Source organism: Bicyclus anynana, chromosome 25 (genome assembly GCF_947172395.1).
Source record: "Bicyclus anynana chromosome 25, ilBicAnyn1.1, whole genome shotgun sequence".
Classification (NCBI taxonomy): domain Eukaryota; kingdom Metazoa; phylum Arthropoda; class Insecta; order Lepidoptera; family Nymphalidae; genus Bicyclus; species Bicyclus anynana.
Window position 1 is genome coordinate 6,662,500 of NC_069107.1, and position 576,716 is coordinate 7,239,215.

Below are 576,716 nucleotides of genomic sequence, written 5' to 3' on the forward strand. Positions count from 1 at the left end.
TAGCATTCAAACATACGTTTACTACACTACACTAGATAATACATGCTTCTTTTTTATTGGCGTAACTGACAGCCTGACACTCAAGTTATCCATCTTTTGTTTTGGCGTAACTAGCATGAGACATAAGTTTATAATACTACACTAGCTTATAAACTTTGCTGTTGTATTTGCGTTACTAGCACTAAAACATACGTTTACAACACTGCACTACCCTATACTCATCTTAGATATTGGCGTAACTGACACTAAAATTTACGTTCACAACACTACACTACCTTATAAACGCTTCGTTACTGTTGGCGTTATAAACTGAAACATAAATTTACAACACTACACTAGTTTTTAAACGCATTGTTGATATTGGCGTTACTAGCACTGAAATATACGTGTACAACACTAAACTAGCCAAACTCTTTGGTTTGGCGTAACTGAAACTCGAAATTCACGTTACTACACTATTCGTAGCTTATAAACTCTTCTTTGGCATTGCCGTAACTCAAATTAACGATCACAACATGACACTAGCTTATAAACGCTTCGTTGGTATTGTCGTAACTACACCAGCATAACGAGACTAAGTATAAGCACAGTAAAATCTGTGATATAAGACGTTAGTGTTGCCAACGTATTTTTTACTTAATTTTTGACCCTTATTTATTTTAATTTTGTTTTCTTCCTGCATGCGCCACATAGTCACAAGGAGATGCTTACGATTCTGAATATCAAAATGTAAGTTACTAATTCGGCTCATTGTTGATCACGGGTCTCTTCTCAGAGGAATTAATTAGGCTATAGCCCACCATGCTGGCCTAATGCTGATTGGCAAACTTCATACACGTAGAGAATTAAGAAAATTCTCAAAGAAAGAAAGAAAACGTATGAGGTTTCTTGATGTTTTTCCTTCACAGTTTGTACGTAATTTTTAAAATATTCAAATAAGTGGAAAGTAGGAGGTGAATGCCCCGGGCCGGATATGAACCTACGTACTCCGAATCAAAAGTGGAAGTCATATCCACTGGACTATCACGGCTTTCTGTAAGAACATAAAACACTATTCAATATTTTACAGTCTACTCATTTTATACATATAAATACAATAAATATACCTTAAATACAAAAAAAAATCTTCTAAATTGCAGATTTGGTAGGCCCTCTTATGCTAGCCACAAACGGTCAATTATTCTCACGTTTCTGTAGCACCCACGACTATAATTGATCGTGTGTTGGTCACTGCATACATGACTTGTATAGTATGCCGCGTGGGTACTGCCGATTGCTTTTCAGAAACGTGAGAATAATTGACCGTCAATGGCGACCTTTAGCAACAATGTATTAATGAGTTTTATATGATTTTGTTTTGCATGCAACCCAATAGTCTAACCCTGAAGTTTATGATGGTGAAGAACTGCATATTGTAAGTTAACAGTATTTATATATATAAATGTATGCTTTGTCTACATATATGTTTCTATATGCGTTAGAAATTATCTGGTTAGATAATGCTTGACATTTAAGGGTTTTTGTTTTTCATCACAAATTATGCCATATGATTTCAACAAATCTTTTCCGTTAGAGCATCGATCGTAGATCGTTAGATGGGCCTTAAACCGTCGCAGAATTGTCATTGGTTTTTTTTTTATTCATTACAAGTCAGCCCTTGACTACAATCTCATCTGATGGTAAGTGATGATGTAATCTAAGATGGAAGCGGGCTAACTTATTAGGAGGAGGATGAAAATCCACACTCCTTTCGGTTTCTACCACGACATCGTACCGGAACGCTAAATCGCTTGGCGGTACGTTTTTGTCGGTAGGGTGGTAACTAGCCACGGCCGAAGCCTCCCACCAGCTAAACCTGGATCAATTAAGAAAACCTCAATCGGCCCAGCCAGAGATCGAACCCAGGACCTCCGTCATTAAATCCACCGCGCATACCACTGCGCCACGGAGGCCGTCAAAACAACAGTCGTTTCGTTCGTTTCGCACATTGAGTACGTCATCACTCGTAACACATTTCTCTTTATTCATGTTATGGCTTGTGTTTTTACACTTCCAAAATGAACACGAAGGCATAATAAAGGGATTAAAATAAAAAACAGTAAATATTTTTTATTTTCCACGTCCACTCACAGCATGCGCTTGTTACGTACTAAGATAAGATGTGCGTGCACGTCTTTGGGTAATGACATAAAATGGTGCGTTCTTTAGTATAAAGGGGCCCATCTAACGATTTATATCGATGCTTGATGTATTTGCTTTTGCTGCCTACCTTTGTGCAATATTTTATCCAAATCTGTTCACACATTCTGAAGTTAAGTAACTAGACCGACCTATGTGTTTCAAGTCTACATGGATTTTTAGTGATTAAATTAAATGGGGATGATGACTAGATTTGAATATATTGGTTTTTATGATACTTTCGGGTAAATAGGGTCATTGTTAACTAATTTATATATAAAAAGCAAAGATTGTCTGGATATTTGCAAAATAAATGAGATTATAAAATTTCAAAATCTATTAAAAATCTTTTATCGTAATTATATGAAAATTCATACAGTTTTAGCTTCCTTACATTAAATGTGTCATTTTTTAATATATAACTATAAACATAAACGCACAAATAACAAAGATATTAGTAATTTTGTTTGTACGCACATACAAATCTAACGATCATTACATTGCCTACGACGTCATTAGTTCGTGCCATTTTGTATGAAGCGTTTTTCAGGGATCCGCGGCAGACCCGCAAATCTGACCCTTTAAATCCCTGTAGCTCCGAGAGTAATGATCGCAGATACCCTGTTCCTTTAACAAAATTGCTTTACTATTGGTATACTCTTAATTTATATACAATTTAAAAAACTGTCATCATCCCTATTGTAGCTATAATAATGTATTTTATTAATTACAGTTACTTTATTATTGTATAGTAGGTACCTAGTTCTAAAGCTCAACATTTCTGAAGATTTTTTAATTGATTTAGAGCCACCAACGAATAGATTGAAATTTTTGACCAACAGTTTCCATCATAAAAAAAAAGTAATAAGCGTTATTTTTATTTCTTAGTACTTTTTTAATTATTTGCAATTATATTTTCCTTCTTTTAATATTTTTTATTTTCTACTTTTGCATGAACTAAATTGTAGGAGCCGCCTGAACCGTACGCTGACGAAGATCACAGTGTGAGTGTCAGTAACTACTACACATAAAACACACACGAATACACACAAACACATACACACACGAGCAACACACACATGGCTTAGTGAACCTGATCATGTGAACATAGCTTAAGGGTGGTTGACGATAAGCTCAAAGTAAAGAAAGCAGTTTGCGCATCAGTGTGCCATAGCCTAGGGTGATCGTAATAAGGCCAAAATTTTAAAAGAATGCAATTAAATGTTGGGAGATAAGGAACAAATTCAATTGGCAGGACATGTTCCTGAACATAGTATAAAAGATGTTTAGCTTAAAGCAAATAAAATGGACTTTATGTGTTAGAAAATAAATCACAGTTTTAACTGGCAGGATAATGCATCAGAGTGCCTGGCAATCTGAACATAGTCTTCTATGAAAGTAAATAAAATGGAACGTTAAACGTTGGTAGATAATGTACAGTTTCAATTAGCAGGACGGCGCGTCACTGAGCTGGGCCATCTGAATTCTGAACAAAGTCTAAGGTGTTTGATTTAAAGTGAATAAAATAGAATCTTATACATTGGGAGAGAAAGCACATTTTCAATTGGCAGAACAGCGCGTCAATATTTGTGACCATTTGAAGCTTAAGCGAATAATGTTCTGTGATAACAATAGCCTTAAAGTATTTGTTTTTAAAGTAAATTAAATGGAACTCTAAATGTAGGTAGATAAAGCACATTTTAAATTGACAGGACAGCGGGTCAGTGAGCTTGGCCATCTAAATTCTGAACAAAACCTAAATGTGTTTGATTTCAATTGAAGAAAATAGGACCTTATATGTTGGGAGAGAAAGGATAGTTTCAATTGGCAGGACAGCGCGTAAATGTTCCTGAACATAGTCCAAAGGTTTGGCTTAAGGCAAATAAAATAAAACCTTATTAATTACAAAATAAAGCACAGTTTCAACTGGCAGCATAATGCGTCAGTGAACCTGGCAATCTGAACATAGTCTTATTATTATAAAGTTTAATGTTCTATGATAACATAGCCTTAACGTTTTTGATTTTAAAGTAAGTAAAATGGAACTCTAAATGTAGGTAGATAAAGCACATTTTCAATTGGCAGGACAGCGCGTCAGTGTGCAGCGCGTGCCCCGAGTGCGCGAGCGCCGACGGATCTGTTCGCGCTGTTGCCTTTCATGATCTTAGCGTCGTGCCTGAGGAGGGGGAGCAGGAGAACAAGGTAATCTCTCTATCACTTCGTAACGTAACGCGTTACGGCGCCACTGTGTCTGGTTTCCCTTTCTCTCACGCAGACGGCAACAGTTTTAAGTTATCTCATCTGTCGAGCGTCCCCGGGACGCGCACATGTTTCATTTTCACCCCATAACCTACGTACCTACACTTCCTAAATATTTCTCAACACGTTCGCTGCGGTACGAGGTCAATTGACCTCGTAAGTCTAGTATCTTCAAGAGTTACGAGGTCGACGGACCTCGTACCACACCACATGAAATTTTAGTATGAGGTCAAAAAACCTCGTAACGCACCAGAGTGCCGCAGCGAACGTGGTCAGTAAATAAATCATGACAATATAAACTCGTTGATTCGAAATTAAGTTATAATACGATACTGTATGAACTACTATAATTAAGTTTTGCAAAATTAAAGAAACAATGTAGATTCATAAAATAATTATGTAGTTTAAAAAGATGTAGTCGTTTTATATCACATAATTATTATCTATGTGGTTTACTAATTCACTATCTTTGACTAATGCTAGCTGACAATATACGATATTGAGGTAACAAATGACATCCGGTGCCTACTGGTGTATATCATACATTAAATAGATGATATTAGGCCGCGTACTTTATTGTACACCGGCCTTCGGCCTTGTGATAGGCCCTCCGACCGTGGCTGCGGCTGGGAATTTTACTTATTTTATCCAAGCACAAAAAATGCGCGGCCTCCGGCCGCGCACCTTGTTATACACCGGCCTTCGGCCGGGCGTTTGTGATAGGGCCTCCGACCGTTTTTCTCAATTGATATGATGTTTATTTTAATAGGTTGATAATAAAAACCAAAATAGTGAATAGGCAAGCAGATACAAATTGTGAACAGATCTCGACTTTCGATACACAAATAAAGATGTAACTATAGAACTAAATCTCACAACACTCGTAAATTTACGCTACGGAAAAACAATCCTCGATTGCTATATCGCACCAATGATAGACTGTTTGACGTACTAATACCAAAGTTTAGTGGCCATTACACCAAAATAGATCCATTAGCGGGAACTAAATTCAAAGTCAATGAAATATCAGTCGTAATGGTCAAAAAGGTCCGTTGGTTTTTCATTTTCGGCTGGAGAAATCTGAGTCAAGGGCGGGCGAGGAAAATATTGTGGCACCTAAAGAAATTATAAATAAACTCAGTCGAGTCTCGGCGGTCGTTTCGACCGCAGTGCGTGTTACTGGCACCGATTGCCTTAATATGTCTTCAACCCGTCAATGGATATGATGGTTTGTTTGATGCATTTATTGAGTGTGCATGGTTATTGGTTACATGTCTCTCGGTGTTGGTTGAAATTGTGTTCAGTTAATTTACCATGTGTGATAACCAATGATATTTTATACTAGAGATAGGGCATCAAAACTGAGGCGGAGAAATGTGCATAATTGCCTTAATTTCATTTAGTCGCTTATTAAATAACGAAAGCTATTTAATATAGTACCTTATTGTCTACAATGTCGAGTTGTGTGTTTAGGAAGGGTAAAAAAAATATTAGTAAACACAAAATTCTGTATGTGAGCGCTTAGTGGAGTCGCTAAATTCGGATCACTTTCTGCGGGGATTTTATAGGCACGTAACATATCTATAGTATTAAATAATCATTGATGATAACGTTACATTTTTTGCATATTTTTTTCTTGTTATGTGTGTGTGCCTCTGATTATTCTAATTTACATTCTAAATGTATTTTAAATCCTGTAAAGTTTGTGTCTTTAATAATGGTTGATTTGGAAACAAAATCTAAATTTGCACGTGATTTTTTTTAAACAATCATTACTTATTCTGTAATGGTAGTGTATCTAGTTGAAAACTGTTATTGTTATTATATATTTTGCACCTCCATCGTACCCGAGGTCCTGGTATTCAGGATCCCGGGATCCATGGCATTACACAGGATTGTAATCCCGGTATTAAGATTCGTAACGCAAACTGTTTGTAATACATTCGCGTGCGCGGAAATGACGCACGTGCGTGTCCAAATCACAATAACGTGACAAATACGTCGAGGTGACGTCACTCCTAATTTTGAAACGACCTCCCAACGCGTTCAGGACTATACGCTTTTGTTCTGTCGACAGTAAGTACATACGTACTAGGGTACTACGTGCTAGTAATACTAGCCATAGGCGTATATAGAGGTGGGGCCGGGTGGGCCGTGCCCACCCTAGAATGGTTCAGTTCCACCCTAGGATTCTGGGCTACCGATTTGAAATTATGAACTCCAAAATACTGACAGTTTTACACAAAAATCATTTTAAATATCAAATAATAAGAATTACATAGTAGGTAAATACTATAATAAAGAATCTCGATTTTTGTCATGTGGGGGGTCAGGCCCACCTCAGGAAATAATACTAGATACGCCAATGATACTAACAGGGGCGTAGCTACCGCCGTATCAGTCGTAACAATGATATGGGGCCCCCAGACTAAAAGGGCCCCTAACGTGTGAAAGCAAAAATTAGTAAACTGTAACCTACAGTCTCAATCTACCTACAGTCTTAATCTGGTGCTTCAATGGTGGTCACTTGAGATATGACTAAAGTCTAAAAAAGCAATTTCTTTTTTCCCCGAATTATGCGTGCCCCCAAAAATTGTAAACATCCTAGACAACAATAATTCGTACGTCATTGGCACTGATCTTTTCGTTTTACGATCATCTAACATGATTATTTCAACGAAATTACATGAGTACTTAACGGTTTTTCGTTGAAATGATCTTACTACTTGAGACTACCACTTCTATATTACTGCCACTTTAATAAATGAATGAAAATACAGTGTTAGATGATTGCATAAACTAAAATATGATGAAAAACGTTGTACATAGTGACTTGTACAAAAGTTTTCTGTGCTAGTGATTCATTATTTGAATGGTATACATAATAACCATGCTAATGTTAAGTGACGATACGTCTAAGACACGAGAAGAAGTGTGGTGGAGCTTACTTAGTAAAAATACAAGGTTATTAGACATACTTCTGAGCCGTGATAGCCCAGTGGATATGACCTCTGCCTCCGATTCCGGAGGGTGTGGGTTCAAATCCGGTCCGGGGCATGCACCTCCAACTTTTCAGTTGTTGTGCATTTTAAGAAATTAAATATCACGTGTCTCAATCGGTGAAGGAAAACATCGTGAGAAAACCTGCATATCAGAGAATTACCTTAATTCTCTGCGTGTGTGAAGTCTGCCAATCCGCATTGGGCCAGCGTGGTGGACTATTGGCCTAACCCCTCTCATTCTGAGAGGAGACTCGAGCTCAGCAGTGAGCCGAATATGGGTTGATGACGACGAGACATACTTCTGACGGTTTCTACGCGGCATCGTACCGAAACGCTAAATTGCTTAGCGGTACATCTTTGCCCTTTATAGGCTTTCATCGAAATGCTGAAAAGAAATTGTTTTTTATATATTTTTCGTTACACCTGCTCTCGAAACTAATGTCAAACAGAATATCAATAGAATTTAGTGGATTAATGAATTTAATGAAAAGGATAAAGGTTACATAATAGACGTGTTTAACTAAAGCCTGACTACGAAAAAGTATCCAATTGAAGAGTAATTTATCCCATTTGTATAAGTATCCAATTGCATAGTAATTTGTAATAATTATAATGCACTGTATAATATTTGCACCGTGTACATAAAGTTCCAATTCACTGTGCATGCGTAATGCATACGATAATAATCGCCAAACATTTAAACAATTACATAATTTAATGCACGCAAAGTTACTGTCGTTGTCCAATTCAGATTTCAAGATCATAATACGCTATAAAATTATATTTATCGTTTCAGAGTGGTGCAGCGAGTCCGTGTACTTGTGACGAGTGCCAAAAAGATGTTAAAGCGGTCGAGGAGAATGCCCAGTCGAACAGTAAGGACGCAATAACAATTAAAGAGACTACACGAACAGCGAACAATGCGCAAATACAGCCAAATACGAAGGACAATGGCTCCGATCGAACTGTCGACGTGCTGGTTCATGACGCTCCTACTGTACCGAGATTCTTCCAATCCGTCACATCACAACCCTTCCACATCGTACCACCTCCTCCAGGATTCGTGATAGCTCCCTACCAACCTCAGCGTTTCCACACCGGAGGCAACGTCGACGATTTGTTGGGCGAAGTCCAACCTTCCCCAACGACGATACAAACGACATACATCCAACAGAACTCCATTTTCATGTGTAACACTAGAAACATTGTGCAAAAGAAGTGCTGCTGTCAAAATCGTGACTCAAACGCCAAGACTGAAGCTTGTAACGAGCAAACACCAAAATGTTACGTAACAGAAAAGAATATAGAACTCACATACGATTATCCCAGAACGACACCCATTCCAAGTAGCCCTAGTAAGAAATCCGGAGACGAGGTACATTCGACCACCACCGAAGTCGCGAGCACTGTTGTGTTCGTTGAAAAGAAGATGCCCAGCAAGCCGAAGAAGTTCGATTTCTTCTTTAGATCGAGATCCGCTCCAGTCGGTGACAACGAAGAACCGATATACGCTACAGTGAATAAGCTACCAAAGAAATTACGACGAATGGAACTAGCGAATCTGGAGAAGGAGGTGGCATATAGAAACGGTGAACAAGATTCTTCATCGCGTACAGAAATAACTCTTAAAACCGATTCAGAATCTCAAGTGCCACCACCCGACGATGATACAAGTAGATCGGACCGAGATAAATCCACGATACCCCAAAGACAAGAGTCTCCTAAAGCTAAGAAACGGAAGAGATTCTCGCTGACGTTTAAGAAACGGGAAAGGAAAAGAAGGGAGAAGAAAGCGGAGGCGAAGAACGGAGTAAAAAACGGGATAGTTGTCCAAGTGGAGAGTGATAACGAAAGGCTGATCGAGGAGCAAGACCCAAAGCACAAACACTGCACAAGGCACCGGCCGGTGCCACGCAACACCATGTCATCCTCGAGCTATGGCCCGCGATACAAGCGGGATAGCTATCAGGTACTATTCAGGACCATTGTAGAAAGCGACATGAGATTTCATAGTGTCATCTATCCAAGATTAGGGTAGTCACACGCGTTTTTACGCCTAATCTTTCAACCCATTAAAATATTTAAAGGAAGACGGTGCGCTAGGAATGATTCATCCCATTAGTTCGTGTATTTTTGTTTGATTAGAAAATAAAAGAATCTTAGCCAAGTTTTTTTAGATAAAGCTCGTTCATTCAAGCGTGTGCTAGATGTAGTTATGATAAAATATAGAAACTCATGGGTTTCTTTATGGTATTGTACAAGAACTTCTCTCTAACGACATCAATGGTGCAGTGGACTGTGCTTTGCTTTATAACTGAAACCGAGGATTCGATTTCTGGCATTTGATATCTTTGTTTTCTAAATTTGAAATGGTCATTTAAACATAGTTATCACTCTACCGTCAATCAATGCAGTGTAGATTAAAAATATACTCTTCCCTCTCTAAATTAACTTATTAACTGTCTTCCTATGAATCTAAGACATCATCACTTAACATCACGTGAAAATAAAAGATAAATGTTTTAGGAGTTTTAGTCCACTTCCCAATAATTTAATAGCTGGTTTAGAGTTTTCCTGTGTCAAATATTGAAGTACCTTCCTAACGACAAAAAGTACGTAAAATACTTTTCGGGAATTCCTAATTTTTGTTATTACCCCTAAGGTTTCAATTCTAGATCTAGTCTTCTTCGGCTCACGTAGCTCAGGGAATAATTAACTATTTCATTCGAAAAGTACCTTGAGGCATATGCTAAATTCTTAACATTAAGCTCACTTTATTAATGTTTGTTGTCATTTATATTGTTTGTAATTATATGTATGTATATTATAGTATAATCACATTTAATTTGTATTATTATTAGACGCATCCTCACACCATGAAACGCCATATTTTAGAAAATTTCGAGTGTAGAACTTAATTTTAGTTTGTTTGATGTAAAGAGGCACATAGACGCGTGTGGTTGCCTTATCTTTTTATGGTTTCTTTTCATTTATTTATTACCGATTAGAAAACGCTCCGCGGGATTTTCTTCTTGTGGTTTCTTCTTATGATTTCTCTTTCTTTATTTACCGTCTAGACGAAACACTGCGGTTTCACCCGTGTATTACTAGTTCCTGTTTCAATATGGGGATAAAATATAAAGTTGCTTTCTGGTGGTAAAAGAATTTTCAGAATCGGTTCAGTACAGAGATTACTTACCCCCAAAACACCACAAACTTTAACTCATAAAATTACCTAGTATACTCTGAGGTATACATGTAGGTCCCTAGTTATGCTCCGTAAAATATGGAATTTTCACACTTTTAAGATTTATATACGTTTAAAGTATTATTAATGACTTAAAATCAGTTTCACAATAATATTTTTATAGTAAAGATCTTTAAAGGAAGGAGTTTATTTACATCAATGCATGGTAAATCTTATCACCGAAATATTCTCATATTTCGGTGATAAGATAAGATAATAATAATATTTTTTTACCGTAATCTCAAAGAGGAGTTTTATTATAGGAGTATGAGAAGTCATTGAATTCTCAGGTTTTTTGTCTCAGTTTTGGGAGTGATCTTAGAGCGATCATTACGATCTTAGTGTTACTTCACACTGTCGCAACGTCGACGCTGCGTCGTTTTCCATATACTATAAATGACATGCTACATAAAAGCGTTGCGTCGTCGTTTGTTTTGTCTGCATATCTGAGACTGACCGAGTATGCGTCGTCTTCTTGCACTGCGAAACCGTGCGTCATCGCAACACAGGTGTGGCATACAATGCGTTGATGCCATTGCGACGACGCAACGCAAGGCAATAATGGCCTCATAGGGTATTTCCCATTATTGACGTGACAACGTCTTTTGATTAGATGCAGTCGGCTGCACACTCGGAAAATGATGACGTCATGTGTCGTTCCCTCGCTCTAGGGTTGCCAACTTTTACAAGAAATAAAGTATATTCTGGTCTATGAAGATTATTAAACAGTATTTAAAAAAAACGAACATTTTCTTTTGAAAAATGCAGCCATTCCATCAGTATTTTCTTATGACGTTGTCACGTTCAACTATCGTCAGTAAACCGATTTTATAGACAACCGATTTTTTTACGCAATCTGGTTTTTATTTATAATTGATTTATTCATTCTAGGAGATGACGACGTCGCATTCAGAACACGAGCGAACGAACAGTGTGTGTTCGTCTGTCAACTCCCTCGGATCAGCGTGTACCCACAAATCGAGGAAACTGTCTGCCGCCCCGCAGGACGGCTCGATACCGTGGTGCGGGTGCTGGGGCGCCGGATGTGTGTGAAGTGACCCCCAAACTATGTTCGCAATAAAAGTGCCGGTTTTGGATTTATCCCGTGGCTATGTGTGAATACACTAGGGATGTAACGGAGGTTTTTCGGAACCGAAGGCGGAGGTTTATAATTTTATTTATCAGGTAGATAAATAAAATAATTTTATTTATAGGAAGTGGTGGGAGAAGAGAGATTTTTCTCATTTATAGATTATTCAGTCAAATTTTTATTCATTTTATTTTTTTATTTATAAAATAAATTGGTATGAAAAAATAGGCATATTTGGGTGATTTTCATCCTCGCCTGCTTAGACTGCATCATCACTTACCATCAGGTGAGATTGTAGTCAAGGGCTAACTTGTAAATAATAAAAAAATAAATAAAAAAAGTGACAGAGCCGACGTCGAAGCCGAAGGTATAATAATAATTGGAAGTTCCGACTTAACGGAGTCGGTTTCGAAGCTCAGTAACATCCCTGGAATATTCAAGTGATCTGTAAATATATCTCAGTGGTTTGCGGATAAGTGTGAAAACTCCCCCGGACTATGGAACTGATGAACCATTTTATTAAAATGATATTCTAAAATTATTTAGAAAAGTGCAGTTTTGTGTGCATGTTGAAAATGCATTTATAGTTGTTAGTTATTTTGTAAAATATATCGAAAGTATGTATGTATGATGTGTAATTTTAGTCATTTGTCGGATTCTGTATTCTGCCGTATTATGACAAAACACTGTATTTTTAACCAACTACAAAAAAATTAGGTTTTTAAATCAAGCATAAGTTTTTTTTTGTGTATATTACCTAAATACTCGAAGACGCCTGGACTAATTTGAATAATGTCTTTTTTGTTTGAAATATATTCTTGAGGTGGTCCCATTGTCATCATGTCAGGATCTGATGAGGGGATCCTGGAGAAATCGAGGGGAACTTTCAAAAATCGTAAGGGCAACTATAACGTTTGTTACTTTTTTATTTGTTGAAAATTAGTAAAATTTGAATTAGTAAAATTTTATTAGTTAAATTTGAAAAATCGCAGTCCTTCGTTTTTACGATCCTATTATTTGTTAGAAACTGTGAATACTATTAATGCATTTCTGAAGGTATTTTTGAGTTTTAATAAAAATTTTTAAACGCCAGCATAGTCGGATGCGATCTTCATGACGTCTCCGAAATAAGGTGTGGATACCTAACGCGCAGGTCATACAAAAATCAAGATGATGCCCTGCCGCCGCGCCCCTACGTAACCGTTGATACGTATACTATGTACGCTGTAGCATGGTGCGGGTGACAGTTGCCTTATGACGTTCATAATACGTACCTACTAATATCGTGAATTGCGACAAACTTTCAAGAGTGAAACGAACTGTCACCCGCACCATGCTATAGCGCATCTACTCGTATAATAAATCTCAAACTCTTAAACTCATTGCGCGGCTCAAGGCACGTTTGGAGACGGCAAAAATATTGCATCCGACTATACTTACCTATATGTAACCACGTGCGAGGACCTCATAAGAGAGTTACCACAAAACACCGTATCTGAAGATACCGTGTAATGTCATAGCATGGCAGTAATACAAGATCGCAACTACATTTATTACCTCGTAAGGTTGTCCGTAGTTCATCTGATTCGAATCCGAAACCATCCATATTTATAAAAAAATAAATGCCAATTTCCCACTACGTATAACCAGCGTTGCAATCATAAAGTTTGGATTCAGTTTTTTGAGTGACAAAAGCGGGATTCTTTCGCCAAAAGCGGGACATCGTAAAAAGATCGTATCAATTCAAAAGTTTTTGAATATTTATCTTTTTATTTGAGTTCAAATTACGTTTACGTGACTGATAGTAAAAATATCCATTGAAAATGTATTTTAATAAAAATATGTGTAAATTGGATTTTCTATATTGTTAAATAGTTGAGTCTTATTCGTCTTCTGAAAAAAAAAACACAGACATCTAAATCAAAAAAGTTTTGTTCATTAGAAAAATATGGCGTTTCCAACAATAGTCTGACAAAAGTAAATGTGCCAACCAGCCGTGCTTTCTCAGTACTCTGCACGAACGGTCGAGTTATTCCTGAAAAGCGGGACTGAGCTCGTCCCGCGCGGATCATTTAAATCAGAGTTAAAAATCGGGACCTCTGGCAACACTACAATAGTTTGCCTAATGAAAGTAGACTGAAATCGCCCGCCAAATTTAAAAAAAAACATTTAAACAAATTAAATAAACATGCGTTTTCGTAATTTGTATAAATATTTTTTTTGTTTGTGAATATATTACAACCTATACCTACTTTAAGTACCTATTAAACTAAGTTATTCCAATATTTGCACTATAATTTTGAGAATTTATTCCAATTTTTTTTTAATTTGGCGGGCGATTTTAGTCTCTATTTTCATTAGCCAAACTCTATCATGGCTCACCTTTTACTATTGTTACTGAACGATTTTTTCCTGTATAAAAGTTAACGTATATCCGCATAGTCTGCGTATCCCCATCATCGAAAATAGTAATTCGAAAATTCCCGTCATATGCTCTGTAAAAATAGTGTGCCTGTATGTATATAAATAGATGTGTATGTAAATAATGTTATATTCATGTGGTTGTAAGTCTAAATGCACTATAAAATACAAAAGAAATAAAGTTATGAACTTCTGTTAAACATAGCGTATGTGTTTTATTTTCTCTCCTTATTGGTTGGGACAAGATGATTACATAACAGCCCCTTTGACAATATAGTTACGAAGACCGAAGTACGAACGAATAAAATTGTCTGTCATTTTCTGAGGAAAACGTGCTTTTATTTGGTACCTTTAAATCTTATACTAAACTGGAAGTTTTTGACCGTTATTTACAACATTCAACTATACAAAAATGTATTTTACCGGAGATTTTTAACCGACGGACACGATTACAACTACGAAACATCGATTCTAAAGAGACAGTTTTTGTATTAGCAATTAGATCGTTGTTTATATACTTTGACAGAAAAACCCAGCAAGGCAGGTCCATAATATGTAATTAGTCTGAGATAGCCCTAACCCCTCCTTAACCAAACTTTTTTTAATCCAAGTGGTACCAACATACAGGATACAGATAAACATAAAGCAAAAGCAAATATTTTTAACTATTATTTATTTATCTCATGCTAATATCTACTCGTACACTATAATGATTCTATTGCTAACTTATTAACCATAATTTATTAGTAAATATATATACTTAAATCTCAAGCAGTTTGGTCTCCTCTGTGTACCCATGTAGCTATTGCATTTTTAATATGCTCACCAAAGAATATATACTCCAAGGAGATGCTGAAGCTTCTTCAGTATAATTAAGAAGACAAGATAGATCTCAGGGCCATAAAACCAGTTTATAAAAAAATAATATTTTTAGTTTATCATGATCTGTGTGCTGAGACTATAATTGACTATGACATTATCTGCGTTGTGGCGACAGATTAAAAAATTATGAAGTTGTCTTTTTTAGTTTTTTCATGTTCATGTCCAGGGTGTAATCAGTCTGTACATTACGACCTCAGTACAAATTGCATATGCCTCCTTAATTCCCTATTTGCTCAATAGATGGCGTTTTAAGGCACTTTGACCAGCAGGATTCTGAGGTAATCTTAAGCCAGGTATTAAAAAAAAAAATTATAACCTTGTGCGGCTTGTGACATTTTGTTTAATTTTGTAGACGAAACGGATTTATTTCTTCTGCTTTCTTCATGGTGTTTTTTTGCGTTGATCTTTCCCGACGACCTGGCTTTTTTATGGATTTTGGTGACTGTTATAAATCGTTTTGACCTGTGCTTTACTTTGGATTCCGAGAACTCTGTTATATATGTCTTGTCTTGAGATTTAGTAGAGTTCTTTTTTATTTTTTCGTGCAGATTTTTTACATTTAATTGGTGTACAAGTCAAGTCAACAAATATATTGTTAAGGGGTACCACTAGAGGTTTTGCCGTTTTGACGAAGATGACTCTATTCAAAGAGACGGAGTTGTTTATGTTCACAAAAGGAGAAACAATAAATAATTATATGTATCCCATTTGTGTTTTTATTATTTGTATCCGAATTCCTAAATAAAATAATAGAATTAAAGAACAGTTAATACTAGTAGGTAAACGTTATGTTTATGTCTCTATGGATATAGGTATATATACGTAATTCGACGCTCATTTTATACTTATGGGTATATATTATAATTGGTGTAGTTCTCTATCTGCTCACATGATGGCGCTAAGCGGAGATGGCATCTGAGGACTCTATACCCTATATTCAATGTACTCTATGTTCATGTCCTTGTTGTTGTTTACATTTGTTTAAAATTTATTAATGTTTATTTAATTAATAACTTAACCAAACATGGTTAATTATTGTTGCATTCCCAATTGTAACCGCAATAGCAGAAGTCATAAACATCTAAATTTTTACAGTTTGCCAAAACAAAAACACCGGTAAGCAAATCGTAAATATTTAACTATGTTTAATAAAAACTAGCAAACCCCCGCCGTTTACCCCTTACCGTCCGAATTAAGATGTAGCCTATTTTATTTAATTCAATGCAAACAAACAAAAAAATCTTTCCAGTATATATAGGCCTATACTTATTCATATCACTATAATTAAAATAATAAAAAAAAATGAATATTATTATTGTAAAGTAATAAATCTGCCTCCTAAGTTTCATAAGTACTAAACTAAAATACACAAAACAAATTCATTAAAGCTTGCAAAGAAATATTGATCTAAAATTGTAATAAAGCTAAGACAAAATCTAACTTAGCATTCCGTGGATTCACTGTCCATTGTGTGACGGAGAGAAAAAAGATTAGGAAGGTTCTTGGGTTTTATCCAATGATATAAAAAAACTGTCAGATGTGTTACTAGCGCATGAATAATGAGGCTCTCAAAAGAGAAAATTTATACACAACTCAATGTTAGTTGTGGTCAACAGCGAATGTTATTTAAACAAAATATAATACCTAAATATTATCTACAATGTCGAGTCGTGTGTTCAGAAAGTGTAAAAGCTATATATTACATAAATATATAATGGAATTAATTGATATCGTCATCTATCGTGCTACTTGATGAATAAATATGTCATATAAATAAAATTGAAGTGCCTGTCTGTCATTTTAAGGTAACTGTTTTCTGAAGTGCTTATAGTATAGGACTTAAGTTACAGTATAGGACACAAACAAGCTTTTTTAAAATTTGTGTGTGTGTTTGTCCTGGCTGATCTTTGGAATGGCTGACCTAATTTTAATGGTACTTTCACTGGAATGTGAACCACTTAGCTACTTACTAGGCTACTTGTTATCATATAAAATCATTGGTTGCAGTGGAATTTGCAAGTTACATCATTAAAATCTTAAGTAACATACTTGTTTTATGTATGGACTTTACAGCCAGAAGCTGTGGCTCAAACGTGCCTGCAGAGATGATCTCCTCGACAAGGATATGGATAAGCTGAGGAAAACCCTTAGGTTCTGTTCCCGACACTTCGCTCCTAATACTATTGTGAATAGACATTTATCTCTGGATGCTCTGCCTACTGTCAGCTTGCCAGGGGCTAGTGATGAAAGTAAGTAAAACCTTTAAATAGTGGCTTATAAGAATACATGCAGACTTCCAACATTTCCCCCTGCATAGTCTCTGTTGGAGGAGGCCTATACCCAAGAGAATGGGATTCATACATAATGTAAAAAGAAAATCCTATTAAAATTGTATAACTAACTGTATTAATGTAGGAAGTAAATAAAGACTTTATTATTAGTTTCTGTTCCCCTGTGATTATATGGACAGAATATAGCCTGACATAAACAAATAACGCCTATTGGTGAAAGAATTAAGAATTAAGAATGAAATGCTCTAGGTGGAAGTTGGTTTATGTATTAGAGCTGGGCAACTGTATAGAATGTGCAGATTTTCCTCTGCCTGTAGACAAAGCCTGCACTGATCTGTGCCCCGGAGCTTAAGATTGAACATGTGTCTATTAAGTCCACACTGTTAAGTGCCTGTACTAAGATACATAGGTTTTTCCTACTGAGTGCTAGTAGTTCTGAATCAGCCTTCTTATTGAAGGAGTCTAATTGTGTAGTGTTGCTAGGGACAATGAATGCTATCCACTGTTGAAGAGATATATAGCTATAAGAACATTTCTTTTTATCTTGGTCTCTTTGGATCTTAGGCGGTTTCTGACAGGAGAGCTATATAGCTCTGTCATCTTTTTCTCATCAAGCACGTCAGCTCGCTTCAGGCGTTTGATTTGTGACGCTACAACCAATGAGCTAGCGAGGCGATTGGTATGTCGCATTAGCCTTTCTTTGTGCTTTTTGCAGTTATTACTGATTTCCTCACAAAGAGTTGGCATTTCAAGGTATTCAGATTTCATTGTTGCGAGTGAACCAAGGGGCGTCCGTGATAGTCCTTAGTATGTTATTGGATGTTCATTGCTTTTAACTTAAAATTTCATGCAATTTACAGATGAACCAGACATAGTTCCAGAGAGTCATGAAGGTATTATATGTGACAGTTGCGACAAGCACGTATATGGGTTCCGCTACAAGTGTGTCACCTGTGATAACTTTGACTTGTGCCAAAAGTGTGAAATGCTTGAGAGACACCCACAACACTATATGTTGAGAATACCTAAGTCAATTAAATTTGTAAGTATTAATTTTGTTAAATGAAAATTTTATATATTGTAATTTTTGACTGCCTCCGTGGCGCAGTGGATTTATAAGATGGAGGTCCTGGGTTCGAGCTCCAGCTGGAGGCGATTGAGGTTTTATTATTTGGCCCAGGTCTAGCTGGTAGAAACTGAAAGGTGTGTGGATTTTTATCCTACTCCTAATTCCAAGTTAGCTGGCTTACAACTTAGATTGCATCATCACTTAAAATTAGGTGAGGATTGTACTCAAGGATGGGATTCAAACAAAAATAATAAAAAATACCTAGCCTAGCATAGTGTAGCTAGGCTACTTAGGCTTTATAATCCTATTTAAATTTCGAATCGAATGGAAGATGAGATTGCAGTAATATTCTCAATATTAAATTTTGTATTTCAGGGTCTAGCTGACGACCTAATTAAGAAATGGCGTAACTTATTTCTAAAAGAACACATACAGCCCGATTGTGAATCCTCCAGCGACGATGAACCAGTTAAAAAATACATCACACTCAATGACAGTGGAATTGACTTAACTGAAGACGTCAAAAATGATATAAGAAGTGAAATATCGAGAGCCATAAGAGAAGCAAATGAGAAAATAGCAAATACTCCTCCCGTACAAGTAGTTAGAGAAAAAGTTACAAAACAAAAGACACCAATCAGAAGGAAAGTTGACGTCCCAATAGACAACGAGACAATTAAAGTTGACCAAGAAATTGTTGTAGATGAAGCAGAAATTGGATCAGCTCCTGAATTAGTGTTTGCTGATGCTCTGAAATTCGACCAGGCTGATGTAAAGCCAACTGTGGCAGATTCTTGTGAAGTTGCCGTGCCTAACTCTCCTTATATCGCAGGTAAATATTGTTTCATCGTCATCATTATCAGCCGATGGACGTCCTCTGCTCGACATAGGCCTCTTGCATGGACTTCCAAACAAAACGGTCTCGAGTCGCCAGCATCCAGCAGCTCCCTGCAACCCGCTTGATGTCAACGTCCATCGGCTCTTTGAACTGTGTGGCCTGCCCATTGCCACTTCAGCTTCGCGACTCTCTGAGCTATAACAGTGACTTTAGTTGGTCTGTGGATCACCTCATTTCTGATTTGGTCTGGTTTGTTTGACGCAAAGAACCTCCAAGCATAGCTCGCCCCATCGCCGCTGAGTGACTTTGAGCCTTCTAATAAGACCCATAGTTGGCACTAAATATAAAGTTTAAATATCTATAGTTTACTTTGTTGTATTTTCAGCTAATTTTTTGATTATATGTTTACTTTTACTTTACATCTTTTACTGTTATTGGATTTAGTTTTAATAATTTAATAACGTTTACTTGTCTTTGTTGTTTCAGTGGAGACCCAGCCATTACTATATGTCACGTTAAGCAATGACTTATCACAGTTTATGATAGAGCTTGCACCTGATAGTAATGCTACTGAAAGCAATACAATAAAATGAATTTATCTTTGTTACATTTCATGGGAATGTGGTAGATGACGACTCATTATCAGCCTCTTTTTGAAGTAAAACTTCTTAACCGACTTCAAAAAAAGGAGGTTTCTTAATTCGACTGTATAGATATTTTTTATGCATGCTTGGGAGTAAGCTGGTGAGTGCGTTACGAAAACTGTAATCGGGAAGGCTTTTAAAATGCGTGCTGCCATCTACAGGCATAGTGTAACAGTGTTTATTATTTAAACCACCAATAGATGGCGTTCTTAAAAAACTTTGAAACAATCCTGTTTTGTACACTTCAAGAACCTATTGCGATGCAGTTATGCCTTAGACTCATAGATGGCTTTTGTGTAAATTAGCTTACAGACATTGAGAAGGAGAGCAAATTCTAAAGAAGTTTTACTTCTGTGGTTTACAGCACACTTGGTTTTTTTTTTGGCGTGAATACGTTTTTAAAGCTTCCATAGCGAGTGTCAATCCAAAAAATGGGGGATACAGTTTGGTGTTGCAGCTATAGTCAGATCGGGTAGGTATTTTAACAACAATGTAAATAAACAAAAACATATGATTCAGGGGTACTCAACATTTTACTAAAGCATTATTCACGAATATTGTCATGAAATAAAACTTCCTTTGATAGACAATTTTTTTTATATTTTATGTTCCTATAAACTGTTATTTATCGAACAGATAATGTTTCACTTATATTTAGGGTTCCGTGGTCAATAAAGAACCCTTATAGTTTTGTTTTTTTATTATGTATAAGCAAGCACCGCTTAGCTGTACGCTAGATTGTAAGCTATGAGGCAGCCTTTGGTAGAACGCGCTTGCCTAGAAGATGCCTATTCACTCTTGACTTGAAGATACCCATACCCATGTCCGTCTGTCCTTCTATCTGTAACTCAATTACTAATAGAAAACTGTAGCTTGACTATAAAAATTATGTACGCGATTATAGGCGTAAATTAAAAACTTGACAAGTAGTTTTTACTCGTTTTCTCGTAGTGTGGGTTATTGTTAGATATACGTTTTTATGTAGAATTTGATGAGTTTGTTAAGACACTACTTTTCAATTTAGGCCTCTATTTGTAATATATTAAGATTTAAAGTGCTAATTTAATTTCGTACTAAACTAAATAAAATTAAAAACAGTAAACGAACAACAAATAACAATAATAAACAATAACAACGAAACGAGAACAAAACGAAATAACAAAAATTATAAGGGAAGAAAATACGCACAACAAACTGGATTTAGTTAACGAATACTGTGAAGTAGGAGTATTAGTCACAGACAAAAAATAAAGTAATGTTCTGTGCTGTGAAGTGTGAACTGTCAAATCTCAAATCTTCTTTCACTTAATACAAAATCAAAAAATTAATCATAGTTTAAGGTAATTCTGCAATAAATGAAATATTTTATTCACATTATAATAAAAGAAAACATCATTTGAATTACAACTTCTTTCTTCTTTTGATATGATAATACGATAATACGATTTATAAAATTAATTAAAGCTCTTATTTAATTTTATAAATGCATATTAATACCCATAAAACTCAATCTTTGTTTTTCAAAATGGTTTGTGACTCATGTCTGCTTGGGGTATTTAAGGTTCTTTTTATGTCGTTTGTGTTGTATTTCTGCAAACTCTATTTAATTAACATAGAGGAATTAAACATGGAAATGCATCGCACCCAAATGCAGCAGCAAAATTGTCTGTCGTTTTTAGAGGGGGACGAGGTAAACTCACACATCGAAAAAATTTAAAAAGAATAAATAATAATTATAATCTGTACACAGAATATTCAATTAATGGATCAATGTTTTGCTGTTCGTTCGTTAGTTAGAAGAATAGAATCGATTTTTCTTTTATCTATTGTTTTAATTTATTATTAATTATAATTATGTTTTTGACGACCTCCGTGGCGCAGTGGTATGCGCGGTGGATTTACAAGACAGAGGTCCTGGGTTGGATTCCCGGCTGGGCCGATTGAGGTTTTCTTAATTGGTTCAGGTCTGGCTGGTAGAAGGCTTCGACCGCGAAGGCGTACCGACAAGCGATTTAGCGTTCCGGTACGATGTCGTGTAGAAACTGAAAGGGGTGTGGATTTTCATCCTCCTCCTAACAAGTTAGCCCGCTTCGATCTTAGATTGCATCATCAGTTACTGACTGAACATCAGTTACTGAGTGAGACTGAAATCAAGGGCTACCATGTAAAGAATAACAAAAATAAAATAGAAATATTTTCAAATTAAACGTCACGTCATCTTTTAGTGAATTAGAAGTTGTTGACCGTTTTTCATGCCATTGACTGACTGACTACTTACTACACAAACCGGAATTATTAGGGAGCTTTTTAGACGACGGAAACGATTACAACAATGAAACATCGATACAATCGATAACGCGTTAGATCGTTGGTTGTTTGACAGAGAGGTAACGTCTTGCGGGGCAGGTCTTTCTATAATTGGTCCGTGATAATTAATTTGTTGTATGTGAATCCGGACTCAAAAGGGGTAGAACCCAGAGCCGTAAAGCTTATTATTAAAAATAAAATGTATGTGAATCGAAACGAAAAGTGTCGCTTAAAAGAACCTTTTTGAGTAGTATTATTGTTGTGTAAAAAACCTAAAGTTGTGGACTATACATAACTATAGTTTGGCTAATGAAAGTATAGACTGAAATGAACCGGCAAATTAAAAAAAAATGAAGGGCGTTCCCTAAACAATAGTGCAAATATTTTAGTAACTCAAGTTTGATATTTGCAAGTTTTTTTCAGTTAGTAATGTTTTGACACATATACGTTTTTTATTAAAGATTAGTCGATATTTTTTTAAATTTGCCAAGCGATTTCAGTCTCTACTTTCATTAGACAAACTATCACCCATAAATACCATAGATAAAAAACTATCAGCTCTATCCAAAAATTAACTAAACATTGCATAGTTGAAAGATCAAAGAATTCGCCACATTATGGGTAGACTTTTGAAAAGTTTCTTGCAGTGAAGTGGAATCGCTGCCAATTTGAGGTCATTTTGATGCGTTTCGAGATTTGCATTTAATATAACTTGACTCAAAGAACCTACGACGCTCGTTTAGATTTCAATTGTTAGCTCTTGTTAAAATCTTTGTTTTCATGTATCTATAAAATATTTGATATAATATTGTATATCTGTGTATGTATTTTGTAACTGCTTAATAAACGTGTAAAATCTTTTAACGCTGTAATTAAATGATAGTTCACAAAAAATGCTTTTCTTTTTATAGTGTTTTGATTAGATAACCATCGTCCTAATTATTATCCCAAATACCTATAGTATGCATAGTATCTTATGTAACCGGCAATCAGCTGTATAATCTATAAATTGTCTGGGGCATGCACCTCCACAGATTTACGAGTCGGTACAATGCACCTCCAACATTTCAGATATGTGCATTTTTAATTTCTTAAAATTTCTCATATCATGCACACGAGAGAATTTTCTTAATTCTCTGCGTGTGTGAAGTCTGAAATCCGCATTTGGCCAGCGTGGTGGACTAAGGCGTAAACTCTCTCATCCTGAGAGAAGACTCGTGCTCACAGTGCTTCAACAGTGATGATGATGTTGATATTACATTACTATGATTGTACATTATCTATCTATGTATTTTAAAGAAGAGAAAAGAGAGAGTACTCACACAGTGATATAAGTTAATTGCGTAATCTTCACTTTTGTGTGATTTCGATTCCACGCAGTCTTATCTACAAAAACAACGCTTTTCTATTTCCTATGCAAACGTTTAAGAGTCAAGGGGTAGGGTAGGGTTAGAGTAGAGTAGGGATAGGGAAGATTTCCTAAGTAAATATTTTACTTGGTGAAGATGTGCACATAAGTCAAAGCGAAGCTTGACCGGGTCCGCTAATTATTTATATAAAAAATTATATTGCAAGTATCAAACTGAGTTATTCTAATATTTGCACTATAGTTTTGTTCATTTTTAAATGCCCTCAGATTTTTTCAGTATCGACCTCAGACTAATTACATAAGAACTAGTACTGCACTCAAATTTAGGAACAAATTTGTCTGTCAGTTTTTGAGGAAAAAGAGCTTAGATAAGGTCTACATCATATACTAAACTAGAAGTTGTTGATCGTTTTTTACATCATTCAACTTGACAAAGGATGTTTTACGGGGCTTTTTAACCGACAAACACAATTACAACTATGAAGCATCGATTCTCTAGAGACAGTTTTTATAATACTTATAACAGTATTAGATCGTTGATTGTATACTTTGACAGAATAGTAACGTTTAGCGAGGCAGGTCCTTATATGATTAGTCTCAGATCTACACATATCCTATTAATCTGTGGTTTCTAATATTCAATGTACTTTATACTCTGAGGCTAGAAGTCAGAGCCGTAAAGCCAAAGCCAGTAAAAAAAAATATTTTAATAAAAAAAAAATATTGCAAATCAAACAAATTGCAATTTGCAAACAAAACGTTGAATTTTAATTTAAAACAAATTTTGTTACATGAAACATTGAACAATGACAAAAACATAAATCCTAATTAATGTAGTAAAAGAAAACGTATGCGTTATGTTAAAACAGTGGATGTAAATGTTGCGAAGGTTATTTGATTAAATCAAAAGCACTGCTCATAAAACCATGGATCCCGGTGAAGGATCCAGTAAAAAGGATCCTGCTAGAAAGGACTCGGAGTCATCACCTTCGAGCAAACCTATAGTATTGGTTGGTATTAGTATAGTATACCTAAGTTTTTTATGTGCACTACAAACTATAAATATCTAAAAAATGGTCTATTCCAATGGTGTTAATTTGGATAATATGCATCCAGATCTATAGATCTCCGTCTCGGTTGTTTGACCCGTGGCATAGGACCCTATTTTGTAAGCCCTTAAGGACCAATACCTACCTTACACGACTATTTAGAGATCTAGCAACCTGACTGATTCTGTCTCATGGTATAGGTTTTCTCTGCCTAGGGCCTACTGAAATAACTATGATTTCTCATACATCCATACATTTATATATATTCATCACAATAATGATTATGTATGTATGGATTTATAAAAAGTGATCGTGTGGGAATCGGCCTGTATATACTTTTTACTGAAAGTAGTTTTAAAATAAATCAAATTGTTTTTGAGTTATATCACATCAAAAAAACAAAAAAATCAAATAATACCCAATTTATTTATAATGTAAATTTAATATATTGCCTTTTGTTAACTTTTATTTCACTAAAGACAGGTAAAATCAAAAAGTTTTCAAAGCTGACACCACCATTTAAGCCCGTTGACAAGAAGAGAGTATGTGCTTTCTCGATACAGAAGAAGACTCCCATCAGTCCCATAGTTGCACCAAAGGCAATACCTAGCAGTAGTAAGTATTTTAATATTTTAATAATATGCAGAGGGTGTAGGTTTGAATCCAGTCCAGAGAATGCACCTCCTAACTTTTCAGTTGTGTGCATTTTAAGAAATTATAGCATGTGTCTCAAACGGTGAAGGAAAACATCATAGTCTGCCAATCCAAATTGGGCCAGCATGGTGGACTATTGGCCTAACCCCTCTCATTCTGATAGGAGACTCGTGCTCAATAGTGAGCCAAATATTATGTTAGTGATGAAGCTACAAAAATGCTAAGCTAAAAAAAAAAAATAACAGACAATAAAACACACTTACCTAATAAACGTTTCCTACTCATAAAGCTGCAGCTGCAGTACTTGTTATATAATAGGACTTGCTTGTAGATTAAATAGATTTAAACTGCACTTCTAATGTTAATGATGACAAAATATTTGTATATAACAGTTATAGTTGGATACATTCTTTATGACGTTTCCAAACTTTGTGCGTTACACAATATAATATTTTAGGTATCACCTGTAACGCAGAGTAGTGGTGGTCTTACTTACACGTCTAGATTTTTGTATAAGCTGCGTGTAGGGTCACCCACATCCTATTTTGGAGACTTTATATCTATAGCCTCTGACTAACAGGTCATCCTTTACATTTCAGATGCAACACCAGTGATTATCGGTAAACTGTCTGGTGTGAAGGTGGCACCGAAACCCGAGCCAGACCCTGAACTGAAGAGACTAAAACCACCTAAACCTGGTAGTACAAGGAAATCATTTCAAGGTACATTCTAAAAATTCATATTAATCATTTTCAGTGCACATTTTCAGCTAAGTTGGGTTACTAACCAGTGCCTCTGAAAGCACTGCTATTGGACCTTGTCATTATCATTAAAAACTGATATATATGGTATGTTCCTTAATGGGACTTTAGCGGCGTCATCGGGGTTTGGGCGAGCGCAGAAGCATCTCCTGAAGGCAGAAGAATAGTAGATAGGCGGAATACTCTCCCAAGGGCGTCTGTTCTGAGACTTGAACTTCTGAGTGCCTTAGAGGGCCGTTCGGAAAGATGTTGGTACGGGCGCTCCCGATATCTCCAGTTAGTAAAAAGCTCACGTCTGAGTGACGTCCATTGGCTGATATGATGATGATAATAGTGATGTCATCGTAAGGATCGTAATTGCAAGTCTCGACCACTAGTTGATTGGGGTGGATGGGTTGGCGGCTCTATCAAAATAAGCTTTCAGTTTTTGTTAAATCTGTTAATGCATTATCACCCAAAGCACAGATTTCTCATTAGAGTGTGTTGGGTGGGCTACCCACTAAGCCATATCTTCTCTTATAAGGAGGAAGGTCTGGCTTAAGTGGATTGATAAAATAGGCTGATAACAAAGAATCTATACTAATATTATAAAGCTGAAGAGTTTGTTTGTTTGTTTGATTGAACGCGCTAATCTCGGGAACTACTGGTCCAATTTAAAAAATTCTTTCAGTGTTAGATAGCCCATTTATCGAGGAAGGCTATAGACTATATATTATCCCCGAATTCCTACGGGAACGGAAACCGCGCGGGTAAAACCGCGTGGCGTCAGCTAGTTGTAAATAAATCTGGGAGTTTGTAGTATGGGTAGCATGAACCTTGTACCTGTTTGCTACTATCTTAGACTGCACTAACATCAGGAAGATAGCAGTCAAGAGTCTTGTCAATAAAAAAGTCTTACAATTTATAGCTAGAGTTTCTGTCGTGTGGTTTTAGAATCTTCTGAAATTCATCTTTTTTTCTCTCTATCTAAGGTATGGTGTTAGACAGAGAGTGATAGATAACTTGTGACTATGTTGTAATAAAAAAAAACCTAGTTGTTGAAAAAAGATGTTTAACGTTCACAGATTCGTACATAGAACTACAGAAGCGTACTCTCTCTGAGATAGAAGACATCAAACGAAAGATGGAGTTGGTAGAGCTTGGTATACCACTTGGCCTGATTTGCCCTACGTCCACCAGCGAAACGGCCATGCCAACTAAGGCTATGCCACCTATAAAATCATTCCTTGGTAAGTTGAGAATATTTTCAGTTCCTTTTCTCTTTGGCTTTGCAGAGATTAGCTTTTTTGTGTTTTTACAGTCCACAGAAAGAGTTTAGCCGTTCTGAGTTCTTTGTTTATTGTTAGTGTATGTTTTTAATAAACAATGTTGTTGATCCGTTATTAATTTCCCTATGTCTATATCGCTCTCACTGGAATGGTTAAGCTGGCCACAGATGTTCAAGTATAGAACAAATATCGAAATATTATTATTGGTGTGGTTTCAATATCCTTTTTCTTTAATTACTTACTTGACTGTCTGTGGCCAGCGTTAGATTTTCAATATCAGAGAGCGTGTATGATTTATTTATCTCTGTAAGCTATTGTGATGAGACGAAAGAGAGATATAAATGTAGTCCAAAGTTTTCCTTTATATTTTAGTGTGCATTTTTGGCTTGCATAACTCTTTTTTTCGCACCATTTTACCTTAAAAGTTTTGTGTTAATTAATGTTTTTTTTTGGTTTATTTTATAACACAAATATAATAATAGAGTGCGCGCAAGATAAATCTCTCTTTTAACCGCCTAAAGATTTTTTGTTTAAAAAATCATATTTGCCGTATATTTTTTAAATATGACCAATATTCTCATGCCCCTCCAACTAGTCGGGAATTACTGTATTAGGAGTGGGTTCGACAATAGACCAATATAATAGGGCGAGGATCGAACCACCTCTGTTATAAGTTCGACCGCTCTTACCATTGAGCTATTGAGGCTATAAATATAGATAGACGACGGCATTTATTTGATTAGTTCTTTATTTTGGCCACGCGCAAACTTATCAAAGTCAAAGTCAAAATTCATTTATTTCAAATAGGCTTAGTTTACAAGCTTTCGAAACGTCAGGTAATAATATTAAACTTAAGATAATGGTGATAATAATTATTCGAAAACTTAAAATTAAAGTTACGAGGGTTCCAAACGCGCCTTGGTCCGAGAAGAGCCCACAACAAACTCAGCCAGGTTTATCCTTTTTTAGTTTATCACCATAAACATATCGTGTGCGCACTCTACTTATTACTAAACCATATGCTAAAATTTTGTTATTTTGCTAACTATTATGTTTTTTTTTAAAACGATGCCTGCTTATCCATCTTATCCATCTCATAATGCGTGTAGGCTGCAACTTTCGAGTCTGTGCTAATAACACACGAAACAAGTCCATACATCGACAGAACAAACTAGCCACTCGGTCTAGCAGTAAGTTATATATACGACCACCTTTATGTTGCTTATAGACAAACAGTAATTAATTCTCTCCCACGTGGCACAGTGCGTTGGTATGACGACAGTGTACAGCCCCTCTAGCCAAGTGGTACGTCGATTCTCTTTCTACGATCGCAAACGCTTCGAAAACTAGAAAAATGTATGGGAATGACAAATCACGTGTCTGTCCTGTCGATAGCAAATGTCATACATTATTCTAGTTTTCAAAGCGATTGCGATCGTAGAAAGAGAATCGACGTACCACTTTGCTACAGGGGCTGTACTATAGCCTGGCAAGTTTGTTGATGTCTCTCCCATGATATGCGGGCGTCGGGGGGTATGACTGCGCGAGTGTGAGGTTGTGCGCGCGTGCATCGCTACCCCCCCTCCCGGCCCGCGCGGACCGTCGGGAGTTACGAAAGAATTTGCCAATCTATAAAACCATACTCAATATGCACTGTTTGCCACAATGAGGATTCAGTTGTAGAGTTTGCCTATAATAGGACTTTTAGTTGATTATTTAGCTACAAATGTATGCATATTTTATGATATATATGTATGTACTTGTGTGTCTGTCTGCTTTTCCTTCTAGTCTATGCACATGTCTGTCTTAGTTATTATCTGTTTGATTTCATTAAAATTGTATTATACTAGCTGACACCGCGCGGTTTCACACGCGTGGTTCCCGTTCCCGTAGGAATACGGGGATAATATATAGCCTATAGCCTTCCTGAATAAATGGGCTATCTAACACTGAAAGAATTTTTCAAATCGGACCAGTAGTTCCTGAGATTAGCGCGTTCAATCAAACAAACAAACAAATAAACTCTTCAGCTTTATAATATTAGTATAGATTTGAGTAGGTTTTTATGAATGACTAAAGGACGCCTGCGACTTTGTCCGTCCTTAGACCTCTTTAAATCCAGCCCTTGCAGTAGTATCGCGGTAAAAATGGAGTAACTTCTCCCGTTTTCCCAACATTTCTCTTCACTGCTTTGCTATTGATCCTATTAATCGTAGCGTGATGAAAAGTATACTATAACCTGCTCAGGAATATGAAGAATATTTGTACTAAGTTTCGTTAAAATTCGTCGAGTAGTTTTTGTATCTATAACGAACATACAAACAGACAGACGAAAATTTTACTGATTGCATTTGTGCCATTAGTCGTTATCAACCCATATTCGTCTCACTGCTGAGCTCGAGTCTCCTCTCAGAATAAAAGGGGTTAGGCCAATAGTCCACCACGCGGGCCCAAGGCGGATTGGCAGACTTCACACATGCAGAGAATTAAGAAAATTTTCTGGTATACAGGTTTCCTCGCCATGTTTTCCTTCACCGTTTGAGACACGTGATATTTAATTTCTTAAAATGCACACAACTGAAAAGTTGGAGGTGCATGCCCCGGCCGGATTCGAACCCACACCCTCCGGATACGGAGGAAGAAGTCATATATGGTCTCTTGCCATTAGTATCGATTACTAATCACCCGCTGATAGTTATTTTGGAAATATATTTCATGTACAGAATTGACTTCTCTACAGATTTATTATAAGTATAGATTAGCTGTGTGTTCTTTTAGTAGTTATTGTTGGTTTCTTAATTTTATGTTTTGTCTTTTGTCCTTTAGAGTGTTCTAGTTTAGTTTATTTATTTTGCGTGTTGAAACATTCGTAGTAGCTAGTAAGTAGCCTTTGCGAAGTATTGCAAAATAATAGAATATTGTAAAAGTTTTGGATTTTAGAACTATTGTGAGTATTATTCATATTCAATTATTATGAAACACGGCTAAAACTCACGTGGCACAATCAAAATATGTGTGGACTGTGTCACATTGCAATAACCAGCTCATGACTAAGGACACTGTGTGGGTTTGAAGCTAGACAGGCATACTCTGACGTTGTACTATGTGAATTTTAGCTGTGTTTCATAGTAAATTAATAGTTTTAGATAAATATAATAACTTTATTTATAGATCCAACTAAAGTTGACGAATTGATCCGTGAAGCAAAAAAAGCTAAAGAGGAGGGAAGAAAATACAAATTCGACTATCAAAAGTTGTTACCCGGTTACGATAATCCTTTCCAAAAGAAAAAAGATGAATTAGAAAGGAATGAAAAAGAACGCAGATCAGGTAGACGGAAAAGCGAATCCGAAAGAGATAGGGAAAGAGAGAAAGATAGAAGGAGGTCAGACAAACATAAAAGGAGTGATCACAAAAAGGATTCAAAACACAAAGATAAGAGCAAAGAAAGAAAACATGAGGAGCCTCAACGAGACAATACTGAAGAAAAAGAAACAGACGTTAACCTCAACGATTATTTAGTCTGTGACAGTTGGTCATTGGAAAACGATGATAAAAACAGCACATCTAGTCCTAAAGTTCCAGACAAACCGCCCAATCCTGCACCAGCGTCGACCCCATCGGTCACAGAACACAAAAACAACGATACATCAATAACTGTAGATAGGGTAGAAAGTCCCAAAAATGTACCAGCGAAATTAGAAAAGCTACAACCTGTTATAGATTCGTTTAAATATGAAATAGACGATGATGAAATTTTGGACATATTCGACGAAAATTGCGGACTAGACCGATACGCCCAGCAAACTAAGGCAAAGAAAAGATCTTTTTACGACTCACCTGACAAAAGTGTTGTAGATTATGACCAAGATAATACTAAAGATTCATCTATGGACGGATTGAATGAGGATACCTTTTTGGAATCTGTGATCAATGAAATTAAGCAAGAGACTTTAAGCGACGAAACAAGCCAAGATAGAGCATTAGTAGAGTATGAGATGTCACCAAATAGAGAAGAGAGTCCAGCTAGTAGGAGATCTTCTGTAACCCCTGAACTGGATGACAAAGTTATGAATAGTCAGAGAAGCAACTATTCAGAAGGAGGGTACAGATCATCTGATAGCTACAAAAGTATAGACACAATGGAGAGTGGATATAAATCTGTGGAAAGCTTTAGGTTGTCTGTGGAAAAGGAGTTGGATGAAGTTTTGGAGAGAAAAATGTCTAAATCAACGGTAGACTCGTTGGAGACTTGGAGTTTCGTGTTGAAGATCTGTCAGCCATTGTTGTTTAGGCACGATAAAAAGAAATGCTACAAGTAAGTAGATTTTGCATTTTCTTATAGTTATTATACTTGAGAACGGTGTCATCTGCGTCGTACCCATTCAGGGGGTTAAAATATAGCCCATTTTATTCACTGATAATATCCAGGCAGGCCTGGCGAACTCCGTGCTTTAGCAAAAACGTACAATTACCGCCTGGAGAGGTCGAAAACAGACGCGACGCGGATCCTCTTTGAATCAAATATTATTAACCAAAAAAAAAATGGCAAAAAATTATTGTACTGCATTTGGCTGCCTAAATAATAATAAGAATCGGAGACTAAGTTCCAAATGATGTAATGAAAAAAAAAATATTTTAAGTAGGCATTTATTTAATAATATCTACCGAATAAGTACTTCAATTTTCTTGTTTATGTTATGTTGTTAATGTATTTATTTTAAATCTAGTATTAAGTATTTGAAGACAACCCTAACGTTGTTTGAATAGATGTAATAAAGATAAGAGCTGTAGGTAAATAAAACGGTAGGCTAATAATTTTGTTCGAACTGAATTGCGCCGTATTGTGTTGTAGCGAGAGTCGCTTTTACTTTAATGACGTTGCGGAGTGAATCTTCTGTACTTGTACATATGATTTCTAATTTCTGTGGTATAGGCATAAATATCTTATGGTTATGGCTGATCTTGATGATGATATTATATGCATTAACAAAATATGTATTTCCGCAGAGAAACCCGCATGAACCCCAAGCTGTGGTATGCGGCGAACCCCAAGTCTTGCGACTGTGTCAAGGACCGCAGCGTTGTCTATGAGGAACTGGAAATGTGCAAGATGGCGCTCGTCGACCGAGTCTACGGATGCGATCAGTGAGTGTCATCATCATCATCATCATCATATCAGCCGATGGACGTCCACTGCAGGACATAGGCCTTTTGTAGGGACTTCCAAACATCACGATACTGAGCCGCCTGCATCCAGCGAATCCCTGCGACACGCTTGATGTCGTCAGTCCACTTGGTGGGGGGTCGACCAACACTGTGCTTTCTAGTGCGGGGTCACTTTGGGACCCCAACGTCCATCGGCTCTTCGAACTATGCGCCCATTGCCACTTAAGCTTCGCGACTCGTTGAGTTATGTCGGTGACTTTGGTTCTTCTGCGGATCTCCGATTCTGCGAGGATCTCCTCATTTCTGATTCGATCATGCAAAGATACTCCTAACATAGCTCGTTCCATCGCCCGCTGTGTGACTCTGAGCCTTCTTATGAGACCCACAGTTAGCGACCAAGTCTCGGAACCAAGTCTAGGTCATCACTGACAACACGCACTGTTCGAAGACTTTTGTCTTCAGGCACTGAGGAATATCGGACGAAAAGATGTCGCGAAGTTTCCCGAAAGGATCAGTCAGATCAGGATAAATTTGACGTTCATAATACGTACTATTATCGTGAATCGCGGCAAACTTTCAATAGTGAAACGAACTGTCACCGTACCCATCCTATCTGAAAAACACTATAGTGTTTATAAAATATTAAAAATATATTGCGAGTGGGTTGTCTCAAAAAGTCCTGACCAAACTATCATTAATGATAGTTAATAATGGTCAATGACCTAATAATAAAAAACCTCTTCAAGAATCCCAGACGCGCCGTTCCCAAAAGCTCGCAAGTGGTATCCCCAGAACAGCTTGGTCTCCATGGAGAGTACGCCGCTGCCTCTGACCAACGAATGGGAGGCCGAAGACAGTCAGATGGCCGAAAGGAGGGACATTGACTCGGCGTGCACCACGCCGCAGAGGAACGACGAGATGTCATTGGATAGGGAGTATCAAAGGTAAGTTGCGGTGAAAGCAGTGCTAATAACTTAGACCATTAAAAAAAGGACCTGCCTCGTAAACCGTTACCCCTCTATCAAAGATCAATGATCTAACGCGTTTATAAAAACTGTTGCTAAAGAATTGTTGTAATCGTTTTCGTCGTGTAAAGAGCTCCCTCAAAGTGCAGGTTTGTGCAGTTGAATGGCATAAAAAATGGCCAAAAACTTGTAGAAAGAAGTAGGACTTTATGAAAAGATGGAGTAACGTTTCATTTGTAAGTATTTTTACCATAATTTTATCAAATTTGTAATAAAAAGTATTTCTAAAAAATCGATTCTTTTGACGGAACAGAAAAAAATCGATCAAAAAATCGAACATTCTATGTATATATTCTGTGGATAGTCTATGCGATGTGTTGGTTAGTATGTGTATAAATTACGCGTGTGTGTATTGCGAGTCAATTATTTAGTTGTGTGTAGTGTATGGACACAGAATATAGTTAATGGTGTTAAATGTTTTCGATGTGCGAGTTTACCTCGTCCCCCTCAAAAAACGAGTGAATTTGGGTGCCAAACAGGTCCGTTATTTTGAATGGTCTAAGGTGAAAGCAGTGCTAATAAGGATGATGACTATACTATAGCCTTTCTTGATGAGTACTGTTTACCAACAAACAAATTAAAAATGAGGGTATAAATTACTAGTCATTTCACACCTAATAATAATTAAAATTAACTTGTTCTTAAAATATCGAAAATAAATTTTATTAATAAGCTTAAACAATTAGATATGGTTAATATACATTACGTAAACACCTATTTAAATATTCAGATAAAGAACGGAGGAAAAACAAAATCTGCTTTACTCATCAAAATACATATATGGCAATAGCATTTTTAATAAATTTACGAAGTAGACGGTAGTTGCAGAAATAATCGGTCGCGGAGTATATAAGCAACGAGAATCAAGGCTTTCAAACAAAAAATGAAATAAAACTATTAGGGGGTAGTTTAACAGACCAACAAACTATCGCTGCAAGTTAATACTTAAACCGGAACGTTAGAGGGTGCTCTAAAACCTATTTATTTTAGTATTTTTCGTAGAAATTTATATTTTTTCTGAAACAAATGACAGGTTAATATTTTTTTTTACAATTTTTTTGTTTAAATTTAATGTTCAAATAGGTTTATGGAAGCAGTGTGGCCAGATGTAATAGAATCCAAGAAAGAAACTTCCAGAAGCACTACACCCGTGCGCCAGGAGTCGAGGAAGAAGAAGAAAGAAGAAAGCGAGAAGGAAGCAGAAGAGAAGAAGCCTAAAAAGATAAAACTCAGTAGCGAGGGATGGAGTCAGGAATCTGATATGGAGGAGGAAGACAAAAGGTGTGTAATCCTTTTTTTTATTCTCTACTAGTTAGCCCTTGACTACAATCTCACCTGATGGTAAGTGATGAAGCGGGCTAACTTGTTAGGAGGAGGATGAAAATCCACACCCCTTCCGGTTTCTACACGACATCGTACCGGAACGCTAAATCGCTTGGCGGTGCGTTTTTGCTGGTAGGATGGTAATTAGCCAAATAAAGCCACGGACGGAGGCTCTTACCAGCCAGACCTGGACCAATTAAAAAACCTCAATCGGAATCGATTCCAGGAAACAGCCGGGAATCGAACCCAGGACCTCCGTCTTGATAATCCATCGCGCATACCACTGCGCCACGGAGGCCGTCAAAAACTAATCTATGGTTCCTTATTTTCAGTAAAAAACAAAAAAATCTAAAAGAGAAGTCCAAATCACGAAAGAGAAAGCATTCCACGTCGACTCTATCTTCAGTATCAGAGACAGATGAAGAGGCGAGGAGGAGGAAACTTCTTAAAAAGAAGGTGAGGAACTACGATCACTTTGTCTTGGATTCGATTCCTGGCTAGGATTTGAAAACAAGTCAAAGTAATAAAAACCGAACAAATGCGGTTCGGATACCTGTCATTACAAGTATAGAAAAAAATCTGAAAATCTTAGACTAGTTTTAATTGATTATGGAACACGGCTAAAACTCACGTGATATTAGGTCGGAGTATGCCCGACTAGTTTCGAACCCATACGGGGCCCTTAGTCATTAGTTTGGATCGTGCCGCTATGCAAGAACCAGCTCATGACTAAGGGCCCTGGATGGGTGAGGTCAATAAATTAATAAATTGTTAATTATAATCAGGCAATCAAGAAAGCTAAATCAAAATCAGCGAAGCGGCGTCGTATGGGACGGAAACTCTTGAAGAAACTAAAGGAGAAGCAAAAGAAGAGAAACAAAGTGAAGAACATAGAAGAAGAGGGTGATTATGATTTTTTTTAACTGAACGACTAAGGTTCGACTTCGCCGACATTCGTTTAAACATAATCAACCGTTTAAATAAGTTAAACGCTGTTAAGTACCACTGGATGCTCGCAGCTTCGATTTCAAAACAAACAAAATATAACAAATATTTGTCAAATTTGACATGGTACATAATAAATCAGTGTTGCCAATACGTATTTTTCTAAATCCCTACAAATCGAAGTGGAAACTCCCCAAATTGGGGAAAGAACATATCCCAATTCCCCAAAAAATCGCCGCCATTTGGGGAATTCCTCGCAAGTTACAATGATGTTATATATAATAAATAAATTGTTCATAAATCATTCACTTTTCGTTCTCCATCGCTCGGTTTACAAACCAGAGTCAAAAAGCGTTTGCTGAATAGGCTCCTTGTTCAAATTGTGTTTAATATTTGACGGGTTGGTTCTGTAAACGCAGTTTTAATGAAACTCGGTGAACTCGGGTCTAAATGAAGTTTTACCAGTTGACATGTTTTTAACTGACTATGCGGTTTAAGATGGTAAAGCGCAAATATTGCTGTGGTGCAGTTTATTTAACGAATAGTGTCTGTCATGTTTTTTGAAAATTGAAAAAAATTAAAAAAAGGTCGTGAATATCTTTTTCATCATTATCAACCAATATTCGGCACACTGATGAGCTCGAGTCTCCTCTCAGAATGAGAGGGGTTAACATCCTTTTATCATACCTTAATATGACCTTTAAATATAAAAAAAAGTCTTCAATAATTTATGTACTTGAGAACTCTATTTAATGTCTTGTGACACACTACTCGTTTTCCATTTTTTATTTGGCAATCGTAGAAAAATAATAAAATGCGACATAAATACAATATCCTTTTACCATACCTAAATATGACTTTTAAATAAAAAGTCTTGAATACTTGAGAACTCTAAAATAAATCTGGTGACACAATTCCATTTTTTAGAAAAGAAAAAAGAAAAGAAAGCTAAAAAGAAGAAACAGCTGAAGCTAAAGAAGAAGGAAGCAAAGAAGAAGAAACACAAAGCACAATCGAGTTCTTCGAGTTCTTCTAGCAGCGACAGTAGCGATACCGAATCAGGAGGAGATAGGAAATCCAAGAAGGCGAAGAAGAAGGCAATAGAAGAGAAGAAGAAGGCGAAGAAGATGAGGCAATCAAGTTCGGACTCAGCGCAGAGTTTCGAAGAAGAATTATTTGACGTCAATATACTAAACAACATTAAAACTGAAAGGTTAGTTGATTTTTAACTGATTTCGTTAGAAGGAGTAGGAAAGTAGTAAACATCCTCTAAGAACAGATTTTATTTTATTTATGCATTTAGTTTATTTATTTATTTTATTTATATAAAATTAACAGCGTATTAACTGTTTTAAAAAGCAAATAATCTTCAATATCGAAGTCTATTTTGTAGGTTAACGGACGATGAAAAAGCTGGACACAAAATGATGGAATTCTCACCCCGGCGTCAGAAGCCGAGGGAGATCATCGATGTCAAGGAGTTGCAGAATGATTTCGTCGAGAACGTTCACATTAAGCAAGAAGTAGAAGAGACACCCAGACCCGAGGAGTTGCCTGAGGAAGTTGAGAAGGCGCAAGAGCCCAAGGTTGCTTTTGAAGAAGATTCTGTGTCCAAAACAGATGTCGCGAACATCGATTTGCCTAAAGTAAGTCAAGAGAATGGGGATGATGACTAGGAATATATTGATTTTTATGAAACATTCGGGTAAATAAGGTCAATTTTAATGAATTTATACGTAAAAATTGTCTAAGTGTTTCCAAAATAAATAAGAATTTTTCAAAATTTCAAAATCTATTAAAAATCTTTTATCGCAAGTAGTTCCCACCAGCCGATCGGTACCCCTCTCTAACTCCCCACTCTTTAGGGAAACAAGTCGCGCAACCTGACTTCATATCAGTCTCAAGACTACTATTTCCTACAATTGTTTATATTAAATTTGATATGAGTCAACTAGCCCATTGATACTATAACCCCTCAGACCAATTATTGTATAGGACCTGCCTCCCTAGACGTTATTTTTCTGTCAAAGTATATGATCAACGATCTAATGCGATTATAGAAACTGTCTCTATAGAATCAATGTTAAATAATAGTAATCGTGTACGTCGGTTAAAGAGCTCCGTAAAAATACCTTTCTGTGTAATTGAATTGTTTAAAAAACGGGAAAAACTTCTAGTTTAGTATAAGATATATACCAAATCTAAGATCGTTTTCTTCAGAAAATGACAGGCTATTTTGTTCGTGACTATGAGTGCGATACAGGTCTTTCTATAATTGGTCTGAGTATAACCCCTATAATTTTCTTGTATATGTAGCCGTCACCACAAACAGTGGAATCGCCTCAAGACGTGCCGCCATCCGTACCGTCCGTACCTTCCGTACCGCCGTCCGTACCATCCGTACCATCTGTACCGTCATCCGCACTCTCCGTACCGGACGAGTCCAACACGTCTCAAGCATCTTCGCAGGAGTCCGTTGGCAGTATTAGCTTGAAGGTGAGTCTGAGCCTTAATGATAAGTTTTCGACTTTAATTATCACCATTATTTAATAAAATTACCTGACGTTTCAAAAGTGCTTGTATACTAATCTTTAAATAAATTAATGTTGATTTAAAAAGTCAAAGGAATAACTTCCAAGTTTTGTTATACACTATATGAAAGTATATTTTTTTGTTTATTTGCGGGGTTTTTGCATTTTATTGGTAAATTGTCAAAATCGTTCGTAACACTCCCTATGGCCCGCGCGTTCGACTTCACACCCTCCCCCGTCGCCCGCATATCACGGGAGTGTCATCAACGAACTTGCCAAGCTATTGTGAAATTCCCGTCAAAATTAACCCAGCCGTTTATCCCGAGACAAAAATTAACAAATTTTAAAAAAATAAAAGATTGCCTGTGTTTTAGTATCGTGTAAAACTTTATTTGAGAAAACACAGTTATTTTGAAATCACAGACAGACATTTAAATTTTATTTATATGTATTGATATATCTTTCCAGGATGCGCCAATCTTTTACGAAAAGGACGAAAGCCACCTCCGGCCGTCATCACAGAACTCCAACTACAGTTTCAATGACGTCATCAGCGCGAGCCAAAACAGCCTCTATCAGAAGGGCCTAGAGTCCTCTTCAGCTAATCAAATTTCTCTATACGACAAAGAGGTCGATATAAAAGTCGAGCCAAGTCTGTATCCCAACGAAATCGGATCACTCTCTGGTGATTACAAATCGACCAATCAGAGTGATTATGCTAAGATTTCAGCCAATCAGAGTGATTATGCCAAGATTTCAGCCAATCAGAGTGATTATGCCAAAATTTCAACCAATCAAATCGATTACAATAAGCTGTCAGCCAATCACAGTGATTATAGTAAAGTACCAGCCGGTCATGATTACAGCAAGAGAATAGAAGTGGCTACAAGCGATATTGGTCTTTATGATAAGGGAATAGATGCTGAAACTGAGTGCGAAGACAAGTATGCAGAGAGTTATGAGGCGGCGAACTATGAGATGTACGAACAGATGGCTATGGCGTATCAGAGTGATGTTGCTAGCCAGGTTGGTATTTTTTTTTTATTTACACCCCATTGGCCCAATGGTTAGTCCTTGTGGTTTCGGATACGAGGTCCTGGGTTATTAGTTATAATATTAGCCGATGTTACGGTTTGACGTAGTTCTGCGTTTCTGTGAGAATACGGGGATGAAGTATATATGATATTTACAAATAACGTGGCTTTCTATTACTAAAAGAATTTTCAAAATCGGTTTTGTAGATTCAGAGATCCCCTACAATACCACTAAATTTACCTCTTTATAATATGGATAGAACTTTTATTTCTTCCTTTTTAGGGTTCCGTAGTAAACAAGGAACCCTTATAGTTTCGCCATGTCCGTCTGTCTGACCGCAGCTTAGCGCAGAGACTATATTAAAAATGTGAACGTCTCCTACCAGCCAGACCTGCACTAATTAAGAAAAGCTCAACCATCCCAGCCGGGGATCGAACCCAGGACCTCCGTCTTGTAAATCCACCGCGCATACCACTGCGCCACGGAGGCCGTCAAAATCATAGAAAAACAAAGATACACACAAGCTTTCTTTCTAATATTATATATATTTTCTTTTTAATATTAGTCATTTATCACATAAAAGAAACAGAAAAAATAAACGGTAAAATAACTAAAAATTATTAGTGTATCTACCCTAGTTAACAACCTTGTGCACGCCACAATTACAGCAGCGGTCGAGCGGCTCGGCGGACGGCTCGGCGAGCGGCGCGGCGAGCGAGTCGCGGCGCATCGAGACGGTGGTGGGCGCGCGCGCGCACGGGGAGATCAAGTGCGACTGGCGCGCGAGCGACGCGCCCACCACGCCGCGACGTGCGCAGCGACCGTCGCGGTGGGGTGAGTCACATACTTATAAATCCAGTCGAAAGTTTTTTTTTTAATATGAAGTTTTTTTTTAAAAGATGATTTTAACTTAATATTAAGTTAAAATCATCTTTATCATTATTATTTTATTGTGTCGTCCATTTAACATATAAATGATAGCTGCCGCCCGCGTGGTTCTCTTTCCCGTAGGAATACAATCCCTTACAAAATTACCGGGTGGTTAGGGGTAGGCCTGGGCCGGGGATGGGCATTCTATAGGCAGGGAGAACAACACGAGCGGAGAAGGGAAGTGTTAGTTAATTGTCAAGGAAAGAAAGAAAAAAACTTTATTACAGCATTATACACAACACAATTTGCTCTTATTATCATTTATTTATTTTTTTATTTATTTATTTATTATCATCATAACTTAAAACTAGCCTTACAGGTATCACCTAATTCGCTAGCTTAGTACTATATTATAAATCTAAAACTTAATTCTATTTACCTAAATAAATATATATATATATATCATAATATAATATGTCAGGACAATATCCTGCGATGTGTGGCATAACCCAATAAAGGGCCCCAACTCAGCATAATGCTACATACTCTTTAAGTAAAAAGATCATGCAGCGCTGGTTTTCAGTTGGAACCGTTGATCAGATGCCGCCACAAACACAGCACACAACAACCTTACTAACTTAAATAAACAATAAAAATTAAACTTTAAATAATACATTATAACTAACTGGTATTAAAAAGAGAAAACAATACAATGCTATTCTAAAAAATAACAGCATGAGAATTAAAAAACTAAAAACAGAATTACTTCCTATAAACGTCCTTATAAGGACGTCCTTAACCCTACACACATTGGTTACAAGTCCGGGTTCTGCTCGGGGTTTTTCTGTCTGCCGCACGATGGACCCGGCACCCGCACGTTGAATCCTAACTACTAAATACTAAGATATTTCGTCTCATTTTAACTTTGACTTGGACTTTAATGATGATGATAAATCCAACTCATCAGGCATTGTACAGTGTAAATTAATATTTGAATTGATATTATTGTTATTTTCATACATATTTTAATTTTTTCTATTATATATGTTAGGAACATATACAGTTAGTTTAGTCTTTTCTTTTTATAATTGATTGATTGATTGATTGATTGATTGATGATGATGATGATGATGTGGTCAGGTCTGAAGCCGGGCGAGGTGAACATCGTGTTGACGGGCGACGGCAGCCAGTTCCAGTCGGAGGAGCCGGTGTACCGCATCCAGAGCCTCGCCAACCGCACCGACGTCGCCACCGGGTACCCAGCACTTTACTAAACTTTTTTTTTTTTTTTTATTCTTTACAAGTTAGCCCTTGACTACAATCTCACCTGATGGTAAGTGATGATGTAATCTAAGATGGAAGCAGGCTAAGTTGTTAGGAGGAGGATGAAAATCCACACTCTTTTCGGTTTCTACACGGCATCGTACCGGAACGCTAAATTGCTTAGCGGTACGTCTTTGTCGGTAGGGTGGTAATTAGCCACGGCCGAAGCCTCCCACCAGCTATTTCAGCCTCCCTCAATTCCTCAGCGGTAAAAAGGCTTGAAACATGGCCGAGAGGTTGTGATTCGATACCCGGCTGCTGCTCCCTCAATAAGCTATAGCTTGGCAAGCTTTTTGATGACAGTCCCATGATATGCGTGCGACAGGGAGAAAGGACGGCGTGGGTGTGAAATCGTGCGCGCAGGTTACCGCTACCCTCTTCCCGGCTCCCGCGGACCATCGGGAGTGTTACGAACGAATTTGTCAGTTGACGCTTTTTTTAAATGTCCTTAAATTGATCATTAGGAAAAAAAATACCATATTTTTTCGAGATTTAAGGCGGCCTCCGTGGCGTAGTGGTATGCGCGGTGGATTTACAAAAACGGAGGTCCTGGGTTCGATCCCCAGCTTTGCAGATTGAGATTTTCTTAATTGGTCCAGGTCTGGCTGGTGGAAGGCTTCGGCCGTGGCTAGTTACCACCCTACCGGCAAAGACGTACCGTCAAGCGATTTAGCGTTCCGGTACGATGCCGTGTAGAAACCGAAAAGGGGTGTGGATTTTCATCCTCCTCCTAACAAGTTAGCCCGCTTCCATCTAAGACTACATCATCACTTACCATCAGGTGAGATTGTAGTCAAGGGCTAACATGTAAAGAATAAAAAAAAAAGATGTGACATGAAAACTTCAATTTCTAAATATTTATTTGTCAATTCGAGCTTTAAAGCTGTCGGCCATTATAATCTATATTTCAACTGTTTCATGACGTCACGTTAACTAATCCTTTACCAAACGGAGCGTTTGGCAAAAATAAACGTCGAAGTGACGTCACAAAATGGACGACAGCGATTTTGACGTTTAGAATGTTACATACATGATTTTTAAAATAGGGTTTAATACGAAGTTATTACGAAATCCTTAACTTTTATTTAGAGACCGTGGTGACTGTACAAGAGGCTTATGTTCAGCATTGGACGTCCATTGGCTGTTGATGATGCATGATGATGATGATGATGATGATGATGATGATGATGATGATGACGATGACGATAAATAGCGCCAAAAAAAGATATGGATATTTCCTTAACCGCAACTAGTCGACAGTATTTTATTCTTCATGACATTTATTTTGTTTGCATGTTAGGTTTATTGACGAGGGTGTTCGAAATATTTACTTTTATTAAGAGTGTGCAATATGTAATTTGGTGGTTACAAATGGTTCTGGATCTCAGATTCTGGAAAAGTTAGGAGCCTGATATTTGGGTAAATGATATTTCAAAGTGTTAGCTTCGTTATGACTATACAAACTACACAATTTGTAAAACTTTTCTCGATAGTTAATTTTTTTGAAAAATACATGTTTTGCTCACATTTTTCTTTCAATCTCAGGAAAAGCAATCTTATTTTTTGTTTTGTATAGAAGGTATGTATCTTGAACATGGCCATTTTGTTTTTCGTTATGTTGTTTAATTTACTTGCAATTAGGTAAAAATGGTTTTGGCGCTCACGTCATAAAATTTGCGTCGCGCGTCTATCGCTTCGTGCTTTTCACTCACGTGAAAGTCATAATTCGGCGTCTCGTTCGCACTTCGAATTTTATCCATATCGTACCGACGCGCTGCGCGTTCTTAAGTATATTATTGTTTGCTTCTAGATACGACGAAGCATACATGGATATGTACGGCGCCGCCGACCGCCTCCAGTACGGGGACTGTTTCGGGGATGAAACGGACTTGCACGCCGATATCCCCATCCCCGACGACCATCCCCTCCTGCCCGCCTTCACCCCCGTCCCTGGTAACGTTCAGCACATATCCCCCAATATTGTACCCATTGCAGAGACCCCCGTGAAGAAAGAGAGCCTCACCTCTCTGGACGTTAGAATCAACAAGGTTTTGCAGGAAACAGGTAAGCATCGATTGATAAGTTGAATTATTTTCATCCCCTTTTCATCCCTCTTTTAAAGCCCACTCCCATCTCTCATACCCATCTCATTTTTTCAGTCCCATCCCTAACACCTATCCCCAATTTTATCCCCATCCCTATCATCCACTTTATTTTTTCGTACTCATTCTTATCGTTTACCTTTCATTTCAATCTCTAACATCCAACACATATTTCAACCATCTCTCTAAACTCACCCCCTTTACCCCGGTTTCACACCCGTTTTCGGCACATATCCCCCAATATAATACCCATTGCAGAGACCCCCGTGAAGTAAGAGAGCCTCATCTCTCTGGACGTTAGAATCAACAAAGTTGTGCAGGATTTGAGTTCTTTTCATTCCCTTTTCATCCCTCTTTGAAAGCCCCACCTTTTTCACCCCCATCTCATATATCCTCCTCATTTTTTAACCCCCATCTTCTTAAACACACTTAATTTTTTTATCCCCACCCGAACTTTCATCCTCAATTTTCATCCCCATCCCTATCATCCATGTTATGTTATGTTATGTTTACCACCTTTTTATACCCATTCTTTAACGCCCAACATCTATTGCATCTCTAATCTCACCCCATTAACCCCATTGCGTTTACCCCTGAAGACCTACCTACCCCCAGAGACCCCTGTGAAGAAGGAAAGCCTCACCTCTCTGGACGTTAGAATCAACAAGGTTTTGCAGGAAATAGGCAATCATTGATTGAATAGTTGAATTCTTCTGCTCTCTTTTTTCACCCCCAATTACCTACCGCATTTTTTCAGTCCCATTCCTAACACTCATCGCCAATTCCCCATACCTATCAACCACCTTGTTTTTTCATCCCCTTCCCCCTTCCTTAAGTAAAAAATCCCCAAATATAAAAAGTATAAAATCAACGTACGATTATTCTTGCCATTTCACGCATGTTTTGTAAAGTTTTGATAAGTTAGCTAAAGTTTTCTATTGTATTCTTTATCAATAAATAAATGAAAAAATATATAAATAAGTGGGAAATACATATATTTTTGTTTTAGTACTCGGCGGGATAGCAAACGAAATAGACAGCGACAGCGAGACGGCTGACAAAGGCAAATCTGCAACGTGAGTTGATTTATTAAACCAATGACGTATTAATTAAAGCCTGAAAAAAAAACGGGAAAGAACTGTCTTTAAATCCTAAAACTTTGATTGAATCGGCTTCAGTCAATGCATCACTGTGTTGGCACCGCCTTCAAAGTGATCAGAAGGTAGCACAATACAATGTTATTTTTCGCTTTTTAGTTTATTATTGTGATTTTGAAGTCGGTTCAACTTTTTTGTTTTTAGTGTGCCCTAGCATAGTGAATGAAAGCGTCGCAGTACGGGCAATTTCGTTATTATCATTTTAGCACAAAATTACTGTATCAATATTGATGAAAATTAAATGGGAGCAATCTGGAAGTATGCTCTTTCAAACAAAAAAAGAATTTTCAAAATTGGTTAAAAAATGACGAAGTCATGAGGTAACAGACATTAAAAAAAAAAACATACTCGTCGAATTGAGAACCTCCTCCATTTTTTTTAAGTCGGTTAATAAAGAAAGATGTTTATTTATGATTAATTTTATAAGGCGTGCACATTTGGATTTTCATATTTGTTTTTATTTTCAATTGACAAAGTCATGGCACCTGTCGCCGACCCTTTTCGTATGCCATCTGGGGCAATTGCCCCCTTCTCCCCCACATGGCTACGCGTTGTATAGGTGGTTTTTTCCTGCTATCAGGGCGGCGGGTCGCGCCATGAAACGAGTCAGCTTCGCGGATGGATACAAGCCGGGACAGGACTCTGACGTGGAGGAGCCGCCTGTCAAAAAGGTAACACACAGTCACAGCGTTTCATAATCATCATATCAGCCGATGGACGTGCACTGCAGGACAAAGGCCTTTTGTAGGGACTTCCAAACTTCCAAATTGCAACTCCCAACTCAAATTTACGAACAAAATTGTCTGTCGTTTTTTGAGGGGGACGAGGTAAACTCACATATCGAAAATATTTATCACCATTAAAAATATTCTATGTCCATACACTACACACAACTATAAATTTGACTCCCAATACACACGCGCGTAATTTTTATACAGACTAACAAATATATTGCTTAGACTATCCACAGATTAAATACATAGAATATTCGATTACTGATCGATGTTTGGTTGTTTCGTCAAAAGAATCGAATCTTTTTATAAATTGTTTTTATTACAAATTTGATAAAATTATGGTTTAAATACTTTCAAATTAAACGTTACTCCATCTTTTACTAAACTAAAAGTTTTTTATGCCATTTAACTACACAAACCGGCATTTTTAGGAAGCTCTATACACGACGAAAACGATTACAATAATGAAACATCGATTCTATAGCAACAGTTTTTATAAACGCGTTAGATCATTGATTTTTGATGTTTGCCAGAGTAACGTAACGGTAACGGTTAGCGAGGCAGGTCCTGTTATTTAAATGGTCTAAGCCTGTTGGTACACACTTAAAAAAATATTGTATTTCTTAATATAATTTTGGTGCCACTCGAATTACATTATTGATTCAATTATGATAAGAGTGCATTTTAGCTTTGTATTTTTAGCAAAATCACTAACTCGAGATTTGATATGGAACTAACTCTCCCGGATATATTGCTACAAAGTGCTACAAATACAACCATCAATCATTTATCTGATTTAAGTTGCGGAAAATGTAGTATGCAGGTTTCCTCACGATGTTTTCCTTCACCGTTTTAGACACGTGATATTTAATTTCTTAAAATGCACACAACTGAAAAGTTGAAGGTGCAGGTACGCTCTCCGGAATCGAAGGCAGGCCCATATCCACTAGGCTATCACGGCAGTCATTTGCGTTTAATTCCCATTAATTACGAGACACCGCTTTGGACTGGCTTGATGATGACGACAATGACGATGCTTATGTTCGTCGTGCCAGCGCAAGCGGGCGCGCCGCACGGGCTGCGCGTGGCCCTGCCCCGCCACGCACCCCGACCACGTGCCGCTGTGGGACGCGCTGCCCCCGCCGCCGCCGCCGCCCGGCTCGCCCCCGCCCCGCGCGCCCCCGCCCCGCGCGCCGCCGCACGCGCACCTGCTGCGCGCGCACCGCGCCGCGCCGCTGCTGCCAACGCCGCTCGGCAAGTTCGGTGAGTGATGTGTTTGGTTTTTTTTTTGTGTAAGTGCGGCGGCGTCAGGGGGGGTTTGGGCGAGCGCAGAAGCATCGCCTGATGGGGCCCGAAGGCAGAAGCAGAGTAGATGGGCGGGACCACTCTCTAAACGCGTCTCCTCTGAGACTCGGACCTCGGTTTAGAGGGTGTTTTGGCCTGAGTGTATCAGTCCGGGCGCCCCCGAGATCGTGAGTTAAAAAGCCCACGTCTGGGTGACGTCAGATATCGGGGACCTCGTCTTCGCCGGCGAAGACGCTGTGGATGTGATTGTGGTTTCCTTCTCTATACTAAAGCCATACTCGATGAAGATACATGTCATACATACGTGTTTGAAGAGGCATATTGTTGTGCTATATTTTGTCTTACCAGTTTTGTGAGGCTTGCCCATTTGGATTTTAGATTTTTTAGGTTGTATCATTGAGCTTTCTAATACAAGGACACACAATCTTCATTTCTCTTTTAAATTTATTTGTTTCTTACTGAAAATGAGGTGTCATAAATTAATTTCCCTACAATCATTGACCTTATTGACCTTTTATAATAAAAGGACGCACAATGTAAAAAGTAGAAATTTCACTTAAAAACTGGCCAATTTTTCTTTATGGTTTTAGAATTATTGGTAAAGAAAATTATACACAAAGGCCAAATATAGTCCAATATTCAATGAAATCCCAAATTCAATTCAATTCAATTTGGTTTTGCAAATGCGACTACTTGAATTGAGTGCCAAAAAGTGTTTGGCACTCATTAAGTGGGGATGTTTTTTGGTCGCTGATTGTGCATCCACTTTTTGGATGGGATAGGAGATGGGTTTTATTGACAAAATCGTGGCGCTTAAGTACTGCCGCCCCCTTTCTATGCCTCCCGGGGTAATTGCCCCCCCCCCCCCCCTCCCCCCCGTTTTGTTATTTGAAGTATGTTTAGTTTACAAGGATCACTTTCGAGACTGTAAAGACTAACCGAAATTCTTCAGTGCCTGAAGACGAGAGTCTTCGAACAGTGCGTGTTGCCAGTGATGACTTACGGATCCGAGACCTGGTCGTTAACTGTGGCCCTCATAAAAAGGCTCAAAGTCACTCAGCGAGCGATGGAGCGAGCTATGCTTGGGGTTTCTCTGCGTGATCGAATTAGAAATGAGGAGATCCGCAGAAGAACCAAAGTCACTGATATAGCTCAGCGAGTCGCGAAGCTGAAGTGGGCAGGCCACACAGTTCGAAGAGCCGATGGACGTTGGGGTCCCAAGGTGCTGGAATGGCGACCCCGCACTGGAAAGCGCAGTGTTGGTCGACCCCCCACTAGGTGGACCGAAGACATTAAGCGGGTTGCAGGGAGCCGCTGGATGCTGGCGGCTCGAGACCGTTTTGTTTGGAAGTCCATGCAAGAGGTCTATGTCCAGCAGTGGACGTCCATCGGCTGTTAAGAGAGTGCAATATGTAATTTGGTGGTTACAAATGGTTCTGGATCTCAGATTCTGGAAAAGTTAGGAGCCTGATATTTGGGTGAATGATATTTCAAAGTGTTAGATTCGGTTTGACTATACAAAATACACAATTTGTAAAACTTTTCTCGATAGTTCATTTTTTTGAAAAATACATGTTTTGCTCACATTTTGCTTTCAAACTCAGGAAAAGCAAACTTATTTTCTTAAATTTTTGTTTTGTATAGAAAATTAGGTATATATCTTGAACATGGCCATTTTGTTTTTCGTTATGTTGTTTAATTTACTTGCAATTAGGTAAAAATGGTTTTGGCGCTCACGTCATAAAATTTGCGTCGCGCGTCAATCGCTCCGTGCTTTTCACTCACGTGAAAGTGATAATTCGGCGTCTCGTTTGCGCTTCGAATTTTATCCATATCGTACCGACGTACTGCGCGCTCTTAATGATGATGATGATGATGATGATGAAAGACTACCACCGGTATAATTAGTGTTTCACATTCCAGACCCAACCCTTCCGCTGGCCGGTTTCATGCCCCCAGAGCCGCCGCCCGGTCTCATCGCCTTGCAGTAGAGTTAAGTGTTACTTATTTTCTATTTTCGGAAGACGGATTGCCTTTATATGTAGTACGATACCAACTTTATGAAGGGACATAGTGCGTCAAACTGCGCTATACAAAATTTTAGGTATCAGCGGTACGTTAGAGCGCGGCGGGCATAACCCTGCACGCGACTCCAATCCATCCGCGTCTTGTGTTAGCGTACTTTATTCACATGATAGCATATGTTGTGGATAAATTATCTGGGCTATCACGGCCAGTAACCCCTCTGCTTCCGATTCCGGAGGGTGTGGGTTCGATTCCGGTCCGGGGCGTGCACCTCCAACTTTTCAGTTGTGTGCATTTTAAGAAATTAAATATCACGTGTCTCACGGTGAAGGAAAACATCGTGAGGTAACCTGCATACACTCTGGTATGCAGGTTTCCTCACGATATTTAATTTCATAAAATGCACACAAAGTTGGAGGTGCATGCCCCGGACCGGATTCGAACCCACACCCTCCGGAATCGGAGGCAGAGGTCATATCCACTGGACTATCCCGGCATGCGTTATTACTGTAAACTTATTACGTACTAGGTTGATAGGAATTCCGTCTTCCGCAAGTAGAACTATACTTTATATATTGACTTATATTGTAATTCTGATTAATTGTAAATAAATTCTTTAATATTTAGACACTTGACTTTTTTATACTGTACCCTCTCTCTTTTGTTCAGCCTTTGTGATCATGTGAGGTACTGGATTCGAATTTTGGACTGGACTATATTTTGCTATCTTCTGTTAGGTACAACGTTTGAGTGCAATAATGTATATCTATCTATCTATGTAGATCAGCGGGCTTATTATGTATCTCGGTGTACTATTCAAATAATACGAGTCACTACATAGTTTTTCTTTGTATTTTCACCACTACTATAATGTACCACTTTACCATGACTATACTAAGCGGTTTAGTTCCTCTTTCCTTATACGCACTGCAAAGATGTGGAATGCTCTACTAGCTTCAGTTTTCCCCACCACCTACAATATGGGTATTTTCAAGTTAAGAGTGAATAGGCATCTTCTATGCAAGCGCGTTCCACCATAGGCTGTATCATCGCTTACCATCAGGCATGCAGCGCTTGCTTATTCAAAATAAAAAGAAAATACAAATGTAACTTTACGTTTTACTATGTAATTTCATTGTAAAAACCAAGTTAAATAATTGTAAAATTGAAAATACTATAGTAAACTATGTAGTGACCAATTATTTGAATGGAATACTGAGATACATAATAATAGGGATGATGACAGTTTTTTAAATTGCATATAAATTAAGAGTACGCTAATAGTAAAGCAATTTTGTAAAAGTGACAGGGTATCTGCGATCATTACTTTCGGAGCTACAGGGATTTAAAGGGTCAGATTTGCGGCGCTGCCGCGGATCCCTGAAAAACGCTCCATACAAAATGGCACGAGTTAGTGACGTCGTTGGCTCGCTGATCGTTAGATTTGTATAGGCGTTTAAACAAAATTACTAATATCTTTGTTATTTCTGCGTTTATGTTTATAGTTCATATATTAAAAAATGTCACATTTAATGTAAGAAAGCTAAAACTGTATGAATTTTCGTCTAATTACGATAAAAGATTTTTAATTGATTTTGAAATTTTATAATCCTTGCAAATATCCAGTCAATCTTTGCTTTTTATGTATAAATTAGTTTACATTGACCTTATTTACCCGAATGTATCAAAAAAATCAATATATTCAAACCTAGTCATCATCCCCATTGTAAAATTAAAAATATGATAGAAAACTATGTACCTAGTGACCCAAACGGTCAGTCTCCTTTATGCCATTTTATCAGCTCATCAACTAGTTACACCTCTGGGACTTATAATTCCCCGAATTAGCTTCGTTACAGTACCTAATTTATTGCGGTGAAGAACCGATGTCGCCTTCAGTGGGTCAGGTAAATGAAACGACAGCATTAAAAACAATAAAATAGATTTTCATTTATTGTGAGACGAAAAATACAACAATGGGACTTATCACCTAAAATGGTTAGTGGCAGACGTCACGTCAAGTCAAACAACTGGCTCAAGACTCCTAATTTATGTCTTTCTTCGGGAACTCGTGGTACGTAACGAATATAACAAAACAGCAACATTATACACAAAACGATAACATGCCATCACTATTCACTGAAACCGTAACTAATATTATCATTTAAACATGTGAACTTTCAATAGTTTTTCATATTTTTTTTTAACTAAGTTTTTTTTAAAAAGGCTTTTATTGATTCGAAGCTAATACTTGATTACTTACAAGATTGTAATAGTTTAGTGTAGCGCTCTACGCTATCGAGGAATAGCTCATGCCTACCCGACGCGCCGTCGCGCCGACCCGGCACCGGCCCGGCGGTGACCCGGCGGTGTCCGGCGGGGACACCGGCCGCGGCCCGGGCCGGCCCGACCACTCTTCACTAGGTCCATTAAGTACATGCTTACTTTATAAGTCGAAAATGCCACTGCTGCGAATTGCGATCCTACGTCGCCTATTTCTGTGCCGGCGGCGCCTCTATTGCCCGTAGAGAGAGAATGCCAAAATCAATTCGTTACACCGTAGACTATATTTCGTTTAATAAACTTGAAGTATTTATCAATAATCAATAAGTACATTATAATAATTGAATAATTAGTATTTTGTTTCATAAGAGACTAGCATTACAAATAAATACCTTCAGCTATACAATTTAATGTTTATTTTCTATTTAAACATTTTGAAGATGTTTAAAGTGGACTACTCCGGTCCCCGCACAAGACAGCCGTCGCGGTCCTTGTGCGGGCACTCGCCGACGCGTCTACGCACAATACGCGGTCGCGGTTATTGTGCAGGCACTCGCCGACGAGTCTACGCTCAGTGCGCGGTCGCGGTTTTTGTGCGGGCACTCGGCGACGAGTGTACACACAATACGCGGTCGCGGTCCTTGTGCGGGCACTCGGCGACGAGTGTACACACAATACGCGGTCGCGGTCCTTGTGCGGGCACTCGGCAACGAGTCTACGCACAATACGCGGTCGAGGTACTTGTGCGTGCACTCGCCGACGCATCTACGCACAATACGCAGTAGCGGTCCTTGTGCGGGCACTCGGCGACGAGTCTACGCACAACACGCGGTCGCGGTCCTTGTGCGGGCACTCGCCGACGCGTCTACGCACAATACGCGGTAGCGGTCCTTGTGCGGGCACTCGCCGACGCGTCTACGCTCGAGATATGACTTAAATGTATACTTACACTTAGGGGAAAGGTCGTAAAAACAAAAAAAAAGTTATTGAAATTTATAACAAACACCTTAACTAATACTCTTCAATAATAATTGAGTCTGCGGCGGGCGCGGGCCGCGGCGCGTCGATGGCGCTACAAATGAAACCTTTATACAAAAGACGAGCGCCCCCGCCCGCGCGCGCGCGCGAAAGCAATACAAAACATTCCATTCCGTGTAAGAGACGACACGACGCTACGCGAACATTTTTTTTTTATTTATTTATTTCAAAAAACACACGCCCATTCGCTCGTCCTCGCGCTTATATATCTAAAATTAATAATTAGACAATATTTTTTTTTATTTGTTCAACAGACGCGCGCGGCCGCCGTACGACGCGCGCGCGTATAATAATAAAAATATTTTCAAAACAATCGAATAATTAAACACACTTGTTAACAATAAGTGGTGGTGCGGCGACGGGCGGCGTTACACGGCGGTCTCGGTGTGGCTGTGGCTGGAGAGGCGCTCGACGTCGAGGTCGACGGCGAGCGCGTCGCGCGGCTCGTCGCTGGACGAGTGCGAGTAGCGCTTGGACAGCGCCGTCTGCTTGCGCAGCGCCTCCGCCAGCGCCGCGTCCGCCAGCGAGCCGCGCGAGTCCAGCCCCTGCCGGAACGCGTTCACCACGCGGATCTGCGCGCACAGCACCGCACATGCACTCGCCGCTCGCGCGCCGCACGCGCGCCGGCGGCGACGATGGCTTCCGAGCGGTTCGTGTCTCATTGCGCGACCTCATCGGATCTGATCGGGTCCGATCAAGTTGCGCAATTACCCCTCATGTTTTTTTTAATGTCACATTATTGTCAACAAAGTAGGGTAAGGTTTGTAGACCAATCTGTTTATTGGCTGAAAAGTGTTGTTCAAATTTAGTACGTTAAAAATGTTGCGAGTGGGTTGCCAAAAACTCTTCTTGTTAATAAAAATTTTTTGCAACGCATTTTTAAACATTTTAAGTTTGAGAAAACACTTTTCTTTCATTAAACAGATGAGTAGTAGGTTCTTACGTCATAGACAATGTATTGACGAGGTGCGATTTATGCCTTTGTACACATACCTTACCCTACATTTAACATCTCTACAACATTTTCATTCCATCGGATTTTAGTTAGTCTGCAATATTGAAAGGGAGGACTGTCAATATATTGCGGTAAATCTGTTTGACTCGAGATGTAGTAGCGAGACCAAGCGCATTTATGTGTATAAACTGAAAAAGCGGATCACTGCGGACAATTAGTTTTACACATCAGCACATCTGTCAACTTGTCACTTCATCCAAACCACACGGAATTCCCGGAATAGATTGACTAAACCCAGTTCTATATCTATACTCTGTCGCCCAAGGAAAACATCGAAAATTTTGACAATTATTTTTGCTATAAACCCAGTTTTAGTATCTGTTCTCTTCCTCCCAAGGAAAACATCGAAACTTCATGCTAAGAAAAAACGGTTTTTAAAATACCAAACACATAGACTTCGTCCGAGCGATACAACGTGTGACGTCAGAGATGCGTGCGAATGCGCGTCATCAAATATTTTATTGTCTTAATTGTATCTTAATCTCCATTGTCCCTAAATACCACAGACCTTGCACCGCACGGGTGAAAAAGAAGGCCCCATATAGTTACATCACGTATAATCTATAGTATTTGTATATATCAGTAGCGCTATTCTGTAACGATCCTTTGAAGTGATAACTTACAGGAGGGTAAACCGCTGGTAGCGTAACGCGCTACTGTCTGACTTCCCTTTCTCTCAGGCATACGGCATCAACTTTAAGTTATCGAATTTTTCTATATCTGCTTCTAACACAGGGAACTCTATACCCTTTCTCTATAGACATTGATTTTCATTATCGTGCTGATGGACGTCCACTTCTAGCGTCTCGAGTTGTCAGCATCCAGCGGCTCCCTGTAACTCCTGCCCTTTGATGTCATCGGTCTGGTAGTGTGTGATCGTTCAACATTGCATTTCAGGTGCGGGGTCGCAATTCCAGCACCTTGGGGTCCTGTCTATCGAATGTTGAGAAAAATCCATCGTCTCTTCAAACTATTTGCCCCGCCCATTGCAGCTTCAGTATTGCGATTCGTTGAGCTATGTCATGACTTTGGTAATGTGACTTCTCTGGATCTCATTTCTGATTCGATTATGCAGAGATTACGCTGATTGACTCTAAGCTTTGTTTTGAGGCCAGAATAGCGGTACAGGATATCTTTATATAAACAACATGAAGGATTTTGAAAGTTTTCCATATTCCCTTAAAGGAAGAGTTAAATTCCAATGGAATGAGCCTTAAAAACAGTGACATAATGTCTATTTTCTTCTAATAGTATATACCCATTTACCGACATTCGAAAACCATCGACGCTCGCAATATTTTCAATCTCATACTAACTGTATAGCGATGACATTGAGATTGTATTGCGCGCATTGCATTTTCAGACGTCACCGTTGACAGTTACCAGAACTGTCAAATTTGACGTCACAAATTGCAATCTGACGTCATACAATCTGAATGTCACAAATTTGGAAAAGTCTGGCTCACGTCGTTTTTGACACACAATATTTGACACGCTATCTAATCATCTATGACATTTCTATTTATTTTTTAATTACACATTGACAAAACTAAATCTATAACTAATGTTTATGTCAATTTTAACAATATGTATCGTGCATGTATCGTGTGTCAATGATTTTGTGTGACATCGAAGTTTTGATAACTTGGACATTGTTACAAATATCGTCTTTCGAAAGTTGAAAGACTATTAACTGTTTAACTTTAATTGCAAGAAATGTGACAATCCGACTTTAACTGGTATTTTATGCTTAAAACTAGCAGACGCCCCGCGGTTTCACCCGCGTATATCCCGTTCCTGTGAGAATACGGGATTAAATATCGGGGAGAGTCTATGACACTCACAAATAACGTGGCTTTCTAGTGGTTTTGTTTTAATCGGTTCAGTAGATCCAGACATTACCACCTACAACCCCACAAACTGTACCTCTTTATGATATCTATATAATTTGGAGTTCGTACATTTGTAGATTGCTTTTCCATCAGTACTCGTATGTAGGTACTAGTAATTTAAAGAGAGAATTGCATTTAAACTACTACTATATACATAAAAAAGTTACTAAAATTTCTAATAAATAAAATATTTACAAGAAATTGCTTGAAGTTGTTAAACCAATGATTTTATTTTTTTCTTGAACTGACTCTAAAAGCTTAGCAGGGGTGAAAATTTTCAAAAGAAACCCTTCTCAGGGCTTACTATTTTACTTGCACATCCTTGATGGAAAGGCAACCTTATTATTTAAGTGCTAAAAATGCGGGCGGTGAAAGAATCCAAAATTTCAACCAATCAAATCGATTACAATAAGCTGTCAGCCAATCACAGTGATTATAGTAAAGTACCAGCCAGTCATGATTACAGCAAGAGAATAGAGGTGGCTACAAGCGATATTGGTCTTTATGATAAGGGAATAGATGCTGAAACTGAGTGTGAAGACAAGTATGTGGAGAGTTATGAGGCGGCGAACTATGAGATGTACGAACAGATGGCTATGGCGTATCAGAGTGATGTTGCTAGCCAGGTTGGTATTTTTTTTTTATTTACATCCCATTGGCCCAATGGTTAGTCCTTGTGGTTTCGGATACGAGGTCCTGGGTTTTTGGTTGGAAAATTAGGTATATATCTTGAACATGGCCATTTTGTATTTCGTTATGTTGTTTAATTTACTTGCAATTAGGTAAAAATGGTTTTGGCGCTCACGTCATAAAATTTGCGTCGCGCGTCAATCGCTCCGTGCTTTTCACTCACGTGAAAGTCATAATTCGGCGTCTCGTTCGCGCTTCGAATCTTATCCATATCGTACCGACGTGCTGCGCGCTCTTAATGATGATGATGATGATGATGAAAGACTACCAGCGGTATAATTAGTGTTTCACATTCCAGACCCAACCCTTCCGCTGGCCGGTTTCATGCCACCAGAGCCGCCGCCCGGTCTCATCGCCTTGCAGTAGAGTTAAGTGTTACTTATTTTCTATTTTCGGAAGACGAATTGCCTTTATATGTAGTACGATGCCAACTTTATGACGTTTCGGAACATCGTGCGTCAAACTGCGCGATACAAAATTTTAGGTATCAGCGGTACGTTAGAGCGCGGCGGGCATAACCCTGCACGCGACTCCAATCCATCCGCGTCTTGTGTTAGCGTACTTTATTCACATGATAGCATATGTTGTGGATAAATTATCTGGGCTATCACGGCCAGTAACCCCTCTGCTTCCGATTCCGGAGGGTGTGGGTTCGATTCCGGTCCGGGGCGTGCACCTCCAACTTTTCAGTTGTGTGCATTTTAAGAAATTAAATATCACGTGTCTCACGGTGAAGGAAAACATCGTGAAGAAACCTGCATACACTCTGGTATGCAGGTTTCCTCACGATATTTAATTTCATAAAATGCACACAAAGTTGGAGGTGCATGCCCCGGACCGGATTCGAACCCACACCCTCCGGAATCGGAGGCAGAAGTATATCCACTGGGATATCGCGGCATGCGTTATTACTGTAAACTTTTACGTACTAGGTTGATAGGAATTCCGTCTTCCGCAAGTAGAACTATACTTTATATATTGACTTATATTGTAATTCTGATTAATTGTAAATAAATTCTTTAATATTTAGACACTTGACTTTTTTATACTGTACCCTCTCTCTTTTGTTCAGCCTTTGTGATCATGTGAGGTACTGGATTCGAATTTTGGACTGGACTATATTTTGCTATCTTCTGTTAAAGTCTATTTTTTTAAAGCAGAGACTGAAATGACATTTAGAAACGTCAAACATAAAAATAATGTGACCAGCTTAAAAAGAATAAGGTTGTCCTAACGATTCTGATTCGATTAAAATCGATAAAAACAATACAATGATACATAAGAAATAAAATAAATGTACAGAATGTGTAATTATGATATCAATAACCAAAGTTACCGACATAGCTTAACGTGTCGCAAAGCTGAAGTGGCAAAGGGTGGAGCTCATAGTTCGAAGAGCCAATGGTTGTTACGGTCCCAAGGTGCTGGATCGACCATCGAGGCGACCCTGATCTAGAAAATGCAGTGTTGGTCGACCCACCACTAGGTGGACTGACGACATCAAGCGAGTCGCAGTTATTAGCTATTATATGCAGGCGGCTAAGGATCGTGATGTTTGAAAGTCCCTACAAAAGGCCTATGTGCTGCACTGGACGTCCATCGGCTGATATGACGATGATGATGAACATACCTTTAATAATTCTTATACGTTTTTTACAGCTTATAAATTACTTTATACTATCCAATAATTAATAGTTTGCAAGAAATACTTTTCATTGTAATCGAATTAAAAATACAATTTATTGAATACATTGATAAAATCGTGAATTAATTAGATATTTTCATCAATAATAATAAATTTTTTGGTCCTTAACTGACAAATCGATACTCAGCAATCATTTAATTCCTTAATATCGATTTTGTGACGTCTCTATTTACTGCATATAAAAATCAGGCAACACATGAAACGTCATTTTTGTCTCTTTAGAGAAAAAACACACTATAGGTACAACGTTTGAGTGCAATAATGTATATCTATCTATCTATGTAGATCAGCGGACTTATTATGTATCTCGGTGTACTATTCAAATAATACGAGTCACTACATCGTTTTTCCTCGTATTTTCACCACTACTATACTAATGTACCACTTTACCATTACTATACTAAGCGGTTTAGTTCCTCTTTCCTTATACGCACTGCAAAGATGTGGAATGCTCTCCCAGCTTCAGTTTTCCCCACCACCTACAACATGGGTATATTCAAGTCAAAAGTGAATAGGCATCTTCTAGGCAAGCGTCCACCATAGGCTGTATCATCGCTTACCATCAGGCATGATTGCTGCTAAGCGCTTGCTTATTTAAAAAAAATACTAATATAACTTTACGTAAAGTGAAGAGAACTATGTAATTTCATTGTTAAAACCAAGTTAAATAACTGTAAAATTGAAAATACGATAGAAAACTATGTAGTAATCAATTATTTGAATGGTACAGAGATACATAATAACTGTAAAATTAAAAATACGATAGAAAACTAAGTACCTAGTGACACAAACGGTCGGTCTCCTTTATACCATTTTATCAGCTCATCAACTAGTTACACCTCTGAGACTTATAATTCTTCGTTGTAGTACCTAATTCATTGCGGTGAGGAACCGATTTCACCTTCAGAGGGTCAGGTAAATGAAACGACAGCATTAAAAACAATAAAATAGATTTTCATTTATTGTGAGACGAAAAATACAACAATGGGACTTATCACCTAAAATGGTTAGTGGCAGACGTCACGTCAAGTCAAACAACTGGCTCAAGACTCCTAATTTATGTCTTTCTTCGGGAACTCGTGGTACGTAACGAATATAACAAAACAGCAACATTATACACAAAACGATAACATGCCATCACTATTCACTGAAACCGTAACTAATATTATCATTTAAACATGTGAACTTTCAATAGTTTTTCATATTTTTTTTTAACTAAGTTTTTTTTAAAAAGGCTTTTATTGATTCGAAGCTAATACTTGATTACTTACAAGATTGTAATAGTTTAGTGTAGCGCTCTACGCTATCGAGGAATAGCTCATGCCTACCCGACGCGCCGTCGCGCCGACCCGGCACCGGCCCGGCGGTGACCCGGCGGTGTCCGGCGGGGACACCGGCCGCGGCCCGGGCCGGCCCGACCACTCTTCACTAGGTCCATTAAGTACATGCTTACTTTATAAGTCGAAAATGCCACTGCTGCGAATTGCGATCCTACGTCGCCTATTTCTGTGCCGGCGGCGCCTCTATTGCCCGTAGAGAGAGAATGCCAAAATCAATTCGTTACACCGTAGACTATATTTCGTTTAATAAACTTGAAGTATTTATCAATAATCAATAAGTACATTATAATAATTGAATAATTAGTATTTTGTTTCATAAGAGACTAGCATTACAAATAAATACCTTCAGCTATACAATTTAATGTTTATTTTCTATTTAAACATTTTGAAGATGTTTAAAGTGGACTACTCCGGTCCCCGCACAAGACAGCCGTTGCGGTCCTTGTGCGGGCACTCGCCGACGCGTCTACGCACAATACGCGGTCGCGGTTTTTGTACGGGTACTCGCCCACGCGTCTACGCACAAAACGCGTTCGCGGTCATTGTGCAGGCACTCACCGACGAGTCTACGCACAGTGCGCGGTCGCGGTTTTTGTGCGGGCACTCGGCGACGAGTTTACGCACAAAATGCGGTCGCGGTCCTTGTGCGGGCACTCGGCGACGAGTGTACACACAATACGCGGTCGCGGTCCTTGTGCGGGCACTCGCCGACGCGTCTACGCACAATACGCGGTAGCGGTCCTTGTGCGGGCACTCGGCGACGAGTCTACGCACAATATGCGGTCGCGGTCCTTGTGCGGGCACTCGCCGACGCGTCTACGCACAATACGCGGTAGCGGTCCTTGTGCGGGCACTCGCCGACGCGTCTACGCTCGAGATATGACTTAAATGTATACTTACACTTAGGGGAAAGGTCGTAAAAACAAAAAAAAAGTTATTGAAATTTATAACAAACACCTTAACTAATACTCTTCAATAATAATTGAGTCTGCGGCGGGCGCGGGCCGCGGCGCGTCGATGGCGCTACAAATGAAACCTTTATACAAAAGACGAGCGCCCCCGCCCGCGCGCGCGCGCGAAAGCAATACAAAACATTCCATTCCGTGTAAGAGACGACACGACGCTACGCGAACATTTTTTTTTTATTTATTTATTTCAAAAAACACACGCCCATTCGCTCGTCCTCGCGCTTATATATCTAAAATTAATAATTAGACAATATTTTTTTTTATTTGTTCAACAGACGCGCGCGGCCGCCGTACGACGCGCGCGCGTATAATAATAAAAATATTTTCAAAACAATCGAATAATTAAACACACTAGTTAACAATAAGTGGTGGTGCGGCGACGGGCGGCGTTACACGGCGGTCTCGGTGTGGCTGTGGCTGGAGAGGCGCTCGACGTCGAGGTCGACGGCGAGCGCGTCGCGCGGCTCGTCGCTGGACGAGTGCGAGTAGCGCTTGGACAGCGCCGTCTGCTTGCGCAGCGCCTCCGCCAGCGCCGCGTCCGCCAGCGAGCCGCGCGAGTCCAGCCCCTGCCGGAACGCGTTCACCACGCGGATCTGCGCGCACAGCACCGCACATGCACTCGCCGCACGCGCGCCGGCGGCGACGATGGCTTCCGAGCGGTTCGTCTCATCGCGCAACCTCATCGGATCTGATCAGATCCGATCAAGTTACGCAATTACCCCCCATGTTTTTTTTTAATGTCACATTATTGTCAACAAAGTAGGGTAAGGTTTGTAGACCAATCTGTTTATTGGCTGAAGTGTTGTTCATATTTAGTACGTTAAAAATGTTGCGAGTGGGTTGCCAAAAACTCTTCTTGTTAATAAAAAATTTTTGCAACGCATTTTTAAACATTTTAAGTTTGAGAAAACACTTTTCTTTCATTGAACTGATGGGTAAGGTGAAGGTAGGTTCTTACGTCATAGACAATAGTATTGACGAGGTGCGATTTATGTCTTTGTACACAACCTTACCCTACATTTAACATCTCTACATTTTCATTCCATCGGATTTTATTATGTCTGCAATATTGAAAGGGAGGACTGTCAATGTAAGTCCGTTTGACTCGAGATGTAGTAGCGAGACCAAGCGCATTTATGTGTATAAACTGAAAAAGCGGATCACTGCGGACGATTAGCTTTACACATCAGCACATCTGTCTTCTCTGTCGTCTTCTGTCTCGTCTGTCAACTTGTCACTCCATCCAAACCAAACGGAATTCCCGGAATAGATTGACTAAACCCAGTTCTATATCTATACTCTGTCGCCCAAGGAAAACATCGAAAATTTTGACAATTATTTTTGCTATAAACCCAGTTCTAGTACCTGTTTTCTTCCTCCCAAGGAAAACATCGAAAACTTCATGCTAAGAAATAACGATATTTTAAAATACCAAACACATAAAAGCGAGACTTCGCCCGAGCGATACAACGTGTGACGTCAGAGATGCGTGCGAATGCGCGTCATCAAATATTTTATTGTCTTAATTGTATCTTAATCCCCTTTGTCCCTAAATACCACAGACCTTGCACCGCACGGGTGAAAAAGTAGGCCCCAGATAGTTACATCGCGTATAACCTATAATTTTTGTATATATCAGTAGCGCTATTCTGTAACGATCCTTTGAAGTGATAACTTACAGGAGGGTAAACAGCTTGGTAGCGTAACGCGTTACTGTCTGACTTCCCTTTCTCTCAGGCAAACGGCAGCAACTTTAAGTTATCGAATTTTTCTATATCTGCTTCTAACACAATATAGAGTCCCTTTCTCTATCAGACTCATCATTGATTTTCATTATCGTGCTGATGGACGTCCACTTCTAGCTTCTAGATTTCCAAACACCAGTCTCGAGTCGTCAGCATCCAGCGTCTCCCTGTAACTCCTGCTCTTTGATGTCGTCGGTCCACCTAGTGTGTGATCGTTTAACACTGCATTTCAGGTGCGGGGTCGCCATTCCAGCACCTTGGGGTCCTGTCCATCGGATGTTGAGGAAAATCCATCGTCTCTTCACCCTTTTTGCCCCACCCATTGCTGCTTCAGTTTTACGATTCGTTGAGCTATGTCATGACTTTGGTTCTTTTCCGGATCTCATTTCTGATTCGATTATGCAGAGATTTCGCTGATTGACTTTTGTTTTGAGGCCAGAATAGCGGTACAGGATATCTTTATATAAACAACATGAAGGATTTTGAAAGTTTTCCATGTTCCCTTAAAGGAAGAGTTAAATTCCAATGGAATGAGCCTTAAAAACAGTGACATAATGTATATTTTCCTCTAACAGTATATACCCATTTACCGACATTCGAAAACCATCGACGCTCGCAATATTTTCAATCTCATACTAACAATATAGCGATGACATTGAGATTGTATTGCGCGCATTGCATTTTCAGACGTCACCGTTGACAGTTACCAGAACTGTCAAATTTGACGTCACAAATTGCAATCTGACGTCATACAATCTGAATGTAACAAATTTGGAAAAGTCTGGCTCACGTCGTTTTTGACACACAATATTTGACACGCTATCTAATCATCTATGACATTTCTATTTATTTTTTAATTACACATTGACAAAACTAAATCTATAACTAATGTTTATGTCAATTTTAACAATATGTATCGTGCATGTATCGTGTGTCAATGATTTTGTGTGACATCGAAGTTTTGATAACTTGGACATTGTTACAAATATCGTCTTTCGAAAGTTGAAAGACTATTAACTGTTTAACTTTAATTGCAAGAAATGTGACAATCCGACTTTAACTGGTATTTTATGCTTAAAACTAGCAGACGCCCCGCGGTTTCACCCGCGTATATCCCGTTCCTGTGAGAATACGGGATTAAATATCGGGGAGAGTCTATGATACTCACAAATAACGTGGCTTTCTAGTGGTTTTGTTTTAATCGGTTCAGTAGATCCAGACATTACCACCTACAACCCCACAAACTGTACCTCTTTATGATATCTATATAATTTGGAGTTCGTACATTTGTAGATTGCTTTTCCATCAGTACTCGTATGTAGGTACTAGTAATTTAAAGAGAGAATTGCATTTAAACTACTACTATATACATAAAAAAGTTACTAAAATTTCTAATAAATAAAATATTTACAAGAAATTGCTTGAAGTTGTTAAACCAATGATTTTATTTTTTTCTTGAACTGACTCTAAAAGCTTAGCAGGGGTGAAAATTTTCAAAAGAAACCCTTCTCAGGGTTTACTATTTTACTTGCACATCCTTGATGGAAAGGCAACCTTATTATTTAAGTGCTAAAAATGCGGGCGGTGAAAGAATCCAAAATTTCAACCAATCAAATCGATTACAATAAGCTGTCAGCCAATCACAGTGATTATAGTAAAGTACCAGCCAGTCATGATTACAGCAAGAGAATAGAGGTGGCTACAAGCGATATTGGTCTTTATGATAAGGGAATAGATGCTGAAACTGAGTGTGAAGACAAGTATGTGGAGAGTTATGAGGCGGCGAACTATGAGATGTACGAACAGATGGCTATGGCGTATCAGAGTGATGTTGCTAGCCAGGTTGGTATTTTTTTTTTATTTACATCCCATTGGCCCAATGGTTAGTCCTTGTGGTTTCGGATACGAGGTCCTGGGTTTTTGGTTGGAAAATTAGGTATATATCTTGAACATGGCCATTTTGTATTTCGTTATGTTGTTTAATTTACTTGCAATTAGGTAAAAATGGTTTTGGCGCTCACGTCATAAAATTTGCGTCGCGCGTCAATCGCTCCGTGCTTTTCACTCACGTGAAAGTCATAATTCGGCGTCTCGTTCGCGCTTCGAATCTTATCCATATCGTACCGACGTGCTGCGCGCTCTTAATGATGATGATGATGATGATGAAAGACTACCAGCGGTATAATTAGTGTTTCACATTCCAGACCCAACCCTTCCGCTGGCCGGTTTCATGCCCCCAGAGCCGCCGCCCGGTCTCATCGCCTTGCAGTAGAGTTAAGTGTTACTTATTTTCTATTTTCGGAAGACGAATTGCCTTTATATGTAGTACGATGCCAACTTTATGACGTTTCGGAACATCGTGCGTCAAACTGCGCGATACAAAATTTTAGGTATCAGCGGTACGTTAAAGCGCGGCGGGCATAACCCTGCACGCGACTCCAATCCATCCGCGTCTTGTGTTAGCGTACTTTATTCACATGATAGCATATGTTGTGGATAAATTATCTGGGCTATCACGGCCAGTAACCCCTCTGCTTCCGATTCCGGAGGGTGTGGGTTCGATTCCGGTCCGGGGCGTGCACCTCCAACTTTTCAGTTGTGTGCATTTTAAGAAATTAAATATCACGTGTCTCACGGTGAAGGAAAACATCGTGAAGAAACCTGCATACACTCTGGTATGCAGGTTTCCTCACGATATTTAATTTCATAAAATGCACACAAAGTTGGAGGTGCATGCCCCGGACCGGATTCGAACCCACACCCTCCGGAATCGGAGGCAGAAGTATATCCACTGGGATATCGCGGCATGCGTTATTACTGTAAACTTTTACGTACTAGGTTGATAGGAATTCCGTCTTCCGCAAGTAGAACTATACTTTATATATTGACTTATATTGTAATTCTGATTAATTGTAAATAAATTCTTTAATATTTAGACACTTGACTTTTTTATACTGTACCCTCTCTCTTTTGTTCAGCCTTTGTGATCATGTGAGGTACTGGATTCGAATTTTGGACTGGACTATATTTTGCTATCTTCTGTTAAAGTCTATTTTTTTAAAGCAGAGACTGAAATGACATTTAGAAACGTCAAACATAAAAATAATGTGACCAGCTTAAAAAGAATAAGGTTGTCCTAACGATTCTGATTCGATTAAAATCGATAAAAACAATACAATGATACATAAGAAATAAAATAAATGTACAGAATGTGTAATTATGATATCAATAACCAAAGTTACCGACATAGCTTAACGTGTCGCAAAGCTGAAGTGGCAAAGGGTGGAGCTCATAGTTCGAAGAGCCAATGGTTGTTACGGTCCCAAGGTGCTGGATCGACCATCGAGGCGACCCTGATCTAGAAAATGCAGTGTTGGTCGACCCACCACTAGGTGGACTGACGACATCAAGCGAGTCGCAGTTATTAGCTATTATATGCAGGCGGCTAAGGATCGTGATGTTTGAAAGTCCCTACAAAAGGCCTATGTGCTGCACTGGACGTCCATCGGCTGATATGACGATGATGATGAACATACCTTTAATAATTCTTATACGTTTTTTACAGCTTATAAATTACTTTATACTATCCAATAATTAATAGTTTGCAAGAAATACTTTTCATTGTAATCGAATTAAAAATACAATTTATTGAATACATTGATAAAATCGTGAATTAATTAGATATTTTCATCAATAATAATAAATTTTTTGGTCCTTAACTGACAAATCGATACTCAGCAATCATTTAATTCCTTAATATCGATTTTGTGACGTCTCTATTTACTGCATATAAAAATCAGGCAACACATGAAACGTCATTTTTGTCTCTTTAGAGAAAAAACACACTATAGGTACAACGTTTGAGTGCAATAATGTATATCTATCTATCTATGTAGATCAGCGGACTTATTATGTATCTCGGTGTACTATTCAAATAATACGAGTCACTACATCGTTTTTCCTCGTATTTTCACCACTACTATACTAATGTACCACTTTACCATTACTATACTAAGCGGTTTAGTTCCTCTTTCCTTATACGCACTGCAAAGATGTGGAATGCTCTCCCAGCTTCAGTTTTCCCCACCACCTACAACATGGGTATATTCAAGTCAAAAGTGAATAGGCATCTTCTAGGCAAGCGTCCACCATAGGCTGTATCATCGCTTACCATCAGGCATGATTGCTGCTAAGCGCTTGCTTATTTAAAAAAAATACTAATATAACTTTACGTAAAGTGAAGAGAACTATGTAATTTCATTGTTAAAACCAAGTTAAATAACTGTAAAATTGAAAATACGATAGAAAACTATGTAGTAATCAATTATTTGAATGGTACAGAGATACATAATAACTGTAAAATTAAAAATACGATAGAAAACTAAGTACCTAGTGACACAAACGGTCGGTCTCCTTTATACCATTTTATCAGCTCATCAACTAGTTACACCTCTGAGACTTATAATTCTTCGTTGTAGTACCTAATTCATTGCGGTGAGGAACCGATTTCACCTTCAGAGGGTCAGGTAAATGAAACGACAGCATTAAAAACAATAAAATAGATTTTCATTTATTGTGAGACGAAAAATACAACAATGGGACTTATCACCTAAAATGGTTAGTGGCAGACGTCACGTCAAGTCAAACAACTGGCTCAAGACTCCTAATTTATGTCTTTCTTCGGGAACTCGTGGTACGTAACGAATATAACAAAACAGCAACATTATACACAAAACGATAACATGCCATCACTATTCACTGAAACCGTAACTAATATTATCATTTAAACATGTGAACTTTCAATAGTTTTTCATATTTTTTTTTAACTAAGTTTTTTTTAAAAAGGCTTTTATTGATTCGAAGCTAATACTTGATTACTTACAAGATTGTAATAGTTTAGTGTAGCGCTCTACGCTATCGAGGAATAGCTCATGCCTACCCGACGCGCCGTCGCGCCGACCCGGCACCGGCCCGGCGGTGACCCGGCGGTGTCCGGCGGGGACACCGGCCGCGGCCCGGGCCGGCCCGACCACTCTTCACTAGGTCCATTAAGTACATGCTTACTTTATAAGTCGAAAATGCCACTGCTGCGAATTGCGATCCTACGTCGCCTATTTCTGTGCCGGCGGCGCCTCTATTGCCCGTAGAGAGAGAATGCCAAAATCAATTCGTTACACCGTAGACTATATTTCGTTTAATAAACTTGAAGTATTTATCAATAATCAATAAGTACATTATAATAATTGAATAATTAGTATTTTGTTTCATAAGAGACTAGCATTACAAATAAATACCTTCAGCTATACAATTTAATGTTTATTTTCTATTTAAACATTTTGAAGATGTTTAAAGTGGACTACTCCGGTCCCCGCACAAGACAGCCGTCGCGGTCCTTGTGCGGGCACTCGCCGACGCGTCTACGCACAATACGCGGTCGCGGTCATTGTGCAGGCACTCGCCGACGAGTCTACGCACAGTGTGCGGTCGCGGTTTATGTGCGGGCACTCGGCGACGAGTGTACACACAATACGCGGTCGCGGTCCTTGTGCGGGCACTCGGCGACGAGTGTACACACAATACGCGGTCGCGGTCCTTGTGCGGGCACTCGGCGACGAGTGTACACACAATACGCGGTCGCGGTCCTTGTGCGGGCACTCGGCAACGAGTCTACGCACAATACGCGGTCGAGGTACTTGTGCGGGCACTCGCCGACGCATCTACGCACAATACGCAGTAGCGGTCCTTGTGCGGGCACTCGGCGACGAGTCTACGCACAATACGCGGTCGCGGTCCTTGTGCGGGCACTCGCCGACGCGTCTACGCACAATACGCGGTAGCGGTCCTTGTGCGGGCACTCGCCGACGCGTCTACGCTCGAGATATGACTTAAATGTATACTTACACTTAGGGGAAAGGTCGTAAAAACAAAAAAAAAGTTATTGAAATTTATAACAAACACCTTAACTAATACTCTTCAATAATAATTGAGTCTGCGGCGGGCGCGGGCCGCGGCGCGTCGATGGCGCTACAAATGAAACCTTTATACAAAAGACGAGCGCCCCCGCCCGCGCGCGCGCGCGAAAGCAATACAAAACATTCCATTCCGTGTAAGAGACGACACGACGCTACGCGAACATTTTTTTTTTATTTATTTATTTCAAAAAACACACGCCCATTCGCTCGTCCTCGCGCTTATATATCTAAAATTAATAATTAGACAATATTTTTTTTTATTTGTTCAACAGACGCGCGCGGCCGCCGTACGACGCGCGCGCGTATAATAATAAAAATATTTTCAAAACAATCGAATAATTAAACACACTAGTTAACAATAAGTGGTGGTGCGGCGACGGGCGGCGTTACACGGCGGTCTCGGTGTGGCTGTGGCTGGAGAGGCGCTCGACGTCGAGGTCGACGGCGAGCGCGTCGCGCGGCTCGTCGCTGGACGAGTGCGAGTAGCGCTTGGACAGCGCCGTCTGCTTGCGCAGCGCCTCCGCCAGCGCCGCGTCCGCCAGCGAGCCGCGCGAGTCCAGCCCCTGCCGGAACGCGTTCACCACGCGGATCTGCGCGCACAGCACCGCACATGCACTCGCCGCACGCGCGCCGCACGCGCGCCGGCGGCGACGATGGCTTCCGAGCGGTTCGTGTCTCATTGCGCGACCTCATCGGATCTGATCGGGTCCGATCAAGTTGCGCAATTACCCCCCATGTTTTTTTTTAATGTCACATTATTGTCAACAAAGTAGGGTAAGGTTTGTAGACCAATCTGTTTATTGGCTGAAAAGTGTTGTACCTCAAATTTAGTATGTTAAAAATGTTGCGAGTGGGTGTTGCCAAAAACTGTCGTCGTAAAAAAATTTTTGGCAACGCATTTTTAAACATCTTAAGTTTGAGAAAACACTTTTCTTTCATTAAACTGATGGGTAAGGTGAAGGTAGGTTCTTACGTCGTAGACGATAATACAGTATTGACGAGGTGCGATTTATGCCTTTGTACACAACCTTACCCTACATTTAATATCTCTACTACATTTTCATTCCATCGGATTTTATTATGTCTGCAATATTGAAAGGGAGGACTGTCAATGTATTGCAGTAAGTCCGTTTGACTCGAGATGTAGTAGCGAGACCAAGCGCATTTATGTGTATAAACTGAAAAAGCGGATCACTGCGGACGATTAACTTTACACATCAGCACATCTGTCTTCTCTGTCGTCTTCTGTCTCGTCTGTCAACTTGTCACTCCATCCAAACCAAACGGAATTCCCAGAATAGATTGACTAAACCCAGTTCTAATACCTATACTCGTTCGCCCAAGGAAAACATCGAAAATTTTGACAATTATTTTTGCTATAAACCCAGTTTTAGTACCTGTTTTCTTCCTCCCAAGGAAAACATCGAAACTTCATGCTAAGAAAAAACGGTTTTTAAAATACCAAACACATAGACTTCGTCCGGGCGATACAACGTGTGACGTCAGAGATGCGTGCGTAGCGCTATTCTGTAACGATCTTTTGAAGTGATAACTTACAGGAGAGTAAACCGCTTGGTAGCGTAACGCGTTATTGTCTGACTTCCCTTTCTCTAACGCATACGGCAGCAAGTTTAAGTTATCGAATTTTTCTATATCTGCTTCTAACACAGGGAACTCTATACACTTTCTCTATAGACTCATCATTGATTTTCAATTTTTTTCGTGCTGATGGAAGTCCACTTCTAGCTTCTAGAGTTCCAAACACCAGTCTCGAGTCGTCAGCATCCAGCGGCTCCCTGTAAATCCTGCCCTTTAATGTCGTCGGTCCACCTAGTGTGTGATCGTTCAACACTGCACCCGATGCAGGGTCGCCATTCCATTACCCTGGGTCTTGTCCATCGAATGTTGAGAAAAATCCATCGTCTCTTCAAACTATTTGCCCCGCCCATTGCAGCTTCAGTATTGCGATTCGTTGAGCTATGTCATGACTTTGGTAATGTGACTTCTCTGGATCTCATTTCTGATTCGATTATGCAGAGATTACGCTGATTGACTCTAAGCTTTCTTTTGAGGCCAGAATAGCGGTACAGGATATCTTTATATAAACAACATGAAGGATTTTGAAAGTTTTCCATGTTCCCTTAAAGGAAGAGTTAAATTCCAATGGAATGAGCCTTAAAAACAGTGACATAATGTATATTTTCCTCTAACAGTATATACCCATTTACCGACATTCGAAAACCATCGACGCTCGCAATATTTTCAATCTCATACTAACAATATAGCGATGACATTGAGATTGTATTGCGCGCATTGCATTTTCAGACGTCACCGTTGACAGTTACCAGAACTGTCAAATTTGACGTCACAAATTGCAATCTGACGTCATACAATCTGAATGTAACAAATTTGGAAAAGTCTGGCTCACGTCGTTTTTGACACACAATATTTGACACGCTATCTAATCATCTATGACATTTCTATTTATTTTTTAATTACACATTGACAAAACTAAATCTATAACTAATGTTTATGTCAATTTTAACAATATGTATCGTGCATGTATCGTGTGTCAATGATTTTGTGTGACATCGAAGATTTGATAACTTGGACATTGTTACAAATATCGTCTTTCGAAAGTAGAATGACTATTAACTGTTTAACTTTAATTGCAAGAAATGTGACAATCCGACTTTAAATGGTATTTTATGCTTAAAACTAGCCGACGCCCCGCGGTTTCACCCGCGTATATCCCGTTCCTGTGAGATTACGGGGATTAAATATCGGGGAGAGTCTATGACACTTACAAATAACGTGGCTTTCTAGTGGTTTTGTTTTAATTGGTTCTGTAGATCCAGACATTACCACCTACAACACCACGAACAGATATATATATAATTTGGAGTTCGTACATTTGTAGATTGCTTTTCCATCGGTACTCGTAGGTAGGTACTAGTAATTTAAAGAGAGAATTGTATTTTAACTACTACTATATACATAAAAAAGTTACTAAAATTTCTAATAAATAAAATATTTACAAGAAATTGCTTGAAGTTGTTTAACCAATGATTTTCTAACCTTAAATCAGTTTTCTTGAACTGACTCCAAAAGCTTAGCAGGGGTGAAAATTTTCAAAAGAAACCCTTCTCAGGGCTTACTATTTTACTTGCACATCCTTGATGGAAAGGCAACCTTATTATTTAAGTGCTAAAAATGCGGGCGGTGAAAGAATTTTAAAATCACCGGATGTTATGGGAAATGGTTTTAAACACATACGACGTGAGCCAGAAAACATAGAAAATATCAAAATTCAACAGAAACACCCTTAGATTCATCACCAAAGGATTTCATGGAAAAAACACAAGTATACAAATTCAAATGTTCTAAACGCTAAATTAAATAAAAGAACCACTCCAACATTATTTTAGGTTTTGTGCAAAAATCCAAAAACAAGTGTCACACACATTTGAGGAGGGGGAGTGTGCGTAATTTAGTATATAGAACATCTGGTATAGATAATACAATGTATTCAGTGTTAAGTAAAAAAAAAACAACATTGTTTTAGCCATGAAAACGCAAAAGTGCAAATCCATTGTCGGGTGCGACATCACACATATTGTAATGAAAAATGTACACTTGTCGGAATAAACAAATAGAAGCACACCGAGCCAAAAGAAAGGCGACAAGCGTTAGGTAATTCAAAATTCCAGTCACAGATCCCCGCAATCGTGGCGACGGGGACAAAAGGACCCAAATGTCAGGAGTTCAACTCAATAATACTGCTAGTTCCATTGTCTTCCATAACTGCACAGTACTACCACTTTTATAGCATCGTTTGCAGTAAAAATAACAGTGTGCCTAGTGAGAGTTTTCAATGTTTGCATACTGTTACTATCGCGTTAACGCAAACGCGAATTTATATGGAATTTAAACAGTTGGGCAGTAATGCCACTAGATGGCGCTGTTTCAATTACTTAGAAATTCGCGTTTACGTTAACATGATCGTCACAGTATCAAATGCACTAGGCCACTTAGATCCATGTTTTATCGCCAAGGCGTTGACACTCCGATTTTGAGCCGTAAAATATAGGCTATGCTGATATATCGACTAAACTTATAAAAGTGGTAGACAGACAAGACAGATCGTGTTTATTCTTTGGGTACTTTTGTTCCCGTCTCCCAAATGGCGCAGGTGTGTCCACCGCAGGTCGCGTGGCCGGCGAGACTGCGTCCTGCACGCATGCCATGCAGTGATAACTACTTGCCCCTCCCGCCTCTGAATACAGACATTAGTCGTTGCATGTTAAAATGGTGTGGTGGGTTCCATGCATCGCGCGCGTCACGGGGCGAACACGCAAGCGACGCAACCGCCGCACTGAAAATGCGAACTACGTCATCAGCGAACGCAAAAAAGCCGCAATTGAGGTGTGACGTCATTCACATTGGAAGCATACGTAACTGCGTATTGGCCGCTTTTCTCTGTGACTGCATTTCATCGTCCCTCTATGCCAGTCGCGAAGCTATACCTAGAAGCAACATAGATCGCGACTCCATCCCCTTGTTTGGACAAAGCAAAGCTGTCACCTAGATTATAATCATCGAGATAGAGAAGCATCGCTAGCCTAATCTATAAGCTTGTTATGGAGTCGAATGGATTGTGTACCAATAGCTTCCACGAAACTCCGGCGAGTTGGGAGTTTCTGGTGGAACTCGCGATTCCGTTTTGATTTTGTGCAAATTATGAGGCAACTTAATATACAATATACATACACAACTACTAATGAATGCTAAACTATTATATTGCTCGGATAATCCGCTCGCTAAATATTAATAATATAATAAATTGCTATGAACGAAATCTATAATAATAATTAATTAATTGTTATTTTATAGCTTTATGCGAATACATCTAAAAGTTGCCTAATTGAAATTACTTTTTTTTTATAATAAGAAGGTAAAATAGAAATATATTTAAAATGATTGCATTATATTAAACTACGCAAGCGTTATGACTTAAGCATATATTTATTCCCTATAGGTTTCGTAAATTTTTAATTAATATCCAATTCTAGGAATACAGTTTTATTTCCTTACGCAGTTTTTTCAAAATTTCTAAATGTAAAAAGTTTTTTTATAAAATTTTATTCTTAGTCAAGTTAAGGTATCTCGAAAAAGCCCCAAATGTCTTAGTTTTTATATCAATTCCATAAAATTCGGTCTCGAAATATGGGTACATACGGACACAAAAAACGGTATTGCACGTTGAATGGGTTAAAGTTAAAGACACATAGGTATATAACAACAAATTTTGAAAAATAAAAACTGATAAAAAGTTTGCTTCGGAACCCTTCAGTTGTAGGTATATAAACATGCGCGGTCCATGCATGTGATGATGAGCATGCAAGCAACACTGACCGATTAAATTCAAAAAAATATCCCAAACAACAAATAAACAAAAGGATAAAGCACTTCACAGACAACTATAATAAATAAAGCAATAGTAAATATCACATTATATATCTATACTAATTTTGTCATTGTCTGTGACGAGCCACACAAGCGGTAGGGCAAAATATACAAAGACAGACATCAGAACATAGAGTGAAGTTAAAGGGTCAGTGTGGGTCGAATAAATAGATATTAAACGAAAAAACATAACAAACATAGTGACGGATAAAAAACAGTTGTAAGTAATAGAGTACAGTAAAAAACAGTTGAAACATAAACAAGTAAGGACGAAAAAAGAATTCTAAAACAAACGACAGTAGGCCTAACATACGCACGACGACATAACTAGAGACAAAAAGACAATTGACCAATAGCAGTAGAGTCGAATATACTCTTTCGTTTGGAGCAAAAGAGACGGGAGTGGGACAACTCCACCGCTATTTGTCGATGTCCTGTCTCACGAGATGTCACAGACGCATGTCAGGCCTACAGATGTGTGTAAAGGCGTTTGAAATCTTACAGCTTGATCGGTAGACGTCTTGCTGTAGGGCACGGGAATCAAGCGCTCTTGCAACTCGCCACCTATGACCTTCCGTGTGCAATGGGGATTCATGGAAAAGAAAACCAAACAAAGAGCATGAAGATAGATCGACGACACGAAGAGAGAGGACGACTGTGTCGCGGTGCTGGACCGAACGGTATACCAACCTTGGGTGAGTATTTATCACAACTAGTAATATAAATGTTGGATCAAGCTATATATATTGTTTGTACTTCATATTGTTATTAATTTGACCATTTAATTATTGATTTTAAAATAAATTTAAGCTTGGAAACATGTAAAACAAGGTACAAAAATGTTAATCAGAAGTGGGATACCAAATTAAAATTTTTACTTTTTTAACTGAATTAATATAATAATTATTATATTTATTATAAAATGATTCTACATCATTAAATTTTCGAAAATGTTTTAATTAAATCAAGTTTTGATAGTTTTTTTTTAGTTTGTATTTTTTCATAGCAAAAAGTTTAGTATACCGTTCGATAGTAGCTCAGTGACATATATATGCAGTGTAGACACAGGGGACTGCCCGAAGCAGTGCCTCGCGAAGCGAAACAAGTCTCAGGAAGAAGGTAAATTAAAAATAGATAGTATAGGTGAACTAAATATAACGCAGGGGGTACCCTACAACCGTAGATATAAAAAGCACATTCATGGGTTGTGCACTTAACAACTATTTATACAGTCTCCATCTAGGGCTCCGTTACATCCATAAAACATATTAAATATAAATAAAACATAATTAAATTAACGTAATAATAATAATAATACAATATAGAAAAATAAAACCATTGATCTGAAAACACATGTAGCTCCACGATGTAAATGCAAGTTGAAGCTTTGTAACACTTTTTTTTATAAAAAACGGTCTTTTTTTGCGTGTGTGTGTCTGTGTTGTGTCGCACACACGGTTGTGTGTGTGTCCATTCGTTTCCTTCATGCGATACGAGCTAATAAGCACACTTATAATATTGACGATTTCGCTCACATACCAGATATCTATATATACTATACGTTGATATTATTATATGAACTAAAATATAAAAGCGCTATGGTGAATAGGGTGATTGCAAATGAACATCCTAATATAAACCGGTTTTGTATTTCTCGCTTTTTATAATGAGTAAATATTTTAAAATCGGCTTATGTACAAGTATATAAAAAGCTCCCCTAATAGGTTCTAAATTCTATATACAACTACACGGTTAAATTATTTATAGCAGAATAATCAAAACGTTTGATTATTCATAAATAAAATGAATAATTAAAACCTAATGATTATTCATAAATAGCCTAATTCATGCTCAGTGTCGCTTATAGACAAGAATTATATAAGCTAAGCGAAGTCTAACATCGAGCTATCGTACGACAAACATTCCGGCCAACGTTGGATACCAACATCTAACACATTTGGCCAACATCAAGAAACACATCACACTTCCGTAGACGGCCAGTTACCTTGTAAATTCAGCTCCCAACGAGGCACGGGGTGAAATGAAAGTTACTTTGGAGTATATATACTTTATTACTAAACTTTAATAAGAGACAAGAAGCAATAGAGACAACGAATTAATAGAGTACCAGTTTATATACCAATCTTTAGCTGTGTCGGAGAAAATCATGCTCCACTATTTTTAAGTGTTACTTTTATATACTATTTGCGTGTAGGAAATACTATAAGCGTATTATTAGTATAGTATATTATTATTTTTTTTGATAAAAGTTTTACTTTTATAACTATCACTTGGTGTACACCAAAACACGTATTAGAATTTTTTTCTCAATATATTTTATGTATATTTTCAATACTCCCTAGTAATCCTATTCTTAATATTTATTAGCAGGCGAATATTTATCAAATCACTACACGGTGTGCATTTAAGTACCATTACATATAATTATAACATAGTTAACGTGGTTATACGTTAAAATTATCACACTGCATTGTGAAAATATTTAAATTTGCTTGAAATTTACTCCTGTGCTAAAAAGGAAATTAAAAAAAAAAACTAAAAATCAAAGAGTTTTGAATGTTTTGAAGAAAATTAGAAAGAAAAAACAAAAACAAAATAGGTATGCTTGGAAGACTGTATTGTGTGAGAAAATCGTGGATAGTGTATGCTGAACAAAAAAGTTATTATTATAACAGATTTGATTATATATGTGTATTTTGATTCTTCTATACCATGCACAGATTAACTATGACATTTTAAACGATAAAATAGTTCTAAGTATAATATAAACCATATATTATGAACAAATAAAACACCAACGATCAAAGTACCTGGATCGCAAATTGCTTTCCATACAGCACAGCCCATAATGCAAACCATACTTAAGTCTACGGCCAAAACACCGTCCAAATGGCGTCTGCAGTGTCGTACTCGGTGGTAATCACTAGGTCTATGACGCGTTCAACGACATATGTCGTGAAAAGAAAAAAATACATAATCGACCAATAGCGAAATACCGCTTTCTCTTTCGTCCTATCGCACACGAAAGAAGGAGGGTCTATAGTATATAAATTTTCTCGACGACATCCCAGACTCATCGTAGGCCTATAGATGTAGTGTGCGATGCGTTTTCTAACTTCATACATTACATCTCTAGAGTTATTGTGTATCTCAAGTGTACTATTGAAATAAATGAATCACTACATAGATTTCCATTGTATTTTTTGTTTTCGCAGTCATCTATCATAGTAATTTCAATGAAATTACATACATATCGTTATTTTATATAAAATGACATTACTATAGTAGTGACAGCAGTAAGATTATTTTAACGAAACACAGATAAATACGTAATTTCGTTGAAATAATCATGTTAGATCGAACAAATTAATTCAATCGATCGAACAATTAAACAAAAAATAACTGTCACTTGATGTCAAATGTAGTCAAAGTAATTTCGCTGAAATAACAACGTTAGATGATCACAAAAACGAAAATACGATGAAAAACGACGAAGTGACTCATTATTTGAATGGTACACTGATATACATAATAACCTTACTAATCGCCACCGAGCACGCCACCGCGAACGCGAGCGGACTACGCATTTTGGTCGCAGCTTAACACAATCTATGAAACACAAACGATCCCACAACACAGTATCAACACATCAAATGCTACATTAACACAAAAAAAAAAATATCAAGCAAATTTAAATATCGTCCAAAACACTTAAGCACTTGGTAGCGGAAAATTATGAGTTTTATATATTCATATAAAATGGCACGTTTATATCCTCCATATAAAAATTAATGTTTTCATTATAAAACTTTATTTTTACTTTGTAAACATTAGCACGACACACAACAACTTTATAAAACATTCAACGCAAGGAAAGTTTTACGAATATTTACAGAAAAACTAACGATAATTAATCAATAACTGTCTCGTAAAAAAATAATCAAACGTGCTTATAATGACTCACATTGTAATATATCGGCTATAAAAGAATACTTTGCAATATTACCGCCAAAATATTCACTCTAAAAAGTGCACCATAATAAATCTTATATAACTATTCGCAAATTCTAATATTTTTCTTAGTCTCTATTTATTTAGTAAACAATTTCAAGACTCAACTATTCTACATTTACATTTTAAGAGATTTTTTTTTCATGGAAATGCGAAAATTTTATACGGGGATTATATTTTTAATAATAAGTATCCAACTGTTATTTATTGGCAGTTAATATTTGGATCACTCCGAAACAGTTATAGTAAAAGCTACTGTTGTGCAATAATTTTAAAGTTTATTTTAGAATAATCATTCAGTAAACACGAATTTACCGATATTAGTTTAAATTTAAAGTCTTTTAATAGTTTTGTAAAAATTATCATATACTCGTAAATTGTACATTTGTTTGAATTTATATGTTTTTAGTATTTTTTTTCTATAACTCCGTTATAAAATTTGATCGTTTGAATAATTTTTTATGTAAATTTAGTAGTTTTTGAATAGTCCCTTATAAAATTTGGTTGTTTGAATAACTTTTTTTTACATAATTCAGTCAGGTATAAAACTTGCCTATAACTTTTTTTGTATTAAGTTATTTGACTTTATAACAAATGTTTGATTAACTTGATGTGAATTTAGTTATTTTCGCATAACTTATTTTATTTATGACTTAAAATTTTGATTGTTTGAATAACTTTAGTGTTATGTTAGGGTCCATCGTGAATGTAGTTATTTGGGTGTAGTATTTTTGGTTTTTCGGTTAAGTCTGTTCGTGTGTAGGTTTAGTCGTCGCTTTGGTGCGACACAGGGCTGAGCGCTGGCAGCGAGCTGCCGCCCGACTGTACGCTGATCCTCCGATGCTCCGCCAAATAATTATTGACAAATATCCTGCGGCCGGCCAATATGTCCGCTTTTTGCTGCAAAACAACACGACGCACGCGTCAGTGAGCGGCGGCGCGCGCACGCAAACTGAGATAGACTGGCAACTCGCGTCTTTGGGATCAGCGCCATCTGTACGCGAACATATGGAACCTGGTTCCATATTTTATTTTGCATTTAGATATAACTATTATTTTCCACATATATAATAACTTAAAAACGTAAAAAAACAGAATTTATTAATTTTATTCTTATTCAGAAACTTTCGTGTAAATAGCGTGATTTAAAAGACACCTAGTGTCATCTATTCGCGTTTGGGAAAACTAGTGCGTATTGATTTACATAGAATGTATCAACAGATGGCGCTTTTTCCAATAAATGACTTTTGTTTGTAAGTTGCCAGGGCATGCTCGCCCGGTCTACCAGTAACAAAACTGCTCAATGTTGCCAGTACAAGAACTAAAAGGGACGGTGGCATTCCAAAACCAACTTCATTGGCAACATTTACGATATAAATCAGTGTTTTTCAATATGGAGGTCGCACCAGCAAAAAAAAAAAACACGACAAAATTCTTCTACATTACATTCAAGATCAAGATCTTCTAGCATAGATTTTAAAAATATTTATGGAAAAAATTTTAAATTACTTTATTCTTTCGCGTATTCAAAATGATTGAGAAACACTGACGTAAAAGAAATATCATTTAGAAAATATTTTTTTATATAAGATTAAAGAAATTCATTAAAATAATTATGCATTAAAATTATCAATTGGTTTTAGAATTCCAAAAAAAACTACAAGAAGTGTGGAGTTATAGCTGTTAGTTGGAAATTTTAGTATATATAAAAAATGTTTAGATATAGCAGTTTCGTTACTAAATTAGGTGCCTAGATTTAACTAAGATAGGGGCATTCACACTAGTTGGGGCGGGGCAGTCCAGGGCATCCACTAGCAATGAAAAAAATATATAAAAATTAATAATTTAAGGAAAAAATACCGTGTGGGAAGCTAAATACTACTACGCCATAAGTAAACAAAAAATCTCCGGTATGTGAGCAATTGGGCGATTTGATATCTCACTATCCCTTTGCGTGCTTAGATATCGTAGGTACAGTTAAATGAAATATCGGTACAATTCAAATAAATACTTTTATTCAAAATGAGTTTTTATATTATTAAGATGGTCGTTTATATGCCGGTTAAGTAATATAAGTATATTTTGTAACATTAAAAAAAGTAAGTAAAAACGCAAGTTCAAAAACAAAGATAATGAAATCAACTTATTAAATAAGTACTTACACAACCGATAACGATTGAAAAAAAAATTACGATTAAAATAAAAACGAACTAACTCCTTGTTTTAAGTTAAAAAAAAAATGAATAAAACATATTTTAGTACTTAATTTCTAGTTTTTCGTGTAATAGTGGAGATATATTACTATGTTTCTTTTTTTTATTATTTTTATAGCTGCTTATATACTAAACTTTAGAGGTTTGGTAGTTCCTGTGGCGTAAATAAAAATATTTGTAGTTTTAATTATTATTTGAACACTGGATTTATTTTATGCGTATAAAAAATTAAGACTCGAGACTTCGTTATCACAAAACGTAACATTAAATTAGATTGCTATTAAATATATCGTTAATAAAAAAAAATACTCTCAGATACGCTACCAAACATCTAATTAAAAAAAAAAGTAATTAAAAAAGTTTACTTGTGCATACTCACAGACACCTGTATACATGCATAACGCTGTAACATAAGCATGACCACACTATAAATGCGAAGCCAAAAAATTCATTAAAAAATTACAATTGAACAAAAAAAAAATACATATATTATTAAACACAAAAAATTGTACTGAACGTAATAAATAGTAGAAGAAAAAAAAAAACATCTTCAATAGATACTCTGTACTTACAATCTAAGTGGCAGCCATTTTGATGACGCGCACGTCACAAAATGGCGGCACGCGTCGCCTCGAAGAGGCGTCAGAGTCGACCTACGCGTGGTCACTGACCATTGTTCGGTGCGGTATCGTACGGGTAGTTACGTTAAGGGACCTCGCTCACTATGTGGCCACGACCACGACTAGATTTTGGCCGTGATCGCAAAATCTACGGTCGTAAATATTCAGATGATATCCATTTAATACTGGCTGGCCGTTCATTGTCACAGAACTTGTGTGTAAACGTTCATACCAATACGTAGATTGGTCGCAACGACCAGTCGTATCGGCTTGGTCTGAAGCCAAGTGTGCGATGTTCATAGTCACTTCAGGTTAACCCGTTGGCCTATTTACTAACTTTGATTACTAGATATTTAACACGAAATTTACCCTCTAGCTCTTTTTAGCAATTCTCAAGTTCTTAATGCTAACTAATTAAAATTGAGATTATAGGTAAAAATGTCATCCGGCGGCTACAAACAACCCTTTCTGGTTATCATAGATAGAGTAGCTAGTGGACATTGCCCAGTTGACTTTGTGTTTTTAGTTTAAAATGGGCTTTATGGAAAACTATTACGTAAAATGTGGTTATTGATTTGTAATTAATTATATTCGATAGTTAACTTGTATCGTAGTTAGTGATTTAGTCGGCTGGTCGTTGTGGCCACTGGTCGTGGTCGTGGGCGCACAATGGGCTAGGTCCCCAAGTCGTATGTACCGAAGACGTCAGACAACGTGCAACACGGGTCATGCGTCACTACTGTCGAGTATATAGTACCTACGGCGGCGCGGCGTCCCACTCGACCTAAACTTACCGTTAACATCTGAAATAGAGCGACATTCTAAGACTAAGGCCCCCACCATAACACTATTGAAAGAAAATGCTATGGAATTTCGCTTCAAAATTTATTAAATCGTAAATAAGATCTCGTAACATTCGTAATCGCTACAGGTTTCGTTTTCAGCGGCCTCATTCACACTGATCGGGTAGTATACAAAGGTCTATCTATCTAGCTATTTTAGAATACACATCCCATTTATATGAATAAACTCTGGTTTGAAACAACATTCAGTTATAGATATAATAATTGTAGCGCTAATTGTATCCCAGTTTTAGGCAGAAACGGGTAAAGTGGTCCCAACATTTACTATGAAACAAGTCAAGTACCGTACAAACACACAAACTAACCGGATCTCTAACTATCGAGTGTCGTGTCGATTACGCAGTAAAATTCTAAAGAGTAAAAAGTTACAATTTTCAAAAGGAGTTATCTAAAACCGCGACGTCTATACAAAATATCACCTCCGATATACATACAAAGACGTTCGAGTGAAAGTCACTTATTTACAATACAGTAGCGGTCTAGGGCCCGACGTCGGGCCTCCGGTCGTGGACTTTATTGCTATCGACTACCTAAAATCTAAAAATTTCAACACTTAACAAAAGTCTTATCGCCTAGGGGTCGGGCCCGCGGGCGGCCCGCCGCGGAGACGGGACGAGATTGCGCGGAGATTGCGGCGTTAAGTACTCGATGCGTGTGTGGCAGTGGCGGATTCACCAGCGGGCTGACTGGGCCCAAATTTGGCCCAAAAAATTGTGTCTTTAATATTTTAGTCCTACTTTACCAAAATATTAAAAGGTGCAGTTTTATTGACATAAAAAAACATTATTATTGTAACTATACTTAGGCCATACTCAATGTTAGTATACCTAACAAACAAATTAGAAATGAAGGTGGAAAACCACGTCATTTTATAACTTATGTACTGTTATTTCATTAAAATATATTAACTGTATCTAATTGTTCTGAGCTTATTATTTATGTTCATTAATTTGAGAACTAGTTAATTATTAGTTGTGATATGACTTGCGATTTATGCCATCATTTTTATTTTGGTTTGTTGGTAAACAGTGCACACCCAGCATGGCTTCAGTATCAGAGGCGCGGCTGTCGGCAGTGGATCCGCCACTGGCGTGTGTGCGGGCGTGTGGTGCGGGCGCGGGGACGGGTCTAGAATATGGTGGTCTCGGTGCGCGGCGCGGCGGGCACGTCGTCCGCGTCGATGTAGGCGATGTCGGGCGGCGCGGCGCGCAGGCGCGAGCGCAGGCCGGCGGCCGAGTGCGCCGACAGCCGCTCCTCCAGGTCCTCGAGCGTCGACTTGAACGCGCGCACCACGCGCAGCTGCAACCAATACGCGCGCCGTGTGATGCGCGCAACCCGCTCCCCGCGCGCAGGCCGCATACCGTCCGAGTGTGGTGTGGATGGCCGCCGTATTCAGAGTCGTACGTCTAGTGCATGCGACGACGCGCCGGCCCGAGACTGGACGCGCTAGACAAGCGGGGCGAGCGGTGCGCGGTGCCGGAGGACAACAGCTACAGCCAGAGACGTGGAGATGCAAACGGACGAACAAACTATTGGAGTGCCCCCGGAGAGTCAGCGACACTATCGCTACCTTCCCGGCGGCGTGCATCGCTCGCCGCAGCCGGCCCGTCCGACGATCGACGCATCGATGATGGTTTTTTACAACACTAGATTATCGCCAATAATTGGGCTGAGATGCAACTACATAAAGCTCAGGAACCGACCGAAGGGACCGTCGCCGGTCGAAGTGTGACTCCACGGAGGGGGATCGCGCGTTGCGAAGCTAGCGATAGTGCGGGTTGACTCGTCCGGAGCGTGCGGGAGCTAGGCTAACCGCTAGGAGCTAGGCTACGGCCAGGGCCAGGCTAGGGGTGGAGTACCGTGAGCGTCCGTCGCACGCAGCGCGCCGCCAGCCGCCGCGCCCGCCACTACACCTCCGTCTCCAGCACCGGCCGAGGCTGCCAACAACATCTCTCTACGACGCGCGGCTCGCCCCATTCCACACCGTCCTACGCCACGCAGCCCTAGCTTTACAACCGCGAGCAGATATGGGGCGCCCCACGCGCCTCACGACCTCGCTCGTCAGACGTCATCTCGCCAATCAAATATCCTCGAACTCTGAACCCGTCGGATTCGATCGCGCGAAGAATGAAATTGAAAGAAGAGGGGGTGTGTCATCAGAAGGCACCGAAACGGTGATCGTGCCGAGAGTCGTGAGGGTGAATCTTAAGAGTGCGATGAATACATGATCAGACAAACTTTCTGGCATTCGGAACAGACAAATTTGCTGAGTTGAAAGTAATGCAAGAACCAGAATTGAGAGAGCAGGGAGCAGAATTCTCTGGGCGAACAAGCGAGCTAGTCTGTGAGATGTTTAACCATTAGTGATGTTCTGATGCCTCGAACCACGCTTATGCAGCGCCACAAAACAATTTTCAAGGTCACTTGATTTGCTATTAAGCCAATAGTTAAAATAGTACATGTCAGGTAAAACAAAATCACTGAATATACAAATGTAAATCATCTACAAAAATGTATTCTATATTGCAATCTAATAGAATGTAGGTAGTGAATTGGCTAGGAAAATAAAATAGGTGAAATCAATAGATCAGGCGACAAATGGTAAAATGAACATGTATTGGGAATGAGAAGGGTAGACGTTAGATTGCCATTTTTAGAACAGATGACGTCCGAACGATCAAGTTAGTTTGTTGCATTTTCTCCAATAACAATTGTTACCCAAAATGAAGTCCCCATATCTGCTGTAGCTACAAGCAGGCCAACACGGAAAAACAGACCCTTTATAGTATTACACAATAATAAAATTTAAATAATCGGTGTCTGTACATGGAAGGTAATGGGACAATACGTGTTCTGACGATGTGAGGAAACGAAGATGTGGAAAAAAATCGACAAGTCGCGTCCGTACGTCTGTCACAATGGAGATGAAAAAGATCGCTATCGAAGAATTTGTAACAACCGGCTTTTCACAGTTTAACCGTTTATAAAAAGATTAAATACACTGAAAAAACACTAGGGTTAGATAATGAAGATCGGGGGTAAAATAATCGGGGGTCTTGAGCGATAGAATACGTACAGTACGAATGAAATAATATTTATATAGACATCATGCACGCGAAACAAAACGCGAGCAACAGCTGCGGGTAGGTGAATATAAAACATGTGTCCGGTGTCGCATGAGGCATGTATGCGGCCGCAGCCGGTGTCCAGTGATACAAATATGACCAGGAGTGCCAAAACAAATGAATAACACAACAACGTAAATGAGGAAATTAAAAAAAAAAGAAAAAGAAAAGAAAGGTTTCGATTCGAGGCCTCAGCTACCCTGAAGATCGACCGCTACACTAAGCCTACTCAACGCAGGGATGACACCTAGATGCTGGGACTGGTCACTACCAACGTCGCTATCAAGACGCCATAAACGTATTCACATGGACGTAGTTAAACTTTCGATTTACAGCGTTCGATATTTTAATCTAATTATACAAATTCCATACGACTCTGTGGTGGTGGCGCGCGCAAAATACGACGTACCTTTTGGTTTTTAGTATGGAATTTTTTATGTAAATATAAAAAAAATAAACACTCACTTATATTTCTAGCATGCCATGTTTAATTTTAGTAATCAACATCCAATCTCCGGGAGCCAAGGAGCAACGAATAACGGGCCTACGAGGTGTCTACGGTCTTAAAACTGTCTCTCACCGCCATTGTTTGACAGAAAAATATTGAACATTTCCTTTAGTTTTGCAATACATTGGAATTCAAGGTCACCATTGAATATATTTAAAGAGCACAGTTGTAATACCGTTGAATGTTAGGAAGCTACAGAAACCATTGCTTTAGTTATTTCTTTTATCAATTTAAGTTTATTTAAATCGGGGATTTAATCTACGTAGTACTCACCAGCGGCCGTCACCCCTAGATGTTCCACTATATACACATTACATACGGACACTACAACAAGCCTAACAAAATACGCAAAATAACACAATGAAGGCAATATTCCAACGGCAAGGCAAGGCATAAACTACAGACAGTCAAAACTCTTCGCCGCCCAGTTTGACGCTTACACCCCCTTCCGAATGACAACACCCCAGAGAGCGGCTCTAGAGGACAACATTCACAAACAAACAAACAAACAAACAAAAAACAACAAAAAATTCAAAAAAAAAAAAATAAACAACACATAAAACATTGACAATACAACGGCAAAGGAAAGAGACGGGTCGACCGATATATTGTTAGTAGATACGAACGCATCACGGCATGCTCTAATTATAGTGTACAACTATTTTTTTTTTTTAATTTTTATATATCACGAAAAATCCACTCCACACTCAATTCGATCGTTCCTTTAACAGCAGTAACTGAACACAATTATACAAAAAATAATACATGAACATAATTCAAACAAACAGTGGGCCAATTAAATCGAAATGAACATGTTACTGCTAGTACAGATCGGTATGCACTGTGTATGCGACGGTAACGGTTAGTGCCGTGCGGCCTGCGACGCGTACAGACGGCAATTCAATCAAACAGAGCTTGGGTTGCTTTGGATCAGTAGCGAGGATGTATCGGGTTGGCGTATCACAAGCAAAAAAAAAACCACTATTCTTTAACAGAGTAAAAAACACAAAAATAAAAAAAACAGACAAAAATAGTAATTAAAATTATAAAAAAAAAACAAATCAAACAGTCAGTATGACTAAATAAAAGATAGATAGAGAAAAAGTACAGACAGTCATATTAATATCGCGATGCGTGTGTTGAGTGATATATCTATCGGGATCTAGTCACAGTGACTGTTTGAGGGTTCGCAATGAGGGATAAGTAACATCGTCACAGCCTACATAAATCGCATGCCAATGGGTGGGGAGGTGGGGTACAGTCAACTCGGGTAATTAATTAAAAATGATAAATAAAATATAATCAACATCCGGGAAAGCGTCAGACTGTATCTCGGTACTCGAGCATGCAATGGCCGTTGTCGCGATGTTCAGGCAATCTATTGTATTCTAATCTCAGCCGGGTATCATGACATCCGCTTAGAGAAAGAGATAAGTGAAAGACAGCGATAGCTTTAGACTGAAAAGTAGAGTCGAGCGAGATCCTGAAATGTTGACACAGAGGTTATAGTAGAGCGGGATGTCATGAAACCAGGTTGTTCTATAAATTAATAAGTTTTAGAAAAGATAAAATCTATATGTTTTGCTCGGTTGCCAATTTCGTTTTTGTAAAATTATATATATAAATATATATTTTGGAACATCAAAATTAGCGATCGAACAATTTTCCACTACGTTAATAATATAATGGGCCAAAGTAATATAGCTTAACTACTTATTTTTCTGTAAAGTGTTTCTCTGTGTAGGTATGGAAACAATAACTATCGAATAGAACAGAAGTACAGGAGAGTAAACAGGAAAATCGCTAGATGTAAACTAAAAAAAAAAAAACGAAAAAATTAACTCAAAAAAAAAGATACAAATGAAAATATTAACAAAATGAAATCAAACGTCACTTTTTGAAAGTTTGAAATCATTATCGCAATAACTGATTTTTTTTTTTTAATAAACACTCGTGTTGTAATCTCAATCGAACTGTGAATAATCCGGCTTACTGTACCAATAAATCAAAAAATGTGTATTTATATAATAATAAAAAATGAATCAGCGTAAACCTCTATATATTGAACTATGACGGATTACTATATATAGGATATATATGAATGCATAGTATTGAAAAAATGGTGATAAATATATCGGCTCGTATGCAAAAATTAGTATATAAAAAATTAATATATAAATGGACAAGATATAATCGACTTAGCGTAGGATGCCCAAGGTATTTGCTGTGTTGACCTGTTGATACTGCATTTAACTTTTATCAGTTCTGCTGTAACCTCAAACTTATCCCTCTATATAACACGAACACTTTCGTTTCTATTATTATTTATTCAATTCCATATCATTTATTATCATTACACTTTCCCCTACTGTGCAAAATCTACTCATTGTTTTTTTTAATTTCAGAGTAAATTTTTTACAGTAGGAGACAACTTAAGTCTATTAGGTAACATCATGATTTTTTTTTTAAATTTTGTATTCACAGACAGACAGCCCAATTTACTATTCATGATGTAATCTATGACTAAAGTACAGTGAATCTGTCTATCATTTGCAAATTAAAGTACAATTGGCAAAAGATGGCCAGAAACTTAATAGTAAATAATAGTCATTATATAAAATTGCTTCAACATAAAAAGAAAATGACTATCATTAACCAGTATTCAAAATATCGATTTAATTTAACCCAAAAACATTAACTCAATTTTCCCAAAAAAAGTACATTTCATTTCCCAAAAACATTTACTCCCACATTAACCCACGCAACATAAGGTTTGCGCAAAAATTACACAAAATACGCCAAAAACCCAACTAAACTTGCAAAATTTCATAAGCTCTCAATATCTATGGACGGATACTTTTAGGATACAATATTATGGAAAACAATATTGGGCTCCTACTGTATTTTACCCAAAATTCCTCAAATAACTTTTCTATTAAAAAATATATATTCACTCAAACGGTTAAGTATAACTGTAAGAAAAACGCATTATTTGTTCTAAAAACTTACTGAATAAAATAATCCTACACTCAGCACAATTACAATAAATCATACATACATAAATTTTCGTCATTTGTCTCCTAAGCTGGTCAAAGTTAGTCAAGTACTGTATTCTTATAAAAAAAAAAACTTAATTTATCCAATGTCATTTCTATCCTTATGAAAATCCCATGCTATCCCAATGTCAATCGTATCCTAATAAATAATTCTAAGCTACCCAATTTCTGTTGTATTTTTATGAAATGTCATCCGTACTCGTATCCTCATAAATAGTAGTATTATAATCGTATCCTTATAAATAGTAAGCTACCCAATGTCAGTCTTATCTTTATAAATAATCCTAAGCTACTCGTATCCAATGTCAGTCGTATCCTTATAAAGTATATTGAGCTATCCAGTGTCAGTCGTATCCTTATAAAGAATCCTAAGCTATCCAATTGACACTGTATAGCTTTAATTTCTATAAGGATAAAAAAACTAAAGCTATCCAATGTCAATTGTATCCTTATATAAATCCTAAGTCATCCAATGACAGTCGTATCCCCATAAAGTATTTTATACTATCTAATGTCAGTCGAATCCTTATAAAAATATTAAGCTATTCAGTCAGTCGTATTCTTATGAATAATCCTAAGATATCCAATAGCAATCGTATCCTTAGAGATAATCCTATAGAAATGGTATCCTTATAATAAGAATCCCAAGTTATTTTATAGTACTAGTATCCTTTTTTGGTATTTTTTGTTTGTATCCCCCGTATCCGTCCATGAGCCCAACCGCCACCCCGTACCACCCGCGTCATACCTGCGTCTGTAGGCGCGTTAGCCCCCTGATCCAGAGGATCTGTCCGGCGCGCGGCTTCTTGTCCAGGTCCGGGTCGTAGTCCGGGCCCGGTTGCATGGACTCTGGGTCGGGTTGCCCGCGGCCCCATCTATGCAACAAAGTCATGCTCGCAATTAATTTGTTACGAGTTCCTCGATTACGGGTAGTTTAAACATTCATTATTTATGTTATTGTGGAGGGAAGGTAGTTGTACAAAGTCGTTGCAACAGTAATTGTATAAATAAGAGGGTATTTGATGACTTGAGCTCAGTTGTTTGTTAGGCAGCGTGGACACTGTCACGCTGCTAGTCGCGTTAGTGATTTTGTGTAATGTTTTGTTGTACTTATTAATAATGTTTTGTATTTAAATAATTGATAACGTTTTATGTTGTAATTATTGATCATAAATTGTTTAGTGTGGGCATGGAGAACATGTCGTGCAGGGGAGGTGGGTGTTATTGCATTCTAAAGGGATCCCTTAAACCTACAGCCAATGTCACAAGTCCTGGGACCTGCTCTAGGTGTATCCTCTACCACAAACATTATCTTGAGTTAGATCTGTATATAAAGATCAGCTGATAAGAGTTATACGCGGCAACTTCTTGGGTCCATCCTTGGGTTCCTTAGAGGATTTTTACTTTTTCTGGTTGTGTAAATGCCGAGGTCTCTTTAATGGGTCCCATTAAGTTATTCACGGGGGGGATGGGTTTGGGCGAGCGCAAAAGCATCGCCTGATGGTGCTCGAAGGCAGAAGCAGAATAGATAGATAGGCAGAATGACTTTATAAGAGCGTCTCGACACTCTGATCTGGGTTTAGGGGGCCGTTCTCGAAGGGTTTTTTGGCCTGAGTGTATCAGTCCAGGCGCCCGCGGGATTGTGAGTTTTTTAAAAAGCCCACGTCCGGGTGACGTCAGATATTTGGGACCTCATCTACGCCGGCGAAGACGCTGTGTACAATGTTTGTGTTGCCTGAGAAGCGTTGTCGGTCGTTATGTCACCGTCAGGATAGTAAAAAACCTTTGTTGGACGTCTAGATCTACTAGGCTTTGGAAACGGGGTCAGCCATTAGTTGGTATCGTGGGTTGGAGAGGATCGAGGTGACTAGATGGCACCACTTGTGTCTTGCACCGAAGAACAAGCGCCACAGTCATCAGGATCAACTGATGAGAGATACTTACGACAACTTCTTGGGTATCTTTCTGGTGGGGATAGTGGTGACGAGTTGGCCCCAGACCAGCGTGCCGGCGCCAAAGAACAGGCACCACAGCCACTGGTCTATCGACAGACCCGCCGTACTGAACGCCATGCCGCCGAATTGGATGATTATTATCTGGAAATATTTACAAACAACCGTTTTAAAAAACCCATTTGGTGGGGGGTGCTGCCGTTTGCCCGAATGTTATTTGCCCTAATATGATCCCACTAATATAATAAACGCGAAAGTTTGTATGGATGTCTGGATGTTTGTAACTCTTTAAGGCCGCTACTACTGAAGCAATATGGCTGAAATTTGGAATGGAAATAGATTTTACTCTGAATTAACACATGGGCTTAGACATAGACTTTTTATCCCGAATAAATCCATGGTTTCCCGAGATTTGCGAAAACTGATGATTTTGATGATATGAATGGTTGTTGCTCCTTCACGCCTCGACTACTGAACCGCATTAGCTGAAATTTGGTATTGAGATATATTATAGCACGGATTAACATAGGCAATTTTTTATCCCAGAAAAATGTATGGTTCCCGAGTAATTTGTGAAAAACTAAAATCCACGCAGACTAAGTCGCGGGCGTACGCTAGTTTGCCATAATTATAGTCAACAGCCATAATATTATAGGACATAATTCATTTTCCCTACTCTTATTTGCTACAATAGTCACGTGCTAGAAGCTTTATTTCCCATAAAGTCACTTACCATAATATCATTTGCCATAATCATTGTAGGTTTAGAATTAAAAACAAGTTTAATAATCACACTATATAATTATATATATTCGAAAAATATTCGAAAACAATATTATTATGGCATTTATAAATTGTGTTTAAAATCATTATGGCTTTTAAATATTATCCCATTCTACTAATATTATAAACGCGAAAGTTTGTATGAATGTTTGGATGTTTGTTTGCCCTAGCACGCCCCCACACACGCACGCTGTTGGCAGACGCACACGCCGCGCCCTGCTGCTCCTCGGTTGCGCACCTTTCACTTTTTCGGCTTTAGTATTGAGACGTACATAGTGTATGCTGCGGGGCAACATACACTTACACACTTCCTTTTCTTTCTTTCTTTCTCACCTGAGAGAGTGCAGTGCCGATCCAGATGGAGTAGAAGATGGGGTTGGTGAAGAGTCCCTGGAAGACGTTCCTCTGGCCGTGGATCTTGCGCGCGTTGATCTCGTTGAACAGCGTCATCATGACGAACGTGTTGAAGATGATCGTGAAGTGCTGCGACGGCTCCGCGTTGAGCGGCTGGTACCGGCCCGACGGGATGTTTAATATTCTGTCACCTTTACAACACATGGGAAATATGTATTTTGTCACCAGTTTCACATATACAAATGATATATTCTGTCATCTGTTACAAGTTCCTTGATTACAGGTGATATTGACATTCATTATTTATATTATTGTAGGAAGGTCTTAGTGTTGTTATAAATAAGAGGGTATTTAATGATTACAGCTCGGTTGTGTGTTAGGCAGCGTACACACCGTCACGCTGCCGGTCACATGTTTATATAAATTCAGTATATACATGTGACATTGTAAAGAGAAATAGACAAATATCAACCAATAACGACGTAACCAGAAATATCACTATCGCTTTCATTGCGTTGGGACGAAAGAGATGTTAATGGGACAATTCCTCGTCTCAAGACAGGGAGTGGTGCACATTTTAGGCCTACAAGTACTGTTCAATAAGTAAAATACACAATATCTATTTTGTCACCTACTGAACATTTTTCGGCTTTTTTGCAGATAATAGCAAAATAAATCAACTATTTACAATTAATATTAATTTATTTATACGAGTATGAATATGTTGCTTGTATCTAAATAAAAAGAAAATAAACAAACACTGACCGACAAAGAGTAGTGTGAAGATGATAAAGAGCTGGTAGACGGCCTGTCCGAGGATGTTCTTCATCATGGTGCGGCTGATGAGCGGCTTGGTGCGGCCGTACGGTTTCCGCAGCAGCAGGTCTGGCGTGGGCATCTCCGTCGCCAGCGCGAGCGACGCCAGCGTGTCCATGATCAGGTTCACCCATAACATTTGAACGGCCTGCAGAAATTATGAACGTAAACGATCGTCATCGTCAATCTATGTTTAATAGATTGCGTGGCCTTTCTTTTTTTAGGATTGGGAGATCCTATAGTCTTATATGTGTTGTCTGCTCAGACCAATAATTATTGTATAGGACCTGCCTCGCTAGACGTTACTTTTCTGTCAAAGTATATGATCAACGATCTAATGCGATTATAAAAACTGTCCCTATAGAATCGACGTTAAATAGTTGTAGTCGTGTTCGTCGGTTAAAGAGCTCCGTAAAAATACCTTTTTGTGAAATTGAATTGTGTAAAAAAGGGGCAAAAACTTCTAGTTTAGTATAAGATATATACCAAATCTAAGCTCGTTTTCCTCAGAAAATGACAGACAATTTTGTTCGTGACTATGAGTGCGATACCAGGTCCTTCTATAATTGGTCTGAGGTTGTCTGAGAAGCGTTGTCGATAGTTATATCATCATCAGGACAGTAAAGTACGGTTTTTGGGCATTTACAATCGGCATTGGAATCGAGGGTGTAGTCGCAAGCCTCAACTACTAGTTGGGATCGTAGATCGTATAGTCCTATAGGTGGTATAGGCTTACCACTGGACCACGCTCTGCTACCAAATTATCAATCTGAACATAATTTATATGCTTTACAGCAGGGTTTCTCAAAGTGGGGTGAGCGAACCTCTAGGGGTTCGCCATTTGACGGCAGATATAAGTAGTTCGCGACCAGATTTACATAGTGATGACTTGATAACAGATACCGAGTCAGAATTAAGGTTAAAATTGTCCAAAATTACACCTTACATTGAATCCATTTGCGACAAGAAACAAGCACACCCATCACATTAATATTACAAACAAATTTTTTTTGGTACTTTGTGTGACCTTTTATTCAAATAAAAACCTTAGTTTCTTCAACAGTCAATTTTTTTTTTATCAGTTAGTAAGGGGCTCGCTGACACTTTATTTTAACAGTGGTCGTGGAGCCGATAGTTTGATGAAAAATAAAGAAACGAGAAGAATTAGTTTTTAATCATAACATAGGTATCAATACTGAGGGTTTACTGAACTTGAGAGAACTGTCCCGAATACCTCAGTTGTTGATGCAGGCCATAAAAATCCCACTATTAATAAAAATTTGGTAATTTATTCAAATACGAATGTCAAGGACGTACTGACCTTGAGAGGACTGTCCTGAATAGCGCAGGCGCCGATGAAGGCGACGATGACGGCGACAACGTTGACAGTGAGCTGGAACTGTAGGAACTTGGCGATGGAGTCGTACACGTTGCGGCCCCACATCACAGCCTTCACGATGGACGAGAAGTTGTCGTCCGTCAGGATGATGTCCGACGCTTCCTTGGCGACGTCCGTGCCGGCGATACCCTGGAATATTGACGTGGTTATAACGTCATCAACCCATATTCGGCTCACTGCTTAGCTCGAGTCTCCTCTCAGAATGAGAGGGGTTAGGCCAATATTCACCACGCTGACCCAATGCGGATTGGCAGACTTCAAACACGCAGAGAATTGAGAAAATTCTCTGGTATGCAGGTTTCCTCGCGATGTTTTTTATTCACCGTTTGAGACAGGTGATATTTAATTTCTTAAAATGCACACAACTGAAAAGTTGGAAATGCATGTCCGAAATCGGAGGCAGAGGTCATATCCACTGGGCTATCACGATGTAGTGATAACACCTACTGTTAATTGTACTTTGAAAGTGTTAGTATTTTGAAAGTTAAAGCAACCTAATTTATGCCTAAACTTTAACTGATTCAATGCTTTATCGAAACAACTGGGTGGTTCCATGAAGACTGTGCCATCTGATTGTGTAATAAAAACACGTGCTGTTTATTGGTCGCAACATTTCCCTTCTAATAAAAAGGGGTAAAAAACATATGAACGAAACATATTCGAGATACGCATCCATTTATAATGTTTCGTCGATTCTTGGTGGCCAACAGAAATCATCACGCTTCCCTCTTAAATGATTTTTAAATTGGGGTAAACAAACAAAGGAACGAAACATAAAAAATGAGCCGTCACGGGACGCCTGGCAGATGTGAAATATTGACATTATTTTGTAAATTGACTTAACAGATGAGTGAATATACGTCGCCACGGCATGCGTCGCCACGCCAGAAATCGGTTTTACTTGCGGCTATAGATGTTTCACATCAATATTCGAGGTATGCATCCATTTAGAAAGTTTCGTTGATCCTTGGTGGCAAACAAAAGCCATAAAGTAACTTTTAAGTGTGTCCTCACCATTTTTGAAGTCGTATACTCACCATAGTTTAGTTTAGTTTAGTATATTCACCATAGTGAGTATACATTTTGGTGAATATACTAAACTAAACTAAACTATAAACGTTAAAGACCTCCCAAAAAAAAGGAAATTCACACCGGGTGATATAAACTCCGGTTACGCATACACATATTATATTCCTTACAACAATTTTTAAAGGGTAACTCGCCTGGAATCGGCTTGTACGTACTCTTCGCCGCTGTAACTCACCATAGCGAAGCCCACGTCGGCCTTCTTGAGCGCGGGCCCGTCGTTGGTGCCGTCGCCGGTGACGGCGACCACCTCGCGCGTGTCGAACGCCTTGGACTCGATCATGCCCTTCACCAGCGTGTACTTGTCCGTGGGCGACGAGCGCGCCAGCACGCGCAGCTTCGGCCACACCTTGTCCACCAGGTGCTGCTGGACCTGAGGGTTGAGGGTGACAAATGGTCACTTTAAACCCATTCAGAGCGGCGAATATCCCACGCAGATCTAACGTTACTGTTTTACTTTACTTTACTTTTCTTTTTTTGTAAAAAAGAAAAGTAAAGTATAATAAAAATATAAAGAAAAGTAAAAGTAATTGTTTGTCCAACGGAAAACGTAAGAAAATCCTACCTGGTATCCACGATACAGATCTAGTGTGGAGACCACAGGCAATCAAATACTTGGTTTTTGTATCTATTTTTAGTTAGTAAAGATTTTATTTATTTATTTAGATTGTCGAAAAACTAACGCAGAACTTGATTGTTTTACTAAAAGGATGTTGCAGGTATAATAAACCAAAACTAAAGAACCATTACTGGCTGATCAATCAACAGATCAACTACTGAACGGATTGCGTTGATATTTAGCAGGCATATGAATTTTATCAGACTTCAAAAGAAGGAATAGGTCTTTTAGTAACCAATTTTGAAAATTCTTTATTTGTTTGAAAGAGTGCACTTCCAGATTGGTCCCATTTCATTATCGGTTTAGTAATTTTATGTTAAAATCAAAATAACTGAAATACGTTTTTGAATTTGGTTCCATTTTATTGTTAAAAAGATTATTTTGACCTAGGCATCCTTTAAGAAAGGATTAAAATTTACCACTTTATGGTACCTTGTTCTCGGGGTAGGTACAGTAAAATCGCAAAACTGTGCGTGTAAAGTGTTTTGATATCGCAGATCCACCTTGTGGATAGTCGATGCTTTCCAATGCAGGGTTGCTATTGGACCCCAATGTCTATAGACTCCTTGAGGTATGTCGGTAACTTTGGTTCTTCAGCGGATCTCCTCATTTCTGGTTCTATCACGCAGAGATACTCCGAGAATAGCTCGTCCGCTGTGTGACTCTGAGCTTTCTTATGAGGCACATAGTATAAAATGTAAATTAAATAAAAGACAGACAGTTTTGTTGGTAAGGGTGTGATACAAGTCCTCATCTAATTAGTCTTAAGATTTAGACCTTGTCCAGAAGGGCGAATTCATCGCGAATCGTATCGCGCGAATTCATACGCGCGTTGTCGAAGTACTAGACGTCAATACATCGCGTTCACAAGCATCGCGCGAATTCAAAATACGCGCGTAAATCGCGTGCACTACGCCAAACTCTCGACTCGCGCGTGATTCGCGCGTATTGCGCTCGAGTCGAGATACTAGGGACGCCTTGTTGCGTCCAGTTAACGCGCGAACTCTAGAGCGAGTGCACGTTCAACTCCATGTTTCGTACTGAATTCCTTCCCAAATGCTCGCGCGTTGGTACGCATCTTGTGAACGCAACGGTCGCGCGTAATACGCGCGAGAGAATCGCGGCGAATTCGCCCTTTCTGCACTGAGCCTAATACACAATAGTCTCGAGTTGCACTCTGTATAGTCACCTCTCCATTGGCGTCTCTGATCCGCGTGTTGAACTCCTTGCCCTCGAGGATGAGGAAGTCGTCGGATGGCTTGAGGATGCCGCACTTGACCGCTATGGAGCGCGCCGTGTTCACGTTGTCACCTGTCACCATGCGCACCGTGATGCCCGCCTTCTGACACTTCCTGATCGCCTCTGGCACCTGTGTGCGCCACACCTTCGTTAGCTCTACTGTCTCATTTAAAAGTTTACCAATTGAAATACAATATCTACCGTCATCATCATCATTTGACGGCCTCCGTGGCGCAGTGGATTTACAAGACGGAGGTCCTGGGTTCGATCCCCGGCTGGGCCGATTGAGGTTTTCTTAATTTGTCCAGGTCTAGCTGGTGGGAGGCTTTGGCCGTGGCTAGTTACCACCCTATCGACAAAGACGTACCGCCAAGCGATTTACCGTTCCATTACGATGTCGTGTAGAAACCTAAAGGGGTGTGGATTTTCATTCTTCTCATAACAAGTTGGCCCGCTTCCATCTTAAATTGCATCATCACTTACCATCAGGTGAGAAAATACATTCGTCAGCTCTGTTGTCTCATTTAAATATCTATCATCATCATCATTATCAACCCATATTCGACTCACTGCTGAGCTCGAGTCTCCTCTTACAATGAGAGGGGTTAGACCTTCGTCCATCACGCCAATGCGGATTGGCAGTCTTCACACACGCAGAGAATTAAGGAAAGTCTCAGGCATGTCGGTTTCCTCACGATGTTTTCCTTCACCGTTTGAGACACATGATTATAATTTCTTAAAATGCACGCAACTGAAAAGTTGGAGGTGCATGCCCCGGACTGGATTCGAACCCACAGTCCACACCCTCCGGAATCGGAGGCAGAGGTCATATCCACTGGGCTATCACGGCTCTACAAAATCTATAGTTAATATCATTTACATTGTATTATATTATTTTTTTGACGGTGGAAGAAAAAAATTGTGGTAGACCACAATCATAATAAAAATGAGACAATATATTGAACTATTAAAAAAAAATTAAGAATTTAAAAAAAAACCCACAACGGTTAAAATTTAAAAATTAGTCTCAGCGTGATGCCTGTGGCCTAATTCACTATTTTGGTCTTTATTATCAACTGATTGAAGTGGACAACTAAGTGTCATCTACATACTATAAGATATACACCGTAAGTACCGGATGACATTTGTAATTTGTATCATAATTTGTGGATGACATTTTGTCAATTGATTTGTTTTTTGATTTGATTAATTGATGATGAAAGCCAAAATAGGAAATAGACCAGCTGGTCAACATTAAATACGGATAGATAAGACAAAAAAAATTTGGATTATACAATGTGCTCCAACTGAAATTTTCTAACTTCAGTGTACAAATTTTGACCTGTTACAGTTTTATTATAAGAATACATTATTATAAGGTTTACACTAAATAAGACAATTGACAGATGATATCTCACCTCTGGCCTCACAGGGTCTTCAATACCAACAACACACAAGCAAGTTAAATTATTTACAATGTTGTCTTCGTCGTCCCAGTTGGGCTCTTGGTCTATGTGCACCTGAAAAACATGGTTCAAGATATTATTTAATGTGATCTAAACTAATAAGCTAATATTATTTATAACACATTTGCTCGTACAGTATCTATTATTTCACCAATTTCAATATCGTAATGTATCTCATTACGCACGTGTGCCGTAAATGTAATTTAAAATGCACATGTGCTGTAATGTAATATAAAACCTTTATTATCTGTCTAAAAAGGAACGGTACTTTTTTAAACCTTAGCAAACAGTTTTTATGTCAGAAAAGTGCTCAACATTTTATGAATAAAATTAACTTTGTGAGATAAAATATAATAAATTAAACGGGAACACAAAAATATTAATTTACTTTATTAGTAATACTGGCTGTTTTTGGTGCATTGCCTAAAAATAATGTTGGTCCTCGCACTTCGCTATCTGTGTAATGACAAGCGTGTCAAAATGTCATCAAATGGAAAACAGGGAAAGATGCAAATTTATTTTCAGAAAGTGTGTTCATACACACTTTGTATGACCGACCGACATGTATGAGTCCAATACAAGAAAGCCCTTAACAATTTTAAAAATTACCTCAAGCTATATCATACGCTAGCGAAATTTTTTTTTTAATTAAGAAAAATTTAAACATGTTTCGTACGTATGAAGTCATTGAACTTTGACCTCATTTTTCTACAACGAAAAAATAACACTAATGGATATGCGCTAATGTAAACTAATGTAGGAAATGCGCTCGTCGTACGTTCGTCTTTAGTGTTTCTTAACAGTCAAAGGATCCTTCAACCCTACACACGACGTTCAAAAGTGCGTGCCTCCACTCAAGGTTATTCTCTGCCATTCTAGGGTCTTATTTTGGTTACAGTTTGATTTATTAATTAAGTTGTTCTGACAAATATTGTGATTCGATATTGGTTTTCTTATTTTTGTAATCCACTTCTAACTCTGCTAAAAATAATATATATTGGGTACATGTTGTGGGATTTCAGTATAAGACGAAGGAAACGGTGTATAATTAATTGATTATTAAACCTGATTAATCTCCGCCTTGCCGGGCACGAAGTCCCGGTACGCCACCGAGATGGTCCGCAGCCCGTCGCACGCCATGGGCTCGATGACCTGCCGCACCAGCCGCTCCTGCATGTCGCGCGTGAACTTCTCCAGCCGGCCCTCGTGACCGTAGATGAATGAGCATCTGCGAGCAAGATCAATTTTTTTTAATTCTTTACAAGTTAGCCCTTGATTACAATATCACCTAAGATGGAAACGGGCTAACTTGTTAGGGGTAGGATGAAAATCCACACCCCTTTCGGCTTCTACACGACATCTTACCTGAACGCTAAATCGTTTGGCGGTAAGGTAAGGTTGTGGACCAGTTAGGAAAACCTCAATCGGCCCAGCCGGGGATCTAACCCAGGACCTCCGTCTTGTAAATCCACTGCGTACCTATACCACTGCACCACGGAGGTCGTAAATAAGATAAATGTTATGAGAAACTTCAAAACAGATTAACGATCAAACGCCAGAAATCTTGGCTTTGAGCCTGGCCTCATATCTGTGGAGTTATTTATACTACATTTGAAAAACCTTCACGGAATTTTCTATTCCATTAAGTATAAAACAATAAAGTTACTCAGTGTGCATACCAAAAATTTCTTTTGAAATTTTAGTGTTCAAATATCAGAGCTCTAAATATGATAGTAAAATGAAACCCCGCACCCGAAAAACGCAGTGTTGGTCGACCCTTCCCAATAGATAGACAGAGGACACCAAGCGGGTTGCAGGGAACCGCTGGATGCTAGCGGCTTGAGACAGTTTTGTTTGGTAGTCCATGCCTAAGGTCTAAGAGTTGGACTTCCATTGGCTGTTAACCATTATGATCTCCATTTGGGCCCAAACAACTGGAGTATCTGGCCGTGCAGTGAAGTCATTAATGATTTATAAAGCACAATATGCGCAAAGAAATGCCAAGGGAAGGTTATTTTTAGTCCGTAGAAGTCGAACATGCCCTGCCGACTACTCGGCAGATGTCAGGAGGAATTTCTTTCCTCCCCAAAAAAAAAAACAATATACTCACTTTTTTAAAACAATTTCGGAAGCACCCTTAGTGTAAAGCCGATAGCCGCCCTTGTACGGGATGACGGTGGACATGCTCTTGCGCACCGAGTTGAACGTGTACACCCTGGTGAACGACTCCTCTGGGTGTCTCTCGCGCACCCCCTCGTAGCTCTGGCCCAGCGCTACCACGAAGCCGAGCAGCGCGCATTCCGTCTTGTTGCCGACTTGCATCGGCGGCGCTGTCGGGTCTTGCGACGGCTGGAAGATGTTTGATAAGACATGTAGTAGTAACGAAACAGTAAGAGTCTCGGGGAAGCAGGGTTTATTCTGAACTGCAGCATGTTTCTACAATTGCCGGTTTAGCCTTACTATAGGCTGCGTAACTTGGGTCTAAAAACTCGTTGTGACAAGGCCTGTCCTATATAAAAGTACTACCTCCATGATAATTTCAGCCGAGATACTTTTTTCTTATTATCTTTGGATTAACATTAACTCTGCCTATTGTACTTCTATTGTTGCATTGACAATATCATCCGTAGGTTGGTTATCGATTGGTAATCTAATAGAATGTAGAAGGCCTCTATGTATCTTGGGTTCTTGGGGTACTGGGCAATGCCCAAATTATTGAGAGCGAGTATCTGTTAAGTGATTGGGTGATAGGGGTTTGAAAGCACTCTTACTTAAGGCCCTGGATAGTGCCCAGAGAATTAAGACTGAGAGTGTGACTAGGAAAGGCAGTCTTACCATAATCCTGGATGTGAAAGCGCTGTTGACAGATATTCCCTCGATCATCGTCTCGGCGACCTCGTGCGGAATATCGCGATAGTTGGGCGTGACCTTGCACAGTTTCTCGCAGATGTAGGATTGCACTACTGTCATCCGATTGGTCGTGAGAGTGCCGGTCTTGTCCGAACAGATAGCGGTCGCGTTGCCCATCGTTTCACAAGCGTCTAAATGTCGCACTAAGTTGTTGTCTTTCATCATTTTCTGGAAAGCAATTTGTTTATTTAGTAATAGTTGTTTTTAGGGGGCAACTGGGCAAAATTTGCTAAAGATCAGGAATTGTTTAATTGTGGAAAGAAACGGAGACCTTTGTCCTAAAGGACAATCAGACAAACTCTGAATAAAGGCTTTAATTATTACTATTAGTAGTAGAAGCAATTTTGTAGTTAGTAACAGAGGAATTTTTGAAACTCTAGTTCATTTGTCTGGCTATTCGCATTTACCGAAACTACTCAACGGAATTTCATACAGTTTTTAAAGGTAGATAGCGCAGACACTATCACTGTGATCCGTAGGTTATCACTGTTCAATGACATTCGTCTTCAGACGCTGAGGAATTTTAGAAAGCCTTTATTAAAAGGTTGAATACAACTTACCTTGACGGAGTACGCAAGCGACAACGTGACTGCAAGAGGCAACCCCTCGGGCACCGCCACCACCAGCACCGTGACACCGATGATGAGATGCTTCACTAGGTTGTTGATGTACGTCGCCTTCCACTGCTGCTGGTTGATGACAAACGTGTGCACGCAGAACTGGATCACTAGGATTATCACCGTTAGCACCGCGATCGTTGAGCCGGCGTAGCCGATCTGTTGAAAAGCGCTTTGTTATTCAATGTGTTAGCTTGGCTCATACAGCACAATGCTAGGACGGTCTGTGGTATTTAAATTATTATTAGATAATATCTAGATAAAAAGGAGTGCTTTTACGGATTTTAGTGTTTTTTGTCCACGTCTTCAGAAATCAGGATTCAATTGAGCGATTGGTGGACTTGCAAGTCGAAGGCAAAAAATCCAGCTCGCTGGACGGATTTAGTCAAGGCTGCAACACAATCATACATGGTGGAGTGTCCCCACAATACAGCCAATCGCCAAAAGTGGAGGAGCATTGCACAGAGAGCGTCGGTCATGGCTGGGTCCACGACCACTCTGTCAAGAATGAACAATTAAGAAGTGGAATATCTACATATTGGGTGTAAGGGAGAAACTCGTACCAATTAGCTGTTAACCATACCTGCTCGTGTCGCATCCAGCTGACTGAATGTAGAGGGTCTGGCGACCGACTAATGGTATAACCCTTTCCACAGATTATCAAGGATTGCAACATGTCTAGCCCTGCGATGACCAAACCGCATGCCCAGCCCATTATAAGGCAAAACCTTTCAATGGATAAATAACATATTATCGGGTTGCAGGTAACTGCTGGCTCAAAACCGAGAATGAGTCCTTAAAAGAGGCCTCAATGATGTTCAGTAGGACGTTCTTTGGCTGATAATGATGATGATGATTGATGATGTGGTGTACTCGGCTTAGACGGATGTTCGAGCTGATGGTATTTTTGGGCAGAGTATAGGCCAGTCCTGAGGCTCTTGTGATTGTGGCTAGAACGCATCTGTGGCTAGAAGAGACCTGTAGAGGTTGATTATATTGTAGAGTAATCATTGTTATTGTTATGTCATCGTCTGTCATTTTTAGCGCTTTTTTTTTCTTTTTCAATATGAGGGTTGGGTGCCTCTTGCACATGGTTGTTACTGTGGCCGGACTAGTTCGGTACTGTACTCACCTGTATGGCTAGTTTGGTCAGCTTGGCCTGCAGCACGGACTTCTCCTTCTTGTGACTAGTCTCGGGCGCGGGCTTGTCTGCGGCTGGAGCGGGCACATGGTTGTCGTCGGGGCGCGCGTGGTTGCCGTGACTGTTGCCGGACGCTGGTAAGTCGTCGTCACCTGGTGTTGTTGCGCTTTTTGTTAATGAATTTGGATTGCGATTGCTACTGTTTGGTATTTGTTTCCATTGAAATGGTGTTCAATTTTGTATGGATTAAGTTTTTTTTTTATTAAAAGTTCTGCATTAAAGTGTTTCTCTGTGATGTTATTAACAGTGTTGTGGTGCTATAAATATGTATAGATAATTTTGCTTTATTACCATATCGATTTAAACTGACTCACGTTGATTATAGAAAATTGGTTTACGGCTAAATATTTTGCTTTAATACTTGTCTACAGTAGTATGAGTAAATACGACAATAGTGTATTTCAGTATAACTATTAATCATGAGTCTCAGTCCAATAGGTCAGGATATAGATAATATTGTATTGATTGATCAAACTTTATTGCAAAAAAAGTATTTCAAAGGCGAAACTTAATGCCTTGATGCATTTTCTACCAATTTAAACTTTTGTGATATAGACAAAGTTAAGTAGAGCCAGGGGCGTAGCTATCGCTTACGTGTCGAAGCAAAAACCAGTAAAATGTATTCACTATCATGTTCATTTTAAGCAAGCAATTTTGTTTCTTTTGTGAGAAACCCTTGATTTGGACTGCAGGTTAAAAAAAACATTTGTGAAATGTAACACACAATGTCACTTTATCTGGTGCTTCCTGGTAACAAAATAAATAAATCTAAAAACTGTCTAAAAGGGTTTTACTTTAAGAATGACAAAAGTCAAAAAAATCAATCTCTTTTTCCCGGGTTAAGCGTGTGCCCAAAAGTTAGAAACATCCCAGGTAACTATTTTACTAATTTTAAGCAAGCATTTTTGTGACAAATCTTTACCCTTTATTTGGCCCCCAACTAACTTCGATACACTGAGTAGAGCGTAGATAGAGATGGATACTTCCATCTACTTATTTATAAATTTATATGTATTGTTTTATACAAACAAACTTACTGATAGATTACAGATAATTAAATAGTGCTAATTAGATAGATAGAAAGGGATACTTTCACCTATTTATTTATAAACCTATTATATGTATTTTTATATTGTTATTTAAATACGTTGGTAACAAACTTACTAACAGATTACTTACTAAACAGGTAATAGAAAACCTTTGTAAGTTTGTCAAATCGAAAACTAAATATTTTTACTAATTTTATAGAAACGTGTATGTGTAAGTGAATAATAAATTTTGAAAAATAAATTTTACGCTACGTGAGGAAAAAGCACTAAATTTAGACACAGATTAAGCCAATTAAATGTTATTACCACTTATGTAAATATACGCCTATAATAAGCCTTATTGCATATTCATTTTATACCAAACAATAACAAAAGTAGATACGGTACACAGTCGGCCAAAAATTTTGTTAAAAACAAATAAAAAATTATATTAAAATATAAATTGTGCAATTAAAATACACATTAAACATTATATTATTTATAAGCTCCGCTCAAAACCTGTAAATAATTTTAGAAAGGAGTGCAAAAAGATCTAAATATACTAGTACTTAGCTAAAATTACTTTATTAACTACTTATAATGTTCATTAAAAGTGTGATGTTTGGGTGTGATGTGAGAGTGTTTTTAAATAAGAGTATGTCAATATAAAAACTTTTTTAACACTAAAATATAGCAGATGTTAACTGAATGCAGCAGAACTTTAAGTACTATATTTTTAATAATAAAATAATAACACATTTCATACAAGTTTTGATGCAACAAATAAGTATAAAATTTATGTACTTTTCTCATAAATCAAATCTCAATTATTTTAACTGGAAGCTCAACACAGGTAGACTTTGTGCTTGTGTTTGACTATGAACGATACGTTCAGTTTGACATCATATTATTCGCTTCAAAGACACGTTTACAAGCAGTATGTATAAGGTTTTTTTTTATATGACCATTATTCCCAATTCGAAATTCGGCTTCTTTACAGTGAAGTTATTGCGAAAATGCGTTGAGGTGGCAGTTAAATATAATTTACATAATAATTATATATGATGGAATGTGTTATTTGTATACACTTTAGGGCATATTTATGGTCAAAAATCGTAAACGTTAAACAAAAGCAGAACATTTAATTTTTAATTAATTTAAGCCTTCAATTTTACTGCCCTTTAGTGTACGGTAGGGTAAATTAAGCAGGGCATAGCACAGGATGTTACTTACCTGTTAGACTCTTGCGCTGTCCCTTCTTCTGCTGCTTTTTGGCTTCTACACGCGCCAAACCGTCCGTTGTGTGTCCGACAATGGGTAATGTACAAGCATACACGTGGTAACAGTACCATCGTTCGTCATGCAGTCAACACGACATTTACACGATGCAGTTTTTTTTTTAAATGTGTATGTTTTTATTTATTCGTTTTATGGTTTTTTTTTTCATCGGCGAGGGGTGTGCGGCGGGCCGGGGTCGAGAAGGGGGGTGGAGAAAAAAAAATTCGGATGTCATTGATAGGGTCTAAAAATGTCAGTGGAAAACTAAATCTAAGGGGTCAAAGCGCCCAAGCATTTGTTGCGCTATATTTTTTTTTATATATATATTTTGCAAAATATTTCTAGGTGTACAGTTTTTTTGGCCTCAAATGCTCAAGCGTAGCGACTAAATTGCATTTACAGATGTATGCTTTAGGGTATAATTTATAATATTTTTTTTAAATGTAGGTACGAGATTATTTTATATGCAGAACAACATAGAATTTACATAAATAGGGATACTACGAGGGTATATAAAGTGTAACTTAACAACATTGTATATTGGACACCATGCTCTGACTACATTACAGGCTATTAGTCAATCACAACATCAACTTTCAACAAGACCGTGGGAAAAGTAAAAATTTCATAACCATATTTGAATTTTTTTGTCGCTTACAAAATAAAATAATCTCATGTCAGATACTGAACTGGTGAAACATGTGGCCTTTCTTATAACATAAGTAACTGATATTTGTTTTAGCCTTAGATTTGAGTAATTTCGTTCTTGTTTTGTTTAGGTCATCTAATACAACGGGTGTAATAAAAGAGAAACAGTTAAAAAAAATAATATGCAAATATTTAGTATGACAATTAATACGAGACAATCTTTTGTGGCATGACGTCCAATTATTTTTTCTGATTGTGAAAGTGCCGAAGGCTCTTTGATAGGACCTCAGCTGCGTTACCGAGGGGTCTGGGCGAGCGCAGAAGCATCGCCTATGGGGCCCGAAGGCAGAAGGAGAAGAAGAGATGAGCGGAACGACTCTCTAAGGGAGTCTCCTCTAAAACTCAGACTGTCCGGGTGAACTCCACTGAATTACTCATTTAAAAATATAGACCTTACGAGTCCCTAATTACAGTCTCGGCTCAGGAAAATGATGTTTAGATGTCTATAAAAGGCCTTGATAAAATGTCCAGCAGTGGACAAAAAATTCTAGGCTATTCCCCAAACTCGGCTTCAATTTTACAACAATGAAGTTGCAATGTAAAATATACTAACGTAAAATTTTGTTAGCCTTGTTTACAAAGGCAAATATTATATTATTTTATAATGAACCCTTAGTAAACACAAGTTGTAGAAAAAAAGGAATATTACTTAAGGTTAAAGGCTTATCTAAATTAGGTTAATGATATTTTTAATAAATCTATTTTAGGCATATTAAGGGGCATTTGAATCGTACTTTGAAGGGAAAGTAAGATAATTTTGTATCATTCCCAATTTTTTTTTTTAATTCAAAAAAATAAGTTTCACCAGTTTAGTTTCACACCGTTGGGGAGAGTGCAGTGGCAATGGGGGAGGGGGATGTATGTCGTCATGACACACTATATGCAACTACACTCGGGTTGCCATGATGATTGTATGACAAGCGATAGATTTTATATATCTATGTATTATAACTAAGTGACGATTGCGATAGTTCACACAATAGAGGAAGTAGGTACAGGTTATTTTTAACTTCCCGCTAGTACTAAGTAGATAAGATATTGATATAATTGTATTTCAAAAATCGAAAAAAAAAAGAATTATTATGATTGCACACATATTACAATCAAATTTTGGAAATTTTTACAAGTTATTTTTCATCAGTAAGTATAACTAATAAATCAGGTCTTATTTACATGTCCAATACTATGTGAACCAATTTGCACTTAACTAACATTTTATTAACAATTTAGAGAAATCTCAAAGATTAAAATTTACACTTAAAAGCGATATTTGGAATGCTTTGAACTCAACATTAGCGAGTTGCAGGGATGGCCTTCAAGGTCAACCGCTTTACTAATTAAAAATTTTTTATTTTTTATATTTTGTAACTTTTATATATTTTTTTGTTTAACCCGTAAATAATTTATCATTTCACTTGTCAATACCATCATCTGATATTCCCCTAAATATCAAGCATAACAGTACATTGCTCATTTAGACAAATAACCCAAGCCCACTATATTGGTAGTGTGGTTGACAAAACAATCCATCAATAAAGTATAGATATTCCATTTTATGATGAATATTTAGCGTTGGTTGTAGTAACAAAGTGACAATGCGGCTCGTCTGTGTAAACCGAAAGGTCAGCAAAACAGAAACACATTTTCAAATTATTAGGATGGTAAAAGAGAAGGAAGAAAAGTCTTCTCTGCAGAACCTGTCTTCCGAACCTGTTGCAGATTTTCTACAAATATACTCAGAGGCACAATTATCCGCCCACTTTAATATACTCGCGTCATATTAAAGAGGTCGGATAATTGTGCATCTGAGTATAGTCAAACTTGACGTTTCAAAATGGCTTGTAAGCTAAAGCTTCTTGATTTATTTTTAATAACAGATGTTAATTTATTAATCAAATAAATAGTCAAATTATTTACAATAACTTGACAAGTTCCTGTTTTGCTAACACTCCTCCAGCACACACACAAACTGTCCTGCCTGTCACAAAAACCAAAGTCATATCATCACAAAATAGAATATTCAGCGCTAGAAGCGTTCAGAAGCTCAAGCTTGGTTACAACTTCATAGTTTCTATTCACTAAATGAGCGATGTATTTTATAATACTAAGTAATTTGCAATTAATAGACAAACTACATTAATGAGACCTCGTCCGCGTACTACAGGGTATGTGACGATAAAGGGATCGAGAGCTATAGGTGCACTGTCTCACTCACTAGTTGTAACCCTTCCCACCATTGAGTCTTCGGAGAACTCAGACCAATTACCATAGAACCTGCCTTGCTAGACGTTACCCCTCTGTCTGTATATGATCACGATCTAACGTGTAGAAGCAAACTGCGTCTATAGAATCGATGTTTCATTGTGTCAAAATTACTCGTGTGTTTTTACGGTTTAAATTTATAGTTAGAAAGAAGGAATGAAGTTTTTTTAGTGAATGATGTAAGCACTTGTCATAGATGTACATATAAGTCAATGTGAGCTATTTATATATTATTTGTGTATGTCTCTGTAATTATGTATATTGTAAGTGTACGTAAATATATAAATAAATAAAAAAGAAAGAAAGTAAATTTTTCATTTTAGTGTCATAAACAGTACATCCCATCTAAGATATTATATGACTGTCTGTGACACCAAACAGAAAGTTGTGTGTAGTGTAAGGGCACAGGATATTTTTTTTTGGTGTTCAATATTTCGATGTATGAAAAATGTCAGACAATTTTGGTAGTGTTTGGTTGGTTTGTGGACAATTGGTTAATTTGGGTGCGATACAAGTCCAAAGGTAATTTGGTCTGAGAGCGAGAAGTACAGGCTAGTTCCCCTTTAGTTGTAACCCGTCCGCATTGCGTCTTCGCCTGCAAGGTTTGGGGTATGTGACGATAAAGGGGGGGGAGAAGTATAGGCGCTATTGTGAATCTAAATCCCCCCTCCCCTAAACGCATCCTGTATACTACGCAGACGAGGGCTTACTTATGTTGTTTATTTATGATGTATTTTTGGGGAGACTTTTCTGGTACCGATTTCTGAAGGAATATATTAAAGCTTAAAATACCGTGAATCAAAATCCTTTCGGCTTTGTGTATGATAATATACCAGATGTTGTATATTTTGGGTTCTATCAAAAACCGATGCCAGAAAAAGTATCTAAATCAAACTAGGGGGTAAACGGCCATATTTTTACGTCACACAAGAGATTCCGTTGTAAATTCAATAACAATTTCTATTGTAATATTTTAGTTTTCAAGATAATTACTTTCAAGTTATTAATAAATTGTATTAGATTCAAACATTACTGATGATATAAGATAATATGTGTCTACCACATCGATCTCCTATTAAAAAGTGGATGCACAATCAGCGAACAAAAAACGTCCCCACTCAATGAGTGCCAAACACAACTTCTTGGCACTCAATTCAAGTGGTCACATTTGCAAATTCAACCTGAAACTCAATCTTTAAGGATTTTATTGAATATTGGACTATATTTAAAAGCCTATAAGTATATCTTTTTTACCAATAATTCAATTCTAAAACTTATATAATGATTTCTTTATTTTGCTATCCTCCGCGAAAAGTCAACGAACCCATGCGACAACGTCACCCAGGTCCGACAAAATACTCTCTACGTACGTTTCACCCCGAAACCGGAGCATCCTCAGGAGATATTGACTCTACAACGTGCAATTGCACTATCCTGAGGATAGCAAAATAAAAAATCATTATATAATCATGATGAACTTCCGCAAAGTAACGCCTGCTTCTATCCAAATTCTAAAAGTGTCAAAGCAAAATTGGCCAGTTTTTAAGTGAAATTTTCTACATGATTGTGCGTCCTTTTATTATAAGAGGTCAATGGTCTACCGTTTTATTTATGCATTATGTATTTCGCAAATGGTTATGGTTTGGTTTTTTTTTGTGTGACGTAACAAAAGAACCTATCAAAACTCTAAGTATGACTATTAAGAGTGCAGCCACCGGGGTGGGATCCTGACCTTTCTTCATCTGCTTTATCTCCTTCTCTTGCTTGTCCACCGCCGCGCCCAGCAGAGTGAAGATGATGCCCGCCTGCGAGTTCACACCTACCGCCGTCACCAACATTTTACCTGAGCCTGGAATTTTCATAAAATCTATGATTAGACTGGTTTAATTTAAGTTTGATTGACAGTTGCATAGTCAAGCGATGGTCAAGTATCTACCTACCTACATTATAAATTATAATATTCACGAATACATCAAAGTTTTTAGGTAATCAAAATTTTTTTAAAAAGAATATTATATAATATGACCAAGAGGCCATATCTTTTATAATATGACCAATATTCCCATTCCCTCCAACTAGTCGGGAAACACTGTATTAATAATGGGTACGACAATAGACCAACGGGGCGGGGATCGAACCACCACCCCTCGGTGATGATTCCGACCGCTCTTACCGATGAGCTATTGAGGCTTTTTACATCATTAAACCTACTTAAGCCGTATTTGATGTGCACTGTTTAACAACAAACATATTCAAAATGAGTTATGAAATGACATGCGTTTTCTACATTTACAAACAGTACATATCGAGTAACGTTAAAAAAGCATTTATACTAGCGGACACCCGCAAATTCGTTCGCGTGAAATCCTACCCCTACCCTACTCCCACCTACCCAACTATACCCCTACTCAATCATACCCCTACCACTACCGTAGAGTAAGCGATAATTTTCAAGTTAGTTTTTTAGGTATTTCGTATTAAGCTGTCTCATTTTAATAATATGCCTACCATATACTCTTAATTTATAAATAGCTTGGATGACTCTTGACTTATACTATATTTTTTATTTTTCATTTCATTTGTATTATTTCTGTATTTGTGTATTTTATTATTTACTTTTTTATTTTATTTTTCTCTTTTATAATTGTTTCCCTGTCGAGTCGTGACGCCACCAAGGTTCGTGCCTGAAAATCAGCGTTGCAGTTGCAAACACTGCAGCACCATGCTGAGGCAGCGACCTTTTCAGCTGAGATAAAAATATATATATTTAAATATAAACTGTATTAGGTAGACTATACGTATAGAGAATAAATTGAATAGAATAACATAGAGGCTGCACATCGGGAGGCACTATTTGCCCAGAAGTGCAGTCGTGTTTTTTTAGTTATAATTATCTTCATTTTTAAGTTAATTTAGTTTTAACTATTTCTGTCCAGTCTTAAGCTGAATAAATAAATTTTATTATTATTATTATTATTAGGGACTGTAATCTTTTTAAATTAGTTTTTTAGGGTCCCGTGTACCCAAAGAGTAAAACTGGACCGCAAATAGCATGGTTTCTATGGGAGGAGACGAGCTCGAGTACCTACTACAAGAATTGAGGGGTCTCTTGTAATGCTGCAACCTTATGGTGGTGAATGGTGATTCATACCTTCCATAACGTGAGTACCGGATAGCACCATGGGATCAAAAGATTCACCCTTCTTAACATGGTCCGATTCTCCCGTGAGAGATGACTCGTCAATCTGTAAGTAACAAATATAATACAGGTAAAATATATGAAGTAAGACTTTATTATTAATACCTGTATAGGCATACTATACTATTAGGCATACTATACTATTATACATATACTAGCGGATGCCCGCGACTTCGTCCGCGTGAAACTCGATGTAAACTTTCAACTACAGCTACCCTACCCCTACCCTACCCAACCCCTACCCTACCCCTACCCTACCCCTAACCTACCCCTACCCTACCCCTAACCTACCCCTACCCTACCCCTACCCTACCCCTACCCTACCCCTACCCTAAATAGGGGTTGATCGTAGAGGGGTGAAAAATTGAAAGTATTATGAGATTTTTTATTGTAAGTCATCAAAAAATAAAAAAAAATTTTACCAAAAAAAATTATAGTTTTTAATTAACAAATAAAATATAAGGGTTGATCGTAGAGGGGTGAAAATTTAGGGTTGTATGTATTTTTGTATGCTGTGTCATAAAAAAATAAAAACAAAAAATTTTGCCTAAAAATAAAAAAAAAAATTTAGGGGTGGACTACCCTTAACATTTAGGGGGATGAAAAATAGATGTTGGCCGATTCTCCACCCTGGCCGACAATCACGCTAAGGATCACAAAAATCGGTCGAGCCGTTTCGGAGGAGTTCAAGTTCGAACACCGCGACACGAGAATTTTATATATTAGAAGTAGATTAAAAGGGTAAAAGACAATAATTAAATGAAAGTCTTACAATTCTCACCAAGAATTTAATCAAATAAATCCTCAAAATCTATACTAATATTATAAAAGCTGCAGAGTTCGTTTGATTCAACGCGCTAATCTCAGGAACTACTGGTCCGATTTTAAAAATTCTTTCAGTGTTAGATAGCCCATTTATCGAAGAAGGCTATGGGCTGTATATTATCCCCACATTCCTACGGGAACAGGAACCACGCGGGTGAAACCGCGCGGCGTACCTAGTGGTAGATAGGTAATAACTTCGAGCAGTGACTGAGGCTTGTGACTTTGGGTGCAGGTTTAATTGGTCCAGGTCTGGCTGGTGGAAGGCTTCGGCCGCGGTTAGTTACCACTCTACTGATAAAGACGTTCCGCCAAGCGAGTTAGTGTTCCGGTACGATGTCGTGTAGAAACCAAAAGGGGTGTGGATTTTCATCCTCCTCCTAACAAATTAGCCCGCTTCCATCTTAGACTGCATCATCACTTACCATCAGGTGAGATTGTAGTCATGGGTTAACTTGTAAATAATAAAAAAATAAAAAAAAATGATCATGGACTCTCTTAGTAATAGTCAAGAACAGATCTACTTAAGTAAATCCGCAAGGCACAACAAGTATTACTAGATAAAATTGTGTATATTTTATTTTGGATTAAATGTATCGTTAAAATTATAATTCGGGGGCCAAATTCGGAAGGCTAGCGATATGATAAGCACTCGACCCCTCGCAGGTAAACGTACACCTCTTATCAGTAATTACATCGATAACGTCGTCCTAACAGGGGGTCGGGCGAGCGAGCGACGATCGTGGAGGTAATTGAATGCCTACCAAAGAAACCGACATGCGATAAACCGTTTATTTGTATTTCACTATTTTTGGAGTCCCTTGGTGTTAACGACTAGACCTAGATCTAGAGAAGAGACCTACATCCAGAGAAGAGACCCAGATCTAGAAAAGAGACCTACATCTAGGAAAGAGACCTAGATCTAGAGAAGATACTAGCTCTCCCCACAAGAGCCCAATATATGAAACAGCTCTCGAAAACTTATTTTGAGAGATCCCAACCAGCTTGTGGTTGAGGCTTGCAACTTCAACCCCCATTCCAACGCCGATTGTAGATCTAGACGCCCAAAACAAGTCTTTTATGATCCTGACGATGCCATAACGACCGACAATGCTTCCCAGGCAACACAAACACAAGCTGCACAGCGTCTTCGCCGGCGAAGACGAGGTCCCCGATATCTGACATCACCCAGACGTGGGCTTTTTAACTCACGATCTCAGGGGCGCCCGGACTGATACACTCAGGCCAAAACACCTTAGACCGAGGTCCGAGTCAGAGGAGACGCCCTTAGGCCTAGTTCGGACTACTTCAGTATTTTAGTCGAACAATTTTTGAGCGGTAAATCCAAAAATTGTTTGTACTCTCCTAAAATACTAAAGTAGTTTGTACGGCCTATTAGAGGTTTGTTCCACTCTGCTCCTGCCTTCGAGCCCTATCAGGCTATGCTTCTGCGCGCGCCCAAACCCTCTGGTGACGCCGCTGAGGTTCCATTAATAAGCCTAAGGCACTTACACAATTAGAAAAAAGCTATAAACCGTTACACTGTATTTCACTAATGTAACGTAAATGAAAATTAATACTAGGCAACTCGATAATGTCAGGCGTCCACTGATCCGCATCGTACGTATCGGACGCTTCGCATCAAACGGATTATTAATTTTACGATAGATAAAATCTGTTAGATCCGATCCGATAGATTCCGATCAGTGGACGCACTTGTATTACTTTCTATACAAAAATTACGTACGATGTGGACGCCTGCCATTGGATACAGGAATCTTATCAGATCTACATAAATGTATAGTACCTAATATACCACTTAATCTTGACCTTCAAATCGGTACATATAATATGTCATCACAGTTTAAATTATGTCAGCTAAAAAAACATAATTGCGTTACGATGACCTCCTCTGTTACGCTCAACGATTTCTGGCTAAAAATAATCACCTCATTAGTGAATGTATCCGCGCATAGCATCGAAATAATCAACCAGTTAAAAAAATATTCCACCAGAAATAACTGTACCTACCAACACTTGAAAATATTTTAAAACGATCAATATTGGAGCGAGAAAACTCATTCTCTATACCAGTAGAAATACAAATAACATCATTATCAGAGTATTTTAATAGCCCCCCTAGCCAAGTAGACCGTTGATTCACTTTCTACGATCGCTAACGCTTCGGTAACTAGAAAAATGTATGGGAATGGCAGATCTTGATCACGTGACCTGTCGAAAGCAAACGTCATTCCCATACATCTTTCTATAGTTTTCGAAGCGTTAGTGATCGTAGAAAGAGAATCGACTACTTGCTACTGAGCTAAGGGGGCTGGCACTACCACCCTATAGGAGTGGATCATCATCATCATCATCATCAGCCGATGGACGTCCACTGCTGGACATAAGTCTCTTGCATGGACTTCCAAGCACAACGATCTCGAGCCGCCAGCATCCAGCGGCTCCCTGCAACCCGTTTCATGTTCTCGGTCCACCGAATTGGGGGTCGATCAACACTATGCTTTCCGGTGTGGGGTCATCATTCATTCCAGCACCTTGGGACTTTGGCAGAGAGGATATGGAGCTTTATTTTATACCCATCGCCCTCTAGTATTTGACTTTATAACGATCATTATCAGATGATAATGATGATGACCGGGACCTACGGTTTAAAGTGCTGTTAGAGGCAGGAATATATAGCCTGACCCGGGACTTGAACCTAGAACCTTGTGATTCGAAGCCACAGACTAACCACTGGACCAACGAGGCAATTTACAAAATGTTCAAGTAGATATACGTCAAGATATCATCATCATTAACAACCCATATTCGGCTCACTGTTGAGCACGAGTCTCTTTCTCAGAATGAGAGGAATTAGGCCAATAGTCCCCCACACTGACCCAATGTGCAGACTTCAGACACGTGAAGTTTGTAAAATTCTCAGGTGTGAAGGTTTCCTCACAATGTTTTTTCCTTCACCGTTTGAGACACGTGATATTTAATTTCTAAAAAAGTACGTAAAGACATACTTGCTGAGTATTTACGTGTTATTGGGTAACTTATACCAGCAAGGCATAATCATATCTGTAATCATAATTTGCAATTGAATATTATCTACATTTTGTAATCACAAAGTAGCGTCTTACTTGTATCCAATATTTAAATCTATTCATGAACTAATTGTACGACATCCGGCATAAGAAATATATACCCTCATCTGTGATTTTATCTATACTAATATTATAAAGTGTCTCCGACCACGATCTCACTTATGAGCAATTTGTTACCCTTCGCTGCTTCGATAAATACCATCAATATTATCAGGATCTAACTGTCTAAGGATCACAACCTAAGCGAGTCAAAAGGGAAGCCATACTTGATCTGACAGATGTCTCCGACCACGATCTCACTTAAGAGCAAATAGTTACCCTTCGCTGCTTCTATATAATATATATATCATCAATATTATTAGGATTTAACTGTCTAAGTATCGTTACCTAAGCGAGTCTAAAGGAAAACCATACTTGATCTGACAGATGTCTCCGACCACGATCTCACTTATGGGCACTGGGTCACCTTGTTGATTCGATATACATTTATGCATACCATCAATACTAAGTACCAGGATATCAGCAAACAAAGTAAGTATACTGCACCTTAAGGTCGTTACTCTGCAGCAGGATGCCGTCAGCTGGCAGCAAGTCGCCATACTTTATCTGACAGATGTCGCCGACCACGATCTCACTTATGGGCACTTGGTTCACCTCGCTGCTTCTTATCACCGCAAACTTGTGCTCGCCTTCTATTCGAGATTGTAGCCCTCTGGAACGTTACACATAGTAAATTAAGACTTATCTAAAAAACATAAAACCTAATATTGTAAAGAGGTAAAGTTTGTGAGGTTCTAGGGTAATCGCTGTATATACTGGACCAATTTCGAAAATTCTTTTCCTAATAGAAAGCCACGTCATTTGTGAGTGTAGGCTTTATTTTATCCCCGTATTTCCACAGGAACGAGTACTGCGCGATTGGAATCGCGGCGCATCTGCTAGTACATTATTATTAACCAATATTGTAGACTATCGGACGCCCGCGACTGCGACTGAAATTCTGTAAATACAGTAAAAAAATTCACTACTTAACACTGTGCCAAAATTCATACACAATTAAATTTACCGTCATGCCTACAGCGAGTTTAGAAATGTTGGCAGTGAAAACAATATCTAAATCATAACCTCAAATAAATAAATTAATTAAACAAATGAAAAAACCCGACATAAATAACGTTTTTCTAATTGTAGTTTTTTTTAACATGGCCATGATGTACCATTTTAGAATCCTCACAAAAAGCTCTTGAATTTGATACCAATATTGCAATATTAGAAAAAAAAATCACCTCGAGTCTATAGTGTCTCACAGTCGTCTTGTTATTTTTTTTAATTTCACCTATCTAAGAACACTTGGGTTATTGAGACAAATTTAACGATATCCTAATTACGTAAATCCGTTCAGTGGTTTGGAAGATATGAGGTAATAAAGAATATTACATACATACATACATACAAGATACGCGCGAAAAACATAACCCTTCTTGCAGTCGGGTAATTAAGTAAAAAATTTTATGCTTAACTAAATAGTGCCTAAATAAACTATGCCTAAATATTAACCATATAATTTCGATTTTGATTTGACGGTAAAACTGACCATGAGTAGCTGGTATAAATCTGTTTAGTGGTGTAAGCATAAAAATATAACAGACTTTGCATAATATTAGTATGGGTTTAGTGTAGGTACATACCTAAATTGCCTTTCTTTCGTGTAGTCATTGAATGCGGTTACTATAACGACAACTATTACAGATATTAAGATCGCCAGCCCCTCTATCCACTGGTAATGGCCCTCCTCTTCGTCCAAATGCGCTGAAACACACCATGATCACCAATTATAGTAAATACTAAAAAATATATATAACCTTTTTTAACTATACTAATTTTCCCCCATTTCCCTCCAACTAAGAGAACAGCTCGTGCTAGGGGTGGATACTACAATAGTCTAACGCCTAGAAAGCCTAACATGCGCGTCATGATGCATCTCGTGAACACAAATCGACCAATAGCGGCCGAACCGGTAATATCGCGCTCTCTATCTTTACGACGAAAGAGATTCCCAGTCAGATATGTCTGGTTCGCTATTGGTCGGTTTGTCTTCACGACATATGTTGTGGCGCGCAAGATAGGTTTACTGGGATTTAACACCAACGATCAATTTTACAGTCAATTTTGCAAGCTCTTAGGAATATGAAAGTGAAAAAAGAATATCGAAATCATAGCCTTATAACCATATTTCAATATTATTTTCTACTTTTACAACTCTTGCCAACTTGATGGTGAACTTGATCGTGTGTGGCTGGCGTAATGTTAAATCTCTAGTTCCTAAGTAAAGTGGACCAAATCACTACTGTTTACAGGTCACTTTTGAAGAAATTTGAGGTTTTAATCCTAATCCATGTTTATAAATAAGGCCCTATCTAGGCGTTTGCTGTAGATTTATTGAGGCTATATCATTCATTGTTGCATTAATTGGTAGGTATCCATTTCCCCAATATAACAAAATAGCAATTAATTTACTTCGTAATAATTATAGTCAATTAATTCAGGGAAGTGCGTTGGGTGACAGACTAAGCGAGTTTGTGTAATAAACAGAAACTTGAAGGTGTGTTCAGGTAAAAAATCATTTCGATAACGAATGTTACTTCAGTTTTACACACCAACATTTTCTATACTGTCAAACTCTTGTCTGTAAAGCTTGCTAACCACCCACGGTCCGATATACCCACATGCCTCCAGCGATGCCAGTATGACGTTCGGTAGACTATCTAGACTTGACTAACTAGACTTGAAATAAAATTCGCGACCCACAACACACGATGAGTTTTACCGGACGTTATGCCGGCAGCGCTGCCGGCATGACGTGTATGGATAGCTTTATACTACTACATCTAAACAGGCTGCCTTATTTGCTTGTTCAGTTATTTATGCTCGAGCTACAACATAGATTAGAAGTCTGCTGGTTCAGTACCAGCAGACTTCTTCTTCTCGTAGGTAATCATTTTTCTGTGTTTTTCTAGTAACACTCTGGTGGTCCAGAAGTATGAACTATAAAACAAAGATTATATGGTTCATTTCACTATGCTCTTATAACCACGTTATAGTGTTTCATTAGTCGAAAACGATTCTATGGCTGTGAGCATGCATTGATGCATAAAAACCATTAATGCATTGAAGCTTGTGTAAAACTTGTTGAAAACAGACCAATCGTAAGGCTGTGTTTTAAATCGTGTTGTGATTGGACGAACGCAAGCTTAAACGCACACTTGAAGATGTGTGTGTGTTGGTAAAATAAACGAATTGATTAAAACTTCATTTCATAACAATTCTCAAGTGTGAAATAAAAGAATTATTTCACACTAGTACTCAGATGTTTCACCGGGTTATTCGCTAACACAGTTGCCTGTAATAAAAGCCACTGATTTTACTTTTCATTTAATTGTGTAATTGGAAGATGTGCAATTATTTTTCATCATTCAATAAAGATGCAATATGAAAAGTTAAAGTGTCAAATCTTTCGAAAATATTTGTGTATTTCGAAGTAAACTTTGTGTTTTTCGAAGTGTTACTTCGAAAAATACATTTTAGCGAAAAACTATCATAAATAATTATCACCAAAGAGAATAATTAATTATACTGAATTAATCTTTCGAAAGCATCGTTTGTGTTTTTCGCAGTAAACTTTGTGTTTTTCCAAGTGTCACGCACTTAGGTGCCTGTTTCTTTGAAAAACCATCATAAATAATTATCATCATGAAGAATAATTAATTATTTATGAATTACTAAATAATTTTAAGCAAATATTAATATGTCAGATTTCCACTGCGCCATTTCCATTGTTACCAATTCAACATTTCGGAAAACAAAGGAAAACCAGCTAAAGCAAAATGTTTCACATTCGCTCACTGTAAAGTAGTTTTTCTTTATGCTCACACCAATAAAACAACAAAGAAAATTGTAGACAGAAAAGGTTTTGTTTGCGTGTAGATTAAAAATTAAAAATAGAAAAGGTTTGATGTGGTATTGTTTTCATTAACCCAGTACAACAAACACCAAAAAAAAAAAACGTATTTAATATAACATTTTTATATCATGTATTACCGTTTATTTATTAGCCTCATAACTTATATTTAATCGTGAAATTAAACAGAAACCTTGAAGTGACACAGTATATTGTTTAAAGTGGTTGAATTAGTTTCGTTTTTATTATTTGAACAGTTTTAAGGAGATTTTTTTAGATTGCAAACTTGTTACACAAAAGAAGATAAAAATCGTAAAGATTGTCACGTAAAGGAGTATTTACACATAGCCTTGCCTTACTATACAAGTATAAATCGAGTCATTTAAAAAGAACGCTAATGACTTTATGGTAAAAGAAAACATATTATGCGGAAGAACTTAACTTGTAACCTAGCTAAGTAGCTATATTTAAAACTAGCAGACTTCCGCTAATTCACCTACCCACGTATTTTCCGTTTCCGTAAAAATATTGCCTATATTACTCGCTGATAATGAAACTTTCCATTGATGAAAGATTTTTAAAAATATGCCCATGAGTTTCCGAGCCTATTCTCTGCAAACAAACGCACAAAAATCATTCCCCTTTATAATATTAGTATAGATGTAGTATCTATTGATGCTCATTTAAGCTGTGTACACATAAAGTCGTCCTACGTCCTAAGCTCTATATACATATGTATATAGTGCTTAGGACGTAGGTACCTATAATGTCGCCCAAACTTTAACAAATTGAAAACCATAACGATTACTAATATCAGCTGAACAAAAACACATATTAAAGTCATCTCATAGACCGTAACCAAAGTGGTTTATTGTTTATGTATTTAGCCTGGTTCGAACTCCTATGTCTTGTTATGCACAAATATTCGTTTTATATATTCGAATTTTTTATTAACCAATTAAGGCACAATAAATATCTAACTCAAACATTAAAATTAATAAACCGTGCAGTAAACTGTTTATATTCAATGGACATATAAACCATTAGCGCTCTATTTACGTGACATCTTTTATACATTGCGTATGACTTCTAAAATATAATATCTGTGTAAATACACCTCTCAACGTTTATAGATCAACTTATGTCTACCGGGAAGCGTTTGGCTGGGAAGTACATCGGAATGGACAGAGCCGGGGTGCGGTCACTACTCAAAGGTGTTCTACTTTAAGTAAGCAACTAAACATGCCCTATGTAACCATGGTTTCTCGAAAAAGTCAAACGTAACTTCAATAGCAAACAAATCGCATTTTCTCGATAGTGAATCTCGAAACGCGGAAGTTGTCAGTGATAAAATTCGAGATGACAAACCATGGTAGGAAGGAAGTACGACAGAGGACTGACAGACATTACGAAGACGCTACAAACTCAAACGACACAGTATTCGTCACAGGGAGTAAAGTTTTCCGTTAGGTCGGTAAACCAAATGCACACACTAGGAAATCGAGCAAGGTGCGGGATTTACATTGAAAACCATTATTTACATTCACATGTGTCTTACCAGGGTCGTCTAATGATTCCATATAGTTATTGAAAAGAGAAAACACACGTATTAATTACAATTATTTACAATGTGTGCTCCTTTCTCCTGCTTATGTGCGATATTTTAATATTTTTGTAACAAAGAACAATGGCCAGGTAACTGACTAATTAACAGATAACTGATTATGAAATTCTTAACATAAAAAAAAAATAAAATAAAATTTAATAAAATGTAAACTATTTCAGTCTACATAAAATACTATCCTTTGATTTTTTTATGAACAAGTAAAAGGCCTATTTCAAGTATCTTAAATAATATAAAATCCCACTTTTATTAATCAAAATATGGCAACAACAGAATTTAAAGAATCAATATGACACCTGTCAGTGTCATTTCGCATTGTACACAGAAAATAGAGATCTATTATAATGTTCTGTGGTGCCGTATGTTAGTCCGTTATAGTAATTCTTAAGATAAATCTGTTCAGAAATTTATTATCTATACGTTTCACTATGCATATTTTTATCAACAAAAATTCGTTTGGAAGTTAGCCATTGTCCTTTAGGTAATCTAAAATTGTGTTAACAGTCATATTTACAAGAGTTATAGAATAACTTTACATTTCATTCATTACTCAATTTCATACACTGGACAAGAATTCCTAAATTTAAATTTAAAAAATTCCGAAACCGTCATTTCCCTGTTTGCTTTTCACTTGTCGGCTTTTGGGTAATCCAATCTGCTCTACTAAATTTCTCATTTACATCTCATTAAGGACATTGGATGCTTAACGTAACATCAGCCCTTGTAGCTAAGTGGCACGTCGATTCTCTTTCTACGATCGCAAACGCTTCGAAAACTAGAAAAATGTATGGGAATGACAGATCTTGATCACGTGACCTGTCGGTAGCAAATGTCATTCCCATGCATTTTTCTAGTTTTCAAAGCGTTTGCGATCGTTGGCTACAGGGCCTGTTACTTAAAATGCGCACACTGTGTGTGAAAGACGCTTAATTTAACTGTTTGTTTATCTATTTAAATGCTTTTTTGATTTTAAATATTTGATACTTAAATGACTATGACCAACTAAATTAACTACCTACCAACTATCATGTTCACATTGATATGCGTTGATCATAGGGTGAAGACAGTGACTATGGGCAAAGTTTGATGAGTTTTCAAGCATTGCAATAATAATCAAATATCATTATTAGTCTAAGATCCGGCATTACAAATATACACTCTCATCTGTTATTTATTAGTGATGAGATATAAATGATGGAAAATATTCACATTGTCACATTGCACATAGATTGCCTGGTTAAAATCTAGTAAACCATGAACTAGAACAAAGGCAACTTAATACAGTCAAATACTAGATCATTTTATCCTTAATTTTAAGCATAAAATGAGCTAGTATTTGACATATTAGACGACTAAATAACTGATGAAGGTATATAAATAACATACTGAACTGTTTATATTTAACAACCCCACAGTTGAAGTATGAGAGCAGGCAACCTTTACATATTTAATTCTGTTGGGTATATTCTTTTAACTAGTGTACAATTTTTTCAATTAACCAATGAATTAGGTAAATAAATTTAGTAAAAATTTTAATCATTCAATATCTGGCCGCAATTTTACACTATGCAATGTGTCTATGTGATTATTTTTATCGCTAATAAATAACAGATGAGGGTATATATTTATTATGCCGGATCTTGTACTATATGGGTTATATTATATGTACCAGTTCACTCGGTCTGGCAATAGTATCAACACTTTGTTTGGCCTCCGGGGACGTGCAATGAAGCTATTTGGCTGAGATTCACAAATGTGGGTCGTTAAATTTTTTTAGTCGTCTGACAGAATGTCATGTGAATGGACTAATAGTAGCATAAAAAAAAGCATTAGTTTGGGAAAAATTCGCGACTCTACTAATGACTGTTTAAAGCTTTTCTCCGTAATTGCAATACTAACAAAAATAACTATTACATGTTACATTATCTTAAAAGAAAATAACTTGGTTAAATATCAAACGTCTATTTAGTTGTTTCGAATACGTATATATAGTGGAAAACATTCAGTTCTTACGTATTTGTCACGTATGAGTCCGTAATGTTAGTAAATTTACTCATAATACTACTTTTAATTACTAGTCAAAAAGACGAATGATATCCAGTTCTGTGTATTCTGAAAGTTTTCAATGTTTTCATATTGTTACTATCGCGTAACGTAAACGCGAATTTCTATGGAAATAAAACAGTTGTGCAGTAGTGCCAATAGATGGTGTTGTTTCAATTCCTTAGAAATTCGCGTTTACGTTAACGCGATAGTAACAGTATCAAACTGCCACTAGGCCCTCTGTTTCTAGATGTACTTTTACAATAAAAAAATATCACAACGATTTCTACAACTATTTACTTCATTAAGGCCATTTAAAAATACATGAAAGATATCCAGTTTTGTTACTAGATGTATTTTAACAACAAAAAATATCACGACGATTTCTATAACGAATTGATTAAAGCCGTTAAAATTGCAAGGCTTCATCGACATCTAACAATGATTTTAAACTTATTCCGTGGTTGTTCATTATGAATATTATTTAACAGTCCCGTCGTGACCACGATCCATGCAACTGGGTCGAAATATCGACATTAAAAATCTCGTCGTCTTATCGTGGTATGTACCCGTTTAAATAATATTCATAATGACATGTATGCTCGTAAGTTAACATAATGTGTTTTATACAGCTGCTTACAACTAAACACAACCAATAAAGAAAACACCATAAATATGAGGGAGTATGCTCACCAGGATCGCTTTCGTCTTCGGACGGTTTGTAAAAACTCAACCCTAGCGAGACTACGGCAGCGACCTCCAATATGATAAGCGTGACGTCTTGCAACGCCTCCCACACCAGCGTTAGGAAGGTTTTGGGAGGTTTCGGCGGTATGAGGTTCGAACCGAACACCTCTCGCCTGTGTTGCAGGTCACCTTTTGAACCGCTAAGACCTGTGGACAATGGAGAAATTGCTGTTAAAACTATGAACACATTAGTTAGGAGACGTTTGAAAATAGTTATTTATGTCACTGTCATGTATCTAATGATGGCCATTGTAACATGAGTGTTTTGAGTGCTACAATGGCTAATTACGTGCAGTGGCATACAATACTCTTTCTAAGACTATGATAAAAGAAATAACATAACTTGGTAAATAACGCTCTGAGTTCTGATGACAATACATGACTAGCTAAGAAGCGTCATTACAAATTAAACATGGCGGCCTCCCCAAGACGGCTGATTGAAATGATATGGATATCAAATGAAAGACTTTGCTGTCAGGAATACGAAAAAAATGGTCACGTGACCTAAATCCAATATGGCGGACAGGCTATTTGAAATGCACCTCCTATATGGGTATCAAATGAAAGGGTTTGCTGTCAGAAATACGAAAAAAATAGTCACGTGACTTAAATCCAACATGACGGACATTCAAGATGGCGGATTGGCCATTTGAAAGGCACCCTCATGATATGGGTATTAAATGAAAGGGTTTGCTGAATGGGATACGAAAAAAATATCACGTGACCTATATCCAATTGTTATTTTTGGTGCGTGCTTAAAGAGTGTTTTTTAGTTTTTTTAAACTATTTTCAAGTTATTATTGTAATAAGCTTGTGTAGATCTTAACTGGAATATTCAGATTGAATACCTAAGGAGCAAATTAGCAGCAATGTCTGGCACTTTCAGAAATTTAACACGATGTATTCCACGTGAGCTTCGTTAGACTGTGTATAATACCTTAATTAAACCACATTTAATATATCTTATTGAGGTATCGGGAAGTGCTTCCAAAACGAGATTAACCCAACTACAAACTGCTCAAAATAAAATAATAAAAACACTTTTCCAATATCCTTTCCGAACATCCACCAATAAGCTATTTATTGAAACTAAAATTATGAATATTCATCAACTTTATATATGTCACGTGCATGTTTATTAAAAAAATCTTTAAACAAGACGATCCACACAAATATAATTATCACCAAAAGGAAAAATAAAACTCGTCGAGCCAGTTTCCTTACTTTACCTGTAACGAGAACAACTTATGGTAAAAAGACCCCAACCTATGAAGGAGCCAAATTTTACAATAAAATACCGACACCAATTAAAAATGTAAACTCACTCAGTGCATTTAAAACTAAACTAGCAGATTACATAATAAGTAATCCACAGCAGTTTAAATAATTGTCACTGAACTAATGCATTGAGTGAGTAATAGCAAAAAACATGATGGCGAAGTAATATAAGTTAATTTAAGTTAAAAATTACGTTCTCATGTTAGCGGTTAAGCCATTTTATGAGAATAAATATCATCTTAAACCTTAAACCTTAGATACCAAACACATCTGAACCACGTCAATATAAATGCATCAAAATCCTCAAGTTGTAATGTTGTTATGAGTGATCCCGTTCATTGGCTTCTATGCTTTACGATTATTGATATTGATCTATTTTCGATCTTCCGTAACTTCATTCACATTTTTCATCGCAGCTCACCGGTTTTTATAGTGTTAAAGAACGAGAACTAGTTATAGCCAGATATACTAATATCGTAAAGAGGTAAAGTTTGTGGTGTTGTAGGGGGTCATTTCTGGATTTACTGAACCGATTTGGGAAATTCTTTTATCACTAGAAAATTACGTTATTTGTGAGTGTCATCCAAAACCGCGTCGGCTAGTTAAGGAGGCACAATTGTAAATTGGAAGAGCCGATGGACGTTGGGGACCCAAAGTGCTGGAATGGCGACCCCACACTAGTAAGCGCAGTGTCGGTCGATCCCCCACCAGGTGGACTGACTACATCAAGCGAGTCGCAGGGATTCGCTGGATGCAGGCGGCTCAGTATCGTGATGTTTGGAAGTCCCTACAAAAGGCCTATGTCCTGCAGTGGACGTCCATCGGCTGATATGATGAATTGTAAATTGATTTACAAAACGATATAGAATAGATCTTTAATGGAATATGTGGTACTGATCAAGTATAACAATGTGGAATGGTAGACAGTGGCGTGCACTTCATAGATGCAAAAAGCGCTGCCTACCTTATGGACTCAATAAAAACCTATGCTGGACCACAGAATACGTAGTTGGAAAAGGAATTTTCCAATTTTATAGTGCATACCCCAGTTAAAAACGTTAAGGACGCCACTGATGGGCGCAGCCCGCACTACCGCGTTCCATATTTGAATACTGGTAGGTAAGGGAATGCGAGCGAGCGTTATTCTTAAAGTTTCTCTAAAAGACGCAGACGGATCTAAGTCACTGACTTAGCTTAGCAAGTTGCGAAGCTGAAGTGGCAATGGGCAGGCCACATAGTTCGAAGAGCCGATGGACGTTGGGGTCTCAAGGTGCTGGAATGGCAACCCCGCACCGGAAAGCGCAGTGTTGGTCGACCCCCCACTAGGTGGACCGAGGACATCAAGCGGATTGCAGGAAACCGCTGGTTGCTGGCGGCTCGAGACCGTTGTGCTTGGAGGTCCATTTAAGAAGCTTATGTCCAGCGGTGGACTTCCATCGGCTAACAATGTTGTTGATGATGATGATGATAATGAAGTAAGGGAAACTAGCTAGTCCATTTAGAAGTAGGTCTGGCCATAACAAGCATTTCACACTGCATGTTTCTCTTTACAAAAGAGATAAAGCATGCAACGGTACGTGCACGTGAAAACAAAGATAATCCAATGTATATTACGCTTCCAGTACAACTAAAACAAAAACGAGAATCTCAATCATCGTAAAAGCCCCCGTCTTACGTTATAGACCAAGAGCCAGCGACAGCCAGACCTTCGTAATTTTATATAAGCTGAAAGTTTGTCAGCTCATACTCCTACTATAGATAGGTAAATATGGTAATTAGTTATGGAGTTTGGATTGTGGTGGCTTTGGGAGGTAGCAGGTTTCAAGGATCCAAAGTACAAACCCCTCAACCGTATAAGTGTGAAGTGTATTTTTTTATATTTTCCTCTAAAGATTGGGTGTATTTAAACATTATATAAGTATTTATATAGTAGTTTCTAAATCTATTCTAATATTATAAAGCTGAAGATTTTATGTGTTTGATTGAACGCGCCATTCTCAGGAACTACTGGTCCGATTAGAAAAAATCTTTCAGTGTTAGACATCTCATTTATCGATGAAGACTATAGGCTATATATTATTTCCGTATTCCTACGTGAACGGGAACCACACGCGTGTAACCACGCGGCGTTGAAACCGTTGGATGCTGGCGGCTTGAGACCGTTTTTGGAGTCCATACAACAGGCCTATGTCCAGCAGTGGCTTGGCTGTTTTTTTTATTTTTTATTTTGTACAAGTTAGCCCTTGACTACAATCTCACCTGATGGTAAGTGATGATGCAGTCTAAGATGGAAGCGGGCTAACTTGTTAGGAGGAGGATGAAAATCCACACTCCTTTCGGTTTCTACACGACATCGTACCGGAACGCTAAATCGCTTGGCGGTACGTCTTTGTCAGTAGGGTGGTAACTAGCCACGGCCGAAGCCTCCCACCAGCCAGACCTGGACAAATTAAGAAAGCCTCAATCAGCCCAGCCGGGGATCGAACCCAGGACCTCCGCCTTGTAAGTCCACTGCGCATACCACTGCGCCACGGAGGCCGTCGTTTGGGTGATGTAAGTAAGTGATGTGTGTATTGTAAGTGTTAAAAAAAAGTAGTCCGGTTGTGGCTGGCTCTTAGTCTATTATAGTAATGTTTTGCTGGATTGTCTAGAAATCAGACGGATTACCAGTTTGATGTAGAAGGCATTGTTTCGGGTGCACGAGTGTACTAAGAACAACAACGCCCGAGGTATAGGGTAAACAAGTTAAGTGTATTGGAGCAATAAGTTCTGTAAGTTTATTATTCAGCACAGCAGCTGTTGTGTTGTATTGAATAATAATGCTTGCATTAAAGCCAAATTGCTAGGGCATCATCTATTATATGTCTCAGACCAATTATTGTATAGGACCTGCCTCGCTAGACGTTACTTTTCTGTCAAAGATGATCAACGATCTAATGCGATTATAAAAACTGTCTCAGAATTGATGTTAAATAGTTGTAATCGTGTTCGTCGGTTAAAGAGCTCCGTAAAAATACCTTCTTGTGTAATTGAATTGTGTAAAAAACGGGCAAAAACTTCTAGTTTAGTATAAGATATATACCAAATGTAAGCTCGTTTTCCTCAGAAAATGACAGACAATTTTGTTCGTGATTATGACGGGTAGTTTAAACTAATATTATAAAGAGGTAAAGTTTGTAATGTTGTACGGGGTTATCTCTGGATCTACTAAACCGATTTTGATATTTTTTTTACCACTAGAAAGCATCGTTATTTAGTCGTCTCATAGACTATATTATATCCTTGTATTCTCACGGGAACGGGAACTACGCGGGTGAAACTGAAGGTCGGCTGGTATCATTATAAGTTCTTGCCTCTTTCTTTAACTCGTAAAGAAGTACTTCTAAACGGTTGGTGATACGAAAATACACCCAGTATTGATCACATATGCCGCTAACTACTTATAAACAATTCAGAGCTGGTCTCAACTGACATAAATAGTGTATGTTTACAGCAACAAAAGGTGATTGTTATGAAAAAAAGGGGAAAAATAATATATTTTTGGCAGCGGACCAAAATGGACACAATGTGCCGTGTTATTAAACGCCTTTAATCAATGGAACGAAAAATATAAACTGTTATGTTCCCAGATTTTCAAACATGTCAAAATGTACAAAAAAAATTACATAATGACAAATATACAGGGTGCTCGGGAGTCTTTCCGATTGAAGGTGTTGACGAGTCCACTTATAAGAGCCGAAATGCATTGCTAATATTCTTTCAAATAAAAAATAAAAACTATATATGTTTTCATACAGAGTAATTCAAATAATTCTGATTCCACATTTTCAATCATGTCAAAATGTACAAAATATTTGACATAATGACAAATATACAGCATGTTCGGGAGTATTTCCGATAACTTCAAGGTGTTGACGAGTTGTTCGTTGATGCCACTCACATGATATGCGGGCGACGGGGATAAAGGACTGCGCGGGTGTGAAGTCGTCCGCGCGGGGCAGACGGAAGGACTGCGAGGTTATGAAGTCGTGCGCGCGGGGCATCGCTACCCCGGCCCGCGCGGACCATTGGTAGTGTTACGAACGAATTTGCCAAGCTATAACAGTCTTCTGACTAAATTGAGGGGAACAGGAATATTGTTCTTATTTAAAAGAAATGACTACTATTCTAAAAAAAATAAAGTAAAGAAAAGACAAGAGGAAGACGACGACAACGACGAAATTGACAAATCAGTAGTAAAGAAATGTGAAAACTGCAAATAATCGGTAGAATGAAAGAAAAATAAAGCCGTATAGCTCAACAGGAATAAAGGGGAATGTCCATTCCCGGCCCAGACCTTTCGTCCCCGCCCCCCACTTTGCATAAAACTAAAAAATACTTGATAATTTTTGTTTAATAATGAATAAATTACTTTATCCATAGCGGTTTGCTATAACTTTCCCCAAAAAACAAGTTTCACAACGATATTTGACAATATTATAGTTGTTGTATGACATTTTTGAAGACACAAACATGAACAGTGTTGCCAGCTAAGTGATTTATTTGGTTTAATCAATATTTGAACCGAATAATAATAATCGATCTTTTTCTACAACAAAATCACCTGGAAAAGCAAAAGTTGTAATAGATTATAATGTTTTTGATTATAATATCTGCCTCACTCTTTAAAAACCATTGCATAGTCGACATTATAAAACGTTTCTTGATATCAAAGTACCTATTATATTTTTCGCAATAACCAACCACTTAGAACTCAACTGATTTTTTTAGTTTAATCGATATTTAAATGGATAATAATAATAATCGAGCATAACATTAAGAACCTAGGATCACTGCGTAGAAACATTACCAACTGCGCCATTTAAATACTATCTATACTAATATTATAAAGCTGGAGAGTTTGTTTGTTTGTTTTTGATTGAACGCGCTAATCTCAGGCACTACTGGTCCGATTTGAAAAATTCTTTCAGTGTTAGATAACCCATTTATCGAGGAAGGCTATAAGCTATATATTATCTCCGCATTCCTACGGGAACGGGAACCACGCGGGTAAACCGCGCGGCGTCAGCTAGTATAATATATAATATGAGTAGTAGCGCAAGCCCGTAACTTCGGCGCGTGCAATGCGGTTTTTTTATACAAATTTTCCATACTCTATATAAGCTAGCTACACGATCGGCCAACGCGCAAGCTACAGCTATACTAAGCTGATATAAATAAGTGGTCAAAGTGGTCTTAATAGTTGATATTCAATCCCTTTCTTCCGATAACTTTTTCCTTTCATCCGATCTAACTAAATCAAATTCTATATATTTCTATGTATGTATAAATAGTATACATATTGTAGATAATATATTATGTTTACATAATACATTGACATAAAATTGCAGGCGTCCGCAATTTTGTCCGGGTGAAAACGCAATATCATGACAAACTACTTGTATAAACCTTCTTCTTGAATCACTTTATTTATTATTGAAAACCAATAAAAAACCATTGCGTCGTGTAAAAGATGGTGAAAACAATGACGTGTTATTCTAGTAATAAAATTATTCAATTAGAAATCGATACGAAGTTATTCGATTTTTTGTGTTTCGTATGGCAACATCGATTTGACTTTTGGACAGATAGTCTGTTGATGTCTATAATTGTCAATGTCATTCTCATTTTATTAATTAGCTAATGTCATTGAATTAATTTACTGATTTTGTCTGTTTTCTGTTTACCTTTAGTATTTTTTGAAACGAATTATAATTTTTCAAACTACAGCTATAATATAAATAAAACTTGCACGAAGTTAAATTCGAAATTCGAATAATGTTGACCCTGAACCGGAAAAATTGCAAGTTTATTTCAGCTCTCAGATGTAAATACAAGAGGACATTTACGCTGCATTAATCAATGTTAATATCAATATTAAAATTATTATAGTTGGCATCAATTGTCAATAAAATGTCACGAAAATACGAATACATTCTGTTTGAAACATGCTCGTAAACAAGTACACAGCAGGTGCAGGCAGCATAAATAATGTTTGATCCATTTTTAATGTGAAAAACGATTATTATTCATAAGAAATAATATGTATAACTTTAATAATTTTTGTCATGTTATTGTGTCAAGTCACAACAGAGTGTAGTTTCCCATATAAGTGTTGAAGTGTCGCTCAGTGTATTTTTATGACTAACCAATATTGCTGTATTAAAAAGTACATTTACTGTGTAATTACTGGCATAGAAGGCATAACATCTAGTCAGATGTAGAACAACACACAGGTTTTCTTGTATTGTTGATGGTTTGTTCAAGCAATATTTAGTGCATAAAAGTATTATAGTATATTTATCCTACTTTCCTGATTAATATTAAATGTGAACTGTGAGTTTGTATGTCAGTTTGCTACATTTTCACACCCTAAACCAATTTTAAAACAGTAATAAATTGTGCATACTAGAGAATTATCTTAATTCTCAGCGTGTGTGAAGTCTGCCAATCCGCATTGGGCCAGTGTGGTGGACTATTGGCCTAACCCCTATCATTCTGAGAGGAGACTCGAGCTCAGTAGTGAGCCGAATATGGGTTGATGATGACGACGAATAAATTGTGGAATAACATAACATTATTAAATCCACTAAGTAAACCAATTTTAAAACTCTGATTAAATTATTTGCTGGATTTTCATATTTTATTACTATTTCAGTTATCCAGAGTCATCCCAAGTTTGTCAAAATTGCTGGAAAACGACTGATAAAGCAGCATCTTGCTCAACTGAAGAACGGAAAATAATTATGTAATAGCGACAAACACTCCAAATCAATGTTGTTTTCCTCGCTGTAATAATTCCAACAGGCTAACTGTTATGAACTATATAGGTAGGTACATCTATTTTGTCAATTTAATTATTATGTGCCTCATTAGTATTGTTTTCTCTTACAATCAATATACAACACAATCTTGAACCATTTTACAAATTGAAGATTTTGCTTCATTATTAAAAATAATATGAGTATGTATAATAATCATTTAGATTAAGAAAATATTTAACACACACCATACAGTTTATCTATATCTTGGCTTAACAGAAACATTTAAATTAAATTATAAAACACAAACGTCAGCCGGGACAAAATTCATTTATTTAGTGCTTGTAAACTAAGCCTTGGTTTTGCAAACAAGCACTTTTGAAATAATAAGGTTGACTATTTGTCCATCTCCAGACATACAGACAGACCTCATCACCAGATAGGAAGACAAATTCTGCTGTCAGCAAGAAACTCAACAGTCACTCTTTTTTAGAAAAGTAATACAATATTATAATTTACAATTGTTAACATCATTACAATAATTTCTTCTAGTAGAAGCTGATCCAATGGCCTCCAAGTAGTGGCGTGCACTTCATACATGCATTAAAGTACTGCATATCCTAAGAGTTGTCTTCATTAGTAAATACAGATTTTTCCACTTTGCTTAATTTTATTACTAGTGCATACCCTGATCGACAACCATATGCACGCCACTGCCTGGTTGGTTGGTTGTTTCATTTATTGATTTATTTGTTAAGCTTGTTGGTTACATAAAACAATAAATCTATTCATGTACAGCTTTAATGTTACTTCATCTCCGGTGTACTTTTTGAGCAGTGAGAGTGATAAAATAAAATATTTTTTTTTATGTCTAGCAAACTTTTATTAAAAAAATTATTTAACCAAATCCTTATTTATACATCATATTATCATCTCCGTATACTTTTATGGGGGGGCGTAACTGGGTTTCTTGGGCCAACGTTGTATGGGCTGGTGGACATTCCCCTTTCTGACAAAAAAAACGTTCTTTTACAACGCAAAATTGCAATTTTTAAAACATCAAGAATCCAAGACGTAATTTTTTGCCGATGGTTACAATTATCCTAGCATTCGAACAATTAATCGCAGATTTTACACAACTACTAAGTTAGAGTTATTTGACTAAATCTGGGGCATTACACAGAAACTAAAAAACTAAGCCCAATTTAAAATAACCTTCTGTTTGTTGTTAGCATAACTACTTCCTTTTAAACGTCACGAAGAGACCAAAATAACCCTAAACGATATTAAATTGTGTACTCCCAAACGAAATTTCCTAACGTGACAAGACGTCGTAAGTTTCACAATAATAATATTATACAATTTTAATGGAACTCCACGAAACGAGTCAAATAATGAATCGAGTTAACGGGATATGAACAATTAAGGGGTTGACGTAAGCGGATGGTTATAACTAACCCTCAATTAAATTCGCGTCGACGTCAAAATGTTTAACGAATTCGTTGTCACTTGTTGGTTGATGAGGTCAATGTAATAGAATGAACTATATTTTGACAACACAATTTAAAAGGTATTTAGTATTTGAGAAATCCAATCGATTAAGTTAATCTTACTAATCTATGCTAATATTATAAAGAGGTAAAGTTTGTGGCGTTATAGGATGTAAGTGTTGTGTTATGAGATGTAATCTTTGGATCCACTGAACCAATCTTGAAATTTCTTTTATCAATGAAAAGCAACGTTAGTGCGAGTGCAATAGGAATAAGGTATTTTAAACCCATATTATCAGTGTCAAACTGAAAGGCAACAAGTTTTTTCCTTGTTGGCGAATATTATTTCGGCTAAGATTCTAATGGAGTAAAATATACAAGATTTTTCACTACAATTTTCATTTCTGTATCGTTCTGAAAAGTGGGCCCAATTACAAACATCTCCTTTGACATATATAGACATGCGATAGTCTGGAATACAATCTATTTGGGCCGAAAACAGGGCAAGTTGGCGTGATACTGGAAAAATCAAAGTCAAAGATGGAGGTGGTGTACCCTCACATGTGAGGCATATGATTCAAGGAGGAGATGAAATAGAACATAGCCTACCATTATACCTATGTTCATATATCTACTAGCGGGATCACAAATAGCTACTCAGCCGAAAGTAAAGCGTTCGTTAAAACACCTAAGTTTTATTGTATCCAAGGCAATGGATATACTCGTAAAATCATTTTCTTCTAAGTAAAGTTATTTTATATCATTGATCCAAGGGGTATATAACGACAAAAAATCGGCGACACTTGAAAAGTTTTGTCAAATAAGGTGCCGGAAGGAAAGACCTGAAATTCCTGACAACATATTGATAAAATATATCTGGGAGAACTTGTGAAACTACGGACAATGGTTGTCTGACAGAATAACGCTACTAAAAGATAAAGTCGCCTTTTGTACCCTTTGTCAGATTATTTCAGATGACATAATAAAAGAAAGTTAGGCTCCTAAAACGTACGCCATTAATAAACTTTGTGACACTTGCTAAAAGCAATTTGTAATTAATAAAAATACCAATCTGTTGATAGCGTGGCAGTAACTCATAACGTTGGGTGTAAATGGTAACCTAATTTTGGTGACCTTGTATTTTGCTATATTAAAAAATATTTATAAAAACGTAAGATGGTATGCGTTTGATTAACTAAAAACTAAAATCTATCAAAACAAAATATGTAAAAATTTATGTCAAATTCAATAAATTATATGAATTTAAAATTATACATGATGAGAGTAAAGCATACAACAAACTTCTTATTCTATCTTTAAGTCACTTTTTTAATTAATATAGTCTGATCAGAAAAATAAAAGAACCTCTCATTATGCGGAAAATATAAACAACTTCTTCTACTAGCATACTCAGTACAGACAGCTTACAAGTATTTGAGCCACAAATACTTGCAAATATCTCCACACCAGGTTTATTTATATTCACAATTATGATTTAAACTGAAACGACTCAATAAGACGAAGATAAGTGTTTTAACAAATTAAGTTGAGATCTCGCACTAACGCATTGTAAAAGGAAATAGAAACAATTGTTACGAAACTATAAGAAAATTCAAAGCAAGCTGCAAGATACAGTAGATTAAAAATACCTTCCAAGAAGTACGATGAAAATATAAAAGGAACAAAGATATTTGAACGAGTAAATTCTCAACAGAACGAGCCGGGGGCCAAACGTACAGTATCAGTTAGACAGGCCAAACATCATTAAAGTCGGTGAAAAGGAAAGTCGTCAGTTGTCTTTACGATGGAGATATAAATATTGTCCAGATACGATGTATAAACGCTAATGTAGTTTCTGTGATTGACCGTAAAGATTTTACAGCCCCGTATTTTTTTGTTTTCTGCAGATTTTACATACGTTTATTATATTGATTGCTTTAATCGCAAGATGGAGTTATAAAAAGTTTTATTAAAACAATTAGGTACAACTAAACTAATAAAATAGGCATACATTAAAATAAATTAATAATTTAGGTGGCAATTATTATCCAATTACTGATACGCACTGATTTAATTGTGGTATTGTACTACCTTTTCATTTTGTTAACGTTATTAGATTGTCAAAATAAAGGTTGCTTAAAATAACTTTCAGGTCGGTCCAGTCGTCGAGGTTGGCAGCGGAATCTCCCCCGGAGATTCTTGACACCCCTTGCCTCGCCGTTACCACGACCGTTGCCAGAGCCGGGAATAGCGGGGCCACCGGGGACTAGGGGCTGCTTCTTTCTAGATTTGTCCATGAAGGTTAATGCCCGTAAAATGACCACGCTGGGCATGCGGGTTGGTCATTCGCAGGGCTGGATTTTCCGCACCGGTGTCGCTGCTGCCCGACACCGGCCTGTGCCATTTATGAAAATCCAGCCAGTTAGGAATGGTTATACCGCCATTGATCGGTCGCCAGAGCCTCGTCGGTCACTCTGCAGGGTGCACCACGAGCAGGTGAGGTTGGCAGTTGGGGAGGCTGACTGGTACTAGCCTCCCCCTTACACCAAGGTGCTGGAATGGCGACCCCGCACCGGAAAGCGCAGTGTTGGGCGACCCCCCACTAGGTGGACCGAGGATATCAAGCGGGTTGCAGGGAGCCGCTGGATGCTGGCGGCTCGAGATCGTTGTGCTTGGAGGTCCATGCAAGAGGCCTATGTCCAGCAGTGGACGTCTATCGGCTGATAAGGTAAGGTAAGGTAAAATAACTTTCCCCTTATGTTGATATCTTTGCGTTTGCTTCGATTTATCTATGGTCATCTATCACCTCACTACAATGTCTAATAATGCAGCCACAATACGAAGAATGTGCATTAAAACGACGATTACAATTTTATTTATCCCAAAATCTTGCAAATTTCTGATGGAAGCAAAACATACAAGGGTATCTCACCAAAAGCACCCTCGAGAAACATTCTGCAATTTCAATTTCCAACGACGGAATGCACCAGTATACTTAGGGAACACAATGAGAATATTTTTAAAATGTTGGGATTGAATAATAAGCGCTAAAAGAGCGAACAATATTTCGCAAAGAAACGTTAACTTGAAAGGTTTTCATTTAGCCAATGTTGCGAGCTTTAAAAAATTTCAAACGTCCAAACATTTTTTTAAACAGAGATACAAAAAACTATTTCAAAAATATATTTGAACATTAAAAGAGCATTTTTAAAGCTGCATTTCAATTTGGATTTAGAACATGGAAATATGTAACCGGAGCTTGAAAAATGTGAAGTACTATGTTGTATGTTAAAGTTAACATGTTATTTTTAGCAGCTTTACCGCCATTTTAAGTCAGATATGAAATCATATAATGTGTATGAGTTAAATAAATAAATCCGCTGAAATGGGAAGCGGTAGTGGCGTGGAATGACCGCGATAAGAGGCAGGACACATCAAGGACAGCTTAAGGATAACAAGATAAGCCTTTCTGTCAGTTATCATAATCAGTATTTCAATTCAAATTTTTTTATTAAAAGATTTTTCTTCTTTAGATGCATTGTTGTCTTTCTTTCTTTTCTTAGTCAAAGGACTTTGAACTAATGACGTCCAAATTGGCAGTTTATATATCCCAGCTGAAAAGCCCAAAATTTATTGTTTTTCTTTCTTTCTGAATTGAAAGACGTCTAAATTGACAGTCTATCAATCAAAGTTGAAAAGCTTAAAATTTGTTGTCTTTCTTTCTTTCTTACTAAAAACTTTGAAGTACAGACGTCAAAATTGACAGTCTATCAATCCCAGTTGAAAATTTCAAAATCCATTCTCTTTTTCTCTTTCTTAAGTCAAATTACTTCAAAGTCTTTAGACTTTGAGGTAATCAAATTCTCATAAAATACGAAAACATGTCGGAAGAATTGGCAGTTAGGTTAGGTTACTTATCTGTAAGGTCCCATTCCCGCAGGTAGCGTTAAACGCTGAAAGCAATTAACAGTGACAGCGATTCTATTCGTCATATTTCGTTGTTATTTTTTATTCGTTACGGCTCGTTAAGCTGCCCGCTCGCAGGCAAAGCCCTTGGGTACACAGGGTACAGTGGATTAGCCAATTCCGCCCGCTGCAGTGTTTAATTCGGTTAAAACTTTATCCTGGTCTACGGTGTCACCAATTTGCGGATAAGCTAGATTTGAATTCAATTTAAACGATTTATTTAAGGCTGCAAATTACTTGTCTTACGATTCTGTTTTTTTTTTATTCTTTACAAGTTAGCCCTTGACTACAATCTCACCTGATGGTTAGTGATGATGTAATTTAAGATGGCAGCGGGCTTACTTGTTAGGAGGAGGATGAAAATCCACATTCCTTTCGATTTCTACACGACATCGTACCGGAACGCTAAATCGCTTGTCAGTACGTCTTACTAGCCACGGCCGAAGACTCCCACCAGCTAGACCTGGACCAATTAAGAAAATCTCAATCGGCCCAGCCGGGGATCGAACCCAGGACCTCCGTCATTAAATCCACCGCGCATACCACTGCGTCACGGAGGCCGTCTCGTCTGTTCTGGGTTAGGATCATGATTAAGACACAAATGCAAAAATAATCCATACTTGATAGTAGGAGAGCCGAAGAAGGAATTTTTGGATTCACTTTCTTATTAAGTCCTTATATATTTCTGATGTTCATCTTTGATGTGAACAAGTTGATGTTCATCAAAAAGACAAAGGTTTTTGTGAATAAAAAAAAAATATCCAAGATACGTTCAGAACGTACCCATGGGCATTGAAGGGAACGGATGAATTTATTCGGAACGAAATTGACTGTAACCTGATAAATGGGAATGGCAGTCAATACAGATGTAGCCATCCGCATTTAAACTGAAACCCTATCGCCAAGGGGCTAAAGTTCAAAATCCCTTGAAAATTTACAGATTGCGGAAGCTTAGGTCGGCAACCAAATATATCTTTAATCTTGTAGAATAATATGGACGGAGTACAGAAATATGTGTTTGGAGAAGAAATGTGATTCATATTTCACAACGGAAAACGGTTGTAACGAATATTCATTTATAACTTCCATCGGGTGATTAATATACATGTCTTATAATATTTAGAGTTAAGCTGGAAAGTTTGCCTTGTGTTACCCCACGGTTTGATATACTCGCATGCCTGCAGCGCTGCCGGCATGACGCCCGTTAAAACTTATGTTCGCGGTAAGCATGACAGCTCGACTTGAAGCGAAAATCGCGTACACACGATAAGTTTTACCGAAAGTCTTGCCCGCGGTGCTGCAGGCATGTAGGTATATCGGACCGTGGGTAGCCAGCATTGTGTAGAGTCTGGTGATGTAGGTAGTACCAATATGTAGGATCAAATAGATGATATAAAATATGTAGTGACTAAAATCGAGAAAAACATGCTCAGATGCTTTCGACACTTAAAGAGGACGAACGAAAGATCAACAATTTATTATTATACCAGAAATATAATCAGTGGTTTGATGGAAAAACTGATTTTCATGCGGTAGATCAAGTAACTAAGCAGAAAACGGAAAGGTTGAAGCAAATCGAATATAAAGAAAAAAAGGTGATATCATCAGGAATATCAGGCACTTTAAGTCACGGACGCTGGCTAGTACAACAATTAACCGATCAATCGGTAAATCAATAAATAAAAGACCACGCATTTATTCATAGTACCCAGTTTTAAAACCCAATAAAAGTCGTACGTCAGTACTCAAAAAGCTATAAGCATTATAATTTAATGACAGCTATGTCAGGTCGATAAATCATTACCTACGCTATCGTTAGCGAACAGATGGGAATAATTCCCAACGACACTGGCTTATGGTATCGTATCGGGGCGACGCAGTCTGCAAATCCTCTTAATATACTATGAAATTATACCGCACCTACGTGGGCTTTAACTAATTCCATGCCCACGTAGGTTTTACTAATTTCTACTCAAAGGAAACTGCGACAGAAGCAATTACTTACTGTTATAATTATGCCTAGAAGTCCCGCAGGTTCCGTTCCCGTAGGAATATGGGGATAAAATATAGCCATGACACTCACAGAAAACGAGGCTTTTAGTGGTAAGAGAATTTTCACAATCGATTCAGTAGAACCAGAGATTAACCCTTTACAAACTCACACACTACATTAGACTCCGCGCCACGAAACATGTCTCGTAGACGTGGCGCTCATTATCATTTGGTAATGGCAGTCTTATTGTAATTTGTGTAAGGCGTTGTCAATTTTAGTTCAGGTTTTAGCCGCGGGACAGCGGACACTCAGACCCTTATGCGGGCCATAGAACTGTTCAGTTCTAACGTCCGTATGTAGGCAAAACAGAGAAATGTGTTTTGACTTTTGTGTTCAAACTGCACCGTTTTTCTTATGAAATTTCGATTAGATACAACTGTACAAGTAAAACTGCTCAGTAGAAAACTGAAGGTCTATAGCCCGCCTTAGTATTCCCTACCGAAAAATGTCAAAAGCATAAAATGTCCGAGATTAAATTGCATCCCAAAGCGGCACTGCGCTTTAATGAAAGCGGGCGGTGGAGCAAAACAAACGGCGCCGGATTGTTTCAATATGCATACTGGTACTTTGCCCGAAATACGGGCGATATTTCTAGTACGAGTTTTTACGGTTTACGAAAATATTTTCTATTTTGTTTATTCATTCTTTAATTGTAGGTAACACCACATTAAACCACATAGCAACCTTATCGTTTGATAATTAATTTATCTCCGATTTAAGCAAACTATGGTTTTATGAAAATTAGGGTTTTGTTAAAAAACAAAAAGAAAAATGTCTGAACTCCGCATATCAAAAACTTTCAAATCTCATTGCGACATAAATAAAAAGTACTATAGGTCTAATTTTACTCTGAGACTTAAAAATCCACAGATTTTTAGATACTAACTCGTATTGAAAACCCATGGAGAGCAGTTGGAATAGTAAAGACGGCGAATTTCAATCATAAAATGTAAAATGCTCTAAATATTGCCTCACTAAAAGGCATCTTATCTCTTGTTGACTTATTTTACTTCATGTAATTCCTAAAAAGGATGCTTTGAGGATGGAAGAATGTGTAAGAGAAAAGATTTATCTTTTTGCAATCTGCAATTTCTTGAAATCTCGCTCATAACTAAAACTGCCACTAAATAATATCTGTCAATCAAAAAATCATTTAAGTTAGTAGCAGCAGAAGTATATAATTGATACAACTAAACGCGCTACGTACGTTCAGTTTTTACTGTACAGTTTTTTTTTCTAATCGAAATTTCAATCAAAAACAGTAACTGTACAGTCAAAACTGACAGACACTATACACGTACGATTTAACTGTACACTGTACAGTTCAACTATTCAGTTAAAACTGTGCAGTTCAAACAGCACGTCTATAGCACGGGCAACTATATTATTGTAGTACTAGTATGTAACTAAATTTAGTAAATTCGACTAGAACAGATAAAATTCTGAACTAATGATTACAACACGGGTCAGACATATAACATGGGTTTAACGACTCTATTGAGCCTAGGAGAAGTAATCAGAGTTCTTTAATTAATACATTGTTATTCCAAAGACTTGATTACTTCCGAAAATACTTTTATGTGAATGCAATATAAAGGCTTTGTTTAAGACGTAAGTAAAAAAATACTTTAGTAGCTACTCGTATTTTATGTCATTTCCATGAAAAGGAACAGGAGTTTTTTTTTTTAATTGGGGGTGATGACTAGGTTTGAATATATTAATTTTTATGATACATTCGGGTAAATAAGGTCAATGTTAATAATTTATACATAAAAAGCATACATTGTCTGGATATTCGCAAAAAAATAAGATTATAAAATTTCAAAATCTTTTATCGTAATTAGATGAAAAATTATACAGTTTTAGCTTTCTTACAGAAAATGTGACATTTTTCAATAAATTAACTATAAACATAAACGCAAAAATAACAAAGATATTAGTAATTTTGTTTGAACGCCCATACAAATCTAACGATCATCATGACCTACGACGTCATTAAATCGTACCATTTTGCACGGGGATCAGTGGCAGCGCCGGAAATCTGACCCTTTATATGTCCAGTACGACTCGTAACAAGAAATAGACAAAAATCAACCAATAGCGACATAACCGGCAATATCTCTTTCATTGCTTTGGGACAAAAGAGATGTTACTGGGAGAACTCCGCCCACGTTGGACGTAATTTAATCAATTATTTCTCTTCACTGGTCGCTTATAGATATCAACTAAGAAGACCACTTCGCCGAGAAACAACTACATACGAAAACTAAATAAATTCGGAGAGCGCAAAAAATGCTCACCCAAAGGCACCGAAACAAACAGTACACAAATACCGTTCTATAAATTCGGCCAGACGTTCTAAAAACGAAGTCAGCGAGTGACGTCACAGGCCTTAACACCTTACATTCTGCAATAAGAATTATTATATACGATGTCAACAGACGTTGGGCATCGCGTCTGGAAGTCGTCTAACGTCACCGTGACAGCTCTGACGTCTTCCGAACGTTCCGAGACGTCATCGTATCATAAAAGTTGGCCAATTCTATCATAGAAAGATAGCTTGCGACAGCCATACATACCTTTACCGTTTTAAGAAGGCTCCTCACCTTGCTCATGAAGTTTTCCCATGCTCCTAACATAAGTAATTACGGTAACCATTTATAAAGTTTGGACCGTGGTTGCTTAGGAAAGTCCAACTCAATTGTCTAAGAAAATTGTCTGATAATTTTTTGATATTTTCTACGAGATAGGATGAGGAATTATGTCTCCAAACGCTACACCCTAGATAGAGTTGGCAGTAATCTAAATTACTGCCAACTCCTCGCTAACCCTTAAAGTTAGATTTTGATCGGTGTCTTGAACGGTTGCCGCATAACTGACTGGTGATTGGTGCTATGATTTCTCACATTATTCAGAGGATAATTAAAAAAGAAATGCGTTATGTACTTGATCTGTTGAAGGTCCATTGAAACCAGGGTTGTGATTCCGCTATTTCATACTCTTCGATATAATATTCGCTTAACAAGTTTTATTACAATTTGAACTTTACTTTATTTCTATGTGATGCCAAATATAAAATGTCCCTAGCAACGAAGTTATCATGTGGAAATGAGCGAAGTCACATTTCTGTAACTTTATAGAACGCAGTGGCAAATCTTCCAGTCACAGTCCAAACTCAATAATAGGCTTCCGTGCTTTCCTGTAGAAGGAGCATAGGCTGACAAACTATCAGCCTTCAGTAGCGCTAACATGCAACGTGAACAGAAATAGACAAATTCAACCAATAGCGATGCAACAGATGCAGAAATACCGCTATCTCTTACATAACGTTGGGGCGAAAGAGACGGAACTGGGACAACGCCGCCGTTGGACGACATTTTGTCTATTTCTATTTGTAGTTTCTGTCTTTGTCTATGTGACTACGGTGAGGTGTGTCTGGCTATCGCAGGCTCTCGGTCCATCAGTATTCTATCTACGTTGCTGAAAGGGTTCTGATGTATATTACAACAGGTTTATTTTTAAAAAGCACGTGCTCGCATTGTCATGTGCTAACGTTGTCTGTACTTGATCCAATTCTTTTTCGGGTTCGTTTCTAAGGTTCCCCAATCTTAAATGAAACCCATTTTTTCAACATAATTGTCACGTGTATTCGACCCAAAAGGGCGTAACCGTTGAATCCATTCGAACATTGCAAGAATAGGTATCCAAATGCCATTTTCATTTTCGCAAATCAACAAACATCCTAACCGACTGCACCCTTTGTTATTTCGTTACGTCACACGACCTTGAATTGACGAGTTTTGTGAAGTGAACTGGCAGGTTCTCTTTGCCAAATGTAATCTTTCTAGATCAGAAGAAAAATCTGGCAAATCAGCAACCATCCTAACCGATTCCACTGAGGACATTGTTATTTCTCGTCGTCACATGACCCTCGAGTCACAAAAGTACAACGCGAAATGTTTGGCACGAGATCCGCAGTGGATGATAAATGGCAACAATCATTTACCGATATGTACACGGAGCGGGTACGGGCGGCGGTCGAATCACGCTGTACGGAGCATTAATCGAAGCAGACTTGTAAGATCGTGCCAACTTTGAATCAACCAAGGCGTTGGACCCGCTTCGCTTCCTTCCAATCTCTAATCAGAACGACTGTATAAAGCTTACCGCAGTTTACTATTTCCCGAATAAATTTTTGTTGTATTTTCATATTTAATATTAAAAGTACGGATCTAGACAATCATCACATAAATGGAGTATGTATTATCGTTTATTATTTTTCGTGTACAGCAATATATTTTTATATTGTGTTCGGGATAATATGACAATGTCCGCAATCATTAGTCTTACATTAGTGATGGTAGACATCCTTTCAAAAAACATCGTTAAAGAAATTAAAAAAATCCATTCTTCGGGAACAGTACCAACGCCTTTTTTTGATAAAATCTAATAATCTAGCAAAATGTCATGATGGTCAGTTGAATAATCGAACCGTGCAAGCAACAAACTAACTAACAATAATTATGAGCCCATTCTGTTTGGACTTTGGGAGTCACAGACAGTCATATATTATGTACAATAGGATATTTTTCTTTCTTCTTTCTAATTTTCGCATTCATCATGGTATCGATTGTGATTCTTACTTAACTTATATACTCAATAAGTTACTTATATAATCAGTAAGTAACTCGTTAAAATGTATTAGATTGTGTGGTCTGCCTAAGCGAGAGGTAATAAACCAACGGGAGGTCTTGTTATCTGGCTTTATTACATTTGTACAAGCCCAAGCGCCTGCCAAAGGGCTCCGCAAGGAACTTACGTATCGCTACATAGTCTACTATGTATATCCAACTGTAGTTATGTATTACGGAGATAGCGAAGTTTGGCAACGTTGCATCGGATTCTGAGCTTGGAGTGATGAAACGTGTGTATATTAATGGTGTAATCTAAGAGCATATGGTGGCTAGATGTTCTACATTGTGCAAAAGCAAAAAGTTTGTCAACCCACAGATAGATCGGACATGTATGTAAGAAGTAGAACCAGACATACCTATAGATGTTTTGACCAGAACGGATCAGCTCAAGTGAAGATGGGCAGATATAGACCGAAACTTCCAAGACAAGTGTAGTACTTTATTAACACAGTAGTACATAAATGGTTTATTCCGGCGAAGGGTGGCTCTAGATAGAAAACACTAGGAGGGGTTTATGAACGCCTTTGCTATGAAGCACAATGAGATAAGTGACCTGAAAGTAATTATATTTAATGTTTATTCTACAAAAGAAATATTTATTTATTAACCCAACCTCCTACCATTGACCAACCATGATAGGATACCGCATTTGTAAAGGTATCACACCACCATGGGAGTACCAAAGATCCAAACCCTCAATCATCAAAGTAATAAGCGTAATTTGTTTATATTTTGTTCAAGATAATATGAGAGACCATGTCCTCATTCGCCAGATACTTGGCTCTTGAAGTTTAAAGTTTTCGCCTTTAACGGTGTTATTCAACAACCCTTAGGATGCTTTCAGCTGTTATCAAATGATTAAGGTCTAGCAACCACAGTCTCTCGCCCTATAATGGCGTATAATACTAACTTGTGTATGATTTAGAATTATGTCACAAGGCGAAACGTCGCATTGACGAACACACGAAGAATGGAAATAGATTTGTTCTAATTATGTGTGCGACAGATGCTAACAATAAACGTGATAAGGTTCACGTGAGTTGGGCGTGCTGAGAACTTAGTTGCACTGCCAGAATGGTCAGCTGGAATTGCTAATTAGAATCATCATCAGCATCATCATCATCATCATCATCATCATCATCACCGTCATTATCAGCAGCATAAATGATAATGGCCTACAACAGGCCAAGGGATTAAGATGAAACTAAAGATTTCTTTAAGGAACTCAAGTAATTCTTTTAATTTTTTATTTTGAATTTGAACATAAACACGTTTTTATAGTTTAACAATATTTTAACATACTCGTATCACTCTGGAATGAAGCTGCTGTTGACCTAATTTAGACATCAGAGTTCAATTACTTTCTTAAGTAAATAATATAAAATGTCATTCACATAATATATGTTTTAAAATTTAAACTAAGTAAATTTAAGAAGTATGAAATAAACTGAGAATATAGAAATAAATAAATTAAAAAAGAACTCTTCATTAATATAAGTGAGGAGATTTTCAAGTCACCGATATGGTTATGGTAAGATTTATGGAAATTAATTAATCCACGGCACAAGTTACAGGAACGTTCTATTCTTGAAGCCAGTAGTAATTCAGCAAATGCTCTCAAAAGCAATAACACACCTCCGGGAGGTGCTGTTATGGAAACAATCGTCAATTTGCTTATTGCGGAATGTAACACAAGCCGAGAGTGTTATTGCTCTATTTCTGCGCGACGTTATAATTAGTTACATGTGAGGGTAGGTCCGATAAACGTGAACTATAACTAACGCAGTAGAGTTACTTACTTGCTAATTTATATTTGTTACAAGTATTTTCAGCGTTCAATCATCGTTTGCATCTGATTTTCCCTTTCTAAGTTTGTGATTCCTGATTACAACTTTGGCATTTTTTGAAAAAGAAGAAATAGGCATAATGTGAAGTATATGGAGTAATTCTCATTTACTATGCTAAGCAATAAGCATAGCATACATAGAGGTTTGAATTATATCTAAATCTAAAATTAAAACTCGATCACGCAAGGCCAATATCACCACCATTTTAGACAATTACGGTTCTCGTCATTAGGTTATTAATTTTGTTATAAATCTACTATTATAATCCGCTTTGTATCGAGACACTCGGCAATCAATATGTTTAACAAGAAATATTCGTAGGGCTCAGGAACAAATTATTCATGACCATACTGGATTACTACTACAACTAGGTAGGTTGTGCAGGTAATCGTATGTGACGTGACATTCACGGCGAGTCGGACAAAATGTTGAAAGTAGCGAACGAAGGAGATGGGGTGTTTTAGGAGTGTCCGATGACAAAATAATTTTTTTTTAACAAAAAAATTGAACCGACTTCAAAATCAAAAAAATAAACTAAAAAGCGAAAAATAACATCGTCTGTGCTACCTTCTGATCACTTCACAAAATTACTAAACCGATTTTCATGAAAATTTTAATGGGACCAATCTGGAAGTTATACTCTTTCAAACAAAAATGAATTTTTAAAATTGGTTAAGAAATGACGAAGTTATGCGGTAAAACACATTTAAAAAAACATACGCGTCGAATGAAAAAAGCCTCCTTTTTTTGAAGTCGGTTAATAACCTAAAGCGAACTTTGTCGTCGTTTATGATTACAAAATCATTATATACACATATTTAAAGGATTCTTATTAAAATAAAGTTGAGTGTTATAGATAAACAAGCTTATGGTGTTTTACATTGTAAAATTTGGGGTGAACCATCCTTGGGAGTATGAAAAATATCCTCAGATCTACCAAATATATATATATAAAACTTTGGTCTACTAACTAGAAACTACTTTCCTACCAAATTCCATTCCAAGTTTTCAACATTTCGTGATGAGTGACCTTTCGCTTTTAAATATAAATATATGTATAGAACTATAGATTCATCTTAATAAATCGTAGTTTATTACAAAATTTAAACGTTTTTTTCAACACAAATCACCTTGCTCAGTCATTAAGTTTGCCGGCAGTGACCTCGCGGTAGCTTTCGATATCAAGCAGCAGCGTGTTTCGGACGCTCCCGACCTATTTCAGTCCACCTACAGCAGAGCTAACGTTTTAAAACAATGAACCGAATGCGCCAGAACAGGAAAGGTATATTTCCAGGTTTGTAAGCCAGAGCGGGACGGAAGCACGGGCGGGCGTCACGCAGGGAGATCACATAGTGCCCGCTGAGTTCTATTTCTGCGCGTCGCAAAACATGTCTCGGAATTCGTTTCTATGTGTCTGGGAAAATCGATGTCTCTAGTGTGAGTTCCGATTTCTTGTATAAATAAAATGTCTTTTTATCGTCACCTTAATGTTATGATTCGATGCTTAGATTGACATAGAAATTCAAAATATATCAGAAAAATGGTGAACGGATAAAGAGTGGATTATAAATAATTTATATAATATTTTGCTTTCCATTTAGGTTCCATTTTATTGGGTGTCTTTCAAAAACATTACTACGCGATATTGTAGCTGGTAACAAACAAGCTACAATACTGCGTAACAGTCAAGTAGACCCGAGTTCAACAAACGGATTAACACTTTCCAGGTCAGCGAATTGCCATTTCACTAAATTTGATAAAATCGCAATAAAGGACTGAATGACAAAATCCACTATATCTATGAATTTCAACATTTTCAACCCAAATCAGGACCGATCATTGAAAAATAAAAACGTATTGTACAAAATGTACTATAAAGCAAACTCCCGACAGTTCCCACTTTCCAAAACTACTGTAGTTTTCGATGCGAATACTTACTCGTACTAGGAGCTAAGAAATCATGTGACTAATGAACCTAAATGTTAAAAGAAGTATAGATAAAAGCGTGTGTTTATAAAAACCAAATGTTACACGCGCTTAGTATTCAATCTATTTCACATTTCACCAACACAAAATTAAAGTAAATTTTGCTTTTATCTAAAAAGATAGAATTATTTGTCCATCGTTAATATAAGGTTTAAAATTGACAATAATGCCTCAGTAATCTCTAGTAAATAAATAATTGATATTATATTAGTACGAAAAATAATGAAAATTGCAATGCCAATTCAATAAAACATTGATTCAGACCCAGGTAAAAAAGTCAATACATTGTAGCCGTCTATCGACGAACTATAGGCACATCTAATTCAATTCGACCTTGACCTAAAGACATGAACGATCATTTTTTATTAAAATACATTTTACCCCTCAACTTGTTTATTCAAGCAGTAACAAACGACGACATTGACAAAATATTTGTATTTAGTTGGCACGAGTGAGGGAAAATAAAACTGACGAGACAAGAAAAATAGTAAGAATAGAGAAGAAAAGAAGCAGTATAAGCAGACTTATATGAGAAACATGGGTTTATTCACTAACTTACGCGATAAAATGATAATAGTAATGGTTATACGAATCGATGTGAGCATAATAATGAATGATGAATATAACTTTAATATAAACTTATCCTATCAAAACATAAATGTGACTTTCCCGACAAAATAAATGATATCTAAGTAGGTGCCAAATTCTATAGATTATAGAACTTAGAAGTTAAAATTCAAGATTTGACTTGGCTAATTTTTGCATAAAATTGAATCATTTTCAAATTGAACAAAATTGAATCATTTTCAAATTTTGTATGTTATACTGTTTTAAGTATTTTATTTGCTGGCAAAAACAAGCCAATTCAATTTGAATGTCAATTTTGTCGACCACTGGAAATATCTCGATTTCGATCGAAGCGATATTTCCGATTAGGCCGCTATCGACATGTCTTTTTATCGTCTCGAGATATCTCTTACGTCTCGTATCTGATGCCTACAGGCTAACGCACGTAGTGACGCACCCCGCAGTGGAGATAGTCCATTGCCTTGACTGACATCATGACATCACGGGGTTACGTAACTTATGTTAGCACAATCATCGACTGCCAAAATTTGAAGATAAATCAATCCGTTTGTCATCGAGATATAGTTGCATGACTTAAAACTAATCCGATACATCATCGTGGTATTAAAATAAACAATGGTTATTATTGTAAAACGTGTAAAATGGTTCGAAGGTTTTCGTGCGTTCGACGATGTCGGTCGCGAGATCCGCGCTGCTTTGGAACATTTTCAATGGAGTTTTAAGCATTTTACTCAATTTATATTGCCCTGTGGTTTCGCCAGCGTAAAGTACCCGCTCTCGTGGGCATACGTGAGGAATACACTGACAGTGATTTTCAATGGTAAAAGAATTTTTAAAATTGGTTTTAGTCATTTAGCCATGAAAGCGTAACAAACAAACAACTTTCGCATTTATTATTTACAGACAAACCACAATTAGAACAGGTAGTTTCAATACTTAAAAGGCAATTCATTACTACAAACAAAATCAATTAATTCAAAAACATCAATACATTGAAGAAACGTATCTATTTTTTCTTGCATAAAAATATATTCATAACACTATAACTAAAGATATGATATAGATAACACTATAACAATAGATGAAGAAAAAGGTGTGGGTAAGTAGTAATTCAAAGAATCTGGTACATTTAAATGTGCATAATAATGATTATTAACATATCATTTTGTTTTCTTAAACTTATGATATACACATACTAGAAGACTGCTACCAGGAAGTAGAGGTTATATTATTTTATATACTACTTGATAAATTGCAAAACGGTATATATGCTCGCATAGCGTAACTCCGAATCTTCGCTCGGATGTAAACAGAGTTAAAAATAGTCGATTGTTTCCTCCAGTTTACTGTACCGACCGCATTAACCTGTAACGGCGGTAAATAATATGATGTACTGCCTCAATAACGGGCCGCGCGTAACGTGTGCTGGGAACATTCTGGTTATTTGTTTTAGGCGTACGCCAGTGAGCGTGGTCGTCCGTCTTCGGTTACTGTTAGAGTCATTATACACACAACAAACAGGTATATGAAACTACAGGAAGTACTAACTTAGCAAGAACCATAACAATCAACATAACGACCGTAATTTGTAATAGAGCTTTAAGTTTTCTACAAGATATCTAAGACAGATAAGGACCTGCCAATGCATATGTTTAGGTAATGTGTTAAAAACATTTAATAAGTCGAGGTTAGTTCACCATTAATAAAGATGTTTTTCCAGGCGAGTAAATATAATTCTATTGATTTTAACAATTGTAAATTATAATAATGATTAATTAATACAAGCAACTGTTGAGTTTATTGTCGTATCAGCAGAACCTATCTTCCGAACCGGAACAGGACACAGAGCGGAACTTTCTAGAAGTTTCTTGGATGCCCTACGAATCGTTGCTCTGTTTAAGTATAGGCGATTGTTTTGCAATTAAACCAAGTAAATCAAGAGGCCCCTCTGCTTTGTCCTATAATTATGACTAGAAAAGAAATTATACCTATAAGAGGTAGAATATTAAAGAAAACAAATGTTTCTGAGAGCAAATGTAAAGCTAATTGAATAACACTTAAATAAAATTCGATATATAAAAAGAGATAATGTTAATAGCACTTAAGATGACTTTTTTCAATGGTATAAAATATCTTAGAGTGGAAATATCTTGGCACGTAATTAACCTACTCTTTAGTTTTTCGGATAAAAGAGAAGCGAAAATACTTATTGCGATATTTCGTTACAGAGAAGACTTGAAACACGTATTTAACTTTCATACATGCCGACTTCGTCTCCGTTAACCATAGCATTTTCATAATACTACTCCAAGTATAAACTTTCTTCCTGAATCACTCTATCATTGTTGAAAACCACATGAAAATCTGTTGTGTAATTTAAAAGATCAAGCGTTTGTAACGCTAGAAGTAACTTTGTTTTAGACTATGTTTAAAGAAGATAAATACAGCCTATTTGACTATAAGAATGTGCCCTTAGCAATAAGGAAAACCAAGACCATAGCGCGCATGGACAATGAAATATGACTGTAACCACTGTAACAGAAACCACATGACAACCACGTTACCGCGATGTGCAAGGTCCGTAAGATTTATTTTAATCTCGGCATTAATATGAGCGCGTAAGAAATACCTGCGGCCGTTCAATCATAAACGGTTTGTACCTGGTTTGTTTCTGTTGCGAACGATTTTAGATTGCACGTTTACTCGCCGTGCCGCGGCTGCTTCGTTATCCCTGATCGATGATTGATTATTGTCTGGATATGTGTCCGCTTTTGAAGGGTTTGCAATCACTGCTCTGTTGGTTATGGGCAATATTTTGAGTTTGTTAAGTATTACTTTCATAACACTATCATTTAAGCGCCTTGCCGCGACTGCTTCGATATCCCTGATCGATGATTGATTATTGCCTGGATATGTGTCCGCTTTTGAAGGGTTTGCAATCACTGCTCTGTTGGTTTTGGGCAATATTTTGAGTTTATTAAGTATAACTTTCATAACACAATCATTTAAGCGCCGTGCCGCGACTACTTCGTTATCCCTGATCGATGATTGATTATTGCCTGGATGTGTGTCCGCTTTTGAAGGGTTTGCGATCAATGCTCTGTTGCTTATGGGCAATATTATAATCGAAATGTTTGTAAATTGTTGTAGCAATCTGCATAAATGTAACTTTTTCGTTGTAATACTTGCGAGTTAAACTGTTGCTCGCGACAAAAATACAAAAGCTCCTTAATTCTTGTTGTAATATGTTTCAATTCTAATTCAATTAAGTTGAGTATGCTTTCATAAAATCATTTTTGAAAGTCAAGTTTGCCAGTGAATAGTATTCTATACCTCTATACCACCGGTTCGAAAGCAGTTTCTGCCGAAAAGTGCCTCGAAATTGCTTTAACGGTTTTAACATATAAACACCACAAACAGAGAAAATTATTAGATGGATTTTTAGACATATTCCAACCTTGTAAGTAACAATCGAAATGCCAGTATTTAGCGGTCGTAATGTTAATTCATTAAAGCTTAGTTAAGAGTAATATGTACCTCTGTTATAAGTCATAGATACTACACGGTTGGTTAGAGGCGGATCTTTTTAAGTCTTAAATGAAAAAAATAAAATACTTAACAAAACACGGGCTAAAATTTGAAAGGTTTCCAAGTAGTTACAAACTTTAACCCGCCGGAGAACTGTCGTAATTTGAGCAAACTCCACGTTTAGTTGCAGGGCAGGAGGGAATATTAGAGACGGCTTTAGCTCTTGCAGAGGGTGAACTTTTGCAGACGTAAATTTAGAATTTTGAGTTGAAATATCTACTTTTAGTGAACTTATAGGAGAAAGTCGGAGTGAATTCAAAATTTTTATATTAGAGGCTACAAAGGCAATACAATACAGAGTAGGCAATGTTTTCCTTTGTACTTTGTTAGAAAATAATAACACTTCACTAATTGAACGTTAATTAAGTGTTGATACCACTAAATAAAACGTGCTAAAAACTACTGACAAGTATTTTTGAAAATGGCCTTTTCTACTCACAGAAGATTTCACATACGTTTGGTGTTTTAAAAGTAGTCGTTGATATTTTGAATATTATAAAACAACAATGAATTTAAAACCAAATTGTAAACGAGATTGCAAAATAACTACGAAGAAGACAAAGATCAAATGAAAACAAATTTAACCGTAAATAAAATTGGAATAGTTAAATAAATAAAAAGAGAGTGGAGTGTTAAATTCAGAATAAAAGTAAATGCTGAAGAGTAAAACGGAATGAACACGAGTGGAAACTCAGTTGAAAATAATAAAATTGTCAAACATAACTCGTTGAGTCGTAAAACTGGTGATAATATATCACTTAGAATAGTCCAATTGTAACAAACTTCAACCGTTTCTCTTATCTTTGTGCTATATTCTTTGATACTTTACGATTTTAAGTCGGACCACTCCTTGAAGATTATTTCTAATTTCTTGTTGTAACATTAGCATTTTATCTAGAAATTCTTTTGTTTTTGTTAATTTTCACCTTTCTTTTAAACCTTATATTAGCTTACTTAGATTTGATTGCATAACTTCGAACTGAGTTTACTAAATGATTATACTATTTCAATTTCAATTCACAATCAAACGACACTGATTAATCTGTCGTTAGACGATTGATTCAGTTACATGATTGCTATTCTTTTTTTATATGTTTCATTGTAGAAAACTGTCTTTGGCTGGACAATGTCTGCCGGCTCAGCATGTATATACATTTTCACCATAATACCATGGTTTGTTGATAAATTGATATGTTAATATTAACCAGCATCTGTCACTTCAAACAGCTTCATATATTAACGTCTATTTTATCCGAGGTATGCAAAGGCAACCGTGAATAGGTACCCCATTTTTACGCCAGCACGTTACAAAGTCAAGACATTTCCTTTTAGCGTGTAGCAATGCGATGGGAAGACGTTGGATGTGAAGGGAAATGGATGTATGTTACAGGAGGGGGTTGGGGGGTTGGAGGGGGTTTGGTGACGTCACGCAATTGATTCGGGAACGAAAAACGGGGACGTACAATGTCGGCGCCGTCGTCTCGGAACGGAATAGTACTCTACATAATATATTTTTTCCTGAACTCTGAATCTTCAGAGCTGTCTGTAATCCGCAATGCTTTCCAAGGTTATGTATGACTCACAGGCACACAGTAAAATAGACCTATTACTATACTTTTATTTTTACTTTTGCAAATTTTGTGCCTACAGAGTTCCAAGACAATTTCTATTACTTCAGCTCGCGGAAATCAGCAACTGATCATATAATCTTATATTAGTTATGGAATGTCCTTCTAGCTTCCGTTTTCTCTACCACCTACAACATGGGTATCTTCAAGTTATTAAGAGAGAACAGGCACCTTTTAGGCAAGCGAGTTCTACCAAATATCAGCCTAAACTTAAGCTAAGAGCCCCCGCTCACTTGCAACTTTCAGTTGGCAGTGTGTCAGCCTGCACATCTGTCCATCTAAATCGTCCAACTAAATCACGTAAAATTAAAAAGCCGTCCAACTATCGGCCAACTAAAAATTGTCAACGAGCGGCCACCCTAAGCGCTGGCCTATAGAATGTAAAACAGTCATTATTCTAGCATTATTCATTCAAAATGGAGAAAAATCAAGAATGCCAAGTCTTTTGCAACTTTTGAAAACTCCGACTCCCATAAGTTAAGTTAAGACATCACATTTAGCTATAATAGGTAACTAATCTGCTTGATCTACAATCTAGTGCGATGTTTTAATAATATGTTAAGTATAATTTTTTTGGGTTACTCTATATTTAAATACTTAACAACATACAAGCTCTCCTCCGTTATATAGACTGGCAGCGCTCGAGTAAATAACAAAATCCCCCAAAATCCCCAAAAATTGGGCTCCCCTACTTTTGTCAAACATAACGACTTTAACGAACGTATGCGTCGGTACAAACAGCATTTTTGCAAGAATAAGTGGCACTTTATAAACATTGAAAACGCAGCCAGCGTGAAACGAGAACCTACTTTTGATTCTCAGTAATTCCTTATGCAGTATGACGCGTGTCAACGTTGAATCGACTTTCGGTTGATTTGCACATAATAGCTCATTATTTGATCATGTCGGTCAGATTTGCACAGAATCAAGTCGTTATCAATTGTTACCTATAGATATCTATCGTCATCAACCCATATTCAGCTCACTGCTGAGCTCGAGTCTCTCTCTCATGAGAGGGGTTAAGCCAATAGTCCACCGCGCTGGCCCAATGCGGATTGGCAGACTTCACACACGCAGAGAATGAAGATAATTCTCTGGTATGCCGGTTTCCTCACGATGTTTTCCTTCACCGATTGAGACACGTGATATTTAAATTCTTAAAATGTACACAACTGAAAAGTTGGAGGTGCATGCCCCGGACCGGATTCGAATCCATCCGGAATCGGAGGCAGAGGTCATATCCACTGGGCTATCACTGCTCTCTACTCTTCAGCTTTATAATATTAGTGTAGATATCTATACTAATATTATAAAGCTAACGAGTTTGTTTGTTTGGTTGAACGCGCCAATCTCAGGAACTACTGGTCCGATTTGAAAAATTCTTTCAGTGTTAGATAGCCCATTTATCGAGGTAGGCTATATGTTATCCCCGTATTCCTACGGGATTGGGAAGGGCGTCAGCTAGTTGATGTTATAAAGCGAAAGAGTTTGCTTGTATGTTCATTTAATAAGTGGAATCTGAGAATACGGATTGAAAAAAATCTTTTAAATGATAGCTAGGACGAAGGAGAAGTGTCATAGACTTCCAAAATTGTTAAGATTGAAAATCTAATATTTTTCAATCTTAACAATTTTTGGCTAAACAGTTATCCTCTCTTCCTATTTAACTTTTGGGCACATTTTTTTAATAGAACTTGGTAGTTTTGCTACTTGCAAGAAATAAACAATTTCTTTTAATCACCTTAGTAGAAAGATTTTTTTTTTTGTCGCTGGGAAATGCGACATGCGCTGGAAACGGATGTTGATGATCCCAGTATTAGATGATTGCAAAAAAGAAAATACGATGAAAAACAATATAGTGACTGATTACTTGAATGGTACACCGAGTTACACAATAACCCTGCAGGTGGTATGCGCGGTGGATTTACAAGACGGAGGTCCTGGGTTCGATCCCCGGCTGGGTCGATTGAGGTTTTCTTAATTGGTCCAGGTCTGGCTGGTGGGAGGCTTCGGCCGTGGCTAGTTACCACCCTACCGACAAAGACGTACCGCCAAGCGATTTAGCGTTCCGGTACGGTGTCGTGTAGAAACCGAAAAGGGGTGCGGATTTTCATGCTCCTCCTAACAAGTTAGCCCGCTTCCATCTTAGACTGCATCATCACTTATCATCAGGTGAGATTGTAGTCAAGGGCTAACTTGTAAAGAATAAAAAAAAAGCCAAAAATTTTTAAGATTAAAAAATCTAATCATTTTTGGGCACAATTTTTTAAATAAAACTTGGTAGTTTTGCTACTTGAAAGAAATAAACAATTTCTTTTAATCACCTTAGTAGAAAGCTAGATAGACTCAATGACCTAGGTCCCAATTACGTATCGACGATGACGCATGTCTCAAGTTATTGCGAGACCTTGTCACTATTATCGCAGTTTTGGATGATGTCATCATCGCGATACTCTGTTACTATAGAGAAATACAACCTCAAGTACAGTTGATCACTGTTTTTTTACCTTAGCAGTCTATTTAAATAACTTACCTATTTACATTTACATTTTTTATTACATTTACGTGGCTAGTTACCACCATACTAGCAAAGCATGCCGTGTAGAAACCGAAAGGGGTGTGGATTTTCATTCTCCTCCTAACAAGTTAGCCCGCTTCCATCTTAGATTGCATCATCACTTAGCATCTGGTGAGATTGTAGTCAAGGACTAACTTGTAAACATGCATTAATAGACAAAAACAATAGCTATCATGGTGTAAGTCTGAAATAAATAAAAAATAGTCTATGGAATTTTCTGGACTATTTTTAAATACAAACCATATCGATGACAATGACGCATATCACAAGTTTATAGCTGTTTTATGCAAAACGGGTTTCTGTTATTGTCTATGGATATAATATGAATGATATCACAAGTTATTTTAGATATACATTATCTATTAGAACCTTTAAACTGTGGGTGTTGTCAGTTATGTGTGTATTTAATTAGCAAATTAGCAAACTCTACGACAGCGTGTAACTCCTCGAGCCTCAAAAACTCCACGGTTTATGATGAAACCTCAATAGCTCAGTGTTAAAATGGCCAGATTCATAACCGAGAGGTGGTAGTTCGATCCCGGTACGCAAATTTAGGCAGGAACGGAAACATTGGTAGTTTTTAAATTTTTTTTTTGTTCCTTACAAGTTAGCCCTTGACTACAATCTCCCCTGATGGTAAGTGATTATGTAATCTAAGATGGAAGCGGGCTAACTTGTTAGGAGGAGGATGAAAATCCACACCCATTTCGGTTTCTACACGGCATCGTGCCGTAACGCTAAATCCCTTGGCGGTACGTCTTTGCTGGTAGGGTGGTAACTAGCCACAGCCGATGCCTCCCACCAGCCAAACCTGAATCAATTAAGAAAATTTCAATTGCTCCAGCCGGGGATCTAACCCAGGACCTCCGTCTTGTAAAATGGCTTCTGACTCCACTCCACTCAAGTTCCGGTTTTTTGGAGTATATTTACAATTTTACGGTGACATATTATAAAATGAATGAAAATAGTAAAATAAATGAACATATTCCATTTCTTTTCTTTATACTACGACTCGAATAATTCACTAAGACGAACATCAATTTGCTTTATGTATTCGACATTAATGACGTCAAAATCATGATGACACGAACGTCAAGTTTATTTCCGCCGTTGCCGTCATCCATGATATCATCTTTGCGCTTGCGTTTCATGCCAATGACGATACTGACTTGGTTACTAATTACCTACTGTCATTTATGACTAACTAGCTGATGCCGCGCGGTTTCACAGGCGTGGTTCTCGTTCCAGTAGGAATTCGGGGATAATATATAGCCTATAGCCTTCCTCGATAAACTAACTGTCTAACACTGAAAGAATTTTTTTCCTGAGATTAGCGCGTTCAATCAAACAAACTCTTCAGCTTTATACATATATTAGTATTAGTATTATAAGTATCAAATTATATATAGATAACCCTCTGCTTTAGGCCTAGTTCTGACTACTTTAGTATTTTAGTCGAGTATGAAAAATTTTTGGGCGGTAAATCCAAAAATTGTTCGTACTGGACTAGCCATAAATTACAGTAGGTAATTAGTATTTAGATAGTAGTCAGATAAATTTCGTATTTGTGTATACTAAGCGACAATCTTCAAGACCGCTGTGAAGTTGCAACACGCTGAAACACGTAGGTTTTGGATTTTTTAGTAATCAAGACAATTGAGTCATACATCATATTGTTAGACTGCCTAATTTGGAGAATAGTAAAATAGATTTGACCTTCCTTTAGACATTTGGTTGCGATGTCTTTTATTTGACTTCAAAAGCAAGAGAGGGATAAGAAAATCGTGAAACTTTATGATTTAATTGGCATTAGTTAATGCATAACTGTGTCAGCACCGCCTTCAAAGTGATCAGAAGGTAGCACGAACGATGTTATTTTTCGCTTTTAAGTTTATTTTCTGATTTTGAAGTCGGTTCAATTTTTTTATGATTTTTTTTATTAAATTCGAAATTCATTTATTTCAAGTATGGTTATCGTGATAAGAAAATTCGAAAACTTAAAATTAAAGCTAATGCATATTCCTGTTCCAATTCGTCACGAGACGGGAAGGCTAGGTTATGTCAGATTCATATCAATTAGGCATTTACACATAGCAGCAACCAAAGTTATTGAATCCTTTTTTTATATTTAAGAATATTTGCCATATTTTTCAATATGACCAATATTTCCATTCCCTCCAACTCGCCGGGAAAGACTGTATTAGGAGTGGGTACGACAATAGACCAACGAGGCGGGGATCGAACCACCACCCCTCTGTGATGAGTACGACCGCTCTTACCGTTGAGCTATTGAGGCTCTAATCCTAAATACCAATCGAACACAGGACCTACGCAGTACGTCAGACGTCAAGTATTGTACTGAACATCGAAAGGCAACATCGATCCAAGTCTCACGGTGAAAAATGATCGCATTTCCAGTACTCAGCTGACTCATGGAATTCTAAGTAGATACATGCTTATTTTCAAAGCCTACATATAAAGAAAGTTCTAAGTCATGTTGGTAGATTAGTATACATTGTGAACAAATTGGATATATAACCTACATGAAATATAAACTTCTGGTACATAAAAAGAAAACCTTGGCTGAGTTTGTTGTGGGCTCTTCTCGGACCAAGTCGCTTTGGAACCCTCGTGACTTTTATTTTATTCGAATTTAATTACTAAAATTAGGCTTAGTTTACATGCACTTTTGAAACGTCAATTTATGTCATGTAATTTAATGGTGAATCGTGACATAAGTTGACGTTTTGAAAAGTGTTTGTAAACTATGCATAATTGAAATTAAAAAAAAACATACAGTCCAATTGAGAACCTCCTCCTTTTTGAAGTCGGTTAACAATTATTCAAATGACGTAAAGAGAAACAGACAAAAGTCACCCAATTACGGCGCCACCAGAAATACGTTGAAACGAAAATTTTGTCGATATCTCTACAAGACCAAGAGATATGTCTTGTCTTTGGTCGCATGTCAGCGCTACTGGAGGGCTATTTCTGTAGCGATGTTTTGTATAACTCGCAAGCAGGAGATTAAAATTCACCTCTATCTCTCTCCTGTCTCTCAGTAAGGTACTATAGAAAGAGAAAGATAGAGGTGTACTTAATCGAAACATGCACTTACGAGTCTAATCCAATAAATCTACTTTATTCACGATTGCATAAATCTTTTAAGGATTAAAAGATAGCTTATACTTGTTTTAAATCGATTAGCTCGCGAACGAAGTTGCGGGGATACGCTTGTCATTTCTAAACTATTTTACTGTTGCTTAATTAATAGTTATATACAACTTTACAGCCACAATGTTCTACAAATTGCGTGGTACATTATCTCGTTCCGACACTCAGAAATTTTTATTACCTGGTAACCCAGTTAGCTACCAGAACCAACAATTTTCGTAAGTAAAAATGTTCCACGGATCCTGGGTTACAATATCTGGATGCATAATAATCCGATAGGGTTGTGATGCTATCTGGTAATGGTAATGGTATTAAACCTGTGTGAGGCTGCTGGCGTTCGTCTGTGAGAGCCCTTACAATGTGACGTCACGCAACATTACCGAGCTGAGTATGTATGTAAGTCGGGAGCGTGTAGAAGGGCACACTCGATCAACCCCGATAAAGGTTGACGTGTAGTGCTTTGTGTATATACCTCTGTTACACACGTAGGTACCTCCACCTTCTTAATGCTGATTGATAGACGTAGCAAGTGAGTCTTGAGCCCACTCTCTACTTTAATATCACACTAATTTCCATTCGCTGCCCGCGAATATTTTATCGAAAAGCCCGTCTGCGTTGAAGAAGCCGACAGTCAGGGAATGCGGTTTTAATCTACCGTTGTGAGCCATTTAAAAAATCTTTATATTCCTCTACCGCGCGGAGCATGATACTGTGCTCGCCTATTGCCCTTAGTTTACTTTATATTTTTTTACATGTCACGTAACGGATACGATGGGCGACCGGTCGTCCATTTAGGAGTCAAGTGGATATTATAAAGATTAAAGATCTATCTGTATCTGTCACATACACAAGCTGTGTGTTAATGTTTAAAAGTCCGCAACTACTGATTCGATGTGGTTATTAGGGTGAGGGCAAACGAGCGTAATTTTGTGTGTTGTCAGTTGCGTAATTTCGGTCGCAGAAATTCGCGTGTTAAGTACGAACACAAGTCATTTTGCGATGCCGTGTGCAGGAACTGGACTTTTGTATGAAACCGAATGCAGCAGACATTACACGACCGAACTTCCGCGACTGATAACTGACAAAATTACGCTCAGAATGAGAGGGGTTAGACCTTAGTCCACCACGCTGGCCCAATGCGGATTGGCAGACTTCACACACGCAGAGAATTAGGAAAATTCTCTGGTACGCAGGTTTTCTCACGATGTTTTCCTTTACCGTTTGGGACACGTGATATTTAATTTCTTAAGACCTGGATTAAAATTTCATAATTACAGCGAAATTTTGTGAAAAACATAATTTCAACAAGAAACAATCTACGTTCTCGTTTGTAATATGAATAGTAATACTAATAGTATAGATATAAAAGTAAATTAGCTGCTTTTCTTAAAGGCTTTTACGTAAATAGATAAATAGTGTCATTTTAAGACAAGGATCGGCAATGCGACGTCCTCGAGCGACCTTCGATATGCCACGCTATTCCCGGCCCGATTCTGTTTATACTGACACGAATGTCAAGTGGATTATCGATGAGCACGGCGTTCAACGTACAGAAATTATAATATTATATGCGCAGATATTAATAAATAAAATAAAATATCTATGAAAACGAGACTTAACAAACAGTAAAGTAAAATAAATAATTTAAAGACGTAGATAATGTTTTAAAAGCCAAACAATAATTCACTTAGTCCTTAACCTGATGACGATGATCATATCTTACAAATTGCGTGGTACATTATCTCGTTGCGACGCTCAGAAATTTTCATTACCTGGTAACCCAGTTAGCTACCAGAATCAAGAATTTTCGAAAATAAAAAAGTTGAGCGTCTCATAAAGATGAAGCTACTCACGGAAAATTAACTTGATAGTAATCAGTAATTGTAAAAATGTTCCATGGGCTATACTAGTTAGTTGCTGTGGCCAGAGAGGTCGTCCAAATTGTCTGTCAGAATCAAATTACATAATATACTCGAAATGATATCGCGAAACGGAATAAATTAGATAAGGCATGTAGTGTTAACGTACATTGTTATTATAGTAGGGGAGCCCGAGATGCTAAAGTTGGAGTTACTAATGCTAGCAATTGACGATCAAGTATACCCACGTCTCTGCAGCGCTGCCCGCAGCGAAGACGTTTCAGTATGCGTCCAGTCGAGCCGTCATGCACGCAGCGACCAACACACGATCAGTTATAGGGGTTAGGTGCTGCAGAAACGTGGGTATACTTGATCGTCAATGGCTAGCATAAAGCGTCATGGGGACCCATTAGATGTTGTAGAATAGAGTATGATAGGAAACAAAAATGGTTATATGTATATACTTTTTCCCATTCAGCGGTGGGGAAAAATACTACAACTTTTATTACTTCGGTTTCGTTATTATATTAGAGCATATTTGGGGGTTTATTTTCCTCAAAATAAAAAATAAACAAGGAATACAAAAGTTTTATTTTGCAACTTTGGAACACTGGCCTTACGTACTACATACTAATATTAAGGGCTCATACTTGATGGAGGTACTCAAGAACGTGCAAGTTATGATTATCTGCCGCGCTCGAGTGAATCCAAAAATCCCGTCTTTGGCTCCCCTACTATTAGCTATATACACAAAATAAAGTAGGTATCGTACCAACATTTAACTAACATGTGTGTAAAAATAACGAAAATTTAATTACAAAAAAAACAGTAGGTATTTGTATATAATCAGCTAATGGCTAGAGATAAGGTCTTTAAATATGATAAGTGTTTTGACCTGATTTATTTTCGGTTGATTATATCAATTCCCTTGATATAGTTTTTATAATGATTATAAATCAGTAATTCCACACATCAATACTAAGATTATTATCATCAATACACTTACAATGGCAGACTACCTTCCTAATGGGAGAAAAAAGAGTTCAGACCACGCTACTAGTACTTTTCAGGAATGATAACTATTAAGTACATATACAGGGTGTCCCGCAATTAATCGATGTGGAAATGGACGCAAATGGTAGATACACCACCTAATTATCTAAAACTAACTTGAATTGTTTTTAAAAAAAAATCCTAGGGTGACCATGTTATATTTCATTTCGCGGTTTCATCCGCGTGATTCACGTTCCCATAAGAATACGAGGATACAATATAGCCTATATAACTCTGGAATAGCGTAACTTCCCAACCAATTCCCAACAGTGATTTTTCAAATCGGTTTAGTAGCTTCAAAGCCAAATGCAAATAAACAAACATTCAAATCTTTATAATATTAGTATAGATGAAAGTCTAAATTGATTCGAGTCGAGGATCAAATTCAGGACCTATTAGCAACCAAAGCATTACTAAGTGGGCCAGAGACCGTATAACTGTCTGTTAGAATCAAATTACATATACTACTCATCTAAACAAAATGATAACGCGAAACGGAATAAATTAGATAAGACATGTAGTGGTAACTAGCCACGGCCGAAGCCTTCCACCAGCCAAGGTGAAGAGGTAATTATCAACCCATATTCGACTCACTGCTGAGCTCGAGTCCAATTAATCCACCACGCTGGCCCAATGCGGATTGGCAGACTTCACACACGCAGAGAATTAAGAAAATTCTCTGGTGTGCAGGTTTCCTCACGATGTTTTCCTTCACAATTTGAGACACGTGATATGTAATTTTGTAAAATGCACACAACAGAAAAGTTGGAGGTGCATGCCCCGGATCGGATTCGCTCCTACACCCTCCGGAATCGGAGGCAGAGTAGTATAGTAGGCCATTAAAATAGACACGGATATGATAATTCACCGTAGGTACTGCGAACTGCAAAAGCAAAGAGGTATCAACTTGATTCATCAGTAATAGAACCAGATATGGCATCTATTCAAATCGCATTACCTAGTAATCGATGCAGCCCATAACTGACTACTCCAGTTTTATTAATGCACAGCCACCGCTCAGTAGACGGAGCATTCACAATCATATGGGACTTGGAACTGCACTTGAAATTGACAGTTTCGGAATTGAACGCTGTTGGGTGATTCATATGATTTAATTATATTATACAGGGTGCTCGGGAGTATTTCCCATAACTTAAAGGTGTTGACGAGTCCACATATTGGAGCCGAACTGCATAACTTATATGTTTTAACTATAAAGTAAAAACTTTTTATGTTTTCATACAAACTAATTCAAATAATTCCGACTATCCATGTAATACACGCCTACTTGAAATTGACAGTTTCGGAATTGAACGCTGTTGGGTGATTCATTTGAATTAATTATATTATAGAGGGTGCTCGGGAGTATTTTCCATAACTTCAAGGTGTTGACCACTCCATATATAGGAGCCGAACTGCATAACTAATATGTTTTAACTATAAAGTAAAAACTTTTTATGTTTTCATACAAAGTAATTCAAATAATTCCGACTATCCATGTAACAGACGCCTACTTGAAATTGACAGTTTCGGAATTGAACGCTGCTGGGTGATTCATTTGAATTAATTATATTATACAGGGTGCTCGGGAGTATATTCCATAACTTCAAGGTGTTGACCAGTCCACATATAGGAGCCGAACTGCATAACTAATATTTTTCAAGTATAAAATAAAAACTTTTAATGTTTTTATACAAAATAATTCCGACTATCCATGTAATACACGCCTATAACTATTCTTGCATTTTAAAATACGTAAAGTTTTGCGTCATAATTATGAAGATGCGTGTAAGGGACACATTTTAAAATCTATTTACAATTCAGATATTATTTACCCCGAAAACATTAATTTCAGAACACACGTTCCTAGAACATTTTTAATTAATTTTCGGTAAAAAAAATTTTTTTCCCGGAGTTTTGGAAAATGCTCCCCAGCACCATGTATATGTATATGCGAATAAATTTCAATGATTCCACTAACCGTTTTAGTCTCAGAATTCAATAAACTGTGACTCATAATAATATCGTATTATGAACTAATAGTAAAATAGTTCTTGAGCTTATTATGTATGTTGTTGTTGGAACAGTTGGTACTGATAGTTTGTATATATGTTTGTGAAACAAAAGACTTGGATATTGTTTTGATGATGTTACAAAAATCGATCAGACTCATTTGTTCAGTTCAGTTCATCGAATCAAGAGCTCTGGTGGACGTATCGTAGGTCGAGCTTTGAAATATTTAAATTTTTTTTTGTGAAAATGGCATTAACGAATTAATGAATAATCCTTTTCTATTTTTTTTTTCTAAAAAAAATATATTTGCCATATTTTCATATGACCTATATTTCCATTCCCCTCCAACTAGTCCGGAAAGACTGTATTAGGAGTGGTTACAATAGACCAACGGGGCGCGGATCGAACCACCCCTCGGTGACGAGTCCAACCACTCTTACCGTTGAGCTATTGAGGTTTAATCTTTTATTCATACCGACAAGGTGTCCAGCTACAATATTCAAACTCCGGGCTCCGATATTTTTTTACGGAATCAATCGTTTCTTAGCGTACGTCTATACTAACTGTAAACTACCTCCCTGCCAAATTTCATCCTTGTACGTCAAGTGGTTTTCAAGATTCCGTGACCTTTCGCAATAATTCGGTTCAGCAGTCGAGGCGTGAAAGAGTAACAAATATTCATATCATCAAAATCATCAGTTTTTGCAAATCTCGAGAAACCATGGATTTTATCGGGATAAAAAGTAGTCTACATGTTAATCCAGAGTAAAATCCATTTCAATTTCAAATTTCAACCAAATCGCTTCAGTAGTAGCGGCGTTAAAGAGTAACAAACATACAAATTTCGCGTTTATAATATTAGTAGGAAGTAGGAAGATACGAGTAAGTACAACAACAAGTAATTTATGTAGTTAAACAATAACTGAAACAAATCTACTTATATATATAAATTAAATTGTACGCCGTCCATGATCACTTTGGGTAAAGCGAAGGGTTCGAAACACGGATTTGACTCAATTACATTTTAATATCAACCCAGGCACCCGAGCTCTGTGTAAATTGTACACGTAAATGTGATTTGTGTGTGTGTTTTCGTTCGTGTTTGTGTTAAATTTGTGTTCAATATTTGTTACACAAACACACATTTGAATAACATTGGTATACAGGGTTTATTACGTTTGTAATAATAATGAATTATATGTATATGGGTATTAGAGCCGTGATAGCCCAGTGGATATGACCTCTGTCTTAATTCGGAGGGCGTAGGTTCGAATCCGGTCGATGTTTCTCCATCAAGAAATGTTCAATCAATCGGCAACAAACCCCGTTCACGTGATCGACCGAGGTGGAACATTAAGCAAATGCATTTCTCCCTTTCATCCCATTGCAACGAAAGAGAGAACAATATTTTCCATGCCACTACTATAGGTAGACAATAAGAGACACGTCCCTTTCGCTATGGGAAAACTTGTGACGCACAACCTAGAGTCAAGCGATTGGATTTTCTCCGTCAATAAATGTTCAATCTACGTTCAATCAATCGGCAATCTACAAACCCCGTGCATCTAGTCGGGCGAGGCAAGACATTTATAAGTTAAGAAAATGTCTTTCTCTCTTTCGTCCCCTTATAACGTTAGCTATATTTTCCATGTCACTACTATAAGTAGACAATATGAGATAATATGTCCCTTTCGTCATGAGAAATCTTGTGACGCGAATTCTAGAGCCAAGTGATTGGGTTCACCGTCAAGAAATGTTTAGTTTACGATCAATAAATCCGATCAACAAACCTCCGTTCACTCGATCGACTGAGGTGGAACATTTACGTGTTAAGAAATGTCTTTCTGTCTTCCATCCCATTGCAATGAAAGAGAGGGCTATATTTTCCATTATCGCTAATAGGTAGACAATGTGTAAATCTTGTGGCGCGCAGTCTGAAGTAAGAAGCCGCACATCTGATTGGGTTTCTCCGTCAATAAATGTTCAATCTACGTTCAATCAATCGGCAATCAACCAGTTCACCTGATCGATCGAGGTGGAGCATTCTCACGAGTTACGCACTATCGTCTAACTGTAATGGAACAGTTGGCAGGGTGCCATCGCGTCTAAAAAAAATATATTTCACCGTACCCACCTCTAATCTAAATGAATGAGTGTTTGGTAAAAGTGCGAGTAACTGGATTTACTTTTGATACAAGCTTCGTTATTGAATTGCGCTTCCTATGGAAAAAGGGGGGTGTTTTAAGTATTGTAACTACGTGTGTAGGGTACAGTTACAATTAAACGTGGATTATCTTATTTTTCAAAGAAATCTGACTATCTAGAGAAAGGTTTCCATCTTTTTCTATGTGGCTGAGAAGTTTACCCTAACATCTGCAGACCGCAAAAGGATTGACGCTTTCGAGATGTGGTGTTGGAGGAAAATGCTTCGGATTCCATAAACTGCATTTCGGACTAACGCATCTATACCTGCCCAACTCAAAGTTCAAGACTCTCTACCATATGCCTCAAGCGTATTTTAGAGTACTTCGGACACATTGCCAGGAAAGACGGAGATAATGTGGAAAAATTGGTTATTACTGGCAAGGTGGAAGGAAAAAGACCGATGCGTTGGTATTACCAGGTCCGCACTACACTCGAGTCCACAGTTTACGATGTTCTTCGCGTAGCCGGAGATAGGAAAAAATGGCATAACATCCTAAGGTCAAGGATCAGAGATGGAGGTGGTCACGACCCTCACACATGAGGATCACGACTCACAGCGTAGCGGCAAAAGATATATATAATATGTGAAATTTTAACTGTCTATCACCTGATGACAGACAGATTTACGAGCAGCGGAGTCTTAGTAATAGGGTTCCGTTTTACCCTCTGGGTATTCCTACGGAACCCTAAAAAACCGTTGTCTACACGTGCTCTAAAGAGCCAGATCCGGGCATTTGTTTACTAATACTCCGCCGGAGATAGATTGTGGCTGTCAGTTGCGAACGAAAAATGATCACCCACTCTGCCGCGAAGTAACGTCTTTATCTCGAGCGAAATGTTACGAGTATCATGTATACCTATGTATCAAAACCTAGATTAGTTTAACTAGGCAAGTCAATATGTTCAGTGTCTTGTGATGTGTCTATAAATAAGCTCAATCCTAGCCACTCACCATCCGATATGCCCACATGTCAGCAGCGCTAACAGCTTGACGTACGATAAAACTGATCGTGTGTTGATCGCGGTGTGCTTGACATCATGCTGATCGCGACCAACACACGATCAGTTTTAACGTCTCAGTGGCTGACTTATTGAGCACTTTTAAGTGCAATGATTGACTCTTGAATCCCCATGTAGACCTTAAAAATCAAAATGCGTGATAATTGATTGATTTGTTCTAGAATAATAAAACAATACCTTTACGTATACATACATACCTAATAAATAAAAAATATATTAAGTATGTATAGATAATAATTAATCTGGATCTACTGAATCGATTTTAAAAATTGGTTAATAAATGACGATGTTACGTGGAAACAAAAATAAAAAGAAAAAAACATGCGCTCTAATTGAGTAGGTACCTCCTCCTTTTTTTAAGGCGGTAAAAAATACGACTACACTATAATGCCAGCCACAGACGATTCAATAAGCTCGCACGCCTGCAGCGCTAACGGCTTGACAGCAGATAAAACTAATCGTGTGTTATCGGATGGTAAGTGGCTAGCATACCTTATGGTATACATATGGGAACCCAGGGCTGTACCCAGGACTAAATGATCCTTAGCCAAAGGTACCTACTACACCAGTGAGGCAGTTATCATAGCATAGCCATAGCCGAATTAATTAGATATCAGCTTTTATTGCGACAGCCGTTACCAAACGTTGAAAGCAACTGTTATTGCGATTTGTGATCGCGTATTTATGTGTTATTTTATTGTTATAGCGAGGATGGAAACGGGAAGGAAAATTTTCTGTTTGTAGCTAAAATAATACAATACATTGCTAATTTTATTTCTGTATATTTAATATCTCGATCCATATACGTATTTTGAACATTCTGAATGTAAATATGATGTCAGGTTTCAAGTTGATCGCGAACATACAGACAAAGGCAGCTGAGAACTTTCTTTTATAATAATTAGCTTGTACAGTAATGCTAGCCAACCACGGTCAATTGCAATTTTAGCAGACTCAGAAGCGATCACAAAAAAAAGAAAACCAATGTCGAACAAAGGCTATGATTCACAACATTTGTCAGGACAACCCAATTAACAAATCAAACTACAACCAAAATAAGATCCTAGAATGGCAGAGAATGACCTTGAGTGAAGCCGCGCACTTGTGAACGCTGTGTGTAGGGTTAAAGGTACCTTTGACTGTTAACAAACACTCCCCTTTTCCACTCAAGTCGCTCTCCCCGCCCATCCCAAGTAACCTGCCTGCCTGGCATAGTGGCTCGAACGCCACAAGCACACTGAAGCCGTCCGTACCGCAAGCCGTTGCAACACGGTGATAACAATACCAACATGCCTGCAGCGCTGCCTACATGATGTCCGGTAAAACTAATCATGTGTTGGTCACGATTTTTGCTTCAAGTCACAAAATCAACACACGATTTTACCAGACGTCATGCCGGCAGCACTGCAGGCATGCAGATATATCGGACCGTGGGTGGTTAGCATAAATAATATTCCTAACATAGCTGTATAGTCGCGTGACCGGTGAAAATTATTTCTATTTACTCACGATAGCATTTACGTAGGTACTACTAACAATTTTAATTATTTGTTTTCAGTAGTAAGCTTGACTATAACACCATTCATGTCCAGTATTCCACTATTTGGGTAAAAATACCAGCTCAGCACAATATATCTTGAATTATTATATTACACAAAATTATCAAGAAAACTTGCTGATTTTGTGTATACCACTGTTTACTTCTGAACCTCTAGCCATGTTACATAGATTCTCTTTCTACAAACGATAACGCTTCGAAAACATAAAATTGTATGGGAATGACAATATCACAATTGATAGGTTGATCACGTGACCTAGCGAATGAATACCATTCGTATACATTTTTCAAAACGTTAATATTTGTAGAATCTAGCTAGAAGCACAGTTTTACTTTGTTTTTACCCAATTAAAGCGAAGCGAAAAGGATTAGGTAATGATTTAGGCAGTCTTTGTTAATTTGTTGCAAATATAAAGTTAATAATAAACAGCCTCAATAGCTCTACGGTTAAAAAGCCTGACAAAACAGCTAGGTCAACCCGGCCAATGATAACAAATATAATAATGGACAAAAATAAATTATCGTAACCACTCCTAACACAATCTTTAATCTTTAAATTTAATCTAACACACGATAATTTGGATAGGATATACTTTTTGGACATATTTAAAAACTTTAGCATATTTTCTTTCCAAAAGTGTTGAACCACTTAAGATCTATAATATAACAATTATTTTAGAGTACCTATCCAATGGTTCAAACAATAATTTCCCCGTAAAAGCCTGAAGGGCAGCACACTTCCCGAGTTTATTAGGGATCATCTTTTATTACGACCATCGTTATAAAGTTTACGGCGAGTCGTTATAGCGATTTATGAAAGGAGCCGATAATGTAATAATATTTATTTGTCAAGTTTACTCCAATTTGGAAGATCTTCATTATATATTTAAGACGTTATAGACGGTACATAACGTTTAGGCTTCTTACAGACTTCCACGACTTCGTTCATTTTATAAAATGTACTGTTGAGTTTCTCAGCTGTTATTCTCTATCCGAACCAAGACGCTCTAACCATGTTACAATACCGAGTCACTTTCTACAATCGCTAACGCTTCAAAATTTGAAAAATATATGGAAATGTTAATAGAAATGAAATCCGATTGAATTACGTGACTTATCAATAACGAATTGTAAATACTGATTTCCACACACATCAAATAAAGTCGAAAATTAAATAGATTTTTTCAATTTTAAACTCTATTTTAACGACTGAATGTTGTGAATTCAGCGAACCGAATTTGGGAAGATCAACCAAGATTCCCAAATTCAGTTTGCAAGGTGTGCGTTGACCCTTAGCGTGGATTACATTTAGCAATTGGACCATGACGTTGTAGTCCATTGAAATGTTACATTTTTTAGGCCTTACCCTGTGTTTTTAGAGGACGCAATTTTATTTTTTGTGTCTTGGCGTCTTGGGGAAGGGGGAAGGGGGTGTGTATTAGTGGAAAGCTAAAACCAAGTTTGTGGTGTTCGTCCCACTAGAAGAAAATAGGAGTGAAATGGTTTTTACGTTATATAAGTTAAACTATTTGTCTGACAAAAAAAAAATTGTTAACATTTTTTGTTGCAAATTAAATTTTCTACAACTTTGGTCAAGTAACTTTTTGTCTTAGAACCATAAATAATAAAGTTACAAGCGACACAACACATTACATCCCTACACATAAAAAAAAAATAGCGTCCTCTAAAAAACGCAATCCTAAATCTAACTTTTGAATGGAACTACCTAGGAACAAACCAAGATGACGTCATAATTTTTTATAACTTCGCACCGTTTCGCTTCGCTTCGTTCCGTAGCGTTCCGCACCGATCGTGTCCGTCTCAATGGAGCAAGCAGGGGTTTTAACACTCTCATCTACACTGCGCGGCTAAATATAGAAAAGTGCTATTAATTACCTACTCCAGGCGTTAAGCCATGACCTCACACGTATCATTTGAAACTTACTAGTTTATAACAACGAACAATTCAGTCCAGAATCATATACAGTTTTGTCTACTTCATCGAGATTTCAATCAATATTATTAGATAACTGTACAGTTTACTTACAAGAAGACGAGTCTAATGAAGAAGACATTAATCCGTCCGAACTGTCGGAGAGTGTAACGGAATCTTCACTCCCCACCACTCAACCACTCTCCCTGCGCGCGATGCGAGCGGCTGCGCGTCGCGCGCTGTACAGTTCACAGTTTTGGCTACACACGGACAACTTAAATGAACAGTTCAACTGTGCAGTTAAAACTACAGGGGCCTTAGCCATGTGGCACGTCGATTCTCTTTCTACAAACGCTTCGAAAACTAAACTAAACTAAAGTATTAACTTTTCGAAGCGTTAACGTTTGTAGAAAAAGAATGAACGTGCCACATGGCTAAAGCCAATAGTCCGTAGCCCGCACCAGAAAACAATGAAACTATACCAACTCTACAACCAAACAGTATTGAAAATTTAATTCAAATAGGACGGAGGTCGCATCTATTTTTAAAACGGTCTCGCTGTATGAAAATATAATACGATGGCAAGCTATCATCCCTTAGCAGCGAACTTGACCCACATACCGTCTGTGTGTTTGATCGAAGCTGATTAAGAAATGGGGTTAGTTGTACGTACTTACGTAAGCATGTTAGGGGAAACCTGTAGTCAATAGCGCTTTTGTATGGCATCAATAAAATCTCAAAGGAAACTGTCATTTAGCAGAAATTATAAATTTAATTCATTACAGCTAGGACAGGGTTTCTCAAACTTTTGACTCCACGAACCCCTGTTAAAATTTTTAAGTGACAGCGAACACCTTACTAACAAATGAAAACCCCCCCCACCCCCACCCCCCAAAAAAAAAAATAAATTTGACTGTAGAACAAAATAAGGTTTTTATTTGAATAACCAACCAAGTACCAAAAGAAATGTCTTTGTAATATCAATGTGATGAGTGTGTATGTTTCTTGTCACAAATGGATTCAATGTTAGGAGTAATTTTGGACAATTTTAACCTTAATTCTGACTCGGTATCAGTTATCAAGCCACCTTTACGTAAACCTGGTCGCGAACCCCCTGCCGTCAAATGGCGAACCCCTAGGGGTTTGAGAAGCCCTGATCTAGGATGTAACCAAGCGAAACCGCAGTGCAGAGGTAGTTTAATACATGCGTATTATATAGGACATGCACATTTCCGTAATTAAGAAGCCTCAATCGTACCGCGCCGGCCCGCATTATGTTTGAAAAGGGACTTATCCCTGTCGGTCGAGGTCCAACTGCCGGGGGCCCTTCGCAACGACAGAATTACAAGGACGAAAATTAAATTGGACATCTACAAAGCCCCGTTATAAATGATCTGCAGCTCTATTCCGTAAAGATGTTTTTATAACTCGACAGTTGTGAATCTCGAATTTGTCTTTATCTGTCTCTGTCTAACACGATACTATAGATAGAGAGGAGTAGAGACGAATTCGAAACTCAAGCTATATCTTTTTAGTCGACTCAAAGGTGATTGCAAATATAAGAAAACTAATGTAGAACAAAGGTTATGATTCACAACACTTGTCAAGACAACTTAATTAACAAATCAAACTGTAACCAAAATAAGACCCTAGAATGGCAGAGAATGACCTTGAGTGAAGTCACGTACTTGCGAACGATGTGTGTAGGGTTAAAGGATCCTTTGACAGTCGACTAACACTCCCCTTTTCCACTCAAGTCACTCTCTCCACCTATCCCAAGTAACCCATAAAGAATTACACAACAAGAGATGTGGACGGCTCGAACGCCACGTGCACACTGAAGGCAACACGAGATCGAGCGACGTCATATGCGTCACAGACTACTATTTCCAACACTAAACGGCGATAACATTCTATACACAATTAGTGCTAACGTTATCCGAATATGCTTTGCGAAGTGTTACATACTTGTCTGAAAATGCATTTTGCCCGTTTAACGTAGGCGTCCACTTATCCGCATCGTACGTATCGGACGTACTTACGTTACGTATTTAACCAACTTGAAAATTGGCAGCGAGGTGGTTTATAATCGGTACACGTCTATTACAAACAAATTTTGCGGCAGGGCCGGATTAAGGGGGTCTAAAGGCTCTCGTAAGTACAAAATAAAGTCCTTCATTTTTTATGTCACAAACTTGAAATTTGGCAGGGCAGGCAGTTATCAGTTAGTTGATGGATTTTGAGAGAGGGTCAGGTGAAGGAGGTTTACGGGCGGACGAAGACGCTGGCATCCGCTAGTCCTCCTACAACAAGGCCTGGCTGTGTATTGGGCCGTTAAAGTAGGCTGAATCAACTCAATAGGAGTTTAGTCAAAGAGCAATCGTCTCACCGCCCCAATGCGGCAAAGTGCTCACGATATTGTATCTTCATAAATACTGAGTCACGGACTATTTGAGCTGTCGCTAATTGCTTTTTGATGAGCGACGTGTGAGAAACACGGATAATTACCCGGACATTAATGCTGAGCCGTGCGCCCATAAAAATCTCTATTTTAAGAAAGGTAATTAAAGCGGGGAGATAAAGGGAGATCCATTAGGGATGAAAACACGATTACGACCCTCGCGATCGTTGGAACTTCCGACTGTGCTTTTTTAGGGTTCCGTACAAAGGCAACGTAATGTAAAGGAAAAAACGGAACCCTTATAAAATCACTCTTTTGTCCAACTCTCTGCCTATCTGTAGATAACGTTTATTTTGGGAATGCGCGGAGGTACTCAGATTTGCGGTCCCTTGAAGTTGTGAAAAAATCAAGTCCTCATTCGCACGAGAGTTAGAAAAAGTGATACATTTGCCTTCGCACGAAAGGCAAATGTATCACTTTTAACAGACGTTAAAAAGCGTTTAAATACAACAAATGCATTTTTGACGGCCTCTGTGGCGCAGTGGTATACGCGGTAAATTCACAAGACGGAGGTTTTAGGCACTGAATAGACCTTCATTAAACTTCATACTATACTTGAACTCTTTTTCAACGACTGCTAGTTAATTATATATTGGTCTTTTGATCAAAAGGTCACGTCATATTTCACTAATCCGAACCCCATGGCCGCATTTCCTACATAGCATTACTCCAAGGAATACTAAATCAATAGACGCCGAATACGTTCGCCATGACCGTCAAAGTACTGTTATTTCATTAGTATTTCATTACGTGGTCGTGTGTCGATGAACTTATTAATGCTAGCCACCCACGTTCAGATATACCCACATGCCATGGCTTTGGTGTCAACCTTTAGTTATTTCTGCATATCGTCTCCAAAGAGTAAAAAAATCTCGTGTAGGTTTGGGTGTACTCTTCTATAACAAGATCCCCAAGACTGTGATGGACCTGCCAATGCATAGCTTTAAGCAATGTGTTAAAAAACATTTGCTTAGTCGAGGTTACTACACCATTGATGAGTTCCTTAATGATAAGGATGCTTGGAGGCCATTGGATCAGATTCCACCTTCACACAGAAAGTAAAACTATAAGAAATTGTAATGTTGTCATCAATTGTATATTATAATATTGTATGTTTTTTTTTAAAGAGCAACTGTTGAGTTTCTTGCCGGAAAAGGTGGTAGAATCTTTATAAATAGTCAACAGACGTATCAAAAGTGCTTGTAAATTGAGCCTACTTGAAATAAATGAACTTTGATTTTTTTTTAAATTTGAATTTGAAAGATATGAACTGAACAACTGGTTTATATCAATTTTCAGTATTAGACAACAAGCCCTTAGTCGTAATTCCTCATTCGTACCTGAGATATCCCATTCGCTCACGCACCCACCTGTACCGCTCAGTAATGACGGCATAGTGCTCAGAATTGTTTTCTGATATATTAACAGCCTTTCAAGCACGTTGGTTCGTTTCACAGGTTAATTTTGTACATGGGCTTGTAGTCTATATGCTTATCTGAGTTCAAAACTGTAAACGCGGTCCTCAAATTATGTACACTCAATAACTCACAGCGCCTAGTCTAATAGTAAAAATTAAAAAAAAAATTGACCTTTTAATATGAGTTCTCTTTTTCAATGCCGATAGATATCTTGTCTGACACAGTAGCACTTACGATAGGCCGGTTGACGTTATCGGAAAATCGAAGTCACCAAGCGGGAAATGTTCGGAAAATGTTACGATTCATATCGTTGTACGTACTTATTGAGAGCGCCTTTCTGCCATAGAAAATACTGTATAGTAAAACGTATCTTTGCCAACAACTTTATAGTTATTTAAGTGAAGGTTTTTTTATCATGTTTTCATTAAGTTAAATATGTCGAGAACAATGTTTCTTGCCAAATATCATAGTTTTCTTTTCATCTTTATTTTAAGGAGTTTGATCCCTATGTCGTTCCGTAATGATAGCCTCTCACTATACGGCAGGACATCGGATAAAACTGATCGTGTGTTGGTCGCTATGTGAATGACATAATGTCGACCAAGCGACACGTGGACTTATTGGATGGTGAGTGGCTAGCAAAGGACAGCCTTTGTATTTGATTTGATTCCCTTGACATGAGTGCTGAAATATGCGTTTTTTATTAAACTTTTGCCCTTTTTTAAGTAATTTTAGCCTTCATTCGCACGGGAGTTTTTACCGGACGTTGAAAAAGCGTTCAAATACAACAAACGCTTTCACAATTATATTCACAAGACAGCGTTTTTAAAACACGCATTTTTAGGTTTTTTTCAATTTTGGGCGTTGAAAATATATATCATATATAATAATCTTCCTTTACACTGAATATACAGGTGAACATATAAGTTTCGACATCTAGAAGCCTAAACGCAAAGATATTGGTAAACTCGTAAAACCTATATTAAAGTAACGTGTTTACTTTCTACATGGCCTTCTCGTGACGGGACTCAGCTATGTTTGTGTAAATAAACTTACGAAAATTGACTTGTTCCTTCGTAACTCTTGACGTTACTTACTTCTTCTGAAAAAATATTTTTTCACCATATTTTACTCTTTTATAAGACCGAGTAAGTACCTATTTCTTATTTGTGCCTGAAATTCGTAAGAGAAATCCTTCCAAATTTTGATTAGTAATTTCATTCACTCTTGTTTTATAGGTATCAGGAAACACAAACGCAAGAAGTCATTCCATAGTGTAGCTATGAGTATTATAAATATGGATGCAAATCGTTCAGTACGAGTTGCCTGGACATCCAGAACAAAAGGATAAACGTTCAGAAGTGCCTGAGCAAAGCTAATGCTACGTACCATATGTAGCGATGTGAACAGCTTAATAGATTATGAACGGTTAGAAGTGTCCGAGCAAAGGTAAAGGTACATACCGCTTAATACACTATGAACAGTGAGAAGTACCCAAGCAAAGGTTAAAGTACATACCGCTTAATACACTATGAACTGTGAGAAGTGGCCGAGCAAAGGTAAAAGTACATACCGCTTAATGCATTATGAACGGTAAGAAGTGCCCGAGCAAAGGTATACTTTAGTTCCTTTTTCCTTATACGCACAGCAAAGATGTGGAATGCTCTCCCAGCTTCAGTTTTTCTCACCGCCTACAATATGGGTATCTTCAAGTCAACAGTGAATAGGCGTCTTCTAGGCAAGCGCGTTCCACCATAGGCATAGAGCATCATCGCTTACTATCAGGCGTGATTGCAGCTAAGCGCTTGCTTATATTTAATTTATAATTTATCGGTGCACATTTATAAAACCAAAAGGATAAACGACACTGAATAATTAAGAAGAAAGTTTTTTAGAGGAAGTCGGTAAAAAGAACCGTGAAAAGTGGCCGAGCAAAAGGTAACGTTACATACCGCTGAATACACTATGAACGGTGAGAAGGGGCCGAGCAAAGGTAAAGGTACATACCGCTGAACACACTATGAACGGCGGGAAGTGGGCGAGCAAAGGTAAAGGTACATACCGCTGCATACACTATGAGCGGTGAGAAGTGGCCGAGCAAAGGTAAATGTACCTACCGCTGAATGCACTATGAACGATGAGAAGTGGGCGAGCAAAGGTAAAGGTACATACCATCTGTGGGCGATGTGAAGAGCTTCTTGCACAGGTCCTGCGGCCCGCCGAGCGCGTTGATCTTGGCCAGCCCCTCGGCGCCGCGCGTCTCCATCAGCTCGCGCAGCTGCCGCAGCGTGACGCCATACTGCGCCGGCCGCCCGTCCACCGTAGCCATGGTGCCGGGCTCGCGGCCGCCGCCCGCACCACGCCCTACCCTCTAGATCTGCAACAAGCGAAACTAATGTCAACCACAGACTGTTTGGAATAGACGTCGTCGACAGCGTGCGGTAGGGATATTCGATATATATCGATGTATTGAAAACATCGATGTTTACAATGCGATACATCGAATACTCGTTTTTAGTGTTAAAACATCGAATCAACCAATTAAAATTTCCAAGTGTGACCACTAAAATTTTACTCTTACCGACAGCCCCACTTTTATTTTAAAAATGTTGGCAACACTGCGTATGAGTGCAGTGAGTAGTGTCTTCCTTTTGGTATTATTCTATGGTAGTGTCTATGTGTATAAACTCTATGTCTATAATGACATTAAAAAAAACTGTTACACATGTTGTTTTTGCAAAGTATAATATACATAATACAATGCTTAAATTAGTGGATTATAAAAAATCTTTAAAAAGTACTCGATTTATACAAAACATCGATGTTTTCTTATAATACATCGAAAGTAATCGATGTACAGTTTCGATATATCGCATCGAAAAAAACATCGATGTTTTTTCAAAGTGGACACCCCTAGCGTGCGGTCTGCGTGCGCTAAAGCTTGGCAAGTTCGTTTATGACACTTCCATGCGGGCGACGGGAGGAAGGACTGCGCGGGTATGGAGTCGTACGCGCGGGGCATCCCTACCCGGCCCACGCGGACCATCGAGTGTTACATACGAATTTGCCAACCCATAGCAATGATTGTCAAAGGCTCACATACTTAGTCCCGAGAACTTCGTCTCCAATATCTATCTAAATTTTAGATAGAGATATATTTGAGACGAATGCGTTAGATTCTAAGGTATTGTATTACATAGAAAGCGATAGAAACGAATTCGAAACTCACACAACGATATACGACATCACGAAATATGGACAACTTCTTATCTTACAAACATGAGACTCAGCAAGGAGGTAGTTAGTAGAAGTAGACATCCGCTAGGATTTAGATTTATACTAACTGCTTGAAGAAATCTAAGGGCGGACGCAGTCGCGGGCGTTCGTTAGTCTATATAATTATGTTGTAAACAAGTAAAGTTGGTGGTATTGTAGGGGGATCTTCTAAACCGATTTTAATAATTCTTGTACCACAAGAAAGCCACATATAAATGCCAAAGCCACTCATTACGAAATTTGTTTGACGTACAAAAATGAAATTGTCAGGGAGGTAGTTTATAATTAGTAGACGAGAGGGTCGGGTTAAAGAGGTATAAAGTCGAGGGATGTCCGCTAGATGAGTTGTAAATAAGCCCCACTATTCGTGATAATGTCACAGTATGCAGTATCTACTAGTTACAACTCACAAAGGCGGAATCTCTCCGCGGTTCGTTGCATCATAATTAAATAGACGACACAGAGAGTGTGGGCCGACATCTAACGAAGATAAGAGAGCTATCACCCACATAGCGGCCGAGGGAAATTGTAAAGGGAACTACTGACATTTACGTACCCCGTACCTACATACATAATATGTAATACGCTTAAGGCTGACGTCCAGAGAAAAGTATCGTGAGCCTCGGACGCATCGCATCAAACAGATTTTAGTATAGAATGTGCGTCCACTGATTCGCGTCGTATGGATATCATCGAACAGATTTTACCCATCTCTGAAGCTCCGAAGGTAATGATCGCAGATCCTCTGTTACTTTACAAAATTGTTTTACTGTCAGCACACTTACTTATGTATACAATTAAAAAAACTGTGAGCCGTCACAGGGCGCCTGGCAGATGTGATACATCGACATTATTTTGAAAAAGTAATATGCAGAAAAGAACATATTGTGATAGGAAATAAATAATATCATAATGACAAAATAAAATAGCGCATGGCGACGCATCGCCACACCGTATTCCGTACTGCATATAGACTGTATATACATATATCATTTTATAGCGTGGCGACGCGTCGCCACGGCATGCGTCGCCACGCCAGGAATCGGTTTTACGTGCGACTATAGACGTTTCACATCAAAAACTGTCATTCTATTCGACCCGTATTTTTGTATTTAATCTGTGTTAACGGCTGGTTAACGATCTAGTTTATACTGTTTGTTAACCCAAATAAATTTTAAAATAATAACTTTAAATAGTTTAAAAAACTAAAAAACACGCACGCACTAAAAATTACAAATACTGGATTTAAGTCACGTGACTATTTTTTCATCATCATCAGAACTCAGAGCGTGTGCAAAATTTCATCCTAATCGAAAACCGGGAAGTGGGCCAAATTAGGATTCCAAGATTTTCTTACATAAAGCGTGTAAAAAGAACCAGGCACGACATACCCCTTGAAACGAAACAACGCGTCAGTCACTTGGCGCCGTAGGTAACACGAAAATCACTCGACAAAATGTAGCGCAGACGATTCCCTAACGAGATTCCGAAGGTAGTTTATTTAACAGCGCCACCGTTTACCAGTCACAAAGACATTATTCCTCGATCCAATTAGGGAGAGCTCGTAAATCTCCCGAAAAGACGCCGCGCGGGGACTCGGCGTTCATTGAATAGTTTGAAAATCATTTCGAAATTGCTACGCGTTCGGAATACGGTGGCGTTTACATTTTTTAATGTCTTTATTAAGTTGTTATTGATCGGCATTGAAACAATCTCTAGCCTCTACGGCTAAGCGGCTGGATTCAACACCGAGGTTACGGGTTCGATCCCCGTCCGCTGGGCTATTGACGTATTTATCCCTAATACAGTATTGATTGGACTGATTGGAGGGGATCAGTAATATTGGACATATTTAAAAGACATGGCAAATGTTCTTTAAAAAATATATAATATTTTCAATACAACCGACTTCAAAACATTAACGTACCCTCGAAACAAAAAAGTGAAAAATAACATTACAGTAAAAGCTCATTATTCGCGAGGGATACGTTCTCTAAATGTGTCGCGAATACAGAAACCGTGAATATGGAATGGTTTTTTATATGGGATTCTATGGGATACGTTCTTGGGTGACAAAATAAAAAAACAAATATATAAAAAAGTAATTGAAGTTATTGATTAACTATTATCTTCAGTCTTGGACAATATTAGTATAGATAACAAAAATTCAACAAGACGTACAAAAACACCAACAAGCGTAGGCTCTATAATAATATGGTAAAAAATAACACAACCATTAGCCTGGTGGTATTTTTCGGTAACATACAACATGTATAAACAAAATTTGATTACACAAACAAAAAATTAAAGCCCCCTCGCACACCTGCGCCGCTGCCGCGTTTACGACTCCATAAACGGAGCTGACTGGGTTGCATTATCGTGCATACTTCAGAACATCTGTTAAGGTTCGTACAGACGCTCGGACATGTCCTGTCCGCAGAAAAACCCAAAATAAAGCATTTATGTACAAAAAAATAACTCGATAAGTGTCCAAATATTACTCGTTCTAGCTAGTAAGATTGTTATGGGTTTCTTCGTTATATTTAATACAAACAAAGAATTAAAGCTCCTTCGCACACCTGCGCCGCTGCCGTGTTTACGACTCCATAAACGGAGCTGACTGCGTTGCATTATCGTGCATACTTTAAAACGTCTGTTAAGGTTCGTACAGACGCTCGGACATGTCCTGTCCGCAGAAAACCCAAAATAAAGCATTCAACAGCGTTTATATACAAACAAATACGTCGATAAGTGTCCAAATGTTACTAATAGCTAGTAATAGCTAGTAAGTTTGTTATGGGTTTCTTTGTTAAATTTACTACAAACAAAAAAGCTGCGCCGCTGCCGTGATTATGACTCCATTACATTATCATCATCATACATATCAGGTGTAAAGTTATACATACGACAAGCTTGAAATGCCCTTCTGACGTTTGTCTTCTTAACACCTTCAAAGCAATAGTCAGGCATTTCTAGGCAAGCGCCTAACTAAGACGTTATCATTGATTTCCATTAGGCATGATTTTAGTGAAGCAAAATCCTATTTACTTGAATATCATTAAACATTGTTCTCTCAGAACAAGCCGCGCAAGCTCGGGTGTTTGTACGTGGTTTAAATCGCCCCGCTTTCAGCCTGTTAATTTAGGGAAAGGGTTAATTTCGTCTGCGCCGGCAACGGGGATATCTTACTGGGGTACGGCTTGTTTGTTCAAATAAATAAAATTATTTGGAGCCAATATAAAACTGAAGAGTTTGTTTGGACGCTCTAATCTCAGGAACTACTGATCAGATTTGAAAAAATCTTTCAGTGATAGATAGACCATTTATCGAGGAAGGCTATATTTTATCCCCGTATTCCATAGGGAACGGGAACCTCGCGGGTTAAACCGCGCAGCGTTTACTAGTCATTTATAAATCTGCCTCGTTTTGGCCTGAGGCCTCTTTGTTCTAGTGGTTACATTAGGTTAGGATAGGCTTATAAGGTTCTGGGAGTGTGAGGAGCTATTTTACAGACACTTGGATCTTTATAACTAAGTAATATTATAACTTGGCAAGTTCGAAGAAAGACACTCCTATGATATGGCGACGGGAGGGGAAGGACTGCGCGGGTATGAAGTCGTGCGCGCGGGTCATCGCTACTCCTCCTTGCGAACCATCGGGAGCGTTAGGAACGAATTTGCCAAGCTGATCTATAAACGCCTTACAGTGAAAAGGCAGCCTTAACGTTAATTCAAAGCTTCCCTAACTACTAAAGAATTCTTACCGAGCAGCGATACAAGATTAATGGATTATTTAAATTGGACCTGATGAATTTATGCAAGTGCCCGAGATAAATCCCTCGACGGTTCTATTATGATTTTTCTTTTAGCCCTCATTCGCACGAGAGCTTTTTTAACGTACTTTAAAAAAGTTGTCAAATACAACAAACGCATTCCCGAGTATATGTTCACACGACAACGTTTTTAAAACACGCTGCTTTTTTCGAGCAGTGTTGCATTTTCAACTTTGGGCGTTGGAAATAGATCTTCATTTAACATAATATTATATTTAAACGCTTTTTAACGTCAGTTAAAAAAACTCCCGTGCGAATGAGGGCTTAGGATGTCGCAAGATTAAAATTTTCTACAATATGCGCGTATTCTTATCCATCTTATAATATAATTTGCCGACGTCCCGCGGTTTCACTCGCGTAGTTCCCGTTTCCGTGAGAATACGGAGATAAAATACAGCTTATGACACTCATAAATAACGTGGCTTTCTAGTGGTATAAAAATTTCCAAAATCGTTTTACTAGATCCAGAGATTACCCCTACTATACTACAAACTTTTACCTGTAATATTAGTATAGATGAATAATTCACAAAATTGAGGTTCCCGTATTATTTTTTTTATTAAATAAGTTTTAATTTATAATCTGTTATCAACCCATATTCGGCTCACTGCTGAGCTCGAGTCTCCTCTTAGAATGAGAAGGCTTAGGCCAATACTCAACCATGCTGGCCCAATGCGGATTGGCAGACTTCACACACACAGAGAATTAAGAAAATTTTCTGGTATGCAGGTTTCCTCGCGATGTTTTCCTTCACCGTTGAGACACGTGATTTTTATTTTCTTAAAATGCACACAACTGAAAAGTTGGAGGTGCATGCCCCGGACCGGATTCGTACCCGCACCCTCCGGAATCAGAGGCAGAGGTCTTATCCACTAGGCTAGCACGGCTCTCTCTCGGCATGGTTTTTGTGATGAACTTTTACCTCTGATTTTCAAATGCTTTGTGTTTTTAAACGTCTCGCAACACTCAGAATTTTGTTTCTCAATTATCCTTCACTTTCAAAAGCGGTTTCTAAAATCTCATCCTATAAGAACAAATCACAAAACATAATAGATATTTAAATATTTTTTACCTAATTAATACAAAACAGTACCATTTAAAAATAGAAACAAACAAAACAAAATACCATTTTGCGTAATAACATTAAAAAGCTCGGAGCTAAAATCCTTCGCTTACTCGTATATTTACTAATTAAACACATTTTACTCAATTAACACAAAATTCAATCATTTTTAAAAATAGAACCAACGAAAACAAATCCCTCTTTTCCGAATTAACGTTATAATAACAAAATCATTTAGGTATAATTAATTCGGCCATTGATTTCAGAGGAAAGAGGAAAACCTACGCGTATATTTACCTAGTAATTAGAAGAAAATCGACACTGCGAGGGTGAAAATGGAATTTTCATTCGCTTTTATACAATAGCGAGGCAATTTATGCTCAATACGGAGCCCATTTCAGGCGATCGTTGGTTTTTGTTACGTTTTTCTGAACTGAAAATTGGGTGCTCAAACGCCTGGGAATACTAATTTCAAAATTATGTATGCAATAGATGGCCTCTGTATTTTTAATACAAGATTTTTTGCCGACCTCCGTGGCGTAGTGGTATGCGCGGTAGTGTTACAAGACGGAGGTTCTGGGTTCGATCCCCGGCTGGGCCGATTGAGATTTTTTTTAATTGGTCCAAGTCTGGCTGTTGGTCAGCTTCGGCTCGTAACTTAAAATTAAAGTTACGAGGGTTCCAAAGATTCTTGGTCCAGGAAGAACCTACAACATCACAATCCTCTTCAGCAGCTTATTCTGGCGTCCTATCTTTTTTTTTAAATTATTTTACAAGTGAGCCCTTGACTACAATCTCACCTATGGGATGGTAAATGATGATGCAATCTATGATGGAAGCGGACTAACTTGTTAGGGGGCAAATGAAAATTCACACCCCCTTCACACGACATAGTACCGGAACGCTAATTCGCTTGGCGATACGTCTTTTGCCGGTAGGGTGGTAACTAGCCACGGCCAAAGCCTCCCATCAGCCAGACTTGGACCAATTAAGAAAATCTCAATCGGCCCAGCTGGGGATCGAACCCAGGACCTCCGTCTTGTAAATCTACCGCGCATACCACTGCGCCACGGAGGCCGTCACATATAGTAGGTACATAGTATATCTGTACCTACTAAATAAAGCTTATTATCATGTAAGAATCATGAATATAAAACTTAAAAGGTTAGACCCATTTCACTTCTTCCATTTAGTTTAAAACTTTTTAACTTGCTTCATTTTTATTAAAACTTTCACTGAAACTTGTATCTGCAGGAATAATATATATAAAACCTTTCTTTTTTTGCACGTGTCTATAAATAATCGACTTTATACCATCCCCCGGATACAATTACATTACGGTAGGGTTGCCTTTTGGGTCATATCACATCTAAGTTTGTACATAACCGCTGTTTTGTGGTGATCACAGTAATATAGTCCGGTCAATTTACACATGAAGCTACAATGAACTGTTCTATCTTGTGCCAACTTCGCCGTTCTACCACACGACTGCTAGGCATCGCAGAGAACTGCACCGCTAAGTCGTCGAAATTCCTCGGACGCGTACTAAGCTATTTAGTTCCTCTTTCCTTATACGCACTGCAAAGATGTGGAATGCTCCCCCAAACTCCGTTTTCCCCACCACCTATAATATGAGTATCATCAAGTCAAGAGAGAATCTTCTAGGCAAGCGTGTTCCAGGCGTGATCAGGCGTGATTGGTAGCTAAACGCTTACTTATAAAAAAGTTTATTCAAAAAAAAAAACTCAATTAGATTATATAGAATACATGGGAAAGATGGGGATCATTCAAATTTTATTTTTAATCAAATTTTAAACAATCTAACCGATTTTCAGCTTGGTGGGTATTTATGTAGCTTTAATCTTATTGTTTCAAATTAGATATTTGACCGGACTAAAATTATGAATGTTATTTAAACGGGTATATACTGCGATAAAACGACGAGATTTTTATTGTCGATATTTCGACCCAGTTGCATGGATCGTGGTCACGACGGGACTGAAGTTGCGAGATGAGAAGTGAAGTCAGCTGTTAGGGGCAGAATCGATCTACCCTCTTTATGCCCCTAACAGCTGACTTCACTTCTCATCTCGCAACTTCAGTCCCGTCGTGACCACGATCCATGCAACTGGGTCGAAATATCGACAATAAAAATGTCGTCGTTTTATCGTGGTATGTACCCGTTTAAATAACATTCATAATGAACAACCACGAAATAAGTTTAAAATCGGACTAAAATTGATGAAATAGATTAATATTGAGGAAATAGTAATCGAGCTAGGCCAGTGCCGTAGAAAACTGATACTAAATTTTGATATTTACAGAAAACGAAAATTTTATTTCACACAACTCTTTAGATGGAAGTTAATGAGTTTGTTAAGTGTGAAGTCTGCCAATCCCCCTCTCATTCTGAGAGGAGACTCGAGCTCAGCAGTGAGCCGAATATTGGTCGATAACGATAACGATAATGAGTTTTTCGAGCCCGAGGTTCAATGCCAATAAAAAAATAAGACTAACATCATCAATAAGTATTAATCTATTATAAAGGCCTACTTTAGAGCCAGGTCTAGAAGAGGAGATATATATATATATAGAACACAGACCTCCACGCTATTCATTCCAAAAAAAAATTAAAAATTGGATAATAAAACAAAAAAGTTATGCGCGATAATCGATAATCTTTTCAATTTTTCGTCGCTCAAAAACAAACGAATTTTTGCTTTTCCAATAAACACAATACTGGACATGTTTTTAACGATTCTTCTTTGATCTATTCAATGTGATAAAAGTAATACCCTCCCCATAAAGAAATCTCCCCATTATAATAAAAAATAAATACTAAATCTCCAAGCACGTTTATCGAAAACTGTAAAACAAGATTCAAAGGATTCCTAACTAAACTTAACAACAAATAAGTTTATATTCATAGATTTTATATTTTCCAACGATGAAAGTAAATTCGATATAAACGGCAATACAGTTAGGGCGGTTTCAGACTAGCGTATTTTTCTGCGCGTATTACACGATCGATCGCTTACACTGGCGCTTCATTTCGCACTTCATAAAACCTGTAGGGCTATTCTGTTATATAGAGACAGATAGAGATGGATTTGAAACTCGCACTAGCGAGTTATAAAAACATTGTATATAATAGGCTAGCTGACACCGAGCGGTTTCACCTGCGTGGTTCCCGTTTCCGTAGGAATACGGGGATATAGCCTTCCTCGATAAATGGGCAGTCTAATATTGAAAGAATTTTTAAAATCGGACTAGTAGTTTCTAAAATTAGCGCGTCCAATCAAACAAACAAACAAACTCTTCAGCTTTATAATATTAGTATAGATCTGCTGATTCGCGTACATTGTCGTATTCCGGCGTATTCGCTTGAACCGCATCAGTAATAAATAAGTTTATTAATAAGTTGTATACGCGATTACACGCGCTTTTATATGGATTTAGCTACTTATTAAAACTAGCAAACATCCGCGACTACATTCGCATAACATCTGTTTTTAAAAATCCCACGGGAACTATGGACTTTATGGGATAAAAAGTAAATATGTTCTGCTCAAGGTCAACATTATCTATTATATCAAAATTAATCTAAATCGATTCAGTTTAGCCCTAAAAGTGTAACAGACTTACCTATTTTTGCATTTATAATATTACCTATTGATGCCCGTTAAGTTTTTTAATTACATATCAAATACATAAATACATTATTATTATCATTACACCGCATTCATAGAGGTTCGCCTTAGCGGCAGACAGACCATGCTGTTCCATTTCACTTACTACAATCCTTAAAGGTATATCACCATTCACCGTTACTTCTTCCATTCTCATAAATCCTTTCATACGCGTCCGATTTTATACGCGCGCGTAAAAACGTTAGTCTGAAACCGCTCTTAAAAATATCTAGACTCTAATAAACGTACAGTTTTATCACAATGGAAAGCATTCAGAAAATACCCAAGTTGTTATTGTTATAACAATAGTAAAACCGGTGCTTGTAAAAAGCTGTTGCGAGAACGTGATTTGTGGCGTTACTTTAAAACTCGCTCTAACAATAAAGGAGATAATGTAAACTAATGTAAACTTTGTTTAGTTTCACTAACTGGTTAAATGTAACCATTGTAAATATACATAAAACGAATACAAAAGTTATAATCTAGCTAGTAAATCTTTAACGCAGTCGTGGGCAGATCATACACACAAAAAGGCATTACATATCCTCAATTTACGTATCAAACGTTTGTATAGAAGTTTAAATTACGTACGTCACCGTAAAATTGTGAATTCTTACAGTTAGTTTATAATCTATCTTGCGAGATTGTAAGCTGTCGATAGATTGTGAACCACAACATTTTGCTTACAATTTAACGTGTAATTCGGTAGATTGAAGGATTTTTTTTATTTGTACGTTCACAAATAAAAAAACACCTAACCTGACCTAACCATTGGTTTCTGAGGCACTCAAGTTCCGGTTCTTAGTAATATGTATGGAGTTCACAATCTATCGACAGTTTACAATCTCGCGAGATAGATTGTAAACTAACAATATTTACAATTTGACGGTGACATGTACATCACTAAATGGGCCCCATGGTTTTACCCACAATAATCCGGTTACTGTGGCAATATGGAGATAAAAAGTAAATTATGTCTATGCCAAATAATCTACATGCTAATATCCAACTTTTTTAGTATAATATTCATCATCATCAATCTATTTTATCCATTACAGGGTTACGCCTTTCTCTTATAGGGGAGGGGATACTTTTATAAATACAATTTATATAATTAGTTTTATCTGCTCAGTGTCTACCCTATTTAAAAATCAGCCGTTTGCGAGAATTCTAGTTTTGAAAATGCGAGTGATTTCACTGAAGACCCTTTCTGGGAAAGGCAAGTTAAAGAACTCAACTAGGCGTGGGTATAAAAGAAAATTGTAAGAAGGAAACTAATAAGTAAAATATAAATTTTGTGTGAATAAAAAATCCTACAAATCTAAACTTAATATGGCGTAATCTCTGGATCTACAGAACCGATTTTGAATTAAATTAAATTTGAAATTAAATTTGAATTATTGAAATTCTTTTACCACTAGAAAGCCACGTCATTTGTGAGTGTCATAGGCTATATTTTTTTGGTATTCTCACGGGAACGGGAATTAAGCGGGCGAAACCGCGGGGCTAGTCGCTTTATATAGGTCAAGTTTAAATAAACAAGTAAATATAAAAAATATTTATTAATCACACAGTAACAAATTTCTAATACAATAATTGAGTAGATCCCTGACTCCCAAACTAGTTGTAACTGTATCTTGGGAGCCAGTGGATTCCCATTAGTATTACTTATTAAACTTAAGATAATCTGTAGTAGGCAAAAACAATAAAGGTGTATTCGTAAAACAAGATCACATCACACTATCAACCCATATTCGGCTCATTGCTGAGCTCGAGTCTCCTCTCAGAATGAGAGGGGTTAGGCCAATAGTCCACCACACTGGCCCAATGCGGATTGGCAGACTTCAAACACGCAGAGAATTAAGAAAATTCCCTGGTATGCAGGTTTCCTCACGATGTTTTCCTTCACCGTTTGAGACACGTGATATTTAATTTCTTAAAATGCACACAACTGAAAAGTTGGAGGTGCATGACCCCGGACCGGATTCGAACCCACACCCTCCGGAATCGGAGGCAGAGGTCATATCCACTGGGCTATCACGGCTCACCTGTGACCACTTTGTGTAGTTGTGTGTTTGTGTGTGTTTAGTTAGAATAAAGAAAATATTAACAGGTACGATGACCTTAACCGTGAAAGACTATAAATGTGATGTAAGCGAACATCGCGTGTCCCGGGGGCCCTTATCTTCGCCGCACCTGCTATTTCGCAATTCGTTGATATTAAGCTCGGGCAAATTGCTACTAAATTTGATCTAAATCTTCGCCGTCATACCAGAAATGTACTTACGATATACTTTTGAAAGACAGATGACGGTGAATCATTAGAGTCATCGTACATCGAAACTATCGCTAATACCTCGTTCGCACGAGAGATTTTTTAACGGACGTTTAAAAACGTTCAAATACAACAAATACATTCCTGTTGATTACAAATAAACATATAAAAATAAAATAAAATTCCCAAGTTTATGTTCACACGACAACGTTTTTAAAACACGATGCTTTTTTTCGAGCAGTGTTGTATTTTTCAATTTTGGGTGTTGGAAAGAGATCTTCATTTAATTTCATATTATATTTGAACGTTTTTTTAACGTCCGTTAAAAACTCTCGTGCGAATGAGGGCTTAGTATACAACTGACACTATGCCGACTGCCTGTTGGCCGTACCATGAAAGTTTACACCTACGAGTATTTTGATAGATTGATCGAAATTATCACGAACCTACGTTTATTACAATACTTAATAGTACAAGATCCGTCATAAGAAATATATTTTGTGGTTGCGGCCGGTGCCCCGTGTGCGGGGGCCCTTATAGCTAGGGAAGTGAATAAGATTACGTGCAAAATCAAATTAACAAAATACCAAACAAAATTGAGTTCAACAAAATTATATCAAGCCAACCAAGCACGCCACACTCGAGCGTTGTGAAGTAAGGAAAGTAGGAACAAATCCGTGCTTGCTTCTTTGGTGCTTGTTACGACAATCTTGTTATAAGTTTAGAACCGATTTAATTGGTATCGAGGGAAACGGGTCGCTTTGTCGTTTGAGACGTGAAGCTTGATTAGGCGAATATTTACACACATTGATATAATAAATTCAATCAAATTGAATACAACAAAGATTTCTAAATGGCTAACTAATAAAATTTAAGAAATATAAGTAGGTCATCATTATCAACCTGTATTCGGCTCACTGCTGAGCTCGAGTATCCTCTCAGAATGAGGGGGGTTAGGCCAATAGTCCACCACGCTGGCCCAATGCGGATTGGCAGACTTCACACACGCAGAGATTTAAGAAAATTCTCTGGTATGCAGGTTTCCTCACGATGTTTTTCTCACCGTTTGAGACACGTGATATTTAATTTCTTATAATGCACACATCTGAAAAGTTGGAGGTGCATGCCCCCGACCGGATTCGAACCCACAACCTCCGGAATATAAGTAGGTAATGAAGCCTATAAAAACATATAAAAATCTAGATATCATCACTACATAGTATAAAAGTCTCTGTCCCTATATCCCTATGTCCTTATGTATGCTTAAATCTTTAAAACTTTACGCAACGGTTTTTGACGCGGTTTTTTTTTAATAGATAGAGTGATTGAAGAAGAAGGTTTATAAGTAAAACTAGCGATCCGCCCCGGTTTCGGACGGGTGCAATGCTGATACTAAACATACTACAGAAAAACTATGAATATTGTATATAAAAACATAGGCCCGCTCCGGCTTCGCACGAGTATAAAGGCGAAAGTTGAGTAAGTTTGTGTGTATGTTTGTTCCTCTTTTTATGCCGGAAAAATCCATGGTTCCCTAGGGATTTGTGAAAGACTGGAAGATAAAGGAGGTTACTTTTTATCCGGAAAAAATCCGCGGAATATTTGAAAAACCGAATATCAAGCGGACTAAGTCGCTTACTTATAAAGTCCACTTGAGACGAATTCTCTGCAATAATCTGATGAAATGTCTGCACTATTACATCCAATAGTTCCAGTTAAGTTTGAAAATATTTTCACATTCAAATAAAAGAGTGACTAAAATATTGTTCACGGCTTGATAACCCTCTGATATTGTAATAGAAATGAGAAATGGAAGTAATATTGCATTCGGACGCTTCGGTTATAAAACGAAATCTTTTGAGAATAAAGGAAAAGTCGAAATGAGTTTCCCTTTTTGAAACTAAATTGCCCATTGCACTATCGAAAAAAAATGGCAGCCAGAAATGCATTTTTGAGGAAAAGAAGAGATGACTTCCAACTTCTATCTTAAGTATTCCGTTACTAATGGAGTTTGATCTGAAATGATGATTTTCTTAAAATGCAAAAAACTGAAAAGTTAGAGGTACATGAGGTACATGCCCGGACCGGATTCAAACCTACGCCCTCCGATGCGAAGGCAGAGGTTATATCCACTGGGCTATTGTCGTCGTCACTCCGTTTGAATACGAATATAAAAATAACGTAACTTTTAATTGGCAAAAGAGAACTCCTGAAGAAATAAAGAAGTTCTGACAACTCTTAATAGTTATCGAAAATATTCTTAAGCAAGCAAATGTTATTTTAAAGTGATTTATTGTATCGATAAGTATCTTTAAAATTCATGCGTTGCAACGCTGAAAACTTTCATTGAATGCTGGAAAATGTATTCAAACGTACTGTATGTACATTTGAATACTATTCCCAGATAAATACGCTATTCTTCAAAAATATATCTACTCGTGAATATAAAAATTCGGGGTCCATTATATTCATGTCCGGAAAATTCGAAGCATATTGTATAGATTAACTGGACGTTTTATGGTAGGTACGTAAGGTACGTAAGGTACATAAGATGCAGATATGAGGCCGCCTACCATAAATAATTTTCTATACACTTTAGCACTATATCCAAAGCTAAAGAGGACTTTCTGGAATAGATAAGTTTATTTTTTTCTATTTTCTTTCATAGTTCGACTGTAGTTTCGATTACTTTAATCATTCGTACCAGGAAAGCATACTTTCAAAGGAGGTTCATGCCGTATTCAGTATTCATTGCACGACCGCACCCAACGGTATCCCACCGCTAATCAGACTATCTCGTGACCTGCGCTCCGAATGAATGTACCAGGATAGCATAAGCAGCGTTCCCAAGTACGGAACACAATATGTGATAGGCCTAAGTATATTAATTATATTTATGCGATATTCTGTATCGATGTTTTTATAACTCGTCAGCGTGAGTTTCGAATTCGTTTCTATCTATCTATATCTGTAGTGTCGTGTTAGACAGAGAGAGCGAGAAAAGTGACGAATTCGAAACGTATGTTGTCGGTTTGTAAAAAACACAGTCAGAGTAAAGATATATGATCTCTATTGTGACATTTATCGCTGGTAATTTCACTTATTTCACTATTAAAATGTAGGATTCCATTAATATAATATATTTACGATATATTTGTTGAATTAAGTTAAAATGTAAGATATACCTACTAAGTAAATGTCAGAAAGCTCGGTTGACTTTATTCTTTCAAAGATACCGAATTTACAAAATAATCCAGTTGAAAGTAAGTTGCGCACGCAATTTACTTTTAAATCTTTTAATTTCGAAAATCTATGAAAAAATTCCAGGCTTTATATTACTCATTAAATTACCGTCACTTATCAAATATCACATAAGGAAAACCTTATTATTTATTGTATGGTAACCCTAAAGTTAAATTGTACCAGGCAAGCATGGATGGTGAATAGCTTTAGATAGCAGATACATTGACAAGCTTTATCGGGATTCGCTGAATCGGGATTAGGGCCTATCGGTTAACGTTGAATTAGAGTTATCTAGTTCGTTAAGCCTTCTATTCGGTAAACGCTCCTTTGGTAATTAGTTTGGTGACCCAGTTGGGACGTATCGGGACGATACTAACTTTCTTTATACTATCCAGTTACCGGAGGAAACGTACAAACCACACCTAGATACAATCTCCGAAAGGCACCAAGTTAGCAAATAATCCATTTGCTAAGTTGGTCATGTCAAGTCATGTTTGAAAGCTTGAAAAATATTGTCTTTATTTAATTTACTAATAAATCATCCTAGCAGGCCGAGATAGCCCAGTGGATTTGACCTCTGCCTTCGATTCAAAGGGCGTAAGTTAGAATCCAGTCCGGGACATGCACCTCCAACTTTTCATGTGCATTTAAAAAAAATATATCACGTGTCTTAAAACGGTGAAGGAAAAACATCGCGAGGAAACCTGCATACCGGAGAATTTTCTTAATTCTCTACGTGTGTGAAGTATGCCAATCCGCATTGGGCTAACGTGGTGGACCCCTCTCATTCTGAGAGGAGACTCGTACTCAACAGTGAACCCTCGGTGGGGGATTTCGGCTCGCATGCATTTTATGTAGTTAGGAAGTGCTTTTAAGCATCCACACAGAAGCTGCCATATGCTACTAATTCTGCCAATCCGCATTGGACTAGCGTGGTGGACTAACCCCTCTCACTCTTAGAGGAGACTCGAGCTCAACAGTGAGCCGAATATGGGTTGATAACGATAGAATGTGAAGAGGCTTAATTTATTTATTTATTAAGACGAAAATAAACCGTACGCATCTATTCCATGATAATCATTTTACTTACCTAACAGAATCTTGCTCAGTTACGTTAATTAACATTCGTGTAATTTTGGGAAGACGCCGTGTACCCAATGCTTAATTAACCGAACAGGTATTGTAAGATTGAATTTTAAAATCAAATTTTAATTTAACCATTTGGTATAATCCACAGAATAAAGATGATCCAGAATGAGTCTTTACCTTGGCTGAGTTTGTTGTGGGCTCTTCTCGGACCAAGGCGCGTTTGAAAACTTCATAACATTAATTTTAAGTTTTCGACTATTATTACCATTAGATTAAATTGAATAGGGATGATGACAGTTTTTTAAATTGTATATGTATAAATTAAGAGTATACTAACAGTAAAGCAATTTTGTAAAAGGAACAAGGTATCTGCGATCATTACTTTAGGAGCTACAGGGATTCGAAGAGTCGGATTTGCGGCGCTGCCGCGGATCCCTGAAAAACGCCCCATACAAAATGGCACGAACTAATGACGTCGTAGGCAATGTAACGATCGTTAGATTTGTATGTGCGTTCAAACAAAATTACTAATATCTTTGTTATACTGCTAGACTAAACCTGTCTGAATTTTCATCTAATTACGATGAAAAAAATTTAAAAGATTTTGAAATTTTGCAAATATCCAGACCATCTTTATGTATAAATTAGTTAACATTGACCATATTTACCCGAATGTATCATAAAAATCAATATATTCAAACCTAGTCATCATCCCCATTATGACATAAACCTTACCTTTCAAAAGTGTTTTTAAACTGAGCCTAATTTAAATAAATGAATTTTGAATTGAATGAAGCCGGTGTCATGTATTGTCATCAGAACTCCGAGCGTGTGCAAAATTTCATCCTAATCAACCAAATTGAGATTCCAAGATTTTCTTAAAGCGTTAGCGTGTAAAAAAACGGTCATTTCGATTACGGTTAGTTTATATCCAGTTAATTGTCGGTGTAGGTGTTTAGGAGCCGTGATAGCCTAGTGGATATGAACTCTGCCTCCGATTCCGGAGGGTGTGGGTTCGAATTCGGTCCGGGGCATACACCTCCAACTTTTCAGTTGTGTGCATATTAAGAAAATAAATATCACGTGTCTCAATCGGCGAAGGAAAACATCGTGAGGAAACCTGCATACCAGAGAATTACCTTAATTCTCTGCGTGTGTGAAGTCTGCCAATCCGCATTGGGCCAGCGTGGTGGACTGTTGGCCTAACCCCTCTCATTCTGAGAGGAGACTCGAGCTCAGCAGTGAGCCGAATATGGGTTGATGACGAGTACGAGTAGGTGATTTTCTTAAAGCGTTAGCGTGTTAAAAAAAAACGGTTAAGTAATTTATATTACGCGGTTAGTTTACATCCAGTTAACTGTCGGTGTAGGTGTTTAGGTGTTTAGGTGTTAAACTATTTATTGTAGTCGTACAAGCGTAACTAGTTCCACGGTACGCGGGCGTTTGAAACTCGATTAAAAACAAACTTTAATAACTAACTTAGTTGTAGCTTAGCAAACTTATCTACGGAATGTTCCATTGAAAACTACAACGCGCTATGTTGTTATATTAAAGTGATTCGAAAAACAAGACACTAGCGGACGCCCGCGACTTCGTCCGCGTGGAATTTTGTTTTTTCACAAATCCCTCGGGAACCATGGATTTTATCGGGATAAGAAGTAGCCTATGTGTTAATCCAGGCTGTAATGTATCTCAATACCAAATTTCAGCTAATTCGGTTCAGTAGTCGAGGCGTGAAAGAGTAACAAACATTCATATCATCAAAATCATCAGTTTTTGTAAATCTCGGGAAACCATGGATTTTTTCGGGATAATCCAGAGTAAAATCTATTTCCATTTTAAATTTCAGCCAAATCGCTTTAGTAGTAGCGGCGTTAAAAAGTCAGTTATCAGTTATCAAGCCACCATTACGTAAATCTTGTCGCGAACCCCCTGCCGTCGAATGGCGAACCCCTAGGGGTTTAGAAAAATAGAAAATTGTGATAAAAACAAACTTGGGCGTACGTTCTTTCATTGATTAACCGAGGCAATAAAAAAGGCCGAGATAATTGTATTATGATCCCTCGGTTAAACTGTCTCTAAATGGCACTTTGGGGGGAAAATGATTGTAGGGAGCGCAGTTTATTACAACATTTGCAAAGCTTCCAAACAGGGCACTCGTTAATGAGAAACACTTTTTAAATTACACGTACTGCACACGGTGCGTTTCTCTGCGAGATCGAATCAGATATGAGGAGATCCGCAGACGAACCAAAGTCTCTGGACATAGCGCAACTATTCGCGAAGCTGAAGTGGTAATGTTCGAAGAGCCAACGGACGTTGGGTTCTGAAATGGCCACCGGAAAGCGCAGAGTTGGTCTGCGAATTGGCTATTTCCACAGAAGATTATATGTAGGATTTAATTTTTTTTTTTTTTAATGTAAATAGGCTCGCGTTTGACCATGATCTAACCTGATGGTAAGTGTAGATACAGTCTAAGATGAAACACGCTTGCCTAGAAGGTGCCTATTCACTCTTGTTAATAAACCTTGGCTGAGTTTGTTGTGGGCTCTTTTCGCCTTTGAAATCCTCGTAACTTTAATTTTAAGTTTTCGACTATTATTACCACCATTAGAGTAAATTAAACTATGACGTAATCCTGACATTTCAAAAAAAACTTGTAAACTAAGCCTAATTGAAATAAATGAATTTTGTTTTTTTTTATTGAAAAGATTGGTAGCTTTAATTTTTTATTAATTATTTAATGTGGATTTCTTTTTAATTCTAAACAATGCTTACAAAACGTATAATTAATAGCTTTAATTGCAAATTATTATAAAAGGTTGATACCCACTTTAACCCCGGATTGGATTTCACACGACTCACTAATTTCAGCTATACGAGATTGTGATAATAGGGTTAAATGTGCTATGGAGAGATAATTATGGTATATCATACATCTAATTATATCGAAAGGAGCTAGCTACCAACCAGGTGCGACCCCTAGGGGAGCGTAGAGATGCCGAGGGGCGCAAAATAACACAACTTTATCGCGTTTATGAAGATTTTATAGTGCACAAGTGTATGCGTAAACACAGGTGTAACTAATTCTCTAATCCCTCCATTCATTCTTTTAGTCCGATAGAACGGCATACGACACGCCCTGGGAGTAATCTATACTAATATTATAAAGAGTGTGACTGCCAGTCCGCATTGGGCCAGTGTGGACTTTTGTCCTAACCCCTCTCATTCTGAGGGGAGACTCGAGCTCAGCAGTGAGCCGAATATGGGTTGATAACGAGACGAGATTATAAAGAGGTAAAGTTTATGGTATTGTTGGGGATTATCTCCGGATTTACTAAACCGATTTTTAAAATTCTTGTACCACTAGAAAGCCACGTTATTTGCGAGTGTCATAGACTATATTTTATCCCCGTATTATCACGGGGACTACCGCAGGGCGTCGGCGATTTAAATCCATTCAGTAGACACACACAGACACACAGACAGACAGACAAAAAATCGAAAAAAAATATTTTTAGCTTCAGTATCGATTATATAATGCCCTCCAACAAAAATTTTCAAAATGTCTTCAATGTACAGAATGTACAAAATGTACAGAATTCGTATTACAAGTATAGATTCTAGATGGCGCTAGTAGTACTCTGTGCCACGGTAACGTTTGGTGTTACAAATGGTAAGTAAAATCTCAAATCGCGTATAAATGTATAGAATTCGACCAGTTTTATTATAAGTATAGAAGATGTACACACATACACACAAAGTTTCCCCTTTTCTAATAATAGTGTGATAATTCAGTGTCTACATACTCGTAGCATGTATTTAGCTGTTCCACGAAGGTCCCAGAGGGGAGGTGCGACAGAGTCTGACTACGTATCCACCTTTACTATAACAACATTTGGGTTACCTCCCACGGGGGATATTTGAACAAGCGTCGCTTTTTGAACCCGGGTATATGTAGTGGATAGTAATTATAAAATTGGCGAAAGTTAATTACTTTTGAAAATAACTATCAAGGATCAGACAGTTAGGAAAAGTTTAAACTTTAAATTATATTACATTTTTCATCATCATTATATTTTTATTTGCTCATTACATAGCCAAAACTCCCTCCTTGTGGTAGGCGTCCACAGATTCGCGTCGTATACATATTATCGGAAACGTCGCATTTAATGGATTTTAAATTTAACGGTAACGGAAGTTGAAATCCTTTCGATGCGGATCATTGGACGCACTTGTATGACTATCTATACAAATAATACATCTTAGATTGCATCATCACTTACCATCAGGTGAGATTTAATCAAGGGCAACAAGTAGAGAATAAAAAAAATATTATCATAGAGACAAGACAATTAAAAGATCAATGATCCTAAAGTCGTTACTGACACCGATAGGTAACAAAAAGGTATTAACCCACAAAACCATTCAAATAACGTCTCATCCTTTGAGCTTAGAAAGATTACTCGTCGATTACATAATAGTTTGCGAGTTCATCGAACTGTCCAATATACTTAGCACGAGTTTGCACTTTATCGGCCTTATATAAAAACATGGATTGACAAGCTTAAATTCAAAGTAAAGTGAACTTTAAACAATAGTAATTAGGTCCTATTTAATCTAAAGAAAGCCGAGGTTTTAAATCTTAATCCATGTTTAGAACAACAGGGCATAATTATTATTAAGAACACAGTTTAACCTTATTTATATGTCATTGTGTTTTTTAAAATAATTAAATTTTAATAAATAACAAAGAAAGGAAACACATGAACGAACAAAACATTTCTATTAATTTCTTAATATTTTTTTTATATTATGGCCCCTAACAAGGTAATTATCGAAACGCTAGTTTGTTTGTTTGTAATGACTGTACAAACTTGTAAGTGCTTGAAAGTGTAAAGTGTAACTGTTCTACTAGAATAAAAACGAATTTGAAATGCATTGATACTAAAAAACCATATGACGATTGCAAGGTGCAAATCGTAATTGTAAACGTAGTATGTATTAGACAATCTCGCAAGGCCTAATTTCTCGCTAGGGGTACAAACGCTATATAGCGTGACGTAACTTCGAATCACCAGAATTTTTGTCCGCCAATTGATGTAGAAAACGCCCGAGGCACAACATGAAGTTCAAAAGTGCCTGTAAAACAAACCTATTCGATTTATAGATAGTGAATAGCATTGGGAGTAGAAAATCTGAAGCGTGCAAGGTGCAACTCGTGCTAGACCAAACTATACGTTGAACGTATAGAATGATCTTGCAAGGCATAATTTCTCGCTAGGGTACAAACATAATGTGGCGTGACGTAAACACTGTAACCCCGAATCACCACAGTTTTTGTCTACCAATTGTCGAAGAGAACCCCCAAGACTCGGCTCGAAAGAACTTGGGAGTTTCGAAAGCGCTTGAAAAATAAGGCTATTTGATTTAATTGAATTGTACTAGAAAAGTGCAACTCGTACTAAAATACACTAAACGTACAACATATAGATGATCTCGCAAGGCTGAATTCTTGCTAGGGTTAAGTAATGTGGCGTGACGTAAACACTGTAACCCCGAATTACCAGAGTTTTTGTTCGCCGATTGTTGTAGAAAACGCCCGAGGCTCAACTCGAAGGCTTTGTTGGGTGGAAAATGGTGAAAAAGAACAAAGAACCATTCTTTTTGAGCAAGTTCTAGGTCGTTTCGTGTCCATTCATTTAGAGTATAAAGTGTTCGTTCATTTTACACGCCTAATACAAAGTCAATTTTCTTTTTATCTGAATTATAAACTAATAGCCGACGCCCTGTGTTTCATCTGCGTAGTTCCCGTTCCCGTGAGAATACGAGGTTAAGAATGGGCCTATGACATTCACAAATAACGTGGTTTTCTAGTGGTATAAGGATTTTCAAAATTGGTTCAGTAGATCTAGAGATTTCCCCTACAATACAACAAATTTTATCTCTTTATAAAATTAGCAGACGCCCTGCGATTTCACCTGCATAGTTCCCGTTCTGATGGGTATACGGGGTTTTTTCCTGCTACAGCTCGTGATACACTTTATGTATACTGTTAGCTGATAATGTAGCTTCCCATGGGTGTAAGAATTTTAAAATAGGCTTGAAAACGTAAGAAACAAACAGGCTCACTTTCAATAGTCAAATATCATCCTAATCCCGCCGACTCGAATTGGAGCAGAGCAGGGTGGTTCTAAGCTTCATATGCCCTCTCCTTAAGGGGAAAGGCCTGGCCCTGTAGTAGGCCGTTAAAATAGGCTGATAATGATAGGTTATTTCATCACCAATGCATCCACAATACAACGTCAAGCATCCCAATGCGGTCACACTCTGCGGATCGAATACGTAATTATTCCTGCCATAGTTCGTGATACTTTATGTATTCATAAAGCGTCCGTATGCCAGCGAGGAAAGGAATAGTTGGGAGAGATATCGACTACCCATTTGTACTCATAGCTTAGTGTGCATAGTATTATACTATGTGTCAAACTTCTAGTCCGCTTTGAAACTTAACTGCGCATTCATCATTATCATCGTTATCAGCCGATGGACGTCCACTGCTGGACATAGGCCTCTTGCATAGACTTCCAAACAAAACCGTCTCGAGCCACTAGCATCCAGCGGCTCCCTGCAACCCGCTTGATGTCTTCGGTCCACCTAGTGGGGGGTCATAGAGGGTAATTTCTGAATAATGTATTGAACCGATTTTGACAATTTACCAATAGAAAGTCAAATTATTTAAGAGTGTCTTATGCTATATTTATAATACGGATATGTATGATACGGATGAGTGGACGCCTTCCATTAAACTGAAAATGTGGGAACGTCAATAATTTAGATGGAATAATACATAATTCAATTCAATCAATAAGTAATAATTATAGTTATCTACTCCTATCTATAGTTAATATTATAAAGCTGAAAAGTTTGTTTGTTTGTTTGCTTGAACGCGCTAATCTCAGGAACTACAGGTCCGATTTGAAAAATTTTATCAGTGTTAGATAGCCCATTTATCGAGGAAGGCTATATATTATTCCCGTATTGCAACAGGAACGGGAACCACGCGGGTGAAACCTCGCGGCGTCAGCTAGTACTTATTGAGAAGATAACATTTCTATACGAATAGTAGGTACGAGTAGTTTCTCATTGAATCATTGTCTAGACAAACAAACATGTACACAGACAAATAATTACAATGCTACGTTTGTTTGATTTCCCCACTTTTATCTTAGACCTTGTTCTAGTGACAGATTGTTTTGTTAGCACTATCGTGAGAAACACTGTATTGTATTCGCCCACTTCCGTAGTAGTCTAGTGTAAGTAAAGATTTTTGTGAAAGCGACAGTAATAAGTATAGGGGTAGTACGGTAGTAGGTACTTTTCCGGACGAGGTATACCACAAAAATGTCTAGTGTTACTAGAGATACTTACGGCGACGGCGTCTACGCTGCCTAACAAACAACTGAGCTCAAGTCACCTTATTTATACAAACACTGATACCTCCCCTCTATAATAATCTAAATAATTAATGTTAATATCACCCGTAATCGTGGAACTTTTAACATAATACTCGTACATGGTGTTTCAAAATCAAATCAAGTTTGCGTAACTCAAAAAAAGCTCTGCTACTACAAGAAATATTAATATAAATTTTCCTACATACATACATGGTGTTTCAAAATCAAATCAAGTTTGCGTAACTCAAAAAAAAGCTTTGCTACTACAAGAAATGTTAATATCAATTTTCTTACATACATACATACATGGTGTTTCAAAATCAAATCAAGTTTGCGTAACTCAAAAAAAGCTCTGCTACTACAAGAAATGTTAATATAAATTTTCCTACATACATACATGGTGTTTCAAAATCAAATCAAGTTTGAGTAACTCAAAAAAAGCTCTACTACTACTTACTAGAAATATTTACATCAATTTTCTTACGTATACATTATACATACATGGTGTTTCAAAATCAAATCAAGTTTGCGTAACTCAAAAAAAGCTCTGCTACTACAAGAAATGTTAATATAAATTTTCCTACATACATACATGGTGTTTCAAAATCAAATCAAGTTTACGTAACTCAAAAAAAGCTCTGCTACTACAAGAAATGTTAATATACATTTTCCTACATACATACATGGTGTTTCAAAATCAAATCAAGTTTGCGTAACTCAAAACGGTTACTCAACGCGGGTCACCTCTGTTACTGAATTCGATTTGCGTCCACCGCGTCCGGTTACTCGGACGTGACGTGCATAATCCCTGAGCCATATCTAGATTGGTTTGAAGCTACTCTGTTACTGGATATGAGGCTGACGTATTATTTAAGTAACGGGAAATGTGCTCTATTTGGTATGGTATAATAGACCTATGGGTAAATCAATTAACTCCGATTTAATTAAGACACCTATGTAGGTAACCGAAAAGGTAACTTGGGACTTTTGAAGAAAACTCGTTAAGTTAGCTATTTAGTGTGCCTTTTCGGCTGCTCAATAATAACTGATGAAGATGGTGGTAACAAAAAAAAAATACCTGGCAGAGTTTTCTATGTGCTTCAGCTCACTAGAAATGCAAGCTTGGACTACATATTATTATGTTATTAAGTCTGTATCAATAAACTTAATTTTAGAACCAAGTCGACACTAACTTAGATTAGGTATATAGATCGAAGTATTTACTATTTATTAAGTAATATGGTTAGACAGAAAAAAAAATGAACCTTAGGGCTGTAACAATTGTAATACGTCTATAAGATTCTAATGTATTCACAGTATGAAATAAATAGTATTTTTTTATTTTTATTTACTACTAATTTTAGTTCTTAAATATATGATATTTATCTCGTATACGAACACGAGAAGACCTAAAAATTTATAAATGTTTGACGCCACGCGGTTTCCCGTTCCCGTAGGAATGCGGGGATAGAAAATAGCACCGGGGTATTATCTAGCTTCTCATCAGTGACAGAATTTTTCAAATCTGATCAGTAGGCCCTTTTCGAGGCCTATTAAATGCAAACAAACAAATCAAATCCTCAAATCCCACCTCAAAAACAACACCCTGTAATACGCAAAAGATGTAAGGGTTCATTCACACGAGCTGTAACTCTACCGACGACCGCAGTCGACTGCAATTAGCGACGTCTCGGCGGCAGGCGACGGCGTCGCCGACTGCAGTCGACTCTCGGCGGCGGTCAACACTAAGTAATACAAAATGGTACATACCACGAGTGCGTGTCGCACCCGTCTTTCCGCCTCGGCGTATGGCTCCCTATTATGCTGCAGGGGGCGACCTGAAACAAACCAACAACTCCTTAGGAATCACATTGTTATAAAGGTCAATTACAGATAATAAATGTCAGTTAACACCAGCATTATTTGGCCTTGTTTTGTTGGTTAGTAACTTAGAAAGTTTTTCAGAATACTATGAACTCATAGGTTCCCCGTTTTTTTTTTGAGTCGAGTTAGAACAGTAATTTAGACTTTGCGACTAAATTTTAAGTAAGTTCCACAATGCCTAGTTAAGTCGTAATTTTTAGGGTGATTCTCCTAAGTATGGTTAATAATTATTATCTATAAACCCAAGGAAAGATGCTCAGTAAACTAAGCAAAATCGTACATGGGGTGATTCGGACACTCCTCGTTACTAGGCATTCAAATTTTACTCCCCGGCCACAATGTATAGACCGACATCATGGCCGTTAGCGATTACGCTTGTATTGTCAAAAAAATCTTTAAAAAATGAAAATTTTATGTAAGGAAGTATTAATATCTCGAAAAAATATTATGATGATTTTTTCAATCCAGAAATTGAAATCCCGGTAGAAACCGACAGATGTAGGGTAGGATAAGCTTGTATCTTTCAAAATCAAAATCAATCAAAAATCATTTATTTCAAGTAGGCTCAGTTAACAAACACTTTTGACACGTCAGTTGACTATTTGTCAGGTGATTCTACCACCGGTTCGGAAGACAGGTTCTGCTGAGTTCTGCAAGAAACTCAACAGTTGACAAGTAAGACTTTTCCATGTAAGCCCGCTCCCATTACCGTTATTAATGATTCTGAGTAAAACAGATAGTACAGTAAGTATCATAATTCACAACGTAAATAGAATATCAAGATTTATCTCAAGTTTCAACAGAACGCATTAGGGTACCAAAGCTAACGGACGTTGGTCAAATTTCAATGGAAATCGAACAGCCACGTTGTTCTATGTATTAGTGTTTAAATGGAACCGGCAGCCAATACGGCATTACACTTTAATGGGTTAGGCAGAGAGAGATACTTCGGGCCACTGCTCAAAAAGCTCAAAACACAAGCGTTAACGCTATAACCAATGATGAATGAAATGATGATGAAAATTAACAAGTCAAAAATACTTTAATAACAATATAAATCGTCGTCATCAACCCATATTCGGCTCACTGCTGAGCTCGAGTCTCCTCTCAGAATGAGAGGGGTTAGGCCAATAGTCCACCACGCTGGCCCAATGCGGAATGGCAGACTTCACACACGCAGAGAATTAAGATAATTTTCTGGTATGCAGGTTTCCTCACGATGTTTTCCTTCACCGATTGAGACACGTGATATTTAATTTCTTAAAATGCACACAACTGAAAAGTTGGAGGTGCATGCCCCGGACCGGATTCAAACCCACACCCTCCGGAATCGGAGGCAGAGGTCATATCCACTGGGCTATCACAGCTCTTAACAACAATTAACAATATAAATAATTTAGGTAAAATCATCAGTCGGTTTTTAAGTCAGACATTTTCCATTTATCAAAACCAGAAATATTATCTATTGAAACTGTTAGTTTACAGTTGAATATTGTATAAGACTAAGTTCACTAAAAAGTTGAATGCATTAAAAAAACTGCTGTCGTTTATGTCTCACTTTGGTTGACATATACATAACGAAATAATCTATACTTAATTTTATAAATTAACAAATAAATGAACACATAATAAACTACCATAACCAAACAGATAAGTTCAATAGAGCCATCTTTAGCCAAAAGCGTCGCTGCAATGCCGTGGCCCAACTGTAAGCTGAACAGCTGTTGATTGAAAGGAGGATCATGGCACGAAATATATTACACGTAGCATCGTATATTCACTCACGTCAATTTCAGTTCAGATTAATAGTGGAATTATGTCATGTAATTGCATTACTGAGACAATGTTTTCATACAAAATATTGATAACTCATCAACTGAGTTGTCGGGCAACATCATTTCCCCATATCTGTCTTTATATATGTACTCGTATCTATTTATTTACGCTTCATTTTTCTTTCTTCTTCTTTTATTCCAGGCAACCATGCACATACATTCAGTGTAATGTGCAAACCTTTATAGTGTCCATCATTATGAACCCCTATTCGAGGAGACTCGATCTCCTCTCAAACGCGGATTGGCAGACTTCGTAGAATGCGAATTGGCAGACTTCACCTTATCAGCAGATAGACGTCCACTGCTGGACATAGGCCTCTTGCATGGACCACCAAGCACAACGATCTCGAGCCGGCAGCATCCAGCGGCTCCCTGCAACCCGCTTGATAAACTTCACACAAGCATAGAATTGAAATTCTCAGGTATGCAGGTTTCCTCACGATGTTTTTCCTTCACCGTTTGTGACACGTGATCTTTAATTTCTTAAAATGCACACAACTGAAAAGTTGGAGGTGCATGCCCCGGACCGGATTCGCACCCACACCCTCCGGAATCGGAGGCAGAGATCTATCACGGCTTTTCTTTGGTGTTTCCGGCAAATCTGCCGGTCCAGCATAGTAGGAACCCAGCCATTAGCAGTAGAAATAGGAAGGCGTTAGCAGGTAGGGGGAGGTTATAGCACTTCACTATAAACGTTTCGCAACACTATAAGCCGCGGCGCCCGCGCGTCGCGCATACGGCATAGGCATTAGGCAGTCGACCACCACGTTGAATAGCGATCGGACGCACTCGTGTCGAGTGCGCTAATTACGTAATATTAGTAACAACCCCAATTCTTTATTCGTAAAACCATAAGTTCTTTAATAAAGTGTATAAATATACTAAGTATTTGAAATATTAGTTTCTATAAATTTTAATAAATAAATAGACTACCTGTTTGAAATAGTAGTTCCTATAAATTACACCAAACGCATTTTGTAACAAACAGCAACAACGAAATGTTTTATTAATCTTCCACCCCCATATAAAATTAACGCACATAATTTTCTCGCTCGGCTCTCTTTATCGCCAGTAAAATAATACGAGCGACGAATGTACCGGCATCAAGTCTATAAATATGGAATGTCACCGTATTCGTTTTATTATTTAAATAATAAAAATTTTGCGTTATGAATACTAAACTCTGCAATAAGTAGTACAGAATTGTTGAATTATTAACACTATTTGATGCTGCCATCGATATAAATCGTTAGGTGGGCCCCTACATATTAAAGAACGCCCAATGTTATGTCATTTCTCAAAGACGTGCATGCACATCTTATTTTAGTCTGCAACGAGCGCATGCTATGAGTGGACGTGGACTTAAAAAAATATTTTGCTGTCTTTTCTTGTTTAATCCCTTAATTATGCCTTCATGTTCATTTTGGAAATGTAAAAACACAAGCCGCAACACGAATAAAGTGGAAAGGTGCTACTTTCTATGGGTAAGTATTTGCGAAACAAATGACAATTCCGCGACGCTTCGGGGCCCATCCAACGATCTACGATCGACGGATGCTGCATGCCTTTCTGACTAGCTAATTTTATTATTTAACTATAGCTTGGCAAATTCCTTCGTAACACTCTCGTTGATCCGCGGGGGTCAAGAGAGGGGTAGTGATGCCTCGCGCGCACGATTTCATACCTGCGCAGTTCTTCCCTATGCCCCGCACGCACGACTTCATACCCGCGCAGTCCTTTTCCTCTCGTCGCCCGCATATCATGGAAGTGTCATCAATGAATTTGCCAAGCTATAGCAGACGAAGCTTCATTTTATTCATCTCTGCTTTCTATTAAAAAAAACCACATTAAAATCGGTCCATTTGTAAGTTAGTATGCCACAGACAAACACACGTACCTACACACTGTAAATATATAACGCACCTTTTATAAGTCGAAAGATAAAAATTATCTATTCACTACACAATTAATCACTACGAAATATTAATTAATTAATTTAATTATTTATCTAGCACACTACTGTACCGCACTAAAACTTTAATTAAAATGATTTTAACAGACTTAATTTTATCGGATATTATTTACAAATTATCTAGATACAACATTTCAGAGATACCGTGACACGGGCATACATGCGACAGTATGTTATGACACATGAGCAAATACAAGTTATTTTATATAATCTATGCGGAGGTACTAAAAATTTACTGACACTGGCATTAAGTAAAAATCTCTAAAGCTGTAAGCAGATTACCGCAAGATACGCTGCAGTAACAGTGCTTAACGCATTTATCGTTACAAATAATAAAAATGGGATTTATGTATAAAAATATATAGACTTCAATAACTAAATTCAAAAACATTATTACCAAAAAGTAAAATTATACAAAGTAATATACATATTCAAAAATTGTGTAAGCGTTTTGTTGCAAGGTCATTATTTGTATAATGTATGTCTTTAAAGCTAATAAGTATTTAAACTTATGCTAAATGAAAATTTCAATTCATACAATGATTAAAATTCCTGAGTATGTATGTAATAAATTTAAATCAGGCTTAAATTAATTATTATTATGAGTATACTTTCACTTCGAAAAGCAGATTCTACGTATTACATACGTTTAGATAGATGGATATACTTTATTTGCACACCACAAAGACAAATGCATGTGAAATAAAAACATATTAAGAAGAGATCAGCATACAAAAGGCGGCCTTATCGCAAGTAGCAATCCAGACAACCTACGTTTGGTTTTCGTGCGGGTGCGGTTCTTGTTGTAATATGCGAACATCTTATTAATGATGATAACATTTTAAGTATTATGATTATTACTCCAGTGTACAAGAACGTTAAGCTTTAACTAAATATACGTGTCGCGACGAATGGTAAGGAAGTCACTAATTATTAAGACAAGCTTGTCAAGCTAAGTAAACTATAGCTTGACAAGTTTGTTGATAACACTACCATGATATGCGGGCGACGGGGGGAAAGGCCTGCGCAGGTGTGAGGACGTGCGCGCGGGGCAGAGGGAAGGACTGCGCGGATATGAAGTCGTGCGCGCGGGGGATAGCTACGTCCGCCCGGCCCGCGCGGACCATCGGGCGAGTTATGAACGAATTTGCCAAGCTATAATATTTTCATACCAACGATAGACTATAGTCCCATAATACAATTATTAATACACGAGTAGGTATTATTAACAGTGAAATTATCAGCCCGGTGTTGGAAAGTTGGTGGCGTAACAACTCCGTGACGCAGTGGTTAGCGCGGTGGATTTACAAGACGGAGGTCCTGGGTTCGATCCCCGGCTGGGCCGATTGAGGTTTTCTTAATTGGTCCAGGTCTGGCTGGTGGGAGGCCGTGGCTAGTTACCACCCTACCGACAAAGACGCACCGCCAAGCGATTTAGCGTTCCGGTACGATGTCGTGTAGAAACCGAAAGGTGTGTGGATTTTCATCCTCCTCTTAACAAGTTAGCCCGCTTCCAACTTAGATTGCATCGTCACTTACCATCAGGTGAGATTGCAGTCAAGGGCTAACTTGTAAAGAATTAAAAAAAAAAGTGCCTCGAAGAGCACGTTAGGTCCCAGTCATTATCTTCACATAATGATCTTACTCGTACTCTGAGAAGAGTTCAATCCGCATTTTAGCGTGGTAAGCATAAGCTCTATCCTCTCCTAAGCGGAGAGAGGTCTAGGCTTATAATAGGCCGTCAAAATAGGCTGATAGTCGTGACTTGTATTGCACGTTTTCACACTAAAAGGCAACGTAGCCCGCTCCAAAGTATCAACGAACTGAAGCCATAGAGTAACTCAAACCCACACAACTGGCTAACAGGTTTCTAGGAAAGAATACATTCGATTTGTTGTTGAACTTTTTATCTAGCTCAGGAATGTCTATTCCACAGGTCAATACTAAACAATGCGTTGCGTTCAATCAAAAGAAACATTTCGAGATTTCGTGTAAATATCAACAATTGTGGATGTTTTATCTTTGAAACATTTTACATTCCTGTCTAACAGCCAGTTTCTCCATGTAAAGCTAAAGTAACAATAAAAGTAGTAAGTAGTAAAAAAGACCTTACTTTTCAGTGAATAAGACCATCACTTTTGATTTATGACGTTACTTTGACTGTTAACCAATAGGTTTGCACAAAATCTTCGCTCCTCTTAAGTGGACAGGGACTTGCGAGCTAGTTTAATAATTCATATAGGTACCTAATCGTGAAACCGGTAAGCGGAGCGGGGTGAAATAAATTAAATTTAACATATTTACATTACATAACATATTTTATTTATTGAACTCCGCTCCGCAATCATTTTTTTCTAAAAAAGAATAAAAAATAAATGAATGAATAAATAAAAAATGAACTGGAATCGAACAGTTTAAAATCGGTTTAATAAGTTTTGCTTCTTAGTTTCACATCACTTGTACAGTTGAGTCGATATGACAACGTCGATATGTCTTAACTTGATGCACGGCTTGGGTGTTAGGTTTATTTTCGTTACGGAATTTCTTGATTCGGTCGTCACGCTAAAAAGCCCGCGATAAAATCTATGCAATAGCTTAAAAATCGATATATTGTTACTGCTCTAACAGGTACGTACGGAGTGTCGTAAAAATATTTTTTGCATTGGTTGTAGGATACGTAATACGTAACCGGACGAGGTCTAGTCATTGTCTCCTCTTGGGCGTGTTACTCGACACATTTATGACTATGTAACCACAAACGCTGGCGCTTGTGTGATTCAGTCCCAAGCGATGATGTCACTGTAATGTCATGTCCATGTTCCCGCCGTTCACTGTTCACGTGAACTATTTAGATTAAAGTGGCGAGTAGTGGTAGGCGTCCACATACTCAGCATCGTAAGTATCGGACGCAATAAACGGATCGTAGTATTCTTTGTATAGAAAGCCATACAAGTGCGTCCGCTGCTCGGTATTGTACCTACGGATCGCACAAATCTACCGTAAAGTAAAAATTCCGTTCGTGCGTCCAATACTAATGATGCGGATATGTGGACGCCTATCTTAATGGTGAAATGTGTGTATTTTACCTCTATGAATAGAAAAGGCATCATTATCGGTCTATTTAGCATAGTGAAGGGCCAGGCCTGCGTTATACGTGTGGTAAAATTTCGTTTGTGCGTCCGATACTTACGATGCGGATATGTTGACGCCTATCTTAATAGCGAAATGTGTGTATAGAAAAGGCATCATTATCACCCTATTTTAACGGCCTAGGGCAGGGCCAGACCTACGTTATAGAAGTGAGGAGCTTATACCCACGAAGCTACTCCAATGCGGATTGGCGGACTTAGGGTAATAATGTTTAATTTTTTTGTAACGATTACTATCACAACACAAAACGTGCGTGCTTTCCGAGACACGTTCTGTAACACTACCAAATTCCCAACAATTTTTTAACCCCAAGGACTCAAACGCCGGACATCAGAAGTTACCGAGACCAGCCATTAGACCAACATGGCAGTTCAACCATGTTGAAGAAGATGTGTATTTTAATCGGGCAAAGAATCAGAAGTATAACTCGTGTGCAATAACTTGACGCCATGGCTACCAAACTCAACCAAATAAACACAGTACAAACATCATTCGAGCCTGGTGTCAAGTTACTCCGCAAGGGCTTTACCGATAGGTAAAAAGTTAAATTAATATTAAGCAAATTTATTTTACTTAATTATGTTTGACCTTTCGAAACGAATTAATTAATTTGTTAAACTCTACACCTATATTCACATAATTTAACAGGAAATTATAACTCCGAATTATTATTTTATGAAATTTCAGCTTATTTCTGGATAAAATTTGCGAAAGGTTCACAATATTTCACGGAAATTTGAAACCTTAGTAAGTAAAATAATAATCGGCAGATGCTTTACAGAGAATATATTATATTGAAAATTTTGGGTTATAAACATAAAAGTAAGAAGAAAATATACTTTACTAGCTGACGCCGCGCGGTTTTATTCGCGTGGTTCCCGTTCCCGTAGGAATACGGGCATAATATAGCCGCCCTCATAATATAGACTTCCTCGATAAATGGGCTATGTAACACTGAAAGAATTTTTCAAATCGGACCAGTAGTTCCTGAGGTTAGCACGTTCAAACAAACAAACTCTTCAGCTTTATAATATTTGTATAGAATCTACACCACAAAGAACAAACAAGACAATACTATACAATACCATACAAGAATGGATAGGAAGACGGATCAAAGGTTACATTATTTTTTTTAATTAGTAGCCCACGCCCCGCGATTTCACCCGCGCAATTGCCGTTCTCGTGAAAATACGGATATAAAACATAGCCTGTGACACTCGCAAATAACGTGGCCTTCTATTGGTAAAATTATTTTCAGAATAAGTTAAAGAAATAGATCAAGAGATAACTTACAAAGGAATCAAGATTGGAGAAATAATTTTCCAAATATTACTATTTGTATATTTTTGATAGCTGACATCAAGGCCTAGCCAGGACAGTAGAAAAATTAAATTTTCATTACTCGAAATAAGTATTAAAAAATAATTACCATGTATAAAATCAACACTTAAGTATATTTTCATCACATTGTATGACTAAATTGCACTAAAGGTAGGGATTTTTGTATTTTGTACAAAAATCAATCTAACCGTAAAATTTCGAGTAACATAATATACTGCGTTATTCTAGTAGGCATTGATGTCAGCTATCATCCTGTAGAGATGTCGTAATAGTTACGGAACACCCTGTGTATAGTGCCTACTGCCTACCCTAATTAAACGTAGTGTGCACATCACATGTACGTTTACGGCTATCAAGTACTGCTGCCGGCGTGACAATTTTCCTTATAATTTTATAACTTACCATGAATCATGGTTTTGTTATTTTATACTAAGTAGAAGAAACTCGCGTAGTTCCTTATCCCGCGTAGTACCTTATCCCGCAGGAGTACGGGAATAAAATATATCCCATGTTACTCCCTGATAATGTAGCTTTTAATTGGTGAAAGAATGGGGATGATGACTAGGTTTGAATATATTGATTTTTTTGATACATTCGGGTAAATAAGGTCAATGTTAACTAATTTATATATAAAAAGCAAAGATTGACTGGATATTTGCAAAATAAATAAGATTATAAAATTTCAAAATCTACTAAAAATATTTTATCGTAATTAGATGAAAATTCATACAGTTTTAGCTTCCTTACATTCAATGTGACATTTTTTAATATTTGAACTATAAACATAAACGCAGAAATAACAAAGATATTAGTCATTTTGTTTAAACACCCGTACAAATCTAACGATCATTAATTGCCTACGACGTGATAAGTTCGTACCATTTTGTATGGGGCGTTTTTCAGGGATCCGCGACAGCGCCGCAAATCTGACCCTTTAAATCGCTGTAGCTCCGAAAGTAATTATCGCAGATACCTTGTTACTTTTACAAAATTACTTTGCTATTAGCGTACTCTTAATTTATCATCATCATCATCATCATATCAGCCAATGGACGTCCACTGCAGGAAATAGGCCTTTTGTAAGGACTTCCAAACATCACGATACTGAGCCACCTGCATCCTGCGAATCCAGCGAATCCCTGCGACTCGCTTGTCTTGTGACTGCGACAAGCGAGTCTTAATTTATATACAATTTAAAAAATCATTTATTTTTCAAATCGAACCAGTAGTTTCTGAGATTAGCGCGTTCAAACAAACAAACTCTTCAGCTTTATAATATAAAGTAGGTAGGTATAGATCTGTTACAGTTTAATAAACGAACTCATAGAATGCATGGTGATTCAAGTGCTATAAATAACAAATGACTAGCACCGTTTAAACATTGTCAAGAAAATTAATTATGCAACTTGCCGCTTCCCGTATTCTGCCGGTCCAAGGAATCCTACGCGAGGAGTCTCATCTATTTAGTATTCTGTTCTCAAAGGGGATCGGGTTTACATTTTTGAACCTGTGTATACTTTGAATGGGTGATTTTAACATTACAAAGCCACCACATTCCAAACTCTATAACTAACTACCGTAGGTAAAAAACTAATTTTACTTAATTGAAAAAAAATACTGCCTTTCCTTTCTTGCCTCCAATTTGACGCCTCGCAGTTTTACCCGCAGAATGCCGGGATAAAATATAGCTTATCACACACTCACAAATAACAGGCAGGGCTTTTTAGTGGTCAAAGAATTTTCAAAATCGATTAGGTAGATTAATTACAAACTTTAACCTCATTATAATATTAGTAACTAGCGGACGCCCGCGACTTCTTTCACCTGAAACCTACCCCTACCTTACCCTACTCCCATCCTACACCTACCCTACCCCTACTCAACCTTTTCCCTACCATACTCCTACCCTAAGTATCCTATGTCCGTCCCCTGGTTTCCAAGCCAAATCGGTTTAGCCGTTCTACAGTTATAAATAGTGTAACTAACACGACTTTCTTTTATGTATTTTAGACAGATACGAGTAGATAGAGCATAGATGTCAAAATTGGTCATATTTATATCTTTGAGCCATCGATCTTCTATAAAAAGTGGATGCACAATCAGCGACCAAAAGACGTCCCCACTGTCCCCACAAGTGCCAACACAACTTCTTGGCACTCAAATCAAGTAGACACATTTGCAAATTCAACCTTAAACTCAATGCTTAAGGTTGAATTTGCTCTGAATTTGGAATTTTATTGAATATTGGCATATATTTAAAGGCAAAGCAATATTGGCCAGTTTTTAATTGAAATTTTCTACATGTTTCCGCGTCCTTTTATTATAAGAGGTCAATGTTATGAGCATAATTGAACAGCGTTTGCATTGACAATCCGATTACCAGCACCGGCTGTATCTAGTTAGGAACAAAGGTTACGTAACACTAACCAAGTTAGTGACACACATTAATGGAGTTAGTCTTTACATCGTAAGACCAACTTATACACGCAACTTACGCAATAAAGCCTACCGTAATATTTCAATTTACATAGGGTGAAGATTTCTCTCAAACCCTCTTACAACCCTTTAGACTTTATCGTGTTAGTTGCAAGCCTTGTGGAGTATTGTATATATAGGCGATATTTTACCACTTGCTTGGAGTCAATTATTACTGTATAAAAAAATTAAACTTTCCAAGATTAGATCAAAAAATAGCAACATGAGAAGTTTTATAAAATGTGCCATATAAGGCAATATAACTTACTTTCAGTGTGATGTAACTTTTTCGTAGTCAACTAATACAAATATCGAAAAAAGATGATCGACAATGTCCTTGTAATGTCGTCACCAAAGATTTGATTTTGACACAATTATTTGATTTTGACACTTTAATTAGTATTGTAAACTTTCTTGATTTTGACATTTTAATTAATATTGTAAACCTTCTTGATTTTGACATTTTAATTATTTTTTTATTATTGTAAATTTTTGGTAAATTATTTTAGATTGTAGGTTAATCTTTTACTTTAAGTTATTAACCGGACTCTGCAGTGTTGTGAATGCCTGTAAAAGATGGCTGCAGTAGTTCAAGAATTTTGTAACTCACTTATATATAATGTTTTCTGCTGTCATTGTTGGCGTTACAAATAAATAAATAAATAAATAAATAAGATATTCAAGTATTTATATCATTTCAACAGAATGGCAGGAAGTAAATTTAATTTAGCTTTCAAAATTTGAAGTAACAAGTCAAGTAAAAGAAAATGTAACATTTAAGGCAATCAGTAAACCGTACTTCAAAGTGCAAAGAACATCAAGATAGGTAAACTTTTAAAAAAATCGAGATCGTCGAGATGTCTACATTCATTAAGAAATACCAAATTTGAAATAGATGGCCACAGGAGGTAACAAATTAAGCCTACAAGGTTTAACACAAAAAAATAACTAAAAGAGCAGTTTAAGTAAAACCTGAAAAGAAAACGTGCCATTTAAGGCACAATCAGCAAAACTTACTTCAAAGTGCAGTGAACCTAGATAAATAACCTTTTCTAGGAGTCAGTAGAAATACTACATTGGAAATAGATGGTCAGAGATTTAACACGAGATATATAGACATACCAAAAGGGCAAGTTAATTAAAACCTGCCAATAAAATGTGCCAATTAAGGCACATCCTTACTTCATAGTGCAGTGAACCCAGATAGGCAACCTTTTCGAGTTGTCGGCAGAGGTATTTACAGAAATACCACACTGGAAATAGATGCAAATCCGCAATCCTACACGGGAATCAATACAAAAAGCTACGTATCTGATTCGGCGGGTCTCAAAGCAAACATTAGGCTGTATTCCATTACACTCTGACCTTTGCCGACAAATGGACGAGATGCCATCGATCCTAAGACAAATTCGGGTGAATCACATCGGAACCCACCGCCTAATTTAAGCCTCCAACTTTTAATACAAGATATAATAAACACATAATAGATGGAAATGTTCAATGAAAACCTGCCAATAAAATGTGCCATTTAAGGCACAATCTTACTTCATAGAGCAGTGAACCCAAATAAGTAAACTTTTCGAGTTGTTGGCAAAGGTATTTTCAGAAATACCACCTTGGAAATAGATGCAAATCCGCAAACCTACACGGGAATCAATACAAAAAGCTGCGTATCGGATTCGGCGGGTCTCAAAGCAAACATTAGGCCGTATTCGATTACACTCTGACCTTCGCCGACAAATGGACGAGATGCCATCGATCCTAAGACAAATTCGGGTGACTCACATCGGAACCCGCCTCCTTTGGCTCGATATAATTATTTCGCGTCTAGACAACTGGCGTCGACCAGGCGGCGTCTATGGAGACATAATGATGCTGCAGTGACATTTTGGTGGCAAATTTTCCGTTGGAAACACATTTATGAAAAAACAAGCTGACGCCCGCGACTTCGTCCGCGTGGAAATCAATGTAAACTTTTAACCAATATTCCACCACTCTAGGGGTTGAATTTTAAAATTTCTTCAATTACATTATATTTCGTATTTTTTTCATGATTTATAAATAGATTTTTAAAACTGTAACTCTAAAAATTAAGGACTTACCATACAAACTTTCTACACCTATTTCACCCCATTTTATTTTTTTTATTTTAGGGTCAAAAAGTACCCTATGTTTTGTTCAAAGATCCCATTTACCATTATACCAAAATTCATCTTGATCGATTCAGCCGTTTAGCCGTGAAAAGGTAACAGACAGACAGACTTACTTTCGCATTTACAATCCTATACTATGCTACTAATATTATAAACGCGAAAGTTTGTTTGGATGTTTGTAACTCTTTAACGCCGCTACTACTGAAGCGATTTGGCTGAAATTTGGAATGGAAATAGATTTTACTCTGGATTGACACATAGGCTATTTTATCCCGAAAAATCCATGGTTTCCCGAGATTTGCGAAAACTGATAATTTTGATGATATGAATGTTTGTTACTCTTTCACGCCTCGACTACTGAACCGAATTACCTGAAATTTGGTATTAAGATATATTATAGTCTCGATTAACAAACACATAGGCTACTTTTTATCCCGGAAAAATCCATGGTTCCCGAGGGATTTGTGAAAAACTAAATTCCACGCGGACAAAGTCGCGGGCGTCCGCTAGTATTAATATAAATTACTAAGCTCACGTGATTATCGTCGGACTATACCCGACTAGTTTCGAATGCATATGCCGTTCTTAGACATGAGCTTGTTTATGATACGAGGGCAGTGCGAGGTGCTCTTGACAATCACATGGTAAGCAATGTTGTAGTTCAGGCTGCGACGTGCTTACCTACGAAAGGATTTTGCAAGAGGGTCGGATTAAGGAGGTCTAAGGGCGGACGAAGTCGCGGGCGTCCGGTATAAAATATCTCTATTGTCACTTTAAACTTGGACAAATAACCTTAAAACCTTCCAAAGCTACCATCGTTTTTACCAAAATGGTATTTTTACCCTTTATAAAATGTAGTAGGTCTGGTTATTGCAGGCGCTTTTACTTAGACTTAGTCAATAACTACCGATTTTGACAGCCTTCTTGGCGCAGTGGTATGGTCGGTGTATTTACAAGATGGAGGTCCTGGTTTCTCTGGGATTGAGGTTTTCTTAATTGGTCCAGGTCTGGCTTGTGGGTGGCTTCGGCCTTGGCTAGTTACCACCTTACCGGCAAAGACGTAAGCGATATAGCGTTCCAGAACGATGTAGTGTAAAAACCGAAAAGGGGTGTGATTTTTCATCCTCCTCCTAGTTAGCCCGCTTCCTAATACGTTAGTTCGTTTCCATCTTAGATTGCATCATCACTTACCATCTGGTGAGATTGTAGTCAAGGGCTAACTTGTAAAGAATTAAAAAAAAACGATCGATAACTCAACCTTCTCCGAAAATACGTTTGAAAAATCGATGTACAATGGAAGAATTACATTTGCACGAGTACGTTCGACACGCCCTATATTTGATTCATTCGCAAATGTCACGATGTTACTCCACTTCGAGGAATGTTCTATTGAAAGGGGAAACGGGGGGTAATTAGCAAATGCAATATAACATCACTCGGATATTTTTTTTTAATTTATTATATTTTTAAATTTAATAACCGAGTTAGTTTTATACAATGAACTAGCGAACGCCCGCGACTGCGTCCGCCCTTAGACCTCTTTAATCCGGCCCTATTGCAAAATCCTCCACTAACTATAAACTACCTCCCTGCCAAATTTCACCTTTGCACATCAAGTGGTTTTTGAGATTTCGTGATGAATGACCTTATATTAAGATTATTTACGATTTCTATAAAATATATTGGAAACAATAAGTACATTAGAATTATAAAATGGTTACAAATCAGTGACGTGCATAGATACAAAAATGCCCTGCCTACTCTGAGGACTGATTATGTATCTTATATTACACGAAGAAATCTCATTTAGTACCCACCTACATAATACCCGTAGTTAAAAACCCTGTGCACGCCCTATTCTGTATGAAAATGATAAAACGGTCACAAATGGCGATTAAATAGTACACATACCTCGGAAAATATAGAGAGCGCTAGTAAGGCAAGAGAATGAGGACGGAATATACAACGCGATGTTCCCGGAAACTCCTCTTATCTCCATGTCAGCGCACACCGGCCGTTCCCGAAATGTCCACTAACACTTGGCGTATTCATATTTTACAGCCGTACAATCCTTTCACGCGAGCCGTTCACCAAATTCATGAGGCACTTGAGTCATAATTGCTAGAGAATTTTCGCGCGGCACTAGGGGGGCACACATATTATGAAATAGTAACGGGGACACGTGCTACCGCGGCAGAGAGGGACGGATTCACTGAACGTCCTTGATGAGGGGGAGCGCGGGGCGCCTGCGGCATCAGACGTTTCAATCATCCCCAGGGCGAAAAAGACGCCGATACGCAGTGCCCGCGAGCGGGAGCGAGACGCGCGGCGCCGTGCTATTGACCGGCCCGCAGACCACGCCCACCCGGGTGAGAGGGGCGCGCTGATGCCCCAAGTGAAAATCGAACGTCGGCCCGGGCAGACGCGACCGGCTCAGCTGCTGCATCAAGGTTACCCACTTGCACCTCTCACCTTTTCATGAGTTCCTAGTACTCATTACTATACTGGTAGCTAGATCAAACCTATTATCGAATTTTCCAAAGCTAATTAAAAGTGGTGGTAAATTGATTTTTTTCGTGTGATCTGGTTACATAATATCGTAACGATAACATTTTATTTACAGAAACCATTCACCGTTATCAATTTCATAATTACATATTAATAAATTCGTGACCTAACCACTGGCACCTCTTACCTTTTCATGAGTTCCTAGTATTCATACTGGTAGGGTAGTTAGATCGTAGCTCTTTCAAACCTTTAGAAAATTATAAGAGATTTTTTGTACTTCTCTTTGGTAATATAATACTACACACACTACACAACTAATTACTTCGTAAATAAAACCGTATCTATGTAAAATTTCATTTCAGAAATCATTCACCGTTATCAATTTCATAAATGATAATCTCATGTACCTCTTACTTGGCAATGAATCCCTAGTACTCATTACTACTAGCAGCTTCATCAAACCTTTATTAAAATTCGCGAAAGCTCAATAAGAAAGATTAAAATAAGTAAGATTTTCATACTCTCGTTGGTAAAGGTTACTTTATAATAAGGTTACATAACGAATTTCTTCCGAGATAAAACCGTATCTATACAAGATTTTATTTATAGAAACCATTCACTGTTATCAATTTCATATGATAAACTTTAGTATGCGATTTTTATATTAGACGCAATCTGGCTCTGAATATGATAAAGTCTCTATTGATTTTTTTTATATCTTCTACTCTCGTAGCCTCTTTCTCGTTAGTCCAGTAGTTAGCCTAGGTAGCTTCGGGTAAATAGATCCAGGGTTCGAGGTTGAGGTCGGGCTATGAAGTAGGTACATACTAAGATTTTCTTTCTTCTAAGAAGTTTTCAGTAAAAATTCTCAGGAATTCAGAGTTAGGAAGTCCAATTGGTGAGTCCAAGTTCCATATCCACTCTTTAAAGAGGGAGGCCTTAAAATAAGCTGATAATGATGATGATGATGATGATGATTGTCATTCTTGCGCATCTAGGCAAACAATATTTTCTTTACCTTCATCTATCTATACTAATTATAAAGAGGTGAAGTTTGTGAGGTTTTAGGGGGTAATCTCTGAATCTACTAGACCGATTTTAAAAATTCTTTTACCACTAGAAAGCCACGTTATTTGTGAGTGTCATAGGCTATATTTTATCCCTGTATTCACACAGGAATAGGAACTACGTGGGTAAAACCGCGGCGCGTCGGCTAGATATAAATATTGGGCATATTCAACATATACGCTACGTATACCGTGTACGCAAGTTACGTAACTGAGACCATTCCATACCGTAATGAAATCTTGTAAGCAATAAATTTCTGCGATATTTCGCAACGTTTAGTTGAGTATACCGGTATCGTAAAGATCAAATAAAATTGGTGTATCTACCTTGGCTCGTTTTATAGGGACTCAAAAGAGGAGATGCATATATTTTTTCAAAAGTCCAATATGTCCACCTTTTTAGGGTTCCTTAGTCCACAAGGAAACATTGTTTCGCCATGTCCATCTGTCCGCGGTTTAGCACAAAGACTATTACTGCTACAAAGCAGTAAATTAGCATGAGTATGTACATTAAAAATAAAAACAAAATCGTAAAAGAAAACCATAAAAAATATTTTTTTTCTAGTACATGTAAAGTAGGGAGTTTAGCACAAAGACTATTACTGCTACAAAGCAGTAAATTAGCATGAGTATGTACATTAAAAATAAAAAGAAAGTCGTAAAATAAAACCTTGAAAATTTTTTTTTAGTAAACACATGTAATAGTAAGTGGGGATGAATTATTTTATACTCATTTATTTCATAGTGTGGGATATCGTTCGATAGGTATTTGAAATATATGAGGGGTCTTCTATCAATATATGTTTCTATTTAGGGATTCGTTTGTAAAACATTAAGCTTTTAAGAGCAAATTTTTGTTTGAGTCAAGTGGGCTCTCTACCGGCTAAACAGTTGTTTAAGAATACGGGAACAAATTCACTAGAGTAAGATATTAATTGATTATGATACACGGCTAAAACTCACGTGATATTAGGTCGGAGTATGCCCGACTAGTTTCGAACCCATACGGGGTCCTTAGTCATGAGCTGGTTCTTGCATCGTTGGTTTAGCCGTGTTTCATAATCAATTAATATGAATAACACTCACGATAGTTTAAATTCTACAAAAAGAGTAAGATATATTATGAAATTACAAGGAAAACTTTAACAGCTAAGTAGCAATCGCTATTTAAATAGTAATAGTCGACCAATGTGATATTTTTGTGCATTATAGATTAAAATAGTAACTTATTCTACGGAACCCTACACTGCGCGTGACGTGACACGCACTTGGCCGATTTTTTTAACCAAGTTCAAGGAATTAATTTTCAATTCGTCGGCCAACACTCTGGTAGGAATCTTACCTGTTACATATTATAATTAAAGGTTTTACTTTACTTCATGAAATATTTTAAAATAATAATTTACACTTTACTGGTCAATTTCATATTACTGTTGAGAGAAATAGCAAACATGAAATAGAGTTAAGCCACAGCTTAACAGAATCTTAAAGTAAGACAAGTAACTCCCTAAGAAATCCGACATGGGAATTCGAAAATGCACAAAAGGAATCTCTTAACGGGTAATCCCTCTTGAAAGAACGTAACTTAGCTGTTTTGTAGAAAACAAACACAAAGGCTTATTCAAAATGAAAAAAAAACAAATAAAATTTCATTCATTTGAACAGTCATTATAGACTTGGTCGCTAACTATGGGCCTCATATGAAGGCTCAGAGTCACACAGCGGGCGATGGAAAGAGCTCGAAGTATCTCTGCGTGATCGAATCAGAAATGAGGAGATCCGCATGAGAACTGACATAGCTCAATGAGTTGCGAAGCTGAAGTGGCAATAGGCGTGGCACATAGTTCGAAGAGCCGTTGGACGTTGGGGTTCCAAAGTGCTGGAATGGCGACCCCGCACTAGTAAGCGCAGTGTCCCCTCATCAGGTGGACTGACGACATCAAGCGAGTCGCAGGGATTCGCTGAATGCAGGCGACAGGGACAAAAGGCCTGTCCTGCAGTGGACGTCCATCGGCTGATATGACGATGATGATGATGAACAGTCATTATACTATACAACCAAAAAGAGAAAAAGTATTTTTTTTACACTTAACAAACAATCGGTAATTTTTGTATGGAAGTTGCCATTTCGAATTACTTTTTGCGGTTCTCGTAGGTACAGTAAGAAGTTAACCGGTCTACTACCAAAAATAAAGTATAAAAAGTATATCCCGACTACGTAAAAAGGAGACTAAAAAAAAAACGAAACGAGAAAATATTTCAGAACGAAATAGAGAAATGCATAGGTACAAAAACGGTCATGGCGTGGTCTCCTTGTAAAACCGATTTCCAGTAGTTAAGGTGCTATGGTGGAACATAGAACTTCCTTTTGGCTTCGACGTAGTCGGGTAAAAATAGAAATACCTTATTGTGTCCACTGTTGAATGAGGTTACGTACCTGTAAAAACAGAATAAAATGGTTAAATAAATAAAAAACTACTATTAATCACCAAAATAATTACATGAAATACTTTATTACTTCTACAGCTGTAACACGAGTATTCACTAAATCGGTCGTATTCAGATAATAAGACTATAATGAAAGCACACAGAGGGCCTAGTGGCAGTTTGATACTGTTATTATCGCGTTGAAGTAAACGCGAATTTCTAAGGAATTGATACAGCGCCATCTAGTAGCACTACTGCACAACTGTTTCGATTCCATATAAATTCGCGTTTACGTCATGTATAAAAACATCGAAAACTCCCACTAGGCACACTGAACTAGTTTGACATTTATTGGTTAAGTTATGCAATATAATATTTTTATTAAAAATTGGTTGGTCTTTGCTAACCCAAACAGGCGCGGTCGGGATAATCATCCAAAAAAGATCGAAGATACACAGTTCAGCAGGGCAAACTAGTCAAGAGGCAGTAATTTTGTTGTTTTTACAAATTTTAACTGGCTGTGACGTCACCCAGGGTCTCAGCTGAGAATCAGCGCTATGCATTGCTTTTTTAATACTGCGCCATTTATGTGAACCCTCTTCTTCTTAATCTCTTCTTAATGTGAACCCTTTCTGTTTGGTGTCACAGACAGTAACATCTAAAATAGGATATGAGTACTGTTTGAGTCACTATAAAATAATAAACGTATTTTCTTTCTTTCTTTCACTTCGCTATTACTTAGGTGCGTCTGACAATAACAATAAATGAAAAGCTGGATGTCAACCACCAGTTAAATATATAAAATATGTATATCATATGTGTAAATCTAAGTGTCGCCGCACACGGGTTACACGCGACAGCCACAAACGCCGCCACAAGAAGGGCCACAAAAGTAGCTGAAGCGCGCGACAGCCACTTGTGGCCGGTAGTCAACACTTGTGGTCGGTGGCTGCTTCTTTTTTAACCCATACATGCAGCATTATAATCGCACGAGAGGCGTGTTGCGGCGATTTGTGTCGGCGTTTAGTGGCCGGTGCGGGTCAAAGCGAGCAGCGACGATTGTAGGTAGCGTGAGCAGCGAGTCTTTGTAAAATGTATGAATACTACAGGAAATATGCCGGTAGCGGCGTTATGTGGTTGTGGCCGGTGGCCCGTGTGCGGGAGCCCTAAGGCTTACTACATTACAAATATAGCTAAGGAATTTGCGAACGCCCGAAAGGAATGCCTTTACCAACAGCTATTCGTCCGTAGGAAGACGGTAAAACGTGGCGCAGTCTCCCATAAAAGCCTTTAGCATGCAAAGATGGCCGAGCCCGTCTCGTAAAAGGTAATGTACCTGTTTAAGTACGCCTTGACCTGTGCGATTTGGGCGTATTTCGTAGACGCAATGAAAACGAACGGCAATTTTTTGATGGTGAATATCAAATATCTTGACCAACTGTCCTGTTGTTGTTGTGTGTACTTGTGTGTTTACTTGCCCATTTAATACCGCTTTGAATAGAAACGTGTAAACGCAGCACAAAACGTAGCTTTTAAAATAAGGACTGCATAAAAATAATGTATACACGATACCTAATTACACCCTTAAGAGCCGGACGGGAATTTCTCCAAAACACTGTATATAAATGAGGGTGAAGTATGTTATTGAAAGCTGTATAAAAATTCCTATTGAAAATTGAGGTTAGATTTAACGGAAACACAAAAAACAATATCAATTTCGATCCAGCTGTTGTAGAGCTATGAACGTCCAAACGTCCAAAATTGTTTGATTTTAGTAATGATTTTTTTATTTAATTTATGTTTAATATAAATAGGTACTTAACATGTATTAATACGTGACTAGGCACCCATTTGTTTCTAAGCGTGAGAAAATGGATGAAAAGATTTGTAAAAATTAAGCACACTTTAATAATCTTGATTGACATACATAATTCTAAAAGTGATTAAACAAGTTTTATTCAAATGCGAACTAGAAATATCTCTTCAAGAATGATAACAGAAAATAACGTAGGAATAACTTCTATGCTAACTTAATATTTAGGTCATGACTTGAATGAAGACGGGACGAGTCAGCACATTATTATTGACGTAATCGTATTACGTAAGCACTCTCAGCTTTGAAAATGGAACAATTAAATACAACCCTTAAGTACAGCTTCTGTCCAGGGTAGATATGATTTACCAAGACACCAATACAGTAATGTAGTAAACTACTGCTACCTCGATTACAGGTGCTATTAACATTAATGGTTTATTAGTTATTGTAGAGGGGAGGTATCAGAGAGGGTGTTTGACGACTTGAGCCCAGTTGTTTGTTAGGCAGCGTAGACGCCGTCACGCTGCCAGTCGCGTTAATGATTTTGTGCAATAATGTTTTGTGTTATTGTGAGGAACGGGCCGAACGAGAGAATTCTTTAAAAAAAATAGTATCCTACTAATACACATTAGAAAAAGTTATTTTGCATTCAAGTAAATGGCGGTAGAACAAGATTACATGGTTGCTAAAGTTTTCTGGCATTTTCATTAGAAACTTCACAATTTCAGATATTGTGAATGATATATTGCTCTGTGGTGCATTAGAATTTAGAATAACTACGAGTAATAATGATTTATATTGGAAAAATAATACTTAGGTGAGAGTCGATTGTTTGATTACCGATGTAATAACTATAGTAAGTACCTGCCTAACCTACACTACACAATAACTATTGTATCTACCTAACTTACACTAATAATATAAAGAGGCAAGATTTGTATTTTTGTATGTAACGAATAATCTCAAAAACTACCCACTAGACCTATTTGAAAATTTTTTTCACCTATTGAAAGCTAGATTTTAGACATAGGCTATAGTTTGACGGCCTTCATGGCGCAGTGGTATGCGCGATGAATTTATAAAACGGAGGTCTTGGGCTCGATCCCTGACTGAGTCGAATGAGGTTTTCTTAATTGGCCCAGGCCCAGGTGGTACCGGCAAAGACGCACCGTCAAGCGATTTAGCATTCCGGTACCATGTCGTATAGAAACTGAAAGAAGTGTGGATTTTTACCCTCCTTTAAAAGTTAGCCCGCATCCATCTTAGATTGCATCGTCACTTACCATCAGGTGAGATAAACCCGCGGGGTTCTGCTAGTAGGTAATCTATAATCTGTATTAGACAAAATATAACAATGTTGCCAAGCAACTTACAGGATAGTTGCTAGTAAATAAATACCTATTTCAAAACGGCTGTTACTAAATACGCATTACGCAATTGTAAACTTGGCATCACAATACGCAACAACGTTCACTAATCTAAACGCATTGTATATTTGCAACGCGATCCCGTTTACTTTATAAAACAAACGTGTCATATCGTTCTATTATCCGCGAATAGAAAGATGCCTGCAATGGCCTGACATACCTTAATTTATGATGTCTGTAATGCTAACCTTTTACCAAGTGCAGAGAAATAGACGACGACGGAGTTTCCCAGTCCCATCTCTTTCGTCCCACAATAAAAGATATAGTGGTATTTCCGATTGCACCGCCGTTATTTGAAATTTGTCTATTTCACCTTACAAGATTATATCGTTGTACGCATGTTAGCAGTACTGAAAGTGGCAACGGTTTCCGCGAAGTTAAGTGAGTGGTGACTGGAGAGATAAAATGACTTAAACAATATAAGTTGACTCATATCAAATTTAATATAAGCAATATTAATTTGTGTAACACGGAATAATATATTGATATCAATTAAGTGAAAAAGTTGAGGATCTTATCTTAAAACTTTAAATTTAAATATCACGTATTTTTCAAATTTTCCAAACGTCAAAAACGCTGTCGTCCATTTTGTGACGTCACTAACACACTTGACGTACTAAACGTTAAACTAAATTGTTAATTGGGATTTATTAGTGACGTCATGAAACAGTTTAAATACAGACCGTCATGGCCGAAAGGCGTTTTGGCTCGTAATGACAAAAACTTATTTAAAAACTAAAATTTTGAACAAAAAAATATGAAAAAAAATTTCAATCTAGTAGAACGATAATTTAAGAACATTTAAAAAAAGTGTCAACTAGCCTATTGAGGATCTGCATTATGTATGTTCAGTGTACCATTCAAATTATGATTCACTATGTCGTTCTTCATCCTATTTTCGTTTTTTTTTAAGTTCAGCCTACATAAAATGAGGTCTGGCTATGACAAGCTCTTGGTCTTATAACACAAACGGGTCATTTCATTTCCATCGCCCGTTAACTAGGTCACGGGTGTTTTAATTACCATTGACACTTTATGACTAATCCAGTGGTTCCTAAACTTGAACGGACTCCACCACCTAACAAAAACAGACCAAGCCTGGACCCCACCTCTTGACCATCTTAAAAAGGAGGCATTAAATATAATAACGTAACGATGTTGTGTTGTTGCTGTTGTGTGTTGTGAATCTATCGTTATTATTCATTGAGGCGAGTCGGAACGCTGTGAAACGCAAGCTGCCGAAGACCCTTGCTTCGACGGAACCCTTTGGCTAGCTATGGGCCCCTGGCCGTTTGTGGAGTTCCGTCGAAACCCCGTCAGAACACAAGTTACTAATATTTAATGCCTCCTTATTAAGACATACATAAAGGTCAAGGGAACAGATTCGCCAACGGACCATTTTTTTTTCAATAAGTCATCATCATAAACAAATATATATAATAATCAATGTAATGTAATAACTTTAGTTATAAACTTAACTTTTTAGCAGTCAGGTTTAGGGTGTTAGTTAGGCAAATCAGTCGGTTTATCTTTTGGTTCAAGTGCCCATTCAATATTACCCATACTTTGGGAACTCATGTCACTAATCATTTATTTTGTCTGAATCTTACTTATTATTATTAATTTACATTCACACTTTGACCTCACAGCTGTCTGGTAGAACTCGCCATTTAGTGATAAGAACGCATTTTGTGTTATCGTGTTTTTGTCTGAGTGCCTGGTGGGAGTTATGAATGTTTTCATACTGTGACGATCGCGTAAACGTAAACGCGAATTTCTAAGGAATTGAAACAGTTGTGTTGTAGTGCCACTAGATGGCGCTGTTTCAATTGCTTAGAAAAATCGCGTTTACGTTTACGCGATCGTCACAGTATGAAAACATTGAAAACTTCCACTAGGCACCTAATGTAGGTATTATTTACATTGTAACATAGAAAGTATCTCGGAATCGTAGATCATCACTGGCAATTGGCAAATGAAACATTATTCGAAGATTTCCGTTTTCCGTTTATGATTAAGTAACTATAAAAAAAAGTTAAAAGCGGTAAAATTTTTGGTTAAACCACACTCCATGAACGCAGTGAAAATAAAAATTGCGAAACCAAAAAACAAGGGAGCAACGGCGGGGCCATTTGAGATTTCGAAAAACATAAAAGCTGGACCATTTATCATGCAAGGGCCTATAACAAGCCCCCTAACCGCCCTCTGGAGACTGTGAGTGTGATTTATTTGTTATTTCGAGCTTACATAGATATACTCGTGGCTGTATAGGTCTGGTACGAGTTTGTTCACTTTTTTTTTATTTTTTTATTCTTTACAAGTTAGCCCTTGACTACAATCTCACCTGATGTTAAGTGATGATGCAGTCTAAGATGGAAGCGGGCTAACTTGATAGGAGGAGGATGAAAATCCACACCCCTTTCGGTTTCTACACGGCATCGTACCGGAATGCTAAATCGCTTGGCGGTACGTCTTTGCCGGTAGGGTGGTAACTAGCCACGGCCGAAGCCTCCCACCAGCCAGACCTGGACAAACTAAGAAAATCTCAATCTGCCCAGCCGGGGATCGAACCCAGGACCTCCGTCTTGTAAATCCACCGCGCATACCACTGCGCCACGGAGGCCGTCTGAAATGATTCTTCGGAAATTCGGAACTCTAATACTTCGGAAATGATCTTTTTTTTTCTATTTTCTACAAGTTAGCCCTTGACTACAATCTCACCTGTGGGAACACCTAGTGGCAGTTGTCAATGTTTTAATACTGTTACTATCGCGTTAACGTAAACGCGCTGTTTAAATTCCTTAGCAATTCGCGTTTATGTTAACGTGATCGTCACAGTATCAAACAGCCACTTAATCCTCTGATGGTAAGTGATATACCCAACCCTAACCCTACTCACAGATTACGACAAATGAAAACTAGAGTGATTAATTACGTTGAAAAAGGTGCTATGATTTTTTTTTAACAGACGAATTCTTTAAAAAATCATTATATTTTTGCTGGATACGACAGTTACAAAACATATTATAGCAACTGAAAGAGATGGATGTTTTTACAACGGGAACGTCGATGAAGGGTCAAAAATAAACAAAACTCCAAGTTGGCAAGCAAGCTTTGAACGGTACCAACGATTAAAAAAAAACGAGGCCGATAAATTGCGGAAGGTACGTTGAAAATTTTCCCAAAAAGAGATTGTGTCCCATTGGACGACAAAAAAGAAATATACGCCATGTGTAATCAATAAAAAGAGCGAGTGAGATTCGCGCAAAGAGGGTTCCGTGCACTTTTACAAAATTAGTCGAAAAATTGGTATAAAGTGGCGACTTTCTGTCATAATGTGTAAAATACATTAAAATAGCAAATTACATTAAATCATAATTCCTGAGTTTACGTAGTACAAGTATCTAAATACCTAATTTCGAGCAAAAATTCAAGACTATGTAACTGAGATATTGTTCTAGTTACAGAACTTTGTTCCAGCGGTCTATTTATAGTTATACTAGCTGACGCCGCGCGGTTCCCGTTCCCGTAGGAATACGGGAATAATATATAGCCTATAGCCTTTCTCGATAAATGGGTTATCTAACACTGACAGAATTTCTCTAATCGGACCATTGGTTCCTGAGATTATCGCGTTCAATCAAACAAACTCTTCAGCTTTATAATATAATTCAGATTTATAAATCTGGTAATTAATTTCGATAAAAAAACCGAATACCGTCGATATTTGATTTTAACTGGTACTTGTTTGTGGTTTATTGACAGTCATGGTAGAAAACTAAACACTTTACTTAATCTACGAAACAAGAATAAAGTTAACAAATATAAGAAACATACAAAGAACCCTAAAAGGGCTTATCCAAAATAAGTTATTCCGAGGCACATTGTGTTTAAAAAAAAAAAAACAAGAAGCAGTGACGAATTGCGGCACATATACGAAAAAAGAGAATGAGGGAGTAAACCGTGAAATTCGGATGTCTTCTCCAAGTAGCGTACATTCATTATAATGTGAGCTGTAACAAGTCCCTAACCACTCCCTGGGGAGGGAAACTTTATTTCATTCCATTTGCAGTTTAGGGCAACATTGTAGGCATATATTGTCTGAACCTTTTTCAGCTTGGAGATGTATTTTCTTGTTTTTCTTTATGGCTTAAGAAAATGCCGAGTGCCGGTCACGTAAATACTTGTGTCTGATAATATTTCAATGTAGCTTTGATCTGAAAAATATGCCATTTCATGCAAAATGTGCTTGCATCGTCGTCTTTTTCTATCGACTTTTCGACTTTATTTGTATCATCATAACTTTATTTTACAATATAAGTAAATGTATCAACGATTCCTGCATTGAATAACACAAAGAAAATAACCGTACCTATTTCCCTAAAAAACATCTGGTTTTTGTAAAATAATCTACAGAACATACTTTGGTATTTCTTTCATGATTTTCTTCTTGTCTAATGTAAACATTATGTAAGTGATTTACTTGACTTTTATTGTGATTTTATTTGATTCTATTTATATTAAAAGTGGTATTTGGTATTGACAAAAAACATTGTTTAAGCATAAAATGTCGTTAAATATATCGCAATTTTTTGCACCTAAAAATATGTCGAGGTCGATTAGCAGAAGCTGCTTGGTCGTGTAATGACAGCATACACACAATGACTACGTTTACACACCTGCCAACTGATTCGCGGAAATGTACTACCTCATTGCAGGCAGATTTATTTTCATAGAACACGCTATATGCCAAACTACATTCTTGCGTGTTTTAATCTCTTAAGAGTACCGTTATAAACTTTACTAGGGATGTAATACAGGTTTATTATGGCGAACGTTTGTGTGATTCACATTGTCCTCTCTCTAAACTTATACCAATCGTTATACCGGTGCTACATAATAGCTGCAAACTTTATATGAGTTTGTTACATTTTAAACAACTTATCAGACTGCTTTGCAACTACATCTTTCCACAGTAAGTCGACTGAACGCTTTGATAAAAAACCAACACTCACAAAATGCATTTCTTTGCCCACTTGTTTCACTTTCAACAAAGATTCAAATTCCCATACCAGATAAAGCTTCATTAAAGTTTTCAAATGTTAGAAGCTATATGTAATTCCGACATTACTGACGTGGAATTTGTTCATCACTTTCACACTATCTATCGACTAGATTGTCAAGTATTTTCGCAATAACATTGAACTCTTTAGATAAGTACGAAACATCATCCATCACAGTATGTACATATCTTGCAATAGTATTGTGACGCATCAAGTAAACAGATACATTGAAGGCATTAGCAAATTGTAGTGGGTGGCGACTTAGCGCGTACGAAAAAAGAAACGAAACCTAAGGCAAGCACTAGGCATCTCAACAGTTGACGATATCTACTCGTATCAACCTTTAAGAAAAAAGTTTTGACTATTGAGATAAAATTGTATCATCATCAAACTTTATTAAATTACTATGTTATATATTAAATAGTTATAAAAATGCATCAAAGACTGTACTTACTCATTTAGATATTGTTTAATGATTCGATAAATGTTTCAGCACTCAATGGAATGTAAAAGATCTAAAACGCATTCTTCGATCAAATTTATCACCCCCTTCCCCACCACCAGAACGCGTAATTAAAGTGCTATAACTAAAGCCCAAACAATGTTATCGCAAAACAATGCCTGACAAGGCCTCAGTTGATTGCCTTACGAAGATATACTCTTAGCTATTATGTGAACTAAGGATATTTGCATTAGCGAGGACATCAGATGAAGTTCGAAAACATTATTCTGGGTCATACATATTGTATGCGTCATAGTGTCAAATGCCTGTCTTGAATCTACTATATTCAATCAATTTAACGCTTGTAAAACAATGCCTGACAAGGCTTCAGTTGATAGACTTTTTTCAGGACAAGAAAATCCTCATGATATCCTCAGCGGAACGTAACCCCTCCTACTTTCAAAGAACTATAGTGTTTCTTAAACGCATTAGAACTAGTGTTCCTGCCTTGTGCTCTATTCAATTGATTGCCTTAGCAAGATATATTACTCTAAGATGTTATGTGAGCTAAAGATTTGCGAGGATATCAGATATTAAGTTTGAGAAAAACAACAGAACAACAGAATATTCTGGGTCATACATATTTTATGAGTATTATATCAAATGCCTGTCTCGAATCTACTCTAAGAAATCCATTTAACGCTTGTCAACTAGGTAACGTAAATAGTGTTAAAAACTTGGGTTAATGAAACAAAAAACAATACTCATTTTACCGATTGGTTACATGAAATTGTTCAAGTTTTAATTAAATTAACACACCAAAGTAACACATACAATATAACTGTGGGTGAGGTTTGTAAGTTAGACTGTTCTACAATATTAATCCAACAAAGAAACTATAATTAACTGCACAAAAATGTATATGAAAAACAACAATTACAAAAATCGTTTAAAACTTTGATGAGCACGCAATTGCAAACTGAACATCTCTTCGAAGAAAATTGTTTCCAATATAAAATGTATAATTGTGTACACTTGAGCACAAACCGCATTTTCGTTTTAGTGCCTAAGTAATGTTCTTTTGCAACCTACATTCGCGGCGTCTATTGTTATTTATAAAAGGTTATTCGCATAAGTAATGAACATTATGAAATTCCAAGACTTAAATATAATATAACGTGAAATTATTAGTTTCTTAATACAGTTTATCGTGAAACGATTACTGCTTCATGTTGATTTTATTATTGTATTTTAATCGATTAACGTTGCATATTTTGACACTTTCGTCACATGCAACATAAAAAGTTCAAAATATGCATGAAAATATTTCAATATTTTTATTTTGCATCTAATCTGGTCTATACATACACATAAGTAACTAAACATTGTAATTTTTTGATATTTCTGTATTAAATGAAGACAATTGACTATATGTAGAAACGGTAATCTTAATTCCTTACTGAGACAGAAAAACTCTTGCCATAACAATACAATTGTCTTTGAACAGTTGCTCATTACATTCAGTGTGATCAATCAATAGCTATAGAAGATAAATTACATGTCTCCACACGTACCCCATTACAAGAACTAGCAGTTAACTCAATATGATCGTCCTTATTTGATCGCGCAGCAGTGATTCTTATTGAATTGCTTGACACGCTAAGTCGCAATTGAGTACTTACACGACAAATCGCTTGCGTCTATTATAGAATAATATGGCTTTATGGACCGATATCTCGAGAATGATAGATTAGATGTCATAGATGTTACGTTTTGATATTATCGCGACGCAAGCAATCTAGTACGGGATATTCTTGCTGATGATGTTAAAACTATAGGCCTAATATGACGTCACACAGTTTGGTGTTGCAGATACATAACTATCACATCCATCCAAAATTAATTCACACCATTAGATAACTGAAAAATCAATGAATTTTATACAATAAATTAGTAAGTAAGCTGCCAATTTTTTGTGGTAGGTTTTAATTTATAATAGGTACAATAGATTATACAATTTATGTAATTGTGTACATTGATTGAGAAATACTTCCTAAAATTAAAAAGATCAAAGGTTAAACGCAAATAGAGAACATTATCGCTTATAAGTTACATAGTATAACCTAATGAATAAATTGTCTCCACAATTGAACACGTCTATAACGTCTATAGAAGTCCCCTTCAACATTTAACTAGATATTAATGGGTCGACTCTATCTCGGCGGTGTTTATCGAGTTGCGTGTCACGCTGTTCCCTTGTTCACAATGACATTATGATGATGCGTTCTATTAAAGTGGGCTTGTTTTACCATTTATTGTAGGTGTCTTTAAAACGATCAAGTAATCAATAAGGTATTCTTCTTAGTGAAATGTGATAACTATATTGAAAGTATATTTGTAAAAGAAAATATTTTACAGAAGAAAAAGCGCGAAGGAACAATACTGAAATTAAAATCGATATTGTGTCGATGGATTTTGGCCTAAAAGTTGAAAATATTAAAAAAATGCAATACCCATATAGCAGTCTATTCGTATCTGAATTAGAAGATATTGAACCATAACATGAACATGAATCGAAACCTTGAAATCCTGACAAAGTGGATTTAGCAATAAAAGACGCAACTAAAGAGACGAATAGTAGAACTTTATAAAAAGCGTCTGTTAAACAGATAATGCAGAGATAACGTAATGTCCTGAACTTGATTATTTCAAACTAGTTAACACCATTTCTTTCAGAACGACCTTAAAATCATGTCAATAATGGGCTGTTTTTTATCTTATAAAATATAATATAGACGACTGACACGCACGACATTTGGCCCAATGCCAACATTTACTTTACGGCTTTGCATACAATCGAATGGAAATCGAGAAAAATACCTTACAACTCAGCGCTGAATCGATTGTTGATATAATCGACTCTGTTTAATTACGTAACCGGTTTGCGAGTGACATTATCGGAATGGTATTTATATTTTCTTGAACGGAATTAATTTATGTACGTATTTACTACCGAAAATGTAGTCATTGAAAGAAGAAATATTTCTCTTTTACTTGTAAAATGTAATATATACAAGCTATAAGGCTACAAATACAAGTTCTTTGTCATTTTGCTGCCAATGAAAAATCCCTGACATAAAATAAAATACTTTAACCTTAATACCTTCAGGCTTTACAATGCTGTCAGATTTATCTGGTTTCTTTCTGTTATTTCTTGCAGTGTCTCGTTTTTTTAAATCACAATTTGCTACGCATTTAAAAAATTTAAAATTTTTTTAGAATAATTCTAAATAGGCCTTTTGTGGGGAGCTGAGCTGAGCTTAAGTGTTTGGTCTCAGAACTTTTTGGTTTTATAATGAAACCATGATATAAATTGGTAAATCTAAGACAAACTAAGTATGTGCAGAAAGCTCATCTAGCAAATCGGCTGGGTTATTCATCTTCCTAAAATAAAATAAATCAAGCCTGTTTGACACATAAATTACTTTAAAACGAATTCAATGACTTACATTTCCTAAAAAAAGTATCGAGTTAAATACAGATTACAGAAAGAAGCCCATTTAACAGATCATTATATTCATCACTAAACCATGTCTCCAGAAAGACTTTAGAAAAAAACTTTTCCTCCATATTGGCTTTTATTCACAGACGGACCAATCATTTTATTCCATTCTGCTACTCTGCGGCTAGTTGAGGCTTCAATAAAAGTTTTATTTCGTATTGCGTCCACATCTCGCATTCAATAGCCAAGTCATAATGGCCTAGCCAACGGTCGACGTAAGCTATACAATTCTAAACTTTTTCTACGTTCGATAGGATGAAAGGCTATTGATATCAGTTCAGTAAGTTATAAAATTGCGAATATGTTAAATTGGGATGATGGCTGTGATAAAAGCGATATTTATAGAAGTATAAATGGAGTGTATTTATATTAACACTACTTTATACTATTTTAAAATTTACGTCTCACATGAAAACTAATTAACGGATATTATCAAGAGTTACAAACTTCAGCAAAAATCATTACAGTTTTTGACTGTATATCTGTTACAAGCCTGGTTTTTCACCCTCAATGACTAGCCAATTCAACAATATTTTTTATAATCGACTGTTAAATACATTTAACCAAAGATTTAACCGAGAATTTTATGTACAGATATTACATGACCTTATTAGAATATCATAACAGAATATAGCCGATGTTTTCTCATCGTCCAGGGTAGGTCATCCAAGTGGCCGACTCAGGTCACCGCTTAACCAGCGCATTCGACGATTTGCCACAAATGGGGCATCCGCTCGCTTACTCACACAACCGTCTAACCCACTAGTGTGAGCGAGAGAGCAATGACTAGAAAAATAATAAAAAAAAAAGAAAATCCACTATTAACTGCGACCTTGTCAGCGTTGTGCAAGCGGCCGAGACGACTTTTTTGGACGCCAGTGTCGCTTTGCTAGACGTGTATTACAAACCATTTTTACTGGATTGTCGAAAGGGGGTTATGTTTTACGACTTTCGTATGTTTGTCATGTTCAATTCATTGGCGTCCTCCAAGGTCTATACATGGTCTAAATTAAATTAATCTCCAATGTCGAAGTAATAGGTTTTCCTTTTGTTAACGCAGTCGTGTCTTTACATTTTTAAACTTCTTTTATTATTTTATGTTTGAGTACATTTTATATTATATCTACGAAAACAAAGATTGCGTAGCCGTTAGTTTTGCATTTTCTTAAAGAAAAATTTCTGTGAATTTTACTTTTTTTTTTTTACTACGTACTTTTAGTATCATTGAATATTCTAAAGTTTGATTTGTTGCTACGCTTTCTCGCTACTAATCTTCATTATTAGCAAACACTATGTAAAGAAAACACAGGTTACCTTAATCAGAAGAATCGGAATGATCCCGAGCTTACAAAAATAACATTTAAACCGTCTTCCGACTTAAGTCATACATATAGATATCTTCTGTACCTAACAGGTATTTCGTAATTTCAGCAATATAACCAAACGCGCGTTAGCCAGAAACGAGATGCATTCCCCAACTAACCGAGGCGGGTATTCTTAGCATATTTCAAAGTGCACGCGTCCACTCAACATCTGCATTTCACAATTAAAGCCCGGAAGAGCACCATTAGTAATTGAAGCGAGCACAACCAACGGCGGTTGAGGAGAACGCGAGTGTCACTATTCAACTGAAATTGGAAAAGGGAATTGTACACAAAACAAGTAATCCATCAATTAGTAGAGGACTTGCGCATTTCAATACAAGCTTGAAAAAGATTATCAAAATTATTATACATCTGATTGTTGTGAAAAACCAACACCAACACATTGTGATAACATAAAATTTTGCAAAGATCGTACAAAAAGAAAATGCTCTAAAATGCGTTTAAGTATGAGGAAGTTAAGTTTAGCAGGAATCATTGGTGGCTGAAAGAAACTGCTGTAAATACTACGCTACCTACTAAGATCTCTTACAAATATCTTTATGTCTACTGTAAAGAAAAAAAATAGATGAAAATAACTATGCTCAGCATGAAAAAAGGTTAGATCCATTTACCCTTCATTTCAAGTTATATAATAAAACAAAAGAAGGTATACAAATGCTAAATACGGTTATAAGTATTGAAATGATTTTTCCTATTGTTGATGAATGGAGAATAGTAATTTAAGTGCTCTATAAAATGAACACAGTACAATTTTTAAATCTTAAATAACTTAACAATATACAAACAAATGTAGCAAGCAGTTTCTACGCTGCTCAAGCAAAAATGTCTGAGGCACTCCACTACTCCGCATTTATGAATCGCATAAATTTCAGCGTCCAACATCGCGGCAGTAAACGGTACGAATGCAAGATTCGCGGAAATGCATCGTCGCGCAATGCCAAGACGTAATTTCGTTCCAGAAAACTTCAGGAAATCTCGTGCGTATTTTTAACAAATTTATTTCCTCCGTATCTTATTTCAAAAGGTCCTGGAAACCATGTTTCTCCTGATTTTTTTTACTCACTTCAGACTAATTTCATTTCGAGAAATGTATACCGTTCCGACGAAGTATTTATGCTTTTCCTTCGTTAATTTAACTCAATACGCGATGAGTGACTTCAGACAAGTATCTTGAGTCTTTCATCGATGATTAAAATTTTACTTTTAATCATTCAAACATATAAGTAAAAGGAAAAGAAGCTTTTACTTGATTGAATCATGGAGGCCATGTTTTGTAAAGTGATTTGTCATACTTTAATGTTTCTTTGTTATCTATTTATTATTCTCTATTTCTTTCTTATCTATTTATTATCTATTTCTTTGTTATCTATTTATTATTCTTTCATATTTGTTATCCATGTATCTGATATACAAGAACTAGAACGACAAAATGTTTTTATTAAGTAAATTAACTTTTAATGCTACTTAAATAAATTATTGAAATATTATATGTAAATGTACAATATAGAAGTTAAAAGTGCTACTCAACTAATTGAAGAAAAAACGTACTGTTAAACTTAACTAAGACTAACATTAGTGTTTTTCCAATTAATAGTAGAGTTTAACAACATTTTACAAAACACGAAATTTTGATACTAGTCATTAAATACACGTGTATTTTAAATAAATCTTCAATAACAACTTTTATTTCCATCGCTCAACCATTTCAAGTGCCTACTACGGCTGGTTGTGAAAAAAATGCTTCTCTTTGATGTTTTAATCTGTGTCCAAGTTTATTTTTAGTACGATCATTCATACACTCGCACGGATCAATGGCCTCTAATATAATATCAGACGCATCCAGAATACCAGTTATAAAAATTGTAGGCGTGCCATTTCCACTGAAATAATTTAGTTACACACTACTCCTGTTCCGCTGAAACTGCTGTCTTTAACTTTGTTTTTAATGTAATCATTCTGAAATCACGTATTAAAGATTTATACTTCCAATTACAGTTATCGTTATTTTCATCATCATCATCTGATGCTCTTGATACTATAGTTTCACAAGGAGCCTAGAAATCTGGTTTGCTGTTATTTAACATTGGCACTATGTGAAACATATTTATATCGAATCATTTTGGTTTTCAGACGTATCAAAAAATCGATCTAAATTTAGTATGATTTCAGTCCTTACATTATAAACTTAAAAGAGCTGCAAAAAAATGGAAAGATTTCGATTCCAGAGATTTACAACAATTGTGCTTGAAACATTACACACCTTGATGTATCAAATGATGAACCTGATGTTGATATTTGAGTTAATAGACAAAAAAATAACTAAGCATGTATAATGTTGTTCTATCTCATACATAGCTGTTAACCGGATTTTCCCGGCAATATGAAAGCTCTCGCCGACCCACTTCCAGCAAGTCACGGGCTGTTCGTTTGCTAGCACTCGACCCCAATATAACGTCAATTCATCAATATTTTGTCATCATTTTTTGCGCCAACATCACCAGGTCCCGCGTGCTTTTCTATAAGAGGAAATTCGATATTTTCTCTTTAATTATGTTGCTCTGGATCGCTAAAAGTATCTATCTTGAAATTTTAAGATAAGTACTTATTTTTGTGAACTGTTCTCAACTAAGAAGTATCAATGCTAACCAAATGTTTCATTACTACTATTTCTTATATTATCTTGCTCATTAGCTATCCTTGTAATTAGAAATAAATCACACGTACACAATAAACCAAATAAATATTAAAATACTTCAGCTAAGTAAAATTTTAAAATTCAAAGTTCTGATCAAAACGTAAAGCCACGGCGTTCAAGGATCAATAACCAGATTTACATTCCAAAGAACTATATTTCAATACCAAGTAAACAAACAATTGCAAAACAAAATAGAACATTGAGAAATGGAACAAATTGAAAAAAAAAAAAGTACTACACAAAGGCTGAATACTCGCGCTGAACTTAGGAATAGTCTGAAGTTTTATTGTTATCTGACATTGATAGATGGGTATAGCACAAAGTTTGAAATTGACAGTGTATTCGTATAAAAATGACATGAATAAGCGGCGAAGTAAATTGGTTACTTTTGACCGGAGTCCGGCAAAGCAAATAAGAGAGACAAGACAAGATAAGAATTTAAAACATGTAGTTTTGTAAGCGCCATTTAAGTAATTGCAATGATAATAGATAATACATGTACTAATGAAAACTTTTATTCTGAAATTCACGATGATACAAAGTAAGATAATAAAATTACAATTCTTGCTGTCAAAGTTTATTCTCTACTGGTGGGAGTGTTAAATCAAATATTCCACAACGCCTGCGCCTTCTCGGGAAACGGTGTGAGGTTTTATTGAGTTGACATTGATAGATGAATATGCCAGTTATTAAGGCATACTTAATATATCTGCATCCTGCAACTAAACTACGATTTTGAAAAAGTATTATATGGCTTTGAAAATTGTAATAAAAACTTAGATGTAATCCGTTCCGTTAAAATAGAAACTGCAATGAATATTGGTTGTATGACAAACTTGCTTCAGACAAAATATATAGGTTATAATGCTAAACCAGGATAAAAATTAAATCCTGCTTATGAATTAATTAAATTTTTTAGGTAAGTAAAATATGTTTAATTTTCAATGAATCTAAAATGTCTTTACTTTTTGAGTTTTCTAATTTAAAAATAAATTGACCTAAACTTTAATTTACTAAAACATTAGATCACATTAGGTAAGTAAATATTTTAATATTAGCGAGAAACTTCTTGTACGTTCATTACCTATATTCTTATTCTCTCCTGAATACGTTGTATTCCTGAAATTTTGAATTCATTCGCCGTTCATAAGCCTAAATTACCAAGCAGTATTTCGACAAAATTTCCTAAAAATAAATTGATCTGAACAATATACCAAAACAAGTGTACGTTTATACATATTTAATTTTGTCTTATTTTACCCTGGTTTCGTCGTTTTCCTGATATTTTGAATTCGTTCGTCATTCATAAATAAGACTGCCAAGAAGTTTTTCGACGTTTTCCGAAAAGTAAATTGATCTCAACTTTACTTTAAAACAATTGTGTACTTTTATGCATATTTTATTATTCCCTTGACTTTGTTGTGTTCTTGAAATTTTGAATTCGTTCGCCTGAAAAGACTGCCTAAATTACCAAGAAGTTTCGACATTTCCAAAAAATGCATTAATCTTTATTTTAAAATCTATATTGTGTACTTATATTTTATTTTTTCTTATTTTTCCCTTGACTTCGTTGTGTTCTTGAAATTTTGAATTCATTCGCCATCTATAAGACCTAAATTACTAAGAAGTTTCGACATTTCCAAAAAATTAATTAATCTTTATTTCGATTTAATTTTAGTTTACTAAAATAATTGTGTACGTTTATACATATTTTTATTTTTTCTCATTTTTCCCTTGACTTCATTGTGTTCTTGAAATTTCGAACTCGTTCGCTATTCACAAATCTGCCTACATTACCGAGAAGTTTTTCGTCAAAATTTCCGTCAGACACGAGCTACGAATCGAAAGCTGCCGTGCTTTGTATTATAATAAGTTTATTTTTAGCCGATGAGGCGAATTGTCCCGCACAATGAGTCCCGCCTTACCAGCGAACGTTGGAAATAGTCTGCAAAGTTTTATTGTAGGCTGACGTTGATAGATTACTCCTGTTCTGTTATTAAAGCACTTTTAATACAATGCTTAGCGTGGATTTGGCGAATACCTTTTAAGGCCTTTTTACTTAGTTGTTCATAAAGTATGTTTTTCGGAATTTATTCTAATGAGCGTCGACGTGATTGCTTTTTTTTTTCTAATTTTTCACGCCCCGCGGTTTCACCCGCGTAGTACACGTTCCCGTGGGAATACGGGGATAAAATATAGCCTATGACACTCACAGATAGCGTGGCTTTCTAGTGGTAAAAGAATTTTCAAAATCGGTTCAGTAGATCCAGAGATTACCCCCTATAATACCACAAACTTTACCTCTTTATAGTATTAAACTAAGGCCTATCTACTCTCAGGACTTTTGACCATAGTAAGTGAGTATGCGTGATAGCCCAGTGGATATGACCTCTGCCTCCGATTCCGGAGGGTGTGGATTCGAATCCGGTCCGGGGCAACACCTCCAACTTTTCAGTTGTGTGCATTTTAAGAAATTAAATATCACGTGTCTCAAATGGTATAGAAAAACATCGCGAAGAAACCTGCATACCAGAGAATTTTCTTAATTCTCTGCGTGTGTGAAGACTGCTAATCCGCATTGGGCCAGCGTGGTGGACTATTGGCCTAGCCCCTCTCATTCTGAGAGGAGACTCGAGCTCAGCAGTGAGCCGAATATGGGTTGATAACGAACGTGAGTATATTTAATTAAAACAAGAGTTTCAAAGAAAAACATGATATAATTGTTTGAAAATATAGTACTTGTAATTGAAATAAAAATGAAATTAAATAAGGACCTATTTATGAATGCCACGCGATCGAAGGCGACGTCTCGCGTAATGCTCATAAAATTTTAAATATACGGTCAAAAGAAAACATAAAATGACATCATTATTATTTCCATTTCGGCCAGGGGACATGCTAATGCAAAAGGTGGCCAAGGATTTATGAGTTTACTAGCGGACGCCCGCAACTTCGTCCGCGTGGAATTCAGTTTTTCACAAATTCTGCGGGAACCATGGATTTTTCCGGGATGAAAAGTGAATCTATTTTCATACCAAATTTCAGCCAAATCGCTTCAGTAGCCGCAGCGTAAAAGAGGAACAAACATACACACTTTCACACTTACACACAAACATTCGCCTTTATAATATTAGTGTGTAGTGTAATGAGGACTTGTCCTTACTTTTATCGTGGGTTTATAATACAGTAGTAGGTTAGCTTAGCCATAAGATAAAGTTGCACTTTTTGACTAAAATAATAGCCTAAACTATTCATAACGATTCAAAATCCTATTTATAAATAGTCATCACTATCAACCCATATTCGGCCCACTGGCGAGCTCGAGTCTCCTCTCAGAATAAGAGGGGTTAGGCCAATAGTCCACCACGCTGGCCCAATGCGGATTGCCAGACTTCACACACGCAGAGAATTAAGAAAATTCTCTCGGATGCAGGTTTCCTCACGATGTTTTTCTTTCACCGCTTGAGACACGTGATACTTAACTTCTTAATATGCACACAACTGAAAGACTTTTGAAGGCTTAAAGGCATTGCAAAAGCAGGTCTCTCTCCAAATAGAAGAAAAGATTTTTATCCACAACGCTTCTCTAATGGAAGGTGGTGCAATTAGGGTGTAAATGTTTGATTCTATACAGATTATTATCATATTTTTTTTGTAAATAATCACACTAATAACCGATGGCGCGTCACATCGTGTTATAAGTGTGCTTCCGCTCTTATCCGTTATCAACACTACTGGTCCGGATATAACTGCGAGCATTATCAGTTATGTTCACGGATTTCCCGAATGGGTTATGTTCGTACAAAACTACATAATGCGGTGGTGAATAAATAGTCAGTTTTTTTTTCACAAATGCTATGATATTTTATCTCCTTATGCTGAGAAACTCAAGCTCCATACTCTAATTTTCAAGATTTATGTTTTAACTAGCTGACGCAGCGCGGTTTCACCCCCGTGGTTCCAGTTCCCGTATAAATACGGGGATAATATATAGCATATAAATCATCCTCGATTAATGGGCTATCTAACACTGAAATATTTTTTCAAGTCGGACCAGTAGTTCTTGAGATTAGCGCGTTCAATCAAACAAACAAACTCTTCAGCTTTATAATATTAGTATAGATTGTAAAGTGACATCCAATGCATGCAAAGTATGACAACATGAAAACATTACTAAATTAAATCTTCATTAATTAAATTAAGTAACCGTTTGCAAAATTACGTTAGCAGTAAGTACACAAGCATCATGACAACAAAAGCATTATGAAATACTGTAATTGCAAAGTGACATGCATGCGAACTATGACGTCATAAAAACGTCAGAAAAATAAGTATTAATAATAATTGTAACAAAAAGTCCTAGTAGTGGCAAGCAAATAATGAATTTTTCAGGACAAAATCCAATAATATGAAAAATTCGTATTGTTAAGTGACATGCATGCGAACTATGACGTCATAAAACATCACAAAGTTAAGTTTCAATAACAATTGCAGCAAAAACCCCTAGTAGTGACAAGCAAATAATATTTTTTTCAGGAATCGTACAAAATCCGCTAACATTATGGCAACGCAAGGATATGGAACACTCGTATAGCGAAGTGACATGCATGCGAACTATGACGTCATAAAAACATCACAAAGTTAAGTTTCAATAAAAAATTAACAAAAAGCCCTAGTGACAAGCAAATAATTAATTTTTCAGGACTCGTACAAAATACACCACCATCATGGCCACGCTAGCATATGAAATACTCGTATTGCGAAGTGACATGCATGCGAACTATGAATGAAGTGGAAACAATACCCCCCCGTATGCACGTCGAAATAAATTAAACATTCTCGCACGTAACCGGCTGGCAAAGGAAAAAAAAATCTGGAATGACGTAATAAGCGTTAAAGATATTTTACTTGAGAGTAGAGGGGCTAATGGGTGAATTTATTTGTGTCCATTTAATGTAATGTAATCATCACCATTATCAGCCGATGGACGTCCACAGCTAGACATAGGCCTCTTATATGGACTTAGAAACACCACTTCTCAAACAGCCTCGAAAGCCTTCATCCACCAGAAGGCTGGTGTTGAGTAGCAGCGACACCTATGATGACCCACCCGCAAGCCCAGCATAGTCATTAACCTTTATGGATGGATAACATTACATAATACTGTAACATACCTTTTAATACTATAGTACTGAATATAATGTTGTTAACTTCTTAGATCTGTGAGATATACGTTTTTGTAATTTAACAGCGTGAGCTTCAATTTGTCACTGTCTCTTTGCTGTCTGACTTTTTTGTCCTCATCATGTAATAAGTACATCGAAGCAGTTCTGGTTATTCTAAGACTGTATGGGTAAAACTCAATTCATTTAAGTATTTTACTTAGGTTTACTTTTCAATTATAGTCAAAGATAATTACTACGCTCTTAACTTATAAATTCATTTAGTTAGCACGAATTATATTTTTTATTAATTAAGTAATGGAACCAATAAAGTAATCTAATTTATTTTTTCATTAGTCGAACGAAAATATTATTACTTAATAAATGGCAATAAATTACTTGTCGTTTTGTCCTATCTATAATTTAAACATCTTTGCATGGGCGGCGACCTCGCGCCGGTGCCTCTTATTACATTGCCGACCACGTGGGCCGCCGACTTGCCGCATAAAAAAAGTATCTCTCATCACAAGCCTGGCACGAGATATTGACACACGGTTCGTGTTTGTCCGCTTAGTTGGTCAATTGCAACCGATTGCAACAAAGATCCCACTTCAATCCATACATATAAATAAAGTTATAGTGTCTATCGTTAGCCCAACAGTCTACTGAAATGTTACATTTTATGAGGTTAGGCTGCAATTACATTTCATTTTAGCATATCCATTCTAATTTTCAGCCAAATCGCTTCAGTAGTGACAAAGATTTATACAAACTTTCATCCCCTATTTTATCCCCTTGGGGTAAGAATTGATCAAAATCCTTTCTTAGCGTATGCCTAAGTCATAACATCTACTTGCATGCCAAATTTCAGCCCGATCACTATGTCAGTCAGTCACCTTTGAGTTATATATATGTATTATATTTAGATTTACAAAGTAGGATCCTATATATAGCACCATATACCAAAAAAGTAGCCTATAAGGCTACTATTTCCGGGATCGGGATTATCGTAGAAAATACCAGTTTGCTCAAGAATACCATACAGATAAGGTTGTCTGGAAGAAATCGCTGCGTAGCGATAAGGCCTCCTTTTGTATCCTAATAGGGATGATGACAGTTTTTTAAATTGTATATAAATTAAGAGTATGCTAATAGTAAAGCAATTTTGTAAAAGGAACAGGATATCTGCGATCATTACTTTCGGAGCTTCAGGGATTTAAAAGGTCAAATTTGCGGCGCTGCCGTGGATCCCTAAAAAACGCCCCATACAAAATGGCACGAGTTAGTGACGTCGTTGGCTCGCTGATCGTTAGATTTGTATAGGCGTTTAAACAAAATTACTAATATCTGTGTTATTTGTGCGTTTATGTTAATAGTTCATGTATTGAAAAATGTCACATTTAATGTAAGGAAGCTAAAACTGTATGAATTTTTATCTAATTACGATAAAAGATTTTTATTAGATTTTGAAATTTTATAATCTTATTTATTTTGCAAATGTCCAGTCAATCTTTGCTTTTTATGTATAATTTAGTTAACATTGACCTTATTTATCTGAATTTATTATAAAAATCAATATATTCCAACCTAGTCATCATCCCTATTCTGTACTATACTTTTTCAGTCTTATTATTTGATTTTTCTTTTGTTGTAGTGTACAAATAATGTAAATAAACAAGGAACAAGCAAACAATCTATCAAATACGTCAAATTCAAACAGACAAAGTCGCTTGCGTCGTAGTCGTCAATAAGATACATACGTACGTTTGTATTTCATTTGCAACACAAATTGATTTAGTTTCTTGTCGCGCACTTGAATGGAGAAATCTAAGAGACATTTTTAATTGCTTACTGCGACGTTCTTTACTAGAACTAGTACTACGAGATAAACATTATGGTATTGTATGTAAATCTAAATATATATAACACACAGGTGACTGACTGACTGACTGACATAGTGATCTATCAATGCACAGCCCAAACCACTGGACGGATCGGGCTGAAATTTGGCATGCAGGTAGATGTTATGACGTAGGCATCCGCTGAGAAAGGCTGCTGAGAATTTTTGATAAATTCCACCCATAAGGGGATAAAAAAAGTTTGTATAAATCTTCTTATAATTTCGTATCGTATATATAATATTCGTATCGAATTGAAATTAAACATTGGAGCTACTATGATGAAGACATTCGCTTAAAATTAAATTTGGAACAGAAGTAGATTTTACTCTGTATTAACATAACACATAGGCTACTTTCATCCCGGAAAAATCCATGGTTCCCGCGGGAATTGTGAAAAACTGAATTCTGAAACTGAATAAAAGCTATATTTGAGGTGTTTTAGAAGCAAATAACTTTTCGGACTTCACTTTCTTTCTTTCAGACTATAACACACCCACCAAGTACAGAGTTTTCAAAACAGAAAATGTACAGAAGCGATTTTATGTATCTCTTAATTCCATGGTTAGCAGGTACAGGTAGGTAACAGAGGGGCATTGTTAAATTATTTAGCTAATTGAACCGTTACTTAGCAACCACTCAATAATAGACACACAAACACACCTTTTCATCACAACGTCAGCCCTCTCACATTCTCTTTGTACAGTGTTGTAAGGGCTAGTAAAGCCCTGCAAAAGCCGGCTTACATGGAATCGTCAATCAATCAAATTAGGTCTGAATTTGTATTAACGCTTTTATTATTGTTTTTTTTAATTAATAAGTTGTATAGTATAGCATTACAACCTGAATCTTTTTCATTTTATTTTTCATGACCGTCAGTAGGTATACTATAGAATCAGCAATTTTATCTATTTTACGCATATTTTGTTTATCAATTGGTCGCAACTTTAGTTATTATTATTATTACATAGTACCAATAGTTCACATTTTTTACGTTTCGGTCTATAAATTCAAGATCTACTAATCGACCACTTGAAAGCGCAGTTTTGGTTGACTCTCTACTTTACTGCCACTGGCAAACTAAAGACCGTCATGTTTGCAAGTCAAAGGCTACTAAATTTTACCTTTAACTAAGTTTTAACTTTTGTCTTTCAAGAACTATGCTTAGCAGTGAAAGTTCAACGCCTATTAGTGATGAGAAAAATGAAGCTAGATGAAAAATGAAGATAGAAATTATTGAAAATGGAGTAAAAAAGTAGTTTCGAGCATCAACGCTTTGTAATCTATCCGAGTAGATGGCATGATGTCTGCCAGAATCGCCACTTTTCTGCCACTGGATGTAGGTGACTCAAGGCCTTCATGTTTTCAAGTTAAAGACTAAAGACTAAGTTAAGAATGCCTATGTTTAGCAGTTGGATGTTCATCGGCTGATAGATGAAGATGAAGCTACGAAAAATGTCAAATATCCGACAAACGTTTGAAAGAGTTTCGAGTAAGGAGTTCTATGGTTACCTGATAGTTTTGACAAAGATGAAGCTACAAGTAGAAGCCGATAAACGTTTGAAGGAGTAAGGAGTTTGATGCCTGCCAGAATCGACACTTTTCTGTCAAGTTAAGTTAAGAATGCCTATGTTTAGCAGTTTGATGCTCATCGGCTGATAGATGAAGATGACGCTACGAAATATGTCAAATATCCGACAAATATAAGTTTCGGGTCAGAAGGCCAATGGTTACCTGATACTTTTGACAAAGATGAAGCTAAGAGTAGGAGCCGATAAACGTTTGAAGGAGTGTGCAAGGAGTTTCGAGTTTCGCCGCTATGTCATCTACCCGAGTAGATGACTTGATGTCTGCCAGAATCGCCACTTTTCTGCCACTGGATGTAGGTGACTCAAGGCCTTAATGCTTTCAAGTTAAAGACTATAGACTAATGTTAAGACTACAGACTAAGTTAAGAATGTCTATGTTTAGCAGTGGATGTTCATTGGCTGAAAAATGATGATAGATGTGATGATGAAGCTATAAAAGGTATGTGTGTAATATGTTCCGATTATCCGACAAACGTTTATAGGAGTAGGGACGGCGTTTGAAGGAGTTTCGAGTCCTATGTTTACCTGATAGGTTTGACAAAGATAAAGCTACGAGTAGAAGGAGTAAGCAAGGAGTTTCTAGTTTCGCCGCTTTGTAATCTACCCGAGTAGATGGTCTGATATCTGTCAGAATTGCTGCATAACTACTTTATGGCGGACATTTACATCATCATCTCGGCAATTCGGGCTAAATGGGCCCGGTTATTGCCGCGTCGCTTGATGGGAATCGTTAACGTCTTAGTAAGTTGTAACTTAGTTATGCCCCTGCTTGCCGGTAATGGGCCGCCGCAAATGTGATGGACTCGCCGATCTTGCACTCCACTTCATAATGTCTTGTACTTTGCAGAAGTTCACAATGCTCAATGAATAATAAAATCACTCTCTTTTACATTATCTTGTACTTTGCAGGCGTGACTTTGCGGAAGTTCACAATGCTCAATGAATCATAAAATCACTCTCTTTTACACTATCTTGTACTTTGCAGGCGTAACTTTGCGGAAGTTCACAATGCTCAATGAATAATAAACTCACTGTCTTTTACACTATCTTGTACTTTGCAGGCGTGACTTTACGAAAGTTCGCAATGCTCTATGAATAATAAACTCACTCTCTTTTACAACACCTTGTACTTTGCAGATGTAACATTGCGGAATTTCACAAAGTACAGTGAGTAAAAAACTCACTCTTTGTTAAGATGACTTGTATTTTTGGTGGAATAGCTTTGCGAAAATTCGTAACGCATATTGAATAAAATATATTAATTACTCTACGTTAAGATATCTTATATTTTGCGGAGGTTGAAGTACACAAAAAATAGTTAATTTTGCTATTTTCGAAAACAATGCTAAAATTACAAAGTGAAGTTAAAAATATTCTCAACATATTAGTTTCTAACTTCGATATCGATTAGCAATAATAAAATCAATCGCATAAGATTTTTAGCTTAGCTTAGACAAACTCTATACTTCTAGCATCTCTCATCACACTCTTTGCCAAACTACAACAGTTCCAATCTTAATTAAGGAATAGGACTCAAACTTAACAATTCATGTATTTAAACTTCGCCCATTGGACTTACTCTTAGCAAAACCTTTTCGATTATTTAAGCACAGAATATAAAATAGTACAGAGAAGCAAAATGAGAAATACATCGCTAATATTTTCTTTTTAAAGATAAATTAGAAGTACAACAGTCATAAGTATTTACACAATTTCTTTTGTTTTTCGTTACTAAAGTAAAATAAAAGTGGGTGGTCGACACGTATGACTGCAGCACGCTACGATGACCTTTTTGACTTTTATAAAGTTCATGAACTTTTGTAAAAATTGACGCCCACATTTGGAAAAATTTCTGACTAACACTTGACGTTTCCGACAGCGGTCTTTTATGGACTAACAGACTGCGATAGCCAGATATGCTTCATTTTATGTAGGCAAAAATTATGTTCTATGCTCCTACCATAAGTTAGTATGGTAGCCAATTATTGAGTTTATCCTGTGGTGACTTTGGAAGGTATAAGAGTCCAGACGTTCAGTCGTCTATGTATAAAGTGTATTTTTTTATATTTATCTCGGCACTCAGCTTCGAAAAACATTTTTACAAGATTCAAGGGTCTGTAGCGAAAGGGTGCTAAGAAGCTAAGGGTATGGTAATTGAAGACATGTCTCATAGAAAATATCAAAAAAAAAATAGAAAGAAAGAAAAAACATTTGTTTTAAAATTGTGTCACACTTAACATCTTAATACTATTGTAGCCTACTACGAGTAGTAGGCCGAGGTATCAGGTACCTATACCTGATGTCTCGACCACATAGGCAAGTCAAAACCAAAAGTAATTTAAGCAAACAGAACACCACTAAGTCATGTTTGGCACAAACAGAACGTTTTTAATTTGGGCAATTGGCCGACCTTGACACTTGCTATCTTCCAAAGTCACCAAGGTCCACTTTTTTATATGATTCTTTACAAGTTAGCCCTTGACTACAAGTTCACCTGATGGTAAGTGATGCAATCTAAGATGGAAGCGGAGTAATTTGTTGGGAGGAGGACGAAAATTCACACCCCTTTCGGTTTCTATACGACACTATACCGGAACGCTAAATCGATTAGCGGTACATCTTTGCCGGTAGGGTGGTAACTAGTCATAGCTGAAGCCTCCCACTAGCCAGACCTAGACAAATTAAGAAAACCTCAAACGGCCTTGCCGCGGATCGAACCCAGTCTTATAAATTCACCGCGAATACTACTGCGCCACAGAGGCGGTCACTCCATAAATATCTACAAGCTAGAACATTAGCTGGCAAACTTTCTGCCTTCATAAAATAGGCATGTCTGGCAGACGCAAGCTCTTGTTCTATAACACTGAACACCATACAGCCATTTTGCTGAAATGTAAAAGCTTATGTTTGTTGACCGTAAAACCGAAGCACTGTACATACAGGTTTTATAACCATTACTTAAAGAAAATAGCGCTGTGTCGTAGTTATTTGGTTTACAAAGTATCAGCTCATAAAGCCACCCGTCCCTGTATCAACTATTTTTAGACTAAATAGGTTAAATGTTTCATCTTTGTTGTCTGTAACATATTATGAAATATTTGTAGCACTTTCTGTATTAACTTTTTAGAATATTGAAGAGTTTGCGTACGTGTTATACAATTTATTTACTATGTGGTACTTAGTGGCTACAGCCGTGATAGCCCAGTGGATATGACCTCTGCCTCCGATTCCGGAGGGTGTGGGTTCGAATCCGGTCCGGGGCATGCACCTCCAACTTTTCAGTTGTGTGCATTTTAAGAAATTAAATATCACGTGTCTCAATCGGTGAAGGAAAACATCGTGAGGAAACCTGCATACCAGAGAATTATCTTAATTCTGCGTGTGTGAAGTCTGCCAATCCGCATTGGGCCAGCGTGGTGGACTATTGGCCTAACCCCTCTCATTCTGAGAGGAGACTCGAGCTCAGCAGTGGGCCGAATATGGGTTGATGACGACGACGACGACTTAGTGGCTTTCTTTTCGACAATTTTTTCTTTGAAATATAAACATTTATTGATACAGATAGATCTACACAGATACGGGAATTTTGTCGTATTTTGGAGGGAAATCACATACGCGATAAATACTGCACACAACACAAATTTCTCAAAATTTCGCGGAAAATTGCAAAATGTTTGTTTTCCTCTATACACAATAAAATTCCGCAAAGTGACCCTGTTTCTTAGCTCCGTAGTAACATAATAGCAACATTTCTAGATACAGACAGATCTATCACAGATCGATACAGGAGTGTTGTTGTATTTTAGAAGGAAATCACAAACGCGATACACACTCTACACGAATTTCTCATGATTTCGCGGAAAATAACAAAATGTTTGTTTCCCACTATACATCGTGGAATTCCGCAAAATGATTCCTGTTCCTTAGCTCTGCAGTAATATACACAGACAACGACAACGGGGTTAGACCTTAGTTTAAGTTATTTTTAAAAAAATATTATTATAGTTAAAGTTATTTTTAAACTTAGCAGATGGACACCAAGGTCAAATCTTTGTGATTTTTGTGGTTGTCCGTTTAATTTACCTTTTTATGTTTTGTAATTTTTTAATAAATAAATAAAATAAAATAAATAGTCCAGTACGTTAGCCAAAGGCAGACTCCACACACGTAGAGAAATTAAGAAAAAAATATTCAAATAAGCGACAACAAACAGGAGCCTTTGACGATAATTGCCGATTGTCGGCGGCCATCTTTGTGCGAATGAGTCATGCGCCCACGCCAGACGCGCCTACCTACATCTGAGTCTAGCAAGGCTTCGCGCATCGTGTTACGTTCAAGTTTAGCAATAAATACATAATACCACAGATACTACTTAATATTATAAACGCGAATGTTTGTATGGATGTATGTTTGGATGTTTGTTACTCTTTAACGCCGCTACTACTGAAGCGATTTGGCTGTTACTCTGGATTAACACATAGGCTACTTTTTATCCCGAAAAAGTCCATGGTTTCCCGAGATTTGGGAAAACTGATGATCTTAATGATATGAAAGTCTGTTACTCTTTCACGCCTCGACTACTTAACCGAATTAGCTGAAATTTGGTATTGAGATATATTATAGCATGGATACTATTATAGCATAGGCTACTTTTTATCCCGGAAAAATCCATGGTTCCTGAGGGATTTGTGAAAAACTAAATTCCACGCGGACGAAGTCGCGGGCGTCCGTTAATCCATAATATACAGATGGAGCGTACAAAATTCAAATATTAACACATTTTCGAGTCAGTACGACAATTTTCAATATTAATCAAGAAAAATGGCGTCTTGTGTTCTTAAATATTTTAAAAACTGTTTACAAAAACTAAAGAAATAAGATGGAGTATTTTTTTATGGGTGGATTATGATAGGTATTAATTTATGTTGTTAGTGTTAAATTTTGAAATACAAAAATTATTAAAATTAAAAAATTATTACAAATTTATGAAAAAAGTTTGTAGGTGTATGCGGTTGGCAAGCAGACGAGTGACGTGTTTTTTTTTAATGGGTTTCACCGGCTTCAGTACGTTGCTTGTAAAGACTCACTCTGATTACTCTGGGCACTATAGGTGTTCTCCAAGACACGAGTGTGTAAAACCCCAACATACCATCTCCGGGCTGAAAATTTCCACAGAAAATTCCAAAGAAAAATTCGATATTACATGGCCTGCATTCGAACCTAGAACTTCGTGATTTTAAACCACATGGGCTGACCATTAGACCAACGAGGCAGTATCTTAATTGAGTTATATTAATTAATAACAAAAATTAAATAAGGAAGACTTTTAAGGTGTAAAAAAATATATGTTTTTGATCTACATTTTGTCTCACAGGTAAAGCCAAGTAGCGCCTGGTAATTATGAAAACCGTGAAGAAGCAGAAAATTGTGGAACAATGCAGCTATTGTTTTCATTGACGTCATCTTATTTAATAAGCAGATAAGACGAAAGAAAATATTTTAAGAACTTGTAGCCAACTTTGACAGCATAATATTGTTTTATTTTACTCAGTTACAAAAGTAACTTACTAACGAATTACTTCATCATAAAGTCAACGGTAGTCTATAAGGTTCGACTACCTTCATCATTATCAACCCATATTCGGCTCACTGCTGAACACGACTCTCCTCTTAAAATGAGAGGGGTTAGGTTAAATAGTCCACCTCGCTGGCCCAGCATAGTGCAAACTTCACACACGCAGAGAATTAAAAAAAAATTGTCGGACCTATTGATGTATGTAGTACTGATGAACAATCTTATGAGCCGTGATAGCCCAGTGGATATGACCTCTGCCTCCGATTCTGGTGGGTGAGGGTTTTAATCCTGTCCGGGGCCTTCAACTTTTCAATTGTGTGCATTTTAAAAAATTTAATATCACGTGTCTCAAACGGTGAAGGAATAACATCGTGAGGAAACCTGCATACCTGAGAATTTTCTTAATTCTCTGCGTGTGTGAAGTCTGCACTGCATTGGGCCAGCGAGGTGGCTTAATCTCTCTCTCTCATTCTGAGAGGAGACTCGAGCTCAGCAGTGAGTCAAATATAGGTTGATAATGATGATGACACAAAATCCTCAAAAATGTAGGCTGTCCGGCCTTTTTACCCAAATATCAGGCCAAAGTGACTGGATTGTCCGGCTTTTAATTTCGGCGACCTGGCAACCCTAGTCGGAACAGAACGAAATCTATAAAGTGCGGCCTATAGTGTGACTTTCTAGTTTCTAGACCAGTACAGAGAGATCCAATGCGGGCGGTTAGTTGTGCCACTTTCAGCCTCTAAATAAGTACATGCATTTGTATTGGTGTAAAATAGTTACGTCATATAAATAACTAGCTGTCGCCGCGCGGTTTCACCCGCGTGGTTCCCGTTCCCGTAGGAATACGGGGATAATATATAGCCTATAGCCTTCCTCGATAAATGGGCTATCTAACACTGAAATAATTTTTCAAATCGGACCAGTAGTTCCTGTGATTAACGCGTTCAATCAATCAAACAAACAAACAATCTTTTCAGCTTTATAATATTAGTATAGATGAGTATAGATGAGTTATTACTAAGTCCAAAAAGAACTAAAGAATTTGAATCATCTCATCTCACACTACATCTCTGTAAATGTTAAAAATTAAATGACGTTTTTATATTTGTTATATTTTATCCGCGTAAGAATACGGGGATAAAATATAGCCTATGACACTCACAAATAAAGTAACTTTCTAACTTCAGTAGATACATCCCTACTATACCACAAACTTTACCTCTTTAAGGAATATTAGTTAAAGTATAGACTAGAGGACGCTCCGCGGTTTCACCACACGTAGTTCTCGTTCCCGGAGGAACTCGGGGATAAAATTTAGCCTATGTTTCTCCCTGATAATATAGCTTTCTGTTAGTGAATGCATTGTTCAAATCGGCCCAGTAGTTTTGAGTTTATATTACGTAAACAGAAATACATATCTCCCTAGGTACTGTATAATATTAATTTTGTAATTATTGATTTTATATTATTTATACATTAGAAAGAGCGTCATAAATTAACAAAATACAAGTAAAAATGCAGTTCCGAGTTCACCTTAAGGCTGCCTGTCCACTAGAGCGGTGTAAGGGAGCGTAGCGGAGAAAAATACTAATGCGGAGCGGACTTGCAGACTATGTTACATAAATAAATGTTAAAACTAGCTCGCAAGTCCCTGTTCACTTAAGAGGAGCGGAGATTTTGTGCAATCCTATTGGTTAATATTTCTCCGTTTCTCGGCTCCGCTGCCTCGCTCCGCTTCGGTGGACCGGCAGCCTAAGACTCAGTATTTTGTCATTCAAGGCGAGACGTAATCATTCCTCATTAGTGCGAGGGAATACCGGAACAAGACGTTGCTTCTTTCAAAAGCAATTGCTAGAATTTAATTAGCACTTAATTATTTAGCTTCCCGAGCAAGAGATTTAACGAAGACGTCTCGATTTTCTAACGTTTATGTAGGACTGTATTTTCTTTAGAAATTTGCCTCTTCCGACCGTGTAGAAAATAAACACAAAGATAAATAAATTGTCTTTGTAAACAAACCTTTCTTCGAATTCCATAATTAGCCAACTCAAGTCGTTTAATAATACTAAAGGACCTCGCACACTATTCGGCCTCAACCAAGTCTCGTCTTGGCCCTGGTAGCAAAAGCTACGATTTGCTAGCGGCCCCAGATTAGCGCCATTGAATAATTGTCAAATCTGGACTTCTTTACGGATCGATTGTGAGGGGTGAGTGCCAAGAAGTTGTGTTTGGCACCCACTGAGAGGGGACTTTTTTTGTGTTGTGATTGTGCATCCACTTTTTAATAGGAGATCGATTCTGTTAATACACTATTCGTAATTAACTACCAGAAAGCATCGCTTTCTTCTATTATAATAATTTAGATATTGTGAATAATTGAAATCTGAGGGCTATTCTGTAACGATGTTTTGTGTAACTCGAAATATCTCTCGGTCTAAACTCTAAAAGATACTATATAAAGGGAAAGATACGAGGTGAATTCTACACTCGCACTTGCGAGTTATAAAAAACACAGTTACAGAATAGTCCTGTTGCTAACCTAGAATCACAGCTCGGCTACATCATCCAGTCGTAGTCGGCAGTAGTTTTAATCAATTAAGCCGTCGATGGCACTGCCAAGAACTGGGCGTCCATTGCCAAACTATTCGCCCCGTCCCTCGTTAAACTCGGTAAACTGCAATTGTTACTTGAATTATTCAAGGACCATACTTTATCGGGTCAAGCGGATTTGTTGGCCACACTTTGGAAAATATTTGAAATAAATCTGCCACCGACTATTGATGTAACTACCGGTGAATTTATAATCATAGTTAAGTTAGAACAGAGACACCATTTCAAACTTGAACTTCAGCAATTTGCGGAATAGTTAAGTATCGATAGATTTTAGATTGCAGGTAAAAGAGGAGTTCTGGCTACGAAATATAAGGGACTGGCATACTAATAATAGTCAAGTTTGGATTTTAGTAAGTCACGGCTAAGGTCACATGTTTGATTCTCGCCCCGTAAACCATTTTGTAAAAGAAATATATTTTATTTACTTAAGTAAGTATTTATTTTGGAATAAATAGAAGTTAATCAATCTCACTAATATTAGCCCTCATTCGCACGAGAGCTTTTTTAAAGGACGTTAAAAAAGCGTATATTTGAACGCTTTTGGTGTATTATGTTTGTTTTTCCTTTGCGCTGCATTGAAGCGATTTGGCTGATATTTGGAATGGAAATGGATTTTACTCCGGCTTAACACATAGCTACTATTCATCTCGGAAAAATCCATGGTTCCTGAGGTTTTGTAAAAAACTGAATTCCACGCGGACGAAGCCACGGGCATCCACAAGTACAATATATTTAAATAAAATAGAAGTGTTAGTCTGTGATTTCAAATAGCTGTGCTTTTTACACGATAAGTTCTAAGTACATCATTCTGTTTGTCTGGGCTAATCTCTGGTTATAGGCGGAACATATAAGCTACTTTTAAAATATAATAAAGTCGTGGTTTAGAGTTTCCATACGGACCACTTAGCCCTCATTCGCACGAGAGTTTTTTTAACTGACGTTAAAAAAGCGTTCAAATATAGTATGAAGATAAATGAAGGTCTATTTCCAACACCCAAAATTGAAAATACAACACTGCTCGAAAAATATGTATGTGTTCGTGTGAACATATACTTGGGTATGCATTTGTTATATTTGAACGCTTTTTAACGACCGTTAAAGAAACTCTCGTGCGGATAAGGGCTAATGGTTTTTTAGTCTGTTTAAAAAAACAATTTCAAGCGCGTGTCCTGTATCAAATGACAGCTGTTATTCTTTTTTTTTTGTCTGAAGTAGTAATTTATTTAGAAGCGTTTCGCAAATTAAAACATGACCGAAGTTCTATCGTAAAATCCCTAGAGCGTAAAGACATATTGCCAGGATATTTCAAACAGTCTCGTGATTATTATCATGAATAGTTTTACTTTGTAGTTGAATTTAATTATAACAAGAATTAGTAATTTTTTTTTTTATTCTTTACAAGTTAGTCCTTGACTGCAATCTCACCTGATGGTAAGTGATGATGCAATCTAAGATGGAATCGGGCTAACTTGTTAGTAGGAGGATGAAATCCACACCCCTTTCGGTTTCTACACGACGTCGTACCGGAACGCTATATCGCTTGGCGGTACGTCTTTGTCGGTAGGGTGATAACTAGCCACGGCCAAAGCCTCCCACCAGCCAATCTCACCTGATGGTAAGTGATGATGCAATCTAAGATGGAATCGGGCTAACTTGTTAGTAGGAGGATGAAATCTAGTTAGCCCGCTTCCATCTTAGACTGCATCATCACTTACCATCAGGTGAGATTGTAGTCAAGGACCTACTGGACCCAGGTCTCCCTCCGTACAGTAGAGGGAACTTAAACCCACCACGCAGTTTCAAAGCATGCAAATCAATGCTCAGATGATGTCTAGGACATTGATTCCCAAAGTGGTCCAGGTGGACCCCCAGGGGTCTACGGGAGACTCGGCGGGGGTCTACATTGATGTAACATAAAAATGGGGTCCACGAAAATGTATCTGGTTTCATACTGAATGGGGAGTTTCCTAAATAAAATAATTAGGAATTGATTGCTTCCTTGTGCTCTGACTAGATATCAAAAATTAAAGATGGCTGAAATAAATTTTTGCCTGGACAATTTTACTTTTTGTCATACACTTACTTATTTAATTAACTAAGTAATTAAGTAATCAATACTCACTATTTTTTTTAAACTGATTATTTTCTGATGGCTGTTGATTCAGCTAAACGCATTTTTTGTCGAGTTTTTGATAGAAATTTAGCAGGGGGTCCACCGGAACTAGTAAAATGTGAAAGTGGTCTATGAGAAAAAAAGTTTGGGAACCTCTGGTCTAGGACATAACGTGCATACTTGACTCGTAACTCTGTAATTACATGCTGTTCCCATTCTCAGGTATGTGACCTCAAAAGCTCATTAGAGTATGACGCGCAGTGATGTCAGATTGACTCTGACCCCCGACCTCTCGACCGACGCCGAGTGACTCATCTAGTTATAATTAGTTTAGTTATGGAGACGCGATAAGGAGGTATGATGTGTTACACACAATGTCAAACTCACGGAGTTATATTACTTACGCCGCCCGCGACTTCGTCCGCGTGGAATTCAGTTTTTTTTTTATTATTTACAAATTAGCCCTTGACTACAATCTCACCTGATGGTAGGTGATGATGCAGTCTAAGATGGAAGCGGGCTAACTTGTTAGGAGGAGGATGAAAATCCACACTCCATTCGGTTTCTACACGACATCGTACCGGAACGCTAAATCGCTTGGCGGTACGTCTTTGCCGGTAGGGTGGTAACTAGCCACGGCCGATGCCTCCCACCAGCCAAAAATTTTCACACATTCCGCGTAAATTTTTCCGGGATGAAAATTAAAGGTAAAATCTATTTCCATTCCAAATATCAGACAAATCGCTTCAGTAGCAGCGCAAAGGAGAAATAAACATACACACAAACGTTCACCTTTATTATATTAGTGTGACTATAGCTTGGAGGGGGGTAGCGATGGCACGCGCGCACGACTTCACACCCGCGCAGTCCTTCCCACTGCCCCGGCACTTGCCAAGCTATAGCGGACCCGGTCAAGTTTCGCTTTAATTTATTTGCACTTCCACGCTACCCCTACCCACCCTACGCTACTCCCACCCTACACCTACCCTACCCTACTCCTGCAGATGAATACATTAGGCAGCAATGGAGTTTGGATTATAGTGGCTTTGGATAACAGGTTTCAAGGAAGGTAATAAAATTATTCAAAAAAACATTAATTAAACGCGAATGAAGTCACAGGGTTCCGTAGTTTAATAGCAGTAGCGTAGCATGCCTTGTAGGGGCCCTGTATCAAAATTAGTTGGGGGGCCCATGAAGGGTACAGGTTTCTCACACAATAAACAAAAATGCTTGCATAAAATAGATAAATATATTTTTTTCTTTCACACGTAAGGGGCCCCTGGACTACAGGGACCCCGTATACGGCGGTAGCTACGCCCCTGTTTAATAGATAATAGTGCCTCCGAGTATACCTACACATAACATTCGAATGTACCCATAGTTTCACTTCTAATTTATGTCACCTGGCAGCCCTAACATTCGTGACAAGAATTCAAATAGCTTTACCATGTAGAACAGAGTAAGTAAATACATAAGAGAAAATCTTCGCTCTTACATCGTCATAATATCTGTACACCAGCGGCAAGCCGATTCCCGTCGGATTACCTTGAAAACTCCATGCATATTCATTGTTGTACTGTATCTAGATTTATGAGAAACCGGGGTTCGTGTCACTCTGTATGAATTTCTTTTTCTTTGGGACGGCTTAAATTCATCTAAATTCCATCCTTCACCACTGCTGTACACTGATGACAAATGTCAGTCAAAAACTTGTCACTGGGTTGCAAGTAACTTGACAGGGAGTCACACATGAGATGTGACGTCACAGTACCGAAGGTCGCCAGTTTTTTATCACAACCTTCATAGATGCAACAAAGCTCGATGCAATATTGGACGAGGAATTTAATATTTTGCATAATCAATAGATTATAGTGCCTACTCTACTTAAAAAGCATCACAACGGCGACCAATTCGTTCTTCAGATAAGCCCTAAGCACTCAATTGAAGGATCAATAGACAATAGACATGATCTTAATAGTTGAGTAGGTGTTAAATGTTTGCACTGTTGACCAATGTCTGCCACTGGATTGCAAGTAACGTGATCTGACGTCACACATGAGGTGTGACGTCATAGCACCGAGAGCAGTGGCGTAGCGTACCTTGGAGGTACCCTGTATCAAAATTAGTTGGGGGGGGGGGGGGGCAACATGAGCGGCAAGTCCCAAAAAATCTCTTGAGATTTCGAGGCTTTGACACAGATATAAGTACGCACGTGACGTCACACCTTATGTGGACGTCACGGCATTGAGGGTCACCAGTTCCTATTACTACGAAGCCAATCTGTTCATCTGTTCTTTAAATTAGCCATAGACTTAATAGCATGATTTCTAATGTTGAGTATTAAACTGTAGCACTGGTGGTATTTTTTTTTATTCAATGAAACGTTAGCCCTTGACTGCTACCTTACCTGTGGCGTTAACATGTGACCAAGTGAAGATAATTAGACAAAATATCGTGCAATGGCGGCTGAGTTGTCCCAGTCCCATCTCTTTCGTTCTCCCAACGCAATGAAAGAGACAGTAGTATTTCCTGTTGCACCACCATTGGTTGTAATTTGTCTATTTCCCTTCACAACATCGCACACTAGCGCCACTGACGTACTGACGTTAAGTGATAATTGAGTTGGAAGCGGGCTTACATACTTGAACGAGATACAAGTTAATTTTACTGATACCTCTGACGGCTTCTACGAGGCATCGTACCGGAACGGCTAATCGCTTGGCCGTATGCCTTTGCCAGCAGGGTAACTAGCCACGGCCGATGCCTACCACCAGATAACGGGTGCGTGGACACGTCAGTTATCTATAAATATGCTTCAAAAAGCGAGCGCGGCGGTTGTCGGCGTCACTGGACAGTGCGTCACACCACAACACTTATAGAAAACTGGTGACCCTCGGTACGTGACGTCACTCGGTATGTGTGACGATCAGGCTCGCGTTACTTGCGATGCGGTGACAAGTTTTCGTACTGTGGCGTGGATACACAATTATTGAGATCATGTCAGTTGTTCCTGCTATTATTAAGTCTATGGCTAATCTCAAGAACGGATTGGTCACTTCTTTCCTTTTTTTTTATTCTTTACAAGTTAGCCCTTGATTACAATCTCACCTGATGGTAAGTGACGATGCAATCTAAGATGGAAGCGGGCTAACTTAATAGGAGGAGGATGAAAGTGCATCGTATCGGAACGCTATATCGCTTGGCGGTACGTCTTTGGTGGTAACTAGCCATGGCCAAAGCCTCCCACCAGCCAGACCTGGACCAATTAAGAAAACCTTAATCGGCCCAGCTGGGGATCGAACTTAGGACCTCCGTCTTGTAAATCCACCGCGCATACCACTGCGCCACGGAGGCCGTCGAAAATAGAAAACGTAATGGAAAACTCTTTGGATCCCTCGTAACTTTAATTTTAAGTTTTCGACTTTACTTACCACCATTAAATTAAATCATGACATAACTTGACGTTTCACTTTTGAAAACCTGTAAACTAATTGAAATAAATGAATTTTAATTTTTTTTAGCACTGTGACGTCCAATACCATATAACCATAAACGCACAAATAACAAACATATTTGTAATTTCGTTTGAACGCACATACAAATCTAACGATCATTATGATCAACGACGTCATTAATTCGTGCCATTTTGTATGGGCCGTGTTTAGGGATCTGTGGAAGTGCCGCAAATATGACACTTTAAATCCCTGTAGCTTCGAAAGTAATGATCGCAGATACCCTGTTACTTTTACAAAATTGCTTTACTATTAGCATACTTCTAATTTATATATAATTTAAAAAAACTCTCATCATCCCTATTGTACAAAATGGAATAGGCCTTCTCCAATTCATATTCCTAATTAGCCTTCAGGGTAGTGCAAGTGCACTTATAGTAGCATAAATAGGTAACCCAATAAACTAACAGTTATTAATAAAGGAGATAGGTATTATAATTATTTATCTTACAAATAAAATAGATAAGGTAACACACCTATCCCTTATCACATAAGCACCTATCACACAGGCAATGTAATCTTTGACACAGTTACTGATATTAAAGCATGTATTACGTAAATGCATAAGACTAGCAAACGACTCGCGGTTTCACCCGCGTAGTTCCCGTTCCCGTGAGACTATGGGGATAAAACTATAAACCATGATAATTGGTGAAGATGGGGCTGGCTATCTCATGGAGAAAAAAATTTTAAAATCAGTCCAGTAATTTTGAAGTTAAATTGTAGTGGGAATAGGAATATTTGTCATATTTAAAAAGACATGGCAAATACTCTTAAAAAAAACATTGTGTGACCCAATGATGTTAAATACTGTTAGATGTGTTACTATAGCGCATTAAAAACGAGGCGCTCAAAAGAGGAAATTTCCACATCTCAATGTTAGTTCTGGTCAACAATGAATGTTATTTAAACAAATAATACCTAAATAGTAAATATTGTCTACAATGTGAGTTGTGTGTTTAGGAAGTGTAAAAACTACATATACAAAAAATTTTAATAAAAAAAATTCAACCGACTTCCAACTCAAAAATTAACCTAAACTAAAAAGCAAAAAATAACATCTTACCTATGTGCTACCTCCGGATCAGTTTGTTGTTGTTTTTAGTTTAGGTTAATTTTTGAGTTGGAAGTCGGTTGAATTTTTTTTATTAAAATTTTTATTTTTTAATTTTTAGTGTTAGCACACCTACTACTAAGTGTGAACAAAAATTAATAAGCAATTAGTTGAAACGTTATTTTCTTATGATAAGTATCTAAGTCCTACAATCCCAATTTTAAAAATACTCTTAATACGCAATATACTTAACTCATATACAAAATTTCACTCCACACGTAATATGAATATTCAGAAAAATATGAAAGGTGACTGTCCTCCGTCTTCATCACCAGACCCCCTATGCAGTCACTATCCATATGGGTGGAAAGTTCTCATCAATATAAAATTTATCAATTCCAAACACAAGGTAGCTACTCTGAACCGTCGAGGAGTTCCCTTAACTCTCCTTCATTTTCACCACCAGACCCCTAATACAGCCACAACCTATCCAGGTGGAAAGTTCTCATCAATACAAAATTATCAAGTCAAAACACAAAGTAGCTACTATGAACCGTCGAGGAGTTCCCTTAACTATCCTTCGTCTCCATCACCAGACCCCTACTACAGTCACAACTTATCCAGGTGGAAAGTTCTCATCAATACAAAATTATCAAGTCAAAACACAAGGTAGCTACTGTGAACCGTTGAGGAGTTCTCTTAACTGTCCTTCGTCTTCATCATCAGACCCTTAATACAGTCACAAACCATCTAGGTGGAAAGTCCTCATCAATACAAATAAATCAAGCCCAAACAAAAGGTACCTGCTGTAAATCGTTGACGAGTTCCATCGTCTGTGTTTCGGCTCCATCATCAGACCAACTCCAGACCTTCATAAAATTGTAGTGGTTTAAAATACCTTATGGAAACACTAACAAACGCACTAGCCGTCTTTACGATTTTCAAAAGTTCCCCTCGATTTCTCCAGGATGCCATCATCAAATCCTGACATGAAAAAAATGGGACCACCCTGGAAACAAACCCTTCAAAACAAAAAAAGAATTTTCAAAATCGGTCCACAAATGACGGAATTATCGCTGGACATACATAAAAAAAAAAAAAAAAAAAACATACATACAGCCGAACGTAGAACCTCCTCCTTTTTGGAAGTCGGTTAAAAATATATAATAAAATAAAATGGTGCATGTGTGCGCTCAGTGTTGTAGCCTATTATTTGGATCACTTTTTGCAGTGATTTTGTAGGGACATAACCAATCTATAGTATAAAATTATCATTGGTGTGACCCACTTTCTCCTGTACTGTACCTGTATCAAGGCAATTATAAAAACCAGCAATAACAGATCTCATTCCCTCAAAAAGGTAACTTGTTAACAAAATGAAAAAAAAAAAAAACACAAAGTACTCCAATAAACATGAAAACAACAGTTCCAACCTCACAATGGCCCATAAAACAATATTCTGCAAACATTGCTTCTACAGCAATAAAAGGAGCCATAGCTTTTTCCAAATGGAGGGACGCCAAATTCAGGGCTCTTGAACCATTTATGTATAAAATGGGGAAGATTTATGGTCCAGAATGAATAGTTAATTGTAACCACAAATCCAACATCCATATTACATGTTGGCAGGTCGCCAAACGCTATGAAACTTTGCCTATAATATAGAGGGATTTAGACAGTATTGATGCAACTTTACTGAACCTATACATTTTCTATCGGAACCTACAATAACATGGTGAAAGGTTTTAGTAGACTTTGCCACTCAGTACTTACTATTTGTGAAATGTTTTTTTTGTGTGAGTAAGCTTCTATTATAAGATGTACACATTTATCTCGTGATAGCCCAGTGGATATGACCTCTGCCTCCGATTCCGGAGGTTCGAATCCGGTCCGGGACATGCACCTCCAACTTTTCAGTTGTGTGAATTTTATGAAATTAAATATCACGTGTCTCAAACGGTGAAGGTAAACATCGTGAGGAAACCTGCATACCAGAGAATTATCTCAATTCTCTGCGTGTGTGAAGTCTGCCAATCCGCATTGGGCCAGCGTGGTGGACTATTGGCCTAATCCCTCTCATTATGAGAGGAGACTCGAGCTCAGCAGTGAGCCGAATATGGGTTGATGACGACGACGACGACATTTATCTTGTAGAAGCTTGATCTATTGATAAAGACATTAACAAAATGTATGAAAATTTGTAACATAATAAAATAAGCATTTTAGTACAATACAAAGTTTCAATTCCCACAGACTCAAAGTACTTTTTCATGCTGTATGAATGCTATTGAAACATAAACAGGGCATAGCGAATATAAGGATGCTGAGAGTTTTTTAAATTGTATATAAATAAGTAGTATGCTAATAGTAAAGCAATTTTGTAAAGTAACAGGGTATCTGCAATCATTACTTTCGGAGTTACAGGGATTTAAAGGGTTAGATTGGCGGCACTGCTGCGGGTCCCTGAAAAGCCCCATACAAAATGGTAGTAATTAATGACGTTGTGGGTCATAATGATTGTTACATTTGTACGGGCAGACAAAAAATTACTAATATCTTTGTTATTTGAGCGTTTATGTTATGGTTCATTTATTGAAAAAAGTTCACACTTAATGTACTGAAGCTAAAAGTGTATGATTTTTCTTCTAATTACAATAAAAGATTTTTAATAGATTTGAAATTTTATAAAATAAAATATAATATAGCCTAACATTACTTGGTGAAGATAAGCTACCTATTGGTAAAATAATTGGTCTAGTAGATCCAGAGATTACCTCCTACAATGTCACAAACTTTATCTCTGCCTTTCAACTCAGAGGGTGTAGGTTTCAATATGGTCCGGGGCATGCACCTGCAACTTTTCAGTTATGCTCATATTATGAAATTAAATATCTCATGTCTAAAATGGTGAAACATCATGAGGAAACCTGCATACCTGAGAATAATTTAATTTCTCTATGTGTGTAGTTTTTTAATTACGGCTGCTTGTCTTAAATAACTTTGTATAGCTATGTATTTATGTTTCTAATGGCCATATTTATAAACATGTATTATGATATAAACTTAAATTTTCTTCAAAGTTAGTGAACTTTAAATTTATTTAAACAGGGCACTTTAGAACTTATAAATTAGTCATATGAAACACTGCTAAAACTCACATGATAAAATGTTGTAGTATGCCTGACAAATCAAAACTTGTATGAGGCCCTTAGTCAGTTAGTGGATTGCTGGGATGCAAGAGCCAGATCATGACTAAGGGCCCCATATGGTTTCAAAACTAGTTGGGCATAGTCTGATGTTGTATCCATGTTTCATAATAAATTAATATGAATAGCTTATTTAACTTCAATTCCAAAGTGTGATTAGGATGTTTAACTTGTGAATAATATACTCAGAGGCACAATTATCCGCCCTCTATAATATGACGCGAGTATATTAAAGTGGGTGGATAATTGTTCCTCTGAGTATGTATTTGCAGCAGTGTGGCACAGTGGGTTGTAACCCTGCTTTCTGCAACCTTGGCAATGGGTTTGATTCTTATGACTGGAAAATATTAGTGTAGATTTTTTTTAGTTTTGGGTCTAGTCATTTTGAGCTTTAAAAATCGTAGAGCTAGGAGGATTCTAAATCTAAACACAAGTGGAAGTCTACAACAAAATTGGTTAAGTACCTAACTACCTCTCATATAATTTATTCTCACTATGTACCTACCTAGTTATTTGCGTATTTGCACCTATATAGAATGAATAATGTTATTTGTTCTATAATAACAGGTTTACTTATCTGACCGCCTTAGACTTAACCTAACAATTATTCGCTTTAATGTATAAATGAGCATCGACAATACGTTGTCCGCAAAGCCGGTTTGTCTATAGTCTAGCTAACGCTAATGTTCGCGTATTTATTTTTACCCGTTACGTATAGTACAGCTGTCTCGGTCGTATTGCCCGGCCAGCATAACGAGATTACTCCACCAAAAACCGAACACTCTCTTTATATAACTAAAAATATCAACATTTAGCCACGGAACTTCGGTTCGCTATATTTGGAACAAGATTTCCCAGACCAGACGACTCGGTATATGCACGCCCCAAATAGCACAACACAACTGTGAATTCTTTAACGAAAACGCGAATTGGATCGCATCGAATCTGTATTTCTTTACCTTTGCAGTTTCCAGCGACGGGTCACACGTAGATAGAGAATTCCCAGCGAAAAAAAACACACAAAAATCCCGCACTTCACGGCGAGTACACAGCGCTTGCAATCACACAATTCACAACCGCCGAATGATTTATTCACAAATGACTAGTCGCACACAATTTGAACAGAAAATACACAGATTACACCAACATAAAATCTATGATTTCCACAAAAATACCTTGTTGGAACAGAAACGAAAAACGCGCCAACTGTCAAACTAAAAAACTACAAGCACCGACGCAGCGCGCTACCACACAGCGTGAGTCCGCTTTTTTGACTGGCGCTGGCGGCGGCGGGGCCGGGCGCCGTACCGTACCGTACGTCTACGTTCCTTTACTACACGAAACTCGACGTCCGCCCGTCACTAGTCACTACACATTCTATGAAAATCTGTCCACTATGTACATGTTTTTGTCGCAATTTACCTTTCATTTATATAATAATACAGCAGCAATTCCCTTATCACATAATTGACTAAATATTTTACTAACGTTGACGTTATCTATGCGACAAAATGAGATAACCGCTCGAACGTGAATACTGGCGATAAAGTAATGCGACCACGTTGAAAAGATCGCGGTCCGGTAGGGAGGAAGCTATAAGCGAACGGTCGTTTGTATTTGTACGGGATAGACGATCGCCAGACGCGCATGCGTCAATCGGACCGCTCGTACTTCGACGTCAGTGAATGACAAGTTCTCTTGTATTAGCCGATCGATTTTAAAAGAAACGCCGTGTCTTGTGCCGAGTAGCACAATGAACGGCTTTCAAAATTAATACGGTAACCTTAACGTGCAGTGCGCATGCGAAAAGTTTGCAATTTTAATCCACAGATTAATGATAGCTTTAACATGAACGGTACGGTACGGATCATTTCCCATCATTTAAAAAAAATTACAACCGACTTTAAAACTTGTATGTACGCACGAAACTAAAAATGGAAAAATAACATTGTAATATTTTCTACCTAATGATCACTTTGAAGTCGGTGAAAAAGTGTGTGTCAGCTCCGACGCTCAAGTAGAGTTTACTCTTTCAGATCGACTGTCTAAATAGGACGTGTACGTTGTTCCGCGTGCACATGTGCTGTTGGCGGCAGCGCATGGTGAAAGGTGCGCAGAATAGGTTGCGCACAAAAACGTAACGCTGTCATTCGTTCATCAAATTTTACTGCAAATGTTTTTTTTCATACCGGGGGCTATAGGAAGGCTATAGGTATATGAAAAATCGATTTATAAGGAGTAAATTCCAAAAACTACATGAATGAATTTGTTTAGAATAGCACTTCAGTTTTTCTGGAAAAAAGTAACTAGTAAACAAATTTCATCAAAATCCGTCTAATATTAAGTATCTGTATAATAGTAACAAACATCCATCATTCCAAAAAAAATCATTTACAATAGGTACCTAGGGCATAAGTTCTGTAGTAGGTATGTACTTATTCTGTATATGATATATGCGCCGGGCCGATGGCTTGCATTCCACTATTCGTAGTAGGTACCTACAGGTAGGTAAATCTATACTAATATTATAAAGCTGAAAAGTTCATTTGTTTGATTGAACGCGCTAATCTCAAGAACTACTGGCCCGATTTAAAAAATTCTTTCAGTTATAGACAGCCCATTTATCGAGGAAGGCTATAGGCTATATACATATTATCCCCATTACCACGCGGGTGAAAACGCGCGGCTTCAGCTAGTAACTAGATAACATTACAATACCTGTCATCTAAATAATATGTGCGAGCTCTAATTAAAAATTATATCATACCTAATCCTATACGTTTATCAGCTTGCACTTTTATATCGAAAGCCTCAGTAGCTCAACGGTAAAGATGCTAGATTCGGCGAGAGTCCGGGCCCAGGCCGGACACGGAGTGGCGGTGGAGTATTTTCCGCCTAATTGGAGGGGAATTTAAAAAAAATAACAAGTGCGTTATCGTTATCCATACAGTACAGAGTACGTAAGGTCATACATTGGCGTATCTAGGATTATTTCCAAGGGGGGGGGGGGCTTGGCCCCCGACAGCAAGTCTATTATTAGTATCTTAGCAGAATTCTATATGCTCCCCCCTCTCCTCATATACGCCTATGGCCGTAAAGTCAAAGTCAAAATAATTTATTTCAATTAAGTAGGCTTAGTTTATAAGCACATTTTGAAACGTCAGCTGTCATGTTAATAGATAATCATGATACTATAGTTGAACGCTTAAAATTTACGAGGTGTTCAATAAAAATCAATAGCCCCGGACGGAATTCGGAAAGTACCACGATTTTGTCAGATGAAAATTAAAATAATGAAATTTCCAAATGTGCACGACTAAATTTCGTGATCGATTTAACAGCTGCCAAATCCAGCACCAAAATATGTTTCTTCAAAACTTCGTACGTTAAATAAAATCTCACTAAACACATATATATGTAAAGTAAAGCTAATGCGAAAGCACATTGCTTGTACTTTAAAAAAGTTATCAGACGATGGAAGTCCAATTCTATACAAGCCCTTACATAAAGCCAAAACCCGCGATACGCCACTGACTACTACGTAATTCAATGCCAATTGGATCCCTGCTCACTGCTTTCTCTTTTCCTAAAAGCGTGCATATTTTGATAAAAAAAAATTTAACATTACATTTAAATAGTTCATTTAAACTCGCACCGAGGCTCAGATGGTAAATCAATGGCATTTCACAGTCTACATAAAAAAATAATGACATTTTCCTTTTTGCTTTGAATCATGCACTCGCAACATTACAACCCGCTACGATACGACCCATTTCTACAAAGCTAAAGCAAAAGAAAGCTCAGAAAATGTGCATTCTTTTTAAAATCTTATTTTATAAATGGAATCCTTCGCATTATTTTTCTTTTGCAAGATTTCTTTGACATAAAGTGTGTATGAACTTCTGTATAATAGGGTTAACATCTTAAGAAGCTTTCGTTTCGCTCAGTGGTGTAACTACTTGTGTGTGTAGTGGCAGGACTATATAAAATGCTATGGGCCTAAGTTAAGAAGCCCATAGCCCGCGACGCCCGTGAGCCTAGAAGTTATTTAACTAGAAAAATGGGCTTAATATTATGAATTCGGCACTGGCTTGGTTATTGAATCTTTTATCGTCATGGGACGCCTGATAGACAATATTTTGTAAAAGTAATATCCAGAAAAGAACAGATTGTGATAGGAACTAAATATGTCATAATGATACGGAGTGTACACTATAGGTATCCGAGCTCAGTGTAGCGAGAGAGATGGCTTAACGCTGGATCGAGTGGGAGAGAATCGCACAATTGAATGCGCATGGCGACGCGTCGCCACACCGTATACACTACTGCATATAGACTGTATATATATATATACCATCATATAGCGTGGCGACGTGTCACCACGGCATGCGTCGCCACGCCAGAAATCGGTTTTACGTGCGGCTATAGATGTTTCACATTAAAACATACTTATTTACGTTTGAAAAACGAAGTTAAATAAATACATTAGGTATACCTATGTACGTTTTAATTACATGAGATAACAGTTACTCTAAAACCTAGGGCTAGTCTTCTATTTATTTAAAATACTCAGATACTCAGATGTTTCGTGCATCTCCTCAGACCATCGACCTCAGAAAACGTATGCCATTTCATGACTTATATATTTAAAATTCTGTATTGTTTGCTTATAAAATAGTATTCAAAATATATTAACTATATCTAATTGTTCTAAGCTCTTTAATCGAATTTATTCTTATTAATTTAAGAACAAGTTAATTATAATAATTATTAGTTGTGTAATTTTACACAACTAATAATTAAAATCGATTTATATCCGCATTTCTAATTTGTTTGTTGGTAAACATCGAGTATGGCTGCAGTATATCGATGTTATATGATTTTTGTTAAAATATAAAAAAAAACCCTATTTACGATGATCTAATAACACCGATTAGTAATTAGTGGCACAACTCGTTGCGATAGTGATGTACGTCAATGGCAGTGCTTATCACTATCAGGAAGGCTGAGCCAACGCCAATTGCTATCCTTCATTACTAGGCTAATAGATTTTAATTTTTATTTAAGTTGACCCTTGAATGCGATCATATCTGATCATAGGCATCATCATATAGGAGTGGGGGGAGGGGGGCGTGTATGATAGGGGGGTAGCTACGCCCCTGATTTCTTGCATATGGTTGAGTATGTACATCCACTAATATTAGTAGGTATATACTCAGAAAAACTAAACCAGCACGTCAAATTGGTAAGTTGGATTCATTAATAGACACAGAGTGCATTTCGTATATCTGAATTATTTAAGCGTAACCTCTTGATACCAAACATAAGCATGGCGGTTGTATTTTCCCGGAAAAGGCCTGTTATAAAAACCTCTACTACTATCCTTTACACAAAGGATCAGCCACCAGCGCTGAAATGCAGCCAGTATTTTTGCCACCATTCCATGCGTGAATAGTTGTTAGGATGAGTTAGATTAAGTTCCATTGTATTATGACTCAATAAAGAAAAAAGGTACTGCTATTACAACCTGAAAGTCTGAACTCCAACTCCCTTTCTCTTACAGTGGAATTCATAGACGTTGTAGGGGCACCCTCTGGGGATCATTCACCCGGTGAGTGTCAAATTCTCAAACAAATAGAGGTTATATAATGATTTATTTATTTTGCTATCCTCCGCGAAAAGTCGTCGAACCCATGCGACAACGTCACCCAAGTCCAGGTCCAGAATTTTGCAATTGCACGTTGTAGAGTCAACATCTCCTGAGGATGCTCCGGTTTCGGGGTGATACGTACGTAGAGAGTATTTTGTCGCACCTGGGTGACATTGTCGCATGGGTTCGTCGGCTTAACGCGGAGGATAGCATAATAAATAAATCATTATATAATCATGAACTTCCGCAAAGTAACGCCCGCTTCTATCCAATATTTAAATAGAGGTTAAATTCGACACTCAGCGGCTGAATGATCCTCTGGAGGTGTCCCTACAACGTCAATGAATTCCACTATTAGAATAGCTGAACCTGTAGTGGGTCATTAAAAAGGCAGATGTAAGTACCTACCTATATAAAGCTAAACAAAAGATAATAATAGACGCGACACAAAATAGAAGCACAAAGGATGACCTGAAATCCGGGGATTTTCAAACAATAGACAAAATATATTTTGTGTAAAGCAGTAAAATTTGTAGACAATTACTCTCTCTGAGTAACAGTTTACAATTATGATAAGTCCCTATCTACATAAACATATACTTAGACATACTCAGTCTTATTTGGTAATTCATATCTTGGTTGGATAATGACGAAGTTATGAGAAAAGAAACATAAAAATGCGTCTAAATGAAAACCTCCTCCATTTCTGATGACAGTTACTATTGGCGTATTTAGAATTATTTCCTAGGGTGGGTCTGGTCCCCGACGTCAAGTGTATTATTAGTATAATCGAATTCCATATCGGTAGCCCAGAATCCTAGGATGGGCACAGGTCCATTCTAGGGTGGGCACAGCCCACCCGGCCCCCACCCTATATACGCCTCTGTCAGTTATAAAGAATACTGAGTATTTAATTATTCATTAACCAATTTTTAATTAACAAAACCCTATCTGTTCCTGAATTGGCAGAAATCAGGACTAAAACCCGAGGCCTAAAGGCTGTTTATTCGAACCGGCAAAATAGGTCGTACGTCGTAAAAATTCCACCCCCAAAAAGGATAAGACGTAAAGGGTAGATTACATAATACGGCCTCATTTCGATACAACACGCTGGCGAGCTACCAAACGCTTTTTCCACATTTCGCTAAATTTGATATGATAATTTGAAATATTGTACCTGATGTATTTATAACTAGCTGACGCCGCGCGGTTTTGCCCGCGTGGTTCTCGTTCCCGTATGAGTACGGGGATAATATATAGCCTATAGCCTACCTCGATAAATGGGCTATCTAACACTGAAAGAATTTTTCAAATCGGATCAGTAGTTCCTGAGATTAGCGCGTTCAATCAAACAAACAAAGTCTTCAGCCTTATAATATTAGTATAAGATAGGCTAGTTGACGCTTTATTAAAAAGGGTCTTAAATTGTTCCTTAGCGTTCTATTAAAAAAAATACATTTTTGAGAATAATACATCAGATACACACACAGACTATGAGAAGAAATGGCCAACAGAGCGAGAGTCATTATTTTAGCTAACTGCTGGAAAGGAAGGGGCCCCTTTCTCGTAAGGGGCCCCTTCCCCGGCCCTTCATCGCAACGCCACTGCCCCTATGCCTCGGCGAGAAGGTTCTAGTCCATTATCAAAATAAAAAAGTCTGATAGTGATCGTTACAGTTCGTAATCACCCTAAGGCCGCCAACTCATATTGGAGTATCATCCCCTCCCTTTTATGCATTTTAAGGCATGTGCCATTAATGGCACACTTGCCCAAACTTGCCTTTAATGGCACACTTGCCATTAAAATAAGCTGACGATTCAAGAAGAAAACAAATTCGAAATTATAGGTAATCATAATAAATAACCCAATGTGATGTAATGTTCATTTGTATCTAAGCAAGATGGCTAAACAGTAAATAAGTACAGACAAACGAATTGACTCCGTTGTTTAGTCTGTAGTCTGTACATTGTTTGTCTATTTGTCTATTTCCGTGTACAACTGTCCGTGACGTATTAACCTCTAGGCTTAACGGTAAAGCTAACCGCACATTTCTCTCTTTGACACACCAAATTTATATTTGGGCGGCCTTTGTAGGACAAATCAAAAAATTGTATCTCGTTATATGATTCATAAACATGAGCCATCATGAATTCATGAGTACATAAAGTGCAAGTGATTCTAGTTTATATTTGGGGGGCAGTTATAGGGAAAAACAAAAATGGTTATTTCGGTGCATGATTTAAAACTCTAAAGTAGCATTTATTTTAAATTTTTGTGATCAACTAACATGGTAATTTCAACGAATTGACTCTTTAGGCTAACTAGTTGAGTTTTAGGCAGACGACCGTGGAGTAGTAAAAAACGAATTGTATAAACCGAGATACCCGTACACACTAAAACTTTTTCCGAAAAATTTAAATCATCTATATAAATGGCGAAAATCTTACATAAATTGGACCAAAGCTATTACGTATACGTATACGAACTCACATGCGTACTGAGATTCATACGTGGCAAATCACAGAATATATAAAGCAATTAAGCGTGTCAAATAAAGAACAGAGTTAAAAATCAAGAAACCGTGACGAATATCTCAAGTTGAAATCTATCAAACCATTTAGGCTGTAAAGAGTGCCAATGTTTAATCTGTATATACTATACAATACGTACCTACTGTGTTCATACTCACATACCTGCTTACATACGCTTAAAAACATCATCCTTATTCGACAGTCGGATAAAAAGTGTATAGTTATTAGAACTTGCTTTCGGGCCTTTCAATTCAGCCTGCGTTTGAAAATATCCCGCTGAAAGCGTTGCAATTAAGTGTGCGCTGGGCTTTATCCATTCACAGAAATCCTATTCAAAAACATCGCTATTTTTTTTTCTAAATCATCGGGTTTTGATGAAATAGTTTTTTATAAAACGCCTACAAATAACGAATTAGTCCCGCAACATTTAACTGTCAAGCTTAAATGAGTGGAATTTGTACGAAACAATAATTACCATGTTCAATATTATAATTTAACGAATTTTTTTATTGAAACTAGCGGACGCCCTTAGGGGTCGTACAGACTATTTTAGTATTTTAGTCGAGTACGAACAATTTTTGGGCGGTATATTCAAAAAATGTTCGTACTCGACTAAAATACTAAAGTAGACCGAACAAGGCCTTAGGCCTCCGTTCTTAGCAAACGTTTTCTAACTATAAATACTTTCCTGCTAAATTTCATCATTTTAAACGTCAAGTGGTTTTCGATATTTAGTGATGAGAGATCTTTCTTTTATATAAAGGTACTAATATTATAAAGCTGACGAGTTTGTTTGTTTTATTGAACGCTAATCTCAGGAACTACTGGTCCGATTTGAAAAATTCTTTCAGTGTTAGATAGCCCATCTATCGGGAAGGCTAAAGACTATATTTTATCCCCGTATTCCTACGGAAACGGAAACCACACAGATAAAACCTAATTTAACATAATACCTATAAAAATCAACCCAAGTGGAACAGTGACAAGAATACTGGATGCATATTTCGCTCGTTGGAAAGCTATGCTAAGCGATCCTTTGCGCAAAATAAAGCCCTTTTGTCACAAGAGTACGAATATCTCGAGTACCTACTTATAAATATATCTTAACTGTATTCCAGACATTTTATGAGTAATCATACACAATATATTTTACGTTAAGTAGGCTAATAAAATATGTGCTAAGTCTATTTATAATCAAGATCAAGATGAGTGTAATTAGCAGCTGATAATGTACAACACGTTATCATTCTAGCGCTAAATGCCGCAGCACTACAATGCGGCATTTCTTATCAAGTTATCAAACATTTATCAAGTTATCAAATTCGAAGACGTGCGTCAAAAGCGAATCGAATGCGTCAGAGGCGAAATGTTAAACTTTTATCAATTGATCCCGGATTATATTTATCGTTAATCATCGCTTGAATTATATATTTGCTGAGCGAATTAAAAATGAATCTAATATAATATTACCAATCGCGTAAACTATTTTAAATATAGCCTGATAGATGTACGAGTTATCTGTATCTAATGTATAAAAAAAACGAAAATACATTAAATTACTTAATTGATTGTCTTTTTTTATGGAATATGTTACAATAGCGGACGTCCGTGACTTGGTCCGCGTGGAATTCGGATTTTCACAAATCCCGCGGGAACCATTGATTTTTTCGGGATGTAAAATACTCGTAGCCTATGTGTTAATCCAGAGTAATAACTATTTCCAAATCAACCATTCTAAATTTCAGCCAAATCGCTTGAGTAGTAGCGGCGTTAAAGAGTAACAAACATCCAAACAAACGTCCATACAAACTGTCGCGTTTACAACATATTGCAAAAAAATATATAAGTAAGTATTTAGATTGTAATCTTTACACCACGACATTACTTTCTTATTGATTAGTACCAAGGTATAATCCTAATTTTAATAAAAATACTACCCGTTTCCCCTACGAAACAGTCACAACCTTGGAATATCTTCTTTCCAATAAATAAAAAAAAAACCATCAGAATCATATACGACGAAGTTATCCGCGAACATTCATAAAAAAAATATACGATCGAATTGATTATTGTCCTCCTTTTTTAAAGAGGGTTAAAATGGGCTGATAATTATTATTGATGATTAGAGTCCGGTTAAATTAGCCCAATAAATAGGGCTTCTAGAAGCTGACAATAATAATATAATAAGTGAGTAGTTAGGGGGAAATATTACCCCTAATGCCGTCTCTATTGACAATATAAATCGGCTTGCTTACTTTACCTAGCCTGTGGGTAGTTATCCCTGCGGGGTTTATTATAAATGGCCGTATCTTAACAACATCCATCAGGTTAGTTCTCAGACCAATTAGATCGGTACCTGACTCGCTAGACGTTACCCCTCTGTAAAACTATAAGATCGACGATCTAACGCGTTTTTAAGGACACAAAATAGACCTACTTATTTGTGTTAAAAAATGTATATGTATGTAGCTAGCTAGTTCCCTTTCCAAATGACAGACAATTTCTTGTTATTTTTTTTTTAAAGAATATTTGCCATAAATTTTGTATTTTGACCAATATACCAATTCCCCTCCAACTAGTCGGGAAAGACTGTGCTAGGAGTGGGTACGACAATAGACCAACGGGGCGGGGATCGAACCACCACCCCTCGGTGATGAGTGCGACCTCTCTTACCGTTGAGCTATCGAGACTTTTGAGATGTATTTGAGTGGTAGGTATATACTGGAGTGGCTAACATCCAAAATCTAATCTATCTATCTAATCATAACAAAATCAAGAAATTTATCACTTTACATTTGACGCAAAAGTCAAAAAGTGACGTAGAAGTACTTTACTTTGAAATTTCGTATCGAAATATTAAAATCAACCAGAGTTTGAGATATTATGGTGAGTAAAATTTAAATTTATTAAATTTGAAAATTAGAAATTTATGCATTTTCATCGTTTATTTCAACATCAGGAACTCGAATCCACAAAATAATTATTACATCGTATCCAGTATGTTAGACCAATCATTTTGGTAATAATTCTACCATGTGGTTTATAAGTAAACCAAAAATTTAGTTTTTGACATTTTTCGGGGTAAGCCGCTCTACTAGTCCATAGTTAATTAGTCTTAGGACTTTGTTTGTTTGTACGTTTGCTTGCAATATTCACTGGAACTATCAGTAGGATTGAAAAATAACTGGTGGAAAAATGTGCAAGCAATTTTTGCTCATAAAAAGTTGCGGGAAAAAAGTCTCCTAGTAAATTAAACATAGACGGCTTAAACAAGGTTTTATTAGTTTACATTGAGTGAAAAAGATGGTCCAGATTTTAATTTCAAGGTGAAGTTATTGTAAGATATAAATGATTGTATTTGTCGATGGTTTAAGGCTTTCACGGCAGCCGGGCGACGGTGACGTCATACCCGGCGCGCGCAGATCGATCCGCAGTATCCCACGCAGCGCGGCAGCGCTGCCCACTAAACACTAATCTAAACCATCCAAAGTCCTAAAGCGCTTTATCCGCTTTCCCAGAACTTTTCTTAACACAAGCGTACTATTTTTCAAAAGGGCTCAAACGATCACTTTTTGTAGATTACGACTTTAATAATATTTTGTAGATTATAAATGATTTTAGCTCAAAATTTATTGATTTATTTATTGAAGCATTTATTAATAGTTCTCGTCTCAGTATACTAAACCGTTAGTAAATGCTTGTACATAATATGTTTTCTGTGGTAAATGTTAGTATAATGCAGTTGCTAGGTATTACTTTTAACTGACTTCCAAAAAGGAGGAGGTTCTACGTTCGGCTGTACCTATATATGTTTTTGATAGCCCAGTGGATATGACCTCTGCCTCCGATTCCGTAGGGTGTGGGTTCAAATTCTTTCCGGATTTGTGTGCATTTTAAGAAATTAAATATCACGAATCTCAAACGGTGAAGAAAAACATCGTGAGGAAACCTGCATACCAGAGAATTATCTTAATTTTCTGCGTGTGTGAAGTCTGCCAATCGGCATTAGGCCAGCGTGGTGGACTATTGGCCTAACCCCTCATCATTCTCAGAGGAGACTGGAGCTCAGCAGTGAGCCGAATATGGGTTGATAATGATGATCTTGAGTCAGAAACCCTTAGTTAGCGACCAAATCTCGGAAGCTACGAGTAGTTTATTAGTACAATCAGAAATCCTGTATTTTCAATATCACATTCTTGCTGTTACGTAAATTTGTAGCAAGTTAGCAACACAACGTCACAGCTCAACGATTCGCTATCAATTATATTATCTTTATTCTTCGTTCGATTTTCTTTGAAGAGATACGTTTATGATACAGAATGTATGTTTCATTTCGATACAACGTCGGCACGGTTAGCAAATAAAAGTCAGTTTAATTTACGACAACATTTATAACTATGAATCGATTCATCATCACATAAAGGGAATTAAGACTCATTGCTGGATACAGGCATTTTGGGATGTTTATAGCCTACGATTTAAGAAATTAAATATCACGTGTCTCAAACGGCGACTGAAAACATCGTGAGGAAACCTGCATAGCAGAGAATTTTCTTAATACTCTGCGTGTGTCCAGTCTGCCAATCCGCATTAGGCCAGCGTGGTGGACTATTGGCCTAGCCTCTCTCATTCTGAGAGAAAACTCGAGCAGTGAGCCGAATATGGGTTGATAACGAATATCCTACGAATACTAACTAAAATTTGCGCGTAATTATAGAAATTTAAGTACCCTGGGCCGTGATAGCCCAGTGGTATGACCTTTGCCGTCGACTCGGAGGGCGTAGGATCGAATCTGGTCCGGACAAGCACCTCTAAATTTTCAGTTGTGTGCAGTTTTAGAAATTAAATATCACGTGTCTCAAACGGTGAAAGAAACACATCACACACAAAACTGCACACTTGAGAATTTTCTTAATTCTTTACGTGTGTGTAGTTGCATTGGGCCAGCGTGGTAGACTATTAGCTTAGCCCCTCTCATTCTGAGAGGAGAGTCAGCAGAGAGCCGATTTGGTTGGATATGTGTTGTGAATGATGAATGTAATTAACTTGAACCAGTTTAGAACTACTTTGAAAAATTGTAACAACTTGCCAAAACACCTGGCAGACAGAAGCATCTGCAAGCTTACACTTAAAGAAAAACTTAAAAAGTTTCCAATACAAAAATTTTACTACTCCATAAAAGAGTACTTTGCTGATGCTTCAAAAAATTGGAACTACTGAATTTTAAATCTCAACCATTCACATAAAATTAAGAAACAGAAAGGAACATCTTTAGCATCATCAGCATCTTCTAGTAAAACATTATTAAAATTGTTCACTGTAATGTAATTAACATGAACCAGTTTAGAACCGTTGGATTTCAAAGCTCAGCGGTTTGAAAAATACAGGTGATAAAAATATATTTATTTTTATTACTGGAAGTTAAAAAAAATAATGTTACTTGAATGTTTGGGATTGTTGCACCTATCCGGGTCAATGGGGGTCGATGGACGGCCGGCAACTTTTAAATTGGTTCATTACGAACTAGAACCACTTTGGAACTACTGAATTTTAAATCTCAACGGTTCACATAAAATTAAAGCCACTATATTCTCACTAAACATTGCTAAAATTGAATCAGTGAAATGTAATTCACAGGAACCACCTTAGAACTGGATTTCAAAGCTTTCTCTCTCTAGTAAAACATTATTAAAATTGTTCACTGTAATGTAATTAACATAAACCAGTTTAGAACCGTTGGATTTCAAAGCTCAGCGGTTTGAAAAATACAGGTGATAAAAATATATTTATTTTTATTACTGTAAGTTAAAAAAAAATAATGTCACCTGAATGTTTGGATTGTTGCATTTATCCGGGTCAATGGGGGTCGATGGACGGCCGGCAATTTTTAAATTGGTTCATTACGAACTAGAACCACTTTGGAACTATTGAATTTTAAATCTCAACCGTTCACATAAAATTAAGAAACAGAAAGGAACATCTTCAGCATCATCAGCATCTTCTAGTAAAACATTATTAAAATTGTTCACTGTAATGTAATTAACATGAACCAGTTTAGAACCGTTGGATTTCAAAGCTCAGCGGTTTGCAAAATGAGCAATCAACACGCGAGCAGGGGGTAAAAATAAAAATACTGGAAGTGCAAAAAAATGAATGTACAGTAGAAAGTTTCCACGTTTCAGTGGATTGTTCCATCTATCCGGGTCAATGGGATGCTGAGGGCGGCCCGCCAAGTGCGAGCGGTATTATAAATATTTCACTTTTCTGTTACGTACGTCGATTGTGTCGAGAAGTTAAGACTTCACATTGAAACTATAATTTTTATACCTTTATCTATACTAATATTATAAAGAGGAAAGATTTGACTGTTTGTTTGCATTGATTAGGCTATGAAACTATTGAACCGATTTGAAATTCTTTCATTGTTGGGAAGCTACACTATCACCCGGAACGAGAACTACGCCGGTGAAAGCGTTTGGCGTCTGCTATTAATTTATAAACTTCATCATTAACATATAACCCATATTCGGCTTACTGCTGAGCTTGAGTCTCCATTCAGAATGAGAGGGGTTAGGCCAAAAGTCCACCACGCTGGCCCAATTCAAGCCCAAGGATTAGCAGACTTCGCACACGCAGAGAATTAAGAAAATTCTCTGGTATGCAGGTTTCCTCACGATGTTTTTCCTTCACCGTTTGTGACACGTGATATTTAATTTCATAAAATGCACACAACTGAAAAGTTGGAGCTGAATGCTGAGGCAGAGGTCATGTCCACTGGCTATCACGGCTTTTTTAACACGTTGGCTTCATTACGAGGTCAATTGACCTTGTACATCTAGTGTATTCAAGAGTTACGAGGTCGATGGACCTCGTGCCGCATCAGAGGTAAGTACAGAAAAATCAGTGTCGCAGCAAACGTGTTAAAATCCCTTAGGATATGGCAAATGACTCCAAAGATTCTCCCAATCTGTCTAAAAGACCTTTCAGGTTCAGACTACTTTCAGCCTATGTCAATTGATTCCAAGAACTCTCAGGACCAGTCAAATGACTCCAAAATCTTAGATTCAGTCAAATGACTTCGTTCAGGCACATGTCCGAGTAAACTAATTACCTACCTACGAGTACATCTTTTAATGGCCACTTAAATTGTTCCCCGATCGTCAAGCTAAGCATTCCCTTTGATCTCTTTGAGATTTAGGAATTAGGTCGCTGACCTTGGCTGATATTTGGTGATTATTATATAGTTTATTTATAATAGAACAACATTGTTGATAGTTAAAATATATAATGTCGTAGACACTTGTATAATAATTTTTTCATTATATTTACTTAGAACAGTAAATAATTTGGAAAAATAGTTGTTATATCCCGGAATTTCAATTGCACATCACACTAGGTTACAAAAAATTAGTTATTCTTTTAATGGCAATTACATACGTTTTTATAATAAACTGCCACATGCAATCACTGGCATGTCTCTCAATAAGTTCAAAGTTTTTATTAAACGTAAGCTTATAGAAAAGTTATATTAAAGTGTCAATGATTACGTAAATGACAAAATTGCTTGGAAATGAAATATATTACATGACAGGCTACTTATATACCTATTGTTAAATGGTGATAAACTAAAAAAGGATAAACCTGGCTGAGTTTGTTGTGGGCTAAACCAAGGCGCGTTTGGAACCCTCGTAACTTTAATTTTAAGTTTTCGAATAATTATTATCACCATTATCTTAAGTTTATATTATTACCTGACGTTTCGAAAGGTTATTTTTTGGTGACGTATAACTACGTAACCTAACTAAGCGGTATCGTGGGTTTAAACTTCAAGGTCTCCCTCCTATAGCTCGTATGTAAGCCAGTACAGTAATCTCGTACATTAGTCTCAAAAGTATATCCACCAAAGAGTCCTTTCGCTTAGAAACGTTATATCGACCCGAAGGAATACGGAAGTCATGAAACCCCGCCTTCTGAAGAATCAGTCTCATTATTTTTCGTGTAGCACAAGATACAAGAACCAAGAGGTTGCAAAGAAAATGTATAGCTATTTCACAAAATTTTATCTTTGTCTCTTAATAATAATAATAATATGCTCCCGACCGACTTTTTTTTTTTTTTTCGGTCACGGCGGCTAATCTCATGGTGAGATTAACCATGTACGCAGGAGATATTATAGTGCAAAAGTGTATCCGCAAGCACAGGTGCACTCTCTCTTCCCTCACTCTCGAAATCTGATGGGACGGCAGACCGACCGACCGACCTTTGTCTGTTGACATAAGTATAATAAATGTTATCACCGCGTTGCAACGACTTGCGGTACGGACGGCTTTAGTGTGCTCGCGGCGTTCGAGCCGTCCACATCTCTTGCTGTATAATTCTTTATGGGTTACTTGGTACAGGCGGGGAGAGTGACTTGAGTGGAAAAGGGGAGTGTTAGATATCTGTCAAAGGCGCCTTTAACCCTACACACATCGTTCACAAGTGCGTGACTTCACATTGTGAATCATAACCTTTGTTCGACATTACTTTTCTTATTTTTGTGATCACTTTTGAGTCCGCTAAAATAAGAAAGACATAACTTACGTTTAGACAATCCAACACTAAACACTTGGGTGTTGCCAAAATGGCAGTTCCCTTACAGTATTACCGACTAAGATGTTTCGAGTTTTTGGTCTTTGGTTTGTTCCTTATTTTCTTTTCTTTAACAGCTCTGTATACAACATATATGGACATTGGTCATGGGTCGAAAACTCCTGTTGTAACAGAAGGAGGTAGTATCTCAATTCAGAATGAAGAATTACGCGAGAATTGAGACACCTGAACGCTAATCGCTCATAACTTAAACAGTCTCCTTATTGTTTGACGTACCATTGATTTATAGCCGAAACCTCGCCTTTATTTCAGTTCTAGGAAAGTCATCATTCGCTCTTTACGATCGAACTCAATTTGTTTGCACCGTACGTTCGGGTAAATCTCACTTCTTACGAACACTCGCACATTTTGAGAGTTAGCATTTTCAAAATCGCGTTAACTGGCACGCTAAAGGGTAAAATAAATATTGTTTTGCTAGAAACTTGAGCGAAACCTTTAACTCGGTAATTGGTGAATTTATTGCTTTGTGTAAAGAAATTATTTTCATTTCCACATTGGTGTTTTTGCTTCATAGTCTACTATGACTGCGATTTTACCCACATAGTTCCCGTTCCCGGGAGAATACGGGAATAAAATAAAGAAAGAAAGAATAATAGTAGGGGAGCCCGGGATGCTAAATTTGCAGTTACTACAGCTTCATTGGAATCGATTAGATTTGGTAGATGATAAAACGAATAAATTGTTATATACTTTTTCGCTTTTAGCGGTGGGGAAAAAAAATACAGACTTTAAAGACAATTTTTATTACTTTGGCTTACTGAAATCATTAGAAAACATGAGCGATTATTCAGAAGATTATTTCGTTTAAAATAAGTAAAAAATTAACCGCAATCGTGGCTCGATAACAGAAATATAAGGGTTTTATTTTTTATCTTTGGAACCCTCCCATTCCATTACGTTCAAATTTTTGAAATGGGCACCTTTTTGCTATTAACTCACCTCACTCACAACTCACATTAAGTTAGTTTTTTTTGGTTGCCCTAATCTCACCCACCAATATTAAGACCTCATACTTGATCGTACTGAACAACGGGCAAGATATACTCCCCTATGTTCATCTGCCGCGCTCAAGTAACTGCAAAAATCCTCTCTTCGGCTCCTCTACTACTATAATACGTTTATTTCGAAATTGTGTGGCATTCACGTCACAATAACTTCAGTACACCCAGAACAATACCCTGCGATGTGTGACATAACCCAGTAAATGGCCCCAGCTCTGCATAATGCTACGTGACCATTTGAATTAGGACATGTAGCGCTGATTTTCAGCTGGAACCACAGATCAAATAACGTGGTTTTCTAGTGATAAAATAATTTCGGTTCAGTAGATCCAGCGATTGTCCCTACAACACAACAAATAGTACCTACCTATGTTAGTATTTAGTATAAATAGGCGCTTTTTTCGGAATAAATGTAAAACTATATAAACGGAGACCGTTTTATTTGGAAATTCATCCAAGAATGGAGTCTCTCTAGCTCCGTATATTTTGATATGTATATTAAAAGTATTTGTGTTTATTATTTATATATTTAATTTTCAATAACGAATTCGTATGTTGTTTTATATTATTGTATGTTGTATTAATGTTTATAATATTAAATAACAAGTATTTAGTTATCTCCATTAGGAAAAAGAGTTTTCAATAAAGAAAAGTATACCTACTTACGTAACTATATTGCAGATGATATTTTTATTGTTATTATTATTATTATTTTTTCATCGATGTTTCTGTATTTTTGTAATAATCAATGTACCTACCTATTTAGTTTTAATTTTGTTCTTAATTAATAATAGTTTACATTATTAAAAGGTCGTTGGTTTACATAGAATGTTGAACTGTGTACGTGGCGGCACCTGAACTGGGTCCTAACTGAAAATCAGTGCTGCATACTTTTTTTTGGATAGGAAGTATGTAGCAAAATGCTGAGTTAGGGCCTTTTTCTAGGTTATGCCACATATTGCAGGGCCTTCTTCTTTTTTTGTTTTAGCTATAAGTTATATATTTAAAATTTATTATTTGTAATGTGTGGCACTGCCTAAAAATAAAGATATTTCTTTCTTTCTTTTTTTTCTTTCTTTCTCCGCCTCGTCAGGTTTCCGCCTATCAAAGTATTAACAAACGGCGTTTAGTTAAGTATAAGTCCTTGCCTTTACCTTTTGAAAATAGGGTAAAGGTCATATTGTAAATCTGCCCGTGACGTCACCTACTGCATAAGCTCCTCTGCGGGTTCGTTAGAATGACACTTGACATTGACAGTTGATTCCACTGATTGAGCACGGCGCGGCCAAGTCAAGCATACCGCTAATCATAAACATACTTAACATATAGATCAGTGATTCCCAAAGTGGTCTATATTAACTCCTACCAACTATTCTAGCAAATAAATGATTTGATTGATTGATTGATGGATAGGGGTCTATGACAACCTACAAGGGGTCTACGTCAGCGAAAAAAAATTTGGGGTCCATGAAATGAAAATGGGGTCCACGATAGTGGATCTTAACACATACACTGATAGTACCTCTTCATCTTACATCATACAATTTATACATTAAAGATATAAGATAGTATATCTTATTTTATTTATCCTTCTTACTAAAAATATTGACTTATTTCTTACGTATATTTTACATAACAGATACAAAATTTGATTTTGAGAAGTTTTAATTTAAATTCAATTAATAAATGTATAAATTAACATTATGTTATTATTTTACAGTTAGAAATTTACAGGAAATCAATATCAGGTGAGTAGGGGGTCTACCCAACACGGAAAAACATGGCAAGGGGTCTACGACACAAAAAAAGTTTGGGGAACTCTGATATAGATAGATAAATTATTTATGGCATACACGATAAAACAATTACCGACCAAGTGCGAGTCGGATTAGCGCACGAAGGGTTCCGTACCAGGGTAGTTAGTTAAAATAAGGCTCTGAAATATACCGATTACAATTAATAAAAGTTAAGGATTTCATAGAAAACATAATTTAAAAATTACATATTTAATTGATTTTTCCAAACGTCAAGAACGCTTTCGTCCATTTTGTGACGTCACAATGTCACTAAAGGAATATACGTCAAACTATTATTAATTAATAATTATTTTGTCAAACACTCCGTTTGGTTAAGGTTTAGTGTTAACGTGGCGTCATGAAACAGTTAAAATATAGACCATCATGGCCGACAGCGTTTAGGTTCGTATTTCAATTTTTTTTAATAAAAAGTTTTTTTATATACTTATTCATGTTTCAAAAAATATAATATATTTTTTTCAATCTAGTAGAACATTAAAAACTTCAAGTTTTCGACTAATTATTATAACAATTATCTAATAATATTATTACCTGACGTATAATGTGGCGTAAAAATGTGTTAGCCGTGATAGCCCGGTATAGCCGTGATAACCCAGTAAATATGACCTATGCCTCCGATTCCGGAGGGTGTGGGTGCGAATCCGGCCGGGGCAGCGCGGTGAAGGCTTGACGTCCGATAAAAGTGATCATGTGTTGGTCGCGATCGTCATGATGTGATGCACATTGCGACCACCACACGATCACTATTATCGGCTGTCGCCGTTATCGCTGCAGGCATGCGAGCTTACATGAACGTCAGTGGCTGACTTAAAGCTTACGTCAGTTCTTTTAATTAACACATACTCATATACAAACGTTTGAAAAAGCCTTTCTATAAATCCCATTCAAGTCGAGTGTAAAATTACCTCGCAATAGTGTCACCATACTGCTGTCCTATTCGCGGAATTGTTCTATTTTAAAGTGTTCTAGTTTAAGAATTAAAGTTAAAAGCTCACTTTGAACTAGAACTTTTAACAAAAAACTAATTCGGTAAATTGGTTTTAAAGTGGACTTATTTATTATCAAGATTTCAAATCGTGCTTAGATTCATCTGAATTCATTCAGTAGTTTCAGCGTAATGCCCGGTCAACAAAAAACATGGACAAACAGACAATATATATAAAAAAAAATTTGTATACAGTATCGATTATATAATGTTCTCCATCAAAATATTTCAAAATATCTTCAACGTACAGAATTTGACCTGTTACAGTTTCTTATAAGTATAGATTGAACTGTATCAAAATATGATGTTTTCTTTGAAGGTTATTGTTAAGAAACATTGTTATTATAAAATTATTAATGTCTTTGGCTAATAATAATTATGCCTCGCTGCTCAATTCTCGCGATTAATATTTACTTGTAGTACTGGTTCGTATTTCTCGGCCATTTCCACGAATTGTTTAAAGAAAACAATTGTTTGCTGTACAAACGACGATAATGGCGATAAATTAATAATTAAAGTTCATAATTATTTTCCTATCAAGTATGCGGTTTGCTCCTTGACAGCTAAGAACTATACAAGACACAAAGAACCTTTCAATTTTAATACCTAGTCGTAAAATCATCATTTCCAGCTTTGATAATTAATAAATTAATTAATTCCTGATAATTATGTTTAACTACAAAATCATGTTTTTTCTTTTCCTACAAGTTAGCTTTTGACTATAATCTTGATTTATTTAATATAAATAAAATAAAAATATTCGTTAATGACAGAAGGCTCCGCTCTTCCATAACAAGCCGTAATTAAAGATATTTATAAAATCAAGTATGATTCATCATCATCATCATCACATCAGCCGATGGACGTCCACTGCAGGACATAGGCGTTTGTAAGGACTTCCAAACATCACGATACTGAGCCAGGTATTATATTTACTTAATTAAAATCAATCTACTTGATTATAGTTAAAGAAAGTGTGCCCAGGCAAGAGAGCTAAATATATAACAAAGTAATTATAGTATCAGTGTAAATAAAACCATTATAAATGGCCACCCTACATCGGGCCAGACTGCAATTGATGGCAGTAACTGACCCATATACTCGACGGTACCTATTGATCGGATTTCTCTGTCTAACCTATTTTATTGTGGCGGTGACTGACCGAGATAGGTATATTTTTACATTCTACCTGCATTGTGTAGCGTATACCTATTACCTATGTTATTGCAGAGGGTGTGGGAAATTGGTTGCCTTATGAAAATGCTCAGGGACGGCATTAGGGTCTTACCTGGGAACCTTTTCCCTGTAATGACATCCGCTTCTTAGTATAGGTTGTACAGTACACTGTAAAACTGGGAAAATATATTGTGACTTGTATTTGTATAAAGTCAAAAATGAAAAAGGAGAAGAATATTTTTATTTTGACTAATAAATAAAGCATTTTTGTAAAAAAAGTATTGATAATCAAGCTTTTTCTCAAATAAAACGTGTTTGTCAAATAATTTGATTATTATTTGCGGCCTTTGAAATTGAAAAGTCAAGTTAATGCTCCAATATACGTATCTAAGGCTCCAATGCTCTTTAAGTATTGTACATTTAAAGAGCATTGGAAACTTTAGTGTGAAGAAGTGAGTAGAAGTCTTTCTTAGTTCAAGTTTTTGCCCGCGCAGTTCCCGTTACCTATTGTAATACGAGAATAAAATATAGCCTATGCTATGCTATCTTGAGTATATGCTATATTGAGTAAGTATCAATGATAATGTACCTGTTTCACATGTACATTTTTATGGAAGAAATAATTTTCCAAATCAGTCCTATAGTTTTTGAATTTATGCGTTACAGTAAAAAAATCTTCCTAATCGAAATCGATTTATATTGAATACTTTATACTACTCGTGTAGACTGTAGTACACGAGTCGTTTAAAGAGAATCACTAGTTTTGTCAAATCAGATCTTATTCACAAGTTTTGTCTTTTATCATCTACGGATGATAAAAAACTTGTGAATAAGCTATTAGACACTTATCAGAAGGTGTTGAAACAAACCGACTGATATGAAGAGGGTATTTGATGACTTGAGCTCAGTTGTTTGCTAGACAGCATGGACACCGTCACGCTGCTAGTTAGTTACACGCTTTTGTGCAATAATGTTTTATGTCGTAATTATTGATCATAAATTGATCATGCATTTAGTGTGGGCATGGAGAACTTGTCGGGCAGGGAAGGTAAGTGTTTGTGTTTATGTATTCTAAAGAGATTCCTTAAACCTATACCCAAGATCACAACTCCCGGGACCTGCTCGAGGTGTTTCCTCTACCACAAAATAATGGTACGATCACTGTCACTGCTACACGTCACACTAAAACTTGTTTTTTTTATAAACAAAAAAAAATAAACATGCCACTTACCTTAACGGTTTCGTCAGACCAGCACGCAAGGCCGTTTCTCAGGATTCCTCCCTACGCGTCGCCGCGGCCGCCGCCGCATCACACACGCTACCCTACCCGAGTGAGCCTCCCCGCCTTCAGCCCCTAACAGACTTACCCCTAACTACTACTGGCAGTGTAACTATACAGCGAACATTATGAAAAAAATTAAGGCAAGTCCATTTCTAAAGCACCTAAAATCTCCACTTAAATCTTAAAGTCCGTTGGGCGTTCGTTTTTAAATTTAAAAATCGTTTTAATAACTATGGAGTCGCCGCGGTTTTACCTATCGAGTTTGTGTTATTTAGTGGGCGATGAAGCACCAGTTTTATAGTTGTCCCGCTCCATATAAGGCTTTTAGGGAGTGTATGGATCGCCGGTCCCCTTCACACAAATAGTGTCGCGTCAATCTGGAACAAATGAAAATTAAGATTAGTATTTTTACTTTTGCCCCTGACCCTTGGGGCATGGATTTTTCCAAATTATTTCACCGCGGCTAGTTATCTAGACTGGTGGACTTGTTAGTTGTTTGCGCAAAGGATCAGCCTGGCTGTAAATCATTCCACGTGGGCATGATTTGTATAGTTATTATGGTAAGTTACCTAAGTGTTCTATTGAATTTCCTATATAAAAAAATGTACACGCTTGGAAGATCGAGGATATGGAACCTTGAAGCATGCTACCTACCTAAACACGAGCCTATTACATGTTAACCATTTGACTCCTAAATGGACGACCGGTCGCCGATCGTATCCGTTACGTGACATGTAAAAAAATATAAAGTAAACTAAGGCGATAGGCGAGCACAGTATCATGCTCCGCGCAATAGAGGAATATAAAGATTTTTTAAATGGCTCACAACGGTAGATTAAAACCCCATTCCCTGACTGTCGGCTTCTTCAACGCAGACGGGCTTTTCGATAAAATACTCGCGGGAAGCGAGTGGTTAAAAAAAATATAACCCCCTAAAGCCACTACTGCCAATACTTCATAGACAACTTATACAAAATCGCGAAGATTTGATTATCACAGACTATCTATTAGAAGCCTTAACAGGGAAATAACCCTCAAGCTACACTATAAACAAAAGCAAAGTGCCGCGAACAATATCAAACCGCAAAATACAAGTTGCCCCATCAATCTTGCACGCTTCGCTTAGCACTGCGAGACTCATTAAGATAATTACCTAATCTTGCTTAACCCAGATGCTGGTACAACGTTGAAACAACGACGCTTCATATATACATCGATACTACCAAAAATATACTCGTAATCAATGATTTAAATACTATTAGATGTGTTACTAGCGCATGAAACAAAATGAGGCGCTCAAAAGAGGAAATTTTCACACATCTCAATGTTAGTTGTGGTCAACAACGAACGTTATTTGAACAAATAATACCTAAATATCTAAATATGGTCTACAATGTCGAGTTGTTTGTTCAGGAAGTGTAAAAACTATATACTTAAACAAAAATATAATGGAATTAAAGACAAAACTGCGCATGTGTGCGCTCAGTTGTGTACCCTATTATTCGGATCACTTTTTGCGGTGATTTTGTAGGGACGTAACCGATCTATAGTGTAAAATTATCATTGCTCGTAATCCACACTAATATTGATACTTTGTTTATGAAGAATATTAGCCATATATTTTAAACAAATACAATTAATTACAATTAATTATTATAATAATTTTTTACGACTCAACCGCTAAGCCTATTTTGATAAATTTTGGTATTAGAGCGAAACCAAGTATTCATTGAGGAGATGATTTTTCCATTAGGTAGATATTTCAAAGAACATAAGGGAAATTATATTTTTAACCGACTTCCAAAAAGGAGGAGGTTCTACGTTCGGCTGTATGTATGTTTTTTTTTTTTTTTTTTTTATGTATGTCCAGCGATAATTCCGTCATTTGTGAACCGATTTTGAAAATTCTTTTTTTGTTTTGAAGGGTTTGACTCCAGGGTGGTCCCATTTTTAGTTTTAATTTTAAATGTCCAATGCTAGAGACCATTTAAATTAGGTTCTGCAACAACTACGATTTTATTTATCGATCAACCTCCATTTCTCTTTCACCAGAAACTAAAGTTAATATTAATTTATAATTAATTAAAGTTGAAAGATTGTTTCTCGTAACCAATTTACAGTTATTAATTATGTTTTTAAATAACAATATTCAATTAGTACTTAAAAACTTGGTAGAAAGTAGCAGGTACTTACTACAGGTTACCTTTTATGAAAGATTCCATTAAAAAGGCATATTTTTAAAATCTCATCTCACTGACTATATTTAGAGGTCAATTGCTTTATTTCTGAAATTGGTATCAATTAAGTTTAATTAACTACTCTGAGGTTCATTAAAAAGCCTTCCCTTTATTATTTTTATAGACGCCACTACTTAATTAATAATAGAAGTACTTACATTTTTAATTAGAAAGCCTCATGAGCCTATAATAGCACCAGTAAACTGTCCTTTATAACACCCTATTTTCCAAATATGAAACAGTAAAAATTAATAACACGTCACAAAAATGATCGTCTAGCTATAAAACTAATTTTGCACTTTATTTCTTCACTGTCGTAGTGCAGTGTATCTACATTCGCCATATTGTTTCAGTAATGGTAGTTATACACGTCACGATTTACATAAGTGAGTTGGACTTAGACGGCCGCGTGGCGCAGTGGGTAGTGACCCTGCTTTTTGCATCCATGGCCATGGGTTCGATTCCCACAACTGGAAAATATTTGTGTGATGAGCATGAGTGTTTTCCAGTGTCTATGTGTATTTATACATTATATAAGTTATATGTAGTATATAACCGTATATTAATATTATAATATCAACTATCTTAGCACCCATAACACAAGCTACTCTGTATGCTTAATTTGGGACTAGATAGTGATGTGTATTGTTTAAATATTAAATTTATTTATTTACTTGCATAAAGGAGATCGACCATTTTAGGCCCAGCACGTTACAGAAAAAAAAAATGTCGAAACATGCTTTATTGTATAGGTAATAAATCAAGATCACCAAAATAATTTGAATTCAAAGTTGTTAATATTTTTTGAAATGACGAGAGTTTTTTGTTGGAAATGTGCATTAATATAGGTACTTGCCAATATCTTGATTTTGCCACAGTCTATCAAACTGACATTAGAATCGTCAGAAAACTGGTAATATTGTTTAATAAAATACGTTAATTTGGAAATTGTAACGGTTCATTCATCAAATCTGAGCATAGCAATGTATAATAAATTGTCGGTCTACTTTCTGTGATTCTGCACCGTATATTAAAAGACATTTGTTACAGCAAATATTATAATACGATACTTACGCACAAACTTATACGATTAAATAATGCAATTTGCGATTCCAAAGTTTGTGCAAAGTAAATCATAACGTGTATGGCTGGCATAACAGTGTCCAGAATAAACATCAACGAAATGAAGGTAGTTGTAAAACATTTGACACGAGTTTACATCGCGGCATAACAGATGGCGATCTCGATAATTAGAATGGTTCTTGTATGTAAAATTGCAGTTCTACATCACGCTAACGAAGTGTTTAACTAGTTCTAAGTATATAAGACGACATTTGAGTGGTACCGTCGGTGGTCCTATCCTACACAGTAAGTCAGTTTTCGGGAAGCTGATCTAAGTTCCCGACATTCTTGTAACTGCCAACACTGTTTCTTTCTGTATGTGTTCGAACATCCAAATTGAAAAAAATCTGGCATTTGACCGTTTAGAGTTATCTCATCACCACTGATGTAGGGACTTTGACCGCTTTTTGTTATTTCTACATAATATTAATACATTTTATTACATATTCTTATTTATAACGAATGAATTACTTTTGTTTGAAAGTTTTAAAACTCGATGTTTAACAATTTAGATAATTTTTTTTACAAATACATTTTACTAATGGAAAATCTCATTAAAATTGGCTTATTCGATTTAACTACGACTAGAAACTATCAAAAAACAAAATATAAACCTGGTTATCCAACATGGAAATGCAGCCAGTATTCTGGCCATCATTCTTCGTGGGCATGATTTGTATAGCTATTAGAACAGGGTAGGTATATCTTTATATCAACGAGTTATTTTTTTTATAAATGCATAATCAGGTCACAGACATTTTGGAGTTTTATCAAGACTAACGAAATGCAATTGATTTACATATTTCCAAATATATAATACACTTTATTTATAATATTTATGAATAATTTTAGGTCACAACGTAACAGATGGCAACAGTGCTAATTAGAATGTTTTAAAAGTTTTGAAAATCCTCGATATCTGATGAATACTTGAACCGCTTATAGTCAATTCAAAATGGCGTACATTTGTGCAAAATAAATATTAACGTATATGTCAACCATACAGAGCCGAGAAAAAATATAAACTAAATGAAGGTAGTTATAAAATATTTGACACGAGTTTAAAAAGCGGCATAACAGATGGCGACTTCGTCATTCAGAATAGTTCTTGTATATAAAATTGGAGTTCTACATCACGCTAACGAAATGTTTAACTGCTTTGAAGTATATAAGAGGACATTTGAGAAGAATTGTGGGTGGTCCTATCCTACACAGTAAGTCAGTCTTCGGGAAGCTGATCTAAGTTCCCGACGTACTAGTAACTGCTAACACTGTTTCTTTCTGTATGTGTTCGAACATCCAAATTGAAAAAAAAAATCTGGCATCTGACCGTTTAGAGTTATCTAAGCACCACTGATGTAGGGACTTTGACCGCTTTTTTTTGTATTCTTTATGTACCTATTATGTTTTAAGTATTCTTATTTATGTAAAGAATATATTCTTGTTTAAGTAAACATGTTCATATATTAAATATACTAACAGTTATGCAAATAATGAGTTATTTTTGTTCGAGAGTTTAAATCTAAAATTTTAAAACTCGACGGTTAACAATTTAGCTAAAACTATTTTAACCAAATTTCAATAAATAAGTTCAATTTATTCAGTTTGACTAATCAAATCTATATAACTATGAGTATAAACTATTAAGAAACAACATATCACTATATCAGCCAGGCTGTCTAAAACGGACATGCAGCCAATATTCTTGCCACTATTCAATAAGGATTTTCATAGCTATTAGGACAAACTAGGCGAATCTTTTTTTTAAAAAAAAAAGAATATTTGCCATATCTTTTTAAATATGACCAATATTCCCATTCCCCTAAAACTAGTCGGGAAAGACTGTATTAGGAGTGGGTACGACAATAGACCAACGGAGCGGGGATCGAACCACCACCCCTCGGTAATGAATCCGACCGCTCTTACCGTTGAGCTATTGAGGTAATCTTTAAGTAGCAATGAACCATTTTTTCTAATAAATTCTTAATGAGATCATAGGCGTACCACCATATAATTTTGCTAGCTTATCCTAATAAAAATAGCTAGCCTAGGTTCCTCGTTGTATTCTTTTTCAATTAGAAACATTTTCAAGTATCTACGTATAATTTATTTGATCAATAATATTCATAAAGAATTTACGTCACAGCATAACATATGGCAACAGTGCTATTTAGAATTTTGTAAAAGTTTGAAAAATACTCGATGGTCGACAAATACTCAAACTTGAGCTTTTTATATTCACATGGAAATGACGTACATTTGTACGAACTAAATTATTACGTGTATGTCAACCATTACATGGTCAATAAATAACATCAACGAAACGAGGGTAGTTGTAAAATATTTCACAAGAGATTCCATTGTCGTACACCAGATGGCAACAGCGTTATTCGGAATGGTTCTTGTATGTAAAATCAGAGTTCTACATCACGCTAACGAAGTGTTTAACGAATTTCAAGTATATAAGACGACATTTGAGTTGTACCGTCGGTGGTCCTATCCTACACAGTAAGTCAGTTTTCGGGAAGCTGATCTAAGTTCCCGACATTCTTGTAACTGCCAACACTGTTTCTTTCTGTATGTGTTCGAATATCCAAAATGAAAAAAAAAATCTGGCACATGACTGTTTAGAGTTATCTCAGCACCACTGATGTAGGGACTTTGACCGCTTTTTGGCATTTTAAGGTAATTTTAACGATTTTTATACCGACTTTGAAAAAGGAGAAAGTCCCCAATTCGATTTTTTTTAAATGTTTGTTACCTCATAACTTCGTCATTTATAAACCAATTTTGAAATTCTTTTTTGTTTTTTCCATTTTCATGAAAATCGGTTTAGTAGTTTTGTGTTAAAATCAAAATTACTGAAATATGTCTTTGAAGTCGGTTCCATATTAATGTTAAAAATATTAAATTATTATTCGTATGAAAGGTCAAAATGAAATTTTTGAATAACTGTGGACAGTCAAAAAATATTTTCAATATTTTTTCTATTGCTATGTATTAAATAAACCACAAGTATTTTTAACCGTCTGTGCTGATTATGATCCCTCTAATCAAGTAAATTTCTTTCATGGAAATATGCGGTATTAAAAATACCCTTATAAACAAAAAATGCATTTTTCAAATCAGTTAAGGCGTTTTCCAGTAATCGCTGTACATACTCGTACATACAAAAATAAACATACCAATCAACTTGAGAACCTCCTCCTTTTTGAAATCGGTTAATTAGGCAGACTCAACCAAACCGGAGATTAGTAATAATGGAATACAAAAATATATTAACCTATACTAATATTATAAAAATGTAAAATTTGTCGTATTGTATGGGGCAATGGATCTACTAAAATCGATTTTGAAAATTCTTTTAGCATTAGAAAGCAACGTTATTTGTTTTTTTTTTTTTTATTTTATCTCCATATTCTAAAGGGAACGGGAATTACGAGGATGAAACCGCTAGGCTAATGCTAGTTATGAAAATCGGTCAAGACGTTTTTAAATTTTAATGAAGATTTATGTATAGAAATTAATTAAACCCCAGTTCCTAGTACATACAAAAAATATTAAGATTTTTAATATTTTTAATTTATTTTATACTATAATTTATAGGTTTGTTATTTAACTAGTATTAGTTTAATTTAACTGTTTAATATTATAATGTTTAACATCTGTTACAATAAACATAATTTATGTTTTTGTATGACATAAAATTAATTTTAAATTAACTATGGAAAATTTTGATCCGATTTTAATTTTTAATTGTAAAGTGTCTTTTACTTCATTTTAATTCTGACACTGAGTGAGATTTACAAGTTTTTTTCACGTTTGACGTTTTTTTTACACGGAAAACATTGACCTGCCTTTTCCAGTTGATGCACATGTAAGTTATGGGAAATATATGTATAAGTAATGATGATGATGATGAACCAGAATGTCTTCCTTCTTATTATATGATTTCGTATCCGATCAAATTTTTAATTGTTGCATATAAAAAATATAAACATTTTCGTAGTTTCTAGTAAGCGCAGTGTTGGTGTTTACCAGGTGGACTGACGACATCAAGCGAGTCGCAGGGTTTCGCTGCAGGTGGCTCAGTATCGTGATGTTTGGGAGTCCCTACAAAAGGCCTATATCCTGCAGTGGATGTCCATCGGCTGATATGATGATTATGAAAACGGCTTACGAATCCGGTGACTACACTCTATCTATGTGTAGTAGATCTATGGTTATTTTCCCGAAGGATAACTTGCGTATACTACAAAACATACCATTTCAGTACGCGGAAGTGACAACAACCCGGTGCCGCGTCGGCGATGCTATAAAGATAATAATAATTTATTTGTGAACAATATGCAGATTGTGATCGAGCTGCGGCTATCTGGTGACGTCAGCGGCGCCGGTATACGGAATATGTTGTAAATGCTTTTCAGAGTGTGATTAGAAAATATAGTTAGAGGCAGAATTATCCGCCCACTTTAATATACTCGCGTCATAATTACGTTTCGTGGTGCAGTGATATGCGCGGTGGGTTTTCTTAATTGGTCCAGATCTGGTGGGAGGCTTCGGCCGGATTTCATCTTCCTCCTAACAAGTTAGCCCGCTTCCATCTTAGATTGCATTATCACTTACCATCAGGTGAGGTTGTAGTCAAGGGCTAACTTGTAAAGAATATTAATAAAATGATTACTTGTCGGACGGGCTCAAATTCTCGTACAAATTTAACTACAACTGTGTACTTATTTCCACAAAATCGTTATAAACACCTCAATAGCTCAATGGTAAGAGCAGTTGTACTCATCACCGAGGGGTGGTGGTTCGATCCCCGGCCCGTTGGTCTATTGTCGTACCCACTCCTAGCACAGTCTTTCCCGACTAGTTGGAGGGAACCGGGAATATTGGTCATATTATAAAAAATATGGCAAATATTCTTAATTCATAATTCATGATTCTTTATTTGCAAATTGTCAAATACAGATCTTGATATAATAAATGTTGGCATACAATTTGCTACATAAAAGCATGCAAATTTTAAAAATAATCTTATAACTAAATTACATTGTCTATAATACACTATAATAATTGAAATTTACTTAATGACTATGATGTTAAAATTAATAACTATGTAATACATTAATTCATTAATTCCCTGGAGTATGGGTCGTGCGCTGGTGTGGGATGCCACTTGTGCAGACACTTTAGCTGCTTCATACATCCAGTCGACCGGCAGACATGGCGGGGCGGCGGCAGACATGCGGGAACGTCAAAAGTTTTTAAAATACAGTTGTCTCGGCGCCCAATATGAATTCGTCCCGTTTGGCGTCGAGACACTAGGTCCGTGGGGCAGGAGCGCTCAGACTCTCCACAAGGAGATCAGCAAACGCCTCAGAGAGGCAACAGGCGACCCTCGGGCGGGCAGCTTTCTCGCGCAAAGAATTTCAATCGCAATTCAGCGCGGGAATGCTGCCTGCGTGATGGGCACCCTACCAAGGGCGGCAAATTTCGATAATTATTTCTAGGTATTAGTTTTAATTTTAATTTATTTTAATTTTGTAGTTGTAGTTATATTTCCTTATATTTTATTTTTATAATAAGTTTAGCTAATTTAAGTATTATCTTCATTAATAAATACTATTATTTTTTTTTACATATTAAACATATTAATTCGTAATTAATTGAAAATTAAATATTATCATGTAATACATGATTAAAACTATATTTATTATTATGTCCGTTATACGTTAATTATTATTGTTTGCCAGTTAAATAGTCTTTGATAGTGTAATACCGTTTTTTTAACAATAGTTCTTTGATTTTAATTTTAAATAAAGCAACACTTAAATTTCTATCAGCTAATTTTGCTGGTAATTTGTTGTAAATTAGAGGTGCCATATGAAAAATGCTATTGCCATATAATGAAGTATTATGATGAGTGAAGCAGATTTTGTTTTTCCTCCGTTCTTTAAATTTAAAAAAAAAACTTACAGCCTAGCATAAAGAGTTATAGTAGTAGTATTCAAGAGTAATAGTAAGTAGGTATATGTAGCCACTCGGAGCCAGCGTAGCATTGCGCCCGTGACGTCATAGTTCAACCACGCCCTCGAGTCGAAACGTGTCGACGTCATAATTGTGCTTAATTAAAAATTAAACACTGGAGAATAGTAAGTATGAATTTACGTAAACATTTTGTTTCGTGATAAAAAAGAGGATTTTCTGTTTTATAACCGACTTCAGAAAAAGTACTAATACCACAATTAATACCACACCTACTTAATACCACAATCTTCCTACTTCCTACTAATATTATAAACGCGAAAGTTTGTATGGATGTTTGGATGTTTGTTACTCTTTAACGCCGCTACTACTGAAGCGATTTGGCTGAAATTTGAAATTAACATAGATTTGACTCTAGATTAACACATAGGCTACTTTTCATCCCGGAAAAATCCATGGTTCCCGCGGGATTTGTTGAAAAACTGAATTCGGATGAAGTCGCGGGCGTCCGCTAGTAAGTTAATAAATGACGAAGTTATGAGGTAACAAACATACAACAAAATATACGCGTTGAATTGAGAACCTCCTCCTTTTTTTTAAGTCGGTTAAAAGGTGACCCCTCTAAGCAGAAGAAAGCGTGCACGGAGAAAGATTTTCATTCGGTCATACTCAACCCCAAAAATCAAGTCAAACAAAATAAAATTAGTCATGAATAATTGTAGGACTTATCCCAAAACTTGGGAAAAACATGTTTTTTTTCAATCTGAATACTTGCAGGTTTTAATGGGTATAAAACAAAAAAGGTCTCAAATGAAAGGCTATTATATAATCCGCGACCTCGTCCACGTTCATCCTCTATTAGACTCTTTAGGGGTAGAAATTTTGAAATATATATCATAAATAGTACAGGAAATCTAGCAAAAATCGTACAATCTGTTCAAGATCTGTCTGAGTACATCGACATTTTTGAGTTTCTGAGCTACTCCAGGGGGGAGGGGGGTCTATGAACTCAAGTTAAGCTTGTAAAATCTCGAATCATGTAATTCGGCTCAACCATTTAAAAGTTGTGGGGGTTGAAAGTGGGGTAGAATAACAGAATGTCTGCAATATTCGAGTGGGGTCTCAAATAAAAGCGCTCTGAAAGTGGAACGCGCGGAAAAATTGGTGGAACGCGCTTGCCTAGAAGATGCCTATTCACTCTTGACTTGAAAATACCCATATTGTAAGTGGTGGGGAAAACTGAAGCTGGGAGAGCATTCCACATCTTTGCAGTGCGTATAAGGAAAGAGGAACTAAACCGCTTAGTACGCGTCCGAGGGATTTCGACAACGTAGCGGTGCAGATCTCTGCGATGCCTAGCAGTCCTATGGTAAAACGGCGAAGGTGGCACAAGATCGAACAAAAATCTTGACTTGATCAATTAAGTTCGAAGGTTTTTCAAAATTTAAAATATGTTATTGTTTTTTTTTAGCGTTAAAAGTAGTCTACGTCCTTTTCTATAGTACCTACTATTTATAGACGATACCACAGAAAACATAATGTGCAAGACGATACTTAGATTAATCAAATTATCTGCCAATCCGCATAGGGCCAGCGTGGTGGACTAATGACTTAAACCCTCTCATTCTGAGAGGAGACTCGAGCTCAGCAGTGAGCCGAATATGGGTTGATAATGATGATGATCCACTAACCCATGATCGCCTTAATTAATTCGGTTATGTATTATACGCGTACCAGGGCGTTTGGTAAACATTCAGTTTAGTGCGGAGCGACGCAAAGGCGACAGCTCGCCCTTGACCCTCCCTCTCTGCCTCCCCCACTCCCCTGCCCTCGCACTACCCCTCACCCCCGCAGTGACCCAAGACTCCGTGATCAGATCTAATCCTTGACTCAATTCTCAAGAGTGCCGTTAAGATCGGCGGCGTCAGTAAGCTAATATTGTAGTGTTTTTCTTGTCTAGTACAAGTATCAGACCGCTCAACTTTGAGTCTTTTTTTTAGGGTTCCGTAGCTAAATGGCAAAAATGGAACCCTTATAGATTCGTCATGTCTGTCTGTCTGTCCGTCCGTCCGTATGTCGCTAAAACAGTTCGGTTGTATCAAAGTGGCGAACATTTGCAATTGTATTACTTTTTTTTTGTATTATATTTTGCTGTTACCAACAAGCCAAATAAACAAGAAAACGAACAAACAAACTAATACCAATAAGTTTTCAAAAATGTCGTAAAACTCAGCCCCCCTTCGCTTCGAAAACTAGAAAAATGTACGGGAATGACAGATCTTGATCACGTGACCTGTCGATAGTAAATGTCATTCCCATACATCTGCCTAGTTTTAGAAGCGTTAGCGATCGTAGAAAGAGAATCGACAAGCCACTTGGTTAGGAAGGCAGGTTATATTGTCAACGATCTTAACTTATACCAGTTGGAGACAAATTAAAGATGAATTAAAAATGTCGTAAAACGTTGTAGCAAACTTTTGATAAAATAGATAATGATTTCATTATTACAGTTGAAATATAAAGAGTTATTTGCCGGGTGGTTAGGGTAGGCCTGGGCCGGGGATGGGCATTCCCTGTTCCAGATTCTATAAAAAGGTCTGACCATCAAAGCCTCCATGACAATTAAACTACACTTCACTTTTTTTTTTGTTAAAATAATATTTGCCATACATTTTAAATATGACCAATATTTCCATTCCCCTCAGTCGGGAAAGACTGTATTAGGAGTGGGTACGACAATAGACCAGCGGGGCGGGGATCGAACCACCACCCTTCGGTGATGAGTCCGACCACTCTTACCGTTGAGCTCACTTTGTTAACCGACTTCATAAAGGAGGAGGTTCTCAATTCTTTGTAAGCTTGTTTCTATGTTTAAGCTATTATAAAATGAGGGAGATCTGGTAGCCAAGCTGTCAGTCTATCAGTATGTCAGTATGTTTATTATGAATAAAAAAAAAACAAATATTCGCAACAAAAATCCGCCGAGACCACCTAAGCACAGTGGAGGTCGGTCGCTTTGGTCGCGCCATTGAAATGCCGCCAAGTGTCGATATTTGGGCCAAAGGAAATAAACACGCCGCATTAATAATCGCTCGTCGTCATATTCGTGACGTCAGACATTATTAATAATGTACCTACAATTATTTTGTTTGACCGCAACGCAACTTTGCTCGCACAAAACATTAACTAAAACTACATCCACAGATAGATAAAGTGCTGCTATAGTCTGGCAACTTTGTTGATGACATTCCCATGATATGCGGGTGACGGGGGGAAAGACTGCGCGGGTGTGAAATCTTTACACGCCCCCCGGCCGAACGAATTGTATAAAACTGAAAATTAGTTTTACGTTTTTTTTTTTCAGGAATCCATGGCAGTGCCGAAAATCTGACCCTTTAAATCCCTGTTACTTTTACAAAATTGCTTTAGGTACTATTAGCATACTCCTAATTTATATACAATTTAAAAAACTGTCATCATCCCTATTGCTTGGCGGTACGGTAAGATGGAAGCTATCACTAAAAATTGAATCGTAGGTGCAGGCCAGGCAAGCATATTTCTCTCTTTTGAGAAAGAGATTTTTCATTTTGACAAAAGGACTTATTGGCTTGGCTTAGATTCTCCTCGATGTTCCCAAACAAGTTGGGCGATGTCTTTTAGTGTTTTAATGTTTGATTATGTAATCTATACTAATATTATAAAGCTGAACAGTTTGTTTGTTTGCTTGAACGTGCTAATCTCAGGAACGACTTGTCCGATTTGAAAAATTCTTTCAGTGTTGGATAGCCCATTTATCGAAGAAGGCTATAGGCCATATAATATATATCATGCTAAGACCAAAAGGAGCGGAACACTAATGAAGAATGTTTCAAAATCGGGGGATTGACCTATTGAGAGTTTACGCTGCGTGCGCTGCGTAAACGGTTAAAATTTCGTACAAATCATGTATTACAGAATTGTCCCCCATTCAAAGTTCTAAAAAAAGTCCGCAACAGTTCCCGGAGGACATGTGAAAAACTGAAATCCACGCCGACGAAGTCGTGGGCGTCCGCTAGTCACATCACACTAATATTATAAAGGCGAAAGTTTGTATGTAACTGTGTAAGTGTGTAAGTATGTTTGCTCCTCTTTTACGCTGCGGCTACTGAAGCGATTTGGCTGAGATTTGGAATGGAAATAGATTTTACTCTGGATTAACACATAGGCTACTTTTCAACCCGGAAAAATCCATGGTTCCCGCGGGATTTGTCAAAAACTGAATTCCACGCGGACGAAGTCGCAGGCGTCCGCTAACTATTTATATGCCAAGGCCTGCTCTCATCACTTTCATACGTTTACGATTATTAATACAGGAAGCAACACGCGCAAGCAATTGCTTGCTTTCCGGGACGCGACTCATTCAACACACGACACGACAATAATATCGTGTCGTTGTCGTAATGGCAAGCACTTCTTAAAGTCAAACTCCTAACAAGTCAGCCCGGTGCCACCTTAGATAAGATTGTAGTCAAGGGCTAACTTGTAAAGAATAAAAAACCTTCCAAAGTCACCACAGTCCAAACTCCACAATTGTCAATTGCCAATGGTACTTACTTATGATAGGAGCAAGGGCTAACAAACTTACAGGTTATTTTTTTTTTAATCTTTGGCCAAGGCCTATCTTTTGGCCTTGACAATGACAATTTCACCTGATAGTAAGTGATGATGCAATCTAAGACAGAAACGGGCTAACTTGTTAGGAGTAGGGTGAAAGTCAACACCCCTTTTGGTTTCCACACGACACCGTAGAACGCTAAATCGCTTGACGGTACACCGTTGCGCGTAGGTGGTAACTAGCCACGGCCGAAGCCTCCAACCAGCCAAAAATTCATAGAATGTCGTATTTCTGACTGTCACAGGCGACAATCTTTTTTTTTATTCATTACAAGTTAGCCCTTGACTACAATGTCACTAGATAGTAAGTGATGATGCAATCTAAGACAGAAACGGGCTAACTTGTTAGGAGTAGGGTGAAAGTCAACACCCATTTTGGTTTCCACACGACACCGTAGAACGCTAAATCGCTTGACGGTACGCCGTTGCGCGTAGGTGGTAACTAGCCACGGCCGAAGCCTCCCACCAGTCAAAAAATCTTAGAATGAGGTAATTCTGACTGTCACAGGCGAACGATTCTATAAATAAAGCTTTCCCTAAAACTGTTTGAGCATGCCCTAAAGGCGTGTTTACACTATCCAGATAAAACACTCGAAAACCGTAACTTTTATTACGTTTTTATTATATCCCGTAAAGATGGGCTATTTTTAAACCGGTGCCTGGTTTTTAACAAAAGGATGTGTACAGTTCAATATACGTCGGATTAATTTAATTGTATTTTTGGGTAAACGACCTAATTTCAACAAGCAGGATTACAACAGGGTTCAGCTTTTAATTTCGCATATTCAACTTGTTTGAATCCAGAAATAATTTTCAAATTAAGATGATTTACATATTGGGCTCTTTTAAATGGTTAGACTATGAAATGGAATGGGACGGAAAATTAAGATAGATTTGAAAACATCGAGAAAATTGTAAAGATGAAGAAAATTCATTTAAAACTTTATCACACAGAAAACGATACAGATAAACCAGACAACGTATATACAAAATATCAGTCGTGTACCTAAAGGTTCCTTGGCAATGTATTCTATGTTCTATGTATTCTGTGGTCCAAAATACGTTTGTATTGAGGCTTTAGGGTAGGCAGTGCTTTAATGCATCTGTGAAGTGCACGCCACTGCAAATACAAAATATAGTATGTTGTGAAACCAAAGAGGTCTATGCAGTATGGAGGTTTTTGATTCTCCAAAAAAAAAAAAATTTGTCCTGGAAGTAGGTAGTGTTTAGGTATTTGCTTTTGAGAGTTAAGTCGTTGTTGGCCTATTAACTAACTTGGATCTATTAGCCACGGAATAAAATGAAATTAATAAGAACCACATTTTTCGTATTCAGCTAAAATCCTCGCCTCGTCTCGGTGGTTGCAAGTCCGGTGCGGCGCCAGAGCGCATCGTGTGACATGCCACCTTAGACCATTAAAAATAAAGGACCTGTTTCGCACCCAAATAAACCAACAAAAAAGTCTGTCGTTTTTTGAGGGGGACGAGGTAAACTCACACATCGAAAACATTTAACACCATTAAGTGTATTCTGTGTCCATACATTACACACAACTATATAATTGCACACACGCGTAATTTTTACACAGACTAACCAACACATCGGTTAGACTATCCACAGAATATATACATGTATAGAATGTTCGATTACTTGATTCTTCTTTTTAGAAATCGTTTTTATTACAAATTTGACAAAATTATGGTAGAAATACTTATAAATGAAACGTTACTCTTTCTACTATCATCATCATCATATCAGCCGATGGACGTCCACTGCAGGACATAGGCCTTTTGTAGGGACTTCCAAACATCACGATACTGAGCCGCCTGCATCCAGCGAATCCCTGCGACTCGCTTGATGTCGTCAGTCCACCTGGTGGGGGGTCGGCCAACACTGCGCTAACTAGTGCGGGGTCGCCATTCCAGCACTTTGGGACCCCAACGTCCATCGGCTCTTCGAACTATGTGCCCCGCCCATTGCCACTTCAGCTTCGCAACTCGTTGAGCTATGTCGGTGACTTTGGTTCTTCTGCGGATCTCCTCATTTCTGATTCGATCACGCAGAGATACTCCTAACATAGCTCGTTCCATCGCCCGCTGTGTGACTCTAAGCCTTCTTATGAGGCCCATAGTTAGCGACCAAATCTCGGAACCATAGGTCATCACTGGCAACACGCACTGTTCGAAGACTTTTGTCTTCAGGCACTGAGGAATTTCGGACGAAAAGATGTCGCGAAGCTTCCCGAATGCAGCCCAGACGAGTTGGATTCGACGGTTCACCTCTTTCTCGAAATTGGACCTACCTAACTGGATCATATGTCCTAGGTTATGTATTCGTCTACAATTTCGAGTGCAGCGTTCTCAACTATAACTGGGTGGAGCGATACATGAGCATTACACATTATTTTTGTTTTGCCCATGTTCATTTTCAGGCCCACCTGTTGAGAAACGCTGCTGAGGTCATTGAGCATGGTACTAAGGTCATCCAGAGTCTGTGCCATGATGACTACATCATCCGCGAACCGCAGTTGAGTGATGTACTCGCCATTGATGTTGATGCCAAGTCCGCTCCAGTCCAGAAGCTTAAAGACGTCTTCCAGTGCGGCGGTAAATAGCTTCGGAGAGATCACATCTCCCTGACGCACTCCTCGCTGCAACTGGATTGGCCTCGTAGTCTGATCCTGAATACGGACTGACATAGTGGCGTTTTCGTACAAGCACTTCAACGCTTGGATATACCTGTAATCAATTCGGCATCTCTGCAATGACCTTAGCACAGCCCAGGTTTCCACCGAATCGAAGGCTTTCTCATAGTCCACAAACGCTAAGCAAAGTGGCTGGTTATACTCGTGAGTCTTCTGTATAACCTGCCGCAGCGTATGGATGTGGTCTATGGTACTAAAGCCTTTTCGGAAACCGGCTTGTTCGGGAGGCTGGAAGTCGTCAAACCTATTAGCGAGACGATTCGTAATGACTCTCGAGAACAATTTGTAAACATGGCTTAGCAGCGAGATGGGTCTGTAATTCTTCAGCAAGGTGTTGTCACCTTTTTTGAAGAACAGAACCACCACGCTCCTATTCCACGCCTCAGGCGTCGTGCCCTCGTGAATGACGGAATTGAACAATCGCTGAAGGACTTTAAGTATCGGTTTTCCACCCGCTTTCTACTAAACTACAAGTTTTTGGCCTTTCTTATGCTATTCTACACAAACCGGCATTTTTAGGGAGCTCTTTATACGACAAAAACGATTACAACAATGAAACATCGATTCTATAGCAACAGTTTTTATAAACGCGTTAGATCATTGATTCTTGATCTTTGACAGAGGGGTAACGGTTAACATATTTCTATGTAAGAAGACGACATCGCTCAGGCGCCCCACCGTCGCCGCAACGCATCGTGTGCCCTCGCTCTTAGCCAATAAGTAGGTGCGAAATCATTTTCGTAAAATGTCAAAATGGCTGCCAGTTGTAAGCTTACTTCAAATAAAATTCTGATGGTTAAACTTCATTAGTCAGAGACGAATAATTTCTTTTCAACCATGACATAATAAAACGTCTAGAGAATGGAAACTATTACGGTGAACAGTTAAATTTTTACGTCCCAAAAATATGCGCTATCGTAAAGGCATGATAATAACTTTACGTCGGCAATATTCGCTCCTATCTAATAGTGAGCTCTGACGTGAGGGTACACTGTGCCAAATGACGTCACTATCTATGACGTCACTCGAGTAAAATACTCAGTAACATTAAGGAATAGTCACTATGCGATGGGAATATGTAAACATGATATGAGTTTTGCATGCTTGCAAAGTCCTTTGCGAACTGTGAAACTATTATAACGCTATAGCTAACTAGCTGATCATCATCATCATATCAGCCGATGGACGTCCACTGCAGGACATAGGCCTTTTGTAGGGACTTCCAAACATCAAGATCCTGAGCCGCCTGCATCCAGCGAATCCCTGAGACTCGCTTGATGTCGTCTGTCCACCTGGTGGGGGATGGACCAACACTGCGCTTTCTGGTGCGGGGACATCATTCCAGCACCTTGGGATCCCAAGGTCTTTCAAATCATATTTTTCGTCACATCATAATCATCAAAATCATCATGGTTACTACGAGTACACCACTCCCAACAACAGTTTAGAATGCAAAACGAAAATTGTAAATTTTAGCATTCAAAGTGAAGTTAGCGAAATCGCAAACATTCCGCGGAAACACAAGCGAACCGCGCCGCGAACTTTATCTACAATCTATCCTTATAATACGAATTCTGTACATTCTGTACATTAAAGATGTTTTGAAAATTTTTGTTGGGGGGCATTATATAATCGATACTGAAGCTAAAAATATTTTTTTTTCGACTTTTTTTTTCTGTCTGTCCGTGTTTTTTTGTTATTCGGGCATCACGCTCAAACTACTATATGAATTCAAATGAAACTTGGCACGGTTTAAGACCATAATAAGGAGACGGTTATAGGATACTTTTTATTGCGAAAATAAAATGAGAAGGAGGTGAAATGGGGGTTGAAAGTTTGTTTGTTTGTAGTCCTTCGTTTTTAGAGTAACAGTTATAAAAATTTGTTCATAAATCTTAAAAAAAATACGAAATATAATATGATTTCCACGCGCGATGAAAGGCTAGTTTCCAAATATATTCAATATAAAACCTCAAACTATATCACAAAGCTATTATTTTTTTTAACTTTAAATATATTTTTTTTACCATTTTTTTAGTATTAATTAGTTCTATGGCATTGGCTACAAAAATTCAGGCTTCCTTTTATGAGACAAAATGTAGGAGGCCAAGCCAATACAAAATCAAGGAAGCTATGTTCATTTATATAGAAAGAAGTAAAGTTTGTGTAGGGGGTAATCTCTGGACCTACTAAACCGATTTTGAAAATTCTTTCACCAGTAGAAAGCCATGTTATTTGATTTTTTAATTTTTAAAAAGGAATTTTAATGACAGCACAATACACTTATACTTTGAAGATATGTTTTTTGGAATATTTTTTTTTATTTTTAGTAGGTAAAACAGAAGTGATTAATAATAATTATTATTATTATTAATAATAATTTAATATTATTATTATTATTAATAATAATTATTTAAAAAAAGGAATTTGAATGATAGTACTTAATTTTGCTAGGTTTTTAAATTTATGTAATTTTATTATAACAAACATATATATAAACATACAAAATCTTAGAACTAAGGATAAAATGCAGTGCAAGAGGCGACCTTGTCACTAATAGTAATCTCTTTTAGGTTACCTAAAATGAGGGAACATATAAACCAGTGAGACGATTATGTAGTTCTTAATACATTTTTTTACTAACACCGAAGGCAATTTTTTTTTGTTTAGTTCTTAATACATTTTTTACTTACTCCGAAGGTATATTTTTTGTATTTTTTTTTAGTAAAACATCAAATTCGTATCCAATACCTTACAAAACATCAATGCAAATCAGCAGATGGGCCATCAAAAGGCCTCCGATCAGAGAAACGCCTAACAAAAACAAGCCGACAGACGTAACATACTAAGAAATTCCATCAAAGACACGTAGTATAATCGAACGCACATCTCTAATGGCTATTTTCGTAACAAAAGCGCTCTGGACCGTCTCACCGTGTTTTATGCGACCAGTAAAAGAGTGCCGAACAAAAAACAGACGGATTCGTAAATTTAGAACTCAATATAATGGTAATTAGTCATACTGTTGGTAGGTACAACGTTTACGTTTACGCGTGACTCGTGTTCTGCTGGCCTGTTCACTAATTTGGTGTTTATTAACAAGGTATTAAAATAAACATCAAAATCTGGTCTCCTACTGTATGATATCCACGAAGGGTTGTCAGTAGGAACCGGATGACGAATCTTATTTTCGTATATGTCAACTATCATAGGTCAAAGTTAATGAATTCGCTATCTTTACGTTAGCGTTGACTTATACGAAACTAGCTGATGCCGCGCAGTTTCACCCGCGTAGTTCCCGTTCCCGTAGGAATACGGGAATAATATATAACCAGCGATAAATGGGCTATCTAACACTGAATATTTTTTTTTAAATCGGACCAGTAGTTCCTGAGATTAGCGCGTTTAATCAATCCAATAACCAAACTCTTCAGCTTTATAATATTAGTATAGATTGAGATTCTGTGTAACAAATGTCATCCGGTGCTTACTAGACGATATCATAAAGTAGGTAGATGACATTTGTCAATTGATTTTATGTTTATTTTAATAGGTTGATAATAGATATCAAAATAGTGAATAGGCCAGCAGATCTGCGTTAAAAGATGTCTTATCTATGTAAAAATACAATCAATTATTATTTATAGTCAATTTTAGCTTATAGTACAATTATGTATTTAATTTGGATATTAATTGTTATAAAAGAAATCAGAAGTAGAAAGTATTACAATTATTATAGACTACTATTACAATTTTTATGACAGCAGGAGTTGAGTGTTTTTAATTTGAATAAAATTATTAAAGAATACGATATTTTTTACTACAGAAACATGGATATTTCAGCGTTTTTGAATATGCACATATATGAAGGAGTTTTTTTAAGAGTGTTGTTTTTTAAAATAAGAATGTGAACATTCTGTAAACTGTCTTTATCTATACTTACATTATAAAGATCTGAAACAGTAGTTTCACATCCTATTCAAATAGGAAAGCTACATTATCAGGAAGTAACATTCGCTATATTTTATAGCGAAACGGAAATAATAAGCGAGCTTAGATATCCCTAAATATTTTAACAACACATTTATTATAGAAATTTATTTAAGTCCTAAGTTAAAACTATTTCTTTGTGGATGAATAAAATAGAGAATACCTTATTTATTCACAACAAGCTCAAGGGATTTAAGTTGGACGACGTTGGATTCCAAGGAATTTGCATTGAGCCAATGCTTTTGTTTTGCATTTTTAGCTCTTTAAAGCTTCCTGATCTTATTATTTTAGGCGGGGCATACACGAACAACGTTCGGACGTTGGCGTCCCGAGGTGCTGGAATGGCGTCCCCGCACCGGGCAGCGCAGTGTTGGTCGACCCCCAACTAGGTGGACTGAGGACATCAAGCGGGTTGCAGGGAGCCGCTGGATGCAGGCGGCTCGAGACTGTTGTTTTTGGAAGTCAATGCAAGATATGTCCAGCAGTGGTAAGGTAAACACGAACAGTTCGAACTGCGACAGCAGGTTACAAGTTCAATCCCCGGCTATGCCGATTGAGGTTTTCTTACTTAAATAAGGTCTGGCTGGAGTTACCACCATACCGGCAAAGTCGTACCGCCAAGTGATTTAGCGTTCCGGTACGATGTCATGTAGAAACCGTAACGGGTGTGGATGTTCATCCTACTCCTAACAAGCTAGTCCGCTTCTTAGGTTGCATCACACCAAGGTGAGAAGTCCAATAAAAAGATTGTAGTCCAGGGCTAACTTGTAATAATAAAAAAAACTGCTTCAGGCGGTTGGCAGCACATGTGGCAAATGTGTGTAAAATAATCGCTTTATAAATCAAGATTGAATTTCAAGGAAAAATCAAAAATGATAATAATCTTATCATTACGTAGATTAGTAAAAAAACATTATAATTAGCACTACTTTGATTGTAACGCGGAAGAAACCTAGAGATTAGCACTCAGTATATCTTTACTTTGACTCAGTGAATAGCTGCAAACACAATAGGGCTGTCAATTTCAGTCTTTATTTTAATTTGTCTATCTCTATGGGCCTTATTAGAAGGCTCAAAGTCACTCAACGGACGATGGAGCGAGCTATGCTTGGGAATTTTCTGCGTGATCGAATTAGAAATGAGGAGATCTGCAGACGAACCATGGATTTTTTCGGGATGAAAAGTAGCCTATGTGTTAATCCAGACTATAATCTAACTCTACTTCAAATTTCAGGCGATTCGGTTCAGTAGCTGAAGCGTGAAAGAGTAACAAACACTCGTACCATCAAAATCATAAGGTTTTCGTAAATCTTGTGAATCCAAGGATTTTTTCGGCGTAAAAAGTAGCCTATGTGTTAATCCAGAGTAAAATCTACTTCCATTCCAAATTAATAAATCGGTTCAGAAGTTGCGGCGGTAAAGAGTAACAAACATCCAAACATACATACAATCTTTCGCGTTTATAATATTAGTAGGATAATAAAGCTGAGTTTGTTTGCTTGTTTGCGCTAAACTCAGGAACTACTCGTCCGATTTGAAAAATTCTTTCAGTTTTAGATAGCCCATTTATTGAGGAATACTATATGCTATATATTATCCCCGTATACCCACGAGAACGAGAACCACGGGGGTTAAACCGCGCGGTGTCAGCTAGTGACATATATAAACAATAAAAAATGCACCTAAATCTGTCTGCCAGTAGAACCGCTTGCACGTCATTTTCTATGGCTTTTTATCTATATTTCTAACTCTTACAAAATTCAACATGAAATAATTCTACTTGATCAAATAAAAAGGTCATTTCCCTTGATTTTAATAAAATGACATATACACAATAAAAATTGCCCCTAAATCTGTCTGCCACTAGCCCTAGAGCCGCTTGCACGTCATTTTCTAAGGCTTTTTATCAATATTTCTAATTCTTACAAAAATCAACATGAAATTGTTTTACCTGACATTATCGTGGTCCAATAAAAAGGTCATTGCCCTTGATTTTAATAAAATGACATATACAGAATAAAAATTGCCCCTAAATCTGCTTGCCACTAGCCTTAAAGCCGCTTGCACGTCATTTTCTATGGCTTGTTATCAATATTTCTAACTCTTACAAAATTCGATATGAAATAGTTTTACCTGCCATTTTGTTTATCAAATAAAAAGGTCATTGCCCTTGATTTTAATAAAATGTCATATACACAATAAAAATTGCCCCTAAATCTGTCTGCCACTAGCCCTAGAGCCGCTCGCAAGTCTACGCGCGGCTGGCGGACAGCCAGAGCTCGCACAGAAATAGATCTAGCGACACTCGATGTGCTTTTTAATTGCCCTTAATATCATTTGGACACTAGTTTCAGATTAATAATAACAACGGAATTGTGCATTTTCAAAACAATCCAACACCTGTTTTACTGTCGCTTATGCTGTCATTTCGATAGCCGTGATAGCCCAGTGGATATGACCTCTGCCTTCGATTCCGGCGGATGTGAGTTCGAATCCGTTCCGGGGCATGCACCTCCAACTATTCAGTTGTGTGCATTTAAAAAAAATAAATATTACGCGTCTCAAACGGTGAAGGAAAACGTTGTGAGGAAACCTGCGTACCAGAGAGTTTTCTCAATTCTCTGCGCTTGTGAAGTCTGCCAATCCGCATTGGGCCAGCGTGGTGGACTATTGGCCTAACCCCTCTCATTCTGAGAGGAGACTCGAGCTCAGCAATGAGCCGATTATGGGCTAATGATGATGCTCTCATTTATATATTGGTTCTTTTTTTAATTTTTACCAACGTTACAAATACAAAACCACGCGTCAAATTGACAACCTCCTCCTTTTTTTGAAGTTGCTTAAAAACACTATAAAAAGCTATATTATGCATACGAGTATAATAAACATAAATATTTATGGGGCGAAAATTATTAAATATTTTTTTTAATATTTAGATTACGGTGGAAGTTCTTTTTTAAATTATTAAACTATATCCCAGAAATTGGTAAAAAATATTTCAAAATGTATTTTATTGTTGAGAGACTTTCTTAACCTTTCTCATTCTGACAGGAGACTCGAGCTCAGCAGTGAGCCGATTATGGGTTGAATATGATGATGAACTAAAAAGTGGGGCTGCATGACCGAATCGCAGGCAGAGATCCTATCTTATAACAACAGCTGTTCTGATAATTTTAAGAAATTAAATATCACATGTCGCAAACGGTAAAGGAAAAATATCGTAGGTACAACATATGTCGTTGGCTATCACCCTGTAGAATATGTCGTGCTATTTGTGGGACATCCTGTATAGTAGTAGATATACGAAAAAGCTCTCGCCATGCTTAAACGTTAATCGATTTGCAAACAACAAGTCACATTGGGGACAAAACGACTACAACTTAGCTACATATTGTTTTTGGTCATGCGATTTCATTATGAATGTATTTGCCGTTTAGTTAACGCAAAATAATATATACCTATTGGCTATTTACGTACAGTCCGTTTATTAATTCCGTAGAATTCTGACAGTTCTATTTCCGGTTCCATTTGTCAGTCACTTTTGAAATTTCAGTTGTCACAAACCTTTCTTACTCTTAATATGACAATTACGTCACCTCATCAACCCATATTCGGCTCACTGCTGAGCTCGAGTCTCCTCTCAGGCCAATAGTTCACCACGCTGGCCCAATGCGGATTGGCAGACTTCACACACACAGAGAATTAATAAAATTCTCTGGTATGCAGGTTTCCTCACGATGTTTTTCCTTCACCGTTTGAGACACGTGGTATTTAATTTCTTAAAATGCACATAACTGAAAAGTTGGAGGTGCATGCCCTGGATCGGATTCGTACCATGATAGTTACACAGTTGAAATTTTCACAGACACGAGTCTCTTCACCAACCTTCAGACACCACGATCTCGAACCGCCGCCTGCATGATAGAGACTTCTTGCGACTCGTTGGATGTCACCGTCGACCTAGGCGCGTCAACCAACATTACAGTTTCCAGCGCAGGGTCGTCATACAAACAGCTTCGAACCTCAACAGCCTTAATCCTTTGTGATAGTTTTAGATAAACTTAAATCGAAACTTACGCACTGTTTCTGTACTGCACTCTCTGTTTCAAGTTACATAACTTACCTGTAAAAATAAAAAAAATAATTAGTCTCTGGCCTATTAAAAATCATAATTTGTTGTACAATATGCAGCTATTGTATTAAACCGCTGTTTTACCTCGTTATTGTGGCTTTCTATATTTAAAAGAATTTTAAAAATCGATTCAGTAGATCCAGAGATTACAACCCCACAAACTTTACCTCTTTTTAATAATACTAAGCGACGCCTCGCAGTTCCACCCGCGTAGTTCCCCTTCCCGTAAGAATTTGGGTATAAAATATAGCCTCTGACTCACTAATAACGTGAATTTCTATTAGTAAGATTTTCAAAATCAGTTCAAGAGTTCTAAAGATACAAACTCACAAATACACAAACACACAATCTAAATCTCCTTATAATATTAGTGCATATTATAATCTGTACAATGTACTGATGCATTAACATCAGTCAATCAATCACTCAATTTATTTATTTGCAGATACATGCATTATATATATATATACAAGTGGTCGGTAGATGTAGATGGTAAATGTATCTTGTCAATTTGGCATGCAAATTATTTATTAAGTATTTAATGATTCAAATGACCATTTCACCATTTAAAGTTTACATCTTTACAATAATTTTATAATTAACATTTTATAATTATATTACTAAAAATAGTTAGTGTGTACATTTTAAATATATAATATTCAATTATAATAGGAAAAGATTAAACATGTGACAAAAAAAAAATATTGTATATGTACCTAACCTATATAAAAAAAATTAAATGTTGACCCCTATGTGTTCGTTTGTTCGCGATTCAATCGATAAAAAGATCAATCAATCAATCAATCAATTTATTTATGGTTGGTCGATCGACGATCCAAGTTGGTTCGTCTACAGTGCGCTTAAAACATGTAATAGCAGAGTTTCATCATAACATTGTCTGTCTGTCCATTACCTATGTTGCTTTATATCAAAGAGTGCGTAAGTATTCCAGTACTGTGAATCATTAAACGTTGCGTTGTATTTTTGAATCAATCACCACGCTGTCGGGTTGTGCGTATCGGGTTTTTGATGTGAAACATCTATAGCCGCACGTAAAACCGATTTCTGGCGTGGCGACGCGTCGCCATTTATAAAATAATGTCGATGTTTTACATCTGCCAGGCGTCCCGTGACGGCTCACATTTTTTTGTCTTCGGTATGTGATGTTTTGTATTTCGGCTTCGGTGATTTAATAACTTCTTATGGGATGGTAAACTTAGTAACGTAACGCGTTACATCTGAAGTTGGCACGATTGACACTTGCACTTGACAGAGCGAACTACGGACTGATTTTACGATCACAAACTGTTTTAAAAGTTTCTATGTGTTTGCTGTAAAAAATCACCTCACCGACAATAGAGGATTATTAATTAAATTCAATAATTAATTAGATTCAATTAATTAAATCATTTTGTTGGTAAGCCTGTGTGATTTTGAATCACTATTTTTTCGAAAATTACGACGGGTTCGAATCCTGGGTCAGGTTTTAAGAGGTACCGATAGAGAGAGTTTTTTTATCTTCTAAGAAACTTTCAGTTGAAATATTACACCCTGGAGACGGGAAGAAGGTGGTGTTACTCCCCCGTATCCGCACTCTATCGGTTCCAATCACTATCACTGACATCTAATAGTGGTCGCTTATGGTAGGCGTCCACACATCGGCATCGTACGTATCGGACGCATCGCATCAAACGGATTTTAGTATTTTTTGTATAGAAAATCATACAAGTGCGTCCACTGATCCGCATCGTATCGAACGTATCGAACGGATTTTAGCTACCGTAAAATAAAAAATCCGTTTGATCCATCCGATACGTACGATGCGGATCTGTGGACGCCTGTCATGAAGAAACATTTTCACCTAAAGCCCGAGAACTTGATCGATTCACTCAAAGTAGCCGAGTTAAAGACAAAAAATTGAAATATGTAGATAGGTACTGATATGCTTTCATATTCATATATTTAATGAAGCTATTAATATAAAATTACATATAGAAATATCAAATTTATTTATTTGTATAGAATTTTCTAAATAGAATGAAAATATACGGAACCCTAAAAAGAGGTATTCATCTTGGTTCCTCCTATCGACGTCAGTGCCCGGAGGCCGATCGGTGACCTCCTGACCCCGCGAAATGTCAGAGGTCGCAGCTGTCGTCATGCTAATTAAAAAAAAAACTTTATAGGCCAGGAGACATGCGGTTTTGTGAACGAGTTTTACATAACTTTGATTTTTAGTAGAAGAACTTTATATTGTGTCAATGTATGGGGTAATCGTGATGTTCGGAAGTCCCTACAAAAGGCCTATGTCCTGCAGTGGACGTCCATCGGCTGATGATGATGATGATGATGGGGTAATGGGGATGATGACTAGATTTGAATATATTGATTTTTATGAGACATTCGGGTAAATAAGGTTAATATTAACTAATTAATATGTAAAAAACAAAGATTGTCTGGATGTTTGCAAAATAAATAAGATTATAAAATTTCAAAGTCGACTAAAATTATCTTACATTCAACGTCAGACTTTTCAATATTTGAACTATAATTTTAAACGTACAAATAACAAAGATATTTGTAATTTTGTTTGAATGCTCATACAAATCTAACGATCAGCTAATCAACGTGGTTTAAGACATATATTGTTTTAAAATGACTTTATTTATGACTTATTTGAAACTTATAATTATAAACGTAAATTATAAAGTTATAATTTACTTATTTGTAAGCGCGCATGCGAGTTGTCTTGTCTCGCGCCATAATAATGCACGCCATTGACGATGAATATTCTCATGTTACTGCAGAATCCTCGATTATAACTGGTCGTGTATTGGTCGCTGCGTGCGTGACAGCTCGACTTATGAAACGTCTTTGCTGCCGTTTGCGCTGCAGAAACGTGAGAATAATTGACCGTCAATGGCTGACTTAACAAAATCGTACACTAAGCGACGGCTACTGCATAGATGTATGCTAACAGGATGTGGCATAACTGGATATTGAGTAAATGTTCCTTAATTTTTTTTTTTTTAACTAAATGCAGTTTTGTTTTCTTTTATATTTTTCGGCAGCGTGTTAAATATTTTCGTACTTTCGTAAGTAACATTCTTCTTTCCGTAGTTACGACGTCGTTAATTCGTGCCATTTTGTATGGGGCGTTTTTCAGGGATCCGTGGCAGTGCCGCAAATCAGCCCTTTAAATCCCTGTAGATCGTCTTAAGAAAATTGCTTTACTATTAGCATACTCCTAATTTAAAAAACTGTCTTCGTCGCTATTGCGTAACTTGATCGTATCCGTTCGACAGCAAATTCATTCCATTATAATACACTAGCGGACGCCCGCGACTTCGTCCGCGTGGGATTTAGTTTTTCACAAATCCCTCGGGAACCATGGATTTTTTCGGGATAAAAAGTAGCCTATGTGTTAATCCAGGCTAAAATATATCTCAAAACCAAATTTCAGCTAATTCGGTTTAGTAGTCGAGTCGCGAAAGAGTAACAACAACAGTTTTCGCAAATATCGGGAAACCATGGCTTTTTTGGAATAAAAAGCCTATGTGTTAATCCAGAGTAAAATCTATTTCCATTCCAAATTTCAGCCAAATCGCTTCAGTAGCTGCAGCGTAAAAGAGGAACAAACATGCTTACACACTTACACACTTTCACACTTATACACAAACATTCACAATATTAGAGGGATGTGAAGTGTGATTAGAGTGATTTTACATAAACCGTTCGCTCTTGGTCTACAATGGAGAATTTAAAAAAGAACTTAATTGGGCCCTTTGATGTAAAGGTTTTGTGAAAATTGTTTTTTTTTCGAAACTCCTCTGTATATGTATAGGGTGCTTTTGTTTGCAATATTGGTCGACTATGACTACAAACATTATGATGAAGAGGTTAGAATTTTATCAAACAGATAAAATTCTATTTAACATTGGCTTGTTCTTGAATAATCCATACTAAGTAATGCCGTAAATGAGAAATTCAGCTTTGTTTGGTATGTTTTACGCTTTAACCAAACATTTCAGCAATAAGCGATACTTTATTATATAAAATATATCGCTTAACACTTCATGCAGGAAAAAAATACTGCTCCCGAGGGTTAGAATTTGGTCTTTTCAGCTTTTCAGCTATGTGCATTTTCGGAAATTGTCGCAAATGGTGAAGGAAAAACATCGTGAGGAAACCTGCAAACATGAGAATTTTCTTAATTTTCTACGTGTGCCAATCTAACGGCTAAGTGCAGAAATGGCCCAAAAGAAAGATGAAGAAGAAGTCTGCCAATAGGGCCAGCGTGGTGGACTAAGGTCTCATTCTGAGAGGAGACTCGTGCTCAACAGTGAGCCGAATATGGGTTGTAATGATGAGGGTTAGAAAATAACATTTACAATCGAGTAATAGGAGAAGTTTGTTTAGTTCATAATAACAACTTATTATGTTTGATTTGGGTTGTAAATATTAAATAAAGTGATCTTTCTAATTTTATAGTATCGTGTTAGACAGAGAGAGAGAGAGAGACAGAGTTAAATTCGAAATTCGAACTAGCGAATTATAAAAGCATCGTTACAGAGAAGGGCGGGCGGTATCGCTACGAACTTCGCTTGCAACTTATTTCGTAGTAAGTTATTACGTAGGCTTGCTACGGATGTGACTACGGGCTACGACAACTGACTTGCAAATTGTTTTTTTTAGATGATGATTGTTCTTTTGTAAGATGAAGAGTTTATAAGAACAATTAAAAAAAAAAATATTTTGTGTAGTCAAGTTTTGTTTATTTATTTTTCTTTTATTTTATTCTTGCCGCCTTTCCACGTGGGCTTGATTTGTATAGTTATTAGGATAAGTTAGATTAAGTTCCTTATTGTATTCTTTCTCAATAATAAAAAAAACATCTCGAGCTGACAGCAATCTACCACTCCCTATAACCTACTCGATCTCGTCGGCCCACGCAGGGGTCGCTTCTAGTACCTTGAGACCCCGATGCCCATCAGTTCTTAAAATGTGCCCCGCACTATTGTCAATTCATCTTCGCGACTCGTTGAGCTATGTCGGTGACTTTGGTTCTTCTGCGGATCTCCTCATTTCTGATTCGATCACGCAGAGATACTTAGCATAGCTCGTTCCATCGCCCGCTGTGTGACTCTGAGCCTTCACGACTCGAGATTTTTTACGAGAGGAACAACTTTCTAAATTGTACTTTAGTTGTAAAATAATTTTTTACACACTAAATGCTGAAAAAACACATTTCAAGCAACTTAAGCGCCACCTACCTTCCGTATTTAAAGTCGTACGATAATACCTTAATAACATTGATTGTAGATGAGAATGTTCTCTACATTTTTTAACCGACTTCAAAAAGGAGGAGGTTCTCAATTCGGTCGGTATTTTTTTTTTTTTTTTTTTTATGTATGTACACCGATTACTCAAAGACGCCTGGATCGATTTCAAAAATTCTTTTTTTGTTTGAAACGGTATAGTCCCCATTTGGTCCCACTGCCATCATGTCAAGATCTGATGATGGAATCCTGGAGAAATTGAGGGGAACTTTCGAAAATTATATGGATGTCTAGTGTGTTCGTATACTTTTCCATTTAGTACTTTTAAGCACTACAATTTCATGAAGATTTAAAAACGATCTGATGATGGAGCCAAAAAACTGACGAGGGAACTCCTCGGCGATTTACAGCAGTTACCTTGTGTTTGGGCTTGATTAATTTGTATTAATGAGAACTATTGGATAGAAGCAGGCGTTACTTTGCGGAAGTTCATCATGATTATATAATGATTTCTTTATTTTGCTATCATCCGCGAAAATTCGGCGAACCCATGCGACAACGTCACCCAGGTCCGACAAAATACTCTCTACGTACGTTTCACCCCGAAACCGGAGCATGTTGACTCTACAACGTGCAATTGCACGTTGTAGAGTCAACATCTCCTGAGGATGCTAAAAGTCGGTGCTTAGCCGGTGTTGTCTTAATTTAAGCTATTTTTGACAGGACCACATGAAACAACACTGTCTGCAAAATCTAAATCTATAACATGGCTTGAAATAATACATCACCGGCTTAGCACCGCCTTCATACTGATCAGCAGGTAGAACATATTATGATGTTATTTTTCGCTTTTTAGTTTAGTGGGTACGTTTTTAGGTTTTGAAGTCGGTTATATTTTTTTTATTAAAATTTTTATTATTGTCAAATAAACTTTAATGTAAAACTCATGGTTTAGAAGAAAAACGCAATCCAACTTTTTTAGTTTCTGAACCACCCCAAGGGAGGAAGGGGGGTCGATGTAAAGATAAGCTTGTTGAGTTGCTCTCTACCGATGGTTAAAAATTTCGAGTCATGTAATTCATTTACAAATCTTATACAACTTTTTCTAGATTTCCTATACTATTCATATGAGGCGAGTTAGCGAGCAAATCTCGAATCCGTGTGTCGGCGACTTGCACTGTTCGGAAGACTTTGGATCAAATAATTTCTATAATTTTTATTTTATCCATGTTTGAATTCACATGAAATTGTGAAGATACGACTTTTGGTTGGTTTGTTGGAAAAGGTCGTATGTTCAAACTTTTATAATTTTTAATGTACAAAGTAGAATGTATAATCTATACCAATACATATTATAAAGCAGAAGAGTTTGTGTGTTTGTTTGCTGGAATGAACTAATATCAGGAACTACTGGTCTGATTCGACAAATTCTTTCAGTGTTAGATAGCCCATCTATTGAGAAAGGTTATAGGCTATACATTCTCCCCGTATTCCTACGGAAACGGGAACCACGCGGGTGAAATCGCGCGGCGTTAGATAATATAAAACACATAAATTATTAATTCTAAATCAAGTAAAAATACTCGTAAATGTAATAAATTACATTTACGAGTATTTTTACTTCACGTCATCAACCCATATTCGGCTCACTGCTGAGCTCGAGTCTCCTCTCAGAATGAGAGGGGTTAGGCCAATAGTCCACCACGCTGGCCCAATGCGGATTGGCAGACTTCACACACGCAGAGAATTAAGAAAATTCTCTGGTATGCAGGTTTCCTCACGATGTTTTCCTTCACCGATTGAGACACGTGATATTTAATTTCTTAAAATGCACACAACTGAAAAGTTGGAGGTGCATGCCCCGGACCGGATTCGAACCCACACCCTCCGGAATCGGAGGCAGAGGTCATATCCACTGGGCTATCACAGCTATTTTTACTTATTACTCGTAAATGTAATAAATTACATTTACGAGTAGAACATAATAATTTTATTACTCTTAATCTGTATATGTAAGAATTGTAAGCTAAATAACTTACTAAATATAAATTTAGCTCAAAAATTGATGATTGTTTAAGATAAATTTGGATGAAATATGTTTCTAGGTATTAACAATTTTTTAATTAAAAATCCAATCTGCATTGGGACAGCGTGGTATACTATTGGCCTAACCCCTCTCATTCTGAGAAGAGACTCGAGCTCAACATTGAGCCGAATATGGGTTGATAATTATGAAAATGAAATTAAAAAATAATATAATAGTTTAGATACCAGCAATCAGCATGCACTGTTAAATAAAGAAATTGAAATTAATATATAACAAATTCTTTTGTGCATAAATTATAGACAGTCGGTCGTAGTTTTAAGATAAATTTATAAATAAAAATGTCTAGTTACTAGTAATAAATATTCGGAAAGAATAGAGGCCATTGTGTGTCAATTTCAAGGATAATACGGAAATATCTAATATGAGATTCTAATATATCTATAGTAACCTTCACGTAGGCGACCGTACGTCCACGTTTTTACGTTTGCCTTGAAAAAAGTCAATAGCCAACACACCAGTGGCGACATCTAGCGGGAATTTTCCGAACTAACACTCCACTGGGAAAATTTATTTAAAAAAAAACAAATCGAATTCTGTATTCACTATTATTATCTCATAATGAATGCCTCTGTTGTTTCCTGTTTGATTGTGTATTATAAATAGATGGGAGATGAAAGTCAGGGGTGGCCAACTGTGACAAGGTGTGACAAGAGGTTATGCACTACTGAATGAACAAAACGATTCGCTCCGAGCTCGCGAGGCATCTACAGGAAGCGAATTAGCGAACTCGAAGCGCTCGTAAAAAGGAACAGGCGGACAGTTGGCATTCGCTTGGGGAATTAGCTCGATTTAAATATACATGCGATGGTGGCGCTTACCGATCGGTCGCCAGACACTCCCAGGAGCCGCGGGGGCACCGTCACACGCGTTTTATCGATCGTAACAATGGACGGGCTGGCCTAACGCGGAATCAAGCGAAACAATAACGCACGAATCTTACATAATTCCTATCCGCCATGGTGGTATTCACGCGAATCGCGCCCTTACGCCGTCGACGCTACGCGGCGCTGGTGTCCATTTTTCCATGCACAATAGCTATTTTAAAGCTGCGCCGGCGACGTTTGCAACCTTGAATTCGGAACGCACCTTTAATTTTAGCCGGTTAACCTAGATACTGGTACCATTTTGAGTGCGGATCGATATTCGCATGCGCGATGTCTAGTTTCTTTTTATATGCGGTACTGGGCTGTGTTTGGGCGGTGACTGTGTGGGGCGCCCGCTCGCGAGCGACTGGCGAGGTCGGGCGGGCGGCGGCGCGCACGCGCGCTCCTAACGATCGGGCCTCAGCGCCCGGCACCCCTGCTGCCTGTGAGGCCTCATTACTGGACTGACGTGCCATACGTTACATTGTATATCTCTAGCGATCGTGCATGAGGTTTTTAACAAGGGTATCATCAGGAGGTCGAATCTCCTCTCAGATTGAGAGGGGTTAGGCCAATATAGTCCACAGTGGTGGACTATACATACTTTTACTATCACACACTGTGGGATAGACGAGAAATAAATCATTATTTACACTGTACACACTTTACATGTAAGGAAGGAGCCCAAAAAATGAGAAGTTATCTTAAGACAGTTGGTAAAAATTAAAACTAATTATATATTTTAAGAAATTAAATTTCACGTGTCTCAAACGGTGCACAAAAAACATCGTGATGAAACCTGCATACCTGAGGATTTTCTTAATAGGGATGATGACAGTTTTTTAAATTGTATATAAATAAAGAGTATGCTAATAGTAAAGCAATTTTGTAAAAGTAACAGGGTATCTGCGATCATTACTTTCGGAGCTACAGGGATTTAAAGGGTCAGATTTGCGGCGCTGCCACGGATGATCCTGAAAAACGCCCCATGCAAAATGGTACGAATTAATGACGTCGTAGGTACATAATGATCGTTAGATTTGTATACTAATATCTTTGTTATTTGTGTGTTTATGTTTATAGTTCACATATTAAAAAAATGTCACATTTAATGTAAGGAAGCTAAAACTGTATAAAGTTTTACCTAATTACGATAAAAGATTTTTAATAGATTTTGAAATTTTATAATCTTATTTATTTTGCAAATATCCAATCAATCTTGGCTTTTTATGTACCTATAAATTAGTTAACATTGGCCTTATTTACCCGAATGTATCATAAAAATCAATATATTCAAACCTAGTTATCATCCCCCTTGAGAAAATTCTCTGGTAAGCAGGTTTCCTCACGATGTTTTTCCTTCACCGTTTGTGACACGTGATATTTAAATTCTTAAAATGCACATAATTGAAAAGTTGAATGTGTATGCTACGGACCGGATTCGAACCCACACCCTCTGGAATCGGAGGCAGAGGTCATATCCACTGGGTTATCGCAGCTCACTACTACTACTTAAATCTTATGTAAAATCCAATTATTAAGTATGTATTGTAAACCCATGGTCACCCAAACCAAGCGTCAAAATTTAACTACAGATTAATGATCTAATGATGAAATCTAAATTTGTTTACTTGTTACTCTTTCATGCTCATAATACCACCATTATTCAAGAAATATTTCATCAATGGAAAGTTACATTATCAATGAGTAACATAGGCTAATCGGGAACTATAAGCGGGTGAAACTGAATGGGGGTAAAAATCGATAAAAATTATAATTTACGATTTACTAAAAATAATTTACCAATTGGCTTATATTCTTTGGGGATTAGTCAAACACCGCCTTATCATAAAAGCTATAACTTTTTCCAATGTAATTAACTAGTTTGCTTAACCACACAATACATTTTATTTGTTACCGTTGGTAGTTTCGGTGATTAGACGATAAAATCACTACTAACTGACGAATTTGCCGTTGTAAATGTACTTGTTTTACTATCCATGACTAGCTACTTATATCATCATCATCATCATCATATCAGCCGATGGACGTCCACTGCAGGACATAGGCCTTTTGTAGGGACTTCCAAACATCACGATACTGAGCCATCTGCATCCAACGAATACCTGCGACACGCTTGATGTCGTCAGTCAATCTGGTGGGGGGTCGACCAACACTGCGCTTTCTCGTCAAACTATGTGCCCCGCCCATTGCCACTTCAGCTTCACAATTCGTTGAGCTATGTCGGTGACTTTGGTTCTTCTGCGAATCTCCTCATTTCTGATTCGATCACGCAGAGATACTCCTAACATAGCTCGTTCCATCGCCCGCTGTGTGACTCTGAGCCTTCTTATGAGGCTCCAACGTATAGTTAGCGACCAAGTCTGGGAACCATAGGTCATCACCGGCAACACGCACTGTTACTACTTGGCTACTTATTTACCTATTGTTAAATGGTGATAAACTAAAAAAGAAAAATCCTGGCTGAGTTTGTTGTGGGCTCTTCTCGGACCAAGGCGCATTTGGAACCCTCGTAAATTTAATTTTAAGTTTTTAACTAATTAATATCACCATTATCTCATAATATTAATACCTGTATTTTCAAAAGTGCTTGTAAACTAAGCCTAATTGAAATAAAAAAATATCGACTATATATATATATTTATTTTTATTCAACGACAAGTTATAGTCTGGCAAGTTCGTTGATAACACTCCCATGATATGTGGGTGACGGGGGAAAGACTGTGCGGGTGTGAAATCGTGCGTGCGGGGAAGGTGCATCAGTCGTGGGTTTTTCATTCATCGCTACATGCCCCCCGGACCGCGTGGACCATCGATCTCACCTGGAGAGTTATTCTGTAACGATGTTTTATATAACTTGCAGGTGTCTTTCTGTCTCTTTCTATAGTATCGTGTTAGACAGAGAGAGATAGAGGTCGAAACTCGTACTTGCGAGTTTCGACCTCTATCTCTAGTAAAAAATCGTTACAGAATAGACCTGTTGATGTTAATTGCATAGCATGGATATTTAAAAAAATCCACTAATTTAGAGATCTCTCAAGTTTATTTATTTATTTATTTAGACAGGCCAACAAAATTTATGCACACAAAATAATTTACATAATATGATAAAAAATAGATATACTGGAAATACAGATTTAAAACATAAACATCAAAAAGCTTGTACAGTAGACACAGAAATACTAAGGATATAAGCAGAAAAAAACACACTATAAAACAATATAAACTACAATTAACACAAAAAATAAGCGGTTAACGCAAGTGACACCGCGTGTAACAGCTAGTACAGCGTATTTGGGGTCATTCCAATAGACGTACTCGTATAGCCAACATTACGTTCTACAAACATGATTTCAAGTGGCATGAATAGGGGGCGTGTGACCTCCTCCCTCCCCCTTGTTTAGCGATGTATTGGCGCCTTGTATTGCACTATCCTTATTACATTTTTTTTTGTATTCAACGATATGTTATCACGACTTACCTTACTACTTTCTTGTCTATATAAAAGTTCATACCTAACTTTGTACATAGGAGTAACTAAAACCGAGTCATGCTAACCTTTCAAAGAGCTAAAAATATTAACTTTTTTTGAAATATGTTATTAGGAAAAATTTAGGTACCTACCTATAAAAAAATATTTAATTCATGGTGGTGATACCCAGTGGATATGACTTCTGCCTCCAATTCCGAGGGTGTGGTATGGGTTCAAAGTTCAAATCCGGTCCCGGGGCATGCACCTCCAACTTTTCAGTTGTGTGCATTTTAAGAAATTTAATATCACGTGTCTCAAACAGTGAAGGAATAACATCGTGAGGAAACCTGCATACCAGAGATTTTTCTTAATTCTCTGCGTGTGTGAAGTCTGCCAATCCATAGAGCCAACGTGGTGGACTATTGGCCTAACCCCTCTCATTCTGAGAGGATACTCGAGCTCAGCAATGAGCCAAAATTGAGCACTGTACTCTGCTTAGTATGGAAACCGCCTAAAGTAATCCAAAAGCTACATTTGGCAGGTCACCAATTTGCGCTGTTTGAACTCTTGAAGGGTGAAAAAGTACATTAAGTAACGTACGGCAGACATAATACAATATGAAAACTAGCATACGCCCGCGACTGCGTCTGCTATTAAATCTATATTAGCTTTAATTGTACGTGCCCATTTTTCAGAACATACTCGTAAAATGGTGATAATCATTTGTCGTTAAAAGATAGATATCATATTTTACTAGCGGACGCCCGCGTTTCAGTTTTTCAGAATTCAGTTTTTCATAAATCCCACGGGAACTATGGATTTTTCCGGGATAAAAAGTAATCTTTGTGTTAATCCAGGCTATAATATATCTCAATACCAAATTTCAGCTAATTCGGTTCAGTAGTCGAGGAGTGAAAAAGTAACAAACATTCATATCAACAAAATCATCAGTTTTCGCAAATTTTGGGAAACTATGGATTTTTTCGGGATAAATAGTAGCCTATGTGTTAATCCAGAGTAAAATCTATTTCCATTTCAAATTTCAGCCAAATGGCTTCAGAAGTAGCGGCGTTAAAGAGTAACAAACATCCAAACATCCATACAAACTTTCGTGTTTATAATATTAGTAGGAAGTAGGATTGTAGATTTTTTGGAGATATTTTTGTTATATTAGAGATATAACAAAAATATGTACAGTAGAAATATTTATCTGAAATATGCATAGTAGAATATTTATCTTTTCATTTTATTTTATTTAGGAAACGCTCAGCTGCCTGCGTTTTCGATCGTCAGGCATTTTGACTGTTTCCAATAACTCCATCGTCATATTTCAATCAATATTCACAAAATCGTGACAAAATATATATCTAAACCATCTTTAGGAATCTGTCTATCTATTGATAAAAACCGCATGGATTTCTATTCAGTATAGTTTCGAATTTAACGTGAACAGGCAGACGCGGTGGAGAACTTTGTTTTATCATAATTAACAGAATCGCGCGGTTTCACTCGCGTAGTTCCGATACCTGTTGAAATACGGGTATACAATATAGTCTATGTTACTCCCTGATAATGTAGCTTTCGATTGGTGAAAGAATTTTTCAAATCGGTCCAGTACTTTTTAAGTTACAGACGAATATACAAATCTTTCGTCTATATACTATCGGTATGTCTGCATTCTCGTATCATCTACCTTACAATTTTGAAGAGCATTATTTAGATGTTTTAAATTTGCTATGTTATTCCATCGCGCAGTATAGAATACCCAAATTAGTTTTTTTGCCTAGCATCACACTTATTCACACTATAGTGCTGGTTGTTGAAACAAATAAACTCATATAGAAAAACTGTCTGGTAAACTTAGCTCAGCTGCATTTGCAGTGAGAAAAATAAGACAGTTTACTGATGATGATAAAGCTTGTTTATTTTGCGTACTTCCACAGCGTAATGTCTTACGGTATTTTGTTGTGGGGCAAGGCTGCTGAATATACATTCTATATTTGTACTACAAAAAAGAGCAATTCGAGCAATATATCAACTAAAATCACGCGAGTCCCTTCGTCAAAAGTTTAAAGAAATAGGCATTTTAACAGTAGCCTCTCAGTATATATTTAGCAGTATAGTCTATGTAAGACAAAATATTAATTTGTACAAACGAAAAGTAGATTTAAACCCACGTCTTACTAGACACGGGCGTAAATTAGTTATTTCTGCGTATCGTCTCCAAAGAGTTAAAAAATCTTTTGTAGGTTTAGGTGTACTCTTCTATAACAAGATCCCCAAGACTGTGATGGACTTGTCAATGCACAACTTTAAGCAATGTGTTAACTAAAGCCGGATTTATATTTGTTTGTTTCATTATGTTAGCTGATGCGACACGACACGTCAGACAAATGTGAATCCGGCTTCAGTGCATTATGAATATATATCGGTAGAGAACTCATGACGTGAACTTATTCTACTTGATTATTTATTATGTTCTTATTATTAATTATTAATTAGTAACACTTGTTCTTGTTGTTTCCGCCCGCGTCACCACATGGCTCCACGGAAGACCAGCGCTGCGCTGGTGCATCCATCACTAGCGTAGCACATGCTGAGTGGTGACCATTTTGGTACCACACACATCATTTTTTTTTTTTGGATTTAATTTAATTTTATTAGTTTAATATCTTTAAATTATTAGTTCCCTATATTTTTAAAATTACTTTCTTTTTCGTGTATTATGTGTGTGTGTGTGTCCAAATAAAATAATTTTCTTTCTTTCTATTCTAGCGGGAAGCTGGAGCAGCGTGGTGGGTCTAAGCTCCAGGATTAAACGTCGTTTACACTTTCTATTGATTAATCTGGGATTTAAAGAGTATATCACTACCTGAGATTCCGGATTTTAGTCCTGGATCGGGTTTTAAATTATTTTTACTCTAAGAATAACTTTAGATTAATGTTATAAAAAATCATAATTAATTATGGTGATCATCGGTTTTAGTAACACTCCGATATAAAGTTTTAAGTGTTTCATTCGCCCTGATTCTCTAAATTCTCAATTTTCATCATTAACCTAATTAATTTTCAGCTGCAAGTCATTGACCTTTTTTCTCTCAGACCTTTCTTTATTGAAAAAGAACAACTTGATATCAATTAATCTATTTTCTGAGACTGAAACCAGAAAAAAAGAAAATAAAGTAAGATTGGCTTGTTTTATGATTTAGTTTTTGTAAACAATGTTTTATTTGTTAAATGAACCTTAGTGTGATTTTTTCTTAAATTTTAAATTTCAACTCAAAATGAAAGAAGGCTTAGGTATAGGAGAGATAAATGTAATGATAATCTGGGAAAATAAACTCGAAACAGAAATTAATCAGATTAAGTAAATGAAAAACTTGTACACAACTTCCAATTGTTTTTATTAAAATAAAAATCACCTAATTAAAATATACCAATACATTTTAATAGTTAATTAATATGGAACAATTAAACATTACTCTTTGCAATTAAAAATACTGTCTTTTCTGGGTAAGTATAATATAACAATTCATTCTCATGTCCCGACATGTCTTACACGACATCATATAAAGCACCGCGCAAAATATACGTCCAGAGTGAGCAAATATTTTTGCACGTTAACGTCATTGGCAAATGAACATACCTATATCTACATTATTTTTACCTTGCATCTCAATACATTTTTATATTGCAAAAGACACAAAAAACGTTGTTTATTTTTCATTTTACATAGTTTATTTTTCATAATGATATTTTTAGCATAAAACTTTGGGTCAAATATTTTTTTTACATTTTTAATCGCACTTTTTTTAATTACCTACTTAAATTTAAATTATACATGAGTTTTTTGAATGAGAGTGACATTTCTTTTTTCATAATGATATTTTTAGCATAAAACTTTGGATCAAGTAATTTTTTTTTTTACATTTTTAATCGCGCTTTTTAATTACCTACTTAAATTTAAATTATACATGAGTTTTTGAATGAGAGTGACATTTTTTTTTCGTGTTGAGTAAGTGCCGATGGCTACTTGTTTCACTTAGTCTTTCTTTGCAAAAATATTTACTCACAGAAAAAAAATTGTTTGCGCGGTCTTTCTTACAAAAAAAAATCAGCGGCGATTAATTAGCCTACGAACTATTTAACAATCATCTATATATACATATTAAAATCTCAATTGTATCACATCATTCATTCAAATATGCACCTTAAACTAACTTGCGATAGTGTCACTTTTTGTGTATTGTGAAATATTTGGTTTCCAACACTAACCACGGTTCACTTTCAAATGTATAAGGAACGAAAATATAATATTTTTTTTACACCTAAAAATATGTCTATAATCTAGAATTTTAATATTTTGAAGTGATTTCATTGCTTTAAAAAACATGCAAACAAAAATATGAAAATGTAAAATTAAAAAAAAATTAAAAACTTCGTAATATTTTTTCTAATAATATTTTTTTAATTTGTCAGTTAAAATGCTATTGAGCAGCTTAAACAATATTAACCTTTTAAAGTTTGATTTTAAGGAAATTATTTTTAGTGATATGGTTTTAATCTATCAAGCAACGCACCATCCTACATGAGACAGTTCGTTTCATGTAGGATGGTGCGGGTGACAGTTTGTTTAACTCTTGAAAGTTTTTTCTTTAAGGCTTCGCAAAGGCATTTCCACCGACAATTTAAAAATCCGTCATTATGTCAAATTAATATTGTTTTTAAAGTAGGTATTTTTTTCTTGAGAGGTAGTTAGCATAATAAATATAGGGAATTTACAATGGAGATCACACTATCACGATATAAAAATGCCACATATAAGCTTAATGTCACCAATTTCAAAACATTATACTTTGGATTGAGGATTTCATGATAAAAAAGTTTATACTGAAAGCAACCTAACACCGAAAGAAAGTTTGTATTTCATTGTTTATGGTTATTCAGCGAATATGGTTGTTATATAATTTAATTTCATTGCTAGTTGTTAGTTGCTTAGTTTACAATTTTTTTTTAAATTAACGATTTTGAGCTAATAATATGTAGCATTTTATATCTATTAATACACCTAACTACAAAAGAAACTATTAATAAGTTACAAAGACGCAGCATTTGTATTATATTTTTTAATACATTTATGTCGTTATAACATAAGATTCAAATATTGAGTTGTAAAAGATTATATTTTTATTATTATTACACGTCATTTGAGCCAAAATATTATTAGTATTGTGTGTCATTGTATTCCAAATTTAAAATAAACTGCTACTATGTTTGTATTTCATTGATTATGGCTATTCTGCGATTCTAGTTATTGTACCTTATTGTAGTGTTTCAACTGTAGTTAGACGTATAGTTCAATTACAACCATTCAGACAACGCGAATGATTTTTACACAATAGTAATCGTTATTCATTAATAAATTATATTTAAATTTATCTTAATACTATGAATTGCTTTATTGTACTCAATCGTCTAAGGTAACAACTTAAATTACTGCTAACTATCACGGCCTATGGAATAATGTTTTAGTGTTAAAAACAGATTTACATTTATGTATTATAGGTGAATTTAAATTGGCCATTATAACAACCTAAGATGTTTTTATGTCATAGACAACAACAACTACAATCGCTACAACAACGCAGCAATGTAAATGACAATTGTCGCACTAGGTAGCGGCTAATTTAAATCACAAAAGCATGAATTCGTATGAAATTATATAGCTAACTATAGATCACACATCGGATACTGTATCAATTAATATAAATACTTTCAAACAGCACACAAATATGTACTAGAGTTAGTTAAGGCCTAATTTAGTATTAGTGACTTGTCAAACTTTACTGTTTTAATAGCATTTGTTTTTTTTTCGTGTTGAGTAAGTGCCGATGGCTCAATGTGGGATCACTACGGCGACACCGGAGGGTTTGGGCGAGCGCAGAAGCATCGCCTGATGAGACCCGAAGGCTGAAATAAAGATAGAGGACTCTCTAAGGCCGTCTCCAATGAGACTCGGACCTCGGCTTAGAGGGCCATTCGGGAAGGGGTAACCGTGACCTGAGTGAATCAATCATCAATCAATTTGGCTGGTGTGAAGCCTCAAAAGGGTTGTAGGATTGTAGTCAAGGGCTGACTTGTAAAGAATTAAAAAAACATGAAATGATAAACCATGTTGAAAAATACAAATAGCTTTTGAACAATGTATCTCTAATCTCTATTTAAAAAAAAAAATATTAATCAAAACGGAGAATAACTTCCTATTCATCCTAGTATAAGAGACATAACAGATGTACAAGGCTCATGATGTCGCTTATTTTGAAATTAAATCAAAACTATGTGACTGTTGGTTTATTCAAAATTGCTAAAATTTATCGGCCATTATCTGTCAACATATAACTTTTTTAAAAGCAACAGTTGCTTTTAAAATTAAATGCACAATAGGTCCAAATTGACCTAAAAGTCATGAAACTCCATGAAATTTTTTTGGCTACCCTTACAAGTCACTAATACGAAGTCAACATAGATCACTAAGAGATGTGGAGATGAGTGATAGCCACTACTTCAAGATCATACAGTTTATATGGTTATTTATAATTTGATCTTACAATTGTAAATACACACATCACGAACTGTATTCCTCAAATCAAAACTGTCCTGGACTCTAATTTTACACATTCCCTAGATGGCGCTCATAAAAATAAACAGCAGCTTTCAGTGGCGAAGGATGGAATTTTGACGAAGGATAGCCGTCCCATAGAAAAGGAAATTGATACCGCTTGATATAAACTGCGGTTTCTCATACATCCATACATTACAATAATTAATGTATGTATTTTGTTTTAAAATGTAACCCGTCAGGAATCAGCGTCTATGGACTCTTCGCCGCTGGTAGCTTTTAAGAATCTCAATGCAAGTAGATAGTCACATAAAAAAAAATTCACAATATTCGTAATAAACAAACTAAATAAATAAACGTCACAATATTTTAAATGCAGTTGAAATTAATAAAATTAATATAATTTCAATTTAATTATTATTTACACGCTTAATATAAGAATTAATCTAGCTAATGTATAGGATATTTTGCGTTATAAACCAAGAAAACAACGTATTTGTGTGTCAAACGCAATAAATATCAATGCAAAATCTGCACCGAACGTACCGAACAGTGGTGTGCATAGAAACAATACAGCATTGCTTACCCACAACGTTTGTAACAATATGACCAGAAAAATGAGACACCTGGATTATTTTATTTTCCTTAACATAGCAAGGCTTTTTATTTTTCTAGTCATGATATAAAACCAGCATTTTTACATTTATCAGCAATGTTTCTAATCCACACCACTGTGACCCTAATTGTCTAAAAATAAAACTAATTATACATATATGTCCGTCTGTTATATAGCAGTTATAAAATGTTACATTGAGTAATAATAATCGCTACACCTAATAATTTCTATTCGAATACTCGACGGTAATAATGTTATATATAGCACTGTTCTGTAACGATGTCTTTATAACTCTACAGTTTGAATTTCGAATTCATTTCTATCTCTCTCTTTTTAACATAATATTATAGAAAGAGAGGTATTCTCAGTATTCTATCTTATTCTGTCGGATTATAAAAATATAGTTCTACTGGTTATATAACACTGCAACATTTTAAAACCGCACTATTTGTTATTTTAAATAATTATATTTTTATATAATGCATGTTGGGAGCACCACATTTTTTTTTGTTAAAACTGTGTATTATATGCATTAACTAGATTAATAATTACATGTTTTGTAACGTAGTGAGATATTCCACAAACAATTACCGTATTTGAGCACCTCTTTATCATACATGCATCTGTTTAACCAAATTCATTGCGACTTAAAAATTGTTAAATAAAATAAAATCAATGTGTCAAATTTCATAAAAAGCAATAAAATAGATGGGGGAAATAAAATAGTCAATAATACATGTTCCGTAAACCGTTAAAGCTTCTGACAAAACCGTAGACAGAGAAGTATATAGACAGGCAAATAAAAAGGCATTCACTCAAAAATGAGAAAAACTTGGCGTGGACTCATAAAAACAAGACAAGGCGATTTGGTATTGCAAGTGGTAAATAATCAGTGAGCTGTAAATATAATAGTAATAAAATGGTTGAGTGTAGTGTTTTGTGATGTCTAAATCGTATGTAGACATTACAAAACATTACCTTCCGAACCGGTGGTCAAATCTTTGCAAATAGTCAACTGACGTTTCAAAAGTGCTAGTAAACTACCTAGCCTACTTAAAATAGACGCATTTTAAATTTTATGTTTTTGACTTAAACCAGAATGCCAATCAGCTGTCTAATAACTTCTCTATCTACGGACAACAACTATTGTCCTTTTGTAGGTTTTACGTCTGTATTTCGTTAAATAGGTACGTTATTAACGGCCGTGTTTTTTTTTTAAGTATTTGGCCATCTTTATTGTCGTTCGTATGATGGTAGTAATATACTTTTAATACAATCATAGTTAATCACATTTGGGATCATATATCACAGACAGGACCGCCAGCGGATCACTACTAACATATGATAACATCACGCCAAACTTTATAGTCATTCTAAAGATTACACTAAATAATTGGGTTATTCACCAACTCGGTGTCTTTCAAGCATTAGAACTTGAATCTGATAACTCGACCATCTATAAAAAACAATTGAATATGAAATTTTGAAAAGAGTTAAAAACAATTTCAATATTGTTGCATATTAGAACTATTTCATGTGACATTTTTTATTTGATTTTTTTTATGTTTAATATGTGTATTGTTGGCGTGCTTTATATAAATAAATAAATAAATGAATAAAAAGGGCACATGTCAGATATTTTCTACATACCTACATCTCACAATTATAAAATATTCAAACGGATAATATTTAGGTTAATTATTTTAAAATAAATAATTTTAGTAATTTTCGATGGCCAAAATGTAACACAATTGTTACTTTTAGAAACTATGTACTGGTTTGGACATTTTTTTTTTAAATCTGGACATTTTAAATTTTCAGAAAATATGTGCCCTTTTCCAAATTGCATATTCAATTAAGTTTCAAATGGCTTTCATTTATTGATAGCGACCGAGTTAGCGAATAAACACTCTGAAATGATAGCATGTGAAAGCATTATTTGGAGAAGATATAAAGTTTGGCGGAACCTATATCAATTACTACTATGATAATAATTTGACGAAATGTTATTAAAATGCTTTAGCGCAATTGCAAGTCGCTAGAAGCCCGAATATTGGCAGCTACATTTATTTAAGTATCTCTACTGAGTCGAGTTTATAGGGGCTACCAAATTTTCAAGACACGAGTGTAATAAATGTTTTTTTCATGTACGTAACTGCAGTTTTTTTATTGTATTTACGTAAATGCTTTTACAATAAAAACGTAAATACAATAAAATATGTATTAAAAGAAGTGAAAAAATATATTTAAATAAGTTTAAATCTAAATTCAGACTATTAATTCACCAAAAAAGAAGATCTATTTTCTTTCTTTTTCTTATGATATTCATTATAAATATTACCCTAATGAATTTACTACTGCTGGAATTACTTTTTTCTTTAATACAAATAATATGAAAAAGAGAAAGTCAATTTATGCAATGGTATTTTTTGTGGGCTATAGAAATTAAGCCGAACTTCTTAAGCAACGTTTGATTATATAACAATTTTGAGTAACTGCAAATTTTGAGTTTCCAAACTGTAAATTTTGAGTTTCTAAACTCAAAACATAGTAACAGAACCTGAGTGACAGTTACAAGACAACATAAATTTGGTTGAGTTGAAATTTTGGCAGCCCCCATCAAATTGCTCGCTCATAAAATCACATGATTTCTAAGTTAGTCATAACTATAAAAACGACGCACTCCACACAATACCCATCATAATCCAACAATAAGACTTTCATCCTATTGAAAACAACGTCCGATATAAAAAATAAATGGATGGCATTCTATTAGCAAAATACATTTTGGCAATTTCTCACACAATACCGTAATGCTATTCCTAAGCTAAATTAAGCCCATTTTGCTTTAATTTCATTATTTAGGATGTCAAATAATCACTCCAAAATGACCGCAACGCTCAACGAGACAAAGTATTCTGTAAAATTACAAGACATCGATAGTAAATAAAAATGATCTTCACTCGTCAGTCGGTTAATGTTAATTCCGCGTTAATCACGAATTATACACACTACTCTATAAAATAAAAGTCACTAAAATCGTTGATAACTTGATATGATTTTGTGATGGTCTTAAACCGTTATCGTGATTGTCAACTACAGGCTAGTTTAGAACCTCTACGCGAATAACATTTTAGCTTAGCGTAAGCTTTTTGGTTTTCAGCCACATCCTAATATCTCTAGACGTTGTTGCCATACTCCATGCCGAAGATGGAAAGGATCACGAAGGCTAAGCCGAGGAACACTGAACCGAGGAGGTCGCCGAGCGAAGTCAGGTAGGGGATGGCTGCGTTGTCGGGATCCTTCTTCTTCTTCCACATGAAGTGGATGAGAATGTACGCCAGATACAATAGCACCATGACCTGGAAGAGGAGAGGTTTAGTTTTAGATGGTACAAATATTAATTACGATATATATATTTTGCAAAGTGATATTGAAAAGAATAAGCAGCTCAAGTTAAGTTCATGGCATTGCGCAAAGTAGCGTTGTAACTTTTGATAACAATTTATACACAATATAGGTGTGAACCTAGAAGATTGAGAGCTGGTGTGAGCCGAAAATTTGTGTCTTTATGAAAGCTGGAAATTTGTCACACTATGCTTTTCTCATAGGGTGGTATACATAAGAGGTATTTGATGACTTGAGCTCAGTTGTATGTTAGGTAGCGTTGACACCGTCATGCTGCTAGTGATTTTGTGCAATAAAGTTTGTGGTAATTATTAATAACGTTTTGTGCTGTAATTATTGATAATGTTTCATGTTGTAATTATTGATTATAAATTGTTTAATGTGGGCATGGAGAACATGTCGGGCAGGAAAGATGAGTCACCGCTAGATGTCACCAGACCACCTGGTGGAGGACTAACACTGCCCTTCAACGGGTCGCTTTTTTTATCAATTATTTCTATAAGAACCTCACCTGAACTACGGAACACAAGACGTATGTGATACCGAACGCCACCTGTATGGTGACAACGCCCTGGAAGATGAAGTCCGCCACGAACATGAACACGATCTGACCGCAGAGCGCCAGGATGAGCAGCATGCGGGCCACCTTCGCTGCGGTCGCTGGAAGGAGATGTACGAGATTAAAAAAGGAACAAATTATAAATAAAACAGAAACAGATAGATGATTACGTAATACTACAGGTATCAAGGGGAACAGCAGAAGCAGAGAAGGTGAGTGTTGCACGTTTAAAGGAACTCAACTATACTCCCAGGTCAAAGGAGAGAGTCGGATTTATTCTCTCGTGGATTTAGTATACGCACGATGAATGCATGGAATGCTAAGATATTCGTCTCTAAATATGGTTATAGAAGTTGGTGCGAGAGGCATGCCAGCTACAATCTGCTTTAAGACATTGGCCTAATTAGAAGTTCAGTTGTATAATGTATATTAGAGCGGAAATCAAAAGCTGTTCTAGCAGGATCCTACCAAATTTGACTAAGCAAGGAGAACAACACGAGCAGTGAGGTTAGTGTTGAAGAAGGTGATCTCCTTAAGCCTATAACCGTGCAGTTTTAGGATATGCTCAGAACTATGTAATTTGACTGAGAAAAACTCGAGCAGTTGATTGATTGTTGACGAATGTCTTATAGAACACACATTCGTGCCACAAGTCTCGAGATATGTTCAGAGTTTTTCTATCTGCTACGATGGAGCTGGCACCCGGAAAGTAAATTCATAGATTTCCTAGATCAGTCTTGTGTTTTGATGTCTCTAGACTGGCTGTTAAATGAGAATGCGTATAAAATAAGTGATTGGAACTCACTTCCATAAAACAGCGTCTTCCACGGCCACTCAATGATCCTGGTGTTCTCGGGTAATTCCCCAGGTATGGCAGTCTGGTGGAGATGTGTGGCCAGTCTCGACGACTGCACACACACCAGGTTACCGCCGATACCATTCACAATGGGCTGGAACACTTCGTAGCCTTGGAACTGATCCACTGCTTGGTCTAGCACGATGCCGCCCACACTGAAAAAATATTATTTTTAAAACGCTGCTGCCGGATATTCATAATTCATTAATGGCATTATCAACCTACTGTAACGCTACAATTTAAATAGTACAGTTGTTTGCACTGAGCCTACGGAGGGCACGCTCTAATGCCTCTCTTGCTCTGAGGTTCCAGGTTCTTCGCCTTCATCGCCTTCTTCACCTTCCATCCATCTGGTCTTCCCTCACCAACGCACGCCGAGGCTAATACTTACGGACCCTGGAGCGGGAACTAGCCTACAACCTACGTTCAGGCCAGTGACTGCTTGTTATAAGATACCTGTCGGTGTGTTGGCGCGTTTGAAAAAGTATACGGTCTGAACCCTGAACTATTTTACTGTTTCATTTGTATACCTACCTACCCCTACCTGTGGCGGGCATAGCCCACTGCCACACTGCAAATAAAATATTAGCACTATCCATATGAGAGAATCGTGGTTGAAGCTATAAGACGGAAGCATGAACCCATTGAAATAGGCTGTTATGGATGATGAAATGTGGACGATTCATTTGCTCAATCGTCAATTAAAGCTTGGACGACTTCTCTGGCATAGTTGGTAGATCCTGGTTTCGATTCCCAGCTCAGAGCAGTTCAGAGTTTTATATTTTATGAATTGGGTCAGGTCTGGTCTGATGGTAGGCATAGGCCGTGCTATTTATCACCCTACCAGTAAAGTCGTACCGCCAAGCGATTAAGCGTTCCTCTACGACGCCGCTTAGAAATAGTCAGGAGGATATAGGTATAATAAACTTGCACTTCTTCAAAGTCTAAAAAGCGGACACCGTTTTAGACTGTATCGACATTTACGATCAGTCAACATCGCAGTCAAAGGCTAATGATATCAATGATAACAAAAATAAGGTCTTGAATTCCATAACATTTTATAACTTTGGTGATCACTTACCCGCTGATGAACAGCGCAGAAATGACGGGCGTCCAGCCGGTGGTGAGCACGGTCTTGGTGTACTTGTTCCGCCACACGATGAACACCCAGATGGGCAGCAGACTGTAGTATACGCACAGAAGGGCGATCGGCTGCCAGAGGGAGATTTCTGTAAAGTAAAGGAGAATAGATAACATCATAATATGTTCTACCTGCTGATCAGTATGAAGGCGGTGCTAAGCCGGTGATGTATTAATTCAAGCCATGTTATAGATTTAGATTTTGCAGACAGTGTTGTTTCATGTGGTTCTGTCAGAAATGGCTTAAATTAAGACAGCACCGGCTAAGCACCGACTTCATACTGATCAGCAGGTAGAACATATTATGATGTTATTTTTCGCTTTTTAGTTTAGTGGGTACGTTTTTAGGTTTTGAAGTCGGTTATATTTTTTTTTATTAAAATTTTTATTATTTTTCCATTTTTAGTGTAAAATTTCATCTCAAACGAATACATCAGACCCCTAATGACAGTCACAACCCATCTTGGTACTAAATTCTCATCAATACAAATTAATCAAGCCCAAGCACAAGGTAGCTACCGTAAACCGTTAAGAGGTGCCCTTAATTGACCTTGGTCTTCATCATCAGACCCCTAATAACAAACACAACTCATCTAGGTAGAAAGTTCTCAGCAATACGAATTAATCAAGGCCAAACACAAGGTAGTTACTGTAAATTGTTAAGGAGTTCCCTTAGTTGTCCTTGGTCTTCATCACCAAACCCCTAAATGACAGTCACAACCTATCTATGTGGAAAGTTCTCATTAATACAAATCAATCAAGCCCAAACAAAAGGTAACTGCTGTAAATCGCCGAGGAGTTCCCTCGTCAGATTTTTGGCTCCATCATCAGATCGATTTTAAACCTTCATGAAATTGTAGTGCTTAAAAGTACTAAATGGAAAAGTTTCCGAACACACTAAACACCCATATAATTTTCGAAAGTTCCTCTCAATTTCTCCAGGATTCCATCATCAGATCTTGACATGATGGCAATGGGACCAAATGGGGACTATACCGTTTCAAACAAAAAAAGAATTTTTGAAATCGGTCCAGGCGTCTTGGAGTAATCGGTGTACATACATAAAAAAAAAAAAAAAAAAAAAAAATACCGACCGAATTGAGAACCTCCTCCTTTTTGAAGTCGGTTAAAAATTAAGATAAACTTGAGATGCAATTTTTTAACAAAGTTAGGCTCGCGCTTGACTATAATTACACCAGACGAAGAGCAGGAATTTGGTCTAAGTAGAGTGGGCGTTTGACTAAAATAACCCTATACAGTCTTGGCTTAAAGGCGTTCAAATTGTAGGCGGCAGGAAACATAGCTGGAAGGGCATTTCAAAGCTTTGCAGTGCGATTTAGAAACGCAAGATTTACTTAGAAATTGACTGAATTCTTGTACTTTAAATTCTCAATGTCAGTAGATTCATTTATTTAGCTGTTCACTACATAGCTATTCACTAACGTAGTTGTTCATTAGATAGCTGATCACTTACGTAGCCGTCTTTTACGTAGCTGGTCAATTATGTAGCTGTTTACTTACGTATCAGTACCTACCGTTAATTCTTGAGCGAAATTTATATTGGACAATGTGAGTTTCAATGTCGTTTCTATCTTACTTTATTTAAATATAAAGTTATAAATAAAAAGAGACGAACTCGAGACTCATACAGCCGAGTTATCAAACATCAAAACAGAATAGCGCTACTATTTACAAACTTAGCTGTTTACTAACTTAGCTATTCACTAAGATAGCTGTTCACCAACATAGCTGTTCACTAACGTAGCTGTTCACTAACTTAGTTGTTCACTAACATAGCTGTTCACTAACGTAGCTGTTCACTAACTTAGTTGTTCACTAACATAGCTGTTCACTAACATAGCTGTTCACTAGCGTAGTTGTTCACTAACTTAGTTGTTCACTAACATAGCTGTTCACTAACGTATCTTTCACTAAAGTAGCTGTTCACTTACGTATCTGCTCAAACATGTACTGCGCGGTGACGGCGAGCACGGAGTTGCTGACGATGTCGCCGATAGACGCAGCGAGGGGCGTGGCCACGTTGTCGGGGTTCACTTTGAACTTCTGTGACCCGAATATCACCATCACCATCACAAAATCTGGAAGGTTATTGGAAATTCAAGATGAGTATATTATGTCGTAATGTGTTGTTTTGTGATTGCGATAAATTTATTTTTGATTATGGTATTAATAGGAAAATCTTAATAAACACTTCATAAACGATTTATTTTAAGAATTTTCTAGTGAAATATTTTCATGTACCTAGCTTTTTATCCGTACCCATGAACAGGCTTTCTGACTTATCGGCAAGGACAGGGAATATTGGTCATATTTATAATATATTATGGCAAATATTCTTCAAAAGAAAAAACAACATTTGTAGGTACTTAACGTTCTGCGACCTGAATTGCACTTTATTATATCGTAGCAAGAGTCGATATTTGTTTAACTGAATTTACGAAATGAACCTTCTGTAATTTTACTATATGTTATGTAGCTGTAGGTACTTACCAAGCACGAAGCACGTGGTGGTAGCAGTGAAGACAGCAGACGCGATCAACAACAGCACAAAGCTGCCGTTGAAGGCGCGGTCAGTTATGGTGTTGACGGTCACAGCGAACATCGCTACAACTGTCGCGGCCACTATTGCTTGTACCTATATGAGACAGAGAACAATCATCATCATCATCATCATTTGACGACCTCCGTGGCGCAGTGGCATGCGCGATGGATTTACAAAACAGAGGTCCTGGGTTCGATCCCCGGCTGGGCAGATTGAGATTTTCTTAATTGGTCCATGTCTGGCTGGTAGGAGGCTTCGGTCGTTACCACCTTACCGGCAAAGACGTACCGCCAAGCGATTTAGCGTTCCGGTACGATGCCGTTTAGAAACCGAAAGGAGTGTGGGTTTTCATCCTCCTCCTAACAAGTTAGCCCGCTTCCATCTTAGATTGCATCCTAACTTACCATCAGGTGAGATTGTAGTCAAGGGCTAACTTATAAATCAAATAAAAAAAAATCATCACTATAAAAAAAAAGGAATCGAAAACGTGTCGAATTGAAGTCGGTTGAATATGAAGATACCCGCGATATACGAGATGGTAGGTAGATGTTTACCTGAACTAATGATATGTTTCCGACCACCATGGATATGACCTCTCTCGGTGACGTCATGTTCCCCAGGTTAGCCTGCGTCGACAGCCGTGAAGCCAGGCACATGTCCAGATTACCTGAAACATAAATAAATTAATAAAATTAATAAAAATTGCCAAATAAAAATTCTAGATCAGCTTAAATAATTCTTTTTAACCCTTTGATGACAGCGGGGACAAATGTGTCCCTAGCAGATAATTAGAAATATTTTATATTAATAATTGTATCATTATATTTAAATTATATTAATAATAATAAAGCCAATACCCATTTTTTTTCGTTAATGTTTAAAAGCACCTTGAGTTTTCTTTTTATTTTTAACATTATGTTGGTAATACGATATATTGACTTCAGTAAATCTCAGGCAAAGAGTATCAGCTATCGCCCACAGGGACAGGTTTGTCCCAAAAAGTGAAGTTGTCAAGTTGAATAAGTCAAACCGAATCTTCGGTCCGATAGTATAGAGAAACAGAGAGAGAGAGAGAGAGAGAGAGAGAGAGAGAGAGACAAACAACGAGGCAATTGTAATTAAATATGTTTGTTCCATTCGCACGAGCTGTCAGAAACGCAATCTCTCGAGCGGCCGGACTTTAACTATTATTCTATAAAAACTAGCGGAAGCCCGTGACTTTGTCCGCGTGAAACCCTCCCCTACCCCTTTTCTAAGTATCCCATGTATGACTTCTGGTTCTAAGCTACCTTCTTTTATATTGAATTAAATTACATTCTGGAAATCATTGAAAATAGAAATCAAGTCTTATCAAACGCCACTTCTAAGTGTCCACGCCTCCTCAAAGTGCACACACACAAAGCATAGCAAACACTCGAAGGTGTGTGGAAATTTAAGATAAACACTTTGTTTTGGTTAAAATATTATCTATTTTCAAGTAAGTGATTACAATCATCGATTGGAAAACATACCTACATTATTATCGTTCAAGTGATAAAATTACAATAGATAGAAAATAATTGCTGTATTTTAGTCTCATAAAATCTCAACAACTTGATTTTTTAATCGAAAAGCGAATATAAATGTCCAGTGGACATCTATATTCTCTCCACCGAAGAGGAGCGAGGCAGCTGAGTCGAGAAACGGAGAAATGTTAACCAATAGGATTGCACAAAATATGCGCTCCTCTTAAGTGGACAGGGACTTGCGAGCTAGTTTAAAAATCCATATAAAATCGGTAAGCGGAGCGGGGAAACGGAGCGGGGTTGAATAAATTAAATTTAACAATTATTTATTTAAATAGTCTGCAACTCCGCACCGCATCCTCGTTCCGCAGTGGTGGACAGGCAGCTTAACTGTCTAATCCATTACTGGGATCAATTCCAATTCCAAGTCACACCCCTTCTTGCATGAGACATACTTAAACAGTTACAAAGTTATTCTTCAAGTGTTCATATACAGGTATCTTGATATATAATGACGTGGAAAATACTCCACTTATATCAATGATTACTTGGGGCATTGATATGAGGTTCTTTTCCAAGCCCAAGAGCCAATAACGAATTCAGTTAACACTTTAAACAAGCAAACTTAGACCCAAAATAGAGGTCCTAAATTCTAGTTAGAAAGACCATTAGGTAAAAAGAAATCACTAAATTACAAATAAGGGACGCGATTTTTTTTTCATTCATGGCGTTTTCATACCACGACGCCTTCTATGATAAACGCTTCAAAGTAACCTCTTAAAAAAACTAACTACGTATACTAATTTTGGTATAATGGTAAATGGAATCTTGGAGCAAAATATAGGATACTTTTGACCCTAAAGAAAATAAAAGGGGTGAAATAGGGGTTGAAAGTTCGTATGGAAAGTCCATTTTAAGAGTTACAGTTTTAAAAATTTGTTCATAAATCATGAAAAAAATACGAAATATAATATCATTGAGGAACATTTAAAATTCAACCCAAATTATTTTAAGTGGTGAAATAGAATAGGTTGAAACTTTACAATGATTTTTACGCGGACAAAGTCGCGGGCGTCCGCTAGTACCTAAATAACCATCATGTATTGTATTGTACCATTAAGAATGTCATCAATTTTACAACTCCTAGACTACAAAACTATCACATCCATTATAATCGTGTGTACTCGAGAATAAGCAACGAGACAATTACAACTCGAAGACAATGCAATGATCTTTGTACACAATCGTAAGAGACAGTCGTTTATTTTTTTTCACCCACTTTACAATCACGGGTAATTTTACTATTTTATATCGCCATCAAGTCAGGTTTAGGTAAATTCTTTACAAACAATAGACAATAGTATAATCACAGAGATCTGCACTGCTACGTCATCGATATTCCTCGGACACGTACCTACTATGCGGTTCAGTTCGTCTTTCTTTATACGCACTGTTTCCCCCACCTACAATATGGGTATTTAGTGAATAGGCATCTTTTAGGCAAGAGCGTTCTATCATATGCTGCATCATCGCTTACCATCCGGCGTGATTGCAGTTAAGCGCTTGCTTATACAAAATAAAAAATGAAAAAAAAAATACCTTTGCCGCACATCGCGATAAACCGAATACTCGTGTTAAATCGCCACATAACACATAATGTACAAGCTATTGCATGTGTGGGGACCAAATAATCACGAATACATCGGGTACTTTGTGCTATAAAAAGGACAATTCGCACATTCGCGTGTTTTTTTACTCTGGCTTTTAACTAAGAACATATCTGATGGAAAGCAATAATGAGGATGAGACGCACTTTTCTAGAAAGTGCCTCTTTACTGTTGACTTGAAAGTGCTTAGAATGTAGGTGGTACAAAACACAGACGTCGTAAGGACATAAATTTTTTGTACCCTTAATACAAAAAATCAAAGTTTGGTACGAAAAATCAAAGTTTACGGTGTATAATTAAATACACCGTGAAGTTTCCTTCGTCTCAAACCGAAATTCCAATGCATATTCTACAATAATGTACCCAATGCATATTCTATATTAGTGATATTATAAAAAAACAAAGTACAATTGAAGGAGTTACCATTGTAACAAACTTCCAAAAATCGATTATTTTAAAACATCCTGTATTTTCAAACACCTACCTATTCCCCGCTATGCCGCTATTGGGCTCGTCTTCGGCCCCTTTGTGTCATTTACTTTAGCCTAAACTAGGCAAAGTTCAATGACTTACGAAACAGAATTAAACAGGATGATCAAATTTTTTCGTAAATTATAATTTTTTTTCGTTAGTGTGTGAATTAGCTTGAGGGCATTTTAATATTATTAAGGGATTTCTTGTATTAGACTAATAACAGCTGTCTGGGCGGCCATCCCGGCGGAATATTATAGTTCTTTAGCAGTTATTTTCAATTGACAAAAACAAAAGGAACCTGAGAAGTAATATTTGAATTGGTGTCCAGCGAGGTGGACTATTAGCCTACACTTTTTCATTTTGATAGGAGTCTCGTGGTCTACTGTAAGTCGAATATTGTATGTATTGTATGGTTGTTAATGTCAATGATGACTACCCAAGCACATAAACGACAAAGTTTGCAAATATATTACACAAAGACAATGCCTTTTAATCATCGAGCATACAATCGAGAATAATTTCATGTCCGTCTTAAAGTCATGTAGTTTACCTGCTATTTCATAATTGACAGTGTGGATAATTATAAAGTGACAGTAATTAGGAATAATTGAACAGAAGCCGGTTACATTGTGCGCTTCAAATACATAGCGATGCGAAGGAACTAATCTATGCCAATAGAAATGAGCACGTCTAGGAATTTTGTAATGACAGGTCTAATATGATAACATTTAAAGCGTCAATTTTTGCACACTTCATGGGACGGACTCAGGAAACTCAGAACCTAAAGGGTTTTGCGGTCGAAAGGGACTCCGCACTTAAAAAAACCTAGTACCCCGATGAACGTCACGAATAAACCATAAAATAAATATAATCAATACATATAAATAAAATGGAAGAGTCTGTCTGTGATACAGTGGAAGGAAAGAGACCACGTCGACATAGTTCGATGCGTTAGTCAGATCTGCACCACTTTCGACACCAAAGATAGAAAAGGTTTATTATGCAACATATTAAAGGATTTAACGTGGACGAAATCGTAAATTTTTCCTTAACTCAAATCCGAAAGGTTCTTATCACCAGGCAGAGCAGAGTTCAAAACGCCACTGACTGTCAAATATCAAAAGAGCCTGGTTTAAAAAACCCAATGATTAAAGTGCCTCGCGGACTAAACAGCAAGGGTGAATGGAAATTTTAGATAGATTAGAATAGATCAAGGCCAAGGTAAACGTTCCTGGATCAAATCTAGGATATTCTTAAGACTTGTTAGGTCTAGGTTACCATAAACCGAATGTTGTATTTACTTTATTCGGCAATTGATAGTTAAAGAAGACTTTTTATAACTTCAAATACACTTGTATTACTCATGTCAAGATTTTGTTAACTCATAATTAAAGTAGATACTCCATGTCGGGAGATGTTATATATGTGTATTTGTATCTAAGTCTATTGTCTATGTCAAGTTGTAATGTCTTCTGTAACTGTATTGTTTATATATCTCTCACTTGTTGAATAAAGGAAATAAAATACCGACGACTTTGTTTGAAAGGATTAATATGAATGGAAGAAGGGAGATTTATGGAGGGATCATACCCAGTGAGAGGACGTGATCTCTACCTCCCCCTACCGGGAATGAGGTGGGATGATAAATGTATGTATGTAACTCTGTTATTGTCCTCACCTTTCAAACCAGACAGAGATGGCACCAGGACGAATATGGCGTTCACTTTCAGAAAGACTTCCCAATTCTGTAACAAGTTATTACATAACATTAATAGAGAGCCATGATAGCCCAGTGGATATGAACTGCCTCCGATTCTGGAGGTTGTGGGTTCGAATCCGGTCTGGAGCATGCACCTCTAACATTTCAGTTGTGTGCATTTTAAGAAATTAAATATCACGTGTCTCAAACGGTGAAGGAAAACATCGTGAGGAAACCAGCACACCAGAGAATTTCTTAATTCTCTGCGTGTGTGAAGTCTGCCAATCCGCATTGGGCCAGCGTGGTGGACTATTGGCCTAACCCCTCTCATTCTGAGAGGAGACTCGAGCTCAGCAGTGAGCCGAATATGGGTTGATAACGAATTGACCACTTGGCAACCACTAATTTACCTACTGTTAAAGTACCTACAAACATCTTATCGGAACTGGGTGACTTTCAGTTTAAGACACATAAGGCATGCCACGTGCCTTCGATTGAAATTTACTATCATGTTATGCAATCTAACATATTAGTACGGTTGGAGATTATCACACACAAATAACATTGTCTATGATAAAAAGAGGACTTCGTTATAACAAATTAGGCTTGCGCATTGAGATATATTTAAAGATATCCACCAAATCTGTCAAATTCAATCATTTTATTCGATCTCAGATTACTTTTTATCTACGATTATATCTTCGCCAATAATCTCAGTGGGTAGAAACTTTGTTTTATTTTGCAAGTAGTGGGATCGATTCTTGGCTCTTAACTTTACGGGGTAATTTAAGTATTTCAATTAAAATTTAAATACAAAACAACAAAAAAAAAGATAAAAATTAGGAAACAATGTTTGCCACATTTTTTAACCGACTTCAAAAAAGGAAGAGATTCTCAATTCGAAGCGTATGTTTTTTTTATGTTTGTTACCTCATAACTTTGTCATTTATTAACCAAATTTGAAAAATCTTTTTTTGTTTGAAAGGGTTTTTTTTTGTTTTCATTAATTTTGTGATAAAAATCAAATAACTGAAATACGTCTTTGAAGTCGGTTCCATTTTTATGTTTAAAAGATTATTAATATGACTAAATATGTAAAGATTATTAATATGACTAAATAAAGATAACTCTGACGACGTAAACCGTGCCATATCGCATGTGTCGCATTGGTTCACTGCAAATAATCTACTTTTGAATGCCAAGAAAACTAAATGTATTGAGTTTTCATTGCCAAATGTTAAAAAATTAGATAAGTCTATAATGATCGATGGTGAAACACTGGAAATGGAGAGTTCCACAGTTTTCCTGGGAGTGACCTTGGATTGTAAACTTCAGTGGGGTGCTCATATAGAAAAACTGTCTGGTAAACTTAGCTCAGCGGCATTTGCCGTGAGAAAAATAAGACAGTTTACTGATGTTGATACAGCTAGGCTTGTTTATTTTGCGTACTTTCACAGCGTAATGTCTTACGGTATTTTATTGTGGGGCAAGGCTGCCGATATACAATCTATATTTGTACTTCAAAAAAGAGCAATTCGAGCAATATATCAATTAAAATCACGCGAGTCCCTTCGTCAAAAGTTTAAAGAAATAGGTATACTAACAGTAGCCTGTCAATATATATATAACAGTATAGTATATGTAAGACAAAATATTAATTTGTACAAACGAAAAGGAGATTTAAACCCACGTCTTACTAGGCATAAGTTAGTTATTTCTGCATATCGTCTCCAAAGAGTAAAAAAATCTTTTGTAGGTTTGGGTGTACTCTTCTATAATAAGATCCCCAAGACTGTGATGGACCTGCCAATGCATAGCTTTAAGCAATGTGTTAAAAAACATCTACTTAGTCGAGGGTACTACAACATTGATGAGTTCCTTAATGATAAAGATCGTTGGATCAGCTTCCACCTTCACACAGAAAGTAAAACTACAAAAAATGTAAACAGTAATTGTTATTAATTGTAAATTATAATACTGTATGACTTTTTCAAAAGAGCAACTGTTGAGTTTCTTGCCGGTATCTTCTCAGCAGAACCTGCCTTCCGAACCGGTGGTAGAATCTTTACAAATAGTCAACTGACGTGTCAAAAGTGCTTGTAAACTGAGCCTACTTGAAATAAATGATTTTTGATTTTGATTTTGATTTTTATGTTCCGCCTTTCTTTTTTGTCTTTATTGAGGCTTCATAGTGTGCCGTATGCTGCCTGTCCACCAAAATGGAGCGAGGCAGCGGAGCCGAAAAACGGATTTATGCGGAGCTTAGTTGCAGATTGTGTTAAATAAATAAAATACATATGTTAAATTTTTTATTTAACCCTGCTCCGTTTCCCCGTTCCTCTTACAGACTTTACAGGAATTTTTAAATTAGCTCACAAGTCCCTGTCCACTTAAGAGAAGTAGAGATTTTGTGCAATCCTATTGGTTGATATTTCTCCGTTTCTCGTCTCCGCTGCCGCACTCCGCTTCGGTGGACTCGCAGCCCAAGAACGAATTTTTCGACAGGGCCGGATTAAGGAGTCTAAAGTCTAACGCGGACGAAGACACGGGTATCTTTTAGTATTATACAAAGACTCACTTATCATCGTGATTACAAACAGATTGTGTCAAAATTATTTTTTCGCCAAATCTTATTTGTCAATCAGACAATGTTTAAGATAATCGCATTATGGATTTGTTTTGCCTACCGTAACTCGTTATCTGTGGTAAAAATAGACAAGTGTACATAATCTGTGGTAGCAAATCTCGTATCGTGTATAGCTTCTGTTGATCGCGATGACTATCTGTTGTGGACAGCTAATAAAGTGATTCTTTATTGTCATTGATAAAAAGTTTTATGATGTACGACACACTTGAAAGCTGATGACGACAGCAAGTGAGTACAAACTATAGCTTGGCAACTTCGTTTATAACACTCCCGATGGGCCGAGGGGCGTGTAGCGATGAATGAAAAACCCACGACTGATGCACGCACGCACGATATCACACCGGCGCAGTCTTTCCCCCCGTCGCCCGCATACCATGGGAGTGTCATCAACGAACTTGCTAGGCTATAATACTAATATATAAAGCTGAAGAGTTTGTTTGTTTGTTTAATTGAACGCGCTAATCTCAGGAACTACTGGTCCGATTTGAAAAATTCTTACAGTGTTAGACAGCCCATTTATCGAGGAAGGCTATAGGCTATATATTATCTCCATATTCCAACGGGAACTTCTTATATGTCTCAAAAGAAAAGAATATTTGCCATATTTTAATATGACCAATATTCCTATTCCCCTCCAACTAGTCGGGAAAGACTGTATTAGAAGTGGGTACGACAATAGACCAACGGGGTTGGGATCGAACCACCACCCCTCGGTGATGACTTCGACCGCTCTTACCGTTGAGCTATTGAGGCTCTTTATAGACAAGCGAGTAAAAACTCAGTGCGTGTTGCCAGATGGCCTATGGTTCTAATACTTGGTCACTAACTATGGGCCTCATAATAAGGCTCGGCGTAATCGAATTAGAAATGAGGCGATCCGCAGAAGAACCAAAGTCACAGACATAGCTCAACGAGTCGCGAAGCTCAAATTCAAAGACCCCAAAGGGGTCCCAAGGTGTTGGAATGGCGACCCTGCACTAGTAAGCGCAGTGTTGGTCGACCCCCCACCAGGTGGACTGACGTCATCAAGCGAGTCGCAGGGATTCGCTGGATGCAGGCAGCTCAAAATCGTGATGTTTGGAAGTCCCTACAAAAGGCCTATGTCCTTCAGTGGACGTTCATCGACTGATATGATGATGATGATGATAATGAAAAACTTTAATTGTCGCCGAAAGCGTTCGTGTGATTGGTTGGTTGCGTAACTGCCAAAGCTTGACTGTATCCGCTAGTTATATTAAAAGCCAAATCCTTGTAAAAACCTTTTTTGACAGCCTCCGTGGCGCAGTGGTATGCGCGGTGAAGTTACAAGACAAAGACGTACCGCCAAGCGATTTAGCGTTCCGTTACGATGTCGTGTAGAAACCGGGAGGAGTGTGGATTTCATCCTACTCCTAACAAGTTAGCCCGCTTCCATCTTAGATTGCATCATCACTTACCCAGGTGAGATTGTAATCAAGGGCTAATCTGTAGAGAATAAAAAAAAACACTTTACTAATACCAAACCCGTCGTGTTAGTATTAAAACGTAATGTAAAAAGGGAATCCCCTGGTTAATGTGACCGATATTAACCAGGGGATACCCCTTTTTGTTTTTATACCCAAGGATCATAACCATAAGGATGCCGTAAGAATAACAATGGAATGGTTCTGAACTTCCAAAGAAACCGACATGTTTAGTTTATTTATAAAACTTATTATTATTATAACCATGCAATAACTTATAAAAGTAGGTATAGCATAATATAACTGATCACTGAATGCCATAACGTTTTAGTTAAAAATATACTTTAGCTCATCATGCTTAGGACATTAAATAAGAGTGATGAAAATGGCGATCCCGCACCGGAAAGCGCAGTGTTGGTCGACCCCCTACTAGGTGGACCGAGAATGTCAAGCGGGTTGCAGGGAGCCGCTGGATGCTGGTGGATCGAGACCGTTGGAAGTCAATGCAAGAGGTCTATGTCCAGCAGTAGACGTCTATCGGCTGATAAGGTAAGGTAGGTAAGGTAAGGATAAAACTTGCAGAGGTCCTCGTTGGGCCAACTAATCTGAAGGGTCTAAAAGGTTTGCTAGTGACTACCTATTATTATTAGAGTTGTATATGTTTAGTCACTGTATATGTTTACACACCTTGCTGAAGAATTACAGACCCATCTCGCTGCTAAGCCATGTTTACAAATTGTTCTCGAGAGTCATTACGAATCGTCTCGCTAATAGGTTTGACGACTTCCAGCCTCCCGAACAAGCCGGTTTCCGAAAAGGCTTTAGCACCATAGACCACATCCATACGCTGCGGCAGGTTATACAGAAGACTCATGAGTATAACCAGCCACTTTGCTTAGCGTTTGTGGACTATGAGAAAGCCTTCGATTCGGTGGAAACCTGGGCTGTGCTAAGGTCATTGCAGAGATGCCGAATTGATTACAGGTATATCCAAGCGTTGAAGTGCTTGTACGAAAACGCCACTATGTCAGTCCGTATTCAGGATCAGACTACGAGGCCAATCCAGTTGCAGCGAGGAGTGCGTCAGGGAGATGTGATCTCTCCGAAGCTATTTACCGCCACATTGGAAGACGTCTTTAAGCTTCTGGACTGGGGCGGACTTGGCATCAACATCAATGGCGAGTACATCACTCAACTGCGGTTCGCGGATGATGTAGTCATCATGGCACAGACTCTGTATGACCTTAGTACCATGCTCAATGACCTCAGCAGCGTTTCTCAACAGGTGGGCCTGAAAATGAACATGGGCAAAACAAAAATAATGTGTAATGCTCATGTATCGCTCCACCCAGTTATAGTTGAGAACGCTGCACTCGAAATTGTAGACGAATACATATACCTAGGACATATGATCCAGTTAGGTAGGTCCAATTTCGAGAAAGAGGTGTACCGTCGAATCCAACTCGGCTGGGCTGCATTCGGGAAACTTCGCGACATCTTTTCGTCCGAAATTCCTCAGTGCCTGAAGACAAAAGTCTTCGAACAGTGCGTGTTGCCAGTGATGACCTATGGTTCCGAGACTTGGTCGCTAACTATGGGCCTCATAAGAAGTCTCAGAGTCACACAGCGGGCGATGGAACGAGCTATGTTAGGAGTATCTCTGCGTGATCGAATCAGAAATGAGGAGATCCGCAGAAGAACCAAAGTCACCGACATAGCTCAACGAGTTGCGAAGCTGAAGTGGCAATGGGCGGGGCACATAGTGCGAAGAGCCGATGGACGTTGGGGTCCCAAAGTGCTGGAATGGCGACCCCGCACTAGTAAGCGCAGTGTTGGCCGACCCCCCACCAGGTGGACTGACGACATCAAGCGAGTCGCAGGGATTCGCTGGATGCAGTTGGCTCAGTATCGTGATGTTTGGAAGTCCCTACAAAAGGCCTATGTCCTGCAGTGGACGTCCATCGGCTGATATGATGATGATGATGATGATGTTTAGTCAGTTTATTCCGAAGGCCGCTTTGGCTTTGATGAGCGGGGCAAATAGTTTAAATTGCCGATAGACAATGGGGTCCCAATCCCAAAGTGATGAAATGGCAAGCCTCACTCAAAGCGTTGTGTTGATCGACTCCCCACTAGTGGATTGACGACAGAAAGTGTGTCGTAGGATGGATGCAGGCGGCTAGATGGGGGCCTTACAGGTTCTGCAGTAGACGTCCGTCGACTGATGTGATGATAATGATTCCCACAGGAAACGGCTAGTGCGCATCATCATTATGAGCCGTTGGACGTCCACTGCTGGACATAAGCCTCTTGCATGACAAAACACAACGGTCTAGAGCCGCCAGCATCCAGCGGCTCACTGCAACCCACTTGATCTCCTCGGTCCACCTTATGGGGGTCGATCAACGCTTTCCGGTTTTGAGGTTGTCATTCCAGCATCTTGGGACCCCAACGTCCATCGGCTCTTCGATCTATGTAGCCTGTCCATTGCCACTTCAGCTTCGCGACTCGCTGAGCTGTCAGTGACTTTGGTTCGTCTGCGGATCTCCTCTTTCTGATTCGATCATGCAGAAAAACTGCGAGCAGTTCGCTCCATCGCCCGCTGAGTGACTAATACATATAGTGCGTATACTAATATTGTAAAGAGGTAAAGTTTGCGGTGTTGTAGGGGGTAATCTTTGGATCTAAGTTAAGTTAAGATTAATAGTAGTCTTACATATATTTTTAGTTTCTTTAATTTGTGTTTGTAACCTTATTATGATAAATATTATGAATATTAGTATTAAATAGATTTTTAGTTTTAAATTGAACAATTTCCTTTTAATTTATATAAATTTTCTTTTTTTTCTCTTTTTTTCATGTTTTTCTTCATTCTTAATTAACGCAAATGTATGTAAATTTTTTCAACTCTTAATTTTAAATATTAGTACCTAGACCTAGACCTATGTGCACGATGTGGCTACCCTTAATTAAAATTATATGTTTTGTATTACCCTAGTATTTAAGACAATTTAGTTCCATTTACATATGATTTTGTTCCAAATATATAAATCTACTGAACCGATTTTAAAAATTGTTTCACCTCTATAAAGCTACGTTATTTGTGAGTGTCATAGGCTATAATTTATTCCTGCATACACACGGGAACGAAAACTACGCGGGTGAAACCCATTGGCGTATCTAGGATTATTTCCTGGTGTGGGTACGCGGGTGAAACTCATTTATTTATTTCCTGAGGTGGGCCTACATATCACTGAACAGAGTCGACACTCAAAATAAAAATATCGTTAGCAATATTTGTGGACGCAGACCTCTGAAACGGCTGGACCTTTCTTATTTTTTTTATCTATGGTAGGTATCAGTCTTAATATATTTTTCAAAATCTTTATTGCTAATAGGTTATTCTTTATTATATGTTGTAATTGTTATTATTTGATATTTTATATGATATTTTGTGTAAAATTATTAGTATTTCGGCGTCCATTATAGAATTTCAAATCGGTAGCTCAGTATCCTAGGGTGGGCACTGGACTATTCTAGGGTGGGCCCGGCCCACCCGGCTCACCTGCTATAGACGCCTATGGTGAAACCCCGGGCCTTCGACTAGTGTAATTACATAAGAATCGCCCGTTCGCAGTCTACGTGTCTGCCTGTAGTTCTTAGAACAACTACACGTGAATAAAGTTATCAGTTTTGCGTTTATCAGGTTATCATCCCCATCTGAAGAGATGGCGTCAATGATTTCTGTCAATGATAACAAAATTCTGCCGATTCGCTATCTAAGTACAGGTGCTTGACAATAATGCACAAGCGAACGTGATTGTAATCTAACACGATCCATTAGATTTGCTTAGATTTATTCAAGTAGCTATGGCAAAACTATTTTTCTAATACAATATGGTATTTGACTCATATCAAAGGACATGGTCCGTTTTAGGTCCACTTTTATACCCCGTATCATTAAAATTTAAAAAAAATACAATGTCATTATTAAAATTTATTAAAGTGAATAAATCTAACTAAATAAAGAGAAATAAATAAAATAAAAACTCAAGTTTTTGGGTTGTATTAAGATGGCGCCCATAGAGCAACTGTGACATGACAATTGACACCAAACGTCAAATCGATTACTGCATTGAAAACGTCAACTATCCGCCATTATTACCCTTAGTAGTGTTGCATTTTTTGGGAGATAATGAATATTATTTCGAAAGAATTAAAGTATTTTCGTAGATTTGTATAATCAAAAATAGTTAAAAATATATCTTCCTTTAATTCCGCCAGGGTACAATGACTGATCCTGGGCTCCATACAGTTTTGGACCATCTCCTTTAATATAAACAATATTAATTTCATGTATAACATGGAATAAGGGTCCGAAATATATCGATATCAATGAATAAAAGTTAAGGATTTCATATAAATTTACGTTTCAGGGAGTGCAGTCTGAACTGAGACAGTGTCGATTACTAACTCTATGTTTACCCGTGCATAAGACGAAATTTTATAAACATTCTTTCGTTGTGCAAGCCGTTAAGTTATGGAATGCTCTCCCTTTAAATATACGGCAATCAAAGACACTGGACATTTTTAAAAATGCCGTAAAGTTTCATTATCTGGTGCATTAAAGACGATCTGTATATATTATTTCTTTTCAATATAAGGTATTTATTAGTATATTTTGATATGTATTTTATTCAATATTGTAGGTATTTGTGTAATATTGTTTATGTATTAGGATGTAAATTATTTGTATGTATGTGTATTACTAATACTATGGTTATTTTTGTTTTACGCCACCTGCTGCTGTCCTTAAGTTTTCCTAAACCGAAGGTTGCCTGGAAGAAATCGCTACTTAGCGATAAGGCCGCCTTTTATATGCTGATCTCTTCCTAATTTGTTTTTTATTTCACTTGTTTTTGTCTTTGTGGTGTGCAAATAAAGTATATTTATTTATTTATTTATTATTTATAAAACTTAATTTAATTATCACGTATTTTTTCGAATTTTCCAAACGTCAAAAACGCTGTCGTCCATTTTGTGACGTCACTAACACACTTGATTTACTAAACGTCAAATTTATATTATAGTATTTTTTATAACTTTATTCATTTCAAATTTAGATTTAAGTATTCTGAGTCATTATTTATTTTAAATTAATGAAATTTTTCATCTAATAAAGTACTTTGTAGGCTCATTTGTGTCCCGGAGACTTACCCTGACACTGCCCAGGACAAGCCCAGCTCCGATGGTCCCGCAGCCAGCTATGAAGAACGGGACCGCCACCTGCATCAAAGTGTTCCACCATCTCTCCTCCTTTTTCTGCAAAATAAAAGAAACCAAATTACTTCTTTTCTTATAATAATAAAACTTATACTCTATTTTTTTTTAATTTTCACCAATATTAATAAAATATAAAAAAAAAAAAATTATCCTTCCTGCTGCGGCACATTTTGAGTGTCCAAGCAACCGCTGGTCAGTGCTCCAGAGTGAGAAACCTCCTCACAATACGCGCCGTCTCAAGAATCACTGCATTCTGTATCCGACTCTTGATCCAGTAGTTGGCGAAGTCTTACTTTTCGCTTTATGACTATTGACTAAAATGACTATCGGAACAATAATAGTTGACTCAACATTAAGAAAAAACGAATAAAGAGAACGTGCAATTTCAATATTTAGAAATGAAACTAACTCATCATGAAATCTCAAAAACCACTTGACGTAGGAAGATGAAATTCGGGAGGTAGTTAAAGTTAGTAGACATCCACTAAGACCGGTTTTTTCGACAGGACCGGATTAAGAAGGTCTAAGGGCGGACGCTAATTCGAATATAAATGTTTATGTAAACACTATTATACAAAATAATATCATTTATTATTACTTAACTAATACAAGAAAGTCATTAGAATAAATCAAGTGAAGAAGAATAAAACATAAAATTATTCTGCGTAAATGATTCTTGTTTTTTATCGATCAATCAATCAATCAATCAATCAATCAATTTATTCTTTGCAGATACATGCATTATATATATATGTGGTCGGTAGATGTAGATGGTAAATGTATCTTGCCAATTTGGCATGCAAATTATTTATTAAGTATTTAATGATTCAAATGACAATTTAAAACTCGATATAGACGAGAATAAACAGTTTCTATATATGTCCCTTGCTAATTTCGTGACGCTTTTTTATTATTATTTTTGTCCTTTATAAACCTGAAACAATAGAAAAAAATGTTTCATTTTTTTTCTACTGATAACATTGTGCTCGGTTGTAATACGTAATTTATCCTTGGCTTTAGATATATTCAGATGTACTAAGTTTCTGTAAATAGCAATACATTATTTTACTATTAAATACCTACTGCGAGCATACCTACTTTCCTAAAATCTATCTAAAAATAAAGCTGAAGAGTTTGTTTGTTTGATTGAACCCGCTAATCTCAGGAACTACTGGTACGATTTGAAAAATTATTTCAGTGTTAGATAGCCCATTTATCGAGGAAGGCTATAGGCTATATATTATCCCCATATTCATACGGGAACGGGAACCACGCGGGTGAAATCGCGCGGCGTCAGCTTGTGCTAGATAATTCATAACAAAATAACATTCGAGTCAAGCGACTGCCCCCAGTAATTATTATAGTAATAAAAGTTTTTAATCTCTACTAAGCTATCATCATCATTGACAACCCGTGTTCGGCTCACTGTTGAGCCCGAGTCTCCTCTCAAAATGAGATAGGTTATGCTGGCCCATCGCGCTGGCCCAATGCGGATTGGCAGACTTCACATACTCAGAGAATTAAAAAAAACCTTTTTTTAATTCTCTGCGTTTTTCCTTTACCGTTTGAGATATTAATTTCTTAAAATGCACATAACTGAAAAGTTAGAGGTGCATGCCTCGGACCGAGTTCGAACCTTCGCCCTCCGAACCGAAGGCCAAAGTCTTATCCACTGGGCTATCACGACTCGATAACCATACTAATAGTTTAAAGAGGTAGGCGAGTAAAGTTTGAGGTAATGATGATTGGAGGTAATCTCTGGATTTACTGAAACGATTTTGAAAATTCTTTTACCACTAGAAAGCAATGTTATTTGACTATGTTTTATCCCCATATTCCCCCGGGAACGACAACTACGCATAAAATTAAAAAAAAAACAGATTTCGAACCATATTCATGATTCTTTGTAGCAATGTCACTATTTGGTACTTTGATGACTAATTGCTCGGACTGGGTAATCTTTTAAAAGAACACAAAATGAACCTTTTGATAATTTTGAGAGTGGATTAATCACAGCAGGATATTTATATACATAACATTATTATCTCAAAGTAACCACGTTTTTGATCAAGCTTTTTCCTTTGGAAAAATTTCCGAGTTCATCCTTGTCTTCCTATATAAAATTCAAATTTATTCAAATTCAATATTAATCATTATTATTTGCATGATTACTCTTTCAACTGTTGGAAATTGTAGGATTGTTTTTTCCTTCTAAATTGATTGTTTTTCCACATTTTCCTCATTAAATGTTTAACAAGGAATGCAATGAAGAACTTTATCTCTCATGGAAAATTATCGCTTTATCACCTTTTTGAAAGTCATGTCTTTGATTCTCTGAACATGAGGTCGCTTGTTGTTAACATGTTAAGCCTCATGTGTTGTTGAATATCCGGAAAATCACACCCTGCAAATAGTAAGTTGTTTTTCAACAAGCGAACGTAGTAGCGAGGGCACGGGTATATTTAAAATATTATAATAGACTTTAAATATTATATTCTTGCAATTTTAAATTGACAGTTTGATTTTCGCTATCCACAATAGAAGTTTAAATATATTTACACGTACGTCAAAAATATAATTTGTCCTTAATTTGTCCATCATTCGGTTTTTAAATGTATTCAAAAAAGTTCTTACAAAAATGTCTATGTCTTTGTAAAGGCGGATTTACATTTGTCTAATGTATGAAACCGATTCTGTTCTGATGCGTCATAACACGACACGTCATACAAATGTAAATCCGGCTTAATTTGGAGCGCGAAACTCTTAGTCAGGGATCCGTAGAACATTTTGTACAAATTTCTATCAATTTCATTTTTCGTGTTCGCTTCATTTCAATGAGACGATGAACTTTTTTATTTACGAAAATTCTTGATTCTGATAGCTAACTGAGTTACCAGGCAATGAAAATTTCTATGCGTCGGAACGAGATAATGTAGCACGCAATTTGTAGGTTATTGTGGCTGATATGTTGTATATCTATAAATTAATCAACAGCAAAAGTTAATTAATAGTTATACGATTTGAAAAATTCTTTCAGTGTTAGATAGCCCATTTATCGAGGAAGGCTGTTGGCTATATATTATCCCTGTTTTCCTACGGGAACGGGTACCACGCGGGTGAAACTGCGCAGCGTCAGCTAGTTCCTTACAAAAAAATATAAAATTCGCAACAATATCACCTTTTTTATAGTTTCCACGCAGACAATGTCACGGGTGCCCGCTATACTTAAATTTCGTTAAAAAATAATGTCCAAAAACATTCTACTATTATATCACACGTCAATGAATTATTAATTAGTTTATCAGATGAATTTGATTGATATATCATTAATCCCTGAATCACGACAAAGAAATATCACAGTAATGCTGAGAATAATAAGATATTTCAAGTTTGATAGTAACGTGATAGTGATAATTTGGCATATTTTATCTAAGTAGAAGTCTATTTTAATTATTCACTTGATTGATATATTAATATTAATTAATTCTTGAATCATTACAAAGAAATTTCACGAATTGTTTTTTTTTTGTTTATTAATCGCTCTACTCTGTGATGTAATAAGCGATAGTGATAGTCAGGGATCCGTAGAACATTTTGTACAACTGATTACTATCAAGTTAATTTTTCGTGAGTAGCGTCATCTCGATGAGACGATCAACTTTTTTATTTACGAAAATTTTTGATTCTGGTAGCTAACTGAGTTACCAGGAAATAAAAATGTCTTAGCAACGATGTACCACGCAATTTGTAGGACATTGTGCAAGTTGAGCTGTATAACTATTAATTAATCAACAGTAAAAAAAAAAACAACTTTGATAAACTACCCTCCTCCCAATTTCTATCATTAACGAGGTTGTTACTAACCAGCTATTTAGTTCCAGCAGTACTATACTGGAACGCTAAATCGCTTGGCTAGCCGCTAGCCCCGGCCGTAGCCTCCTATCAGCCAGACCTGGACCAATTAAGAAAACCATAACCGGTCCAGCTGGAGATCGAACCTAGGACCTCCGTCTTGTAAATCGACCGCGCATACCACTGCGCCACGGAGGTCGCCACCAATAAAAAGCTACATTATCAGCAAATAAGGTTACAATATATCCCTGTTATATCCGTAAGTAAACAATGAAGGATATCCTGATAACAATAGCTTTTCACCTCACAATAACCAAGGTAAGGATGCAAATCATTTTGTCAATCATTTGTAGACATTTTGAGTGATTTACGACAATTTGTCGGCATTTTAATTGAATGCAGATTTAGGAGGAAGTAAGAAATGAGAAAACAATTAATTTTTTTCTTTACAATACTAATCAACATTGAAATTTATTCCGAAATCGCATGTTTATAACAAAATAGATAAAAATAACTTTATTATCGTAATTTTTTTTTTTATTATTTACAAGTTAGCCCTTGACTACAATCTCACCTGATGGTAAGTAATGATGCAGTCTAAGATGGAAGCGGGCTAACTTGTTAGGAGGAGGATGAAAATCCACACCTCTTGCGGTTTCTACACGGCATCGTACCGGAACGCTAAATCGCTTGGCGGTACGTCTTTGCGGGTAGGGTGGTAACTAGCCACGGCCGAAGCCTCCCACCAGCCAAAACTAACTATTATTATTGTACTATTACTATTAATGTTTTTATTTCACACTAGCTGACGCCGCGCGGTTTCACCCGCGTTGTTTCCGTTCCCGTAGGAATACGGGGACAATATAATTATAACCAGTGGCGTGCACTTCATAGATGCAATAAAGCACTGCCTACCCTAAAAACTCAATACAAACCTATTTTGGACCACAGAACTCATTGTTGGCCAAGGTATTTCGCAATTTTACCATTTACTGCATACCCTACTTAAAAACCTTAGGCATGTCACTGATTATAGCCTATAGCCTTTCTCAATAAATGGGCTATCTAACACTGAAAGAATTTTTCAAATCGGACCAGTAGTTCCTAAGATTAGCGCGTTCAACCAAACAAAAAAACTTCCGCTTTATAACATTAGTATAGAAGTATAGACTAGGTATTTTGTTCCCATAATTGTTACTAACCCTAACGATTCACCTACGTAGTTTTCCTATGGGAATACGGAGACAAAATATACCTCACGTTACTCGCTGATAATGTAACTTTCATTAGTAAAAAAAATAACATCGGTTTAGGCGTGAAAGCGTAACAAACAAACAAACCCTAGGCACTTGTCATTAGCTATAAGGTATGTCACCTAGTAAGTATTTAAAAATGTAAAAATAAAAACATACAAAACTGGTTCGAACAATCAACCTTGAACCTGTATTCTCAGTACAAAACAATATATATTTCATTAATATCAAGTCTAGAAAGGTAAAACGAAATAGTCGTCGTCATCAACCCATATTCGGCTCACTGCTGAGCTCGAGTCTCCTCTCAGAATGAGAGGGGTTAGGCCAATAGTCCACCACGCTGGCCCAATGCGGATTGGCAGACTTCACACACGCAGAGAATTAAGATAATTCTCTGGTATGCAGGTTTCCTCACGATGTTTTCCTTCACCGATTGAGACACGTGATATTTAATTTCTTAAAATGCACACAACTGAAAAGTTGGAGGTGCATGTCCCGGACCGGATTCGAACCTACACACTCCGGAATCGGAGGCAGAGGTCATATCCACTGGGCTATCACGGCTCAAAACGAAATAGTGACTCAGAATAATGGATCGGTTTCGTCAAGCTTTGTTAGTAACCAACCAAGAATTTCGATTATAGTAAGTATCTACAACTGTGAGGAAATATCTAATGCAATGCAATAGATTGATCTTTCGAAGTAATTTAATTTAATAATACGGTTATGATAAAGTTATAATTCAATTCAGAAATAATGACGTTAAATAAATGAAATCGTAATGATTTATATTAATTTTATCTTGCAGAAACTTACATCTTCCAAGATACGGCTATTTGCTCGTAAAGTATTACTTATTTCACCAATTACAATATCGTAATGTATCTCATTACGCACATGTGCCGTAATGTAAAGTAAAATGCACATGTGCTGTAATGTATTAAAAATCCTTTATCATCCATCTCAAAACGAACGGTACTTTTTAAATCTTGGCAAAGAGTTTTTATGTCAAAGTGCTCAACATTTTATGAATAAAATTAACTTTGTGAGATAAAATTTAATAAAAAAACATCTAATTCTTTAATTTTAATAATTTTGACAATAAAAGTCAATGTCTGTATCAGAAACACAAAAATATTAATTTACTTTATTAATAACTAGCGGACGCCCGCGACCTCGTCCGTGTGAAACTCGATGTAAACTTTCAACTACCTCGTATAAATAAAAGTACAAAGTATCCTATGTCCTTTGCTTGGCTCTAAACTACCTACCTGCCAATTTTCAGCTAAATCGGTTCAGCCGTTCTTGAGTTATAAGTGGAGTAACTAACACGACTTTCTTTTATATATATATATATATGTATTTGCGTTATCTGTGCAAAAATGACAAGAGTATCAAAATGTCATCTTATGGAATACAGGCAAAGATGCAATTTATTTTTAATAGTGTTCAAAGTGTGTTTCCTCACAAATGTGTTATAAAACGTCGTATAACATACGTGCGTTGATAATGGGGATGATGACTAAGTTTGAATATATTGATTTTTATGATACATTCGGGTAAATAGGGTCAATGTTAACTAATTTATACATAAAAAGCAAAGATTGTCTGGATATTTGCAAAATAAATGAGATTATTAAATTTTAAAATCTTATCGTAATTAGATGAAAATTCATACAGTTTTAGCTTCCTTACATTAAATGTGACATCTTTTAATATATGAACTATAAGCATAAACGCACAAATAACAAAGATATTAGTAATTTTTTTTTAACGCGCATACAAACGATCATTACATTGGCTATGACGTCATTAGTTCGAGCCATTTTGTATGGGGCGTTTTTCAGGGATCCGCAGCAGCGCTGCAAATCTGACTCTTTAAATCCCTGTAGCTCCGAAAGTAATGATCGCAGATATCCTGTTCCTTTTACAAAATTGCTTTACTATTAGTATACTCTTAATTTATATACAATTTAAAAAAACTGTCATAATCCCTTCTGCTTTCTTACTATAGCTCTTGCCTGTGGCTCGAGCTGCAATATCGCATCGGCTGTAATTTTCAACTTGCCGCACTTATATATATCATAAACTGATATTTTACGCCTTTAAAGTTATAATTTAAAGCAGAAAAAATGACATTAAAGAAATGAAATCGATTTATGAAACGATTTATATTAATTTTATCTTCCAGAAACTTACATCTTTCAAAGTAATTTAATGATACGGCTATAAAATTGTTCATACGGCTATAAAGTTATAATTAAACGCAGAAATAATGACGTTAAGGAAATAAAACTTTATTGATTTACAATGACATTAACTTTACCCTAATTACCTTAAATTGATAAGGTAAGGTAAGATACCTATGGTAACTGTACCTAATGGTACAATATGCTACTTCTTGCCCGTCGACATGTTTTAAGGTAATTACAGGCATAGGAAGCATATGCCTGTAATTTTTTTTTAATTAGGGCGTAATCACTGTTAAGCCATGTTTACAAATTGTTCTCGAGAGTCATTAAGAGTCTCGCTCGTAGGTTCGACGACTTCCAGCCTCCCGAACAAGCCGGATTTCGAAAAGGCCATAGACACATCCATACGCTGCGGCAGGTTATACAGAAGGCTGAAAAGTATAACTAGCCACTTTGCTTAGCGTTTGTGGACAATGAGAAAGCCTTCGATTCGGTGGAAAGTTGGGCTGTGCTAAGGTCATTGCAGAGATGCCGAATTGACTACAGATACATTCAAGCGTTAAAGTGCTTGTACGAAAACGCCACATGTCAGGATAAGACTACGAGGTCAATCCAGTTGCAGCGAGGAGAGCGTCAGGGAGATGTGATCTCTCCGAATCTATTTTCCGCTGCATTGGAAGATGTCTCTAAGCTTCTGGACTGGGACGGACTTGGCATCAACATCAATAGCGAGTATATCACTCAACTGCGGTTTGCGGACCATGTAGTTATCTAGCTGGAACGAGCTATGCTAGGATCTTTGCGTAATCGGTTAGAAATAAGAAGATCAGTAGAAGAACCAAAGTCACCGACATAGCTCGACGTGTCGCGAAGCTGAAGTGGCAATGGACGAGGCACATCATTGTTGATGATCTTCTTTGTCGTTACACTCTTGACAGAGTGGTCGTGGTCGTCATTTGGGTGTGGTGGCAAGCCTCACTATCCGTCGCCATTCCTCCCGTAGTGTGGCTCTCCTAACACATTCGTGGAGCGATCCATGGAGAGCGGTTTTTACTTGTTCAGTCCACCGCATTGGTGACCTGCAACGTGATCTTGTGCCCTCCACCTTTCCTTGCACCACAAGTCACAAGTGTTGATGATGGTAGGTATCAAAAATAGGCACTGCTTACCCCGGATAGTGGTTGTTTCTCGGCGTCTGTGTCATTCAACTTCTTGTCCGGGGGGTCACCGGGGCTCTTGAGATCTCCGTTGGAATTTATCGACGCCATCGTGTATCCACTGTCCGGGCTTCCAATTTCATCTGTAAAGATAAATAAAACATTCGTAAGCGACAGTTAAAATTCATCTTAAAAGTTCTTAGTCCTTGGATTTAGGAGATATTTATTCTTGACCTACTGCTCAAACTTAGGGTACATTTAATATAATAAAAGTGGTCGAATTCTATATATTTATTCGCAATTTGAGATTTTACTTATACCATTTGTAACACCAAACTTTACCGTAGCATAACGGACGCCAGCGCCATCTAGAATCTATACTTATAATATGATTTTTGTACATTCTGTACCTTGAAGATATTTTGAAAATTTTTGTGGCAGGGCATTATACAATCGATACTGAAGCCAAAAATATTTTTGATTTTTGTCTGTCTGTCTGTCCGTGTTTTTTTGTTATTCGGTCATCACGCTGAAACTACTGAATGAATTCAAATGTAACTTGGCACAGTTTAAGAACATAATATGTAAAAGATTAAAGGATACTTTATATTGCGAAAACAAAATAAGAAGGGGGTGAAATAGAGGTTGAAAGTTTGTACGGAAAATCCTTCATTTTTAGAGTTACAGTTTTGCATTTTTTTCATAAATCATAAAAAAAATACGAAATATAATGAGATCCAAACATTTTTAATATTGGAAGTGGTGAATTAGGGCTTGAAAGTTTACATTTATTTCCACGCGGACGAAATCGCGGGCGTCCGCTAGTGTATACTAAAGCCATACTCGATGTACACTGTTTACTAACAAACAAATAAAAAATGAGGGTATAAATTGCTAGTCATTTGACACCGAATAATAATTATTATTAGGTTTTTTTTTATTTTTTTTATTCTTTACAAGTTAGCCCTTGACTCACCTGATGGTAAGTGATGATGCAGTCTAAGATGGAAGCGGGCTAACTTGTTAGGAGGAGGATGAAAATCCACACCCCTTTCGGTTTCTACACGGCATCGTACCGGAACGCTAAACCGCTTGGCGGTACGTCTTTGCCGGTAGGGTGGTAATTAGCCGGTCGAAGCCTCCCAGACCTGGACAAATTAAGAAAATCTCAATCTGCCCAGCCGGGGATCGAACCTAGGACCTCCGTCTTGTAAATCCACCGCGCATACCACTGCGCCACGGAGGCCGTCAAGGTGTGAAATGACCAGCAATTTATACATACATACATCCATACATACATACATACATGCATACATACATAGACTGCCAAAATCAGTACCTTCCTATTTGGCTTCGCAGCTAATCATTCATCAATTCATGTTTAGAACCGTACACGGAGTTGCATAATTGATTTTTATTACAATAGATACAGGTTCATGCTTTCCTAAGAAGCAATGACGTCATGTTTCAGTTCTGACGTCAGACGATGGGTCAAACAGTGCAGTACGCTCCAACTGATACGGAATCAGAATAATAATTTCTTTGTGCACTCAAAATAATATGGTAAGCAGTCCTACTTACCTTTATATTGATTTTAAATAGAACATTGTTCATTTGAATTAATAAATTCAACAACCGAGTTATGTTAGAAGTATCTCTGGGTGATCGAATCAGAAATGAGGAGATCCGCAGAAGAACCAAAGTCACTGACATAGCTCAAGTTACGAAGCTGAAGTGGCAATGGGCGGGGCACATAGTTCGAAGAGCCGATGGACGTTGGGGCGACCACGCATTAGAAAGCGCTGTATTAGGCGACCCCGCACCAGGTGGACTGACGACATCAAGCGAGTCGCAGGGATTCGTTGGATGCAGTTGGCTCAGGATCGTGGTGTTTGGAAGTCCTACAAAAGGCCTATGTCCTGCAGTGGACGCCCATCGGCTGATATGATGATCATAAACTGAGACAACTAGTATTCACTTCGTGGTTACCAGAATGAAATATGGCCTATAATATGCTTAATAACACAGCTGTCTGCCATTAAAAGTTCCTTCAAAACGTCAAAACCGCTTCAGCTGTTCTGAGATTAATCACAACAAAAAGACAGACAACATCTATATATCTATACTTATAATAAAAATGGTTGAATTGTATACATTTATTCGCAATTTGAGATTATTTTATAGCATTTGTAACAACAAACGTTACCGTGGCTTACAGTACTACTAGCGCCATCTAGAATCTATACTTATACGAATTCTGTACATTTTGTACATTGAAGATATATGCTGGAACTAAAAGTATGTTTTTTTTTTCATTTCGGGCATCACGCTGAAACTACTGAATTCATTCAAATGAAACTTGGCACAGTTTAAGATCATAATACGGAGAAGGTTATAGGATACTTTTTACTGCGAAAATAAAATAAAAAGGGGGTGAAATAGGGGTTGAAAGTTTGTATAGAAAGTCCTTCATTTTTAGAGTTACAGTTTTAAAAATTTGTCCATAAATCATAAAAAAAATACAAAATATAATGGGATTCAAAAATTTTTAAAGCTCAAACTCTGAAGTGGTGAAATAGAGCTTGTAAGTTTACATTAATTTCCACGCAGACGAAGTCGCGGGCGTCCGCTAGTTTTTGAAATAAGCACCGTATACCTACTTTCAAGTTAAAAAAAACCTTTTACATACTTTTTTTTAAATTAACTCTGTACTAGACCTAATGACGCCGACCTTCGCGATTATTGAGTCGTACGTACTTATCATGCGAGTGTGAGTTAATTGCAATGTCAAGCATAATCTTCTTCAAAGTTGAAAATACCTTATTTACATAGAAAATTGTACGTGACGGGTGAAATATGTTAGTACCAAGCGATTTTTACTCACGTATTTGACGAAATATACCTAAGCATATTTTTTATAGTCATCATTAACAACCCATATTCGGCTCACTGTTGAGCACGAGTCTCCTCTCAGAATTATAGAGGTCAGGCCTTAGTCCACCACGCTGGCGCAATGTGGATTGCCAGACTTCACATACGTAGAGAATTAAGAAAATTCTCTGGTATGCAGGTTTCCTCACGATGTTTTTTCCTTACCGTTTGAGACACGTGATATTGAATTTCTTAAATGCACATACGAGTAACTGAAAAGTTGGAGGTGCATATCCCGGACCGGATTCGAACCTACGCCCTCCGAATCGAAGGCAGAACTCGTGCTTAGTGAGCCCTATATCATCATGAAAAATCTCTGGATCTACTAAACTGATTTTAAAAACCTCTTTTACCAATAGAAAGTCACGTTGATATTTTATCCCTGTATTCCCACGGGAACGGGAACTACGCGCTTTCCCCCCGTCGCCCGCATATCATTGTATTGTCATCAACGAATTTGCAAGACTATAATTTCACGACTTCGACAGATGTAATAATAATTTGCCTTTTACATAGTTAGAGTTATAAAGTTATGCATTATGCTAAGTGCTCATTCAATACAACCGCCTGAATAACTTTGAGACGTGAAACGTAATGATTTGTATAGGAAATAATATATAACAATGGTTATTCCTGCTTTACATGATGTCATGCTGAGCATTACCTTCATGACATAGTCTATTCATTGTATAAAAATAGCTGAAACAGTGAGATTTCATCTTGAGATTATCTTTCATGATTCGTTATCAACCCATATTCGGCTCACTGCTGAGCTCGAGTCTCCTCTCAGAATGAGAGGGCCAAGGCCAATAGTCCACCATGCTGGCCCAATGCGGATTGGCAGACTTCACACACGCAGAGAATTAAGAAAAATCTCTGGTATGCTGGTTTTGCTCACGATGTTTTCCTTCACCGTTTGAGACACGTAGTATTTCTTAAAATGCACACAACTGTAAAGTTCGAAGTGCATGCCCCGGACCGGATTCGAACCCACGACCCTCCGGAATTGGAGGCAAAGGTCATATCCATTGGGCTATCACGGTACTCCTTTCGCTTTCATGATTTCACGGCCTAATACAGGGCCTCCCTTATGACTTTGAAAACCCCACTGCTTCTCTGCGGGTTGGCGTACTTAGGGTGATAACGTTAAATTTATTAATAACCACTATCAGATGATTTTATTTATTCCTTACAAGTTAGCCCTTGACTACAATCTCACCTGATGGTTAAGAGATGATGCAATCTAAGACGGAAGCGGGCTAACTTGTTCGTAGGTGTAGGATGAAAATCCACACCCATCTTTCGGTTTCTACACGACATCGTACCGGAACGCTAAATCGTTCGCGGTACGGCTTTGCCGGTAAGGTGATAACTAGCCACGGCCAAAGCCTCCCACCAGCCAGACCTCGACCAATTAAGAAAATCTCAATCGGCGCAGCTGGGGATCGAACCCAGGACCTCCGTTTTGTAAATCTACCGCGCATACCACTATGCCACGAAATCCGTCAAAAATTCATTATTAGATTATGTAAGATTAGCTAAAATGTTTTAAGTTACTCTTTAGGTTTGAATAATTTGATAATAATCGTAGAATTAACCATAATTCGAGTACCTATACCTAGTGTGAACGGTCTACGTTCCAAAAACCCTCTTTTATAATATCTATACTAATATTATAAAGCTGAAGAGTTTGTTTGTTTGATTGATTGAACGCGCTAATCTCAGAAAATACTGGTCCGATTTGAAAAATTCTTTCAGTGTTAGATAGCCTATTTATCGAGGAAGGCTATAGGCTATATATTATCCTCGTATTCCTACGGGAACAGGAACCACGCGGGAGAAACCGCGCGGCGTCAGCTATTTGTTAGATTATAATCATGATGGTTAAAAAAAACCTTTAATAGGTTTCTATTCAAATAAAAACAATAGTTTTTTATAATATTTACCGAGTATAGTGTACCCGTGCATTTTCCTCCAACACTTTCGGAGAGCAATCTCCAAGCTGTGACTAGCATAAATTTTGGTCATTTTCACTGTTTTTCACAAACACACGACTACTTGCAAGCGACTCTTCACATCGGTTTACCTAAACGCACTACAATTATCACAATGGAATTGTTAACACAAAAAAATTTCGCTTCAAACACTTAATACGGACATTGATTGGGTTTTCCTAAGAAAAAAGTATTGGAGAAAAAGTTTTATTCGTTCACAAATCACATTTCTTTGGTCCTCAATCAAATCAAGGGTAGCTAACTGTCACTGTCTTAATTAATTTAATAGTTTGTAAAAAAAGTTTGTATAGTATTCGAAATAAAATCTTTTCATTTTTTACTAAATTCGCGGAGGATACGTTCTGTAACTGTGTCGGGAATACAGATACCATGAATATGGAATGGTATTTTATATGGGATCCTATGGGATACGTTCTTGGGTGACAAAATAAAAAACAAATATATAAAGAAAAAACAATTAATTGAAGTTATTGATTAATTATTATCTTCAATCTTAGACAAGTTTGAAGAATTTAGATTTTTTCTTGCTTCTATTCAGAGTGATTTTAAGCAGTGGCATTCTTAAACCATCCATTCGCAATTTCAGCAATAGTTATTTGCAAGTTAAAGTTTAAATTTGCAGATTTTACGTCAGTTTTATCAGTCAGATCCGCGAATAACGAAATATTTAGCCGCGAATATAGAAATTGGGACGCAATTTTTTAATCCGCGATTAGTAAAAACGTGAATAAAGGAAGCGTGAATAAGGAGTTTTTAGTATATTATTATGTAAGTAATTTTCTACTTATATAGGAAAGAAGATAAGAGAACTAGACGGCTGATAGAAAAGAAGCAAATGGAAGTGTTGTGCTAACCCTACTTTTTTATGAAGAAAGAAGATAAAGAGAAGTCAAGACCAACGAATAAATGGGTGCAGTGTAATGATATTAAATACTGCTAGATGTGTTACTAGCGCATGAAAAATGAGGCACTTAAAAGAGGAAAATACACAACTCAGTGTTAGTTGTGGTCAACAACGAACGACTAAAACTAACTAACTACTAACTAACTTTCCGGTTCTTATTAGCCATATTAGCACCTTGGGACCTCAATGTACATCAAACCAACTATATAACATAGTTGTAAGCTTTTTAGCCATGATAAGTCAATAAACAATCACGCCCCTTTGTTTTCATAGTCACGCCTAAATCAATTGGATACCTAATACAAATCACGACGAATGGCTTCATCATATCATACTGATTATGTCAAAATTGTATGATTCATAATCCGTGCAAAAATAAAGGATTAAAAATTTTAAAATTACAATGTCATGCTTAATTTGTTAGCATTACTAATTAATTACGTAGACTGAGAAGTAAATAGACAAAACGTATAGCAACCAATGCAGTGCGTAGACAGAGAAGTAAATAGACGAAACGGATAGCAACCATTGCAGTCTCTTAAAAAGAGACTAACTTATGCGTGGACTCTGTAGAAAAACAAGGCTATTCGATATTAGGTGTCATGATGCGTGCCGTTTTTTCGGGCACAACGACGGGTCAAAAATGTGTAACAATTTTATTTATAGCGCATTAGTGCTTATAATTGAAAAAAAAAAAAGAAAAACGTAGTGTGAACAAACAAAAACGCGCAAAGTTAAAACCTGAACTTGTTGCTTATTATAAGATAGCTTAAAGTATATATCGAATATCTTCTGACATAATAATGACACGGCAATCAACTGTTGTCTATTTATTTATCTGTCTACGAATTAAACTAAAATGAACAAAAGAAGACAAACACTACGGACTACAGGGTTTATCATTGACAGTTTTGATTTAATTCAAACTTTTTAGGATAGTAGAAGTAATCAATGTTTTCTTTTAAATCAGATGTACCTATACGAGTACAACGGCATTTAAATAAATGTCGACTATGGTCATTATCAAAACATGTGATAGGGATCGTTTTAAAGTACCTACCTCTCTTATCAGGAGACCCTGACCCTGTACTAGGCCATAAAAAATAGATTTAACATAATGATAAATTTCAAACGATATTGGCAGATCAAAAACACAAAAAATACGACAATTAAAAATCTGTTAGATTAGTTTAGTGCTTAGATTATAATCTAAGGTTAAGTGTCACTTTGAATATTATGTAGGTAAAACCGAATGCTCCAAATTAGTCTCAGCCTAATTTCGTACAAAAACTTGTATATTCATTATAATATTACGTAATACCTACTGATTATTACTATTAATAAATTAGGTGCAATTGCTTTCGTTTACTTAAATCAGTGGCAGTGATTAGCTACGATTGATTTTTTACCATTAAACCAGTTAAAAATGCAGTTTTTTTTTTATATTTTTACAAACACTTTTAACACACTTATTAATAACGCACTAAAATACTCTCTTTTTATTATATATATATTTTTTTTTTTAATATTTATTCATAAGTATTCATATTTATTATAACAGAGACAAATACTATAACTTGGGTGTAACTTTTTACTTTTTGTAAGTGATTGATTGATTGACCTTGATTTTTTACAACGGTTTCAAATCCTTTGTATTTTTTAACAAATTATAATTTTACTTGAAAAAAATTCATATAGAAGACATTTAAACACAAATCTAATTTTTTTTTTTAAATTTTTTTTTTTAAATTTTTTGATTTAAATTCATTACAAGTTCTAAATTCTTGATAAAAAGTATCTCATAACAATTCTTCACATATTCTAAAGACATATTTTAGCGTTTTTAAAGAGGTGAAAGTAAAACTTTTTCTCGAAACTATTTCCTTGTACTAAATCACAATCTTCTACAAATACTCAGAAACTAAAAATCTCAACTTGACATTTACAGATTTTAAACACTTTTTACAGACACTTAACTCCTTAAATTTGTATTTTACTCTCTATAACTTGATAATATACATACATCACTTTAAATTCCCTATAAATGAGTTTTAGTTAAACGTTCACAATTTTTAATTCACATTTTTGTTGTACGTCAGTCAACTATCGCGAGGTACGTCCAAATCGAAGTATTCAAATAAAATTAAGTAGCTACATTCACTTTGCAAATTTGACATTGAGGTTTTGTAATGATAGAACAGTTTACCCACTTTGTTTACGATTGATAATGACTTTCTTGTTTATACAGATATGTTAATGAAGCGATTCGTTTTGTATGTTTTAATTGGTGGCAGATAAAGTTATCTTTGCGAAAACTTAAAATGTAATCCACTTGTTAGTATTAAGTATAGTTTAAAAGGTTTTGCCCAATATTTCCGCGTACAGCTGTTTTTATTTTTATTTATTTATTATTCTACATAAACATATTTAAATTAAGCCTAAACATAGTGCAACACAAACCACAGTTGGTTTTACTGTGCACTGGTTATTATTACATAATACTAGAAAAAAATAATTAACAAACAAAAAGAGATCAAACTTTTGGCTGGTGGGAGGCTTCGGCCGTGGCTAGTTACCACCCTACCGACAAAGACGTACCGCCAAGCGATTTAGCGTTCCGGTACGATGTTGTGTAGAAACCGAAAAGGGGTGTGGATTTTCATCATCCTCCTAACAAGTTAGCCCGCTTCCATCTTAGATTGCATCATCACTTACCAACAGGTGAGATTGTAGTCAAGGGCTAACTTGTAAAGAATAAAAAAAAAAAAAACAAATCAAAGAACAATCATTAATAGGTAGTTAAATAAATATCATAATTATAGTGTGAGTGAATCTATACTATTAATATATTATGGTTGGTGATGTTGTAGGGGGCTATTTCTTGATCTACTAAACCGATTTTGAAAATTCTTTTACCAATAGAAAGCCACGTTATTTGTGAGCGTTAAAGGTAATACTTTATTTCGGTATTCTCACAGGAATGAGAACTACGCGGTGAAAGCGCGGGGCGTCGGCTCATTTGATGTATATGACTATCTTATTTCACAATTGTTGTAACTAACTCTTTCCTTATACTTAGGATACATAATTTTTTTCTAAGAAATTTTTAGTAAAAAATCGAGTTAAAAAGTTGGTTTTAATATAATTGGTATTTTCTGAGAATACGGTAATTATCATTAACATTTCATAGTTGTCGTTATCACCGCTTAGCCCGCCCATCCGCATTGTAGCAGTGTGGTGGCTCTAAGCTCCATATACCTATCTTTTAAATATAATAATAAATAGACATCTTAATATATAAATGCGAAAGGTCTTTCATCACGAAATCTCAAAACCACTTGAAGTACAAGGATGAAATTTGGCAGGGAGGTAGTCTATATAGTTAGAAGGTATCGTATCGACACCGCATTGCAGCAGCGTGGTGGCTCTAAGCTCCATATACCTATCTTTTAAATATAATAATAAATAGACATCTTAATATATAAATGCGAAAGGTCTTTCATCACGAAATCTCAAAACCACTTGAAGTACAAGGATGAAATTTGGCAGGGAGGTAGTCTATATAGTTAGAAGGTATCGTATCGACACCGCATTGCAGCAGCGTGGTGGCTCTAAGCTCCATATACCTATCTTTTAAATATAATAATAAATAGAAATCTTGAAAGCCGCTTGACGTACAAAGATGAAATTTGGCAGGGAGGTAGTCTATACTTAGAAGGTATCCGCTAAAAACGGATTTTGCGATAGGGCCGGATTAAAGAGGTCTAGGTCTAGAGGTCACTACTAAACATTACACACATAATATAACTATTTGACGGCCTCCGTGGCGCAGTGGTATGCGCGGTGTATTTACAAGACGGAGGTCCTGGGTTCGATCCCGGCTGGGCAGATTGAGATTTTCTTAATTTGTCCAGGTCTGGCTGGTGGGAGGCTTCGGCCGTGGCTAGTTACCACCCTACCGGCAAAAGACGTACCGCCAAGCGATTTAGCGTTCCGGTACGATGCCGTGTAGAAACTGAAAGGGGTGTGGATTTTCATCCTCCTCCTAACAAGTTAGCCCGCTTCCATCTTAGACTGCATCATCACTTACCATCAGGTGAGATTGTAGTCAAGGGCTAACTTGTAAAGAATAATAAAAAAAAAATAACTACTTAAGATATGTATAAGACTATTTTATTAAATTGCGCTGAAAAATGTTTTATGTAATGAATTTTATTTTTAAGCGACTTCAAAAAGGAGGAGGTTCTCAATTCGGTCGGTATTTTGTCTTCTTGGATTCTCAGAAAATGTGAAGAGACTTTCATTTGATTTGATGAATACAACATATTTATAAAGACAAGGACTAGTCATAATTTTTAATTGTATAGCTATTAGAGAAAGTTAGCTTAGGTTACTTATTGTATTCTTTCTCTTGTTCGTTTTTCCAGGACACAAACTAAAGAGGTGACTCGTAGAAATCTTTTAACGCCATCTAGTACAGATTTGAGAAAACAACATCAAACTGACACTGCCGAGTTACTAACTTCAAGGATTTTCTTAAAAGATAAAACCTAATAGTCTAAGGGCCAGTGAACCCCAGACCTTCGTCATTTTATAAAAGCTGAAATGTAATAGCCATAAGGGGTCCTCTTTAGGATTCCGTAGTCCACAAAAAACCCATATAGTTTAGCCATGTCCTATCCTCCGTCCGCGGTTTTCTTTACAACTAGTTTTCTTTTTCGGGAACCCTAAAAATTATCTTGATGCAAACAAAGTAAATATTTCATTTAAACGTATAGGTATGTACTCCTCGCTTAGATATATAATATTAAAAATGGCTTTGCTTAACCGCCAACATCCGTTGTGCCTTATTGTCTATCATTAATGCGGTATTTTTAGGGTTCCCAACGTACATAGTACAAAAACGGAACCCTTATTTTTATGTAAAGTTACACTTACATTGTTGAAGAAATTGTTCGCTTAATGATAAATACCTATTGTAAAACTATAGGACGCGTGATAGTCCAATGGATATAACCTCTTCCTCCGAATCAGGAGGGCGTAGATTCAAATCCGGTCCGGAGCATGCACCTCCAACTTTTCAGTTGTGTGCATTTTAAGAAATTAAAATTTTCAGAGAGAATTTTCTTAATTCTACGTGTGTGAAGTCTGCCAATACGCATTTGGCCAGCGTGATGGACTATGAGCTTAAACCCTCTCATTAACAGAGGAAACTCGTGCTCATCAGTGAGTTAAATATGGGTTAGTAATGATTATGATAATGATGAGACACGTGATATTTAATTTCTTAAAATGCTCATAACTGACAAGTGGGTGCATCTTGCAGGCAGAGGTCATATCTACTGGGCTATCACGGCGTAGCTTATGTATTGTGGTGATCACTTACCGCTGATAGTGAATATGGGGTTGCCGTTGACGTGAGGCGAGTATGATTCGACTTTCTCAGAGGGCTTGATGACATCGGGTGCTCCAACCATGCCTGGAACAATGACAAAAAAAATTAAAAATAAATCATAAAAACCTTCTTACTATATGTAAATATTTTTTTTCTTTTTTAAAGGAATATTTGCCATATCTTTTAAATGTGACCAATATTCCCATTCCCCTCCAACTAGTCGGGAAAGACTGTGCTAGGTGTGGGTACGACAATAGACCAACGGGGCGGGGATCGAACCACCACCCCTCAGTGATGAGTCCGACTGCTCTTACCGTTGAGCTATTGAGTATTGAGAGTTGAGTCGGCAGTCTCCAAGTGTCATACGTATTAAATTATGCATATTTATATAATTACTTTGTACATTATTTTTGAGTAATATAATTAATGTTGTAAAATTGGAAAGGCTTTGAAGATTCCCAACGAATTCAGTCTGAAAAGCCTACAATATAATAGATCTACATAATGTCTATAGAATATTAGCACAGTACAAAACAACGTCGCCCCGCCGTCTGTAGACTTACTCGTACTATTAAACTATTAACATATAACATTATATATATTTATAATCAGAATTATTCATAATTTATATTTATAATCATTATAATATATGAGTGACTCAAGAGAGGTACCTAAGTAACTATATTATAAGCTTCCAAGAACTCCAAAAAAGTAAAAATCTCAGATTTATATTTAACAATCATCGCACTAGCAATGTAAGAACACATTCATATTTTGTTAATTTAAGCGTAACTAATAAAAAAGTTGTAATTTTTTCTGATTTTTCTGATTTTTTAATAACTGTATTTTTATTGTTTAAATCACACAAAACAGATTCCCCGTTTCGTCCCTCCCTTCATTTTATTTTCGTCCCTCTTGAGAAAACTAAAGTATAGGTGTATCACAATTTCAAAACTTATTTTTTTTAAAACTTCTAACTCTTTTTGTTTTTGAAATGTTTTTAGGGTTCCGTAGTCAACAAGGAACCCTTATAGTTTCGCGATGTCCGTCTGTCTGTCCGTGTGTCCGCGGTTTAGCGCAGAGACTATTATACTACTAGGAAGTTGTAAATTAGAATGAGTATGTACTATGTAGGTATATTATAAATGTTAAGTCCAAAAATGAAATCTTGAATTTTTTTTTTAATTTTAACATATTATTTAAAATTAAATGTTAAAAATCATTTGCAATGAAAATAAACCCTTTTTATGGGGAATTATTTAAAACTTTTGCAATTTTCCAGCCCAAAACTCAAATTTTTTCAAACTTTTTCAAGTCTGGTAAAAAAATGTTGCAAAAAAATAAAGCACTTATTAACTAAACAACATAAAGAAAAGAAAAATAAATTACTTTCATCACTTTTTGTGTCCGAGATTGTTTTCGCCATTTTGGAAAAATGCTGATAATCTTCAATCGCAGTGGCTTATTCACTGTTCATCGTACGAAACTAAATTTTCTATAAAAAAATCGTCCAATTTTGTCCATCCGTTTCAGAGCTACGGTATCACAGACAAACTTACACATTCACTTTACTCAGAAAACTTATTAAAAATATTAATTGAATTTTACTAGGTTAAGCAAAGCACACTTGTATGGAAAAAGTCAGTTTTTGTACTAAAAACTAAATTAAAACCAGATTATCCGTTTCAGAGTTACAATGTCACAAATAGATACACAGATATTTGTGTTTGTTTTATTACCCCTCTGTTTGGCTTGAGGGTTTATGAAACAATGAAAAAAATGGATTTGTTCATGCTTATTAAATAGGTCGATGGATGCGTCACACTATACGTATCTTTTAGATTAGATACTTACAGGTGACGAATTTCTGATTTTTCATGTGATCTTAGATCCTTTTTAGGGTTCCGTAGTCAACATTTGTGCTTTAGGTTAATGCCCATAGAATGATCACGCTGGACTTGCGGTTTGGTCATTCGCAGGGCTAGATTTTTTAGCACCCGCATTGTCATGTTCTAACCTAACCTAACCTAACTTTAGATTAACTAAATTATACTTATAATTAACATTAACGACATTTTACTAATGGAATAACAGTTTTTGGACCACAACAATGGAATAACGCACTGGCCAACCCTCCGATTTTCTTTCATTTTCTTTTTTCTTTGATTTGTCCATTTTAATTTTTAATAATTTTTTTATTGTGCCCGCTGTAATATTTTTGTAACTCTATGGTAAATTTATCCTGATTGACAATTTAACGGTTTCACTTCCGATAGATTATAATATACCGAAAAATAACACGTTAAATTGCAATCAGTATTTTCAGTTCACAATATGACGGCAGATTATAATATCACAAGTGAGATTATAAACTAACGTATTTTTCTATCTAACGGTGACAGATATACCGCCATTAGCCATTAGTAGTTAATAGTTGCAGGGAGCCGCTGGATGCTGGCGGATCGAGACCGTTGTCACAGTAGATATAAGTTGTGCTTGGAGGTCGATGCAGGAGGTCTGTGTCCAGCAGTGGACGTCTATCAGCTGATAAGGTAAGGTAAGTCAATAAGTGAGCTGTGATAGTCGGAATGCAAGTTTCAAATTCGGTCCCCATATACCTCCAGCTTCTCAGTTATTAAGAAATTAAATATCACGTATCTCGAATGGTAAAGGAAAAACATCGCGAGGAAACCAATCCGCATTGGAACAGCGTTGTGGACTATTAGCCTGGAACCTTTGTAATTTCGCTATATCCGTCTGTGCGTGGTTTATCTCTCCTCTTCTCTATAGAGACTGGTTTACAAGACCATTTATTAAAGATTAATATAAATTTTCCACTTTTCTGCGAAACTTTGTTCGTTCATTATCAACCTTCTACAAATTATTAGAAAACATGAAATAAAGATGAATTAAATTGATTGAGTCGTTTTTTAACTTGAGATTATAATCATTGAATTAATAGGTTGGTTGTTGGTTTTTTATAATGGTTACAGCATAAATACTGAATAGTTTGTCTATTTTCTCTATTATCATCATCACATCAGCCGATGGACATCCACTGCTGGACATAGGCCTTTTGTAGGGACTTCCAAACATCACGATACTGCGCCACCTGCATCCAGCGAATCCCTGCGACTCGCTTGATATCGTCAGTCCACCTGGTGGGGGGTCGACCAACACTGCGCTTACTATGCCGATGGACGTTGGGGTCGCTTTGGGACCCCAACGTCCATCGGCTCTTCGAACTATGTACCCCGCCCATTGCCACTTCAGCTTCGCAACTCGTTGAGCTATGTCGGACTTTGGTTCTTCTGCGGATCTCCTCATTTCTGATTCGATCACGCAGAGATACTCCTAACATAGCTCGTTTCATCGCCCGCTGTGTGACTCTGAGCCTTCTTATGAGGCCCGAGGTTTGGTTAACTAACCAATCGATGCGTACCACCAGACCAAACCTCAGTCAATTTAGAAAATATCAAATCCTAAACTGACCCGAGCTTTTGGTAGGTGGGAGGCTTCGGCCGTGGCTAGTTACCGTACCGACAAAGAAGTACCGCCAAGTGATTTAGCGTTCCGGTACGATATTGTACAAACCGAAAGGGGTGTGGATTTTCATGCTCCTCGTAACAATTTAGCCCGCTTCCATCTTAGATTGCATCTTCACTTACCATCAGGTGAGACTGTAGTCAAAGGCTAACTTGTTAACAGTAAAAAAAACTGGGAATCGAACCCAAGACCTCTGTGTTGAGAAAAGGTCGTCAAAATGTATGTGTCATCCTAGCTTCTATAATATGATTATGGTTTAAATTTGTTTGATAGCTGACATGATCGATGCTATACATGATAAAGATCCGATAAGCTAGTCCGAAGATATCGGTGTTTTTCTAATTATGATGTAAAGAATTTTTGACATAAAAGTATTTCGAGGTGTCACAAGTCTCAAGAAAATAGACAGATAATAATCTATACTAATATTTTACAAAGGAAAGATTTGATTGTTTGTTTGTATGTTTGTTTGCATTGCTCTGAAACTACTTAACCCCTTTAAAAAAATCTTTTACTATTGGTAGTATACGGGGATATAATATAATTTATAGTACCTTATTACTATAAATTATATTATATTCCCGTATCCCTACGGGAACGGGAATCACGAGGGTGAAACCGCGCGGCGTCTGCTACTCCTGAGGAGTCCCTCAGGCATATTGTGTCCGGGTGTTCTCACTTTGCTAACGGTGAATACTTGCATATACATAATCAAGTAGCCAAGATAATCCACCAGCTCAGTTTTCAGTTGCTTGCTCTTCAGTATAGCCTTATCGATTTTGAGATACCTTACTAAGGTACGATTCAGCGTCAGTTCTTGAAAATAGCAGTGCATTGCTCTACTGGGACCGAACGATTATCACTGACAGGTATATTGTTGCCAATAGACCTGATATAGTGCTAGTCGATCGGTCAGTGCGTCGTGCAAATTGTTGATATTACTGTTCCACATGATGATAATATGGTTAAAGCCGAAAAGGAAAAAGTATCAAAATACTTGGACCTTGCTCGCGAGATTACCGCCATGTTGAATGTTTAGTCAACTATTATTCTTCCGATAGTTGTTTCAATCAATGGTCTCATAGCGAAAAGCTTCGACCAACACCTCGAGAAGCTTTCATTTAACTGTTGGATCAAGAGTCGGATACAAAAGTGATTCTTGGAACGGCGCGTATTGTGAGGAGCTTCCTCACTCTGGAGCCCTCACCACCGGTTGCTTGGGCACTCAAATGTCCCGCAGCGGGAGGGTTGATTATTTATTTAAATTTTTATTTTTATACCAACATTGTTAAAAATTAAAAAAAATGACTAAATGCTACAGTCAATTACAGATTTTCCATAGTTAGGCCAACATAATAATAAACCACAATCTGAAAATACATTTAATGTGTGTATGTCGTTGAAAACAGTGCCAAGCGTCTATTTAGTTTCTGAAATTCCGTAAGTTATCGCAAGTAGGTACAACATAACTCGTAGGATAATTGGTAGAATTATTTAACAAGAGATTATCAGTAAAAATACCTTGGCGGAAACCATACAACGTCTTTGACACTGGCACGTTATTGGAGCGGAAAATATGTGATTCAGTTACACCGAATACCTGACGCCTACGAATAAATTGGGTCAAGGAATATTATTTAGATATAGAGGACGCCCGCGACTTCGACTGCCCTTAGACCCCTAATCCAGCCCTTACAGTAGTATCGCTGTAAAAATGGAGTAACTTCTCCCGTTTTCCCAACATTTCCCTTCACTGCTCTGCTCCTATTGATCGTAGCGTGATGAAAAGTATACTATAACCTGCCCAGGAGTATGGAGAATAATTGTACCAAATGTTTCGTTAAAATCCGTCGAGTAGTTTTTGTTTCTATAACGAATATACAGATAGACAGAAAAAAAATTTACTGATTGCATTTACCTAAATCTTCCTTACGAATTACTATATCTGTTTGTGAAAATTTCATGAAAATCCGTTCGTTAATTTTCAAGTTTATCGCGAACAGGCAGAAACTAGTGTTGTGGAGAAGTTTGTTTATAGCTTTATTAATCGAGTAGGTATCTTCAAATGCCTTCGTTAAAATGAAGAAATGCAATCTACAAAATAATCCGGTCCGGGGAATGCACCTCCAACTTTTCAGTTGTGTGCATTTTAAAAAATGAAATATCACGTGTCTCAAACGGTGAAGGAAAAACATCGTGAGGAAACCTGCATACCTGAGAATTTCTTAATTCTCTACGTGTGTGAAGTCTGCCAACTGGGCTATTGGCCTAACCGCTCTCATTCTGAGAGGAGACTTGAGCTCAGCAGTCAGCCGAATATGGGTTGATAATGACGATGATGATGATGAAACTATGCTAAATGTCTGTATCCGTGGCGCAGTAGTATGCGCGGTGGGTTTACAAAACGGAGGTCCTGGGTTCGATCTCCAGCTGGACAACTTTTCTTAATTGGTCCAGGTCTGGCTGTTGGGAGGCTTCAGCCGTGGCTACCACCCTACCGGCAAAGACGTACCGCCAAACGATTTTTCATCCTCCTCCTAACAAGCCCGCTTCCATCTTTAGACTGTATCATCACTTACCATCAGGTGAGATTGTTGTCAAGGGCTAACTTGTAAAGAATAAAAAAAAAGAGAAAAATCGAGTCTGAACTGTAAAGCGTCATTCATACATGGCTAGTTAAGCTAATTTTAGTCCAGATACCGAAATGCCCTCGTCCTTTAAGCAATTGACTCATTTAACCGACGACGCGAAAGATGACACCACAGCAATGCTTCCCATCCGGCTGACCGCATGATATACCATACTATCAGACAGTAGCGTGCACAAGGTTTTTGACTAGGGTATGCACTTTAGGTACGAATTGTACAAAATGAGAAATTCCTCCTTCAGTACAGGTACGTGAGGAATCCTCAGGGTATGCATTGCGTTTATGCATATATGAAGTGCACGCCACTGCTATCAGATATTCTTCTGACTGCTATCAGACTTCGTTGATGTGAGATTGAGTTCGTATAAGCGCTGAGTTACTCTAGTACCTAATAGGTACATTTGGATTTTTAGCTTTTAAGTTTTCTACAAAATTTTCTACTATTAGACATGATACTTGATGATATTGTAGACAATATTTAGGTATTATTTTTTAAATAACTTTCGTTGTTTACAATGTGACTAAAATCTAAATAAAATTAAGACAAATACAGTTCGTTTCATGTAGGATGGTGCGGGTGACAGTTCGTTTTACTCTTGAAAGTTCACGATAATAGTACGTATTATGAACGTCATACAGACTGTCACCGTACCCATGCTATCTGAAAAACACATTAGCAACTTTTGTCCGCCTCAGTTTCGGAGCGCTGGTGACATAATATCTAATCTATATTAATATTATAAATGAAAAAGTAAGTCTGTCTGTCTGTTACCTTTTCACGGTTAAACGACTAAACCGTTGAAGATGACTTTTGGTTAAATAGGACCTTGGAGCAAAACATAGGGTTCTTTTTGACCCTAAAATAAAAATAGAAGGTGGTGAAAAAGGGGTTAGAATTTGTATGGAAAGTCCTTCATTTTTAGAGTTACTTACAGTTTTAAAAGTTTGTTCATAAGTCATAAAAAATACGAAATACGAGTATAATATGATTCAAGAATTCTTAAAATATAACCCCTAAAGTGGTGAAATAGGGGTTGAAACTTGAAATTGATTTCCACGTGGACGAAGTCGCGGGCAACTTAATATAAAATTTTCGTACAAAACCAATTGTCTGGTTGACGGATAAGATGATAATGAACCTGACACTGCCGACCAATAAAGGTGCAATCGAAAATATTGTTATCTCTTTCGTAATGAGTCGGAAAGAAAGAAAGAGTGATATTTCAACCCTGCCGCGTATTTGGTGTAGGTACAATTTATGTTTTTTTATCTGCACGAGATACTAGGTTTCGTTTTCTACGCTTGTAATAAAAATTTTTTGCTCAGAATTTCTTGAAAGAAAGAAAAACTGAGCACTTCATAGACAGGAATATACATTTACAACATTTTTTATGTATTATGCTTCGTCGTTATCAACCCATATTCGCCTCACTACTGAGCTCGAGTCTCCTCTCAAAATGAGAGGGGTTAGACCAATAGTCCACCACGCTGGCCCAATGCGGATTGGCAGACTTCACACGCGCAGATAATTAAGAAAACTCTCAGGTATGCAGGTTTCCTCACGAGGTTTTCCTTCACCGTTTGAGATACTTGATATTTAATTTATTAAAATACACACAACTGAAAAGTTGAAGGTGCATACCCCGGACCGGATTCGAGCCCACATCCTCCGGAATCGGAAGCAGAGGTCATATCTGGGCTATCACGGCGATGTATTATGCTTACCCCAGTTAAAAACCTTGTACAACACGTTAACCACTGTATTCAGTATTGCTGTAAAGACAACATAATATATTATTGCATTTTTTTATTGTATTCTTTTTATAACGACAAACGATTATTGAAGTAACAATGGAGTAATTTCATTCATCTTAACGTTTTATAAACGTTTTCACTTCTGACCTCGCGCTTACCTTATACGTGTACATACTTGTTACTTGTTGATATTTTTCTATTTATTCTTTTTCTGTAAATAATATGGCGTGAGAAACTTAACACCTATATTTATAACTTAATAAATTCTGCAGAAAAGAATACTTAAGTGTAACGAGGGAACTAGCTAGTGTTCTGTAGAATTCTGTATTAGCGTAAAAAGGTAGACATTTGCTGCAATGCTTAACTTCTCACCTTCATTTTCATATCATCATCATCATCATTATCAACTCATAAACTCATATTCGGCTCATTGCTGAGCTCGAGTCTCCTCTCAGAATGAGAAGGGTTAGGTCAATAGTCCACCACGCTGCCTGGCCCAATGCGTATTGGCAGACTTTACATACGCAAAGAATTAAGGAAATTCTCTGGTGTGCAGGTTTCCTCACGATGTTTTCCTTCACCGTATGAGACACGTGATATTTAATTTCTTAAAATGCACACAACTGAAAAGTTGGACGTGCATACCCCGGACTGGATTCGAACCCACACCAAGCCATATCCTCCACTGCTCTTTCTCATATATTAACCATAAATTGTTTGTCGAACTTGACTTTTCACTGAGCAATGTTTGACAAACGCAGCAAACGATCAAATATGTTTGACGAACTTGCTTGTCACACTCGACTTTTTCATTTAGCATTGTTTGACAAACGCTTCATACGATGTTTGACATACACGTTTGATTTGACGAAAGGTTTGATATTTAACCGGCTCCTACATGTGTCGTAGCCGCTCCAGATACAGAATTCAAAAACGAATACATTCTCGAGTCAGTACGACACGAAGCGTCGCATCAGTAATATTCAATATTATTCAAGAAAAATGGATCTATGTTTTTAAATATTTTAAAAACTGTTTACAAAAACTAAAGAATTAAGATGAAGTATTTTTTATTGGCAATTATTGATTATTATTATACGTAACTAGTGGACCCGGTCAAGCTTCGCTCTGGCTTATGTGCACTTCTTCCCTATCCCTACTCTACACTACTCTACCCCTACCATACCCTACCCCTTGACTCTTAAACGTTTGTATGGGAAATAGAAAAGGGTTGTTTTTATGGTTTTCCCGGCAATTATTCTAATTTTTCTCACCTTTTAAACCTTCCCTATACCTCCACGAACATTTGAAGACCAAGATAAGATAAATCCGTTCAGCCGTTCTCGAGTTTTAGCGAGACTAACGAACAGCAATTAATTTTTATATATATAGATTTACGTAATTGTTGTTAGTGTTAAATTTTGAAATACAAATGAAAAAAGTTTGTAAATGCGGATGTCAAGGAGACGCGTGACGTTTTTTTATGAGTTTCACCGTAAAGACTCATTCTGGATCATCTTTGTTCTGTGAGCAATAATATCAGAGTTCCCTGACCTTATTGGTAACAATTCAATTGTGCTCAAAACTAAACGATAGAACACTTAAGTTGTTGATTTTTCTCCAAAGTAATATGGTAGTGGCAAAAAGTTAAACTGCCCTTTTCCGCTTAAAAAGCAATTTACCTAAATACATCACCATCATCATTATCTATCTTAATGGTCTACAGCAGAGTACATGCATTTCAGCCAAATCGGTTCAGTAGGAAGACATCGGCAATGGCTAGTTACCACCTTACCGGCAAAGACGAACCACTAAGCGAGCTAGCGTTCTGATACGATGTCGCATAGAAACCGGCAGTGCGGGGGCATTTTTTTTGTTGTTTTTTTATTCTTTACAAGTTAGCCCTTGATGAGTCCAGATGAGAAATGCAGCCAGTATTCTTGCCACCATTCCACGTGGGCATAATTTGTATAGTTATTAGGATAAGTTAGCTTAAGTTCCTTATTGTATTCTTTCTCAATAAAAAAAAAATTTAAAAAAGTAAGTTATAATTTTTTTTTAATTCTTTACAAGTTAGCCCTTGACTACAATCTCACCTGATGGTAAGTGATGATGCAGTCTAAGATGGAAGCGGGCTAACTTGTTAGGAGGAGGATGAAAATCCACACCCCTTTCAGTTTCTACACGGCATCGTACCGGAACGCAAAATCGCGGTACGTCTTTGCCGGTAGGGTGGTAACTAGCCACGACCAAAGCCTCCCACCAGCCAGACCTGGACAAATTAAGAAAATCTCAATCTGCCCAGCTGGGGATCGAACCCAGGACCTCCGTCTTGTAAATCCACCGCGCATACCACTGCGCCACGGACGCCGTCAAAAAAATTTTAAAATGTTTCTTTTCTTTCCTTTTATTTTAAAAGCAGAACCCTTTACGATGAAGGCTTCCTCCAGGTGCTGTCATTTTTATCGGTCTTTTGCCTTCAGTAGCCAGTTTTTGCCGGTGAAATTCATGATGTCGTCGCCTCTGGTTACAGAATATAATAACGATGCACTTCAAAGGATAAATAATTGTTCATGTGAAAATTGCAATTGTTCAAAACCATAAATATTACACAAAAGTGTAACCAATCAATTCGTCATAAGCTTACACCATGAGATCACGGTCAAGCGAACACAAACGGAGGCTACTAGCACGAGTTACCGACTCGAGGGTGGTGACGGTTTTCGAATAACTTCATTTTCTTCGAAGTACCTTTATTTCATTATCGGGGTTTTGTTGGTGTTTTATATCTCGCCTTAAATTTTACGGAACTTGATTAATGACAATGGATGTCAGGACCGATGGAGTTGGAATTTGTCTGGTGATGCCAGACAAATTCCAACTCCATCGGTCCTGACATCCATTGTCATAAATCAACTTTCGTAAAATTCTTGTATTAAAGCCCTTGTGAATATAACTTTAATTTATCGACCTAAACGACAAACGTAAGAAAATGCTATGCAGAGGTTTCTAATTACGAAATATAGGCTAACTAGATGCTTTCTTGCTTGTTACATTAAAAATAAGCACCTGGTTTTAGAATATCTTAGTTTTCTTCAAAATACATTTATTTAATTTTCTGGTTTTGTTAATTAATGTTAGGACTGATGAAGACTTAGTTTTCTTCGAAATACATTTATTTAATTTTCTGGTTTTGTTACTGGATGTTAGGACCGATGGAGTTTGGATCGATAAGAAATTCGGGATCTCGTCTTTGTAAGAGAAAACGCTATGTAGAGGTTTCTAATCACGAAAGATAAGCTAGCTATGTTATTTAAGGTCGTAACTCATAAAGCCTTGAAAAAAACTGTTATCGCTATCGACTTACTCTTTGAAATAATAATTTTTGTTGCCTATTCGAAAACGACTGCAATGGAACAAGCTATGTTAGGAGTATCTCTGCGTGATCGAATCAGAAATGAGAAGATCCACAAAAGAACCAAAGTCACCGACATAGCTCAACGAGTTGCAAAGCTGAAGTGGCAATGGGCGGGGCACATAGTTCGAAGAGCCGATGGACGTTGGGGTCCCAAAGTGCTGGAATGGCGACCCCGCACTAGTAAGCGCAGTGTTGGTCGACTCCCCCACCGCAGGTGGACTCAAAACGTCAAGCGAGTCGCAGGGATTCGCTGGATGGAAGTCCCTACAAGATATATCTCGGGGAGTGCGCTCAGGAACTGTTCGATCTTGCCACCTTCCCCGTTTTAACATAGGACGGCTAGGCATCGCAGAGATCTGCACCGCTAAGTCGTCGAAATCCCTCGGACGCGTACTAAGCGGTTTAGGTCCTCTTTCCTTATACGCACTGCAAAGATGTGGAATGCTCTCCCAGCTTCAGTTTTCCCCACCACCTACAATATGGGTATTTTCAATAGTGAATAGGCATCTTCTAAGCAAGCGCGTTCCACCATAGGCTGTATCATCGCTTACCATCAGGCATGATTGCAGCTAAGCGCTTGCTTATTCAAAATAAAAAAAAAATCCCTACAAAAGGCCTATGTCCTGCAGTGGACGTCCATCGGCTGATATGATGATGACGATGACTCGAAAACTATGTACATATGCGCGCAATCTCGTACTACGGATGTATAATACGTCAAATGTAAGAAACAATGGCTGTTTAGAAACACGCGTCGTTGTTGTGTTTACTATAAATATGAATAGAGAGTTACGAGTATATTATACGAATTAACCGTTATCGCATCGCTATCGCATATAATCGCATCGCTAGAATATTTTTCAAGAAGATGGATCTGCTTTCATGCATATTGCATATTATAGACTATCATGAACTACCACCACGACCAAGAGCCGTGATAGCCCAGTGGATATGACCTCTGCCTCCGATTCCGGAGGGTGTGGGTTCGAATCTGGTCTAGGGCATGCACCTCCAACTTTACAGTTGTGTGCATTTCAAGAAATTAAATATCACGTGTCTCAATCGGTGAAGGAAAACATCGTGAGGAAACCTGCATACCAGATAATTCTCTGCGTGTGTGAAGTCTGCCAATCCGCATTGGGCCAGCATGGTGGACTATTGGCCTAACCCCTCTCATTCTGAGAGGAGACTCGAGCTCAGCAGTGAGCCGAATATGGGTTGATGACGACGATGAACTACCAACTGGCTGGCAGTGGTTGAAAAATTCTCGTAAAAATATCTCGTTTTATAAAACAATCCTTGGAATGCCTTAAATGAATGAAAAGAAAAGGAACCCTTAGCACGCTTATATTAGCTTCACTTGTAACTTTGTATTGTAAGAAAATCAAATCTTGGAATCTTAATTTGACCCACTTCCCGGTCTTGGAATGAAATTTTGCACACGCTATGAGTTATGATGACAATAGATTAGCTAAGAAACGTCATTACAAATCCAATATGACGGCCTCCCCAAGATGGCTTGAAATCCACCCCCATGATATGGATACCAAATTAAAGGAGATGGAAAGGATTTGCTGTCAGAAATACGAAACAAATAGTCACGTGACTTAAATCCAATATTTGTTATTTTTAGTTCGTGATAAAAGCGTGTTTTTTAAACTATTTAAAATTATTATAAAGAATATTTGATAACATATATTTTAAATATGACCAATAATCTCATTCCCCTGTAATTAGTCGTAAAGTCTGTGCCTGTGTCTGACCCCATTGTCCAGCAAAAATCGAACCCAGGACCTCTCGATGTTGAGTCCGGCCATCTCTCACTCCAACTCAACTCTTCAACGCAACCAAATAGAGTGAAACTTCAATTGGTTCAGTTGGTGGTGGTACAACTGTTTCGAAGAGTAGGCACTTACCTATGTACTTTAATGTCAACCATGAATATCAAATAAGCTCACATGCCTGCAGCGCTAACTGCTTGACAGTCGATACAACTGATCGTGTGTTGGTCGCGATGTACATGACATCATGGCGATCGCGACCAACACAGGATCAGTTTTATCGGACGTCAAGTTGTTATCGCTACAGGCATGTACGTCCCGTTAAATGCATCAAGCTGATCTTTCTCCCGACTGATATACTCCTATTAATAGTTTTTAAAAGCATCGTAGACACACAAACATATAGTACGGAAAGATTATAGAACCTTTTTGTTTTTTTGAATAGTGTAAAAAAAATTAAAACGAAAAAAATAATTAAAACTTTGCTTTAGTATCACATCAGCGAATTGAGTCCACAGTGAAATGAATTCATGGTGAAATTAATCCATAGTGAAATAATAATCCATGGTGAAATTAGTCCATAGTGGAACACGAGTCTGCCATGAACAGACCTACTTTTAGCTTTCATTTTATGCTAAAAGTAGGTAAAAAAGTTTATCAACCTACCAATTTATGGGTTGATAACGATAGGTAATGGCCTATCGTTATCAACCCATATTCGGCTTACTGACTGCTGAGCTCGAGTCTCAGAATCTGAAGTCTCTCAGAATGAGAAGGGTTAGGCCAATAGTCCACCACGCTGGCCCAATGCGGATTGGCAGACTTCACACACGCAGAGGACTAAGAAAATTCTCTGGTATTAAAATGCACACAACTGAAAAATTGGAAGTGCATGCCCCGGACCGGATTCGAACCCACACCCTCCGGAATCGGAGACAGAGGTTTCCTCGGCTATGAGAAATCATGTCCGGAATAGATTAGTTTCGCGAAAGCCCCTCGAAAAACATCATTAAAGGAGATGGTCCGTTTCAGGTCCACTTTTGTACTCCGTATCATTAAAATTTTAAAAATACAAGGATTTTATTAAAATCTAAATAAGGATGCTCGGCTTACGTGTTAGGTTTATTTTCGTTACGGAATTTCTGGATTCGGTCGCCACGCTCAAAGCCCGCGATAAAAGCTATGCAATAGCTTAAAAACAATTGATAATTTATTAAAATTAATGAAGGACGTCTGGCTCTCGCATCCATAATATATTGAAATGAGTCCATAGTGAAATGTGCGCGTAACAGACCTAATAAGCGATGCTAACAAAAAGCGGCCCTTATTTCTAGATGCAGAGATTGTTGGCAGTTGTGAAAGCCGTTGCGAAAGGCCCAGTGCCAGTGCCCACTGAACCGTTCACAGTGCCACACTTGCGACACCGAAGCGATTTTCGGTTATTTAATTTTCGCGGGGGACTTCTCACACTTGTCAGTTACGTTACGCGGATTATCGCTGTGTGATATTTTTATTTAATACTAGGGGACTCGGTCAAGCTTCGCTTTGACTTATGTACACTAACTACCCTACTCCTACCCCTACCCTAAAATTATTGATTTTTATACCTATGTAAATTAGTTTTCTTGGAAAAATCATAGAGAACATAAAAAGACATTTACACATTCGTTAACCTATATAATAAATCTTAGAAATTGTTTTCGGAAATAGCAAAATAAATTTATGAACTCAAGCGTAAATGTTAATCATTTGTCAGTATTTGACAGGATGGACAATGTTTGACAGGTATAAAGTAACATTTATGGAAAGCTATTCATATTTTATAACTAGTTTTCATTGTTTTTAAGATATATTCTGATATTCTTGGCGGAGACAAATCCAAAGAATCAAAAACCATGAACATCTGTCCAGCAGATCTCGAGTAATAAGTGTTGTAACAAACCCGACTTTTTTATATATATAGATAGTAACTACGTAAGCCGCTCGGTTTAATTCGGCTTAAGCTTTAGTTTAAGTATATCCATATACCCCAAATGCCATAACAATCTCATAAAGGTTAGCTTATAGATCCGGGATATAGTATTAAAGACGTTGCTTAATCCCTTTAAAATATAACAAAACGATGCATGGCAATTGGCGGTATATTGCTCATTTAAAGATCTAAAAAAGGTTCGCGAGATCATCTTTATTTTTAAAATAACTTGCTTTACGATTGTTATCTTCTTAATGAGCACGTACAAATACTATTAAAGTTTACATTATTTTTCTCGCGGACAAAGTCGCGGGCATCCGCTTGTAATAAATAATTTGCACTCGATCACCTGTTATCAATATTAGGTACAATATGCATCAGTAAATCCTATCAGTCTTAACTCAAATCATACCTATCACTTACATACCTATGAGTAATAAAGTGATATCGACACAATCGATCATCATTATATCAATCTGCTTTAGCAGTTCGAGTGCGATCTGGATATGGTAGCACAAAATCATCCATAAATCAGTTTATTTTTGGCTTATTTCATAATGCATCGACTAAAAGTCGTGGTTGGGCTTAAGTAAAGATAATAGCGCATTGGAGGTCCAATGCGCTACCGAACGACTAATCGGGTTTCCGGTAGGTACCGGACACCCGATTAGTCGTTCGGTGTCCACTTGTTGTCGACAGGTGGTCCATAGTTGAATGTCGCGTGTCAATCAGTAAATGTCGCGTGGTCTACGAGTGGTTATTGCGTTGTCAGCAAATAGATAAGTAGTTTATCAGTGATCGCCACTACATGTGTTTGTAATTATGTATTACACGTTCGAAAGAAAGTCTATGAATGAGGGGGAGAAGTTTGAGTCCAAGAACACGCAATGCAAGATTGCGAGCAACGGATGACTACCAAGTCGTCCGTTGGTGGAGTTAGTGTAGCGAGCGTTTGCAAATAGAACTCAACAAAGCGGCGAGGTGGTGATAAATGGCGCCGGGTGGCTCTAATGGGCTTTGAGCTTAAGCCGTGAGGATTGATATGAAGCCGTTCTTCTATTAGCAACAATTTAAATATAATCCGTATAACACTTACGCGATAAATGCTCTTTCAATATAAAATTTTCCTACGATTATCACTGTATGAAAATATAAATTTTGATTAAGGATGTATATTTTTGATTTGACGTTTTAAAATTAGCTGTGTTTCACGGTTTAACTCGTGTTGATTTTGTCGCCGAAGGTATACGAAGAGTTATAAATCGTGTAATGAGCCTGACTTTGTTTTAATATATAAATTAAGCGATACATTCATCAAAAACTCAATTTATCTTGAGAATTTATATAAAATTCCATTTCAATTCAATAAGCGACAGCGAGAAAAACAGACAAACAGTACACTTTAGAGTTAATAGTTTTAACAATAAAGTAAGCACTAAGCTAAGCTTCTAATCTGTTATCACTTACAGATTAGTGTGAAGAGACCCCCTTTATAAAAACTTAACTGAATAAGAATTATACCACTGCATTTTCAAGGTTCGCGGTCATAATTGTGATATTTTTTTTTTCAATTTACTTGCATCGGCTGTTCTAGAACACGAGAGCGATTCGGTAATCAAGAAGTTGTTGATAGTTGTTGATATTTTGATTACTTATATATTTTAATAGCGGTCGCCCCGCGGTTTTACCTGCGTTGTTCTCGTTATTTTGGGGATGTGGGAATAAAATATAGCCTGTATTACTCGCTGATAGTGAAGCTTTCTATTGGTAAAGGAGTTTTAAAATCAATTTGCATTTTAAGGCGTGGAAACTTAAAAATCAAACAAACACATTCACGCTTCGGGTGATCATGTATCATCATATCAGCCGATGGACGTCCACTGCAGGACATACCTTTTGTAGAGACTTCCAAACATCACAATACTGAGCCACCTGCATCTAGCGAATCCCTGCGACTGGCTTGATGTCGTCAGTCCACCTGGTGTGGGGTCGCTGATCATTGTCACGTTCAACTATCGTCAATAAGCCGTCTTAACAGACAACCGATTTTTTTTAACTTAACGTGCTCTCCGAGGCACGGGGATATAATCACCAACATACTACAGCTGAGAATTTTCATTAAAAACTTCTCAGAAGAAAGAAAAACTCAGATTCTCACAGGACTCAAACACAGAACTTCGTGATCAGAAACCACTATACCAACGAGACAGTTCTTTACCTGTTAGGATGTAAAAAACTTAACTAAAAAGTAAATCAAGTAAAAGTTAAGTATAAATAAATGCCTAAAGAAGCTTGGGAATAAAAAGATGGTAAAACCTTGAGCTAACCTCAGTAATAACTTTCGAAACGCCATTCTAAGCCACAGTTCAAGCCATTTATTCAGGCTCACGACATCTTGGCGAGCTTCCAACTTGTCTACTTTACTTACTCGTAATATTCATTAAGTTATTTAGCTTCGTAGCGTTTTTTCTTTCGAATTTATTCCATAGAAATCGATTTGACTAGTTTTTAGCTGCGGTAAAATAATCCATCCATACTAAAGTTATGAGTCTTAGATACGTAGCCCAGTGGATATGACCTCTGCCTCTAATTCCGGAGGGTGGTGGGTTTGAATCCGGTCCGGGGCATGCACCTCCAACTTTTCAGTTGTGTGCATTTTAATACCAGAAAATTTTCTTAGTTCTCTGCGTGTGTGAAATCTGCCAATCCGCATTGGGCCAGCGTGGTCAACTATTTGTCTAACCTCTTTCATTCTGAGAAGAGACTCGAGCTCAGCAGTAAGCAGAATATGGGTTGATAACAACGACTAAATAAATGCAAAAGTAATGAAAGTAAGTAAAAATTTCATCGTCATCATCAACGTCAACCGATGGACGTCCACTGCTGGACATAAGCCTCTTGCATGAATTTCTAAGCACAACGGTCTCGACCCGCCAGCATCCAGTGGCTCCCTGCAACCTTGATGTCCTCGGTCCTCCTAGTGGGGGGGTCGACCATCACTGCGCTTTCCAGTGCAAGATCGCCAATCCAGCACCTTGAGACCCTAACGACCATCGGCTCTTCGAACTATGTGGCCTGCCATTGCCACTTCAGCTTCAGAGCTATGTCAGTGACTTTGGTTCGTCTGCGGATCTCCTCATTACTGATTCGATCACGCAGAGAAACTCCAAGCATAGCTCGCTCCATCGCCCGCTGAGTGACTTTGAGCCTTTTAATGAGGCCTATAGTTAGCGACCAAGTCTCAGATCCGTAGGTCATGGACTCATCACGTCATCACGGATCAATTTAAGATTTGGTATTTTCTTAATTGGTTCAGGTCTGGTTAGTAGACATCGGCCGAGGATAGTTACCACGCTACCGGTAAAGACGTATCACCAAGCAATTTAGCTTTCCGGTATATACCGCCTTGAAATCCCATTTTATTATACGCATGTATAGATTATTGTAATGCTATGTAATCCAGGCTTTCGTTGATGATAAGTAGGTATAATTTACACGTGTAAAAACAGGTGTTGGTTCACATTATTGTTTAAAAAAAACTAAAAGAGATGTTTTTTTTTTGTATTTGTGTAGGCTCTATTTTTTTCTCATTTATTTATTTATCTTTTTTTAATTTTATCAATGTTAATATAAAATATAATACAAAACACTATTAAAAAAATTAAAAAAAAGTAAACCCTCTCGGTGCGGGACATTTGAGTGTCCAAGCAACCGGTGGTCATGACTCCGGAGTGAGGAACCTCCTCACAATACGCGCCGTCTCAAGAATCACTGCCTTCTGTATCCGACTCTTGATCCAACAGTTAAGTGAAAGCTTCTTAGGATGTTGGTGGAAGCTTTTCGCTATAAGACCATTGACTGAAACAACTATCGGAACAATAACAGTTGACTCAACATTCCACATGGCGGTAATCTCGTGAGCAAGGTCCAAGTAGTTTGATACTTTTTCTTTTTCAACTTTAACCAGATTATCGTCACGTGGAACAGTATTATTTGCTTATTGTGAAGGCTTTATAATTATTATGTTATCTGGCTTTAGCTACTTCACTAGCTAATTGATAGCGACATAGTAATTGCGTTCTCATAGATAGTGTTTTCAAGCCAAACCTTTTCATACAATGATATTATACAATTAGATATGTCACTAACGCGAAACTGAGGTGAACAAAAGTGGCTAATTATTGTCTTGATTAAAATCGCATAGTAAACAAAGAAAGTTATTTAAACAAATAATATCTGAATATTGACTGTAAAAACTGTATATACAATAGATTTACGAGTCGGTATATATATAATGGAATTACTTAGACTTTTTGCGGTGATTTTTTAGGCACATAGCATGTCTATACTTAGTATAAAATGTCATTAGGATTTAGGGACGAAATGGCTAAGGGCACTTCATACATACGAAACTGAACTGCCCTGGGAACTGACTATAAATCTAGAAGTAAGTATCCACTTTGTATGTTTATTGAAACGACAGAGCATAGACTCTCTAAAGCTAAATGAAACTTTATTCCGCCACTGCCCAGTGCCTATAAAATGGAATTGGTCGGATTCTAGTTAAAAACGATAAGATCTACACTTGATAGACCAAAAACAAATCAATTACATAACAAAAACAATAAATTCAGTTAGTTATTATTAATCTAGTTACACGGACAAAGATAATGATCCTATTTTTAAACCTATAATCGTAATAATTATTATCGTAATATCATTACCAAGAAGTCAATTGTTATTACACGATACGATAAAATCAATGTAGGTAGTTAATCAAAACTAAAAATTATATTTAAATTCATATCTCTGTAAACTCGAGAGCATCGAACTCATCGAACTTAGATAGTTCATTTAAGGATAATGAGCATCATAGACTAACCAGACTAAGTCTTTACAAGCAACGTACTGAAGCCGGTGTAACCTATCAATAAAAATTTTAATAAATAAAATACAACCGACTTCAAAACCTAAAAACGTACCCACTAAACTAAAATGCGAAAAATAACATCATAATATGTTCTACCTGCTGATCAGTATATCAGTATGAAGGCGGTGCTAAGCCGGTGATGTATTAATTCAAGCCATGTGTGAGCCATGTAGTGTGGTCCTGTCAGAAATGGCTTAAATTAAGACAACACCGGCTAAGCACCGCCTTCATACTGATCAGCAGGTAGAACATATTATGATGTTATTTTTCGCTTTTTAGTTTAGTGGGTACGTTTTTAGGTTTTGAAGTCGGTTGTATTTTATTTATTAAAATTTTTCATTATTTTTCCATTTTTATTGTCAATTTTCATCTCAAACGAATACATCAGACCGCTAATGACATTCACAACCCTTCTTGGTACAAAATTGTCAGCAATACAAATTAATCAAGCCCAAGTACAAGGTAGCTACCGTAAACCGTTAAGGGGTTCCCTTAATTGATCTTGGTCTTCATCATCAGATCCCTAATAACAGACACAATTCATCTAGGTAGAAAGTTCTCAGCAATACGAATTAATCAAGGCCAAACACAACACAAGGTAGTTACCGTAATCCTTTAAGGGGTTCCCTTAATTGACCTTGGTCTTCATCACCAAACCCCTAAATGACAGTCACAACCTATCTATGTAGAAAGTTCTCATTAATACAAATTAATCAAGCCCAAACACAAAGTAACTGCTGTAAGTCGCCGATGAGTTCCCTCGTCTGTTTTATGGCTCCATCATCAGATCGATTTCAAACCTTAATGAAATTGTAGTGCTAAAAGTACTAAATGGAAAAGTTTACGAACACACTAGTATCGCCGTGGAGGTTTTATATTATTATGTAGATATGAAAACGACGATGTTGATTGGTATATTTATTTTACCTTACCTTTTACAATTGTTATAATCAGTGATTATAACAATTGTAAAAGGATAGAAAATAAAAGCTTAACAAATAGATGAAGTGGTGTTGAATGGAGGACTGGTAAAGATGTAATGTATGGGCGAAACAATATATCCACGCATGCGCGGTCGAGGGAATTCTAAATATGAAATGAATCTGGAATGTGAATGTAGATGGCCTAATCTAAAGTGGGCGAACGAAAGAGTTCGTTCGCCACACCAGACATCAATATAATTTTCGAAAGTTCCCCTCAATTTCTCCAGGATCCCATCATTAGATCTTGACATGATGGCAATGGGACTAAATGGGGACTATACCGTTTCAAACAAAAAAAAAATTGAAATCGGTCCAGACGTCTTTGAGTAATCGGTGTACAAATATAAAAAAAAAATACCGACCGAATTGAGAACCTCCTCCTTTTTGAAGTCGGTTAAAAAAGACAAACGTTACGCGTCTCCTTGACAATCGCATATACAAACTTCTTACATAATTTTTATTTACAAAATTTAACACTATCAACATTTACGTAAATTAATATAATAATCAATAATTACTAATACAAAAGTACTCCATCTTATTTATTAGTTTTTGTGAACAGTTTAATACTACAAAGCAGAGTTGTGTGTTCAGGAAGTTTAAAAACTATATCGTCGTCATCAGCCCATATTCGGCTCACTGCTGAGCTCAAGTCTCCTCTCAGAATGAGAGGGATAAGGCCAATAGTCCACCACGCTGGCCCAATGCGGATTGGCAGACTTCACACACGCAGAGAATTAAGATAATTCTCTGGTATGCAGGTTTCCTCACGATGTTTTCCTTCACCGATTGAGACAGGTGATATTTAATTTCTCAAAATGCACTTAAAAGTTTGAGGTGCATGACCCAGACCGGATTCGAACCACACCCTCCGGAATCGGAGGCAGAGGTCATATCCACTGGGCTATCACGGCTATAAAAACTATATATAATGTAAGAAAACACGTGTATATATATATATATATATACATTATATATACATCACACACTCAACACATATATATATACTAGCGGACGCCCGCGACTTCCTCCGCGTAAAAATCGATGTCAACTTTCAACCCCTATTTCACATTCTATTTTGCAAGTTTTTTAACTTATACCTAATAAATAGTCCACTTATCATTTTACATTTACATATGTACCTAGAAAAATTAAGGACTTTCCGTACAAACTTTCTACCCCTACTTCACCCATTTCTGATTTTGTTTTCGCGACAAAAAGTATCCTATTATCCTTCTACGTATTATGGTCTCAAATCGTCTTAAGTATCATTTGAATTCATTCTGTAGTTTCAGCGTGATGCCCGGTCAAAAAAAGGCAAACAGACAGACAAAAAATAGAAAATAGGCTTCAGTATCGATCTCCTACCTCTACCCTACTCCTACCCTACCCGTACCCTAACTGTATCCTACCCCTACCCTACCCGTACCCTACCCTACCCGTAATCTTCCCTTTCCCTACCCCTAGGATAGGGGTAGGCCCTACCCCTACCCTACCCCTAACCTAGGCATACACTCCCCTACCCTGCCCTACCCCACCCTACCCCTACCCTACCTTTACCCCTACCCTACCCTTACACAACCCCTACCCTACCTGTACCCTACCCTACCCTACCCTATACCTTCCCCACCTTACCCCTACCCTTAGCAAAATCGGTCCAGCCCTATGAGCATGGTGCGATGACAAAGGAAAATAGAGACTTCTATGCTAAAATTATAATCTTTGGATCTACTGGACCGATTTGAAAGATTGTTTTACCAATAGAAAGCTACGTTATTTGCGAGTGTCATAGGCTATGTTTGATTCCCATATTCACACAGGAACGGGAACTACGTAATTGAAAGCGCGGAGCGTCATGTAGCGGAATTTCTGCGTCTTTTAGAAATTTTGTATTATCTCCGAAACTATTTAACTAATTAGCATACTATAAAGGGCAAATCTTATCTCCATAATATCCTTGTGATTATTAAATAATTTATTTTGATAAGGATTTAAGTTAAGTAGCATAAATAATGACGCAAACCTAAGTATTTAAATTTATAATTTTTAAAACACAAAAGGTACTTTATCTGCTAATATATAGAAGACAGATATATGATGGCGCTGACTTTTTTGTAGAACTTTTAAAGATACATAAAGCCTCCATACATTAATTTCAATTTTACACAATGGTTAAGGCAGCGCATGCGAATAAGTCTGCTTAAGAGGATTTTCAGTCCGACCTGTATGACAAAAACTGTGTTAACTCGGCGAATATATATTATACTAATATAAAATATTAGCCTATAGCACTCCCCGATAATGTAGCATTCTACGGGTGAAAAAATTTTTGAAATCGGACCAGTAGTTCCGAAGATTACCCCATTTAAAAATGTGACAAACTTACAAACTTACAAACTTTACCTCTTTATAATATTAGTATAGAGTATAGATATAGATAATGCATACACAACACATGTATATATAATGTAAGAAAACACAAAATTATTCATATTGTGTGCGCTCAGCTAAATTCGGATCACTTTTTGCTTTAAAATATCGTTGAACATCACAAAATAATAATAGACACAGGCATAAAACACAAGCTACGTCATTTATAAACTTTCCACAAAATGCACAACCAGTTATTTGATATTTAAAAGGCAGATGTTTCCGACAATGGCGTGACCTTTCTAAACTTAATAGTAAATACGCCCGCATTTTGCAGGATGACTTATTATATTTACACTATATCATCACTAACAACCCATATTCGGCTCACTGTTGAGTACGAGCCTTCTTTCAGAAAGAGAGGGGTTAGTCCACGCTGGCCCGATGCGGATTGGCAGACTTCACACACCTAGAGAATTAAAAAAAATCCCAGGTATGTAGGTTTCCTCTCGATGTTTTTCTTTTACCGTTTGAGACACGTGATATTTAATTTCTTAAAATATATAATTCGTGTTCATTTTTAACAACTGTCTTTAGATAACTTCTCATTTTTTGGGCTCTTTCCTCACATGTAAAGTGTGTATAATGTAAATAATAATTTATTTCTCGTCTATCCCATAGTGTGTGATATGTTTGCACTACTTATCGTCCGTCCGACGTCCTTAGCGGACGTCTACTAATTATAACTAACTACCTCCCTGACAAATTTCATCTTCCTACATCAAGCTGTTTTCGAGGTTTTGTGATGATGATGATGAGTGACCTATCGCTTTTATATATTTAGAAGAAAACACTTTGCAGGTCATGAAAGGAACAGTCGGTGCCTTTTAACTTCGACAGATTAAACGGACTAATGCTGCCACTCACCATCCGATAAGGCCACATGTCTGCAGCGCTAACGGCTTGACGTTCGATAAAACTGATCGTGTGTTGGTCGCGATCGGTATGATGTCATGCACAACGCGACCAAAACACGATCAGTTTTTTCGGCTGTCAAACCGGAAGCGCTGCAGGCATGTGAGATTACTTGATCGTCAGTGGCTGACTTAAGCCTTATGTACCTGCGAACTATCCAGTAAGTATGTCCTTTCAATCGTAATGATAATATACTAACATGTACTATTATACTTTTACTGCTAACACATTAATACTCGTAATATTTATAAAAAATAGACATATATTATCATCATCATCATCATCATCATCATATCAGCCGATGGACGTCCACTGCAGGACATAGGCCTTTTGTAGGGACTTCCAAACATCACGATACTGAGCCACCTGCATCCAGCAAATCCCTGCGACTCGCTAGATGTCGTCAGTCCACCTGGTGGGGGGTCGGCCAACACTTCGCTTACTAGTGCGGGGTCGCCATTCCAGCGCTTTTCCACTTTCTTTTCCAGACGTATATTATCGTATAGAAAATATTTCGTTGATAATGAAAATTACAAATAACTGCGTAATAAGCTGGTATAACAAAAAATCCATGAAATCGATCCGACATGTTGATAGTGAGAAAACTGTTAATTACTTTCCTTCGTGATGAAAAATGTTTTTCTACTCCCATTTCGTAATCTACTCATATCTCCTCCTACATAGAGTGGTCGTCTTTTCACCGAGGGGTGGTGGTTTGATCCCCGTTCTGTTGGTCTATTGTCGTGCGTGGTTACGACAATAGACCAACGGGGGAAAGAAAGAAAGGGGGGGAAGAACGGAAAATATTCTTTAAAAAACAAAAAATTTTTTGGGACGCTCGGGAATCTCTGATAGTGAAGGTCTACAGAGCCCTTTGACCATTAATAACAAGACCTGCCTCGGTAACCGTTACCCCTCTGGCAAAGATCAAAAATCAATGATCTAATATCATTGACGTTTATAAAAACTGTTGCTATAGAATCGATATTTCATTGTTGTAATCGTTTTCATAGTGTAAAGAGCTCCCTAAAAATGCCGTTTAGTGTAGTTGAATGGCATAAAAAACGGCCCAAAACGTAACGTTTCATTTGTAAGTATTTCAACCTTGATTTTATCAAATTTGTAATAAAAACATACGATTCTTTTGACGGAACATCAAAAAATCGATCTAGTAATCGAATATTCTATATATATATTCTGTGGATATGTGTTGGTTAGTCTGTGTAAAAATTACACGTGTTTGTATTGCGAGTCAAACTTATAGTTGTGTGTAGTGTATGGACACAGAATATATTTATTTTTTTTTTTTAATTGAGAAAGAATACAATATGGAACTTAAGCTAACATACATTTAATTGTGTTAAATAAATTTCGATGTGTCGTCCCCCTCCAAAAACGACAAGACTTTTTTGTTGGTGAATTTGGGTGCGAAACAGGTCCATAGTCTAAATAGTCAAAGACAGAGCCTCATGAGCAAATTATATTAATCTAGTTGAAAACACTTGTAGTTTGATAAAGTTACGTGATTTTAGAGTCTATAAATGAGGTCAATGACTTTATAAAACAAATTCCGGTTTATACAGATGGCATTGTTATTGTTTATATTTTTTTTTTAGTTTTACCGTTTCAAGATACTAGTATAATCTTATAACGGTATAAACGGAGGCTTTGATACTAATTTATGATAGAATATATTGTGGTTCTATGTTATTAATGGAAATCCATCAAAATGCCTGTGCCAATACAAAAATGACATGAGCTGGTAATTGAATATTATTAGGTATTTGAATATTCACAAATAATATCTACTACACGAATCATGCCCACGTTGAATGGTAGCAAGAATACTGCTGCATTTCCAGATTGGGCAGCCAGTTACCAGGCTGATCCTTTGAGCAATAAGAGTGCCAGTCCTGCTGAAGAAACCCAAGGGTCTCCACGGCAAAAGGAACAGATATTAGTAACTGAAATATGCCTATGTCGCCGAGCCAACACCAGCTGAGAATGGGGGAGTATTAGTATACTCTAAAAGGGCCCTTTAACCCAACTGGATCAGTTACAAGTCTGACATCAGCTGGTGGCTGACTCCTTGCTCTATCATAGATAACCCTGGTTTACATGTGATAGTATCAGCGCTGTACTTGATCAATATAGAGGGTAGAACTGTAGTTGTAAGTTAAGTGATCGATTCGGTGATGATTGATAGTGTTACTTTGTGTCTGCCATCCTTGACACATAAAGCTTAGAACCTGCTCTTAGACTACGACTTCGCCGATATCAGAAGTGCAATATAGTCGATGCCCCGATACCTACATGCCTCTCTGACCGAAAGTACGTCTACTTTCGGTAAGAAAGGCATATAGGCATATTTCCATATAGGCATAGGTATACTTGAAATAATTCGGGGAAATTGTTTGCCAGTGCAACTCTATGGCCCTTGCGCCACGGCAAATGGAACAAATATGTTTCTCTCGATCAGAGAGGCAAACTTGAAATATTTCGAAGGTTTTATTGGCACTGCGATTCCATGGCCCAAGGGTCTCCACGGCAAAAGGAACAAATATGTAACTCTCTGTCAGAGACTTGTAAAACAATCTAACTTATTTATTGCGATGGATTTATCGTTCCTTATATCATACCTTGAAATCTACAATGTCACGTGTTTTGTGGTCAAACAGACATGGCCAATCAGTGGTGTGCACTTCATACGTGCGTAATAGTCCTTTTGACGGCCTCCATGGGGGTCGATCCACGGCTGGGTCGATTAAGGCTTTCTTAATTGGTCTAGGTCTAGCTGGTGGGAGGCTTCGGCCGTGGCTAGTTACCACGAAAATGCAAAGACGTAACGCCAAAGAGATTGCCGTATTTTGCCGACCCCACTCAAGGTCATGTTGATGATTTAGGGGCGGATAAGAAAATCTCTCAATTACCGGCAACGTCTTATGTCCGCCACTGACCATCCAATAAGTTAATGATTTTGCAGCGCTAATGGCAGGACATCTGATAAAAGTGATCGTGTGTTAGCAATGCCTCCGGTGAAGTTAGGGTAGCTAGGTCACCGAAATTAAATGCCGGACAGTCCAGCCAGATTGTCCGGACATTTGGGTAAAAACGCCGGACAGCCTACATTATTGAGGATCAGTATTAGTAGGTTACGAAGATTATTTTTATGTAGGTAAAATGAAGCATTCATGATTATTAAATTTTGTCCCCACACACACTCGTCGGTCGATCGTTTGTTTAATGTAAAGCCTAAGAAAACCCGGACAAACCGGACACTGTTTATATCGGCCGGACACGTATTATAAAAGCCTAACTATGTCCGGCCTTAACTATGCCGGACACCTGACAACACTAGGTGAAGCTAAACGGCTATCTATAGATACTAAAATAGGTTATGTTTGTGAATTTGCATCAATAGAAAGCCACGCTATTAGTGAGTGTTATAGGCTATATTTTATTCTGGTATTCCCACAGGAACGGGAACTACGCAGGTAAAATCGCGGGGCATGTGTCAGAAAACAATATAATTTATTTGAATATAAAAAAAAACCGACTGCATAAATTATACAAAAACTGAAAAGAAAAAAAAAGCTCAGTCCAGAAGTGTACAAAGCAATTAGAAAACAGTCAGGATCTATTAAAAATGTAGACGAAAATCATATTTATTAAAAAAAATCACTGTAGTTGTTGGTTTTTTTTTAATATCACCTATCTAAAAACACTTGGGTTATTAAGACAAATCTAACGATATCTTAATTACGTAAATCCGTCCAGCGGTTTGGAAGATATGAGGTAATATAGAATATTACATAAATACATACAAGATACGCGCGAAAAACATAACCCTTCTTGCAGTCGGGTAAAAATCAAATGAAAAAGCCATGCCAAAATGAAAAGTTTATTGATATCCCTAAGAGGATACGGATATCAATAACATTTTACCGCAGACTCGATATCGTAAGGTACTTACGATAGGATATGTCGATAATTTATCAATAATTTTAAATGATTAATTAATTAATGCATTCTTATCTTAAATAGAAATTCTTGATTACAATTCTTGTGCTTATCTATGTTATATGAGTAACTACTGTACAGCAAAGATTTTATAATAGATAGACATGTCACTAATGCGTCAACGAGGCGAACAAATGAAGCTAATTGTCTTAATTTCATTGAGTCGCATAGTAAACATCCAAAGTTATTTAAACTTATGATACCTAAATTAGGTACCTATATAATGTCGAGTTGTGTGGTAAAAACTGTTTATACATAAATATAAGTAATGGAATTAATCACAAAATTGCGTATGTGTGCACTCAGTTGAGTAGCTAATTTCGGATTTCTATATGGGGTGATTCTGTTTGCACGTAACATAAATATTGTATACAATGTTGTATGTTCAGGAACTGTAAAAACTGTATATACATACATAAATATATAATGGAATAAAACACAAAATTGTGTATGTGTGCGCTCAGTCGAGTAACTAATTAGGGATCTCATTTTGCGGTGATTTTAGAGGCACATAAAATGTCTATAATATTAAATGTCGTTGCTATACAAGTTGTATAGTGTGCATGTCCCAGTTATTCAGAGAAAATCTTTTCCTGTTATAGTAGGTAAAAGGTATGATTTTAGGTACTTCACTGTAATGAAATATTAATGGGGATGATGACTAGGTTTGAATATATTGATTTTTATAATACTATCGGATAAATAAGGTCAATGTTAACTGATTTATACATAAAAAGCAAAGATTAACGGGATATTTGCAAAATAAATAAGATTATAAAATTTCAAAATCTATTAAAAATCTTTTATCGTAATTAGATAAAAGTTCATACAGTTTTAGCTTCCTTACATTAAAAGTGACATTTTTTAATATTTGAACTATAAACATAAACGCACAAATAACAAAGATATTGGTAATTTTGTTTGAACGCCCATACAAATTAACTATCAGTAAGTGTCTACGACGTCATTAGTTCGTGCCATTTTGTATGGGGCGTTTTTCAGGGATCCGCGGCAGCGTCGCAAATCTGACCCTTTAGATCCCTGTAGCTCCGAAAGTAATGATCGCAGATACCCTGTTACTTTTACAAAATTGCTTTACTATTAGCATACTCTTAATTTATATTTAATTTAAAAAACAGTCATCATCCCTATTGCTTTATTGCATTGGATATCATGATTGTCCTTCTCTACTTCTATATTACTAATATTATAAAGAGGTGAAGTTAGTGGTGTTGAAAGGGTGATCTCTGGATTTACTGACCCGATTTTGAAAATTCTTATACACTTCGTATTCACTAGAAAGGCACATTATTTGTGAGTGTCACAGGCCACTTTATTGTATACGTATTTTATTCTCATATTCTAACTAGAAAGGGAAAGACGCGAGTGAAACCACGGGGCGTCAATAATCAAAGTTCGAGTTCACGGTAATGCGTAAGAATAAAATAATATTGTGTTGTAGAAGTTTTGCAGTCTTCAGAAGTCTTTTAGTATTCTCTATCTCCAAAAAATTATCGGAAAATAGAAAAACTGAAATAAATTTTTAGACTCCAGGTCTAGAATCCTAGACTTTGTGATTCAATCGAACAAGCCACTAAATTAATTAATCTTTTAAAAATTTATTTTAAACAATATTAGCATAGATATAATTTAACCTACTTAAAAAAATAATTATTCATAGTTTACCTTGATTTAATATTTAGATTTTAAGGCGTTCGTTCACAGGTGTAAAACCTAGTAATATATGAATATTGTATGTAGATTTTAAAAAGAAATTAAATGATTGATTGAGTGTGATGAATGAATGTGATTGAGTCACATGATATTTAATTTCTTATTCCAAATGTAAAACATACACATTAAAAAATATATTAGCAACTATCAATTCTAATTATGTCTGATGATTTTGATTTATCATTAAATGAAAATTTTTCCGTCATATATTTTTTGTAAAATGGTCGGTCTCCTGTGCGTCTGACAAAACCTTGAATTTATTTAAAAATCGAACCTCCCAATAAGTTCAAGGTTTTTGAGCAATTAATTCAAGCGAATAATTAAACGCTCGTATTTTCATTGTTACCTAAGATACGATATTACAAGCGAGTGAAACAGGTGAATGACCGCCTTTATTATTTCGGATCATCAACGGATACGGAAACACAAAGTCAGTGATACGATTTGCACTTTTCATTTCAGCAAGGTTAGGAAACAGTACCACAGAATACATGTACATAGATTGCTGCTTCCTTTGATCTGTAATTAGTATTCACTAGCTGACGCCGCGCGGTTTTACCCGCGTGGTTCCCGTTCCCGTAGGAATACTGGGATAATATATATCCTATAGCCTTCCTCGATAAATGGACTATATAACACTGAAAGAATTTTTCAAATCGGACCAGTAGTTCCTGAGATTAGCGCGTTCAATCAATCAAACAAACAAACTCTTCAGCTTTATAATATTAGTATAGATGTACCGACTTACTCTCTGTATTTTACTAGACGAGTATTTTTACCGGACTGTTTATATTTTTCGCGCGTATCTTGTACGTATGTATGTAAATAAATATCATCATTATCAACCCATATTCGGCTTACTGCTGAGCTCGACTCTCCTCTCAGAATGAGAGGGGTTAGGTCAATAGTCCACCACGCTGGCCCAATGTGGCTTGGTAGACTTCAAACACGCAGAGAATTGAGAAAATTCTCTGGTATGCAGGTTTACTGACGATGTTTTTCCTTCACCGTTTTGAGATACGTGATATTTAATTTCTTAAAATGCACACAACTGAAAAAGTTGGAGGTGCATGCCCCGACCGGATTCGAACCCACACCCTCGATCTCCCTCGGGCGATGGAGCGAGCTATGCCTAGAGTTTCTCTGCGTGATCGAATCAGAAATGAGGAGATCTGCAGACGAACTAAAGTCACTGATATAGCTCAGCGAGTCGCGAAGCTAAAGTGGCAATGGGCAGGCCACATAGTTCGAAGAGCCGATGGACGTTGGGGTCCCAAGGTGCTGGAATGGCGACCCCGCACCGGAAAGCGCAGTTTTGGTCGACCCCCCACTAGGTAGACCGAAGACAACAAGCGGGTTGCAGGGAGCCGCTTTGTTTGGAAGTCCATGCAAGAGGCCTATGTCCAGCAGTGGACGTCCATCGGCTGATAATGATGATGATGATGATGATGTTTTCAATGACAAGCGTATGATTACCGAATCCAATGTAGGCAATGCATTCTTCACCCAAGACGGTATGGCTAAGTAACGTTCACGTATTTGTTTGTTTTCATACTGTCATTGTCATCGCGTGCGTCGGCACTCGACTGAAACAGTCGCATAACCACGACAACTACTAATTACTGCGTACCTATCACGATGATTGTTCATACATAAATCTCATCGATCGTAGATCGTTAGATGGGCCTCAAAGCGTCGAGGAATTGTCATTGGTTTGGCAAATTGAGTACGTCATCACTCGTAACGCATTTCTCTTTATTCATGTGGCTTGTGTTTTAACACTTCCAAAATGAACTCGAAGGCATAAGAGATTCATCATCATCATCATTATCAACCCATATTCGGCTCACTGCTGAGCTCGAGTCTCCACTTAGAATGAGAGCGGTTAGGCCAATAGCCCGGTTGGCACGCGCAGAGAATTAAGAAAATTCTCAGGTATGCAGGTTTCCTCAGGATGTTTTTCCTTCACCGTTTGAGACACGTGATATTTAATTTCTTAAAATGCACATAACTGAATTCAAATAAGAAAATACAGTAAATACTTTTTTAAGTCCACGTCCACTCACAGCACTCGTTACTTGTACTAAGATAAGATGTGCATGCACGTCTTCGGGTAATGAAATAAAATTGTGCGTTCTCTAATATGGAAGGGCCCATCTAACGATTTATATCGATGATAAATCTCCCATTTTTCAATTACATGTCATACATTCCGACCAATGCCGGATCAAGGAACCTTCCCTAAGCAACCTTCCCCTTTGTTAGCTAGTAATATTGTGAATTACGAAGACGTTTAGTTTTTTTTTATAATTTTCAGCATGACGCATGACCGCTCACGGTGAATTCGTTCGTCTCTATTTACAACTCACCTTCTTTATGAAGGTGAAAACTAATCTGATATCTATAGAATAGAATAGATATCTATAGATAGAATCTTTGTCATTAAGAAATTCGTCGATTGTTTATCAATGCTCCTCCTGGCTATCGAAGGCTTTCAGCTTTTTTGAAAATTTATAATTTATTGCACAAAAAACAAACGAAAATAATAGATACCAATACCAATTCGGTGTTATCGCTTTTAGCAATTTCTGCTCGAGAACTTTCGGATAAAGAATTTAATTAAGGATGTATTAAAATGACGAAGTTCTAGTTATCGCAAGCTCTCGTTTTATTAACTCAACTTAATAAATGTTTTGGGATAAACACGACATTACTGTCAAATAAGCCAAAGGGATACACATCGTTTGAATTACTATACAGTATCCTGTTTTTGGGATACGGCATTACACCCAGGGCTCAACAACCTAAGGGATACACATTACATTACATTAATCGTTAAAGTTACAATACACCAGTATCCTGTTTTTGGGATAGGGCATTACACCCAGGGCTCATCAACCTTTCGAAAAACACTCGTATTGGGTTCTAAACAGTCTTATTTTGGTTCCGTTTGTGGTTTTGTTTTTTGGCAATTTATTACATACATGATACGACGTACAAGTAAAAGAACATTTGGTACAGCATTCCAGGAAAGGGTCGAAAGCGAATTAACATTCTCAACTTTATGATTTTAATTCGAAAGGTTTTAAGTATTGCGTAACATTTTTGAACAGCAAATGAATTAACTCGGACCCAAATTATACGAATGGTACAGAGCTAAAAATTGGACATAAATGACGTCAGTTAAAGGAGAACTTAAGAGGCCAAATCTATATTTGCCTAATCAGTTAAATTACTTATTACAGGTGGACAATCATTTGTATCCCTTTGACATAAAATTTATTGCATCATCAGTGTCAAACTGACAGGCGATAGTTTTAATAAGGCTTTGACACGAACTTGACACATTTAGTCAAAATATGACAATATTTAATGTGAAGTTTACCTACGAATACTTAGGAAAACTGTCATTTTGATAAACAGAACATTTGACATAATATTTGACAATGACATTTGTTCATTGATTGACTTTGACATTGACAGCCCGCGTTGGCAAAGACAACTGACAATCAGTGAAATACGCATTAAAGAGGATAAATCACTAAGATCTGTGTGAAAATATGTTATGAAATCAGGTTATTTTCCCTGTTAGCGAATATTATTTCGGGTAAGATTCTAATGGAGTAATCTAGTAAAATATACACGATTTGTAGTACATTTTTCATTTTTGTATCTTTCTGAAAAGTGGGCCCAAATTCTGACATCTCCTTTCCATTTTGTATATACTAGCACTGCCCCTAAGGACCCATTCCAAACCTCTATTGCAAAAGGAATTTACCATTTGTACCTGTATATTGCCTGTCCTAGTTAAAAACTAACTTTTCTCGTAGCAAGGTGCATTTGGGACCTACGTAACTTTAATTTTAAGTTTTCGTCTTTAATTACCTCCATTAAATCATTACATAACTTGGCTTTCATAAGGCCTTGTACTATTAATTTATTTATATTTTATTGTTGACAAGTTGGCCCTTGACTACAATCTCACCTGATGGTAAGTGATGATGCAGTCTAAGATGGAAGCGGGCTAACTTGCTGAGGATGAAAATCCACACTCCTTTCGGTTTCTACACGACATCGTACCGGAACGCTAAATCGCTTGGCGGTACGTCTTTGCCGGTAGGGTAATAACTAGCCACGGCCGAAGCCTCCCACCAGCCAGACCTGGACCAATTAAGAAAATCTCAATCTGCCCAGCTGGGGATCGAACCGAGGACCTCCGTTTTGTAAATCCACCGCGCATACCACTGCGCCACGGAGGCCGTCAAATAATTTATTTATATAATTTATTAGGAAAAACGGCTAATAAATTAAGTTCGTGCTTATAACTATGTACATTATTAGAGTTAGTTAATGCTTAGCTAAGTAATTATTGAAATAAATGAATTTTGGTTTTTGATTTTTTGATTTTGATTGAACCTAAAGGCTTTCGAGGTCAGTCCGACCTTATACCAGTGAGGGTATTAAGGCTCGGAAGTCTGTGACCGTTTTTAGACGCATTAGCTTACGAACCACGTTCAAGGAAGGTTACATCTATTGTTTTACTTAACACTGCTCAATCAAATTTTAAACAGTATTGGCTTCCTTAAAAAATACTATTGGCTCAACTTACTATCCATATACTAGTGTTAGTACATAAGGGCCATTTGACATATGTCGAAATTAGGGTTTTCAGTAACAAAATTTACTGTGAGAAAGTTTTACACATAAAAGTATTAATAGAATTCATCTAATTCTAAAATTTTATTTAAATCATATAACAAGGTTCCGAGACCACAAAACATAGGTAAGTACATTAATGTATAGCAGACCACACGTGGTTTCACTCGCTTAGTTCTTATTCCCTTGAGAATCTATATATTCCCTTCATAATATATAGTCTATGTTACTTGCTGCTAATGTGGCTTTACATTGGTGAAAAAAAAATAAAAATGGATTCATTAGTCTTGGAGCTCATTCGTAGCAAATAAAACAAACCAAATCTTACCATTTTATAATTATTAGTTTAGACTAGCCGACGCCCCGCGTAGAACCTGTTGGCTGTTTTCATCAGAATACGGGGATAAGATATGACACTCACAAATAACGTGGCTTTCCAGCGGTAAAAGAATTATCAAAATCGGTTCAGTAGATCCAGAGATTACCCATTTACTCTTTATAATATTATTTTATATAGACAGCTTTTACGAGTATGTATTTATGTTGTTACTAGGCTATTTAAATTCTGCTCAGCCTGCTTTTGATAGCTGTGCTGATAATAGATTATACCTTATGAACCGGTAATTTTGAATTTATTAACCCAAATAATAAAAATAATTAATTATAATCAATAAACCCGACTGCGGCGCAAAATTAATAAAATATTTATTACACAATATGTTCAATTTGAAAATCTCTAAATTTATGTACTAGAGATTTAAGAAATTAAATATCACGTGTCTCAAACGGTGAAGGAAAAACATCATCAAGGAGACTTGAGCTCAGCAGTGAGCCGAATATGGGTTGATAATGATGATGATTATTATAGTATGATGATTATAATTTTAGATAAACAAACTCACATTCGCATTTATAATATTAGTTGGAATTTTATAATATATAACGCTCATATGGTAATACGATTTGACGTAAAGGAAGAGACATTTATGCATAATGTATTTTAATTTAATAACTATTTTATAACAACCTTTGACCTTGAATGTATTCTACATTTCGACCTCAGATACCTTATTCTGAAACAATATCTATATCTATACTAATATATAAAGCTGAAGAGTTTGTTTGTTTGATTGAAGGCGCTAATCTCAGGAACTACTGGTCTGATTTGAAAAATTCTTTCAGTGTTAGATAGCCCATTTATCGAGGAAGGCTAATATATATATTATCCCCTTTTTCCTACGGGAACGAGAATCACGCGGGTAAACCGCGCGGCGTCAGCTAGTTATTTATAATGCCAAAATAAAGGCTTGCGCTGATTAGCCTGACTATCTAGCAGTGGCGAAGATTGGAATTTAGATAAAAGTAAGCATTCCTTGTGGCCTCGGGAGGCGTCCATTAGTCGCATTGCAATTTTTTAAAAAGAATTTTTTAAATGACGGCTTCCATGGCGCAGTCGACTTGCAAGACGGAGGTCCTGAGTTCGCTCCCCGGCTGGACCGATTGAGGTTTTCTTAATTGGTCCAGGTTTGGCTGGCAAAACTGCTCTAATAGGATCTTACCAAATTTGGCTAGGCAGGGAGAACAACACGAGCAGAGAAGGGGGAGTGTTGATCGATCGTCAAGGAATTCCTTAACCCTACATCCTGTAGTCACAAGTTCAGGGCTCTGCTCGGAGTTTTTTCTCTCTACCACGCGATGGACCCGGCACCATAAATTCATGGAATGTTAAGATATTCGTCTCATTTAAAAAAAAAATAAGGTAAAAAATCCATGTTTATAAACAAAGAAGTAGAAGTTTCCACGCTAGCGTCTGGCAGTTACCTAATAACGTCAATCCGTCGCGATTTACTCATTCATACTCATAAACCAACTGTTCAAATATATTATGACAATATAATTAAATACTCCTGCAACAATATCACTCTACAAACATGTACCGTCTCAATCCAGTAGCGTTTGTATCTATTTCGATGATAAACGATTTGAAGTGCGTTTTACACGTGGCCTTTCATTATGGTCGAACCCACAGATATAAGAAGTAACTAGATTTCTAAAGTGCCAATTCTTTGTAATAACCCAGCGTACCTAGGGGCGTGGCCTAAATGTATTATTTATTCCTTTTTTTTTTTTTATTCTTTACAAGTTAGCCCTTGACTACAATCTCACCTCATAGTAAGTGATGATGCAGTCTAAGATGGAAGCGGGCTAACTTGTTAGGAGGAGGATGAAAATCCACACCCCTTTCGGTTTCTACACGGCATCGTACCGGAACGCTAAATCGCTTGGCGGCACGTCTTTGCCGGTAGGGTGATAACTAGCCACGGCTGAAGCCTCACACCAGCCAGAACTGGACAAATTAAGAAAATCTCAATCTGCCCAGCCGGGGATCGAACCCAGGACCTCCGTCTTGTAAATCCACCGCGCATACCACTGCGCCACGGAGGCCGTCCTTTTGTCACAGAACAAAACAAGACTGCTAGTACATGCGCGGACACGCTTGCGTTGTTCCGCACACCCGGGTGTACGCGGGCCACGCCCCCTAGCTACTTCTATTGCTAAAAGCGTTAGCTTTTAGTATTGTCTGTTCTGTGGTCGAACCGCTGTAGCGTAGCTTAAGTGTACTGTTTTTTTTTTTCTTATGGGACCTCAGCGGCGTCACCGGGGGGTTTGGGCGAGCGCAGAAGCATCGCCTGATGGGGCCCGAAGGCAGAAGCAGAGTAGATGGGCGGAACGACTCTCTAAGGGCGTCTCCTCTGAGACTGCAACCTCGGCTAGAGGGCCGTTCGGGAAGGGTGTTTTGGCCTGAGTGTATCAATCCGGGCGTCCCCGAGATCGTGAGTAAAAAAGCCCACGTCTGGGTGACGTCAGATATCGGGGACCTCGTCTGTGTAGCTTGTGTTTGTGTTGCCTGGGAAGCTTTGTCGTTCGTTATGTCATCGTCAGGATCGTAAAGCACGTTTTTTGGGCGTCTAGATCTACAATCAGCGTTGGTATCGGGGATGTAAGTGTATTGTACTGTGTTGAACGTCTATTGTAGCGGCTAATGACCATTTTAAGACCATCTTTAAACGGCCCACTACAGGGCTAAGCGTCCTTATCGTCCACGCACCTCCAATTCAAGGTGCGTGGACAAAATAAAACGGATTTATGAAATTAAAATACGTCCGTAGAAGACTCCTCACAGGTTTTAAAGACCTATCCAACGATATTCCACACTATGAAATAAACGAACAAATAAAAATTCATCCCCACTTTACATTTATGGGAGGGACCCTAAAAAATTATTTTACAAGATTTTATTTTACGACTTTGTTTACATTTTTATTTACATATTCATGCTAATTTACAGCTTTCTAGTAGTATCTGCGGTAAACCGCGGACGGACAGACGGACGGACGGACAGACGGACATGACGAAACTATAAGGGTTCCTTGTGGACTACGGAACCCTAAAAAGGATAGGTTTGGTATTGTAGGTAATCTTTGTCAAACGCTCCGTTTGTAAGAGATTTTTAACGTGACGTCATGAGAGAATTGAAATATAGACCATAATGGCCGACAGGCGTTTTGAAAAAATATTTAAAAATAAAAATTTTTATGAAAAAAATACGATAATTATTTTTCCATCTAGTGGAACCATAATGAACAATTTAAGGCCATTAAAAAAGAAGTGTCAACTAGCCTTTGTACTTTATCTAGTGACATTTATTTTAACGCATCTAGATTTTGATGATAATAGTAATTTGAAGTTTTACACCATATTTTATCGGTCAACGGTATAATCCATAATTAAGGCATGAATAGCCATTAATAATCATTTAGTAGCAGGTATGTCTCTATTGTAGAGTCCTTCTAGGAAAGTAAGACCATGCTTATCTATGCCAGGCAGCATTGCTTTACAAGGCTTTGCATACACGAGGCAATATTGAGTTTACATTATCAACCTAAGCCCGCCAACTCGAATTGGAACGCGTGGTGAGTCTAACCACCATATTAGCTCTGATTATGAGCAGGCTTGGCGTTAGAAATATCACATCAGCCGATGAACGTTCACTACAGGACATAGGCCTTTTATAAGGACTTCCAAACATGACGGTACTGAGCCGCCTGCATCCAGCGAATCCCTGCGACTCGCTAGTTGATGTAATCAGTCCAACACTGACCAACACTGCGCTTTCCGGTGCGGGGTCGCCCTTCCAGCGCCTTGGGACCCCAAAGTCCATCGGCTCTTCGAATTATGTGCCCATTGCCACTTCAGCTTCGCGACTCCCTATTATAGATTAATAATGACATTTAAACTTATCATGATCGTACCAATGACTTATTTACAAGATACGTAAATACGTGCAATAAATATAATAATATATTTTTTTATTGATATAGCCAATATCTTTATGAGCCAATAAAAACTAGAATTTCCCAAAAAAATAAAAACAGGTAACTTGTTAACTTACATACAGGCTGATGCCTGCTACTTAATTCGCGAGAAAAACGATATAAATTATCATTGTATTTGATATTTTCTATAAGTTAGCCCTAGACTACAATCTCACCTGTTGGTAAGTGATGATGCAATCTAAAATGGAAGCAGGCTAACTTGTTAGGAGTAGGATGAAATCCACACTCCTTTTCGGTTTCTACACGACATCGTACCTAAATACGCTAAATCGTTTGGTGGTACGTTTTTGTCGGTAGGGTGGTATAGCCTCGGCCGAAGCCTCCCACCAGCCAGACCTGGACCAATCAAGAAAACCTCAATCGGCCCAGCCGGGGATCGAACCCAGGACCTCCTGTATTTTGTTTTATTACTAGTGGTTTATCGTGAACAGACAGAAAGACGCCGCGATACCGGATATTGTTTTATAATGTATAGATACATAGGGTAGATACGTACCAGTATGTACGTAATTCGTTGTCAAATGTCTAATCCAATGATTAGATTATAGCACGGATACGTAAAGCAAAAATAGCCAGCTGACCTTACTAGTGCACTCATCTACCTCGGAATGTAATGTATGTAAACTTAATTTTGGAACGAAGTTCTTTTATACGGCTCACAGTAGAATAAACTAACAGAAGTCGACCAGTAAAACAATGGCATTTTTCGAAAAAAACATGTTTATCTGAACATTTATATCTGTTGGTCAATCCCCACCAGGTTCACCAGGCATTGACGACATCAAGCGAATCAAAGGCGACTCAGCAGGGTTATTCTGTAACTGTGCCTTGTATAACTCGAAAGTAGGAGTCTTGATTGCACCCGTATTTATCTTTGTCAGGACTGTGGTGATCGGAAATCCCTACAAAATGCCTTTGTCCTGCAGTGGAAGTCCATCGGCTGGTAAGATGATGATGATGATGATGATGATGATGATGATGATGATGACATTTCATATGTCATGAACATCATTGAATCGTACTTATATGTATCACTTATAATATATATTATACTAATGATATAATCAGTTTGGTTAACTTAATTAGTTAAAGAGCCTTGATAGCCCAGTGGATATGACCTCTGCCTCCGATTCTGGGTGTAGGTTCGAATATCACGTGTCTCAAACGGTGAAGGAAAACATCGTGAGGAAACCTGCATACCAGAGATTTTTTTTAATTCTCTGCGTGTGTGAAGTCTGCCAATCCGCATTGGGCCAGCGTGGTGGACTATTGGCCTAACCCCTCTCATTCTGCGAGGAGACTCGATCGCAGCAGTGAGCCGAATATGTGTTGTATAACTAACGAATTAACTAAATACTTATAAAATGATAATAACTTGCACTCCGATTTAATTTTAACCCACCATTTGTCCAGTTTAACTAACTACTAACGTTTAACTAACTATTATTCATATAATTATGTAAAATATTTTAATCTCCTTTTAAAGGAGATTTTACTACATCCCAAATATTGATTTTAATTAAATGTAAAATTAATAGTTTCGCAAATTCGCAATAAAGAATCAAGAGAGCAATTAGCTCTATTTACTTTCCTGCAATTGCTAATAATTTACGTTTGAGTTATTCTTCTTCAAATAGATAGTGATAATAATTTACTAGTAATCATTATGAATTGTTTTTTTTGTTCTAAAAGAGTTGTTAAATCTTTTACTAACCGGCTTTCGGTAGAGACTAGAGAAGCGATAGGTGAACCTACTTTCTGCATTATCTATTTACAGACGAATTTGACTTTTCTAAATTCGTACGACATTTTAATTTTTATTTGTGTAATTCGTGGTTATTTAAGTACGTATTTTACCTTTGCATGATAATTTAGGTCCTTACTAACCTTTAATTTGTAAATGTTTTCTGTCCCAAATAAATAAAAACATAAATAATTAAATAACATGAAAATAAAGCCGGCTTTTTTCAAAAATTTTCAATGTCTAATTAAATTTTTCAAAGTCGTTAAAAAATATTTATATAATTATTCTTATTTATAGGCACATCCCTAAATATAAAAAATAAAAGTAGTTATCAAGTTTACGTAAACCGTACATTATAAAATGTTACTTAATAAAAAAAATATCGTTCACAAATTTCAAAATAACATAGCGATAACATTTTTCGCAATTTATAAAATTAAACACTCGAGCGCAGTGCACTGTGCAACATGCATTTCTTTCTCATCGGTAGAAATGCCCGCAATTCCTCATTTGAACTTTTTGTTAAACTTATAAAAGCTCTGAGGCCATTGCCTTTGTCGCACATTCTACCTGAACATTCCATTTATAAAAAAAAAGAAAAGAAAGAAGCATAAACATCCATGCGATACTCACTTGCAGCGTTAATCCCTCGGTGTTGCTACTTAATCTAATATCACAGGATTTTATAGATTTAAAATTAAACTATTTACACTAAAAAAAAATCACTTTATAACAAAACAAAAAATATTTACAAATGTACACTGGCCAGTACAATTACCCCATGCAGTCTATAATCTGTGGTTATGATCACGGAATGCAATTACATCTTTCGCGGATTTTGCGCGCGAACGTTTGACATTTGACACAAGCGAATCGTACGGCGGCTAGGAGCTGACTGTCATAAAGGTATTCACTCTTTGCCTTAATATCAGGTGTACAACACAATCGGTGATAATGACAAACATACAATACGGCGTTTGTTAGGCCGAACGGAATCGAGTCTCCAACGCAAGCTTCATTGGACTGGTTTAAAAAAAAACCCGGTCAATGTACGTGCGTGTGAACTTGGCGGGTTTCGAGTGTAGGGTTACCATTTCTTTTGAGTTCTTTTTTTAAATACGGACTTTATTTTTTTTTTGTTTAAATCGTGAAGTTTATAAAAGCCGTTTTACAGTTGAGTTGTTTGAATAAATAGATTTATTATTTTTTCGTTTTTAATTTTTTGCGATTGCGGATCAAGAACGAAGAGTCGAAACGTTTCGTACGCTATGTGTCTAAACAAACTAGTTAAAGTGGTTAAAGTTAAACGAACTAAAAATAATTTATCTTATTTGTAAATTTAACTGGGTTAATTTTTATCGTTTTAGATTAAGAAGTTGACACGACATGATTAAATGTAGAAGTCTGTTAAAATAAAACTTAGTGTTGAATTTATTACGGTATTCCGTAATATAACACGTTAATTTATATAACTAAATTTAATTTTATAATTAATTGTTATAAAAATACTATTTATGAATGGAATATTTCGATTTAAAAAAAGAATAATAAGTATTAGCAACACTAAAATATAGTCGACCAAATTCTAAATATGTACCTAATAAAGAATTACTTGTCTTGATACGGTGATTATGATTCAAAGTATTATTGTAATTATTCATAACTAATTCTGATAATAACTACTATATCCATATACGTTCTATCTATTGATAGATTTATATGTGGATTAAATTGAAAAAAAAGTGTGCAAATCAAATCAAATCAAATCAAAAATCATTTATTTCAAGTAGGCTCAGTTTACAAGCACTTTTGACACGTCAGTTGACTATTTGTAAAGATTCTACCACCGGTTCGGAAGGCAGGTTCTGCTGAGAAGATACCGGCAAGAAACTCAACAGTTGCTCTTTTGAAAAAGTCATACAGTATTATAATTTACAATTAATAACAATTACTGTTTACATTTCTTATAGTTTTACTTTCTGTGTGAAGGTGGAAGCTGATCTAACGGCCTCCAAGCATCTTTATCATTAAGGAACTCATCAATGTTGTAGTACCCTCGACTAAGTAAATGTTTTTTAACACATTGCTTAAAGCTATGCATTGGCAGGTCCATCACAGTCTTGGGGATCTTATTATAGAAGAGTACACCCAAACCTACAAAAGATTTTTTTACTCTTTGGATATGCAGAAATAACTAACTTATGCCCGTTTCTAGTAAGACGTGGGTTTAAATCTCCTTTTCGTTTGTACAAATTAATATTTTGTCTTACATATACTATACTGTTATATATATATTGACAGGCTACTGTTAGTATACCTATTTCTTTAAACTTTTGACGAAGGGACTCGCGTGATTTTAATTGATATATTGCTCGAATTGCTCTTTTTTGAAGTACAAATATAGATTGTATATCGGCAGCCTTGCCCCACAATAAAATACCGTAAGACATTACGCTGTGAAAGTACGCAAAATAAACAAGCCTAGCTGTATCAACATCAGTAAACTGTCTTATTTTTCTCACGGCAAATGCCGCTGAGCTAAGTTTACCAGACAGTTTTTCTATATGAGCACCCCACTGAAGTTTACAATCCAAGGTCACTCCCAGGAAAACTGTGGAACTCTCCATTTCCAGTGTTTCACCATCGATCATTATAGACTTATCTAATTTTATAACATTTGGCAATGAAAAGTCAATACATTTAGTTTTCTTGGCATTCAAAAGTAGATTATTTGCAGTGAACCAATGCGACACATGAGATATGGCACGGTTTACGTCGTCAGAGTTATCTTTATTTCTGTCGGACTTAAAAATTAAGGATGTGTCATCAGCAAACAGTACAATCTCACATATGCCGCTGACATGGTATGGTAAATCGTTTATGTACACTAAAAATAGAAAAGGACCCAGAATTGAACCTTGTGGGACGCCCATTATGGTAGTGGAACCGTGCGACTTTATATCATTTATGCATACCTTTTGTGTTCTATCACTGAGATAAGAGGCAATGAGATCGAGTGCAACACTTTTGATGCCATAGTGGCTTAACTTGAGTAGAAGGGTGTTATGGTCAACACAATCGAACGCCTTGGACAGATCACAGAACACACCAATAGCATTCTTAGAACCTTCCCATGCTTCATAAATATGTTTTAAAAGTTTAGCCCCTGCATCAGTTGTATTGCGACCTTTTGTAAAACCATACTGTTCAGGATGAAACAAGTTATTTAAATTAAAATGACATAAAAGTTGATTTAATATGATTTTTTCAAAGACCTTGCTAAGTGTTGGCAATATTGTAATCGGTCTATAATTATTAAGATCTGATTTGTCTCCTGATTTAAAAAGTGGTATCAATTTGCCATGCTTCATTAGGTTCGGAAAAATACCTAAGTCCACACATTCATTAAAAATAATGGCTAAGTGGGGAGCAATTACATCAATTATATTAGATATTACTTTCACTGACATGCCCCGCAGATCTCCGGTTCTTTTTAATTTTAACAAATTGATGCTTTGATTGATGATTGTGCGATGGGGGACCCCCGTCAGCAACTAAGCCCTTGGTGATATTTTTTTAACTCAAAACACGTTTTGAAATGTAGTTTTTTTTTATTTTTATCACACTATAAAAGTGCTACCGTCAGCTAAGATTTCCGTCTGGAGTCCAGGCATCTTTGAGTAATCGCGTAACATACAAACAAAAATAAAGATATACAGAAGAATTGAGAACCTCCCCCTTTTTTGAAATCGGTTTAAAACAGTCGTGCAGTATCAACTGCCATAAGGATTATTTTTAGTTGAGATTTAAAGTGTCTGACAAAAGATCAATGAAAAGTTTCTGACACTTAATACTGCTTCAGAATAATATTCTACAAAAATGTACATAGTTATATAAGAAAAAGAAACTAATTCTTTTGAGTTTTTTTAGTTACCTTTCTCACCTGGTACCTGCCCAAGTGCCAGGTGTCACAGAGCAAGTCTCCACAAACGCAGGTATTTAGCACATGAGACGCTACAGAAAACCTGATCTGAATGCTCTAGGATTTGTAAACTACTTCCCTGCAATATTTCATCTTTTTACGTCAAGAGGTTTTTGATATATCATGATGACATGATCCCTAACTTACACCTACCCTCTCTTTCAAATAAGATTACTGATGGCAGTGTAGAAATGTGTTGTTTTAGACTTTATTTAAATTTTTCTCTCAATAAGAACCATCCTTGTACCTCGAGAAAATATTTTAAAAAACGAATTAGCGAAATCAGTTCTGCCGTTCTCGAGATTTGCACTTAGGAATTAGAATACAAATTTAAAGATATTTAAAAATTCACAGTAGCATTTTTCACGTGAAGTTCCGGTCGTTATCACTGTATGATAAAAATCGATAAAAATCGTAAATGTCTGAAATTCCAGCTCACACATTCAAATAAGTGACTCAAATCTATATTAATATTATAAAGCTGAAGAGTTTGTCTGTTTGAACGCGCTAATCTCAGGAACTACTGGTCCGATTTGAAAAACTCTTTCAGTGTTTGATAGCCCATATCGAGGAAGGCTATAGGCTATATTCCTACGGGAACGTGAAACAGGCGGGTGAAACCACGAGGCGTCTACTAGTGGACAAAATATACAGGATGTCTCAAAATAATTCATGAAAAAATCGAACTCAAGTGCAAGATAATATCTCAATCTAAAACTAAATTGATTAGTTTTAAAAACACCATGGGGTGACCAAGTTTTATTTTGTTTTTTGGATTTTTAATTTTGTCTCGTAAATAAACATTTGAATATTTTGTCTGTCTGTTTATTCGGGCTAACTTTTGGATCTAGGCTGAACAAATTTTAATGGAACTTTCACTGGAAGATTGAAAAGAATATTCATCAACATAACATAGGATATAATATGTGGCAAAACCCGTGATTTAATTAGCCCACATTTATATTCGCGATTTTATTATTTTCATAAGCGAGAAATTTATCTGCCAATAATATAAACATTTTTATGTTCTCTTTCTAATTGCGTCATCCAATTCAAACACAATAAGAACTTAAATACTAAATACCTAATAAATTCTAGGTCATTATTTTTTCATTTCGACTTACGTATTGAAATAAATAACGATCAGGTATATGATAATGAAACAATGGTTAAGTTCAATGAATTCGTACAAAATAAGTATTAATAAGGTTCCTTATTGATGACAGATTGAATGAGATATTATCTCTTTGTTATCTTACTGAAAAAAGAGGGGTTATGTTTTATAATGTATGTATTTCGGGCGCAATACATATGGGTATCCCATAATTAATTAATGGCTCAAACTAACGTAGAACATACAAGATACATTACCTAATTAAGTGAAACTAATTTGATTACTTTAGAAAAAAATCGTAGGGTAACCATGTTTTATTTATTTTTATTTCGAATTTTTAAATTTTTTCAATCTGAAATCTGTTTTTACATTACTGTATCAGTTGTAATTAAAATTTTGAAGCACTATTTTTCGTGAATTATTACAGATTAAATTTAACGAACATTAGATCTAGTTTTCTTAAGTGCATATAATTATTTACATTATGTAAATAAAATAAACGATTTTTTTTAAATAATTGTTTGTCCGGACTTAAACGAGACTTGCTTTGAAAGATAGCGGAGTTTAAAGAGTAATATTTAGGTAATATATATTTTTTTATAGTATAATAAAGAATATCATAGTTCAGTGTTAGCATGCCGACGAAATAGCTGTTATACTAAGATGGAAGCGGATTTACTTGAAAGAGGTACAAGTTCATTTTACCCACACTCCTGACGGTTTCTACGCGGCATCGTACCGGAACGCTAAAACGCTTGGCGGTACGTCTTTGAGTGATAACTGGCCACGGCAGATGCATACCCTTAGACCAGACATGAGTCGATTTAAAAATATAAATTCCTAAAAGTAGCCACGCTGGGAATTGAACCTAGGACCTCACTGTTGAGAACCACAGTACTACCAACTGCGCCAGAGCGGTTCTTAAGACTACGTGATAAGAACCGGAAGAAACCAAAGTACCGCGCACGTTTTATCACTGCTTAAATATATTTTTACCCGACTGCGTCAGGGGTGGTAATATTTTTTGAACGTGTGTTTTTGTGGGTGTATATCCTCTTCATTGGCACACCCTACAGCCCAAACGGCAGGACATATTTTGGCATATAAGGTGTCATTGAGTTCGTCGAAATTATGATAGCACCGGTAAATGAAAAAAGGTGGGGAATGGGTTTGATTTTTTCTTAATAACAATATGGGTATCAAATGAAAGGTCCATCTATCACATCACGTATATTTTAACACAGATAGTCAAAAAACTAATTATATTGGGACCATCGAAGTAAGATTTTCTAGCAAGAATTACATTAATTCATTACATTCAAAATCTAAAAAGTTAGGAATTACATGGTCTGTACTTAGTCATATTCAAAATTAAAGTTCTGTCTTGAAAAAAACTAAAAAGTGCGAAAAGAAAAAAATTATTATAGAAACAAAAACCCGACTGCTTAAGCGTAATTAACTGAAAAGGGGAAAACAAGTATAATATCTATATAATGTAAATACTTTAAGCTGTCGAGTTTTTTGTTTCTATAATAATATTTTTAAATAAACAGTTCCTTAATCAAAGATGTGCGAGCAGCTTTATGATGAGATAGTCCGGTATCAGGTGTCGTACGACACGCGACGCCTCTGATAACATTGGCTCTAATTTTAGACCACACATGTGTTGACCGCTTGGTAACAGACAATTAATTCAACCAGGTAGTTTAGTAGGTATTGCTTACTACATTCAATCTGTGGGTTCGATGCCCGTAACTAGAAAATATTTATTACGGCCGTAACGTAACGGCAAAGACGTAACGCCAAGCGATTTTTTATTATCGTTCTAATACATTGAAAAAAAATATTACGAGTCAAAACGCCTGTCGGCCATGATGGTCTATATTTCAAATGTTTCATGACGTCACTAATAACAAATCCCTTATGGGCCCTACAGACTACTTTAGTATTTTAGTCGAGTACGAACAATTTTTGGATTTACCGCCCGAAAGTCGTTCGTACTCGACTAAAATACTAAAGTAGTCCGAACAAGTCTTTACAAACGGATCGTTTGAGAAAAATACCTATTAGTCATCAAGTAGTTTGATTTGAGTACATCAAGTGAAGTGAGAGCCGTGATAGCCCAGTGGATATGACCTCTGCCTTCCATTCCGGAGGGTTCGAATCCGGTCCGGGGCATATGCATCTCCAACTTTTAAGTTGTGTGCATTTTAAGCAATTAAATATTACGTGTCTCAAACGGTGAAGGAAAACATCGTGAGAAAATATTTCAACAGAGAATTAAGAAAATTCTCTGGTATGCAGATACCAGAGAATTTTCTTAATTCTCTGCGTGATGTGAAGTCTGCCAATCCGCATTGGGCCAGCGTGGTGGACTATTGGCTTAAGCCCTCTCATTCTGAGAGGAGACTCGAGCTCAGCAGTGAGCCGAATATGGGTTGATAACGAACATCAAGTAACATTGTGACGTCACAAAATTGACGACAGCGTTTTGACGTTCGGAAAATTTGAACAAATACATGATTTTTTAATTAAGTTTTATTAGAAATCCTTAACTTTTATTAATTAATATCGATATATTTCGGACACGAAATTAATATTGTTTATACTTAATTTGATATGAGACAACTACCCTATTTGTTATGCTGACTGGTCACCCTACCGTTTGCTAAACTACGGAAGATCCGATCTTCCCGACCGGTTTAGTAGCTATGCGACATTACAATACACCGGATCGCCAGACATTTTTTATTCCCGGAGACTATCTGTCTACAGAATTTATGAATTAGTTGGAACTGAGAACCGGGTGGAGCACTGTGGTGTGCACAGGGCTTTGAACAAGGGGAGGGTTCCAAATGCGTTTTGGAGCGAGAAGAGCCCATAACAAAATCAGCCAGGGTTTTTTTTATTGTCCTTATTAGTATTAATGATGAAGTTGCCGATTCAACTTTTGCTTTGCTTTGCGATCATCGGATCGCGAATCGCTTGGGGAATAGCCATCCCCGGCCCAGACCTACCCTAACCACCCGGCAGTTTACTTATATTTAAGAAATCTTGATAATTCTACTTTAATAATGAAATCAATACTTTATCAAAAAAAGTTTTTAATTCATCAAATGAAAGCGCACTGAAAGAGAATATTGATGACTTGTTCGAGAGTGTAATTAATAAATTCATCACATTCGGGAGTTTTTCAAAATTTTCAATTCTATGTCTTTGTATTATTTTCTATGTTTTATACTTGGTGTTTTACTCAAGAATCACTGCCTTCTGTATCCGACTCTTGATCCAACAGTTAAATGAAAGCTTCTTAAGATGTTGGTCGAAGCTTTTTACTATAAGACCATTGACTTTTTCCTTTTCGGCTTTAACCAGATTACCGTCATGTGGAACAGTAATAATAAAATCGTCGTCGTCGTTATCAACCCATATACGGCTCACTGCTGAGCTCGAGTCTCCTCTCAGAATGAGAGGGGTTAGGCCAATAGTCCGCCACGCTGGCCCAATGCGGATTGGCAGACTTCACACACGCAGAGAATTAAGAAATTCTCTGGTATGCAGGTTTCCTCACGATGTTTTCCTTCACCGATTGAGACACGTGATATTTAATTTCTTAAAATGCACACAACAATATAAAAAAAAAATAATAAAAATAAAATAATAATAAACTATTGTTATAAACACTTGGACCTTGCTCACGAGATTACCGCCATGTGGAATGTTGAGTCAACTATTATTGTTCCGATAGTTGTTTCAGTCAATGGTCTTATAGCGCAAAGCTTCGACCAACACCTTAAGAAGCTTTCGCTTAACTGTTGGATCAAGAGTGGATACAAAAGGCAGTGATTCTTGAGACGGCGCGTATTGTGAGAGAGGTTCCTCACTCAGGAGCCCTGACCACCGGTTACTTGGGCACTCAAATGTCCCGCAGCGCGAGGGTTGAATTTTTTTATAAGTTTTTTATAAAAAAAAATTAAGGTTGAATTTTTTTTATAGTGTTTTGTATATTTTATATATAACATTGTTAAAAATTTTTAAAAAAAGGAGAAATAAATAACTATTGTTATTATTATTTTTACCTAAACACATAAATGTTTATAACAAATACAAAAGAGTAACACAATTTTCTTTCTTACAATCAGAAGTGGGAAAACGGTTAGTGTGTGTTATCACAAGCATTATCGAAGTCTGATAAGGAAGCAATAAAATGGTAAATTAGTGTATTAGGAGCGTGGAAACTCGCTGTGTTAATGTACTGAGAAATATTATTACTAATAAAATGAGTAATTTCGACTAATACTTAAACAAATTAACGATTTAAAATACATTATGTTTGATTGGACACATACGAAGCTTAATGACCGTCGACATGATTTCTTGGATTTCTTAGTAATAATTATTATGCCGAAGGAAAATATTAACTCAGATAAGCCCAAAACTATTTTTAATTAAATCTTTACCTCAAGTTGTTTAATTTAGATCTAACACTTTTAAAATAGATGACATACCTACTAATATTATAAAGTTGAAGAGTTTGTTTGTTTGTTTGTTTGATTGAACGTGATAATCTCAGGAACTACAGGTCCGATTTTAAAAATTATTTCAGTGTCAGATAGCCCATTTATCGAGGAAGGCTATAGGCTATATTATCCCCATATTCCCACGGGAACGGGAACCACGCGGGTGAAACCGCGCGACGTCAGCTACTAAAATAATGGCCGTCCTATAAATAGGATAGTGGGCTAATAAGGATAATACGGCATATTACAAACCATATAATTATTCATCACAAAACAAATCTATAATTTAAATGGATAACGTGATAACGTTAAGAAGCCTCAATATCTTAACGGTAAGAGCGGTCGGACTCATCACCGAAGGGTGGTGGTTCGATCCCCGCCCCGTTGGACTATTGTCGTACCCACTCCTAGCACAGTCTTTCCCGACTAGTTGGAGGGGAATGGGAATATTGGTCATATTTTAAAAAATATGGCAAATATTCTTTTTTTAAAAAAAAAAATCTAATTTAATAATATTAGTATTTAAGTTATACAACATTAGTAAAATCATTTAAAACTTCATCCGTGACATACATTTTGTACGCAGCGTACATCTTTTCCTTGTATGTTATGTAGGTTCTTCCCCGGTAGACTTCCTTAGGGTAGATTTTTAAATATGGTGGTATTTTGTATTGTTTGCTAATTCTTTGTAACAATCGGTAAATCATCTGACTCATATATTTTTTGCATGAGCGCAGCTAAGTAAACAAAACTCTGTTTTCTCTTTAATTTTTCAATACTAGCTGACGCCGCGTGGTTTCACTCACGTGGTTCCCGTGACCGTATAAATATGGGGATAATATATAGCCTATAACCTTCCTCGAAAAATGAGCAGTGATAGCCCAGTGGATATGACCTCTGCCTCCGATTCCGGAGGGTGTGGGTTCGAATCCTGTCCGGGGCATGCACCTCCAACTTTTCAGTTGTGTGCATTTTAAGAAATTAAATATCACGTGTCTCAATCGGTGAAGGAAAACATCGTGAGGAAACCTGCATACCAGAGAATTATCTTCATTCTCTGCGTGTGTGAAGTCTGCCAATCCGCATTGGGCCAGCGTGGTGGACTATTGGCCTAACCCCTCTCATTCTGAGAGGAGACTCGAGCTCAGCAGTGAGCCGAATGTGGGTTGATGACGATAACCTTCCTCGAAAAATGGGCTATCTAACACTGAAAGAATTTTTCAAATCGGGCCAGTAGTTCCTGAGATTAGCGCGTTCAATCAAACAAACAAACAAACTCTTCAGCTTTATTATATTAGTATAGATTGTGCTTACCAACTTGCATATTATTATTAAACCTATTCATCAAAACTAATGTTAAGTTTTGTTAATTTATTAAATACTATACATAAAGGTTTAGATAAATATTTAACGAAACAAATAAGTTCAGAAGAAACGAAAAACATTATAAGCATAATTATTAACAATTTCAGGTCAGTTTTCAAAAACATGACAAAGTTCGGAACCCTCGTCACGCGAGTTCAACTCGCGCTTGTCCGGTTTTTTTTGTAATCCAACTGGTACATATTATTCTTCTGGGATACTCTGAGGATGACTTTGGGCTATGATTATACCATCATTAATTAGAAAAAATAATTATACTATGCATTCAGAGGTGTACTTGCCTGGGCAGGTGCGTGCACAAGGTTTGTAACTAGGGTAAGCACTGTGCAAGAAAATTTTAAATCTTAAATGTAAAAGTCAAGAATTCCTTGTCTAATATAAAAGAGGAATATAAACAAATTCCTTAAAAGCCTTTACTCGTAACAAACATTGCTGCCTTTTTACTCTGTAGAAGATATTATCGATAAAAACGGCAAGTCATTGAACTCACGCTTAAGGCCGGTTTACATTACTCATTTAAATAAATGTAATTGCTGAAATGGATGTTTTAATGTTTTTTTTACTGAGCTTTTAGTTCAGTGCGAATTTTCAGCCCTTCTAAGCCTCGGAGAGCACGCTAAGCTGTTAATCCGAGTCATTATCATCAAAATGGTGGTAATGAATTTAGCATGATCACCCGAAGGCTGCCAACCTCCCAGAGGAGAAACTAGGTGATATTTTTCGAGAAGGACTCTCTCCTGGACTTTTTACGATTTGAGATTCGCACGGAATAAACGATCTTCTTTAGACTCAGCATGGCACTGCGACGCATTTCTCTATGCCAACTCTACTTATTTTCACTTTTCAGTTTTTCTTCTTTTTCTCTATTCTCTCCTCAACATAATCGCTCTCAGTATTTGCCCATATCTCTGCCAATCTTGTTTACTAGATACTACTAGAGCATTTGTTTGATCAGGCTTTTAGGGTCACAGATTAATCAATAATAGGTAGGTGATACGTCAGTGTCAAATACAAAATTCAAAAACGAATACATTCTTGAGTCAGTAGTACGACACGAAGCGTCGCATTAGTAATTTTCAATATTATTCAAGAAAATGGCGTCTCATATTTTTAAATATTTTAAAAACTGTTCTCAAAAACTAAAGAAATAACGAAATATTGGTTATTATTGATTATTATATTAACGTACGTATTACGTAATTGTTTTTAGTGTTAAATTTTGAAATACAAATTATGAAAAATGTTTGTATATGCGGATGTCAAGGAGACGAGTGACATTTGTTTTTTTATAGATTTCACCGGCTTCAGCACGCAGTTTGTAAAGACTCCCTCTGATTACTCTGTGTTCAGGATCTATATTCTCGTACTTTGTGTGAATAACCTCAGGTCCCTATTATGTTACTCTAATAGGAATTGGAAAAGCGTGGTAGGTCGAAGCTCTATAACCCCTCACTTAGCTTGTTAAATTAGGTTGACTATGATGTAAACCAGCCTTTAGTTAGTGTCAAAAGATCTTTTTTGATTGTGTTTCTAATTCGATATAGAGGTACTTTACCGTTGTTATGAGTAAAAGTAGATATAGCGGGCAACGGGGAGCCCCTTGCGAGATGAAAGTTTGTGTCAGGTGGGAAATTAAACGTACTTCATTTCTTAGAACTTGCTAATTTGAAACAACTTGTTAATATATCGATATCTACTAAATACTACATCTATGAATATGAGAGCCGTGATAGCCCAGTGGATATGACCGCTGCCTCCGATTCCGGAGGGCGTAGGTTCCAATCCGGCCCTGGGCATGCACCTCCAACAGTTATGTGCATTTTAAGAAATTAAATATCGTATTTCATATCGTGAGGAAACCTGCATACCTAAGATTTTTTTTTAATTTTCTACGTGTGTGAAATCTCCCAATCCGCATCGGGCCAGCATGGTGGACTAAGGCCTAACCCCTCTCATACTGAGAGGAGACTCGTGCTCAGCAGTGAGCCGAATATGGGTTGAAGACGACGAACCTACTGTTTGCTATTTGTATACTGTTTGTACTATTTTTCAGTTTCCCCATTTACACATGAAAATTGATAAGACGGAAAACTGTAATTTTCCTCGTAACCACAAGGAAACGCTATTCGTTGCGACTGATCTGTTTCCCGAATATGTCATTCAATGATCACATACGTTTTTCCCTCAAAGTATCAACTTTATAATGCATTACTTATTGATACCTAATCTTATTGTATTACATAGGTACTAAAGGATCACGAGGCAAAGACACGTTATCGGTGGGTCGACGACATAATTAATTTCACCGGCAAAAATTGACTACTGAAGGCACACAAAACTAAAGGCAAAAGACAGATCATAATGGCAGCACCTGGAGAATGCCTTCACTGCAAAACGTTCTTTTAAATAAAAGGAAAGAAAAAATCATTAAAATTTTTTCAACACTTATAAAATACTGATAGGTACCTAATGTAAACTATTAAGAAGGAATAAAAGGCTTTTTTTTATTTTTACTTTTCTTACATAGGTAAATTGATTGTTTGCTTGAAAGATAACGCAAATAAAATAATTATAAATGGTAGTCTGTTTAGGATCGGTTCGTTTCTTTATGTTATGTTTGCTTGAACGCGCTAATCTCAGGAGCTACTGGTCCGATTTGAAAAATTCTTTCAGTTTTAGACAGCCCATTTATCGTGGAAGGCTATAGGCTATATATTATCTCTATATTCCTACAGGAACGGGAACCACGCGTTTGAAACCGCGAGGCGTCAGTTTTAATAGTAGAGTTTCACACGGGCGAAGTCGCTGGCGTCTGCTAGTACATGTTACTAGGATCACATAGCCACGGAAGTTGTCAATTACTCAAGCCCGTACGCCATTTTCCGCTTTCCTATTAAGACAATGGGCATAACTTTTACTCTCTTCACCAGGGTTTTCCCACAGCGACAATGTTGGTAGGTAATGGGTTAGCTGATATCACGAGCAGTTAATAGATATCATCATTTGACCGCGTTTCTACGCATCGCATTTGGAAACCCCTTCTTTAATGTTCTTGTAGGTATAATCCCTACATACCAGTGGCGAAGGATGGAATTTTGACAAAGCTAAGCCGTACCACAGAAAAGGAAAATCATATCGCTTGACACAAACTGCGGTTTCTCATACATATTTATTAATTACAGTTATGAATATATATGTATGGATTTTTAAAAGGTAACCCAGAAGGAATATAATTTTTAAGAAAAAGAAAACATTAAACTGACTGGTTTAAATACGAAATAAATAAAAAAAATCTTTTAAAATAAGTAAAAATTATTTTTTTGACATTTCTCTTTTTTTTGAAATTCATCAATTAATTTGTAGAACATACCAGAACATACCATCATACCAACAGAAATACCTAATTTTTTTAACAATGTTAAACCTGTTTCAATAATTTTTTTTTCTTAAACGAACGCGTAATTTTTTTTCTAACCATTTTATGTTTTAAATAGAGTTAAAACCAACGATATCATTAAACATGCACAAAAGTAATTTTTAAATTACGAATTATCGACTTTTTTGGAATTCAAACATTAAAAACTCACAAATTAATAAACTTTTGTTAATTGTTTTGATATGATCTTATAAAATATGTATGCACAAAAGGCTCCAAGAAGAACTAGGTTCTTAGAATAGACGAATATTTTTTTTATGTTCATTTTTATAAAAACGGAACATCGGAAAAATATAGTAAATTTAAAAGTCACTAACTCTTTTAAAAATCAAAGAAAATATTTTCTTGTTGATGGTAGTTTGTTTTACTATGTCTTGAAATTATTCTGTATTTTTTTTAGATTTTTAAGAGCGCGCAGCGCGTCGGTACGATATGGATAAAATTCGAAGCGCAAGCGAGACGCCGAATTTTGACTTTCACGTGAGTGAAAAGCACGGAGCGATTGACGCGCGACGCAGATTTTATGACGTGAGCGCCAAAATCATTTTTACCTAATTGCAAGTAAATTAAACAACATAACGAAAAACAAAATGGCCATGTTCAAGATATATACCTAATTATCTATACAAAACAAAAATTTAAGGCAATAAGTTTGCTTTGCCTGAGATTAAAAGATTTTTAATCTCAGGCAAAGCAAACAGAAAAAAGGAAAAAGAATTATTAGAAAAAATAAACTATCGAGAAAACTTTTACAAATTGTGTATTTTGTATAGTCATAACGAAGTTAACACTTTGAAATATCATTTACCCAAATATCAGGCTCCTAACTTTTTCAGAATCTGAGATCCAGAACCATTTGTAACCACCAAATTACATATTGCACACTCTTAAATTACCCTTCCTAGCGGTGACATGCGGCCGGTGGAACCCCATTTACATCGCAATATTTAGTTTAGGAATATTTAGTTTAGGAATACTAGTTTATATTAGTTTTATGATATTTATCTTTATTAATATTGTTTTAGTAATGTAATCTGGTTTATGTAATTAGTGTTTAATTATTCGAATGTGTATTTTACACCACCCGTAGTCACTTGACCTCGTATTTTCCTAATCCTACGTTTGCTATGATTAAGATCGCTACACGATCGCTACGAAGCGTTAAGGTCGCCTGTTTATATTCTACTTCTTCTGTATTATGTTTATTGTTGTATCCTTGTTTTGTGGTGAATAAACAAAGGCTATACATAGTATAAAATGAAGTCGCTTCCGTTGTATGTTCGCTTAGATCTTTTAAGCTGTTCAATGGATTTTAATGCAGTTTTCCTTTTCAGTAAAATAGATAGGGATGGAGGGAGGGAAATCAAGAAGAAGGTTAGTATGTATAAAAAGTACATACATATTATTGTACAGAAAATATATCAGAGACTAGCTGACACCGCGCGGTTTCACCCGCATGGTTCCAGTTCCCGTGGGAATACGGGAATAATATATAGCCTATAGCCTTCTCCGATAAATGGGCTATTTTTTTATATTTTTTTATTCGTTACAAGTTAGTCCTTGACTACAATCTTGTTAGGAGGAGGATGAAAATCCTCACCCCTTTCGGTTTCTACACGGCATCGTACCGGAACGCTAAATCGCTTGGCGGTACGTCTTTGCCGGTAGGGTGGTAACTAGCTACGGCCTAAGCCTCCCACCAGCCAGACCTGGACAAATAAGAAAATCTCAATCTGCCCAGCCGGGGATCGAACCCAGGACCTCCGTCTTGTAAATCCACCGCGCATACCACTGCGCCACGGAGGCCGTCAAAAAGGCTATCCAACACTGGAAGAATTTTTCAAATCTGACCAGTAGTTCCTGAGATTAGCGCGTTCAATCAAACAAACAAACTCTTCAGCTTTATAATATTAGTATAGATTTAGCACAGCGGCTGGCGGGCCGTACGTTTCGTCCCCATTAGCACGTGGGTTTTTTTTTTATTAAGCGTAACGTAACGTGTCAACTAGCTTATTGATGAAATTAATGCTGCAATAAACATGGCGGTGTAACTCGAGTTCAAGAACAAAGGGCCCTACAACTCAAAAATTCTTAACATTACCAAACATGACACGATCCACATAAATCCAGTTGGGGAATCCATTTACCCAATGGTATGTACCTACTAGGTTTACCTATCGACTATCGTTTACCGCGGGTTTACCTCGCTTGCTGTATCACCGCCTACGTGATATAAATAGATACTTTTGTTCTACAAAACCTTGGCTATGCTGCGCACGATCCTATATAAAAGGAAAATCTTTGAGCCCCGTTTACAATTTGTCGTTGCGACGTCTTTAACGTTACAGAATAGCGGTATTAGCGAATAAGTAAATACATGATAATTTGATCTTTATCTAAATCATTCTTACTAAACCCTCCAACCCGCTCTGGAGCAGCTTAGTGGATGTAAGCACCATATCCCCTCTTCTTTAAAGATGGACCTGGTCCTTTAGCCTTTAGCGAACTGTTGCAAGAAGCTGATTGATAATAATGAGGATTTCTATGACAAGCACAGGAATTTAAATAGGAGTAGATGACAGATTGTACATTGATTTATTAGTTGTGTCTTTTATATTGCATTAGTTTTTTTTCGGTATCCAACCAACGATACCTGTCGTGTAGTGACGCCACCAACGGTTGCGCCAGAATACCAGCGCTGCAGCAAACGCTGCAGCATTATGCTGAGGCAGTAACCTTTTCAGCTGAAGTAACATTATTATTAGTTTTATAAGTTAAAATAAGTGGCATGTACGAAGAGACCGCACACCAGGAAGCCACACTCTGCAGAGTCTTATCCGATGGTGAGCAGTCCCTTTTTAAGTTTTTAACCGACTTCAAAAAGGAGGAGGTTCTCAATTCGGTCGGTATTTTTTTTTTTTTTTTTTATGTATGTACACCGATTATTCAAAGACGCCTGGACCGATTTCAAAAATTCTTTTTGTTTACTTTATTTGTATTTGTTTTTTTTTTACAGTTATATGTAAATCTAAATAAAGAATTTTATTATTATTATTATTATTACATAAAATCATACATGTGTCAAACGCAGAAACTAATGATGTTAATTTATTTATTTATACTTTGCCTGTACACCAAATAAAAAAAAGAAATAGAGATATAATATGTTGTTGGTTGATAGTTAAAAATAAAACATCTAGACATGCAATGCTTGTTTGCTTATATAGTGTGCATCCCTAATTGTTACCGATCAGATAAAATGTAAACGTATCTCAATGCAGATTTAGTGTTAGGTAAATACCCTCGTATATCGAAACATTGATATTCATCTCACGAATCACCAGTAAATCGACCACAGAAGTGATTCTTTACTTATATTTGAAAAAAAGTAATTATTTATTACTATAGAATTGCGTGATCGAATCAGAAATTAGGAAATCCGCAGAAGAACTTAAGTCACCGACATAGCTCAACGTATCGCGAAGCTGAAGTGGCAATGGGCGGGACACATAGTTCGAAGAGCCGAAGGCCGTTGGGGTTCCAAGGTGCTGGAATGGCGACCCCGCACTAGTAAGCGCAGTGTTGGCCGACCCCCCACCAGGTGGACTGACGACATCAAGCGAGTCGCAGGGATTCGCTGGATGAAGGTGGCTCAGTATCGTGATGTTTGGAAGTCCCTACAAAAGATCTATGTCCTGCAGTAGACGTCCATCGGTTGATATTATTATGATGACTATGGAACGTCGCGCGGATTCACCCGCGTATAGTTCTCGTTCCTGTTGGAATACGGGGATAATAGAAAAAAACTTGCAATAACTAACTTTATGTGAATGTGATAAGGTTTGTTTGTTTCTCATGATTTTTTTGTTATTCTTTACAAGTTAGCCCATGACTACAATCACAACTGGTAAGTGATGATGCAATCTAAGATAGAAGCGGGCTAACTTATTAGGAGGAGGATGAAAATCCACACCCCTTTCGGTTTCTACACGACATCGACGACACGACGCTAAATTGCTTTGCCGAGGCCGAAGCCTCCCACCAGCCACAATTTCATGATTAATGAACGCCTAAACCGCTTAACCGATTAAATATTTAATTGGATAATTTAAATATCCTTTCACTAATCGTTAGCTAAATTATCAGCGAGTAACAATAGCCTACATTTCATACCCGTGTTCCCTCGGGTATGGATACTACGTGGATGAAACCACGGGTGTATGTGATACATATATAGATTGTAATTAGATACTTTTATATCGATATAATTTATGTAACACCCTAGTCCATCGATATCGATACATCAATGCCCTAATCCGAAGAACCGAATATCGACATGGATGCACCAATGCGTTGGTCTTTATCATATTTTCTTTAGCACTTATCAATAAATGCATTTTATCAATAGATTGTCTACACGTTATCAAGTGTTAATCCTTGACACAAATAACAATAATTTATTTATTGACGCGCAAATCATCCTTCGGAAGTACTTAAGTGTGTACAATCCCCCAGACACAATAATTATTGTCAATAAAGTAGGGTGAAGTTGCTCAAAATTGCATATTGCTTAATCGGGAAAATGGAGCAACTATTGCGTGTAAAAACCTATGGATCAATCTAGAACAATACTTCAAAGGTAAGTGGAGCAATTTCAATAATTAACAGCCCTCTACAGGGCTAGGTCTCTCTCCTTATTATAGTTATCAACCCATATTCGGCTCACTGCTGAGCTCGAATCTCCTCTCAGAATAAGAGGGGCCATAGTAGATCAATAGGCCTAATGCGGATTGGCAGACTTCACACACGCAGAGAATTAAGATAATTCTCTGGTATGCAGGTTTCCTCACGATGTTTTTCCTTCACCGTTTGAGACACGAGACATTTAATTTCTTAAAATGCACACAACTGAAAAATTGGAGGTGCATGCCCCGGATCGGATTCGAACCCACACCCTCCAGATTCGGAGACAGAGGTCATATCCACTGGGCTATCACGGCTCTTTAGCTAATTAAGTTAACTGTTTTAACAGTTTATATCAATAGTAGGTATAATTTAAAAGTGTATATACCTCCGTTCGCTTGACATTCAATTTTTCACAAATCCCGCGGGAACAATAAATTTTTCCGGGATAAGAAGTTGCCTATGTGGTAATCCAGAATATAATCTATCTCCATTTCAAATTTCAGCGAAGTCGGTTCAATAGTTTTGGCGTGAAAGAGTTACAAACATACACAACTTATACAGAAACTTTCGCCTTTATTTAGTGCGGTCACCCGCGATTTTATCCGCGTAGAATTCAGTTTTTCACAAATCCCGCGGGAGCCATGGATTTTCCGGGATGAAAAGTAGTTTATGTGTTAATCCAGAATATGAGAAACAAACATACACGCAAACTTTCGCCTTTATTTAGTGTGATCTCTAGTAAAAAAGAATAGCTCCGTATTTCGCTCAACCAACTCAGGACTCGATCCGCGGACCTTGTGATCCAAATCCACATATTCTAACCACTGGACCAACGAGATAGTCTGTGCTCAGTGGCATGAATGTATGTATAAATGCAATGCATACCCTGAGAATTCATATCGAACCAGTATTGGAGAAATTTTCCATTTTGTACAATTTGTACGTACAGAGCTTACCTACTTAAAAACCTTGTGCACGCCTGTCTGTGTACACGCAATAAGACTATTCAAAGTCAAGAGCAGACAGACTATGAATTGATTATAATGACTGATAACTTGATAAGAGTGTTAAAGACCTTCGAATTGTGGCAGTCAATATTTGCTTATAAATTTTTTTTTTCAATAATATTGATAATTGTCAGGTGACCAACCTTTTTTAAAAGTTTTAGGCCGAAAATGTAGAAAATGATCATTATTGCTTTTTGCGGTTCGCGTAGTTCCCTTTCCCGTGAGAATACAGGCATGAAATATATGACAAATGTGGCTTTCTAAAGGTAAAAAAAAAATTACAACACCACAAACTTTACCTTTTTATATCAGTGTAGATTCATCCGAACTATTATACCTGATGAACATATCCATCATAAGATCATCTTTAGAATCATAAGATTCTAATGGACGGGCTAACTTGTAAAGAATAAAAAAAATAATAATAAATGAACTATCAACATAAACGCACAAATAACAAAGATATTAGTAATTTTGTTTGAACGCACATACAAATCTAACGATCATTATGTACGACGTCATTAAATCGTAACATTTTGTATGGGGCGTTTTTCAGGGATCAGGGGGATTATAGTGATTTAAAGAGCCAGCTCTTTAAATCACTATAACTCCAAAAGTAATGATCGCAGATACCCTGTTACTTTTACAAAATTGCTTTACTATTAGCATACTCTTAATTAATATTTATTTTAAGAAATTGTCATCATCCCTATTATGTACGTTTGTCCGCCTAAGTTTTGATGCCCTAGTGCCCTATCTATACTAATATTATAAAGTTGAAGAGTTTGTTTGTTTGATTGAACGCGCTAATCTCTGGAACTACTGGTCCGATTTGAAAAATTCTTTCAGTGGTAGATAGCTCATTTATCGGGGAAGGCTATAGGTTATATATTATTCTTGTATCCCTACGGGAACGGAAACCACGCAGCTAAAACCGGCGTCAGCTAGTTTCTAGTATAAAATATCGTTGATTGATTAGTATAGAATAGATTTGCAGGACATTTTATTTTAATTTTATTTTAATATGTTTGTTATATGACTTTAATTTATGAAATGACATTATAAATGATTGACAGTTCTAATATTAGTAAATAAAAATTATAATAATGTACTCGGCTTGCACGCCTATGAGGCAGATTGTGTAGGAACATTAAAATGTAACAATATCTGTATGTGACCACATTCTGGCAATAAATGATTTATGATTTATGATTTATGACAAAGTCTGTCAAGTCAGCTAGCTTGTGCAAAAAGAAAAATCTACGCAATGCAAGTATGTCAGTATGTCAAGTGTGAATGTAGATTCTACAACTTCACTCTACTTTACTTAAAAACTGCACTCTAATATAACAATGCATCGCTCTACGGCAAGGTTTCTCAAAGTGGGGTACGCGAACCCCTAGGGGTTCGCCATTCGACGGCAGGGGGTGACTTTTATGGTTTTGAAAAATTTTAAATAGGTACAAAATACCCGTGCACTTCATCTATAGGTACATAGATTATGGAGGTAAAGTTTAAAAAAAAAAATTTTTTTTTTGGATCTACTGGAAAATTTTTGTAAAAAGAATTTTTTAAAACTCTTTTTTTTTCATTAGAAAGCCACGGTATTTATGAGTGTCAAATTATAAATTTTTAATAGTGTTTTATATTTTATTAAAATAAATAAATAAATAAAAAAGCCTTTTATTTCCAGTACAAACATACATATACAATTTGTGAGAATTACCTACTTTTAAAAATTAATATGTAATTAATCTATGGTATTTATTTAAAAAAACTATATTTTGCTGGAACCCCCCTCAGGTAAAGGCCTATTATATTATATTAACGATATTTTATTAACATTGTTAAAAATTTTAAAAAGGACTAATAAGTAAATAAAAATCAAGTACCAATACTAACGATTAATGCTCGTATGAACTGATTGCACTATTTCAACACTCTCGACACATGGTAGCGTGGCCGAGCGGTCTAAGGCGCTGGTTTAAGGCACCAGTCTCTTCGGAGGCGTGGGTTCGAATCCCACCGCTGCCAAAAATTTTTTGCTTTTTTATAGTTTTATTTTTTTTATTTTTATTTCCTGTATTTTCCTGTATTTGTTTTAAGATTTACAATTTGTCAACTTTTATATGGAACTGTTCAAAATACATAATAAAAAAATCTATGTAGTCGTTTTTATTTTATAAACCTATTGACACCTATATTATTTCTATAGCAATTATTTAAAACAGTGTTTTCATTATAATTATGATTTTTTATATCTTATAGAATTTGTTCAACAAGACGAAAATATGAAGCTCATAGTCACAATGTCGCTTTAAACCAGGTTGACGGTTCAAGATACATACTAGTTAATTATTATTAGCAATACTTAGTTATAATGACTGACACCAGGTGGCCAAATTCCCTATTTCATTGAGTTTGAAAGAAGAAAATTTTACTGATATAAAATACTTAACCCCATTTAATAAACATTATTAAATCTCGTGTAAATGAACTCTTAGACTGCATCGTCACTTAATATCAGATGAGATTGCAGTCAAGAGCTAATTTGTCAAAGATTAAAAAAAAACAGATCCAAATCATAAGACTGCTTTCTGTTTATCGCAACGAATTAAAAAAAAATAAAAGAGTACAATTTAAAACTCGTTCGAGAAGTATTTATTACATAAATAGGTACAATTAAGTAAATATTTCGGTATTATATAAATCGCGTATTAATCCTGCATATTTTTACCAAAAAAAAAAGAAACTGCATTACCTAATGTTATTTGACGCAAAATAGTATGACGAATCTACTTGCCTACCTACTCTTTAAAATATATAAATAGTGTAAAAATCAAGTGTTTGTACATTTGACGGAAAACTGAGTGCCTAGTGGGAGTTTTCAATGTTTTTATACTGTGATCACCGCGTAACCGTAAACGCGAATTTCTAAGGAATTTTTCTTTTTTTTTGAAACAGTTGTGCAATAGTGCCACTAGATGGCGCTGTTTCAATTTGTAAGAAATTCGCGTTTACGTTTACGCGATCGTCACAGTATGAAAATATTGAAAACTCCCACTAAGCACTCTGAGGGCGTCAAAGATTAACCGATCACAAAAATCTCGAACGACAACGAAAATGTTGACCAGATATTGATGCGGTATTCTTGGAGAAACATATTATAGATTTTGGAATATGTACACTGGACTTGAGAAGATAAATTGACTCTCTAAACAAGTAATTATGTATAGACTAGCGGACGCCCGCATTTTCGTCCACATGGATATCAATGTTAACTTTAAACCCCTGTTTCACCACTTAAGGGTTGAATTTTAAAAAGTTATTGAATCACATTATATTTCGTATTTATGAACAAAGTTTTAACACTGTAACTCTAAAAATTAAGAAGTTTCCATACAAACTTTCAACCCCTATTTCACCCCCTTCTATTTCTATTTTAGGATCAAAAAGTATGCTATGCTTTGCTCAAAGGTCCCATTTACCATTATACCAAAATTGATCTTTATCGGTTCAGCCGTTTAACCGTGAAAAGGTAACAGACAGACAGACAGACAGACTTACTTTCGCATTTATAATATTAGTATAGATTATAATAATTATTTAATAGCCCAATCTAAGAATGGAATTCCAAGAATTACAACGATTCCTTCATACGAAAATCGGAAATAAAAAACGAAAAAGTGGTTGTGAAGGCCAACACCCACAAAGGCTTGTAGCGCCGAAGGAAGAAGAAGAATCTAAGACTCGAACCCAGGCCCTCGTGATTCGAAACCAAATAGGCTAAACTAACCAATGGACCGAAGAGGCAGAAAAATGTTTACAAATTGCCGAATTTCAATAGAAGTCGCATTTTAAGGAAAATAAGACAGCTATAAAAAAATGGTCCAGACAAATTCGTGTTTACCAGTATCAATAAATATATATAAAATGTCTGTCTGTAAATTTAAAATAACAATGTTTTCTCAACTATTTATAATTATTTACACGATACTTAAGACACAACTTTTTCAAAAAAAAATTTACGTTTTTCCGTCTGTCTGTCTGGGCTAATCTATGGACCGGCTTAATCGATTTTAATGGGACTTTAATTTTAAGATGAGGAGTTTATCGAGAAAATGTACTTTAAAAAAGGCACTTTAAGGAAAAGAAGACAGCTATAAAAATACGGTCCAGACAAATTCGTGTATACAAGTATCAATAAATATAAAAAAAATTCAAATATATGTTTAAAAAAAATTTAAAATAACTATGTTTTCTTAACTGTTTATAGTTAATTATTGACACGATGGATACTAAAACAAAAATTAACCTTTTCAAATCAAAATCAAAATCAAATAGTAGATTGTTATACAAGGGACTAAAACGACCCATTATATACGAGGTATTTTTAGCTAGATAGAAACCGAGTTTAGAATGGGTTTAGCCCCGCGTGTTACACTATATTTTTCACTACGATTGCGAGAAAATAAAATAATTCCGTACGATTATTCAATGTTTTATTTTAATTAATAGTTAAATGTACGAACTTAGAAAAATGAATGTTATGAGAGATGCTTTTACCCGGTAACTTAATTTCCGACTGCTGTGAAGATGAATAACGAGTATGTGAGGTAAACATAGGAGTTATTAGTTAAAAAAACTTCTTCCGTAAGTGAATCAACTCGTTGTTCGTTTCTCCACTTATTGAATTTTTCGTAGGTATTTCATTTGTAGGTTCGTTTTGTTTAATCTTTAAATTAGGGTCACCATTCTCAATATATGAAGACTTAACAATTAATGTTGCGAAATATGTAAATTATGGTCACAAATTCACAATGAATTTCTTAAAAAAATCAAGTATGGATTATTCACAGCAAATTGTTTTAAAATTCTCGCTCCTTAATTTTATTTTTCTTTACTAATATAATTTTTTCGCGGACGAAGTCGCGGGTGCTGTTTAGTTTCTCAATAATAATTTATTCACAAGAATGTAGCTAGATACTTGATATCTAGTCCCATTAAATAAATCCTAAAACATGTATTATACATTATACATTATACATTTTAAACGGCTGTTGAATGAAAATTTTTACTTTAATTATAAAATATTCAAATTTTAAAATTCAGTTACAAATTTATTCTATAATGTTACCTAAAATTGTAATAATGATATTTATTTTCGTAATTTTTTTAAATAAAATAAAAATAAAATTGAAGTAATATTTCATGTAGTTAGTTAGTTAAAGTTATCTTATTTTTAGCCTACTTCAAATAAAGAAGTAAGTTTCTCAATTCGACCTTCATTGGTTTCTATGTGTGTTCACCCATATGTTGAAATTAGTTTTTTTTAATTATAGAAAGAAGTATCACCATCACCATTATCAACCCATACCCAGCTCACTGCTTAGCTAGAGTCTCCTCTCAGAATTAGAGTGGTTAGGCCAACAGTCCACCAAGCTGGCCCAATGCGGATTGGCAGACTTCACACACGCAAAGAATTGAGAAAATAATCTGGTATGCAGGTGTCCTCACGATGTTTTTCCTTCACCGTTTAAGACACGTGATATTTAAATTCTTAAACACACAACTGAACATCAGTTAACTTGATGTCAAACATTAGAAAACACTACTTAAGATCGCATTTAACCTTCGAAAAATACTATTTAAAATCGGAATCAACCTTGAAAAACGCTATTTAAGATCGAACTCTACCTTCGAAAAATACTATTTAAGAACGAACTTATCCTTCGAAAAACACTGATCGAAATTAATCTTCGAAAAACACTATTTAAGTTCGAACTTAACCTTCGAAAGACACTATTTATGATCGAACTTAACCTTCGAAAAACACTCTGAACTTAACCTTCGAAAAACACTATTTATGATCGAACTTAACCTTCGTAAAACACTATTTAAGATCGAACTTAACCTTCGTAAAACACTATTTAAGATCGAAATCAACCATAGAAAAACACTATTTATTCGTTTAATCAAAGATAGATTTTAAAGAGCTTCACATTAGTCGTTATTCGATCACAATCCACTGTTGTCACGACAAAACGCCAATGTAAAGGGACTATTAATATATTTTCGTGTCTATTAGATTACTATCTCTACGTTCCGCATTCGTTGCTTAAAAGTTTATTCTAGTAGTTTCTAATCCACTTTACCAAAATGTCCGATACTACTTATTACTAACGCAGTGCAAATAGCCAAGGGCGAACGCTTACGGTATTAAAAGGTTCTATTTAACACACTTGCGGACGTCCGGCGGTTTCACTCGTGTAGTTAACGTTTTTATAAAAATACGGGGATAGAATATAGCCTATGACACTCACAAATAACGTAGCTTTCTGTTAGTGAAAGAATTTTATAAATCGGTTCAGTACATTCAGAGATACAACCTCACAAACATTAAATTAAATTAAATTATTTAATTTATTATTATTTATTAAATTATTAATTAAATTAGAATAGTGTAGAGTCCCGCGGTTTCACTTGCATAACTTTAATACTTGTGAGAATTCGGGGATAAAATATAGTCTATGACATTTACAAATAACGTAGCTTTCTATTGGTTAAAGAATTTTCAAATGCGGTTAAGTATTTACTATTGATTAGTTATTTTAACAGCGCGCTACAATGCCAGATTTATTTTATGTGTGTATCTATAACAATTCGTCTTTGGCATTATCTATAGCCAAAACCCTTTGACGGATTTTAAGATAGTCTTAATATTTCTTTTATTTTCCAAAACACCATTTTAAGCAGTCACAATAAAATTTCATCATATACTTATTTTGGAAACAATTTACGAGCGTAAATCGCGTTTTTTGTACCTCTATGGACCATTGTCCATAGATTACTTATGTAATCTATGGACCTTATTAGAAGGCTCAAAATCACTCAGCGGGCGATGGAGCGAGCTATGCTTGGAGTTTCTCTGCGTGATCGAATCGGAAATGAGGAGTTCCGCAGACGAACCAAAGTCACATAGCTCAGCGAGACGCGAAGCTGAAGTGGCAATGGACAGGCCACATAGTTTTAAGAGCCGATGGACGTTGGGGTCCCAAGGTGCTGGAATGGCGACCCCGCACCGGAAAGCGCAGCGTTGGTCGACCCCCCACTAGGTGGACCGCGGACATCAAGCGGATCGCAGGAAACCGCTGGATGCTGGCGGCTCGAGCGTTATGCTTGGAGGTCCATGCAAGAGGCCTATGTCCAGCAGTGGACGTCCATCGGCTGATAATGATGATGATGATTAATAATGTAATGCAATGTATTGTCTTTCACGTTTTGTTTCGTTGTCAATTGTTAGAATAAAATCCGACGTAACCTAAGTAATTGTTACCTAACCAATGGTCAAAGTAGTTACCTAATAAATAATTTTAATATTATGCTATATAACAAACCTTATCGCTTACTGGTCGTGCCTAACTACATAATATCAATTTAACTGATATCTCCATATATTGTAATGGTTTATATTTATAAGCGAAAGAATTTATTAGAATGATTAAATGATTTTTTTTAAATAAAAATATACTTTAGTGTTCTAACTAAAACAAAAATACCTAGGTAAATATTATTAATTGAGTAGGTACTTATTCTGAAGTTATACTTAACGAAAATTTCAAGGAATTCATAAATAATTATTAGAAAATGTCAAAATATTAAAAAGATGTCCTATTGTTCTGAAGAATTGTTAAAAAATATTGATTTTTTTAAAGCATTTGGCATATTTTGATTTATTTATATTTTGAGTTTAATTTCAAAAATAAAAAAACACCGATGCGTTGTACACCTTAGTGAAAACAATTTCCCAATTTCATCACATTGGGAAAAACACGTGGCTCACAAAAAATACGATTCCATTTCCAGGACACTAGAGTGCACTATCTACACACAACATCCACTATCGAAGCGCACATTCCATATTTTTAAATTAAAAAAAAAAAACACTAAAATCGCACTAAAAATCCATAACTACGGCTTTCTCACCATTACATAGCTGGTTTTATAAAGTTCCGTCCGCACTACATAACACTTGACGTCAGACTGAATAGAAGCGAATTTCCAAGTCGTACATTCGATTTTTTCGAAAACAGCTGATACCAGCGTAACAAGACCTCTGGACGTGAACCCAATTTACACAACTATTGTACAAAACCGTATATCTTTTAACACTGGTCGGGTTTTTTCATTAAAAGGTCACTGGATATCTTTTCATAACCGTTTAGGAATGGTCGCGTACTCTTTCATAATAGTAGTTTCATTGATACAAGTGGAATTAGTTCAGTGTTATACTAATTTTGTCGCCATTAAAAATGGCCGCGCGAATTCACGCATGCGCGGTTCGAAGAGCAAGGGTCAACGCGACCGGAAAATTTAATGCAACTTGCACCCTTGAAACTTGCAAAGTTCACAGTTTTGAAAAATTAGATCTTGTCCGACCATTTTGAATTTTCAAAAAACGCAACTAACTGCAATTAATTCGAGTAGGGACGCCAGATAGGCAGTTTTTGTGAAAATTTGTGATACTTACATGTTTTACTAAAACTTTTTCTATACTTTTAATAAATCTGTAGAGAGGTCAATTCTGTACTAGAAATATATTTCCAAACTAACTATTAGGGGGTTTAGTGATTGATACTGATAGCAAAAATGCAATCAGTAAAATTTTTGTCTCTGTCTGAATGTTCGTTAAAGAAAACTACTTGACAGATTTTAACGAAACTAGGTACAATTCTTTCTACAATTTTAATTCTTTATACTCCTGGGCAGATTATAGTTTACTTTTCATCACGCTACGATCAATATTAGCAGAGCAGTGAAGGGAAATGTTGGGAAAACGGGAGAAGTTACTCCATTATTACAGCGATACTACTGTAAGGGCTGGATCAAAGAGGTCAAAGGGCGGACAAAGTCGCGGGCGTCCGCTAGTTAAAAAAAAGTTCAAATAAAATAACTCTTAGTAGCAGTAGATTTGTGTCTGAGCTGACTTGTACTGTCTGAGGATCTTTTTATTTTAAATGAATATAATTAATAATAATCGAACTTAAGGAGAAAAAAAGATCTGCTAGAGTCGAGCTAGAAGAACTTAGGGAACGGAATGATTCTCTAAGGGGCGGGGTACTTCGTTTATAAAAGGAATCAAAAATTAAGTTCTTTCCGTTGATGGATGGCAATGTCCACCGGCCTATACAACGTCGGCCCAGGGACCCCAGGTATCTATAACCCCGTATAAAAGTATCGTCGTCATCAACCCATATTCGGCTCACTGCTGAGCGCGAGTCTCCTCTCAGAATGAGAGGGATTAGGCCAATAGTCCACCACGCTGGCCCAATGCGCATTGGCAGACTTCACACACGCAGAGAATTAAGATAATTCTCTGGTATGCAGGTTTCCTCACGATGTTTTCCTTCACCGTGTATATCAATATCACGTGTCTCAATACACGTGATATTTAATTTCTTAAAATGCACACAACTGAAAAGTTGGAGGTGCATGCCCCGGACCGGATTCAAACCCACACCCTCCGGAATCGGAGGCAGAGGTCTTAATAAAAGTATATGGAGATGATAAAATGATTTGTAAATAAATATCTAGTTAAATAATTGGCTTATTTAAAGTATTGTTTCTTAAAGAAAAATGCATTTTTTATCGTTCTTCTGGGGCAAATTGTTCGCCGGTGTACCAAAATGGAAAAGTAACATTTGAAGCTGTGTTATTTTATTTTGTATTATTTTTTTCTATAACCAACAAGACTATCAAACACACAAATCAATAATTTAGGCCGTATGGTCAAAGATCTTGCTTAGCCTGTCCCCGTTGTGGACAAATTAAAGATGAATTAAAAATGGCGTAAAACGTTGTAGCAAACTTTTTTGATGAAGTAATGATTTCATTTTTAAAGTAGAATTATCAATAACCCATATTCGGCTCACTGCTGAGCTCGAATTACTTCTCAGGATGAGAGGGGTTAGGCCAATAGTCCACCATGCTAGCCCAATGCGGATTGGCAGATTTCACACGCGCATAGAATTAAGAAAATTTCCTGATAAGCAGGTTTCCTTACGATGTTTTTCCTTCACCGTTTGAGACACGTGATATTTAATTTCTTAAAAATGTATTTTGTATAAGAAATACGTATATTAACATAATATATTCTTTAAAAAATATTTCCAAGTCAATAAGAGTAATACGTGATAATACGTATTATCGTAATATGTGATATACGATACGTAATATGTGAGCCGTGATAGCCCAGTGGATATGACCTCTGCCTCCGATTCCGGAGGGTGTGGGTTCGAATCCGGTCTGGGGCATGCACCTCCAACTTTTCAGTTGTGTGCATTTTAAGAATTTAAGTATCACGTGTCTCAAACGGTGAAGGAAAACATCGTGAGGAAACCTGCATACCAGAGAATTATTCTTAATTCTCTGCGTATGTGAAGTCTGCCAATCCGCATTGGGCCAGCGTGGTGGACTATTGGCCTAACCCCTCTCATTCTGAGAGGAGACTCGAGCTCGGCAGTGAGCCGAATATGGGTTGATAATAATGAAGAGTAATACAAAAGCTACATCTAAGTAGGTGTATATAAAAAAAAACAGCTGACCCCAACAAAAGGTCTGTACAATCACTGATGCTATTATAGCATTTTTCAGTTATGTGATCAAAATTGCGGACCTTCGCAGTTTAAAAAAAACCGGCTAAGTGCGTGTCGGACCACGCGTACAGTAGGGTTCCGTAGTCAGTCACTTTTAAGAAAATACTAACTATACCGTACCGTATATTATTCTATGACCTGTGCCTCCGATTCCGGAGGGTGTGGGTTCGAATCCAGTCCGGGATATGCACCTCCAACTTTTCAGTTGTGTGCATTTTAAGAAATTAAATATCACGTCTCTCAAACAGTGAAGGACAAAAGGTGAATCTATCTATCGAAAAAGTACCGACAAACTCGTTTAGACAGACAAAACTTTTAAAAATTTATTTTAAAGTATCACACCTACTTTCCTTGGTCTAGTGGTTGGCTTATGTCGCTTCGGATCACGAAGACCTAGGTTCGACTTCTGAATCCGAACTGTGGAATACCGAGTTGTTATTACCTATTTTTTATTACAGTAGGTACAAATTCTCAGTCAAGAGTTTTTTTACAAGTTTGCCATGTATGCCGTTGCTACCGATGAATAGCATTCTAACGTAATGGTGATTGTCAAAGACTTTTACATTATCATCCTCCGCCAATCATCTTTGGAACAGCATGGTGAGTGTAAACTCCATATCCCTTTTACAGTAAGCCGATAAATATGCTAATAAATAATTATTAAGGGCCCATAATTAATGAGCCGATAGAATATGCTGATAATGATTATGCTTATCTATCAACTGGCCTTTTCGAATTAAACGATAGCCAAATCTTTAGTTTTTCTAACGGAACCCTAAATAGTGCCTTTCGTTTTCATATTTACGCAAGCAGAGCGGTAGAACACAACTAGGTCAAGATTCATAAGTACATTGTTACGGCATCAAAATTGTTTTATAATTTGGTTCATCTTTATTATTTTAATGAAAATATTTGGGCGATAGTGCTGTCCTCTGTGTTTTTATATCAGACCCTGATTTTGCGTAAAAAAAATTTAAAATGCTATGTATCATGAAAGTAGAGATCCGGATTATGCAATATACTTATACCCTCATCTGTATATATAATGTTCTTTTGTTGAAGAAATCTCAGTAGCAGCATTTGCCACGCATTTTTCTCGGTTGCCAAGCTATAGTACTCAATACTAAAATTAGCCCGGAATTGAGAAGTGGATTGTTAATTACTTATGAATATTAATTATAAAAGCTTTGATAATAGCTAAAAAAATAGAAAACGGGTGTTAAAGCGTAGTCATCATATCAAAATTGTATACAGCTATTTAAAGATGTCGCTAGTATCAGCTTATAATAATAATTTGGCTACTCTTTTTTACATGTCAAATGTTAAAATGTTAAAAGATCAAAAATAAAATTTTACAAATAAGTATATAATAGCATCGTTGAATAGTTTTCTAAACATAATTCATATACCACAATAAAACAATGCTTTTTTTATAACGGCAAGCTCAGGTACATATGTTTTCTGTGGCTCAGGCACATCAGGGTATATCATTTATCACCAGCGTTGCCAGCTTGTAGAGAACTCCCCAAATTGCGAAGAATTTCAACTATACTTTGAACAATTTGTCAAAAATGGTTCTTATGGTATTTTTTTATTTTATATTTATCGTCGATACGACATTGAATATACTATTGAATATTTTGTAAAAACTTAACCTGTTACCGTATGCGTGATACAAAGGGAAACCAGAAGAAGTAGAGCCATAATGCATTACGTTACGAAGTGGTTTACCCTCCCAAAGGAAGTTAAACCACTTCGTAACGTAATGCATTTCAAACGAAAATACTTTTAAGTCATTATTTTTTTTTTATTCTTTTCCATGAGGAAAAGGCAAAGGTTTACACCGTACGGCCATGTCTTCAGTTTTTAAAATTTAAATTTACATCAAATCTATATATTCAAATTAAATTTTCCTATCGGCATACAGCCATGTCTTTAGTGTCAAATAAATAAAAAATTCTAGAAGTAGTGTACTTTAAAAGTCCCCAATTTTGGGAATTTTGTTTCGTTTTGTGGGGAATTAGAAAAATATGCACATGCAATGCTTATTGTCACCTGATTGACTGTCACTGTCACTGTCAAATTACCCGCGAGGTAAACGTAACGGCTTGTTTATTCAAAAATCAGAAAACTCCGTACAGTGTGAATAAAATAATACGTTGTTCGTAATTAATCTATTTAGTATTAGATATGGACATAAAACAAGGACAAAGGCAACCGCAAAACCGTATGTATAAATAAATATTGTAATATTAAATTTTGGATAGGTATTTGATACTAAAGAAAATATTTTCCTAAACTTTCTGTTTTGCCACATATTTTTGCTTCTTTCTATAGGGTTACTGAAGCTTTCTCTAAAGAAAAACAGGGTGAAAACAGACCAAGAACCGAAGAAACCAAATCGAAGTTCAGATATCATGATAATAGACGAATCCTTTGACAAATTGATCTCTGATTACCAAAAAACGGTAAGCCTTCCATAATATCTTTAGTCTATTTTTGTAAATATTTTTTTTTATATAATTAATGGAGCTGTGATTCGATACTCAAATGCGGATTGGCATGCATGTGTTGGACTTTGTAAAGGAAAGTTTTCCAAGTGAGACAGAAAAAGTATTTTACTTACCTACATATGAATAAAAATATACCTTGCTCTAAAGTAAACATCAGAGTGTCAGATAGCTGATTACAGATTTTTACTAAATATAAATACCCAAGTATAATGTATAAACACACACAGGCACATAAAGACACCCATGTACATCCCAAAAATATTTTCCACTTGTGGGACCCACAGCCATGTATGCAGATAGCACTATCCACTGTGTCTTGTGGCTATATATATATTATTATATATATTATTTGTATTTCATTCAGTGTTTTTTACTTTCCAGTTGACTTCCAATCGAAAAATCTACTCACCCATTGTCATCAACGATTCATTGGATACAAGTGAAGATGAAATTATAAAAAACAAAGAACCAAGTAAATCTGGTAATGTAAGTAATATTTTGTATAATTATTTTTTTGTATTTGTTTTTGTTATAATATGTTTTTCCTATATGACATACTCTGTGGCGGAGGTCCTCGGTTCAATTGATGTTTTCTAATTGGTCCAGATCAGGATGGTGGGAGGTTTAGGTTGTGGCTAGTTACCACCCTACCGGCAAAGACATACCATAAAAAGTATTGTTTTGAATTTTTACAGGTGTCTGCAACCTCTATAAAAGATTTCACATCACCTATCAATAATGGAAATGGCCGACCCAGTATAGGGGGTTGGTCACCAGGACAAAGCATTATTTGCGCCACACCAAAAACAAAACCAGTGCCCACCACACCAAAAGACAAAGCAGACGAATCTCTAGAACATTGTTCCATAAAGAAAATACAACAATCACATCACAAACTGTTAAGCGAGCTGTATGGAGAGAAATGGAAGTCAATACCTTCATTATTCAAAACAAAACAATGTACAGATCAATATGACGGTAGTTGTGGGATATCAAAAAAATTACAATTTGACGATGATGAAAGTGACAAGGAGAATATTAGAGATTTTATAAAACAAACCAAAGAATTATATTTGACTGGTTCAGATTTTAAAAATAGAAAGGGTATGTTTTTGATAATGTAGTTTATTATTTTATATCTGACGGCCGCGTGGCGCAGTGGGTAGTGACCCTGCCTCTCTGCATCCACGGCCGTGGGTTCGATTCCCACAACTAGAAAATATTTGTGTGATGAGCATGAGTTTTTTCCAGTGTCTGTGTGTATTTATACATTATATAAGTATTTATATGTAGTATATAATTGTGTATTAATATTATAATATCAACTATCTTAGCACCCATAACACAAGCTACTCTGTATGCTTACTTTGGGGCTAGATTGTGATGTGTATTGTTTAAGTATATTTATTTATTTATTTATTTATTTATCTCAATGTTTTTTAAGTACATTGGGTTTTTATTGTTAAATGACTTTTTTGATACGTTTCAAAATTTTTGATCTGCCTGTAACCTGCCTGATGTCATTGGTAGTAACCTGCCTGATGTCATTGGTCCACCTGTACTAAAGCCTTTCTTGATGAGTACTGTTTACCAACAACTTGTAGTATAGTGAAGATTTCCATTCCAGCACCTTGGGACTATTGTCCTTCTCTTCGAACTATGTCCACTTTAGCTTGGCCTTAGTTCAAATTAAAATTAATACAAAATCATTATTAGTATTAAGTTTTACATGAAACATATATTTCTGTTAAATGTTAGTCTGTATGCCGTAGAAGTAAGTGCGAGAGGATTACCAGCAAAATCTCCATAACTTGCTTAAAGACCTTGGCCTCTTTAGGAGTGCAGCTAGTTCTATATTAGAATGAATATCCAAAGCTGCTCTAATAGGATCTTACCAAATTTGGCTAAACAGGAAGAACAACACGAGCAGAGAACAGGGAGTGTTGATTGATAGTCAAGGAATTCCTTAACCCTACATCCTGTAGTCACAAGTTCAGGACTCTGCTCGGAGTTTTTCTCTCTACCACGCGATGAACCCAGCACCGGCATGGTGAATCCATGGTATGCTAAGATATGTCTCTCATTTGTATTTTATTAAATTCAAAGGTGACTTCAGCAACACTGAGGGGCGATCAAGAAAGAAACTGTACACAGAAAAAGTTCCTAACACACCAGAGCTACCAAAGCAGAAACCAAAACTCAAAACGGATAACAATCTAAGCACCCCAGAAACCACCAAACAGAAAAAAATCAACATCAATAGGGATGTGAAAACAACGATAAAGAAACGGAAAGATATGACAGTGACAGAACTAGTGAGGGCCATGGAGAATGATGTCGATGTATTGACGAAGAAAGTTCAGAATGTAACTGTTACGCCAAGCAAAGATGTAGTAAAAAGGCTGAGTTTTGTTGGATCTTTGGCTGGTGAGTTTTAAAATATCTTAGAGCCTCAATAGCTCAATGGTAAGAGCGGTCGGACTCATCACTGAGGGGTGGTGGTTCAATCGATTGGTCTATTGTATTCACTCCTAATACAGTCTTTCCCGAATAGTTGAAGGGAAAATGGAAATGTTGGTCATATTTAAAAGATATGGCAAATATTTTTGAAATAAAATGTCTTTATTTTTACCCAACTGTGTCAAAAGGAGGGTAATGTTTTTTGAGCATATGTAAGTATATTTGTATGTTTGTCCATTTCTTGGGCATTATTTTTGACATATAAGGTGTTATTGAGTTCTGGGCTATCTCGTCTCCAAATTCCTCTTAATAAATATTGTACTAAAACTTTCAGACAACGTGCCCACCTGGCGTTGCCACCCCGAAGCTCTGCAATACCATGACAGTTTCAAAACACTCAAAGAACAACTCTCCAGGCGACTCTTTGTAGAGTTCAACAAAATGGTATTCGACAACGCCATGGATGCAGATTTGCCTATCATGTGGGACACGAAACTTAGAAGCACTGCTGGGTGAGTATTGTGACTATGCTTGAATTTGCCAAGCAGCATTGCTACTAATTAGTTATTAACACAAACTTTAGCAAAGCCAAACTCGATGCGGAATATTTATCAACAAACAAATTCAGAATATCTGTTAATATTATAATTATTGTTTGCAGACATAACCCTATTATTATAAAAGGACGCACAATCATGTAGAAAATCTCACTTAAAAACTGGCCAATTTTGTTTTGACAGTTTTAGAATCATCAGTAAAAAAAATGATACCTGAAGGCGTTTAAATATAGTCCAATATTCAATAAAATCCCAAATTTAGAGCAAATTCAACCTTAAGAATTAAGTGCCAAGAAGCTGTGTTTGGCACTCATTAGGGGCGTTTTTTGGTCGCTGATAGTGCACTTTTTAATAGGAGATTGATGTTGGCAGTGTAATTATATGCACACAAGGATTTACGTCTACCTTAGGTTGACAAAAAACAGCATTTTATATGTCATTCGTTTTCTCAAATTTTTGTTAAATATTATCACAATCTTAAGCTTTTTGAAACTTGAGGATTATAGGCACAGAGAGATAATATCTTTGTCTTACTCTATTTTTGCAGTACTACAACCAACCGCCTGATAAAAACGTCCAGAGGCGAACGCATCCGGACCTCTAGTATCAAACTGTCTACCAAAGTGCTGGATGCTGCCCAACGTCTCCGAGACACCCTCATCCACGAGATGTGCCACGCGGCCACCTGGCTCATCGACGGCGAGCTGAGGGCTGGCCACGGCCCCGTGTGGAAGAAGTGGTGAGTGCGAGATCCAGCAAGGTGACACCCGCAGTGTCTACGAGACACCCTCATCCACGACCTCGTTATCAAGCCAGATGCTGAGCTAGAGTCTCCTCTCAGAATGAGACGGGTTAGAACTTAGTCCACCCCGCTGGGCCAGTGCGGTTTGGCAGACTTCACACACGCAGGGAATTAAGAAAATTCTGGTATCCAGGTTTCCTCACGATGTTTTCCTTCATTAATTTCTTAAAATGCACACAACTGAAAAGATGGAGGTGTATGCCCCGGACCGGATTTGAACCCACACCCTCCGAAATCGGAGGCAAAGGTCATACCCACGGGGAAATGAGGCTAGTGGGCCAAAAAAATAGGCTGATACTAATCATTATGTTGTTCGCAGGGCGTCTCGAGCGCTACGCAAGTTCCCCGAGCTGGGAGAGATCTCCCGCTGTCACGACATGGAGATACATTACAAGTACTGCTACAAATGCACCAAGTGTGGCTACAGGTATATTATACTGGTCCCTCGACTTTTCACGGGTGCTAGGTGGATATACAAGGTCCTGGTTTCGATCCCCGGCTAGGCCGATCGAGGTTTTCTTAATTGGTCTAGGTCTGGCAGCTTGGAGGCTTCGGCTAGTTACCATCCAATTCTTCCACTGTCAGTTCGCTTAGATCTTTTAAAACAATATTAATTTCATGTAGTATATGGAATAAGGGTCCGAAAAATATCGATTCATAACAATGAAGGAAACTCAATTTAAAAAATTATGTATTTATTAAATTTTTACTAACGTCAAAAACGCTTTCCTCCATTTTATGACGTCACAATGTTACTATTCATTATTGCATTATCATATTCATGCCTCAAAAAATATAATATTTTTTTACAATCTAGTAAATCGCTAATGAACAATTTAAAACCCTTTTAAAAAAGTGTCAACTAGCCTATTGACTACTGTATCTATGGTAGTGGCATAATCTGACAAACTTAAGTTCATAAAATGATATATGTCTGGCTGAGGTAGTGTGTAGTGACAAGTAGCAGCGACAGTGTTTGTACCATTATTTTGCAGAGGAAACACCTCGAGCAGGTCCCAGGACTTGTGACCTTGGGAGTAGGTTTAAAGGACCCCTTTAGAATGCATTTAAACACTCACCTTCCCTGCCCGACATGTTCTCAATGCCACCACTAAACAATTTATAGATCAATAGTTACAAGACAAAACATTGCACAAAATTACTAACGCAACTGGCAGCGTGACGATATCTACGCTGCCTATCAAACAACTGAGCTCAAGTCATCAAATACCCTATTATTTATACCAACACTGATACCTCCCCTCTCCAATACACAAAACATTATTGCACAAAATCACTAACGCAACTGGCAGCGTGACGGTGTATACGCTGCCTAACAAACAAATAAGCTCAAGTCATCAAATACCCTATTATTTATACCAACACTGATACCTAGCCTCTACAATAACATAAATAATTAATGTTAATACCACCTGTAATCGAGGAGCTTGTCCATTATGAAATAAAATATCAATATTGACTTCATTATTTTCAGCATAAAACGTCACTCAAAATCCATAGACATAACGAAGAGGTGTTGCGGCTATTGCAGAGGCACTTTCGAAATCACTGTCAATAAGAAAAACAAAGATGGCGTAATAACATCTACACCCGCCAGAAAGGCGGGACCCAATGACTTCGCACTGTACGTGAAAGAAAATTACGGATCGCTAAAAACCGGAAAAACCCACGCCGAGGTCATGAAAATGCTCGGCGAACAGTTTTCCGCGAGGAAAAACAAGAAAATGTGCAGTGAAGAAAACTTGTTCGATTCGAATAGTGATTGACAAAAAATTGTACAGATTGTACATTGTTTTATAAAAGTTATGACTATTTTAAATGACTCTAATGGCTTAAATGACTCAGTAGAGAGATATAGAGTTTACAACCACCACTCTGCTACAAATCAATTTCACGGGCATAGATTCAATTGGTAGCTAGCCCTTGACTACAATCTCACCTGACGGTAAGTGATGATGCAAGCTAAGATGGAAGCAGGGTAACTTGTAAGGAGGTGGATGAAAATCACCCACCCAATTAGGTTTCCACACGACATCGTACCGGAACGCTAAATCGCTTGCTGGTACGCTTTTGCGTAACATTGTCATACAAAGTCATCAGTGTCGTGCATTTCATAGATGCATAAACGCAATGCATACCCTGAGGATTCATTACGTACCTGTTTTGGAGGAGTTTTCCATTTTGTGCAATTTGTAGTGCATACCCTAGTTAAAAGACTTCTGCACGCCACTGGAAGGCATCCCTCATTGGAGCAGCATGGTGGGTATGAACTCCATAACCTCTCTATGTTTTAGTGGGCTGTTGAAGTATACTAATGATAATGATGAAGTAGTGTTTTATGCTTCTATGGATGTTAACGCCTTAAATTATTTAGACACAAGCTAAATTAATGTTAACTTTTAACCCTTTCAGGACAGCAAGGTAATAATCATAACAGCTATGTAGGATAGTTAATTATGCTTATAGTAAACATACTGCATTAATAAAATAATTATAGTTTTTTTTTGAAAATTTTTGGGACAAACCTGTCCCTGTGGGCGATAGCCGATACTTCTTGCCTGAGATTTACTGAAGTCAATATGTCGTATTACCAATATAATGATAAAAATAAAAAAAAAACTCAATATGCTTTTAAAAATTTAAAAAAAAAAATTGGATATTGGCTTTATAATTATTCATATAATTTAAATATAATGATATAATTAATAATATAAAATATTTCTAATTATCTGCTAGGGACACATTTGTCCCCGCTGTCATCAAAGGATTAAATCCGGCGTACATTAAATTTGGTGACATTTTTCAAAATAATTTTCATATTAAATGAATTATATTATTAAAGGTAAGTATACACGTATTTGTATATGATTATATTGTATTTAATTTGAAATAATATAATATTTATATTTATGGAGACTGTTTGTAAATATTTTTGAATTATTGTACAGGTGACAATAAGTTATTATTACTAATCGACTTAAAATGAAAATATAAAAATATTTTTGGGTGTTTTTTTTAGTTTAGCGCAATTGCCAATAAAAGGATGTACAAGTAATATATAGATTCCGAAGTGACCCAAGAGTTTTATTTCGTTCCAACAAAAAAATTCAAAATATATTCAATGTACAGAATCGGACCTATTTCAGTTTAATTATTATATATGCGGACGCCCGCGACTTCGTTCGTGTGAAACATTACTAAAACCCCATACTGCGATGAGTAGGGACTCAACCCTACCCTTACCCTACCCCTACACCTACTCTATCTAGCGTGTATTGTATCCTAAGATTTCTATCTAATTGCAGGTTTTCATTAATTTAAAAATAATTTTAATTTTTCATTAATTTTAAAATAAATGCGACAGTCTTATTTTTAGCAAAAAATTCTTGAGAAATGCTAATAAAATATATAGTTTTTACAAAAATAAATAGACAATCGTCCATTTTTTGTCTGAATGTCTTCCTAATGAATTTAATATCACCTTAAGCCCGTTAACCCATTAACATTTGAGCAGAGTGGTGGGTCTAGACTCTATATCTATTCTGCTACAAGGCCTCCTGGCCTATTTCTTATTTTTGTCTTTATTATCAACCCATCAAAATAAAAAAAAATAATTGACAAAATGTCAACACATACAATATACAAATTACAAATGTCTGGCTGGTGGGAGGCTTCGGCCGTGGCTAGTTACCACCCTACTGGCAAAGACGTACCGCCAAGCGATTTAGTGTTCCGGTACGATGCCGTGTAGAAACCAAAAGGAGTGTGGATTTTCATCCTCCTCCTAACAAGTTAGCCCGCTTCCATCTAAGACTACATCATCACTTACCATCAGATGAGATTGTAGTCAAGGGCTAACTTGTAAATGTGGATATCATATACTCGTAGTATGTAGATGACACTTTGTTGTCCACTTCAATTGGTTTATAATAAAGATCAAAATAGTGAATAGGCCACCTGGCCCTGTAATCCGTTAAAAAAGGCCGATAATTATGAATTAGATTGTAAATAAAAATAAAACCACACACATATTTTAATACCTTTTTTTATTTATTCATATATAGTAAATGTCAGTTGTCGTTTGTTAAATGATAATGTAGGTACAGTCTTGAAATTATTAAAAAAATAATATATAATTTACAACAAATAAAATAATTATAAAAAAAAAGAAACGCTCGCGTATGTATGTACGTCACAATTTCAAAATGGGTACACCTTGTACCCTTTATGTACAAAAAACTTACAATTAAAAATGAAATAATTTATAGTACAAGAGCTGGTGGCACTGTAAATAAATAAAGAGTAAATTAATAAAGAGTTTAATAAGATCGGGTAGTTTTAATCGATAAGAGAAAATAATTAATCATTAAGACAATAATATAATGCGTAATAAAATATAATATTTTATTTAAATATGCAATTAAAAAGGCAGTGGCAGTAGCTTGAATTAATTTGATTTTAGAGGTTTCAATCAAAACATATTTTTAATTGCATGTCAATGTACCTAAATGGACGCTTATAAACGGTGTTTTAGGGCCAAGCAAATGGTCCACTTGATGGTAAGTGGAAAATTATCATCAACACTTCCCAGGGCATGCAAGAAACACGTCTTTCAGGTCATGTGTCTTTCAACCCGAGGCGTAGATGTTAAGCTTTTGTTACATCGCCTACGTCCTTAAGATTTCGTTTACGGTTGAAAAATAACACCACCAGCTCTCCAACTATATTGCTGTTAGCACACTGCAACGCGTGCCGCATTCCTCTTTCAGAACATAAAATGATGACGTTATGACCATAACATTCAGTTGCGTCGCGCGTTGTAATATGCAACAGACTGGGTAGATGACATTTTTATATAATTATCATAATTTTATTTATTTATTTACATAGGAATTTTATAATAATATGAGCACTGATTAATTACGCCACAAAATTAACACCGATCTTTTCAAAACATTTTCGATTATAAATATTTTTTTATTGTTTTTTTTTTTAAATCCACCTTCCTATTTTTTACACAATTATTTATTACCTATCTATTTGTAGTGCCAACTATAATTAATATGGGACATTTTTTACTAGATGTATATGTCCATGTAGGTACATATAATATGTATTTATATGTTGTATAATTTCGTGAAGGATATTTAATGGCGCCTTCACACTAGCGCTCGTCTAAGCCGCGTTTTTAAACGACTTCGAAGAAGGAGGATAGGTCGATGTATGTTCACAATTTTCACAAAAACAACTTATGTACCTATCTATCTAGTTCGGATGAAGTTTAAAAAAAAAAGTCTATAAATATTTACAAGTTTTATGTATTCGTATGTACGTATGTACCTTCCTTTATTCTCCCATAACGAGTAAATGTCTTGATGGATTGAAACGCATGTGACATAGTTTGAAATTGAATATTTTAATCATTACGTGGCTCTAGATACATTTACAAACAAATAGTGATTGTATACTGTTTTGGTTTTCAACAACTTGTCTCAATATTGCCAACTTATCTACTTAGTGCTTACTTTATTAACTGTGCTCACCTCAGCTCGGCCATAAACCGCGGGCGTTGGAAAAGCGCTAGTGTGAGGGATTCTCAATGATATATTTTGCGATTCATTGATATAATAGATGACCGCAAAACTGATATTTTTCATACTTGAAAGAATGTAAACTTAATTATGGATGAATAATTTTTTCAACGAAATATATGACTAGGAATTGGACATTTAATCAAAACATGATCAACATATAAATAAATTACAAACCTAACATTAGTGCCTATTGATGAACAAATATCTCTAAACTGAACAAATAATAAGACATAAAAATAGTTTTTTATTCATCTCAAGATACCTAATATAATGACTAATATAATGAGACGACTTTTCTGCCAAGTCTCGTCATTATAGCAGTCAAGATATAACTTTTTTAGAAAAAAAATACAATTATATTCAGAATTGTTATGGTTTAATTTAGAGATTTTTATTTTATCAAATTGGCGCAAGTAATCATGATAACGGTGGCAAAAATAGCTGTTACTAAATTGTATTTATTGCCCGCGCATACAGAAAGCATTTCGGTCTGAATTCTGCGTTCTGAGAAACGATTGTTTTAAGTCATCTCGCACGCTGCAACAACCAGCGACAAACGAGCGTTTGGTCTTTATTATCAACCTATTTAAAATTAACATCAAATCAAATGAGAAATGTCATCTACCTACTGTATGATATCCACCAGTAGGCACCAGATGACATGTTACATGGAATCTCAATTTCGTATATAACTAGCATACGTCAAAGATTAAAATTAGCCGGTCAGCTGAAGAAACCATACGAACATCGCGTAGTTGGTCGGAGACCTGACATAGCGACTTGTCGTTGTGAGCAAGCTACGTATTGTTGAGTGAACAGTTGGACAAATTGACGCTTCGAGACCGGTCGTGGCCGTATCTGCAGATCAACCATAGCCATTTTCAATGACGCGCACAAGGTCTTTGACTAGGGAATGTACAAAATCGAAAATTTCTTCTTCAATACGGGTTCGTAATGAGTCCTGACGATATGCATTTGCAGAATTTTAGCATCTATGAAGTGCGCGCCACTGGCTATTGCGACCATCGCTTAATGCGTCAGATACTTAAATTAAAACCACCGCGAAAAATAGCAGGCAGTCACAGATTGCTATCTGAGTTCTATGAACTTATAATCTCTGTAATGTTACAGAGAACGGAAAACACATAATTCAGAACGGGAATTCTTTCTATCTATGCGGGCTCTAAAAAACTGTCGAATTCTAAAAATCTATGTGAACTGTCATTAAATATTTTAAATAATTTAAATTATAACGTGTTGTAATAGTGATTGCAAACACAACGTACCTAAATCTATTGTTATAACATTCAATTGAAACTGTAGAACAGTGAACCTGATATTTAAATTATTTCTATAAGGCCCGCGCAAACTGGTGGAATAAACTATGGAGGATACTTTTTAAAAAAATTCTCTGAGGTACTGCTAGAATCTGCCATTTTACTATAGCTTGGCAACTTCGTTCGTAACACTCCCGATGGTCCGCGCGGGCCGGGGGGCGTGTACCGATGAATGAAAAACCCACCACTGATGCACCTCACTTCCCCGCACGCACGATTTCACACCCGCGCAGTGTTTCCCCCCGTCGCCCGCATATCATGTGAGTGTCATTAACGAACTTGCCAGACTACAAAGCATCCGATTTTATTACTCCACTAGACTACGCAGTCGAAAAACTGGCGTAAACTGGGTCATATCATCGCACACTGCCTCAGTATCTTTCATTGAGCTAATAGTCTAAGAGTCGTATTAGAAACGACCTTCACCCATCCATTTATTGGATAAAAAATATTTTATATCAAAATTAGTATGTTAAAAAACGTGTTGCCTCAAAACCTCCTCGCCAAACAGTCGTTAACGATAGTTCATAATGTAGATTTTTGGGAAACTTTTTGCAATGTATTATTTAACGTACTATAAATATAAAGCACTTTTCATCCACTAAACAGATAGGTGAAGGTTATTTTCTACGTACGATGTTCCTGAGAAAACTGCATTGTAATAGTTTTCAGGTCGATCATAAGTATTATTCATTAATTGATGAATTTTAAATCCTCTGTTTTCCCATCCCCAGTTTGCGCTGACCAAATTCACCAATCTAAAAAAAAATTGACAATCGATGATATAAAACTGTTACATTTGAAACAGTTTTAATTATACAGTGTATAAAGTAATCGCATTGGCAGATTTATAAAGATTTTTTTATACTTTTTGATATATTCCTTACAATAATTATGGACAGAGTCTTTAAAAACAAAACTATATCAATATCACATACATTTAATTCGTCGTTTAATTATAAACAACGCTGATAACTTACATTCATGTCTTGTGTCAAAAACAATTCCATTATAATTATAGAATAGTTCCATTAAAGCAATGTGTCAATTCGTCAAAATGTGGAACAAAATTGTTCTGACACAAGTTTAATAAAATGGCAACATTTAAGGTCATTTTGAATACAGATAGAAATAAGATTTGATGATAATAATTTGTATACAAATTCCGTTATATACAAAACTTATACAGTAATACAATTAAACATAGGACAAGAGTTGCCCTTCTTTAATCAGAATTGATAAAGGGATGTCGGTTTAGTTTTGTATACACCAGAATTATTTATACTATTATTTAGTAATAGTACCAACATTTATTAAAATAATTGTTCATCGTGTTAATAAAAAAAAACAAAATGGCGTCATCTCTCATTGGAGATATTATAAAACTTATAAATTATATTACAAAATGAAGGAACGCTATTTACAAGAGGCCGTCACGGTGCGACACCGTTTATTCCTAGCTATACATTTACAATATACAAATTGAGATGTGCAACACTGATAATAGTCTAAGAGCCGGCATTAGAAATGTATACCCTCATCTGTTATTCATTAGTGCTATGAAATAAATGATAGATAATGTTCACAGTGACACATTGCAAGTAGGTTGCCTAGTTAAAATGCAGCAAAACATATTTTTCATACAAAATTTAGGAAACCATGAACTAGATTAAAATCAATTTAATACAGTAAAATTAAACATAACATAACCTTTCATTTGACATATAAATAACACTACTTAACTGTTTATATCTGGCAACCCCACAGTTGCAGTGAGAAAGCAAGCAACCTTAATTTTTCAATTCTATTAACTAGTGCACGATTCTTTTTAATTAACCAATGAGTGAAAGAAATTAAATAAATTAAAATATGCATTTTTAATCGCAATTTACGGCAACCTATGTGCAATGTGTCAATGTGAATATTTTCTATCATTTATTTTTTATCCCAATTAAATAACAGATGAGGGTATATTTTTCTCATGCCGGATCTCGTACTACAAAGCATAGTCACACGCCGGCGTATGCCGTTTGTTAAAAGCTTAAGTCTTCTGTCGCCGAGGACAGGTTTATGGTGAATCAAGTTTGCGAGGGTCCATCTTCCAAAGGTCTAAACCTCACGAAACCGTCCTGCGCTACCAGCATACTGCCCCCGGTTTCATTGGGATTGATTTCATCCTGAGGTTGGGAGTACGACGCCTCGTAACTACAATTCCTAGGCGCTGGTTGAGGAGTCCCCAAAGCGCAGGGGTAGTTCCTCTCATTGGGGTCCTCTGTGAAGCCGTACAAGTCAGTCGACTTCGGCCTATCTGCGAACCCGTTGCCCTTGCCACGCTTTTGACTTCCACTCGAGTTCACCATTGACGTGGAAGGAGAATTCCGACGCTGTGAGGTCCTGACCTGACAGGGACCGTCGTAACTTCTGTTGGGATTCAGAGTCTGTATGCCAGTGGCGTGGTAGGAGGAATTCTCGGCGTTGTAATTGCCGTATTCATCGGGCACATGCGGCTGGTGGTAATGGTGACTCATTGACGGATCGTAGCCCATCGTCATGCAGTTTTGGACGTTTTTGTTCTTCGCCCTGTGCTTCTTTCGAGGATTGCTATTCGTTCGTGACGACACACGGTCGTAGGACATGTGCTTGAAGTTGTGCGAACTCCGATTTGAACCACCGTTGTAGTTCTGGTTTTTAATGTCACGGATGAAGTCGCTGTTGCTGCCATATTGGATGACGTTGTATTCGTGGTCCAAAGGATCGTCGCCTTGCAATGATTGCATGGCGGGATCGCAGTTGGAGTAGTGATCGTCTGAGGCGGATTCGATGCCGTTGTAAGCGTGGTTGGGATGATGTTTGATCAAATGGTTGTTTACGCCTTGGCTTGAAGTAGCATTACTCGATTCCGTGGAACTACTGTGGCCTGCGTTAGCGATGGAACTGTGGCCGGAATAGTTTTCGGTTCCCGAATTATTGTCACACGTCCCAGCCAACGTGTTCAGCTGAAACCTCTGATGATCCACCGGCCCGCTGCAGCATTGCTCTGGTATGCTGGGATGATGGCCGGCCGTCTCGTATATAGGTTTCCCAGTTCTTAGGGTGTAAGTGTGAAGATTGGTATTGGTGTTGCAAATAGCTGGATAGTCGGATTCAAATTGCTCATTACTGGACCCAGCAGCGCAAGGGAAAAGACCTAATCCAGATATTTTCTGACCATCAGTCTTCTCGTGTTGTAAAGAAGCCACGATACCGACTTTGAGGCTTATCACCCACGAAATGAGAGCCACCACGCTGATCTCAATCAGTCGCAACGAAAATTGATAGCCCCATTGCAACCAGTCGAATTTAGTCATGTTGACCTGATTGATTCCAAAGATGCCATAAATTTGTAGTGTCGCCATTAAAACGAATAGCAACGCCGTCGCTAGATTTATATGGATAGCTTGATATAAATTCTGGAAGCCATGAATGTACGTGTGGCTTTTCTTCTGTAACACGACTTTGAGCATTTTATACACGTAGAGGTAGCAGAGCCCGAGCGTCAGGCACGCCATGATGAATATAATTTGACAAGTTAGACCTAGTACCCTTTTTTCGACTCCCTGCGAAGTCCTAATAATTGTATTACTATTTTCGAGGATATGCAACATCACACATGACAAAAGGTGCAAGCTACCACCTATTATGATCGTTCTAGAACGAAATAGAAACGCACAACAGGTGGTCTTAAAATTAATGCTATTCGTGAGTAGAAACAGTATCGTAGAAGCGAAAGCTATGCTCAAGAATATCTCCGGTACGTGGAGGAGTATCTCGCTAATAAACACTGGCAGTGAATTGTTGATATTGTACGGATCATAGCACATGTAGAATATTCTCATAAGACAAACGAACACTAGGATTAGATGGAGAATGATGAAGTAGTACTGCGTGAAGAGATGAGTGAACTTATTGTATCTAATTATCTTGAAAATGGAGAAAACGGCCAAAAGAGTGAACATGCCGGTTGCTGAATAAATATGAACGTTCCACGCAAACGGCCAGGTCACTCCTGGTCTTTGGACAGGGCCGTTGTTTTTCGGGTCGTGTTTGAGAATTTTCTTGTCAGAATTGACGTTAGCTAAATTATGATATCTCTCTGTGGACATTTCTGGATCGCTCAATTCGAATCCGACTGTTGTCGCGGGCATGTATTCATCTCTTCTGCTGTCGTTTCTGTCTGGCTGTTTGTTTGTAGCGTACTGAAGGTTTCTTCTAGTGTTCGTCTCACCATTTTGATCTATAATGAGAGGCCTATCTAAATTGTTCATTTCGGGGTCCAAAACTGCAAGAGCGCCTTCCGTGGAAGTGTCCCTATTAGAATCACTGAGAGTAACACCAGCGTCTTTTGTCACGTAAATATCACTTTTTGAAGTCTTCTCAGGGTTGTGTTGTGGTTTGGCGGTGACAGTCCTGAGGAGGACGTCAGGGATGTCTTCCTTTCTGCCGTTGGAGCCGGAGAGTATCCTCGATATGGTGGGTATGTTCAGAGAGTTTGGCACGAAGTCTGTGAAGTTGGCTTGATCTGTACCGTGCTTGTCGTCTAGTTCGTCGGGCTGTAAATTAAAGAAATGAAAAGTATTAGCGTACGCGTACATATTAAATGTATATCCATACTTTTTATAAATGCGAAATTGTGTTTTTTATTAAACTTTCCTGCCCAAACAACTTAATCGATTTTAAACATTGTTTCACTAATGCAAAGCTCAGGCAGTAACATAAGGTATATTTTATACTAGCGGACGCCCACGACTTCGTTCGCGTGAAAGTCGATGTAAACTTTCAACTACCCCTACCTTATCTACAATACCCTACCCATTAAAGCTACACACGCGACGGAAGCTTAAAAGCTGGAGTAACTTCTCCCGTTTTCTCAACATTTCCCTTCACTGCTTGATCGTAGTGTGATGAAAAGTATACTATAACCTGCCCAGGAGTATGAAGAACAATTGTACCAAGTTTCGTTAAAATCCGTTGAGTAGTTTTTGTTTCTATAACGAACATACAGATAGACAGACAAAAAATTTACTGATTGCGTTTTTGGCATTAATATCGATCACTAATCACCCCTGAGAGTTATTTGGGAAATATACTTCATGTACAGAATTGGCCTCTCTTCTGATTTATTGTAAGTATAGATTTAACTTAACTCTAACGATAAAATTTATTAACATAAATCCCAGTTCAAAAATATAGTAGTTCTCTCTGACTGAAAGATTTAGATTATACCGTATCAGATAAAGATGAAATTTGGCAGCACTTCCAACATATTGGCAATTTTAGTCACAATTCAGCATATTGTATCTTTGTCAATAAAAATTTTTAAGGGGCCTTTTTGTTTGAAATTCAAGCATTTTTGGACACAAGTTGGCAATTGTTACCATTGGGGCGACCAATCCAGCAGTAAAATTTTCGAGACAATTATTCCATATTTATTTTATTTAAAAAATTGGGATATTCCCACCTAGTAGCTATTTATTGCTGTTGTTACTCTCATCTATTATATTTTTCAAGGCAGTTGTTTTAATAATTATATTGTATGTAATAAAAAACGAACTGTTGAGGCGTGAAAATATTATAAAAAAGATTACGAAATTATACATAAGCATTACGTTTTGATTACACAAATACCTCTTACATCATGATATCACGAAGAAGCGTGGCAGTTACGAGTATAATTTGTCTACATTTATCATCTCAGTTGCTGATTCTGAACTCACGATTTTTGAAATCTCTGACATGTTGTGTAATATGGGAATCTAGTAGGATCACTGGTAGCGCAGTAATAGCATCCTGGCTTTGGTCGTATTACTGAAACTACATTTTTTCTAAATTAATACAAACCTGGCAGCTAACAGTTAGTCATAGCCATGTCAATGTAATTTTAGTGGATGCTGTATTGAGGCATAGATTAGGTCGATTAAAGAAGCTAGATTCACCAGATGACTTCTTTGATAATAATGATGGTGATGATGATAATTGAAATTACGTTAGGCTGCATCGTTGCTTGTTATTTATGTTGAGATCACAGTGACACGGTAACTTGTCTTTACTAACTCTAAAGTTTTTAGGTAAGTAACTCTAAAGCTTTAGTTAAGTAACCCTAAAGTTATAGGTAAGTACCTAACCCTAAAGTTTCATCATCAAACATCGATTTCCACCTGTTTGCCTTATATAGTTTACTTTTAGCACAATGATCGCTTAGTTAAAGGGTAAAAGGTTAATATATTTTTATCTGAACTTTTATGTTCAATTAATGAAAATATATCATTATATTTCAGTATTAATAATGACTCGATAATAAATACAACCCTCTAAAATGATTCTATCCTAACTACAATTTCAAATTGCTGGTCACCCTATTTTAAAATAAAAATCTATCAAAGGATACTGTACCTTATAGCTAGGAGTGTTGAGTGCCTTTTTCTTCTGCGGCTCGAGTCCGATGGGCGGCAGAGGGGGTGCGGGCGGCGGGGCAGGCACTTGCGGGGAGGAGGTTTCCTGTAAATTGGGAAATTCGCTGTTTGAGTGGACTTCGGAAAGACAATTGGACATGTCCGTCGTGTTAGTTTTGTACGGGAGTTTTAAAATTCTGTTTTCACACGAATTGTGGCTCGTTTGGCTGTTAGACTAAAAATCTGATTAAATTATACGAATATTATAAAGCTAAAGAGTTTGTTTGTTTGCTTGAACGCGCTAATCTAAGGAACTGCTGGTCCGATTTGAATTCTGTAAGTGTTAGATGAGCAGTGATAGCCCAGTGGATATGACCTCTGCCTCCGATTCCGGAGGGTGTGGGTTCGAATCCGGTCCGGGGCATGCACCTCCAACTTTTCAGTTGTGTGCATTTTAAGAAATTAAATATCACGTGTCTCAATCGGTGAAGGAAAACATCGTGAGGAAACCTGCATACCAGAGAATTATCTTCATTGTCTGCGTGTGTGAAGTCTGCCAATCCGCATTGGGCCAGCGTGGTGGACTATTGGACTAACCCCTCTCATTCTGAGAGGAGACTCGAGCTCAGCAGTGAGCCGAATATGGGTTGATGACGACGAAGTCTTAGATAGCCCATTTATCGAGGAAGGCTATAGGCTATATATTATGACGCTAAGACAAATAGGAGCGGAGTACCAATGAAGAATGTTTCAAAATCGGTGAATTATCCCTGTTGAGAGCTGCGTAAACGGTTAAAGTTTTGCAAAAATTATGGATGATAGTCTTTACTAATATTATACAGAGGATGATTTGATTGCTTGTTTGTATGTTTTGAATAGGCTCTGAAACTGCTGAAGCCATTTGAAAAATTCTTTCACTGTTGGGAAGCTATAATATCCCAGTATTCTTACGGGAACGGGAACCAAGCGAAAACCTGCATACCAGATAATTTTCTTAATTCTCTACGTGTGTGAGGTCTGCCAATACGCATTGGGCCAGCGTGGTGAACTATTGGCCTAGCCCCTCTCATTCTGAGAGGAGACTCGAGCTCAGCAGTGAGCCGAATATGGGTTGATGACGACGACGATCCGAATGTATCATAAAAATCAATATATTCAAACCTAGTCATCATCCCCATTATTAACCATCCCCTCAGTTTCGCCGCACTAGTAACATGTCTACAGTATAAAATCTTTGATAATCTTACCTGTCCAGGGGGTCTGATGGGTATCCTCTCGTGTCCAGGTCCGAGGGAGGGAGGGGGGATCGGCCGCCGGTTGAGGTAGCTGTTCCCATCTGTGTTAGTGCCTGGAATTATACATGTCCCTTGCTTATCAATATGATTAAAATATACTCAGAGGCACAATTATCCGCCCACTGTAATATGACGCGAGTATATTAAAGTGGGCGGATTGTGCCTCTGATTACAGTTTAGAAAATGCAAAAATGTAAGCCTTCTTTTAATATTAATTAAATATTAAATTAATATTAATTAAATATATACTATTAATTATCACGGTCATATAAATATTCAAATTAGACCGTGATTTTTTTTTTCTCTACAAGTTAGCCCTTGATTACAGTCCTACCTAATGGTAAGTGATGATGCAATCTAAGATAGACGCGGGCTAACTTGTTAGGAGGAGGATGAAAATTACTCGCGATAAAATTCATGAGCTAAAATGATGAAATGATGAGATGAATGAACTCTTGATCAGACAATAATAACATCGCTACGTGGTTGATACGCAGGGGACCCGCACCAAACTTTTCGTTTTAAAGTTTTCATAACAGCTGTAGTGTGGTCTTTTCGCTTCCGGCGTTTGTTTCCTGCACACAATCCAAACACCTTCAAGGCAAGAATGAATAGGCAATTTCTAGACAAGCGCAAGTATATTGACCATAAAGAACTGGACAAGTGCGAGTCGGATTCGCCCACCGCACATTCCGTACAAATCAATCTTCGTCATAAATTAAAAATATAATTAAAATTATGTTTAAGCTTGTGCCAATAATGTCCCATAAATACTTTGCAGGATTTTTGTAAGTTGACAAATGTTTTTTCTGTAAGTTTTTAGATTTTACCCAATACCTACTTGCAGTTTAAGAGAATATAAATTTTGAAGTTAAAATTGGCAAGTAAAATCGAATAAGTAAAGATTCTACAAATTTTAATCCTCGCTCCGACCAGCTTGTCAAAACATACGTTTTTTTAAGGCTTAGACGTCTGTATCTTTTTTTTTTTTTTAATTAATAGAAGAGCTATACAGACAGACGGTTAACAAAGTGATACTTTAAGGGTTCCGTTTCTTCCTATTGAGGTACGAAATCCTAAAAAGAATGAATCGTGTCGGAGTGCCGGCTTATCTACGAAGGAGTTATTCGGGCGGTAGCGGCGACGTAAAGAGGGCGCAACTTGATACTACTTCTACTGCTGTTGGTATTTCTATCAATGAATGTTCACCTTTAAGTGTCGACTTATCGGCGAAGGCGCGAAGAAGTCATGGCCGAGCGGTACCGCGGCCAACTCCAGCTAACAATGTGTCACGGTGTAGTGAGAGCGTCATGATACTATTGCTATGCTCACCTCTCTACTGCTATTGCTATCAACGAATGCTCATTGCTTGCATGCTTATCGGTGAAGAAGTTACGGTATTCGGGTGGCAGTGGTGGCGTGAAGAAGGCGCATCTTGATACTACTGCTGTTGTTATTTCTATCAACGAATGCTTTAAGTGTCGACTTATCGGCAAAGGCGCGAAGAAGTCACGGCCGAGCGGCACCACTCCAGCCAACAATGTGTCACAGAGTCGTGGGAGCGCCCTGATAACGTTGCTACTGATATTGCTATTATTGAATACTACTCACCTCTGAGGGTCAGTTTATCGGCATCACACTCACGCGGGCTAGCAATGTGGTGTCAGCGGGTTGTGAGAACGACTTCATACTATTGCTATCGCTATCAATGAATGAACCTTTGAGTGCCGGCTTATCGGTGAAAGAGTTACGGTGGCAGCGGTGGCGTGGTTGATTCTGCTGTTGTTATTTCTATCAATAAATGCTAACACTTTAAGTGTCGACTTATCGGCAAAGGCGCGAAGAAGCCGCGGTCGAGCGGTACCGCGGCACCACTCCAGCTAACAATGCGTCACAGTGTAGTGGGAGCGCCATGATACCGTTTCTACTGATATTGCTATGAATGAATGCTTACCTCTGAGGGTCAGTTTATTGGCATTCACGCGGGCTAGCAATGTGGTGTCAGCGTGGTGTGAGAGCGACCTGATACTATTGCTACTGCTAATGCTATTGCTATCAATGAATGCTCATCGCTTGCATGCTTATCGGTGAAGAAGTTACGGTATTCGGGTGGCAGCGGTGGCGTGAATAAGGCGCAACTTGATACTGCTGTTGTTATTTCTATCAATAAATGCTAACCCTATAAGTGTCGACTTATCGGCGAAAGCGCAAAGAAGGCACGGCCTAACTGTACCGCGGTACTGCAGTCTCTCCAGCCAACAATGTGTCACAATGTAGTGAGAGCGACCTGATACTGTTGCTACTGCTATTTCTATGAATGAATGCTCACCTCTGAGGGTCAGTATACTATTGCTAATGCTGCTGCTGCTGCTATTGCTATTGCTATCATTGAATACTCACCTCTGAGTGTCGGCTTATCGGCGAAGGGGTTGCGGTACTCGGGCGGCAGCGGCGGCGTGAAGAAGGCGCGTCCGGGCGGCGCGTACGACGGCACGGCTCCCACTCCAGCCAGTAATGCGGCACCGTGGTGTGCGGGCGGCCTAATAAAAGAAATATATAATAACCAATGTTGATGTAACATAATACCTAAAAAACCAGTTTACAAATTTAAAAACAGCGCATTCAAATCGTTTCACCCGTTTAAGAGCTACGGGGCCATAGACTGACACAGCGTCGAGGGTTGAAAAAAACGAACAAACTAGTCTTAATAACTAAATAATTTCACCCATTCATCATCGTTATCAACCACAACGTCCACTGCTAAAAATAGGCCTCTCTTAAAGAATTCCTAACACGAGGGTATTGAGCTGCCTGTATCAAGTAACCCATTAGTAGATTAAAAAAAATCATATAATAAATTATTATCAACAAGTAATTTCCTTGCTTGATAAAGATATTCTGCCGTCAATCACTGTACAGCAACGTCTAAGAATATCAAAGTCTCAAGGAACTTAGGTATTATCCATGGTGATAAGACATTCCGCGCTTGGGATTTCTCAAAACTGACGGTATTTTACAATTCTGGGTGCGTCGCTTACAGCTAACAGTGATGCCGTGTGACTGTTGTAGTCTAAGAGCTCTGGTAGATACATCATTTGACTCGCATAAATAAATCGCTTTGTAATGGATCTTGACTAAGTTTCACTATCGATTATATTTTGGGAGGGTAAATCGCTTTGTAACGTAACGCGTAACGGCACCACTTTGTCTGGCTTACCCTTCTCTCACTCATATGACAGAATTTGTTTTTATGGTTAATTTGAGGAGGCCAATACATAATGTTTAAAAAGACGGGTAAAATGTTTTGTTTTATAAATCGCAATTCACACATGGCAGAAGTGAAAATTTCGAAAGCTAGGAAGCATGGCATATAACAATAAAATATTGCAAATATAAATAGCGTGTTATGTGTTCTATCTCATTCTCTCGCCAACTTAATCCTATGTCACCTCTTTGTCGTGACGCATTTTCGTTTCATCGATGATTCAGTTTTAAATTCACAAATTCATTCTCGTTTCCAAAGTTACATTTCAAAAATATATAAATACGCATTATTTGACGGCCATCTCTTAGACTATTATTGTAATACGTTTCGCATTCACTGCGAGCTAGCGATTTACGGCCCGACATTGCATTGTTGAATTGAATATGCTTCGCCTTTAGCGTTTATTGTTTATAATTCGTGTTTGTTTGTTGCTAACTTGTTTATTTGTGTTTACAATTCAATATGACGTTGTAAAGATACGTTTTATGTTCGTTCATTCATTGACATCACAATGTATTATTGTAAGGAATGTTTTTTTTATCAATATTTTACATTAAAGACAAACTGTTACATTGTGCCATTTTAGGCACATACCAGCTGGTCTTGTTTTTATTGTGTTTCAGAATAGTTTTGAGACCAGAAGTTTTTTGGATAATATAGCTTGACTGCCTCGTTAATTAGTCAATGTGGGTTCGAATCACGAGGACCTGGGTTCGAATCTTTGAATATTAAACTTTCCTTTCTTTTTTATTTAATAAAAATACTCAGCCCAGAGTTGGTAGTGTTACACTCCCGCCTTGAAAAGTACGTTAACGGCAAGCGTCCACAGATCCGTATCGTACGCATCGGACGCATCGTATCAAACTGATTAGTATTCTTTGTATAGAAAGTCATACAAATGCGTCCACTGATCCTGCGGATCGCATCGAACATTTAATGCGAGGCGTCCGATATGTACGATGCAGATCAGTGGACGCCTATCATAAGTTGTCGGTTTTAACTATTTTCATTACCATCTGCTATTAGGAACTATCGAAATTTCGATTTTTTTTTTAATTTTTATGATTTTTTGTGAATCACCGTTAAGTACCGTAAAAAGTAAACAAAAGAAGTAAGGTAAATAAAGAGACATAATGAGTGTTCACGTAACATTCGTGATCACGAGTCGTGTTGATTTCTCGTCGGGTCTAAAAATCACGTTTTCGCGACGTTTCGCAAATTAAATGACAAATTGCGAAATTGACCAAACGTGGGACAGAACAAAACAAGATGTAGAAATATTTGGGTTCCGTGTCTAAAGGAGATCGACCATTTATGGCCCAGCACGTTACAGAAAAAAAAATAACGGATAATTCTTCATTTAATCATAAATTAAAATCACCAAAAATAATTCGAATTTATAGTTGCTAATATTTTTTGGAAATGTGTGTGTTTTTGTAATCGTGCATTTTTTACTGTAGATAATTGCCCATATCTTGATGAACTTTCAATAAAACTGAAATTAGACCTGTCTAAAACTGATATTATTATTTATTAAATGATACTAATTTGGACATTGTAACGGTTCATACATTAAATTTGAACCCATTAATGTTAGTATGAAATAATAATGAAATTAACATATTCACGCTTCATCATCATCAACGACCCATATTTGGCACACTATTGAGCACGACTCTCCTATCAAAATAGGAAGGGTTAGGCCAATAGTCCACCACGCTGGCCCAATGCGGATTAACAGACTTCACACACGCAGAGAAATAAGAAAAGTCTCAGATATGCAGGTTTTTTTACGATGTTTTTTCTTAATAAGATGCACATAACTGGAAAGTTGGATGTGCATGCCCCGGACCGGATTCGAACCTACGCTCTCTGAATCGAAGACAGGTCTCTCACTCACTTTAACGTGTATTATGCTATAATTATGCGGTGAATTCAGTTCAGTGATTAGGGTAATGATTAATTACCAAGTATTGATTAGTATTATCTTCAGTAATTATTGAGTTCTCGCTGTAGAATAATAATTGGGACACTATCTGTTGTTTGTACAAACAAACTGTGATAATATACTGTGTATTGCGTCGAGACAAATATACCAATCTCATTATCTATACTAATATTATAAAGCTGAAGAGTTTGTTTATTTGATTGAACGTGTTAATCTCAGAAACTACTGGTCCGATTTGAAAAATTCTTTCAGTGTTATATAGCCCATTTATCGAGGAAGGATATAGGCTATATTTTGTCCCCGTCTTCCTAAGGGATCGGAAACCACGCAAACATTATTCATCAAGGAAGACTGTAGTACAGGTATTATTTGTTTATATAACTTCCGTTGTTACTACTATGCGATTGAATGAAATTAAGACAATTAGTCACCCTTGTTCGTCTCAGTTTTAACGCGTAAGTGACATATCCAATAGTATTATATCTTTGTTTAGAATCCTTTCTAAATACAATTCTCTAATTAAAACCGCATTCGCTATGCGGCCATTAAGAAAACGTTGAATGAAAGATGCTCAAGACGCAACAAAACGACACAAGTCGCATTCTAAGACTAGTTTTAAACAGATTTCTCCTGTACAACTTTAGCGAATGTCAGTGACCTGTTACCGACCAGTGTAACTGGGTCCGCGGTCACGTATAATGTTGAATGTAATCCGGGTTCACGTGAATGGTGGGTGATCTAAAAATTGGCATAGTGCCCGCCACGCAGCTCCGTTCGCCGTATTCGCGCCGCGTTAACCGCATTTTAATGAATTCCGCGCGATGTCTGTATGTATATTTGTGTTTTAACTTGTAAAGCTGATGTCACACTGCCTGAATTATCATTTTTTTTTTATTCTGTACAAGTTAGCCCTTGACTACAATCTCACCTTATGGTAAGTGATGATGCAATCTTAGATGGAAGTGGATTAACTTGTTAGGAGGAGGATGAAAATCAACACTCCTTTCGGTTTCTAAACAACATCGTACTGGAACGCTAAATCGCTTGGCGGTACGTCTTTGCCGGTAGGGTGGTAAATAACCACAGCCGAAGCCTCCCAGACTACTGGACTGACTAATTACGAAAACCTCAATCGGCCCAGTAGCGGATCGAATCCTGGACCTCCGCCTTGTAAATCCACTGCGCATACCACTGCGCGACGGAGGTATGATGTGTTTCTATGAAATGTGCATACATTGCACAAAAAAAAAAATTAATGTACTCTCTCCCTAAGAACTAGTCTTTAATAGAGTGATGCGTCACTTGCAAACTGGAATTGCAAACGGAATAATAAATACAACTTTTAGTTTTCTCTCTCGATTGGATTTTCTCACGATTTCTTTATTTATTTAGCCTTAATTGCAAATAAATTTTATTTTTGGATTTAAAATAAATTCAACAACGTTCAATTCATCACAACCCATGTTCGGCTCACTGTTGAGCACGAATCTCACCTCCAAATGAGAGGTGACATTCGTGCTCAACAGTGAGCCGAACATGGGTTGTGCACGTTTGAAGCACGTTATGCCACTGCGCACTGGGTTATGCCACACATCGCAGGGTATTGTCCTGGAGGTCATGGTGTACTGGAGATATTGTGATGTGTGGCATAATTTTAAAATAAACGCATTTTTCTTTCTTTCTTTCACGTGATATTTGAGGTTAGGTAGCTAATAGTCCACCACGCTGGCCCAAGCTTGGCAGACTTCACACATGTAGAGAATCAAGAAAATTCTCAGGTAGATTTCTTCACGATGTTTTTCCTTCACCGTTTAATTTCCTAAAATGCACACAACTGACCGGATTCGAACCCACGCCCTCCGGAATCGGAGGCAGAGGTCATATCCAATGGGCTATAAGGGCACATGGTTCATATACCTACTTCCAATAATTTCTTTAATCCTTTTATGAACTAGGATATTATTATGAGAAACTTTCACTTACGTTGCACAAGTATGAATTAGATAATTTCTTAATTAGCGAGCGCGCATGCAAAACCGACAAAATTACTAGAGCGTGTGTGCATTGTAATTTTGTAATATGTCGTATGGACAGACATATAATTGTTATGTATGCATAAACATACGACACAAATCGAATAATGTTATTTTGTTATAGTAAAACAATGATAATTTTATACTATAGATCGGTTACGTTCCTACAAAATCACCGCAAAAAGTAATCCCAATAAGAAATTAAATATCACGTGTCTCAAAAAACGATGAAGGAAAACATCGTGAGGAAACCTGCATACCAGAGAATTTTCTTTATTCTCTGCGTGGTGGACTATTGGCCTAACCCCTCTCATTCTGAGAGGAGACTCGAGCTCAGCAGTGAGCCGAATATGGGTTGAGAATGACTAGCGGACGTCCGCGGCGTTGTCCGCATGAAATTAAGTGTTTCATAAATCCCGCGCGAACTACAGAGTTTTCATGTAATAACTAATTTATTAATTTTGTTATTATTTGAAATTTTATAAACTGAATATTATATGAAAATTAATATAAAAAATTACATTTAGAGATAAACATACCTAATAATCGCGACTACATAGCCAATTATATAAATAATAATAGACTTAAATAAATATACATCACTATCTAGCCCCAAAGTAAGCATACAGAGTAGCTTGTGTTATGGGTGCTATGATAGTTGATATTATATTATAATATTAATATACATTTATATATATATATATATATAATATATATATATATATATATATATATATATATATATATATATATATATATATACTTATATAATGTATAAATACACACAGACACTTAAAAACACCCATGCTCATCACACAAATATTTTCCAATTGTGGGAATCGAACCCTGGTCCTGGGTTCCAGATTGAGATTTTCTTAATTGGTCCAGGTTTGGCTGGTACGTGGCTTCGGCCGTGGCTAGTTACCACCCTACCGGCAAAGACGTACCGCCAAGCGATTTAGCGTTCCGGTACGATGCCGTGTAGAAACCGAAAGGGGTGTGAATTTTCATTCTCCTCCTAAAAAGTTAGGCCGCTTCCATCTAAGACTACATCATCACTTACCATCAGGTGAGATTGTAGACAAGGGCGAACTTGTAAAGAATAAAAAAATAACCCACAGCCATGAATGCAGAAAGCAGGGTCACTACCCACTGCGCCACGCGGCAAATTCGTAATAATATACAAATGGTTCGTAAATACTCGTAACACAATCTACAAATAAAATAATTTAATTGAATTGAAATAACATATTTTATTTCGCTAGCATAATTATGCAAATAAATTTATCCTTAACAAAAGAATTTTCAGGTATAAAATGAAAATTTCCAAACGATTTTGTCAACTAAATATTTTCATTGGGAGAGAAAGCAATGTGAGAACTACCTCACGAAATATTCTCCAAACAACTGGCAACCCGTTATTGCGTCGATCTATGAGGTCTATGACCGGCGGGAAAGTATTTTTTTTTATTACATTTCTAATTCTTTTTTCTTTATTCTTTCCCATAGGGAATAGGCAAAGGTATTATTACACCGTACAGCCATGTCTTCAGTTCATATCATTTAAATTCATATCAAATCCATGTATTTAAGTTCAATTTCACTATAGGCTAAACTATTACACGTTTAAGAATCAAAACAATGTGTAATTTGTTATCTAGTTCTGGCTGGCACGCTAAAACTCCCAATTTTTATTGTTCTTGGCAGTTTTACGTTCTAAAGTTTAGTTTTGCCGCTCACAGATAGATGGCGCTGCTTGAACTAAATAACGCCTTACTACGCCTTACTTAAGGCGTTATTTACAAGTAAATTAAAAAGTTTACAATTTATTTATTACAATTTTAACTACTACAAATAAAATTATGTAGAATATTTTAACATAGGCATAAAATTACTTTGAAAATTTAGTTTTTCTATCTGACGCTAGATGGCGTAAGTAGAAGGTATTATTAAGTATAGCTAATTTTTCAAGAATTGAATGAAATAAGAATGTTTGTTAATTATAATAAAGCTCAAAGAAGTCAGTATTTAACAGAATATTACATACTTAAAACATATTAAGGCAGCAATTACGTTCATAAATTTTGAAAACATAATCTTGCATACGGTAAAAACAGATTATTTAAAAACAATAGATAGATTATAAAAGGGTGAAATAAAATAACAATATACCTTCATCACATTGAAAAAGGGGTAGAATCGTACCGAAGACAGGGTTAGGTATTTGAATATAATAAATGAAGCTTGGGGGTGCATTGTTGCAATGCAAGTGTGGTTGCGAACAAAAGAGAATTTGATTAATAGTGGTCGCCCCGACCAGAGGTTGAATATTTTTGGAAAATATTCGTACAATTTATTTATTGTAGGTACCTTATTCAGTTTATTTGGGTTCTCGTAATGTGTAAATTATATCTTGGTTTTAAGGTTCTTATTAGTCCAGTAATTTTAGGCATCCTAAACTACAATCTGGGGAAATATTCTTACCGAGCGTTATGGGTATCAAATGGGGATGATGACTAGGTTTGAATATATTGATTTTTACGATACATTCGGAGAAATAAGGTCAATGTTAACTAATTTATACATTAAAAACAAAGATTGTACGGATATTTGCAAAATAAATAAGATTATAAAATTACAAAATGTATTAAAAATCTTTTATCGTAATTAGATGAAAATTCATACAGCTCATTTATTAAAAAATGTCACATTTAATGTAAGGAAGCTAAAATCCTTACATTAAATGTGACATTTTTTAATAAATGAATTATAAACATGAACGCACAAATAACAAAGATATTAGTAATTTTGTTAGAACGCCCATACAAATCTAACAATCATTATGTACCTACGACGTCATTAATTCGTACCATTTTGTATGGGGCGTATTTCAGGGTTCCGTGGCAGTGCCGCAAATCTGACTCTGTATATCCCTGTAGCTCCGAAAGTAATGATCGCAGATACCCTGTTACTTTTACAAAATAGCTTTACTATTAGCATACTCTTCATTTATATACAATTTAAAAAACTGTAATCATCCCTAATCATCAGGAGGATTTCAAAATGGTATATCATATGTGAGTGCATTCTAGTCGCTTTCTCAGCGCTTTAATGCGAAAACCGTTAATTTTACAGAAAAACTCCTTTTTTGTAGACAATTTTATGAGGAACACTTTTAATAATGCAAAAATAACAAAGATATTAGTAATTTTTTTTTATGTGTACTAGTGAATCAATAAATATTATTATTATTATTATTAATTTTGTTAGAACGCCCATACAAATCTAACGATCATTATGTACCTACGACGTCATTAATTCGTACCATTTTGTTTGGGGCCTTTTTCAGGGATCCGTGACAGTGCCGCAAATCTGACCCTTTAAATCCTTGTAGCTCCAAAAGTAATGATCGCAGATACCCTGTTTGTTACTTTTACAAAATAGCTTTACTATTAGCATACTCTTCATTTATATACAATTAAAAAAACTGTAATCATCCCTAATCATCAAGAGGATTTCAAAATGGTATATCATATGTGAGTGCATTCTAGTCGCTTTCTCAGCGCTTTAATGCGAAAACCGTTAATTTTACAGAAAAACTCCTTTTTTGTAGACAATTTTATGAGGAACAATTTTAATAATGACCTCTACTGACCTCCGAGAAATATGTATAACAATACGTATATTTTTTTTAAATATACTACGTGCTGCGTTCAGGTCCTGCGTATATACTAATAGTATAAAGCTGAAGAATTTGTTTGTTTAAACGCGCTAATCTCAGGAACTACTGGTCCGATTTGAAAAATTCTTTCACTATTAGATAGCCCATTTATCGAGGAAGGCTATATTTTATTTATTTATTTATTTATTTATTTATTATTATTAATTAGCACGGATAAATCCAGTTACACTAATTAAAAGAAATGTACATAAAAATTAAAAAGAACAAAACACCACAGTAAAAATAGACAAAAATAAGAAAAATTAAACATAAAAACTGATGTACAGAAAGCTTATTGACTATCTTAACTAAAATATCAATTACAATAATTATCAAATAAAATAAAAAAATATATTTAAATTACATCCTCTCGCAAAATTGCAAGATATCCCTGCACAATTTGGCCCAATTATCTGCAAAAATGTCACAGTCAGGAAACTCCGACAACAGGCCATTTAATGCGGTTAGTGTGCGTGGTACTGGGGAATTGGCGCGTGATACTGTCCGAGAAAAAGGAACGACCATCAATTTTCGGCGGCGAGGATTCAGGTTGTTTTTAGGAACAAATATTCGACACAAGTCATTAAGAAGCTCCGGACAGTCTATTCTGCCCCTAAAAACTTTGCATATAGTAATTAATTGTTCGTAAGCTCGCCTCGTCTCCAACGAGTTATAACCTAAGTGACCCAATAGGAACTTTGTGGGGTACAGAAAGGGATAATAACCTTGGAGACGCTTGTACAAATATCTAAGAAAAGCTTTTTGAACTTTCTCCAATACTAACGAATAGGTGCATTCATAGGGATTCCAAATACAGGCGCTAGTTTCCAGTTTACTACGAACTAGAGAATTGTATAAAAGTTTTATTGTGAGACTGTTTTGAAAGTCCCGAGTATTTCGCATAATGAATCCTAATCGTTTTGATGAATCAGAAGCGGTTGCTAAAATGTGGTCATGAAAAGTTAATTTGGGGTCGAAGATAACTCCCAAATCTTTAATATACGTTACTCTGGGGAGAAGAACTTTACCCATGTTATAAGAGAAGAACACGGGTTGCTTTATCCGTGCAAATGTCATGACTGAGCACTTTGTTGGATTGAAATCCATTTTATTATTCAGACTCCAATCCAATACGGCATCAAGTTCTCTCTGCAGAACAACACAATCATTCTCCGATTTTACTTCTAGATATAATTTCAAGTCATCCGCATATAAGAGACACTTTGCTCTACTAAGAACTGAAGGAAGATCATTGATCATAATTAGAAAAAGTAGAGGCCCCAATATAGAACCTTGACTGACACCGGAACGAGTGTGATATGATTCAGACTCATAAATACCGAGACGTACGAATTGCTTCCGATCCCGTAAATAATTAGCCATCAAATGTAAGATATTAGGAGCAAATCCTATTTTACTTAGCTTAATTAAGAGTATGTCATTGTTGACCCTATCAAAGGCCTTGCGAAAATCAAAGTAGAGTACATCAACCTGAGTACCACGGTCCAAACAAGTAGAAATATAGTCTACTAATATTAATAGATTAGTGGTAACTGATCGTTTACTTCTAAACCCATGCTGTTCACTACAAAGGTGTGTATTAATCTGACTATATATTAATTCATGAAGAATGCTCTCAAAAACTTTCGCCGGGGACGACAAAATAGCTATTGGGCGAAAATCTTCTACGCTGGTGGAATTACTGGCTTTTGGGATGGGCGTGACTCTTGATAGTTTCCAAATCGAGGGGTATATCCCAGTATTTATGGAGAGATTAAAAATATGGAAGAGTGGACATACAAAGTGGCCAAATTTTTTGAGAATTAAAGGTGGAGTTTGATCAGGTCCGATGGAGCTATTGAGCTTAAGTCTCTTGATACCTAGTTTAATGTGTGAAATACAAATATACGGTATGCTGATAAAATTACTGCTGGAATTATCAAGACTACTCGCTGTCACGCTATTCAGTTCAGGAATATCAGTAAGAAAGACACTACAAAAATATTTAGCAAAGGCTTCGGCTGCTTTTACTCCCACATAACTCTCACCATTATAGTCCACTGTTGGTTTAAAACCACCCTTAGATCGTAAACTGGAAACATAGAACCAGAATTTTCGCGGATCCCTTCTAAGATCACTCTCAATAGATTTTATATAAGTGTCATAAATAACTGGAATTCGTTCCTTCAAACTCAACCTCAAATCAGAAAATAGTTTATAGTCTGACGCAGTCTGAGACTTTTTCCATTTCTTATGTAACTGAATTTTGCGAGAGCAATCCTGAATTAAATCTTTGGTGAACCATACTGGATATTGGCTAACTTTATTTGGTCTCGATTTTTTAGGAATGCATCTATCAAAAATACTATAAAGGGTTTCATAGAAGTTATGAACAGCGGAGTCCACATCAGTAGAATTGTAGACGTCGCTCCAAGAAGTTTCAGATAGTAACTGTGATAACAGTTCAAAGTTGCATTTTCTGAAGTTCCAGTCTTTGGACCTGTTTATATTACTAGGCTCAGTCCGATCATACTGACGAAGGGTCTCAAAATTAAGCAATATATTAAGAGCTGGGTGATATGCATCGAGATTGACCATGCCTTCAGTAGAGTTTACCGACACTGTGACATTATACTTAATGGAATTCCTAACTAGTATAACATCCAACATTGAGCCATGTACATTTATAATATGGTTTTTTTCAGTAAAATCACAAAAAGACATAAAATAACAAAAATAATTCTGAATATTGAGGGAAGCGCTGTTCAGGTTTAGATCACCCACTATAAAAACACTACCATTCAAACTCTGTATGATTGACTCGACTTTACAAAACCAGGTCATGTATTCAGAATCATTTGCACTGGGTTTAATATACACAACACAAACGTAGATGGGGCGTTTGCGGATCGTAAATGTTACCCATAAATCCTCACCAGCATCAGTTTCGAAATCTTGCCGGCGACGCATTGTAATCCCATGACGAGCTAGGATCATCACTCCTCCACAAGGCGTGGGGCGATCTCTGCGAATTATACTCCAGTCTCCGCATGCAACTTCCGAATCCACAACCGAGCGATCTAGAAATGATTCGGTGACTGCAACGATATCTGATGGTGTTAGCAAGAGATTATTTCTCCATAGTTTTAGCTTTGTCTTAATTCCACGCACGTTTTGGTATAGGACGTCAAGGGTGACCATGGCCTTAGTGTTGGATAATTTGGGCTTAGTGTTGGTCACGAAAGGGCTGCTGAGACTGTGCCGTTGTGTTATGAACTGATTTGGGGGGTTTTCTATATTGAATCCAGGGCTTGATTTTAGCATTGAGCGGCCAGACATCTTGTGCGTAGCAGGTCTCATAGTACGCTTCAGGAACAGAAATTTTGTAAGATTTGTAATTCCCTCTTGGATTGAGCTCCTCCACCGAGCACGTGTCATCTGGACAGAGTTGCCGCAGGTACGCGAGAACCTCTTGGGCACCAGATTCCATATTCCAAAGGTGCAGGTATTTACATGGCACCACAGCTTTCAGAGATGTAACCGAGGGGCTCGCTGTACCACGAAGTGAGACTGGCCGAACACTTTTCCTTTTTCTGACGACTGTAGTCCATTCATCTATGTCATTCATATTGTTTCCTATGGACCGTTCTTCAGTGCTCGGAGGAATCGTTTTAAGAGGTTCAGCATTCTTATCCACACAGCGACCCACTTCAGCCCCAGGATAGACTTTAGTTGAGCGCTTCTGTTGGGCAGGTTCTAATATGACAGTGTCGAGACGAGAAACCTGTTCATTTAACACAGCATTCACAGCGGAGGGCTCTTTAGTAGACATAACGTCCGATAAAGTAACCTTCTGGACGTTCAATTTACTAAGTTGGTCCAATATATCTTTTTGAGAGTTACAGAGAAAATTAAAATTGTTTTGAAAAGCCGTGATTGTTGTTGTTGCTTGGTTGAGTTGGTCTCTGAGCATAGATACTTCTCCACGAAGACATTTAATTTCTAAGCATAAGTCACTCAATAACAAATCATCATTACTATCGCTAACCACTGGTCTTTTACGAAACGTAACATTCGTATCCCGGATTTTCCTATGGAGCCCGACCGGGGTATGGCTGTTGTCTCCGCCCTTCTTTGAAGAACAAGCACATTCAGGGCAAATCCAAACCGAAGAATCAACCGCCTCAACACCCGCCACTCCGCTACATAGGAGGTGATAATTTTTACAGCATTCCTTATTCATACACTGCATATATTCGTCCCTACCGCTCACTTCACCGCAACACGCAGCGCAATTCATTTTAAGTAGCAAACAATATGCGTTAACAAGCGGTATAAAAATCTGTCGCTAATAATTACGTAGGAACGTCTAATGAGTGACAAAGACAGTAGTCATGCGGGGTCAATGACCGCTAGGCAAGCCGCAGTGTTATCATTCAGCGGCGTGAGCGATGCAATTCATTCAAATTATTCATAAAAAATGTATAGTAACGCCATCTAGTGACAGTTGTTCTATTATTCTGATATTTACAATTAGAAATACATATAGCTTTTATATCATGTAGTTAAAGAAAACAACATGGTAATCTATGTATTTACTCACTGTCTTTCTATTTCAGTTATTAAAGTGCACAATTAGCTTTCAATATGCCAAAACACTCTGTTCACTTTTAAATTACAGAATGCTAGCCAACCGTTGTTACACTTTTTATTTCAAGTTTTCTAAGCTAGTTTTGATGGTGGCAGTTGGATAACAATATCACTTGCGTTTCAGGTCTTACTACACACTTCTGAGCACTTTTTATAATCGTAGCAATACTTTGAATATTTAAAACAAATAAAAAATACGGAGACGAACTTCTATGCTGCGCACACTAGCGCCATATGCGCCATAATATTCCCGTATTACTACGGGGACGGGAACCACGCGCGTGAAACCGCGGAGGCGTCTACTAGTATGCTAATATTGGCAAGTGTTCCATGAGGCAATAAGTTTTAGGACCTCTGACCTAAACGAACTTGACGAAGGAATAAAAGAAAAAGATCTCTGAGGGCTAGACACAGTTTTGAACAACCAATTTTAAAGAAGACTCGCTTGATACTTCCAGTTAATAACATTTTCTCCGCTCTTGTTGGGAATTTTCCGAGTTTTTCCACTGTAAGCTGTTTATAAATTTGAAGCTAGTGCACTTCTTGAAAAATTCAAAGTGTTTGAATAAAAAATGGAGCGCAATACACACCGCTGGGGGATGAAAGGGGATGAAACAGTGAAACTATAGTTTAAATTAATGACTTTCGTCGGTGTGGAAATATTCCTTTGGTTTTTCGGTTTTCTAAATTCACTACTTCCTTTTCATAGGCCGCGTTGCAAGAACCAGCTCATGAATAAGGACTCCGTATGGATAGACGAGCATACTCCGACGTTGTATCACGCCGTGTTTTCTAATTAACAACAACCAACTACCTATACCCTACCCATACCCTACCCCTCCCTAATCCCTACCCTACCCCTACCCATGCACGTGCATATAACATGTCTATAGTATATAATGTCGTTGGAAATAAAGGAATAAAGGAAATTCATTAGTTGCATTTTAATATATTAACCACAAAGTGTCCACGTAACCACGTTTTACAAAAACCTGTGTTTACGTCATACTTTTAGTTATACATGGGAACAGTTTTTAATTAAAAACCACGACCGGTAGCCGGTCTCGTAACTCACATGCCTGCAGCACATACGGCTTGACGTCCGGTAAAACTGATCGTGTGTTGGTCGCAATGGGCATGATGTCATGCACATATATGTTAAAAATGTTGAATATATTAACCCAACTTTCCACGTAACCAACGTAACAAAAACCGGTGTAGGAAATAGTAGTTGTTTTCGTAAAGAGTAGGGATTTAGAGAGGGGTAGCGATTGGTCTTCAGTACCCTCGTGGCGTTCTAGCCGTCCACAGTCCACATTTCTTGTTGTGTAAGTCACTCTCCCCGCTTATTCCAAGTACTATAGGTACCTGGGTAGAAAAGGGGAGTGTTTGTTAACCTTAAAGGACGTCCTTAACCCTACACACAACGTTCACAAGTGAGTGACTCCACTCGAGGTCATTCTCTGCCATTTTATATCGACAGGTCACATGATCAAGATCTGTCACTCGTAGAAATTGCTACTTGGCTACAGGGGTAACTACTACTTCTGAGTCTGCTAAAACCTGTGTATTATATATACTTGTTCATAGGTATACGTACATGGGAACAGTTTTTAATTAAACAGTAAAAACCACGACCGGCAGCCGGTCTCGTGATGTGCCATTCGTTTGCATAATCGCCGGCTAAAGCCTGACTCGACGGCACGAAAATGAACTTAGTGTGCTAATTCAGATTTCGTTTTTTACTTGTACCTAACTTGGTAATTAGGGGAACTATTAAATCATATGTTATGAGATATTCAAAACGATTGTTTGTAGTGTAATAGCTGACGGAATTAGAAATAAAAGCCGTGGAAGCCCAGTGGATATGACCTCTGCCTCCGATTCCGGAGGGTGGGTTTGAATCCGGGGCATGCAGCTCCAACTTTTCAGTTGCGTGCATTGTAAGAAATAAAATATCACGTGTCTCAAACAGTGAAGGAAAAACATCGTCAGGAAACCTGCATACCAGAGAATTTTCTTAATTCTCTGCGTGTGTGAAGTCTGCCTATCTGCATTGGGCCAGTGTGGTAGACTATTGGCCTAATCCCTCTCACTCTGAGAGGAGATTCAAGCTCAGCAGTGAGCCGAATGTGGGTTGATAATGATGATGATGACTAGAAAGAAATAAAAATAAAACATTTATTTTAAAGTTGTACCACACATTCAGAGTCACTCAGCGGACGATGGAGCGAGCTATGCTCGGAGTATCTCTGCGTGATCGAATCGAAAATGAGGAGATCCGCAGAAGAAATGCAAATGAATAAATTGATTGATTGATTGATTGATTGATTGATTGATTGGTTGATTGATTGACTGAAGAAATCACCGACATACTCGTAGCACATCGTAACATTATCTCGAAAGCAAATTATTGTTAAAGATTTCATGGAAATTACAATATTAGGTACTCCCATATCGAGCAAAAGTGGGTACAGGTCGAAGCCTGCAATGCCCCTCTCGAATTTACTTCCGCCTTCCAACCTTACATACATAGATGTTTTAAGTTTAATTGAACCATCATTAAAAGATTTCGATAATTAGAATGACGCCACAGAATCACTTACCATCGAATGATTGCAGTCAAGTGCTTGACTAAAAAAAAAATCAGTAATAACAAACCGGGTCGTCGAACAAGTTTCATCTTGAATAATGAATCCCGCTCCCGAGTCTCGACACAAGCTCAAACTTGTTCACAGTGATTGATTGAGTCCGCGGATTGATGGTGGGGGGATGACTGGTGAGTTTTTTTTTTACAAAAAATCCGAGATTCGAAAATTTGTTTATTAGGATAGGATAGGTGTGACCTATATTTTAACCTCAAACCGTTGGTTGCTGTAGGTTATACGTTTATACCGCCAAGCGATTTAGCGTTCCGGTACGTTATCGTGTAGGTAAAAACTGAAAGGGGTGTGGATTTTCATCCTCCTTCTAACAAGCTAGCCTGCTTCCATCTTAGATTGCATCATTACTTACCATCACGTGTCAAGGGCTAACTTCTAATGAAAAAAAAAACTGTTTATTGGATGGCTATCAGACCCGCCGTTTCACCCGTTAAAACATAACTTAAAACATTCGCAAATAACGTGGCTTGCTATTGGTAAAATAATTTTCAAAATCGGTTCAGTACATCCAGAAATTACCCCGTACAACCTCACAAACTACCTGTTTATAATATTAAGTATTAATAAGTGTTTAAAAAATAGTAAAAGTAAAATTTAAGTAAATATTATATTGTACTTGTTTGGTTTCTGTTTAACAAAATTGCATTTCTTAATTAGTTTACACCGCAACTAGATCCTAACGGCACTCAAATAAATCTTAATACATCCAATATAAAAAATCGAGTTAAATTTCTCCCAAAAATATATTAAATTTTATGAGCTCTGGGCCACGAGAACGGAAAAGACAAACAGCGGTAGCGGGGAGCAAAACCACAATATAATTATTATGACATGTGTTATCATAAGCGTCAATATGTTAAAAAGTTAAAATACCTAATTAATTATTATTAAAATTTCGTCGTTTGTATTCCTAATTTGATTGGCAAAAACCTCAAACGTAGTAGATTTCGCACTAAGTCCAATTACTTTATTTTTGCCACAGCAGTACCACGAAAATACTCGTAAAGTGTTATGGTAGGAGCCATATAAGTATAGGAGCCGTAGGGGTATGGTATGTTAAACCTGGATATAAAAACAAATAACCGCGCTCATGGCTCGAGAACATGGCTTTAGACTCATATACCAAGCACAACCAAGAGCATGCGCGTCTTACTAGAATTAAGTTTAAAACTCATATGGACACCGAGCTACGTCTCGTATGCTACAAGTGCGCGTAGAAGTATGGAGTTTTACAGCAAGTTTGATGAAAGTAGAATTTATATACTGAATGTATCGAGGCGATACCCAACCGCTCCGTGTTCCGCCGATAGATAGAAAAGAAAGAAAAAAAAACATTTGAAACAAACACACAATACACAGAAGAAAATATATTCATATTAAACAAAATCGAAAGACAATGTGTGGTACCAAAATGATCACCACTCAGCATGTTACGCTTGTGGTGGATCTACCAGCGCAGCGCTGGGTTGATGATGAGATGAGTTTTGAGCTTTAACACCTAGTCGCTTCGTCGCTTCGCTCAAACTGTTCCTCATATTCCAGTGGCCACCACTTTACCCGCAAGAAGTAATTATCGATCTACAATAAAGTAGGGATGAACTGACAATGATTTAACCGATATGGGACTCTATTGTAATAGTAATACGACCTTTATTTGCTTATCACGGATACCGTGTTGTGCGTAGGAAGATATACCCACGCGTCGCATCGAGCTTACAATATTAATATAGCTTCCTAATACTTGGGAATATGTGACCGTTTGGAGTAACCTAAAGCTAAAGCTAAACCTTTAGCTTTAGCTTTAGCTAAAAAAAAAGTAATGCTAACATTGCTTACATTGCTTAAGGCATCAACTTACCGTAATCCGACACTAAGAGTTCCTGTTCCCATGCGAATACGGGGATAAAATATAGCCTATGACACTCATAAATAACGTGGCTTTCTAGTGGTAAAAGAACAAAATCGGTGCAGTAGATCCAAACCCCATAAAACACCACAAACTTTACCTCTTTACTAAAGACGGTTTCACGTAATTCGGAAACCAAGGTGGCTGCTTTATGGAAAAACGAACCGCATTTAGTAAATCCACGGCAGCTAAAGAAATAAAATAACCTTCAGTTGCTCATCACGCTATTTTCCAAAAAAAACATCAAATACGTCTGAAAGTTGCTTCTCAATAAATCCGAATCCACTGAAGTACAAAACGCTGAAAACGGATACCTTCAGAGCAGCGGACGTGATCGTCCTTCAAAATACTTTTATAAAATACAGTTTTGCAACTCAAAAGCGATTCAATTACTGACATTAAATCCACATTCAGTCCGATGGCTTCGCGTATAAATTGAATCCAGTGTGGGAATCGATTTAGTTTCACTTTCAAATGGATCCAATGAAATAAAAAAAAACAATAACTGGTAACGAGTAACGTATAAATGTGTAACGATTAACGTCTTTGACGTGTCGTTGTCATTGTTTGATTAGACGCGTTTCAGGATATAAAATAACTATTAACAAATAACGATGAAACGGGTGACGATAACGAATAAATCATTGTCAGCGAAGACACGTTTTGAGATCATATTGATTCGATGAAATAAAATAACTGGTGTTATCGCCGCGTTGCAACGACCTGCGGTACGGACGGCTTCAGTGTGCTCGTGGCGTTCGAGCCGTCCACATCTCTATTTGTGTAATTCTTTATGGGTTACTTGGAATAGACGGGGAGAGTGACTTGAGTGGAAAAGGGGAGTGTTTGTTAACAGTCAAAAGATCCTTTAACCCTACAGACATCGTTCACAAGTGCGTGACTCCACTCAAGGTCATTCTCTGCCACTCAGGGTTTATTGGTAACATTCTTAGTGGGAATTGTTAGACCTGACAGACAACCGCTTCTGATGTGAAACTCCTTATACTCCGACATTGGTACGATGAAATGGATGTGGATAATGACAAGGATTAAATCATTGATTCATTGTAGTTAATGTTACCGAAGACACGTTTTAGTATCTCCAATGAAATAAAACATGTAGTAAATAATAACAATACCAATTAATTAAATTAATGTCGTTATTATTTGAGAAGACAAGTTTAACGATTTTATGAATCCAATGAAATAAAATAACTAGTAACGAATTACGATGAAATGGATAACGAGATTATTTATATCGAACACTTAGATCATTTTAGTTATTGTCTGCAAAGATATGTTTTACGATCTTATGAATGTAATGAAGTTAATTTCATCGCTTTTCGTTAGTAGTTATTGTTCCAACAATAACAGTTAAGAACGAATAATGATAAATGATAAAATCTAGCATGGTGGACTATTGGCCTAATAGTCTAGTAGATCTAATTCTGAGACTCCACGTCCATTAAAGGTTAACGACCAAGTCATTGTTACTGCTTGTGAAGATATGTTTTATGGTTTTGATATTTTATAAAGCACTCACTAAATTGGCGTTTTATATAGCACATAATATTTCCGAATAAGGTAAAACTCAACTCTATGCCGATGACGTTATAGGTTTTACTGTCATGGCAATAAAGGTAGGCCTGGGAACTCCCATTTGACGAAAATATGATAAAAAACAAGCAAAAATGGTCGAGCTCTAATATGGGATAATTGAAACATCTATAGCCGCACGCAAAACCGATTTCTGGCGTGGCGACGCGTCGCCACGCTATAAGATGGTGTAAATATACAGTAGTGTGTACGGTGTGGCGACGCGTCGCCATGCGGATTTGAAATAAATTCGTAAATTTTTGTATTTAATGAAAATAAATGTTTACTAATTTACTAATTGAAATAAATGTTTTTTTTATTTTATTTGATATTGATTTAAAATCGGTCCAATAGTTTCGGAGCCTATTCGTAACAAGCAAACAAAAAAATCAAATGATACCTCTTTTAAATATTTAGTCCACGAATTAGCACTTTAATCTCTATAGATCATTACTTTAGACTCGAAAGGATGCGACGCCGGAGTTTTTATGTTCACGAAAGGATTAAACGGTTCGGAAAGGATAAAACTTTTACGCCTCGCAAAGGATATTTAACTTTAAGAGGCACTAACCCCAATTTACGGTAATGATTTAATTTCTTCCCGGTATTACCGGCAGCCATTCCTGGGGGGTGGCTTTAAATGACGTAAATAAATAATGTTACAAAGGGTTGAACACTGACGAGCTTTTGAGATACTCGCTTTGTAATCTAGTCACAATAATATTTTTGTTAGACAAGCAAATGACCAGCTGGTCTATTTAATAATTCCATCGTTTTTAGGAAATGAAAGTCTTGGTTACACAGAGAGTTCGAACCCTTTTTGAGATACTCGCTTTGTAATCTAGTCACAATAATATTTTTGTTAGACAAGCAAATGACCAGCTGGTCTATTTAATAGCTCTATCGTTATTAGGATATGAACATCTTGATTAGTCAGAAAGTTTGTATCATTTTGAGATACATATACAAAGGCTTGGTACAAAGGGTTAAGCCCTGTGCAATCTCTGACGAGCTTTTGAGATACTGGCTTTGTAATCTAGTCACAATAATATTTTTGTTAGACAAGCAAATGACCAGCTGGTCTTTTTAATAGCTCTATCGTTCTTAGGAAATGAACATCTTGATTAGTCAGAAAGTTTGTATCCTTTTTGAGATACTCATACAAAGACTGGGTACAAAGGGTTAAGCCCTGTGCAATCTCGGAGAGAGCTTTTGAGATACTCGCTTAGTAATCTAGTCACAATAATATTTTTGTTAGACAAGCAAATGACCAGCTGGTCTATTTAATAACTCCGTCTTTCTTAGGAAATGAAAGTCTTGGTTACACAGAGAGTTCGAATCCTTTTTTATATACTCGCTTAGTAATCTAGTTACAATAATATTTTTTTTAGACAAGCAAATGACTAGCTGGTCAATTTAATAGCTCTATCGTTCTTAGGAAATGAACATCTTGATTAGTCAGAAAGTTCGTATCATTTTTGAGATACATATACAAAGGCTTGGTACAAAGGGTTAAGCCCTGTGCAATCTCGGAGAGAGCTTTTGAGATACTCGCTTAGTAATCTAGTCACAATAATATTTTTGTTAAACAAGCAAATGACCAGCTGGTCTATTTAATAACTCCATCGTTTTAAGGAAATGAAAGTCTTGGTTACACAGAGAGTTCGAACCCTTTTTGAGATATTCGCTTAGTAAACTAGCCACAATAATATTTTTGTAAGATCAGCACATGACCAGCTGGTCTATTTAATAACTCTGTCGTTCTTAGGAAATTAACGTCTTGATTAGACAGAAAGTTCGTATCCATTTTGAGATACTCATAAAAAGGCTTGGTACAAAGGGTTAAGCCCTGTGCAATCTCTGACTAGCTTTTGAGATACTCGTTTAGTAATCTAGTCACAATAATATTTTTGTAAGATCAGCATGACCAGCTGGTCTATTTAATAACTCCATCGTTTTAAGGAAATGAAAGTCTTGGTTACACAGAGAGTTCGAACCCTTTTTGAGATACTCGTTTAGTAATCTAGTCACAATAATATTTTTGTAAGATCAGCATGACCAGCTGGTCTATTTAATAGCTCCATCGTTCTTAGGAAATGAACGTCTTGATTAGGCAGAAAGTTCGTATCCTTTTTGAGATACTCATACAAAGGCTTGGTACAAAGGGTTAAGCCCTGTGCAATCTCTGACTAGCTTTTGAGATACTCGTTTAGTAATCTAGTCACAATAATATTTTTGTAAGATCAGCATGACCAGCTGGTCTGTTTAATAGCTCCGTCGTTCTTAGGAAATGAAAATCTGTCAGCAATTAAAAACAGAGTTATGCTTATAAAAACATCAATTTATTTATATATTATCCAAAAAATATTATTTTAAGTCGATTTTATCCAGATATTTGTTAATTTTATTTCGATATTTGTCGAGTTTATTGCGAATCACACTGTATAACGGAGCTCTGAGCTGAATTCATTTCCGAAGCAATTCATTAATTGATTCGCTTTGAGATTTAAAATCTGCGCTAAAACCGGCTTAAAGGGGAAAATCGCTTGCTTTTATTTATACGTACATATTGAATAATTAATTATCATTATACATTTACAAATACGACAATTTAATTAAATAAATGCACACTTTGTCTTTGTGTTATATGCATTTTAAGAAATTAAATATCAAGTGTCTCAAACAGAGAAGGAAAATTATCGTGAGCAAATCTGCATACCAGAGAATTAAGAAAATTATCTGGTATGCAAAGTAGGTATAAATGGTGTATGTTGTGTCGCTTGTTTTATGAGATCGAAGCTAGTAACTACCATATCTATAACGATGTAACGCTAAGCAATTTAGTAGTCAGTCACACGATGCTGGCCAATCGTGGTTAAGTAAACCGTATTCCAGGGTCCGTTTATATCTACAGACACTGCGTCACAGACAAGTAGCGTGGCAGACACCCACAGACACCGTCTTTTCACACTGCCCAGCAGGTAGCTAGAGAACTTTAAAAAGTCATTTTCATGAAATAAGTCCCTCAGACGCGGTGCTAATATCATAAAGGCGCGCTTCAGTCATTTGGTAATGGCGGTCTTATTGACATTTGTGTGAGGCGCTGTCATTTTAGTTCAAGTTTTAGCTTTCTTTCATGAAAATGACTCTACAAAATCTACAGACATGAACCGCGGCCGCGTTACGATAGATATAAATATGTTAATAGACACTTTATAGAAGAATATTATTTTGTCTGATACGCTAAATGTCTGTAGATATAAACGTACCTTGTCCTCACCCATAATTCTGTGTAGGTACATATAATTATGTTAGTGGTCCAAATAAATAAATATTTCAGTATCTTCGGTTGGTAGCATTGAACCGAGCTTACCTAGGCTTGTGGTACGTGGGATTGCTGTTAGTCTTGAGGATGTCGGCGTTGGGGACGGACGTCGGCAGCGCGTGCTCCCGCTCCAACTCGCTCTCGTAGCTCTCAAGTGGTACATGCTTGCCGGGTAAGGGGTCCGCTGTAACAACAAAATTATTATTATTAGCATTTTTCAATTAAAAAAATAATTAGCACACTAAGGGTTCCGTACCATTTTACAAAAAATCGCGTTTATTGTATGGGAGCCTCATTTAATAAGTAATTTTTAGATTTGTTGAAACTGATGGCTGGAGCTAAAACTTTAAAGACGTGAATTTTTTACTGGGTGTTGAGTATCAGCTAGGAATTTTACTTTTCGAGTATAAAGTTGTGGTTTTAGGTTATAATCTGGATTTCTACTAATATTATAAACGCGACAGTTTGTATGGATGTTCGTTTGTTTGGATGTTTGTTACTCTTTAACGCCGCAACTACTGAGCCGATTTGGCTGAAATTTGGAATGGAAATAGATTTTACTCTTGATTAACACATAGGCTCCTTCCTTCCCGAAAGACTTCATCCCGGAAAAAAAATGGTTTACGAGGGATTTGTAAAAAACCAAATTCTACGCGGAGGAAGTCGCAGGCGTCCACTAGTACTTAATATAAAGTCTAGATAGTAACCTACCGCTCGCAATGCTAAATGTTACTAAAATCCTGTCCAGTTGATAAGTATTTTTGCTTTATTAAGTAATAAACATTCAAACTTTCGAATTTACTATAATATTTTAAATAGGATATGTTACAGGTTATTTTTAAACATTTGATCACCATCATCATTATCAACCCATATTCGACTCACTGCTGAGCTCGAGTTTCCTCTCAGAATGAGAGGGGTAAGGCCAATAGTCCACCAAGCTAGCCCAATGCGGATTGGCAGACTACACACACGAACGAGAATTAAGAAAATTCTTACATGTGCAGGATTCCTCACAATGTTTTCCTTCACGGTTTGAGACACGTGATAATTAATTTCTTAAAATGCACATAACTGAAAAGTTAGAGGTGCATGCCCCGGACCGGATTCGAACCTACGCCCTCCAGAATCGGAGGCAGAGGTCAAATCCACTGGACTATCACGGCTCTAAACATTTGATACTCGTAGGCTTTAGACAAAGTCTTATAATTTCTGTGTATTTTCATCTCTATGAACCTGATGTTCGTGTAGGTAGAGTGAAGCTCACAATTTCCGCTAAACCTGCTCCAAACAACTGGTCCACACGTTCCCGGAAATGACGATCCCTCGGGGATATGTTCCCGGAATGATAAATAGCGTTTTAGTAAACAAACATAAACGAAACATTTTAAATATGCGACAACTTTTAAATACTCTTTACAGAAGAGCTAGTCAGGAATTGTGGTACTTGAATTTTGATTTTTGGTGCTAACATGCGACCAAGTGAAGAGAAATAGACAAAATTTTGTCCAATGGCATCGGAGATGTCCCAGTCCCATGCCTTTCGTACCAACGCAATAAAAGAGATAGCAGTATTTCCGGTTGCGCCGCCATTGAATTTTGTCTATTTCTCTCCACGAGATTATCTCGTTGGTTGCATATAAGCGCCACCGCCTTCCTCCATATAAGAGAGTAGATATGGAACTTAGACCCACTATGATAAACTAATGAGTAGCGTGATGGGTCCAGCTCCATATTCCCTCTCGCGTTGACACCATTAAGTTATCGAAGGTTAGCTGACGCCCCGCGGTTTCTCCCGCGTAGTTCCCGTTTCCCGTGAGAATACGGGAATAAAATATATTATGACACTCACAAATAACGTGGCATTCCATTGGCAAAAGATTTTTTTAATCAGTTCATTCATTATTATCAACCTATAGTCCACTACGCTGGCCCAATGCGGATTTGCAGACTTTACACACGCAGAGAATTAAGAAAATTCTCTGGTATGCAGGTTTTTTCACGATGTTTTTCCTTCACCGTTTGAGACACGTGATATTTTAATTTCTTAAAATGCATACAACTGAAAAGTTGGAGGTGCATGCCCGGATTCGAGCCCACACCCTCCGGAATCGGAGGCAGAGGTCATATCCACTGGGCTATCACGGCAGTACAATCTTTACCCCTTAGAATATATTATTAGTATAGACTAAAGTCTGAAAACGAAGAAAGAATTCTACTTAAAAGCATTATGAGAATAAGCAGCTATCGTATTATATATTCTCACGAGTTATCAAATTCTGGGCCCTCCGAGTAGAGAATTCGATTCCAGTGGAGTTGAGTCGACAGATAAAGGGCATTGTTACAAAACATCAGGTCAATAGTGTTGCGTTACCCGATGTACGGAATTCATAAACAACGTCTTTGTTGGCCGACCTAGTTCTGAGTATTGTCGGCGTTTTGTGTGATAGGACATTCTCGATCATTGTTTTAAGACGCGACGATTTTGTCGCACGTTTTTGTCGTCACTGATGAATGAAGCAGTGACACACGATACCTACCAACTTTTTGTCGCATGTCGTGTCTTTACTAAACAAAAATTCATTTAATGACAAATATTTCGCTTGTCGTGCCATTTACTATTGCATTTTTACTTAAATTTAATCAAAGACAAATTTTCAAAATATCCCTTTATTTTTTACATCTTTTGTAAAACAACTGTAAGTACTCTTTTTAAATTGAAATTAAACATTTTGTTAATTAACAATTAATTTAATTATGTATATTATAGACAAATGATAATTTTTATTTGCCTTCACATTGAAGATATACAAGAACATTATTTATATGATATAACTAATATATCGGATATAACTTAAATCCGATACGAAGTAACTTGTACTATGTATAAGTAAGTAGTACTCGTGATTACTTATTAAAAGTAGCTAAGTAAATGCAGGTTTTATACTCACATACTAATTTAATAATTTACAAGTCACAAAATTTTCAATAATGCCTCAAATATTATGTATTCTGTGCCAATACAAAAAATCGTAAAACAAAAAGTCGCAAGTCTGCTGAACTTTTAGGGCTATTCTGAGTATTCTCGGTATACACGATGCACAGGTTTCAGTTTCACGATAGATATAAAGGAATTATGCTATAAACTGTTATTGTTATTCAAATAATACAAAGATAGTACCGCCAGAGGATTCGTTGTGTAAACATTTACACTATTGTTGAGAGCTTTTCGACGAACTGTTAATTAGATTTATAAACATAATAAAGTTGTCATAAGATTTATATTACAAATGTACCCACCCATTGGCATTTTAGATACACGACTCGATGAGCTATATCGGTTATCTTTTAAGGAACTCTTCATTTATTATTTGATTTCTAATGAAGATTTCTTAAGAATAATAGATTTAGCTGGTCCACAGTACCTTCCACGACGTCAATGACAGCGAAAAAAAAAATATGTTAAAATGATCTCTGGGTTTAAGTTCATAACAACGGTATGATGTCATGACTGAAATTCGATCTTGTGAACCAATCAACAAAAAAAAATCTTTACACGAGATTAGCTACATCCATCTTTATAAATGCGAAAGGTCATTTAGCACGAAATATCTTGATGTACAAATGTAAAATTTGGCAGAGAGGTATTTTTTTTTTTTTTTTTTTCTTCTTTTTTTTTATAGTTAGTAAGTATTCACTAAGAACGGATTTTGCGATATAACTGGATTAAGGGAGGTTTAAGGGCGAACGAAGTCGCGGGCTTCTGCTACTACTAATATAAAAGAGGTAAAGTGTGAGTTTGTAAAGCTGTAGTTGGTAATATCCTATTATATAACCTATTTTGAAAATTCTTTTACCAATAGTAGGCTTGTGAATTCTGCTAATCCGCATTGGGCTAGCGAGGTGGAGAGGTGGTGTTAGCCTAACTCCTCTCATTTTTAGAGGAGATTTGTGCTCAACAGTAAGCCGAACATGGGTTGTTAATAATTATGATGAATAGGGTCACGTTATTTGTGAGTAACATAGTCTATACTTTCTAACGGAAACTATGCGGATTAAACTACGGGGCGTCAGTTAGTATTACAATAATAATATATTAGAAACCGAATACTTAACTGTATATTGAAGTAAACTTCTATAACAAAAACAAATACAGATGCACTAACATCAAAACTGGACAAAAAAAAGAAAAGAAATTTCATATACATTTTTCTTCCTTCTATAACTAGGAGAATAGATCCACCATGCTCCTTTAATTCAAATAAAGCGAAAGTAGAGTAACTTAGAATCAAAGAGTAGGAAATTTAATTTGTAACTGTACATTTATCTTGACGTATTGAGAATTCCAAACAATTAAAACGTAAATTAAGTTAGTACATAATTATAAAAAAAAAAAAAACAATTTTCATTGTCGGATAATGCGGTCGCTGCCTAACGCGAAACTCTTGATTTGGTCTCGTTATACTTTCATGCGAATTTGTATCTTATTACAACGTAATTAGATTTAAAATCGTTTGTTCCGCGAATAATTGCTACGGTAGGTAACTTAGGTGAGAGTGGGCCTATTTTTTTTCGTTAATTGCATTTCTGCGATGGGCCTCGTTCTCAAAAAAAATGTTATTAGTAGATAAATTAGTTACTTATTTGGTTGCAAAAAATCGGTTTTAATTAGAAAGTAGGTCTTCTACTTCTCTAATGTTTCTACTTTTTGTAAACCAGCTGATGATAATTGTAAACACCTCGGTATAGTGGTTACATTACTTGGGCTCTGGAGCTCTCTCATGGGTTCGAGTGCTGGTTGGGGCAATAGGGATGATGACAGTTTTTTAAATTGCATATAAATTAAGAGCATGCTAATAGTAAAGCAATTTTGTAAAAGTAACAGGGTATCTGCGATCATTACTTTCGGAGCTACAGGGTTTTGAAAAGGTCAGATTTGCGGTGCTGCCGCGGATCCCTGAACATCCCCATACAAAATGGTATGATTTAATGACGACGAAGGTGCATAATGATCTTTAGATTTGTATGGGCGGTCAAACAAAATTACTAATATCTTTGTTATTTGTGCGTTTAAGTGGTGTGGGGTATGGAATTTCATCCTACTTCTAACAAGTTATCCAGCTTTCAGCTTATATTGCATCATCACTTACCATCAGGTGAGATCACAGTCAAGGGGTAACTTGTCTTAACAAAAAAACATTTCAAAATCGCCTCTTCGACTCTATTTCCAACGATGAGTATTCAAAACATCGATAAATAATCTCATGTCGATATAACTATACACTGATCCACTATACGATAAAATCGATTTTTAATCTCTAGTGTTGTACAACGTCGATATTATGATTGATTCACCGCCGTGACTCAATCAGCGGAGCGCGCGAGACCGGTGAATCATCGACAGTTAACCGCATTCAATTACGTTCCTTTCTTTTTTATAGTAGAAGAGCTCATGGTGTTAATTTATTATGAAACACGGCTAAAACTCACGTGATATTAGGTCGGAGTATGCCCGACTAGTTTCGAACCCATACGGGGCCCTTAGTCATGAGCTGTTTTCGCAGTTTGGATCGTGCCGCGATGCGATGCGCGATAATCAATTAATATGAATAACACTCACGATAGTTTAAATTCTAAAAAAAGCTCATGGTGTAAATGTATATGTACTTGAACGTCTCAGGGACCTATTAGACTTACTTAGTAGACTTACGAAGTTGGATAAAATATTGAAAAAACCATTTAATGAACATTTTGTTACAATAATGCTTGCTGTCTGCAAAATATGATATGCATATTAATTAAACAGTACGTATTTTTTGGAGAAAATAAATATTTAAACCAAGATTTGATGACACGAATTGGCTTTCAGCGGTGAGAAAAAACTACATATTTCAAAAAACTAACGATACCGTAAATAGCAAGAAAATGTTTTAATTTTCGTTATTCTATAATTCTTTCCTTCATAATAAAAACAAATTTAACCGTGTGACTCTATAATAGAAATATAACGGTTTTATTCTGAAACTTCGTTCCACTTCCATCTGACATGCTTGTGTTTTTGGCTATTATTATCACCATAAGTGTTGGTTAAATATTTATAATTTTTTTGGTTGCCCTAAACGTACCCATCAACAATAAGGGCTCATACTTGGGGATATTTAACATGCAAGGTATCCTCCCTCAACCATTTGCCGTGATCAAGTAAATCCAAAAATCCTCTGTTTGGCTCCTATACTATTTCTTTTTTAACGATAATTCCATTACCGATTACGTTCCGATTACCGTTTTACGTTCCGTCGCGATGGTTTTAATTTTTAAGTTCGACGCGAATTAATTTCAATTTTAAGCAACGGGCAATCAATTTGTGCAATGGGTTGGTAAAGTTTCGGTAGTGAAATAATTAAATAATTATTGTTTTGCGGACTCTATTTTTCGGACCCCATTTATACGGATTTAATAATCTGAATCGAATCGACGATAAGATTTATAACAGAATACGTTAACATAATAATGAAAAAATATCTTTAAAATTATCATAATTTGTAATATAGCAAGATTTTGATATTTTTAGGTATTTGTTACGATTTAACTCAAATCTCAAAAAAATCTTTATAGGCTATGGCCTATTTATTCTCGTATTTCTAAGAAAGGGTAACTACGTCGATAAATCCGCAGGGCGGTGGGCTTACTGACTCGACTCAACCTATTTTGGATTTTTTTATCTATAGAAAGCCACGTTATTTGTGAGTGTCATAGGCTAAATTTTATCCCCGTAAACTGTGATGCATCCAATAGTCTATTAAATGCAGTAGACTAACTATAAAATTGACAAATACATTTAGTATCCAAACTATGTAGGACCTCGGATATCTTCCTCCTCCGGGATACTTAGCTACAATTATTATGAACCGTAGTGTGTAGGTATTTAGGTACACATTGCATCGCACGGCATCGAACCCGCACTGCGACTGTCTGCACCCAAGTCCCCAAACACTTCAATAAAGCAAGTCGAGAAACGGACGGGATTTCTTTGATTGATTTTAATGGCTATTAAAACTTGCACGTATTCGGTACGGGCCAATGTACGATGTTTTGAACGGAATGAACGAGTGAGTGAATTCGAATAGAGTTTCTTCACAATCTTTATTTATATTATACTAGCTGACGCCGCGCGGTTTCACCCCGTTCCCGTAGGAATAAGGCGATAATATATAGCCTATAGCCTTCCTCGATAAAAGGGCTATCTAACACTAAATAATTTTTCAAATCGGACCAGTAGTTCCTGAGATTAGCGCGTTCAATCAAACAAACAAATTCTTCAGCTTTATAATATTAATAAAGATTGTATGTGCATAGGTTATAAGAGCCGTGATAGCCCAGTAGATATGACTACTGCCTTCGATTTAAAGAGCATAGGTTCGAATTCCAAGATAGTAAGTACTTAATTTTGAGAAAATAAAACGGTAAAGGAAAAAACATCGTAAACGAAAAAACGAAACGTGTGTAAACTCTGCCAATCGCATTGGGTCACCACGGTGGTCCATTGGCCTAACCCGTCTCATTTGGAGAGGAGACTCGTGCTCAACAATGAGTCAAACATAGGTCGATAATGATGATGATGGTGATACAAATACGTCCAGTATAAGTCAGAAATAAAAGACATATATATATAGGTATGTACATTTTTGAGAAAATTTCATTGAGAGAAATGAAATTTCCTAGAGTGAGTGAGTTATAGACTAGGTTTTGACAATCATTTAAATGATAGACTCCATCATTAAAATGATTGTCAAAACCTAGATTAACAATACAGAAGCTCAGGCTTGTATTCTTTATTAAAAAACCCTCAAAAAAGTGTCGCGCAAAACAGCACTCTCAATAAATTTGAATCTAAAAAACGGATCCTCAAAGCCCTGCCTAAACAAGATTAAGTAACCAATTCGACATGACATTATAAAAAATGGAGCGAATAATAAACGATATAAAAAAAAGAGAACGTTGTTTTCACTCTTCGGCGCGTAAGTAAATAAATAACTTCGGAGGAATTCTAAATTCAAATTCTGTGTGACCTTGGGTAGTGTTGTTACGGATTATGAAAATGTGGAAGGTGATCGATACTTTATCACATGAGTAATCGAGGCGAATGATGCGTACTACGACATATACATATTAGAAAACGGCGTTTGTCTTACTCTCGGCTCGTCGCTTTCTTTTCGTCCTATCGCAACGAAAACGAGTGATATTTTTGATTCCATCACTATTGGCATTTGTTTTTTTTTCATCATATGCCTGCCAATTTTTTTTTTTTAATTCTATTTAATATCAATAACTGGACTGAGTGCAGGCAATACTTAGGTGTAATTACAGTATTATTGTATAATCTTTTCATTTGTTTTATTTTACATTCAACTGTGTTATTTACAAATTATTGCTCGGCCAAAATATTAGTTATTTACCAATTTATACCTAAACCTATGTTACTCTAAATTTATTATTGCAATTATTTTTATTCAGACATATATTTTTGTAATGCAAAGCAACTACTTAGAAAAGTTCACAATTTTCATTTTTATTACGGATTTTAAAAAGTGAATGTCAATCATGTACCCACCTAATCAATTATTTTTGATAGGAACACATATTATGTTCCTATGATATTATGATATATTACGGTATTTTTCCAAATATACCTATTAATATATAATATTATGTTTTTTACACAATCTAAAACTCCGACATGAAAAAACTAAATCGATGTTCAGTTCTGTAAAAATCTATGTTTCAAAATGTCCTATTTTTATCGACAGTCCATTATTTTCCCGTTTGAAAAGCCAACGTCGATTGCAAAAATCGTTACGTCGCGTTTAAAAACATCGACATCACGTCCCGTTTACGAACTAGGAACATCACTACGTGACGTCATCTGATGAAATATTCGTAGCCTATTTGCTACAGTGAGAACCGGTCATAAATTATTTGCGACTTTTTCTAGAATCGGTCACTTAGGACCTCTGAATTTTTCTTAACCTATTTTACCAAAGTAGATTTTATATATGCACGAGTTTCCTTTCCGTTCACATGCATTTAAATTGGTGAGATTGGTGAGTAAGTTAGGGATCGATTTTTCTGGAATATTAATAAGACCTACAGTAGGCCTTAATAAAATACATTTGAAGTACAAATATATTTGTATGATTGAAGTATCATTGGCATACTAATTTTTGATAATTTTTTTTATTGTAAAAAAATTGCGTCTCCACTTTTTGCGTAGAAAGTCAAAAAAAATCCTCTCTAAAAAAGTCAAAATCAAAATCCATTTGTTTCCATTATTACTAATCACGTCAGGTAATTAGATAATGGTGATAATAATTAGTGGAAAACTTAAGTTAAGTTTAGTATGTATATCTATTCTACAGCCTTTCTTGATGAGTACTGTTTATCAACAAAGAAATTAGATATGAAGGTAGAAAACGCATGTCATTTCATAACTTATTTATTTTAAATTATGTATGGTTTGTTTATAAAATGTTATATAAAATATATTAACCATATCTAATTGTTCTAAGCTTATTTTCCTTAATTTATGAACAAGTCAATTATAATTATTATTAGGTGTGAAATGACTAGTGATTTATACCATCATTTTTAATTTGTTTGTTGTTAAACAGTACTTATCAAGAAAGGCTGTATGGAGAAGTTTTTAACAATCTACAAATATATTTTAATTGAAAATTAACGTAAAATGGGAATGTGTTTTCCGAAAACACAACTAAGTAATTTACAAAAGGATACAATTTCATTAAAATTAATCAATTTGGAAATTCCGAGTGCCTGTATTGAATTGTTAAAATGTATCAAGCAATACATTAATACTGGTATTTAATTAATATTGTTAAAGAAATAATATTTTACAAACAAGACTGAACTATTTCGGTATTAATTCCGCAATGTATAAAACAGTGACACCACGGTTTACGTATTATACAGTTGGCCAACTTTTTTTTTTTTTTACAAGTTAGCCCTTGACTACAATCTCACAGAATCAGTAAGTGTTGATGCAATCTCAAGATGGAAGAACATTAACTTCATATTTTCAATATTATAATATTTAAGAAATATTGTATTCAATTTAAAATTACTTCTTAAATATATATTGAAAAATTGCGTTATTATTTTTATTGAAGTCTAAATTCACAATTTTAACTTGAAATTCGAATTTCAATATGTACAAAAGAATTCCAAATAAGTATTTGATTAGATATTTGAATGGAATGATATTTGATACAAAAAGTTCATAATATATGAGTTTGAATCAAATAACAAATAAAAAATTTATAGTCTACTCTATAAATTGCAATAAGAATTTCTAATAACTAAACGAACTGATTTGTCGAAGAGCCGTGATAGCCCAGTGGATATGACCTCTGCCTCCGATTCCGGAGGGCGTGGGTTCGAATCCGGTCCGGGGCATGCACATTCCTTACGTGACAGACATTGATGTGACAAATCAGTTCGTTTCGTCGTTATCAACCCATATTCGGCTCACTGCTGAGCTCGAGTCTCCTCTCAGAATGAGAGGGGTTAGGTCAATAGTCCATCACGCTGACCCAATGCGGATTGGCAGACTTCACACACGCAGAGAGTTAAGAAAATACTCTGGTATGCAGGTTTCCGCACAATGTGTTGTCCTTCACCGTTTGAGACACGTGGTATTTAATTTCTTAAAATGCACACAACTAAAAAGTTGGGCATGCCCTGGACCGGATTCGAACCCACACCCTCTGGAATCGGAGGCTGAGGTCATATCCATTGAGCTGTCACGACTCTTCAGAAGAAATATTTTTCTCTTTTCTTTAGAAGAAAATACCTACTGTAAATTATGTACGTAATTCAATAGTTGTTTCATTGAAATAGGTATACCTACTTTTTTATTAGTAATGCAATAAGTATTAAGTCAGCCATTGACCGTCAATTATTCTCACGTTTCCGCAGCGCAAACGGCAGCGAAGACGTTTCATAAGTCGAGCCGTCATGCACGTCGTGGGTGCTGCAGAAACGTGAGAATAATTGATCGTAAATGGCGTGCATTACGAATTATTAAGTAAGTATATATTATATTATTATGTATAATTTTAAATGTATTATTCAATAGTTGAATAAGGAATGTAAGCGTTCGAAATATAAAAATGAATCAATCGTAACAAATATTCAACATGACTGCGCCTTTTGAGATCCAATACTCCGACCTTTTCCCGTTTGATTCGCGATACATTTCCATTGAGTTACTACGTACTAGAGAAGACATCACTCATCACTACTATGTTCCGTTCAACTGCGGCGATATCGCCGCACTTAACATTTAATTCTTACTAACTGACTACGTTATTCGACTTCCGTAAGCACCGTGTAATTTCGTAAATAAACCGTGTAATTCCGTAAATAAACCGTGTAATTTATGGCACTTATGAAGTTTTGGTCGTAAGACTATTTTAATAGTATAGGACGATTTAAATAATGTTTTAGTGTTGCAGCAAATGCTTCAGCCAGTCCTGGGCTAGCCTTCCCGCAGTTTTTATGTTAGGATATGATGTTTGTTTGAAACAAATGATAAATGCCTACGAATAAAAGCATACATTTTACATTACCATACATGCTATAGCAATGTATAAAGGCATACATTTTACATTACCTTAAACGCCATACCTTTTATTAGGGATATAATATAAATAATAAATATAGATTTGCTTGCTCCACACGTTTATCGTGTACCCTTCATTTTATATTACCCAAAAGGAGCGTTAACAACGTATATGCCCATAAAACATCTTAATTTGGAACTACTTCTCTAGTACGTAGTAACTCAATGTTGATTCCCGATATATATTTCTCTTTTTTTCTTAATTTCCATCGGTCTTTCGTTATATTCTTCCGAGTGATGTATTTATTGGGGCACTTTTGTTCTTGACAACGGCAGTGGAAGATAAACAACTTGTTCCTCGGTTTTATTCCCTCCAGTAATATAGCTTGTTCTAGATGTTACAACTACGAACACAAGACTGGTCGGGCGATGACTTTACGCGAGACTATTTCAGAGTTGACTCGATACTCGGTACCACAGGTATTCACAACGTTGAAGCAAAGTTTCATGATTATCGTTTTGTTTAAAAGTTAAGGCATGAAAATGTAACAGAGAAATAATTTGTCATACGAATATATATTATTACTTATTACTGTGTGTGAGTATGTATGAGAAGTGAGGGTGTGGGTTCGAATCCGGTTCGGGGCGTGCACCCCCAACTTTTCAGTTGTGTGCATTTTAAGAAATTAAATATCACGTGTCTCTAACGGTGAAGGAAAACATCGTGAGGAAACCTGCATACCAGGGAATTTTCTTCATTCTCTGCGTGTGTGCAGTCTGCCAATCCGCGTGGACTATTGGCCTAATCCCTCTCATTCTGAGAGGAGACTCGAGCTCAGCAGTGAGCCGAATATGGGTTGATAACAAACGATACTATTACTTAGACTGAGACCATATTTATGTAATGGTTAGGGATCGAGTAATTAAGATGTAATGAACAAACTTGTAAAACCCCTCTCATTCTCAGAGGAGACTCGAGCTCAGCAGTGAGCCGAATATGGGTTGATAACGATACGAATGAACAAACTAACAAACTCACATGTCGCATTTATAATATCTGTAACAAGTTTCATCTTACTTGGTTGTAATAAACCAACTATATTGAAACGTGTTAGCACCCGACTTGTCGGTACGTCTGTTAGGCGCTTAAATATATAAACAGTTGGATTGGTTTTGTTTGCTTTGTTTATATTCCTTGTGGGCCCACTTAACAGGATTCCGCTATTAGGGGGTAAGAAATCTTATTCCCCCTGAATCTCAATACACTTCGATTATCGAAGTTTGCGAACTTAACATATTTGTTACCGTAACTTAAACGTTCAATAAAAGTTGTTTAGAAAATACTTAAAATTATTATTATAGTTTTAATAATTTTTAATACGCACAGACTATACTGAGATATATTATAGCATGGATTAACACATAGGCTACTTTTTATCCCGGAAAAATCCATGGTTCCCGAGGGATTTGTGAAAAACTATATTCCACGAGGACGAAGTCGCGGGTGTCCGCTAGTTCTCTAATATTATCCGTGAAAATAGCTTTTACAGGTTATATTTTGAAATGAAAGTTTCATTTTATTATTTATAACTATAATTTAAAGCCCAGCTTTGATATAATTTTTATGAATTACGATTTGTATTAAGGGATTTCATAAACAACATTTTTATTAACGTCTCATCCACGACTTCCGTATGATATACATTATGTCAAAAAGTTCTTAAAAGCGAAAGCTGTATTTTTTTAATAGTTCCAGGGTAAAAGTGTCTAATCTCAACCTCTTATGTCCGGATGAACATAACTTATAGTCTATTTTTGGAATTAGAGGGTTCCATTATCCTTGGACGGCACGGGAATTTTGCCGGAAATCTACACCTACTATGTTTAGTTTTATTGACCGATTTCAAAAAAGGAAGAGGTTTCTTTTTTCAATGTTTGTTAACTTCGTCATTCGTCGTTTAATCAATTTTGAAAATTATTTTTTATGACGTCATCTTTTTTCGAGTGTGCAGCCGTCTTAATCGAATTATAAGACGTTATCACGTCAAAAGATTATTATTTTACACAAACAGAGGTACAATTCCCGTGTGAATACGGAAATAAAATATCGAAATTATAGGAGAAGAATTTTTCAAATCTGCCCAGAAATTTCAGAGCCTGTTACAAACAAGCAAACAAGTCTTTCCTCTCTAAAATATTAATTATTTTTGAGGTGCATGGTAACAATAAAATTGTACCTCTTAATAATTTTAGATAGACTTTACACAAGTGTTTTTTTTTAAAGTCAGTTAAAAATAATTTGATTTTGACTGACCTCCATCATTTAGACGGTCTAAAGATAATGGAAACTTGTTTTTTAAGAAAGCGTACTTTCTTTCCTCTCTTAGGATTTTTGGGGATCCAAGTTGATTATTTTACATCGGGTGACAGTTTACGAAGTAAATTATGTCCGTATTAAGTTTCAGTCGTTAGGGCATCTTGAGTAATTTATTTTACGAAGATCTGATAGAACTTTTGGGGACAATATATTTCTCGTTGGCATTAACTTTCGCGTCTGGACAGCGGGTTTTTTGTTTTATTTTGTAAAGTTTTTGGAGAAAACAGTTACACTGTTATCTTAAAAGCCTCAATAGCTCGACGATTAAGACTAAAATCCGAATGATTTGACTGAGTTTGAGTCCCGTCTCTTTAACTATTAGTGTATCCACTTACATTTTGGTTATATTTGACATAAATTTTATAGACGGAGACTAATTATAGACGGAGAGCCCGTGAACCACAGACCTTCGACATTTTGTAATAGCTGTAAGTTTGTCAGCTCATGCTCCTACCATACCTAAGTAAGTACGGTAACCAATTATGGAGTTTGGACCGTGGTGGCTTTGGGAGGTAGCATATTTTTTTAATTTTCAAAGCATTAGCATTTGTAGAAAGAGAATCGGCCTCCTTTACGGCCAGTTTCTTCATCGTAAGTAACAGTCAAAGTAACGTCATAAAGCAAAAGTGACGGTCTTAATCACGGAAAAATAAAGTCTTCTTTACTACTTACTACTTTTACTATTACTTTTACTATTACATGAAGAAACTGGCTGTTAGTGGATGGTAATGTACAGAATACCTGGGCAAGGTATAAAATCATTAATCCTACTAATATTATAAACGCGAAAGTTTGTGTGTTCGGATGTTTGTTACTCTTTAACGCCGCAAATAGAGAACCGATTTGGCTGAAATTTGTAATGGATATAGTTTTAACTCTATATCACCCGCGGAATTTGTGAAAAACTGAATTCCACGCGGACGAAGTCGCTAGTATTTAATACATTGCCTACACTATTTAGGTAATCTATACATTGAGTAGGCATTCTATGGAATAGCGGATTATACAGATAGCCGGTAAGAGAATTATGTACCTACCTACTTTAAAATTTCATATGCTTAGTTTACAAGCAGACGGTGTAGGTATTCATTACAGTAAAAGTGAGCGAGTTAAATTTAAACTGTAAGATTAACTGCGGGCTAAACACGTGTTGGGTGTTTTGAATGCGCCTTTAAGTATTGTTTCGTGATAGATAAAAATTTATTGCTCGGTCGAAATGATTTTTTTTCTTCTTCGTTCGAACGGGAAGCTATTTGGGTGCTTTGTTAATGTTTACCTTATAAAGTTATCTTTACTTTCTTTGTTTTTAAAAAAACTTTCTGTAATTGAGATTCAATTAAAGTTAAAATTCATTTGTAACAATAAATACTATAAAAGCACGTTTAAAACGTCAGGTATGATATGGTAATTAAAGTTAATCTATACTAATATTATAAAGCTGAAGAGTTTTTTGTTTGTTTGATTGAAACTACTGGTCTGATTGGAAAAATTCTTTCTGTCTTAGATAGCCCATTTATTGAGGAAGGCTATAGGCTATACAACGTGTCCCAAAATTCAACGATAAGCGGGCGCCAAAAGATTGACCTGCTCATGAGCACTTAAGGAAAAATAATAAAAAAAATATACCTAAATTTTTTTTTTAGTTACAAAATAAATTTTAAAATTCTTTGAAAATTTACACCTTGTATGATATTTTGAACTACCGCAGCTACAATTTCTTAAATATGCTTAAGATTTTTTTTGTATCGGAACCTAAGTAGTACTACTATTCACCACAACTCTTAAAAACACCACAATGCCCGCAGTTTTTACACAAAAAAATATCAAAATATTTTTTTTCCCTCAAATTTTTAAAGATTTTTACTTTCAGTCTACTTTGACTCATGGTCTTGCAAAAAAAAGTATGAACACCGCTATGGCAAGTTATTTTCAAAGTTGACGCAACTAATCAAGATTTCAAAATAGTATAATACCCTAGGATAACTAGTCGCAAAAAAAAAATATGCGTACCATTTGTAAACAAGAACTAAATTTCTAAAATGTTTTTGCTCCTAGAAATCACTTTTACTTTATGCACAAAATGATGTGAGTCATACGTTGCAATTTCCTAGAATTTTAATGGAACGAACGATAACATTTAAAAATAAGAGAGAGAGAGAGAGAGAAAGATAGCGATAAGTATACGTTAGAGAGGGATAGACAGATGTTCTTTGTTGAATGACAATGATGCAGGTAAAGAAAATCCTGTTCCCAGCAAGTCAGTACGCTCTGCTCCTTTGTTTACTGCGCAACTTTCCGTATTCAATTGACGTGGCTCTCGTACTAACGACTTTTGGCTTTGCATTTTGGACTGGACTTAAGTGATCTGCAAACTGAACTGACCTGGCATTATTTTGGACTGTGCCTGTGTTTTGTGAATTGGACTTTTGGTGTATTTTGGACTGTTTAGCGTTATCATGCCGCAACCATACACGCCGATGGAATACGCTAACATGCATCTCATTTATGGAGAATGTCGGTGCAATGCTAACGCTGCTAGCAGATTGTATCGAGAAAGGTACCCAAACGCTCAAAGATATCCAGATTATCGGGTATTTATGAATGTGCATCAAGCGTTTTCGGAGGGTCGTTTGCCGTCAGCTAGAAGAAACGCTGGAAGACCTAGATCGGAATGCGATGAAGAAGTTCTCAATGAAATAAACATTGATTCAACTACCTCAGTGCGTGCCATAGAAGCAGCTACGGGAATCCCAAAAAGTTCAGCACATCGAATACTAAAACGTCATCGGCTACACCCATATCATTACAGACGTGTACAAACGTTACTATCACGGGACTATCCACTGCGGATCGCATTTTGCCGAGTGATGCTTCAAAAGCATCGGGAAGATCCTCAGTTCTTGGATAAAGTACTATGGTCGGATGAAACAACCTGCAAGAAAGATGGCTATTTAAATCTTCACAACCTACACAGCTGGAGCAATGAGAATCCGCACCTGATGAGAGAAGACAAATCCCAATATCAATTTAAGGTCAACTTATGGACGGGCATTTTAAATGGAAAAGTGATTGGGCCTTTTGAATTACAAGGAAACTTAGATGGGGACAGTTATTTGAACTTTTTACAAAATGATTTGCAAGAATTACTAGAAGACGTCCCCCTAAGCGACCTTCAAAATATGTGGTATCAAAATGATGGTTGCCCAGCTCACTACGCTCGTCCTGTGAGACAATACCTAGACCACGAGTATCCGGGGCGTTGGATCGGGCGACTTGGTCCTATCCTATGGCCACCCCGATCACCCGACCTAAACCCCCTGGATTTCTTTTATTGGGGTTGTCTCAAAGACAGGATCTACGCAAAACCGATTACGACATTGGACGAGCTTCGGCAAAAAATCACTCAGGCTGCGGCACATATCAATGCTAGAAGATATGCGCGAAAAATAAAACGGTCGTTTTTAAGGCGATGTCGTGCCTGTATTAATGCCGGTGGAAAACAATTCGAACATTTACTTTAATGTTGTGTAATTAAAATAACAAACACATTTTTGGAACATAGTAAAATTTATTACTAACAACAAGAACAATTAAGAAATTTGGTTCTTGTTTACAAATGGTACGCATATTTTTTTTTGTGACTAGTTATCCTAGGGTATTATACTATTTTGAAATCTTGATTAGTTGCGTCAACTTTGAAAATAACTTGCCATAGCGGTGTTCATACTTTTTTTTGCAAGACCATGAGTCAAAGTAGACTGAAAGTAAAAATCTTTAAAAATTTGAGGGAAAAAAAATATTTTGATTTTTTTTTGTGTAAAAACTGCGGGCATTGTGGTGTTTTTAAGAGTTGTGGTGAATAGTAGTACTACTTAGGTTCCGATACAAAAAAAATCTTAAGCATATTTAAGAAATTGTAGCTGCGGTAGTTCAAAATATCATACAAGGTGTAAATTTTCAAAGAATTTTAAAATTTATTTTGTAACTAAAAAAAAAATTTAGGTATATTTTTTTTATTATTTTTCCTTAAGTGCTCATGAGCAGGTCAATCTTTTGGCGCCCGCTTATCGTTGAATTTTGGGACACGTTGTATATTATCCCCATATTCCTACAGGAACGGGTAGGTACCACGCGGGTAAAACCGCGCGCCGTCTGCTAGTGATTTATATAAATGTTATGCTACGTTTAAGTTCCTATTGTTTTATTAAATAAAATTAGGTAATCTATTGTTTTTAAAAGTTCTATGATGCATATAGCCTAAATGCCTGCGACTTCGTCCGCGCGCGACTCTTTATATATTATATTAGTATAGACTAGCGGACGCCCGCGACTTCGTCCGCGTGAAACCCTACTACTACCCCTACCCTACCCTACCCCGACCCTACCCCGACCCTACCCCAACCCTACCCCAACCCTACCCTACTCTACCCCTAGCCTACCCCTACCTTATCCGCACCCTGCCACTACCCTACCCCCACCCTACCCTACCCTAACCCTACCCTACCCCTACCCTACCACGCGACGACGACGGAAGCTTAAAAAATTGAGTAACTTCTCCCGTTTTCCTAACATTTCCCTTCACTGCTCTGCTCCTATTGATCGTAGCGTGATGAAAAGTATACTTTAACCTGCCCAGGAGTATGAAGAATAATTGTACCAAGTTTCGTTAAAATCCGTCGAGTAGTTTTTGTTTCTATAAAGAACATACAGACAGACAGACAAAAATTTTACTGATTGCATTTTTGGCATCAGTATCGACCACTAATCATCCCCTGATAGTTATTTTGGAAATATATTTCATGTACAGAATTGACCTCTCTACAGATTTATTATAAGTATAGATAAGCTATTTTTTATAAAATCGCCAACGTATTTAGAAATAGATAAAAATCTGTCTTTCCACGCACTGTTTAATTGTCTGTGGAGATATCAATATAAATATATTGAAATCTGTAAATAATGTTAGCTATACTGAATATCTCTGCTTAATCGCCGAGCATGGATTACTGCCTAGCATAACTTTGCCGACAAGAGGAGATGCTTGTTTAGACCACATAATGACCCGAACAACTGGGAAAGCAACTGGTATAGTCTGCACTTCAGACATAACAGATCATGATATAGCCATTACTGGGTTCTCACTAAAATTGAATTCTGACAGGTTACCAAGGAAGAGACTAAAACGAAATATTGAAGCTATAAAACTAGACTTGGGAAGTGAAGACTGGTCATCTATTAACGAAAGCCGTGATGTGAACTTGGCAGTAAACTCCTTCATGTCTCGACTGCTAAACATCATAAATCGCCATACAGAAATAGTCACTATAACTAGGTCAAGGTTCAACCTAAAGCCTTGGATAACGCATGGTCTGTTAAAGTGCATGAAACACAGAGACAAGTTGCATTTGCAGTTTAGAGCAGACTCGGACAATGAGATTTTAAAAATTACATACAAGAGGTACCGAAATTTTTGTAATAGCCTTTTACGGAAACTTAAAACTGAATACGAAAGGAAAGAACTAGAAAAAAGCTCTAAGAGCTCCAAAAAGTTATGGAAATCTATAAAAAATATATGCAATTCCAAAAATTCTCACACTAAAATAGATGAACTTCTCGGAACCACACAAAAAACACAATCTCTCAACTCATGTAATAACTATTTCTCAACATTAGGACAACATTTAGCAAATAATATACTATCAAATATTGGTGAAACCGAAGAGTCTATAGCAACTAACATAAAACAAAATCACTCTACACGTGATTCCTTTTTTATGACCCCTACAGACAATTATGAAGTAGAAGCACTTATTTCACAACTCCAGAATGGGAAAGCTTCAGGCTATGACGAAATAAACAACGAACTTGTTAAACAAACGGCTAAAGAAATAATTGACCCACTAACTACCATTTTTAACTTAAGCTTAAGCACAGGTGTATTTCCCGAAGAGTGGAAAATAGCATTGGTAAGCCCAATATATAAAGCTGGCCCCAAAGACAAGCCTGAAAACTATCGACCCATATCATTGCTTGGAACCTTCTCCAAATTGTTGGAAAAAATAGTTAACAAGAGACTTATGTCTTACTTAGAGTCCCATAACATACTATCAGGGAGGCAATTTGGGTTTAGGCATAATAAATCTGCGGAGGATGCTGTCCGTCTTCTAACATCTACTGTATCTGCCCATCTCGACCAGCAAAAAGGTTGCATAGGTTTATTCCTGGACTTGGCAAAGGCCTTTGATACTGTGTCCATCCCGGTTTTACTAAGAAAACTCGAATGCAACAGTATAAGAGGCATACCACTTGAGTGGTTTAAAAGTTACTTAACCAACAGAAAGCAGTGTACAAAAATATCTAATTTAAAAAGTGACGTGCAAAGTATCAATTTTGGTGTACCTCAAGGTAGCATAATCGGACCGACGCTATTTATATTATATATTAACGATATACACAGTATACCACTCAAGAACGCTGACATCATCTGTTACGCCGATGATACTGCCTTACTATTCCATGGTATAACTTGGGAAGAAACTTATCGAAATGCACAGTCGGGAATATCTGCTTTATCGAATTGGCTTAGCCACAATTTACTGACGCTGAATATAGACAAAACAAAATACCTGTGCTTTCATAAAACTGCAGCTTCCGCTCCCAAAAAACGAAACAATGGCCTTAAGATCCACAGTTGTGGCGTAACAAATGCAAAACGCCACATAACGGCTCAGTGTGCTTGTGATGAAATTGGTCAGGTCGACGTCATTAAATATCTTGGGATCCAGATCGATAATAAGCTCTCCTTCAGACCACACATTGCTTTCCTTTCTAAACGAGTCAGAAAAATCATCGGTATAATGAAAAAAATACGCGATATAGCGAACGCGTCAACCCTAACATTAGTATACACTTCATTATGCCAGTCGCTTCTTAACTATTGCATTCTATCTTGGGGAAGTGCAGCAAAGACAATTTTAATAGATCTAGAGAGAGCTCAACGATCAGTATTAAAAGTAATGCTAAGAAAACCATACAAATATTCAACCGCACTACTACATAAAGATAGTGGGGTGCTTACAGTTCGTCAACTCTTTATATTAAAAGCAGCTTTGTCAAAACATAGACAATTGCTACAATCCCCAAATGTAAAAAAGGTATTTGGAAAAAGAATAGTCAAGGTCAATCTCCCAATTGCGAAAACTGAGTTCGCTCGACGATTCACACCATATGTCGATGCAAAAGTCTACAACTTTGTTGCAAGGTCCTGTGATCTTTGCAACCTCTCAGTAAATCAGGCAAGTCTAACAATAACTAATTGGTTAAAAAGTTTAACTTATACAGACACTGAAGAATTACTCAATGCAAATATGAAATAAGCTAAAATAATTGTGTACACCATCTAATGTTTCTGCTTACTGTTTTACTTTACTTTTCTTTTTTGTAATGTTTTTCTTTTTGTAATGTAGTCCTATTTATTGTAATTTTTGTAATTAGTCCTAGTCCAACGGAAAGCATTAGAAAATCCTACCTGGTCTCCACGATACAGATCAATCTAGTGTGGAGACCACAGGCAATGTTATGGTTTTATGTATATTTTTTTTTGGTGAATAAAGATTTTATTTATTTATTATTTATTTTTACTGTGTGGTCGCTATATAAAATTTATAATAAATCGTGAATTACTTTATGGTTCCCTAGTAGCGATAAAAGTATTATGACTTCCTTAAAACTATTAAAACAAGTCTTAACGCCAGAAGTACGATGGGTGGGCTTCATAATTAAATATATTGTTTCTTCTTCCTATTCTTCCCCATCAAGGAATTACTTATTTTTCGAAAGTAACCTTCATCATTATCAGCCTATGCAAAGGCCCTACAAGGCTACCATAATATAGCCGTGATAGCCCAGTGGATATGATATCTAACTTCGATTCGGAGGGCATAAGTTCGAATCCGGTCTGGGGCATGCATCTCCTGCTTTTCAGTTAGGTATAAGCATTTTAAGAAGTTAAATATCACGTGTCTCAAAAAGTGAAGGAAAAATTTGTTTACGTGTGTGAAGTCTGCCAATCCGCAATCATCCGCATTCCACCGCGTGGTGGTTTAAGGCCTAACCCCTCTCATTCTATGAGGAGACTCGTGCTCAACAGTGTGCCGAATATGGATTGTTAATACGTTCGCTGCGGCACTGATTTTTCTGTAGTTTCCCTGGTGCGGTACGAGGTTTTTTGACCTCGTACTAAAACTTACTGTAGTGCGGAACGAGGTTTATCGACCCCTTAACTTTTGAAGAAGCTGAAATCCTCTTCTGCTACTACGAGGTCAATTGACCTCGTGCCGCAGCAAACGTGTTAATGATGAAGAAAATTCCAAAAAAACCGAATCCAATGCGCGCGAAGTCCCGGGCAACCGCTAGTAAGTCAAGATCGATGTTAATCATGTAAACCATTCCTAGAAACGGTAAAAGTTTTAAAGCTTCCTTAAAGCTATTAAAGCCAGGCTTAATGTCGGAATGTACTTTGGGCGCCTTCATAATAAATGCTATTGTTATCTTTTGTTACCCCCTCCCTTCTTTTATTCTAAATTGCTCTAAATTGCTTCCCCATTTTTTTATACTTAATGAATGTTCCATTGTGTTTTGTAGAATTTAGCTACTTATCGAGTAAGTAATATTACTTAAGCATAATTTTCTAGTTACTTAAATGATTAACTATTTCGTACATTTTATTACAAGGAAATTTTAAATGATTGAATTAAAGGAATGCGTAAAATATACCTAATAAATAAAGTTTTTAACTGCAGTGTTTGTACAAAATAACAATAAAACGTACGCAAATACAAATTTTAAAGAGTTCAACAAACCATTAATTATAAAAGACAAAATATTTAAATCTCAAAAAACTTATAAAAAAGAGATTGGTAAAGAGAGAGAGATTGGAGACGATGTGTATATAAAAGTCTTTATTAAAATGATACAATTAATTAGTAATTAGACTACACACAATAAATTTAGATTTATGTAATATATAAATTAAATTATGTAGACAAACATACTGTTAAACATTAAACAAAAACTTACTAAAAACTTCGCATGGGGTTAGCGCTACTCGATAACAGATGGCGCTGTATGTTACAAGCAACGAACTTTGTTACCGCAGACCAGAAAAATTCTACTTTTTTACACGAATCTACAGCCAATCGTGCGTAAAACATTGTGTTCTTTGTAAATTAAATTGTTTTTATTTGGAACAAGAACTTTTTCAACGAAAACACTGTAGCATGCATTTTATTTAGCTGTTTTTATTGATAAGTGCTAGGTATTCTTAAGTTTTTATAATAATTTACGTAGAAAGGATTATAATGTATTTTAGCTAGGTAATTTGATTTAATCAAGATCTCACTTTGTTTGAGATTTACGTTTTCGTGAAATAAAAATCATTCAACAACGAAAAAATCGGTCGACCAGTTATTGAGTAAATTCGCAACAAACAAACCAAAAATAAAATACTTTTAGTTTATAAAACAAAAATGTTATAGTCACAATAAATAAACCAAATACCTAATTCCTTAAGTGGTCAATAATTTATTGTAGGTATTACAAAAGTCATTGAATGTTTATTAATGATTATTTATTTAATACGAGCATTAATTTATTTCAGCGTATTATAGATTAATTTTAATAATTGTACATACGGATCATATATTCTTAATCCAGCTTAATCCGGATTAAAATTTCCGCGAAATAAATGACGAACTTTTAATGTAATATTGAATTAATGTTAAATGCATTTTGTTTATAAACTGGCTCTGGCTTCTCGCCCTTTCGAGAAAAAAAAATACATATTTACGACGAGTAAGTTTAATAACAATATCTTAGCATACAATGGATTCACTGGGTGCCAGGTCTGTGGTGTGGCAGAGAAAAACTCCAAGCAGAGTCCGGGATTTGTGACCATGGGTGAAGGGTTAAGGAGTTTCTTCACAACATGTTAACACTCCTCTTCTCTGTTCGTGTTGTTCTCTCTATTCACTACTCTACACGCGCCAGTCTCGACACCAAAGTACACGAGGCTCTGTAGGCCGCGAGAAATCGAGCCACATGACGCGACATCGTCAAGAAACGAGCTATTGTTAGAGGTCTCGACTCTTTGCAATGAGAAATACGATGCAAGGAGGATGAAGAGCAAACTACTCTACAAAATACAAATAACCGGATCAGCTGCATATTTGGATAGGCTTATCTTTGATCACACCTGACGATAAGTGACGACGGAGTCTTTAAAATGGTGACATTGTCAGTAACATTAGATTCTATCCATATTCTCTCTGAGTGTATCTACGCGGAACCAGTACCACAGGAGACAAGAATTACTTAATTAAATTATTTCACAATTAAATATTCCAAGTTGAAAATTGTGCAAATCATATTGAAAATTATTCCACAGTTTTCAAAAGGTATTCCACATTCTAGCACAGCTTCCAGAGGTCGTCCTGTGTAGGCGAAAATACCTGCGTTTGCCAAAACCGGCGCTTTTATCGAAAACTATTAAAATATTTAGCAGTTTTAGTATAGTTAGGCGGAGTCACGTAGGTACCGTACTAACGGCTACGAAATGTTTTCTATATTTAATATAGAAAATGGCGACGCTTTGCGATAAACCTGCGCAAATAGTCATCGATAAAAATAAATAGAACTGAATAAATAAACTTTTTGTTCATAACTATAAAAATTATGATAAAAAAGTTATTTCCAACGTTAGCAACTGAAGAGTGTATTTGCTCGTAAAGACAAAAATACCGTTTATTTATTAATCGACTACGAAATTTCGAAATCGAATTTTCAAAATTTCGATTACGAAAGTTTCGTAGTCGATTAATATTGTAAGGACAAACATTATTGAAGTTTAGTAAATGTAAGCTAATAGAGAAAAAACAGCAAGAAGTTCATAACTACGGGCAAATAAAAGCTTATAAGCTTATACATAGTCGAGGAACCGGTGAACATTATTAGTATTACAGTTGATTACTTTCAAGCTCTCGATTATTAATATCAACTGTCTCGTTGGTACAGTGGTTAATCTATATGGCTGTGGATTACGAGATTCTGGATGCGTAAATACTAAGTTATTCTTTCATCTAAGAAATTTTTACTTAAAATTCTCAACACGGGTTACAAGTTAGTGGTAGGTAATAGAGTTTAAACCGATTGGGTTTAAGCTCCACATCAATTTTCATGATAACGCGTCTCGAAAAAAATATGATATTTTTTTTTCAATCTAGTAGAACGATAATAAACAATTTAAGACCATTTGAAAAAAGTGTCAACTAACCTATTGTAAATATCACCGGATCTTGGACTATTACAACCAACTAAAAGTCGCCAGACCTGAAACTCAGACCAATATCGCGTCCTAATACGCCGAACACGTCTTCTGATATAATAAAAAAAAAGTATTCCTAACAGGGACAGAAATCGTGCGGCCTGATCACGTTCACATAATTTCGTTTGCCTCGGTTTGTCTGTCCACTTTCAAAAAATTCCAATTGAAAATACGCGGCGGAACCGTTCGATTTATTATTTTAGATTCGGTGAGAAATGTACGGGAGATTTTTTGTTACGATCGACAGAATTATTAGCAAGAGATTTATTTTTTATTTTTACAATTTGGAGAAATATTTATGTTTAAGAAATGAACAAAATATAATATAATACTTTCTTTAAATATTTTGCTACATATTTATAAAGTTCGGTCTATTTGTTATAGTGATGCGACACCCTTTGTTCCAAAATATCGATAGTATTTTGTTACGAAATTAAAATTAGGAAAAAGTTTTTTATATTAATCTTATTATTGTTAACAGTACTAATTTTAAGCAAAATTTGTTAAAATAAAATAACCTAAAAACAGAAAGTAACTTAAGTCGGTTGCAATATATCTAAAATCGCTAAGATGTTAAGTTACAACACAAACACATCTTACTTAGTATTGCAGAATATAATGAGAAGGATTAAAAAAAGATCATTAATATTGGATAGAAGCAGGCGTTACTTTGCGGAAGTTCATCATGATTATATAATGATTTATTTATTTTGCTATCATCCGCGAAAAGGAGATGTTGACTCTACAACGTGCAATTGCACGTTGTAGAGTCAACATCTCCTGAGGATGCCCCGGTTTCGGGGTGAAACGTACGTAGAGAGTATTTTGTCGGACCTGGGTGACGTTGTCGCATGGGTTCGCCGAATTTACGCGGATGATAGCAAAATAAATAAATCATTATATAAAGATCATTAAGTCAGTGGTATTCAGTCAAGTACCTACATATTTTAGTAGAGATACTCAACGCTATTTATACTTGAAACCCCGTTCACTATTCTAAGAAGGTAGATAGATAGCTTTATCACAAAAATTTATAGCCCCAAATAAATTTTATTGAATCAATCGACAAAAGATACCTACTTTCACTCAATTGGCAGGTAATTTAATGACGATAAATAACGCAATAAACCATAAAAAGCACGGTTATAATCCGTTAAAAAATTAGCGGAGCATTCAAATAGTTAGGGCCGATCGTAAACAGTCATAAAAAGGTATTCGCGCCATAAATAATTATAATTATGTAAATGAATTTTCTATACCATCTCTGAGTTTAATTAATTTTAAGTAATAAAGCGATTTATATCTCCAACTTATCTCACATTTGCATAATATCTTAGAATCTCAATAAAGCGAGGCTCATGTTCTTATTACGCCTTTTTCATAACCTAACGGTACTCGAATTCTCGGAGGCTCGTGAATGTGATGTTCACATTAAGATTCGATTCAACATGTTTTGCATACATCAGTGTTGTGTTTATAATACACTCGATTTTTTTGAGCGTGTTCAACTGTTCACCTATATTTTTTTAGATTGTGTATGATCGTTTTTAGCTTTTAAACAATAAGTTGTAGTTTTACATAATATTCTGTTGATATTTATTGTAAATCGAAATTATTTGTAAAACTAGTTTTTTAAATTTATCTTAATCATTATTTTATGTTTATTAGGTACTGATTTAATAATAATATTGACACTCATGTTCATATTGTGTACGATAATAGCAATAAATAAATGACTTAGTCAAAAAGTTACTGAAACTAATCATAGATTAGGTATGAATAAGGACGAAATTTTAAATATACCTTCCTAACTATTAAAAACACTGAATTTTCTTAAAAAACCTTTACCAATAATACCTACCTACAACAAAGAACTAGGACGACATCAATAACAATTAAAAAACATTCAAATATGGATAACTCCATAATATTAGCCTCCATATTATAATAATCATCACATAATACCTGACATTTTGCAATATAAATTATGCGAAATAGTTTTGGTAGATGAGATATTTAAATATTGCCAATATAGATGGTAATACTCCATTTATTTTCACAGCATTAAACTGTCTAATACACTAATTGACATAGTAAATATTGGTCCATCGAGCCGGATCGAATGGCAAATATATCGGACCGAATAAATCCTCTAAATATAGTTAACTAACTAAATTAATCCAAGTCACGGATAGTTTCGAATGTTTAGTTTACGTTTATCGTTTGTATCTATGCGGGCGTTAAGTTAATTTTACGGGTTGAGATCAATATTATCGTTGTTTTATTTATTGTCTGACGGTTATCTGTTGTTTTTTTATTTCTCGGAAACCTTTTTTTCAATATCTTTGATATCTTTATTTGCAGTCACTGCATGAGCTTAATTCGTATTGTGTGTAAAATATTTTCTAGTAATTTATTTATTAGGTAAGTAGGTAGGAACATACTTAAATTTGATTGTGACAAAAGTTAAGCCTAATATATATAAATGAGCTGTGACATAAGCATGTTTAAGCCCCACGTTTCATAAATGCTCATTTGGGACGAACATTTTTCTAACTTTCTTAGATTATTATTATAAGTATTCTGAGAACGTTATATCATTATTTATTGGGGATGTCAAAAATATAATAAACATAATATTATTATGTTTTGGATTATACCTAATTACATAATTAATTATTTCCAGTATCATTATTATGTACTGATATTTTTTTGGCAAAGATTTATTCGATATTCCTATTATAATTGAAATACTGTTCTATAAAGCCGTATAGAAACAGTATTGCATTGAATTTACGATAATATATGAATTGATACGAACTGGATGAGTGAGCTTACCTAACTAGTAATCTATTATTATGCAGCTCTGTCGGTTTCTGAATTGATAAATGATTCATTGAACACAAAAACCACACAGCATACAATCCATATTATATAGGAAGCGAGGTATATTATGTAAAACGCAAAACTGTTCAGTAATTATTTCTCAATAATATCAAAACTTCCTAATTCATGTTTGTATCTAGAAATATTGTAAATATATCGTGATTACTTTGTATAGTATAAAATATTCCACTTACCTAAAACTACCAATATAAAGCACAAACTAATGTACAAGATCATCAGGAATCTTTGGTAACTAATAAACTAATATTATCACACACAAAAGTGGCAATCATCTACGCGATCGCCAAATTATATCACAGTTCACATCACTATCTACACAATTTTGGTCACACTGCGATCCCATCAAGCCATCACTATTACCAGCACATAATATTTTTTGTTGAGTGCATTCGGACCACAACTTTTTTTCGAACTCAAACTTTCGGTCATCGTATGAGAACAAAATTGTTCCTGCGGTCCCGAGCGTGTCCCATCACTATTTACGACTAATAAAAGTCGATTAAAGATTTTTTGATTCGATTGTAGTCACTTTGAATTGTTTAAGTGTTGTATTGTACGATAATTTTATTATAACGTGCGACACAGGTTCGCCCTCGACGCTGGTCGGGACGCAACTGGCATGAAGTTGGTTGGGATTGGTGAAGAATCAAGAATGCGCGGCGCATGGTTGCCTCACCGGCTATGCTCGGGTGGTTAACCGTCTAAACAGGAAAGCCGTGTCTACTTCGTTTACGGTGAGCAAACTGATGTCTCCCGCACGCGGTTGGGTATTATAACCAGATAGACAGTCTTGCTGCGTGCATTGTCTGTACCGTCGCCCTCGGTCTTGGCCGCTTTCGTTCCGTAGGTAGGTAGGAACGCATTGTCGAAACGCATTCAAACAACAATTCTAGTCGTCTGTCTCACTCTTGCATGCGTTGGGTAAAAAAAAAAAACAGGTAAACGCACCGATGCGATGCCCTCGACACAGTTCGATTTAGTTTAGAAATATTTTCAAACATCCAATAGGTAGATACGGGTTTTGAAAAGGGAATAATAACACGGTTAGTTTAGGAGCTTTTAGCATTTATGAGCTAACCTACTTGAAAACCGTATAGAATTTGATACCCATCTTGAACTTGCAGATGGAAGAATTTAATCGAATTGCAATAATAACTGTTTAGTTTCTGAGCTTTTAGGATTAATATAATTTGATATTTACGTAATTCAATAGCTAGTAAATTGTATTTGTTACTTAAACCAATACTAGTTAGTTAAAACTTAAAAACATTACATTTAACAAAAATAGCATCCAGTGTTTTACAATAACAATTAATTATTCGTCAACACAGGCAAAGAGACGTGTAATTTTAATAATTAATTGTAATAATATATTAAAGCCGTTGTAAAATATACATTTGATTCTGTCAACGAAGACGATAAATTCTGATAATTAGCACATCGTTTATTGAAATACCGAATGTTGTAAAATATATAGCTCAACATCGGCGGTTATCGCTGTATAAATTGGCTTGTATAATTTATCTGAGTTGGTTTGATTAAATAGAACCTTGTTTGTTTAATGTAACAAAGTAAACTTACATACGCACATATAAATGAATTTGTATAATATATTTATAAAGTTGACACGTGACGTTCCTATCAAAGTATCGATTACGAACTGCTACAGTGGTGCATCACTATTAATATCTAGATATTAATAATTTTATTCAATATTTGAATGTGTGTGTGAAAATAAAGCTAGACAAACAAAAATAATCACTAAAATATTATTCTTACTAAAAATAAACATGGCTAACTTAACTAGGTATACTTAAGGCTACCAATTATTCATTCATAGCAATCTATACTTACTTATAAATACGTAAAGTTTGTGAGGTTGTAGGGAATTAAACCGATTTTGAATTTTTTTTTACCACTCGAAAGCCACGTTATCTGTTGGTATAATAGGTTATATGTTATCCCTATGTTCCCGTTAGAACAGGAGTTACGCGGGAGGAACCGCGTGGCGCCTGCTAGTTTTTATTACTAAAATAAACATATCCAACCTAAATTGTAACAGAGCTTCCCATATGTTTCGTGCACAATTTGGTCCGAATTTCAACTTATTTGGCACATCACTATTTTTAATTGAAAACATTTCGTACCAAAAGTTATTCAATAAAACAAATTCGTTTAAAAGTTCTTTTCATTGGAGAAACTACAATCAAAATAAGGTTAAAAATTTAAGTTAGTATCTATTTTACTGAGAAAAGGTTTATTATGAAAACGCGTTTTTGTGTAGCGTTTAGGAACCATTCATCATCATATCAGCCGATGGACGTCCACTGCAGGACATAGGCCTTTTGTAGGGACTTCCAAACATCACGATCCTGAGCCGCCTGCATCCAGCTAATCCCTGCGACTCGCTTGATGTCGTCAGTCCACCTGGTGGGTCAACCAACACTGCGTTTTCTAGTGCGGGGTCGCCATTCCAGCACCTTGGGATCCCAACGTCCATCGGCTATGTGTCCCGCCCACTCCTACTTCAGGTTCGCTACTCTACTCGTCCAGCTATGTCGGCGACTTTGGGCCATTATCCGAATTTTAACTACATATTTCGCTTTTGTAATTTTTACATCTCTATATTTTTTTAATTGTAACTGCTGAGTTTTTAGTAGCTCTTTTCCAGAGAATCTACTTCTGACTGATAGTTAAGTCTCTATTCTCTGACAGACTTGCTTTTCAAAAGCGCTTTTATAGAATCTTACTTAAAATGAATGAATCTTGGAATGAATGAACTATTTATGAATTCTACCATATAAGAAGTTTCTAGTTTTGTTTAATGTACGAGAAAAAGTAATCTATGAAACAACGGTAGAAGACAGAAGTCCTAAACGCCTTTATAGGCGATCTTTGGACGAAAAAAGTTTACGATAAAACTTAAAACGGTCCGTTTATCGTACAACCATCATGTAATAATAAAAAGTAGGACACGGATACTATGACCGGCACGGGGCTGTACGACATGTTTTTTTATGAAAAGCCAACGCCTACGCCTACGTTCGCCTGTAATTCTGTGTACAAAAATTCCGCGGAAACCATGGATTTTTACGGGATACAAAGTAGTCCATGTTCTGCTTCAAGGTCCAATTTATCTCTACACAAATTGGGCAATTATAATAATTTATCTTTTAGTAGTATGGATATGAGCCGCAATAGCCCAGTGGATATGACCTCTGCCTTCGATTCGGAGGGCGTTGGTTCTAATCCGGTCCCGGGGCATGCACCTCCAACTTTTCAGTTAGGTGCATTTTAAGAAATTAAATATGCCTCAAACGGTGAATGAAAAAACATCGTGAGGAAACCTGCATTCCTGAGAATTTTCTTAACGCATTGGGTCAGCGTGGTGGACTAAGGCCTAAAACAGAGAAATTTAGCAGTGAGTTAAATATATAAATAAATATATGGCTTGAAAGGTAAGTATTGTAATAAAACGTTTTGAAAACCATTATAAATTATATTAAATTTAATGAATAAGTTGTTGAAGTCAGGAATTGTCCTAAAAAATAAAACCGTTTGGAGACTCCACTTTGATGGGGCCATTTGGGTTTCAAGGTGGGTACAAAAAATCTCCCTGAACTGTCGACGAGCAAAAGTTATGTTTTAGGTCAGAATGGAGTAAAAAAGTTACGTTCGGGGTACTTTAGTTAATTATACAGTGACACAATGTCAAAATAAGTCTGGTAGCTTCGGGCATGCCTAGTGACATGTTTACATGAAAACCTGGCTGAGTTTGTTGTGGGCTCTTCTCGGGCTAAGGCGCTTTGGAAACCTCGTAAATTTAATTTTAAGTTTTCGACTAATTATTATCACCATTATCTTATAATATTAATAACTTACGTTTCGAAAGTGCATGTAAACTGAATGAATATTGTGTATTATAGACCGAAATACGTTGGCAAGTAATTTAACTGACTCTAATTTATTATCTTCTCTACTAATTTTATAAAGAAGTTAAGTTTTTGGTAATCTTTGGATCTACTGAATCGATTTTGAAAATAATTTTACCACTAGAAAGCCGCGGTATTAGTGAGCGTGTGTGTAAAACCACGTGGCTTCTGCTACTGATTTATTATCTTCTATCACACTAATATTATATAAAGGCGAAAGTTTGTGTGTAAGTGTGTACGTTTGTTCCTCCTTTACGCTGCGGCTACTGAAGCGATTTGGCTGAAATTTAAAATGTAAATAGATTTTACTCTGGATTAACACATAGGCTACTTTTCATCCTGGAAAAATTCATGATTCCCGCACAACCAAGAAAAAGCTGAAACCGGTAAGTGGCTCAAGTATGTCTCTCTGACAGAGAGTTACATATTTGTACCTTTTGCTGTGGAGACCCTTGGGCCACGGAGTCGCAGTGCCAAAATATTTTGAGCCTGGCTGTCCAGCGCGGAAATGCAGTCAGTATTCTTGCCACCATTCCACGTGGGCATGATTTGTATAGTTATTAGGATAAGTTAGCTTAAGTTCCTTATTGTATTCTTTCTCAATAAAAAAAAAACACGAAATATTTACACTTTCATAATAGACGGCACAGTTAATAGAAAGGCATCACTATTAATCATTACGTTACACAATCCATCGCGCTTATTCGCTAAGCTATGGTTTAACAATTATTAACACAGTAAAATCCGGGTCGGAAGCTAATTTTATGCGCGTTAAAACTACAAAATATACCATCGCTATCCGATACCATTAGTTGGGTTTTAGCTACCTGCCATTGTTAGGCTTTCGGGGTTCCGTGTTTATAGAATTTTGGAACGTTCGTAGATCCTTTCATGGCTTTCGTCACACATGACGTTTAAAAAGTGCTTGTAAACTAAGCATGCTTGATATAAATTAATTTTCATTTGATTTAATTTAAGTATTTATTTATCTTAAGTAGGTATAGAACTACATATATTTAAAACCATGTCATTAAATTTCAATGATGTAAAAAAATAAAAAACAAAAAAACTCATGTACGTCAAAATTTTTTAACTATTTTTTTTTGTCTTATAACATAACCTTATTAAGTAATTATAATAAACATACGTTATTCGTATTGATTGATTATAAAACACGGCTAAAACTCACGTGATATTAGGTTGGAGTATGCCCGACTAGTTTCGAACCCATACGGGGCCCTTAGTCATGAGCTGGTTCTTGCATCGCGGCACGATCCAAACAGGTCGGGCATACTCCAACCTAATGTCACGTGAGTTTTAGCCGTATTTCATAATCAATTAATATAAAATACGTTATTCGTAATAACCCTTTGAAAAAAAAAATTTAACACTTAACTATTTAGCCCAGAAAATTTTAAAATTATTTTTTATAAAAAAAACATAATATGGCCTATTTACACCCATTAATGGTTTTTTTTTGTATGAGGTACAAAAAAAAACCATTAATGGGTATCGAATCTACGGCTTTTAATGCAGAAGGCAGGTTTACCCATGCCTCTCAGTTATCTGCAATTTAGGTAACTTGAAGATAAATGTGCATCGCCAGCACATACATCGGATTATATTGAAAACTAAAAGTTCGTCGTAACGGTGTATCGTTCTATGTACGGTCAACGTCGAACTCACAGCCAACTTACCCAAATTTCAGTTACCTAAATTAAATTGAAGTTTGCGTCAGTTCCCCAAACTTGTGGGTACTGTTTGAAAGCTGTCGATGCGTTGGCTTATCGTTTTGACATACATATTGGGAGCTTCTAGGCCACTGCGTGCACAAGATTTTAAACTAAGGTAAGCACTATATGTATAAACTATTTCACACTAATATTATAAAGGCGAAAGTTTATATGTAAGTGTGTATGTTTTTTCCTACTTTAAGCTGCGGCTACTAAAGTGATTTGCCTAAAATTTGCAATGGAAATAGATTTTACTCTGCATTGACACATAAGCTACTTTTCATCCCGAAAATTCATGGTTCCCGCATGAATTTTGAAAAACTGAATTCCAGGCTGACGAAGTCGCAGACGTCCGTTAGTTATTTATTAAGACATAGCCAACTTACCCAAATTTCAGTTACCTAGTTTATATTGAAGTTTGCGTCAGTTTCCCAAGCTTGTGGGTACTGTTTGAAAGCTGTCGATGCGTTGGCTTATCGTTTTGTCATACATATTGAGGGCTTTTAGGCCATTGCGTGCACAAGATTTAAAACTAGGGAAAGCACTATTTATATACAAATTGTAGAAAAAGAAAAACTGTTCCTGAAAAGCTTGTAATGAGTCCAGAGGGTAGTCTATGTTTTTTGGATCTTTGATGAGAAAGCCACTGATACACACCATGCTCTTATATTTCAAAACTCACTCGGGTATAATTTGAAATTTTCGATTGTTCATCCCCACTTTCACCCCCTTTCATCCCCCAATATGATCTTAAAAATCAATAGGAACTGTGTTTTTTTGAGCAAAAGAGAATATTTGTGATAAGCGCGAGTCTATAGGTTACTATATACGCCCGCGACTTCATCCGCCCTTAGACTTCTTTAATCCGGCCCTATCGCAAAATCCGTTCTTAGCGGCTACCTACTATCTATAGACTACCTCCCTGGCAAATTTAATTTATGTTCGTCAAGAGGTTTTCGAAATTTAGTAATGAATTACCTTTCGCATTTCAATATTAAGATTAATATAAATTTGAAGGAAAGAGGTAGTTGAATCCAGGACTTCAGAATCTAATTAACCAAGGAACCACTGAGTGAGTTGCATACAAGTAGAATGTGGTCGACCTAGATACGGGTTCATGAGAACTACCTAAACTTATAATTAATGCAAACACATTAATTATTATTATTTATCTGTTATTTGTGCGTTTACCTACTTTACGTATCAAGGAAGAGCGTTTGACATTTGATAAGAGCCGTTATATACGGGTCCGTCTCTAAAGGTCAGTGGGTTCGATCACTTGGATGCTAAGTCGTTTCGCTTTCTCTGTATGTTTAAGGCTGCACCGTACGATTTAGATGAAAACGTTAGTTTTGGTTAAGTAGATTTAGTAGTTTCAGTTCACCCAATCATACTAAAATAAATATATTTGAAGTGTCTAGTCGTATACCTAGAACACAGTATATATTTTTACTGTGCCTAGAAGTTATATTTTTAAGAAAAAATATAATTTATTATTTTTCCTAAGAAACAGCATCGAATTTTAGCAAAATCCATAAAAAGCGTAACAAGATTTAGGTTCTGCTGTATGAATATCAATTCACTTAGCTAATTAAGTGATTACGATTACTTAATTAGCTAAGATATGAACTAAAAATTAGTTTATTTAATTTTTCAAGATTTTGGTCACAGTTTTTAAAATATATTTTCTAAACTGATTCTCAAATCTGTCATACATTTTAGTATGGACGCACGCCGATGTGAATATTACTCTGGAGTCTTGACTATTCACTTCAGTCTGCACTTAATACTACCTCTCAATACTATATTCAAGTGGCTGGACTAATATTCTTTAGGTGATGGGTTTGAGCCGTGATAGCCCAATGGATATGACCTCTGCCTCCGATTCCGGAGGGTGTGGGTTTCAATCCGGTCCGGGACATGCACCTCCAACTTTTCAGTTGTGTGCATTTTAAGAAATTAAATGTCTCAAACGGTGAAGGAAAAACATCGTGAAGAAACCTGCATACCAGAGAATTTTCTTAATTATCTGCGTGTGTGAAGTCTGCAATCCGCATTGGGCCTGCGTGGTGGACTATTGGCCTAATCTCAATCTCTCATTCTGAGAGGAGACTCGAGCTCAGCAGTGAGCCGAATATGGGTTGATAATAATAATAATAATAATAATAAATAATAATGGGTTCGATTTCTTTTAAACGGAGTAGGTTCTAATTTTTTTTTATTCTTACTCCAAGCTGACAATTCTTGGTCACAAAAATAAGCAAGGTGGTAATGGTAGCACTTTCAAGGAAGGTCTCTATCACAAAAAAAGGTGACTATAAATCTCAATAGCTCAGCGGTTGACGGTTGACCTCAAAGCCAATAGGTCCCAAGTTCAATTTTTGCTCTACTATTGTCGTACTCAATGTAAGCATGAAAGGGGAATATTGATCATCTTACTTAAAAAGCATACCCTTTCAAACAAAAAATAATTTTTCAATACGGCTCAGGCGTCTTCGAGTAATCGGTGAACATACATAAAAAAAAAGATTTCGACCAATTAAGAACGTCCTCCTTTTCTGAAGTCAGTTAAAAACATACCATCTCATCATCTCCTTTCCCCTATACCACTTATGTGGGATCGGAAAAATATGTCAATCTTTTCCATTCGTCTCATTCTTTCTAAAAATACCATCTATACCTACTAATACTAATATTATAATTACAAAAGAAAAAGAGATTGTCTGTTTACCTTTCCATGTCTAAATCAATGAACGGATTAAGATAAATTTTAGCAAAACAAATCTAATTTTTATCCCGAAAAAATCCATGGTTCCTAAGGGTTTTGAAAACAGAGTTTTATGCATCTTTGTCGCAGGCGTCAGGTAGTGTTTAATAATCAAAAATATATTATTATAAAATGTTCAATTTGATTGACAGACACTATACTCAACACCAATAATTAGGCAGGTAGCATACGGGATTATAATTAGTCGAGAGACGCTAATACGAAGGGCGTGTTCGCATGCAGCTGTCAGAAGTGACGCTCCGAGTGTGAAATTGCGTAATGGGCAACCCTGATTGTAGGGTTGATACTCGAAATATACGGGGTTAAATTGCGCGCGGACCCGCTGCGTTAATGATAAAGAATTAAGATAATGGTTTACGAACGAATATTATGTTTTCGGAAATTATCTGATATGTTTTTACCATATTCGGTGAGCGAGTCTCAAATTTTAATGGAAATCTGTAGTTGATTTACAAAAACATATGCGTGATAATGACATGTTTCGTTTTTTATTACATTTTTGAAAAGTGAAATAATTATGTCGGTTTGTAGTACTATACCAATTAAAAATTTATAAAGCAATAGTAATAAAAGAACAGTATTTAGTAAGTTCTAGTTATATGTTATATCTAGGAAATGATAAGTGGGTGATTCTGATTCTTTTTTATTATATAAAAGTCACATATAACAGTGTAGTTTACCAGAGGTATCGCACCCCATCAGGCGATGCTTCTGCGCTCGCCCAAACTCACTGGTGACGCCGCTGAGGTCCCATTAAGTAGCCTACGGCTATCTACATGATCAGAAAAATTACTACATCTGTAATTTCACCAGCAGCTTTAGACCGAATCTCAGTAATGCTTGGCAGCATAAATATTCAATGGACGAGCTTTGTCTCAAAGACCTATAGTACTCTTTTACTTCGTATGTTTTCACAAATTTAAATAATAAACAAAGCGTTATACAGGTGTATTAGAACAGAGGAAATTTAATCTTGATAAACATACCACCGCGCGTTGTTAGCAGGATTCGTTCTTGTTAACTGCTTAATGATGCTACGTTTTACTGGCGTGTTTAACAACGATTATACGTACGTGTATTTTCAATTTAATAAGATTATCTAGTAGATATCGTCTGTGGAACTCATGCGTTTTGACCAATCGCAAGACTTATCAGTTTGAAGAACAGTGTTGTGATTGGCTGTAATTAGAATGCAATTCGAGATATTGTGGTAATATTTTAAGTGATTTATGAGGGGATAATCTTTAAAACTACTAAACCTATTTTCAAAATTCTCTTACCAATAGAAAGCCACTATATTTATAAGTGTCATAGACAAAGTGTATCCCCGTATTCATATGGGAACGAGAACTAAGCAGGTAAAACCTCGGGCCGTCTGCTAGTTTATAAATATAATAAGATATAAGAAACAGAAAGTAAATGTCTGTTTGTCTTAAACCATTTAATTTTGGGCACAGATAGATTGGACTTTACAGAAAGTAGCTAGTTTTTGACGCGAAAATAAAACTAGAAAAGTCTATAAAATATGTATACAGGACAAAAGTTCATTTGGAAGCTTCTAATTTCATTAAATTGATAAAATCTAGAAATGAAAAAAAAAACCGATCTTATCTTAAAAATTCGTTATACATTAAACTACTAGCAACTTTTTTATTCTTTACAAGTTAGCCCTTGACTACAATCTCACCTGCTGGTAAGTGATGATGCAATCTAAGATGGAAGCCGGCTAACTTGTCAAGAGGAGGATGAAAACCCACACTCCTTTCGGTTTCTACACGGCATCGTACCGGAACGTTAAATCGCTTGGCGGTACGTCTTTGCCAGTAGGGTGGGAACTAGCCAAGGCCGAAGCCTCCCACTAGCCAGACCTGGACCAACTAAGAAAACCTCCATCGGCCCAGCCGGGGATCGAACCCAGCACCTCGGTCTTGTAAGTCCACTGCGCCACGGAGGCCGTCAAAACTTAGAAACTAGTCAATTTCCGTCCTCTATGACTTCCGTTAGGATAAGAACACGCTATCAAAAACAATCATCACATTATTATGTACCCATTCCGTTTGGATGTGTAGCTCTAGACCGTCGCATAAGAAAATAATAATAAAAAAAAATAACTCGTAAAAAACTAAGTGAAAAAATGGGAGTACGGTCCACAAAAAAACACTGAACGTTGTGAAACACGTTTCACCGCCATAAATCATTTATTACGTATTAAAGCGTAACGACTGCTAATGTCTTTTACAATGGACGTTGGGCCAATGCTTAGACCAATTATAGAAGGACCTGTATCGCACTCATAGTCACGAACAAAATTGACTGTCATTTTCTGAGGAAAACGAGCTTAGATTTGGTATATATCTTATACTAAACTAGAAGTTCTTGCCCGTTTTCTACACAATTCAATTACACAAAAAGGTATTTTTACGGAGCTCTTTAACCGACGAACACGATTACAACTGTTTAACATTGATTCTATAGAGACAGTTTTTATAATCGCTTTAGATCTTTGATCATATACTTTGACAGAAAAGTAACGTCTAGCGAGGCAGGTCCTGTACTATATTTGGTCTGAGGGCCAATATTGGAGCCAAGGTTTCGGCCATGCTCTATTAAAGTTATTAAATCGTAGTTGCGGCTGGTGACCAATTTAAGTGACCTCTCAGTAAAGCTTTGCTTTGTAGCAAAGAGGTCATGAGTTAAGCTTACTCTGGTCGATTGGTCGAAGCTTGTTGGTTCTTGTGGTAGGTTTAAGCTAGACTATACATCCCTAAAACTTCTAAACTTGCTACCACAATACGGGCGGTATTGTAGGTAGTAGGTTTTAGCTCTACAATATCACTTTTCCCATAAGAAGCCAAGCCAGGCCAGGTTCTGAAGTAGACTTTTAAAATAGGTTACAAGAAAATACAGGGTGCTCGGTAGTATTTCCTATAACTTCAAGGTGTTGACAAGTCCATTTTTAGGATCCGAACTCCATAACTAATTTTTTAACTAAAAAAATAAAAACATTTTATGTTTTCATACTAAGTAATTCAAATAATTCCGACTATCCATGTAACACGCCTTTATCTATCCTTGCATTTTAAAATACGTGAAACTTTGACGGCCTCGGTGGAGCAGTGGTATGCGCGGTAGATTTATAAGACGGAGGTCCTGGGTTCGAACCCTGGCTAGGCCGATTAAGGTTCGGCCGTGGCTAGTTACCACCCCACCGGCAAAGACATACCGCCTTTTAACGTTCCTGTGCGATATCGTGTAGAAGCCAAAAGGGTGTGTATTTTTTCTTAGATTGCATCATCACTTACCATCAGGTGAGATTGTAGTCAAGGGCTAACTTGTAAAGATTAAATAAAAATAACACTCAAATACAGGTCGAATAAAGGTATTTACAAGTCTGACAAAAATCAATCGTCTGACATCTTCCTTTGAAATGCGTTATTCTAAAAACAAAGTCAAAAAGCAATGTCGCAATAAAATTAGCCCCACAAGTAACGAAATTGACAATGGCACCCATAAAAGGCCTTCGATATCACCATAATCTGGACTTGATCGTAAAGAAACAACATTAAAAAGCGATCAGCGTAAGATTTTTCCATGATTAACCGACTTTGGCAATAGGTTGGCCCATGGTTAAGGCAATAATCTGAAAACAGTAAAAAATGTACGGTCGAGAAGTTAATTGTTTCAAGGGTTCCGTAACAAGGAGATTTAACTGAATGTTAGAGGATCTATTGCAGTGTTATTGTTATTTGTCTACAACTAAACTAATATTATAAAGAGCAAAGATTTGTATTTTTTCATGAAACGAATAAACTCAAAACTACTACATTGATTTGAAAAATTCTTTCACTAATAGAAAGCTATTTTATCAGGGAGTAATAGAAGATATATTTTATTCCCTTATTCCCACGGGAATGAGACCGTGAAGTTTTGCGAGTAGTAATTAAGGTACTCGGCAGCTTTGTAATGGTGAAATAATCTATACTAATATTATAAAGCTGAAGAGTTTGTTTGTTTGTATGATTGAACTTGCCAATCTCAGTAACTACTTTTCCGATTTGAAAAATTGTTTCAGTGTTAGATAGCCCATTTATCGAGGAAGGCTATAGGCTATATTATATCCCTGTATTCCTACGGAAACGGAAACCACGCGGCATCTACTAGTTTTTTAAATATATTGAGTATTTTTTGAGTAAAATCGTAGCAAACAAACTAAAAATCATATTACCTCTTTAAAATAATGGTTCAGATATTTTGTATTCATTGACATAACTAACTAAAATGCTCTGAATCTTTGATAGTTCAAAATATGTGATTTGTGAACAGAAAATAAATATGAATCGTCCTCGTCTGGTAGACTTCGGTTGTAGCTACTTCCCAAGCGATTTAGCGTTCCAGGGTGTTGCTTATTAGTCATGGGTACTTATGAGTAACATAAACTTGTATCTATTATAAGGTAACATATTTAACTGCAACGTCACTCAATATCTGGTCGACCGCAGTTAACGGATAATTTGATCTCGCTTATAAAAACCGCAGTTAGGCGTGACTTTGCTTTTAGGATTGCCAAAAAACTCATCCAAACATGCCCTTATTTATTAGGTAATTTAATTTTGAAAAGTAAAATCCTAGGTATTGTTAAAAAAGTATGTATCCTAGGTAATTTAACAATCCAAGTATATTCGTGTAGTTGTATTGTATATTAATAAATAATTATTATTAATAGTTTTGTCCTATCTGTGAATTATAAGTATATCTCTAATCTGTAATCTATGAGTTATGAAATAAGGTGCCTAGCAAGATTCGTTCAAGCGAGAAATATTTTTTGAACTGTGACGAATTTACGTAAGAAAGACCTGATATGGCGGATTTGAGTAAGACCAATTTGTTGATACTTGTATTTTTCAGACCCTTTTAAAGCTTCAAAATATAAATGTACCTTTTTAAACGACTTTGAAAAAGAAAGAGATTCTATGTTCGGCTTTAAAGTGTTCTTTTATATATACCTATCTATTCTTTTAATTTTCATTGGATAAGCTTGCGTTTGACTATTATTTGTCCTCATATAAATCAATAATGCGGTCTAGATTATAGGTTTGCCTAGAAAATTTAGTTTTCCTTTGAAGTTGTTCAAACCATAATTTTCCATTTTATTGTCCAAGTATGATTCTTGTGTTCTTCTTTGAAGGACATGGTAACCGGGGAAATTAATTAAATTAAAGAGGAAAATTACTTGAACCCAGGACATCGTTTTCTGAAGCTACATAGGCTAACCACTGGACCATCGAGTCAGTGAATATAATATAATAAGGAAAAAAATGTATGATTTTTTTTTTAAAAGATTCGATTTTCAACGTTTCTAGTGATTTTCATTACGGAACCCTAATAGCGGATTTGGGAAATCTGTTTTTTCCTAGATTACGCGCATTTTCCTCTAATCTATCTGGGGCGAAGGTTAATTTTTTCTTGTGGGTCAATGACGAAGAAACCTAGATTTGATGTTGTTTCTAACGAAATCATTTCTAGTAATCACTTGCAAAAGCATTTCGCGGCTTAATTGTTGTAATTGTTTCTTTTGTAACGTTGTTCAAGAAAAATGTAAAAAAGTACTGTGATAAGTATTTTGGTAATTATTCTTTTTGTCTTAAGAAAAAGAGTCTTAAAAATAGATCAAAGTGTGTATTTTTAAACGACTAGCCGACGCTCCGCGGTTTCCTCCGCGTATTTCCTGTTATAATGGGAATACTGGTATAAAATAGCCTAGGACACTACCCCCTCGTAGTTCCTGTTCCTGGGATAAAATATGACACTCACAAATAACGTGACTTTCTAGTGGTAAAAGAATTTTCAAAATCGGTTCAGTAGATTCGAAGATCCCCTACTATAGTCTGGCAATTTCGTTGATGACACTGCCATGATATGCGGGCGACGGGGGGAAAGACTGCGTGTGAAATCGTGCGTGCGGTAGGTAAAGTGAGAGGTGCACCAGTCGTGGGTTTTTTATTCATCGCTGCACGCCCCCCAGCCAAATTCACATCACTTTTTGCGGTGACTATAAAGCATGTCTATAGTATTCAATATCGTTGACGATACAGGAATAAAACTTTTATATAATATTATATCGATGGATAAGTACAGGTCGTAATCTTTTTCACCTGTAAATAAATAATATATTTAAATACGAAAATCCTTTTAGCGGCCATTATTATTTTAAAAGAATACACAAAAGCGTATCCGATATGCGCATTGCGCGAATTAAGAGATTGGGTATTTTTTGTGTACTGTTAAGGTAGGTGCACACTAGATGACTGCATTTTAATTGATCAAATAATGAGACGAATATCTTAGCATTCTATGGATTCACCATTGGTGCAGGTGATGCGTCCATTGCGTGGTAGAGAGGAAAACACTAAGCAAAGTCCAGGACTTTTGACTTCTGGATGTAGGCTTAAAGAGTTCCTTGACGATCGATCAACACTTTGACGACCTCTGTGACGCAGTGGTAAGCGCGGTGGATTTACAAAACGAAGGTCCTGGGTTCGATCCCCGGCTGGGCCGATTGAGATTTTCTTAATTGGTCCAGGTCTGGCTGGTGGGAGACTTCGGCCGTGGCTAGTTACCACCCTACCGGCAAAGACGTATCGGATTTTCATCCTCCTCCTAACAAGTTAGCCCGCTACCATCTTAGACTGCATCATCAGTTACCATCAGGTGAGATTGTAGTCAAGGGCTAACTTGTAATGAATAAAAAAAAAATAACACTCCTCTTCTCTGCTCGTGTTGTTCTCCCTGCCTAGCCAAATTTGGTAAGATCCTATTAGAACAGCTTTGGATATTCGTTCTAATATAGAACTAGCTGCACTTCTAGAGAGGCAAAGGTCTTCTACGGCGTACAGACTAACTACATAGTCATTTTTAGTTAGATCATTTGTTAAGTCATAATATTTATTCGCTTTTATACTGTGGTCTTTCGGAATGTTAGTCTGTTGTTTGGATGTTTAGTCTCCCACGGCACAGGGGAATGTTAGTCTCCCCTGTGCCGTGGGAGACTAAACATAAAATTTTAACCGACTTCATTTATTTTGAGTTGAACAAAACAATACTAAACCGATTTTCATGAAAATTGAATCGGACCAATTTAGAAGTATATTCTTTCGAACAAAAAAATATTTTTTAACATTGGTTAATAAATGACGAAGTTATGAGGTAACAAACATTAAAAAAAAACATACGCGTTCAATTGAGAACCTCCTCCTTTTTTTGAGGTCGGTTAAAAAGAGTCACTCAGCGCATGATGGAGCGAGCTAGGCTTCGAGTATCTCTGAGAGATCGAATCAGAAATGAGGAGATCCGCAGAAGCGCCAAAGTTCAAAAATAGCTCAAAAAGTCAGTCAGACATAGATCAAAAAGTCGCAAAGCTGAATTGGAAATGGCCGGGGCATAATTATGCGAGGAGGTATGTAGTTCGAAGATCCAATGGATGTTGGGGTCCCAAGGTGTTAGAATGTCGACTCCGCATCGGAAAACGCAGTGTTAGTCGACCTTCCACAAGTTGGACTGACGATTGCAAGGATGCAGGGGGCTCAAAATCGTGTTGTTTAGAAGTCACGGCTATCGACTGAAAATGATGATGATGACTTAGCGACCAAGTCTCGGATCCGTAAGTCATCACTGGCAACACGCAGTATACGAAGACTTTCGTCTTCAGGGATTTTTCCTTACGTATGCATCGATTTCTATTAAAAAGTGGATGCACAATCAGCGACCAAAAAACGTCCCCACTCAATGAGTGCCAAACACAACTTCTTGGCACTCAATTCAAGTAGTCGCATTTGCAAATTCAACCTTAAACTCAATACTTATGGTTGAATTTGCTCTGAATTTTGGACTATATTTAAAAGCCTCAATAATTCTAAAATAGTCAAAGCAAAATTGGCCAGTTTTTAAGTGACATTTTTTACATGATGTGTCCTTTTATTATAAGAGGTCAATGTACGTACGCAATAAAAAATTTAGCTGTCTATGTGCAATCCATAGTTCTATGTGTATATGCCCTTCCAGTGCATGCATAATAAACGCGCGGCATTTATTTTAACGCATCTCTTAATGATGCCGTTGGCCGAAATACTCTCCGATTAACTCGAAATCTTCATCGCGGCCTCGCCGTAGAGATGCCCAACGCCGATATCGATATTATGTTCGGTTGTCACGACAAGCGCTGGAAATGTGTTCCGTTCGTGTTTTAAAAGTTTTTAATTAATTCATTTGCTCAGTTGTTTTTTTTTATCGACATGTGTGCGACGTACTTAGTCCAACCAATTTAGTGTTGGTAATTGGCTTGATGTTGGTCAAGCCAGGTTAAATATTTTTTTCAATTATACTATCGATACAACAAGCAGTGCTATTATATTGATCAAGTTATCTAATAAACCACTATTTGATTCAGATTGATGATATTTGTATTGAGAACACAATATTATTACGTACCACCAACCAACTTCTTTATAACTTTTAGCTGTTATTTTTTGAAAGAAAGACCAACACCTAATTTTCAAGACCGTAAACCAATGATTAACCGTAGTAAAATTAAACGTAGTGACCGTATTTAAATGACATTAGGAGATTAATTTCGAAGTCGCTTATTTTAATAGAAATTCTGATTTTCAGCTAAAAGTTCGTAGAAGCCAACCCGAAGATATTAGCATTATTTGACGATAGGAATTTTTGTCATTAAATTATTTATAGCCTTTCAAAAAAAATAAAACTTCATCTTAATAATTTTAGGTTTTAATTAGTTTAGAATTGGAATCAACGTACACTAATTATAGCATTTTCATCCTAATTAGCAAAGAAACACACGTATGTAGAGATGGGAAACATCGATATCGATACTATGCTCGCTTGTCACGGAATCGCTAAATTATAGTGTGTGAAACACCAAATTTTTTCGTGTCTTAAAGCAACCAAATCAATTCGTCTGTGGCTAAGGTTTTTGTTTTATTTATCGACGGTCTTTCGTTATTTATTGTGTCGTGAATAAAATGTATTGGGGAGTCTCGAATATTCGACATCACGACACGAAATAACTGTTAAACTCAATAAGGTAATATTTATAAAGTTATATACAGTCATCATTATCAACCCATATTCGGCTCACTGCTGAGCTCGAGTCTCCTCTCAGAATGAGAGGGGCTAGGCCAATAGTCCACCACGCTGGCCCAATGCGGATTGGCAGACTTCACACACGCAGAGAATTAAGAAAATTCTATGGTGTGTAGGTTTCCTCACGATGTTTTCCTTCACCGTTTGAGACAAGTGATATTTAATTTCTTAAAATGCACACAACTGAAAAGTTGGAGGTGCATGTCCCGGGCCGGATTCGAACCTATGCCCTACGGAATCGAAGGCAGAGGTTATATCCACTGGGCTATCACGGCTCTATATACAGTAAAAGCTCATTATTCGCGGGGGATACGTTCTCTAAATGTGTCGCGAATACAGAAACCGTGAATATGGAATGGTATATTATATGGTATTCTATGGGATACGTTCTTGGGTGACAAAACAAAAAACAAATATATAAAGAAAAAACAATTAATTGAAGTTATTGATTAACTATTATCTTCAGTCGTAAACAATGGTTTATAGAATTTAGAAATTTTTTCTTTCTTGACATTTTTAAAAGCTTCTATTCAGAGTGATTTTAATCAGTGGCATTCTTAAACCATCCATTCGCAATTTCGACAATAGGTATTTGCAATTAAAGTTTTGCAGATTTTACGTCAGTTTCGTCAGTCAGATCCGCGAATAATGAAATTTTTAGCCGCGAATATAGGAATTGGGACGCAATTTATTAATCCGCGAATAGTGAAAACGTGAATAAAGGAAGCGTGAATAAGGAGCTTTTACTTTATTAACAAAAGAAAACAGAACTTACTTTCGGTAGCACCACATCCAAGTCCGCAAACAGGCAAGTATATTTAGTTTGTCTATTTTTGGACCCTCATAAGGTTATTAAGAATTATTATTATATAATAAGTTATATTTGATAAACTCGTATATTAGCCGTGATAGCCCAGTGGATATGACCTCTGCCTCCGAGGCAGAGGTCAAATCCGGTCCGGGACATGCACCTCCAACGTTTCAGTTGTGTGCATTTTAAGAAATTAAATATCACGTGTCTCAAACGGTGAAGGAAATAACATCGCGAGGAAACCTGCATACCAGAGAATTTCCTCAATTCTCTGCGTGTGTGTAGTCTGCCAATCCGCATTGGGCCAGCGTGGTGGATTATTGGCCTAACCCCTCTCTTTCTGAGAGGAGATTCGAGCTCAGCAGTGAGCCGAGTATGGGTTGATAATGATGATATTACATAATTTCCATTTCACTGGCTATTGTAAGTTTTAAAAACACATCAAATTTCGTACAATCTGTTACCGGTATCGGCAAAATAATGACTGGCTGTTTAACATGGCGCGCTATCGATTAGAATTTTCGGACGCAAGAACTAATTTGATTAAAAGTTTCCCTCGCTATCCCCTGAGCCAGCAGTTCACGTATTTTAAGCGTAGTCAGTTAGTTTTAATTATATGCCACGGCGATTTAATTATACCAAATTACTGTAGACATCATTGGTTCTTTGGTTATTTAGTAACTCTTTGCGACAGAGTTCGTTCGGAGTTTATGGTCACGATTAGCTGCCACGCAGAGATGCTGTTTTTTTTTAATTCTTGACAAGTTAGCCCTTGACTACAATCTCACCTGATGGTAAGTGATGATGCAGTCTAAGATGGAAGCGAGCTAACTTGTTAGGAGGAAGATGAAAATCCACACTCCTTTCGGTTTCTACACGACATCGTACCGGATCGCTAAATCGCTTGGCGGTACGTCTTTGCCGGTAGGGTGGTAACTAGCCACGGCCGAAGCCTCCCACCAGCCAAAGCCAGCCAGCTTCGGCTGAGGCTAATTACCACCCGTTAAAGATCACTACTGAGATCGAGTCTCCTCACAGAATGAGAGGGGTTAGGCCAATAGTCCACCACGCTGGCCCAATACGGATTGGCTGACTTGAACTAATTATTATACTTTAAAAAACTTGCAAAAATATAAATAGGATAGTGTGAAATAGGGCTTGAAATAGGGGTAGTTTACATCGATTTTCACGCGGACGAAGTCGCGGGCGTCCGCTAGTATATTTATATAAAAAAAATCATTTGGCTAAACTAAAGATGGTATCCTATTTAGAGATGGTTTTCCCCCGTTAACGTGTGAGAGTCGGGATGCATTTATGTTTTGTTTTCTCTTAAATAGATACCAGTAAATCTTGTTAGAACGGGCGCGGGAAGAAAACTAAAACCCCTTTCTATTCACACTACTTTTATTTACTTTGGTGTATTTTTTCAAAATGGATGAAGTCATTTATAGATTTTGTAATAATACTTTTTAATCTCCGACATGAAAAAGTGGATGTTATAAATTTGACGTGCCTATCTGTCTGTCTATGGCATTGTAGTTTCTACAAATAGATCAATCGCGATGGGTTTTTGTTTGACTGTTGAAGTGATCTAGATGATCCTGAGCCAATCTATACTAATATTATAAAGCTGAAAAGTTCATTTGTTTGTTTACTTGAACGGACTAATCTCAGAAACTACTGGCCCGATATGAAAAATTCCTTCAGTGTTAGATAGTTTAGTTGTCGAGGAAGCCTATAGGCTATATTTTATCCCCGTATTCCTACCGGAACAAGAGTCACGCGGGTAAAACCGCGCGGCGTCAGCTAGTACGAGGATATAGGCGTTTTCTTAACACGATAGAAACAATTTGTAACAAAAGTCCTGAACTAAAATCATTTTAAAAAAAACCCTCAAAAATATAAATTTTGATAGCAAAATCCCATGCTAATCGGAACAGTAAATATTTTTATGAATCTGAATTTTACTCGAATGAACAACAATATAGATATTAATGAGAGACTGTTTATGTTTAGATAAGTTAAACATCAATTCTTATTTTCTGCGCTATAGCCATCGATCTCCTATTAAAAAGTCGATACACAATTAGCGACCAAAAAACGATCGCACTCAATGAGTGCCAAACACAATTTCTTGGCACACAATTCAAATATTCGCATTTGCAAATTCAATCTCAAACTCAATCCTTAAGGTTGAATTTCGGATATTATTGAATATTTAAAGGTCTTTAGGTATATTTTCTTTACCATTTATCTTTACAGTTTATTCTAAAACTGTCAAAGCAAAATTAGCCAGATTTTAAGTAAAATTTTCTACATGATTGTGCGTCTGTGCTTTTATTATAATAGGTCAATGGCTATAGCAGTAAAATTAAACATTTCACCACTAAAGATAATAATGGGGCCATTTCAGACGGGCTAAACTAAAATCCAATTTACTTCTAACTTCAAAGATGAGCTTGTATTTTCTTTTCATTAGAACAATTCTGTCTTACTTTATTTACTGTTAATTTAATCGACGTTCAATACACCCTTAGTGGCGTGCAGAAGGTTTTAATAAGGGCAAGCCCTATATAAAATTCCTCCATGATCAGCCTATTTTAAGGTAAGTACGAGCCTCCCTTCTTCTAAGAGATGGGTGTTTTAGAATTTTTCAAATCGGACCAGTAGTTCCTGATATCAGCGCGTTCAAGCAAACAAACAAACAAACTCTTCAGCTTTATAATATTAGTAAAGATAGCTTTATTCACAGCCAGGCTCAGGATTAGAACCAACGACCTCATATTAGGAATCTGCATAAGCTAACCGAGAGTCGTGATGGCCCAGTGGATATGACCTCTGTCTCGGATTCGGGTGTGAGTTCGAATCTGGGGATGCACCTCCAACTTTTCAGTTGTGTGTATTTTAAGAAATTAAATATCACGTGTCTCAAACGGTGAAGGAAAACATCGTGAGGAAACCTGCATACCAGTGAATTTTCTTAATTCTCTGCGTGTGTGAAGTCTGCCAATCCGCATTGGGCCAGCGTGGTGGACTATTGGCCTAACCCCTCTCATTCTGAGAGGAGACTCGAGCTCAGCAGTGAGCCGCATATGGGTTAATAACGACGATAAGCTAACCAATGGAATAACACGCAGTCAGGTCATTAACTTTATTTACACACGTAATACGCTTCAGTAGAATTAAATTTTTATCGATATATTATGTTAAAGACACGTACATCACTAGTACTGCATTTTTCCTTAGGTGCGTATTACAGACACAAGTTCATAATTTAGACCATATTAATGTACGACCGGATCACCGCAAATCTTCGTTCGGCATATGTTACTGACTTGTAGTGACCATACATGAGAATAATTACCGGACATACCAAAATCAAAATTCATTTTTCAGGCTAAGTATACAAGCACTAAAACGTCAAATTATGTCATGATTAAACTAAATTTAATAGCGGTAATTATAGTCGGAAACTTGAAATTAAAGTTACGAGGGTTCCAAATGCACCTTGGTCCGAGAAGACCATATAAATATATATTTTACCACATAACATGAATCTATCTGTCATTATTCCAGATTGACCGACGTTTCGCGGTTTCAAACATGTAGTTTTTGTTTTTGTTTTTATGAGAATACGGGGATAAAATGACACTCACAAATAAGTTGCTTTTTAGTGGTGAAAGAATATTCATCGTTTTAGTAGATCTAGAGATAACCCCCTACAATACCGTAAACTTTACCTCTTTATTATATAAATAAGTGGGATCACAATTTAAATGTCTTTCTCTCAACAGTCTGTCCTTTGGCTTTCCCCTATTTAGTAATCTATACAACTGTACTAATCTTATGAAAAGAAAGACTTAATTGTCTGTTTGCATTAAATATGCTTTGAAACTACTCGACCGATTTGAAAACATCTTTTACCATTTGAATTCTACTTTATCCCTGACGAACATATAGGCTATATTTTATTACCATATTCCTACGGGAAGCGGAACTACGTGGGTGACGGTTCTTAAAGCACAATTTATTGAAGTTGGCAAGAATTTCATTAGTAGTAATAGTAGACAAAAGAATTGTCAATAAGTATTGATATTTAATATTCCGGTACAGTTCCAAAGTAAATCATCGACGTGGTCACCCTACTGGGCTGCAATTTGCGGCTACTAGGTACTTCATATTAAACACACGCGACGCACTGCGTTAAGCTGTATGTACAATATACAAACAGATAATATACTCATCATTCCACTAATATTAACGCAAAAGTTAGTATGGATGTTTGTTACTTTTCACGCCGAAACTACTGAACCGATTTAACTGAAATTTGGAATAGAGATAGATTATAGCCTATATTAACACATAGACTACTTTTTATCCAGGAAAAATCTATGGATCCCGTGCAAATTGTGTAAAACTGAAATTCACGCGGACGAAGTGGCGGGCGTTCGCTAGTCATTCTTTATCTGTTACTCCATTGAAGAGTTTCTGTCTAACATTTCGGACAATGATTATTCATCATTATCAACCCATATTCGGCTCACTGCTGAGCTCGAGTCTCCTCTCAGAATGAGAGGGGATAGGCCAATAGTCCACCACGCTGGCCCAATGCGGATTGGCAGACTTCACACACGCAGAGAATTAAGAAAATTATCTGATGTGCTTGTTTCCTCACGATGTTTTCCTTCACCGTTTGAGACACGTGGAATTTAATTTCTTAAAATGCACACAACTTAAAAGTTGCGGACCGGATTCGAACCTACGCCCTCCAGAATCGGAGGCAGAGGTAATATCCAATGGGCTATCACGTCTCTCAATCACGTCAATGATTATTATTAAAGTAAAATATACTGAAAAACATTATTACTTTAAACCCGCCAACTTGCATTGGTGTAGTGTGGTGCGGGTGGGTCTAAGCTCGATATTCCTCGCCTGTTATATGGTGGGAGACCTGTATGCCTATCATGCGACCAACGACATCTCGTGAAGAGAAATAGACAAAATGTCAATCAATCGCCGCAGAGAAGTCCCAGTCGTATCTCTTTCATTCCAACGCATCGTATACGTCGTTTGGTCGCATGTTAAGGTCGCCATTGACGGTCAATTATTCTCACGTTTTTGAAAAGGAAACAAACGGCAGTACCCACGCGGCATACAAGTCATGTACGCAGTGACCAACACACGATCAATATAGTCGTGGGTGCTACAGAAACGTGAGAATAATTGACCGTTTGTGGCTAGCATTAGACCTATTGCCCCTGTAGTGTAAAAGTACCTGTGTATACAGCGCTTAACAATTTGAAGCGTGCATACAAAAATATGCAGCTTTCATTATTCCTATAATAATGACTTATAATTTACGCTTGTAATTCTTTTTTATCTATTTAAAACTATTTATGTTGTTTAGTTAATAACTTTGCGTGTAAAATAAGCCCTTAATATGTCCCTTTCTGTATTCATCCGTATTATCATCATCATCATCATCATCATCAGCTGATGGACGTCCACAGCTGGGCTTTTAGTAAGGACTTACAAACACCTCAGTATCGGGCTTCCAACATCCAGCGGCTCGCTGCAAACCGATTGATGTCGTCGGTCTGCCTAGTGGGTGGTCGACCAACCCTGCGGTTTCCGGTGCAGGGTCGCTATTCCAGCACCGTGGGACCCCAACGTCATTGGATTTTCGAACTACGTGCCCCGCACATTGTCACTTCAGCTTCGCGAATCTGAGCTATGTCCTTGACTTTGGTTCTTGACTTGGTGCACTGCGAGCATATAGCTCCATCGCTGAATGATGAGTGACTCCTTTTTATGACAACCATAAACTATTATATTGTTTAATGTATAAAACCAATATACATTAAACAATCATCAACAAAAAAAATATGACAATAGGGTCGACAATAGTCGACTCATATCAAAAATATAAACAATATTAATTTCACATAGACAATAAATGGCCCGAAATATTTCGATCATCATCTCCTTTCCCTATACTAATTAAGGATTTCTTTAAAAAAATAATTTAAAAATCATGTATTTTCCAAACGTCAAAAACGGCGTCGTCCATTTTATGACGTCACGTCAAACTAATTGGTAACTAATATTTTTGTCAAACGCTCCGTTTGTAAGGGATATGTTATAGTGACGTCATGAAACAGTTGAAATATAGACCACTATTGCCGACAGGCGTTTTGGCTCGTATTTATTTATTTATTTATTTGGTCCACCAGTGACTGTCGCATTTACACAAATACAATCTAAAAAAAACACAAACACAAGGCTCTGCACAATCAAATGAAGGTAGACACGGCATGCACATTTCCGTAATATTAAAATAAATTGACGATTACATTAAATCAGTTTACATAAGAATAAAAAAAAATACATTTATAACAAGAAAAGGAAACATTTCACAACTACTATTTGAATATACTATATAATACAAAAAATAAAATGGAATTGGTAAAAACAAAAAGAAAAATTAGTTTAGCAAATCTAGCAAAACTAACTTGCGATATGTCGTATTGTTAAAAACATATTTAAAAACTAAAATCTAAAATTTGTTTTTGAGAATCCCGTCTCAATATGAAAAAAAAAATCTATTTTCATTTAAAAAGTGTCGTCATTCCCGTCTCAAATAAAAAATGAAAAAAAAAATTAATTTTCATATAAAAAAAAGTTTTGTCATTATTTTGGACAGATTTAAAGCATAGGTATCGGTAGTACTTTGCCGTATAAAAACACTACTACCATTCCCTTAGTATTTCGACTCCTGCCTGCAAATTCCAACACCAGTTACAAAGTCGTCAAAACGAGTATTCACTGACGTAATATTTCGTTATAAAAAATCTTCAAAGGGGAAAGAAATATTCGCAAGTTTTCAAAAGCCCACGGGCCGCGGTGGGCCTTTTTAGAGCTTTCTCGAAGTTTTCTGTTACACTTCAGCGTATTTTTTATAATACAAAATGGCGGTCGTAATTAAGGAGAAAAAATTATAACTGCCGACTTTTTTAAAACGTAGAACTACGTGCTGATTACAGCAACTACGTTTTAAAAATGTTATTACATTATAAAATCTAATTATATTTTACTTTTCTAATCTATACAAGCCTCCTTCAATATTTATTTTATTACGTTTTAGTATACAGCTACAGAAATACATAATCTGCGAAAATGTTAACTGGCTAACTATCAATGTTCATGTTAAACAACCTGTGTGCCTAGTGGGAGTTTTCAATATTTTGATACTGTTACTATCGCGTTGACGTAAACGCGAATTTATATGTAATTGAAACACTTGTGCAGTTGTTTTGTGATTCCTTAGAAATTCGCGTTTACTTTAACGCGTTTAGTAACAGTATCAAACTGCCACTAGGCCCTCTGATGACATACGGACGACATAAAATTAAAAAAAAATCAAAATACAACTCAAACCCGTAAATTGTAATTCAATATAATTCACAGAATTACAGTGATATACAAAAATACATGTGTACTTATTTAAGTTTATGTCAAACGAGTCGCAGGTATTTGCTGGATGTAGGCGGCTCAATATCGTGATGTTTGGAAGTCCCTGCAAAAGGCCTATGTCCTGCAGTGAACGTCCATCGGCTGATATGATGATGATGATGATCGTGTTTATAAAAAAAAAATATTTATACCCAATACCAGCCCCGAGGGTTGTCCGTGACTTGGATTTTAAAACCCCTTATAGGATAACACGTGTTTATATAAATATTATTATATTTTATTTTATCTAATACCAGCCAGCAAGGTTGTCCGTGACTTGGATTTTAAAACCCCTTATAGGATAGCAAAACAAAACTAGTATGGTGGGTTATATACCCATTTAGAACCGCGTATTCACTCTAGCTTTTATAAATAAAATAGACAAGTCACACATATGGCACTGTGGTGGAAATGTGCTGAATCATTGCACTACCAGAGAATATATGAAAATACGTAGAAGGAGCTTTCACGCAAGTGGTATGAGAAGATTTGTGATTCCACCCCGAAGCCCATGTTTCGTGGTTTATTTATATCGATTAGACTCGCGCTTGAACACGATCTCACCTGATGGTAAGTCCTGTGGTGGAACGCGCTTATCTAGAAGATGCTTATCTCCTTAAGATTTTAGTAAGCAGATATTAAGTGAAGATGGACTTCAAAATAAAAGAACCACTGCGTAGTGTTTATTCAACACTAAGATACTAGTATCAATGTTCAAGCGACACTTATAATTTATAAACTAAGAATCGATTACTATGGTATGAAGCAATTTTATCCAGTAGTTATAGCTTAGACTTAAGACTAAAAGTCTTCTCGAAGTTAAACTATAAACTACGGGATAAAACTGGATAAAAGTGATAGTAGTGACATTCACTTCCATTGAAAATCATCTTGAAAAATATAACTTAACGCGGAGAAAGTTACAGGCGTCAGATAGTATTCTATAAGATCGGACATTGTTCTATAGTGCTGTCTATTTTGTTCACTTAGTCTGTGACCGTAGCAGGTCGGTCCCGAGTAAAATAGGGGTTGTTTCATTATTTCTGACCCTTGATCTAATTATTAAATCAAAGGGTAGGGGATTGAATCGTTAGTTCTATTAACTGTGTAGTGACACGCCATTTTGTTAATTTTATTATTTAAGGTTAAAGTTTGTTTTGTTATTTTATGCAAAGTTATTTATCCCACGATAACTATTGAGTTTGAAATATAAACTAATATTATGTACAAAAGTGAGTTTATTTTTTATAAATTTTATCCGAGCAAAGGTGAAGAAAAAAAATACGGTTGAGCGTCAACTCTCCACAAAAGTGGGATGGCGTGATAATAAATATCAGGTGTGTGTAATGCAGATATAGAAAAACTCCAGTTCCAGTTTGCAAAAATAATAAAAGAGTAACTTACCTTTAGTTCCTATAGCCAGACATGGTAAAGTGAAAGAAAACATTAGTAAATTATTAATAATACAATGTCATTCATCTAGAAATACATAGTTTATTTGTTTATTTCAAGTAAATTAATTGACAAGCTTGACAAAAGTACTTCCTCGAATAAGATCGGCCACAAAGAAATGCCTACTATTAAATATATAAAACACAAGCTAACGCCCCGTGATATCACCCGCGTAGTTCCCGTTCCCGTAAAAATACGGGGATAAAATATAGCCTATGACACTTACAAATAACGTGGCTTTCTAGTAGTAAAAAAATATCAAAATCTGTTTTGTAGATTCAGACAACATCACAAATTTTATAATATTGGAATAGATAAATTTCGCCGAAAGAAAGCTTTGCTTATACAGCCAATAGAATTAGCAAATTCAAGTACATTACGGGGAATACCCGTTTGCAAATAACCTTGTAATAGCAAGTACCAGCATTCACTCAAGACTTGCCATCAAATCGAGTGGTGAATCAAACGATATCGAAAAAACCTTCCATTCCATTGGACCGTAATGGAAGGCTATACTTTCGGCGGGTAGGTAGACAAAAGTTCGATCTCGTTCGAGACAATCTGTCCGCTTGAGCGTGTCAAGTTAAATATTTGAACTACGGAAGTCGCTTTGGAGTTTACGACTTCGTGCCGCGTTCGGTTACTCGTATATCCGTCTATCATTTTTTGTATACTCTGTTAGGTTACTTTTTTTTATTTATTAACAGCTCTGGAATCCAGTCCTTTGAGATCTTTTGCAAACAAAACAACTAAATAATATTGGATAACTGACACGTTATCAATTCTTGTACAAATTAGTCCTTTTATTATTTCAAGAAAAATATAAATTATAATTATTGTTCTGGATAATATGTTTCTAGATGAATATGATTTTGATGATGAATATGTATTTGTTACATCTTCATCTTCAAGATCATCTTGAAAAAAAAGATGCTTGGAGGCCATTGGATAATCCACCATCACACAGGTAGTAAAACATAAGAAATTGTAATGTTGTCATCAATTGTAAATTATAATATTGTATGATTTTTTTAAAAGAGCAACTGTTGAGTTTCTTGTCGGTTTCTTCTCAGCAGAACCTGCCTTCCGAACCGGTGATACAATCTTTACAAATAGTCAACTGATGTGTCAAAAGTTCTTGTAAACTGAGCCTACTTGAAATAAATGAATTTTAAATTTTTTGAAAGATATGAAAATAGAAAAAATACGATATAACGATACAACATAGTTAAATATACTTAATTGAAAGATTAAATCTTAGAAAACTTAATACAGAAAACATACACTATGAATCTGATTAGACTGTATGATCATCGATCTTTGCCTATTTAGTACCAAGCGAATTAAAAAAATAAATGTCACGTTTAAACAAGGAATTCGGCAAGCGGTGTAAACGCGGCACGCAGTTTAAAGGCCTTCGGTAGTTCGTGTAAATTCGTGCTATACTAATAGAAGCTGATCTTAGGGACACTTTTAAGAAGTTCCCCAATTTTCTGAGGTTTGACAGCGCTGCGAATAGTTTTCGAAATTATTGGTGTGGAAACTTATACAAATTATAGGAGGTAAAGTTTACACATTATTACCTAATATATTACTCACGAACGCCCGCGTATCTATTCAAGTGAAATCTTTTTTTACCCATAGATTTTTCGGGATAAACAGTAGCTTATGTTCTGCTCTATGGTCCACTATAGATACCTCGGATCCAAATATGTTCGGTGGTTTAAGGTTTAGAAGTGAAAATATAGCACAAAGACAGACATTATTTAGCATTTATAACATTAGTATGGTTATGGATATAAATTATAGGAGGTTTTTACACATTTTTATATTCATCATTACCAACCCATATTCGGCGCACTACTCCTCTCAGATTAAGAGGGTTCCTATCTTTGACCACATAAGTATGATAAAGATCTAGGTATCGGGTAAGGCGACATCTCTGTTAAGTGCTTGTCCCTGTACATTATTTTTAAGCTATTGCATAACTTTTATCGCGGGCTTTGAACTCGGCGACCGAATCAAGAAATTCCATAACGAAAATAAACCTAACACCCAAGCCGTGCATCAAGTTATTATATAAGTTTTATTCTTTTATTTTTATTCTTTTGTAAAGTAAAAAACAAAATAAATAAATAATTGCATAAGTTGATAAAAAATACGTACGCCGCAGTGCCTAAGCGTCACACGTATTTTTTTTTATTTAAATTTTTCTTAACAAACTGACTCTTCTCGGACTCATATTTAGCTAGACCCAGCTAGTTCATTCAATCGCCACGTCACAGAGATAATTGATATCCATATATAAATTAACAAATATGCTAATTAATTTTAAAACTGTTTATTATAAACACTTCGGCAATGTTAATATTTGCTTCTAATATAGTCGTGATTATTTAACATTTTCAGTATACGCAATGCATAAGCCAGATACATTTCGAATTTCGAATGGTCGAGATTGCATTTCACGTTCGAATCAAGAACAAATTGACTCGACGGTGATCAATGACGATAGACGATACGTTCTGGTGCTTGAGACACAGTGAGCTGGCCAAACATTTTGCAGTGTCGCTTCGAAATGGAGATCTGGAAACTGAACGATATAGGCTCTGGTGAGTTGATGTTATGGACACAGTATAAATTTAAATTGGTTTATTTAAAGTAGGCTAGTCTCCAATCGCTCTGCCTAAGTCATATATTTTAGTAGTTAATATATTTAAAGTGTTTTTCAGATAGCATGGTGCGGGTGACAGTTCGTTTCGCTCTTGAAGTTTGGTCGCGTTTCGCGATAATAGTACGTATTATGGACGTCATAAGGTAACTCTCACCGTACCCATGCTATCTGAAAAACTACTACTCTACTCTTATTAACGGATCAAAAAGCATTCTATTTTGATGACTACTGAGAACAGCCGAGAACTAGTAGCTTTAAGTAGTTATTTTCGTAGAAATCGGCATTTAGATACATCGAAAATATCTATACTATAACTATATTACTATTACTATTTACTATTCACTATTTACTATATTTACTAAAATATTATAAAGCTGAAGAGTTTGTTTGTTTGTTTGATTGATTGAACGCGCTAATCTCATGATTTGAAAAATTCTTTCTTTGTCAGATAGCCCATTTATCGAGGAAGGCTATATATTTTTTTATTTTATTGAGGGCTTACAAACAACATCATAGTACATAATCATATTATCATAATAGTAATATAAATAAAAATTATAACTATGACACCAGCTTCGGAAACAGATTGCAATACTATAAAGTAGACTATTACGCACCTAAATATTTTATATAAAATTATTACAAACAAATTAAAAAAAAATTAAAATAAAAAGTAAATAAAAAAAATACTTGAAAGAAAAGACTAAAACTAAATTATTAATTAACTAATAGCTATAAACTCTGTAAGCGTTTTATAACCAACCTCTTGAAGGTACCTACACGTGTAGAAAAAATATCAATATTATTGAAGCACTCATTGTAGGATTGCGTCATTCTATATAATGGAGAACGTTTGCCCGCATTTGTACGGCAGTTGGTGGTAGCAAAGAGCTGATGCGTTCGAACACTTCGCATTCGAGCCCTGAGTGGTACTTTGTAACAAATTTTGCGCGTTAGGGCTACACAATCGTACTTATTATTACATAAATCATACAAGAGCATGACTTCGAGTTGCTTTCAAGTTCGTAATAAAGATAATTATTTTCAATTAGATTCCATTTGCAAGAGTTAATACATCGCTACATCCAAAGCTTAATCGTTTAATCAAAGTGTAATCTCGCAAAAGGGTTGCTCTAAAAGAATTTCTAATTTACAAATCAAAAGATTTTATTGTAAAAAAAACCCCTTTAAATCCAAAATGCTGTCCTTACCAATATTAGTATCCCCTTTAACATCCCCAAAATCCCTTTAACGCTGTACTAAGCCGATTACAGTTTTTACTTCATCCCCCTATCGAATTACTGTTTTTGTATCGGTTTACAGTGTGAAAGCTACTCTTTGGCAAAAAAGCGGGCTGGTCGCTTTTAAAAGCTTTTGTTTGATTTGAAAGCTTTTGAAAGAAAGAAGCTTTTTATTAGGTGCTAAATTGCTAATATTATGAGGTGAACTTTATGTTGATTTAAAAGTTTGGATTATCTCTTATTTATCTATCTTATATTTTATTTATCGATCTATCTTGTGTTAAGGATTATTTAGAGGATAGAGGATATTGAATTACATTATACGATTGTGTAGGTACATACTTAGTACTAACTACATTTGTAAAACGGTGATAAACAAAAAAAATAAACCCTGGCTGAGTTTGTTGTAGGCTCTTCTCAGAGCAATTCGTTTTTGGAACCCTCATAACTTTAATTTTAAGCTTTCGACCAATTATTATTATCATCTTTATCTAATTACTAGCCGACGCTGCGCGGTTTCACTCGCGTGGTTCTTGTTCCTGTAAGAATACAGGGATATTATATAGCCTATAGCCTTCCTCGATAAATGGTCTATCTAACACTGAAATTCTTTTTCAAATCGGACCTGTAGTTCCAGTGATTAGCGCGTTCAATCAAACAAACAAACAAACAAACAAACTCTTCAGTTTTATAATATTAGTATAGATTATTACAGAGGATATTCGCAGACTTTGGTACGTCTGCAAATATCCTCTGTTCAATTTAAGATTTTTAAATCTTGTAACAAGCAATAAATAAAAATTACATAACGGCTGATCCGTTGAAAAAGGAGCCTATTTACGAATAACTGACATCACTACCTGAGTCGAGTGCTCGAGTGTTACAATATTGCAAATTAAACCGTAAAAATCAATCATAGAGTTGAAGTTGCATTGCAGTGATGCTTCAAGAACTTCTGAGAAGTGATTCGTGTTGATAGCATCGAGGGAAGCGATTAATTTGTTAACTTTTGTTAATCTGAGAACTTGACGCCTTTGACGTATCGGCGTATTGTTGGATTCGATTTTTAGTCACTTTTTCGCTGAACGGAAATAATTTAGTGTTTAGTCATACTGACTGACTGGTAAGTTTGCAAAAAATAAATTTAACCTATAATTGTTTGAGATTAGTAAAGTCTAACTTCATTGATATAAATAAGTTGGTTGATTGGACGGATGGATAGATGATATAAAAATAGTTTAGTTTTTATGTAGGGTTTAGTCATTAAATTTGGACCCATTAATGTATGAAAAATGGTCGATCTCCTTTCGAAAATATTAAAGTTTTTTAGTGCTGTTGGAAGTAGCTGGAATATATACATTAATGAGCCCAAATTTAAAGAATAAACCATTACAATGTCCAAATTAGTATCATTTAAAATATCAGTTTTAAACTGGTTTAATTTCAGTTTTACTGTGCATTTTAAGAAATTAAATATCACGTGTTTCAATCGGTGAAGGAAAACATCGTGAGGAAACCTGCACATCAGATAATTTTCTTAATTCTCTGCGTGTGTGAAGTCTGCCAATCCGCATTGGGCCAGCGTGGTGGACTGTTGGCCTAACCCCTCTCATTCTGAGAGGAGACTCGAGCTCAGCAGTGAGCCGTAGATAATGATTATAAAATGCACGATTTCAAACACACACACATTTCCGAAAAATATTAGCAACTATCAATTGTTATTATTTTTGGTGTTTTAGATTTATTATTAAATGAAGAATTTTCTATAATTTTTGTTTTATAATAATAATAATAATTTATTTTCTAAAACATGGATAACAACAGATACAATTTTCTATAACGCGCTGGGCCCAAAATGGTCGGTCTCCTTTGATGAAGATGAGATGATAAGGAATATGATGAATTTACACCCACCATGTCACTCTATTGTAGTTGCTTTTGATAATGATGTTGGTGCTAATTAATCCTATCAAAAGACAATTAAAAAAAACACAAATATGTCTATGATTTTTATTTTATAGCACGAAAATATTACATGTACGTGATTATTAATTAATTATTAATTGATTATAAAACACGGCTACAACTCACGTGATATAAGGTCGGTATGACCGATTAGTTTCGAACCGATACGAGGTCCTTAGTCATGAGCTGGTTCTTGCAACGCGGAACGATCAAAACCGCAAAGCGGCGGCGCGGCGCAGACCGCACGCATCGCGCGCTGGGAGAGGGATTGAATGGTAGGGAGTGATGGTTCATTACGTAATTCTTCCAAAAATTAAAAAAAAATATGACGTATTACGGTTGACCCCTTAAGGGTAAACGACCCTTTATTACAAAAGTTAAATACACTTTCGGCTCCAATTTTAACTTACGCACTTGGGCCATTAAAATTCTGCGTGAATTATAAAAGAAAATTCAAGGAGAAGAAACACGGTAGGAATGCCTGAGGTCGGCCCGAGGGGTAGGGGGGGTGAGGAATGCCTTTGAAAACCCCGCCCGGGGTATTTGTATTACAATTACATTATAAATATATTAAAATCTTTTTATATTACCCAGCTCCTGTACTTTACCGGGTTGGTTCCGATGGTGGATTTTTTTTTAATTCTTTACAAGTTAGCCCTTGATTACAATCTCACCTGATGGTAAGTGGTGGTCTAAGATGGAAGCGGACTAACTCGTTAGGAGGAGGATGAAAATCCACACCCCTTTCGGTTTCTACACGACATCGTACCGGAACGCTAAAACTGGACCAATTAATAAAATCTCAATCGGCCCAGCCGGGAATCGAACCAAGGACCTCCGTCTTGTAAATCCACCGCGCATACCATTGCGTATGAGATGATGATTTTTATCGTATAGCATGGAACCAACGATATTTTATACTAGAGACAGGGCACAAGTGCATAAAAACTGAGACCATCGATCTCCTATTAAAAAGTGGATGCACAATCAGCGAACAAAAAACGACCCCACTCAATGAATGACAAAAACACAACTTCTTGGCGCTCAATTCAATTAGTCTCATTTACAAATTCATCCCTAAACTCGATACTTAAGGTTGAATTTGCTCTGAATTTGGGAATTTATTGAATATTGGACTATATTTAAAGGCCTTTAGGTATAATTTTCTTTACCAATAATTCTAAAACTATCAAAATTGGTCTGTTTTTAAGTGTAACATTCATTATCTATGCTAATATAATAAAGAGGTAAAGTTTGTGGTGCTGTAGGGAATAATCTCTGGATCTACTGAACCGATTTTGAAAATTCTTCTAACACTAGAAAGCCACCTTAGTTGTAAGCGCGATAGGCTATATTTTATCCCCGTATTCTGACAAGAACGAGAACTACGCGGGTGAAACCGCAGCGCGGTAGTTAGTTTTTTTTTTATTCTTTACAAGTTAGCCCTTGACTACAATCTCACCTGATGGTAAGTGATGATGCAATCTAAGATGGAAGCGGGCTAACTTGTTAGGAGGAGGATGAAAATCCAAACCCCTTTCGGTTTCTACACGGCATCGTACCGGAACGCTAAATCGCTTGGCAATACGTTTTTGCCGGTAGGGTGGTAACTAGCTACGGCCGAAGCCTCCCACCAGCCAGACCTGGACAAATTAAGAAAATCTCAATCTGCCCAACCGGGGATCGAACCCAGGACCTCCGTCTTGTAAATCCACCGCGCATACCACTGCGCCACGGAGGCCGTCAAATCGTAGTATTAAATAGGAATTAATTCTAAAGTTGCAAAACAAGGTTAAAAGCTTTATTTCTAAAAGCTCACGTGTGGTCCGCAAAAGTCAATACCCACTCTCTGGCATCGGAACGAATAATATTTGAATCGAAAACAAACTAATTCTTGTCTGTCTAGTGCAGAGGTGCCCAAACTTTTTTAACCCTTTTATTATAATAGGGCTGATGACAGTTTTTTAAATTGTATATAAATTAAAAGTATACTAATAGTAAAGCAATTTTGTAAAAGTAACAGGGTATCTGCGATCATTACTTTCGGAGCTACAGGGATTTAAAGGGTCAGATTTGCGGCGCTGCCGCGGATTCCTGAAAAACGCTCCATACAAAATGGCACGATTTAGTGAGGTCGTTGGCTCGCTGACCGTTAGATTTGTAAGGCGTTCAAACAAAATTACTAATACCTTTGTTATTTGTGCGTTTATGTTTATACTTTATTTATTGAAAAATGTCACATTTAATGTAAGGAAGCTAAAACTGTATGAATTTTTATCTAATTACGATAAAAGATTTTTATTAGATTTTGAAATTTTATAATCTTATTTATTTTGCAAATATCCAGTCAATCTTTGCTTTTCATGTATAAATTAGTTAACATTGATCTTATTTATCCGAATTTATTATAAAAATCTATATATTCCAACCCAGTCATCATCCCCATTATAGCTATCGTGAGTAATGTTTAAATACAAACTGCTAAAACTTGCGTGATTATATTTTGTTGTTATTATTATTTTTTTAATTCCGATTTATTTAAACTTCAAAAATATATTTAAATAAATCGGAATTAATGAAAAAAACTCGAACGAAATTTGTATCAACATTTCTAGTTCGTACAGCAAAGATTTGGAATGCCCTTCCTTGGTCAGTGTTTACTGGCAACATAAATATATTATTGAAGTTTATGTTGTTTTGATGATTATATTATTTTTATACTAGCTGTACTATTCACTTTTGCTTTGAAGGTGTTCAAATTATCAGTGCCAAGAAACACTGACGCCGGTAGGGCATTCCAAATCTTTGCTGTACGAATTAGAAATGTTGATGCAAAAAGTTTAGTTCGAGTTTTCCCAGAGAAAGATTTTTACTACTTAAAAACAATATTTTGAAAACGATTCAATATTAAATCATATAGAAATGGCGTCTAATTAAATTGTTCGTTGACACAAACCCCATGTTGTCTGTAGTCGACCCCTCAAGGATCAATAGCACTTTGGGAACGACTGGCGAATGTGCCCATCTTGTTTGTTATCAGCAAACGTTTAGATATCGACGACCTCATTTTGCTTTTAGGTACGTAGAAATACAAATCATGACTGTCTCGATACGATGGTTATAATCAGTCAATAACAGACCTCTATATTCGAACTCATAAGTAGATTTGTGTGAATATCTGATATGTCAGTGTTAGTTGCCATATTCCTGCGAAACGGCTCGACCGATTTTTATGAAATTTTTTCTGTCTACTCACTAGATCTGGGAATAGCCTACTATATTCGAACTCTAAGGTAGATTTTTGTGAACTTCTGATATGTCAGTGTTAGTTGCCATATTCCTGCGAAACGGCTCGACCGATTTTTACGAATTTTTTTCTGTCTACTCACTAGATCTGGGAATAGCCTACTATATTCGAACTCTAAGGTAGATTTTTGTGAACTTCTGATATGTCAGTGTTAGTTGCCATATTCCTGCGAAACGGCTCGACCGATTTTTATGAAATTTTTTCTGTCTACTCACTAGATCTGAGAATAGCCTACTCTACTATATTCGGACTCATATGTAGGTAGATTTGTGTGAACATCTGATATGTCAGTGTTAGTTGCCATATTCATGCGAAAACGGCTTGACCGATTTTTACGAATTTTTTTGTGTCTACTCAGTAGATCTGAGAATAGCATACTCTACTATATTCGAACTCATAGGTAGATTTGTGTGAACTTCTGATATGGCAGTCTTAGTTGCCATATTCTTGTGAAACGGCTCGACCGATTTTTATGAAATTTTTTCTGTCTACTCACTAGATCTGGGAATAGCCTACTATATTCGAACTCTGAGGTAGATTTTTGTGAACTTCTGATATGTCAGTGTTAGTTGCCATATTCCTGCGAAACGGCTCGACCGATTTTTATGAAATTTTTTCTGTCTACTCACTAGATCTGAGAATAGCCTACTCTACTATATTCGGACTCATAAGTAGGTAGATTTGTGTGAACATCTGATATGTCAGTGTTAGTTGCCATATTCATGCGAAAACGGCTTGACCGATTTTTACGAATTTTTTTGTGTCTACTCAGTAGATCTGAGAATAGCATACTCTACTATATTCGAACTCATAGGTAGATTTGTGTGAACTTCTGATATGGCAGTCTTAGTTGCCATATTCTTGTGAAACGGCTCGACCGATTTTTATGATTTTTTTTTGTGTCTACTCAATAGATCTGAGAATAGTTTTTTATCTATTTTTAGGGTCGGTGGCTTACATTAAGTGATATATTTATTATCACCATTGTTTTTTTCATAATGTTGATGTCATGATGAATTTACCTGAAACAAAAGAAATAACATAATAAGTATCCATGTTATGTAGAATATTTTGGAATGTATATTCAATTTTGGATTAAAACATTGGAATGGATAATATGTCCGGGGATAGTTTAGCCTTCCTCGATAAATGGGCTATCTAACACTGAAAGAATTGGACCAATAGTTCCTGAGATTAGCGCGTTCAATCAATCAAACAAACAAACTCTTCAGCTTTATAATAGTAGTTATTGAGGATATAGACTACTTTTAGGTTAGTACTACTAACCCCCCCTTCGTAGATTTTGAAAAACTAAATTTCTCGCGTACAGGCGACAAGCTCATAAGAATCTTTACGTGTGTGCGTAATTATTTAATTTAATTGTTATCGTTAATTAACTCAGGTCATCGACCTCGTTATTTTCAAGGGAAAATTATAATAACAGTGGTCGTGAATCACGGTAATTAGCACGTGTGAACCAACTATCTGGTGACCCTGTTGTGATTCATCGTGCACCTTTCACGTAGGTATTTGGGTGTCTATTGTGATCGACTGGGTGATATGTTTAAGGTCGATCCAACGAGCTAAAATAAAGAACTCTGTGGTATTGATGAAGCCTTGGTTTACAACAGATCATGGTTTCCCAGAATGGATTCATTTAGAATTTTATAGTTTCTTAAGAGCGCGCAGCACGTCGGTACGATATGGATAAAATTCGAAGCGCAAACGAGATACCGAATTATGACTTTTACGTGAGTGAAAGGCACGGAGCGATTGACGGGCGACGCAAATTTTATAACGTGAGCGCCAAAACCATTTTTACCTAATTGCAAGTAAATTAAATAACATAACGAAAAACAAAAGGGCCATGTTCAAGATATATACCTAATTTTCTATACAAAACAAAAATTTAAGAAAATAAGTTTGCTTTTCCTGAGATTGAAAGCAAAATGTGAGCAAAACAAGTATTTTTCAAAAAAATAAACTATCGAGAAAAGTTTTACAAATTGTGTATTTTGTATAATCATAACGAAGCTAACACTTTGAAATATCATTTACCCAAATATCAGGCTCCTAACTTTTCCAGAATCTGAGATCCAGAACCATTTTTGTACCACCAAATTACATATTGCACACTCTTAAATACTTCAGTGGAATCAAGTTGGTTTTCATAATCCAGACTTCAGAATAGATAGTATTAGTAGGGGTTTTTATGTAAGAGGTCGACCTGACTTGCTTGTATCCCGGTTCAGAAGGTATCATGAGGAGCTCCTTACAAAAATTATGTTTTAAAGTTAAAGTAAAAACACCTATTTGTTCAATAAAACAAATAATTATAATAAATAAAAGTTATTTTTTACGGTGTTGTAAAATAAAAGTGTTAGTTAAAGTTATTCACTTAATATAAATGCTACGAAGGTTCTCATCGCCACGACAGAATCATCCAAGTAAAATGCCTATGGTCTAGTGGTAGACTTCGACCTTACCGAGAAAGACGTACCGCCAAGCAATTTAAGGTTCCGCTATGACACACGTGTAGATAGAGGAGACTCGAGCTCAGAAGTGAGCCGAATATGGCTTGATAGGGACGGCCAGTATAGAAACCAGTGAGAGGATTGTCAGGTATTATCAATCAATCATTATTATCAATCCATAGTTTGCTCAATGCTGAGGACGAGTCTCTTATCAGAATTAGAGGGTTTAGATTAGGCCAAAAGTCCACCACGCTGGTGTCTGTCAGGTATTCTAACGGAAAATAGACTCCTAGACTGCATCAACCCTAGTATCTGTTTTGTAGGTTTAAAATTACTAAAACCATAGAGTTTATGTAATTTTATTCTGTATGCTGTTAACGCCATAATCCTCTAGTAGACAGACTAAGCTTAATGCAGAGGCTAATTAAAAATAATCTCTAACACAATAGTGCTCTGTGTCCAATTAAAAATAAATTAGGGATCAATTGACGAAAGCGTTTCCATCGAAGCCAGGGATAATTTGACAAGTTGAAGCGGTGATTATGGTTTCTTAAGCCGGTTTTAGTCAGGCTTTATTCGTACGACTTGACCGTGGAAGCCTTAAAATGCCGAGTTGAACTATGGCTTTTGTGATTAAGTGCAATTGATCTGCGAAATCCGTAAATAGTGATATATTTTACCCGACTTCGGCGAAGCCTAAAGGGTAATGATTTTGGCAATCTATTTATGTATGCGTGTTTGTTCTACATTACCGAAAATACTGAACCGATTTTACTGAATGAGGTGTCAAAAGATTTGTAATAATAGACCGGGTGCCCGGATACTTTCGGCTCACTGCAGAGCTCGAGCCTCCACTCAGAATGAGAGGGATTAGGCCTATAGTCCACCACGCTGGCCCAATGCGGATTGGCGGACTTCACACTCGCAGAGAATTAAGAAAATTCTCTGGTATTCTGGATTCCTCTCGATGTTACCTTAACACGGTTCACGGAATACATCTAATCACCAAGTTTCAACAGTATAGCTTTTATAGTTTCGAAAAAAAGTAGCTGTGACATACGGACGGACAGATAGACAGACATAAAAGAAGAATCTCGAAGGGTTCCGTTTTGCCATTTGGCTACGGAACCCTAAAAATGGAAGAGCCGAGGTCGTGTGTGTGTGTGACCTACTGTGATTATGCTAAGAACACCTCCATTTGAAACATAGATATATGCTAGGTATATAATGGATGCGACCACGGCTCTAGGAGAGCCGTGATAGCCCAGTGGACCTCTGCCTCCGATTCCGGAAAGTGTGGGTTCGAATCCGGTCCGGAGCATGCTCCTCCAACTTTTCAGTTGTGTGCATTTTAAGAAATTAAATATCACGTATCTCAATCTGTGAAAAACATCGTGAGGAAACCTGCATACCAGAGAATTATCTTAATTCTCTGCGTGTATGAAGTCTGCCAATCCGCATTGGGCCAGCGTGGTGGACTATTGGCCTAACACCTCTCATTCTGAGAGGAGACTCGAGCTCAGCAGTGAGCCGAATATGGGTTGATGACGACGACCACGGCTCTACCTGGTGAGGGGTCATCTAACACAGCGCATTCTAGTCGCCATTTCAGCACCTTGGGACCCCAACCCTGTTGAAATAGGCTAATGATGACATCACAAAATGATATTCTAAACGAAATGTCGTTCCAGCTTATTGAACGAATGCTCAATAATTAAAACCAATTAAAACTCTAGATCCTATAGAGCCGATAATTGAAACGGTCGCTTTAAGCCGCGCTCGATTTCAATTTGTTAAGTGATTTGTGCGACCGGAGATTATGCGATGTATGAGTCCTATACAGCTGGATTTGTTTTATTCCAGCTATAAGCAGATCGGTTTCATCCGCGTAGTTGTCATTCCCGTAGGAATCATCATCATCATGATCTGATATGATGATGATTTATAGGGACTTCCAAACATCACGATCCTGAGCCGCCTGCAACCAGCGAATCTCTGCGACTCGACAGTCTACCTGGTGGGGTCGACCAACACTGCACTTTCTTGCGTATAAAAATTAAAACAAAAAAATAATGAAAAAAATATAGCACTTATGAGCATGGGCTGACAAACTTTCAGCTTTTACAAAATGTAAAAGGTGATGGTTATCCCAAATCCATGATTTAGCATTCAACATAGTAGCCACAAGTATATTTCGGCGAGTGAGTTATTTGATCGGTTAGCAAAATCAACGTTAATTATTGTGATAATATTAGAATTAGGTTTTCATGTAATTTTTTTTTAACCCTGCTACTAGCGGTTGCCAGCCCGTGATTTCACTCGTGGCTGCCTTACTGCGCTACGCATACGCTAGATAATCCTGATTTACATCTGATACTATCAGCGCTATACTTGATCAATATTGCAGTTAGAGAATAGAACTGTATTAGTAAGTTAAGCGGTCGCTCCGGTAATGATCGATAGTGTTACTTTGTGTATCTGCCATCCTTGACACGTAAAGCTTGGAACCTGCTCTGAGGCTTCTCCGTTATCAGAACTGATATTTAGTCAGTGCCCCGATTTATACTTACAGTCCATTATAAAAACTTGTAAAATATCGTTGTTCTTAAAACAGTTAAATTCGAATCCGCAAATAAAGCCCACTTACACACGAAATCCTCAGTTCGCAACTGTCAAGCGCGAGTCGTAATCCGAGGTGGCACCATTGTGCTATTTATTCCGCGTTTGGAAAAGATTTCCTCCAGGCTTTGCGGCGAGACAGGTCGCCTTTGCCGCTCCCACGGTTAGCTAAAGCCTCTCGCGAACGAGGATCTATTGTGCTGCAGCCACAGGTTAAAAATAATGGTCGAATAAAAACTTCTTTCACAGAGTAGTGAAATAAATAGGTCAATCTGTCCTGGGAAGTCCGTTTACTTTGGATGTAGAAGAAAAGTTATAAAAGTGCGTTTGTGTATAAAGGTTCATTTAGTTAGGACTTTCCTTCAGTTTTACATATTGTAAAGCACTGTTTGTCAACTGTCTGCTGTCAAATTGTCTGTACGCCTTACCATTTCATCTAAGCTAAAAATACTTTTAAATGTACACAAACTATAATAGCATAGTATTTTATTGTGTACAATGAATAATTTTATACGCGAACAATAATTTCTGATTTTAATGTATAGTTGTTTTGTTTAATGTAATTTCTAAAAAAAGTAATTTCTTAAAAGTAGCAAAATTTAGCTAATTATTATCTGTACAAATATTACAAAGCTGAAGAGTTTGTTTGTTTGTTTGATTGAACGCGCTAATCTCAGGAACTACTGATCCGATTTGAAAAATTCTTTCAGTGTTAGATAGCCCATTTATCGAGGAAGGCTACAAGCTAAATTTTATCCCCGTTTTCCCACGGGAACGGGTACCACGCGGCGTTTACTATTTATTATATAAAATATGCATGTACGTAACTTTTATCACAGTCAATTATTTTTTTCTTTTCAACCTTTTACAATGACTACTGAACGCGGTTTTTTTTGGCTGAACAGTCCATTATTTATTTCTGTCTGAAAGACACCCTATATCTTTTTACAATGAATACATTTAAGCGTATGTTTCACGATTGTTATATGTTTCACGATTATTTTCCGGCGAATTTTGACGTCATACAAAGTAATGTTAGAGATTCATAGAAAATGGTAGCTCAGTTTGCAGATAGCCTAATATCAGCCGTTCAGTCATACCGTAAGCAAGATCCCCAGATACCGTTAAGTGATTGGTACATCCACCTCGCCCAGACAGACGGGGTAAACAAGCTATTTGTCATGGAGGTTTTTTAGGATTCTTTGCCGGATCCACTACTAGCGTAGTTACCTAATGAAGCTGCATTTGAAAGTAAACGGCTATACAATACGTGAACTTATCGGAATATACTCGACTAGCGATCCCGCATCAGAAAGAACAGTGTGGGTCTACCCCCCTGAACCAATAGTGCCCATACCGTTCAGTGAATATAAAACATTGCTACTTACGCAGACACACAACACCCATGCCAAACTATGGGCCAACACAATTACTGTTTTTTATTTACAAGTTAGCCCTTGACTACAATCTCACCTGATGGTAAGAGATGATGCAGTCTAAGATGGAAGCGGAAGCTAACTTGTTAGGAGATGGATGAAAATCCATACCCCTTTCGGTTTCTACACGACATCGTACCGGGACGCTAAATCGCTTGGCGGTACGTCTTTGCCACAGTAGGGTGGTAACAGGCCACGGCCGCAGCCTCCGACCAGCCAGACCGGAACCAATTAAGAAAACCTTAATCTGCCCAGTTGGGGATCGAACCCTGGAGAGGAACAATGAGCAACCTATATTGGTTCCTCAGCGAAACTCCATGAGGCTATCGGCAACCTGGGCGGCCTGCTAAGCTTCTGGAGCGAGATCGGCTGGATGAAGTAAATCCAGCGAGGACCTACACCGAGGGACTCACGTACAACGGTCAATTACATGATCAAATGCGGAAACGGCCCAGAAGGAAGAAGAAGAAAGAAAAAGTGAGAAAAAGAAGGGGTTTACCCCCGATTAGGTAGACTGAAAACATCAAGCGAGTTGCAGGGAGCCGCTGGATGCTGGTGGCTCGAGTCCGTGATGTTTGGAATTCCATGCAAGAGGCCTATGTTTAGCAATGGACATCCATCGGCTTTTAATGATGATTTAACTTTTTCATAGGCAAAGATCGTCGACATACAGCCTATTCACTGGAATTGAGTTCTTGTAATTTTTTTAAATTAAAAATAAAGCTTCTATAAGGTTCTGTATTAAATTATAACAATGAAGTTTGAACTTAGAATCCAAATGTAGAGATTTTGTCGAACTATCAATCACTAAGAATCCATATTCAGTGTAATGTTCAATCAATAGGCCGGCAGTCGGATGCCGCCAGATCATTTGCGGGTATCTAACCCTTTCTGTTATTATGGTACTTCGTGACGACAAATGTCTTTCTACCCTCACGTTACTGGGTCTTGTTGCACGTCCATTGCGGGTTTTTAGCAGCCTCATAAGTGATTACAAAAATAAGAAAACTAATGTCGAACAAAGGTTATGTCACAACATTTGTCAGGACAACTTAATTAACAAATCAAACTGTTACCAAAATAAGACCCTAGAATGGCAGAGAATGACCTTGAGTGAAGTCACGCACTTGTGAACGTTATGTGTAGGGTTAAAGGCACCTTTGACAGATATATAACACTCCCCTTGTCCACTCAAGTCACTCTATTTATATTTGTTTTTTTCTTTTCTTGGACCGACTTGCGATTTCATTCAATCAAGATTTGTTCTCATAAACCAATAAAAATCAGCTCTTTCATTCATTGGCTCACCACAAGTGTAACAATTTCAGAATTTTAGACAGTGTGACAGTGTTTAGTAAAATTAAAAAGCTTGTAATAAAATGTAATAAATTTTCCAAGAAAATTTTCTACTAGAAAATATGTTGTGAAAAAATAAGTTAAAGTTAAAGCGTAAATCATCTTTCAGGACTCCTACAGCATTGTCACTGATATACTTAGCCAGCAATGGAATTTAAACACCATAATTATGATCATACAAAACCTATCGACAATGGTAAGTGGTAGGATGCTTCGATTTGAATATGACCGCAAGCGAAGGCGGAGGCCTATCACAAATTGCTTCGTTAGATTACAGGCTCCGTGGCGATACCTACGTATTGTTATTACAAATTCAGGAATTATTAATAACAATACGCAGGTTAGGTTATGAAATTAATATTTCGGGTGTTGGGTTATTGGACAATTGAGACTCGGGAGTTGGTTTTCGCTGTTCGAGTGTTGTTTTAATAAATCTCTGTATACTCAGAGGCACAATTATCCTCCCACTTTAATATGACGCGAGTATATTAAAGTGGGCGGATAATTGTGCCTCTGAGTATATAATTTTCATGAGGAATTATAGCGTCGAATGGAGTCGGAGTTGTCCTAGTCCCATCTCATGCGTACCAACGCAATGAAAGAGATAGCGGTATTTCCGGTCGCGCCGCCATTGGTTGGTTGAATTTTGTCTATTTCTCTACACAAAATTATCTCGTTTGGCGCATTTTAGCGCCACTGGTAATTTCATTAACATCTGCTAACCCGCCAACCTGTTTTGGGACAGCATGGTGGGACTCCATCTCTTATAGGACATTCTGAGCCAGATCTCGCTTTATAAGGAGATCAAGTTCGAATGGGCTGATAATAATGATGATATAGACTAGTTAAGAAGTCAGTTTCTTGAGCAAAATCCAACTACTAATATTATAAACGCGAAAGTTTGTATGGATGTTTGTTACTCTTTAACGCCGATACTACTAAAGCGATTTGGCTAAAATTTGGATTGGATATAGACTTTACTCTGGATTAACACATAGGCTATTTTTCATTCCGGAAAAATCCATAGGTCCCGCGGCATTTGTGAAAAAACTGAATTCCACGCGGGCGAAGTCGCGGGTGTCAGTTAGTTGTTATAATAAAATAATAATAATGACATATTAAACAGTTATTCAATGTGTGTGTGTAAAACTCTGTGTAAAATGTGTCTCTGCGTAAAACTCCGAGAAAAACGTACACGAATTTGTTTATCTGCAAACATAATATGCAATTAAAAATTCAACTTTCATTTAGCTATGAGTGAATTATTTGAATTTTGTATGCAATGTAAACGGACCTTTACAGTCAATGACTTTATTATTAATTAAATTTATGTTAAATTAAATTTAATTAAAATACATATTTTATAAGCAATAAAGATATAACATAATAAAAACATTTTGAGTTCGCAGACAGTGAGCATCTGCTTCAAATATGAGAAATACTTTAGAAATTCATTTCAAAAATGAGATTTTCCTTTCAAAATATATAAAAAGGTACACGTCCATGTTACTCGTACATTAAAGTCGAAGAGCTAGTAGATGTTTTTTCTATAGCTTTTGTGCATTAGTGGAATAGTTACTTTATTTTATGAATCACACGCAAAAAAATTGTTAAAATGCTTTTCCCTTTAGTTGAATTTGTTAGAATAAACTACTACTAACCTACTTTACTAATTATTTGCTTTACTAAATGTCTTAATTGAAACAAAATATAACACGAAGAAGATCAAAATAAGTACTATAGTGTGTATATTTTTTAACAATTAAATCATTTTTATAATGAATTTATTTTACTGTTGTTTTAAAATATATTATACATCATTACAAAATTCTAAACGTGCACACATACAATTTAAGATAATATTAATTATAAGGAATCGAAGATATATTAAAGCACCTTTTAAACGAAAAATTTAATTGTCATGTAATAAAGATATTAGTAAGTATATACATTTATTAAGTTAATTTATCGTAAGTATATATTCATCAGTTAAGTATCTTTTCCTCACATACTTCAATATAAAACTTTTACAAGACAATTTTCCGTTCAAATCTCACATTGTTCAGTATGGTATGCAATATTCTGTTAAAATAATAACATATACATAAATTTGATTAATACATTATCTGAATTTATCCACCAAAAGTATAGTTTAAGGTTTTATTTTTAAGTTCAGTATTTCGATATTAGTTTTCTTATTGTTGTGATCACTTTTGCATCCGCTAAAATAAAATAGTTGGACTAGCTCTGTAAAAATATTTCGGCTAGCTCTTGGCCTAATAGTTATGTAAGTAAAATTTTGTATGCCTTTGAGTTCTAATGGCATATCATTCCGGGTATGTTACAGTGTATGTAGTCACTTTTATGATATCTTTTTATAGCGGGAGTTTCTATTACAAAAATAGAATATCATAACAAACGTAAATGTTTATGGACACCGTGTATTTTTTGTTTGTCTATTACTAAGGATTAAAATACGTAAAGGAGACCGACCATTTTTAGGATTCCGTAGTCCACAAGGACCGTGTCCGTCTGTCTGTCCGTCCGTTTGACCGCGATACAGCGTAGAGACTATTACCACTAGAAAGCGTCAACCCATATTCGGCTCACTGCTGAGCTTGAGTCTCCTCTCAGGATGAGAGGGGTTAGGCCAATAGTCCACCAATGTGAAAACCCAATGCGGATTGGCTTCACACACGCAGAGAATTAAGATAATTCTCTGGTATGCAGGTTTCCTCACGATGTTTTTTCTTCACCGTTTGAGTGAAAGAAGTGAAAAGAAGAAAAAAAAAAACATCTTTTGTAAATACATTTTGTTATTTTGTTATTGCATGCACATTATTTGTAACATTATTCTTTATGGAAATAAAAAAGGCTATTATTATTATTATAAGGCTTAGAGTCTACCTGACTGCAAAGTAAGCCAGTGAAGCATCACTACAAAGTATTAACTGGCAAACAATACAAAACTAGTTTAGAATTGCATTAGAAAACTTTTATTATACAACGGATCCATTATACTTTGTCATCGCTGTGAAAACTCAATGAAAACTAATCGGGAAAATAATAATTGACTCGACAAAGTCCAGTGTATTTGCACATTTAATCCACGTGTTTTTTCAGGGTTCCGTAGTCCACAAGGAAAGCTGTAATTAGGCATGAGTTACATTCAATCGAAATATAGAATCTCTAAAAATAATTTTTAGGGTACCTCCTCTGCATGTAAAGGAATGTTTTTTTTACTTGTTTATCTCAGAGTTTGGGATATCGTTGTATATAGGTCTTAAAAATGGGAGGGTTCTAGAAACATTATTTTTGATTCAGGAATACGTTTGTAAAATATTAAGGTTTTAAATGCTAATTGTTAAGTTGTCCTTTGTTAAGTGCCCCCCCCCCCCCCCCTCCTACCAGCTAAACGGTAGTTTATGGATACGTGAAAAAATCACCAAAAAACGTTTTCAAAGTGAAAGTTTTTGGAAAAATCTTGTAGGAGGTAGAGGTTTCCAAACGCACTTACAAAATTAAAAGTGTACAACAAATCCCGTACAACTATTTCCATTCTTCTCTCCAAGTTGAATATATCCGGAATAATACTAATTCACGCTACCGATATGCCATGCATAAAATATTGAATGATAAAAGCGAAGCTGAATGGATACCAGCTCGGTTCCCTGATATAAAATTAAATCCGTTCCGGCTGCCATACCATATAAATCATTACTAACACCTTCCATTCTCGAATCTTAAACACAAATTATTCAGAAACTAGACGGTACCCGTCCCTATCAATCGATAACTCATTGCATATTCCCATTTTAAATCGACCCCGTTTCCAGTATCCAATAAAACGCCGCCTAGACGTCTGCACGGCGACCCGGTCGGCACAATAGTGATAATGAAACATGCATTACAACGTCTTTTGTATTCCCCCCTCCAGTCGCCGCCTGCCAATCACAGCGCTTTAATGCTCTATTCGGGAGTTAAACAAATTTTGAATTTCGAATTTCCCTCATAATAAATGCCGGAGGAAAACGGAATTTTTAGCGAGACGGATTTTTTGTTTGATCGTTAGTAATACACGTTGATTTTATACCGTATTAGCTTAATTTTAAAGTCGAGATTTGCGTGACTTGATCCGCGATTTTTTTCGCGGCAAAATTCAATTAGGATTTCATCGTTATCGAAGTAAGATTAGATCAGCTTGTTATGTTTTTTTTATTAATATTTTAATCATACTTAATGAATTTTTTATTGTTAGCATATTGGATAGGTAAATTAGTAACTTTCTGTTATGAGAAATTAGCGAAATAATGTAATATAAATTTTCATAACTTTTCGTCTTGTAAGATAAGCCTAATTAGCGAAACAATTTTATTACAAATAATTTAGTAAAAATTAAAGATTTTTTTTAAGCTGTGGATATGACTTCTGCCTCCGATTCCGGAAGGTGTAGGTTCGAATCCGGTCCGGAGCATGCACCTCCAACTTTTCAGTTGTGTGCATTTTGAGAAATTAAATATCACGTGTCTCAAACGGTGAAGGAAAAACATCGTGAGGAAACCTGCATACCAGAATTTTTTCTTAATTCTCTGCGTGTGTGAAGTCTGTCTTGTAAGTGTATGTCTAAGAAACGCGAAACTCCTTCTGAGAAACGCAATACTTTCTAAGACTGAATTGTCACTTAACATCAAATGAGACTCTTAATCATCAACATAGATGACATCGCAAAGGAACAAACTTACAAACTTACACAAACTTTCGACTATTAGCATGATGATATCAAAATCTCTATTAGTTTACGTTGACTATTAAAAGGTCTTAATATAGCCAATACACCTAAAAGCTAAGTAGAACCTTCCTCTCAAATAAGTTCATCTATTAACGAAAACGCTTGTAATCGCTTAAATGGTTTTTATAAATTTTGCCAAAAGCTTAGTAAAAGCTCCCACACAAATCAGTACATCTATTAACGAAAACGCTTGTAATAAAAATCACTCGTACAAACATACGGGTCGAAAACAGAACCTTTTTTTGGGAGGTCGGTAAGAGAACAAATGGACAAAATATTTGATTCATCCTCGCAAACCTTTTAATCAATTTGATAGTGTATCGTGAATTATAATTAGATAAACTAAAATGTGCGTACATAAATTAAATTTCTGCGCGATCCAATTTCACGATCAATTTACTATCCGGGACAACATTAAACTTTAAAGCCCGGTTCGTGAAAGGTTCTATCAATTAATTTGTTAATTTTGACCGTTGATTTACGGGTACGTTGATCGTTGATTTACGAGTAATGTTCCGTCAATTCGTTTGTCAACTTTGTTGTTGATTTATGTTGATCGCATTTAGTCAAGGCTGCATGAGTCTTTTAATTTAATAAATAATAAGTGTCAGCACCATATTATTTTATTTTATTTATTTATAAAAAGCATACCAACAATAAACATATTAAACATTAAAAAATCAAATAAAACATGTCACATGAAAGAATTCTGGTATGCATAAAAACAATAGGCTCACATAACATTTACATAGTTATATGTCAATACTTAACCAATTATACGTCAAATTTATAAAAAATACCATATTATACTTATTACAAATATATTAAAAAATAAGAATCTCATTATTAGTAGTTTCTTTTCATGTATGGTTAGAAAGTTTGGAAGTGAATTACTCCACGAATTCTTAGGAGCCCCGCAACCGGAGAAACCATTTTTATCGTAAAGGGGAAACTCAGTGTCCATACAAACTCAGGCTCAAAAAATAATTCAAACGATACAGAGCTGAAAATTAGCCATAAATTATAACATATAAGGAGATGTCATGAAGCCAATTTTCAGAAAAATCTACGGTCCATTTGATGTCGAATTCATTGAATTATCTGGTTCAAACCAACAGGTTTTCTTGGTATTTGACATTAATTTAGGACATATAACTCCGGACTTTTCCTTTAAATATTTTTTTTATTGTTTTCTAATATTGTTATAAATTTTACCAAAGGACAATGTAAAATTATTAAATCTATACTAATATTATAAAGCTGAAAAGTTAGTTTGTTTGTTTGAACGCGCTAATCTCAGGAACTACTGGTCCGATTTGTAAATTATTCGATGAAGGCTATATATCATCCCCGTATTCCTATACGGGAACCACGTGGCGTCAGCTATAGTGATAGCAAAAAGTAATAAAATTAAAAATAAAGCGATCAAATCAACCTTTCAAGAACCGGGCGAAAATATTTCGTATTCAGCCGTAACACGAATAGAATTAAATAGTTTGTCGCTTGTTAGAGCTAATTTTATACGGCTCGCAGGGCAGGCGGGACGCACTGATATAATTACATTACAAATTCTGATACCATGTTTTATCTGAATTTTAAATTTCATTTGATTAGATTGACTGTTTATTATTAACCGCCAACGCAAGAAAGGTAGTTTTTTAATCGTCTTTTAAAAATACGAGATTATGTTTTCGATCCTTATGTATGTAATATCAGCTAATGGCTTGACAGTCGATAAAACTGATCGTGTGTTAGTCGCGATCGGCATGATGTCATGCACATCCATTTAATAATACGCCTGTACTGTACTTTTTTCTGTCTTATTATTTGTATGTTTCTTTTGTATAGTGTACAAATAAAGTATAAAATAAATAAATAAAAATGCAATCAGTAAAATTTTTGTCTGTCTGTCTGTATGTTCGTAATAGAAACAAAAACTACTCGACAGATTTCAACGAAACGTGGTACAATTATTTTTCATACTCCTGGGCAGGTTATAGTATACTTTTCATTACGCTACGATCAATAGGAGCAGAGCAGTGAAGAGAAATGTTGGGATAACTGGGAGAAGTTACTCCATTTTACAGCGATACTACTGTAAGGGTTGGTAAGGTCTAAGGGCGTACGAAGTCGCGGACGTCCGCTAGTTATACATATATTTTGAGCACCATGTTGCCGGAAGTTCTTTCACCATAGGTAGTTATCGACGCGTTGCAACGGTACGGACGGCTTCAGTGTTCAGTGTCTTTATGGGTTACTTGGGATAGGCAAGGAGAGTGACTTGAGTGGAAAAGGGGAGTGTTAGATATCTGTCAAAGGCGCCTTTAACCCTACACACATCGTTCACAAGTGCGTGACTCCACTCAAGGTCATTCTCTGCCATTCTAAGATCTTATTTTGGTTACAGTTTGATTTGTTAATTAAGTTGTCCTGACAAGTGTTGTGAATCATAACCTTTGTTCGACATTAGTTTTCTTATATTTGTAATCACTTTTGATTCCTATTGATTTTAGTTTTTGGCAGAATATATTTTTTTTCTATTTAGTATTTCTTAAAGACTTAAAAACTGTTGATAACCACAGCATTAAGACGCACAGACAGGCCTTCGACACCCATGCAATTGTTCGATAGAACTTGTTCTGGTATCTTCCATATTCTGGTACCTCCATTTTACATACAATCGACTGGCTGCATACACCACAATATAATTTAGTTTTTGTGCCGATAAATGTGTCATCTTGTCCTTTACCGACTTTTATTACTTGCTAGTTTATGTCACCAGTCCGGAATTTGCTTTTAGGGTTCCACTGACAACAATAAAATAAATAAATATACTTAAACAATACACATCACTATCTAGCCCCAAAGTAAGCATACAGAGTAGCTTGTGTTATGGGTGCTAAGATAGTTGATATTATAATATTAATATCAATATAAATACTTATATAATGTATCAACAATGAACCCTTATGGGTTCGTTATGCCCGTCTGTCCGTCCGCGAGAACGGAAACTCTTAGTAGGTACTTACTAGTAATATAAAAAAAATATTTTTGCTTTGCTAATGCACTTTTATTTACACACTAGCTGACGCCGCGCGGTTGAACTCGCGTGGTTCCCGTTCCCGTAGGAATACGGAGATAATATATAGACTATAGCCTTTCTCGATAAATGGGCTATCTAACACTGAAAGAATTTTTTAAATCAGATCAGTAGTTCCTGAGATTAGCGCGTTCAATCAAACAAACAAACAAACTCTTTAGCTTTATAATATTAGTATAGATATAAACGCGCCTGTAATATAGAAACCATTCTATTACAATCAAAGTTAAATCATTGTCCTGAAAAATTATTATTTGGTATTGATACCGATTATATTAATTTCGAAGTCAATACCAAAATAAAGTTATGACCAAAGTACCAGTTTTAACCACGTAGTTCCCGTTCCCGTAGGAATATGGGATTTACTTGCCACTTACAAATAACGTGGCTTTCTATCGGTAATAGACTGTTTAAAATCAGTTAAGTAGATCCAGAGATTACCCCCCACAACCTCACAAACTTTATCTTTTTCTAATATTAATATAGATAAAAAGCTACATAAAGCGAATTTTATATCTTTTATTGTGATCTCTTAGAAAATATTTTATTCATAAAGACGGCGTCTATAATAATAAATAATTAGGATTCGTGGCGGTTTTTATCAGGCGATTAAAATTTTCGGGGTATTTTTGAGAAAAAAAAAACAACAAATATGGCAGACAAACAAACGCGGGATCACGACGGGAATGCCTGTGGGACGTCGCAGGGTTACGAAAAAATCATACATATATTTAATATGGATTTAAAGCTTAAGATGCACTGTTTGAGCGAGGCTATAGCTATGTGATAAGCTAAGTTAGCGAGGGTAAAACTTTAGCTAGCCAGAATTCATTTACTACAAGACATATAATTTCATTAATAGGGCGATAGGGCACAAAAATATTCGTGTATAATTTAATTAAATACCAAATAATAAAGCAGATATATAAAAATTAGTGCAAATAAAGTAAATTTTATAAAGAAAAGTATTCATGTCTAAGAACATAGCTCCTCAACATTAAATGGGTGGGAGGCTTCGGCCGTGGCTAGTTACCACCCCACCGACAAAGACGTACCGCCAAGCGATTTAGCGTTCCTTTACGATGTCGTGTAGAAACCGAAAGGAGTGTGGATTTTCATCCTCCTCCTAACAAGTTAGCCCGCTTCCGTTTTAGACTGCATCATCACTTACCAACAAGTGAGATTGTAGTCAAGAACTAACTTGTAAAGAATAATAAAAAAAAAAACATATTCCACAAATGCATCCGTTGTTTAACATTAAGTTTTCAGAACAAGTATTTCTTGTTACTTTCTTGCCACATAGCGCTAGATAAATATTTAACTAAATGTTTGACGTGCTAATTTTAATGTAAACAATAAAATTTAAATTAAATAAGTATAGGAATATAATGTGATATACTTTACTTTATTTATTTACAATACCACACTAATATTATAATGACAAAAGTTTGTATGTAAGTCTGTTTGTATGTTTGTTACTATTAGAAAGTGACTTATAAAGTTATAAATATCTTAGCGTCAGCTACGCTATAAATACACCGGCGGTTTTACGAAAGGACGTATTCCTTTTGTCATAGTCAAGGGCAAACATTCCTGCTACCTCAGAAAGTTTTGTGGAATTAATTAGTGAGGCATATTTATGTGTACGGGCTGACTTTTGAAGATAGACATCTTTGTGTAGGCTGTGGACACATAGACGGGTGCGTCGCTGCGTTTCGTACTTATTGTAATAGTTTGGTAAAGGAATGGAAATAGATTTCATTCTGGATTAACACTATATGCTACTTTTCATCCCGGAAAAATCCATGGTTCCCGTGGTACTTGTGAAAAACTGAATTCGCGGGCGGAAACTGACATGTTCGCGGGCGTCCGCTAGTAATTAATATTATAAAAAAGTTCATGTGTATGGTTGTTTGTTACTTACTTTTTCATGTCGCAACTACTGAAATGATTTGGCTGTAACATGAGTATCTGTTAGTTAATATCTTGCATTAACACAGGATACTCATTACTGTAAGAACTCAAGGATGTCAAAGACATATCTACCGCCGAGATAGTCGCGGACAAATATGAAAATGAGTAAGTAGGTAATTACAATTAGGTATGTTTATTGCGCTTATGAATTAACTAACAAATGAATAACCTTTTACTTTACATACATTTTATTAAATAGAGAATATGCCATATATGATACTAATATGGAGAATATTAGTTTTGAGACTGTGTACACGAGGTAAAAGAAGAGGGTTAAAATACACAATACTATTCATCGAAAAAAATATTAAAATACCTTAAATATAACAATATAAATAATCATAATGTAGGTCCATACAGGTTACACCTTATCTCAGTTTTTATTTTAATAAGATATCTTAAATTTAAAATGAGATTGCCTTGATTTACCGATAGCTAGTTTAAGAAAAAGAGTATCTTTTCTATCTTTATTTTCTTTTTGTGTACGTATTTACTTTAGCTCCTTAATAAGCCCGTAGCAGCGTCACAGGGGGTTTGGGTCGACAAAAACGCTGAGCGAAAGACTACCTATATAGTTCGGTTGTATTGTCTTTTTCAAACTATAGCCGCAGCGGCGTTTGTCAACATTATGTAACCCGCCTTACATAAGTAAGCTCATTTTTATGTGAGTAAAACGTTAAAGAATCGATCCCTATCTATCTAATTATAACTAATCTTTGATGTCATCTCTGTTTTTGAGAACGTTTGATACTGCCACGGGCCACACGATATAAACGAGACGAAAAATTAAATAGATTTGATTGTGTGATAGTAATTAAGTAGATTGTCTCTTTCTATAATAATATTTTATCTGTGTCCTTTGATGTTACTTAGACATGTTGTTATTTTAAACCTCTGAGACATCGTTGGAATGCCGCTTTTTATAGCAATTAATTTTATTAATCTTTTTTTAATGATATAAACACAACATTTATTATACTAACCATTTAAGCCCTTCTCTGGTTCAGTAGTTAGACTATGCCGCGATTCGATTTTTGGGTAGGGTTATGAAAAATTAAGTGCTTTTCTTTTATGTAATTCTCAAGTACAGCAACTTGGTGGTGTTTTGCCACCATGTCTAGCGTAATCACTGACAACTGATTTTTTTAATTCTTTACAAGTTAGCCCTTGACTACAATCTCACTTGATGGTAAGTGATGATGCAGTTAGGCGGAGAATGAAAATCCAAAACAACTTTCGGTTTCTACACGGCATCGTACCAGAACACTAAATCGCTTGGGGGTACGTTTTTGCCAGTAGGGTGGTAACTAGCCACGGCCGAAGCCTCCCATCAGCCAGACCTGCACCAATTAAGAAAACCTCAATCATCCCAGCCGGGAACCCAGGACCTCCGTCTTGTGAATCCACCGCGCATGCCACTGCGCCACGGAAGCCTGTACATAAAAGTTTTTGATAACTACCCACATTTGCGGCTATAAAGACCTCATATTAGCAATTCACTTACACTAGGACCAATCAGGCACTGTCACCTAATACCAAAATGTCATAGGATTTGAAATGAAAATCCCACTCGCAGACAGAATGACAGATAAACATATCAAAGCTCTTATTATCTAGGCCGTAGAGTCTAGAATTACATCGAATTTCGGCAAAACCTAGCCTACCGTGTATAATTAGAGAGTCTAGGTCGGAGCTAAATAAGGTAGGTTACAAACGTAGCAACTTAATTTAATAACTAGGTTTGTTTTATAAGTTTAGCATGAATACTCGTGAGATTTACTTAGTATAGTTTGCTTAAAATATTTGGAAAACTGTGCGTTAGTAATAATCTAGAACGACACGTTAAATAAAATTTGTTAAATGTAACTAATAAAATACATAAATGCAAAGTTTTTATGGATGTGCTTTAAAAGCTCTATTTATATAAAATGAACTTTTAAAGTGAGCATTTACTACCGACTTGTATTTGGCTTGACACCAACTTCAAACAAGCCCGCTTTCATCTTAGATTGCATCATCACTTACCATAAGATGAGATTGTAGTCAAGGGCTAATTAAAAAAAAACAGAAAAACAGAAGTACAACTTCAATGAATTGTTTTTACTTCTTTAGTGTAATACCTAAATGACTTCTGTTTTAAAAAGTTAGCTGAATATTTTTTTAGATACTGATCTAAGATGAACAAATACTTAATTTGCAAATATTCAGATTTTGTTGTTTAAATGATTAGATAAAAAATTATTTATTTTGCTATCATCCGCGAAAAGCCGACGAATTCATGCGACAACGTCACCCAGGTCCGACAAAATACTCTCTACGTACGTTTCACCCCGAAACCGGAGCATCCTCAGGAGGAGGATCAGAGGAGTTGACTTTACAATGTGCAATGGCAAAGTAAGGATGATAGCAAAATATATTTTATCTATTATCTAGTCATGATGAACTTCCGAAATGTAACGCTTGCTTCTATCCAATGTTTAAACGATTGTAAAGAAAAATGTTTAAATGTCGCAGAGAATATTGTTAGTCTGTAGTCCGCCTAACCAGCTTTGGGGGCCGGGTCTAATTGGGCACACAGTGGGGCATTTGCATTAACTAGAGGACTGTTTTGACCTGCATATTGACTCTTGGTGACGTGAGTCACATACTTTGCTTCTACTGTGACAACTTCATTTATAAAAGGTAAACAATCTTTATATTTGTATTAAAGGACGTTTATTACATGAACGTAACGTAACGTTTATTAAAGTAACGTAAAAACGTGG

The 576,716-nt window shown here is 36.7% G+C and overlaps 9 protein-coding genes and 1 non-coding gene across 24 annotated transcripts in view; 7 read left to right on the plus strand and 3 right to left on the minus strand.

The window, feature by feature from the left end:
- The window catches only part of LOC128199495 (uncharacterized), a gene marked incomplete at its 5' end in the record, with an annotated part of 15,343 nt that extends 942 nt beyond the window's left edge, over window positions 1–14,401 (plus strand). Inside the window, 3 exons of the mRNA XM_052889426.1 lie at window positions 4,264–4,380; window positions 8,236–9,408; window positions 11,578–14,401. Coding sequence (XP_052745386.1) covers window positions 4,264–4,380; window positions 8,236–9,408; window positions 11,578–11,739 — 1,452 coding nt within the window. The remainder of the gene's footprint in view (window positions 1–4,263; window positions 4,381–8,235; window positions 9,409–11,577) is intronic.
- A 1,635-nt stretch (window positions 14,402–16,036) lies between these two features.
- Window positions 16,037–23,040, plus strand: LOC128199483 (uncharacterized). Its single transcript, XM_052889308.1, has 5 exons — window positions 16,037–16,195; window positions 17,153–17,328; window positions 18,231–18,412; window positions 18,815–19,271; window positions 19,764–23,040. The coding sequence occupies exons 1-5, from the start codon at window positions 16,104–16,106 to the stop codon at window positions 19,868–19,870; spliced, it is 1,014 nt and encodes a 337-aa protein (XP_052745268.1). The 5' UTR covers window positions 16,037–16,103; the 3' UTR covers window positions 19,871–23,040.
- A 1,285-nt stretch (window positions 23,041–24,325) lies between these two features.
- On the plus strand, window positions 24,326–49,501 carry LOC112058338 (titin). Its single transcript, XM_052889309.1, has 21 exons — window positions 24,326–24,607; window positions 25,126–25,261; window positions 25,900–26,022; window positions 27,126–27,290; window positions 30,501–31,647; window positions 32,340–32,477; window positions 33,245–33,442; window positions 34,607–34,804; window positions 35,179–35,302; window positions 35,632–35,749; window positions 36,719–37,004; window positions 37,185–37,437; window positions 38,108–38,287; window positions 38,791–39,348; window positions 40,026–40,191; window positions 41,368–41,482; window positions 43,361–43,614; window positions 44,662–44,728; window positions 45,390–45,480; window positions 46,599–46,806; window positions 48,772–49,501. Exons 1-21 carry the CDS (start codon window positions 24,524–24,526, stop codon window positions 48,837–48,839), a joined length of 4,677 nt encoding a protein of 1,558 aa, XP_052745269.1. The 5' UTR covers window positions 24,326–24,523; the 3' UTR covers window positions 48,840–49,501.
- A 1,684-nt stretch (window positions 49,502–51,185) lies between these two features.
- Window positions 51,186–56,822, plus strand: LOC128199496 (uncharacterized). Its single transcript, XM_052889427.1, has 3 exons — window positions 51,186–51,306; window positions 52,540–52,843; window positions 56,090–56,822. The coding sequence occupies exons 1-3, from the start codon at window positions 51,186–51,188 to the stop codon at window positions 56,307–56,309; spliced, it is 645 nt and encodes a 214-aa protein (XP_052745387.1). The 3' UTR covers window positions 56,310–56,822.
- Window positions 56,823–63,098: 6,276 nt separating this feature from the next.
- Window positions 63,099–64,486, plus strand: LOC128199484 (uncharacterized). The gene is made up of 2 exons (XM_052889321.1): window positions 63,099–63,391; window positions 63,754–64,486. The coding sequence occupies exons 1-2, from the start codon at window positions 63,125–63,127 to the stop codon at window positions 63,892–63,894; spliced, it is 408 nt and encodes a 135-aa protein (XP_052745281.1). The 5' UTR covers window positions 63,099–63,124; the 3' UTR covers window positions 63,895–64,486.
- A 1,607-nt stretch (window positions 64,487–66,093) lies between these two features.
- LOC112058339 (plasma membrane calcium-transporting ATPase 3) lies at window positions 66,094–320,173 on the minus strand. 10 transcript variants are annotated; one of them, XM_052889311.1, is made up of 25 exons: window positions 319,788–320,173; window positions 286,707–287,134; window positions 201,510–201,577; window positions 175,988–176,192; window positions 122,572–122,772; window positions 115,942–116,062; window positions 114,800–114,965; window positions 110,274–110,367; window positions 108,855–108,971; window positions 104,108–104,152; window positions 101,778–101,938; window positions 100,589–100,804; window positions 99,954–100,196; window positions 99,229–99,467; window positions 98,184–98,346; window positions 97,071–97,172; window positions 95,603–95,782; window positions 93,973–94,167; window positions 92,631–92,837; window positions 91,259–91,457; window positions 90,473–90,684; window positions 89,349–89,500; window positions 88,153–88,279; window positions 73,490–73,558; window positions 66,094–68,111 (listed from the first exon to the last, which is right to left on the minus strand). In XM_052889311.1, the coding sequence occupies exons 4-25, from the start codon at window positions 176,142–176,144 to the stop codon at window positions 67,908–67,910; spliced, it is 3,570 nt and encodes a 1,189-aa protein (XP_052745271.1). In that variant the 5' UTR covers window positions 176,145–176,192; window positions 201,510–201,577; window positions 286,707–287,134; window positions 319,788–320,173; the 3' UTR covers window positions 66,094–67,907. The 10 variants fall into 10 exon arrangements, with proteins under 10 accessions (XP_052745271.1, XP_052745273.1, XP_052745270.1 ...); XM_052889313.1 differs by lacking the exons at window positions 286,707–287,134; window positions 319,788–320,173 and adding an exon at window positions 264,623–264,973 and having other exon boundaries at window positions 101,778–101,920; XM_052889310.1 differs by lacking the exons at window positions 286,707–287,134; window positions 319,788–320,173 and adding an exon at window positions 264,623–264,966.
- Window positions 320,174–326,712: 6,539 nt separating this feature from the next.
- On the minus strand, window positions 326,713–442,762 carry LOC112057909 (solute carrier family 41 member 1). Of its 4 annotated transcripts, XM_052889197.1 has the most exons (13): window positions 442,545–442,760; window positions 415,064–415,325; window positions 373,494–373,586; window positions 362,270–362,400; window positions 353,738–353,842; window positions 344,411–344,477; window positions 339,641–339,753; window positions 339,035–339,179; window positions 338,476–338,622; window positions 336,465–336,612; window positions 335,333–335,538; window positions 334,480–334,628; window positions 326,713–333,922 (listed from the first exon to the last, which is right to left on the minus strand). In XM_052889197.1, exons 3-13 carry the CDS (start codon window positions 373,582–373,584, stop codon window positions 333,740–333,742), a joined length of 1,485 nt encoding a protein of 494 aa, XP_052745157.1. In that variant the 5' UTR covers window positions 373,585–373,586; window positions 415,064–415,325; window positions 442,545–442,760; the 3' UTR covers window positions 326,713–333,739. The 4 variants fall into 4 exon arrangements, with proteins under 4 accessions (XP_052745157.1, XP_052745158.1, XP_023954289.1 ...); XM_052889198.1 differs by lacking the exon at window positions 415,064–415,325 and having other exon boundaries at window positions 442,545–442,762; XM_024098521.2 differs by lacking the exons at window positions 373,494–373,586; window positions 415,064–415,325; window positions 442,545–442,760 and adding exons at window positions 367,135–367,361; window positions 370,131–370,214.
- Trnal-aag (transfer RNA leucine (anticodon AAG)) lies at window positions 436,511–436,592 on the plus strand. Its single transcript has one exon. It is a non-coding gene; the product is annotated as a tRNA-Leu (tRNA).
- Window positions 442,763–447,282: 4,520 nt separating the features above from the next.
- Window positions 447,283–454,640, plus strand: LOC112055972 (germ cell nuclear acidic protein). Its single transcript, XM_024096281.2, has 9 exons — window positions 447,283–447,440; window positions 447,551–447,681; window positions 448,108–448,212; window positions 448,422–448,830; window positions 449,833–450,153; window positions 450,521–450,698; window positions 451,291–451,482; window positions 451,865–451,972; window positions 453,041–454,640. The coding sequence occupies exons 1-9, from the start codon at window positions 447,404–447,406 to the stop codon at window positions 453,330–453,332; spliced, it is 1,773 nt and encodes a 590-aa protein (XP_023952049.2). The 5' UTR covers window positions 447,283–447,403; the 3' UTR covers window positions 453,333–454,640.
- A 955-nt stretch (window positions 454,641–455,595) lies between these two features.
- Window positions 455,596–576,716, minus strand: part of LOC112055973 (uncharacterized) — a 743,744-nt gene continuing 622,623 nt past the window's right edge. For 2 of the 3 annotated variants that reach the window (XM_052889302.1, XM_052889303.1), the window contains exons 3-7: window positions 491,376–491,511; window positions 468,621–468,760; window positions 466,173–466,273; window positions 464,927–465,031; window positions 455,596–463,086 (exon numbers count right to left, since the gene is read on the minus strand). In XM_052889302.1, coding sequence (XP_052745262.1) covers window positions 460,576–463,086; window positions 464,927–465,031; window positions 466,173–466,273; window positions 468,621–468,760; window positions 491,376–491,511 — 2,993 coding nt within the window. In that variant the 3' untranslated portion in view covers window positions 455,596–460,575. Of the gene's footprint in view, window positions 463,087–464,926; window positions 465,032–466,172; window positions 466,274–468,620; window positions 468,761–491,375; window positions 491,512–519,802; window positions 520,265–576,716 lie in introns of those variants that run through there. The other variant, XM_052889304.1, reaches the window with a different exon arrangement.

Coding starts and splice junctions, on each gene's coding strand:
- LOC112055972 (XM_024096281.2), top strand. CDS start 447,404: ATGGACATAAAACAAGGACAAAGGCAACCGCAAAACC. Junction 447,441..447,550: donor ACAAAGGCAACCGCAAAACC/GTATGTATAAAT, acceptor TTCTTTCTATAG/GGTTACTGAAGCTTTCTCTA. Junction 448,831..449,832: donor AGATTTTAAAAATAGAAAGG/GTATGTTTTTGA, acceptor TTAAATTCAAAG/GTGACTTCAGCAACACTGAG.
- LOC128199496 (XM_052889427.1), top strand. CDS start 51,186: ATGCCTACCCGACGCGCCGTCGCGCCGACCCGGCACCGGCCCGGCGGT. Junction 51,307..52,539: donor CTCTTCACTAGGTCCATTAA/GTACATGCTTAC, acceptor GTTAACAATAAG/TGGTGGTGCGGCGACGGGCG. Junction 52,844..56,089: donor GCGACGATGGCTTCCGAGCG/GTTCGTGTCTCA, acceptor TTCACATTCCAG/ACCCAACCCTTCCGCTGGCC.
- LOC128199484 (XM_052889321.1), top strand. CDS start 63,125: ATGCGGGCGGTGAAAGAATCCAAAATTTCAACCAATCAAATCGATTAC. Junction 63,392..63,753: donor AGAGTGATGTTGCTAGCCAG/GTTGGTATTTTT, acceptor TTCACATTCCAG/ACCCAACCCTTCCGCTGGCC.
- LOC112058339 (XM_052889311.1), bottom strand. CDS start 176,144: ATGGCTACGGTGGACGGGCGGCCGGCGCAGTATGGCGTCACGCTGCGG. Junction 114,966..115,941: donor ACGAAAGAAAGGCAATTTAG/GTATGTACCTAC, acceptor GTAACGTTCCAG/AGGGCTACAATCTCGAATAG. Junction 73,559..88,152: donor TAACGCGCCTACAGACGCAG/GTATGACGCGGG, acceptor TGCACACGGAAG/GTCATAGGTGGCGAGTTGCA.
- LOC112058338 (XM_052889309.1), top strand. CDS start 24,524: ATGGATCCCGGTGAAGGATCCAGTAAAAAGGATCCTGCTAGAAAGGAC. Junction 25,262..25,899: donor AAAGGCAATACCTAGCAGTA/GTAAGTATTTTA, acceptor TTTACATTTCAG/ATGCAACACCAGTGATTATC. Junction 40,192..41,367: donor GCAGCGACCGTCGCGGTGGG/GTGAGTCACATA, acceptor TGATGTGGTCAG/GTCTGAAGCCGGGCGAGGTG.
- LOC112057909 (XM_052889198.1), bottom strand. CDS start 373,584: ATGGTTGGAGCACCCGATGTCATCAAGCCCTCTGAGAAAGTCGAATCA. Junction 344,478..353,737: donor TTGTCCTGGGCAGTGTCAGG/GTAAGTCTCCGG, acceptor AACTTGTTACAG/AATTGGGAAGTCTTTCTGAA. Junction 336,613..338,475: donor GTACATGTTTGAGCAGATAC/GTAAGTGAACAG, acceptor TTTACTTTACAG/AAATCTCCCTCTGGCAGCCG.
- LOC128199483 (XM_052889308.1), top strand. CDS start 16,104: ATGGTTAATTATTGTTGCATTCCCAATTGTAACCGCAATAGCAGAAGT. Junction 16,196..17,152: donor TTGCCAAAACAAAAACACCG/GTAAGCAAATCG, acceptor TGGACTTTACAG/CCAGAAGCTGTGGCTCAAAC. Junction 19,272..19,763: donor TAACTCTCCTTATATCGCAG/GTAAATATTGTT, acceptor TTGTTGTTTCAG/TGGAGACCCAGCCATTACTA.